General features: G+C 40.3%; 3 protein-coding genes and 1 long non-coding RNA gene across 22 annotated transcripts; 2 read left to right on the forward strand and 2 right to left on the reverse strand.

Moving 5' to 3' along the window:
• Positions 1-29356: 29356 nt before the first annotated feature.
• Positions 29357-133096, reverse strand: TAF4B (TATA-box binding protein associated factor 4b). Of its 4 annotated transcripts, none has more exons than XM_042239177.2 (16): positions 132266-132378; positions 124618-124736; positions 123082-123227; positions 113610-113717; positions 107188-107349; positions 106963-107085; positions 104965-105054; positions 101841-102479; positions 95155-95290; positions 94535-94637; positions 81116-81285; positions 76696-76826; positions 72204-72329; positions 67402-67458; positions 56349-56459; positions 29357-34095 (listed from the first exon to the last, which is right to left on the reverse strand). In XM_042239177.2, exons 3-16 carry the CDS (start codon positions 123190-123192, stop codon positions 33928-33930), a joined length of 2235 nt encoding a protein of 744 aa, XP_042095111.1. In that variant the 5' UTR covers positions 123193-123227; positions 124618-124736; positions 132266-132378; the 3' UTR covers positions 29357-33927. The 4 variants fall into 4 exon arrangements, with proteins under 4 accessions (XP_042095111.1, XP_060261369.1, XP_004020510.1 ...); XM_060405386.1 differs by lacking the exon at positions 132266-132378 and adding an exon at positions 129011-129093; XM_004020461.5 differs by lacking the exon at positions 124618-124736 and having other exon boundaries at positions 132266-133096.
• On the forward strand, positions 54014-81744 carry LOC121817708 (uncharacterized). Its single transcript, XR_006057734.2, has 5 exons — positions 54014-54068; positions 55008-55069; positions 68076-68161; positions 80574-80629; positions 81141-81744. It is a non-coding gene; the product is annotated as an uncharacterized LOC121817708 (long non-coding RNA).
• A 199-nt stretch (positions 133097-133295) lies between the features above and the next one.
• On the forward strand, positions 133296-277230 carry SS18 (SS18 subunit of BAF chromatin remodeling complex). Of its 14 annotated transcripts, XM_060405387.1 has the most exons (15): positions 133296-133438; positions 136209-136338; positions 185972-186175; positions 202545-202583; positions 204502-204807; positions 207972-208048; positions 217533-217617; positions 242493-242646; positions 246668-246889; positions 257041-257208; positions 257874-257978; positions 260730-260822; positions 261539-261658; positions 266052-266185; positions 275464-277230. In XM_060405387.1, exons 6-15 carry the CDS (start codon positions 207972-207974, stop codon positions 275488-275490), a joined length of 1185 nt encoding a protein of 394 aa, XP_060261370.1. In that variant the 5' UTR covers positions 133296-133438; positions 136209-136338; positions 185972-186175; positions 202545-202583; positions 204502-204807; the 3' UTR covers positions 275491-277230. The 14 variants fall into 14 exon arrangements, with proteins under 14 accessions (XP_060261370.1, XP_060261371.1, XP_060261376.1 ...); XM_060405388.1 differs by lacking the exon at positions 136209-136338; XM_060405393.1 differs by lacking the exons at positions 136209-136338; positions 260730-260822.
• On the reverse strand, positions 164859-205727 carry PSMA8 (proteasome 20S subunit alpha 8). 3 transcript variants are annotated; one of them, XM_042239528.2, is made up of 7 exons: positions 205226-205727; positions 176947-177073; positions 175271-175395; positions 172303-172425; positions 167140-167259; positions 166964-167026; positions 164859-165258 (listed from the first exon to the last, which is right to left on the reverse strand). In XM_042239528.2, exons 1-7 carry the CDS (start codon positions 205247-205249, stop codon positions 165166-165168), a joined length of 675 nt encoding a protein of 224 aa, XP_042095462.1. In that variant the 5' UTR covers positions 205250-205727; the 3' UTR covers positions 164859-165165. The 3 variants fall into 3 exon arrangements, with proteins under 3 accessions (XP_042095462.1, XP_004020511.1, XP_011958843.1); XM_004020462.6 differs by lacking the exon at positions 205226-205727 and adding an exon at positions 185921-186123; XM_012103453.5 differs by lacking the exon at positions 205226-205727 and adding an exon at positions 185921-186123 and having other exon boundaries at positions 175271-175428.
• Positions 277231-576716: the final 299486 nt, after the last annotated feature.

The raw sequence follows: 576716 nt of genomic DNA on the forward strand, positions 1-576716 counted from the left end.
ACTCCCGGAGTTCACTCAGACTCACATCCATCGAGTCAGTGATGCCATCCAGCCATCTCATCCTCTGTCGTCCCCTTCTCCTCCTGCCCCCAATCCTTCCCAGCATCAGAGTCTTTTCCAATGAGTCAACTCTTCTCATGAGGTGGCCAAAGTACTGAAGTTTCAGCTTTAGCATCATTCCTTCCAAAGAAATCCCAAGGCTGATCTCCTTCAGAATGGACTGGTTGGATCTCCTTGCAGTCCAAGGGACTCTCAAGAGTCTTCTCCAACACCACAGTTCAAAAGCATCAATTCTTCAGCGCTCAGCCTTCTTCAAAGTCCAACTCTCATATCCATACATGACTACTGGAAAACCATAGCCTTGACTAGACGGACCTTAGTCTGCAAAGTAATGTCTCTGCTTTTGAATATGCTATCTAGGTTGGTCATAACTTTTCTTCCAAGGAGTAAGCGTCTTTTAATTTCATGGCTGCAATCACCATCTGCAGTGATTTTGGAGCCCCCAAAATAAAGTCTGACACTGTTTCCACTGTTTCCCCATCTATTTCTCATGAAGTGATGGGACCGGATGCCATGATCTTCGTTTTCTGAATGTTGAGCTTTAAGCCAAAATTTTCACTCTCCTCTTTCATTTTCATCAAGAGGCTTTTTAGTTCCTCTTCACTTTCTGCCATAAGGGTGGTGTCATCTGCATATCTGAGGTTACTGATATTTCTCCCGGCAATCTTGATTCCAGCTTGTGTTTCTTCCTGCCCAGCGTTTCTCATGATGTACTCTGCATATAAGCTAAATAAGCAGTGTGACAATATACAGCCTTGACATACTCCTTTTCCTATTGGAAACCAGTTTGTTGTTCCATGTCCAGTTCTAACTGTTGCTTCTTGACCTGCATACAGACTTATCAAGAGGCAGGTCAGGTGGTCTGCTATTCCCATCTCTCTCAGAATTTTCCACAGTTTATTGTGATTCACACAGTCAAAGGCTTTGGCATAGTCAATAAAGCAGAAATAGATGTTTTTCTGGAACTCTCTTGCTTTTTCCATGATCCAGCGGATGTTGGCAATTTGATCTCTGGTTCCTCTGCCTTTTCTAAAACCAGCTTGAACATCTGGAAGTTCTCGGTTCACTTATATCTGAAGCCTGGCTTGGAGAATTTTGAGCATTCCTTTACTAGAGTGTGAGATGAGTGCAAGTTTGAGCATTCTTTGGCATTGCGTTTCTTTGGGATTGGAATGAAAGCTGACCTTTTCCAGTCCTGTGGACAGTGCTGAGTTTTCCAAATTTGCTGGCATATTGAATGCAGCACTTTCACAGCATCATCTTTCAGGATTTGAAATAGCTCCACTGGAATTCCATCACCTCCGCTAGCTTTGTTCGTAGTGATGCTTTCTAAGGCCCACTTGACTTCACATTCCAGGATGTCTGTCTCTAGATGAGTGATCACATCATCGTGATTATCTGGGTCATGAAGATCTTTTTGTACAATTCTTCTGTGTATTCTTGCCACCTTTTCTTAATATCTTCTGCTTCTGTTAGGTCCATACCATTTCTGTCCTTTATCGAGCCCATCTTTGCAGGAAATGTTCTCTTGGTATGTCTAATTTTCTTGAAGAGATCTCTAGTCTTTCCCATTCTGTTCTTTTCCTCTATTTCTTTTCATTGATCGCTGAAGAAGGCTTTCTTATCTCTTCTTGCTATTCTCTGGAACTCTGCATTCAGATGCTTATATCTTTCCTTTTCTCCTTTGCTTTTCGCCTCTCTTCTTTTTCACAGCTATTTGTAAGGCCTCCCCAGACAGCCATTTTGCTTTTTTGCATTTCTTTTCCATGGGAATGGCCTTGATCCCTGTCTCCTGTACAATGTCACGCACCTCATTCCATAGTTCATCAGGCACTCTATCTATCAGATCTAGGCCCTTGCATCTATTTCTCACTTCCACTGTATAATCATAAGGGATTTGATTTAGGTCATACCTGAATGGTCTAGCAGTTTTCCCTACTTTCTTCAATTTGAGTCTGAATTTGGCACTAAGGAGTTCATGATCTGAGCCACAGTCAGCTCCTGGTCTTCTTTTTGTTGACTGTATAGAGCTTCTCCATCAGTCTGATTTCAGTGTTGACCGTCTGGTGATGTCCATGCGTAGAGCCTTCTCTTGTGTTGTTGGAAGAGGGTGTTGCTATGACCAGTGCATTTTCTTGGCAAAACTCTATTAGATTTTGCCCTGCTTCCTTCCGCATTCCAAGGCCAAATTTGCCTGTTACTTCAGGTGTTTCTTGAATTCCTACTTTTGCATTCCAGTCCCCTATAATGAAAAGGACATCTTTTTGGGTGTTCGTTCTAAAAGGTCTTGTAGGTCTTCATAGAACCGTTCAACTTCAGGTTCTTCAGCGTTACTGGCTGGGGCATAGACTTGGATTACCGTGATATTGAATGGTTTGCCTTGGAAATCAACAGAGATCATTCTGTTGTTTTTGAGACTGCATCCAAGTACTGCATTTTGGATTCTTTGGTTGACCATGATGACTACTCCATTTCTTCTAAGGGATTCCTGCCCAGAGTAGTAGATATAATGGTCATCTGAGTTAAATTCACCCATTCCAGTCCATTTTAGTTCGCTGATTGCTAGAATGTCGACGTTCACTCTTGCCATCTCTTGTTTGACCACTCCAATTTGCCTTGATTCATGGACCTGACATTCCACGTTCCTATGCAATATTGCTCTTTACAGCATCGGATCTTGCTTCTATCACCAGTCACATCCACAGCTGGGTATTGTTTTTGCTTTGGCTCCATCCCTTCATTCTTTCTGGAGTTATTTCTCCACTGATCTCCAGTAGCATATTGGGCACCTACTGACCTGGGGAGTTCCTCTTTCAGTATACTATCATTTTGCCTTTTCATACTGTTTATGGGGTTCTCGAGGCAAGAATACTGAAGTGGTTTGCCATTCCCTTCTCCAGTGGACCACATTCTGTCAGACCTCTCCACCATGACCCTCCTGTCTTGGGTTGCCCTGCGGGCATGGCTTAGTTTCGTTGAGTTAGACAAGGCTGTGGTCCTAGTGTGATTAGATTGACTAGTTTTCTGTGAGTATGGTTTCAGTGTGTCTGCCCTCTGATGCCCGCTTGCAACACCTACCATCTTACTTGGGTTTCTCTTACCTTGGGCGTGGGGTATCTCTTCACCACTGCTCCAGCAAAGCGTAGCTGCTGCTCCTTTCCTTGGTTGAGAGAGTATCTCCTCACTGCCGCCCTTCCTGACCTTCAACGTGGGATGGCTCCTCTAGGCCCTCCTGTGCCCGCAGCGGCCGCCCCTGGCCTTGGGCGCGGAGTGGCTCCTCCCAGAGGATCCTGTGCCATGGCAGCCTGGCACTCTCAGCTGCTGCCCCTGACCTCGGACGTGGGGTAACTCCTCTTGGCCGCTGCCCTTCAGGCATGGGGTCCTCCTGGCTTCTGCCCCTGACCTCGGATGTGGGGTAGCTCCTTTCGGCCGTGCTTAGTGCGCGGGTCGCTGCCAAGGTCGCAGCACGAGGCCCTGGGTTCAATCACCGGCACCTCCAGTTAGGACTTGGGTTCTTGTGTAGCAATTCTTCAGGTGGCGCTAGTGGTGAACAAAAACCAACCTGCCAATGCAAGAGACATACAAGACCTCTAGGCCAGGAAGATCCCCTGGAGGAGGACATGGCAATCTACTCTAGTATTGCCTGGAGAATCCCGTGGGCAGAGGACACTGGCAGGCTACCGTCCATAGGGTCGCTTGACCTCAGTTACGCTAATGGACACAGGTAACTGTCCTGGCCGTTGGGGCACAGGCACACAGGGACACACAGGGTGAGGAACAACCTGAGTGCTGTGTTCTCACGGCATTAGCAACATGTCTGTCCTCCACGAGAGAACGCTCTTTCTACTGGCCACAAAAGCAGCCTTGGAGGGTGAGGGATAAATCATGCTGGGGTACTCAGAGATCAAGGAGGTGCTGCGAGCAAGTCAAGACTGCTCCCACCTTGGTCCCAGAGACCCCACGGCCGGGCAACTTAAAGGCCATTCATTGAGCAATTCATCTCGCGTTACATCTGACACGTGGCTGGGGGTGGCTGGGCACCGTGTGCACCCAGAGGGGCTCACGGGGTGGAGGGGACCAACATGCAGAATGTGAGTGTAATGGGATGGGTGTGGGGGATGAGTGCATAGACATGTGAGCGCTCAAGCTGGACCAGTGGCAGGGAGGAGGGATGCTCGAGGAGGGAGGAGGCAGAAGTAGATGCCTGAGGAGCAGGGAGAGGCCTCCCCAGCCAGAGTCAGCTCAGCAAAGTCAGAGGCAAGAGCATGTGTGGGGAGTGTTGAGCCTGGGACGAGCCACTCTGAGCCCCCGCAGAGAGCAGACAAGGAGTCCAGGAGGGGTGCAGGGCTGGGCCTGGGGAGTTTACAGGAGCAGTCTTCATTCTGCTGGTATGAGGAACAAGTGAGGCAGGCCCGGCCACATAGTTAGGGGCCTAGTGCAAAATGAAGACGTGAGGCCCCTTGTTTACAAGGTGTCGGGAATTTCAAGACAGCAGCAAGGGTGTATTACTCCAAGTCCACGGTCCTGTGTGTGAAAGCCCTGGGTGACTGCCCAGGCTGCAGCCCTGGGCAGCTGGCTGGGGGTATGGCATTCAGCCCCACCAGCTGACACTTTCCAGCCTTGACCAGGAAAAGCCTTGTGCTTGTATGTCTTTGTATTATTGCTACTTTATAGGCACACCTTCATTTTATTAGGTTTCATTTTATTTTGCTTCACAGATAATGTGGTTTTTTCGTTTTTTTTTTTTGCTAATTGAAAGCTTGTGGCAACCCTGTGTTGTCAGGTGATAGCATTTTTGAGTAAGAAAGGAATTTGTAATTAAGATATGCACATTCTTTTTTAGACTTAACACTATTGCACACTTAATAGACTACAGTGTAGTGTATTAACTTTATATGCACTGGGAGACCAGAAAAATTGTATGACTTGCTTTATTGCAATATTCGCTTTATTGTGGTGGTCTGGAACCAAATTTACAAGATCTCCAAGGTGTGCCTATAGTTTTTCTTCCAGTATAACATTTTAAAATATAGTTTTTAATCTTTATGAGATGTTGACAATGTTTAAAATGTTATATGCCATTAAATACACAAATTATTCAACTAATAAAAACATTTCAGAGACAACTTTTCCAGAATCTCCCTTCTCCAGATAGGAACAGCTATGGAGAAAACCATCTGGGGTCCCCCTGCGGGCAGCAGGCAACTCACTGCTGGGGTCAGAAAACAGGGCAGCGACACGTAAGGCTTGAGTTCTGACCACAGTGGCCTCCTTCCACGTGTTTTTCATCAAAGTCAGTCAAATTTAACTCTGAAACTCCCTAAGAACTTCTCTCACTATATTCCTAGGAGAGGACAGAATTAGAGAGAAGAAAAGGAATTGTATTTTAAAAGGATCAATGAGGAACTTCCCTGATGGTCTAGTGGTTAAGAGTCTGTGCTTTCCACTGCACGGGGCACGGGTTTGATCCCCGTTGGGGAACTTAAGCGCCTGTGTGTTGAACCAGTTTGCCACTCTGAAGCCCCTGCCCTGGAGTTTATCTGTGACCTTTGACTTTTGATAATGACCATGGGTGGGACTCCCAGTGATGCTCTTGAGCTTAGCCCCTCCCCACTGCACACCAGCCAATGGCTTTAGTTGCTGTAACGATGCAACCTGCTCCCCCTAACACAGCTTCAAGCTTTTCCATCCCTAAATCATACTTTACTTTTAAACTAGCCACAGAGTGTCCCACAGCACAGACAAGTGGATTTCCTCCTTTGATTAGAGGGAGCAGTGAATGAGGAAGCAAATTATGTAAAGGGAACAACCAAGAGCTCCTGGTTGTGAGCAGGTTGGAAGGAGACCCTGACCTCTCTTCCACAGTGCGCCCTGGCCAAGGAGTGACTGCCACAAATCAGACACGGTGGAAATCTCCAGAGAGGTGACACTCTCTGAAACTCCTCCAGAGCAGGATGTGGGCCCTGGGAAAACCCCGGAACATCCTGGGAACAGTCACCTGGGCCCTGAAGGTTATTCACTAACGAAGAGGCTGAACTCCAACTGAAGGTAGTCACTGAACCTGCAGAAGGAGAGAATAACACTAGCTTTTCCAAAACAGAATTCACCACAAAATGCTTTTATTCAAGGACTTCTAAGGGAGTAACTACTGGCTTCCAAGTTGGTGCTAGTGGTAAAGAACCTGCCTGCCAGTGCAGCAGACATGAGAGATGCAGGTTCGATCCCTGGGTGGGGAAGATGCCCTGGAGGAGGGCGTGGCAACCCACTCCAGTATTCTTGCCTGGAGAATCCATGGACAGAGGAGCCTGGCGGGCTACAGTCCACGGGGTCGTGAAGAGTCTGACGTGACTGAAGAGACTCAAGCACTCACAGCATGCACCCAGGAGGGGCTCCCTCAAGCCATTGCTCTAGGGATGTGAGCAAATGGAAAAGGCACAGCTCCCAGACTTAGGAGGGGACAAATCAAGACCATGCTGCGCCATGTTGAAGAAGCCAGACACACAACCCCAGGCAGTCAAGCCAAGGGAGGTGGAGGGAGGCGCCTTCCCCTTCCTTCGCTCCCCCTTTCTGAGTACATGCTCCTGGGTCTTTTCCTGGCTTTACCACAGCATCGGTCACAGAGGCCTGGGTTGGGGGAGGCTCCAGCCCCTCACATGGCCCAGACGCCTGACCCCATTCCCAGCCAGGCCTGAGACCAGAAGGAGGGATCCTGAGTTTTGTTTTTGTTTTTCTTGTAACTGTACTTTCCATCATCAAATGAAATTTTTCAAAGCGGTCATTCTCATTGTTTTAAAGGATGAAATTTATGGTTTGAAAGTAATGGCTGCCAACCTCATAAAATGAGCTTTAATATCACCACAGACATTCTCACAATTGGCCAAATCCCCAAGACCCCTATGAAGAGTGAATTGCCCTAGGCAGAAAAGGATTAAATTCACTGAACATCATAAAAATACGCAATGAGCTCCACATCCTTTCTCATTTTCCAGTGACAATCGTGCCGGGCAGGGGTCCTTTGGTCCTGAGCTCCTGTCCCCTCACCTCCCAGTGTCCGGGTGCTGGCCTCCACACTGACCATATGACCTTATCTTCCATCCCTGGTCTCGGCCCCTGACATCAATGTGGACCGGCTCCAGCCCTACACAGTCAGTGTGCTTTCTTGGATTCTGAAAAACCAGATGAATCCAGAATTTGTTTCTAGACCTTAGGCATATGGACTCAGCAGCATAGGCCAATTAAAGGCGTATGCTCACCTTGATCTGTGAGATATGTGAAAAATCTCTTTATAGACTGTATTCTGCTTCATAGACTGTATTTCTGTGACCTTGGGAAAGTTACTTAACAGCTCTGAAACTGCTTATTCATCTGTTAATTTTTTAAAATAAAGCCATTACTTTATTATATCCTCTCACTTAATACTCACCAAAGTCCAACTCTCATAGCATCGAAAGAAACTGGCACTCCCCAGTCACTAACAGTGGATTTGGCGTTCAGATTCTGGTTTGTCTGATTCCAAAATCCACACTCTTTTTTTGAGAGCCCTCCATCATATCCTGGGATGGGAGGATTTGTAGAAGACTAGGCATCATGGCTAAGGCAGGAAAGAGGCTAAAGCAGAGCCTGACACTCTCGTCCAGACGGGGAGGCCCTAAACCTGGGTCATGGCAACCATGGCAACCAGAAGGGATGGAGATACTGCGATGGCTGAACCAACTTGGGAGGTGAGAGAGAGGGGAGAGAGGAATCAGAAAGTGGGAGGTACGAAGCGAAATGGAAATTTTTATGAACCTAAATGACCTGGAAGATGATGTAAGATATGAATGTTAAAAATTTAGAAAAGAGAGCCACCTTGAGCACTGGAATGAAATGTCTGGAAGTTAGGGATGCGAATCAAGATGTGAAAAGCAGACGCATTAGTTAAGTTTAAAGTCCCAAAGGCAGGGGAACCCCAGGACAGGGAGGGAAGCTGTGGGCTGAGAAGAGGCTTGAGTGGAGCAGTCACAGGGCAGGGAGAGCACCAGGGATTGTAGGGCCACCAGGGCAGAGGATACTTACCAGCAGGCGAGCTCAGAATCGTTACAGGGAGCTGAGGGGAGGATGTGCCAGTGACAGAAGGCAAACTTTCATTTTTAAGATTGTGATCTTAATAGAGAGATGAGGGTGGAGGTCAGATTGCAGATGGTTAAAGACTCAGGGCAAAGAAAGAAGACAGAAATCATAGACCGTGTGTTCAAGATATTTAGAAGAGAAAAGATAAAGAGGGGAACACAGGACCAAGGCAAGAGATTTTTCTTTCCCTTCCAAGTCTTGAATGTGTCAGACTAGAGAAGGGAAGGATCGAGAGAAGATGGAGAGTAAGGAAGAGAGCTCACGGGAAAAGCTGATTTCTACAAAAGGCAAGCACGGACTTATCAGTTCAGAGACAAGGAGCCAATACCTATCTGCAAAGTGTTGCGCTCAGCACAATAAGCATAATAAGGATAAAATGAAAAGCAGTGCTTTCTCTAAGAAACCCACCACTGAGGAGGAGAGGTGACAGTTACCCAAGTGGTAACGTTGCATGGCAGTTTGAGCCCTGTATTCATTTAGCAGTAAAGTGCTGTTGGGGATCAGAGAGGAAATTTGGGATGAAAAGGAAAGGGACGCCTCAGAAGGCATCACAGAAGAGAAAGTACCATATTCAGCCTGAGAAGATGTGCAATAATATGACTGCTGAAGATACAAAGGAAGCGTGTGAGAAAGCAGCAATTCCTGCTACAAAGATGCAAGGATGGAGGAGCTGGCCTTAATGGAAGAATTAACAGGGAGGAACTGGAGGGACTTCCTGGTGGTCCAGTGGTTAAGAATCTGCTTTTGAATGCAGGGGACAAGGGTTCGATCCCTGGTCAGGGAACTAAGATCCCACATGCTGAGGGGCAGCTAAGCCCGCATGCCGCATCTAGAGAGAAGCCTGAGTGCCAAAACTCACCCACTGCAATGAAAGATCCCACGCGCCACAACTAAGACCTGATGAAGCCAAATAAATAAAATAATAATAAAAAACAGGTATTGGAAAGCAGAAAGGAGGGAGCACAAGAGAACTCATCGCTGGTGGTCTCACTGTATTTTGTAATGTAGGAAGCAGAGGAGCCTCTGAAAGCAGAGGGTTGGGGATCAAGGTCAAGAGGAAAAGAATATCTAAAAGAGATGGAGACACAGACTGCGAAGCACCCAGGCAGGCTTGCTCAATTGAAATGAGAAAGTCTGAAAACTTTCACAAAAATCAACACTCTGGGAAGAGGAACTGGAGCAGTGACACTTGGGAGGACTTCTGCTTCTGGAAAAGATACTCTGGCCTACACTCCCATGGGAAACGATGAACAATGCTGATCTATAAAAAGCACTGCCGAGTTTGGCCAGAAAAATGGCAGGAGACCGAAAATTAATTGACAGTGAAAAACCAGAGACATGAATGGAATTCCAAAGCCAGCTTTCTCCTTGCTGACATTTGCTGCAACCGTGAACTTGAATATTGGTGTTCACAGCTTTGTTGCGTGAAGGAAATAGGGCTCAATCAAGAAGGGAAGTCTAATAGAAAAACCCCTACATAAAGTTAGAACCCCAGTGGGGTTCTATATCTTCCATGTAAGTGTGAACTGAGAAATAGATCCATCTATTCCCTCCTTCAAGGGGATGTGAAAGATTTGCCTCTGTGAACATAGAATGGACGAGGAAGGAAAAACTTCAAGTTGAATATTTAGTGTAAAGATGTCTATGACAGGAGGTGCCCCAGATGCCTGAAAGAGGCAAATACAGATCTTCCCAAGAGAAATTCGTCAACGAAGCCTCAAATCATTCCTGCAGGTATCAGCTCGAAGTCAAGAATCCCAGAATACATAAGGAAACAAAGCGTGAGAGGGTACGAGCAGGAGGAAAAAACATGTATACACAGAAGAATCAAACCCATGGAATGATCAGATACAGAATATGTGTTTTAAAAGATAAAATAAGGAATTTAAGATACGAGTCAAGGGACTTCCCTGGTGATCCAGTGGTTAAGATTCTGTGCCCACGCTGCAGGGGACAGGAGTTCGATCCCTGGTCAGGAACTAAGATCCTGCATGCCATGGGGCGTGCCCAAACTAAGACAAAAAGAAATAAATGAAAAATAAATATGAGTAAAGACAGACTATGCTAGAAAGCTTGTTTTAAAAATACACCTGACAGTAGTATCGAAATCTTTTCATCAATAGATCCCAATTTTTCCCAATTCATCTGCCGAGTTCAGATCCAGTCAAATACAGGAGGATTTTTGTGGAACTTGATGAACTGATTCTAAAATTTATATGGAAGTGTAAAGAGACGAGAACAGTCTAGAAGCCAAGACACTATTAAAAAAGAATGGGGGAGGGGTGCTGAACCGGCATTCTTAGGTATCGATTTATTTTCAGCCATAATAAATAAAACAGTGCAGAGATGGAGAAATTGACAACAAGAACTGAGAGCCTCAAAGAGACTAATATTGATATGAAACTGGCAGCATTACAGATCAGTGGAAAGAACGGACTATTAATAAATTGGTGGAATAATGGCTTATCCATATGGATGGAAATTTTTAATTGGACCCTGAACTTATACCATTAAAAAACAATTTCAAGTGGGTTAAAGCACTAAATACAAAAATAAGACCACAAAGCTTTTAAAAGACAGCTTAGGAGACTATGAAATTTTATGTAGCAGAAAAGGGTTCCTGAAACTAGACACAATTATACGAAGGGAAAGATTATTATTTATATTAAAGATTATAATTATTCTAAAGGGAAAGCTTAAAGAATTTCATGTTAAAATTAACAACCTCTATTCATCAAAACTCCATAAAGAGAGTGAAATAATAAGTCAAAACTGAGAGTATAAATTTGTTACACACATAACTAAGGATTAATATCCAAAATATATGAAAAATACCTATAAACCCATTAAAAAACAGGCAAAATATTTGAATAGGTGCTTCACACTGGCTAATTGGCAGAATTAAAAGATATCCATCATCATTAACCAATGGGGATTTCAAATTGAAACCACACTGAGCCATCGTTTTCTGCTCACTGGATTGGCAAAGATAAAAAAACATCAAGGCTGTAAGGAAACAAATGGTACACTTACTACACTGCGGCAGAGTGGAAACTGAACTAGCCGCTTTGGAGAACTGAAGATGTACACTGTCTAGAACCAGTCTTTTTACTTCCAGAGCAAGTGCTGAGTAAGGAGACATATCTAGAATATAGCACAGCAGGAAAGTCTGAAATAGTAAAAAAAAACAACCCCAAAACAGTGAAAACAACCTCAATGGCTATTGGACTCAGCATCAACATACGATGGGACTCAGTGCAGCAGCGACGCTGGACAACTCACAGCTGCAGCCAAAGTGATGCTTCTCGGGAGCCTGATGTTGCCAGAAATAAAGTCACAGAAGAAGGATATTCCACCGTGTAAAGTCCAGAAACATGCCGACTGAAGATTCTAGTTAGAGATATTCAATATGCATGAAAACATAAAGAAAAGCAAGGGAATCGTGAACACACAGTTCAGGATGACCGATCGTTTCTGAGGGGAGAGAAAAGGAGCTAGACCAAAGAGGACACACAGAGGCTTGCCCCAGCAAAGTAAAATTTGTCCTGATTTGTATTGGAAAACTAGCCCTCTAACGTAGAGTCATAGGTTTTTGGTTTTTTTTTTTTTGGCTTTGCTTTTTGCTCACTCTTACTCTTAGGGTTGCTTCAATAAAATGTATATAGATGAATTACAATATAATTGTAATAATCTACATCAGTGGTTTAAACTGACTTATTTTCTCCAGTTTGTCATTAAACCGTGTAATTTTGTAGACTCTCTACATCTTGTCTTTGTGTTTTATGAAACGACACTATCATTTGATAGAGTAAATCCTCCTTGACTCTAAAATATTAACCATGAATAAATTATTCATGATAATTAACTGCAGAGCATTATAACATATTAAAATAAAACAACTAGAGTGGTATCAAAACAAAAAATAAGAATAGAGTGAGTGCTGGGCACAGGAGTGTTCCCTGAACCATGAGTCTTTATTCCACCTGATTACAGGAGGGTCATCAGGATTGGCGAATGGTGGCTGAGACACCCCTACAGGATAGGGATTCCTGTTCAGCCCCCACTTCCTGGGGGTGGGGCTTGAGATAAATGTGTTGTCCTTCTCTTCAGTAACCCCCTCAGGAATAAGAAAACACCTTTTAAACAAACAAACAAACAAACCAGAACAGGCTTTTTCCGCCTGAACTAGATTCAGGGAGGGGCTTCCCGGATGGCTCAGCAGTAGAGAAGCCACATGGCAATGCAGGAGACTCAAGTTCGATCCCTGGGTGGGGAAGATGCCCTGGAGGAGGGCGTGGTAACCCACTCTTCTTGCCTGGAGAATCCCCAGGGACAGAGGAGCCTGGTGGGCTACAGTCCATGGGGTTGCAAATTGTTGGACACGACTGAAGCGACTTAGCACGCACGCAGGCAGGCAGAGTCAGGGAACTTGGCTGACTCTGATGTTTTAAGGATTCTGCATGTGTGTCTGCGTAGGTGGCCAGGGGAGGGGCTGAGGGAGGGTGAGGGGAAGTGAGAGAAGGGAAGAGAGTGGGGTGGTGCCAGTTCCGGCCCCAGACCAATGGGAGAGGTTATGGGAAAGCTCCATGTGGCACCCAGGGAAAGTGAGAATTAACTCTGAATGCACCAGTTAACACAGGTAGCATCGACGCTCGGAGTCTGACGAAACCAGTTTGACTCTGGCCAACAGCCGAGGGAAAAAAACCCACTGGATCTGATTTCACACCAGTTAACAGTGCCCTTGAGGATGTATTCAGCAAATGGGCACCTTGGAAGGAGAAAGAAAGGGTTGTGTTAGTTCCTGCCAACTTCTTATGCTTGCAAGTTTCTAGCATCAATTAAAAATGCCTTTGTCCTGTTGGACCTGCCTGCCAGGGCACAGGGTGAGATACGCTGGCCTTGCTTAATGCCTAGGATTGCTCTGCCTTCGTTTTTCCTGAAGCAAAACTTGGCACTGGCCTCCAGCGTGTCAGAAAGACAAGCCTGTCCCTCCCAGGCCATTCATTCCTGGCCTGGACTTGGGGCGGGAAGATCAGTGATGCATGAAGTGCCTCTGGGAAGGGGCCGTGGTGCTGGCCTGGCTTCCCGGGTGCTGGGTTTGAATCAAAGGGCGGAGGGTGAGCTGCTGGCTCCACTCGGGCTGTCCTCAGAGCTCCAGCTGCTAGGTCTTTGGTTTTTATTACATTAGTCTTTAAAAAAAAAAGTTTTTAATCAGCAAGAATCAGTGAAGCAGGCTTTATGGTGCAATAATTCTGCATGTTTTGTTATAAATATCCCCAGGCAAAGGGAAGGTTATTTCATACGACTATCAAAGTAACACGCCCGCTTGGGTTGCAACAAGGAATCTGTGAGGACTAGCAAGCAGGAAGCGTATCATCTGCATTTAAGAGGCTTTTGTTTTAATAAAACAGGCACATATTTATCTATAAAAGAGATTGACCGGTTTGGCAAAGCCAGCACCTGTGAGAAGTAAAGATACAGGGAAGCCATGTTATTTGCTGAATTAAAAAGAATCACCCATCCACTCACTTTCCAGTAACAGCACTCAGTTGTGGGTTTTGGCCACACTGGTGTTTATAGTCAACTCTCAGTGCTGAAAGCCTCCAGGTCCAGAGGCCTCAGATCTCCAGGAGATGCTGAGTATGTCTGACTCTTTTTTTTTCATTAAGAGTTAAGACCCTCCTCCACCCCTCCCCTGAAAAAACATCAGAAGAAAGTTTGAAATTGTTCAATCCAGGATGAAAAGATGCTCCCATGATTCTGCTTCATATAGCACACTTGATCTTGTTTACTTAGACCCTGAAGCGGCTTGGTGGTGTACACAGGGGGCTTGCAGAGGGCCAGCACAGAGGCAACAAGCCCGACTCTAACATTTTCCGGTGCACACTTCTGGATCGAGGTGCAAAGACAGCTTTCCAAAGTCCATGCTTCCTGCCGGAGAAGATTTCACAAATTCTTTTCCATCAAACTTTCCTCCAGCTGTGATTCTTGAGGCTGAGGTTGCCCTGGGTCGGAAGGAAATATGCATGGGATGTCAGATTGAGTAGGAAGTCTGCTTGTTCACTTATGGGTTATGACGTCTCACACGTCCCAGGCTGGCCCTGGGCATCTGCATATTGAGACATCCAGTGATCCTGCAAAAGGTAGGCACCTCCCGCCCCACCCCTGCATGGATGGACCCACAGAGGCTGGAGAGGAGAGCTGGAGAGGGGTACGGGCTGCTTGGTCGCTGAGGGTTTAGGGGGCCAGGGCCGCCTGCCACCTTAGTCTTGCCCTCCCCATGACTCTTTTGGCTCTCCTCCCTCTGGCCTCTCTGCCATCCAGGTGGGTGAGTTTGAGAAACATGGGCAGCCAGGAAATGCAGCATGAACTTGACCTGGATCAGGCTGTCATACTCTAGATAGCAGCCCAGTCCGTGGCAAACCACTGGTCCTGATTTTAAGTAGGAGACACGGCACTGTGGGACCACAGTGACCTTCCCTCTGCCCATCTGAATGGATGCTCTACTTGGAGACCTTCCTGGGAGTACTTCCTGTCCCACACTGAGGTGCAGAACCACTGCCTTTACCCTCCTGTCCTCTGTGTTTCAGAACCTCTGACACGTGTGGTCTCTGAGTCCCTCCACCAGCCTCACTCCTCTCCACCTCCCCCGGCCCCCACCACAACCTCCTGGCCCTCTTTGTAATTCAGGGCTTCCCTTCCAGCCTGGATGGTGTCAGCAGCACCAGCAGGGCTGCCTGGATCTCAGGGAACTCATCTCCCTCACCCCTAGCACCCATAAATGCACATCTGATCCCACATAACCCTCCCGGGGCTCAGTCAGCAGCCTACTGTGGTATCTGGGAGGGATTTCTTCTCTCAAAGCCTCCACAGTGGACAGACTAGGCTTCTAGGCCATGAATGAGTCCTCCCGCCCCACTCCTTCCAAAAGAGTGACCAGGGAGCCTGGGGCGGGTTAACCGGCCTCTAGTGGGAACCCAGGGTCTCCACTTATGGATCGAAGGGCCTAGAAGTAAGACAGGTCCTCCCATTGTGATTGTGCAGCTGGAGGTGTCGCTCCCAGGACAACAAGGCGCTGAGAGGGGAAAACTCAGAGCTTCCCTCCTCGGTTCTTCATTCTGAGAGGCAACGTCCAACCCCGTGAGAGAGAAATGGCTGGGACCCCACACGACCCCCGACGGGAGAAGGGGAAGGGGCGGTGAGAGGAGAAGAGCCAGGCTTCTGTTACAGAACACGCCTGGAGGTGCTTAACCAGAGTCCCTGGCTTAAAGGGCACAAGCGACCTGCTGGTGGCGGCTTCGAGGAAGTGACGTAAGAGGGTTCTGAACTCAGAGGACCCACCTAAGCCCGTGCAGGAAGAGCCCGGAACCGTGCCCGTGACTCAGAGGTAGCGAGTGCTGCTGCCAACAGTCAGGAGAACCGCCCCCCACCCGACCCCGCCCAGCCAGTTTGCTCCTGCTGATTTCCAGAAATTCCATTCCAGGGGAGCTAAAAAAAAAAAAAAAAAAAAAAGATCAAGTCCCTAATGACAGCATCTGTAGGCACTTCCTCGTCCAGGCTCAGGCTACTGGGCAGGCAGCTAGGAAGCTCCCCAGATCCAGTGCCTGGCGAGGGGACCCCTGCTCTTGCTGAGCCCCACCCCCTCAGTCCCACCAGGGCTGACAAGCCCTGCCTTGAGCTTCATACCTCTAAAACCAGACCTGGGCACCCCCCACCAAGTGAGGCCGCAGCAAAGGGGCCCCTTGCTTGCTTGTTCCCATGGCGCAAGCCACGTGGGACCCCCGTGGCCCCACCACACGTGAGGCCGTGTGCAGACAGCCCGGAGCTGTGTTCTCACCCACCCCCCTGGTACCGCCACGGAGGAGGAGGGTGGGCATGGGGCAGACGAGCCGCCGGAAGCAGGCTCCAGGGTCTGACGTGGCAGCGGCTTGGGCAGCTGGGCAGTGACTCACCCCCTGGCTGCTCTCTTGGTGGTGGTGCCAGGCAGGCAGACGGGCAGGGCGGCCGCGAGGTGCTTTATCCTTAGTCCCACTGCCGTGACTGCTGTGTGGGTGTGAATGGTGGGCAAAGGCGGAGACTATGTGAAAGCTGAGTCTCTCTCATGCTTAAATTGCAGCAGGCCTTACCTCTCAGAAAGCCTGCGTTGGTACCATCAATGTATCATCATTTAAAGGGCGTATATCGTGTATATCATTTACAGAGGCAAGGGCATCTGGGATGCGTGCCCTGTGCAACCACCGGAGGGTTGATCCCATACTCCTCAGATGGCTTACAAAAGCTGTCCGTCTGCACTTTCTCCTGATGTGCTCCAGCCTCAAGAATTGAATAAGTCCTCAAATAAAGATATGTCATGGACCTTTGCCTTTTGCCTGGACAACCTTCCTTCTCCTAGGAGTCTAGGTAAAGTGAAAGTGAGAGTGTTAGTCACCCAGTTTTGTCTGACTCTTTTTGACCCCATGACCTATGGTCTGCTAGGCTCTTCTGTCCTTGGGATTCTCCAGGCAAGAATACTGGAGTGGGTTGTCATTTTCTCCTCCAGGGGATCTTCCTAACCCAGGGGTCAAACCCAGATCTCCTGCATTGCAGGCAGATTCTTTACCATCTGAGCCAGTAGGAACTCCTGGGTAGCTCCTAAATTTCCCAAGTCTCTCCCGGAGCAGGCCCCCTCCCTGTGCACCCGACAGGGCCTTGCATGCCTCTGGTCCCAGTACTGAGCACACCCCATGCAGCTATTTGATGACAAGTTTGTCACCTGTCAAGGATATAGTTCACCTCTGTGTACCCATCACCTTGCTTGGGGACAAGGAAATATGATAAAATAAAACCAGATATTACTATTCCTAGGTTGGGAAGATTCCCTAGAGAAGGAAATGGCAACCCACTCCAGTATTCTTGCCTAGAGAATTCCATGGACAGAGGAGCCTGGAGGGCTACAGTCCATGGGGTCATGAAGAGTTGGACACAACTGAGCAACTAAACCGGAGAAGGCGATGGCACCCCACTCCAGTACTCTTGCCTGGAAAATCCTATGGACGGAGGAGCCTGGTAGGCTCAGTCCATGAGATCCTGAAGAGTCAGACACGACTGAGCAACTTCACTTTCACTTTTCACTTTCATGCATTGGAGAAGGAAATGGCAACCCACTCCAGTGTTCTTGCCTGGCGAATCCCAGGGACGGGGGAGCCTGGTGGGCTGCCGTCTATGGGGTCACACAGAGTTGGACACGACTGAAGTGACTTAGCAGAGCAACTAAACAATAAAAACAATCAATTACTATCCTTGAACTATTTGATATTTATTTGTTTTCAAGAAGGAAAAGAAACTGAAAGAAAAGACAGAAAGTGAAAGAAGTAGAGTTGATACAAACAAGGATGAAAGCCCTCCCACTGCACTGGGTTCACCCTGGGTCCTCTCCACACTGTGTTCCAGCCACTTGCCTCCCATATGTCTCATCTAGGTGCTCTAGGGGCAGAGCATGTGTCTCCTTCATCCTAGAATCCTACTGTATGAGATGTAGTGCCTGGTACACAGTAGGCACCAAATAAATGTCTGCTGGATGTTTGGCAAAACCAGTGAATGCAAGAAATCCACAGACAGGAGCAGCAACTACATGTTGAGGGGGAATGGTGGAGTGCCTTGGGGTATATCCAGCCTACAACCAAGACACCTGTACACTTGGAAGCAAGAGCCACAGCTAAGACTGTTGCTGGGGATCGGGGTTAAGTATTTTGCCAGGCAGCTCAAGCAAATGCCCATGATGGCAGGCTCTCAGGCTCCCAAGGCCAAGTTCATGGCCAAAGGGGACACCCTACTAACTTGATAAATGATTCAAACCTCTGTCCCCCTGGGCACCAGTTGTCTGTTTTGCTACTGACCATTCATCGGCATTATTCTTATCTGTAAAAAGAGGTGCCTGTTCTAGGCTCTCAAACATCCCTTAGCCTGCTCCTGTGTATAATTTCACCCCCTCAAAAGCTCTGCAAAGGGGATATTCTGTAGCTAATGACATTTATTTATGGCCGCACTGAGTCTTCATTGCTGTGTGTGGGCTACTCTCTAGTTGCGGTGCATGAGCTTCTCATTGCAGTGGCTTCTCTTGTTGCTGAGCAACGGACTCTAGGGTGTGTGGGCTTCAGTAGTTGTGGCACACGGGCTTAGTTGCGGCAAAGCATGTGGGATCTTCCTGGGCCTGGTATCGAACCCATGTCTCAGATTGGCAGGCAGATTCTTAACCACTGGGCCACCAGGGAAGTCTTCCATAGCTAAATACTGAATGAACAGTGACCACTACAAAACCTTAGAAAAGTATTTTAGACCATAAGATCTATTTATGAGTGGAAAATTCATTAGGGAAAACAGGATTGCAATGGTACTTTTTTTTAGAGTCACACTATCAGAGCAACATACATAGTTCATTCATATAGTAGACCTGAAATGCTGTACTATTATTGCTACCAATGCCACTACTACAAATGCTTTTATTATCAAGGTGTCCATTTAGATCAAAGGCATTCTGATGCAAATAAAAATGGAAATTTAAAATATAAAAGGTGGGAGAATTTGCTTAGAAATGGGATAGATGTTAGTAATCTCTCCTAAGAGGGTAAGACCAGATAGTGTGACTCTCCAAGCCAAGTGTTGGCCCCTGTAACTGGAAGCAGGGTGATGTTTCTCTTTGGCAGACAATCCTTCCAACTTCTCTCCAATCCTCCACGGCACTCACCCCTCTGAATGCAGTTCCTGTATGCAGTCAGGTAATTTGTCCATTGCTTTAGTAAGTTTAGGCCCAGTTCTCACGTTCATCTGGATCTGAAACTGACTCAGTTATTGCTAGGTTGCACAAGAAGATAATTTTAAAAAATACTACCTGTATTTCTAGACAATTGTGCATCATTAAGTTCATTCTAGTACTGTGCCCTCAGGCAAACTAGTTTCTAAAGGGTTTCAGTTTATCATCCTGAAATCTAACTGAAAGGCTAAGGCTCAGTACGTCTTTAAAATCCTAAGCTTGGATCTTATCTGACCCACAGGGGTGTGCAGTTTTAAGCAAACTTGCATGCATGCGTGCTAAGTTGCTTTAGTTGTGTCCGACTCTTCATGACCCCATGGACTGTAACCCATCAGGCTCCTCTGTCCATGGGATTCTCCAGGCAAGAACACTGGAGTAGGCTGCCATGCCCTTCTCCAGGGGATGTTCCTGACCCAGGGATTGAACCTGTGTCCTGCACTGGCAAGCAGATTCTCTACCACGAGTGCCACCTTAATATGAGTTTGCACCTTAAGTGCAAACTTAATATTTAGAAAAATCCAAATTTACCAAAGATCAATGAAGGCAGTGATAGGTAGAGCAGTGCTTCTGAAACTTAGTTCAGTTCAGTTCAGTTCAGTCCAGTCACTCAGTCGTGTCCGACTCTTTGTGACCCCATGAACAGCAGCACGCCAGGCCTCCCTGCCTATCACCAACTCCCAGAGTTCACTCAAACTCACATCCATCGAGTCGGTGATGCCATCCAGCCATCTCATCCTCTGTTGTCCCCTTCTCCTCCTGTCCCCAATCCCTCCCAGCATCAGAGTCTTTTCCAATGAGTCAACTCTTCTCATGAGGTGGCTAAAGTACTGGAGTTTCAGCTTTAGCATCATTCCTTCCAAAGAAATCCCAAGGCTGATCCCGTTTAGAATGGACTGGCTGGATCTCCTTGCAGTCCAAGGGACTCTCAAGAATCTTCTCCAACACCACAGTTCAAAAGCATCAATTCTTTGGCGCTCAGCCTTCTTCAAAGTCCAACTCTCACATCCATACGTGACTACTGGAAAAACCATAGCCTTGACTCAACGGACCTTTGTTGGCAAAGTAATGTCTCTGCTTTCGAATATGCTATCTAGGTTGGTCAAAACTTTCCTTCCAAGGAGTAAGCGTCTTTTAATTTCATGGCTGCAATCACCATCTGCAGTGATTTTGGAGCCCAAAAAGATAAAGTCTGACACTGTTTCCACTGTTTCCCATCTATTTCCATGAAGTGATGGGACCGGATGCCATGATCTTCGTTTTCTGAATGTTGAGATTTAAGCCAACATTTTCCACTCTCCTCTTTCACTTTCATCAAGAGGCTTTTTAGTTCCTCTTCACTTTCTGCCATAAGGGTGGTGTCATCTGCATATCTGAGGTGATTGATATTTCTCCGGGCAATCTTGATTCCAGCTTGTGCTTCCTCCAGCCTAGTGTTTCTCATGATGTACTCTGCATATAAGTTAAATAAGCAGGGTGACAATATACAGCCTTGACGTACTCCTTTTCCTATTTGGAACTAGACTGTTGTTCCATGTCTAGTTCTAACTGTTGATTCCTGACCTGCATATAGGTTTCTCAAGAGGCAGGTCAGGTGATCTGTATTCCCATCTCTTTCAGAATTTTCCACAGTTTATTGTGATCCACACAGTCAAAGGCTTTGGCATAGTCAATGAAGAAGAAATAGATGTTTTTCTGGAACTCTCTTGCTTTTTTGATGATCCAGCGGATGTTGGCAATTTGATCTCTGGTTCCTCTGCCAGAGAGGAAAATCCCCTGGGCATCTTGTTAAAATGTAGATTCTGACTGAGCAACTCGGGGTGCGGCCAAGGTCCTGTATTTAACAAGCTCCTGGTGAGGCCTGTGCTGCAGGTCCCAGGACCACAGCTTGAGTGGCAAGGGTATAGCATGTCTGCTATGCTAAAGCCTTCCTGTAAACAACACTGCAATTGGCACTTCCTCACGCTCTTGTCTTGCGTTATACCTGTGACACAGCTTTCTGACCCAGGGACCAGCCCTGACCCCAGAGCAACCATCTATAGGCTGGCCAGTCACCTGTGGGATAGTTTAGCACAAAAACATTATCCAAAAGGTATGAATGTCCAAAAGGAAGAGCATTTATTTAATCCACCCACACGCTTCCTCTGTCTTGGGTGGTTTGAATGTGACACCCAGACGCACACAGGTGCAGGGAGGACACATTTGCAGGGAACAGAGAGCAAGAGAGCAGCAGAAAGTCAGCAGGAGAGGCAGGGACTGGGATTCCAGAGAAAGGGGCTGAAGTCGAGGGGACAGGACGACAGGACTGCTAGAGGCTGTGCTGTATGGCGAGGACTTTTCATTCTCCCAGGAGCCTGGCCTCAGGTGTGTGGTATTCTGGAGTTTCCCGTAAGCTTTGATTAAAGCCCATGAATGCACATGCCTTGAACATTTCTCTGTACCTTGTGACCCTAGAAGTGATCCTGCCCTTTGAATCAATCCTTTATTTCATCTAGGTTGTTACCGGAGTAAACGGCCCAGAGGCATTTTAGTTAGCATCACCTAAGCCCATGTTTCTCACACAAACAGAAAGGTCCACTTCAGATCTTCTCAGAGGAGCCAGATGACCACTTCTACCAAAAAGCCACGGCAGGGGCTTCCCTGGCGGTCCAGTGGTTAAGCATCTGATTGCGGTGTGGGGGAACATCCTGGTAAGATCTGGTAAGATTTTACATGCCACAGGGCAACCAAGCCTGCGAGCCACAACAACTGACTCCATACACCCTAGAACCCATGCTCGACACCAAGAGAAGCCACTGCAATGAGATGCCTGCACATCGAAACTAGACAGTAACTTCCACTTGCTGCAACTGGAGAAAGCCTGTACAGCAATGAGGACCTAGTGCATCCAAAAAAATAAAAATAAAGAAAATAGACTGATGCTTGAGGGCGGCAACAAGTTTCATGGTCTCAAAGCCAGCCCCATCTTGTTCGACACACTTCTGGGCAGATAGAGTGAACACAGAAGGCACGCTGATGCAACGCGTAGGTGACACAAGGCTGAACAGGATAATGGGTCGCACAGTGGATTGAGTCACTTGAACTCAAATGTCCTCACTGAGTGACAATCAAGTGTAAATGATCAGCACCTGCTAGAACAGGCCAAAACTAACAACACATGGCAAGCGGCGCGTAGTAAGGCTCTTCTTAGGTTGATAGAGGCAACTGACAGCCAAGTGCTTCTCCAAGTGCAGTGAGGACGGGACACACCTGGGGTTCTCTCTAAAAGGCAGGTTCTGACTCAGCAGGTTTGCAGTGCGGGCTTGAAAGCCTGCTTTTTTGACAAGTTGCTGGGTGAAGAGGGTGCTGCTGGAGCACTGGCTACTCCCTGAGTGCTAAGTCAGTCATGTCCAACTCTTTGTGACCCCATGGACTGTAGCCCACCAGGCTCCTCTGTCCATGGGATTCTCCAGGTAAGAACACTGGAGCGGGGATGCCCTTCCTTCCGACCTGGGGATGAATAGCGAGGCTGAGAAAGCCCTGAGCGGTTTGCCGACCATATGCTCGCACGACCACCGTTAGATTTCGCACGAATGAATGGCCCTACTATCCTCTGATGCCCCAGCCCCTTCTGCTGTATTGCATTTAGGACAGAAAACCACGTCTTAATGTGGCCTTTAGGGGAGTAGAATGTGACCAAGAGAACAAATAAAATTCTGAGACATCTAGAATCTACGTGGTGAGAATGGGAAGAACTGGGACGCTTCAGCCGACAGAAGGGAACACCATGTGCAGGATATGATATAGTCGCTATCGCTAGATATTTAAAATGCTGTGAAGAGCTCCAGAGCGTTAGAAAAACAGACTGAAACGCGACACAACCACCAGGCTCCTCCGTCCATGGGACTCTCCAGGCAAGAATACTGGAGTGGGTTGCCATGCCCTCCTCCAGGGGATCTTCCCCACCCAGGGGCTGAATCTGTGTCTCTTTAGTCTCCTGCCTTGACAGGCTGGTTCTTTACTACTAGCTCCACCTGGGAAAGCCCATATTACATATATAGTTATTAGCAATTAACTGCTATGATAGTTACATCATGTTAGTGATTTACACATTATATGTTTATTTCTTAGTTGTGAATAGTCTAAAATGGATGTTCTTGGGACTTCCTTGGTGGTCCAGTGGTTAAGACTCTGAGCTTCCAATACAGGGGGCAGGGGTTCAATCCCTGGTCAGGGAACTAAGATCCAACATTCCACATGGTGCGGCCAAGTAAATAAATAAATAAAATAGGTATCTTTGATTAGCAGTTAGCTTTGCTCCAATTGGCCACAATTCAGTGACCACTGCTCCTTCCATGTGGAGGCTCTGCCAACGTCATGAACCTTGCAGGGTCTTGATAGAAAGGAAAAGAGCAAGCAGGTCACACACAGCAGGTTGTCAGGAGCCAGCTCTCACAGGTGACACATCGCTTCTGCCTGCATGTGACTGGCCAGACCTCAGAAACAAGGTCACATTCAGTGACAGGGAGACTCAGAAACGTGGTTAAGCCCACGGAAATGGACGTGGTGAACAGCCAGCTACTCCCAGCTGCTTTCTCTCCTAAGGCTGCTCTGAGGGTGATGCTTTAGACAGCGCAGAGAGAATGCTGAGTTTGGCTTAGTCCCTGTTACAGTCGTCGCTCAACAAACTGCTGTTATCATTTAACTTTAGAGAACAAATGTAGTTCCCAGATATTAAATTACAGGGAGACAGATTTCAGATTGAACCAAGACAAAACAAAGAAATAATAGTTCAATTATGGATTCTGTGTTGACAGGAAGGTTCCCATCACTGGAGCTATTCAAGTAGAGGACCTTGGCTTCAGGGAGGCCAAATGGAGTTTATTCATTGAATATTGGACCAGCTAACCTTTGAATAGCCTCAGAAATATCAAGAACCTTGGGCTGCAAATAAGTGGTTTGATTCTAAGCAGATTTGCACACAAATGTGGTAGATGGGACCACATCAACATCCTTGTTTTATGGACTGCACCTCAGCAATGGATGTCACTCAGTAGCCTTGAAACAAATGAAACCAGATTAAGAGGATGCAACACCCTACCTGCTGGGGTCCAGCCCCGGTGGTTCCAGGGAATTTGAAGGGGAGACGATGTGGCAAGGAAAAACTTATTTATTTAGAAATATAAAAGAAATTAGGAAAGAATAGTATAGTAGGAAAATTTAGTGAAGAAAAGAGGCTGAATAACTTGGTTTATGTGGAAAGCCAATAAAGTTCCAGACAAGGTCCTCTTGAATAGTGGGGCGTGCCCCACCTTGGGCTCCCTCTCTCGTGGATCTTAAAAGCCGGGGCAAGTAAATAGACATGGCGAGCCTCCACGCCCCAGATGGGAATTCAGCCAGAAAAGGAGAGGGAGAGAGAAAGCCGACACAGGGGAAACCAGTCCAGTGACTGGCCCATCCTCTATTGTTGTAAAGGCTTTTTATACCTTTTTTTGTACATAGAGATCAATGGATAATATAAAATTATGCAGCATCAGCAGCCCTGACTCTTATCGAGACCAGGCTTTCTCTCTGCATACCTAGTTGTATACATAAGTATTAGGTGATTTACATCATCTTCTGGCCAGAAGGCCAATTAACATTTTATTGCCCTTTTCTGATAAGGGTTTGTCAACCAGAAGACTTATTTGTGTTGTTCTTCCCAAAGTCTGGTGCCACTCTCAGAAAGCACTAAATAAAGTTATATTCTTACATAGCAAAGATGCAACAATTTATAACAATGAAAGAAGTACAGTGATTTATAACAGAGAAAAGTAATTAACTCAAATGTCTAGTGTTGCTAACATCAAAAACTACTATATTCCTATTTCTATATTCCAATTACATTGATTAATATCCTCCAGATGCCTTAAAGATAAAGAATATGGAGGCCTGGCAGCAGTCATTGACTCAACAGTGAAACCCATCACCAGTATAATTTTTAGCTCTTTAGAAAAGACTCTGTATCTTTAAGATGCTTTAAGCTTCATGCCTCTCGCGGTTAGGGGGCTGTAAACAATTCACAAGTTGTAAAAGTCCCCAACTGTTAGGCAGGTTAGAGAGCCATCAAAGGGGTTTGAGCGGTGAAACATACTTTTCATATGCAGGAGACTGTTAACTGAAGCCCTGAGTTAACTTTTTCCAGAGAAAAGGTGGTAATGTCAGAAGAGTATGGTATAGCAGAGAGTAAACAGACAGATTTTGGTTTCAGGGTAGATGCTCAGACAGAGGACCCCTCAAGACCTGACTCGCCTTGCCCATCAGGCCTCTCCGCATGACCTTGTCATGGGTGGGATCTCCCGTGCTGGCTCCCGGCACCTACCCTTTTGCTTGACTTGATATCTTCTTCTCCTTATCTCATGCCTGTGTCTGCATCTATTAAAAAGATGGATTAAAATTTCATCCTTGGAACCTGAAATTTGAATCCTCCCTTGAGATAACTGCAGACTATGTCATGAAAACAAGTTTGAGAATCTGCTAGATGACTGATTCTACATTAACATTTCAGGCAGATCCTGCTGGTTTCTGACCTTTACAGATTACACTTGATAGATTTTTCTGTGGGGTTCTACCTAGAATATATGCAGACTTCTTCTAAGGGCCTTTCCCCCAAACCCCTAGCAACTGTTTTGCCTATTTAGTAAATCCATAAGAAGTAGACAGAAGCTGGCCTTTGAAAGCTGCAGTACGCAAAGCACATTCTTTAACAAGTTAAACAAGGCATGCCTGTAATCTCTTGAAGTTCTTGCAGAGGGGGCCTGAGTTCACATTTATTTAAAAAAAAAAGTCTAATACTTGACACCTGTTAGAATCTGCATTTCCACATGAAATAAACTTATGATTTGCTCACAGTATGGAGAATTTACATAAGAACAGTCAACATGTACATAGCATGCAAAAACGTCAAAAGGCTTCAGAAGACAGTCACTTGAAGATACTTCTGTAAACAGCAGGATGGCAGTCTACACCACATCAAAGACATGTTGCTCAGAACAGAGTCACCTACTAGAAACTTCTGAGCCTAAAGAGGAGAGACGCAGGGAGAAGGGGAAGACAAGGGTCTTGACAGACCACCAGACTCTAAGTTACCTGTTGCAGGAGACACAAAATCAACCAACCCCTTTTCATTTTGACAACCATGACATTTTTTCATTACTCTTCAAGTCAGAGGCAGAAAATAAAGTATTAGGAATATAAATCATATATAGTATTCATCCTACACCCTCTAGTAGGGTGAATAGTGTCTCCCCTCCCAAATTCATGTCCGCTTGGAAACTTGGAATGGGACCTGATCTAGAAATAGGGTTTTTGTCTACTGTGGAGCATACGTTACGTGGCAGCCTGGATGGGAGGAGAGTTTGGGGGAGAATGGATACATGTGTATGTATGGCCGAGTCCCTTTGCTGTTCACCTGAAACTATCACATTGTTAACTGGTTATAGCCCAATACAAAATAAAAAGTTAAAAAATAAATAGAAATTTAAAAAAACAAAACAGAAATAGGGTCTTTGCAGATGTTAGCTGAGGGTCAAGATGGGATCAGATCAGACTACAGTGGGCTCTGAATTCCATGCCTGGTGTCCTTATAAGAGGCGAGGACACGGAGACCTGGTGAAGAGGGAAGCAGACTCTGGAGTTCTGCTGCCATAGCCAAGGCCAGCAGAAACCACCGGAGGTCAGAAGGGCAAAGGTTCTCCAAGAGCCTCTGGAGGGAGTGTGGGACTGCCGTGGGACCTTGATTTCAGACTTCTGGCCCCCAGAACTGTGAGAGAACTTCACTGTTTTTAGCCACCCAGTTGTGGCAATTTGTTGTGGCAGCCGTGGGAACCTCATCCAGCTCAGGAGAGATGAAGAAGGGCACTTGAATGGCTCTTTGGTCGGGGTCTGTCCTGTACCACGTGCAACTTACACTTCTCGATAACAGCAGAAGACACAGAGAAGATGCGATGCACCATTTAACTCAATTGTTCTCCTCAGCATTAACAGCAACCACTGTCTACTCTGACAGGAATTAACCCTCCCAGGAAGCATCCTGTGAGATACTCATATCTCCATCTGAAAGTTAAAAGGTTCCTTGGAGACCACCTGGCACAACTTCACACCTCTATCTGGGGAAATGAAAACCTAAGACAGGCTTCCCAGGTGGTGTAGTGGTAAAGAATCTGTCTGCCAAGGCAGGAGAGGCAAGGGTCGTGGGTTTGATCCCTGGGTCAGAAAGATCCCCTGGAGAAGGAAAGAAGGAAACAGGAACCCACTCCAGTATTCTTGCCTGGAGAATTCCATGGACAGAGAAGCCTGGTGGGCTACATACAGTCCATGGGGTCACAAAGAGTCAGACACGACGGAACACGCATACACAGTGTAAACCCAAGTCAGGAGATTTCAAGAAATCAACCAGCAAATCTTTATCTTCCTCTCATCTTCAGGTAAAGCCTCCATTAAAATTACAAACCATAAAGTTATGAGTTCTACGGTCTAAATCTCATAGGTAACATTTCCGCACTAGCTTTGATTCTGCTCAGTAGTTTATATATAGAATTTTGGCAATTCTTCTCCTCCATTACCTTCTCACATAGAGGCCCAATACAAATAACGAGACACCTCTCTTCAGGGAATATATGCTACTTCACATTATTAGTGTGTTTATGTATCTTCAGTCTGTATCTCTGACTAGAGAATCCCTCAAGGACATGGACTCTGTCTTATGCATCTTTGTTCCCATGCTTAGTCCCTCAGTCGTGTCCGACTCTTTGCGACCCCATGGACTCTAGCCTGCCAGCCTCCACTGTCTGAGAGGATTCTCCAGGCAAGAATACTGAAGTAGGTTGCCATGCCTCCTCCAGGGGATCTTCCCAACCCATGGATCGAACCCAGGTCTCCCACATTGCAGGCAGACTCTTAACTGTCTGAGCCACCAGGCAAGCCCTTGTTCCCCATAGTGCAGAATATTTTTACAAGTTTGCCAAATGAATATTTCGGGATCAAGCATTCCTTCAGGGATCACTCCCGGGAACCCAAATTTAGATCATCCCTGTTAAGATCTCCCAGGTTCAATCCCTGGGTTGGGAAGATCTCCTGGAGAAGGAAATGGCAATCCATTCCAGGGCTGTTGCCTGGAAAATCCCATGGACAGAGGAGCCCGGTAGGCTATAGTCCATGGGGTCGCAAAGAGTCGGACATGACTGGGCGACTTTACTTTCTTTCTTTCACTTTCTATTAAGATCTACTTATTACCTTTAAATGAAGAATGTCCAATCTTACAAAAAAAGAGGCTGGAGTGACCCTCAAGTCAGGTTAACTTACAATCCTAGTGTTCATGGTGGGAGGGTCCTGTCAGTGAAACTTTATAACTGGTACACTCAGTTCTTAGGTTAAGTGATTTTTCCCCTTTCCTTCTCCCTACCTCCTGCCAGAGGAAACCTCTACTCCCCTTGCTAATTTTTTTCATGATGCCTGTTTGGTAGAGGAACATTGCTGACACACTCAGATAAGACTGGATTCTTCTAGTGAGAAAAGAAAATTTACTAAACAGTAAGAAAATCTGAGACTAAAATCCCTCAAGGAAAATTTCAGTGTAGTTTTCCCAAAGATTTGCATCAAGATTTTTCTAGGATTCCTGGCCTGGGACACAGTATAAACTGAATAATAATAATGAGATTGTGAAAATGGCAATGGATAGATCAGTATGCTCCCATACATAAATAAAGGAAGAATCCACAACTACATGCTTATGTGTATACAGACTATGTCTGGTGAGAGAGATATGAAACTGGAAAAAGTGGGTGAACCGAGGGAGGGGAGCACAGGACCTCTGCAGTCTGTTAGTAGAATTACTTTGGCATGCTCTGATATATGGTTTGATTGTTCACAATATCTATAATAGTTTCAATGAAAAATTTTAAAATAACAGGATGGCTTCATTACTACTTCCAACCCTACAAGAAACTTAATAGGCAATGCCATGGACATAAGAATTACTCTGCTTATTAGATGTAAACTGTGCTTAAATGTTTAAAAGAAAAAAAGCTGTTTCAGTGCAGCAAGGCATATGAAAATATCTGAAAAGCTAATGACATTAAAAACAAAAATTGGAACCAGGTCATATATAAACATAGGCTATATTATACTTTTATTTCCTGTAGAATCACTGACTCCTGCTAACATTAAAGTTTCACAAACACTTGGTTCATTGTACAAGTAGGTATGAAGTCCAACTCAATCATCCTGAGATCCTGGTTCCTTATTTTTCTAAAGAATATGCCCTAATACTGCTTGTGGGTTTTTGTTTATTGCTGCAACTATGACATAACTAGTATAAATGCTTTTAATTCTAAATAAAGTTCTGCCAAAATTCTAATGAAACAAAATTTACCTCAAAGCAGATTTCAAGAAATACAGGCTTTAATTTTTATTCAACATAATTTTGGAAATTCTAGCCACAGAATCATAAAAGAAATAACAGGAATCTAGACTAAAAAGGAAGAAGTAAAACTGTCACTGTTTGTAGATGACACATTACAAAAAAGATGCTATCAGAAAACTAGAGCTCACCAATGAATTTGATAAATTTGCAGGATACAAAATTAATATACAGAAATCTGTTGCATTTCTATACACTAACAATGAACTATCAGAAGTTAAGGAACAAGCTCATTGACCACTGTATAAAAAAACAATAAAACACCTAGGAATAAACCTACCTAAGAAGTAAAAGACCTGTACTTGGGAAACTATAAGACACTGATGAAAGAAACTGAAGATGACACCAACAAATGGAAAGTTATACTATGTTCTTGAATTGGAAGAATTAATGTTGTTTAAATGACCATACTATTCAAGGCACTGACTCTACAGATTCAATGCAATCCCTATCAAAATACCTATGGCATTTTTTGCAACTGCAAATAATCTTAAAATTTGTAAGGGAACACAAAAAATCCCAATAGCTACAACAATCTTGAGAAAAAATAACAAGAGCTGATGAATTATACTCCTTGACTTCAGACTATATTACAAAGCTGCAATAATCAAAACAGTATGGTACTGGCACAAAAACAGACACACAGATCAACAGAACAGGAAATAAACACATACACGATGGTCAATTAATTTATGAAAAAGGCTGCAAGAATATACAATGGAGAAAAGACAGTCTCTTTAATAAATGGTGTTGGGAAAACCAGACAGCTACTTGTAAAAAAATTAAATTAGAAATTCTCTAACACCATTTAAAAAGATAAACTTCAAAATGGATTAAAGACCTAAATGTAAGACTGAATACTATAAAACTCCTAGAGGAAAACACAGGCAGAATACCCTTTGACATAAATTGCAGCAATATTTTTTGGATCTGTCTCCTAAAGCAAAGGAACAAAAGAAAAAATAAACAAATGGAACCTAATTAAATTTAAAAGCTTTTGCCCAGCAAAGGAAACCATCAATAAAATAAAAGGACAACCTGCTGAATGGGAAAAAATACTTGCAAATGATATGACCAATCAAATATCCAACATATATGAACAACTCATATAACTCAACATCAAAAAACAACAGAAACAACAAAAAACCCAATTGAAAAGTGGGCAGAAGAACATTTTTCCAAAGAGGAAATGCAGGTGGCCAACAGGCATATGAAAATATGTTCAACATCACTAGTCATCAGGGAAATACAAACTAAAACCACAATGAGATATCACTTCACACCTGTCAGAATGGGTATCACCCAAAAAAACAAAACAACCAACCAACCCACAAGTAACAAATGTTGGTGAGGATATGGAGAAAAGGGAACCCTCATACACTGTTGGTGGGAATGTAAATTGGTGCAGCCAACTGTGGAAAAATGAAGGTTTTTCAAAAAGCTAAAACTAGAGCTTATCATATGACCCTGCAATTCCACTCTTGGGTATAGATTAAAATAAAAAAAACCCCAAAATGCTAATTTAAAAAGATACATGCACCCCAATGTTCATAGCAGCATTATTTATAATTGCCAAGGTATGGAGGGAACCAAAATGTCCATCAACAGATGAAAGAATAGAGATGTGCTGTGTATATATATATGTATATACACACAATGGAATACTACTTAGCCATAAAAAGAATGAAAATTTGCATTTGCAGTAACATGGATGGGAGGGCATTAAGCTAAGTGAAATAAGTCAGAGAAAGACAAATACCATATGATATTACTTACGAATGGAAATCTAACTAGTGAATAAAAACAAAAAAGAAGCAGCCTCATAGATATAGAGAGCAAACTAGTAGTTACCAGTAGAAAGAGGGAAGGGGACAAAAAAGGAGTAGGGAAAAAAGGGTTATTATAGGATTACATGAAGTCATATGTGTGAAACTTCTGAAAATTGTAAAACACTAAAGCATTATAGAATTGAAACTTTCATTCAATAAAAAAAGAAAAAGACAAATACAGGCTTTGAAAGAATGTTAAATTCACTTTTTTTAAAGAGACAAATGTTATAGATATCCATGAAGAAATAATTTAAAAGGTTCATCAGTCATATTAAAATTAAACAAATAAAATGGTGAATTTTATATGTAAAACATGTCTCAATAAAGTTGCTTAAATACAGTAAATAGATGGAGAATTTCTGGCACTTTGCTCTTTTGGTTTTCATCACACAAAGTAAATCTATTATGAAGGCAGAGAGCCTGAAACGCCAGTGCTTAAAGCAATCAGGCAAGGGATTGTGAGCTTGCGCCCTCACATTTGAAGTGGATGGCCAGTGGTTTGACTCCAGAAGGTCGTCACACAAACGGGTACAACGAATGACTCCAGATCATCTAATTTTTCAAAAGAACTGGAAATATACTTTTGTGAAGTAAAATATTGGCAGCAACATGTGAGTTACAGAGAATTCACTTAAGAGATCAAATTGGCCCAAGGGCCACCATTCTGCAAACTGGAGGAATGCCTTGGGTCCACTGTGTTTGTCCTTTTGTGTGTAAGATCTACTCCATGACCCTAAGTTTAAAATGTATAATAAATATAAATTTGGAAAAAGGAATAGCTTTGTAAGAAAACTTTGACCGGTCAAGAAAAGCTTTTGTAATGAATATGCGTAGCTTTCATTGTGAGTCAAATACCATGCAAATTTACAATTATGTCAAAGAAAGTGATACAGGAGCTTGGATCTGAAGTGAGGTTCTAGAATGCTCATTCTCCAGAGTAACAATCCGAGCCAAGAAAGATTCACTGCCCAGCCCCCAGCTTCATGGGCAGAGTTCCAGAGATGTTGCCCAAGTCAGTGATTGTGCAACGTTATTCTTATAATAAAATAATTATTTTAATGAAGTATTTGCAATAATTTTAAACATCTGATCAAGAAGATTATACACAAATATGGGAGTGTGCTGCACTTTACCAAAAAATAAAGCTAAGCATTTAAATATACAAAAACAACTTTAGGTATAGATCTCTTCTTAAAGGACTTTTTTTAAACATATACATAATTTATAGCATTTTTACATAATAACTTGCTGAAACAGAAAATGTGGCCAATTTAAAACTTACTACAGTACAGAGTATGGCCATAACAGTCCCAGAGGGAAGAACAGGATGAAGAATAACATACTTGAGGTTTTTTTTTTCCCCCCCTTAACTCTTTTTCTAAGAAGCACAGCTTCCTCCCCCACCCCCTTATTTAAAAACCTTCTTTGGAGGATTTACTCACTCTTTCTGTATGTGATTCTAACTACAGTTATTTTTTCACCAGCCACATGCCACAAAAGTTGAATTAAAAAAAAAAAAAAGGGTTTGCTTTGAAAAATGTCAGCCTCCTCTTCAGAGGAGTATACATGTAACATGCTTCTCATAATATATGCAGGGCCAAGATCTCCAGAGTAAGATGCTGACATTACCTTTTGTGTACAGAACCCAAAGTGGAATCCATTGTTAAAAATTTCTAATCATCAATTAGGATTTTTTTTTTAGTGCAACAAGATGCTTAAAACTTAGGCTAAAAGAGTTTATAAAACTATCTTTCTTGAGATTTAAAGCAATACACAAAACAAAGAATAACTTCTTTTGAAATAGTGTAATTTGAAAATGTTTGACACATTTTCCTTTTTGGTTGGGCTGTGATTTTTTTTTTTTCCCTGTCAACAAAACATGTACTGGCTGCTTTGGAGTTCCAATTTGATCTGCCTCCTCTTAGGTGTATAAAGCATATTTCCTGTTATGAGTCTATTTTCATTTTCCCTCCATCAGTTTGAAGGCAGTACCCCATCATTCCTTCGTATACTATCTTTTCCATTTTTCAATGAGGTGTACCAGCAGCTTCAATGTATAGCATCCTTCCCTGACAAGGATGTCCCCTTGGTATCAGAAGCAGCACATAGTGACATGAACCAGGGAACCTCGGGCACAAACTATCACCATTTGTCAATGTTTTGACATCAATGGGTCTCAGCTGACCAAAGTCACCACTGGGCCTTTCCCTGTGGCTTGTCACCTTCAACCACAGAAGGTGACTGTCATAGTTAGTAGCTTAGCAACTTCTGATTCCAGCCCAGCAAACCTAATGCTTTGAGTCAGGTTCCATGTAGGATGAAATACATACAGTTTTCTGGTAAGTAAAGACTCCTCCTCTTGTCCCCCTGCATCTCAGTGCAGAATGTAACAGGGAGAGACACCTTACCTGTTAACAAGTGAAGCAGGCAGTAACAAACAAAGCCTTGCTGTAATTAAACACGTACGAAGGCAGAGGCCTACTACGGTGTAAACCATATGTCACAACCAATTTTCAGGAGACAAAGCTGAATCCTAGTCATTAAGAACCTCATGGGATATATAAGCACGATTTAGTAAAAGTTTGTAACTGTAAACAATGGTCTCCCCTACTGGTGATTATCTTCTAGAAACTGAAATGTGCAACAACGCTCTTGACGTCTTCTTTGGCAGTAAAGTAGCAAGGGTCTGGATGACGGGGCTGTGGTCACTTCAGGAGGGCCAGGTACAGAGCTCGGGAATACTTCATATCCCTCTCCTGCTCCATACAGAAGATCAGGTCCCTGAGGCAGATTCTTGTGATTCTTGGACGAACCAGCTGCTTGCTGGCTGCCAGACTGGACGTCCCAGAAGCAAACAGGTTGTCTTTTAAACCCTAAACAAAATAAAGGGAGAAGCAAGTTTAAAGTAAGCCATCTTTCAAAGAGAATCTGTCAGTTCAGCAAGAGGCTGCCCTCCTCTAGCTCCTGAGTTGGGTGCTGGAGGTCACATCACGGTGGAGCTCGACCTGGTCCTCCAGCAGTGCAGGCTGTCAGGGAGGCTGTGGCCGGCACACCTGCTTCATGCCCTCACTCTTTTTCTTACCTGGACCACAGCCGCAGCCTCTTAACTGACTTCTCCAATGCACTCTGTTCTTTGCCCACACAGCAGGGCTGACCGTTCTCTTTCAAGGTCCTACAAAAACTTTTGGAAGTGCTGGATGTGGTCATAACTCGACTGTGGCAATGATGTCACTGGTGTGTATTTGTGGAAGAAACTTTCAGATCACACACTTTAAATGTGTGCCATCTTTTGTATGTCAATTATAAAAGTAGTATATATATGTAGTAGGATATATACTGTGAGAGCTACACTTCTGCACAGGATCTCATCTTTCCAACAACGCTGTGGCACGTTACATGGGCACTGTCACCACTAAGTAAACGAGAAATTTTAGCTTGGATAGGTTGACACAACCTGTTTAAGGTCAGACAGCAACACTGAGCAGAGACTCGATTTTTAACCTGGTCTAAAGTGAATGCTCTTGGTCTGTTCTATGTTGTGTTGCTTAGTCACTTAGCTGTGTCCAATTCTGCGACCTCACGGACTCTAGTCTCCCAGGCTCTTCTGTCCATGGGACTTCCCAGGCAAGAATACTGGAGTGGGTTGCCAGTTCCTTCTCCAGGGATCTTCCCAGACCAATTATTGAACCTGCATCTCCTGCCTTGGCAGGTAGATTCTTTACCACTGTGTCACCTGGAATACCATATCAGGTACAAACTCATTACCTGCTTCCCTTTAGCCTTACTTCTCACTGCCAAGATCAGCAAAAGGCCATTCCAGGCCAATCTACTTATCCTTTAAGACTCACTTTAAATGGGTCTACTTGCCTTCTCCTTTCCTGCAAGAATTCTCTCTGTGGCAATTGCTTTACACTGTAATTTGTACATGCCATACCCACTAGATTGTAAGCTTTCTGAGGACAGGGACTATTATTTCTATGTCATCTAGGGCTTAGCCAAGTACACAGGACAACACAAATTATCAGCAATACTTTCTCAATTGAACGTACTGATTTAAAACAGAACAATCTCCAGTGTGAGTTCTAAATGTCACTCAAAATAGAATGAAATCTATAAATTCTCTTATCAGTATGTCTATATATCACTATTTTAAAAAAGACTGGAATAAGAAACAAAAATATAGAATACTCAGAATAATTTGGCAAAGATGAATCTTTTATTCTCTCATTCTTTTATTTTATTTTTACTATACTTTGTTTCAAAACCATCTCAACTGGAATGGCAACTCTCCTTTCCCTACTCAAAAGACTTTCTTCTAAAGGAAAGCTATCTACCTAAGATGGGAAGTGAATCTGATGGTTCCATTACTGTATTTTTATAACCATCAAATTTTAATTATTCCCTCTTTCTGTTTTTTATTTTTTCTTCTTTATTTTGATGGAAGGTAAGGAAATTCCCTTAAGGTCTCCAAAACACTATGGTCAAAGCAAGTCAACTTAATTCCATACATGTTCACAGAATGACTGGGAACATTTTATTTCACAAATAAACTTTCCTTCAAAGATACTATTCCGTTTCGAAGGCATATGATATCACAATCACATTTCTACACTCATTAGGTTAAACTTATTCAGAAGCATTCATGAAACAAGTTTTGGAAAGTCGTGACTTTAAAAAAAGAACAAAAAGACTACTCTTGGCTACACAATTGTCTGGTTACTTCTCCTGGAGACCCTCTATGGTGTAGAGCCTGTTTCTCATCATCTTTGCAGGTGTCTTGGTATAAATTTGTACAAATATGAGTACCAGCCTCTGTAGCTCTGACTAAGCATGACAGTCAAGCACCGGCACATCACTCTTTCCTGCTTTTAGAGCACTGCTACTTAGAGGCCGTGTAACAAACATGAAGTCTTAACTCTTGTAAATTATCACCATCAAAATATTCTGGTAAGATTTTTACAGAATGGGCCCACCTACTCAGCTTTGAAATGCTGGATAAAAGTTCACATTAGGAAGAAAGTTAATAAAACACATGACTGAGAGGCAATTTTGTTGTATATAGGAGTTATCTGTTTAAAACTACTGCACATTTAAGTAGAGGCATTTTTCATAGCCAAAGATTAGACATGCTGAAGCTGAATCTCTATGTTTACAAATGTCTCCTAACAAGAATTCACCAAAAATCATCCATGCAGTGTTTGACGTGAAATTTAAATGGTTAGATGGATACACTAAGTCTTGGCAATTTCTATGTAAATATCCAGAAATATGTCATGTCTTTTAATCAAAAGACATGTATGAGAACATCTGCAGTACCATTCATAATGGCCCTAAACTAGAAACAATCCAAATGTCCATGAAGAACAGAATAAACTCGGGACTATGCACATAAATGGACTACTACACGGCAGGAATAAACAGATTGACATGGACAAGTCACAAAGATGTTCAATGAAAGGTTATAGGTGCAAAGGGAATACACATGGTTTGATTCCATTTCTAGATTTAAAAAACAGGCAAAGCTGTAGAAGTCAGGATAATGATTCTCTTTAAGGGAGAAGAATGGTAACCAGAAAAGGGGACAGGAGAGGTTTGCTTGGATTCTGGTGATGTTCTCTTCCTTGTCCCGAGGACTGTCTGCATGGGTATGTTCATGCTGTGAAAATTCAGTGAGCTGACTTATGATCTGTGTACTTTTCTGCATTGATGGTATAGTTCAATAAAAGAACTTAAATTACTACCCAAAGTCTTGTGTATGTAGGAAATAAAAAGGGAAGTGAAGAGGAAAAAGAGGACAGAAAATAAGGCAAAATTATTAAATAGAAAAAAAAAGAAGGAAAACTAATCATCTGGGTAAGGAACAAAGGGGTCACAGTTCATGTTGATCACGTGAGCAGCCTGAAGGATCCCCGGGAAAGAGCCACATTGCAGCTGCCAGCACAGGGTTGAAAAGGAGGTCATTCCAACAGGATGCCGCAGAAGGCCTGAGGCAATGTTATAAATGAAACAAACCCCAAGGGACATGCAGTAACCCAACAGAAATGTCTTTTATAATTCACAACTTTACGAAGGTGACAGCGTTCTCTTCTCCCAAACCAGTGGCTGGCTTGGAAAGCCAGTCTTTCTTGAACTTAGATACAAATATATAGCAATTTTATTCCTAGGCTGATGATGTGGGAAAATCCACAGTCTGACTTGTCAGCTTCCCACTGACCTGGCCAGAACAGTCAGCTACCTCTTAATTATCCACGGTAAGGAGGGTGGAACCCAGAGCTGTAAAAACTCAAAATCTGCCCTCACCATCAGTTTTCATTTTCTTCTTTCTCACCAAGTCTTTTTGCCCAAAGTTGTCTAGGACTGATTTCTGGTTATGCTATTCAGTCAGTGCCAAAGAACACAAATGTAGTTAGGAGACGAGAAGTTTTAAGAAGAAAAAAAAAAACCAAAAAACAAAAACCTCTTGGGACAATGTACTATTTGTTTCTGAAATAGAAGGTTTTCCCGACCGACTTTCTACATGAAGATACTCCTTAATTTGTATTCTTCATTTAGATGAAAAGAGGGGGAAAGAGAAGATGAAATTCAATGAAGATGAAAGAAATAATTCACTTACTAAGTGTACAACAGATGTTTTCAGAATCATAACCAAACCTAAATGTAAGCATTCTCTAAAACTGCCAGGTCAATTACGTTAGCCTTCATTCAGTTCAGTTCAGTTGCTCAGTCATGTCCGACTCTTTGCGACCACATGAATCGCAGCACACCAGGCCTCCCTGTCCATCTCCAACTCCTGGAGTTCACTCAGACTGATGTGCATCGAGTCAGTGATGCCATCTAGCCGTCTCATCCTCTGTCGTCCCCTTCTCCTCCTGCCCCCAATCCCTCCCAGCATCAGGGTCTTTTCCAATGAGTCAACTCTTTGCATGAGGTGGCCAAAGTATTGGAGTTTCAGCCTTAGCATCAGTCCTTCCAATGAATAGCCTTAAGTTGTTCAATTATATCAGTAAACAAAGTTGCATATTTTTAGAGGAACTTTTTTGATCTTTTTTTGATCCTTTTTTGATCTTTTTTTGATCCTTTTTTGATAAGGAACACTTGAACAGTATCAGTTATCAATAAGTAATTAAAAATAACCAATTATCCATATTTCTCAATACAGCAGGTAGGTGCTGTGAGGTAAACTTTTAAAAGAGTCTCTACCTATGTTTTCTTAAATTATGTTGCTGCTATACTAGCGAATTCACGCTAGCCCATGTACTAATTCAATTCAAGTTATCTGGGGGACTTCCTGGGTGGTCTAGTGGTTAAGAATCCATCTGCCAATGCAGGGGACATGGTTTTGATTCCTGGTCTAGGAAGATTCAACATGCTATGGAGCAACTAAGTCTACATGCCACAACTATTGAGCCAGTACATCCCTAGGGTCCATGCTCTGCAACAAGAGAAGCCACTGCAGTGAGAAGCCCGGACCCTGCAACTATAGAGTAGCCACTGCTCACCACTAGAGAAACCCTATATGCAGCAATGAAGCCTCAACAGAGTCAAAAATAAATTAGTTTAATAAATAAATGAAAAAATTAAAATACAGCGGAGGATTGAATGGTGGTGCATATAGGTTGTCTCCTCCACAGTAACCTCAGAAAAATTACTTAACTTTTCTGTGCTTTAGTTTCCTAATCTGCAAAACACGAACAGTAACTGAGATTATAAGATTGGCCTAAGGACTAAATAGGAACAATGCCTGGCATACAGTATATTCTCTATAAATGTCATTTGTCAGATGGGAGGCGGTTTGTAAATCGGAAACAGTGTAACCCTAGTTCCAAGATCTTTCTTGCACCCCTTAGTTAAATCGAATTAAACGTTCCTGCCTAAGTCCTGTTCTTCTAAGTCCTGGTTAGTTTAAAGAAATATTGATAATTTGTCCTGCCACCCCAACCATGTCCCTCTTTGTGAAAATTTTAAATTTAAGTTAAGCTTTGAATGCTTAAAGCTACAAAGGAAACTAATGGGTATTACAGACATGCAGCAAGTGGATGAAGGATGTGTCCTGGGACAGGAAGGTTTTCACGAGCTCCTCAAATCAAATAGTGGAGGAGTGGCAGTGCTGCCTTACAGAACCAACCAGGCGTATCAGCACTATCTCCATGAGCCAATGTCCATTCCTTCCATTCTAGTCTCTGAATCGTAAGATCAAGAAAAACACAAACATGTCCTTGAATCTTAACAGTTAACCAGGAACAAAAGCTGGACATTCGTACCTCTATAAGGCAAAGAGCCATTACATTTCTCAGACTCTCTTCATATTATTCTAACCCCATGTCACCATGGCAGCTCTTAAGGGATGTACTCTAGTCTTAAACTTTAAGGAAAAGTAAGAACCAGACAGAGGGAACAGTGAGTGGAAAGCAGATCTGGCTCCAGAACAAAACCCAAACATCTTCTAAGTCTTGGAAGCAAGGATAGATAAAAGTGTCCTGGATGCCTGGCCTTCGTGTAACAAGAACACCAAAAGTCTATACTAGAAGGCCTGAGCTTCCAGGCCTGAAGGGCAACACAGAGCAGAAGTTATGGATACTGAGCCGCGTTGTTGCCTGCCCTCTGCTGGTCAACAAGCAGAACTCTTGAAGTAATAGATCCTTCACCTCTATCACCTTTATTTCAGAACACAGACAACTCTGCATGGTAATTTCCACCCTAGAATTTTGTCACCTCTAGCTTTCTGTGTTTCAGCAGTCTTTTACAGAAGTAATATGTCTAAATGGACTGATGTGACACGTAATCCTGGGTTCTGAATTCCAACTCCAGGCTTCCATTATGGCTCAGCTGGTAAAGCTGAATTCTAATTCTAGTGGCGCAATTATGAGAGCTATAAAGACAATACTGGTTGCCCTGTGCTAATAACCACTCTCATCTTTACCTCCAAAAGAACACCTTCTTCAGTTCTAGATCTCACTGTTCAACTTCCTCATAAAGAATGTGGCAAGTCATTTTTGTTGTTTAGTCACTCAGTTGTGTCAGACTCTTCTGCGAGTGGCCCGCCAGGCTCCTCTGTCCATGGGATTTCCCAGGCAAGAATACTGGAGCATGTTGCCATTTCCTTCTCGAGGGGATCTTCCCAACCCAGGGATCAAACCTGTGTTTCCTGCATTAGCAGGTGGATTCTTTACCAGAGGCTGGGGAAGACAGCTGTAAGTCATTACTTCTGTTTTCCTCTTCTCTTTCTCACTTAAAGGAATGGTAAAACCATTCACCTCCAATGCCTAAGCCAGAAAACTGGGTGTCACCCTCAAACCTACCTTCTATATCCCAACTATCATTTATTAGTTCTATCTCCGTAATAGTTTCCAAATAATCCACATCTTTCTACATTTTCACTTCCATGCCTGAGATTACTTCATCAGCCTTCTAAGAAATCTTCCTATTTTCAGTATTAATAGCGTTCACACTGCAGTGAGAAGGATCTTTCTCAAATAAATAATCTGGTAATACCATTTTCCTATTTAAAACACTCCAGTGGCTAAAAATCTTCTCCAGGACCAGGTCCAAGTATCTAACCATGACACAGTCAACCACGAGCATGCCAAAGCCTCTCTCCACATTCTCATCTCTTGTTTCCTTCCTACTACTCAAACTATTGATCAGGCCATAGAATGTGTTTTCCAGTTTGTTCCGAGAGTTACTTCTCTCCTCCTGGGATTCCTTCTCCAGTCTCTGTCCTACCCTTGTATCACAGCACCTGACTCAGTTCTTCAAGACTCAACTTAGGTAATGTGTTTTTCCAGTGTTACAAACATACTTAGCCCTGGCTGAGGTGAGGGGCATCTCCTGGGGACTTCAGTGCTCTCTACTTAACCATTACATGTGTTCAATGCAACATGACTACCTAAAAATTTGCCCACTCACTGGAAAGGAAGGATTTTGGACTTGTGAATATTTTATATATATGGCACTTAGCTGCTATCCAATCAACATGTTGTGCACTTCTGCACAAAGTATGACTCAATAATATCAGTTATGTGAATGACCAAAACAGTGAAAATGAGCCATACTACGGGCTTTTAAATCAAGATCCTGCTGCTATTCTTACCTTTTAGCCAAATAAATCTGGGAGAAGACCTGAAAGGTAAAGTCTTTTGATGACTTGTTCTTCTACATTATTCATCCCCACAAATCTGCCACCAGACGGTATTTACTCAAAAGGCTATTTTCTGTCACTTTCTCCAAACAGTCAGCAAGTCTTCAACCCACCAACTAATACAACACACAAGAACAGCAAGCAACCAAATAAATGTCAATTCTGGAAAGCAGTAACTTACTGCAAGCTGAAAAGCCTGTATCAGTAGGATTTTCTTCTTCATACTCTGGTTATTTTTTTTAACCTTTAATTAAGACACTTACAAAGTCCTCCAAAAACTCAAGTAAACTATGTCTAAAAACAAGTTTTATCTATTATTCTATGAGAATTTCTTTAAAGGATTGCCAGTAAAAGATTTTTCTTTCAGAGCCAGCTTTAATTTTATCCTTTCAGGATTGTAAATGTTTTAAAAAAACCAGCTACAGTATCTGTAAGGATTGCTGTGCCTCACAAGTAAAGGTAGGTTTACCAGTATATTTAAAGGTATTAATAGTAGCTTTGTCTAATTGAAACTCTGGTAATTCTAGGGTTGACTAATTGCATATAGACTGATGGAAAATGATACTAGAAAGAAATGAATTTACAGGGAAAATGAAAGAGCACTAGAAATGATAAATGTTAAAAAGCTGTTTTTATTTTCATAAGTTCTTTAAGTGATATATGATCAAGTAATAACAATGTACTATGGAGGTTAAAAACTTACAGAAGTAAAACAGGTGAAGACAAATAACACAAAGGATGGGAGGGATTTATATAATGGAATTCTACGTTAAAAGGTTTTTACATGGTATGTGAAGTGGCATTAATTCAAGATTGAGTGTAAGCAGTTAACAATACATACTGTACCTTTAGACAGATCTGTATAGCAACCATTAAAAAAAAATAAAAGAGGTATAGTTAAAAAGTTAAAAGAGGATATAGAATGGTATACTAAAACACTACTTGATTAACTCAAAAGATGAAAAGGAGAAATAATAACAGCAACAAAAATAAGGACAAACAAATTAGCAATATGGTAGACTCAAATCCAATCACAGTAATAACTTCATTAAATGTAAATGAACTCAATTGTCCAAATAAATTTTCATACTGGATACAAATCCAAAACTCAATTACATGCTACTTTAGGCGGCACTAGTGGTAAAGAACCCTGCTGCCAATGCAGGAGACGAAGAGATGCAGGTTTGATCCCTGGGAAGATCCCCTGGAGGAGGGCACAGCAGCCCACTCTAGCATTCTTGCCTGGAGAACCCCACGGACAGAGGACATGACTGAAAGGTCTATAGGGAGGCAAAGAGTCCATGACTGAAGTGACTTAGCCCTAGCCATAAGAAACCAGCTTTAAATAAAGACACAGATAGGTTGGAAGTAAAAGAACGGAGAAATGATAAATCATGCAAATACTAAGCATAAGACGTGCTGGTGTGGTATATGAATTTATCTCAACTAAAAATACAAACAACTGGCACAGTCTGATAAGTCAAATAAACAAGTTAAAGCAAACATTTCAATAACAACTTATATTTACTGTTTTCAAAACTGTCTACAGTTCTTAGTAAAAACTGCATAAATAGGAATTCAAGAACATACTCTAACTAGGTACTGCTGCAATACTTAAGGCAGATAAACTGTTTTCCATGAAAACCTGGGTTTTAACTGACAACATTAATTGAAAATCTGAGCATTTTATTTAGGAATATTTCACAGAGAAATTTAGGGTTATTTTAACTAAGTAAATACTTGTATTACTGTGTTCTCTTTTCTTTATTCTTGTGTTTTTATGTCATTTTCTCTCCTTTACTATCTCTTAAAGGGGATTTGAGAAGGATGAAAGATAAACCCATAATGTGCAATTCAACTTATTTCACAGGCAGTCTCTGAAGATAGCTGACAAAGAGTCAGCCTTTAAATCTCTGGAAAATTTTAAAGATCCAACTAAAATTCAGATTTATGTTTAAGTCATTTATGAAAAAGAGGCAGATTTGTTAATGAAAGTGTGAGCAAAATTAAATGTGAAAAAATATACCTCAAAACATAAAAAGCTTCTTTATCTAAAGTGATACATGTTCTCAATTCTAATGTATCTACATGATATTTATAGAAACAAATCTGTTGAAATATCTAATTCTGTTTGTCCCCTAGTAGATTTTAAACTGCTGTGTTCCCCCAATCATTTCACGCTTAATATTTCAATTATAATCTACTTACACCCTCAAATCATGGAAACTAGTAAATATGGTAAACAAAATAACATCTGTTTAAGATCGTGGAGAAGGCAATGGCAACCCACTCCAGTACTCTTGCCTGGAAAATCCCATGGATGGAGGAGCCTGGTAGGCTGCAGTCCATGGGGTCGCGAAGAGTCAGACACGACTGAGCGACTTCAGTTTCACTTTTCACTTTCACGCATTGGAGAAGGAAATGGCAACCCACTCCAGTACTCTTGCCTGGAGAATCCCAGGGACGGAGGGCCTGGTGGGCTGCCGTCTATGGGGTCGCACGGAGTCAGACACGACTGAAGCAACTTAGCAGCAGCAGCAGCAGCATGTAAGATAGATCATTCAAATACCCTTAAGAATTCAACTCGGTTGTCTGTTTCAAAATACACCCATTTCTAAGGTATGAAAAGAAGTGTCCATAAATTTTTAATGCTTAAATAAAAATTTAAAAACCCAAGTATTCTCCTTATAGGCTATCTTAGAGGTTGACACACTCATGCACCATGTTCCATACATAAATAGAACTTCAACCTTTGAAGAGGGCAGAGAGAAGTGGTATAGATACAATAAATGAAAAGTTGTAGAAACTGGAACATTTTGAAATGTCTGATCACATCTGTTACTAATAAAGGAATGGGAAAATAGGCATTCATGCAGTGGTGGAAACTGGCATAAACTTCTTGGAAAGTAACATGGAAACACCTATTAAATTTAAGATGTGAATATCCTTTGACCCAGAAGTCCCACTTCTAGAAATCAAGTCCGCAAAATAAATGGGTACATGATGACAGAGAATGCTAACTATTTATAATAAACAAATGAAAATATTTTAAATGTCTATCAGTGGATAACAGAATTATAGCACAAAAGTATGTAACCAGCACAGGAAAATGTCCATATACACTGTTTCACAAGTTGTAAAACAGTACTTTTAGGATGATCCCATTATAGTGGTTAAGAGTACAGAGAAACATCAAATTTCTTGATATGTATCTGGGGTTCTCCACTTACTAACTACAGAACTCTGGAAAAGTCATCTTCCTTATACCTGAATTTTTTCATTTAAAGAAAATAATAGTAGAGGAGTTAACAAGAAGATAATACATTCTAAGTCCTTGATAAAGGTAAACTATAGTTATTAATATGCAATTGTGTGTGTGTGTGTGTGTGTGTATATATATATATATGTATTTGATCGTAGGTGTGGAATTGCCAATACCTGTTAGATTTTCATCTATGAAAATGGCAAGTTGATAGGGTTTAACCTAATATAGGCATGGATATTTCTAGAAAGGGTAACCCAGGAAACATAAAGAGTTGTTTTTAATACTTTTATATCATTTTGACATTTTTCAACGTGATCAGAGTTAACATTCCTTCTCCCAAATAAAAAGCGATTTACTCTAGCAGACACAGGAGACCTCTTTCTTACCCCCTCAATCAATAATCTACCTTTTGATTATACTCTTCTAGAAATTGTGTCCTCTTCATTTCATAAGAAACTTGTAGGTACTGGAACGGATCTTAAGAGATTACATATGTAAGTAAACTCATACTAGTTTAAACAATGGAAGAAAGTTACCACTGAAATCTGTCTAATATTATATTCCAAAGAGCTTTGGTTTTAATAATTCTATATAACTATCCTTATATAAAGGTGGGTGGGAATTGAGAAGAAAAGTTAAGAAATGAAAACAAAATAACATTTTCTGACAGGTACAAAGAAATCTGTGGGCACTCTGTGTTCGAGATCACAGGCCTAGTGCTTTGAAAGCCCTAGCCTGCTCCGTGTTGAAATGATTCTTTTATTTTAAATTTATTTATTTATTTGGCTATGCCAGGTCTTAGTTGTGGCATGTGGGATTTAGTTCCCTGACCAGAGACTGAACCCAAGCCCCCTGCACTGGAAGCTTGGAATCTTAGCTACTGGACTACCAAGGAAATCCCTGAAATGATTCTTGGAAAAGTAATAATTAGGAGAATTAGTAATAAAATCCAGAAATTCTCTAACCATCTTCTCTGAAGACAAAGAATGGAACCCATCTCACTCTGCCTCCTGATGTTTCCTCTTATGTGACAGACACACAAAACCACCATAGTTCCATTTGTTCTTGGATAGAACACTTTCTGGTACCATCATTACCTTTCCAGGATGTCCCACCTTTCCCAGACCTCATTTGTGGCTATGAGCAGGAAGTTGCTGCTGAGTCCTTGTTTTAAAAAACAGGTACATCATTACCTGGCACTTAACTAACTAATTTTCACTTCCTTGAAGGGGCATACCAGCAAGGAACGGAAATAATGGGAAGGGGACAGGAAATACTGTTGTTAGGATTAGCATGGAGGGAAAAAAATGGCTACCTACCACACAGATTTCTTCAGAAACTCGGAGATAGCTCTTGGACTCCACTAAGCTATTCTTTTATTGAATAGGTGCAGGCATCCTAAGACATTGAGGTGTTGTTATTTAGTGTTGCTAAGTCATGTTACTCCTTCCAATCGCATGGACTGTAGCCCACCAGGCTCCTCTGTCTATGGGATTGTCCAGGCAAGAATACTGGAGTAGGTTGCTATTTCTTTCTCCAGGGGATCTTCCCAATCCAGGGATCGAACCTGCCTCTCCTACACAGGCAGGTGGATTCTATACCATTGAGCCACGTGGGAAGCTCAAGACACTGAGGATTTAATATCAAATCACGAGGAAAGGCAAATGTTTGTGCCACTATGGTAAAGTTTTTCTCAGGTATATTCAAATCAGTATAATGCTCAAGTGATTTCAGGCTGTCTATGAAGTGACTATAATATTTTTTACTTTTCATAAGAATGAAAATTTCAAAATAGTAAGCACTTAATATAAATTTATGAAATTAATGCAAATTATTTCTTCTGAGTTATCTCAAGCCTTGTCACATACTTATTATGTAACAGCTCTAGAACATTCTTTTCAAAACAAGGCATTTTATCACTTGTTACATTGCTTCAACCCTGCTTCATAGTACGCTGTGATTTTTCTTCAAACAATTTTAGTTTCTTTTCTTAAAAAAGCTTTATTTCCCACTTGATTTTTAAAATTTTATACCAGGTGCCCAAAAAATAAACAGGTGAATTTTCAAGCCTTAAGATATCTTTACTTAAAACAGCTCGGGCCCTAATAATGTACGTTGCCCTTCAGAGGACTAGGCTTCTAGCAGAGTAGGGCCACTCTATGTTAAGGGCAACCAGATACAGGCTAAAATAAAAGAAAACATACAGGAAAGATTCTTAAAGCACCTTTGTTTCCTTTATACCATCATTATTTATTTCTTTACCCTGAGTTTTTTCATTGCTGTTTGCCCATAGTCTTCTGAAAATCCCCTTCCCTCTCCATACCCTGTTCCCCCTCAAATCAAAGTACTCTAATACTTTAAACATCCAATTGGAGCTAAAGAGAAAGGCAGGTTGCTACAATAGATACTATCACAAGATTCTCAAATTCTGTAAAAAAAGTTCTAATAATATCTACAGCAAACTGTTACAAAACACTATTTGAGGTATAGGATTTTTTCAAAAGTTCATCTCTAAATACACATAAAAATTAATACAACTTTCTCAGAAATCACACTTCTATAAACTATGGCATGAAATATTCTTGCCAATGGAATTCAATACCCTATTTCTCTTTCTCTTTTAACTTTTTTACTTACTGTCATATTCCTAATGCTTAGAACAATTCCTGGCATATAAGCAGGCAAATATAGACTCCAATATTTCTTTTTTAAAAAATTTATTCGTTTTTAATTGAAGCACAACTGCTTTATGGTATTGTCAACATACTATTCTAAAATGGTCCTTTCTCATCTTTTTTCCCCTATACATCTACTCACAAAATACTACAATGGGATGATTTCTATTATTAATGTTACAGAGAGGCCATTAACCAATAAATGGCTAAGCATATAGATTTACAGTTCTGCTGTAGAATCATTTTATAGATTCTGTCCAAATAAAATTTGCTTGGCTAATAATATTTAAAGAATCCTTGGTTTAATAATAGTTACAAGTCTGCTTAAATGATATGCCTTATTTTGAAGGTATACACACTTAAAAAGTGCAATAAAGAAGAAATGAATTTTAGGGATGTACCTTTAATAGCTGGGAGAAATAGAAAAACTGTTATCATTTTCTGACATTCATTTCTGAATTAGAATTCAACTGTGGAAAAAAAATATATTTGTCTAAAAGCAATTCTGATTCAATAAGATTTGTATTTATTACTAAGTAAAGTTTCAAAAAAGTCCCTTTTCTTCCCCTAAAATCTTCACAATTTTACAGGGCAGTAGTCTAGCCAGTTTCTAGACAGAAAGAGTATACACTTATCTATGTGGCAATAATTTCTTTGCTTTGTTTAGCAAACAAACACTCTTTAAAGAAACACATACTAGGCATATAAATTCTATAAGCACCATGTAGTTGATCTGACACTGTAACCACTTAATCTTAAAAGGAATACCAGCATTTTCAAGCCAATGTGTTATAAGGTCAAACAAAATCTATCTTTATTTTCAACAAAATAAATACTGTTATGATGGCTGGATCATTAGTAAGTTAGGTAAACTATTTGAAATTATTGCTAATCGACAAATCAAGGAAGAAGTCAAAAAGGAAATCAAAATATGCATAGAAACAAATGAAAATGAAAACACAACAACCCAAAACCTATGGGATTCAGTAAAAGCAGTGCTAAGGGGAAGGTTCATAGCAATACAAGCTTACCTCAAGAAACAAGAGAAAAATCAAATAAATAACCTAACTTTACACTTAAAGTAACTAGGAAAAGAAGAAATGAAGAACCCCAGGGTTAGTAGAAGGAAAGAAATCATAAAAATTAGAGCAGAAATAAATGAAAAAGAAATAAAGGAGACTAAAGCAAAAATCAACGAAACTGAAAACTGGTTCTTTGAGAAGATAAATAAAATACGCAAACCACTAGCCATACTCATCAAGAAAAAAAGGGAGAAGAATAAAATAAACAGATTTAGAAATGAAAATGGAGAAATCACAACTGACAACACAGAAATACAAAGGATCATAAGCAACTATATGCCACTAGAACGGACAATTTGGAAGAAATGGATGAATTCTTAGAAAAGTATAACCTTCCAAAACTGAACTAGGAAGAAATAGAAAATCTTAACAGACCTAACACAAGCATGGAAATTCAAACTGTAATCAAAAATCTTTCAACAAACAAAAGCCCAGGACCAGATGGCTTCACAGGTAAATTAGACCAAAAATTTAAAGAGCTAACACCTATCCTACTCAAACTCTTTGAGTAAATTGCAGAGGAAGATAAATGCCCAAACTCATTCTATGAGGCCACCATCACCCTAATACCAAAACCTGACAAAGATGCCACAAAAAGAGAAAACTACAGGCCAATATCACTGATGAACATAGATGCAAAAATCCTCAACAAAATTCTAGTAAACAGAATCTAACAACACATTAAAAAGATCATACATCATGATCAAGTGGGCTTAATCCCAGGGATGCAAGGATTCTTCAAGATTTGCAAAGCAATCAATGTGATATATACACCATATTAACAAATTGAAAGATAAAACCCATATGAATACTTCAATAGATGCAGAGAAAGCCTTTGACAAAATTCAACATCCATTTATGATAAAAACTCTCCAGAAAGCAGGAATAGAAGGAACATACTTCAACATAATAAAAGTCATATATGATAAATCCACAGCAAACATTACCCTCAATGGTGAAAATTTGAAAGCATTTCCCCTAAAATCAGGAACAAGACAAGGATGCCCACTCTCACCACTACTATTCAACATAGTTTTGGTAGTTTTAGCCATAGCAATCAGAGAAGAAAAAGAAATGAAAGGAATCCAGATTGGAAAAGAAGTAAAACTCTCATTGTTTGCAGATGACATGATCCTCTACATAGAAAACCCTAAAGACAACACCAGAAAATTACTAGAGCTAATCAATGAATATAGTAAAGTTGCAGGATATAAAATTAATACAAAGAAATGCCTTGCATTCCTATACACTAACAATGAGAAACCAGAAAGCAAAATTAAGGAAGCAATCCCACTCACCATTGAGATGAAAAGAATAAAATACTTAGGAATAAATCTACTGAAATAAACAAAAGACCTATATATAGAAAACTATAAAATACTGATGAAAGAAATCAAAGATGACACAAATTGATGCAGAAATATACCATGTTCACGGATCAGAAGAATCAATTTAGTGAAAATGAGTATACTACCCAAAGCAATCTACAGATTCAATGCAATCCCTATCAAGCTCCCAACGCTATTTTTCAGAGAACTAGGACAAATAATTTCACAATTTGTATGGAAATACAAAAAACCTCGAATAGCCAAAGCAATCTTGAGAAAGAAGAATGGAACTAGAGGAATTAGCCTGCCTGACTTCAGGCTCTACTACAAAGCTATGATCATCAAGACAGTATGGTTCTGGCACAAAGACAGAAATAAAGATCAATGGAACAAAACAGAAAGCCCAGAGATAAATCCACGCACCTATGGATACCTTATCTGTGACAAAGGAGGCAAGAATATACAATGGAGAAAAGACAATCTCTTTAGGAAGTGGTGCTGGGAAAACTGGTCAACCACCTGTAAAAGAATGAAACTAGAACACTTTCTAACACCATACACAAAAATAAACTCAAAATGGATTAAAGATCGAAACCTAAGACCAGAAACTATAAAACTCCTAGAGGAAAACACAGGCAAAACACTTTCTGACATAAATTACAGCAAGTACCTCTATGACCCACCTCCCAAAGTAATGGAAATAAAAGCAAAAATAAACAAATGGGACCGAATTAAACCTAAAAGCTTTTGCACAACAAAGGAAACCATAAGCAAGGTGAAAAGACAGCCTTCAGAATGGGAGAAAATAATAGCAAACGAAGCAACTGACAAATAATTAATCTCAAAAATATATGAGCATCTTGTTCAGCTCAATACCAGAAAAATAAATGACCCAATCAAAAAATGGGCGAAAGAACTAAACAGACATTTCTTCAAAGAAGACATCTGTATAGATGGCTAACAAACATATGAAAAGCTACTCAACATTACTCATTATCAGAGAAATGCAAATCAAAACCACAGTGAGGAACCATCTCATGCTGGTCAGAACAGCTACTATCAAAAAGTCTACAAACAATAAATGCTGGAGAGGGTGTGGAGAAAAGGGAACCCTCTTGTACTGTTGTTGGGAATGCAAACTAGTACAGCCACTATGGAGAACAGTGTGGAGATTCCTTTAAAAACTGGAAATAGAACTGCCATACAATCCAGCAATCCCACAGCTGGGCATACACACGAAGGAAACCAGAATTGAAAGAGACACGTGTACCCCAATGTTCATCGCAGCACTGTTTATAATAGCTAGGACATGGAAGCAACCTAGATGTTTATTAGCAGACGAATGGATAAGAAAGCTGTGGTACATATATACAATGGAATATTAGTCAGCTGTTAAAAAGAAAGCATTTGAATGAGTTCTAATGAGGTAGATGAAACTGGAGCCTATTTAACAGAGTGAAGTAGTCAGCAAGAAAAACACCAATACAGAATATTGACACCTATATATGGAATTTAGAAAGATGGCAATGATGACCCTATACGTGGGACAGCAAAAGAGACAGTGATATAAAGAACAGACTTTTGGACTCTGTTTGGAGAAAGCAAGGGTGGGATGATTTGAGAGAATAGCACTGAAACATTTATATTACCATATGTGAAATAGATGATCAGTCCAAGTTTGATGCATGAAACAGGGCACTCAAAGCCGGTGCACTGGGACAACCCAGAGGGATGGGATGGGGAGAGAGAAGGAAGGGGGGTTTGGGATGGGGGACACATGTACACCCATGGCTGATTCATGTCAATGTATGGCAAAAACCACCACAATACTGTAAAGTAATTAGCCTCCAATTAATATAAATAAATAATTTTTTTAAAGTATTGCTAATCCAAAAAAGAGATTCTTTCTAATCCAAGGACCTAAAATTAATGGAGGAAGTAAAAGTTATTCATGACTTAACATTCCAAAGACATCACCTAAGCAATATACATACAAAACACACACATGCAAACATTCTAAATCTTTAAGTGGGTTCTAGATTACTGCATAGGTATCCATAAAATCTATATTAATCTAAGAACTAATTTCATACACTTATCTTCTTATATATAATTTCAATGCACAGAAGTAAATTAAGGAGAAATTAAATACTCCAAAGTAGCAAATTTTAACAGTTCCCCTCTCTTAGACACAATAGACTTATGGAATAGTTGGTTCTAAATGATAATTGGTACTTGTTGCTTTTTGCCAGAGTAACACCTGGAGACAGTGGCTGATGCTATTCAACTTTAGCAAGACTTCTAAGAATATTAAATGTAAATCTACATAGAGGATAGTTATATAAATTATACAATTAGAAAGATTTTTGAAGGATAAGAGGGAGTTTGCATAACAGAAAAAAATTCTAAAGGAAGGTCTAAAACAAATTTCTCCAAATGTATTTTTGTTGATTTGTTATCAGCAAAAGTGATAAGCTATGAATGCTGAATGTTCTAAGTTTAATTCTCTGAAATTTATAGTTTTAAAAATTGCCACCACTTTATGCAGTGTTCCAAACTGAAAGCTCTCCTCTTCAGTACTAGAAAAATCTGCATTTGAGCCAAGGATTTACTCCTCAAAGAGCAAGATTCCACCTCACTCCCCTCTGGGATTTTATGCTTATTCCAGCAAATTCAGACCAAACAGGTAACATTTCAGGTTTCCATCTATAAAGAAAGAGACAGACAATAAGTAGACCCTCAATTTTTAGGTACAGAGTAATAAAATATAAATGGTTTAAAATATCAATTTTGTGATATTTGTGAGAATAAAAAATTCAAATTGTTAAAGGGTTTTTAACAATCTGATTCATGCAATTTAAGTGACTGGAAGGGCAAATCAATCAGCAGTTTATGTAAACACTGAAAGAGCATATAGGAGGGTTCTCTCCAGTTTCCCATTTTTCAAAGAAAATTGCCTTTAAAGTTAAAACACCATGAATACAAATCAACACAAAAAAAGAGGTTTTCAGCTAATTTCAAAATAAAGATTGTACTAAAATGTCACCAGCTCATTAAAGAAATGGACATTTTCAATTCAGGTTGGATTACTTAATGTACTGGCTGTTTATAGTTCAGAAAAAGTCTGACAACGATCTAAGTTAAAAATACAGGAATAAAGGGGAAAATATATATGCCTAAATTCTCAAAACTGAAGAAGCACCAAGCAAACAAATACTTCAATATATTTATAGCCAAGTTAGAACATATATCTGTTCTGAAATTTAAAAATTAAATTAAAATTTTAAATTTAATTTAAATTTCCATCAAATAAATAAAAATTAAATAAATTTCCATTTTAATACTGATATAAACTGATTTTTTTAAAAATCACCATTCTGAATATCAATAGTACATTTCATTTCTGCCCCCTGTAACCTACAGACTTTCTCAGATTTAAACATACAATAAATGAAAAGTAGTTTATAATCTTTGATTATTAGAAACCAAGGAACCTTTAATGTTTCTGAGATTTGTGACAAACTCAAACGACACATAAAAATGAAGCTTTGAAAAAATTAATCAAAAAGTAGGGCAGGAACTCAGACATTCCTGTATCTTTCTCAAAGGAGTTATAACATTATAAAGAATAAATATGTGGATGAAGAAATTTACAAATAACTGTTCCTGCCAAAAAGAAAAAAGTATGCTAACGGGGCCATATTTATAGGAATGTGCTTAATGATGAAATAGCATGCCCCACTTTTAATAAAATATTTGCACACATTTATATACAAATAGATCAATAATAAAGGACAGTGGGTCATCCTGTGGTAGAGAAGTTGGAACATAAAAATTTCTATTGGACTAGTTTTACCATATTTTAAAAATATACTAGTATTTGGAACCTCGAGGTCACAAAAAGACAAATACTGTATGATTCATTCCACTTACATGAGGAATCTAAGTAGTCAAATTCACAGAATCAAAGCAGAGTATTGCTTACCAGGGTCTGGGAAAGGGGAAGATGGGGAGTTGTTTAATGGGTATTGAGTTTCAGTTTTGCGAGATGAAAAAGTTCTGGGGGTGTGGGGCCCAGCAACGTGAATATGCTTAACACCACTGATCTGTGCACTTAAAAATGGTTGAGATGGTTAAGAAAAAAGATTCAGCAGCAATACATAAATAATCATAAACAGGTATAAATAGTCTATAAACAGTAGACTGGTCCCACGCACTTATATGCAGCTACTAGTCACATGTGCCTATTAAAATTTACATTAACTTTTTAAAGTTAAAATTTCATTTCCTCAATCACAGTAGCCACAGCCCAACTGCTGAACAGCTGCTGGGTAGTTGTTGACGGCAGCTCAGACTCGGTAAGTGTTCATCACAAGAAGTTCTATTAGATAGCACTGGGTCAGACTCAAATACATACGGGAATCTGTATTTGACACAAAACTGTCTGTGATAAAGGTGGCACAACAAATTGGTGGGGAAAGAATTATTGAGGAAACAGTTGGGACAGTCTGCTCTTCTGGACAACGAGGAGGGAGAAAGGGAGTAAAGCTAACGGCAGATCTCACCTATTATTCTGAGCAAATTCTGAATGAGTCAGAGATTTACACTTTAAAGCTGAAATGATAAGAGGACTAACTTGTAAGTCTAATTATTAAGAAAGGGCTTTCCAAACACAATGGAATTCGAGAAGGACAAAAGAAAACGATCGATTTTTTTTTAAATTTAACAAAATACAAACTTTCATATGAATAAAGCCCAGACAAACTGAGAGAAAAGTGAAGAGGGGTGTGGAGTGTTCCATTTTTAAAAATCTATTAAAAAATATAACATGAGGGGTAGAAAATAAATTGAAAGTGTCAATATACCCGTGAAAAAATTGCTCAGTTTCACTTGGAATTTAAACACTATTAAAAATTGCACTTCCAATCATCAGATGGAAAAGATAATCCCCAGGGTTAATGACTGTGTGGAAAAACAGGCATGAATGGATGCAAAACTTCATACAAATCATTCAGGGGGCAATTTAAAAATATTTATCAAAAATGAAAAGCAACAAATAATTTATGGGTAAAATGATATTGAATCTAGGATTGTGTTGAAAATAACCAGAGGAGTAAAAAATCTTACCTTCTTAGTGCAGATATAAATAAAACAAAATTTGGCATAAAATGATAGTAGTTGCATGGGCATGGTAAGTATGTAGGGGATTCATTATACTACTCTATCTTTGAATATGTTTGAATTTTTCCAAAGTTGTTCCTTTCATGCACTCTTTAACCCAGGAATTTCATTTTTAGGAATTCAGCTTATAGATACACTGAACAAGCACAACAGTGGAAGTACAAGGACACTCTCTGAGGTAATAGAAGCATCCGGAAACAACCTAAATTTCCATTAGAGAATCAGCTGAATAAATTGTTTATCTAAACATGGTGATGTAACATACCTTTAAAAAATATGGAGGTAAATTATATGAGAGAGATTATGGAAAAGGGGAAAAGTATCAAGAGCAGAACAATAGATACAATTTGATTGCATTTGATAGAAACAAAATCAAATGTGAATCTGTGAAGGCACATGAGATACACGTCCATATGCATAATAAATTCTATAAGGATATGTGAGAATCTGAAAGGTGGGTACATCTGGTTGGGCAGGGGATGGGGGACTAGAAATCTGGGAGGAGGAAACTCATCTTTTTCAAACATTTTTATACTATGAGTTTTTTTGCATGAGAACGTATTATTCCATTACATTTTTATTAATAAAAAGAACTAGACTTTTAAAATCTTTCCTCTATAGAGATGACTATCATTCATCAGGAACTGTTAATGTTTTGGGTCAGCTGGGAAGAGCTTGGCCCAGATCACATTTAAGTTTTATAGAGCAGAACAGAGGGAGCCACAGTTTCTCTATTACTGACCCAACTCAGGGCTCTTTCTCACTCTTGTATCTTAGCCCCAATGACCAATCTGAAAATCTAGCATTATAGATTAATTAATCTAGAATAATTGCTCTAAAGATGTAAGTAAGATCCTTCCTTGGTGTTAATCAAATAGTTAATGATATTTATTGAATATATATTAATATGTACCTGGTCCTGTGGATTCAAAGGAAAAGGATTACAGTCTTGCTCAAGAAGTTCATAATCTCTCATAATAAACCAAAGAGAAAATATTCATGTGAGGAGCAGAGAACGGTTACTGCCATGCAAACACATTACATGCAGAGAAAAAGAGAAGTTAGTGTGGGTATGCAGAATCAGGGTCATGGTAGAAAAAAGAGGGTAGACTTGATCTTAACAGATGAGCTGGATTTAGACACCCAGCGAGGAGAAAATTATATTAAACTGCCTGGAAGAATGTACAGGAAAAAACCGAGATAGTGAAACTCAGTATGACCAGTGGTGGGGGACGGGAAGAAGTATAAAACAAGTAGTAAGTTGGAGGAAAGTTCAAGGTGATACATATTTTTAAGAACAAGCAAAAATTAAGATTTTATAAAATAGGCAAAGGAGAGCTTTAACAAGCATTTGGCAGCAACAGTGTGCACGGTAGAGTAAATTATCTGCATTCTCTGCTTCCTTTAGGCCTGCTTTTCTGACATGACAAATAAAAGGACAAACACTGTTTCCATACCTCACTTCCAGACCCGGACTCTAGTGGTCTCTTCTTTCTTGGTCCAATAGCTGCAAGAGCTGTGAGATTAGCATCTCTCTGCTGTATCTGTGCGAGCTCCAACTGTTGTAACTGGAAGACAGAATTAAAAAAAAAAAAAAAAATCGGTGTTTACACACAGCCATGCTCAGGGACGGGGGAGCCTGTTGGGCTGCCGTCTATGGGGTTCCTGCGGAGTCGGACACGACTGAAGCGACTTGGCAGCAGCAGCAGCATGCTCAGAGAGGGGAAAGAAACTGACCACTAAGCCCACTTCTCTGTTCTTTCCCAAATACGTGACAGTGCAAAATAAATATCAGATCAAAATAAATAACAGATTTCCCTAACAGCCAAGTGTATATCATATTCTGATTCCTTTCCTCTGATAAACTCCTTAGTCCTGAATCTCTAAACAGAAGAGGCAGAATTTAGGTAAGGAAGAAGTATAGAATAGAACAGAAGAAAGACATCTTAGAGCTTAATCTCTCCTTAAGTTTAAGCACAGATAAGAAATGCCTATCGAGTAAGTTGAACTGTAAATTGGACTGAAAGCGGCCAAACTACAGTCAAACTTTTCAGATTAAAAGTGAATTACAGTTGACCCTTGAACAATGAATGTGGGGTTAGAGGTGCTGACTACCTATGCAGCAGAAAATTTACATAAAACTTATAGGTGGTGTTCCATATACCTTATAACTAACATATAACTAAAATAAGGAATCTGCCTGCGAGCAGGAGACGGGGTTCTAACTCTGGGTCAGGAAGACACTCTGGAGAAGGGAATGGCTCCCCACTCCAGTATTCTTGCCTGGAGAATTCCATGGACGGAGGAGTCTGGCAGGATACAGGCTATGGGGTCGCAAAGAGTTGGACATGACTGAGCAACTAATACACAACACATAATTAAATTTACATACAACTTATAGAGGTTTCTGCATATGTACGTATCCATTAACTCAATGAACTGCAAGTCATGTAGTACTAGGTAGTCAGTGAAAAAAATATACATTTAAGCATAGTTCAAATCTGTGTTGTTCAAAGGTCAACTGTACTTAAAAACAGTTTTATGTATTATAGGAAATAGTTCGTAAATATATGATTTACAAAGCACTTCCTTAAAATTAATTCATTTAACCCTTACAATCACATTGAAAGGTATATGTTGTTATAACAACATGAAAAGTATACATGTACTTTTTTTTTAAACTAAGGGAGACAGTGAGGCTTTGAAGAGGTTGGGAAAACATCATAAAGGTCACACAAATAATAAGTGATTAAAAACAGAACTCAGAGCCATAAAAACCTTTTCAATATATCACATTTTTTATGGATTTACTCTATATTTATCTTCACGTGAAAAATTGAAAGTGAGTCAGTACTGTTTTGATGTACTGCTATCACTATGGTTAAACCAGAATGATGAAATCTACAAGGTATAATTTTTTGATATTTGGGCACTAAGCTGTACCTATCAAAGATGTCCTATTAAGGTAAATAACTTTAATATACTAAAATTGAGAAATAAATGCATGAAACACTGCATCATTTCACCAAGGCAAGTGTCAAACAGTATTCTTTTTTTAAAAAAAAAAAAATCAAAATAAAATATCACTACACAGATCCTAGGGCTTTTCCAGAGGAGAAATAATGTTCAATTCCTACCAAAAATCTTGTTACTGTGGAGAAAAAGGGAGAAAGAACTAGGTAGGGATTGCTAGATAAATATTCAAACAAGATCAGACTCCAAGATAGTCAACTGAAGTAACCTACTGGGGAACCATAAATATATCCTGAGAATATTCTTCTAAAAGAGAACTAATCAAATTTTTAACACTAAAAAAAAAAAAAGACCAGATGAAAGCAGGAAAGTTTGGGATGAAGTAGGCCATCTCAGAGAGAGCACTTCAGATTACTTTATAATATCAAAGGAAAGACAAAGAATAAGCCAGGAAGCTATAGGTAACTGAGGCTAACAAAGCAGAAAAGTTTGACTTAAATGAAGAAAGTGAACTAGGAACCACTTCCCTTTTACTCCACAAATTACAGGGCAGAATCTGTCCTTTAAACTATGTATATACGTATATATAAACTGTTAGAAAACTATTATGGGGAGTTGTAAACTATCTTTTATTGAGGCTGGTCTTTTAAATAAAATATACAGTTTTAGAGTTTGACGCTGTCACAATATAGAACTTCAGGGTAACAAAATACAATTTTAGCGAATCTACCCTGCAGCACAAATGAAACGACCAGCTATATTTTACAGTCTTTCCCTGTAGAGAAATGGTATCTGTAAGACAGTCACATCAGTTTTAAAATTGACCTCTGTCATCATATTCCTCTCCCTATAAAAGTAAAACATTTTCTCTCTGCAAATTATACTTTGGTTTTCAGAAATCTCACATACAATGTTTTAGAAAATTTTGCGAAACTCTTAACAAAAATAGAAACTGACCATAGTTTGGTGGGTCCTGTATTTACAATAAACTTTTTTAAACTCAATATATCTTGGCCAGCACAATACACTGTGGATGAAGACATGTAAACTTTCTGTGTGATAAAAGCAGTCACTGAATTAGAGGTTTCCTAGTGGAAACAAGATTGCAAATGACATGATTATTTACACAGAAAATTTCAAGGTAGTTATAAAAAACAAAATTAAAGAACTTCCTAGGACTAATAATGACTTTAAGCAAGGCTACAAGATGCAAGTCAATACACACAATAATCACATTTCTAAATACCATTAAGGTAAAGTCAGAAACTTAAATTTTTTAAAATGTCACTTAAAATAACTTTTCCCCGAATGAAATAAGTGTAAATCTAATACATACAGATACTTGTATGCTATAAACCACAAGATGCAGATGAAAGAAATAAAAGAAAAAAATAGATAAATGGAGAGATACACTGTGTTCATGGACTGTAAGACTTAACAATCCATGGATTTTAAGAAACAGTAAAGGTTCAATTCTCTCCAAACTGACCTTCAGACAACATAATTCCAATAAAAAATTTTTTGTAGATATGTATAAGTTGCTAGTAAAATTTATATGGAAAGTGAAGCCAGAAGCTAAATCAATTTTTGGGGGGGAAAAAAGGGAACAAAATTGGAAGAATTACACCATGCAATTTTAAGAAGTACTTATATAAGGCTATAGTAACCAAAATAATGTGGCATTGACAAATGGGCACAGATTAATGAGACAGGATAGGGAATCGAGAAACAGATTCACATAAACATGGCCAGTTTATTTTTGACCAAGGTGAAAAACAACTCAACTGAGAAAGCAGTTATTTCAACAAATTGAGCAACTGACCATTCATAGGCAAAAAAAAAAAAAAAAAGAATCTTGAACCTCACACATTATACAAAAATTAACCTCAGAATGTAAGCTCTAAATTTTTAACAAAAAGCATAAGGAAAAGCTTTCATGACTTATGGCCCAGCAAAGAATTTTCGGCCATTGACAGCCAAAGCAGGTCTACTTTTTTTTTTTTTTACATATTTGACTTCATAAAAATTAAAAACTTTTGCTTTGTAAAAGACAGTTAATAGAATGAAAGGACACACTACTTTTCTCTTCAATTTATATGCTTTTTCTTTTTTTGCCTTATTGTACTAGCAATATAATGTTTCCTAATCTTTAGAAGATAGCATTCAGACTTTTGATCATTAAGATTGGTATTAGTGGGAGGGTTTTAACAGAGGTCCTATATCAGACTGAGGAAGTCCCTTCTATTTCTACATTGCTTAGAGTTTTATTAATAATGCATGGTGAAATCTGCAAACATAGTTCTGCCTCAGCTGATATGGTCACATGGTTTTTCTTTCTTAGACAATTACTATGTTCAGTTCAGTTGCTCAGTCATGTCCGACTCTTTGCGACCCCATGAACTGCAGCACACCAGGCCTCCCTGTCCATCACCAACTCCCAGAGTCCACCCAAACCCATGTCCATCGAGTTGGTGATGCCATCCAACCATCTCATTCTCTGTTGTCCCCTTCTCCTCCTGCCCTCAATCTTTCCCAGCATCAGGGTCTTTTCCAATGAGTCAACTCTTCGTATGAGGTGGCCAAAGTATTGGAGTTTCAGCTTTAGCATCATTCCTTCCAATGAACACCCAGGACTGATCTCCTTTAGAATGGACTGGTTGGATCTCCTTGCAATCCAAGGGACTCTCAGGAGTCTTCTCCAACACCACAGTTCAAAAGCATCAATTCTTTGGCGCTCAGCTTTCTTCACAGTCCAACTCTCACATCCATACATGACCACAGGAAAACCATAGCCTTGACTAGATGGACCTTTATTGGCAAAGGAATGTCTCTGCTTTTTAATATGCTGTCTAGGTTGGTCATAACTTTTCCCCCAAGGAGTAAGCGTCTTTTAATTTCATGGCTGCAGTCACCATCTGTAGTGATTTTGGAGCCCAGAAAAATAAAGTCGGCCACTCTTTCCACTGTTTCCCCATCTATTTCCCATGAAGTGATGGGACCAGATGCCATGATCTTAGTTTTCTGAATGTTGAGCTTTAAGCCAACTTTTTCACTCTCCTCTTTCACTTTCATCAAGAGGCTTTTTAGTTCTTCCTCACTTTCTGCCATAAGGGTGGTGTCATCTGCATGTCTGAGGTTATTGATATTTCTCCCAGCAATCTTGATTCTAGCTTGTGCTTCCTCCAGACCAGCGTTTCTCATGATATACTCTGCATTTAAGTTAAATAAGCAAGGTGACAATATATAGCCTTGATGTACTCCTTTTCCTATTTGGAACTAGTCTGTTGTTCCATGTCCAGTTCTAACTGTTGCTTCCTGACCTGCATACAGGTTTCTCAAGAGGCAGGTCAGGTGGTCTGATAGTCCCATCTCTTGAAGAATTTTCCACAGTTTATTGTGATCCACACAGTCAAAGCCTTTGGCATACTAATTTTTGAATACTGAACCAGCTTTACCTTCTGGGATAAACTCTTCTTGGTCAAGATGTATTATTTTTAGGTATCACTGGATTTGACTTGCTAATATTTTGGTAAAGATGTTTACACTTATGTTCATGAGGCATACTGATCTATACTGTTGGCTGGTATGCAGATTAGGTCAGGGTCACATATGATAAGCGTGTAGCTCGAGTGGGAACAAGAAATAAACAGAAGAATATGGGGTTGCTTTCCTGAGCTCCTCCCTTTCTACCTCCTCTTCCCAGTAATTCTTGGTTCCTTGGGGCTCACTCCTCTTTTTGCCTCTCTGGCTATAAGGCTGGGGCTTTAGTTACTCCTCTTGGCCATGTAGTTCTGTGACTGTGTCCAAGTCTAGGATCAAGCAGCAAGCATGAAAACAGAAACCGAATTAGAATTAGAGGGGCTATCTTGCTAGTTAGCCTTTATAATTCAACCTCACCCTTCAGGAAAATAGTATATTCCACATAATCTCAACTGGACACTTCCCCCCTTACACTCAAACACAGTTCTTTATATACTGTTGAAAAGAAATATAATGTACTATATTGATATGGACTTACAGAACTTTTGTCCCAGTTCTTACTCTTACATTCTTTTTTTATTCTCAACCTCTAAGGAAACCACTCCCACAACATACACATACAAAATTGGTATGTTAGTTACTTTTTGGAAACAGACATCCATGGTCAATCTCAGGCTTATATTTAAAAGCCTGATGGCATCTTTCTTAAAGGTCTCCATAGGTAATGTTTTTAAGCTACTGGTTTTCCCTCTAATACCTCACCTTTCCCTAAATGATGACAGTTCTGTAATACAAGCAGAGTATGTATTGTTACATTCATTTTAAATACAAGAAAATGGGTAAGTTCAAAGAGGTCAAGTGATTTTCCCACAGAGAAATCGAGACAGTGGTAGACTGAATCTAGCATCCAAGACTCCTGACTCTTATCTCAATGCTCCCTCCGCTATAATACATACATTTTCCTACAAAAGGAAAACATGTCTCTCAAGACACACAGATCCCATATTCAAAATTAAAGATGCATACTCCCTTCTGAAGAAGCTCTAAATAAAAAAGTCTTTTTTTTTTACGTACACCAATCCAGAGATACAACCAATAAAGGTCTCTTGTGAAAATATCCATTAAAAAACCTACTGTAGCTTTCCTGTGTCCAAAAAGAACTAAGTGAATGGTAACTGGATGAGGACTGAACTATGCCAATTCAAGATGCCAATTCTCAGATTCCCCAAATCATAGTATTTACTTTAACCTTCTGTAACTATATAGTCAATGGAAAAAGAGAAGTTATAGATTTCAAAGGTCACCTTCTTTCTCCTCCTGGACCAAGGATTATAAGTGTGGTCTCCAGAGCAGCAGCAGCAGTTGCAAAATCAGTGGAAATTGGTCAGAAATGTGAATTCTCATGCTTCACCCAGGCCTACTGTATCATAGGTGCCTGGGACCCAGCAATCTGTGTTTTAACGAGTCCTCCAGATAATTCTTATGTATACCTAAGTCTGAGAACCACTTAGACTACCAATGCTTTGAAACATGGCAATTCTGTTTCTCTGCTATGTATACAAGTTCTTTATAACTTGTCCTTTTAAGAACACCTTCTCCATACTACATTAATTTGATTGCTAGAATGTACTTTTAATGACAAATTTCATTTTGCCCTGTTCAGTGTTCCATGAATTTTTACTCCTGTAGAACTACCATAAAGTTTAAACACAAGTTGCTATAATTTAACAGTTAGCCTTTACCATCACATTTCATTGACTCCATATCTTTTAAAATTTCATTATTAAAAAGTCCCTTACCCTTCTTGTATCTAAATAATATATTTTCTAATCAGTAATGAGTCTTATGAGTCACTATTCTATTTATTGTACAATAATGTTTTATGGAGAATTATATTTCTTATAGTTCTTATATCTTATACAAACAAAAATCCCAAGTACTTCAGGCTACTGTTATGCATTTTAATCATTTAATACTTATTTTTGTAGTTTCTAGAGGTAGTACTGTAAAACTAATGTGCCAGTGGCTACATGTCTTGCATTCCTTTTTCTTTCTTCTATTGTCTGATAACAAATGAAAATGGGAATGCTAGGAATTGTTATAAAGAAAATGAGTTCTTTGTCTCACTCTGCACAGATGTACTGAATTCACATTCCCACAAGAGAAAGAAGATATTTAAAAGGAAATAAGGGTCACAATATATATAACAAATGTTTAAGGAGTCAGGGTGTTTGAACTCCAAGGTCAGATGGCGTGTTCCATAGAATTCTGGATAATGTGGTAAGAAAGGAAAACACTGAAGGCTAGATGGTAATATAGGATACACAGTACACATTTCAGACAAGTCTGCAGATGTACTGAACAAAAATGCCCCTGCTTGTTTGAAGTCACAATCTGGCAATTAGTAATCTATTTAAGACCTTTCACAAAAGACAGTGAAATGGAAGAATGTCAGTACTTACATTTTAATAAAAGTATCTAAGGGAATAAAAAAGCCATCACAATTTAAAAGTGGCCATATTTAAAATATAAAGTTGCAATAAAGAGAGAAGACATGTATAATGATGTTTTTCTAGGAAAAAATAGAAAACAGGAAAAAGATGGCCCCGAAGTTGGAATCAGAATTCAAGAGGGAAGGGATATAGGGATACATTTATTCTTATGGCTGATTTGCATTGTTGTATGGCAGACACCCACACAACACTGTAAAGCAACTATCCTCCAATAAAAATAAATTTAAAGAAAGTTTGATATCCACAGACATTTTAGCCGGACAACAAGGTTTTCAAATAGACAGATAACCTGTCAGGTCAATAAGAACAGAATGTATCAGGAGCTACTTCACTGGATTGCGATTAAGCTGAAGGCAAACCCAAAGGCAGCACTGGATCTTACTTGGGGCATATGAGATCTAGTTTCCCCAACCAGGGATCGATCCCAGGCCCCTGGAAGATGGGAGCGTAGGGTCTTGGCTACTGGACCACCAGGGAAGTACCCAGTTTACTTTTTTTTAACGTGCTGAATGAGAATGACAAAATTGGAAGACATCAACAGGAAGGATGAAAAGAAATTAGACATCTTTATAAAAACCTGCTCAGTTGAACACAGTTTGTCAAGAAGGAATGCATAGATTCTAAAACAGTATTAGAGACAAGAAAACCAAGGGGAGAAATGACCAAGATCACAAGTCTAGCCCTTAACAACTAAAAGCAATCATGAAGTATAAGCCTATGTACAAACGGGACTCAAGCTGTGATTTAATATTTATATGACAGACATCATTGCTGAAACATTTCTCAGGATCAATAAAGCCTACAGCTTCTTTAAATAGTTCTTTGGAGTTTTATATTTGTAAGATACGGTCATTAATCTATTTCCTGTGCCCAGCTTGGTAGGTAGGTAATTACCTGGAAAAGGAGAACAAACCAGTTTTAATTAAGAAACTGGAAGGCATCTGTACCAATTTTCGTGACTGGACAGTGAAAACTTCCTAAACAGCTGAATACCAAAACATTACAAACCAAAGCTTTATGGTTTATACCAATGTGATAACAATTAGCATATTCCAAATGATAACCTTACAAATTACCATATAACAATTCAACTTTATCAGACAGGGTCAATGATTATTGCAACCAAACAAAATACGGTGTTTTGCTATATTTAAAATGGATAAACAACAAGGACCTAGTGAAGAGCACATGGAACTCGGTTATGTGGCAGCCTTGATGCAAGGGGAGTTGGGGGAAAATGGATACATGTTTATGTATAGCTGAGTCCCTTTGCTGTCCACTGAAACTAACACAACATTGTTAACTGGCTATATCACCAATACAAAATGAAAGTTTTTTCTTAAAAAAATATGGTATATTTGATTCTAAACTAGAGGCCCTAAGAATATTAGTTATCAAGAGCTCTAGGGGGCAAAGGGATGACAAAAATGACAATATTTTACTTTCATTAAACATTTGCAATGAATACAGGGTGGCCCTGTTCTTGGAACTGAGCCAATGTATTTGATTCTTTTTTTAATCAAAGACGATTTAGAATAGGAAGCAACCAGAAAACTTTCCAAATATTTTGGAAAGAAAATATATGGTCTTTTAAATCTTGCTAGGAAAAAGAAATAAATGGAGCTGCAAAAAGAATGGGGAGAAAAAAGAACAGGTTTGCCACCACCTGCTCTCATGGAGAACTTTTTTCCCCTTCGTATTTGCTCTTAGACTTTTTTTTGAAAAATCCTATCCAACTATTCATCCCTCAGGGAATTTAACACACACACACACACACAATTAAAAGAAAAACCAACCAACCAACCAAAACCATTCCATATAAACCTGAAGGAAAATTTAATCTAATTATCCAGATGTTTGAAGGTTTATGAAGGAAGAATAGACAGGATAAGGCCTTTAATGATAAAAGGGTAAGATTTCTGATACATATTTTCCAAAAGTGGCTGGAATCGGAAGCAAGATAAGCATCTAATCAGTCCTAATGAAAACAAAGAGGACCACTCATGATTCAAAGCAACCACAGAGTGCCCATCCCCACATAATCCACCATCAAGCCAGGCTTACTGAAAGGGTATAGGTATAGTTCTTGTGGTTCCTTTTCTCAGGTGATATTTTTAGGTTAATTTTCCACTCGAAAGAAATGAGTACCAGAAATCTTTTTGTTGTTGAAATAAAATGATTCTGGTTTCAAATCATTTTTAATGTCTTCCTTTCATAGTTCTCTTCACCCTAATCCAGAAACTCCTCCATCCAGAGTTCAGGTTTTCTTCCTTTTCTGTTTTAGTGAAAACACACCACATTGATTGTAAGGATCTTACTAGATTTCCATTTGTTTTGCCTCAGCTCCTACATTAATCCAAACAATAAGGGCCCTTAAAACATTCATAAATAACCTGCTGCTGCTGGCACCTAGGAGCCGAGTGCAGCAATGTTAAGCAACAACAAATTTCATAGTTCAAGAGGCACAGTTAAGGAAAAGGGTTGCTCAGGAAATCACGCTTATTTAGCACAAAGATCCTTAAAAATTGCATGAAATCAGTCAAGTAACTATAGAAACCAATTTCTTCAGCTCCATATCACACGTCTCACACCTCAATTGTCTTTATTATCATCTGCTGTCAGATCCTTAATCAGAAATGTGAACAGGCTTGATGATTTATTCAGCAGGGAAAAGAATCTGTAGGTCAAGTGAAAAATTTCACACACACACACACACACCCACCCACCCTTCCACACACACTCCATCTTCAACCTTAGGTACTTTCATTTCCTTCTGTTCTCAGCAGCTCTGGGGGCAACTCCAGTGAGATCCAATATTAAGGCTCAATTAAAATAAGCTCCAATTAGTGGAGCTTTTTTCTCTGGGGCTAGAAAAGTCAGGAAATGGATATTGGGAAATGTAAAAAGTCAGCTACTGAGAGGAGGCTGCAGACATAAATGAACTTATTTGTTGATTTCTACAGTTGCTATGCAGAGGCCTCTGGGAGTAAAAGCTTAACCAGTCTAAGCTATAAACTAAAACCCCTGCAGCTAAACATGAACTGTGTGAAACAAGGGCTCCATTCCAGAACAGAAAACTGCTGGGCCCAGAAAATTAAAAGCCAGAGGCGTTTTCCATTTAAAACTAAATCCCAGTACCACCTCCCAGCCAAAGAATTATAAGCAGTATCAGATTTACAAAACGAACAATTACCCTGGAAAAATGTAGCCTATTGTACAGTCCCAGATGCTAAATCTCAGAAGTTTCTTTTTTTCTTTTTTTTTTTTTCTTAATCCCACATTATATTCCTCCAACTGGGCTGCTGGAGTTTACAAAGAGCCATTTCTAGACAGGCCTAAGCCTTGAAAATAAATTTTAAAAAGAGAGCACATAACTCATTGACCTCATTTGAAGCACTGCCCTTGCCTTCAGCAGTTCCTGTCCTTCCCCAAGGCTTCGGCAAATGGTATGCAACAGCAAAATAAACCCTGACCTAATTGCCAGGAGAGAGCTGCCAACCTTCCCTTCAACACAAAGACAAGCATGGTAACTTGAAAGTCCTACCTCTTTGGCTTTCTGCTTTAATCTCAGCTGTTCTGGATCTTCTTTATTGGAACGACTCTATCAAAGGAAAAGAAAATTTTAATAGAAATTACTAGCATCTAAACACCATAGTTGCCGTTAAATATTTAATAAATGACAATTTTCTCTTGTGATTGAAAACCTTAGCTCTGGGGGAAAATGCCTCAATCCAGTCCCGTGCTCCCCCTACCTCCTCCCACCCCTTCATCTGGGCTGGCTGCTGCAGTTCTAGCCTGGAGGAAGTTTATACAGAAAATGATGCTAACAATGTCGGTCAGGTCCAGTTGAGGCATGACGTTGTTCTTGTTGGAACACTAAAAACTGAAAAATGGATGGTATAGAGGAAGGAAAGCAAAGGAGGATAACTGTTGGCTTAAATGGATGAAAACAATCAACACTGGCTAATCCTCAGGTGAAGCCATTTTGGTAAAACATATGGTATTTCAAAGACTATTAAAATCAAGAAACTGACAGACTGAACTGAATTTCTCTCTCTTCAAAAGTGTAATTTTTAAGAATTAAGGAAGAAATACATCCCAGTGTTTTCACTAGAGTATGTTATCTTCTTTGGATTCCCTGTTGCACTTAGTTGAATGCTGTGCCCAAGTAAAAGTTCAAAAACTGTTTATTGAATGTTTCTTTCCATGCTAATTCAGTTCAACGCTCCAAAAATGAGTAATTTTGGAAGACTTCTAAAAGAAGAGAGCTACCTTCTACATGTAATGCTATGATGGATCAAAAGGTAAGGAAGGAATTTCATTTTTGACACCATGGACATTCGTCTGCTGAAAAAGACGCTATGGACAGGTGTATCCTTTTTCTCATTCTAACAAAATTACTTAATTCCTTATAAATCTGAATATTTATTCTATAAAATGAAACATTAGCTAACTAAAGGTAGGCTAACAAAATAAAAGCTAAATGTATTTTCCTAATTTGATAGAATTTTGTTAAAGGAAAACACCAGAAACTGTTTAGATTGAGTGCCTTCCAATTTTAAACACCTTAATACTTAGTCTAATACTTAGACTTAATACTAAGTCTAATAGAACAACTTCACTCCAACTGAAACTAAGAAAACTCCTTTATTATTATATTTACATTAGGAGAGAATGAGTATGTGTATGTATGTATTCACACAGAAACGTGTGTATATGTGTGCGTGTTCATGTTTGTGTATATAATGCTTTGCCTCAGTATAAAACGGGCACATTTTGTTATCAAGTCCTTGTCAGTCAACCAACGTTTACTGACTACCCATAGTATGTACCCTACTTGACCTGTCACTGTTCTAGGCCTTGGAGATACAGAAATGAGATGACAAGACAAAGTCCCTGCCTAAGAAGATGAAAATAATAAAATTTACAGAAATTAAACACAGCTGTGAAACATAAAAATATTTATGATGGGGAAAAATAAAAAATGACTGAGAATGGTAAGTGCTATAAAGAAAACAGGATCATGTGATTGAAGCGGGGGAGTACTTCTACAGCCAGAATGGGATGGAATCCATCGCTAAGGAGTGAAAACTGAGTAGAGATCTGAATGACAAGCAGGAGGCAGCCACACAAAGATCTGAGGGAAAACACCCCAAGCAGAAGGCAGAAGTCACTGCAGAAGCCAAACAATGGGAACGTGGTTGCACACTTGAGGAACAAAGGAGGCTGCTGTGGCTGGATACCAGGGGCCACCTTGCAGGCCACGGTAAGGAGTTGGGGTTTGAGTCTTCTTATAAAAAGCAACTGGAGGATTTGAAGCACAGGTGTGAGACGCCACCGACAAGACACTTTTGAAAGGCCCCTGGAGGCCGTGTACAGGGTGCACTGAAGGGACCCAAGACTGGAGGCACAGAAACACAGAGCAATTAGGAGGCTGTTCTAAGACAACTGTTGTGAATACAAGACTGGGACAGAGATGAGGATGATTTGAGCCGGCATCAGAGCAGAGAAGGTGACAATAAATAATTAGATTGAAACATATGTTGGGGGCAGAGCCAACCACATTTACAGGACTGGACACAGGGTGTGAAGTAAAGAGAGGAGTCAGGGATGACGCCTAGGACTCTGGTCTAAGTAACTGGAAGGATAATAGTTCCAACTTTCGGAGGAGGTCAAAACTGCACTAGATCTGGGGAAGGGAACTCAGCGATCACTTTTGGATGCCTCATCAGTAGTCTAGGATACAAACTTGGAGCGCAATGAAAGGTCACTGTGACAGGAGCTGAACGAGCCAAGAAGGGAAAATCACAAGGCAAGGTCAGAGAGGGAGGTGGGTGCCTCTTAAAATTTGGTAAGAAGTTTGGATTTTAATTTAAGTGCAAGGGGAAGCCACTGAAGGAATTTTATGCAACAGAGACACACACATGATTTGTTATGAAAACATTATCCTGACAACAGTATGAAAAATGGATTGTAGAAAGAAAAGGATGTTAGTTAGAAGATATTATAAGTGTTCAAGGGCAAGATGACTTAGAGTGGTGACAACAGTGATGAAGAGAGGGTGATGGATACATTTTGGGAACTTAATAGGAAGTGACTGGATGCAGGACAAGAAGAGAAGAAAGGAGTTGATGATGACATCCTAGGTTTCTTGGCTTGAACAGCTGGGTGAGTAACAATGTTGTTTACTGGGTAAGAAAACCTGCAAGACTACAAGGTGAAAAGAAGGGAAAGTGAGAATATAATATACTACATCCAATAAGAACTAAACAAGTATTTAATAGTTTATAACCTTGTTTACAGCACAGTAATTGGAAGTAAAATCCCAATAAACCACCTCGTTACAGAGGCTGCATGTTTGCTTATGACACTCACGGGCTCAGGAAAGAGCATCTGCCTGTCCCAGCTGCCTTTCCCAGTGCAAGAGGGGTCAAGATGGGGACTGAGACTGGGCAGTGAGAAGCTGCCCTGACACATGAAGGTGCAGACCAAAGGCCAAGAAAGAAGGGAGATGAAGGGCTGCAGAGGCTCGCCAAGGCAAGGGCCAGCAGGCATGGTGGCCAATTACATGGGCCATGAAATGAGGGTAGGGATAACAGTGGTAGCAGACGGAAGAGTCAGTCGACATGGCTGCTTGAAAGATTAGTTACGCTGATCAAATAAGTAAATAGCAAATATAAGTAAATATATCAAGGATAATGAGAGCCAAGTTTCTGACTACAGAGTAAATACTTCTAAACATGGAAAGGTTAAGGCTAGGAAGAATCCCAAGATATAAAATAGAGTCAAAGGTATTCATATAAAAAATTATAGTTTTATAATATAAATTTATGGTTTTATAACATATACACACAGAAAAATATTTATTGATCTATGTGTGTTTATACACATATGTACACATATATACATACCATACATATACTTCCTAACTCTGTCTATTTGACAGGGTCTACATGTAATAATGCCCTCTGAGCAAGGAGCACACAGTAGGCTCTAATCTTGTTTCTGGGTATCATCCTCAACCAAAAAAATACAGGGTTCCTGGGAGAAATGACTGATTCTATGGCTGGGGAGGATGAATGAAAGCTGGGCCTGGAGTATCTTGTGCCTGAAAGTAAGGACATGTTCAGTGAATGATGTTAATAAGACAAAAGCAGGTGCCAGCTGCAAGGGTCTCCCACTCAAGAGATCTCAGCATCAGAATAAATCATGACAGTACTAGGTTACAACCTGTTGAATCAAACAGAAATCTGAGAGGCCATACTGTTAAAAATGAGTGAATGAATGAGAGAGAGAAAAGCTCTTCCATAGAAGACAGTACTAACAAATGTGGAAGAGGTGACAAGAATAAAGAATCACCATTTGGCAGCCATTGTAGATGTAGCTGATTCATAGGTATCATCTATAGATGCTAAACTTGCTAAGTGGAGTTTGATAAGGTATGGGATTATTGGTACAATCCTATAATACCTTTCTACAAAAAACTAATTGATTACAAAGGGGAAAAGGGCAAGTTTAAAATAGAGAGAACTGATCAAGTTTGCCTTTTGAAAGAATCAGCTGAGAAGAATGCAGCATCATTTCTATGTATGTATAACCACCAAGAATGCATGACCTAAATCAAATCGCAAGGAAACACAAGATGAACTTCGGTTCAGAGTCACCTACAGAAGGAAAGGCCTGTACTCTTGAAACCTGTCAAAGACATGAAAGGAAAAGGGTGAGGAGATCTGAAAGAAGGCGTCTGAAAAGAGATGACAACTGAACAGACACATATAACTGAATGGGAAAATGGACCTTGAAGGAAAAAGATTTGGGACAGCTGGTGAAATCTGGCTGGGGTCTAAGGACTTAGATGGTTATGTCATGTTAGTCACATCCTGACATGGAAGGTTATACAGGAGAATGTCCCTGATTTTCCAAACACACGCTAGAATGTTCAGGAGTGATGATGAGATGTCATGTCTAAAGCTTGCTTTCAAAGGTTCAGAGAAAGACTAGAGAAAACAGTACGAGAAACCTCTGAATTGAAAGAGAAAAAGAACAGAAGAAAAGAAAAATGATGATGGGAGTGTGTACCTGTTTCCAAAAACAGTGGAGATGGAGCAAGTACACTAAAATCTTAAAAATGGGAACCTCAACGGAAAAGGAGATGTGTTGTTCTGGCAACCTTTCTATAAGCATGGATGATTTCAAAATAAATAAACTTTTAAAAACTACTCCATTTTAAGAAATCCTTCAGAGACAGCTAATGGCCAAACAAAACCAAGACAGTCAACCAATGATAAAGCTGATTCTGACCTCCTTGCCAAGCCATGTTCACTCATACATCACAAAGGATCTTACCTTGGCTGCTTTAAGTAACATTTCTCTTTCTTCTAAATCCTTTCTCTGCTTCTCCAGTTGATCTAGCTTTTCAAGAAATTTGAGCTGTGATCTGGTGTCATTAGACAGGATGTAATTTTCACTTGCCTGGGGGAAAAAAAGAGTCTTCTGATGATCCAAGGCAACACACTCTACATTAGGTCTTGTTATAAATCAACTGAAGACAGTTACACCAAGATACATAGGGAGGTAAATTTTCAGGAGGTAATGTTATTTCTGCTAAACAAAGCAAGTATGTTAATCATTCTTAAAATCTGAGAGGCAATTTAAAAAGAAGTTTGAAAGTCCCTCAGTCATGCCCAACTCTTTGCAATCCCACAGACTGTAGCCCTCCAGGCTCCTCTGTCTATGGAAGTCTCCAGGCAAGAATACGGGGGTGGGTTGCCATTCCCTCCTGCAGTGGATCTTCCTGACCCAGGGATGGAATCTGGGTCTCCTAAATTGCAGGCAGATTCTTTACTGTCTGAACCACTAGAGAAGCCCTCATTCTTAAAATGTGAGAGGCGATTAAGCAAAAATTTCAAAGAGCTTTCCTAGTAAGCTTCGTCCAGAGGGGAGGAAAAAGGAATTAGCCCAGCAGATACTGATAATAGGAATAGAAAGCAAAACAGTGTATTGTTTACCTATCATCTAAATCTTTTTAGTTAAACTGTCAATCCCATCAGACTTTAATGATTAATTAAATCTGAGGCCCATAAAAGATAAAAATAAATAATCACTTCCCTGAAAAATATACCAAAGATGAAAGTTATTATCTCTGCTTCTATTGCTGAATTGGTCTAACTTTGACAAGCAAATGCAACTTCTATCAAAAGACAACATAAGATCAAATGGCAAACAAAATCCTAAACACTGTGCAACTTCTATCAAAAGACAACATAAGATCAAATGGCAAACATTAAAATCCTAAACACTGCTGTGAGGATTTCCTTAAGCTATGGACTTGGGCAGAAACTTGCATAAATCAGAGTCATAACAAGAAGTGTAATTATTCATCTTCAATGTTCCATAAAAGGATAAAGTTTACAGTTTCATTTATTCTGATATGCTAAACTATAAAACAGTGCTTTACAATCTAAATACTTTGTTATTTTCTTCATCTGATATGACTACCCGTCTCTCTGAATATTAATACATATATGCTTGTGGGGGTGGGGAGTGACTTCCTGGCATCTATTCATCTCAGTGATTCAGACATCTAAGCTATAGGAGGGAGACTGTATAACAGGAAAACTGAATGTTTTTAAACATTTAGTCCAACAGTCAGTGCCTGGCTTGGAAATCTGGTTACAGTACCATTCCCATCTTTGTTTTATCCCATGCTCATGGATGATTCAATTAACTGGGGCTGAGAGATTTCATATGCCCAAGATTCTTTTTAAATTAAATTTTTATTGTTGGTATTTAACTGGATCAAAGGAGTATTACATAGTATAACGAACAAGGATGTATTAGTGCTACTTATTTTACTTTCTGTTTAATACAAAGAAGAATTCTCAAATGTTTTTTAAAGTTAAATAAAATACAAGATAGAATATGGAATACATTATGGGCCAACCATACAGGCATAAACAAAATAACCAGTGGTTTCTTAAATACTTCATTTTTACCATTTTTGTGTTCACACACTCTGGAGATAGTTTACTGAGAGGATTTAATTTAAAAGGACAACAAATGCTAAATTAAAAAGGGGCACAGACTTTCTAAATTTGAACCCAATCTCATTTCCATGCTAAGATTCCTTCTCTCTCTCACTCTCTTCCAGCTCAGTGAAACTACTCTTGCTTAATGCATTCTTCCTTTACTCTTCCAGATCCTAAACAAATCAGTGTCTTCCCTATTTCTACTGAGTCTCTAACTTTATCTAAATAACAGTAACCCCAATGTTATCATGATCTCTCCTGTCTGTCCAGCTGGTCTAACTGAAGTCTTCTTGGATCACAGAGGAGGGTGGTTTAGTAATGAAAATACAAGGATTCAGACCAAATGATAACATCATCAAGTGAATCCCATCTAAAGAAAGCACTACAGCCCCTTTCAGCTGTAAAACACTGAAGCTTTTCCACAGCCACTGGCACTAGAAGACTCTAATATATCTTCAGTGGGGAAAAACCTGGCAGCAAGATCAGAAGCTTTGCATCACATGTGTTTTACTTTCTACTTCTTTATTTAAATTTCAACTTATAACTATGATTAGTTAGAGATTTATATCTAACCAGGTGAAAGATTATCGAAAGTAGATGGATTTCAAATAGAAAGAGATGGCGGGATTTTGCTTTTAATAAAAATAGCTCATTGTTATGAAATTCATGGAGTAAATTTTCCCACACAGATAAAAACAAATCCTATCAGGATGAACTGAAATATAAGGACAAGGCTCAATCTGTGACACAAAAGTTATTATAATCAGAGTCCACAAACTAAGTATAATTCTGAATTAGATTGAAAAATAATTAAATGATTATCATTTGCATTTAAAGAAGGATGATCATGTAGCTGCCTTTCTATATGCATGAACTCACACAGTGGCATTAGGTATATTAAAGAGTAAGTGTGGAGAAAGGCAGAAGAGAGAAAAATCAATCAGGATAGACAATATTAAGGCAGAAAGTTAAGGCGGTATTAGCTTAAAGCTAAGTTACTGAGTTTCTAAGTGGAGTAGATACTATCCATTTTGCCTGGGGCAACTAAATCCTTGGAATATGTGCTGCTGACATACCTTACAAGAACTACTCCATCTGAAGGTTATATATAATAAAGCTTTGGATGGTATTTGGGATAGTAAACATTACACTGGAAATAAATGGAAACCATTCCATTACAATCAATCATTGGAAAAATTCTATCCCATACTAAATGTACATGCTACATTTTGTACAGAAACTGTCTGCTGTAAATGAAAGTACACTCATGTATCTCTGAAACAACAGGGTGAGGAAAAGGGGAGAATTCAGACAGAGACAGTTTTACAACAGTAGTTGAAGTCTTTAATACCTTACTTTCAATACTGGATTGAATAGTTAGACAGAATATCAATATGAAAACAGAGGACTAACACTATAAACCAACTAGATCTAGCAGACATACTGAACACTCCTCCCCAACAACAGCAGGATATACATTCTTCTCAAGTGCACACAGAATAGCCTCTAAGGAAGATCATATGTTAGGCCACAAAACAAGCCTCACTACATTTAAACTGACTGAATTGTGCTAAGAATATTCTCTGACAACAATGGGATGAAGCTAGAAATCAACAGAAAGAACACTGGAAATTTCACAAATACGTGGAAATAAAACAACATACTTTTAAATAACCAACAGATAAAAGAAGTCTCAAGGGAAATTAGAAAATAACTAAGAGATAACTGAAAACAAAAACACAATGTACCAAAACTTTTTGAATGCAGCAAAAGCAGCGTTTAGAGGGAATTTTATAGCAATAAAGAAATGCCTACATTAAAAGAGGAGATTGTAAATAAGTAACCAACCTTATACCTTCAGGAAACAAAATGAGAAAAGAAAGTAGGATCATTATCACTGACCTTACAAAAATAAAAAGGATTACCAGATAATATTATGAACAATGGTATGCCAATAAATTAAAGAACCCAAAAGAAATGGACAAATTCCAAAAGTACACAGAAATAAATACTGACATTAGGGGTCTTTTTTTCATTTTTTTCTGAAGCAGAAAGGGGAGAAAATAGAATGACTTCCTCCAGGGAATTTACCATAAGCATAGCTGATACCTCCCTAGATTCCTTTTAACCTATGTCTAGGACATCATGACAATGACCATTCTTGCAAACTCAAAACCTTATAAGGTTACCCATGTACCATGTTGTATAAAATCTAGCTATGAACACTTCTTGATAGGAGAGGAAAGGTTATCTTTTTCTTTTTTAACCCTCATCAACCAATACATTTGTTCTCCATCGAAACCATAATACAAATAAATCTAGTGCTTTCATCCTGATGATGGCAAGGGATTTGGTTCATACCACTAGGAATAAGACAAGGCTATTTGTGTATGTAATTTTTAAAATAAAAGTCCTCAATGCAATCACTTAATTCACTGAAAGAAAATGGGAGTTGCCAGCAGAGTACGGATCACTGAAGAGAACACAGCTACCCAATATATCCTTCTAACACATCCTCCCCTTTCCAGTCAAGAGCTTTAGGAAGAGAAGCCTCAGGCATAACAGATGCGTCTTTCAGTCTACACTAACACAGAAGCTTTGGATACTACCGAAACTCTATTTATTTGTCATGTAAACATATCTAAATAAGGCACATTAGGAATGAGATTTTGATTTTCTACCAATATGAATTATGTCTCAACCATTTCCTTGGAAAATGTACCTAGAATATGAATCCATATCAAAAAGCTACCTTTAACAGAACAAAAAGGAGACAGAAGAGTTTGGTCTTCTCTAATGGTTTCCTTTACCTTGTAAGTGGTCATTCGATGCTGAGCAATTGTCGTCAGCTTTTCTAGAAGGCCTCGTAATCGCTCCTGTGTTGCATGGGAGATCAAGTTCACAGCATCAGAATTAAGTTCCGTAATGTCATGCTTTTTACCTGTGGAAGCAGGGAAAATCCATTACGTGTTTTAGTAGAGGCTGATAATTGAAATAATTAGCACAGCAGGTATTCTGTTCCCCCTGGAAGTCATACCCATTATGAATAAAGGTTTGGAGATTATGATTTTCCTGGTAAAGTCACAACTTCAAAGATCTTAGACATTACATTAATAAAACCTAGCCTGGAGCCTCAGAAAATATAGACATTGTTTCACTTAGCCTCTAGAATCATTCTCCTTGCAAGGTCATTTATAGGACAAAGTTAATAAGAACACAAATCAAGTCTAGTGTTCAGGGAGGAAAATGGTAACTGCAGAAATTAGTGCTGTATTCTGCTAATTTTAGTAATTAAAAAAATAGAAAATTACATTTTGCCCTGTTTGACACTGTTAGCAATTTACAACATTTATTTCCATGAATTCAGATTGTGAGTCTATGTTAATAACTTATCTACACGACACACCTATACTTTTTGTCCAATACCAATCATGCTTACTTTGCACTAACTCATGTTCTATAATTACAAGTTGAAAAGAATTCAAAGCCTCATCATTTTACTTATCAATTTTAAAAACTTCTCTTTCACTATATCTTTTTCTATAAATAAACCAAACTTCTCTTCTTCCTTCTACTAACTAGGAAGAAAGTTTCAGGAAAACAGTTTAGACTACATAGCCCAAAGCAGAAGCTCATTTATAAAACAACCTCATCAGTATTTAAATAGCAGTTCTCCAGCTCAGTGAAACCACCTGTATCATCAGAGATGATAACCCTAAAGATACACGCAATTATGTAATCTCATCTAAATGAGTTTTCTAAGTGCTATTGTGTTTGTTTTTAACATATGCATTTACACAAATTTAAAAATATAATATTTAATTTGCAATCTATCTGAAATGCATTCTTATATACTCAAAGTGTGAATAAGGATTGTAAAAAAAATAAACTTTAATTAAAAAAGCCAACAAATCTTAAATATATTGTTTGATCATAAGAAATGCTGCCATAAGAATTGAACTTTAGTTTAAAACATGGGCTATGTTAAACCAGACAGAAAAAGAATATAAAACGATTCAGCTTCATCTGTACCAAACCTTCAAAATGTAGTTCATTACTTCGTAGCAAAACTGAATTCATCACCAATACATGATTCAAGGAAGGGGAAAAAACTGGAAAGTCAAATCCACTTTACTAAAACATCAGCATAAATAAATAGTGGGGCCTTGTATAGCAGCAATAATACAATTTCAAAACAACCCAGTGGTTAAAATTATAAGTAAACATGGGTATGTAGAGGATGATATGCCAGTTGATACTTTAAGAAAAATGAACATTTAATAATATAGTGTCTGGGAAAAAACTTTGAAGATAACTTCATATGTATAAAACAGAAGCCTAAGTTAAAGAAATAATCTGTATTTCTAAAATACTACAAATAAACAAGTGTTCAGAGTTGCCAACAATTTCAGGGCTTAGTGAACAATCAAATTTTCTAATATCCTCACTAAACTGATGATAAAACATGACAGAATTACAAAGTTAAAGTCTCACTTTAAAATAAAACACTCTCTTTGGTAAAGTCATCATTAACTGATTAAGGAGATCAAGTTGGTAGTCAAAAGCTTACTATGTGATTTTACAGAAAGTCTCTGTAATTTAACTTTGGTAATTGGCAAAAAAAGAAGAACACTGGCATGTTTACTCCCCTACCATATTCAAGTAAGAAAATCTTCCTCCCCAAATTCTTTGGGTTAATTTATAACTCCTGTTATTAAAAAATGATCTTGGTTCTGACCTGTTCTGTGAACATGGAATTTTATTATAAATGAAGAACATTCCTAGAAATATATAACTCCGTTCACTCTATGGTTTTTGTTTTAAAAGCTTAGGTAATTAAAGGGAAGAAGTTTTGCAATTTTCCGTCATATTAAATGACAAGTTTGTGTTTTATCACTAAGAACTGAAAATACAAAGACTTATCCCCAGAATTCTCCCTGAAAGCAGAGGTTAGCAAACTAAATCTGGTCTCTATAGACAGTTTGATGGGAAAACAGTCTTTCCTATTTGTTCATATATTGTCTACAGCTTCTTTTGTAATGTAACAGTAGAGGTGAGCAGTTGCTACACAGACTATATTTGCCCACAAAGTAGCAAACATTTACTATCTGGTCCTCTGCAGGAAAAAAAAAAAACAACCTGTCAATCTCTGTCCTAAAAGATCAAAAATGTTCTTTCAATACTAAAATTTCTCCTATCACACAGTCAAGGTCTAAATCAAGCTAGAAATAAAATTTAGAAGGGGGCAGGGTATTGATAAAATTAAGTACGAATCTACTTGTGCTCCACCAGAGTTCTAAATAATTATGTGGCTAAAAGCTGTTAAAACACCAGCAAATTTCCCAAGCCATCACAGAAAGGTATGTGCTTAGGCTTAATCCCAAATTAAGGAAACGGCCCCTGCACAGTACAAAACAGAATGCAATGAAGAAAACGAAAGAGAAGGAAAGAGAGGGGGAGAAGAAAGAGGGAGAGGGAGGGCTGGAGAGGACAGCAGTCAAAACACAAGCAAACTGCAAACAAACATTTTACAATTAACTTTTCTGAATTCCAATTCTTTTAAACTAACGTAAATTCTGAAAGTGAAAGATGAGAGTGAAAAAAGTGTTGGCTTAAAGCTCAACATTCAGAAAACTAAGATCATGGCATCTGGTTCCATCACTTCATGGCAAATAGATGGGGAAACAGTGGAAACAGTGGCTGACTTTGTTTTTCTGGGCTCCAAAACCACTGCAGATGGTAACTGCAGCCATGAAATTAAAAGACGCTTACTCCTTGGAAGCAAAGTTATGACCAACCTAGACAACATATTCAAAAGCAGAGACATTACTTTGTCAACAAAGGTCCGTCTAGTCAAGGCTATGGTTTTTCCAGTGGTCATGTATGGATGTGAGAGTTGGACTATAAAGAAAGCTGAGAGCTGAAGAATCGGTGCTTTTGAACTGTGGTGTTGGAGAAGACTCTTGAGAGTCCCTTGGACTGCAAGGAGATCCAACCAGTCCATCCTAAAGGAGATCAGTCCTGGGTGTTCACTGGAAGGACTGATGTTGAAGCTGAAACTCCAATACTTTGGCTGCCTCATGCAAAGAGTTGACTCATTGGAAAAGACCCTGATGCTGGGAAAGATTGAGGGCAGGAGGAGAAGGGGACAACAGAGAATGAGATGGTTGGATGGCATCACCAACTCGATGGACATGGGTTTGGGTGGACCCCGGGAGTTGGTGATGGACAGGGAGGCCTGGCATGCTGTGATTCATGGGATTGCAAAGAGTTGGACACGACTGAGCGACTGAACTGAACTGAACTGAAATCCTACTTTTTCAAAATAAAAGGACAGCATATACTGAGGTGAAACAAGTGATAATTTGTACAGCATACAGTAGGAGCTCAAATATTTACTGAGTAATTTTTAAGTAGACTTAGAATATGTAACAGCAATGCATTTTATAGTCCTTAAATATACCATAGATGTATCAAACATCTGAAACTTTCACAGTTTTGTGTGAAGCCTTCAACACAGAGTGCAAAGGTTCTTACTCAAGCATACTAAAAGGTCACTGGTGCTGGCCCCTCAAGTTGGACACGGGTGAAGGAGGAGAGTTAGTCTGTGGCAAGCCCCTGGGTCAGGACACAAGAAATGAGAAGACACACACACAACAATCTCTCTTGAATTTGTCTCTTTTCTCAGTTACTGCTGTGAGTCTGCTATTAACAACAAAAATGTTTGGCTCCAGAATAAAACAGGTATGTTCTCTACCATTTCGTTTCATATACTTCAGGCCATCTAACAACTACTGGCCAGAGAGAACCCTGATATTCTAGTTTCACTCTTTTATTGTAAGGATGGGTTTGAGTTTCAGGGTGGAGATGAGGAAAAAGGGACTTAATCTCATTGACTATTTCTTTGTTTCATAAACACAAATTTGTAACATAAATTACATGCCTAAAGGCCAACCAAGGAAGAAAAGCACAGAAAAAAAAATATACCATAAGTATATTTATATACTTATGATATTAACTACTACCTATACCAGAAACCACAGGTTATATAATTTGTTACTTTAATAATTTTTAAAATAAAATACTTCTTCTGTAACACCCATGAAATCTTGATTACTTCCAGAGCTTTTGTTAAGCTTCAGTTTCCAGAAAAACCAACCCAGGCTATCTAACTCTTGGTAACATTTTCCTTGGATCAGACATTCTTATCAGGTCAATAATCACACTTACCAATGTCTAAAATTCGCTTTTGTAGAGCTCCAATGAAAAGGAACGGTTCATCTTTACAGGACTGAACGAGTGTGCCAACCAATTCAGAGTTTGTTGCTAAGATGCAGGCGTTTTCTTCACTGAGGTTGACCCCTGCCATGGAAGTCACATCATTGATGTCATCTTCATCTCTAATAGAAAAAAAAAAAGGAAAGCTTTTTGGTGGTGGTGGTGGTATGTGAACGAGTGATTTCAAAGTGCAAGGAAGTGCTGATCTCTCCTTATAACTAAAGACATTATCTTACTTAATTTATCCAAGCCAGAGAAGAAGTGAGGCATGGCTATCCCTCTCCGTCAGTCTTTAAAATTAATTGGTATCTCTAACCACTAGTACATTTAATATCAGAAAGATGGATCACAGACACCTGTCTCCTGGTACCCATTTCTCCCTCTCGTAGTTTAGTAAATAGGGTGCACTAAGAGGGATTTGGTCCAGTGCTCTGTGACAAACTAGAGGGGTGGGAGAGAGGCTTGCGGCAGGGACAGGATACCCATGGCCAATTCACGTTGATGTATGGCAGATGTCAATGCAATATTGTGGAAAAACTGTCCTCCAATTAAAATAAATAATTTTTTTCAAAAAACAGGGATTTGGAAGTTAGTCTAGGTTATCCACAAACTGTCTCCAATGAAAGACAATGAAATAAAAACAGGCTTCTTTTTTTTTCATCCAAGATGACTAAAAGCCCCTGAAATATCCCCAGTGTCCTCCACGGGTCCACTGAGGAGGAGGAGAAACCCTTCGATCCTGAAAGGTCCATACCCATTAAAAGGCCCTTGAGAAGAATCTCTCTAGACTAGCTATTCTGAAACTGTATGGTTAAAACTAGCTTTGTTCTTCTGCTTCAGACTTTTGGTATGCTCCATCTGTACCAAATGAATTCATTAAACCACCTCCTGAAGCAAATGGCTGCAAAGGGCTAATATTTAAGATATAAAATTATACACACATATGTAAAAGACATACATATAAGAACACAAAATATGTTTGTGCTCCTTGCATTGTGCCAGCAAAATTAAATAGTTGTTTTTATCTAATAGAATTGCTACATGGTTACGGTATACTAAGATGAGTATATTATGTTTAAGGAGAGAGAAGAGAAAGACCAAAGAAATACTAAAATTCTAATGGCATCCTTAACACCATACATAATAAGAGGCATGTCACTGACCATCACTCAGGTGCCAATGTATAACAATTTACGCAAACATGATTCTATAAAAAAGATATTGTTTCCATTTATTGCATGGGCCAAATGATCTGTCATGTGGTTTCATATCAATAGATTTGAACCTCCTTGTAGTAATGCATTTGTGTACAAAAGAGGGAAATAAACTATACCAATTAAGTGTTTAAGATATGAAAGCCTCTGGTGTTCAACTTTAAAAAGCAGCATGTTAAGGGTAAGAGAGGGAAAGAGACCCCACTCACATAGGTATAAGAGATTCAAACTAAATGAAAGAAAATTAAGTGCCAGACACAGCAGTTGCAAGTGAAGAGAAAGAAATATGGTTCCACAACCTGAACAGTATATTTAAAAGCCTAACCTTTAAAACTGTGTCTCTGTAATAAGGAAAAGAAAACTTTTAAAATTAGTATCTAAAATCAACCAAACAAAATATAAAGAAACTGTAAAAATGGTTGGTCTCCACCTTATCATATGTCACAGAGGTACTGTCAGAGGTATGGGATGCTGAGAATGGTTCTAAGAACTAATGTACCACCTATGTAAACAAAGAAGTATTTCAGAAACATCTGAACACTTAAAGCTTAAATGTAAGTACAATAGAAACTGCAAACCTAAAGATGGACCAAGATCTGAGTTAAAAAAAAATTTTTTTTAAAGGTCTGAGTAAAAAATCCTTTTTAAAAATAAAGTATCAAGAAAATGAAAAAACAAGCCATAGACTGGGAGAAAATATTGGCAAAACACATATCTGATTAAGGACTGTTATCCAAAATATATAGAGAACTCTTAGAACACAACAATAAGAATACAAACAGATTAAAAAATGGGCCAAAGACATAAAAGACAACTTACCAAAAAGACGGCAAGCATATGAAAAGATGATCCAAATCCTATGTTATCAAGGAGATGCAAATTAAAACAATGAGATACCACTACACACCTATCAGAATGGCCCAAACCCTGAACACCAAATGCTGATGTGGGTGTGGAGAAACAGGAACTCTTTGCTGGTGGGAATGCAAAATGGTACAGCTACCATGAAAGACAGTTTGGCAGTTTATTGCAAAACTAAACATACTCTTAACATGCTGCTGCTGCTGCTGCTGCTGCTAAGTCGCTTCAGTCGTGTCTGACTCTGTGCGACCCCAGAAACGGTAGCCCACCAGGCCCCCCCGTCCCTGCGATTCTCCAGGCAAGAACACTGGAGTGGGTTGCCATTTCCTTCTCCAATGCATGAAAGTGAAAAGTGAAAGTGAAGTTGCTCAGTCGTGTCTGACTCTTCAGGATCTCATGGACTGAACCTACCAGGCTCCTCCGTCCATAGGATTTTCCAGGCAAGAGTACTGGAGTGGGGTGCCATTGCCTTCTCTGTGCTCTTACCATATGATACAGCAATTATACTCCTCTGTACTAACCCAAAGGAACTAAAAATTCACATCCATACAAAAACCTGTACATGGATGTTTCTAGAAGACTTACTCCTAATTGTCAAAACCTGAAAACAACCAAGATGTCCTTCGGCAGGTGATTGGACAAACTGTAGTAAATCCAGAAGTGGAATATTGTTGAGGACTAAAAAGAAATGGTACCATACCATGAAAAGATGTGGAGGAAACTTAAATGCATGTTACTAAGTGAAGAAGCCAAACTGAAAAAGCTATATACTGATGATTCCAACTATATGATATCTTGGCAAATGCAAATTATGGAGATAATAAGATGACCTGTAGTTGCCAAGGGTTAGCAGAAAGGGATCAGAGAAGGCAATGGCATCCCACTCCAGTACTCTTGCCTGGGAAATCCCATGGACAGAGGAGCCTCGTAGGCTATAGTCCATGGGGTCGCTAAAAGTCGGACACGACTGAGCGACTTCACTTTCACTTTTCACTTTCATGCATTGGAGAAGGAAATGGCAACCCATGCCAGTGTTTCTGCCTGGAGAATCCCAAGGACAGAGGAGCCTGGTGGGCTTCCATCTATGGAGTCGCACAGAGTTGGGCACAACTGACGCGACTCGGCGGCAGCAGCAGCAGCAAAGGATGACTAGGCAGAAAACAGAGGACTTTTTAGGACAGTGAAATATATAGTATCTGTATGACACTATCATGGGGGATATATGTCATCACATGAAAATGTAAAAACCCACAGAACGCACCACACAACAAGAGTGAATTGTAAGATAAATGATGAACTTTGGTTGATAATGATGTCTCAATGTAGCTTCATCAATCATAACAAACAGACCACTCTGGTGGGGGATGTTGGCAATGATTGAGGCTGTGCATGTATTAGAATTTTCTACAACATACCAATCAATTTTCTTGTGAACCTAAAACTGCACTAAAAAACCATCTATTAAAAAAGAAAAAAGAGGCCAAGTACATTCAATTAAAAACTCCGTTCACTCCTAAACAGAATCTGTTCACTCTGAAATAGAATCCCAACCAGTTACTTAACACCTTTAGGACAAAATTTTCTTCCTCTAAACAATGAATAACTTTGATTAGGGTACTTTCTAATGCCACTGTCAGCCACTTAAAAGAATAAGGGAGCTCTCTTTGGCCAGATAGAGAACAAATGCCAGGGTGTATTACAAAATGGGAAAAACTAAACAAAACAAGGTATAGGACAGACTGTACCCTGGGGGAAAAAATACACACTTACATGGGCATAACTTCTATGGGCCTATCTCTGGATACACAAGAAATTCATCTCTGGAGGGGGAAATTGGGAAGCATGAGTAGGAAGAAGACATTTTATATCGAATCAAACTCTTTTTCTAAGGGCTTTCCAGGTGACACTAGTGGTAAAGAAACTGCCTGCCAATGCAGAAGACATTAAGAGATACGGGTTTGATCCCTGAGTCAGAAAGATCCCCTGGAGCAGGACATGGCAACCCACTCCAGTATTCTTGCCTGGAGAATCCCATGGGTAGAGGAGCCTGGCAGGGTACAGTCCATGGGGTCACAAAGAGTTGGACACAACTGGAGTGACTTAGCATGCAAACACATAATCTTTTCTACCCTTTGAATGTTGTACTATATACATGGATTACTCAATCAAATGGTTAGTGATATTTTAAAAATAATATGTAAACAAACAGAGAAAGAAAACTGAAGACAGAAATATAATGAGGTTCAGAACATGGCCTCATCCTTCCCTTAACAAAATCCCCAGACTTATTTAAGGTATACAGCACATGCCTTTACACACTTGGACACAACATGGCATGGTCACAATGTTAGCTGTGTGCCAGGTACACCAGCCCTGTACGCTGCACCTTGCTTCCACAGGTGAGTGTTCCCACTGAGCCCCTGCTGAAGTCTCACATACAGACTGGAGAGACCAGTACCAGGCCTCCTATTACTAGCAGTCCCATGCACAGTACTAGCGGAGAAGGCAATGGCAACCCACTCCAGTACTCTTGCCTGGAGAATCCCAGGGACGGAGGAGCCTGGTGGGCTGCAGTCCATGGGGTCGCACAGAGTTGGACACGACTGAAGCGACTTAGCAGCAGCAGCAAAGTACTAGAACTGAATGTAATTCATCAATGAAGAGACTGTCCCATGTCTTTCAGAATCTTCTTGCAGCTCTTCTCTGAAATCAGCAGGGAGCTAACCACCCAGAAAGATTTGTTCCTGCCTAGCCATCTCTGCCCCTTCTATTTAGACCCCAAGCTGAACACAGCTCCCTCTAGTTCAGCTATCAGCTGCTATGGTTACAGAGGGCAGCATGAAGAGAGGGAGACCCTAAGGAGGGAAGAGGAAAGGGTACCACGATCAACAGTACCCGAACCATTTAAAACTTCCCCTAAGAGAGGTGGCAGACTAAAGGAAAGCAAAGACAACACAATGTCATAGCAGCATTGCTGATAAGGCTAAAAAAGATAGGCCAAGACAGTAACAAAGGCTTTGCTGCTGAGGTATATTTGTGATTCTGGGTTGGTTTAATCTTAGGGGCAAAGAAAGCGAGAATCTCTGAATCATGTCTTCAAGACCTCTGGTCTGATGCAGTATATTTTTTAATGAAGGTGTTGTGAAAGATATAAGCCTGTTTCATTCTAAAGATATACAAGAAGGAAATTTAACAGTGAAAGGCTTCCAACCCCAAGATTCTGTTGGGCACTAGGTTACTATGCAAAAGTTAAAGAAGTATTACCCAATCACCTGGCTTGCATTCTGGCTTCTGAAACTGATCTAATTCTTTAGCTTTTTAATAAAGTTAACCACTGCTTGTGCCTACCTTTTAAAATCTCTTCTACCCTCTTCAGATCTATAATAGCATCAGACTAATTCTTCTCTAGTAGAAAAAAATCACATTACTTTCCTGTTATAAAACATTTCATGATCCCACGAACTAAACCTGATATTCAAGGCCTTCCAGGTAATGACCCTAACTTAGCACACTCTTCTCTCCCATTTCTTACCATCAAATAGCTCCTACCGACCCTGGCCTTTCTCAGGCTATTCTCCCTTTCTTGCTCTAGTCTTCAGCTCCTTTTGCTTTATTATCTTTCAGCTGTCAATGCCCGATCCATATTTCAGATCGACTTTAATTGCCTACTTTGGAAATGTTAGTTTGTTTTCATACTTTTAAAGTGTCTGTCCAATTGCTACAACTTTTGAACTTCCGAGGGTACATTTCTTTTTATTTTAAGAAGATCAAGTTCTTCTTTTAGGTTACAAATCCCTGGTAAAATAAGTTTACCTTCAATATTCGTTTCATCACCTTTGAGCATAATCTCTGCATTACCTACTATAGCCAGTATATAAGCTCACACAACATCCTGCTTACTCTTTTTTAAAGGTATTTTTTCCCATGGGAAATCTTTTTTCTTCTTTTTAAGAAACATAGCATAGGATATTGCAGTATTTCTCAAACTTTAGTGACTTTAGGAACTACTTCAAAGTATATTCCTTCCCAGTTCATTCTGCATGTAAGCATAAAGATAATTTTTCCTAAATAGCATTTTACTATAATAAAATCTGGCTAGTAATTTTGAAAGCTTTCACAATCACATCTCTAAATCTTCATTCATGTAATTTCGCTGAGAGGAATATTAAAGAACTTAATGTCTAACAAGATTTAGCATAAAGGCAACTACTCCAAGACTTTTTTGTTGAATTTAACCCTAGATTTAGAGTTAATCTGCACAGCTCAGAAGGGTGTTTCTTCCGTCTCCTGTCCTTCCAAGATTTTATCACCAGAGACAGTTTTCTAAGTCTCTCCTTGGAATGATTAACCATCTGTTATTATGTTAAATACATAATAAAACAGTTAATTACATATGAATCAAGATAGAGCACATGTTTAATCTACACTAGAGAATCTGATTCCTGCAATAAGAGGAAAATGGGACATTAAAGTTGACGGAGTAATATCTGTACAAACAGTATGTAACCTTGTCCTATGTTATTTTCTAAGTATCTTTTAAGGCAAATTAAAAAAAAAAACCACTTAACCTCTAGCTGTTATAATGCCTCCTAAGTTATACATGTATACATAAATATCCGTATATATATAATATGCATCCACAAATATTTTATTATCTCTCTAAAATATAAGGATTCTAAAGAAAAACTTTAATCATAAGACACTATCACCTCTTCAAAAAAATCAACAATAACTGCTTATGATCATCAAATTTCCAGTTTCCAGTTTAAATAAAGTTAACTACACAAACATGCAGAGGTATTTGTCACCTCTGATTCTGAAATATAAAGAATAAAACACGAATCTCTGGCACCCTCTGGTGTTTAAACACTATATAGCTTCCCTTATTTATCCCAGATGTACCGACAAGCACAGCAGAAAATATGATTTACGCAGGGAAAAAGTCACAAAAATGTTCTTTTCACTTAAGCAAGTAGTTTTGAAAATACAGGCGGATATCACTGCTATTAACCTCATCCAGTTAAGTCAAGACAAGATCAAATGCCATACACTATTATCTCCTCTTACCTAAATAGAGTCACTTACCTAAACAGTAAATAAAGTGATATTAATACTAAGTATCTGAGACAGAAACTTAACAAAAAGACATCACTATAAAAAGATATGCATAAAGTCACATATGACCAAATAACTAGAACATATTGTACAAAAATGAGAAATGCATATTAGAACTAAAATAAAACTTATCTTAAAAATAGATTATATCTAAGATTATAGATATTCCTGTTCTGTTTCAAAATTATTTCAACAAGTTTTTGAATGCTTACTATGAACAAGGCACTGTTCTACACATTAAGCACACAACGGTAAAGTTACAAGGAACTCTCAGAGAGATTGGGGAGTATAAAGAAGGGTCAACAAATAAATAGAGTAACTTGAGATAAGTGCTTCAAGGCAGCAGATGTGACTGAAAAAGCTACTTTACAGGGTTGGCCAAGCAAACACTCTTTGGTCAGATAACTTTTAAACTGAAATAATAATAACTGTATTTAAAGAAACTTTTAAACTGGATTGGTCCATATGAAGATGGGGAAAGAAAATGCAGGAAATAACCACATTTAAAAACTGTACAGTGGGGCCTGACTAGTGTGTATGAGGAACCGAAAGGAAGGGAGCAAAACTCCTGGGTCCCTAACACCAAGAGAATGCCATGCCTGTCACTGTCTGCCCACTTCCAGTTTTCCTAAATGTGGGAAAGAATCTTATCTTGCTTATGCCACTATTCTTCAGTTTTTCTGTCAGCTTCAACCTTACTTAACTGTAACAAAGAGAACTATGGTTCAAGGTAATCTCAATAAAAAATTTTAAAACAACTGCCCTGCTGATTTTGAAATTTATGTGTAAAAGAAGAAAAAGTCAAGACATTTTTGATAAGAAAGGAATAGAGAATTTATCCAGATATAAAAATAATGAAAGTAAGATAACTGAAAATGCAAAAATATTAACACAGAAATAAAACAAAAACAACAGCAAAATGAAATTCTAGAAATATACCCTTGAACAACTGGGGATTTACTGAAAGGTAAAGTAGCATTTCAAATCAGAAAAGTAAAGATGATGAAATCTTCAGTAACTTGTTGACATAAGCAACCCAGCCAGGAAAAGGTTATTTCTGCTTCAGCTATTTATAAAGACAGAATCAAGCACTACTGATGATTTTGTGAAGGTCTATTACATATAAGGGGTGTGTATAGATATTTTGGAAGAAAATACAGAGGCTCCTCACTATAAGCTCAGGATAGGAAAAGATTTCTTAGAATAACGCAAAATTCAAAAGTTATAAAGGAGGAGACTGATAAAGCTAGTTTTCTGATTTAAAATCTGCGATTGGTGACACTTCCATCAGGCATTAAGTGGACTAGATGTACCCAGGAGAAATTATATGGCATTCTAATTTAGACAGGTTTAAGACTTTTTATTCCAATGATGGGTGCAGAGAAGTTGTCAAAAAGTATCAGTAAAAATAAGCACCGAGCACACTCTCCAGGTAGAACTGCCTCAAGGGCAAATGCCTGAGGCTGACACCAGTTTTCTGGCCTCTGTTAGAGTGAAGAAACTAAGTCAGGTTCACCAGAGCATGTGCTAGTTCAGTTCAGTCGCTCAGGCGTGTCCGACTCTGCAACCCCTGAACCGCAGCACGCCAGGCCTCCCTGTCCATCACCAACTCCCGGATTTCACTCAAACTCATGTCCATCGAGTCGGTGATGCCATCCAGCCATCTCATCCTCTGTTGTCCCCTTCTCCTCCTGCCCCCAATCCCTCCCAGCATCAGAGTCTTTTCCAATGAGTCAACTCTTCGCATGAGGCAGCCAAAGTATTGGAGTTTCAGCTTTAGCATCAGTTCTTCCAAAGAACACCCAGGACTGATCTCCTTTAGAACGGACTGGTTGGATCTCCTTGCAGTCCAAGGAACTCTCAAGAGTCTTCTCCAACACCACAGTTCAAAAGCATCAATTCTTCCGGGCTCAGCCTTCTTCACAGTCCAACTCTCACATCCATACATGACCACAGGAAAAACCATACCCTTGACTAGATGGACCTCTGTTGGCAAAGTAATGTCTCTGCTTTATAATATGCTGTCTAGGTTGATCATAACTTTCCTTCCAAGGAGTAAGTATCTTTAATTTCATGGCTGCAGTCACCATCTGCAGTGATTTTGGATCCCCCCAAAATAAAATCTGACACTGTTTCCACTGTTTCCCCATCTATTTGCCATGAAGTGATGGGACCAGATGCCATGATCTTCATTTTCTGAATGTTGAGCTTTAAGCCAACTTTTTCACTCTCCTCTTTCACTTGCATCAAGAGGCTTTTAGTTCCTCTTCACTTTCTGCCATAAGGGTGGTGTCATCTGTATATCTGAGGTTATTGATATTTCTGCCAGCAGTCTTGATGCCAGCTTGTGCTTCTTCCAGCCCAGCGTTTCTCATGATGTACTCTGCATAGAAGTTAAATAAGCAGGGTGACAATATACAGCCTTGACGTACTCCTTTTCCTATTTGGAACCAGTCTGTTATTCCATGTCCAGTTATAACTGTTGCTTCCTGACCTGCATACCGGTTTCTCAAGAGGCAGGTCAGGTGGTCTGGTATGCCCACCTCTTTCAGAATTTTCCACAGTTTATTGTGATCCACACAGTCAAAGGCTTTGGAATAGTCAAGAAAGCAGAAATAGATGTGTTTCTGGAACTCTCTTGCTTTTTCCATGATCCAGCGGATGTTGGCAATTTGATCTCTGGTTCCTCTGCCTTTTCTAAAACCAGCTTGAACACCTGGAAGTTCAGGGTTCATATACTGTTGAAGTCTGGCTTGGACATTTTGAGCATTCCTTTACTACAGTGTGTGATGAGTGTAACTGTCCGGTAGTTTGAGCATTCTTTGGCATTGCCTTTCTTTGGGATTGGAATGAAAACTGACCTTTTCCAGTCCTGTGGCCACTGCTGAGTTTTCCAAATTTGCTGGCATATTGAGTGTAGCACTTTCACAGCATCATCTTTCAGGATTTGAAATCGCACAACTGGAATTCCATCACCTCCACTAGCTTTGTTCGTAGTGATGCTTGACTTCACATTCCAGGATGTCTGGCTCTAGGTGAGTGATCACACCATCGTGATTATCTTGGTTGTGAAGCTCTTTTTTGTACAGTTACTCTGTGTATTCTTGCCACCTCTTCTTAATATCTTCTGCTTCTGTTAGGTCCATACTATTTCTGTAGTTTATTGAGCCTATCTTTACATGAAATGTTTCCTTGGTATCTCTAATTTTCTTGAAAAGATCCCTAGTCTTTCCCATTCTGTTGCTTTCCTCTATTTCTTTCCACTGATCGCTGAAGAAGGCTTTCTTATCTTTCCTTGCTATTCTTTGGAACTCTGCATTCAGATGCTCATATCTTTCCTTTTCTCCTTTGCTTTTCTTCTTTTCACAGCTATTTGTAAGGCCTCCCCAGACAGCCATTTTGCTTTTTTGCATTTCTTTTCCATGGGGATGGTCTTGATCCCTGTCTCCTGTACAATGTCACGAACCTCCGTCCATAGTTCATCAGGCACTCCATCTATCAGATCTAGTCCCTTAAATCTATTTCTCACTTCCAGTGTATAATCATAAGGAATTTGATTTGGGTCATACCTGAATGGTCTAGTGGTTTTCCCTGCTTTCTTGAATTTAAGTCTGAATTTGGCAATAAGGAGTTCATGATCTGAGCCACAGTCAGCTCCCGGTCTTGTTTTTGCTAACGTAGTGCTAAATCCTCCCTGGTTCCTATGAGACACAGTCACAGATCTTTTCTGGAGTAAAGCAAACTCAGCTGGCTGTTAGGTTTAACCTGATTTACCTAACCACTGAGCAAGGATGCAGAACAACTAGAACAAATTATTACACTTTGTGGTGGGACTGTAGATGGTACAACCACATAGGAAACAGATTGGCAGCTTCTTATAAAGTTAAACATAAACCTACTAAATGATTCAGCAACTTTGCTCATATATTTACACAAGGGAAAACGTATGTCCATACAAAGACTTGGATACAGATGTTTCTAACACCTTTACTCACAATAGCCAAAAACTCGAAACAACCTGAATATCCATCAGTGGCTAAAGAGATAAACAATTCAGTGCAAACAACCACAGTGCACCATACAGTGGAATACTACTCAGCAATGAAAGGCAACAAATCACTTATACATACAACAACACTGGATGTATATCAAACACATTATGCGGAGCAAAGGAAACCAAGCAAAGAATACAAATTATACAGTTCTACTTATTTAAAACCCTAGGAAAGAAAAATGAACAACAATAAGAAGCCAGTCAGTGGTTGCCTAAAATATAATGAGGGGACTGGCTGGGAAGTATCACAAAGGAGGCTTTCAGGGTGTTGAAAATATTCTATGTATCTTGACTGAGGTACTTGGTACATGAATTTAGTCTTTTGTCAAAACTCACTGCATTAGAAGACAATGATGACTGCCTAGGTCACCATCTTCCAGCATTTACTTCCCCCAAGCAATACAGAACAACAAACACTACAGCCTCAGCACAACCTGAAGACAAAGAATATCCAAACTTCAAAACAAGAATAAATGAAAAAGCAAAACAACAATTTCCAGTGCACACTTTCTTGTCCAGTGGCAACTGATTCCTCAACTCACTCACCCTATCTCAAAAGGTTTGGACAAAATCAGACTGAATAAAAATTGCAGGAGAGAGACCAGAGAACTAGTGGCAGAATAAAGGATGAAATATACCACTGGCAGGAAGACTAAGTACAACCCAAGTCAAAAAATACTAAAGAGGTGTTCTGGTAGATCAAAGCATGGACCACATTCAATTAATTTCATCCAAACAAGAGATGACTGAGAAAACTCCAGAGAACAGACTAAAGGTGAGCATTTTAATATAGAAGTAGAACTACAACTAAAGCATTGGTGGGGATAAGGAGGGGGGATTAATGTACAAATACTTACACACTGTGACAAATAATGCAACTAAAAATGGGAGCATATAAAGAAGAAAACAGAATATCCACACAGATTTTTAAGTAAGCAACTGGTGAATTTTAAAAGTATTGATCCAAGAAGGACAAACATAAAACTGTAAAACTTCAACTTCTAAAACAAAGAACAGGAGAAAATTTCTATAACCTGTGGTTATACAAGCATTTCTTATATAAAACATGAGAAGCATAATCTGCAAGAGAAAAAATTAATGAACTGGGCTTCAGGAAAATTAAAAACTTTTGCTCTGTGAAAGACACTGGTAAGAGAATGACTTCGATCTTGAGTATATATAAATAACTCTAAAAACTCAATCATAGAAAAACAAACAACTCCAAAGAAAAATGGGCAAAAGATCACTTCACCAAAGAAGGTAGTGTTAAGGATAGCAAATAAGCACGAGAACAGATGTTCAACATCTTAAGTCTTTAGAAAAATATAAATTAAAATGACAGTGACAATAACCACTGTATACTTAGAATGGTAAAAGTCAAAAGAATTGGCAATAACAAGTACTAAAATTGGAGTGGAATTCTCATTGCTGGTGGAAATGAAAAATGGTACAGTCCCTCTGATAAACAGTTTGATAGTTTCTTAAATAGTAAAGCTAGTGACCCCACAATACTACTCTTAGATGTTAACTACAGAGAAATCCGTATGGAAATGTTTACACCAACTTTATAGAATCATTTAAAAACTGGGAACAACTCAATGTCCATCAACAGGAAAACAAACAACCAAATTTACATTCAGATAATGAGTACTGCTGACTAGAACAAAAGAGCAATCTTGTAATAATCAAAATGATGTAGATGAATATCAAACACATGTTGAGTGAAAAAAATCAAATGCAAAAGAGTAGATAATGTAATTTTCCATTTATGTAAAGTTCAAGAATGGACAAAAATGATCTACAGTGATGGACATAAGAATAGTGGCTGCCAGAGGCAAGGGTTGGAAGTAACTGATGTGAAAGGAGCATAAAGATGATGGATATGTTTAGCATCTTGGTCTGAATTAACATTACACAGGTATACGTTTGTCAAAATTCATTGAGCCCTACACTTAAGATCTGTGCACTTTACTACTTATAAATTATATTCAATAAAGCACTGTTAGCTTTTTCAAAAGGCACCATTAAATTTATTTTATATAAGTATTATTTTGTCATCTTTTATGTTTTTTAAAAGAATATTAATTTCTTAAACCAGACAAAATTTTGATCATTTAATTTCTTTACCTGAAGGATATTGTTCCATTCTCTTTTATTTTGTTTTTCTGAACAGATGACTGAAGTGACAGAATTTTATTTCCTGGAAGGGTAATTTGCTTTAGAATGGAAGCTATAAAAACAAAAGAAGAAAGAAAAAGTAAAATGAAAAAAAGCAATCACACCACACTAGGAAAAAATTCAGGACAATAGCTATTTTCAATGCATACAGAATAATCAAAGAAAATTTCAAAGCTTTCTAGAACTATATTTAAATTCAAACATTACAATTAAATTTATTCCCTGCAAAAGAAATCACAAAATCAAGACCTCTCCATTTCTTTTTTGTATGTTCCCCAAATTGTCTAGAGAATTACCAGCATTACAAAAATACTATGAAGAAAAGGTGTTACTATGAAGAAAAGAAACATGTTAATACTGTATCTTTTGTATTGGTAGATTTTAAAGACTCTTATAAATAAAGACTCACAAAGAATATATTAAAGCTATTTTTCAGTCTTCTCTCATAGGTCTCAACTTAAAAGAAATCTCTCTTCTCTGAATATAATGGTGAAAAAAAAAAAAAAAAGTACAGAAACCCATCATGTTCCAAACCCAACACGACGAGGCAGAGATTAGTTATTATCTACCTTGAGAAAACTGACTGGTAGGTATAGTAGTGCTCACTGTCACCTTCTTCTGTCCAGATTTCTGGATGGTCAATGCTGGGGAATGGGTAAGGGTGGTCACTTGTTTTGCAAGGCCTCCTGAAGGCTGCTGGACCACCTGAAACAATGACAACTATTAATATAGTCCTTCAACTAGACCTGCTTTAGAAAAGCACAAACTTTCAACTGTAACAAGAGAACGAATGATCATCCTCACTTAACCATACATACCTTTACCTTAGCATCACAAGAAAGCCTACTTAAAGTTTAAATTTGTGTGGTAAATTTATCTAGCTCAAAAGTGAAAACCATGACGATCTCACACTGTAATTTTCAGAGTGGAATTCAAACTTATATACGGATCAATTTAAATCTCCAAATAGATCTTATTTTCATGCTTTTAACTTACCATGGAAAATTTCAAATACAAAAGCAGAGGGAACAACAACAACAAAAAAGAAAACACCTATACCATTATTACCATTATTATAGCTTCAGCAATGATTAATTCTTGACCAATTTTATTTCATCTCTATCCCTACCCACTTCTCCCCACTCTCAATTATTTTAAAGCAAATCTCAGGTATATCTTTCAATCCATAAATATTTCAAAATATACCTCTAAAAGATAATGACTTTCAATCAGTTGTTTTTTAAAAGTATCTGAAAGACAGCAATGCTAAAAGTATTCTCCAAGATAACAGCTCAAGAAACCCACAGGGTGAGGGTTGGGGATAGAAGGAGAGAAATTAAAGTAATAGCAGAGCCTTACTTTTAGATACAAAGAAGAAAAAAACACAATAGGAGAGTTTCATTCTTTCACTTCAAAGAAAAAAAACAGTCACTATGTATTTGAGCCAGCTTTGATAGTGAACTATTTTTCAGTCCTCAAACTCATATATGGCTAATATAAGTCATCTAGTATCATAACAATTCTGGAGGTATTTAATTTATTCTATATGCTGGGCTTAATTTAATTGCTCAGTTGTGTCCGACTCTTATGCAATCCCATGGACTGCAGCCCACCAGGCTCTTCTGTCTGTGGGGACTCTCCAGGCAAGAATACTGGAGTGGGTTGCCACGCCCTTCTCCAGGGGATCTTCCCAACCTGGGGACTGAACCCAGGTCTCCTGCATAGAAGGCGGATTCTTTACCGTCTGAGTCACCAGAGAAGCCCATAATTTATTCTATATTCTTTTACAAATAAAATTAAATCCAGTGCATATTACTAAACAAAACTTACAAGAAATCCAAAATGTCCCAGTAAATAATCATATAGGAACTAAGGCCCCTAGAGGAGAAATACAAGTTGGAATAATTCAATTGCCATGATTCTATGAGAACTGACTCTTGAAAGAGAGAAAGAACCCTTGAAAACAAAGATGTATTTCAGTTGAGATCATATTTCTCTATCCTCAAGTTCTAGGAATCAGATTTAAATTCTACAAAGTAATATACATTCAGAGTCCCACTTACGCATTCAGATAAAAACTCAAAACAAATACTCCTAAAAACTCTGACTTATCTCTCTATTGTTTATTTTCTTCCCTGCTATCTTTTATTTGGTATCCTTTTCATATTTTGATTATGAAAGTGAAGTGAAGTCTCTCAGTCGTGTCTGACTCTTTGCAACCCCATGGACAGTAGCCTACCAGGCTCTGCTGTCCACGGGATTTTTCAGGCAAGAATACTGGAGTGGGCTGCCATTTCCTTCTCCAGGGACTCTTCCCAACCCAGGGATCGAACACGAGTCTCCTGCATTGCAGACAGAGAAAGGTAGTAATAAAACGTTATTAGAAATTTGAGTTAGTCTTCAAACCACTTTTGATACTTTCTCTCTCTCTCTAATTACAACAAAGAGGCTGGCCCCTAAGGTGAATGGAGGCTCCAGGCCTCTAGGGGACCAGCCAGGAGGCATGGGGTAGGAAGGCCAAAGGAACCCAGCATCAGCATGTGACCCTGGCACAGAATAAGTGGGGAGGTGAGCCTTCACATGGACTCCAAGACCAGGGCTGTGCATGGCCCAATCTAGGCCCAATCCAGTGCAAGTTCATGTACATGGCAGGAGGCAAATGCGCCAACTGATTTAGCAATCCTGGATCCCCATCATTCCTTGTCCTAATGACTGTAACACCTGGGAGCGTATGTGCAGCATATTCCTGCACACTTGCTGAACAAAATAAAACACCACGAGTGAGAAAATATAAAACAATTCAGCAGTATTCTTTCAAAGAAAGTACAGTTTTAGACTCTAATATGAGGCATATAACGGAGACTGCTATTAAGAGAGATGGAAATTGGTCCAAGGATGATAGATCTGCTCCTACTTGGCAAGCAAAACAAAGAGCTATTATTAGAAGAGTCAGTGGTTCTGGAGGTAGGCAGGTAGAGACAGACTGGGAAGGAAGAGAAGGAAACTTCACAGTGATGGTAACACTCTATATCTTGAAAAGCAGATTTGAGTTACAGAGGTAAGCATCGTCAAGGGGCTTCCCTTGTAGCTCCGATGGTAAAGAATCTGCCCGCAATGTGGGAGACCTGGGTATGATCCCTGGGTCAGGAAGATCCCCTGGAGAAGGGAATGGCAACCCACCCCAGTATTCTTGTCTGGAGAATTCCATGGACGGGCTACAGTTCATGGACTCTCAAAGAGTCAGACATGAACTAAGCCACTAAAGTAACACTTTCACTTTTAAGCATTGTCAGAATTTATCCAATGATAGATTTAAATTTGTGCATGTCACAGTATATACCTTTCAGCTAAAAACAAGAAAAGAGTAAAGAAATATTGATTGGCAGTTAATGATATGCACATTAATAATAAAATATTTTAGGAAGAAGGCTTTGAAATGTATAGAAAATTAAGATAATTGATGAATGGATAAATCAAGTAGAGCAACTGTAAACAGTAGAATCTAGGTGGTTGGTATACAGTGTTCACGATAAACTTCAACTTTGCTATGCTTGGAAATTTTCATAATAAAACATTTTCCTGAATAAGGCAAAAGTAAGACAACATAAACACTGTAAATATAGTTTCAATAGTTTATTTTCCATGAATTCTGATGCCCCCATATCAAAATAAAACCTAAAAAAATATATATTCTTCAAGTAAATTTAAATGAGCTGGCATTAATCAACCTATGTTAAGACTACTGTTGTGTAAACTCTGACTTAATTATAGCCCATGAAGATTTTTCTATGCAATTTCTAATTATATATGGCAAATAAAAGGCAGTAGGCCTTACTTGGACTCAGTCTCTTCACCCAAACTTTCACTAGTCCTATCTTAGTGGGATTACAATCAACAACTGAATTCTACCTCTCCTCTCACTCTTTTAACAGCATGCAAGAAAAGGGGAGGAAAAAACCCCCACAAACTGATCACTCAAGCCTAGATCTAGGTCAGGCCAATAAGAAACTGAGAGTGAACCACCTGACTCAATAAAACAATAATTCTTGTTTTGTTTCCTATACATTATGGTTCTCCTTCAAAATAATTAGTTAGCTATGAGACAAAAATACTATTCAACAACAACACATCTTTCCTAATATTCTGGGTTCATTTATTTTAGGAGATCAGTTTCACTTCAGTATAATAAAACTGAAAATTACCACATTAATAATGTACTAATTAGTTGTTTTTCTCTTATATCCACAAAACAATAGTTGGACAATGATTTGTTGAATGTACTTGGCCACTTGTTTATCAAATGTATACAATTCTGTAAGAAAGAAATGCAAGTAATACAGTCACCTGGGGAAATAACATCTGAAATAAGGGAAATATCTATGATAAAACTAAATCCTGCAATGGTAGGTTAAGAAGCTTCTTGTAACTTAAAAGTGTGACATTTAAAACATCTTATTAAGAAGGAAGAAAACCTATAGAATTCTTCAGAAAAATCTGTACAAGCTAGAAAAGGATAAAGTACTAATGGGAATTTTTAAATTCATGATTATTAAAGGAAATAAACCACACAAACATTTACACCTGACACTGAACAACACAGTCACATTTGCATTGTTCAGACCATCACTGGAGGCTGCATCCTGAGTTCTATGGACCACAGATTTGATCCAGCGTGGCACTCTCACACTTTAAATAATTATTCACCATGTTTCTTATAAGCCGCATTATTACCATCTTGTTTCTAGCTCCCTGAGTGTTTTCCTCCTCGCTTCAACCTAGGATTAAACTGGACTACGGTTTGTAATGAATTCACTGATGATATTCTTAAACTACCTGAGTAATACTATTTCAAACCTAAGTAATACTAATTTTCTAAATTAGTTGTTTAGAAAGAGCATTCAAGTTCAATCCTCTCTGTGGCATTACCATATAGAACAGCTTATGCTGTTTTGTGCCCCAGGTAAAAATCTGCTGTAAAACAGGTTACAATGCATCTTCAGAGTCTAGCTGCTCTGGTTTTTGCTGTTTTAAACAGGAAGATAGGAATACTGACATTAAATCTGTTGACTAAAATGGAAACAAAGGCCAAACAAGAAAGCAGAATTCATAAGAAAACTAAATCATTCCCATTCTTTTAAGAATGAAAGTAGAAGTTTAAAAATCCTTAAAATTTACCAATGGATTTTGTTACATTTTTCTTGATTGAAATAGTTTCTAGTGTATAACAAGTCAAGCTTATAAAGTGTAAATGCTGTCAAGATATTATTGTTGCTTAGTTGCTAAGTCATGTCCAACTTTTTGTGACCCCATGGACTGCAGCCTGCCAGGCTCCTCTGTCCATGGGATTTCCCAGGCAAAAATACTGGAGTGAGCTGTCATTTCCTTCTCCAGGAGGAGATCTTCCTGAGTTGGGGATCGAACCTGTGCCTCCAGCATAGCAGGTGGATTCTTTCCCACTGAGTCACCCTGCAGGCCATAAGATATTATTACCTGACAGTTTTCTGTTTCAAGACATTCTGGAAACCTAGAAGTTCTTGCCATGAGCACCATAATCTAATGGGAAAGACAATGGATTCTACTTTGAGATCTACTGCTTGTTGAGTGCCAGTAGATTGTTCCTTAAAATTCTGGGATTCTTAGTTTTCTCCCTGTCTTACCTTCATCAAAATTATTTCAAAATCCATACTACATACAAGATATGTTTTTAAAACTCTATGTAGCCATGAAGTGTTATTTCACTCAGGGGTGAATATGCCAGAGATTTTCAATAAAGATGAGCACTGATTCAAGAATCAGCTATGACACATAGAGAGGATCCCCATTCTCTCCAACGTTACCAAAAGTGACCTTCCACTGGGACATTTAGGGTTTCCATTCTCTCCAGTGTTACCAAAAGCAACCTTCCACTGGGGCATTTACGGTTCCAGCATCTCCCAAACCTGGCTGTTCAGACAGAGGTTTAAGAATCACTGCTTCTAAAGAAGCTTTTATCTCTTAGATTAAATTCAGACACCCAAGAGAAACATAATGAGGCAGGTACATTTTTCCACTTGAAAATCAGAGCCAGAGTAGGAAGGGATGAAAAAAAAAAAAAAGAGTCTGACTACTGTCCAAACTGATCTTTCCTCTTTCATTCTACACCTTCATTCTACACCCAAGGTTTGCCCTCTGCTTCAAAGACCATCACCCACAGATACTAATGTTCTGTTCTGATCACATAAACAAGGCTGCGAAGTTTACTTAGATTTTACTACTCCAAAAAAGCAGAAAACACTAAAACAAAGAGACTCAAAACATATCCGTTAACATGGAGGTTTATAAAGAACAAGTGCAATCACCAAAAATCAAAAAAGAACAGTTAGTTCTGTTACAGGACTAGGTTTGTGGGAACTTTATTTAAAAAACATAATTTTCAATTAATTCACCATGTACTGTGTCCCACAGCTTAACAGTACTTTCAGTCTTCTGATAAAACTTGTCTTGAGTCAGGTTTATCTAAACACGAATACATAAACAGTGCATATTTCACCCAAGTTCTTTTACCCAAGACCTTCCCAACTTACAGAGTTCAGGAGAAAACACCACTGCTTACTCATCTCCTCCCTTCATTGTCACCTTCTCTCCTTAGCAATTTTTAAAAGAAATGTTACCATAACATCACCTATGTATTAGTAACAAGCCTACCAAAAATATTTAATCTGAATCTAATCTTGAGGAAATGATAACACAAAAGGATATTTTGAAAAACAAGTAGCCACAAGCACTTAAAATTATTACAACACAATGAACAACCACAAAAGGCTGAGAACTGTTCTAGATTAAGGGAGTCTGAAAAAAAAAAGACAAATAAGGGTAATAAGCAATTTTTTACTAGAAACAACATCAGGAAGCAAACTAGCTATAAAGGAACTTATTAGGACAACAAAGGAAATATTGTGCCTGTATTAACTTCCCATGCGTGATAGTATGTTGTAGTTAATGCAAAGAAAAAGAAACCCTTTTCCGTAAGAGGTACATGGTATTTAATGGTGCAAAGTCACAATTTCTGCAAACAACTCTTAAATGGTTCAGGAAAAAAATTATGTGTGTGTTTGCACCTGTAAATAAAGGGGAAAGAGACAAAGCCAACGTGTTCTGTTACCAACTGATCAGCCATGGTCAAGGGTACACAGGGGTTGATTTTACTAGTCTTGCCAGTATTCTGAATGTTGGACTTTTTCTAAAGAAACTGAGGAAGAAATGAAAAGTTACTCACTAGTTGTTTGACTTTAACTGCCTGTGGGATACCGGCTGGCTGTGCAAGCACGGAGCCTGGCTGCGCGAGTTTGATTTGGAGTGGAGGGCCAAGGGCGGGCTTGTCGGACGTGGTCCCAGTGGAAGTAAGAATGGGTTTCACGGATGGAATGCAAACAGCTGCTGCTGAGGTTTTTCCAAAAGGTACCGAGGGGAGTGCCAGCGTCACTGCTGTCCCGGAGACAACCGGCTTTTCAGGCTGCAGAGAGACTGCTGTCACCGTGTTCTGCAGGGCTGTCACCGTGTTCTGCAGGGATGTCACCAGAGGTTTTGGAGTCTGCAGCACGACAGCTCCAGCTGTTGTCCCTCCAGGCACAGCAGCCGGACCCACAGAGTGAAGAGTCACGACTCCAGTTTTTGCTCCCCCTGGACCAGCAAGTGGTTTCAGAGTTTGTACGGACACAACTCCAGGCACCGCTGCTTCCGAACCACCACCAACAGGCTTCTCAGCCTGGATGGAGGAAGCTGCCGTTGTTACCACGGGAGAAGGCGTTGATGTGGTACAGGTAGTAGTGACCACCTCGCTAGAAGTCTGCTGAACGCACTGCTGAATAAAGCTCTGGGCGTTGGGCATCAGTTGTCGTAAGGCAATCACACTTTTCTAGAAACAGGAAAGGAAAAAAACAACAAAACTGATAATTGAGTAAGTGAGCTCTAGTAAAATAGAACTACTTTGTGTGTCATATCTCGACAACATAAAAAGTATAATGTTTCAGCTGAGGAAATCTGTTATCAATCATTTACCTTCTGTCAATATCCAGGATATAAATAAAGCTCCAAAGTGCCTCATTTTTCAAAAAGTATTATGTCTCAGTATTAAGCTTATAGACCGTAGTTATCAATTTGGTATCAAATATTAGTATGGTAAAATAAAATACTCTATTCTACTTATTTGTATTTATCTAAACCCCATTAATAGATCACCCATAACTTCAGTATCTACAAGTTTGTTTACAGGACAGCATCTTAAAAAAAATTGTTTATTAAATAACTTTCAAACTTTGAAAAGAAACAGTCTTCACATGAAAATAAAACAGAAACAAGGTCAGTTTTCTTAATTGAGCTAGAGTATTTTCTGACTGGACTTAAAGTTGGGGTCTCCTTGTATCTTGCTTAAAAAAATAAGAACAGCTTAAACTAAAAAGTAGAAGGTTCTCCCTTTTCATCCCTGGGATTTTTATTTGCTTTTGTTTTTAAGTTAGAAAAAAAGATAAGAAAGGAGAAGGCGAGTAGACTATCTTTTGGTGAATTCTTGAGCTGTTTTGGAAGATTTCCATGATTTGGTACTTAAATTCAGCCAGACCACATTTACTTAAGAAGCAAATGAGAACTATGGCTCCTCTTCCCTTCTTTTCCTTTTAGTTACTTCTTTTACTTTTTTTATTTAAAAAGATTGAAAAAATTTTAAACTGAAGATTTTCAATTATATATCTATAAACAGTATCAAAGGAAAGAAAGTCTCTCAACGTTATTTTCCCAAACTTTAAAAATGGTAGAAAATAAGCTGCTTTGAAAATACATGAACATATGAAGCGACGTGATTAGTTAAATTTAAGTAAGAAATCAAAGATGGAGGAGACCTGGGAAAAACACAATTGGAAAGACATGTTAAAGTAATATGACTTAAAGAGATAGCAATAAAAATATGTATGTTAAATAAATACAATATGTACACTAAATTATCTCTTGATTATCTGGCCAGAGTTAAGCTTAAATGCCAAATCCCTCATCCCAGTGCACCATCCAACCGCCAGAGTGCTGAAGGATACATAAAAAAAAAAAAAAAGGCTTCGTTACAGTTCTTAGAAAACTATGCAAAGTGCACATACTTAATGGTAATATTTGATAACTTCAAGGTAGTGTTTCATAGGCCATAGAGTCAGGCTAAATTCCAGGCCTGTGTGTTTAATCCAAAGTTAACTTGAACAATTTTCTCACCTCCAAAATGGAAAATTAAATCCAAACAATGCAAATTTAAAAAAAACAGAAGTAGCTAGCAAAGTACAGAACACATAGTAGGTACTTACTTGCCCCCCCTCTTCTTCCCTACAGTGTCTCCAATGAGTATGAAACATAGATTCATATTACACAGAGTTGTCAGTGTCACACAGAGCACCTAGAGTCACAGACCTTTTGCACTGAAAGCACCTAAGGAAGAACTGCTGCCAGCTTCTCAATCATGAGGGCCACCTGGAAATGTTATCTGATGTTCAGCACTGTGCTGACTCTTTAATCTTCCCTTCCCAGACCAAGACTGCCCTGGCTAAAACACTTTCAGTTCAGATCAGATATCTGGCACCCTCCTAATTAACATGGTCAGCCTCCTGGTGACAATTTCCACTATCTTAATAGCCTTCGGACAGCCTGGTGCCCCAACCCCTTTCCCGCTCTTCTTTCATCTCCATGAAGTCTTACTCCTCTCTCCTAGACAACCATGCCAAATTTTTCTAAAGGCAACTCTTCATTCTGCTATTTCAAAATGTATGGGAGGACTCTTGGTTTACTATAATCCCAGGTCTTTAATAAATTTATAACTTTCAAGTCAACTCTTTTCCAGCTACTAAATATACAAAAGGAACACAATTTTTCAGTCTGCCAAACAAAGCTCTTGTTATCAAAGATATTGTTCTCCATCAAAATCTATTTAATTCAATAAATCTTAGAGAAGAGAATGTCTAACATTATAAATTAATTTTTAAAGATAATAGCTTTCCCTAACCCAAAATATAACAGTTTTCCCACTAAATTTGGCACCAAATTTAGGTTGACTATTTCTGACATTAAGAAACAATAGGACAAAGAAGAGACCCTACTTTTTTTAAGTTAAGAATTTTTCAGGATACAAGCACTAAATAATATAATCATTAAGTTATATTGATGAAGATGTTACTTTTGTTTTCTCAGCATGTTCCAATCCAAAGAATATGGATTATAAACGTGCTTTACAGATTGCAACAGCCCTAAGAGGTTTCTCCTACTGTTACTATCTTCATATTAAGTTGCTGTCATATTGAAATATTCAGATTTTAAATTACTTTTAAGTAATCCAATCCAAACAATTTCTTCAAAGTAACACATAACTTTACCTTAAGGAAAGGAACTAGGTGAGGCTGAGGTGAAGACTTGAGTTCAACATACAGTTGTCTAGTAAACTCTTCTGCTTCAATTTTTGCATCCTGAAGAATAGAAAAAACACTTTTAGGTTTACAAATATTTTACAAGAGGAAAAGTGTGTAATTCATGACTGGAGATACAGCAAGCTTCCAACAGTGATAAAGTCAAAGTCTATCATTAAATACAGGTGGGTTTTTTTTATGTCCCCTACAAAGTGAATAAACAGATGCTTTTTTAATATAGAATACAATGAAGCAATTATTATTATTTTTTAAGATCTCAGTAAGGAAAGTGAAAGTGAGATGAAAGCTGGCTAAATGGCAAGGTGACAGTATTAAGACCACAGTCTGTTAAGAACAAACTAAGAAGTAAAAACACAGGAGTCCTACATTACTTAGGGCAGAAAACTGAAAAGTTACCTGGTGTGGGGGCTTGGGATTTTGTTTTGTTTTGCCTTTCCAATTTTTAAATTACTCTAACTGTGACTAGACTGTGTTTTTAGAATGCTATTACAAGGCCACAATAATATACATGCTGTTGTTTCAAAGGGCTTAGGGACCCTTCCATGCCACTTTGGACTCTAAACATTGCAGGGGTCTATGAGGTCTAAATTATTCTCACATTAATAACTAATCATTTTTGGGCCTTTTTCACTGTGCTGAGATTTGTACCAATGGTACAAAAGCAACACTGAATAAAACTGCTGGCAGTTTTAAATAGCTGTCATATTCTACATTGCAAAGCAAGTATAGGAAAAAAACAAAAAACAGAACCAGTTCCACTCAAAAATGTCTTTGACCAAACAGTAATACTTAATTTTACCAAATCTCAACACTTTTGTAACCGTCTTTTAAAAATACTGCATGTAACCTACTGGGAACTACACACAGAGCAGGCCAAAGTAAGATACTCAAGGAAAAGCACTTTTCCAATGAGCTGCTAGCTGAATTAGCTGTGTTTTGTTGGTTTTTTTCTTTTGGTTTACCGGAAAGAATATCAAACCAGCTGTGGTTATTCACACTGGGGTATTTTGAGAGACAGTCTCTCAAAAGGAAAAAAAACAAAAACAAATGAACCAAACCTGTCACTGTAAGGAAAACAACTGTCAGTTTTTGCTGCTAATGATAAAAATCAGAGCTCTCAAGCCAAAATTAAAATTTTGGAAAATGTGTAACCATAATCCTGAGTTTGATAGCTTCTCTGTACTGAAAAAATTTTCTGATGTGATTGTTAGATTATGATTTTTTGATACTTTAAAAAACAGATCTGTCAACATTTGGAAGATCTATTCAACCCACTGAACCAGTTATTTTCCAGATGACCAAATGTGAGCTGTTACAAAAATCATACATGGGTGAAAAATCCATTCAAGGTACAAGATAAACCAGTGGACTATAAAGAATACCTATAATGATCTGGAGAAAAGCTCTCAAAGTACTTTCTCAACCATCTCTTTCCATGAGGCCAAATACTCCCCAAATAAGTTTATCTGACCAAAAAACAAGAGAGTCAACCTTCTCTCCAAAGCTGTCTTTAGGCTAAGAGAAGCAAGACTAGCAAACAAAAAGTAATACACACTCTGCCTTCTGGATCCCTGCGTTCCGTGCGCGCAGAATCGCATCCAGATTCAACCAGTTAAGGATGGGCTACTACAAGATTTACAACCCGTGACTGGTAGAATCCGCAGATGCGGAGACCACAGACAGGGAGGGTCAACTATGGGACTTGAGCATCCGGGGATTTTGGTATCTACAGTGGCTCCTAAAACCAACCCCCATCGATACAGGGCAATGACCCGATGGACAAGGTTTACGACTCTAAGGTTTATATCATTACAGAGCTTTCAAGAAGCAAACGTAAAGTTTATCCAAAAATCCATTTAAGATAAACTTCATTTAAAAATATATATTTATTCCCCCCTTAAAACCAGTTGTATGGATTCTTACAGAGCTTTTATAGTTCGAACTTACCAAAAGTTGCTCTACCAACTTCTTCACATTCTGCCCCATCTCCGGGGACTGGGATCCACTACACGCTAGTTTTATTAACATTGCGAGGAAGTTCTTACATTTCTTCACATTTTCTAGCATCGTCTAAATACAGAAATATAAACACTCACAAATGTTGGCTAGAAAACAGGATTCAAGAAAACGCGTAGAGCGCTTGATTTACGTAAGGTGCAAATGAGAGCTTACCGGAGACAGGTTAGCCTGAGCAGAGGCCGAGTTCTCTGTTTTGAGATTGAGCTCATTTGAAGGGGCAGATGCTGTTCCCACACTTGAAGGCTTCAGGGTTGTTACAGTATTCACGGGCTTTACAGGAGTAACTGTGACCACGTTGGCTGGCACAGCCACAGACTGAAATTAAAAGCAGCAGACACTGAGATACGCGTTACTATGCTACGTATCACGTGGGTGCCTCATTTCACACTTAAGACTACAGATGCATCCACTTGACTGCCTTGCTAGTCTAAGGCATGGAGAAGGAAATGGCAACCCACTCCAGTGTTCTTGCCTGGAGAATTCCAGGGACGGAGGAGCCTGGTGGACTGCCGTCTATGGGGTCGCACAGAGTCGGACACGACTGAAGTTACTTAGCAGCAGCAGTCTAAGGCAATGTAAAATCATTTACCAGATCTGGACTCGAGTACCTCTGGGTTTCATTCTCACCTATTTTTAGGTTTCATTTCTGGGTTTCATTAACTACCTATTTTTCATTGACACCCAAGCATCCACTTCAGGTAAGTTACTTAATCTTGCTAACCTTCTTGATTCCTGTCTGTAAGAAAACAAGGATAGCAACAGTACCTACTATCTTGGGATTGTTTTTAAAAAACAGTGCCAAGCGCACAGTCCTTAAACATATTAATATGTCTCCAAAAATGATCTGAAATAGTAAGTTTTTATATGAAAATACAGAATTTCCTATTCTGCAATATTCTGCTTTGTAGTAAGTACAAAGCTGTGAGATCTACTGATCATCTTATATTCAGATAAGCCATTTTTATGCAGACTTAATAGAGAAGTAATATTTTTGAAATTTGTAATAACAAATATTATGTGATTGTGTTATTTTCACATGGAAAAGAATCTCAGTTGTTTCTTCTAGCCTCTATTAAATGAAGAGGAGTGATTACAGCACCACCTGCAGGATAAAAAGTTAAATACAAGAAATCACAAATTGGATAATAAATATTTGAGACAACCATATTGAGATAAAGTACTATGCAGTTTCCTCTGAATCCTGGAGATTTTCTAATAAACTTTCTTAGGTTTACAGACAGTAAATACATACTCCTTCTTCAGTGAATGTTTTGTACTCTGCCATTAATTCTCTGTACTACTATATTTAAGAAAGTGATGTTGAACTTCAGCTTTAGGACTGATGAGAGAAGTTCGTCGGGGTACTACTGTCCCTTTTCCTTATGAAGCAAAATAAGGAAAATCTCAGGAAGAGTCCTATTTTTTGTGAGTAGAAGCATTTATAGCGTTTCTACTTTCCTTGTCAATATTTTATCCTGTCTCCAGCACAAAATCTGTCCTTTGTAACTCTTTCTAATATAGCTACTACCTGTACCTCACCTGATACTTGCACCTCTTAAGAGGCATGGAGTTACACGATCCCAGCCTTACGCTATATGTAATCACACTGCTCTAATGGATGAACTGTGTTAATCATTAACTTTGCATATGCTAGACCAGGCGGGAGAAGGCAATGGCAACCCACTCCAGTACTCTTGCCTGGAAAATCCCATGGACAGAGGAGCCTGGTAGGCTCCAGTCCATGGGGTCGCTAAGAGTCGGACATGACTGGGCCACTTCACTTTTACTTTTCACTTTCACGCATTGGAGAAAGAAACGGCAACCCACTCCAGTGTTCTTGCCTGGAGAATCCCAGGGATGGGGGAGCCTGGTGGGCTGCTGTCTATGGGTCGCACAGAGTCGGACACGACTGAAGTGACTTAGCAGCAGCAGCAGCAGACCAGGCTATGCTATTGCCATGCTTTTCAAGACCACACTGGCACTGACAGGCATGTCTAGGAGACAGGACAGAAAAAAGCTTGGGTATATGTAAAACAAATTGTGAAAAATCAGTTATACATAGTCAGTGAAATGAATTGTATGCACATTTAACAGACTACAGAGAGTCATCCGGGTTCTAGACCCTCATTTCTAAAAAAATGCCAAAAACTGGGATCATAATAAACTGTGGGAAATTCTGAAAGAGATGGGAATACCAGACCACCTGACCTGCCTCTTGAGAAATCTGTATGCAGGTCAGGAAGCAACAGTTAGAACTGGACATGGAACAACAGACTGGTTCCAAATCGGGAAAGGAGTATGTCAAGGCTGTATATTGTCACCCTGCTTATTTACTTATATGCAGAGTACATTATGAGAATCGCTAGGTGGGAAGAAGCACAAGCTGGAATCAAGATTGCTGGGAGAAATATCAATAACCTCAGATATACAGATAACACCACCCTTATGGCAGAAAGTGAAGAGGAACTAAAAAGCCTCTTGATGAAAGTGAAAGAGGAGAGTGAAAAAGTTGGTTTAAAGCTCAACATTCAGAAAACTAAGAACATGGCATCCGGTCTCGTCACTTCATGGCAAATAGGTGGGGAAATGGGAAACAGTGGCAATTTTTTTGGGCTCCAAAATCACTGCAGATGGTGACTGCAGCCATGAAATTAAAAAACGCTTAATCCTTGGAAGGAAAGTTATGACCAACCTACATAGCATATTAAAAAGCAGAGACATTATTTTGTCAACAAAGGTCCGTCTAGTCAAGGCTATGGTTTTTCCAGTAGTCATGTATGGATGTGAGAGTTGGACTATAAAGAAAGCTGAGTGTCGAAGAATTGATGCTTTTGAATTATGGTGTTGGAGAAGACTCTTGAGAGTCCCTTGGATTGCAAGGAGATCCAACCAGTCCATCCTAAAGGAGATCAGTCCTGGGTGTTCACTGGAAGGACTGATGTTGAAGCTGAAACTCCAATACTTTGGCCAGCTGATGCGAAGAGCTGACTCATTTGAAAAGACCCTGATGCTGGGAAAGATTGAGGGCAGGAGGAGAAGAGGACAACAGTGGATGAGATGGCTGGATGGCATCACCGACTCAATGGACATGAGTTTGGGTAAACTCTTGGAGTTGGTGATGGACAGGGAGGCCTGGCATGCTGTGGTTCATGGGGTCGCAAAGAGTCGGACACGACTGAATGACTGAACTGACTGACCTCTCAAAGTGGACACAGATCTTATTCACTAATTCACTGATATTTCTACTGCTTTAGCCTACCACTAAGGAGTGACCCAGCTTAAAATATGCATCAGTCTAAATTAAGAAAAGTTATGCACACAGTACATGGAAAGAGCAATGGTAGAAAAGAATGAAACAACACATATATATATCATTTTGGAACAACTACATGTACTAAATCTTTAAGAAATAGATACAATTTAAAAAACTGATAGGATTTCCCTGGTGGCTCAGTGGATAAGAATCCACCTGCTAATGCAAGGGACACAGATTTGACTCCTAGTCCAGGAAGAATCCACCTGCTGTACAGCAACTAAGGCCACATGCCACAACTGCTGAGCCCATGTGCCAAAACTGCTAAAGCCTGTGCTCCTAGGGCCGGTGCTCCGCAACAAGAGAAGCCTGCACACCACAATGAAGAGTAGCCCCTGCTTGCTGCAACTAGAGAAGAGCCCACGCAGCAATGAAGACACACCCAGCATGTCCAAAATAAATAGATGAATATTTTTCAAAAAGATAAAGGAAATGATATACTCAAGTACTGCAGAAGAGAAAATCTTTCATAGAATAATCTTATAAATTCTTCAATTTCATATTTTCCTGATGTCTCAACGTCCCACAAACAGGCTGTGAACACCTCACCCAGGTGACCAGGTGACCCAGTGTGATAAGGCTGGTTCCTCCTACAAACTCTCTTTCTGCCCTCCTGACTGCGACCTAGTGCCATTCAAACACACCAGTGAAATTCAATCCATAGGAACTCTCAACAAAGCCACTTGCCCCCCAAGTCCTCATTCTCTCTCAGGATACCACCTGTTTGGTCGAGCCTGCCCCAGGCCTCCTCCCACACGCCCCCCTGCATGGCGTGCCATGTCCCCTCTTCTAAGACCTGTCAGTATAGTAAATCTCTTTTACTTTCATATACCTCCTTGTGGTGGTATTTGGTGTCCACATCTGACTGATCATCAAAACAAAATCCCCTTTTAAGAAACATAATTACTTCTTACAATACAGAGCAGACATCAATAGGCCTAAATTCATGCTCTTTGGCCCAATGATCTCCTTAGAATAAATAACCTAAGTCTGGGGGGAACCTAGTAGTTTGGGACAATCAGCACAGAAGTAATAAAGAACAGTTTCCAGAGTCAGACAGAGACCTTGAGTCAAATGGCCCTCTGCTACGTATTAGCAGAAATCATGCAAATTTCCTAACTTCTCTAAACCTATTTTCACACACATAAAATGGAGATGATACTTCCTCATAGAGTCGTCACAGGACGAATTGAAGTGAGGAGAAGGATGCAGAACACTTACAGTGGTCAACATATTAAGTGCTCAATAAATGGTAGCCATTATTGGGTAAAAGAAAAACTACGTTTAAAATCAGAGTCACTGCTCATCATCTCTAATGTTAGAGGAACTAATATGGTTAAACAATTTTGAAACCTTAAACACCATGTTTGATCTACAGCATGGGATTTCACATAACATGGTCCAGGAAGATGTACCTTCTATACAGCAAAGGAAGGACAACAGTGGTCCCATGACCGTGGGATCCACTGATTGTGTCATATCTGGCAGGATCCAGAAGCTGCTTGCTTAGTTTAGAAAAGCCTGCAGAAACCAGGTGAAATGCGAACTCAAAGATAATACTCTATGAAGACAGAATTCCATCCTCCATCTTCTAAGACTTAGGTGTACTCACTGAATAAAACAATTTTATATGGACAAAAACATGAAAAACCAAAAAAATCAGAGTAGAAGGATGACTGGATCTACTTACTATTACTCCCCAAACCCACTGGGGGTCTCTGTGCTTTCCATTCCTGCCCACAGTGTGCACACTTCCACCAAAGAATGCAACAGGAGTCCCTAGGAAGCAGACACCATGGCTGCCTCATGGGACTTCAAGGTCGCGTTATCTACCAACCAGCAGGAAAGAGAAGAATCGTTACCATGATGGGGGTAACAGACCTGACATCTGGAATAGGGTGGTTCCTTTTATACAGTGAAGGTCAAGGAGTTTATGCAGTGAATCCAGGTGATTCACTTACTGGCTCTTGGTTACTTCCTTGTCCAGTTACAGCGATAAATGGATAAGTGCCACAACTCTTGCCTAAAAAGGCTGTGGTGGGGTTTCCCTGGTGGCTCAGTGGTAAAGAATCCACCTGTCAATGCAGGAGACACGGGTTTGATTCCTGATCCAGGAAGATCCCACACGCTGTGGAACAACTAAGCCCGTGCACCACAACTACTGAGCTTGTGCTCTAGAGCCCAGGGATCCCACCTACTGAGCCCACGTGCCACGATTATTGAAGCCTACACACCCTAGAGCCTGTGCTCCACAGCAAGAGAAGCCACCACAATGAGAAGCCTGTCTGTGCACGGCAACTAGAGAAGAGCCCACACACAGCAATGAAGACCCAGCACAACCATAAAGAAATAAACAAACTTATTAAAAAAAAATAAAAAAGACTGCAGTTTGGACCTCAGATCCCTCAGGGATAAAAGTCTGATCACACTACCAGTTAAGACCCAACAGAATTGGTAGTTAAGAGTGGGAGGAATCCAGAATGGATGGTGGAGGGAAATGATGATGTCAGCTGCAGCAGTGGGGACTTTAGTCCACCCTACTAACTTCCTCTTCTCTGCTTCCCCAAGGAAGAAACCTATTAGAATCCAAGGAGAGTTGGTTTCCAACATGTATGAGGACATAGGTCCCAATGCTTCAAGGAGGAGACTGCGATATACCATCACAAAGAAAGATGTGTGTTATCCTAGCTGTTGGGGATGCTATTTAGAGAGATGACAGTTGTCAGTTCCTTCAGAATCTGTCTCAGCTACAGAGCATTACCTTGCCATGAACACAACTCTCCCTGGAGAGTCCACATCCAGTGACTGATCACAGAGGGGGAATTGTGGTTCACCCAACCAAGGTGGCACTCAGTGAGACAACTCTTGACAGGCCACACTTGCTCCAGAGTTCCCCATCAGGGTGGCCAAGGCATTATTGGGCCTGCATTTAGTTCAAACTCCTATTCTCCTTCCCTTCCACAGCTATCAATCCTTTATAAACATCCCAGACACCAAAATTCTGTCCCAGCACCTGCTTATAGACCCTGGGACACATAAACATTAGACACATCTTGTATTAATTTAATACATTCAAATAAACATGATATTCCAAAAATATATACCATGTTCATCTTGTGTTTCCCATACTTTCAACAGTTCCCAGTTTAGTAAGTGTCCTCATGTATCAGTGGATTGTTCTCTTCAGGAAATAGCTAACAACAAATAATAACAAAATATGAGAATATAACCAGGGTTCACATAACCACAAGTCACAACTTACTTGCACTGGGGAAGGCTTTGGAACAGAGGTTACCACGGAAGTTCCTCCTTGTGCCAACTGTTTAACAGGTGCCACTGCCACTTTCTTGATTAACTGTGAACTAGAATTCTTGGGGGAAGGGGGGTAGAGAGTTATCAATATTAGTAATTTAAAATCAATCAGTATTATAGCAAACATCCAAATACTTTACCACAACAAACTTCTTTGTTATAACTTGCTATATAACCTTATGAATTTTATGCATATTTTCTACTATTAACCTAACTAATAAACTGTTACTAGGGCTTCCTGATGGCACAGCAGGTAAAGAGTTGACTTAAGATTCCTAAATATCACAGTATTTCAGCATTAAAATCTTGAATTTCACTCTTTGATTCTCACAGAAAACAGATTCTTTTTTTCTGTCATTTCCATTGCTGATATCCTTTCAGTCTTTAAAAAAAAATTGCTAATTAAAATTTTAAAATTGTGATATAATAGAAATATAACATTGCATAAGTTTAAAGTGTGTGATATGTTGATTTGATACATTTATGTAATGCTATATGATTCCCTAACATGAAAGGGACTGTATATAATGCAATGATTCTGTAACATTCACTAACATCTACATCGTATCACATAACTATCATTCCTTTTTTATTGAAGTATAGTTGAGGTACAATATTGTACCTCAATACAATAATGTCTTAGGCTTACAATATATTGACTCCCAACTTTTAAATGTTAAATTCCATTAATAACTATTTTTAAATATTGTCTATATTCCCTGTGTTGTACAGTATATCCATGTAGCTTACTTACTTTATACACGGTAGTTTGTATCTCTTAAGTCTTCTACCACTATCCATGCCCCTCCCCTTTAGATTCTTATTTAATATGTGATTATAAACAAAAGTCTGCTAACCTATCTTCTCAACCCATAGCAACCAAGAAAAGGAAGGAGTAGCTGTCACTAATACAGAAATAGAGAAAATGACTGGTTGAGCACCTAGAATCAAATTAGGGGAGCACAGAACACAGCAGGTTGGGACAGACTGTCAGAGGTGATATTACCACAGACTCCAATGAACCTTTTTATCAGGATGAGCCTGATACATGAAGAAATTACTATACTACATTCCGTATTTTCTGTTTAACCAAAGAAAGATGCCCATAAAAATTTTTTTATTAACTCTGACACACACAGGATAAGCTTTAGATACCTAGAAAGATAATCGTGTATGTAAAATAAATCACCTTTTAACAATGCCAAGTTAGGGGGCAGTCCTAAGATGGCGGAGGAATAGGATGGGGAGACCACTTTCTCCCCCACAAATTCATCGAAAGAACATTTGAATGCTGAGTAAATTCCACAAAACAACTTCTGAATGCCGGCAGAGGACATCAGGCACCCAGAAAGGCAGCCCATTGTCTTCGAAAGGAGGTAGGGAAAAAAATATAAAAGATAAAAAGGGGGACAAATGAGGGAGGGACAGAGACCCATCCCAGGAAGGGAGTCTTAAAAAAGAGAGAAGTTTCTAAACACCAGGAAACACTCTCATTGGCGAATCTGTGGCAAGCCTTGGAACCTCAGAGGGCAACATAACCGGGAGGAAAAATAAATAAATAATTAAAACCCACAGATTACGTGCCTAAGGCAACCCCCAATGGAGAAGCAGCGCAGATGCCTGCATCTGCCACTAGCAAGCGGGGGCTGGGCAGGGAGGCACAGGCTGCATTGCTTAGAGTAAGGAAAGGGTCCAAATGGCCAGAGGGCAATCTGAGGGAACTAACTTGAGATAGCAAACCAGACTGTGGGATAGCTATCCTTCGAAAAGCCCTAACCTAAAACAATGCCAGGCCTGCTCATAGAACAAAGGACTGAGCAGAGCTAGCTGGCTGCGGACCGGCACACGGCCCCCCCACCGCCCCGTCCCAGACAGGCAGATGAGGGCAGCCAGAGCTGGAAGGGGGCAATTACAGCCCCAGAGAGGCATCATCTACCAAACTGCAAGCAGGCTTCACTGGGATTCTGGAAGGTCGACATCCGTCGGGAGGGTCGCAGCCAATCAGCTCCCCAGAGGAGACACAGGGCACACCTGAGAAGGCGTGCCTGTTGTATAACCCAGAAAACTGAGCAGCTGGGATGGGGAGGTGATAAGTCGCAGCTCACCAAGCACCTGTCCACCTGAGCTGCATGGACCAGGGAAGGGCACAAAACACAGGCCTAATCAAGTCTGTGCCTTTGTGGAGTACCTGAGAACCTGAACCTGAGCGGCTTTGACCTGGGAGGTGCACTCAACCCAGGACTGGCCTGAGACAGTTCCTGGCAGAGCACCTAGAACCTGAGCAGTGTAGACTGGGAAAGCACTCATGCCGTGAGTGGGGCAAACCAGTGTGGCCGAGACACTGGGAGCACTCCCCAGAGACACCAGTGATAATTTGTTTGCCATGCTCCTCCCTCCCCGCAGCAGGACTGAACAAGTGAGCCTAAAAAAAGGGACCACCACCGCCCCCTCGTGTCAGGGTGGAAATTAAGACACTGAAGAGGCCAGCAAACAGAAGCTAAAATGAACAGAGGGAACCGCTTTGGAAGTGACAGTTGTAATAGATTAAAACCCTGCAGTTAGCACCGACTACATAGGAATGGGCATATAGATATTGAGAAGTTAAGCCGGATCAAGGAACTATCTAAAAATGAACTGACCCTACACAGTCCACAACACCACCAGAGAAATTCCTAGACATATTTTTACTATTATCATTTTTTTTAATTAAAAAAATTAAAAAAAATTTTAAGTCCTCTATTATATCTTTAATTTTCATTTTTACAACCTACTATTACTTTGCAAAAAAAAAGACCCTATTTTTAAAGCAAACTTCATATATATACATTTTATAATTTTTGTGACTTTGTTCTTTTCTTTAATATTGTATTTTTGAGAATCTAACCTCTACTCTAGATTTTTAATCTTTACTTTTTGGTATTTGTTATAAATTTTGTACCTTTAAGAACCCAATCTTCAGGACTCATTTTTACCTGGGAGCGAGATTACTGGCTGGATTGCTCTCTCCCTCTTTGGACTCTCCTTTTTCTCCACCAGGTTGCCTCTATCTCCTCCCTCCCCCTTCTCTTTTCTACCCAACTCTGTGAATCTCTTTGTATGTTCCAGACTGTGGAGAACACTTAGGAAACTGATTACTGGCTGGATCTATCTCTCTCCTTTTGATTCCCCCTTTATCCTCCTGGCCTCCTCTGTCTCCTTCCTCCCTCTTCTCTTCTCTGTGTAACTATGTGAACATCTCTGAGGGATCTAGACTGTGGAGAGCACACAGGGAAGTGATTACTGGCTAGCTTGCTCTCTCCCCTTTTGATTCCTCCTCTTCTCCTCCTGGTCACCTCTATCTCCCTCCTCCCTCTTCTCTTCTCCATGTAACTCTGTGTGCCTCTCCAGGTGTCCCTCACTGTGGAGAAACTTTACATCATTAACCTAGATGTTTTATCATCGGTGCTGTATAGATGGAGAAGTCTTGAAGCTACTGAAAGAATATGACTGAAAACCAGAGGCAGGAGACTTAAGTCCAAATCCTGAGAACACCAGGGAACTCCTGACTCCAGGGAAACATTAATCGACAGGAGCTCATCAAACGCCTCCATACCTACACTGAAACCAAGCATCACCCAAGGGCCAACAAGTTCCAGAGCAAGACATACCACACAAATTCTCCAGCAACACAGGAACATAGCCTTGAGCTTCAATATACAGGCTGCTCAAAGTCACTCCAAACTCACTGACATCTCGTAACTCATTACTGGACACTTCAATGCACTCCAGAGAGAAGAATCCAGCTCCACCCACCAGAACACAAGCTTCCCTAACCAGGAAACCTTGACAAGCCACACGTCCAACCCCACCCACAGTGAGGAAACTCCACAATAAAGAGAACTCCACAAACTGCCAGATTACAGAAAGGCCACCCCAAACACGGCAATATAAACAGGATGAAGAGACAGAGGAATACCCAGCAGGTAAAGGAACAGGATAAATGCCCACCAAACCAAAAAAAAAGAGGAAGAGATAAGGAATCTACCTGATAAACAATTCCAAATAATGATAGTGAAAATGACCCAAAATCTTGAAAACAAAATGGAGTTACAGATAAATAGCCAGGAGACAAAGATCGAGAAGATGCAAGAAATGTTTAACAAAGACCTAGATGAAATAAAAAAGAGTCAATATATAGTGAATAATGCAATAAATGAGATCAAAAACACTCTGGAGGGAACCAACAGTAGAATAAGTGAGGCAGAAGATAGGATTAGTGAGGTAGAAGATAGAATGGTAGAAATAAATGAAACAGAGAGGGAAAAAGAATTAAAAGAAATGACAGCCTCAGAGACCTCTGGGGCAATGTTAAACACCCCAACATTCGAATCATAGGAGTCCCAGAAGAAGACAAAAAGGAAAGGCCATAAGAAAATAATTGAGGAGATAATAGTTGAAAACTTCCCTAAAATGCAGAAGGAAATAATCACCCAAGTCTAAGAAACCCACAGAATCCCAAACAGGATAAACCCAAGGTGAAACACCCCAAGACACATATTAATAAAATTAACAAAGGTCAAACACAAAGAAAAAATATTAAAAGCAGCAAGGGAAAAACAACAAATAACACACAAGGGGATTTCCATAAGGATAACAGCTTATCTTTCAACAGAAATGCTTCAGGCCAGAAGGGAATGGCAAGACATACTTAAAGTGATGAAAGAAAATAACCTAAAGCCCAGATTACTGTACCCAGCAAGGATCTCATTCAAATATGATGGAGAAATCAAAAGCTTTACAAGCAAAAGCTGAGAGAATTCAGCACCACCAAACCAGCTTTCCAACAATTGCTAAAGGATCTTCTCTAGACAGGAAACACAGAAAGGGTGTATAAACTTGAACCCAAAACAAGTAAATGGCAACAGGATCATACTTACCAATAATTACCTTAAATGTAAATGGCTTGAATGCCCCAACCAAAAGACAAAGACTGGCTGAATGGATAAAAAAACAAGACCCCTATACATGTTGTCTACAAGAGACCCACCTCAAAACAAGGGACACATACAGACCGAAAGTGAAGGGCTGGAAAAAGATATTCCAAGCAAATAGAGACCAAAAGAAAGCAGGGGTAGCAATATTCATATCAGATAAAATAGACTTAAAATAAAGGCTGTGAAAAGAGGCAAAGAAGGACACTACATAATGATCAAAGGATCAATCCAAGAAGAAGCTATAACAATTATAAATATATATGCACCCAACATAGGAGCACCGCAATATGTAAGATAAATGCTAATAAGTAGGGAAATTAACAATAACACAATAATACTGGGAGACTTTAATACCCCACTCACACCTATCAACTAAATGGAAAATTAACAAGGAAACACAAACTTTAAATGATACAATAGACAGTTAGATCTAATGGATATCTATAGGACATTTCACCCAAAACAATCAATTTCACCTTTTTCTCAAGTGCACATGGAACCTTCTCCAGGATAGATCACATCCTGGGCCATAAATCTAGCCTTGGTAAATGCAAAAAAATTGAAATCATTCCAAGCATCTTTTCTGACCACAATACAGTAAGATTAGATCTCAATTACAGGAGAAAAACTTTTAAAAATCCCAACATATGGAGGCTGAAAAACATGCTGCTGAATAACCAACAAATCACAGAAGAAATCAAAAAAGAAATCAAATATGCATAGAAATGAATGAAAATGAAAACACAATAACCCCAAACCTGTGGGACACTGTAAAAGCAGTGCTAAGGGAAAGGTTCATAGCAATACAGGCATACCTCAAGAAACAAGAAAAAAGTCAAATAAATAACCTAACTCTACACCTAAAGCAACAAAAAAGGAAGAAATGAAGAACCCCAGGGTTAGTAGATGGAAAGAAATCTTAAAAACTAGGGCAGAAATAAATGCAAAAGAAACAAAAGAGACCATAGCAAAAATCAACAAAACCAAAAGCTGGTTTTTTGAGAAGCTGAATAAAATTGACAAACCATTAGCTAGACTCATCAAGAAACAAAGGGAGAAAAATCAAATCAACAAAATTAGAAATGAAAATGGAGAGATCACAACAGACAACACAGAAATACAAAGGATCATAAGAGACTGCCATCAGTAACTACATGCCAATAAAATGGACAACTTGGAAGAAATGGACAAATTCTTAGAAAAGTACAACTTTCCAAAACTGAACCAGGAAGAAATGGAAAATCTTAATAGATCCATCACAACCATGGAAATTCAAACTGTAATCAGAAATCTTCCAGCAAACAAAAGCCCAGGACCAGATGGCTTCATAGCTGAATTCTACCAAAAATTTAGAGAAGAGCTAATACCTAACTTACTCAAACTCTTCCAGAAAATTGCAGAGGAAGGTAAACTTCCAAACTCATTCTATGAGGTTAACATCACCCTAATACCAAAACCTGACAAAGATGCCACAAAAAAAGAAAACTACAGGCCAATATCACTGATGAACATAGATGCAAAAATCCTTAACAAAATTCTAGCAAACAGAATCCAACAACACATTAAAAAGATCATACATCATGATCAAGTGGGCTTTATCCTAGGGATGCAAGGATTCTTCAATATCCACAAACCAATCAATGTAATATACCACATTAACAAATTGAAAAATAAAAGCCATACGATTATTTCAATAGATGCAGAGAAAGCCTTTGACAAAATTCAACATCCATTTATGATAAAAACCCTCCGGAAAGCAGGAATAAAAGGAACATACCTCAACATAATAAAAGCTATATATGACAAACCCACAGCAAACATTATCCTCAATGGTGAAAAACTGAAAGCATTTCCCCTCAAGTCAGTAACAAGACAAGGATGCCCACTCTCACCACTATAATTCAACATAGTTTTGGAAGTTTTGGCCACAGCAATCAGAGCAGAAAAAGAAATAAGAGGAATCCAGATTGGAAAAGAAGTAAAATTCTCACTGTTTGCAGATAACATGATCCTCTACATAGAAAATCCTAAAGACTCCACCAGAAAATTACTAGACCTAATTAATGAATACAGTAATGTTGCAGGATATAAAATCAACACATAGAAATCCTTTGCATTTCTATACACTAACAATGAGAAAACAGAAAGAGAAATTAAGGAAACAATTCCATTCACCTTTGCAACAAAAATAATAAAATACCTAGGAATATATCTACCTAAAGAAACAAAAGACCTATATATAGAAAACTATAAAACACTGGTGAAAGAAATCAAAGAGGACACTAATAGATGGAGAAATATACCATGTTCATGGATCAGAAGAATCAATATAGTGAAAACAAGTATACCACCCAAAGCAATCTATAGATTCAACGCAATCCCTATCAAGCTACCAACGGTATTTTTCACAGAACTAGATCAAATAATTTCACAATTTGTATATAAATACGAAAAACCTCGAATAGCCAAAGCAATATTGAGAAAGAAGAATGGAACTGGAGGAATCAACCTGCCTGACTTCAGGCTCTACTACAATGCCACAGTCATCAAGACAGTATGGTACTGGCACAAAGAAAGAAATACAGATCAATGGAACAAAATAGAAAGCCCAGAGATAAATCCACACACCTATGGCCACCTTATCTTTGACAAAGGAGGCAAGAATATACAATGGAGAAAAGACAATCTCTTTAACAAGTGGTGCTGGGAAAACTGGTCAACCACTCGTAAAAAAATGAAACTAGAACACTTTCTAACATCATACAGAAAAATAAACTCAAAATGCATTAAAGATCTAAACATAAGACCAGAAACTATAAAAATGCTAGAGGAACACATAGGCAAAACACACTCAGACATAAATCACAGCAGGATCCTCTATGATCCACCTCCCAGAATATTGGAAATAAAAGCAAAAATAAACAAATGGGACCTAATTAAAATTAAAAGCTTCTGCACAACAAAGGAAACTATAAGCAAGGTGAAAAGACAGCCTTCAGAATGGGAGAAAATAATAGCAAATGACAAAGAATTAATCTCAAAAATATACAAGCAACTCCTGCAGCTCAATTCCAGAAAAATAAACGACCCAATCAAAAAATGGGCCAAAGAACTAACAGACATTTCTCCAAAGAAGACATACAGATGGCTAACAAACATATGAAAAGATGTTCAGCATCACTCATTATCAGAGAAATGCAAATCAAAACCACAATGAGATACCATTTCATGCCAGTCAGAATGGCTGCGATCCAAAAGTCTACAAGCAATAAATGCTGGAGAGAATGTGGAGAAAAGGGAACCCTCTTACAATGTTGGTGGGAATGCAAACTAGTACAGCCACTATGGAGAACAGTGTGGAGATTCCTTAAAAACTGGAAATAGACTGCCATATGACCCAGAGATCCCACTGCTGGGCATACACACCGAGGAAACCAGAACTGAAAGAGACAAGTGTACCCCAATGTTCATCGCAGCACTGTTTATAACAGCCAGGACATGGAAGCAACCTACATGTCCATCAGCAGATGAATGACTAAGAAAGCTGTGGTACATATACACAATGGAGTATTACTCAGCCATTAAAAAGAATACATTCGAATCAGTTCTAATGAGGTGGATGAAACTGGAGCCTGTTATACAGAGTGAAGTAAGCCAGAAAGAAAAACACCAATACAGTATACTAACACATATATATGGAATTTAGAAAGATGGTAATGATAACTCTGTATGAGAGACAGCAAAAGAGACAGATGTATAGAACAGTCTTTTGGACTCTGTGGAAGAAGGCGAGGGTGGGATGGTTTGGGAGAATGGCATTGAAACATGTATAATATCATATGTGAAATGGATCGCGAGTCCAGGTTCAATGTATGATACAGGGTGCTCGGGGCTGGTGCACTGGGATGACCCAGAGGGATGGGATGGGGAGGGAGGTAGGAGTGGGGTTCAGGATGGGGAACACATGCACACCCGTGGTGGATTCAGGTTAATGTATGGCAAAACCAATACAATATTGTAAAGTAAAAAAAAAAAAAAAAAAAAAAAAATCCATGTTAATGAAATATTACAGTAGATTTCTAATTTTTTAAAGATAACTCCTATATGATATAGATAAAAATGAATACTGTAAACTGTAGTATTAATGTCTTACCACAAATTAAAAATTGAAGCAGAATGGTTATTTTCTTCCCATTTAGAGATGCAAATAGCCCTTTGAACATTCCCTTGAGGACAACAAAATCTGAGTATGAAGATTAAATTTTTAATTTTACCAAATGACAAAACCAAACATCTTGATATAATTAACATATTCAAGGAAAGTAGCTTAATTCAAAAAGTTGAGCAGAATCATCTTTTCTATTATATTTACTGGCAAATACATACACACTTATATGAAGATAATTGCTAGAAAACTAAGGAGGATGAGGAAACATTAATGTATACTACCGGCATGGTACAGATTTTGACGGTTTGCGTATTTGCTGGTACAGCTGGCCTTGAAGTTATGTTACTTGTGGTCTCAGTTCTTGTTACAGCTTGCTGAGGAGATACCAACATCAGCTGACCACTGTTACTTTTGATCAAAACGGTTCCTATAGGTAACAGAAAACAAAATGTCAGCTAATAAATGAAGCATAATCTTTATATATTTTGTTCTCCCATTTCTTTCAATGCTGTAAAATGCTCTGATTAAGTGAATAGTTAGTACATACTGAATTCCATGTCTACTAATTACAATATATAATACAGAAAAATGCTGTTACTCAAAGCTATATATTAAAAGTCTAAACGTATGGATGAGATACTCCTGAAAGAGGCGAAACACTTTTCCTCATGACCTCAAACTATTTATAAAGCTACAGTTAAGACAGTATGGTAACAACACAAGACTATGCAAACTGACCAATGGGATAGAAAATCCCAAATAGCCTCCATATATGTCATATGAAATTTTTCCAAGGGTACTGCAGATCAGTGAGACAAAGAGCTACTATATAATTAGTTACTTATATGAAAAGATGAAATGTTCCACACCATGCACAAAAACCCAAGGACATCAAGGATACAAGAATAAAAACTTTTAACCTCTTAAACAATCTAGAAAACTGTCATTCTGAACTTGGAACAGGGAAGAATTTCTTACTAAATAAAGCTTGATACATACCACTATATTTTTAAAACTTTTGCTTAGCCAAAGGTACCATGAGGTAAAAAGACAAAGCACAAAATTGGAAAAAATTTTAGTTCACATATATTCGAAGAATGAACATCCAAAATGCACAAAAGAAACACAGATACCAATGACAGGGAAAGGTAAATTAAGACCACAGTGAGATGTTAAAGCATCTGCCTGCAATGTGGGAGACCTGGGTTCAATCACTGGGTCAGGAAGATCCCCTGGAAAAAGAAATGGCAATCCACTCCAGTATTCTTGCCTGGAGAATTCCATGGACAGAGGAGCCTGGTGGGCTACAGTCCACGGGATCACAAAGAGTCAGACATAACTGAGCGGCTTCACTTCACTTTACTTCAGGCAGACAAAAATTAAGAAGTCCATTGACAATATTAAGTGTTACAGAGATGTGTAGCAACAAAAACTCTTAAAATCTTGAAGCTGGTAGTATAGTTTGGTACAACTGTTTCATTTAACTCTCCATGACTGTGCCAAACTGGTTCCCATTTGCATACCCTCTAACCCAGTATTTCTATTGTAAAGAAATTCTTGTCCATGTAAGTAGTAGGTACAAGCAAGAATAGTCATAGCTGGAGTTCCATTCCTGGAATGGCAGCACAAAGAGCTCCATAAAGCCATTCCCCAGCAAAATAAGCATAACTGGTGAAAATTATTTTTAAAAACAACTATTTAAAGTCTTCAGAAATTGCCCAAAGGCATACAGAAAATGACTAGACAATTTATTAAAGAGAATCTACTAAAACTCAGTAAGAACAACAAGAATCTGCGGCATCTGAACCATGACCTACCCCTCTCTCTTCTCAGTTTAGGCAACGTGGCCAATGTAGGGTGTCCCTCTCTCCCAAGCTTCCAGTTGAGGGCTATGTTACTTTCCAGGGACAGTATCTTGCATCTCTGCCACCTCAAGCTGAATACAGAAGAGAATAAATTGGAGACAAGTGCATCCAAGGGTTTCCAGGCTTCTTGTTTTACTCATGCCTACTCATAAAGGGAAGGCTTGACTTAGAATACTTGGGCCCCCATCACCCTCACCCCAGCTCTTTCATGGGGTGGGAGTTCCATGATGGAAGAGATAAGCAGAGCAGACTAGAGGTCACCACCCAAGCCCAGTACCCCACTTCTAAAGCAAAGACATCACTTAGAAAGAAGCATGCCACTGTCCTGAGTACCTGCTCCAAACGTCTCCCAAGAGAAACTGACTTTATTTCACAGTGTGGGAAAGGTCAAACTAAGGGCATTCTCAAATACAACGAACAATTAAAAGAAAGGGTTCTGGTATCTTCCTAACAGATACAAGCTATGCTAAGTCACAGGTCTATCTCTGGTCTACCACAGACAGCAAGATAAAGAAACAACTAAGAAGGGCCCTACTGGGGTCAGAACCTCAAGTAATGACCTCAAAAACTACTTCCTGTAGATGAGTCCATGTTTAATTGAATTAGACTGTGAAGCTAGTCAGGCCTTCGGGTGCTGCTGAAAACAAGAAGGTACTGGCAGTGAGTGGAGTCTAGGCATGATACCAGCAGAGGCAGAAAGCTTAACAGAGCTATCAGAGAAAGAAACAGTCAAAAAGAGCCCTGTTGAAACCTTTGTCATCCCAGGGAGGCTGTGCTTATGCCTAAAGCTGTGTCTTCTGAGGGAAACAGATCTCATTAAAATAGTTCAGCCAGACACTTAAAAAACAAACAACAATAATCCACTCAAGGGAGTAAAGACCAATACCTCAAGTCACTCTGTTAATTTTTAAAAAATATTTATGTACTTGCCTGTGCTGAATCTTAGTTGCAGCATGTGGAATCTAGTTCCCTGATCAGAGACTGAACTCAGGCCCCCTGCATTGGAAGCATGGAGCTTTAGCCACTGGAAGTTTCAATATATTAATTTAAAAATTATAGGACATGCAAAGAAAAAAGAATGACACACAGAGAAAGGCAGGCAACAGAAACCACCTAAGAGTGAAACCAGATGTTAGATTTAACAAAGACTTCAAAGTAACTGTTATAAATATGTCAAAAGACTAAGGGAAATCATGCTTAGAGAAGTAAAGGAAGATATGATGATGATTCTTTCATTAAGCAGAGAATACCATTAGAGAAACAGATATTACAAAAAAAAAGAAATTCTGTAATTATAAGGTACAAAAACTCAAAGAAAAATTTCACTAGAGAGGATCAACAGCAAACTTGAATGAGTAGAAGATAAGTCAGTGAACTTGAAGATGGTTCAATAGAGATTACGCAATCCAAAGAATGAAGAGCAACAAGAATGAAGAAAAACGAACAGCCTCACAGAAACCTGGCAGTGACAGGCACATCAACACAGGCCTAATGTGAATACCAGAAGGAGAGGAGGGACAGAAGCAGGGAGGGAGAGAGGGAGAGAAAGGAGCCGAAAAATATCCAAAGAGATAATGGCTAAAAACGTCCCAAATTTGGTGAAAAATAATCTAAACAAACTCTTAAGTCTTGAATTGGCCAAATGGTTCATTTGAATTTTCATAAGATGGAAAAACCTGAACAAACTTTTCGGTCAACCCAATAAGATAAAATCATGATAAAAATATACAAAGACAAAACCTTGAGAACAGTAAGAGAAAAATATACAAGAGAACTGCGTTAACAGGATTAACAGCTAACTTCTGATCAGAAACAACGGAGGCCAGACATCAGGAGTATGACATATTCCACTTGCTGGGGAAAAAGAAAAACAAAAACAATTATCAACCAACCATCAGATATTTATTGAACATATCTTTCAAAAAAAGGAGACAAAGACATCCTGGATTGGAACTGACATATACACACTACTATATATAAAATAGATAACTAATGAGGACCTACTGTATAGCACAAGGAGCTCTGCTCGATACTTTGTAATGGCCTATATGGGAAAAGAATCTAGAATCTGGACATATGTGTATGTATAACAGATTTACTCTGCTGTACACCTGAAACTTACACAACACTGCAAATCAACTATACCCCAATAAAAAGTTAAAAAAAAAAAAGAGAAAAGACATCCTCAGATAAAAACAGAGGACTGGGTGCTAGCATCAGACAGAAAATACTAAATTAAGTTCTTCAGGCTGAAAACAGACTATAAAAAGTAAATCCCTGTATTTTAAGAGAAGGATAATTTAAAGTAATAGCTTTATAACCTTCTATCTTAAGACACTGGGAAAAAAACTAAACAAAAATGACAGCAAGCAGATGAAAGAAAATTAAATAAAGATTAGAGCAGGGTCAGGAGAATTGAGAATAGAGAAACAACTGAGGGAAAAAAAATCAAGTTGGTTCTTTGAATAGATCAAAAAACTGACAAATCTTGACCTAGATTAATAAAGAAAAAAAAGGAGAAAAGGCTCAAATTGCTAAAATTAGGAATGAAAGAGGGGATATTACCACTAATCTTACAGAAAGAAGGATTCTAGTTGAATGTTATCACCAACTATGAACCAATAAATTAGATAAATTATATGAAATGGACAAATTCCTAGAAACATAATAAACTACTAAAACTAATTTAAGAGAATGGGCAACCTGAATAGACCTCTAACAAACAAATTGAATGAATAATCTAAAATAGTATCCACAAGATAAGCTCAGTTCCCCATGGCTTCAATGATGAATTCTATCAAATATCTAAGGAAAAATAAATGCTAGGTCTTCATAAATTCTTCTAAAAACAGAATAGAAAACATGTGTCAATTCATTACCCTCATATGTATACCAATGCAAAAATTTTCAACAAAGTACTAGCAAGCTAAATTCAGCAACATATAAAAAGTGTTATACCCCATGATCAAGTGATACTTATCTCAATATGCAAGGTTGGTTTAAAACTCATAGCTAACACCATACTTAACAGTGAAAGACTAAATTCTTTTACCCTAAGATCAGGATTCCTGAGATGAGGAATGCGACAAGGATGCCTACAATCACTAACACTCAACATTATACTGAGAGTTCTAACCAGGGAAATGATAAAAGAAAATAAAAGGCATCCAAAAGAGACAGTAAAACTATCTATCCACATATATCATGATCTTGTATATAAAAATCCAAACATCTATAAAAAAAAATCCAAACATCTATGAAAAAAAACGATTAAAACTAATAAATGAGTTCAGCTAGGAAGCAGGATACAAGATCAATAAACAAGAATGCTATACTTCTATACATTTTCAATGAATAATTGTAAACAGAATTAAGAAAAAATTCCACCTACAATAAGATAAAAAATAATACACTTTAGGAATAAATTTAACCAAAAAAGTACAAAAGCAATATCTGGAAACTATAAAATGTCATTTAAAGAAATTAAAAATCTAAAATAAATGGAAAGATATCTCATGTTTGTGGACTGAGAGACACACCTACTTTGCAAGATTGTTAAAGAGATCAAATAAGACAATACTTCTGAGCAAATTTATGAATTTTAAAGTTGTCAGTAGTAGTTGTTATTAATGCTGTAAGGGTAAATTTGAGTCAAAGCCCTTGGATTTCACAGCCCTTGAAATCCAAACTGTGGCTGGTACATATGGTGAGCACTGAAGGTGACACAACTTGCTCAGCTGTGTCAGATTCTTTGCAACCCAATGAACTATACGGTCCATGGAATTCTCCAGGCCAGAATACTGGAGTGGGTAGCCATTCCCTTCTCCAGGGGATCTTCCCAACTCAGGGATCGAACCCAGGTCTCCCACAGCGTGGGCAGATTCTTTACCAGATGAACCACCGGGTCACTGGTGACCACTGAAGACAACTGCCAACTCTTTCCATGGTGTCCGGGAGTACTGGGACAACCATAGCAGCAGATGATCATGTAATATCCCTCTGATAAAGCTGGGGTGAAAACAAGAGCCACAAGTTTATCCAGGTACTGATTCAGAGTTCGAGAAAGATGCAAAACCTACACCATGTCTCACATGAAGGAGCTGATATAAAAGGACCTGATCCATTTCACCAGCAACTTTCACAAACTTCTGTACAGTAAGACGATGGAAGCAGAATTTATGAAACACAGTTCATAAAAGAACTGTGACTTAAAAAAACCAATCAAGTCCTTCCTCATCACTCTCAAATACATGATAGAAGAGGCACAGGATACCAAAAACACAAAGAGCCACAGTCTGGTCTGAATCCCACAAATTCATAAAAGAGAAAAGACTGAAGAGATTACCAAAAATATTCCACAGAATAATCTTCAGGGCTTTGCTACAGTTTCTTTCATTTCCTCACAATGCCCCTCTTTTTGTTTCCAGCTCCTGCTCCCAAGAAAAACCTGTGGTACATATGTACATTTTTAAAAAATAGTTCAGTTCACAGAGAACATTTTGAAGTAAACAGAAAGCAAACAAAGAATTCATTACCTTGGAAAAATCAGAGCTGACTCCTATGTAATTTAAGTATCTTTGAGCAATCCTCTGCTAATCCTTGGCCTATAAAAGAACTAGTACAAGACTGATAAACTCTTTAAAACATTAATCAGTGTCCAAATGTTATTTTAATCAGTGTTTCTATGTCCTACAGACTGCAAACCTGAGTATGCTATACTTGAGCAGAAATTCCAAAAGCTGCCCCTCAAAGTACCATCCTATCTCTTCTCTAAATAACTCCTAAAGACAATTTATCTCCTCTCTTTTGTGGATGTTTCTCCCACAGCATGGGCTTCCCTGGTGGCTCAGCAGGCAAAGAATCCGCCTGCAATGTGGGAGATCTGGGTTCGATCCCTGGGTTGGGAAGATCCCTTGGAGGATGGCATAGCAACCCACTCCAGTATTCTTGTCTGGAGGCTCCCATGAACAGAGGAGCCTGGCAGGCTGCAGTCCATGGATTCGCTAAGAGCCGGACACGACTGAGTGACTAAGCACAGCACTCCCACGGCAAAACAAGTGTTAGGGTGGTGCATGCTTAAGCTGTGGTCCTGGCTTGCTGCTCTTTTGCTCTAGCAAGTTTCAGTTTTGGTTTCTCTGTGAAATAAAAAGATCAGGCTCTAAAGTTCTATGCTGCTGCTGCTGCTGCTAAGTCGCTTCAGTCGTGTCCGACTCTGTGTGACCCCACAGACAGCAGCCAACCAGGCTCCCCCGTCCCTGGGATTCTCCAGGCAAGAACACTGGAGTGGGTTGCCATTTCCTTCTCCAATGCATGAAAGTGAAAAGTGAAACTCAAGTCACTCAGTCCTGTCTGACTCTTGGCGACCCCATGGACTGCAGCCTACCAGGCTCCTCTGCCCATGGGATTTTCCAGGCAAGAGTACTGGAGTGGGGTGCCATTGCCTTCTCTGCTAAAATTCTATAAATCATCTTTTAACATTGCTACTCAGGAGGCATATCATACATGCACATCAAATGGTAAGCACAGTACTGTGGAAAGAGTCAAACAAAGCTGGATTCAATTTTCCTTTGGTATCTATGAGTTGTCTGGCATTGGACAAATTATTTACACTTAGAGAACTTTTTCCTTATTTGCTATCTATTTTGACCAACAAACAAAATAATGTAAATGTATAAGAAGAGGCCAGTGACATAATATTGTATGTCAACTTTACTTCAATTTTCATAGCACAGTATATTCTCAATAAGTGATCGGGTCCCTCTCACCAGCAAGTTCCCACTTTTGAAAGTTTTCCTCTCAATACTTTTTGATCATTTCTAAACAAACTTTGGTGACTAGATAGGAATTTCATTTTTAACAAATCAGGAGTACTTCATCTAAACAAATTCATAGCTACTTTATAAGAGGGTATGTAGGGTGATAATTTAGAACCAGCAGAAAATATATTCAGTGGAACTGCTTGATTGAAATGTACAGGAGCTGCCAGGACATCCTGGCACAGCAGAAAGCCACATCAACGAGTCTGTGAGTCCCAGCATTCAGAAGGCCAGTACTGTCTTCCAGAGATGACTCCTAAGCCACAGAGGTAGGCTTATTTTCTTTATTTTAAACCTCCAAGTGGACACAGTCCTAGGAACCAGTATGGATGAGGTGGATCGCACAGCCTAACTTACTGTGTGATACTGATCAAAGTATTAATGTATATTTTAGTGTTCCTCTTGTAAGATTTTGTTTATTTTACCAATTGAGGGGAGACCTCGAAACTATATGTGAGTGGCAATGTTGACTAAGAGCACTTTGTGAGCACGCTTGGGTTTACTTTTTGTTGGAATTTGTAGACAGTGGGAAACTGACATCAGCTTTTGAGAAAGATAATTTTTCCAATTGCACAGTAACCCTGTATAGACGTTAAGAAAGAAAAAAAGCAAGCCCTGCAGGGACTGGTTAGCAGGAAGCAATGTTCTACAAAAGACTATAGTCTCTGTCCACCTAGCTCCTGTGTTTTGTACAGGGTTAATTTATGATGAGTCTCTTAATAGATGATGTCCTTTCAAAACATTAAAAAAAAAATGTATCCAGTGGAGCACACAGTCTTAAGTGTAAGTACCTCCTGTACCATACAGAACTAAAACACAAGTTCATCAGAAGTGAAGAACTAATCTTTCCACAACGTTCCTGACCAAACAGAACATTAGTTACAAAAGAGGCCTCCTCATTCTGCTTAGGGGAAACTGACATCCTGTGAACCAAAAGGTTTCCATTTCTTTACCACCTCTGCTGGTCAGAGCTCCCACTGCTGCTAAGCAAAACACAGAATACAATAAAATTACTAGCAGAACTTTTTCCCAAAGAGAAAATGTGCCTTTTCCTTCCACAGAAATTCCAAGTGACTTTCACTGGAGGCAAGAAAACAAGATAAAATACTTACACACCTTCCAGCATATTTACAATATGTAAGTCATCACAAAGCAAAAACTTTGCCTCAGTCAAGAAAAACAGCCCTACAGAGTAAACTTTAGTATAAAAAGTAGTCACAGGCTCATTAACTGCGGAATTCACACACTGCTTCACAAATAACCTTCTGGCTCTGAACTGTCAACTCTGGCAGGTTACAATCATCGCACCTCTTTCTAGTAAACGTATTTAGGCTTGCTTCAGTTAAAATTCTCTTTCGGTTTTAACACACAAGAACATTTTAAAAACACTTTAAAAAAACACACACACAGTAATCTAAGTGTGTGGATATAAAAACTGATCTTTTCTCTATACGAAATAAAACTTGAACGAATCTCTATCTTCCCGAATCTAAGAGCGAGAGAGTGCCTGAAAGGCCCTCTGGAACACGCTGCTCCAGCTTTTACTGTGGCCCCTTAGGTGAAAAATGCTTTCCTTACATATGAAAAGAAAAACTATGCAGTAAGGACTCAAAGAGGTTATCTCCACTGTCAAGCCAAATCACTGCCCCGCAAAGTCGAGACGTTGAAAGGTTCTCTGGGCTGAGTGTTTTGGAACTCCCCGCGACAAGCCGCGATCGGGGGCTGCGACGTTTCCCCTGTCACAGCCGGCTGGCCCGCTAAAGCTATCAAGGTGAGCCACGTACCTGGAGGAAGCTGAAGATTAGCAGGCAATTGGATTGTGGTGGTGTTGGGGGCTTTCACGGCGACGATCTGAGGAGATGGTAGACGAGGGCCGTTGCTGAGTTTAGGAAGGGCACTGACAGGGGCCACTTTGGTCACCAGGGTCCCTACGGGGGACCGCAGCGGCTGGGACACCGAGGACTCTACGCAGACACTGACAGGAGCCTTAGTCACGGCGCCCAAGGCCACCGGAGTGCTCTCCACCCGGACGGGCAGAGCCGCGGCGGGGGCCATGGTCACGGTCCCGGAGGCGCCCACACCGGCGGGGGGAGCGGCGCCGGCCGGCTCCGTGAGGCCCGCGGGCATCCCCCCAGGTGGATCAGCGGCAGCCGCGGCGCTGCCGTTCCGGGAGCAGAGGCGAGGGGAGGCTTGACAAGCGGCCGCCGACTCCGGTGCAGTTCCAGCTCCACAGCATCGCTAGGGAGAGGCGCCGGGGCCACGACACAGGAGTCAGTGACCGACGCCGCGCTGGACAGCGGGACCCCGGCGTCCTGGACCTTCCTCCCGTCCGCGCGGCCCCGCCGGCTGCCACACCTGCTCGGCCGCTTCCTCGGCGGCGCTCACACGTGCGCCGGCTCAACCCGGCGCCTCAGCCCCGGGACCAGATGCAGCGGAGTCCGGCTGCGCGGCTCCCGGAAGGGCGTCACGTCGGCTCCCACCTCCCACCGAAACTCGGCGCGGCGGATCCCCCGCCAGAAATTTCAAACCTACGAACCCAGAGCGCCCCAAAGCCCCCTACGCGCGCTCCGCACGGCCCCGCCGCGCGGCCACGCCAGCCATGTTTATATAGCCACGCGGAGACCTCGCGCACGCGCACAGGCCGCCGCCGCCGCCCCGGGCTTCCCCCGGAATCCGGCCGCGTGATTGGCCGCAGACTGGAATCGCGCTCGTGACGTCACTAGGGACGGCTCCAGAGGGCGTTAGACTCTTCCCCGGAATCCGGAGGAAGGTGGGGAGAGTTGCCAAAAATCCACCACGTGGGAAGGGCCGACCGCACTTGGAAAACTGCGGCATCCGCGTTCTGCTTTGTCCTTGGAGTCTCCAGTTGCGTGTTCGTTGAGGAACGAAGACTGTGTTTCCCACAAGCTTCTTTTTAAGGAAACGATGTGGAGGACCGGTTCCAGAGAGCAGTAACAGTAAGAACTCAGTCACGCTTCCTCAGTGTTTTTCTGCGGGTTTAGCTTCAAAAGCATCGCTACAATGAGCTTTACGTTTGACACTTCGGGGGTGGGGGGAAACTTGATGTCCCTTTTCTTTTTTTTTAATGTTTAAGCGTGGCGTATAATTTTACAGTTGGTAAAATGTGTTTATTTTCGTATAATTAAAGTTGAACTGACCCAAGAAAAAAATCTTTTTCTTCTCGGAGCTGCTCTACCTGACTCTTTATCACCTCTGCTGCTGCTAAGTCGCTTCAGTCGTGTCCGACTCTGTGCGACCCCATAGACAGCAGCCAACTAGGCTCTCCCGTCCCTGGGATTCTCCAGGCAAGAACACCAGAGTGGGTTGCCATTTCCTTCTCTAGTGCATGAAAGTGAAAAGTGAAAGTGAAGTCGCTCAGTCGTGTCCGACTCTTAGCGACCCTATGGACTGCAGCCCACCAGGCTCCTCCGTCCATGGGATTTTCCAGGCAAGCGTACTGGAGTGGGGTGCCATTGCCTTCTCCGCTTTATCACCTCTAAACATATTTAAATTGTTTATGTGTCTGCCTGCTTCAAAACTGGGACAGTGTCTTTTGATTTCTACGTCGTCACATTCTAGTGTTTAGATTTTAAGTGCTGTGTTATTCTTTGAATAAATCCAAAGTGTGCGGTGAATGAATCAATAATACAGTCAAATTCGGAAAAACGTTCCCCTTAGATCTAATCAGAGAAGATGCGTTGATTTCACGCTACTGTCCTCATAATTTTGTGTTTTTAGGAACCTGTTCTATACTGAATGAGATTATAAAAGGCATCCTGACTTTTGCAGCTTCCAGTTCTCACCCTCCTAGTCTGTTCCAGAGAACAGGATCTACTTCCAGTCCAAACACATCAATCACTGAGTTTGTCTTCTCCTGTTATCTCAGTCAGTCCAAATCAAGAACCCTTCTTAAGACCCAAGTCAATTACACCCTTCCCCATTTTATGAAGGCTTACTTGATCACTTACCTTATAAAAAACTCCTGCAAGTGGAGTTGAAGAGAGGAAAACCGGATTTATTGTGCGCTTCTTGTGTCCTGGTCACAGATATTTACATTTCCTTCTTGCTTTCTTCCTTTCCTCTTCCTTTATAAAAAAAAAAAAAAAAAGCAAAAAACTTCATTTTACTGGCTTAAAAACTGCAAAGGAGTAATTTATCCATGAAGCTGAGAATTTAACCAGTCTGTTTGATCCCAAAGCACATCTCTTCCCACTACTCCGCTAGTGATTCTTATATCCCATACACATAACTCATGGCAAAATACATTACACTAAAAAGGTATTTAGTAAATATTTGCTAAGTAAATTAATTAAGTGGAGCCATGCAATATTTTCTGGAAAAGGAAATGGCAACCTACTTCACTATTCTTGCCTGGGAAATCCCATGGGCAGGGGAGCCCATGGGAAGAGTTGGACGTGACTAAGTCACTAAGAGGCGGCTGGAAGAGTGGGACACAGCTTAGTGACTAAACAACAAAAATGCCACATTTTCAGGGAAGCAAAACCACCTAGTGGATATGAATCTTAGACCTGCTCTTTCCACGCTGGACAAATTGTTCAGCTGAAGAAAGGGGGTCTGTTTACTCTGAGAACTACCCTTTTCTAAAACTCCATTCGCCACCCTCAACTCACATACTGTATTTAGGTATGTAAATAACTTCTATCAAGTTACAAAAGAGACCTGACTGAGGAAGTATACTTTCTCTTTAAGGTGACCTTGGACATTTCTTTTTTAATTGTTTACATTTGCTTGGTAATTTGCTGCGCCAATGAGAGCTTTAATTTTCTGCTCAAAAATTTACTGCTCTTTACCCAGTTCTAGTAACTACAATACTTGTCCTGAATTTGGAGTTTAGCAATAATTTGTGTTTATTACATTTCCTTTCTACAGAAGTTTATCATAATAAAACAGTACATATAGGGAGGCAAAATGCATTCTATGTAAGAAAAGAAAAATATAGGGGGAAGATTATATCTTAATTTTATTAGATATGATTGAGTACTAACACTTTATTAGATTTAGCTGTTAAAATATTTGTGAAATTAAAGATGTTCAAATTCAAATTAAAGATGAACAAATCCTTGTTCATTTACCTTAGTCCAGTGTACTAATCCGGAGAAGGCAATGGCACCCAACTCCAGTACTCTTGCCTGGAAAATCCCATGGATGGAGGAGCCTGGTAGGCTGCAGTCCATGGGGTTGCTAAGAGTCGGGCATGACTGAGCGACTTCTCTTTCACTTTTCACTTTCATGCACTGGAGAAGGAAATGGCAACCCACTCCAGTGTTCTTGCTTGGAGAATCCCGGGACGGCAGAGCCTGGTGGGCTGCCGTCTATGGGGTCGCACAGAGTCAGACACGACTGGCGCGACTTAGCAGCAGCAGCAGCAGCAGCAGCAGCAGTGTACTAATCCCATTCATGAGGGTTCCACCTTCATGATTTAACACCTACCCAAAGCCCCGCCTTACTAATACCATCACCTTTGGGCATTAGGATTTCAAGATATGAGTTTTGGGGAGGTACAGACATTCAGATCATGTGTGTATGTGCCCAGTCACTCAGTTCTATCCAACTCTTTACCACCCCGTGGACTATAGCTTGCCGGACTTCTCTGTCCGTGGAATTCTCTGGGCAAGAGTACTGGAGTGGGTTGCCGTTTCCTTCTCCAGGTGATCTTTCCAACCGAGGGATCAAACCCATGTCTCTTCTGTCTCTTGATTTTGCAAGTGGATTGTTTACCAGTACACCACCTGGGAAGCCCTTGAGTGTGAGTGAATGTTTAGTCACTCAGTCATGTCTGACTCTGCAACCCAGGGACTGCAGCCCACCAGGCTCTTCTGTCCATAGAATTCTCCGGGTAAGCATACTGGAGTGGGTTGCCCTTTCTTCTCCAGAGGAACTTCCCAACCCATGAATCAAACCCAGGTCTCCTGCATTGCAGGCAGATTCTTTACCTGCTGAGCCATCAGGAAAGCCCTTAGCACCTTCTAAATGAGGGATTAAGTCATTTATTGTCCAGATATTCTGCTTATTAACTCAGGTGATAAAACTGAACAAATATAAAATCTATGTTCTGAATATTTTACTATTTTACATACCGCATGCATGCTTAGTTACTCATTATGTCGAACCTTTTGCGATCCTATGGACTATAGCCTGCCAGGCTCCTCTGTTCATGGGATTTTCCAGGCAAAAGTACTGGAGTGGGTTGCCATTTCCTCCTCCAGAGGATCTTCCTAACCAGGGATCATACCTGTGTCTCCTTCATTGGCAGCCATATTTTTAACCACTGAGCCATCTAGGAAGCCCTTTTTTATACACAGACACAAACAATTTAACTAGGTATAGTTATCCCCTGGAGTAGCAAATGGCTACCCAGTCCAGTATTCTTGCCTGGAAAATTCCATGGACAGAGTGGCTTGGCAGGCTACAAGTTCATGGGGTCACAAAGAGACATGACTGGGCGCACGTGCACACATACACACACACACACAGTTACGAGTAGAAGGTGTCAATTATTCTTATTGGCCATTGGATTTTCCAAGTACCTACAGTTTCCACAAAATGAGTAGAAATTTACTACTCTTTAGGATTTAAATAGGAAACCTTCTTTATTTGTGAAATGAGATCAGCTGAAAAATCTGCCTAAGAAAACATAACTATTTGACTAAAATGGCTATGGCTTCACCTTCAAAGGGTGCCAGAAATGACTGTGTACCTTCAAGTTCTGTACCTTGAGCCTAGTCCAGTATCTGTGTTTTGCATCAGATCGTTTAAATACTTTCTGCAACAGAACACCACTGTGTCATTCCTTTCCTCTTAAAGGAATGTGGCTCACTCTCTTTCTGTTTTGGTCTTGCCATATGGCTTGCGGGATCCTGCCCCCCACCCCACCACTCCAAGACCTAACCACTGGACCACAAGGGAATTCCTACTCAAACTGTTCAAGAGTTTTGACTTCATGAATGATTTCAGTTTGGGGGGGCTTTATTAAAGGTTAATGAAGTCTGAGCCACTTCTTAAAATTTTTAGTATTTGAAAGTCAAGCTCCTCGAAAAATTGGATACAGCTGAATGATCCTAACATAAGAAACCTATTCACACTATGGAATATTAATCAGCATTAAGATATATACTTTAGAGGTGCATTTATGAGAAAAATAATCATGGCATGTAGTTAAATGAAAAAGAGGTTAGTATACAAAGTATGACTCAATTTTTTTGTAAATTTAAAAATATTTATAACCAATAAACAGATATATGCTCAGAAGAAAAATCTGGATTATACACCAAGCTTGTTAACAGAGGACATCTCTATTTAGGGATAGTCCAAGTGATCTTTTTTAAAGAAATTTCTCTTGTATGCTCTAATTTTTTTAAACAACAAATGAATAATATTTATATAATCAAAAATTAACAAAACCTTTTTCTTAAAATATGTATTCTTAGTAACACTTGAAATCTGTAAACACAGTTAAGTTCTCCCTCATCTCCTGTCTGTAATATCCAGGAAACTTCACTGAATTCACAAAGCTGGGCACCTTCCACTGGCCGCATATACAACTACAGGAGCTTCCCAGATGTCCTAAACTTTCTCTCAGCCTTTCTCTCATACCTCATTGGTATGAAAACCAATGCCTTTTCATGCAGTGGTTCACCTCCCTTTAAAAGCCTTCCCCATCTGAAACATACTCTACCTGGTCAATTCCAGTATACCCTTCAACAGGCTGCAACCTACGCTGGATGAATTCAGTGCCTCTTCTTTGCCACAGCACCTTACTGTCGTACATACTCCATTATTGTACCCGAGTTGTTTTTTCTATGTTTTCTCTCTAAATTGTGAACTTCCTGGTAGCTGAGACTTAGTCATGTTCATTTCAGAACTAGAAGAGAGTATCGACAAAGATTACTTCTCCGACTCCTATCCCTAGACCGGCTACTAGGGGCAGAAATTCCATCTTGTCTGTGTCTTCCTGGTGTCTAATCGGGTAATACTTCAGCTCTCTGTACTCAGGCTATACTATCTTTGCGTGCATGTGTGCTAAGTTGCTTCATTCGTATCTGACTCTTTGCAACTCTTATGGACCATAGCCCGCCAGGTGCTTCTGTCCATGGGATTCTCTAGGCAAGAATAGTGGAGTGGGTTGCCATGCACTTCTCCAGGGGATCTTCCCAACCCAGGGGTCAAACCTGCATCTCTTTGGTCTCCTGCATTGGCAAGCAGGTTCTTTGCCACTAGTGCCACTTGGGAAACCCATACTTTCCTTGGCTTAATTTCTGTCTTTGTATGACTTCCAGATCTATCTATCTTTGGCCCAGTTTCTCCCTTTTCCAGACTTGTGTAGACAGCTGCCTACTGTCTTCACCTGGATGTCCCACAGGTTCAAAGTAAATTTATTATGCCATCCTCAAACCTGCCTTTTCTCCTATGATCCCTATTGCAATGAACCAGTGAATTGCTTTCCTAAGATTTAAAATTAGGAACTGACCTTGAGTTTTCCCTCTTTTTTCACCCTGTTCAATTAGTCTTAGATCTTGTCAATCCTGGCATATCTGTAATATCTCTGTAATCCATCGACTTGTCTCATTTGCACCATCACTCTTTTAGTTCAAACCCAAGTGTGTTCATTTAAATTATGCTAACTGGGCTCGCTCCATGCCTCCAAACTTGGCTTTCCATTCTGTTCTCTGGTCTGTAGATATTTTTTTCAAACTATTCCTGACATTGTAGTTACTATCATCATCCGTTGATTTAGAACTATTTTTCTTTCTTACTAAAAGGAACCAAAAAGAAAACAATATCTATTTTTAACTGCTTATAATTCCATCATTCTAGGTGAATTCTCATTTTTGCATATTACTTTCTAATCCTTATCCATTGTATGCTTGCTCCTATGTGATGGACAAGTATGATTTTTGTACATGATCTAGAACTTATCTTTGCCTCAATAATTTTCCATGCCTAAACATTTAAATCAAGTCACTTGCATAATTCCATACTTGTAAAATGTCTTAATAATGATTGTTTTACACATAATATTTATTAAACAAAAACACATCATTGTTTGTAAGTACGAATTATGATAAAGGCTGTGGAAAAAAAAGAACAAGGTGCTTCAAAAGAGGATTAATGGACAGGATCTAATTTAGCTCAGGAGTTAGAGAAAGAAGCGCTCCAGAAATTAAAGAATGCCTGTGAGACTGAACTGGACTTCACTGATGGCTCAGACAGTAAAGCATTTGTCTGCAATGTGGGAGACCCAGGTTCAATCCCTGGGTCGGGAAGATCCACTGGAGAAGGAAATGGCAACCCACTCCAGTACTATTGCCTGGAAAATCCCATGGATGGAGGAGCCTGGTGGGCTACAGTCCACAGGATCGCAAAGAGTCAGACACGACTGAGCAACTTCACTTTACTTCATGAGGCTGAACTAGAGGAATAGTGGCCTAGATGACCTTTGGATAGGCCAAAAGGGGCTTAACCACCTTCAGGGCTTACAGGTCATGTGATGTGCAAATGAAAGCAATTGAAATATTTTAAGCAAAGGAGTAAAATTAATTAATTTACATTTGAAAAATTTTTATTTGGCAGTAATTTCAAATTTAGAGGAGTTGTAAGAAACAGTATTTGCAACTCCCATATCCTTTCCATATGGAGATTCACCAGTTTTAATGTTTTGATTTGTTCACCATTTGTTCAGTCTCATTAAGTATAAGTGTGTGTGTGTATACATATATAGTAAACATACACACTCGATCCTCATTACTCACACATTCTGTATTTGCAAATTCACCTACTTGCTACAATTTATTTGTACCCCCATGGTACTTTCCAGGTCTACTGAAGACACTTGCAGAGCAGGGAAAATTTTAGTTGCCAAATGTGCACATTCCCAGTTGAGCTCAAACACGGTGGTGCTCTGCCTTCTTGTTTTAGCACTCATACTGTAAGCAGGTATCCTTTTTGCAGTCTGTTTAGTGCCATGTTTTTCATATTTTTGTCCTTTCTCCTGATGATGTCACTGTTTAAAATGCCCAGGCACAGTACTAAACTGCCTAGTGTCCCTGAGCACAGGAAGGCTGCGAGATGCCTTTCAGAGGGAATTTATGTGTTAGAAATGCTTCATTCAGGCATGAGTAATAGTGCTGTTGTTTATGAGTTCAGTGTTAATGAATCAACAGTATATATTAAATATATATTAAGTAAGGTATCTTTAAATAGAAACATGGGCTTCCCTTGTGCTTCAGATGGTAAAGAATCTGCCTGCAACGTGGGAGACCTGGGTTCGATCCCTAAGTTGGGAATATCCCCTGGAGAAGGGAAAGGCTACCCACTCCAGTATTCTGGCCTGGAGAATTCCATGGACTGTATAGTCCATGAGGTCACAAAAAGTCCAACATGACTGAGCACTGTTGGTTTTGAGTTCAGTGTTAATGAGTCAACAGTATATATTAAATAAGGTATCTTTAAACATGGGCTTCCCAGGAGGCGCTAGTGGTAAAGAACCTACCAGCCAATGCAGGAGATGCAAGAGAGGCAGATTCAGTCTCTCAGTTGGGAAGATCCCCTGAAGAAGGGTATGGCAACCCACTCCAGTATTCTTGCCTGGAGAATCCCATGGACAGAGGAGCCTGGGAGTCTACAGTCCACAGGGTCACAGTCAGACATGACTGAAGTGACTTAGCATGCAGACATGCACAAACAGAAACACACATAAAATAAGTGTATTTATACAAGTGTCATTAAATACAAGCCTATTAAATGAGTGTCAATAAAACGTATTGACAGGTGGGGATAAAAAAAAACATAACTAGAGTCTTACAGGAACTTAACTCTGTGTTTCCCCAAGGCACAATTTTTTGAGTATTTGCTAATTCAGTGCTCTGCAACTTAATAGAACATAATTACCACAAATAATGAAAATCAACTCTATATACACTTTTCCCCTGAACTACTTGAAATTAAGTTGAAGATGCCCCATTACCCCCAAAACACTTCAATTTATAGTTCCTAAAAACAAGGATTTATATAATCACAGTACAATTAACAAAATTAGGAAATTTAACATGGATACCTTTTTCAATTTTTGCCAACTTCCCAATATTGTTCTTTTATAGCAAGTTTTTTTCTAACCCAGGATTCAATCCAGAATCATTGACTGTATACAGTTTTATATCTCTTTAGTCTCCTTCAATCTAGAGCAGTTCTTTCGCCTTTCTTTTTCATGACTTTGCCATTTTTTAAGAGAACAGGCCATTTATTTTGTAGAGTGCCCTCAGTTGGGTTTGTTTGTTGTTTCCTCATAAGCAGATTCAGGTTATGCATTTTGTATGAAATACTGCATAAGTGAGGTTATACCCTCTGTGTCATATTAGGAGACATGTTATGTTAGTTTGTAATAATATGATAACAATTACTCTGCATATGAAGCACAAGCTGGAATCAAGACTGCCGGAAAGTTAAGAACTTAAAAGCCTCTTGATGAAAGTGAAAGAGGAGAATGAAAAAGTTGGCTTAAAGTTCAACATTCGGAAAACTAAGATCATGGCATCCGGTCCCATCACTTCATGGGAAATAGATGTAAACAGTGGAAACAGTGGCAGATTTTATGTTTTTGGGCTCCAGGATGACTACAGATGGTGACTGCAGCCATGAAATTAAAAGATGCTTGCTCCTTGGAAGAAAAGTTATGACCAACCTAGACAGCATATTCAAAAGCAGAGACATTACTTTGCCATCAAAGGACCATCTAGTCAAAGCTATGTTTTTTCCAGTGGTCATGTATGGATGTGAGAGTTGGTCTGTAAAGAAAGCTGAGTGCTGAAGAATTGATGCTTTTGAACTGTGGTGTTGGAGAAGACTCTTGAGAGTCCCTTGGACTGCAAGGAGATCCAACCAGTCCATCCTAAAGGAGATCAGTCCTGGGTATTCATTGGAAGGACTGATGTTGCAGCTGAAACTCCAATACTTTGGCCACCTGATGCAAAGAGCTGATTCGTCTGAAAAGACCCTGACGCTGGGAAAGATTAAGAGCAGGAGGAGAAGGGGACGACAGAGGATGAGATGGTTGGATGGCATCACCAACTCAATGGACATATGTTTGGGCAAACTCCAGGAGTTGGTGATGGACAGGGAGAACTGGCGTGTTGCAGTCCATGGGGTCGCAAAGAGTCAGACACGAACTGAACTGAACTGAACAAAAATTACAATTTACCTTAAATTTGATCACTTGCTTAAATTAGTATATGCCAAGTTTCTCACTGTAAAGTTAACTGTTTTTCCTCTTTGTAATTGATAAGCAGTGTAGTGGAACAAATTTTGAGGCTGTATGGGCTCGATAAAGGACAGAAATGGTACGGACCTAATAGAAGCAGAAGCTATTAAAAAGAGGTGGCAAGAATACACAGAAGAACTGTACAAAAAAGAGCTTCATGACCCAGATAATCATGATGGTGTGATCACTAATCTAGAGCCAGACATCCTGGAATGTAAAATCAAGTGGGCCTTAGAAAGCATCACTATGAACAAAGCTAGTGGAGGTGATGGAATTCCAGTGGAGCTCTTTCAAATCCTGAAAGATGATGCTGTGAAAGTGTTGCACTCAATATGCCAGCAAAATTGGAAAACTCAGCAGTGGCCACAGGACTGGAAAAGGTCAGTTTTCATTCCAATCCCAAAGAAAGGCAATGCCAAAGAATGCTCAACTACTGCATAATTGCACTCATCGCACATGCTAGTAAAGTAATGCTCAAAATCCTCCAAGCCAGACTTCAGCGATACGTGAACCGTGACCTTCCTGATGTTCAAGCTGGTTTTAGAAAAGGCAGAGGAACCAGAGATCAAACTGCCAATATCCGCTGGATCATGGAAAAAAGCAAGAGAGTTCCAGAAAAACATCTATTTCTGCTTTATTGACAATGCCAAAGCCTTTGACTGTGTGGATCACAATAAACTGTGGAAAATTCTGAGAGAGCTGGGAATACCAGACCACCTGACCTGCCTCTTGAGAAATCTGTATGTCAAGAAGCATTGCCTTTTTCTCCTTCTGCCTTCAATCTTCCCTAGCAACAGAGTCTTTTCCATTGAGTCAGCTCTTCGCATCAGGTGGCCAAAGTATCGGAGCTTCAGCATCAGTCCTTCCAATGAATAGTCAGGACTGATTTCCTTTAGGATTGACTGGTTGGATCTCCTTGCAGTCCAAGGGACTCTGAAGAGTCTTCTCCAGCACCACAGTTCAGAAGCACCAATTCTTAAGCACTCTGCCTTCTTTACGGTCCAGCTGTCACAACCATACGTGACTACTGAAAAAACCATAGCCTTGATTATATGGACCTTTGTTGGCAAAGTGTTGTCTTTGCTTTTTAACACACTATCTAGGTTTGTCATAGCTTTCCTCCCAAGCAGGAGTCGTCTTCTAATTTCATGGCTGCAGTCACCATCCGCAGTGATTTTAGAGCCCAAGAAGAGGGAGTCTGTCATTACTTCCACTTTCCCCCACTCTGTTTGTCATAAAGTGATGGGGCCAGGTGCCATGATCTTAGTTTTTTTTTAATACTTAATTTTAAGCTGGCTTTTTCACTCTCTTCCTCCACCGTCATCGAGAGGTTCTTTAGTTCCTCTTAGCTTTCTGCCATTAGAGTGGTATCATCCATAGTGATTTTTAAAAACTCACTTCTTCTACATTATTGTTTGACATTCTGTTGAAAAAAGTAGTTTTTCTATTTCACTTAAGTATGTATCAGCACGGATTTATGCATTCCTTTTTAGTCAATGGGCTGTGATCTGTGTCATGAGTTTCTTTGATTCTCAAATTGTCCCAGATTTGGACAGTAAGAACTCCTTTTTAAGATGATTCATGTATCCTTTTGAGGTATCTCCACCATTTTCTGAGTAATGTACATTCCTAAAAGACCAGTGAAGTTCTTGTGTGGAAATAAACTTAGAAAAGGCAAACAAGGCAACAGAGAAACTTGTTGAGTGGCTCTTGCAGGTGAGAGTTGATGGTGGCTTGAAATAGGGTAATAGCAGTGGGCAGATTTGAAATATATGTTGATGGTAAAAATCTGTGGGTGTTAGTGGCAACTTGAGCCAAGTAGCTTAGGGAGTGAAAAGTGTAAAGAGTGACTCTCACGTTTATAGTTTGAGATCCTGGGTGGATAGTGATTGCATTCACAATAATGGGGAAGATTGGAGATGGCAAAGATCAAGAGTTCAAGAAAGATTGAATAGAACTTGAAAGTGAAACAAAAACTAGGTTTTATAATGCCTTTCTGCCTGCACTTCATAACACAGTATAGGACTGGATGTTAGCATGGAAGGAAAGCAAGTACAGTAAAGAGAGAAGAACCCATATCAAACATCAGCATTTCATGGTAGCACAGAGGAAAAAAGGCCAATAAAGTGGAACTGGGGAGGGAAGAGAGAGGCTGGAGAGATAGGGGGGAAAAACAAAAAGTGTGAAGTCAGGATGCCAAGGCAAAAAAAAAAAAAAAATCAAAAGAGTTGAAGTCGAGAACCAAGGGTTGAACTACATGAAACGCTGAGAGGTCAGATTTCAGTTTGTCTCTTCTAGAATGAGGCTTGATGAAATCAAGGCTCTTTTGTTGTTGTTCACTGCTGTATCCTTAAATATGGGCCAATGCCTGACCCATAGTAGGTGTTTCATAAATATTTTCAACTGAATGAATGGATTTGTAGATTGTGTGTTTTGTAGTCTTGTTGCATTGGTTAGATATGACCTCCAAGGGAGTGTCGAATAATAACAATGATATCCTTCCTAGTCTTGTTCTCGATGTAGTATTTCCTCATGTGGTTTGTTTGATGTTTGCCTCTACAAAACAAAAGTTTGTGGTTTCCTGCATACTTAAAAATGTTCCATGCCCTCCTCCCACCCACCATATGGCCCTCCTCTCCCTCAGTGTCCCCAGAATAAAACATAGACATGAACTAGTTGGCATCACTAGATGCCACCACTGGTTGGCATCACTTCTGGCTACCACCTTCCTTTTCCCACACCTGACTTCTTGTGATGCCAGGCAAAGAGGTGGGGGAAGAACTTTCCCAAAGAAGTCTTTTATGACCCTCTCCCCAACAAATATCCCCACATCCTCTTGGTTGATCCTCCTGCTAGATTCTCCTGGTATCTTTCTTACTTCCCAGTCTCCCGTGTGGACTCTAAATTTCTTTCAGCCGTTCAACCTGCAGTTTCTGACACAGTATCATGAGATTTTTGTTGTAGGAAGGAAGGAAGTCAGAACCTCAAGCAAAACTGAGCTTTCCCCCACCACCTCTCAGTTTGTTTCCAGATATCCTTCCCAGAGAGTCTTCTCTGCTTTCTGCTGCTGCTGCTGCTAAGTCGCTTCAGTCATGTCCACCAGCCCACCAGGCTCCACTGTCTCTGGGATTCTCCAGGCAAGAACACTGGAGTGGGTTCTCTGCCTTCTAAGTTTCAAAAAATCCTTCCTTATAGCTTCCTTATCCTGTCAAGTAATCCCAGCTGATGTATTTCATTTTAATTACATTTTTAACTGGGCTTCCCAGGAGACTCAGGGGTAAATAATCTAGCTGCCAAGCAGGAGGTGAGGGTTTTGATCCCTGGGCAGGGAAGATCCCTTGGAGAAGGGAATGGCAACCAGTATTTTTGCCTGGAAAATCCCATGGACAGAGAAGCCTGGCAGGCTACAGTCCATGGGGTTGCAAAGAATTGGACACGGCTGAGCAACTAAACCACCGCTGCCACATTGTTAACTGTTAAGGAGTGATCTCTTTTTAAAATTTTTTTAAAGAAAGTTCTGAATGAGAAAAAAAGGTTTCAAGTTTTCAAGACTTAAAAATTTTGTCAGCCTCACCTACAGCTTTAAATACATTAGATCTGGGTTTAAATTCAGATATGCAATGTGCATTATTAGTATGGCAAAACACTGAGAAGGGACTTCCCTGGTGGTCCAGTGGTTAAGAATCCACCTGCCAATGCAGGGGACATGGGTTCGACCCCTCGTCAGGGAAGATTCCACATGCTGCGGTGCAGCTAAACCCGTGCACCACAACTACTAAAGCCCATGGGCCCGGGAGCCTGGGCTCCCCAACAAGAAAATTCCCCACAATGAGAAACCCACTCATCACAACTAGAGAGTAGCTGCGAAGACTGAGGACAGCCATAAAAATAAATAAATATTGAGAAAAAAAGCCCCAAACACTGAGAAGACTTGAAATAAAGCAGCTGTTTTCAAACATTTTTATCTCAAGAAACATTTATACTATTAAAACTTTTTGAGGACCCCCTAAAACCTTTTCTCTGTATGGATTATATCTGTCAATATTTACCATGTTAGAAGTTAAAATGGAGAAAATTATGTTATTTATTTATGGGTCTACTTAAAACCACCGTAAAAGCCTCATTACATGTTATGTTAGCCAGGGTCCATTCAGAGGACAGCTATTACACAGCTAGTTGAAGAGGGAGAATGTAGTGTAAAGAATTTTTAGCTTCTGGAAGGTGGTTTACTACTGAAAGAAGTAGAACTCTGAGCAGTGATTCCCCAGCCTTTTTGGCACCAGGGACCAGATTCGTGGAAGACAATTTTTCCATGGACTAGGGGTGAGAGGGATGCTTTCAAGATGATTCAAGGCATTATATTTATTAATAGTGCCCTTTGTTATTATTATATCAGCTCCATCTCAGATCATTAGGCATTAGGTTCCTAGAGGTCGGGGACCTGTGCTCTAAGGCATCCTTAAAGTAACAGGTGCAAAAAAAGCATCTACTTCCTCCAGCTAGAGCGACAGGGGACATTGAAAGACCCAGAGATTACCAGAGGAAACACCCCATGGCTGAGATTCAGAACTCCTCAGAGAGGGCATGGAGCACACATCCTGGCAGTGATGAAGCAGCTTGCCAGAGGAAAGGGCCACTGTTGATCTGTGTGTACATGCTCAGTCATGTCTGACTCTCTTCGGCCCCACAGACTGTAGCCCACCAGGCTCCTATGTCCATGGGATTCTCCAGGCTAGAGCACTGAAGTGAGTTGCCGGTTCCTCCTCCAGGGGATCTTCCTGACCCAGGGATCAAACCTGCGTCTCCTGCATTGGCAGGTGGATTCTTTACCACCTGGGAAGCCCACCAGAATCCACAAGCTTTTTGCTGTGGCTCTGCGGTGTGTCTTCTGCGCCCTCTATTGGCGAAGTTTGGCATTTCATAGCTGGCAAAGGAGAGGTGTTTCCAGGGACCAGCTCTACTATCATGAAAAGCAAAGAAAGGTGGATGTGTAAGAGGCAAGAAATGGATTATTATCACCAATTACCATAAATATTTGACATTTCATGAATATTTTAAATGAAAACAAGTATAGTTTTCTTAGCCAGAGATGCTCACACTAAAGTGGAAGGTACAGTATGAAACACTTGTTAGACAGTATGAGACAGGTCCCAACAAAAAGCTTCTCACAGAGGTCAGGCTTCTAACCAGCCTGAGGAAAGGCTTCTTGGACAGGGTGAGTCATAAGAAATTTCCAGAGTCAGCTCCATCAATGAAAAGGAAAAGGAAAAAATGTTTTGAGGAAGCATGTGGGTACCGCCCCACCTCAGTCAGACATGCAGCCCCTCAAAAGAGAACTGCTTTACTGATACAAAGGTCATCACAGGGTGGAATCACTTGTCCCCACTGGAACCACTGGCCACTCCTGACTGGACAAGCAGCAGGAAGCTGGCCCAAAGGCAGCCATCCTACTCAGGCCAGATGCAAAAATATCAGCTGGTGCAAACCCATTTACTCATGCAGAATTGCTGTTGGGAGCCTGAAAAGAGAAGAAAAGTTAACTATGGGAGCTGAAAGTACACGATCATAATGGAAAGAGGCAAGACAGGCCATAATGCATATGTATAAGCCAGAAGGTTATAAAGGAAAAGAAGCCATGAGTTAGCATAAGCAGTGCATTAAAGAAAGAAAACGAGGCTGAGAAAGTCAGACAGCAAAGAGAAGAACAGATGTGCTGAAAGGAACTGATCATATTCCTGCTTCAACATTAGAATTAAGATCCAAAAGCTCCTGACGCTGAGATTTCTAGCACTGCCATCCCTACGAGGCAAAATGGTGCTCTTGTTCCCAGTTTTATACGTCCCAGCAAGAGCCTTTTTTCCCTTGAATCCTTGCTGGAGTCAATCCTTGTTTCTTTTAGCCAAGAGATCTTAACTGAAGTGGTTATACAGAACACATGGCACAGTCAGCAGATTCCAAATACCATGTCTGGAAAAAGGTGGCCCTCAATTGTCCCTGAATTCCTAGTGGAGGTGGGCCAGCCTCATATATGTAATCCACTCACATGCTGTATGCATTTCAAAGCCGGAATGATAACTCATCAAACACATCATTTGGAGAACTTTTCAAAGCTTCTTTTCCATAACTTTATCCCATTATTGACAAATACAATATTATACTAAAATAAGTAAAAAAACAGTCTAATCTTAGCCAGCAATTTTAAACATGGAGATAACTGGTATCTGATTTTTGATTTTTAAGTTGTAATATAACTAATTGGTTATCTAATATGCACTCAAATTAGTATGTGTTAACTACCTACTATAAGCTCAGACTGTTCTTGGCACTGGCCATACACTAATGAATAAAATAGACATGGAACTTAAAATTTGAATGGGGGACAGTCAGTAAACACAAACATATTTCAGGTGTTAGGTCTGGGGGTAGCAGGAGTCCTGTTTTATAAATGATGGTCAGAGAAAACCTGCCCATACAGTGACATTTGTGCAGCAAATGGAAGTATAGGTGCAAGGCGGGCTTCCCCACTGGCTCAGTGGTAAAGAATCTGCCTACAGTGTAGTAGTCAGGAGACACAGGTTCGATCCCTGGGTCAGAAGGTCCCCTGGAGAAGGGAATGACAACCCACTCCAGTATTCTTGCCTGGAGAATCCCATGAACAGAGGAGCCTGGCGGGCTACAGTCCATGGGGTCTGAAACAGTCGGACATGACTGAAGTGACTTAGCGTGCACGCCCCGGAGCAAGCCTTGCCCACAGAGCATGTGGGGAGAGTGCTCCAGGCTGAGGACCGTCAGCTCCAAAGCTCTGAGACAGGAGTGTGCTTCTTGTTTATGAGGAACAGCAGGGAGGCCAATGTTTCTTGAGGTGAATGAGGGATGGCAGGAATGGCAAGAGATGGAGCAAAGAGGTATAGGGAGGGTGAGGGGAGGCAGGTCTCATAGACCAGAGTAGGGCTCCATCTAGGTAGACGTCTCCTAAATCCTGAGCTAATCAGGCGTAATAAGTACTTAGGTGATGCCAGTGCGTCTAGGCATCATATGGGGACTTGACAGAAAAGACCTTTTGGCTCCTGTTTTATAAATGATGGTCAGAGAAAACCTGCCCATACAGTGACATTTGTGCAGCAAATGGAAGTATAGGTGCAAGGTGGGCTTCCCCACTGGCTCAGCGGTAAAGAATCTGCCTACAGTGTAGTAGTCAGGAGACACAGATTCTGACTCAACCTCAGACCGATTGAGTCAGAACCTGTGTTTTAACAAGATCCTAAATTTATAAATTCATTAAAGTATGAGAAATACTAGTTGGATTATGTTAGTTAACAAAGACTCTTTGCAGCCCCAAGGACCATGGTCTGCCAGGCTCCTCTGTCTATGGGATTCTCCAGGCAAGAATACTGGAGTGGGTTGCTGTTCCCTTCTTCAGGGCATCTTCCCAATCCAGGGATCGAACCTGCATCTCCTCCTTGGCAGGTGGGTTCTTCACCTCTGAGCCACCTGGGGAGTCTTTCATGAAAACATAGGAAACCATGATTAGCGCTTGAATTTTCAGTGTAGGGTGGATTTTTCTACTTCTGCAAAAAAACATCACCAGGATTTGGATAGAGATTGCATTGCCTCTGTACATGGCTTTGCATACTATTGATATCTTAACAATATTAAATCTTCCAGTCTATGAACACATTCTTTTTGATGCTATTGTAAATGGAACTTCTTAATTTTCTTTTTGAATTGTTCATTGTCAGTGTATAAAATGTATCTAACTCGGGACTTTCCCTCGTCATCCAGTGGAAGACTTCGCCTTCCAATGCAGGGAGTGCGGGTTCAGTCTCTAGTAAGTGAGCCAAGATCCCATATACTTGGAAGCCAAAACATAAAACAGAAGCCATATTGTAACAGGTTTGATAAAAACTTTAGAAATGGTCCACGTCCAAAAAAAAAAAATCTTTAAGAAAATGCATCTAACTTTTAGGTTGATTTTTTTTTTTTTTAATCCTGTGTCTTTCTTTTCCACTCCAAAGATTCCATTTGAAAAATGTTAGAACTAATAAGCATCTGTCAACAAAATTGATATTACATCTTCTTTTCCAATGTAGATATCTTTTAATTCTTTTTTTTGCCCAGTTGTTCTGACTAGAACGTCCTATAGAAGTGGTGAAAGTGGGCAGTCTTGTCTTATTCCTGATCTTAGAGGAAAAGCTTTTGGTCTTTGGCCATTGAGTATGATGTTAGCTTTGGGTCCTTTAAAAATGCCCTTTATCATGTGGAAGAAGTTTTCTTCTGTTTCTAGTATACCAAGTTTTGTTTTTTTTTTTAAATCACAATTGATATTCCAAATTCTTTCCCCATTTGCTAGCTTAAATCTAGATGGACACAAAAGTCTTGGGAGTATTTGAAAATGGCATGTTGAAGATGCCAGAGCCACAAAATGGGAGGAATCTTGGTTCCTAGATTTTTGCTTGGAGGATTGCAAGCAGCAATGGGATTTGTTATTGAGAAACTTCTGTGTGCGGTCATCTACTGTAGCAACTAGCATTGCTTTAACATATAAGCAAAACGTAATTTCCCAAATATAGTAAAAGCTCATACAAATTGATGTGGAAAAAGCCAAAACCTATTGGAAAAATTAGGCAAAGGATATGAAGGATCAATGAGAGGAAGATTCAAAGGCTTTTTTGGTATTTAGTTGCTAAGTTGTGTTTGGCTTTACTGTGACCCCATGAACTGTAGCCCACAGGCTCCTCTGTCCATGGGATTTTCCAGGCAAGAGTACTGGAGGGGGCTGCCATTTGCTTCTCTGGGGGAGATTTCCGATCCAGGGATCCAACCTACAGTCTCCTGAATTGTGGTATGATTCTTTACTGCAGAGCCACCAGGGGAAGCCCTCAAAAGGGATTTAGACAAACATAAAGATGTTCAAGCTGGTTTTAGAAAAGGCAGAGGAACCAGAGATCAAATTGCCAACATCTGCTGGATCAACGAAAAAGCAAGAGAATAAAGCAGAAAAACATCTATTTCTGCTTTATTGATTATGCCAAAGCCATTGACTGTGTGGATCACAATAAACTGGAAAATTCTTCAAGAGATGGGAATACCAGACCACCTGACCTGCCTCTTGAGAAACCTATATGCAGGTCAGGAAGCAACAGTTAGAACTGGACATGGATGTCTGACGCAGGATACAGCATGCTTGGGGGCTGGTGCATGGGGATGACCCACAGAGATGTTATGGGGAAGGAGGTGGGAGGGGGGTTCATGTTTGGGAACACATGTAAGAATTAAAGATTTTAAAATTAAAAAAATAAAAACTAAAAAAAAAAAAAAAGAACTGGACATGGAATAACAGACTGGTTCCAAATAGGAAAAGGAGTACATCAAGGCTGTATATTGTCACCCTGCTTATTTAACTTCTATGCAGAGTACATCATGAGAAACGCTGGACTGGAAGAAACACAAGCTGGAATCAAGATTGCCGGGAGAAATATCAATCACCTCAGATATGCAGATGACACCACCCTTATGGCAGAAAGTGAAGAGGAACTAAAAAGCCTCTTGATGAAAGTGAAAGAGGAGAGCGAAAAAGTTGGCTTAAAGCTCAACATTCAGAAAACAAAGATCATGGCATCTGGTCCCATCACTTCATGGGAAATAGATGGGAAACAGTGGAAACAGTGTCAGACTTTATTTTGGGGGACTCCAAAATCACTGCAGATGGTGGTTGCAGCCATGAAATTAAGAGACGCTTACTCCTTTGAAGAAAAGTTATGACCAACCTAGACATCATATTTAAAAGCAGAGACATTACTTTGCCAACAAAGGTCCATCTAGTCAAGGCTATGGTTTTTCCTGTAGTCATGTATGGATGTAAGAGTTGGACTGTGAAGAAAGCTGAGTGCTGAAGAATTGATGCTTTTGAACTGTGGTGTTGGAGACGACTCTTGAAAGTCCCCTGGACTGCAAGGAGATCCAACCAGTTCATCCTGAAGGAGATCAGCCCTGGGGTTTCTTTGGAGGGAATGATGCTAAAGCTGAAACTCCAGTACTTTGGCCACCTCATGCGAAGAGTTGAGTCATTGGAAAAGACTCTGATGCTGGGAGGGATCCGGGGCAGGAAGAGAAGGGGACGACCGAGGATGAGATGGCTGGATGGCATCACGGACTCGATGGACGTGAGTCTGAGTGAACTGCGGGAGTTGGTGATGGACAGGGAGGCCTGGCGTGCTGTGATTCATGGGGTCACAGAGTCGGACACGACTGAGTGACTGAACTGAACTGAAAGATGTTCTCCCTGGAGGAGGAAATGGAAACCCACTCCAGGACTCTTGCCTGGAGAATTCCAAGGACGGAGGAGCCTGTCAGGCTACAGTCCGTGGGATCACAGAGTAGGACACAACTGTGCAACTAACTTTCAACTTTTCAAAGGTGTTCTACATCATTCATAAGAGAAATGCGAACCAAAATTATTTGCGGAAATTTTTAAAAATAAAAAGTAAATAGGCATTGAGATTCACCTCAGTTAGCAAAAAAGTTTGAAGCACCATTGTTACCAGTTTGAGTTCAGTTAGATAAGCAAAGTCACTGTGATAACGAATAAGCAATTTTCTAGAGGAAGTAGATCTCACAGGACTGTGGGAGTTGAGGAAGAGGTCTGTGCAAAGCTCCTGCCTCTGCAGTCAGCTCATTCTGGAAGTCAGGAAGATAAGCTGGATGTGAAATGGGGAGGATGAGAACAAGCTGTAACCCATGAGGACAAGAAGTGCCCTCGTGTATCTTTCACCCTTTGCAGGCTTGATGCTGCTGGTGACCTGCAGGAAAAGCTGGGGTCCTTTGCCATCAAGCTGCAAGCAAAGAATCTGTGAGCGAAGAATGTGAAGGAGGAGATTTGGCAGGATCTGGAGGAGCTAAGGTAGCTATGAGCCTGGATGCCTCCCTGCACCAGTAAGGTGAGCCAGCAAACCAGCCTGCCTTGCGAGCTGCCCTAGTACCAGTGCGCGACCCTGAGCTCCTTCTCATCTGCCTTCAAATACTGTGCAAATTTCCCTACAGGAAATAAAAATTTGGGAAGTCATTCCATGGTTGGCTGAGTTGACACCATACAAAGCCAGCACAACTAACAATGGGAAAGGTGTAGTGGAGGGACCCTCACTCACTGTTAGGAGAAACACACATTTGTTTAACTGTGTAAAACACTTTTAACCCTGCAATTCTAATTCTAGTGATTTACCCTGAAAATATACGTCTAACATGGGGAATGACAAACCAAAGTTCATTCTTTGCAACATTATTTGCAGTAGCAGCACCATGAACAGTTATGTTCATCAGTAGAAGATTGGTTAAGAATCTTAACTTTACATCTGTACATTGGAAAGAACGTTATTCTCATGGGAAGACATTAAAGACATGTTAAGTGAAAAAAGTCAAAATACAGAACAGTATATACAGTGTGATACCATTTTCATTGAAAGAGGTATTCATGTTTGTATATGTATGGAATAGGAATAGAAGTATACTGAAGCTATCAGTGGGAACACACTGATAACATGGTTTGCCTCCAAGAAGAGAAACTTTGTTACTGGGGGACAAAACTTGGATAGAGTATTTGACTATACAATTAAAAAAAATTATGTATCATGTGAAAGTGAAAGTCACTCAGTGGTGTCTGACTCTTTGCAACCCCATGGACTATACAGTCCATGGAATTCTCCAGGCCAGAATATTGGAGTGGGTAGCCTTTCCCTTCTCCAGGGGATCTTCCCAACCCAGGAATCGATCCCAGGTCTCCCGCATTGCAGGTGGCTTCTTTACCAGCTGAGCCACAAATATATTATTATTAAAACTAAGAGTTAATAGTATAAACATTTTCACTCAATGAGACTATTACATGAATTTCTTATGTTGTCTATTTCTGATATATGCCTCTTGAAAGAAAATCTTGTTATCTCTTTTCTCCACTTTATGTAAAGCACAATGTACATTTAAAACTGTCCATTAAAAATACAGTGAAAAGCCTTCTTTTAATTTTTAATTAGATGAGACATTTTTATGACCTGGTCAATAACCACTGAAGATGTACATGGAGTCATGATAAATTGTTTAATTTGTCTAAAGGAATCTTAATATATAATTTATACATATATTCCATTAAATTACATACAGCATGGGAGTACTTGGAATGAAGGAAATATGAAATATGAGGGTTTTTTTCAAACTTAAGAGTATGTATTTCGATCACATCCTTTTTCAAAGATCAAGTAGAAATTTACTAGAGGCTTCCCTGGTGGCTCAGATGGTAAAGAATCTGACTGCAATGCAGGAGAACTGGGGTTTGATCCCTGGGTTGGGAAGATCCCCTGAAGGAAGGCATGGCTACCCACTCCAGGATTCTTGCCTGGAAAAACCCAAGGACAGAGGAGCCTGGAGGGTTACAGTTCATGGGGTTGCAAAGAGTTAGACATGACTGAGAGACTGACACGTTCAAATGTCTTTTGAAGCTTACTGTGCAAACTGAGGATCTGCTCATAAGAGAATTAGTCATGATTTCACTTCAGATGATGGTGACATTGTCATGTCTTTGATTACTTCACTTTCTTGATCATCTTCCTCAAGATAACCAGGAATGAGGGGGAACAAAATTTTTAGAAAGGATTAAGTGCTAACCTTAGTAAAGAAGCAAAGTTGTCTCTGGAATATTGTAATCAACTCTTATTCCATCCACTATTCTAGAAATAAAGAAATATGATGTATCAAATACAGTTGAAGCCCTTTGTGTTCCCTTCTCGTCCAACCTTCCTGATTTTGCTTTTTATTTTTACTACATGTGGATACACAGACAACACAATATGTTATAGTTATGCATGCTTTCCATTTTTTCTTAAACAGTGTGTTTCTGTTTAAGTATGTGTGTTTAAAGGCAAGGTATGCATGTTTAAACTTCCTTAAAATTTTTCTGCATTGAATGTTCTTTGGATTTACAATTGTGAGACACATAATAAGTACAGATGGTTGACATGTACAGTTCAGAGAATAATGAAGTGAACACACGCATGCTCTCTACCAAGCTTTGCAAAAGCCTCACAGTTCTTGTGTATTCCTCTCCCAGGATCCCAACAGAAGGACTCACTGTCTTGTCTTTTGCAACAACTCTTCCTTTGCTTTTCATCAGTTTTACCTCACTGTGTCTGTTAAACACTATCTTTAGTTTTGTAGCTCTTTCTTCAGTGATCAATGCAAAGAAATAGAGGAAAACAACAGATTGGGAAAGACTAGAGATCTCTTCAAGAAAATTAGAGATACCAAGGGAACATTTCATGCAAGGATGGGCTCAATAAAGGACAGAAATGGTACGGACCTAACAGAAGCAGAAGATATTAAGAAGAGGTGGCAAGAATACACAGAAGAACTGTACAAAAAAGATCTTCACAACCCAGGTAATCATGATGATGTGATCACTAATCTGGAGCCAGACATCTTGGAATGTGAAGTCAAGCGGGCCTTAGAAAGCATCACTACGAACAAAGCTAGTGGAAGTGATGGAATTCCAGTTGAGCTGTTTCAAATCCTGAAAGATGATGCTATGAAAGTGCTGCACTCAATATGCCAGCAAATCTGGAAAACTCAGCAGTGGCCACAGGACTGGAAAAGGTCACTTTTCATTCCAATTCCAAAGAAAGGAAATGCAAAAGAATGCTCAAACTACCGCACAATTGCACTTATCTCACATGCTAGTAAAGTAATGCTCAAAATTCTCCAAGCCAGGCTTCAGCAATACGTGAACCGTGAACTCCCTGATGTTCAAGCTGGTTTTAGAAAAGGCAGAGGAACCAGAGATCAAATTGCTAACATCTGCTGGATCATTGAAAAAGCAAGAGAGTTCCAGGAAAACGTCTATTTCTGCTTTATTGACTATGCCAAAGCCTTTGACTGTGTGGATCACAATAAACTGTGTAAAATTCTGAAACAGATGGGAAGACCAGACCACCTAACCTGCCTCTTGAGAAATCTGTATGCAGGTCAGGAAGCAGCAGTTAGAACTGGACATGGAGCAACAGACTGGTTCCAAATAGGAAAAGGAGTACGTCAAGGCTGTATATTGTCACCCTGCTTATTTAACTTATATGCAGAGTACATCATGAGAAATGCTGGACTGGAAGAAACACAAGCTGGAAGCAAGATTGCTGGGAGAAATATCAATAACCTCAGATATGCAGATGACACCACCCTTATGGCAGAAAGTGAAGAAGAACTAAAAAGCCTCTTGATGAAAGTGAAAGAGGAGAGTGAAAAAGTTGGGTTAGAGCTCAACATTCAGGAAACGAAGATCATGGCATCAGGTCCCATCACTTCATGGGAAATAGATGGGGAAACAGTGTCAGACTTTATTTTTGTGGGCTCCAAAATCACTGCAGATGGTGGTTGCAGCCATGAAATTAAAAGACGCTTACTCCTTGGCAGAAAAGTTATGACCAACCTAGATAGCATATTCAAAAGCAGAGACATTACTTTGCCGACTGAGGTCCATCTAGTCAAGGCTATGGTTTTTCCTGTGGTCATGTATGGATGTGAGAGTTGGACTGTGAAGAAAGCTGAGCGCTGAAGAATTGATGCTTTTGAACTGTGGTGTTGGATAAGACTCTTGAGAGTCCCTTGGACTGCAAGGAGATCCAACCAGTCCATTCTGAAGGAGATCAGCCCTGGGATTTCTTTGGAGGGAATGATGCTAAAGCTGAAACTCCAGTACTTTGGCCACCTGATGCGAAGAGTTGACTCATTGGAAAAGACTCTGATGCTGGGAAGGATTGGGGGCAGGAGGAGAAGAGGACGACTGAGGATGAGATGGCTGGATGGCATCACTGACTCGATGAACGTGAGTGTGAGTGAACTCCGGGAGATGGTGATGGACAAGGAGGCCTGGCATGCTGCTGTTCATGGGGTTGCAAAGAGTCGGACACGACTGAGCGACTGAACTGAACTGAACTGAAAGCTTTCTATAAACGTTCCATTCTGTGTACTCTGTCACAACTGGCTTTAGTTTTAACTCAGTATTTTAGAGACATGTCTTTGTTGATACACGTAATGGTAATGCCTTCTTTTTCCCTGCTGTTTGGTATGCTCCTGTATGAATCGATCATGATTTATTCAGTCATTCTCCTGTTGATGAGTATTCGGTTATTTCTAATTCTTTTTCTGTCACAAGCAATGCCTTTGTCGGTGATTGTGTTTATGCACTTTTAGTGGAGTTTTCTATAGGCTGCATATTTCAGGGTGGAATTACTGGCTGAAGGACACATGCCTCTTTGACTTCCTAGATCTTACTACCTTGCTACCCAAAGCAGGTGTAGTAGTCCAAAGTCCAGTAGCAGTATACTGGAGTTTCTTGGGCTCTAAATGGTCACTGACATTTTATACAGTGTTCGTTTTTGCCGCTTGATGATGGCTGTGAAATAGTGTCTCATCACAGTTACAATATGTATTTCCTGGATTAGGGTAGAGCTTCATTTAACAAGCTCCTCATGAAGAGAAAATCATTCAGGTGTCCTCTTCTGGAAAACGTTTGTTTAAATGGTCCATCCATTTTTCTGTTGCATGGTGTTCTTCATTCCTTTGAAACAGTTCTGTATAAACTCTAGATACACACCTTTTATCAGTTACATGTTATGAACATCTTGCCCCATCTTCCCCCATGGGGCCAGTCTTTTCACATTCTTTTTTAATTTGCTTTTTAATTGAAGGATAATTGCTTTACAGACTTTTCTTGTTTTCTGTCAAACCTCAACATGAATCAGTCATAGTTATACATATATCCTCTCCCTTTTGAGCCTCCCTCTCATGTCCCTCCCCATCCCACCCCTCTAGGTTGATACAGAGACCCTATTTGAGTTTCCTGAGCCATATAGCAAATTCCCGTTGGCTATCTATTTTACATATGGTAATATAAGTTTCGGTGTTACTCTCTCCATACATCTCACCCTCTCCTCCCCTCTCCCCATGTCCATAAGTCTATTCTTTATGTCTGTTTTGCCATTGCTGCCCTGTAAATAAAATTTTCAGTACAATTTTTCTAGATTCCATGTATATGCATTAGAATATTTATCCTTCTCCTTCTGACTTACTTCACTCTGTATATATACTAGGCTCTAGGTTCATCCACCTCATTAGAACTGACTCAAATGTGTTCCTTTTTATGGGTAATATTCCATTGTGTATATGTACCATAACTTCTTTATCCATTCATCTGTCGATGGACATCTAGATTGCTTCCATGTTCCAGCTATTGTAAATAGTGCTGCACTAATGGGATACGTGTCTTTTTCAATTTTGGTTTCCTCAGGGTATATGCCTAGGAGTGGGATTGCTGGGTCATATGGTGGCTTTATTCCTAGTATTTTAAGGTTTTTATCTTATTTTATATATTTTTATTTTTTTTATATTTTAGTCCTAGTTTTCCACATTCTTTATGGTTATCTTTTGATGTAGAGAAGCTTACTTTTTCAGGTAGTTGAATTATCCATCTCTTCCCTAAGTGTTAGTACTTTTTGTATCTTGTTTAGAAACAAGGTCTCATCTTTTCCTGGATTCTGAAAGTTTTATGTGTAGGTCTTTAATTCATCTGACATTGATTTGTTTAAATGGTGTCAAGTAGAGATTCCACTGTCTTTCTCTCCAAATGGATGACCGATTGTCCTGTCACCATTTATTGAAGAGCTTATTCTGTGCCCACTGAGATGCAGTGCTTGCTGCCATAACCCAAGTAACCTGGTGAGGGTAGTGTGTTTTTAAGTTTTTTTTTTTTGGGGGGGGTGGTCTCATCCTTAGTTTGCTCATTACCTGTACCAGTCCAGCTTTCTCCTGGGCAGCACTGACATCTGCTCAGATGCTTCTCTGATTCTCAAACCCTTTTCTAGTTTTGGCCTCAGGGATTTCCCTTTCTTCCTGTGAGTTCAGTTCTACATTTAAAGGGCATATACTTAGATTTGTTAGATTTTATCCAGTGTTTGTTTCTTTGCCTGTAGTGAGAGAGTTTTTTCAGACTATCTAGTTGATGATAACCTAACGATGGAAAGAGAAGTTGTCTAGCTGATCCCCAGAACCAAATGTTTGTGATCATCTCAGTTTGAGGATACAAGGGAGAAAAGGCACAAAGTGCTTGCATATTGCATTTTTCCAACAAAAGAAAACTGACATTTTAAATAGCAACAATGTTTGAGTATATTTTGGTTAAGGTTAATCACTCAGTCATGTCCCTTTGCAACTCCGTGGACTGTAGCCCACCAGGCTCTTCTGTCCATAAGATTCTCCAGGCAAGAACACTGGAGTGGTTTGCCATTTCCTCCTCCAGGGGATCTTCTCAACCCAGGGCTCGAACCTGGGTCTCCTGTGTCTCCTGTACTGCAAGATTTTTAACCCCCTGAACCAAGGAGAAGCCCTATATCTTGGTTAAAACGTCACATTAAAAAAAAATATATATGTATAAATCAGCAAAACCTGACCAAAACAATACTTAGATTTTCAAAGTAAAACAAAGCAATCAAGTCAAAAACAATCTGATGCTCATGCCAGTTACAGGCGGGATAAAGCCAATGAGATATAAAAGTTTTCACCTCTTATGATACAGCCTTGTGAGGAAGACTGGGCAGAAATGTGTCTATTTTGATGGACAGCAGTGATGCAAAGCACTATAAGCATCAGCACTTTGGGCATAAACCATACAACGTATCTCATTAAAGGTAAGAGGATTCACTGAGTTAATATTTGCAAGGAACTCAAGACAATGTATGGCTTGTAGTAAGCAGTGTGTGTGAGTGGTGGTTTAGTAAAAGTAAGGGGTGGAATTACAACTGAGTCATTAGGATGATGTGTCCCGTTCCTCCCCTCACCCCACATCTAGGAAACATGGGACCCACACAGCTGAGGTATGGTTCAGAAGAGAGTAATTAACATTATATCCATGTATAGCCAAACACATCCAGAGGTAGAAAAGGCCCTGTCCTCAGATTAGAGGTGGAAATTGGGAGAGAAAGGTATCATCCCCTTTTTGTTTATTAACAAAAAATACGTCTCATTTCCTTTAAGGTCTAGTGTTGTGTGTTTTACTAGGGAAGATTTAAATATTATTCCAGAAACTACTAGCAACATACTCCATACTCCATATTAAATCCACAGATTTAAGGGAAAATACACTTAAATTTAAGGGAATACACTTTTCATTATTCATGTAACTCATAAGAATGGGCTTGATTATTTGGTACTGTGACCTCTTCAAGACAAGGACCGTATCTTTTTAATTCCTGATAGCTCAGCTGGTAAAGAATCTGCCTGCAATAAATGCTGGAGAGGGTGTGGAGAAAAGGGAGCCCTCCTACACTGTTGGTGGGAATGCAAACTAGTACAGCCACTATGGAGAACAGTGTGGAGATTTCTTAAAAAATTGCAAATAGAACTGCCTTATGACCCAGCAATCCCACTGCTGGGCGTACACACCGAGGAAACCAGAACTGAAAGAGACACGTACCCCAATGTTCATCGCAGCACTGTTTATAATAGCCAGCACATGGAAACAACCTAGATGTCCATCAGCAGATGAATGGATAAGAAAGCTGTGGTACATATACACAATGGAGTATTACTCAGCCGTTAAAAAGAATACATTTGAATCAGTTCTGATGAGATGGATGAAACTGGAGCCGATTATACAGAGTGAAGTAAGCCAGAAAGAGAAACACCAGTATAGTATACTAACACACATATATGGAATTTAGAAAGATGGCAATGATGACCCTGTATGCAAGACAGCAAAAGAGACACAGATGTGTGTAACAGACTTTTGGACTCAGAGGGAGAGGGAGAGAGTGGGATGATTTGGGAGAATGGCATTGAAACATGTATACTATCATGTAAGAATCGAATCGCCAGTCTATGTCCGATGCAGGATACAGCATGCTTGGGGCTGGTGCACGGTGATGACCCAGAGAGATGTTATGGGGAGGGAGGTAGGAGGGGGGTTCATGTTTGGTAACGCATGTACACCCGTGGTGGATTCCTGTCAATGTATGGCAAAACCAATACAGTATTGTAAAATAAAGTAAAAATAAAAATTAAAAAATAAATAAAAGGAATATGTACCTGGAACAATGTAAAAAAAAAAAGAGAGAACTGTGTTTGATCCCTGGGTTGGGAAGATCCACTGGAAAAGGGATCGGCTACCCATTCCAGTGTTCCTGGGCTTTCCTTGTGGCTCAGCTGGTAAAGAATCTGCCTGCAATACAGGAAACATGTGTTCAATCCCTGAGTTGGGAAGATCCCCTGAGAAGGGAAAGGCTACCCACTCCAGTATTCTGGCCTAGAGAATTTCATGGACTGTACAGTCCACGGGGTCACAAAGAGTCAGACATGACTGAGCAACTTTGACTTTCACTTAGCACAAAGAGAATGTTTGGTGAAGATGAGCAGTAGGTGAATGCACTTTTATGAGACAGCTTCCCAGGGCCATGTGTGGGCTAGCGACACATCCCTCTCTTCCTGGAGGTTCCCCCATTTTGACTTAACCAGGGTCTGAATCTACTTTCAGGGACTATGCATGCAATATGTTGACATATTCAACAATTATGTGGTACCTTCCGATCACTCGATGTTCAAGAGGGGCAAAAGACATTAGGGAAGACATACAGATGACCAAGCACATGAAAAGTTGCTCAAAATCACTAATTATCTGTGCTGTGCTAAGTCACTCAGTTGTGTCTGACTCTTTGTGACCCCATGGGCTGTAGCCCACCAAGCTCCCCTGTCCATGGGATTCTTCAGGCAAGAACACTGGAGTGGGCTGCCATTCCCTTCTCCAGGGGATCTTCCTGACCAAGGGATTGAACCTGCATCTCTTCTTGTCTCCTGCACTGGTAGGCGGGTTCTTCACCCGTAGTGCACCTGGGAAGCACTAATCATCACAAAAATGCAAATCAAAACAACAAGATACCACCTCACACCTGTCAGAATGGCAGTTATGCAAAAGAAAACAAATAACAAGTGTTGACGAGATTGTGGAGAAAAGGGAACCCTGTATACTGATGGTAGGAATGTGAATTGGTGCAGCCCCTGTGGAAAACAGTGGGGATTCCTCAAAAAAATTTAGAAGTACCATATGATTAAGCAGTTCCACTCCTGGGTATTTATCCTAAGAAAGCAGAACACAAACACACACACAAATTAGAAAAGATATATGCACCCCTATGCTAACTGCAGTATTATTTACAATAGCCATGATATAGAAGCAACCAAAGTGCCCATCGATGGATGAATGGATAAAGAAATCATGCACAGACCCACACACAATGGAATATTACTCAGCCATAAAAAAGAAATCCTGCCATTGTGACAACGTGGATGGACCTAGAGGGTATGAGGCTAAGTGAAATAAGTCAGACAGAGAAAGACAAGTACTGCATTTTAATTATATATGCAATCTACAAAACAAATGAACAAAAAACAAGGAAAGAGAAACAGAGTTATAGATACAGAGAATAAACAGGTGGGTTGTCAGGAGGGAAGAAAGAAATAGAGGAAGGAGATTAAGAAGTAGAAACTTCCAACTGCAAAGTAAATGAGTCATTATGAAACATACACAATGTGGAGAATATAAGCAACAACTATGTAATATCTTTGTGTGGTGACATATTGTAAGCAGACTTAGGGTGATCAGTTTGAAATGGTAGAAATATCAAATCACTATGTTGTGTAGCAAGAAATAACGTACTGTTGTAGTTCAATTATACTTCTAAAACAAACTCACTTTACTCACTCATGAAAAAAGATCAGATGTGTGTTTATCAGAAGCAGGAACTGGAGGAAGGGGCAACTGCATCAAGGCAGTCAAAAAGGCACAAACTTCCAGTTATAAGATACATAAATACTATGTCTATAATGTACAATGTGATAAATATATAATTCATACTGCTGTTATTTATGAAAGTTCTGAAGAGGAAATCATGAGTTCTCTACAAGGAAAAGGTATTTTTTTGCTTCTTTCATTTTTTATCTATGTGAGATGATATTCACTAGACTTGAAGTCCACTAAAACTTAATGTGACAATCACTTCTTAATGTATATAAATCAAATCATTACGTTGTATGCCTTAAAACTTATACCATGTTGCATATCAGTCACCTGCAGGCTTCAGTTGTGTCTGACTCTGACTCCACAGACTGTAGCCCGCCAGGCTCCTCTGTCCACGGGATTCTCTAGGCAAGAATACTGGAGGGGCCATTTCCTTCTCCGGGGCATCTTCCAGACCCAGAGATTGAACCCACGTCTCTTCCCTCTCCTGCATTGGCAGGCAGGTTCTTTATCACTAGCACCACCTGGGAAGCCCATAATACATAATCAGAATCTCTATTTTTACATGAAAGTTGCTCAGTCGTGTCTGACTCTTTGCGACCCCGTGGAATATACAGTCCATGGAATTCTCCAGGCCAAAATACTAGAGTGGGTTGCCGTTCTCTTCTCCAGGGGATCTTCCCAACCCCAGGATCAAACCCACGTTTCCCACATTGCAGGTGGATTCTTTACCAGCAGAGCCACCTGGGAAGCCCTTATCAATTATATCTCAATAAAATTGGAAGAAATAATAAAGTACACAAGAGGACGTGTGTAGGCTCATGCAGACACTCCACCATTTTGTTGTACAAGGGTCTTGAGCACCAGCAGGTTTTGGTGTTCACAGGGGGCTGACACCAATGGATGACTGTACTGCAACTAAGATAAATATGACAACACGTGCTAATTTGCTACAGTTCTGTCCAGCTTTGCAACCCCATGGACTGTGGCCTGCCAGGCTCCTCTGTCCATGGGATCCTCCAGGCAAGAATACTGGATTGGGTTGCCGTGCCCTCCTCCAGGGGATCTTCCCAACTCAGGGACTGAACCCAGGTCTCTTAAGTTTCCTGCATTCACAGGCAGGTTCTTTACCACTGCCTGGGAAGCTCACTTAAAGGCACTGACAAAATTTTGGCACATCACCAACACAAGGATGTTTTTATCTAGAAATGCAACTCAATATTATATTCAATTTATTTTGGAATAGCTATCTCTACCTGACAGTCATTGCTCAAATAGCACCAAATTATTTTTTTAATTAAAAAGTTTTAATTGAATGTGCATATATGAAAAAAGTAACATACTGAGAAAGTTATAAAATATAATCTCAGGCTTATGTAAAGTCATGACTGCTTTCAACAATTACTGAACTCTTTTGAAAAAAAACTTCATAATTATGTATGTTTGTGATAGATGAATGCCACAAGTATGACATTCTCAACACATGTAACTACTAAGTGTAATGTTGCATATTAACTTATTTCCTTTAAAATTTCACTAAGCATTTCTGAGTACAAGGAAATATTAAAATATCCCAGTGTTTCTCCTAAGAATTAGGTGGTCTTCTTTGATTTTTTCTTCTCTGCTTCTTCTTTTTCCTTTTCTATTTCATTTACTTGTAATTCAATTTCTTTGGCACTAAACATCTGAAAAGAGAAAAAAATTTAAAAAGCAAATTTCGATTATAGCAACAATTTCTAACTATAATGTTGATGAACCCAATTATATTTTATAATTTTATTTTTTATAACTTTATGTAACTTCAAGTACATGATGAAATATTTCAGAAGAAGCTTAATTATAACAATTATGGACAAAATCAGAACTCTACAACATTTCCACTATCATTGTGCTAAAATAAAAAGCCAGGAAATGCAATATTGGGTTCCATATCTTCTATATGGATATAATTCTGAACACATTTGAATGCAAAGCTTATTCTATTCATGAATAACTGATTACTGAACTCCCACCCGATGCCACTGTGATTCTCACTGGGGTTTGTTTATTTTATCAGCTCCTGAACTAGCCAAAGAGGTAGGACAATGATGATTTCCATGGTGCTTTGTTTACAGCTCCCAAACTAAGTAGAGAACATAAGAACATACATACACATGTATGTCGTGGGGCTGGAGAGCTGACTCTGGACTCAGTGGTTCTGTGTCCCGGTGGTGTTGGCACAGCTGTCCCTGAGTCCTGGAAGCAGAGGTAACAACCTGCCCCATACCATCTCCATCCTCTGCTTGGGACCCTGGTGGTTTGTGCAGAGCCCCACAGAGGCAGCCCCAGCCCTCGTGTCCCCACTTCTCTTATTCACTGAAACTTGCTCCTGCCCTGTCCTTGCATCTCTACCCACTAGTGTCAAAACAACAAAACTCCAAAAACCAAAACCACTGCTCCACACAGCACTGATTTTAACACTATTTCCCCCTGAAATAGTTTCCTTAACACAAAAGAAAGGGTATATATAAAATACTGCTTTAGGGCTCATTTTTCATATAGTTTTCCATGCAAGTGCTTTTGTACACTCTCAGCTAAAGACCTAGCTGGCACACAGTGTGAAGCTCTACCTAATGAACAGTCGGTCACATTTCAAATCCTCTTTACCAATGAGTTCTCTATCACAGTGTTTGGAGCAATTTATTGCTGTGTTCTGGACAATTTACTTTGTGGTCCAGCAGTTTTAACACACAGTGGCTGACTAAAGGTGTACAACTAATAATGCTAGACTTGATATAAAGAAATATGGAAAGATGATCACAATTAGATATTAAAATGCAAGTCTTACAGAAGCTTAAGGCACCCAGAAGTGAAAAGTAGAGAAATCAGATAAAAACCAGTAGGCAATCAAAAAGGGTGGTTTTTTAACATAATGAAGGATAACATTATGTTAGAAGCCTAGAGGGCCAACGGTTATATAAATGGCAGCTGAATGACACTGGAAGCTAATCTTGATTTCAGATCTGAAAAGACAGCAAGAGGGACTGTTGCTGTATGGTGCCAGGAATGAATCTCCACAGGGAATACAGTACGCTGACCCTACATGGGACGGACTCAGTAGGGATTCCTACTTATAAGAACATGTACTAAGTGGGGTAGGCCTATACACAGATCTCAGCACCCCTAGGACTTCATAGAGGGCTAGGGAGAGATAACTGCTTGTGTAGTAAGCATGTACAGATTAGTGACAGTTAGCCCACAGAAACAAAACAGAATTCATCATAGTGTCAATGGATGCTAAGGGAGGTTTCAGGCTTGTAATAAAGATTCACAGGTGTCAGCAACATACTAAATTTTTTTGTTAAAATGCCTTATACTACAGGTCTTTTTCCTCTTTGGTTAATGACTTACCTTCAAAGGTTGGTTTCTTCTTATTATAGCAAGTTCAATGTTTTTTCCACCAGACTGGACAACCTAATGTAAAACAAGTGCAATTTTAGAATTACTTCAGGAAAGTCTGTGTTTTAATAAGCAACTGAATGAGGGGGAAAAAAACCATGATTTTCTGTATATGCTTTATCACTTACTTCCAGCAAAGCTCTTATTGCTAATTTGATAGCTTCATTGTCATGTGCTATGGCATCTTCTGTGTAATTCTTTTCCAGAAATTCTCGGACAGTTTTGGCACTTCGACCTATTGCATTTGCCTTGAAAGATAGAAGAAGATTATTAATACCACTGCAATATGAATGAACTTATGGTTACTAAGTGAAGTTTAGGAGTTTAGAGTTTATTCCACTATTACTTAGCATAATTACTAAAGGAAAATTGTAGTTCAAAGATTTAGCAAACATTTCAACAGCTCATTTGATTTACTATATGAATAATCTGAGATGATGGCGTGACTTATTTTCAAATACACCAATGCCTTGTCCTGGCCAGTGCTTTCTATTTTGTTAATGGTTCCCAAGTCCTTCGTAGTTAAGAAAGATTGAAAGAGTTGAAACTTGAAAAGATGTAAAGAGGAAAGGAGATATAATTGCAATATGATGCAAAAAGAAAAATAAAAGGACATCAGTGTGAAGAAGAAAGGTGTTTCTTTGAACAGGACTATGCATCATTTTATCTCCTCTGACTATAAGCAAGAAGGGCTTTTTCTGTTCCACTCCCCATTTTTCTTTGTTCTTCAGAAATTTTCAGCAGATGGAAGGAAGAGGCAAAAGCATCTCCCTGGTTGCATGGCTACCAGTAATATATAGCCTGTTCTTTCCATTCAGTGTAAATATCCAGATGAGTACTAGTGATGATAATGGTAACAGTAATTTTTATTAACAGAACACTCAGTGTGCCAGGCACTATGTTAAGCATTTTAAACAGATTATCTCATCTTAACCATCACAAAAACAATTAAAAAGGTACTATTACTAATTCTAATTCATGGAGGAAGAAATGAAGGATTGAAAAGGTTAAAAGAGCCGACAGTTTGGACTGGATAACTTTGCTGTGGTGGGGGCTGTTCTGTGCATTGCAGGATGTTTCACAGTCTCTATCCACTAATTCAGTTCAGTCGCTCAGTCGTGTCCAACTCTTTGCAACTCCATGGACTGCAGCACGCTGGGCTTCCCTGTCCATCACCAACACCTGGAGCTTGCTCAAACTCATGTCCGTTGAGTTGGTGATGCTATCCAACCATCTCATCCTCTGTCCACCTTCTCTTCTTTCCTTCAATCTTTCCCAGCATCAGGGTCTTCTCCAGTGAGTCAGTTCTTCCCATCAGGTGGCCAAAATATTAGAGCTTCAGCTCCAGCATCAGTCCTTCCAGTGAATATTCAGGACTGATTTCCATAAGGATTGCCTGGTTTCATCGCCTGGCAGTCCAAGGGACTCTCAAGAGTCGTCTTCAACACCACAGTTCAGAAGAATCGTTTCTTCGGTGCTCAGCTTTCTATTCACTAGATGCCAGTTGTATCCCCTACCTCAACGATGACAACCAAATGTGCCTTGAGATATTGCCAAATGTCCCTATGCTGGGACAAAATCACCCCTGTTTGTGAACCGCTGACTTAGGTAATCTTGCCCAAGATCATATAGTGGGTAAGCGGAAGATACGAGCTTTGAAACCAAGAAGACCAATCATCAATCCGAGCCTTGTGCTCTGTACACTGTGCTGCCACATGCCCTTCTGCTGTGATGGCTCCGGAGAGTGAAGAGAGCCAGCAGAAAGGCCCACCCTTTCACTGAAGGGTTCTGCCTGCAAATGGGAAGGTCCCAGTTCTAACTGGTGTGTACTATGGTTACTGGAAAGAGATGGCAAAGGAGATTTTTAGGACGTGAGTATGAAAACATACCTTTTGTACTACATGAACATATAGTTCTGCAGGAAATCAGTCCTGAATATTCATTCAAAGGACTGATGCTGAAGCTGAAACTCCCAATACTTTGGCCACAAAATGCGAAGAACTGACTCTGATTCTGGGAAAGACTGAAAGCAGGAGGAGTAGGGGACAAAAGAGGATGAGACGGTTGGATGGCATCACCGACTCAATGGACATGAGTTTGAGTAAATTCAGGGAGTTGGTGATGGACAGGGAGGCCTGGTGTGCTGCAGTCCATGCGGTCACAAAGAGTCGGACATGACTGAGCAACTGAACTGAACTTCGCAGAACTTTTACCATACCTTTATATTTCAGAAGATTAAAATAAATAGCTATGAAATTTTAAATCAGAGTTTTTAGCCTTGAAATTTCATTAAGATCAAAGGTAAACCCTTCTGCCTGGTGTGACTTCAGAGTTTATTAGCTTCAAGTTTGTTTTGGTCAACTAACTGGCTGCTGCCTGGAGAGGAAGTACATAAGGTAGTGGTTTATCCAAAAATCTCACTGAGCCTTTAAAAGTCACCTTGTAAATCCCTGGTGACTTTCCTGTCCACTGCTTCCAATTGCTGATGTCAAAATTCTTTACCCCCTAACCTATTTGACTGGTTTCCTAAAATCTAGCTGCTTCTTACCACACTTATAACCCCACCCTCCCTCCAACCCCATTACCCACTTGAGTTCATTTCAACAGACTCTTGATGGTTTTGCAATGTTTTTCCTGCCTGCCTGTCCAGATTAATGATGATTTTCTGTGGCAAAGAATATTAGCTGCCAACTCCAGTATTCATTCTTCCTCTGTGACAGAACTCCAGGCAATGTGCCTGCTGAAAAATGTCATGTCCTACCCTCTGTTACCAAAAGGAATATACAAGTGGAAGTAACTGGATGAACCTTCTAGGAATCTCTGCTGCCTATAATGCAGACATGTTGGCTGGAGGTCTAGTAACTACCTTGGGAGCATGAAAAAAGACTAAGATAATAAAAGAGACAAACACCAGTAACTGCCTACTTCAACCTTCTCATTATGCAGGAAAGATAAATCCTTACCTGTTAAGGATCATTACATCCCGGGAGCTGAGAACAATAATTCACAAATAGAGCTCTGAGTGGATCCTGGGATGTGCTGCCCCACTCCCCTTCAGAAATGAAAGCCTTATTCCTCCAGCTGCTGGCAGTGCCAAGGGCACATGGCCCTCACCTCTTAACCTTCTTTGAGAGGTGCCGTTGTTAACAAGAGCTATCTCACTTAAGGTCTTGTACTGTCCAGAGTTGGCCCAAATCCAACGACTGACTGATGAAGAGCTATTAATGCCCAGTTCCCCCATCCCAACTTGAAACAACTCTGAAGAGCTACCCCTGACCCAGGGCTTCCCACAGGGTGATGAGGCCTTTATGGAGATTCCACTGCAGCCCCACTTTTCCCTCAGCCTCATCTTGTTCCCTTCCCTTCAGCAGATGCTGGTCCCCAAAGCCCTTACTAAAAATGATGGTTAAATGGCCTTTAATAATGGTTAAATGTTATTTTCCAAAGAATACCAGTGTGGAGAAAGGATCAATGATAAAAGGGTTCCAAATTAAAGTAATCTTGGGGACTACTTAAACTGTTTCTAGAATATTTCCAATGCCTTTTAGAACATGCAGAACTTAAGAAAATTTATTAAATTTCTTTAGAAAAACATCTCCCCACATTAATTAGCCTTAAACAGCTTAACTGACATATATTAACATCCAAAGAAAACACTTTGAGAAACACTGTTCTGAAGTATACAGCATACTAACTTTGTTCCTATTTCAAGTATTACCAACACAGCAGAAAACTTGGCCTTATAAGCTTATCACCATCACTCTATCCAGGCTGTTCTTGCCAAGGTCACCAATGACTTGCATGTTGCCAAATTCAATCATAGCACAGCCGTTTTCTTTTATCAGTGGTGCTTACCTGGCTGATCAACTCTTCTTGGAATCCTGTTTTCACTCGGGATCCAGGATCTTACTCTCTGGGTTCTCCTCCTTTACAGAATAGGCTGGATCTATCCCTACCTTTCACTGGCCAACGCCCCTGATCTAAATCTGATTTCACTTATTATTAAGAGTCCCCTAAATCGTGGCTCAGTAGGTAAAGAGCCCACCTGCAATGTAGGAGACACAGGTAGACGCGAGTTTGATTCCTGTGTAGGAAAGATTCCCCTGGAGGAGGGCATGGCAACAACCCACTCCAGTATTCTTGCCTGGAGAATCCCATGGACAGAGGAGCCTGGTGGGCTACAGTCCATGGGGTAGCAAAGAGCTGGACAGGACTGAAGTGACTGAGCATGCATGCAACTGTGTTTGCCTGCTTCTGCCCTACAATCTATTCTCAATGAGAGATACTTTTAAAATATAAATCAGCTCATGTTACTCTAATGTGCAAAAATCTCTACTCTCTATTTCACATGTCCTCTAACTGCACCTTGTAAGACTACCACCTAGCACTGCCAAGTGTTCTCATTACGCGGTGATGACACAGCCGTGTTCTCAGCAGTCCACAGTCCCGTCTTACCGGGATGCGTGGCATACTAGGTCAGAGTAAAAAACACCAAAACACAGAAACAAACGAAAAAGAAACAAGACAGAGAAACGTGACCTTATGTTTAACAAAGTGCCAGAGGGCACACCCCTAAATAAAAATAAAACCACAAGACTTTACTCCACATTGAAAGGCTGGATATCAGAATTTATATACTATAGAGACAGAATCATTTGGCTTGAGGGAAGTAGCATGAAGCAGAGGACAGAACCCTGCACTAAGAAGCAGGAGACCCTGAGTTCTAATTCCAGTCTTGCTATTAACTAGTGGTGAAAACTTAAAAAAAAAAAAAAAAAAAAAAGCCACTTAACTCCTGAGTAATACTTCAAAAGTGTAGAATAAAAAAGTTTCCAAGAATTTTTGTTACAGATGATTTTTTTTAAGTTGCATAATGCTTCCTTCAACCAAAATCTTAAAAGAAAGTGCAATACATAAAATCAGTAAAATGATGATGACACGGTGTACATGTGAGCGCGCACATGCTCGTGCTGTTTACGCCCTCCCACCTCCACCACCTGGCCTTACAACACCACAGCAAAGCAGTTTCAGACCCAGACGATAAATAAACTTGCCAACAATTAAGCAATCTCCTTTATTTTCCTAACTGACTTTGAAATAAAAATGCTTCTCGGCAGTTGTTCAGTCGCTAAGTTGTGTCCAACTTTGTGACCTGGACTGCAGCATGCCAGGCCTCCCTGTCCTTCACTGTCTCCCAGAGTTGGCTCAAACTCATGTCCATTGAGCCAGTGATGCTATCCAACAAGTATAATCCTCAAATTCTAAAAGACATGAACAAATTCCTGACTCACCTTCCAAGCATGGTAAGTACCAGAGGGATCAGTCTGATATAATCTTGGGATACCATCATCATCAAAACCTACAATCAAGGCAGATATACCAAAAGGCCTTCGTCCATTGCTCTGAGTATATTTCTGAAAAATAAAATGTTTTGACTACTCTCTGTATGAGGCCAAAGAAAGGACAACACTACCAAATAACAATTTCTAATATAAAGTATTCCTGATAAAATGATCTTTATTAATTTCTATTTTCTTCAAGATCCTCTTGCTCAATTTTTCTGTAGTAACCTCAATCCATGATGAAAAATTTAAAAAGTAAATACTGACAGTCTTGTAAAATGAAATCATAAGTTTCTTACGTATGGTCTGAAATTTGTTTTCCTGTTGCCTTTGGTAGCATAACTAGACTATAACCATTTTCCTATTGCAGAGAACTGTGCTTGTCATATCATTTTGGTTCTCAACAAAGTTGATTTCAGTGAGCTGTGCGGAGCACGGCCTTGGTTTTATTGTGAGGGACACTGTTGTTATTATCAAGTATTCTTACTTGATACTATTATTATCAAGTATATTCTGTTCAGTATGCTCTTATCTCTACATAAAAATCCAACTAAGACATTTCTTTCAGTCTCAAAACAAGAAACTTTTGTTTCTCTTGAAGAAAAAGCATGTTTTTTCCTCACTGACAAATGGGGCACTGGAAACCAGTTTTATCTTTCTACTTTGGTGCTAGGAACTTTCTGAATGTGTGTCCTAGGGAGTGGAATTCACATGAATTCTGAGACTGGCATCCACAGAAGTTGTGCAGAGAGGCAGCCATGGGAGAAAACTCAGGACCACATTTGTAGGCAACTGTAGGAAGTCTGGCCTGTATTTAGACTAGCTTTCTTCTTGGACTTGTCTACATAGTTTTTAAAAAAAATTTTAATGTTATTATATATATATTTACAAGCCACTTTAAATTGGGGTTTTTGTGTTTGATTTTTCTTCAGCCATGCCACACAACTTCTGGGATCTTAGCTCAAAATGCCCGCACCCCCAGCAGTGGAAGCCCGAGTTGTAATCACTGGATTGCCAGGGAATTTCCAAAGCCACTTTAGATTTTGAATGTAAATAGTGAGTTACAACATAAACTCTGAAAGAACAGGGTTTGTCTTTTTTCTCTGTTATTCCCTAATGTTCCTAGTTCACACGTAGGTATGAAGTAGATGTTTTGTAAAGATCCCTTAAAGGAAAGAAACTTTTACTTTGTTTGCTTAAGCAACCACTTTTTTGTTTTGTTTTGGCCATGCCAGAGGGATGTGAGATCTTAGTTCCCCCACCAGGGATGGAAGCTGCATCCCCAGCATGAAGAAGAAACACGTGCACAAGGTTAAAATCATTTACAAGAACAAAAGCTGTACATGAGGATAACTTTTGTTCCAGAGCCTCAGGCTTCTCCTCGGTAGCAACACCACTGTTACAGATTCACAATGCATGTTTCTATAAATGTTCCATGCATAATAGTTTTTATATTTCCAAAAGAAAACCTAAAAACCTTAACTGGGAACCTTGTGTACACAATCTTCTGTTACCTTGGCTTTTGGTGAGTACCTTTTAACTTGGGAAAATCAAAGCAATGAAGAAAGAAAAAAAGAACAATATAAAAATGTTGAACTTTGTTGAAATGAATTAAATTCTAAAAAAACAAAATAGGGCCATTTCTTGTAAGTATGAAATTTAAAAATATAATATCTAGAATATATAGAACCTATAAAAAAAATCTCTATGTAAAAACAAATAGTAAAATTCATCCCAGGAAGTATTCTAAATTCTTTAAGTGTACTATATATTGCAACTCAACAAACATTATTGTAATGTTAATTTTATAAATAAGGAAATTGAGGTAAAATAGGCTAAATGATTCGCCCAGGGCATTAACTAGGAAGTAGCAAAGCCTGGACTTAAACCCCAAATTTCTCACTCCTGGGAGCAAATTCTTAACTGCCAGAGTGCCTGTCAAAAGAAAAGACAGTTTACACTAGGAGAAATGAAAATAGCAAACAAATATGTGTGGAAAAAATTGACCTCACTACTAATTATAAAATACAAATTAAAACAACTATTACAATGCTATGCTATACTTATTTGCAAAATAAAAGAAAAATGAAAAACCCAGTGCTGATGATTCTTTAGGGATATATTTATGTACTGCTAGTTGTACAATAAAAATTTGTTCAATCTTTTTAGAAAGCAATTTAGCTACATATAACAAGAGTCTTAAAACCAATTACAACCTTTAATCTAGGAATCCCAGACTGAAAATTAATTTAACAATATAACTCAAAAAAGAAAAAACTGTGACCAAGATAGAATAATGTTATTAAAGTAGCAGATTGAAAGAGAGAGGCAGAAAGAGGGAGTGGGGGAGGGAAGGAGAAAAGGAAAGAAGAGCCTGGAGCAACCTAAATCATTAGGAGATAGCAATTAGAAACAGTACTATATAGTTAGGATGGTGAGTGTAAGAACCACGTTGCTTTGGATAAATAACCAAGAAAATGATAATAAATGAAGCAGTATTTGTATGCATCATGATTACACGAAAGGCAAAATCATGTATCTATACATGGATTCAGAACACATAGTGTCTAAACCTGATCAGTTGTGTTTAGCTTTATAGATGAAAGAATTGGGTTATTTCTGTGGAAAACTTTAAAAATGGTGTCTTACTGCTACATTTCTGAACTACAGAAATCTCCTTAAAAGGTCACTCATTTTTTTTTAATTTTTAATTCTCAGAATTGATACTGATTGAGATTTCTAGTGACCAAATCAATCCACTCCACTGGAATAAGAATCTGAATGTGAAATGAGAAATAATAAGGAATTTAGTACATTTTAACAGACTGAATGGTTGGAGTGACTAGTATTCCCATGATAGGACCCATCATGGTGGAAAAAAGAACACTTGAAGAACTCTGTTGGAATACTGGCTTACCTGCTTTAAGGTTGCTATGAAGCGAGTTATATATTCTACGGTGACTGGGTCCTCAACTGTAAGCTTATGACTTTGGCATTCCACACGAGCTTTGTTTATTACTACTCTTGCATCAGCAGTCAGTCCTACAAAAACAGTCAAAGAATAATGAAGTCTTCCTCATTAAAAGTGTTTTGGCCACCATGATATTTTTCCTGTAACATTCTTTGTTTTTTCCAATATATGTTCATAATAAAGAATTTATGGAGTAGAGTATCACTCATCCTAAGTTGCTTTGTTTCCTTCATTTGATCCATTGTTATTTACTTTTTAAAGAAAATTGTTTTAAATAATATTTAAACAGGAATGTGAAGTAACCTATTTCCCAAAGATCAGGATAAGATGGTTTAATTTACAGTAGCTGGTTTGATTATTAGGTTTTATTAAATTTAAAAAAAAAACTCTGTAGTCAAATTTTAAAAGCTTTTTTGAGACAGTATCAGTGGCAGATTTGTTCAAAAGCTGACCATCTATCCTGATTCCAGAACCAAGCTACTTTTTACCTAAACCATAAAGTAAGCTGGATTTCTTCTTATGAAAACAACGAAACTTCATTATCAAACACGAACTCAGTCTGCTTTCAGCATAACCATGACATGCTGCTTGTCAGCTCTTTGTCTAAGATTAGGGGTTTGAAAATCAAGAACATTAAAACAGAAAAAGAAGGGGATTTACTGGCAGTCGAATGGTGAGGACTCTGGCATGTCCATTGCTGAGGGCCTGGGTTCGATTCCTGGTCAGGGAACTAGGATGCCACAAGGTGTACAGCCAAAAAATAAGAAAGAAGGAAAGAAAAAACTTCATCTTGCTTTTATCATACCAAAACATCATGTGATGAATTCTTAACACTTGTAAGAGGAGACAGATGTTTCTATCAAAATGATCAAAAACTTAAAGGGATTCAAATGATTACAAACATTTCTATTGAAGACTTTTTGGCATTTGACCTTTTCATCACCATTTACTTTCTTTCTCCACTCTCTTAATATCATATTGCTCAAAAAACTCATTCACAAGATCTCTGAAACAGCCGTTTCTCACATAACCAATCAGTCTTCTGCAGTCACAAACTCTTGTTTCCCTTCCACGCCATTTCAAAATGTGTTTCTACAAACCTGGAAGAATGGTTAGTTCCTGAAGGTAGTTAACAGTAACCAACAAAGAAGAAACTGTCAGAACATGCCACTGTTGAGAACCACTCTAACACTCAGGAGTAGGGTATGAATTACAATCAGACATTCAGTTAAAAAGAAGAAATTGATTCTTATCTCTGCAAAGGTTATCTAAGAGAAAGAAATGGTGATAGATTGACTCAGCCTACCCTATAGGCTAAAAGCTTCACTCCATTTAAAAATATGATAAGAAAGGAGATATTGAAGTACAGTATTTATTTATATTGTAAATATTGATATGATCCAAAACTATAGAAAAATAAAAGTATCATATGTAGAAAACTCATTATCAGGAATCTTGGTTTATAGAGTTGTGATTTCCCCAAAATATAAGGCATACTATTTATGTTTAATGAGAATGGAATATAGTATATTTATCATGTATGTATATTATATAACAGCTACAGTGGGGCCAGCTGTGTTACATCAACATACTCTGCATCATTACTGTAGGCCCACAAGTACCTGCAAAAGCCATGCAGACGTGGTCATCAAGGGCACAGATCTTCCTCACAGTTCTTTCATCTTGAAGCTTGGCAACGGATTTTTTTTCAACCCCGAGCACAACTATATTAGTACCTCGAATTCCAACCTGTTGAGTCATTATAAAAAAGAATGAGCTGGCCATTTTAACGCCTAAAATCAAATTATTCTAACAAATGACTTACAGGAAAAGGCTTTTCCTTAAACCTTCAGTATAAAAGAGAAAAACAGACGTCTAAGAAAAATAAAGACACACAAGTATAGGCTTACAGGAAGTCCATTTCCCAAACTCAAAGCAAAGACAGATTGGTATAAACTAGAAGAATACACCACCAGTGCTGAAACTACACGACTGTCCTAATCTCAGACACCTAAGGGAGTACTATCTAAAAACAGGACAATGTTCACCCAGATGAAAGAAGATGCTGGGAATACATGTGCATTTCTTATAGAATGGGCAGTACCAGTATTGGTGGTAGTAGAAGCACTATAGAATGTCAAGTAGATAAAATCCTGAAAGCTCTTCCATATATCTCACAGTTAGGAGGGATAAGGATTAGGGCCCAGAGCAGACAATTTGGCAGCTTTTTATAAAACAGGCAATTAACATACAACCTAGTAATTGTACACTTGGGAGATTTTATCAGGGAAATAAAAGCATGTTCACACAAAAGCCAGCTATGAATGTACCTTTATACATAAAAACTCCAAACTGGAAACAAATGTTCTCCAATACATGAACAGTTAATTAAACACTATGGTACATCCATACCATGGAACACTACTTGCAATAAAACACTGATACATGCAACAACTTGGATGAAACTCAAGGGAAGAAAGCAAATCCCCGAAAGTTTCTTACTGTATGATGTCATTTAAATAACATTTTGAAGTTACAAAATTTTACACATGAAGGATAGATAAATGCTGCCAGGGATTAGGGTTATAGATAGGTCAGTTTGGTAGGGAAGGTAAATAAAGAGTTCAGTTCAGTTCAGTCGCTCAGTCGTGTCCGACTTTGCGACCCCAAGAACAGCAGCACGCCAGGCCTCCCTGTCCATCACCAACTCCCGCAGTTCACTCAGACTCATGTCCATCGAGTCAGTGATACCATCTAGCCATTTCTTCTGTCGTCCCCTTCTCCTCCTGCCCCCAATCCCTCCCAGCATCAGAGTCTTTTCCAATGAGTCAACTCTTCACATGAGGTGGCCAAAGTATTGGAGTTTCAGCTTTAGCATCATTCCTTCCAAAGAAATCCCAGGGCTGATCTCCTTCAGAATGGACTGGCTGGATCTCCTTGCAGTCCAAGGGACCCTCAAGAGTCTTCTCCAACACCACAGTTTAAAAGCATCAATTCTTCAGCGCTCAGCCTTCACAGTCCAACTCTCACATCCATACATGACCACAGGAAAAACCATAGCCTTGACTAGACGGACCTTAGTCGGCAAAGTAATATCTCTGCTTTTGAATATACTATCTAGGTTGGTCATAACTTTTCTGCCAAGGAGTAAGCGTCTTTTAATTTCATGGCTGCAACCACCATCTGCAGTGATTTTGGAGCCCCAAAAAATAAAGTCTGACACTGTTTCCACTGTTTCCCCATCTATTTCCCATGAAGTGATGGGACCAGCCAGATGCCATGATCTTCGTTTTCTGAATGTTGAGCGTTAAGTCAACTTTTTCACTCTCCTCTTTCACTTTCATCAAGAGGCTTTTTAGTTCCTCTTCACTTTCTGCCATAAGGGTAGTGTCATCTGCATATCTGAGGTGATTGATATTTCTCCCGGCAATCTTGATTCCTGCTTGTGTTTCTTCCAGTCCAGCGTTTCTCATGATGTACTCTGCATAGAAGTTAAATAAGCAGGGTGACAATATACAGCCTTGGGTGTGATTAAATAAGAGCAACATATGGAACTGTGGAGCTGGAACTGGTTAGTATCTTGACTGTGGATACAGGAATGTACACAGGCAAATGAGTCCAAGTCAAACGGGAGAATTCTGAATAAAATATCAACATCGATATCCTGGTTGTGACACTGTACCAGTTTACAAAATGTTAGTATTGGCAGACAATGCAGAAAGTATACTAGGAACCCCTATGTTTTATTTCTTCCAACTGCATGTGAATCTACAATGATCTCAATAGAAATTTCATTTAAAATTACTCCACTGGAGACAGGAAAAAGTAAGGAAAGATTAAACAGACTGATAAAATGTTGATAATTACTGGTGCTGTGTAATGGGTACATAGAAGTTCATTATACCATTCCCCTATATCTCTGTAAATGTAAAATATTCCATAATAAAAAGTTTAAAATAAATAAAGCTAAAAACAAATAAACCTCAGCTTTCTCTCCAGGGTTTTTCTCACCAACATCTTGAAGTGAGTGAAGTCGCTCAGTTGTGTCTCTTTGCAATCCCGTGGACTGGGGCCTTCCGGGCTCCTCTGTCCATGGGATTTTCAGGATAGAATACTGGAGTGGGTTGCCATTTCCTTCTCCAGGAGATCTTCCCAACTCAGGGATCGAACCCAGGTCTCCCGCATTGTAGGCAGACACTTTACCGTCTCAGCCACCAGGGAAGTCTGTTGTGTTTCCTTGTGGGCTTCCCTAGTGGCTCAGCTGGTAAAGAATCCGCCTGCAATGAGGGAGACCTGGGTTCGACTCCTGGTTTGGGAAGATCCCCTGGAGAAGGGAAATGCTACCCACTCCAGTTTTCTGGCCTGGAGAATTCCATGGATTGTATAGTTCGTGGGGTTGCAAAGAGTCGGATAAGACTGAGCAACTTTCACCAACATTTGAACACGTGGCTAAGTCTCTCTTATTTTAAAGAAAATATTAAAGACCACTTTATTTCAGTTCTGCCTCTCTCTCTTAACCCTTTCAAGGCCAAATACTATCATCAACTCTTAGTTTGTACAGCAACCTGCTTTCTACCCCACTCCTCCCAGTGTTTAGCCAAGGAGGTCATTAAGGTCCCTTATGGCTTTAGTCTACCCTCTACATGGTCTGTAGTCTGTATTTTGTTTTCTTGAGTGAAGAAGGGTACTTAAGGAAACTCAGTTGCTTGACCTTCAACATAGGTTTTAAGCTGGGGAGAGAAAGGATACACTTTAAAATTAGTATTTCCGAACCTAGATCAGTCTCTTGATTTCCAAACATGTATATTCAGCTGTAGGTCAGAAACCTGGACAGGTTAGGTAAGTTCAGTCTCTCACAAGGCTGCAACCAAGCTGTCACCCAAGGCTGCATTCATCTCCTGGTTCACAGGGGAGAATCTTTACAAGCTCACCCACAAGTTTGTTAACAAGATTCAGTTCCTTGTGGATTGCTGGACTAAGGACCTCAGTTCCACACTGGGTTTTGCTCCATACCGGGTTTTTAACAGAAACGTTTCCCTCAGTTCCTTGCTATATAGAACCCTCCATATGACAAATCACAACACACCAACTGGGCTTCACCAGGGTTAGCAAGCAAGAGGCTGAAGTAAGTCACCATCTGAAACCCAACATGTGAAGTGACGTTCCATCACTTTCCCCAGTCCATTCCTTAGAAGCCATTCACTAGGTTCAGCTCATGTACAGGGAAAGGGTTACTGGAGGGAATGAACATCAGAAGGTGGGGATCATTAAAGGCCATTTTGGAGGCTGCTTACTACAGATCCTACAAGCATGTCAATTACTGCTTCAGATTGCCTTTAAAAAAAAAAAAATGGCAGTGCCTTATACCAAGAGACTAAATCCAGAAACAGGCACCTTCTCTGACTCCTCCCTCTTCAATACCTTTTCTCCTTCCTCAACCCCCAAAACCATCCAAATAACCATCGAATGTATCAACAATACCACAGAATTTTCTCCAGAATCTGTTGTATGTCCATTTTGCCCCAACCCTAGTAGCACCTCCTATCATCTTTCATCTGGGCTACTTCCATAGACTCCTATGTGGTTTCCCCACTTCATTGATTTCATCTAATCCACTGACCATGATGCAGTCTGAGAAATCTTTGAAAAATAAAAATAAGAAGAAAAAAGAAAAAAAAATTGGAATGTTGCACTCCCCCACTTAAAACTTGTATTAGTAGGGAACATTTCTCACTAGGCAAACCAAGATAACACAGAAGTAGACTCGGGACAAAAGGATCCAGGGACTGTAATATTTACTTCTATTTTACCAGCTTTCTGCTCTCTTAATGCAGACATGCTTTATCTGTATAGGAAAAAAAATGGGAACCCTGGACTCATATCCCAGTAGTTCTCCCAGAGGAAAAAAGCTACCAGTACCCCTAGCTAGAAAAGTCCTGCTCTGTGGACTTATACTGGCTAGATTTCTGCCCCTTGCTTATTGCAGGAGGACAGAAACTGTGAATGACATTTCTTGGGTCATGTGACTACCTCTTTGGTGGGACAAATGGAGTCTGTTATTAGAAAGGCAAAACAATAATAGCCACATCAAAACCCTTCAGGCCTTCTTATTCCCTTAAAAGCATTCCACAGTCTGGCTCCTGTTTCTGCCTTCACCTGGAAGCCATTTTTCCATTGCTTCAGCAATCCTGAATGCCTTTCAGTTTAAGAACCACAGTTGTATTGTCCTACTTGGTCTTATCACGTTAGTTCTTTTTGTTTGTAATATGCCTCTCTTTCCCCTTCCACTTTTTCACCTGGCAAACTTCATCTTTCAGGTGTCTACATAAATATTACATACTTCCTCATGGGGACCATGGACCTAGGACCTAATACCTAGAGTTCCCACGATGCCTCATAATCTCCCATTATAATACATAGACAGGCCTTGTTAGGACTATAGACTCACAGTCATCCAACATCCCTGCTAGACAGCAAGCTCTCAGGCCAAAGACTGAGTCTCTTTTGTCCACTGTGAAACCAGTGGCCCTCGCACCACATTTGGCAGGTGTGTTAAATAAAAATGTCTTTAAATAGTAAATGGAAGTGCTGGAAGAACTACAGACAAAATTGAAGGAAAATGAGAAAACAAAGGGATAGTAAAGAACAATAGCTACCATTTACTAAGTACTTGCTGTGAACCAGACACTGCAAGATGGTGAACACATATTATTGCCTCAATTCAATTCTCAAATCAACTATAAAGCAGGCATTATTTTGATGCCTATTTTACATTAATTGCTTTATATGATACATATCTAGCTTCCACATTTAAGATGTTGACAGTTAATTAATATACAAACATTTATGGAATAAATTACATAGTGCAACACAAAGTGCAAAGGCTTTGGAACCAGAAAAACTGAAGTGAGAATATGGACTCTTTGACTTTCTGGCTGGGTACCCTTACCAAGTTAGGAAAGCTTCTGAATCATAGCTTCCACGTACATTAAAAAGGGGATTAAACACTGTTCTTAATGGTGGCTCAGTGGTAAAGAATCCACCTGCCAACACAGAACATGCAGGAAACCTAGGTTCTATCCCTGGGTTGGGAAGACCCCCTAGAGTAGGAAATGGCAACCCATTCCAATATTCTTGCTTGAAAAATTCCATGGACAGAGGATGCTAGCAGGTTACAGTCCATGAGGTAGCAAAGAGTTGGACATGACTGATCAATTGAGCATGCAATGTAAGACAATGTACATGAAATATGTGGGGGAAAATGAGTATTACTTAAAATGGTAATTTACTTCTTTCTCAGTTCCTCCACTGTATATCCTGCAGTAGAAATACAAAAAGCATTACACCATTTAGATTCTCCAAAGTGAAAGCTGCTCAGTTGCTCATTCCAATCCATGGAATTCTCCAGGCCAGAAGGAGTGGGTAGCCTTTCCCTTCTCCAGGGGATCTTCCCAACCCAGGGATCGAATCCAGGTCTCCCACATTGCAGGAGGATTCTTTACCAGCTGAGCCACAAGGGAAGCCCAAGCATACTGGAGTGGGTAGCCTATCTTTTCTCCAGCAGATCTTCCTGACCCAGGAATCAAACCGGGGTCTCCTGCATTGCAGGTGGATTCTTTACCAAAGTCTTACTATCCAGCTGAAGTGAGAAGACTATTAAGAATATCTGACGTTAAAGGGAATATGAGCCCAAATGTGCTGTGCTTAGCTGTTCAGTTGTGTCCAACTCTTTATGACCCCAATGGACTGTAGCCCACTAGGCTCACCTGTTCATGGGGATTCTCCAGGCAAGAAAACTGGAGTGGGTTGCCATGCCCTCCTCCAGGGAATCTTCCCATTTCAGGAGTTGAAACCAGGTCTTCCACCCTGCAGGAAAATTCTTCACCAATTGAGCCACGAGGGAAGCCCATGAGGCCAAATAATAAATACTATACACTGTTCTGTGGTACAGATGATAAATTCAGAGAACCAAGAGATACATGATGACTGGAGTGGATCAGAGATGGCTCCACACAGGAGAGAAATATGCAGAGATTCTTAGAGAATAAGTAAGATGGAGAGTGACAGAGGTGTTTTCTGCTCTCCCCACCTACAAGGGCAGAAGCATATATTGGTAAAACCACAAAGCTGCACCCTTAATTAAAGTGGATCATGGAAGACTTTGATGGCCAGACTGTGGATCTGGGGTTTGACAAAGTAGGAAATATGGAGCTAATAACAGTTTGGGGTCAGGGAAAGGACAGAGTGAAGAATGACAGTAAATCTTATCATTTCCATGGGAATACTGTGAGGGGTTCATTTTTTTTCTTTCCTAAAAAGAAAGGTATTACCTCTCTAAAATGTTATTCAAACATATTTTTCATTTATATAAAAAGGGAACTAAGGAAAAGAAAACAGGCCTCTTGCCTCACTTCATTCTGTAAGATAATCATCAAGAAGAAGGCAGAACCCAGGGTCTCTAGTTGCAGCCCATATAACTTTTGTATTACTAAATAATATTACATCTTCATGTTGGTCAAAACTGGCCAACCTTGGCTTATTTAAAACTCATCATATCAACTTTCATTTACAGACAAAATCTTCTGTGACATATCTTAATAAAAAGTGCCATTATAAACTTTACCCCCACGTGACAGGTCATAGCACCCTAAAGGGAACACAGTGAATAACTCCATACAAAGATGCAAATTATAATCCAGAATCCTGAGACAAAACTGTCTCCTCCTTGCAATGTATCTTTAAAAATGCCCACTATAGGTATTTTTATATCCTTACCCTTTTACAGCTCATTACAAAGGAACTATCAATCAGTTCTATAGCATTCTTAAAACATTTTAAATAGCCAATGCGGTTTCTTATTACACCTCAGTCTTCTCCCATTACTCCCTTTATTTTAGGCTCTAAAACTGGGGCATTATTTTCTAACCATATGCTTCATGCCATGCTGGGGATTATATAACTTCTTGTTTTTATCAAAATGGTACCCCTTTGGTTTAAGCTACATCAGGCTTTTCTTAAATTTACAATTCTAAAAGAATTACTTACAAAACAGAAGTAAAACTAGAGGGCCCAATTAAATAGAAAAATACGTTAAAAATGATGATAAGATTCCTTCTAGTGTTATTTTTTTTACCACTTCACATTTGATAGATTTATAATAAAAGTGAATTATTTCCTTTCATAACTAGGTTGGTATGGAAAGTGAGAGAAAATATAGACATTGCTAGACTTAGAAATGCACTGTGTATTCTCATAGCTGGTGTCTCCAAGATACACAACAAATATGCTCATGAAATTCTAAAGATTTTAAAACATCAAATCCTCCTGAACCCAATGGCTAGGATTTGGAAGATTTGGGGTAACAGATTTTTGGTCACCAGGCCATTTTTGTCCTTTTTAATTTTGATAAATCACTAAGATTATTAAATGTAATTAAACCTTAGCAGGAGTACTACTGCTACCCTGAGTATTTTAAAGTTTTTCAGAAACGTGGATACATCATTTTAAAGGAGGGTATACTCTCCTTTATAACAACCAAACCAAAAGTGGGAAATGGCCAAAGACTGGAGATTCTTAGGGGCTTAAAAATCTCTAGAAGGCCGCTAAACATTCAGGAGTAAATTTTTGGACAAACATTTTTAACAGGTGAAAATGTTTGAGGTTAGCCATTTCAACTGTTTTTCTCCACAAAGATTTAATTTCACATCGATTTAGGCCACATTTCATTGACATACATCTTCAATTTTTGATTTTTACTGTAATTGTTACTTTTCCACGAGTCTGCCAAATCCTGAGGAAGTGGGTAGTGTGCGTTCAGGTAAGATGCTACAGGTTGAAAGAAGTCTTTTCTTTCCTAACTGTCAGACACAGTATTAATCCCTCTTCCACAAGACAGACAGGCACAGAAGGAGAAATACGGTATGACATCCCTTATATGTGGAATCTAAAAAGAAATGATACACATGAACTTACAGAACAGAAAGATACAGACTTAGAGAACGAATTTATGTTTGGTGGGGGCGGGAAGGGATAGTCAGGGAGTTTGGGAAGGTCACTGTACACACTGCTATTTGCAAAACAGATAACCAACAAGGACCTATTATACACCACATGGAACTCTACTCACTGCTATGTGCCAGCTTCCATGGATGGTAGTGGCGGCGGTTTAGGTAAGAATGGATACATGTATACACATGGCTGAGTCCCTTTGCTGTCCACCTGAAGACACCACATTGTTTATCCGCTATACCTCAATACAAAATAAAAAGCTTGAAGTCTGGGGAAAAAAAGTCTCTTCTACAGTCAAGGCTACAAAACACCCCTCACCCCACCCCCCTTCGCCCCAGGTACATGTCTACGGCGACTGTTAATGGCAGTTGCAACAACGGGAACCTACGAAATCTACCAACTTTTAACTCCACCGTTTCTAACCCGAATTTCAGAAACAACACCTCCCTTGATAACGAAAGGAGCCAATTTTCACACGTAGGGTACTCTTCTCCGGTCTCCCCATATCCAGCGATGGGCTGGGACGGTGGAGTAATAAAGGCCTGACACAAGGCAGGGGCCGACGGCTAAGAAAAGTTGCTCACTCACCGCGGTGGAGCCTTTCTTTACTGCTTCCTGGGCATATTCCACTTGAAATAGGTGTCCGTCTGGGGAGAAGACAGTGATCGCCCGGTCATACCGAGACGCCATCGCGCACCACTACCCCTATTCCAGCTGAGCCCCCCACACTAATCGCAGCCGAGGAGTGAAGAGAACCGGGGCCTGCAGCCACGTGCTATCCGGAAGTGCTTGCGTGCCCCTCAAGACGCCACCGGAAGTGTTTGCAACCGCGGGTGAGAGGTGGTAAGTGCGGATCGGCTGTGATCCTGTTTCAGTGCTACCCTTAGTTCTTGGTTCCTGATCCCGGTTTTCCCATCCTGGTATTACTCCAGGATGGGGTTGTGAAACCTATCCCAAGTTCAGTTCAATTCAGCCGCTCAGTCGTGTCTGACTCTTTGTGATCCCATGAATCGCAGCACGCCAGGCTTCCCTGTTCAACTCCCGGAGTTCACTCAGACTCACATCCATCGAGTCAGTGATGCCATCCAGCCATCTCATCCTCTGTCGTCCCCTTCTCCTCCTGCCCCCAATCCCTCCCAGCATCAGAGTCTTTTCCAGTGAGTCAACTCTCTGCATGAGGTGGCCAAAGTACTGGAGTTTCAGCTTTAGCATCATTCCTTCCAAAGAAATCCCAGGGTTGATCTCCTTCAGAATGGACTGGTTGGATCTCCTTGCAGTCCAAGGGACTCTCAAGAGTCTTCTCCAACACCACAGTTCAAAAGCATCAATTCTTCAGTGCTCAGCTTTCTTCACAGTCCAACTCTCACATCCATACATGACCACAGGAAAAACCATAGCCTTGACTAGACGGACCTTAGTTGGCAAAGTAATATCTCTGCTTTTGAATATACTATCTAGGTTGGTCATAACTTTTCTTCCAAGGAGTGTCTTTTAATTTCATGGTTGCAAACACCATCTGCAGTGATTTTGGAGCCCCCAAAAAGAAAGTCTGACACTATTTCCACTGTTTCCCCATCTATTTGCCATGAAGTGATGGGACCAGATGCCATGATCTTTATTTCTGAATGTTGAGCTTTAAGCCAACTTTTTCACTCTCCTCTTTCACTTTCATCAAGAGGCTTTTTAGTTCCTCTTCACTTTCTGCCATAAGGGTGGTGTCATCTGCATATCTGAGGTGATTGATATTTCTCCCGGCAATCTTGATTCCAGCTTGTGTTTCTTCCAGTCCAGCCTTTCTCATGATGTACTCTGCATAGAAGTTAAATAAGCAGGGTGACAATATACAGCCTTGACATACTCCTTTTCCTATTTGGAACCAGTCTGTTGTTCCATGTCCAGTTCTAACTGCTGCTTCCTGACCTGCATACAGATTTCTCAAGAGGCAGATCAGTGGTCTGGTATTCCCATCTCTTGAAGAATTTTCCACAGTTTATTGTGATCCACACAGTCAAAGGCGTTGGCATAGTCAATAAAGCAGAAATAGATGTTTTTCTGGAACTCTCTTGCTTTTTCCATGATCCAGGGGATGTTGGCAATTTGATCTCTGGTTCCTCTGCCTTTTCTAAAACCAGCTTGAACATCAGGAAGTTCATGGTTCACGTATTGCTGAAGCCTGGCTTGGAGGATTTTGAGCATTACTTTACTAGCATGTCAGATGAGTGCAATTGTGTGGTAGTATGAGCATTCTTTGGCATTGCCTTTCTTTGGAATTGGAATGAAAACTGACCTTTTCCAGTCCTGTGGCCACTGCTCAGTTTTCCAGATTTGCTGGCATATTGAGTGCAGCACTTTCACAGCATCATCTTTCAGGATTTGAAACAACTCCACTGGAATTCCATCACTTCCACTAGCTTTGTTCGTAGTGATGCTTTCCAAGGCTCACTTGACTTCACATTCTAAGATGTCTGCCTCTAGATTAGTGATCACACCATCATGGTTATCTGGGTCATGAAGATCTTTTTTGTATAGTACTTCTGTGTATTCTTGCCACCTCTTCTTCATATCTTCTGCTTCTGTTAGGTCCATACCATTTCTGTCCTTTATCGAGCCCATCTTGGCAGGAAATGTTCCCTTGGTATCTCTAATTTTCTTGAAGAGATCTCTAGTCTTTCCCATTCTGTTCTTTTCCTCTATTTCTTTGCATTGATCGCTGAAGAAGGCTTTCTTATCTCTTCTTGTTATTCTCTGGAACTCTGCATTCAGATGCTTATATCTTTCCTTTTCTCCTCTGCTTTTCGCCTCTCTTCCTTTTCACAGCTATTTGTAAGGCCTCCCCAGACAGCCATTTTGCTTTTTTGCATTTCTTTTCCATGGGGATGGTCTTGAACCCTTTCTCCTGTACAGTGTCACGCACCTCATTCCATAGTTCATCAGGCACTCTATCTATCAGATCTAGGCCCTTACATCTATTTCTCACTTCCACTGTATAATCATAAGGTATTTGATTTAGGTCATACCTGAATGGTCTAGCAGTTTTCCCTACTTTCTTCAATTTGAGTCTGAATTTGGTAATAAGGACTTCATGATCTGAGCCACAGTCAGCTCCTGGTCTTGTTTTTGTTGACTGTATAGAGCTTCTCCATCTTTGGCTGCAAAGAATATAATCAATCTGATTTCGGTGTTGACCATCTGGTGATGTCCATGTGTAGAGTCTTCTCTTGTGTTGTTGGAAGAGGGTGTTTGCTAGGACCAGTGCATTTTCTTGCCATTCCAGTCCCCTATAATGAAAAGGACATCTTTTTAGGTGTTAGTTATAAAAGGTCTTGTACGTCTTCATAAAACCGTTCAACTTCAGCTTCTTCAGCATTACCGGTTGGGGCATAGACTTAGATAACTGTGACATTGAATGGTTTGCCTTGGAGACGAACAGAGATCATTCTGTCATTTTGAGATTGCATCCAAGTACTGCATTTCAGACTCTTTTGTTGACCATGATGGCTACTCCATTTCTTCTGAGGGATTCCTGCCTGCAGTAGTACATACAATGGTGATCTGAGTTAAATTCACCCATCCCAGTCCATTTTAGTTCGCTGATTGCTAGAATGTCGACGTTCACTCTTGCCATCTCTTGTTTGACCACTCCAATTTGCCTTCATTCATGGACCTGACATTCCACGTTCCTATGCAATATTGCCCTTTATAGCATTGGACCTTGCTTCTATCACCAGTCACATCCACAGCTGGGCATTGTTTTTGCTTTGGCTCCATCCCTTCATTCTTTCTGGAGTTATTTCTCCACTGATCTCCAGCAGCATATTGGGCACCTAATGACCTGGGGAGTTCCTCTTTCAGTATCCTATCATTCTGCCTTTTCATACTGTTCATGGGGTTCTCAAGGCAAGAATACTGAAGTGGTTTGCCATTCCCTTCTCCAGTGGACTACCTTCTGTCAGACCTCTCCACCATGACCCGCCCATCTTGGGTTGCCCTGCAGGCATGGCTTGGTTTCATTGAGTTAGACAAGGCTGTGGTCCTAGTGTGATTAGATTGACTAGTTTTCTGTGAGTATGGTTTCAGTGTGTCTGCCCTCTGATGCCCTCTTGCAACACCTACCATTTTACTTGGGTTTCTCTTACCTTGGGCATGGGGTAGCTCTTCGCGGCTGCTCCAGCAAAGCACAGCCGCTGCTCCTTACCTTGGACGAGGGGTATCTCCTTATTGCCGACCTTCCTGACCTTCAATGTGGGTTAGCTCCTCTAGGCCCTCCTATGCCGTGCAGCCACGGCTCCTCGGGTTGCTCATCCTGGCTGCCGCCCCTGGCCTCCAGTGCAGGGTGGCTCCTCCCAGCTGCCCCTGACCTTGGATGGGGGGTAGCTCCTCTCGGCTGCCGCCCCTGGCCTCCAGCGCAGGGTGGCTCCTCCCAGCTGCCCCTGACCTTGGACGGCGGGTAACTCCTCTTGGCCGCCACCCCTGGCCTCCAGTTCAGGGTGGCTCCTCCCAGCTGCCCCTGACCTCGGACGCAGGGTAGCTCCTCTCGTCCACCACCTCTGACCTCGGACGCGGGGTGTCTCCTCCTGGCCACCGCCCCTGGCCTCAGACTTGGGTAGCTCCTCTCGGCCACGCTTAGTGCGCCGGATCGCAGGTGCCTGCTCTTGGGCGTAGTAGTGAGAATAGGTCTTTCTCAAGTGGTGCACTGGTAAAGAATCCTCCTGCCAAAGCAGAAGACACAGGTTACACGGGTTCAGTCCTGGGATGGGAAGATTTCCCTGGAGAAGGAATGGCAACCCACTCCAGTTTTCTTGCCTGGGAAATCCCATGGACAGAGGGGCATGATGGACTACAGTCCATTGGGGTTGCAAAGACTCAGACATGACTGAGTACTTGCACACGCACACACACACACACGTGCGCACGCACACACACACACAGACACACACACAGACACACACCCAGAATTTAAAAGATTGGGTATTTTTATTTTTCACAAACCTGTTAGAAAACCAGTGGTAAAGAGCAGCGGCTGTGCCTTGCTGGAGCAGCCGAGGAAGAGCTACTCCACACCCAAGGTAAGAGAAACCCAAGTAAGATGGTAGGTGTTGCAAGAGGGCATCAGAGGGCAGACACACTGAAACCATACTCACAGAAAACTAGTCAATCTAATCACACTAGGACCACAGCCTTGTCTAACTCAATGAAACCAAGCCATGCCTGCAGGGCAACCCAAGACAGGCGGGTCGTGGTGGAGAGGTCTGACAGAAGGTAGTCCACTGGAGAAGGGGATGGCAAACCACTTCAGTATTCTTGCCTTGAGAACCCCATGAACAGTATGAAAAGGCAGAATGATAGGATATCAAAAGAGGAACTCCCCAGGTCATTAGGTGCCCAATATGCTACTGGAGATCAGTGGAGAAATAACTCCAGAAAGAATGAAGGGATGGAGCCAAAGCAAAAACAATGCCCAGCTGTGGATGTGACTGGTGATAGAAGCAAGGTCCAATGCTATAAAGGGCAATATTGCATAGGAACGTGGAATGTCAGGTCCATGAATGAAGGCAAATTGGAGTGGTCAAACAAGAGATGGCAAGGGAGAACGTCGACATTCTAGCAATCAGCGAACTAAAATGGACTGGAATGGGTGAACTTAACTCAGATGACCATTATGTCTACTACTGCAGGCAGGAATCCCTCAGAAGAAATGGAGTAGCCATCATGGTCAACAAAAGAGTCTGAAATGCAGTACTTGGATGCAATCTCAAAATGACAGAATGATCTCTGTTCGTCTCCAAGGCAAACCATTCAATATCACAGTTATCCAAGCCTATGTCCCAACCAGTAATGCTGAAGAAGCTGAAGTTGAACGGTTTTATGAAGACCTACAAGACCTTTTAGAACTAACACCCAAAAAAGATGTCCTTTTCATTATAGGGGACTGGAATGCAAAAGTAGGAATTCAAGAAACACCGGGAGTAACAGGCAAATTTGGCCTTGAAATGCGGAATGAAGCAGGGCAAAGACTAATAGAGTTTTGTCAAGAAAATGCACTGGTGATAGCAAACACCTGATGATGTGATCACTAATCTAGAGCCAGACATCTTGGAATGTGAAGTCAAGTGGGCCTTAGAAAGCATCACTACGAACAAAGCTAGTGGAAGTGATGGAATTCCAGTGGCACTGTTTCAAATCCTGAAAGATGATGCTATGAAAGTGCTGCACTCAATATGCCAGCAAATCTGGAAAACTGAGCAGTGGCCACAGGACTGGAAAAGGTCAGTTTTCATTCCAATTCCAAAGAAAGGCAATGCCAAAGAATGCTCAAACTACCGCACAATTGCACTCATCTCACACGCTAATAAAGTAATGCTCAAAATTCTCCAAGCCAGGCTTCAGCAATACGTGAACCATGAACTTCCTGATGTTCAAGCTGGTTTTAGAAAAGGCAGAGGAACCAGAGATCAAATTTCCAACATCCCCTGGATCATGGAAAAAGCAAGAGAGTTCCAGAAAAACATCTATTTCTGCTTTATTGACTATGCCAACGCCTTTGACTGTGTGGATCACAATAAACTGTGGAAAATTCTTCAAGAGATGGGAATACCAGACCACTGACCTGCCTCTTGAGAAATCTGTATGCAGGTCAGGAAGCAGCAGTTAGAACTGGACATGGAACAACAGACTGGTTCCAAATAGGAAAAAGAGTACGTCAAGGCTGTATATTGTCACCCTGCTTATTTAACTTCTATGCAGAGTACATCATGAGAAAGGCTGGACTGGAAGAAACACAAGCTGGAATCAAGATTGCCGGGAGAAATATCAATCACCTCAGATATGCAGATGACACCACCCTTATGGCAGAAAGTGAAGAGGAACTAAAAGCCTCTTGATGAAAGTGAAAGAGGAGTGAAAAGTTGGCTTAAAGCTCAACATTCACAAAATGAAGATCATGGCATCTGTTCCCACCACTTCAAGGCAAATAGATGGGGAAACAGTGGAAATAGTGTCGGACTTTATTTTTTGGGGGCTCCAAAATCACTGCAGATGGTGACTGCAGCCATGAAATTAAAAGACGCTTACTCCTTTGAAGAAAAGTTATGACCAACCTAGATAGTATATTCTAAAGCAGAGATATTACTTTGCCAACTAAGGTACGTCTAGTCAAGGCTATGGTTTTTCCTGTGGTCATGTATGGATGTGAGAGTTGGACTGTGAAGAAAGCTGAGCACTGAAGAATTGATGCTTTTGAACTGTGGTGTTGGAGAAGACTCTTGAGAGTCCCTTGGACTGCAAGGAGATCCAACCAGTCCATTCTGAAGGAGATCAACCCTGGGATTTCTTTGGAAGGAATGATGCTAAAGCTGAAACTCCAGTACTTTGGCCACCTCATGCAGAGAGTTGACTCATTGGAAAAGACTCTGATGCTGGGAAGGATTGGGGGCAGGAGGAGAAGGGGACAACTGTGGATGAGATGGCTGGATGGCATCTCTGACTTGATGGATGTGAGTCTGAGTGAACTCCAGGATTTGGTGATGGACAAGGAGGCCTGGTGTGCTGCAATTCATGGGATTGCAAAGAGTCGGACATGACTGAGCGACTGAACTGAACTGAACTGACGTAAGTTTTTAAAAAATTTCTTTTAAGAGTGTTATAGATTCACAGTAAGTTACAATGATAAAAGAGAGTGGGCTATTGTACTCTTCATCTCCTTTGCCCAATATGTTACATCATACTAACGATAGCACAATATCAGAACCAGGAAATTGACATTGGTATAAAATAATTACATAGCTCTGACTGAAAGACATTTTGAAAGTGTTACAGTGTGTTATAGCATATATTTAATAAATATAGCATTAAAATGTTGACAAGGTTTAACTGACACATTCAGGGATTCACATTGACATTGCAACCAACAGGGTGGCTTTGGGCAAGTATATTTCTCATCATTAAAATAGTCTTTTAGTGATGGTGAAAAATAGTTTTCTGATCTGTAAAACTCGGATAATAATAATTATTTTGTAAGGTTGTTGTGAAGAGAAAATGAAATAATGTGTTACTGCCTGTAGGGCAGTGCCTAACACAGATAGTTCAGTTCAGTTCAGTTGCTGAGCTGTGTCCGACTCCTTGCAACTCCAAGGAATGCAGCACACTAGGCTTTCCTGTCCATCACCAACTCCCAGAGCTTGCTCGAAATCACGTCCATCAAGTCGGTGATGCCATCCAACTATCTCATCCTCTGTCCTCACCTTCTCCTCCCACTTTCAATCTTTCCCAGAATCAGGGTGTTTACCAGTCAGTGAGTTGGCATCAAGTGGTCAGAGTATTGGAGTTTCAGCTTCAACATCAGTCCTTCCAGTGAATATTCAGGACCGATTTCCTTTAGGATGGGCTGGTTGGATCTCCTTGTAGTCCAAGCGACTTTCAAGAGTCTTCTCAAACACCACAGTTCAAAAGCAGCAGTTCTTCGGCGCTCAGCTTTCTTTATAGTCCATACATGACTACTGGAAAAACCATAGCTTTGAATAGACGGAATTTGTTGGCAAAGTAATGTATCAGCTTTTTAATATGCTGTCTAGGTTGGTCTTGGCTTTTCTTCCAAGGAGTAAGCGTCTTTTAATTTCATGGCTGCAATCACCATCTGCAGTGATTTTGGAGCCCAAGAAAATAAAAGTCTGTCACTGTTTCCATTGTTTCCCCATGTATTTGTCATGAGGTGATAGCTCCGGATGCTGTGATCTTCATTTTCTGAATGTTGAGTTTTAAGCCAATGTTTTCCGTCTCCTCTTCCACTTCCATCAAGAAGCTTTTTAGTTCTTCTTCACTTTCTGCCATAAGGGTGGTGTCATCTGCATATCTGAGGTTATTGATATTTCTCCCTGCAATCTTGATTCTCGCTTGTGCTTCATCCAGCCTGGAATTTTGTATGATGTACTTTTCATATAAGTTAAATAAGCAAGGTGACAATATACAGCCTTGACGTACTCCTTTCCTGATTTGTAACCAGTCTGTTGCTCCATATCCAGTTCTAACTGTTGCTTCTTGACCCGCATAAAGATTTCTCAGGATACAGGTAAGGTGGTCTGATACTCCCATCTCTTTAAGAATTTTCCACAGTTAGCAAAAACAAGTCATCAAAAACAAGACCAGGAGCTGACTGTGGCTCAGATAATGAACACCTTATTGCTGAATTCAGACTTAAATTGAAGAAAGTCTGGAAAACCACTAGACCATTCAGGTATGATATAAATCAAATCCCTTACAGTGGAAGTGACAAATAGATTCAAGGGTTTAGATCTGATAGAATGCCTGAAGAACTATGGATGGAGGTCTGTGACACTGTACAGGAGGCAGTGATCAAGACCATCCCCAAGAAAAAGAAATGCAAAAAGGCAAAATTGTTGTCTGAGGAGGCTTTACAAATGGCTGAGAAAAGAAGAGAAACTAAAGGCAAAGGAGAAAAGGAAAGATATACCCATTTGAATGCAGAGTTCCAAAGAAGAGCAAGGAGAGATAAGAAATCCTTCCTTGGTGATCAATGCAAAGCAACAGAGGAAAACAAAAGAATGGGAAAGACTAGAGATCTCTTCAAGAAAATTAGAGATACCAAGGGAACATTTCATGCAAAGATGGGCTTGCTAAAGGACAGAAATGGTATGGACCTAACAGAAGAAGAAGATATTAAGAAGAGGTGGCAAGAATACACAGAAGAACTATACAAAAAAGATCTTCATGACCCAGATAACCATGATGGTGTGATCACTCACCTAGAGATAGACATCCTGGAATGTGAAGTCAAGTGGGCCTTAGGAAGCATCACTATGAACAAAGCTAGTGAGGTGATGGAATTCTAGTTGAGCTATTTCAGATCCTAAAAGATGATGCTGTGAAAGTGCTGTACTCAATATGCCAGCAAATTTGGAAAACTCAGCAGTGGCCATAGGACTGGAAAAGGTCAGTTTTCATTCCAATCCCAAAGAAGGGTGATGCAAAGAATGTTCAAACTACCTCACAATTGCACTCATCTCACATGCTAGCAAAGTAATGCTCAAAATCTTCTAGGCTAGGCTTCAACAGTATGTGAACCATGAACTTCAAGCTGGTTTTAGAAAAGGCAGAGGAACCAGAGATCAAATTGCCAACATCCGTTGGATCATCCAAAAAGCAAGAGAGTTCCAGAAAAAAAAAATCTACTTCTGCTTTATTGACCACACCAAAACCTTTGACTGTGTGGATCACAACAAACTGTGGAAAATTCTTAAAGAGCCTGGAATACCAGACCACCTTACCTAACATAGATAAGCACTTGAAAAATGATAACCATTGTTATTAATCATTGAGTTAAGTAAAAATTTAAGATTATTCTGTCAGAATAAACCGAAGTAAGAGTCAAACAAAAATCGACCTGTTCTCACAGGAACTAATACCAAGCTTTGAATCATCTTGGTCCTACTGGAATAAAGCAATGTTTCTCAAACTGGAGTTCAGAGATCTTGAAGGTACCCAAAAACCTTTCAAGGGATTCACAATGTCAAGTCTATAGTAATGACACTGAAACAGTGTTTGTCCCACAACACTGTAAATCAATTATACTCCAATAAAAAATTTTTTTAATGTATTTGCCCTTTCACTGTATGGATATTTACATTGACAGTGCAAAGAAATGGATAAAACTGCTAGAGTTTTAGAATAAATCAAGGCAGTAGTACAAAATTGTACTTCTAAACATTATATCCTTTAGCACTAAGTACCTGTGGGAAGAAATGCCAAATTCATTTTAGAATGTTATTGAATAAGCCCTTAATTATGAATTTTATTAAATCTCTCTTGAGTACCTGTCATTTTAATATTCAGAATGACATCAGGGGCAGTACACATAAAACACCTCTTCTGCCTTCAAATTAAGATGTTAGCTTGAGAAAAAGCATTTTTTAAAATATTTGAGTTGTTTGCTGAACCATCCCCTTTCTTATGGAACATCATTTGTTCTTGAAAGAATGATTGACATACTGTGGTTTTTCAGAGTTAGATATTTGGGCAAAGATTTCTTGAATGACATTAACCTGTCATTTCAAAAGAAGAACATATAGGGAATTACCTGGTGGTCCTGTGGTTAGAAGGCTTCCCAGGTGGCTCAGTGATAAAGAATCCACCTGGCAGTGCAGGAGATGCAGGAGACTCAGGTTCATCCCTGAGTCGGGAAGGAAATGGCAACCTGCTCCAGTATTCTTGCTTGGAAAATCCCATGGACAGTGGAGCCTGTGGGCTACAGTCCCTGGGGTAGCAAAGAATCAAACACAGCTGAGCAACTGAGCAGGTGCGCATGTCCGTGGTTAGGGCTCTGTGCTTTCACTGCTTAGGGCAGGTTCAGTCCCTGGTTGGAGAACTAAGATCCTACAACCCCCACTGCAAGGCCAAAACAACCCCCCTCCAAAACCAGATAGTGTGTGTTTCAAAAGATAAAATTCAAGTGTTTAAGCAAAAATTAGAATTTTTGGAAGACTTGCATACATCACCATGAACTGGACAACTTCCCCATAAATTAAAACTTTGCTCTGTATTCTATAATAACCCATTTAGGAAAAAAAATTGAAGAAGAATAGAAAAATGTATATGGAAAATATTTTTAAATTAAAATCTTAAATGGCAAAAAATATAAACTTTTACTGATGAGACTAGCGGCAATGAAAAAAGTCTAATTTTTTATGTATTACTGCATTTGGAATTTATACATAATTCAGTGAACCAGTATTTTCCAATGGCCAAAGCAAGATACACAATTATGTATAAATAAAAGACTACATAGACCAGTGGATTTTAATGTAATAGAGTTAGAGTAATAACAAACTTGCCTTCAAAATCACTGCAGACGGTGACTGCAGCCATGAAATAAAAAATGCTTGCTTGGAAGAAACGCATGACCAACTTAGTGTATTAAAAAGCAGAGACATTACTTTGCCGACAAAGGCCTGTACAGTCAAAGTTACAGTTTTTCCAGTAGTCATGTATGGATGTGAGAGTTGGACAGTAAAGAAGGCTGATTGCAGAACTGATGCTTTCTAATGGTGGTGCTGGAGAACCCTTGAGAGTCCCGTGGTCTGCAAGGAGATCAAACCAATCAATCCTAAAGGAAATCAACCCTGAATATTCATTGGAGGGACTGATGCTGAAGCTGCAATACTTTGGCCACCTGATGTAAAGAACCGACTCATTGGAAAAGACCCTGATGCTGAGAAAGATTGAAGGCAGGAGGAGACAGGGACAACAGAGGGTGAGATGGTTGGATGGAGAGCATCACAGACTCAATGGACATAAGTTTGAGCAAGCTCTGGGAGAAGGTGGAAGACTGGGAAGCCTGGTGTGCTGCAGTCTGTGGGGTCAATAATAAGCATCAGACACAACTGAGTGACTGAACAACAACAACAAGAGTAATAAAAATTCATTGGTAAGAATCTGTAAGTTTCAACAAACTTTAAGAAACTATCACAGTAAATCTGCATTATGTATTGGCTGCTCCTACATCATTGCTGTAAGTGTCTTTAAATCTTTTGTCCATTTTTGTTAAGAGTTGTTTATGTTTTTACTGAGCTGTAAGGGTTCTTTAAATATTCTAGATAAAAGTTCTCTGTTTTCATATATTTTCACCAGGAGTATAGCTTGCATTTTTACTTTCTTATAATCCTTTGAAGAGGATTGAAGAGACTTTTAAATTTAATTGAAATCCACTTTAGCAATCGTTCTTGTGTGCTTCTTGATATTTGTTATATCTAAGAAATATTTCGGAGGAGGCAATGGCAACGCACTCCAGTACTCTTGCCTGGAGAATCCCATGGATGGAGGAGCCTGGTAGGCTGCGGTCCATGAGGTCACTAAGAGTCGGACACGACTGAGTGACTTCACTTTCACTTTTCACTTTCATGCATTGGAGAAGGAAATGGCAACCCACTCCAGTATTCTTGGCTGGAGAATCCCAGGGACAGAGGAGCCTGTTGGGCTGCCATCTATGGTGTCGCACAGAGTCGGACAAGACTGATGTGACTTAGCAGCAGCAGCAGCAAGAAATATTTAACTCAAGTTCATAAAGATTTTCTCTAATTTTTTGTTTCAGAATTTTATAGGTTTACTTTCTACATTAGGTCTACAGTATATTTCAAGTTAATTTTTGTGCCTATATGAGGAAAGGTCAAAATTCATTTTTTAAAACATGAATTGTTGCAAAACAGTCTTTCCTCCACTGAATTATCTTGGCATCTGTATTAGTTTCCCTATGGCTGTTATAATAAATTACCACAAATCTGGTGGCTTAAAATAACAGAAATTTATTCTCTCACAATTTTGGAGGCCAGAAGGCTGAAACTACAGTGTCTATCAGTTCAGTTCAGTTCAGTCGCTCAGTCGTGTCCGACTCTTTGCGACCCCATGAATCGCAGCACGCCAGGCCTCCCTGTCCATCACCATCTCCCGGAGTTCACTCAGACTCACATCCATCGAGTCAGTGATGCCATCCAGCCATCTCATCCTCTGTCGTCCCCTTCTCCTTCTGCCCCCAATCCCTCCCAGCATCAGAGTCTTTTCCAATGAGTCAGCTCTTCGGATGAGGTGGCCAAAGTACTGAAGTTTCAGCTTTAGCATCATTCCTTCCAAAGAAATCCCAGGGTTGATCTCCTTCAGAATGGACTGGTTGGATCTCCTTGCAGTCCAAGGGACTCTCAAGAGTCTTCTCCAAGACCACAGTTCAAAAAGCATCAATTCTTCGGCGCTCAGCCTTCTTTACAGTCCAACTCTCACATCCATACGTGACTACTGGAAAAACCATAGCCTTGACTAGACGGACTTTAGTTGGCAAAGTAATGTCTCTGCTTTTGAATATACTATCTAGGTTGGTCATAACTTTTCTTCCAAGGAGTAAACGTCTTTTAATTTCACGGCTGCAGTCACCATCTGCAGTGACTTTGGAGCCCCCTCCAAAAAAAGTCTGACACTGTTTCCACTGTTTCCCCATCTATTTCCCATGAAGTGATGGGACCAGATGCCATGATCTTTGTTTTCTGAATGTTGAGCTTTAAGCCAACTTTTTCACTCTCCTCTTTCACTTTCATCATGAGGCTTTTTAGTTCCTCTTCACTTTCTGCCATAAGGGCGGTGTCATCTGCATATCTGAGGTGATTGATATCTCTCCCGGCAATCTTGATTCCAGCTTGTGTTTCTTCCAGTCCAGCATTTCTCATGATGTACTCTGCATAGAAGTTAAATAAGCAGGGTGACAATATACAGCCTTGACGTACTCCTTTTCCTATTTGGAACCAGTCTGTTGTTCCATGTCCAGTTCCAACTGTTGCTTCCTGACCTGCATACAGATTTCTCAAGAGGCAGATCAGTGGTCTGGTATTCCCATCTCTTAAAGAATTTTCCAGTTTATTGTGATCCACACAGTCAAAGGCTTTGGCATAGTCAATAAAGCAGAAATAGACGTTTTCCTGGAACTCTCTTGCTTTTTCCATGATCCAGCGGATGTTGGCAATTTGATCTCTGGTTCCTCTGCCTTTTCTAAAACTAGCTTGAACATCAGGAAGTTCACAGTTCACGTATTGCTGAAGCCTGGTGGCTTGGAGAGTTTTGAGCATTACTTTACTAGCGTGTGAGATGAGTGCAATTGTGCGGTAGTAAGACAATAGTTTGTAACATATTGAATAACATCCATATTTTAGTGCACATTGCATAATTCAACTATAAATGTTAGATAGGGAAATTTCCTATAGGTGCATGAACAAATTATGCCCAACTTAATAGCTTAAAACAACACTCATTTATTACTTTACAGTTTTAGAAGTCAGATATACAAAATGGGCCTCAGTGGGCTATAATTGTTTGTATGGTTTTATTTCTTCTGGAAGCTCTTGGCGAGAATCTCCTTCCTTGCCTTTTCAGCATCTGGAGGCCACCCACATTCCTTGGCTCATGAGCCACTTCTCTCTTCAAAGCCAGCAATGAAAAGTCTTCCTCAAGTTGCCATCTCTCTGATTATGACTTTTCAACCTCACTGTTCTCCATTTGGGGATATTTGTGATTACAGTGGGCTCACTCAAATAAGGGCGTCCCTGGTGGCTCAGCTGGTAAAGAATCTGCTTGCAGTGCAGGTCTGGGTTCGATTCCTGGGTTGAGATCCCCTGGGGAAGGGAAAGCCTACCCACTCCAGTATTCTGGCCTGGAGAATTCCATTTACTGTATAGTCCATGAGGTTGCAAAGAGTTGGACAGACGGAGCGACTTTAACTTTCACCCAAATAATCCAGGTTCATCTTTGTATTTTAAGCTCAACTGATTAACTAACTACCTCAATTCCAACTGGAACCTTAATACCATGTTTTCATGTAAGTTATCATATTCACAGATTGGGAAGTAGTCATCTTTGTGAGGATGAAATTACAGTGCCTATCGCATCCATTCATAAGGAACTTAGTTAACAATTCATAGGGAAATTAGGATGTCATCATTCTCTCTATAAATATTGTGAAGTAGTTCAAGGGCAGTTATTATATTCTTTTACTAAAGGTAAAGTAACTGCACATCATTTTCAAGGTCAGGAAACATGTTCAACAGGAAAAAAATATGATCTCTAAGTTATAAAATATTTTAAGAGTAGGCTGCACTGTCAAGTATTTTGGACCATTTCTAGTCTTGAAGTATGTATTTCTCTACTTATTAGATTATTAAGTACAAATCTTATCCTTGTTTAGTAATTACAGTATCACATTTTTTTGCATATTTTACCAGTTAAGATTGATGACATCTTAAAGAATCACTCAGCACAGTGGCTGTGCATAATAAATACTAACTAAATAATTAAACATCTTATTATTCCTCATAGTCTTTTAGATAGGGTGGCAAAAAGTGAATGAGATAAAGAGTGTCCTTTCTAGTATCATGGCATAGGTGGAAGAACTGGGACCTCCAAACTTGTGCATTCATCACAGTGAGTTAGTTATAGTTCCACAGAGAAACTAGTTTTTTGAAGCAATGCTTTCTAATAACATTAAACCCCCAAATATAATTGATTCAGCTCCTCCTTAATTCATTCAATATTTGATAGTATTAGAAGAAATGGAAATGTGCCAGAGAGGTTAAGTTATAGTCTACTTTGAATTAAATCTTCTGGAGTATTGAAAATAAAGTCTTTTATGAAGGATTGGGAAAGCTGATTTGTTCTTGCCTAGAATAATGATTTTATATATAGATGTCTGCTGTTCTCCTTATAGTCTTGAAATCTGTAGAAGCCACAACTCAAAATGACTCATCAAATGCCATGGTGACAGCGAACAGAAATATTTTGAAAGATATTACCTGAGGGGTTTTGCTCTGAGCCCAATTATAAGCAGACAGGCTTGGTCTGTGTGTTCCCAATGTATTATATGAATTGATGGCAGCACAGGGGCGTAAAATACCAGCTAATTTGGTAGTACAGAGTCTACTAATTATAAAACAGTAAGTACTAAAGAAATACTTGTATGAAGGTAAAGTTATCTCAATTATCTGAAAATTCATGATGTATTTTGTGTGGATTAAGATAATTTTAATGCCATGATTTTATAGTTTTATTAAACATTGAACATATTCCTATAGCACTTGATTCAGTCAATTAAATACATTTAAGGAATACAAATTCATGTTAAACAAATAGAGAATTTAAGCATATTTGAAAATCAATGCATTTCTTCATTACTATTTTTGAAAAGTGTATCTACATTCATTAGTGTGAATAATCAGGACCAATTGTTCATGTGGATAATTTTACTTATTCCAAGCTACTGTATATTCGCAAAAACCTTTCACCTCTTTGTAACGGGACTGGATTCCTTTTTCAGATGTCTCAATCCAAGAGCAGTTTAAATAATGGGACGGAGTTTTCTAGTCGGGGAGACGGCTGCCTGCGTAGCTCATTTTTAAGTTCCAAGTCATTTCTCAAACTTGGGCCAACTACCCATATTTATTCTGTTTTCTCCTTATCTAAATTCTGGGGACCCTTTATTCTTTTTCCTTCCAGTCCTGCTATTACTCTGTAGTTACCTTGGGATTCCTCTCTCTTAACTAATGGTGAAATGAGACTAGATGCTTCTATCTTTTCCCTAACTCAGGGATCTTATAGGTACAAAGACCCCAAAATTTCCAGAGTTCCTCCAGGCTACAGTCTTCCTTACCACTTGCTGAATTTTCTCCTTGTCTAGGTCAAGCTGATTGATTGGATTTATAATGAAAGCTTAAAGGTAAGACTGTTGTTAGTATCTGTTTGCTAAGTTGTGTCCCACTCTTGCGACCCTGTGGACTGTAGCCTTGCTCCTCTGTCCATGGGATTTCCCAGGCAATAATACTGGAGTGGGTTGTCATTTCCTTCTCCAGGGGATCTTCCCAACACAGGGATAGAACCGGCGTTTCTTACGACTAACTTGCATCCCCTGGCAGATTCTTTACCACTAGTACCACCTGGGAAGCCCGGGTGTAAGATAGGGCCCCTTTAAAAAAGTGAATTCTTCAGGGAGATCATTTGTATCTTTGGATGAACCATTATACCAGTGCTTGCCCTTTGATTTCATGGGATGGACACACAGAAAATACTGGTATCTTTTTGGCATATATGCATGTATTCTCAGTGGCGTCCAAGTTTGCAACCCCTGGGACAACAGGCCACCAGGCTCCTCTGTCCATGGAATTTTGCAGGTAAAAGTACTGGAGTGGAATTTTGCAGGTAAGAATACTGGAGTGGGTAGCCATTTCCTACTCCAGGAGATCTTCTTAACCCAGGGATTGAACCCATGCCTCTGGTGTCTCTTGCATTGGCAGGCAGATTCTTTTCCACTGCACCACCTGGGAAGCCCTTGGTATCAGAGAAAACTGTGCTTATCCATGTCTAGAGGTAGTGAGTGCCCTAGGCCCTGCCCTGCTACTTTGAAGGAATAAACAACTTGAGCAGAGCTGTTACCTCTTCCCTTACCTACTGTTGGGAAGCTGTAATTTAGACAAAAGAACTACCTGTCTCTGGTTACTACCTTGGCACTCTCCCCCCTGCCCGGCTATAGGAATTCAGTGTTGCTACTGGTTCACGTCCTTCTTTTACAGTTTCCATGCTATCTCCCTAGCAGATGGAAGTGGAGCAGTAAGAGTTTCATTTCTCCTACTGAGATATTCTCAACTACTAAAGCACATTTGTGTAAACATCAACACACCACCATGGAAGCCAGGCTTTTGGACAAGACTTAGCTTCTGTTCTGAAATCAATAGGTTTTCCAAATTGATGTGTTTGCATTATGTCCAAGTTTACTTGTCAATGCTAAGGGTAGTGAAAGACAATTCCTGTAAGAAACTACTATTTGCAGAAGTACAAATCATCTTACTTTTATTCTGAGGATGTCTTGAGTCTCTTTATCCTGTAGGTCTCAGGTTAAATATAACCAAGGGGACTTCCCATCACAACCACCTGAGTGCCTCTGTCAGTCTCCCAGTTTGCTTGCCTTCCTATTTACTTGTTTCTGGTCTCTGAACCCTATCAGAGTTTAAGTTCCTTGAGAACAGGTACTGGGTCCATTTTGTTCACAGCTGTATCCCAGGTGCCTACAATAAAGGCTAGCACATAAAAAGAACCCAAATTTGCTGAATGAATGAAACTCATGACCTTTTTGTGAAGAGCATTTACTTGAGACATATTTTCAAATAAGGAAATTTTCTTTTTTTTTTCCGGTTTATTTTATATATAAACCAAGGGATTGATTTCTGAGCCTCATTAATGTTGGGTGACATTTTTATATAAACTTTTCCTTCTTGTTACATGAAAGTTTAACTTTACTGTGTATTAACAAACCCTGCACCAACATATTACGGACCTTTGCCCATGTCCCTTCCACAATTTGGAAACTTTTGGCTTTTTCCCTCACACTGATTAGCTTGGGCCTCATGTACAAGCAAGCCACTAAATACATAATTGCAAAAGAAAAGCGCGAGGGTGCCCTATTTCAAAACCTAATTCCAAAGATGCAAGTCAGATGAAACTGACCCACATTTCCCTCAAGGGTTTATCCTAAGAGGCGAACTCTGGCCGCTGCAGCCAAGCTGGCCGACTGCCCATGAAGTACAGGACATAGCCTTCGTTTCCCGATTTTGGGTCGCGCTTACTTTCTAATTGTTCGGCAGGGCTGTGTGCGCGCACGAGACCGTGGACTCGGAGGTGCGCACTTCGGGGCGTAGCCGAGCCATTCAAACCAGCGAATCGGCGCTTCCCTAGTCCGGCCACCCCTGCCCGGTCTCAGCAGATGCTCCACGGGTGCGCACGAAACTCCCCGTTCCTGACCTTCCTCCTCCCCTCTCCGGATACCCGCACAGCTCGGGGCGGCCACTTCTACCCAGGAGGGGCTGAAGATGAAGTTGGCAAAACTGCTCGAGCTCTAGAGCGGAGAGCCGAAACGCCGCCGAGGGACACCCGGGCGCGCGGAGAGGGAGGCAAGTGGCCCCGCGCGAAGGGGGCGGGCCGGCTCGAGCGCTCGCATTTCCTGTGACAGGGGCTGCCCTAGCCGCTCCCTCTCCCGCGGGCGGCGGGACCATTTCCTGAATCGCTGAAGCGGAGGGAGGGCTGGGGCGCGGCCCTACCACGAGCGCAGAGGGCCGGGGGTGGCGGGGAAGGACAGGCGGAGGAACCGGAGGGCGACCGAGAACAGGGACGTTCTGCGGGGACCGCGGCTCCCAGGTACTGCGCAGAAACCGGACTAATTCGGGCCAGAGCTCCTCCCGCAGGCGGGGCAGGCCGGCTGCCCGTCGGGCGCCGGAGCATCCCCCCTCCCCGCGAGCCCGACGTGGTTCGGCCCGAGAGGCCGGCGTCTCTCCCCCAGTTTGCCGTTCACCCGGAGCGCTCGGGACTTACCCGTAGTGGTGACGGCGGCAACATGTCCGTGGCGTTCGCGGCCCCGAGGCAGCGCGGCAAGGGGGAGATCACTCCCGCCGCGATTCAGAAGGTGAAGCCGCGCGGCGTCGGGGATGCCAGGCCCGGACCGCGTTGAGGAGGAACCCGGGGGTTGGGCTCGGGCCGGGCTTGTCGGCCGCGCCGGGGGCGGAGGCGGGCCTGCTGGGCTGGCGGGCGGGTGTGGGAACCTGAGCCGCGGGGCTGCGCCCGAGTGGGTGGCGGAGGGGGCGAACTGCTCCCCTCGCGGAGTCTTGCGCGCCCCCTCGGGCTCCTTCCTACGGGCACAAAAGCCCTAGTAACCGCCGCCCGATTTCTCTGGGGATGGGGCGGCGTTCGCACGGCGGGGCGCGTGCGCCCGGCGGCGGCGGCCGCGCGGGGCAGGGCTGTTTTCCGAGGCCCGCGCCCCCCGCGATCCGCGCGTCGCTCCGGAGTTACTTTGGCGTCGCCCCGCCCCGCGCGGTGCGGCGGCCGCTCCGGGTCGACCCCACCGCGGTCCCCGGGGTGGGCCTAGGAGAAGTAGGAGCGCTGCTTGCTCTCGGTGCTCGGCTGCAAACTCCAGCCGAGTTGGGGAGCTCTCAGCAGAACTTGGGGAATGCTGCGGGAAACCTCGGCCGAGGCTCCGAGGCGGACGAGGGAGCACCCTCTAGACTTCGGGGTTCTCTCGGAGGCGCTTCTCCCCTCCGGATCCACCCCCGACCGATTTACAGCTGCAGCGCCAAGCGTAGGCGCCGAGGCTGCGGTGGTGAGCATGGTCCCTGCCTGCCTTCAGGGAGCTTAGGGTCGAGTGATGGATACAGTCTGAGCCTCGTGATCAGTTTCAGAAGACGTGATACACACGCGGGGAGCTGCGCTGTGGCCGCGGTTACTTGCTAGTTGGGGACACAAAGGTTTCTTTATTGTTTTCTGCCCCTTGTTGCCTTTGAGCACTGCAGCATTCTGAATTTTAGTGAACCAGAGTTTGTAAAGTTATTTGCTAAATTTTGCAGTTTACCCTAAATAGTTTGGTTTTGTTTTATGCACCGGAATAAAGATCAAAACGGAAAAAAAGTCAACTTTCAGGACTTGTCAAGACACCATCGTATGCCTAGTAGTTTATGTTAATAGGCTTCTGTTGACTCTCAGGCTCTTTACAGTGTGGCGTTTGACATTTGCCCAACTGTTGCTTTATTTATGAAGAGACACGCTTGGCATTGCCTGAAAATGCAGTGCTTTTTGTATAGCGTGCTGGGAGAAGTCTGCGACCTGGCAAACAGCTACGAGTACACGTACACAAAACGTGTTTCTGGAAGGCTTCACTTTTTGGACTGTAGAAAAGTTCTGAGTTTGTATTTCCTATGAAGAATTTTTCTTACCTACATCTTAAGATAATTTATCGTGGGTGACTAACTAAAGAGATGCTGATCAGTTAAAGTGTTCATCCTCAGCTCAGGAGAGAAAAAGGATCCCACATTAAGTGCCTGATTGTATAGCGTGAGGGAATGACGTTAGATACAAGACAAACCCAGACGTTCTAATGGTGAAGATTGTTAAACCGTGGAATCTACTGAGAAGATAGGTTGTGAAATCATTAGATTGGAGATTGTATTAAAACACATTCTAAAGACAATTTTTTTGGCATCTGATGAGTAGATATAAGAAGAAAACTGCAATTTTTTTTTTGAAGGGCATGTTAATGTTTTTTTTTTCCACCAAGTAAAGACATTCATATGCAGAAAAGAAGTCACACTTTTAAATGGATCTTCATGTTTAATTAAAAGAATTACATTAACTAAATTAATGAGAAAGAGTGGTTATGGTATTAAAGCTTTGAAATCCTGGAAGGGTGGGGGCGGTTTGAGGAGGAACATCTACTCCTGTCCCTTGATAAATCTGAGCCTTTGACATCTTGAGTGGTTTGCTCAGGATAGCTTGACAGTAAAACTGGCCTTTTAATTGCTACATCAGTGCTTTTTCCTCAGCACCACTCTGCTTAGATGCATTATTTAATCCTTAAAGCCAGTTTTGCTTTGAATTGTTTTCATAGTATGATAAATATATGCTTGTTTTTAAACTTTTGGGACAATTATAAGGTTGGCTCATAGGGTCTGTGGTTAATATAGTACTTACCGAGAAATTATTGGAATTATTGCATATTTGGAAAGTCACAAAACCATGCTGCATAAAACTGCTGGGAAAGATTGAGGGCAGCAGGAGAAGGAGGCGACAGAGGAAGAGATGGTTGGATGGTATCATGGACTCATGGGCACAAGTTTGAGCAAGCTCTGGGAGAGGGTGAAGGACAGGGAAGTTTGGTGTGCTGCAGTCCATGGGGTCTCAAAGAGTCAGACATGACTTAGTGACTGAACATCAACATAAAACTTGGAAGCTAGCCAGCTATCTCCTTAAGCCTCCTGTGCTGAAGTTTTCATCAGTTTACTTCATTCTGGATTAGGACAGATTAGCTTCTACTGCAGGGGGCACAGGTTCAATCCCTGATTGGGAACTAAGATCCCACAAGCTGGGTGGCAGTGGTTAAAAAAAAGAAATTGTTGATTAAACATAACATCCCAAAGATATAAAATAAGATCTTTTATGCAGAGCTATATTGTAGGTATAAAAAAGAACTGTGGAGTCAGTTCCTGTATAGATAAACTTTTATAGAAATCTTAATTTTTTATTTTACTTGATGCATGAGACTTACAATAAACTTTTTTTACTTTTATTTCAGATGCTGGATGAAAATAACCATCTTATTCAGTGTATAATGGACTATCAGAATAAAGGAAAGACCTCAGAGTGTTCTCAGTAAGATTGATATGAAAGTTTTTTGGTATTTCTTTTTCTATGTTGGTTAGTTTTTTTAACTTTCCTTTCTTTTTAAGAATAGCTTTATTGAGATATAACTCACATACCATATAATTCACCTGTTTTAAAGTGTACAATTCAGTGGTTTTAAGTATATTCATAAAGTTTTACTGTTAATGCTTTGATCAATTTTAGAACATTTTCAACAGTCCGGAAAGAAACCCTATCATTAGCAGTCACTCCCCATTCTCACCTCCTAATGACACACCCCCTGATAACCACTAATTTGCTTTCTGTCTGTGTAGGTTTGCTCATTGTGGACACTTCATACAAATGAATTCATTCAGTACGTGACCTTTTTTGACTGCTTTCTTTTAGCATCGTGTTGTCAGGATTCATCCATGTTGAAGCTTATATCAGTATTTCCTTCCTTTTTATTGCTAAATAATCTTCCATGGCTCTACCACATTTTATTTATCTATCAGTGATGAACATTTGGATTGTTTCCAGTTCTTGACTATGATGAGTGATGCTGTGGACATTTGTGTGCAATTTTTTGTGTGACTTTTCTTGATTTTTGTAAAAGAAAAATTTGTTACTTGGGCTGGAGGATGTATCAGTTTTTTCCTTACACTTCTTATCCTGTGTTATAAATGACTTCAGATTTCTATAGTCTGACTTTTGGAGCAGTTAGATCTTCACATTCATAGTTACATGCATATTTTGTTGACTCTTAAACAGGATAGGTTTAAACTACACAAGTGTACTCCCGTGGATTTTTTTTTTTCCAGTGTAGATGTACTGCCGTGCTATATGACCTGTGGTTGGTTGAATACAGCGATGCGAGACCATGAGAGACTGAGGGCAAGCTGTAGGGTTATACTTGGATTTTTAACTGCAGGTGGCTCAGTGTCTTCATCCCTTTTGTACAAAGGTCAACTGTATGCGGTTGAGAATATAAAGTTTATATCTAATAAATAGAGAATTGATTATCACTCATAAGAACTAAACTGCTTGGGAGGTGGGAGGGGGGTTCATGTTTGGGAATGCATGTAAGAATTAAAGATTTTAAAATTTAAAAAATAAAAAACTAAAAAAAATAAAAAAAAATAAAAAAAAAAAAAAAAAAAATAAAGTAATGATGTGTTTGAAATAAACAGTACCCTATATCTAGTAGGATCTGATAGAGTGGAACAAATTGAATATTTTATCAAAAAACTGTTCTAAAAACAGTGCTGTCAGCAGAAATATATTGCAAGCCGCATAAGTCATTCTACATTTGCTTTTGTGTGTGTGTTAGTCAGTCAGTTGTGTCTGACTCTTTGCGACCTCATGGAATGTACCCCACAGGCTCCTCTGTTCTAAGGATTCTCCAGGCAAAAATACGGGAGTAGATAGCTATTCCCTTCTCCAGGGGATCTTCCTGACCCAGGAATTAACCTGGGTCTCTTGCATTGCAGGCAGATTCTTTACCATCTCAGCCACCAGTAGGCACATTATACAAGTAAAAAGAAACTGGTGAAATTAATTTTAATAATATCTTACTTAACTCATTTTTTCTAAAATATCACTTCAATATATAACCAGTATAAAAATACTAATCAGTTAATTTATGTTCTTTTGTTTCATGCCAAGTCTTTGAAATCTACTGTGCATCTGATTCTACTAACATCATTTTGTACTAGCCTCAAGTTCAGTGTGTCTAGTGGCTACCGTATTGGACAACTCAGTTCTGAGTACTTTTCTCCCACTCTTGTTTTGGTATTCATCTATTTCCTGGTGATCTCACTGGTCTGCTCTCAGGAAGGTGTTTTTCAGCAATCCTGGATCTGTGTGGCTTTCATGCTGTGCTGATTAGCCCTTTTCCTAATTTTGATCCCTTCTTCATGACTTCTCCATGACTCTTTCCCCTTTGCTTAAAATTATTTTTGAATTAAAATCATAAAGCATAAAAGTTTGTAGAGATGAAACTTTGTAAAAATTTTATTTATTTTAATTGGAAGGTAGTTACAGTATTATGATGTTTTTTGCCAAACATCAATGTGAATCAGCCATAGGCATACACTTCTTAGTTCTCACTCTTTTATCTCTATTCTCCATAGAGGTAACTAGTTAGAGTGTTTTAGTTCTGTCTTTCCAAACATTTTTCTGTGCATTTACAAATATGTGCTCATACTTATATAGACACATTCAGACATTTTGTTTTTAATAGGTTAGAGTTTTATAAAAGGAATGGCTGGGTCAAAAACTGTGCTGAGTCTCCAAATTACTTGATTGTATTGTATTGGTTTGCCTTCCTCCAACTAGGTTTCAGAGACCTAGTTTTCAACCATGTCTGCCAGCAGTGGATAGTGGCCATCTTAAAAAATTTTTTTCATAGATTGTTGAAGAACGGTATCTCTTCCTAAAAGTTTTAAAAATAATTTCGATTTTACAAAAAACGTTTCAAAGATAGTAGAAGAAATTCCTGTGTGTCCTTCCCTGAAATTCCTCAAATGATAATGTATTAGTCACCTTGCTATGTCATTCATTTCTTCCCTACATAGTTTTTCTGAAACATTTGAGAAGTTACAGGCATGATTCTCTCTCACTTTTATAGTATCTGTGTGTATTTCATAACATATTTCATGAAAACAGGCACAACTTCTTAAAAGTCTAATTGTTCAAATCAAGATTCAACACTGTTGTCTAGTTTCCAACTTTTTAGAAATTTTACCAGTTTTCCCATTAGTGTATTTGCTCAGGTCCACAGATTGGTACAGGATCAGATGATATGTTTGGGTTGGTCTCAGAGTACTGTCATCTGGACCTGTCCTTCAGTTTATCTGTTCTCTCATGATGTTTACATTGTTGAAGAGTACAGGCCGGTTGTGTGGTATGTCCCTCACTGTGGAGTTTGACTGCTGTTGCTCTTTGAGGAGATCCGTGTTTACATACTTCCGCTTTCTCAGTGCATCCGCGGTAGCTGTGTGACCCTGGTTTGTCCCAGGATTCATGATAACTTTGGCCACTTTGTTAAGGTACTGTCATGTCTGCCAAGATTTTCACTATAAAGTTACTATTTTTCCTTTATAATTCCTACCTGTGTTTTGGGGAGATACCTTGAGACACATGTAACACTGTTTCTTAGCCTATTTCTACACGTTCATTGTAACATCTACCAGTGATTCTTGGGGGCTTCCCTGGTGACTGGTAAAGAACCCACCTGCCAATGCAGGAGATGCGGGTTCAGTCTCTGGGCTGGGAAGATATCCTGGAGAAGGAAATGGCAACCCACTTCAGTATTGTCTGGGAAATCCCTGCCAGCTCCTCAGTCCATGCGGTCGCAAAAGAGTCGAACACGACTTAGTGACTAAACAGCAATAGACTTAGTGACTAAACACCCGTAACAGCAACAGTTCTTAACTCAAAACAGTTACTGCTGTGTTGGTTGCCAAAAGGTGACAGAGTCTATCTTTCCTTCTATGTTGTAAGGAAGAAATTTCCAAAGCCCCACTCCCATTTGTTCATTGATTGATTTATATCTGAATGGACTTAAGGATTTTTATTGTATCCTCTGGATTATAATTTGTTAGTCTATATGTTTTCTTTTTCAAATTGTCCCAAATGCTGGCCACTGGCAGCCCTTCAAGCAGGCTTCTTGATACAGCTCTTATTATTTTTTGAGCATTTACAGAATTTTATTGCGTGACAGAATGTTCCAGGCTTATCTTGTACTTTTTTTTCTGCCCCAGTCTGGAATCATCCATTTCTCCAGGCCCTTGTTCTTTTTTTGGAAAATAATATTCAGAAATTAAGATCTGAATTCTAGGGTATCTTATTTCCTAATCATTTGTGCATTTTGCATTTTATGTCACCACTGCCATTTCTTTTACGTATATTTTCTTTGATGAATCTTGCCTGTTTATATGTGAAAAATGCTTCTAAGAAATACCAGTGAAGCTACTTCCTTAGCTTAACTGTGGCTGATCATCAGTTGTCAGGAGGTCACTACCTCAAGTCGGCTGTGGAATAGTAACGGCTGTGAGGCCCTGATGAGAATAATCGTTTTCACTTGTGGCTTTTTCTTTTCACTACCTTCATCCAGCACCTCTGCCGGTCCACATTCCCCACCCTCCCCCAAGCCCCTGGTAACCACGAACCTAATCTCTTTTCCGTGAGTTTGTTTTCGAAGTATAACTGACCTATAACACTATGTTAGTTCCTGATGCACAGCATAGTGATTTGATCCTTCTGTACGTTACAAACTGATCACCACACCTGTGACTTTAAAATGCCAGGCAGAGCCGACGGCATAGGGTTGGTTCAGTTTCCTATAGGCCTTGGCAGTAAGTGACGGGGATGAGACGTGTTCAGATCTAGAACCCTCTTTTCCACCCTGTTGGCAAAAGTTCATCCTGTCTTATTCTTTATATTCTCAGCATTTTCGTGTATGTCGTCATTTTCCTCTTTCTCTGCCTATTGGGGTAGACCTCAATTGCTCACATAGATATATCTGCTATAAATGAGGCCTAAATGGATTTAGGTAGAATCTTAAATTCTGCCCTTTCTCTTGTATTGAATTTCATTCTTAGAGTTTTCCAGGTACTCTTTATTTCTCAAGTTGTCAGAATTGGTTTGGGAGTGAAGAGAAAAAAAATCTCTCCTCTCAATGTTAATAAATGTTCTTGTTTCTCACAGGAGGAGAAGCGAAAGGAAATAGATACGTCAATGACAACCATTTGGGAATTGACAATTCAATTTTAATTAAACAGTTCCTTAAGATGTGATAACTGCCTCAAGCAGTTATTTGTAAATAAAAAATAACTTTATTTTTATGAACACAGTATATACATTGTAGAAAATTAGGAAACACGGATATATGAAATTTAGAGAATGAGCACCATATTCTCATCACCTAAAGATTTTTTGCTGATTACATCAACTCCACGGATGGTAGCCTGCTAGGCTCTTCTGCCCATGGAATTTTCCAGGCTGGAATACTGGAGTGAGTTTCCTTTCCTTCTTCAAGGGATCTTCCTGATCCAGGGATCAAACCTGTATCTACTGTGTCTCCTCTTTGGCAAGAGGATCCTTTACCACTAGAGCCACCTGGGAAGCTCTGTGTGTGTATGTTACTCTTTCCTTATCTACATACATACATTCATACACACAGTCATATAAGTCAGTGCATCACTGTTGAGCTTGTACACCCAGCTCCTCTTCGCTTTAAATTCTGACAACGTATATGTAAGAATATATTATTGCTCTCTCGTGGTGTTTGGTTTGAGCATTTTCTAAATGATTCCATATATTTGCTTAAATCAGCCCTTTTTTTTTTCAGGGAGATTGCATCTATTTCAGAATGTGTTATAAACAATTCTCAAATGGAAAATTTGTGTTCATCATAATATAAATGAATTTTGTTTAAAATCTTTGGTTATGAAGATAACTTTTATTCTGTACATTGTATTCCTATTAACCTATAAATATATCTTCATAGCTTCTAGGTAAAGATTTCTTTTTCAAAATGAAATCTCATGATTTTTAATTCATTTTATAATTATATCAATAAATTCAATAGTGGTTATTTAACTTTTTTCAAGGTAATTGATGTAGTGGCTTTTAGTGGAATCTTTGGGAAGTGAACTGCCTCTCATTTAATAGGTTAATAATTAAGCATATTTGGAAATACCTGCGAGTATTTATTAGGCAGTTACCATCATCAAATGGGGCTTCCCTGGTAGTTCAGGGGTTAAAGCATCTGCCTGCAATGCGGGAGACCGGGGTTCGATCCCTGGGTTGGGAAGATCCCCTGGAGAAGGAAATGGCAACCCTCTCCAGTATTCTTGCCTGGAGAATCCCATGGATGGAGGAGCCTGGTGGGCTACAGTCCACGGGGTCGCAAAGAGTCGGACATGACTGAGCGACTTCACTCACTTCACATCATCAAATATAAGATGTTGAATATGTTTTATATCTGCCCTTTGTTTATGTACTGTTTTCTTATATAAAATATACTGCTTTAGAAATTATAAGCATATACATTAAAAACTGCTTCAGTGATAAATTAGTAGTATTTATAGAATAAAAAAAGTTTCTCAGAAGAATATTTGTAGAAGAATTGAGAATAAGCTTATTTGGTGAGTGCTGTAAGAAAAATGCAGTTTTACCAGAAAGAAAACTTAATGAAGTTACTTACAAAAGACCCATTAAAATTTTTCATTTTTACCTATCCCTTTATATTAGATAAGAAGATTTGGCTGTTGGGATGGTTGTAGCAATTTGATTGTGTTCTGTGGATTTGATTAACATTGTTATCAGCATTCATTTCCTCCTTATGATGGTTGTACTGTAGTTGTGTAAGGGAATATCCTTGTTTTTGGGAAACTGACAATGTAGTATTAGGAGTGATGAGTATTATGTCGGTAACTGACTCTCAGATGGCTTTGGAAAAAAGTGTGTAGTTGCATGCATGTGTATGTTGATTTGTGTGTTTAGAGGTAGTATGAGACAAATGCAAAATGCTGACAGTTGGGGAGTGTGGGAGAAAGATATTTGGGAGTTCTTCGTATTCTTGAATTTGGGATTATTTCAAGATTAAAAATTAAGATTTGAAAGTTAGGGAAATGTTTTAAAATATTTGCTAAAAGATGCTGTATTTGAAGATATTTAGAACTACAAGCACTTGATAGATCCACTCTCACTGCCAGTAGTTTATAAATGGGTCCTCAGGAGCATGGCAGATTAAATATTTTAATACTGATTTGCTGAGTACCAGTAACCATGACTACAGTTTTTCTTAAAGGGTCATAAGTAAGCCGTAGTTCTTAGTAACATTGGCATTTTTATTTTTGATAGAGTAGTCAGCAAATCTCATATCTGAGTACGTGTATTAGAGCTTTACCAGTACTCAGAAAAAGAGGAAAACTTGAAGGAGTAGCTTGGAGTGCATTATATGTTCTAGTTAAAAATGGCTGGTTGGTTTTTTAAAAATGGCAAGATTGTGGAACCCTGCACCTTAAATTCCACTTAAGATCCCTATGGAATAATGAAGTAGTTCCAGCTGGTGGTGCCTGTCAGTGCTGTTTGAAGAATTTCAGTGGTATAATTATGAATTATGAATAACTGCAAAATATTATTTCTTGGTCCTTCTTTGTATAAGGGTCATTGTAACAATATCACATGTGATTGAGCACCGTAGCGTATAATATATGTGATGAGGAACGTAAAGAACTTGTAGACTTGTTTTTAAACAACAATAAAAAAATAGTAACAAGGAAACCTTGGGAAGTGTTAGGTATGTCTTACCTCCGTAGTAGTGATATTTTCACAGGTGTTCATGTATGTCCAAACATCAAATGGTACATATTAAATATGTGAAGTTCTTTATAAATATCAGTTATAACTCAATAAATCTAAAAAAACCCAAACAAACTACAAAAGCATAATCTTGTTAGTTAAAAAACTTCAAGTTCAGTGAGAAATAAGTTTGTTCCCCACTAAATAAAAAAGTAATGAAACCAGTTTTTCTAACAGGAAGAAGAGTTCACTAGTTTTTCTAACAGCAAAGAATTTGCTAGGATTCCTTTTATGGTGTCTGTTTTAGAAAATTACTGCATTTGGGAACTGCATTAGAAGGCTTTATTTAGCAGAATAAAGGTGTTTTTTTACTTATTTCATAATTTTAATTTATTTACTGTTTATTAGTAAATGAAATTCTAAAAGAATAATGGTCTGATGCAGATTTTAAGTTTGTATTTTGTGTGTTTACCAACCCTAGTAATTGAATCACTGCTAATTTCAGTCTGGTTTCATTGGAATTAATTTTTAAAATTATGAAGAGAGGCTTAGCAAAAATTATTCATAAGTAAATAAAATAACAATAAACGTGTTTAACCACTTCATGCCAATAACGAGAGTTTGCTTTATTTTTTAAAGTTAATTCGTAATGGTGTTGGTGTCCTGTTCTTTACTCCATCTCAGTGCTTTAGCTTGTAACTTTTTTTTTGTAATTCAGTTCAGTTGCTCAGTCATGTCCGACTCTTTGTGACCCCATGAACCACAGCATGCCAGGCCTCCCTGTCCATCACCAGCTCCTGGAGTTTACCCAAACTCATGTCCGTTGAGTCGGTGATGCCATCCAGCCATCTCATCGTTTGTTGTCCCCTTCTTCTCCCGCCTTCAGTCTTTCCCAGCATCAAGGTCTTTTCAGATGAGTCAGCTCTTCGCATCAGGTGGCCAAAGTATTGGAGTTTCAGCTTCAACATCAGTCCTTCCAAATGAATATTCAGGACGGATCTCCTTCAGAATGGACTGGTTGGATCACCTTGCAGTCCAAGGGACTCTCAGGAGTCTTCTCCAACACCACATTTCAAAAGCATCAATTCTTCAGCGCTCAGCTTGCTTTGTAGTCCAGCTCTCTACTACTGGAAAAACCATAGCCTTGATGAGACACACCTTTGTTAGCAAAGTAATGTCTCTGCTTTTTAATTGGAGACACCTATTTATTGTCCTCTCGGAGAAGGCGATGGCACCCCACTCCAGTACTCTTGCCTGAAGAATCCAATGGACAGAGGAGCCTGGTGGGCTGCAGTCCATGGAGTCGCGAAGAGTCAGACACAACTGAGCGACTTCACTTCCACTTTTCACTTTCCTGCATTGGAGAAGGAAATGGCAACCCACTCCAGTGTTCTTGCCTGGAGAATCCCAGGGCCGGTGGAGCCTGGTGGGCTGCTGTCTGTGGGGTCGCACAGAGTCGGACACGACTGAAGTGACTTAGCAGCAGTAGCGTTTATTGTCCTCTATATGCTAAGTCCTGATAGTTGGGCAGCACAGCTACAGCAGGCCTAAATTATTGGTCACTGCTGTGGGAATGAGGATAAAAAAATGCGTGGTTTCCACCTCCTTTCTGACATTTTAACGGAGTGTGTTGACTGTACTTGACTTTGAGGTTTTTGGCAACATAAAAATGGCAGAGGAAAGGAAATAAGCACATCAGTTTTGTTGACTCCTTCATCCTAGATCTCTTTGTAAATGGATTGGGTTAACCGAAAAGTTCGTTTGGATTTTCCCCTAAGGTGTTATATATAATATGAAAAACCCGAACGAACTTTTTGGCCAACCCAGTAGTTTGTATGGAGCCCTTACCTGTCTTAGTATTCCATTTTCTATGCTGTACAATCTTATACAAGGTATTAACCTTTCTAAACCTCAATTTCCTCATCTGTAAAATGGAGAAAATAAGAACCTTTACCTCCTAGTGTTGGTTTGATACTTAAAGCATGTTTAAGTATCTAGCACATGGTGAGAGCCTGTGTTTATTTTTGTCTTTGAATGTACTTATTTGCAGTTATTTTGCAGAACTAGGAAAAAATTGAAGTGCTGCTGATGTTCATGTAACAGAAATCTCTTACTAAAAACTTGAGAAATAGAATGCTGTTTGTGTGTAAGCAGATAGGAAGAAAATGATGTTTTAATATTGACATTTGTTTTGTTTTAATAGGTATCAACAGATGCTGCATACCAACTTGGTCTACCTTGCTACAATAGCAGATTCTAATCAGAACATGCAGTCTCTCTTACCAGCAGTAAGTACCTTTAAAATAGTGGGAAGTGTAGATAATTTGTGTAGAGTTCTATACAGAAGGACCGATTTTTGTTGAGTGATTCTGAAATTTGTTTAGGAAATCCTGCCGTCCTCTGAGAACATGAAGATATTCGTTTACATGATCTATCAGCTTTAATCTTTTGCCTTCATATTTAATTTGAATTAATTCAGCTAGAATTGATTCGCTGCCCAAGGAAGTTACAGCTATCCATCTATTCATTCACCCATCCACCTACCTATTTATTCATTTATTTTGATGTATAATCACACAAATTATTTAGGAACAGATCTATAATATTTTAAAGCAGATCCCTATCCATCATGTATGTAATTTAATATGCATCTCTAGCAGATAAGGACTGATATCCCACGTAACAAACTTAGCCAGAATCTCTTAATGTCTTAACAATAATCAGGATGTTTTCAGTTTTCCCCAGTTATATAAAAATAATTTGAATGTTTTGCCGGTTGTTTGCCACAGAATCCAAACAAGGCCCACTCTTTGCTTTGGTTGATCTGTGTCTTAGATCTTTTTTAACCTGTATCAGTTTTTTTCATTCTCCATTTACTTATTGAAGAAAGAGGGTCACTTATTTTGTAGAATTTCTCGCATTCTGGATTTGGCTGTTTGTAGCCTCATGATCCTTTAACATGTTCCTCCATCTCATTTCTGTTTCCTCTAAGTTGATAATTTATAGATGGAGAGGCTCGGCTATAATTAGATTCAGTTTTATGTTGACTGTTTCATGGATTGCACCGTGTGAGTGTTGCTGTTGTATCTTGTCAGGAGGAACACATTTTATTGTCCCATTTTTAGTGATGTTAAGATTGATCAGTGCTCACAGTTGATACCAGTTTCATCAGTCCATTATAAAGTTCCTCATCTACCTTTCAGTTAATGGGTTTATCAGTCATTGGTGCTCGTTGGTTGGGTCCGTTGTTTCCTAGGATCTAAGAATGATAAATTTCTCATTTTACAGTTCCTCCTGCATTGTACTTGTTCTAAAAAGGAAAATTTCAGCAAACATTTGGTTATCTTGAAATAGAGTTCCTATGGGAAAGTCGTGATAAAGTCTTGATTCTCTTCTTTATCAATTTTTTAATCAATTTAATCAGTTTTCAGAATAACAAGTTGGTCTGTGGCAACTTGAAAGGATGACCAAGGATTTTGTCTTTGTTTTTATTATTATCTGAACTTCACATTTCTATATTTTTAATGTGTTTAAATCCATTGAGACACTGTGACGCTCAAGTTTTCTCACCTTTGGTCGGTGGGAATCCCTTCCTTTGGCTTCTGTGTCCTGCTGACACGGTTCCAGTATTCTTGTAGAGCTTATTTGCTTTAGAATTTGTGAGAGAGATCAGACTGACTATATTTCTGCCCCAGAACTATTCTGCCCCAGCTGTTTTTTCAGCTAGCCTTTTTTCCTGTGGGAGTTGATATTTAGAGACCACAATGTGGATGTTTGGGGCATTTGTTATTACTGAGTTTGGTTGTTCTTCAGTCACTGAGTTGTGCTTGACTCTTTGCGACCCCCCTGCAGCCCATCAGGCTTTCTTGTCCTTCAGTATGTTGGAGTTTTCTCAGACTCACGTCCATTGAGTTGGTGGTGCCATCCAATCATCTCATCTTCTGTTGCCCCCTTCTCCTACCCTCAGTCTTTCCCAGCATCAGGGTCTTTTCCAATGAGTTGGCTCTTTGCATCAGGTGGCCACAGTATTGGAGCTTCAGCATCAGTCCTTCTAATGAATGGAGCATTTTCAGTGAACAGAGATAGTAAACATTTTTTTTTTTAATAAAGGAAATATTAGTGATATTTTTCACCTCAGGAAAGGGTTTTTTTTTTAAACGTAGCTTTAATTTTGTATATTAGTGTCTCTTCTTTTTCTAAAAATCTTGATATCTTAGCAACTTTATAGTCACTTGTTTACTTTGTATGACTATATATGTAACATAATTTCAATATAGCAATATCAAGGTTGCCACTAACAATAATAGGCTTGTCCTTAAGCTATATCTCACTAAGGGTATATAATGAATATATTTTGTTTTGAATCTGAAATAATGAGATTTTTTTTTTTTACCATAATCTTGATTACCAGCTAGTATGAGGAACAGGTTTGATTTCGTTTGTTTCCAGGTAGATAATTCTCTTGCAGCATTATCTGTTGGGAAAACAAAGCAAAATATCTTTTCTCTACTTCTGTCATGACATGTATATCATATATCAGATGCCCGTATACCTGGGGGTCTGTTCTGTTCCATTGGCTGGTTTTAATGATTTCCTCTGTCCTGTCACACTTGTCATAGTCAAGACTTGTAATAAGTCTTGATGTATATTAGAGAAGTTCTTTATTTCTTCCTGTGTTCCTTTTTTTTTTCCCAAGACTATCTTGGGTACTGGTCCTTCGCATTTCCTTATACACTTGAACTTATCAGTGTGTTCACTATAATCCCACTGTGATTTTCACTGAGATGACTTTGACTGTCAGTCAGTTTGGGGAGAATTGATGTCTCTGCAATACTGAGTCTTTCAAATCATGATTATTGCATATGTTTTGATTTATTTAGTCCTTTACTCCTGTCAATGAAGTTTTGTGATTTTCCTGGAGAGGATTTACACACCTCTCTTTGGATCTATTGCTAAGTAGGTTGTCCTTTTAAGGCAATTTCTAAATGGAATCTTTGTGTTTTTTTGTTTTATTTTGTAACTGTGATTGCCCTTTACATAGAAACGCAATTGGTTTTGAATCCCATAGTCTTGTTCAAGTCTTGTCTGTAACAGTCTTTCTGTGGATACTTTTGTTTTCTCTATTCGCCAATGTATCATTTGTGAATAATGAGTTTTGTTCTTTTCTTGCCAGTCCGTAAACCTTTTATTTATTTCTCTTGCCTTATTTTTCTGGCTAGGACCTCCAATACGGGCCTGAGTAGAGGTGATGACAGAGGACATCTTAATCTTATTCCTGATCACAAAGGGAAAGCTCTCACTGTTTAACCATTCCCTATGATGTTCCCTGTAGTTTTTGGTAGATACCTTTAATCAGATTAAGGAAGTTCCCTTCTGTTTCTTCTGTGCCAAGAGTTTATATATTGAATGGATGTTAAGTTTTATTAAATAATTTTATTGCGTCTAATGAGATGATCATAGTGTTCTCTTTAATCTGTTATTGTGGTGAATTGCATTGATTGACTTCTTATTGTTCAGTCTTGAATTTTTTAGTAATTAGCCTACTTTTTCATGACCTACTTGGTCATGGTCTTTTAAAAAAAATTTCAGTTTGTTGAATTTTTGATCGAGATTTTTATGTGCGTTCATGAGTGTGATTGCCTTTTAGGTTTCCTTTCTTATAATGCCTTTGTCTCTTTTTTGTTTTGAGGTTATGCTGGCTTTATAAAATGAGCTGCAGAATTTTCCCACTTTTTCTTATCTGGAAGAATTTGCATAATATAGCTGTTTCCTAGATGATTGGTATAATCCTTTAGAAAAGCCATCTGGATCTGGAGTTTTCTTTGTGAGAAGACTTTTACTTACCTGCTCAATTTCTTTATGGTTATAGGACAGTTTATGCATTTCTATATTTTATGATATACCTATTTCAGTAAATTGTGCTTTTTAGCATTTCATCTAAAATTTCAAATTTATTGATAATAAAGTGTGTAGAATAATCCTAACATCTGTTAGGGTTTTGTAGAATTTTCCTAACATCTATAGAATCTGTAGTGATAGTTTCTTTTTTTAATCCTCATTGTAGTTTATTTGTGCCTTCTTGTTAAAAATCTTTTTTAATCACAGTTGCCAAGTATTTATTGTATTTTTTCTCTTAATCTTTTTAAAGAATCAGCATTTGTCTTTGATCTTTCCCTGTTGCATCATTTCTCAAACTGTTCTCAGAACTGCATTATATGTAAACATTACAGAACACTCTGAGGAGTTTCATATGTTATATATATGATGTATTTATTTTATTTTACTTATTATACTACTATTCATTTAAAATGAGCAATACTAAACTCATTGCATGTTAGTATAATTAAGATTCTAAAGAAAAAACAACTATATCTTTGAGAACTAATTTAGGAGGTAAATGATACTGTTTAATAATTTTGCAAATTTCTTTTGAATGTCTGGCTTAATAGAAACCATCTGTATTTTCATATTTACTTCTGAATTCGATCTAGCATAGTATGTTTTGTTTGAAGTAGAAGAAAACCCAGTCCCACACAAATAGGAAGTTTGTAAAGGGAAAAATATTTTTAGCCTTTTAAGATTGTTGTGAATAATCTGGTAGTATAGCACATCTCAGCAGGTGTTTTTTTTTTTTTTTTTTAAGGGTTAGTTGCAATATGGAATCTGAAATTTTATCAGTACATTTATCTTATTCCGGTACCTTAAAGTTCATTGGTCTCTCTTGCACTTTTGGATGGATCTTTTACTCATGCATGATTTCAGAACATCATGATTTGCTCATTTGGAAAATAATAAATTCACTTAGTTCTGCACATTTTCTAAATACTGATATGTTTCATTGCTGCTGCTGCTGCTGCTAAGTCACATCAGTCATGTCCGACTCTGTGGGACCCCATAGACGGCAGCCCACTCGGCTCCCCCGCCCCTGGGATTCCCCAGGCAAGAACACTGGAGTGGGTTGCCATTTCCTTCTCCAGTGCATGAAAGTGAAAAGTGAAAGTGAAGTCGCTCATTCGTGTCCAACTCTTCGCGACCCCATGGACTGTAGCCCACCAGGCTCCTCCGTCCATGGGATTTTCCAGGCAAGAGTATGTTTCATTATGTGATACCAAAAACCACATTTGTTGAAATTACCGCCAGTCTTATCAGAAAAGTCTCTTTTATATTGGGATGCTGTCAATTTCAAGATAAAAAATATGTTTGCCAGATTCCCATTTCTTCCTTGAAAAGTCAAGGGTCATTGGCAATGTGATATTTGGCAACAGGTACTGTCAGTTGTTTTCCAGGCTCACTGTGTTCAGTTTTGAGGAAATGTCTGCTTGGATAAGTGTAATTTGTCTAGAAATTGTTCTTTGAAGTAAAGTTGGTGTTCCATGAAGGGAAGTGAAAGTGTTAGTCGCTCAGTCGTGTCTGACTCTTTGTGACCCCATGGACTGTAACTGGCCAGGCTCCTCTGTCCATGAATTCTCCAGTCAAGAATACTGGAGTGGGTTGCCATTCCCTTTCCCAGGGGATCTTCCCAACCCAGAAATTGAACCTGGATCTCCTGTGTTTCAGGCAGATTCTTTACCATGTGAGCCAGAGACATTCCATGAAGAAACGAACCCCAGTATTCCATGAAAACAGTGCCTAAATCAGCAAGCAGCTCAGTCACAAAGTGTTTTCATTTTACTTTGATTTGTGGCAGATATGTTTATTATTTTCTCATTTTGTCATCACATGGAGTATTTAACTGACATGGGGAATTTAATAAACGAATAATTTTTGCTGCTTTATCAAGGGCATTCTTAAGTGAAAGTGACGTTCTTTTACTGCCAGTCTGTGATAGTCAATAGTGCAGTGATTTACAGCAGAGTTTGATGCCTTGATACAAGGCTGCAGCTGCTATCTCCACTTCTGCTGTTGCACCATGATTTTATAAATACCAACATAGCCTGAAAGGCAAACATCATCTGAGGACTATTATGGAAATAGTCTTGACCTTTTGGATTCCCTAAAAGAATTCTTGAGAACCAGACTTCGTGACATTACTCTTTTGTCTCTTTTTGGCTATGGCTCGTTTCTGATCTTATTGTTTCATTTTATTTTCTTTCACTGTATCTTGCTGTTCTTTTTCTGAGTTTTAAGATGGATGCTGGCTTCCTCAGTTTTAATCCTTCCATACTCATTTATGCCTTTGAAGGCATAAATTTCTGTCCAATTAGTTCTTTGGTGTAGTATATTCATATTTATTTAGTTCCACATATTTTATAATTTCCATTGTTATTTCTTCTTTATACATGGGTTGGTAAATATATTTCTTAGTTTGCAAGCAGGGAGATTTTATTGTTTCTTAATGATTTCTGGCTTCATTGCATTGTGGGTAGTAAACACTTCATATGATTTCAGTTCTTGGGAATTCTTTGAGATTTGTTTTATAGTCCAACATATCGTCAGTTTTTACAAAAGTTCCATGTATTCGTTAGCTCCTGAGAGCAGAGTCCTATATATGTTGACTATTTCAAGTGTGTTAATCTTGTTTGAATCTTCTCTTAATTACTGATTTTTTTTTTAACTTCGTGATGTTTCATCTTTGTGTTTGTTCTATCAGCTGCTGAGAGGTGTATGTTTAAAATGTCCAAGTATAGTTATAGATTGACTGTTTTCCCTTGTAAAGTTTTAAGATTTTATCACACTGAGGCACTGTTAGTGGGTGCTTGTATGTTTAGAAATGTTATATCTTTCTGATTCTCTGTAACATGTTGTTATGAAGTATTCCTCCTTGTCCCTAATTATGCTTTTGGGTTTAATATCGACTTGTCTGGTTTTTGTGTAGCTCAGTCCGCTTTCTTTAGCATTTTCGTGTTGTATCTACCTTTCCATTTCTTTGTGCTAGAGATAACTGTTTTATGAATAATACGTAAACTTTTTTAAAAAATCCAATCTAACAATCTTTGTTATGTATTTGAAACATTAAGTCCATTTATAGTGAACGTAATTGCTCATATATCTGAGTTTAAACCTGCCATCATATAAACCTACCATACAAACACTTTGTGTTTGTCTCATCTGTTTATATTCCTTTTTTCTGTTCTTTCTGTCTGGGTAATTTTTTAAATTATTCCTTTTTCTTTATGCTTGTTTTTATGTACTTATATGCTTACTATTCTTTTACTATATAGGTTACTATACAGTTAATTCAAGAATCCTCAGATACTGTATTTCTATTCATTTTCTCAATGACTTATCTGTTGTTACACATTTTAAATCTGTGACTGTTTATTCACAAGTGATTATTACTTTTTTTAAAGTTAGTATTCAGTAGAATTATCATTGTTACCATTTTTGATGCTTTTCATTCCTCCCTTCATTTTCAGCCTTTTCTCTCTCAGATCATTTCTTTTTTTCCTTCCAAAAGAACATATTTCAACATTTCCTTTTAGCACTGGTTTGGTGGTGGCAAATACCTTCAGGTCTTTTTTATTTGTATTTGTGATCTGAAATTTTTTTTTTAACTATCATTCTTATAAGATGCTTTTGCCAGGGACAGATTTTAGGTTGGCTGGCATATGAGTACATTAAATTAATAATTCTGTTGTTTTCTGACCTTTATCTATTGACAGCTGTGTCAATGTAAATGTTATTATTTTGAAGGCAGTTTGACTTTTTGTGTTGAAGAGTGTTGCTTTGTCTAGAGTTTTTTGCAGTTTTACTATGATCTCTCTAGGTGTCTTATTTGTCTATTTTCTTTTTATTTATCCTGCTTGGTGTTTTGTTGAGATTTCTGAAATCTGTGGATTGAAATCTTTGATCAGTTTTGGGAAATTCTCAACCAGCTTTCTGTCCTGCCTATTGTGCCTACAGCAAATGTAGCCTCAGATTTGGGCCCATGTCTCTGCATTTTTTTTCTTCTGGAGCTTGACCTGTGCATTTTTAATTGCTTTGTCTGTTCTTTTATGTCATGAAAAATATTTTTAAAATATTTTCTCCAGCTTTTTTGTTGTCTACCAGAGAGGATTTGAATGACCTTCTCTGCCATCACCCTATGTGATTCCTTTAAGTATTGGAATAGAATTCTGTTTTGCTATCCATAGTATATTAATTATTTTTATGGCTTCTCAGATATGCCTGTTTCACTGGCGAGACAACACACTTGCAGAAGGACTGCTAAGTACCGGGTCCTTTGAGTACTGTATTTCATCAGAATTCTTTAAAATATTGGTGTCTCAGGATGATTCAGGTGTCTTGGTAAGTGGTAGCATGACCCTTGAACCCACGCCTTACTGAAAGCAGTTCATGCAGTATATCAGTCAGTCATGTTACTACTAGGATGGGATGGAAATAAAAGTTTGACCCCTTTGCTCTTAAGTTCGTGTATCAGGGTAGGAGTTGGCTAGATTTTTCTAGAGCTTGAATCTAAATTTTACAACCTGCAGTGCCTTGATTATTCTGTTGTGTTGTCAGGTAAATGAATGCCTTAATCACTTTTTCTATTTTGTCTGGCATTGTTCTTGTCCTTAGGTGTTAAGTTTGTAAAGAACATGTTAAATGAATGAGTCTGCTTATAGTCTGGAATATATTGTGGATTTAAGATGCAGGCTAAGAATTTCGCTTATTGTCACCATGGTAGCCTATGGTGATTTTTTTCTTTGGTCCTGTTCTAGTTCACCTGAAAGATATAACACTTTTCTGATCATGTTCTCATCAAAACAGTAACACATTACAGGATTCTCAAGTCAGGGCATTGAATGTGGAGAGGGGACATTCTCCCCCAGACAGTTACCAGAATCCCGTGGGTGGCTGGGCAGTGAGCAGTGTGCACAGTGTTCTCAGGTGATCCTGTTACCCCTTCCATATCCCTTCGGCCCAACCAATGGAGAGTCTCTGTAACTTACGATACTGTGCAATTCTGAATTTTGTCAGTTTGTCTTGATTGGAAATATTGTCTTCATAGACTATGGAAATATCTTAAAGTCTTCAGTTCAGTTCAGTCGCTCAGTCATGTCCGACTCTTTGTGACCCCATGAATCGCAGCACGCCAGGCCTCCCTGTCCATCACCAACTCCCAGAGTTCACTCAAACTCAGGTCCATCGAGTTGGTGATGCCATCCAGCCATTTCATCCTCTGTTGTCCCCTTCTCCTCCTGCCCCCATTCCCTCCCAGCATCAGTCTTTTCCAATGAGTCAACTCTTCACATGAGGTGGCCAAAGTATTGGAGTTTCAGCTTTAGCATCAGTCCTTCCAATGAACACCCAGGACTGATCTCCTTTAGGATGGACTGGTTGGATCTCCTTGCAGTCCAAGGGACTCTCAAGAGTCTTTTCCAACACCACAGTTCAAAAGCATCAATTCTTCGGCACTCAGCTTTCTTCACAGTCCAACTCTCACATCCGTACATGACCACTGGAAAAACCATAGCCTTGACTAGACGGACCTTTGTTGCAAAGTAATGTCTCTGCTTTTGAATATGCTATCTAGGTTGGTCATAACTTTTCTTCCAAGGAGTAAGTGTCTTTTAATTTCATGGCTGCAGTCACCATCTGCAGTGATTTTGGAGCCCAAAAAAATAAAAGTCTGACACTATTTCCACTGTTTCCCCATCTATTTCCCATGAAGTGATGGGACCAGATGCCATGATCTTCGTTTTCTGAATGTTGAGCTTTAAGCCAACTTTTTCACTCTTCTTTCACTTTCAAGAGGCTTTTTAGTTCCTATTCACTTTTTGCCATAACGGTGGTGTCATCTGCATATCTGAGGTTATTGATATTTCTCCCTGCAATCTTGATTCCAGCTTGTGCTTCTTCCAGCCCAGCGTTTCTCATGATGTACTCTGCATAGAAGTTAAATAAGCAGGGTGACAATATACAGCCTCGACGTACTCCTTTTCCTATTTGGAACCAGTCTGTTGTTCCATGTCCAGTTCTAACTGCTGCTTCCTGACTTGCATACAGATTTCTCAAGAGGCAAGTCAGGTGGTCTGGTATTCCCATCTCTTTTGGAATTTTCCACAGTTTATTGTGATCCACACAGTCAAAGACTTTGGCATAGTCAATAAAGCAGAAATAGATGTTTTTCTGGAACTCTCTTGCTTTTTCGATGATCCAGCAGATGTTGGCAATTTGATCTCTGGTTCCTCTGCCTTTTCTAAAACCAGCTTGAACATCTGGTAGTTCACGGTTCAAGTACTGCTGAAACCTGGTTTGGAGAATTTTGAGCATTACTTTACTAGCAGGTGAGATGAGTGCAATTGTGTGGTAGTTTGAGCACTCTTTGGCCTTCCCTTTCTTTGGGATTAGAGTGAAAACTGACCTTTTCCAGTCCTGTGGCCACTGCTGAGTGTTCCAAACTTGCTGGCATATTGAGTGCAGCACTTTCACAGCATCATCTTTCAGGATTTGAAATAGCTCCACTGGAATTCCATCGCCTCCACTAGCTTTGTTCGTAGTGATGCTTTCTAAGGCCCACTTGACTTCACATTCCAGGATGTCTGGCTCTAGGTGAGTCATCACACCATCGTGATTATCTTGGTCGTGAAGCTCTTTTTTGTATAGTTGTTCCGTGTATTCTTGCCACCTCTTCTTAATATCTTCTGCTTCTGTTAGGTCCATACCATTTCTGTCCTTTATCGAGCCCATCTTTGCATGCAGTGTTTCCTTGGTATCTCTAATTTTCTTGAAGAGATCTCTAGTCTTTCCTATTCTATTGTTTTCTTCTATTTCTTTGATTGCTGAGGAATGCTTTCTTATCTTTCTTTAATGTTCTTTGGAACTCTGCATTCAGATGCTCATATCTTTCCTTTTCTCCTTTGCTTTTCTCTTCTCTTCTTTTCACAGCTATTTGTAAGGCCTCCCCAGACAGCCATTTTGCTTTTTTGCATTTCTTTTCCATGGGGATGGTCTTGATCCCCGTCTCCTGTACAGTGTCACAAACCTCCATCCATAGTTCATCAGGCACTCTATCTATCAGATCCAGTCCCTTAAATCTACTTCTCACTTCCACTGTATAATCATAAGGGATTTGACGTCCCTTATTCTCTCTAGCTTTTATGGAGAACCCAGCAGTGTTGGTTCATAGCACGCATCTTGAGATTTAGTTACTCATTTCTCTTGCCCATCCTCAGGAAAGTGGTAATTATTGAGAAGCCAATGTGGTAAAACGTAGCTTACCATAGAAATTCATTAAGCTACTGCAGAATTTTCTGATTCAGAATTTACTAGTCCATTCTCACCTGTTGCTCAGCTATACACTTTACTGAAATTTTTTGAAATTTTTTAAAATAGCATTTATATTTTCCCCTATAGATCAAATAGGAGAGTAAAAATTATTATTATTTGTATTCAAGGCAAATATTATTTTACCATCACCTAGTTAAGAACTATCACATGGGAAAGACACAGATTTCATTACAAAGCTACCATTATTTGAGATTCGTGTAACACAGAGGCGCCATTTTACATATTTTGCTAATGAATATAAATATTGCCGTTTGTGAAGTTTGAAATAAAAATTTTCCCTCTTAGTACTGGTCAAAGTTTTAGTTGAAGTTTGTGACCAAATTTTCATTTTAAAAAATGAGTGTTTTGAAGCTTAAGTTGTTTGAAAAGCAACATTAGCAAAGGAGGAAGGGTTTTAGAGAAACTAGAAATAAATCGATCCTCATAGTAAGGGGAGCAACAGAGAGGTGGAGCAATATAGAACAGCGGGGCTAGAGAGGGGAAAAATCAGCTGCAAGGGAAGCAATTGGATTAGAAATGAAATAGGAAGAAAGGTGAATTTGGGAAAACTGAAATAGCAGAATACATATCACCAATTGGCAAAAAGAGATAGAATATACTAGTTACTAACTGTAGTGTGAGAAATTTTGACCCTGAAAAAAGACTGTTATGTTTTAGGGTGATTTTACTCGTTTTCCAGAATGAAGTTTTTCACTTTTTTCAACTGGCTGTAGGAATTGGAAATGTACCCATACTTATATGTAAGCTCAACTCTCAGTTTTTAATATCACCCCCCCCAAAGAGGAATTATGTGTTTATAGTAATATTTCATGTATCTGAAACTAGGCCAGATCTAGCAATCCTCTTCTGTCTGCATGAAAGTCAGGAATTAAAAGACCATAGAAGGAGAAAGACGACTTATAAAGCCAGTGTACTAACCATTAGGCATTTTACTTCTTAGTCTGGGTCCTGGGTATTCTCTTCTTGTTTCAAATGCATTGTAAGTTTCTAACAAACTACTCTTAATTTTATGTATGTTTTAACAGTTTGATTTTTCAGTTTTAAGCCCATAACCAAAAAGCACAAATCACAAATCAGAACTCAGAGAATGTAGTCTGTGGACAGGCTTATTTAAAGGCAGTGTGCCTGACGTCTGAGGTGACGTTGAAAGAGGCCAAGTATTTCTACAAAGTTGGCATTGTTCAAAGTGCACACTATTCTGCCTCCATTTAGTATGTGTATATAGGGTCCTGTCTCCCTTAGGATGTTGGAGGCATCACTGGAATATTGGTTTTCAGAGTTGGTATTTACTTTCTACAACAATAGTGGGCTTCCCTGGTGTCTCAGATGGTAAAGACTAACTGCAGTGCAGGAGACCTGGGTTCAGTACCTAGGTCAGGAAGATCCCCTGGAGGAGGGCATGGCAACACACTCCAGTATTCTTGCTTGGAGAATCCCATGACAGAGGAGCCTGGTGGGCTATATCATCCATGGGGTCGCAAAGAGTCAGACATGGCTGAGCAGCTTTCACTTTCAAGTACCGTTGATTTAGGAAAGAACTATGAGAGAACAGTTTAAATTTTAGAAAGCTTTTATCTATTTAATTTTTCTTTGGGAAGAACTTGGGGGAGAAAATAGTCTTTTTTATTGTGGCAGTTCATTTTGAAGACATACAGTCTGGAAATATTTCTACAGAATTAAAGTTTTAGAGCTAGAAGGAACTTGGCGAATCATATAGTCTAGTGTTTCTTTACCTTGGCTGCACATTTTAAGAGCTTTTCAGTTGATTCTATTGTATAACTAGGAACAGGATTTTATATTGCTATGTATTTTGAATGGGATATCCAATGACATTTGAGGATATGTAAAACTTTGGGAAAATATGATTCCTTTTTCTGTAGTATCTACCTTCATTTGATGTGTACTGTGACCACTTTACAATATGAGAATTCACAATTACTCTATGATTCTGTTACATGGAGGACTAAATGAAACAATTTAGGGTGTCGAGTGTGTAGGAGGTACTCAGTAAATATTGATGGTGATGAAAATGAAGGTAGCATGCGATTGGAACGTACACATGGGAAGACAATTCAGATTTGGGAGTGTTTAAAAGCAGATTGGCAGGATTCAGTTACTGAATACATACGCAGGATAAGGGAAGGAGTTTGGAGACTTAACTGATATTCATGCCATTCACTGAGTTTGAGTGTGTGTGCATTTAATTTTAAAAGAAGGCTGAAAGTTGATTGGAATTGCTTGTCTTGGCTTTTCACTTAATTCATTATGAGCATTAAGTTTTAAAAAGAATCTCTAACCAGGTAATGTTAGGTATTAAAGATAATTTTTGTTTAATCTATTTTCTGTACAAAAAAAGAAAAGTCTTAAATTATTACTAAAAATCAGCTTAGAGAAAGTAGCCTTACACTTTATATGTTGTTTTTTTATTTCCTAAATTGCATTTTTGGAGGATGCCACATTTGATAGCCTGAGTTAGCGCTGGGCACTTGATTAGCCTTTCCTTAGACAAGTGTCAGTAAAAACAATCATGTATTTGTCTTCAGGTCAGTGACCATGTTGGCAGAGCACTCATTAGTTAAGATGTTTCACTGACTAAAGTTTGATATTATAGGATTTGCTGTTTACAAAATTAGCTGTTTGTAGGTATGATCCAAGTGAAATGAAGAAACACATGGTTAGAGCTGTGGAACATTTTAAAGATTAGCAAGGTCTGTTTCATTTATAAATTTTAGCTTAATTTTTAGCGCAGGTAATAATACTTTGATGTTGTTAGAACATTAAGGACTGCAAAAAGCTATACAAAACCCATCTCCAACTTGTCTTCTTGCTGTGTTTTATGCAAATAAAAGCCAATGTAAATACATACTTTCCCCTTCTTTTCTATGCAAGTAGAACCTTGCTGTACACACTGTCCTATTTTATATTAGTTTTTTTTTTAATGAAAGCGTTTAAAATTTTATTTAGATTTATGGTACGGACTTTTCTTCAATATTGGCATCTTTTCAGAGTGTTTCAGAATGTTTTAAGTGTTTGATGAACATGATCATGTTTATTTGGTCAGTGTGATAATGTTGAAGCTTGTGTTCTTGAACTTCTGTGAGTTTTCTTTGTTTACTTTTCTAGCTACTCAGCTCCCTATCTTTTACCTGCCCATCAAATACTGATGATCTATCTTTGAACTTTTTTTTTTACTATACAAACCCATTCTGGGAGATTTCACTCACATTTCTGGTTTTTTATATTCTTGACTTAAAGTTCTCCCTCCGTATTCTTGGGCTTCCCTTGTGGCTCAGCTGGTAAAGTATCCACCTGCAGTGCGGGAGACCTGGGTTCACTCCCTGGGTTGGGAAGATCCCTGGAGAAGGGAAAGGCTACCCACTCCAGTATTCTGGCCTGTAGAATTCCTTGGACTACATAGTTCATGGTGTCAAAAAAGTCAGACACAACTGAGCGACTTTCACTTTCTCCATATTCTTGGCTCCCAAATAGGTATCTTCTTGCCCAGGTGTGCACCGTGAATCTAGCTTCCATTTGGCATACCCAGTTTGAATATTCCTCACCACATGATGTGGGCAAAACTCATCTCTCTCAAGTTTCCTCTGTTCCTGCTGTTAAAGGGGGGGAAAAAAAAGTGCACAGCCTGCATTTTCGTATTTCCTGTCTCAAGTGAGTAGTATAAACACTGAGTTCTTTTACTGAGAAACATAGTGATCATCTCAGACTACTCCCTTTTCTTTCACCAGCCACAGCTGTCTTCTTTCTCTTCTACCTTAATAAGTGCTGCAAAATAAAAGGTGTCTAATTAAGACATTTTGGTATTAAAAACAGCAAGACTGCAGGTGAAATGGTCTTTTGAAATGTCTGTCTGTATTTTATATGCCAGAGCATTCTATAAATGAAATTAAAGACAACAGTAATTCTGCAGTATAATTAGATGCTATTTTAGAAGTATGTATATTTCAAGTACATTTGAAACATAATAGAAGTGATTAGTTCTTCTGTTGAGGATTAGAGAAGTTTTCATAAAGGAGGTAATCATGCATTTCATAGAGAATTAATTTATGGGAACACATTTCTCTACGTTAGTACATGGAGCATTTTGCCAACATTGTTGCCTATCTTGTCTTTTCAGACTTCTAGGAAGAATCATGATAGCCATTTTCTGGATAGCATGAATGAGGAATCGAGGAGACCTTCCTAAACTATTTCAGATATGTGTAAAACTCATTTTGGGAGACTGGTTTTAGGACTAGAAAGTATGACAAATAACGATATGGATGGGGCTTTTGGATCCAGTCTTGGTTGATTCATCAAGACTCTTGTGTGTGTCTAAGATCATCTCTGTATCAGATTTTGGAAGTATTTATATGTGTATATGTATCTATCTGTATGTGTGAAATACATGTAGCCTGTTTTGAATAATTTCTTTCTAATCTGTTTCTGTATGTCACTTGATTGCCTCCTTTGGGGAACTACTTCAGTGACAGTTACACTAATGATATTGATACAGGTCAAAGATTAGTAAACTAAAATTCGTTTTTTTCAGTTTTTTAAAATATTCTAAAGAAATAGTGAAGATATTTTATACTCAGAATTATTTTTAGTTTTATAGTAAATTGTTTAAATTTGATTGCTTCTTCATTTTTTCCCTAAGTATTAGATGCTTACTGTGTGTTAGGCAATAGTTAATTACTTTACCAAAACACATATATTCCTGCTCTTTTGGATTTTATGTTGTACCAAGCAAGGCAGGCATGATAAATAATTAAATCATGTTGCCTGTTAGGAGATAGAAAGAGCTAAGGAAAGGAAAACAAATAGGAGAGGAAGAGGTGTATTGGAAATACTGGAAGCTGGGATGGAGTTTATAATATGAAATAGAGTGGTCAGGGTAGACCTCTTTGAAAAGGTGACGTCTGAGCTAAGACCTGAGAAAGTGTTTTAGGCAGAGGAAACAAGCAGTGAAAAGCTCCTGAAGTGAGACCCTGCCTGGCCAAGGGACAATGGGAAGGTTGTTGTGGCTGGAACAGAATAAGGTGAGGAAGATGTGTGAACAGAGCCTATCTTGCAAGTTGTTGTAAGGACTTTGCTTTTCTCTCTGAAACCAGAAGCTCATGGAGGATTTTGAGCCAGAGAGTGGATTGATGTTCCTGATTACTTTGTGGAGAATTTACTATGGAGGAGAGTGGGTCGAAGCAGGGAGTCCTCAGGGAGGCTCTCGCAGTAATCATAAGCATGAGTGGTAATGGTGCCTTGAACTAGGGTGGTAGCAGAGGAGTTGGTAGTAGAAGTCAAATTGTGGGTTTGTTTTGAAGGTAGAGCCCAAAGGATATGTTGAAAGTTGGGTGTAGGAGGCAGTATATAAGAATAGAGGTTAAGGATGCCCCTGTTGGTTTTCAGCAGAGCAACTGGAAGATGAAATTGTCATCAGCTGATAGATAGTGTTGGATAAAGGGATTTGAGGCTGAGGCCGAGATGTTAGGGACTCAGTGTTGTAGATTTTAAGTTTGAGTGTCTAATAGACTTCCAAATGGAGGTGTGGAGTTGAGTAAGCAATTTTGACAATCAAAATCATGATCCCACCAGGCTCCTCTTTCTGTGGGCGTTCTCCAGGTAAGAACATTGGAGTGGATTGCCCTTCCCTCTCCCCCAGGGGGGATCTTCCCAACCCAGGGATCAAACCCAAGTCTCCTGCGTTGCAGGTGACTTTACCATCTGAGCCACCAGGGAAGCCCCAGTTTTTCGCAACAATTATTTATTGAGTACCTCTGTTTGATAGTTCAGATGGTGAAGAATATGCCCACATTGCCAGAGGCTGAGGTTGGATCCCTGGTTCGGGAAGATCCCCTGGAGAAGGAAATGGCAACCCGCTCCAGTATTCTTGCCTGGAGAATCCCATGGAAAGAGGAGCCTGTCGGGCTACAGTCCAAATGGTTGCAAAGAGTCGTACACAACTGAGCAATTAACATTTCACTTCTATTTGATACTAGATGATTGGGGGCTACAGTGATAAGCAAATATAATTATGGGCTCAGTCCTTACAGAAATTAACATATAGTGTGGTAGACAGATATTAATTAAGTAATGATGCAAACATTTTAAGTAACAGTTGCAAATGCTATGAAGGAAGGGCATCTAGGACTAAGCGGGCAGAAAATGGGGCCCGATGACCCTGAGGGTGAGGGAAGGCTTTCTTGAGAAAATGACAGTTGAGCTATAATTTACATACACTGAAATTCATTCATTTAAATTGTATAGGTGGATGAATTTCGACTAATCCTTGTGACCACTGCTGCAGTCAGGATATAGAATAATGCTATCATTCCAAAAATGTTCTCTGATGCCTGTTTTTTTTGCCCACTTTCAACTGGGCTGTCTTTTAAATTGATTTGTAGGGCTTCTTCCTATATCCTAGATACAAATCTCTTACTGACTATATATATTGCAAATACTTTCTTCCAGTTTGAAAATTACCTTTTTATTCTCTTTATGGTGTCTTTGGATGAACAGTTTCTAATTTAAGTGAAATCCCAGTTTATCAGTCTTTTTCTTTTCAGTGTCTTGTTTATAAAATACTTTCTTGTATAAGGGTCAGGAAGATATCCTTGCTTCTGAAAGTTTGCTTATCCATGATTCATTGCAGATTAAATTTGTTTATGATCTGAGCTAGGAGTCAGGGTTCATTTTTGTTCATATGATGTTCAGTTTATCCAGTACCATTTATTGGAAAGATCAGTTTTCACCCATTGAATATAAATCATTTTGTTGTAAAGTGGCTGTGAGTGTGGGGCTGTTCCTCAGTTCTTTTATTCTGTTGGCCTGTTATCAGTCCTTGCATCAGCCACATACCTGAACACTACATATCAGGTAATGTTGTTGTTCTAGAATCCTGGCTGTTCTAAGTCTTCTGTATTTCCATGTAAATTTTAGAGTAAGTTTGTTAATTTCTGCAGAAAGCCTACTTGGATTTTGATTGAGATTACATAAAATCTCTAAGCCAACAATGGAGAAACTGATACATCTCCACAATATTTAGTCTTCCAGTCAATGAGGATGACATATGCCTCTGTTTAGTAACCCTTAATTTCTCTCAACAATGTCGCAGTGTAGAAGTATTGCACATCTCTTGCTAGGTTTATCTCCTAGCTAGTCACCTTTTTTTGGATGCTGTTATACATGGTATCATTTTCAAAATTTTAGTTTTCTAGTTGTTTATTGGAAATTATAGAAATTATATATATACACACACATATGTAGGTGTGTGTATATATATACCTTGTCTCTAGTTACTCTAGTGATCCTAACAGTTTGTTAAAGATTCTCTTGCGTTTTCTATGCACTCAATCATGTTATCTTTGAATAATAATTATATGTCATTACCAATCTTTTATTTTTCCCCCTACTTTATTCTTTTTTTAATACTGTTGATTTGTTGGTTTATTTATTTTGTTGAATATACGGTGTTAATGAATATACTTGTCTTGTTCCTGAATTTTTATTTTCTTCCTGAAAGTCCAGTATTTTCATCAATAAAAGATGATATTGAGTATACATTTTATTTTGTAAACTAGATTTACTAGGTTAAGGATGTTCCCATTCTTAATGTTTTAAACTCTTCAGTGGATGTTGAATTTTAACAGATAATTTTCCTTTATTGAGATGATTATATGAATTTTAGTTTGGTAATTTGGTGAGTGTTACAATGATTAATTTCCAGAAGTTAAATTAGCCTGCATTCCTGAAATAAATTCCATTGTTTATATAATGCATCATCTTTTTTATGCAGTCTGAATTTGATTTGCAAAATTTTGTTTAGGATTTTTGCGTCTGTTCATGAGAAATATTGGCCTGTAAATTTCTTTCTTGTGATGTCATTGTCAGGTTTTGGTATCAGAGTTTTGGTGACCCCATTAGGACTTGGAAATTGTTCCCCATTTTTGTGTTCTCTAAAAGACTGCGTATGGTTGCTTGAGTTCTGTACTTGTCTTATTTTATTTCCTTCATTATACTATTTGGGGTTTGATTGCTGTCTCTTCCTGGCTACTGCAGATGGAAGCTTATATCATTAATTTTTCAACCTTTCTTAAAAATGCATTTTAAATATGCATTTTCAAGCTATCAATTTTCATGGTTTAGCTGTATCTCATATATATATATTTTTTCTGGCTGCTGCTGCTTTTTTTAAAAAAATTTATTTATTTGACTGTGCTGGGCCTTAGTTGCAGCATGGGGGATCTAGTTCTCTGACCAGGGATTGAACCTAGGACCCCTGCTTAAGGAGCTCAGAGTCTTAGCCACTGGGCCACCAGGGAAGTCCCTGTCTCACAAATTTGATGTTGCATTTTCATTACCATTCATTCATTTCAGCATATTTTCTAATTTCCATTGTGATTTCTTCACTAACAGGTTATTAGTTTTCTGTTACTGATTTCGAGTTTAATTCACTGTGCTCAAAACATATAACATGTGATTTCAATAATTTGTTATTTGTTGACTTCCTCTGTGGCCCCGAATATAGCCTAGTTTGGTCTACATTCCTTGAGTGTTTGAGAAGATTGTGTATTATGCAATTGTTGTATATAGTAAGCTAAGCATGTTAATTAAATTGAGTTGTTAATGGCGTTGTCAAATCTTATATTCTAAGGCTCTTTATTGCTATTAGATGTTTTTTTGTCCTGTCAGGTACTAGAAGTATATTAAAATCTCCAACCATTATTATGGATTATTTGCTTTTTCCTTTTGATTCTGTCAACTCTTAGGATATAGATTTTGAAGCTGTGTTATAAGATGTATGCAAATTTATGATCGTTACATTCCTGGTTAATTGGTCCTTTCATTATAATAAACTGTCCCTTTCGTTTTTCTAGTGGTAATAGTTCTTGATTTGTCAACTGATATATAGTGACATCACCATACATTTAATTAATGTTTATATATTATTCTTTTTCTTTTAACATCTGTATGTCCCTAAGTTTAAAGTAAATCTCTTGTAAACAGAATATAGTTGAGTGTTTTAAAAATTCAGTAGTATTTATTTTATTGAAATATTGAATATAAATATGAAATTGAATATGGATATGAAATCTGAGAGGTCCATAAATATTTAATGTAGAACATGATATAATAGGTTCTGAGTTTGTCAGCCTGATCCTGGTTTTCTATTTGTGTTATTTTTGTCCTTCTTTGAATTAATTAAGCATTATTTGTTCTTTATATGTGTATAGGCATTTTTGAGTAGTTACCCAATAGATTACATTGTGCAAGCTTGGTTTATTAGATTCCAGTCTAAATTTGTACTTCTAACACTTGCTGAAAAATACAAGAAATTTATAGCAATTTAACTCTTTATTCTGTTGTCCTTTATGTTAGTCTTGTCATATTTTATACTTCTACATATCTTTAAGCTATGCTAGTCATTGTTAGTGTTATTTTAAATGTTAATGTTTTTATTTGTTTACATATTTACCTTTTCATTCCTTTCTGTTAATTCCTTTAGTTCTGTGCTTCCGTCTGGGGCCATTTTCTTTTAGCTGGATGAATGCTTTTCAGTTGAACAAGTTATCTCAGTTTTCATTCATCTGAAACTGTTATTATTTCATCTTCGTATTTGGAGTATATTTTCTCTTAGTATAGAATTCTAGGTTGGTTGATTTATCATTTTCTTTTTCTGTCTTAGCACCGTAAAGATCTTGTTTTTTTGCATTCTATTTCCATTATTTCTGATACAGAATAGGTTTTTAGTCTGATCGCCAGCCCCCTGAAGGTAATGTGACTCTCTTTCCGTGGCTGCTTTTAAGGCTTTCACTTTGACTTCGGCCGTTAGGACTTGGACTCCGACACGTCTAGCAATGTTTGCTTCATATCCTGCTGAGGTTTGTAGAGCTTCATACGTTTGCTAGAGACTCATCTTTTGTTAGGTTTGGAAAATTCTTGACCAGCATTCTTACTGCTTATGTGTCATTTTCTCCACTTTTGTAACTCCAGTTAGATGTGTGTTAGGCCTTTTTAGCATGACATACATGTCTGTAACACTTTTGAGTTGTATTTTCTCTCCATTTTTTCTATCTTGATGTGTGATTTTATTTTACATTTTTGTTGTTCCACTTTACTCTTTTAAGAATTCTAGGCTTTGCTGAAATTCTCCATTTATCCTGTTTGCTTTTTGCCTGGAACATGTCAGTCATTATTAAGGTCTCTCATATAACTCTAAAATGTGAATGACCTATGTGTCTTTTTTCTGTTTTCTATTATTTCTGTTGGTTGTCCATCTACTCTCTTCTTTTTTTTTTAATGGAGATAAAATTCACATAGTGTGAAGTTCACCATTTTAACCTTTCAAAGTACAGTCACCCTCAGATATTGTGGGTTCCATTCTTGGAGAAGGAAATGGCAACCCACTCAGTACTCTTGCCTGGAAAATCCCATGGACGGAGGATCGCGGTAGGCTACGGTCCATGGGGTTGCAAAGAGTCGGACACAGCATTCTAGACCACCACAATAACGTGAATACTGCAATAAAGCTAGTCACAGAAATTTTTCTGTTTCCCAGAGCATATAAAAGTTGTGTTACACTGTACTGTAGTCTGTGAAGGGTGGATTGGCACTGTGTCTGAACATCAGTATACACAGCTTAATTAAAAAATACTCGATTGCTAAAAAAATGCTCACCAGCATCAGAACCGTGAGTTATAATCTTTTTGCAATAGTAACATTAAAGAGCACTGCTCAAAGACCACCGTGACAAATATAATAGTCATGAAATACTGTGAAAATTACCAAAACATGACACAGAAACTTGAAATGAGCAAATGCTGTTGGAAAAATGGCACCAACATACTTCCTTCACACAGGGTTGCCACACACGTCTAATTTATAAAACACACACACAGTATCATTGAAGCACAATAAAGTGAGGAATGCTTGTATACAACTCAGTGGTTTTCAGTGTGTTCACAGGGTATACAGCCATTACCATTATCTAATTTCAGGACACTTCCATCACTCCAAGAAGAACACTCATGACCATTGACCATCAGCTCCAGTTGTCACCTCTGCCCATCCCCCTGGCAAAGACTGATCAGTCTACTTTCTGTCTCTCTGGCTTTGCCTGTTCTGGACAGCACATGTAAATGGAATCATACCATGCATGGACTTTTGAGTCTGACTTCTTCACTTAGCATAAGATGTGTCTGTAGTGTGTATCAGTACTTTGCTCTATTTTGTGGCTGAAAAACATTCCATTGTGTAGATAATTTATCACATTTTGTTTATTCATTCATTGGTTAAAGAACTTTTAGTTTTTTCCCCTACTGTTTGGCCATTTTATGAATAGTGCTGCTGTGAACATTCATGTGTAAATATGGTGTGAATGCATGTCTTCGATTCTCTTGGATCTATACCTGGAGAGGAATTGCTGGGTCCTTTGATAGCTTTGTGTTTACCTCTTTGAGAATCTACTCAAGTGTTTGGCACAACAGCTGCACCCTTTTACAGTCCCTTCAGCATGTATGAGAGTTATTTTCTCCACTTTCTTACTAACACTTGTTATTTTCTGCAGTTAAAAAAAAAATTTATTGTAGCCATCCTGATGAGTGTTGGCCATTTCTTATTTTTTGTAGAATGCCTTTTAATTTTAATAGAGGGTTTTTGGACTTGGTAGGGCTGATCTATTTAAATTGTGATCTTAATCCAAGTAGAGGCTCTTTTGAAATCTTAATAGAGGGATTGGCTTGTTTGAAGGCCCTTCTGATGTGCTGGGGCCTCTACTCCAGTCTTTGTCTCCCTTGAACAGGGCAGAGCTGAAATCTCAGCTCTTTTTTGTCGTAATGGCTGTTTTCTGCTAGTTTTCTTGAATCTCCCCCTTCTTTCTGGTTCTTTCTCTCTGGGACTTTGTTCTTTAGTTTCCGGCTCTCTGGTGGCTGAAAATCTCCGTCTTCTCTGAGTCTAGTGGGACTGCCACCTCTTGCGTTTTCTATTCCACAGTGAAGTCAGGAAAAGCCAGCGTGGCTGTGGGGTTGTGTTGTTTCCATTTTTCCCTTCTTTTAAGAGTTGTCTCCCCTCTTGTTCCTCTCTGTGTACATTACTCTTCAGTGCCTTCAAATGATTTTTCCTTTTACCTAGATTTTATTTTTTTTAGAGAAACAGTTTTAATTTTTATTTTATTTATTTATTTATTTATTGCCATTTTAAAAAAGTACAACTAACCAGGTAAAGAAGCACAAATACAAAGTAATGAGTCTTGGAAAACATAGACAGAATACTCCTTAATGTAAATCACAGCAAGATCTTTCTCAATCCACCTCCTGGTTTCAGAACTTGATGAAGCTCAGGTTCTTGATGTCTCATGGCAGAAAGAATTCTGTGAGAACCAAGTGATAGGTAAGAAATGGATTTACAGAAAAAGACACTCCACAGAGTTTGGGCCATCTCGGAAGGAGAGAGTGGCCTATCTGGATTTTATAGCTTTTATTAGCAAGAGGGTTGGTTTGATACAAGCTACTTTATTATGATGGGAACTGAGAACACTGATGTTTTATGAGTTGAATCACTTGAATCACAAGATGAGAAACTGATACCTATTGAGAATGAGAGCATAAATTCTTGAACAGAAAATTTGGACAAGATAATAGGAGGAAGGAATTGGATTTTCGAACCAGAGGGTCAAGTCAGCCATATTGAAGGAAGATAAAGGGTGATTTAAAAGTGAGATATGTGACACCGAGTTGATGTTTGGTAATTTTCTTGAAAATGGAGCAAAGTATTTCAAGAATACAAATTGGATAAAGAATTTAAGATAAGACTTGAAGAGGACATATTTAATAAGCAGTTATTGGGTTCAGTAGTGGAAGAAACTAAGATTATGAATTTAAGATTTTGAATCTGTTTAATTTTGTAAATGTTAGTGATTATGAGGTGGTAGGAGATTTGAGTGTTTACACATGATGTCTAAAGAACCATGTATATCTGGTCAGTGTGCTAGGGAGGACTGTGTTTGCAAAATCTGGGTAGTATAGACATGTCAGAGGAAGACTGAAGTAGAAATGGACATTCTGTGTAGAACACAGACAAGTAGAGAAAGAAAGCAAAATAAATCTGTAGAGGTAAGATTTCCGTATCCTCTTACAGGCTTAAAAAACTGGGGTTTGGAAAGAAACTATTATGCTTTCTCTACCCAAAAATCCCCAAGAAGGGAGCCAGGTTTATAAACCACCTTATCTTATATCTGTGTTTTTCCTTTTGCCCTTTTGTGAACTCTCAAGGTTAGTCAGTGATTTTCTTCACACTTTCATTAGGAAATTTGCCAAAGGCATCCTTTTGAGGCAGCTGTCTGTGTACCCTTGGAGGCCGTCAGTAATGTTTCCAATCTATAGGAGTAGTCGGCACAAAAATGTGGGTCTGAGCTGCATCTTTGTGGTTTGAAACATTCCCCCTCCAAAGCCACCCCCCCTCCCAACAATATAAAATGTATCACATTTTGAAGTTTCTGTACCTTAGTCTTTTGTTACTGTATCTTTTCAGGTGAACTAACCACTAAGAGTAAATATATCCAAATATATCAATAATGAAAGGAGACTTGATTTTTAAAGTATAATTGAAATAGCAATAGTGGGCACCTTAGAAATCTTTATAGATAAACAAGAATTCTTTTTGTATCAAATGTTATGATTTTTAAATTTTCACTGTAAAGTAAAATACACCTGAATTGTGGTTCTTCTTTTGGTCTAAGGTGGTCAGAGGATACATCCATGCTGATGATCCTATGAAGTTTTTGGAGCGTATTAAGCACAATGTGAATAAGCCCATAATTAAAATGCAGTAGAATAAGTTGAAACGCATGTGTGTTTTTGTTCCTGTTCACTTGAATAATATAGGCAACTGCTACACCATATGCATCTTTAATATATTAGTCTGACTGTTTGTCTTGTTTTACTAAACTGTCTTCTTTCAGCCACCCACACAGAATATGCCTATGGGTCCCGGAGGGATGAGTCCGAGCGGCCCTCCCCCACCTCCGCGTGCTCACAACATGCCTTCAGATGGAATGGTAGGTGGGGGTCCTCCGGCACCACACATGCAGAACCAGATGAACGGCCAGATGCCTGGTAAGTTTCTCTCCTCTAAGACATTAACACCAGAGTTGCTTAGCAACTGAAACGACATGGGGGCTCAAGGGATACTTAGATTGTTGATGACAAAACTGCTTTGAATGCCCCCGAGTCCAAGCTCTCTTAGAGTTTGTTAGCTACAGAGCTACGTGACCTGTATTCAGTGTTTATCAGGCTGCCCTTGGGCTTTGATGTAGCTGACACACAGCATTCCTCTGATGAACAGAACTGGCTAAATTTAGTCTGTCTGAAACTATGCAATACAGCTGGCTTTAGAAGCTTTTGGTGGGGGGAAAAGGCATGGCATCATGGCTTAAGAATTAAAATGTTTATAAAAATGTATTGTAGCATTTCTCTGAGTTTTGTGTTTACTGGAAATTTTAGTGATGTCAGAAACGGTACTGTTGGAAAAATAACACATAGGGAGATAAAACGAAACACTCTCTAAAGTGCTAATGTATTTAGTATTTCCTCATTGGTCTATTGAAACTGAGCTTGGATTTTTATGAATATATATGTTTATAGCATAATGGAAATGTGGAAATTGAGCAAAATTAAAAGCTGGAAGGTGTCAGCTTTCTTACATGATACATCATTTGTTGTTTATCCATTTTAAGTTTAGAGCTACTGAAAATATCTTTCAGACCATCAGGTGCTGATTTACACACCTTTTGCTGGGTTGAATTTTTAACCTGAAAAGTATCTTTAAATTATCTTGTTTTTGTAATAGTAGTCACACCCACACCCATAATTTTTGGTGGGGTGTTTTCTACATTTAATATAAGAATATTTTTACTTATTACTTATTTACTTATTACTTATTTTACTTATTTAAATATTTTATTTAATCTTCTAAAAAAGATTATTTTCATCAACATAAAGAAAGTATTATACAAATAGCAATAAAATCACAGAGAAGTTTATTTTTTAAATTAGTAGTATTAGCATCTTTAGGATAGTATCAACTGATTGTGTTGGTAGCATTGGTGTTCAGGGTCTTTGGATGCAGAAAGCACAGAGCAAAAGAGGCCAGGTCACCTGGCTTCCCAGAGAGCGATGTGTGATTGATGGGTCATGGAGGAGGCTGGGGTGTTTTGGTGGCAGCTTTCTCTTTCTTGCCAGGGCTTCCACAGTCACGGCCCACATGGCCCTCACCCCACGTGGAGGCAGGATTAAAAACATAACAGCTTGTTGGTTGTAGTTAGAAGGAAGCTTCTTGCTTCCTTCTGGTTGTAGTCAGAAGGAACTGGTTGTAGTCGAAGGAAGCTTCTTGCTCTGACCATACTTAGATCATCAGGACACGTTGTTTTTAAAACTGTCAGAGTAGTGCCAATGCAGGTTAGTAAGTCAGGGGAGTTTTGTGATTTTTTTTTTTTTTTATAGTGGTGCCTTTAATTAGGAATTCAATTCAACTTCTCCAGGTAACATTCATGCCAAAGGCTGAGGAAGCAAGTGAGCAGTAGTGTAATTATTGTTAACATGACATTTGGTTTTTGTGTGAGGCCATCTGGAATAAGATATCTCTTTATGAGCCAGGGATTTTCAACCAGTTATGACCTAGGTTGTCTAGAATACTGGAGAACTTCTAAAACAACTCATAGTTAGAAAGTTTACAGTTAGGTGTAGGAGAAATTGGAAGTCCAGTTAGTTATATTGTTTTTATTTAATAGGTTTCTTATGATATTTAGCCAACCTTTTTATGCACACAAATTTGTATCTAGGCTTTTGATTTCTGATTTAGTTGTGTTTTTAATATTTTGTCTTGTAAGTGGTAGTGTTCTTTATATGCTGTTTGATCTTGATCACATATCTTCCTTTAAAATAAATTTAGCTGATTGAAAAAAAAATAGATAATATATGCCTGCTGCTGCTGCTGCTGCTGCTTCTACTTCTACTACTAAGTCGCTTCAGTTGTGTCCGACTCTGTGCGACCCCATAGACGGCAGCCCATGAGGCTCCCCTGTCCCTGGGATTCTCTAGGCAAGAACACTGGAGTGGGTCGCCATTTCCTTCTCCAATGCATGAAAGTGAAAGGTGAAAGTGAAGTCGCTCAGTCGTGTCTGACTCTTAGCGACCCCATGGACTGTGGCCCACCAGGCTCCTTCGTCCATGGGATTTTCCAGGCAAGAGTGTTGGAGTGGGGTGCCATTGCCTTCTCCGTCCCACTTCTTACCTACTGGGAAATCATAAAGTACATTCTGTTGCCAATTTGAAATGTTTTTTAATTATTCACTCCATCCTTTCTCATTGGGTCACATATCAGGAGTGAGGGGAAGGACTCAAATCAGACTACTTAGGCTTGACTCTTAAAAACCACTACTTTACCATTTTTGACAAAATTGTAAACCTCCTGAAGCCTCATTTTTATCCTCTGTAAAATGGGGATAATATTAGTACTGACTTCATAGGGATGTTGTGAATGGTACCAAAATCAAAAGGTGCAAAAAGACACACAGCCCCTCTCTACCCAGGCTCGTTGTTCCAGATAGTCATTGGTGTCTAGTTACCCCTTAAAACATGTGCTGGTGTACATTCTTTCTTCTTCTTCTTTTTTTTTTAAACACAAATGGTAGCATATGTTAGATAGTATTATATTTCATATTTTTACCTCTTAAAGATTTCCCTTAGATACCATGAGTATATAAAGATATATTTTGGAGACCACTCAGTATATAAAGAGCTGCCTCATTGTTTTTGATGACTGTATTGCATTCTTTTTATGGATGCCTCGCATTTATTTGGACCGTTTCCTTCTGATAGAAATATAGGTTATTTCTAGTCTTTTGGTATTAAAAATTACACTCTTGTGAAAATGCCTGTGAAATATAAATAAGTACACAAACTTACAGTTTTGTATCCATATACACTCAAAAACTTGTATATTTATAGGATAAAGTCCTAGAACTGAAATTGCTAGGTTAAAGGTGTATGCATTTTATAATATGGTAGTTATTGCCATATTGGTCTACATAAAAATAGTACTTACTTATACATTTATAGTCTTCCAGTGAATTATGAAAGTGCTTTTTTCTTCGTACTATGGTTGGAACAAAACTTTTGATCTTTGCAAATCTAAAAGTTGAAAAATGGATCTCATGGTTTTAATTTGCCTTTTTACTATATTAAATGAAACAAGGAATTTTCTCATATTTATGGCCCTTTTGTAGCTTTTGTGTGAACTGATATTTTGTGTACTTTGCCTGTTTACTGCTGGTAGACTTTTACTTACTTAGTTTATATGTTAAGTAATTGGTTTGGTCTGTGATATTTCTTGTAAATAATTTTTCCCAGTTAATCTTTTTATTATTTAATTTTGCTTTTTTTGTCATGTGCAAATGTTTTATTTTTATGTACTCTAGTTTATAAATCTTTTATAGTTCTGAGTTTTTTTTGCGTACTTAAGAAAGCGCTTCCACTCTAAGTTTATTTTAGAAATTCTCCAGTTTGAAATGCTCTTTTATGGTTTCCTTACTTTTTCTTTCTTCTTTTACATCTGGACTTAGTTTTGCTAGAAAAAACATGGTAGGGATCCAGCCTGTGTTTTTCCAGATGTCTGCTCAGTTGTCACAACATCACTTACAGAATCATCTTTCTTTTGCTCACAGATACTTAATATCAGAACCATTGTCATTATTTGCCAGATTGCCCTTTTGGGTCAGTTTTTAGACTGTGCTCTAGGTTCATTGATCTGTGAATTTGTTCATTTATGTGTTAGCACTACACACTTTTAATTCAGCTTCATATATTTTGGTCTCTTATAAAGCAAGTCCTCCTTCGTACTTTGTTTTTTTTTTAATTTTTCTAGAATGTTTCTGGTTTTTCAAAAGCATCAGTTTCTTAATCTGTAAAATGAGAATAGTAGTCCACCCTACAGTATTTGCTGTCATTCAAGTAAAGCATTTACTTTTTTTTGCTATTGATTAAATACTCAAGTTATCATTTGGTAGCTTTTTAAGGTACTTTTGTATAGATCATCTGTTTAACTTTCATATTTTGGTTCCGATCACTTTTCTTCAAGGGCCCAACCATATCCCTATGCAGGGACCTGGACCCAATCAACTTAATATGACCAACAGTTCCATGAACATGCCTTCAAGTAGCCACGGGTCCATGGGAGGTTACAACCATTCCGTGCCGTCATCCCAGAGCATGCCGGTACAGAACCAGATGACCATGAGTCAAGGGCAGCCCATGGGAAACTACGGCCCCAGACCAAATATGAGTATGCAACCAAACCAAGGTAAGTTAGCTTTCTTTATACCCTTCTTGACTAGAATGCTCCATTAGCTTTTGAAAATCAGTTTTTTAAAAATGTTAACTGATTTTCAAAATCACAAGTTTCAAGTAAGTCATACTCAGAAAAGGAACATCAAGTTTGAAACCAGCTGAAAATAATTTTTTTCTTTTACATTTAGGAATTAAATTGCTCAGTTTAGCTTTTTAAGCTTATTTATTTTTATATTTTTGGGACAGTTTATTTGAGACAGTATTTTTGGATTTTGAAGCTAATTGGTGAATAACAGAACATTTGGTTAGACCTAGAGAATTGAGAAAATAGAATTTTATTAAGTATACTCCTTAAAAAGCGTCTGCTCTGTGGTTCATTTTACTTGTGAAGAATATATTAATTTTCTTTGAATCTTGCTTGATTTAATGTTTTCTGATGCTGTGTTTCAGCATTAAAGGTAATTTTAAGATAATTTGTTGTTAGAATGTTCAGTGGAGGTGCTGCTGTATTCTTGTATTATTAGAGTGGTGTGAAGTCTATTAAAGTTTATTACCAATCTCAGAGAATGAAATTGTTATCATGTTTCTCTTTTAAGTATTCTTGTGAATAATAACTAAAAACCAGTAAGTGGCGCTCTGTTCTGCTAATTGCCTGTTAAACCATCTGGCCTGTTGCCAGCTTAAAGCTATTTCAATTATGAAATGTGATGAGGTTAAGAGTCTCAGATAGAATTAAATGTATTTGCAATAAAATTGTCTAGATTTTGCTTATGAAAAACAAATCACCAAAATACAACCAGATAAAGGAAGTTAATCTGTTGATTATTATTTTTGATGAAATAATATATTGTGATTTAAAAATCTACAGATATTTTCTATAATTTTGGTAAAATACACCAGACACAAAGGCAGATACATGGAACAAACTGTCAATGAACATAGCTTCACAGAACTGGCACTTATTCCATTCTTTTCCCCTGAAAGTTGTTGAGTGCCCATTATGGAATATTTCCTTAAGTTATATCAAATAAAGGTTCAAAACCACAGCAAGATCCAGTCAGTGCTAGATTAGGAGGGGTTCAGATGTTTCCTATACAGTTTGATTACCAGGAAAGAGAGCAAAAAAATAGTGATTCTTTACAGCAACCACCGTAATGGTGGCACATTTCTTAGAAAATACGTGTGCGACAGTGGATGTTGCTGCAGCAGGGATTGACACGGCATCTTAAGATTTGAAGGGCCGTCCCAGGTGTCTCAGTGGTAAAGAATCCGCCTGCAGTGCGGGAGACCTGGGTTTGATCCCTGGGTCAGGAAGATCCCCTGGAGAAGGAAATGGCAACCCACTCCAGTATTCTTGCCTGGGAAATCCCATGGACAGAGGAGCCTGGCAGGTTATAGCCCTTAGGTTCGCCAGAGTCAGACACAACTGAGCAACTGAGCATGCACTTAAGATTTGAAGAAGAAAAATAACATATGCAGCAATGTGTATGGAGAAAATGGTTTTACTGTTTTTGGAAAAAGGAGTTAAAGTTTTATAGGAGTTTCTGTTCAAAATATAGCCACCAGCTATTACTGTTTTTTAAATTAAAATTATTTTTCTTTTATTGAGTTACAGTTAACATACAATATTAGTTTCAGGTGTATAGCATAATGATTTGACAGTTTCCTGCATTATGAAATGATCACCGTAAGTCCAGTTACCATGTCATTGAACTAAATTGTTAAATATTATTGACTGTATTCCCTGTGTGTACATAATACCACCATGACTGACTTAAACCTGGAAGTTTGCACCTCTTAGTCTGTTTCACCCATTTTGTGCATCACCCCCAACACCCCACAGTGTTCTTCTGAAAAATGTCATATTTGTATCAATGTATAGTTTTTTCTTTTTTTAGAAGTTATTTTACTTTTTCTTTGTTCTCATAATTTGTGAATTTAAGAATAGAAAATAGACTGTATAAAACATGACTTTGAGGATCTGATTTAGAAATAAAACCTGCATTTCAAAAGACAAAAGAGGATGTTAGGGAGGAAATTACCACTGTTTTAAAAAAATCTCTTCTGGACAAATATAAAGCTTTTCGGTTAAATTTTGACATTTCAGAATCAAGAACCACCAAAGAAAATTGCAATTTCCATGGAAAAAAGGAGGGAAAGTTATATGAGTTTTTAGCAATACTTGCTTTCTTAATCACAAATAAAAAACTTTTCAGTTAAATTTCTTATAAAAATATTTTGGAATTCCTTATAGATATATTTTAATTACATGGTACCTGTTGGATTTTTAAAAACTTGTGCAGCATGATATAAGTTTTATTTGAAGTTTTAATATTTATTTTATTATAAAACCTTTCCTTAGATAGTTTTATAAAAATAAGCTATATGTTTTACATTAAATTTTTTGTTTTGATAAATAGGTGAAAGAAATTAGAGGAGACTATATTTTAAAATATTTTAAAGAAAAGTTTAGAGGAATACCAATATTCTATAAAAGGAAATGTTTTCTACTTTAAAATTTTTTTGTTAATATTTGTTGAGATATTATTTGCTGTTCTTTGAGTTAATTCAGATTTCAAAATGTTGAGGCCTTTTAACTATCTGCTTATTTCTGTATACATATCTCTACATCAAGAGCTATTAGAAAAAGTTAAAACCACTTATTTTTTAATAATGAAATTTATTAAATATTTAATAATGAAATAGTGAGATTTCTTAGATTAAATCTCTGTCCAATGACAAATGAAGGGGAGAAAAGCCAGTCCCGATAATTGTGTTTTAAAAACAAGTAACAATTATTTAACCTTTGTCACGTTAATAATCATTAATTATTTAGGTGACATATTTGGGTACTTTATCTGATGATGTCATAGTAGTTTTCTAAATAGAACATTGCAGGTCAAGACCTAGATGTGTTTTATTGTGGTAGTTTTGAAGTGGCTTTGTTATTTACCCTCTCTCCTTTCCTTTCCTTCTTTTTTTTCTCCCCTCTTTGAAAATGAAATTCAGGAGGAAAAAGTACTCCTCTAAAAATTTTGCCATGTATTTTGGAGTCTGACTGAAATTAATTCAAAGGATAGATATCTTACACATTTTCAGTTTATCACTGTGAATGTTTAAAAAAGGAAGGAGAAGCAGCATAATAATTTATACTCATAGTTCCAATATAAAAGGGGACATTGTATACCAGTGTTATAGTAAAAGTATCATTTCTGGCAATGAAATTATAGAATGTCTTTGGATGTCATAATTCTCTAAAAGCTGTTTTCAGCTTCTAAATTTTTACTGAAAAGTTGAAAAATGAGTAAACCAAATTAATGCAAAGTCTAATATAGTGAAAACATGTAGACCTACCACACCAAACATGTCATTTCAAAAAACTGAATAAAAAATTGGCCCCATTAAATTTACTGATTACCATATTCATAGTCATTAAAAAATTATAAATTAAATGAACTTATATGACAGTGGCAGTTGGTGCCTACTTTTAGTTGTAGTTTTATGCATATCTGTGAACTGAGAAAGCAGATGTTTTTAAATTCAGCATTTAGTGTATATTCTCTTAAGAGGACTACTGTTTTTAGATGAGTGGTTTAGCAAGTTTTTAATGTTAATTTCTTTCTTAAATTGCTACACAGTGTTGTAAATAGTTAATCCGACCTACTTCCTGTGTTATTTTAACTATAATCCAGATTAAGTTCAGTGATGTTCACTTTGAACTTAAGGAGTAAGGCTCATGTTCACAGTTGATCACCTTCTTACGTGTTGGATCTACTCACTTATGTAGATAGCGTCGGCTCCACTGCAGTTCAAACAGCTCCAAAGAGGCAGAGGTTTGCCTCTTTTGTTCTGGTATCTAGAACAAAACCAGATCCGTCTTTTCAGTGAATGGGAACTGAAACCAAATGTTACATGATAACCCAGAAAGATACAGAGTTAGTGCCTTAAAGATGTTTCTTTAAAAGTCTAATTAATTTGAGTAGAGTAGTAGGCTTTCTGGAATAAAAGTTAACATTTGATAGCACCAGCATATTTTTCATTCCCAGGCATTAGTGATTATAGCTTTCCAGATTTTAACACCATTTTACTTACTTATTACATATTCAAACATAAGGATTTTCACAGATTGTTATATTTGTGTTAAAGCATATATTTCACAAGTTCCAGGTATGGTATATAATTCTTCAGACTTGGATCCAAGTCTTGGCCCCATAGATTACTGTGTATGGGCCTCTATCTAATTTTCTTAATTTCTTTAAGTAAGATTAAGTGAGATGATACATTTAAAAATCCTAATTCCATAATTTTTTATATAATTTACATAAAATGAGAACAAGGGGTTTTGTAATAATGAAAACTTGAGATCGTTTATTGGGGATTATCTTCTTTAGCCATAAGACCTAATTTATTTCTGGCTTTAGTTTTGTTTGAACAGTATTAAGAAAGTCTTGATTGATTTAGCTAATAAGTTGCAAGTGATAATGATGTGATCTAGAAGCTTGACATTAGAGTAGTGGGAAATTTTTCTCTAAGTACTTTTATCATATAAATATGAAGGGCAAAAAAATATTGTCATAGCCAGATTTGTTATATTTACTCTTATTTTACGGTGGTTTATTATCAGTTATATATTCAGTTTTTTTAGAAACTGACAAAGTGATTACCAAAGTAGCTCTCCCATTTTATATCCCAGCAGCACAGTGCATGTGGGACCCGCTTTCTTCAGATATTTGCCAGCATTTGGTATTGTCAGTTTTTTTTTTAATTTTAGCTGTTCTAAAAATGAGTAGTAGATCACATCTCATTGTGGCCTTAATTTGCATCTCCCCAATGGCTAGTGATGCTGAACATCTTTTCACGTGCTTATTTGCCATCTGTATATCCTCTTCAGCGAAATGTCTCTTAATGTCTTTTGCCCATTTTCTGGTTGAATTATTTTCTGACTGTTGAGTTTTGAGAAATCTTCATATATTCTTTTAGGATTAATTTAAAACTTTTTCCCAGGTGTTTTTTTTTTTGTTTGTTTTTTTTGTTTTAGTGTAAAATTTCAAACATATAGAAAACTTGAAGGAATTGTACCTGTATGGTTGCCTCCTGTATTCTACTCATCCGTTAGTGGCATCTTCTTTTTAAATGCATTTCCGAGTGTTTTGCAGATACTATTATACTTTTGCCCATTAATACTTTAGTCTGCATAGCATTGGAGCACAACGTTTAAAATTTTTTCTTTTAACAGTTTTCTTTTAAAATAAGGTAACATTTACATACAATGAAATACAAAAATCTTAAGTGTCTCATTCACTGGGTTTTCATGTATTTGTAACACATGTACTCCTTGGCCTTTGTTTTATAACTAACATCCTAGGTGCCTTTATGGGATGCCGTTTTACTCCAGTTTAAGTATTTTGTGTTAACCATAATCTAGCTTCTTTTATGGTAAAAGGGCATGATTGATTTACTTTTTCTGTTAGAAGTCTTTATCTTAAAGTGTTATCCTAAGAACACCGGCATCAGAATCATCAGGGGTACCTGTTAAAATAAGATTTGTCTGCTCTTCCATGCCCACTAAATGAGAATCTCTAGGGGTAAATTTTAGAAATTACTTTTTACAAATCTTCCAAGTCATACCTGTTTATACAGTCCATTCCATCTGAAGTTTTTCTGGGCAGGATAATCTCTCCTGTACCTGATGCTTTATAAGTTTCAGCTTTCATGCTAAGTTGACACAAAGCTGTATGTTCTCAGATAGCCTGTGTCCATGGCTTCCTGTTTGGGCAAAATGGGGACTTTACTTTCACAGCAGATTGTCACTTGCATCCCATAAATCTAGAGCTTTTGGAATTCCTTTCAGTCTACAGTAGGTGCAGTCTACAGGGGCTTTGTTTTTGAATTAATATTATTATATAGTATAGTTGAAATTATTCAGGGGAATTGACTGAGAAATTGCATAGCGTTTTGCTTTGCCAGATTTATGAAGCCACAACACATCCCTTTTCTAATTTTCAGTCATCAGAAAGCTAAATATATAATCTAATCCTCAGACTAGTTTGTAGAGGTGCCTATGATGTACAATTATGCCCTTGAGAATCCAGGACTTCTTAACTCAGCACTAATGGCATGTTGAGTCACCTACATCTCTACTGTGGGGGCATACCCTGTGCACTGAGATATTTAGCTGTATTTCTGTCTTGTACCCACTAGGTGGCAGTAGCAACCCCCCAGCACCTGTGGAGATAACCAAAAATGTCTCTGAACATTACTGAATATCCTCTGGGGACAAAATCCCTCTTGGTTGAAAAATCACAGCCTTAAGAAATGGTTACTGGAAGGAACTGCATGTAAGGGTGGTCTGTGTTACTGAAGAAACTTAACAACAATAACAAAAGTTTTTGCTACTGTTATGTTTCAATACTTTTAAAATACTTTCATGGGATTTCTCTAAAAATTGTTCTTTTTACTAGATAAAATCTGTCATGGTTCTATTTCTTCATTGATTGCTAGGAAATTCAGCTCAGTTTGCACTAGTTAACAGTGACTTTACTAAACTTCTGAGATTTTCTTGCTTAGCTCTTGTTCTTTTAACCTTGATGGTTTTTTCTAAATGTCTTATGAACCACTTAAAACTCTTGATGAAGGCAGGTGTAGATTTTAGGTAAGTAAAGAATCCTGTTCACTTTAAATGGTATTTTAATAGGTAGTGAGTTAGCTAATTGAATTTACTGAAATACAGGGATTTTCCTCCTGCAAATAAAGCATTAGTAATGCTTTCAAATGAGAGCTATAAGTGGTTTAGTTTGAGATTGAATGGTTAAGGAACAAGTAGTAAAATGTGAGCAGTAGGTGAAGAAAGATGAACAAGAAAATGGTCTTGTAGTGGGTGTTATCGGCACGGTTTTGTATTCATTCTTACTGTAACAGATAATAGATGAAGAGAAGGAACTTACTGTATTCTAGGATTTTATTATTATAGTGTCAGTGTTATGTAGGACTGTTTTTCTCAGAGATATTACATTGGAGAAGTTTGATTTGACTTTGGAGGAGAGGTATACATAATGGCTAAGAGCGTGGCTTTAGATTTCTCACTGTTTCCTAGCCATGCAACTTTAGGTAAGAGTCTTAATGCTTGAATGCCTTGAGTTTTCTTACTTGTAAAGTGAAGTTGACAACAATACTACCTGTTTCATAGGGTTTGAGGAGGATAAATAAATAATAGACTTAAAGATCTTAGCTTAATGCCTGGGCCATAATAAGTGTTCATTAACTGTTAGCTGTCATTTTTAATCTTCATTTAAAATTATTCATAGATTAATGATATGACTTTAGAGTTTTATTATTTTGCATCTCAAGATATGATTAAAATATAGGACATTGTTTCTGTAGAGTGTTTGATAGTAGGATCTTTGTACATATCATCCTTTATAGTACTTCTTAGTGTCAGAAAGGTTTATGTGAAAGATAAAAAATTGCCTTTAAGCATATAGTAATGTGAAATGTCACACTTTGTAGAAATTGGTTATAATAGACTCATTTTATAATCTTTACTCTGTAGCACAAATTTTTAGAACTTATTTTGGGGTAGCCTTTTGAGGTTTAGCACTCTTATTTCCATTAGTATCTTAATAGATAATACACATTTATTTGCCATAGTGTAACATATTTCATTATCATAAGAAAAATAATATGCTTCCTAAACAATCAGAGTTTAAATCATAATTTTTTTTAATAGATAAGGCTTCAAGGAAAAAGACGGGAAGTGCCGTGGTTTAGCCGTGCCCTCCTGCTCTGTCTTCTGCAGTTTTAGGCTTGCTCTTGAGTGATGTCATGGGTCCTTAGAGGGAGAGCAGTGACAGAAAATAAAAGAAGGTGGTAATTGAGCTCTTTGGGATTGGAAATGCTGACAGTCCCAAAAGATGAAGCACAAGTGGCATGGTCTTCTCTATCTAGGGCTTAAGCTAGCATTACTTTTCTCCTTTATAGCAAACCTTAGAACTTTGTTATTACTGTGTCTTTTTGGATTTTTCCCCAACTGTTATGTTTTTGCTTTCTTTCTCCTTTAATTTTGGTTCCACTGCATATTATATGCTTTAATTTTATAGTGATCTTATGTTAAAACAAGAGATCTTTAATCACTGTTGAATAAAAAGACAAGGCAAAACCTTCGTTTACTGGAAATAAGTTCTGTAAATGGTCAGTCATGCTGCCTATTCTGTTATGAATGCTAGTGTTCAATATACAAAATGTTTTGATAATTGTAACCTGAATTACAGTAGTATTTTGAAGCTTTTCCATTGCATAATTTGCTTCTGAACTACTAACTTGGCTATAGCTGGAGCAGAGGCAGTGACGAATAGTGGAATAAATGTGCTTTGAAATCTAACTGGAGTTGTGCCTGATTCCCAGTTGATGTCTATCAGCTTATATATTCTTGATCTTAGGATTTCTTGGCTGAACACTTGAAAATTAGGATCCTCACCTCTGGCAGGTGTTAGAGATTCACGTGAAGTAAGCGTGAGAGCACGTCTGGTAGTAAGGGCGCTCTGCGTCAGGTTGTCTTTCCCCTCCCAGTCTCTACTGAACTGTCTCATCCCTACGACTGAGTTTACTTCCTTGTTGAAAACAAAGTCCCAGAGTAACCTTTGAAAGACTTAGATTTATGACAAAATTAGAAGGAAAAAGAGAGTTGAAAAGAAGCAGAATAAAAGAAGGTAAATAGCAGAAAAAAGAATTTTTAGCTCTGATAGAGTACTTCTTTAGATAGCCAGTTCTTCATATTGGAAAAGAATGAATTCTCTTTGCTCACATTGTTCCTGGTGTTTTAAGTCAGAAATATATTTAAAGAGGTGGGTGTGTTGCATTTTAGATTTTTATGTAAATTGTGATCTTTTGGCTCATCTGGACAATTTTACCTGTACAACTTTTCTAATTCTTTCCCCAAGTCAGTGAAGGCGGGCTGGGGCATGTAGCTATTTAAGCAGGAGATTGGGAGACAACTCATACATGCTTCTCAGGCAGTAATGGTTATAATGTTTGAATGATGAGCTCCACGTACTGTAACTTAGCCCAGTGAACCTCTAAGCTACCTGCTTTGTTGGATGGGCAGCGCAGAACTTCATGGCCATTTTTGATTATATCATGTGATGCATTTTTACTGTTACCAATGTGATACTGTCGCAGTGGCTGTTCCACTATCTGGATATTGCTCACTCAGGAAACTATGCAGTTCTGATTTCCAAGTCTATGGCTTGTTGTAATTCTCTGCCTAGGTATTTTTTGACTGTGTTATTAAGCTTTTTGTAGCCTTTGATTTTAGGAAGACCATTTTAGTTTATAAATCTTAGAGTTGAAAAAACTTCCTGGTGGCTCAACTAGTAAAGAACCATCCTGCCAGTGCAGGAGACGCAAGAGATAAAGAGTTCGATCCCTGGGTCGGGTAGATCCCCTGGAGAAGGAAATGGCAACCCGCTCCAGTGTTTTTGCCTAGAAAATCCCATAGACAGAGGAGCCTGGCAGACTGCAGTCCATGGGGTCACAAAGAGTCAGACATGACTGAACACACATACTCACAAAGTTGAAAAATAGAAGACCCTTAGGTTTCCATTTTAAAATTGTGTATGAAATTCCACTGATAAAAGTAGTACATTTATAAATGTGTTTGTAGATTCTCTATCTACTGTTACATAATGATTGGGCATTGAAAAAGGAAAAAGACATACCCAGAAATTAGATTTCTTTCTCTCTGTTTAAATACTCATTTGCTGTGTGATTTTTGTCGTTTTCTTTGTTTAGAGATATTTTCTTATGTAGCATAAGATTCTGTCTTTTCTGGAAAGATTGTCTGGATAAATATTATATAGTACATAATGAAACATATATGCATTTGGGAAGTTCATATATTGTAACCACTCTGTTTTTTAAGAAATTGCTACAATATTCCTCCAGTGGAATTTAAATCAGCTATGGTGGATCACTTTTCCCTAGTTTGCAGATTATTTTAGGCACGTGAACTGTAGTTCAAAGATTTGCTTATATTACTTGAAGTCAGTTTATCTTCCAATAAATTATCTAGTTTAGGGATTATATGACAATAAAAGAAGTTTGTATTTCTCTTAAGATGTTTAAGTTATATGCCAGCAATTATGTGGGTAACGTTTTGTCCGTTTTCAGGTCCAGTGATGCACCAGCAGCCTCCTTCTCAACAGTACAACATGCCCCAGGGAGGTGGGCAGCATTACCAAGGCCAGCAGCCACCAATGGGAATGATGAGTCAAGTTAACCAAGGCAATCATATGCTGGGTCAGAGGCAGATCCCTCCCTATAGACCACCTCAACAGGGTACGGCTCCATGGGGAAAAATTCTCACAGTGCTCGAAAGGCTTTCCATTTTAACAAACTTTTCATATAGGCAAAGTTAGAGCCTTTTCTTTCTTAATTTTGAAAATAATTATTTTTCTTAAAAGGTAATGGGTATAGTAGGTATAGAGGGTCATGAAAAGTGGATATGAACTCCCTGGTTTTATTTATTTATTTATTAAATTTATTAAAAATTTATTTATTCTTTTCTGGGAAAAGGTTATGTCATCAAATTATTATCATAAGCTCACTAATTTACAGCAGAAAATATTTTATTTTTGAGAAATTACTAAATGTATGATCAGAAACAAACCCTAATTTGTTTCAAACTGCTGTAATATCGGAAAGGAAATTAATTTTCTGCCAGTTTGAATCTGTTTTTAGGAAGGCTGTGTTTCTGCTTTTTGAGTTGCTGTTGTTTGATATTGCACGTGTGGTCTTAACATTGATTTCTGTGAAATGTGGTATGTGTTGTTGCTGTTTATGTATGTGTATGTATAAGAAAAGTCAGAAGTGTCTGAGATGCCAAAGCATGGGAGGGGAATCTACGGCTGCCAAATAATCTGTCATAACATCAGATTAGACGGAATGCCTTTGATGACACAGAGAACAAACTGTTTACATCTTGACTGGTTGTGGTTTTTCAGGCCCACCACAGCAGTACTCAGGCCAGGAAGACTATTATGGGGAACAATACAGTCATGGTGGACAAGGTCCTCCAGAAGGCATGAACCAGCAATATTACCCTGATGGTAATCTCTCCTAATGTTAACTTTCCCGTTTTCTATCCCTGCCCAGTATTAATGTAGCCAGCTATTCAAAACGTTGTAATGAGAATGAAAAAACTAACACTGTGTTTCTTCCAAATTTAGAAACACATCAGTAATCTAAAGCATCAATCGTGCCGTTAATTTATAATCTATTTTAAAGTATATTTTGCTTGGTTATTCCATATTTGTATCATCAGGCAACATGTTCTATCATTGGAATCCTATCTTATGTAATAGAAGATCCTTTTATATTTGGAATTGTTCATTTGAACCAAAGCAAGTGTTAACTGATTTGCCTTTTTAGAAAACAGCTTTATTGAGGTAATTCATACACCATAAAGTTCAACTGTTGATTTACTTTTATTCATTGTATAAATACAAAGAGAATATAGTTCTTGAGTATTCTACCACATTTTATCCTGTTAGTTTATATTACATATGTCTCAAAGAACTATGGTTTATATATGTTATCATTTGCATTCGAGAAAAATTTTGGAGGCTAAATTATATCCATAATATACTTGTTTATATAGAGTTAGTAGAATAGAAAGGCATTTGAAAATCAGACTTTAACTCTAGTTGTTTAGTTTAATGGTAATTTTATTTTTTAACGAGAAGGTGGCTTGTGAAAAAATGGTCAGTAAAAGATGTACTGTGTTTAGTAGTTAGCCAAGCATACAAGTAGACTTTTATCATACAGTTCTTTGTTTACCTGTATGCTTGAAAATTTTATGATATAATGTTGAAGAAAGAATAATCCAGACATATAAAATTGATCAGATAGAGGTAGCTGTTCACATTACAAAATGATCTGTCTTGTTTGGAAGGATTTGCCAAAATCTTCATTTATATTAAGCTCCCTTGATATAATTAGGTAAAACTACTTAACAGAGAAACTTGGAGAAACTAAGAACTTGAAGCTGAAATGTTGAGACCATTTGACCAGAAGCTAATGTAAACTAGCAGGAGGATATGACTTGGTGTATTTAAAAAATCATATTATCTGCCACTTTCTGTCAGTGTATAAATCATAAGTGGTATATTCCTGCAGAGATTCTGCTTGTATAGGCAGAACAAACACTCCCTATAGAATTTTGCACACAAAATATGTGTTTCTTAGTGGTAGTGATACATAAGGATAATTCTGGTTAGAAAATATTTTTAAAAAAATATTTTACTTACCCTCAGTTATTTAGAATGTTGGAGGTTTTTTGTTTTCCTTTCACATGTAGACATTGTTTTAACTTTTTTTTCTTGAAAAACTTTAGTTACATATATATACTATAGATATATTTATATTGTTATAAATACAAACTTTCTATTCAAAATAGATATATTTTTTTGTAAATAGCAGAACTTAAAGGTTGCTATAAATAATTCTTTTATTGTACAATGGAATTTAAAAATTTAAGCCGTATATCATTTTTACATAAATGTGTATTAATATATTTGTCCAATATTTACATAGAGTATTTCATTTATAGCAACAGTTAATTTTCTTAAACAGCATTGGATGTTTTCTTACTACATTTAGATCCTTATGCCAGTAAATATATAGATTAAGGACCAACAGACTTTTTTCTGTAAAGGGCCAGGGAGTAAATATTTTAGTCTTTGCAGATCCTGTGGTCTTGGTCTCAACTATTAAACTCTTGTAGTAGCATGAAAACAGCTATAGAAAATATGAATGGGTATGACTGTTCCAGTGAAGCTTAATTTGCAAAAAGAAAAAGTATTTAGACTGCAGGCCATAGGTTGCCAATCTATAATGTAGATATTTAGGAGGTGGTTTGGAAACACTGGAATACTAGAGCTATGAGTATTATATTTATTCATAACTATATTTCTTCTTCCTTAATTAGGTATTCTTCTAAAATTTAGTTCAGATCTTAGCTAACTGAAAGGTTTTTTCCTGCAATTTCTTTGGGCAATTAAGTTAAAAGGACTAAGCCTAGTAAGAGTTTCTGTAAAAACTATGTGCACAAACAAATAAAAATGAAATTCTTACTTTGGAAAAAAAAAAAAAAGGACTAAGCCTAGTCATCTTGCCGGTGTAACTTATTGTGCCTTAAAATGAAAGATGTGCTCTGGCAATTAACACAGTATTAATTTTTGAAGGTGTATGTTTATGATACTCCAGAAATATTTCCTAAAGACTCCCAGAATGGCAACATTAAGCAATATATTTTTGCATCTGAAAATACCTTGATATACAAATACTTCAAGGAAGTTAATACAGAATGTGAAATATTTAAGTTTCTTTTAGGGGGAAAAAAACTTACGGAGCTCTTTTATATTTTGCGTTGTTTTAGCATATGCTGTGGAATTGGCGACCAGCAGAGCAGGTGTTTGACAAAATATGACAGTTGCTTCCTTTGCTCATTCTAATTTAATTCAGGTTATTTACATGTGAAAGGCCTAAATGCTTTCCTTTTCTTTTTTTAAAAAAATGGAAGATAAAGTTTTTTTTCCCCTCCTTGATGAGGATTATCAGAGTTAAGACTAAGTGTAATGTTTCTAAAACTGTTTTTTGCTTTAAAAAGAAAATTGCACGTTATCTCAATATGAAAGCAATCACATTTGGTAAATATTTGGCTAATGCAATTGAAATTTTTTATGTATTTCCATTTCTTTTTCTTTTTTTTTCAGTTTTATCTGAAAGTATAAATATATTTAGGGTTTTCACTCAGTGGCCATTAACGTTTCTTCCTGTCTCTTGTCGAATTGATGTAGGTCATAATGATTACGGTTATCAGCAACCGTCGTATCCTGAACAAGGCTACGATAGGCCTTATGAGGATTCCTCACAACATTACTACGAAGGAGGTATCTATATACCTTCACACACATACACATATATATCCCCTTCTACAGGAACAAAAATTCTTGCATAAGACAACTTCTACCCACGCAAAGCTCTTGTAGAATACTAGTTGCTGGCTGTCTTGAAAGTTCCAGGGAGCCTAGAACAATCAGAATAATTTTCTTACAAATATTTAAAATGTATAACCATGACTTGCCATTTCTAACAACCATAAAAAGACTAAAACATTTTAAAATAATTTTTTTCCTCAGTGGAAATTTTCTATTTGAACATAAATCCATCAATCCAATTTTTTTTTCTTGTTGTGTGTTCACATATGTATAATTTTACATATAAGTTTAGTGCCTCTAGGAAACAGCTTGCTGATCTTGTGTAGCTAGTGTGTGCTCTTGTAGCTGTCTTTAATTTTTGTCTTTTTTATTTTATTTAGCATAGTCATGATCTTATGACTGTGATGTTCCAGTAAATGTAATGCTCGTATGGCAGAGACGCTGAAAATGCTGCAGTTCAACCTTGCAAAATTGGCTTTAACTGCAGTTTGTTTGGCCGAAATCCTTCTGTTTGGTTTGAGTTTTTTCTTTGTTTTGTTAACTTTTAAAAATCAATATAGCATTTCATTTTGTTCTTGTGTTGTTGGCTATGCATCTTAGAGGAATAAAGTTAATTAAGCAAACTCCTCAGTATTTTCTTTTTGTCCTCTTCTCCAATTATCATGTAGGAAATACGCAGTATGGCCAACAGCAAGATGCCTACCAAGGACCACCTCCCCAGCAGGGCTACCCACCCCAGCAGCAGTACCCAGGGCAGCAAGGCTACCCAGGACAGCAGCAGGGCTACGGTAATCGCTTCTGGCAGTTTTAACTTAGTTCCTCCTGCAAAATGTGGAAGGGGATATTTAATTTTCATTTGAAAATTCACAGCTTTAGCTCAGTCTACTCGTGCAGTGTCTCTTTGAAAAGTTCTTAAAACTAGTAGTCTGTTTAAGAAAAAGCATAAACTGGAGATGGCTCATTGACCACAGGTAAGGTATAGAAAGTCATTTGAAATGAATTCATTAATTTATGAATTCCTAAACCTGTTTGACATTCATGACCAGCCAGTAGCTTTGCGTGTGCTTAGAAAACTGATGAGTTGGGTGATTACTAACAGTATCTACATAATCTGCTTGGCAAATTCATTTCCAAAACTAATGACTGTTACCATGAAAAGTAACATTGATGTTTTAGTGTACAAATGAGGTCCATTTGGAATGCCTAGAGAAAATGTTTTTGTCATGCCCTATTAAAATAGTTGTGTACACTTCCATAGGGGTATGTTTATTACAGGTATGTATCTTACAGAGTTTGGAGGAAGTATAGCCATCTTTTCTTATTGTATTCTCACTGTAGTATTTACTAGTTGGCTATCTGTTAGATAGGGAGTGGGGAATGATACAGACCTGATATCTCAGTCTGAATTATCTATGACTACTTGAGATACAGGAAAATATGGTTCCTATGATAGGAGATATAGCTGCTTAATTAGATATCATCTTTTGCTAACAGGGTCTCTTTGTTTACATCAATATGTCTAGATGACTGTGGCTCAGATCATGAGCTAGCTTCCTATTGCAAAATTCAGGCTTAAATTGAAGAAAGTAGGGGAAACCACCAGGCCATTCAGGTATGACCTCAATCAAATCCCTTATGATTATACAGTGGAGGTGACAAATAAATTCAAGGGATTAGATCTGGTAGACAGAGTATCTGAAGAGCTATGGATGGAGGTTTGTAATGTTGTACAAGAAGCCGTGACCAAAACCATCCCCAAGAAAAAGAAATGCAAAAAGGCAAAGTAGTTATCTGAAGAGGCTTTACAAACAGCTGAGGAAGGAAGAGAAGTGAAAGGCAAGGCAGAAAGGGAAACATATACTCAACTGAATGCAGAGTTCCAGAGAATAGCAAAGAGAGATTAGAAACCCTTAAATGAACTAGCAGAGAGATAAAGGAAAATAATTGAAGGGGAAAGACTAGAGTTCTCCTTGAGAAAATTGGCGCTAACGGGACATTTATGCAGGGATGCACATGATAGAGGACAGAAGTGGTAAGGACCTAACAGAAGCAGAAGAGACTAAGGAGAGGTAGCAAGAACACACAGAAGAATTAAACAAAAAGGTCTTAGTTACCCAGATAACTACGATGGTGTCGCTCACCTAGAGCCATCCTGGAGTGTGAAGTCAGGTGAGCCTGATAAAGCATTACTATGAACAAAGCTAGTGGAGGTGATGAAATTCCAGCTGAGCTATTTAAAATCTTAAAAGATGATGCTGTTAAAATGCTGCACTCAATATGTCAGCAACTTGGAAAAACTCAGCAGTAGCCACAGGACTAGAAAAGATCAATTTTCATTCCAGTGCCAAAGAATGTCCAAACTATCATATAATTGTGCTCATTTCACATTCTAGCAAGGATATGTGCAAAATCCTTCAAGCTAAGCTTCAGCAGTATGTGAACTGAGAACTTCCAGATGCACAAGATGGTTTTCAAAGAGGCAGAGGAAGCAGAGATCAAATTGCCACCCTTTGTTCGATCATGGAGAAAGCAAGAAAATCCCAGAAAATCATCTACTTCTGCTTCATTGACTATGCTGAAGCCTTCTGTGGATTGTAACACACTGTGGAAAATTCTTAAAAGAGATGAGAATGCCAGATCACCTTAGCTGTCTCCTGAGAAAACTGTATATGTGGGTCAAGAAGCAACAGTTAGAACCGGACATAGAATGACCTGTTCAGAATTGGGAAAAGAGTACATGAAGGCTGTATATTATCACTCTGCTTATTTAACTTATATGCAAAATGTAGGACTAGATGAATCACAAGCTGGAATCAAGATTGCCAGGAGAAATATCAACGACCTCAGATACACTGATGATACCACTCTAATGGCAGAAAGTGAAGAACTAAAAAGCTTCTTAATGAGGATGAAAGAGGAGAATGAAAAGTTGACTTGAAACTCAACATTAAAAAAAAAACTAAGATCATGGCATCTGGTCCCATCACTTCATGGCAAATAGAAGGGGAAAAGTAGCAGTGATGGATTTTATTTTCTTGGGCTCCAAAATCACTGTGAACGGTGACTGCAACCGTGAAATTAAAATATACTTGCTCCTTAGAAGGAAAGCTATGACAGACCTGGACAGTGTATTAAAAAAGCAGAGATACCACTTTGCCGACAAAGGTCCGTATAGTTGAAAATATCATTTTTCCAGTAGTTGTGTACAGATGTGAGAGTTGGACCATAAAGAAGGCTGAGCACCGAAAAATCGATGCTTTTGAACTGTGGTGCTGGAGATGACTCTTGAGAGTCCCTTGGACTGCAAAATCAAACCAGCCAATCCTAAAAAATCAACCCTGAATATTCATTGGAAGGACTGATGCTGAAGCTCCAATACTTTGGCCACCTGCTACTAAGAGCTGACTCATTAGACAAGACTCTGACGCTGGGAAAGATTGAAGGCAAAAGGAGAAGGGGGCAACAGAAGATTAGATTGTTAGATCCCATCACTGACTCAATGGACATGAATTTGAGCAAACTCTGGGAGATAGTAGAGGACAGAGGAACCTGGCATGCTGCAGTTTATGGGGTCACAAAGAGTTGGACCTAACTTAGTGACTAAACAACAACAACAACGTCTTACTCTTTTTATTCATTGATTTAAACTCTGCTGTTATTATGGGCACCTCTTTCCACCTGTGATAGCAAATCTGAGAACCAGAATCAGGCTAAAATTCTCTTGCACCTTCGCAAATAAGCACTGAAATTTCAGGCAAGTATTGGAAGTTAGGTATTGATCACTTCTAGTTCCCTAATTCCAAATATGTCTTTAGAAATATTCCATGTATTTCTTGTCTTTTTGAAGAGATATTCTTACTACTCTCAAATGGCATTTCCATTTCATGACCATTGAACATTTGTACATTGAGTAAATAGAGTATTCTGGTTTTATTGTGTTCATATGAAAACAAATGTTACATAGATCAGTCAGGTAAGTTTATTGAGTTAAGAGAAATATTTTCAGTGGAAAGGTTAAATGCTTTTCTGTCTGACGCTGGGGAGATGTTCCCACTTTGCTTATCTGTAGGTTTTAGTTGTCAAACTTCATTCTAATAGAAAATTTAGTTTTAATAATCAGGTGCATAATAATTAAATAGTCAAAAGAGTAAACTGATGGAATTTATTTAAGCTTGAAAATTTATTCTGTTTGACATTCCTCTATAATCAGTGTTTTCTATGACAGGTTTTGAATGGCTATGATTGAAAACATGTAAGCAGGAAAGCACTTCAGCTTATGCTTTATAAAGCATTCTTGACAATAGACAGTAGTAGAATTTACAAAATAGACATATTTGTTTGGCAAGCCAAATTAGTCCCTTGTCTCTCTCTGGACGTTGAAATCATTCACTTATATGTGTTAAATATTAAAGGTGATGGGTACACAGAGGGTAACTTTTGAATCATGTGTTTTCACATGCAATCTGGCTTTTCAAGTCTTTTTTAGATTGTTTGTCAGTGTAGAGCATAAAGCTTTCTTTTGGTGATTGTGAATGTAAATCTGAAATTTACATGTAAAATCATTCTTTGTGATTCTTCTAGTGATTACAAGCGTAAATGTTGAGTTATACAGCTGCAACCATCACTGATTTCCAAACTTTAATTAGAAATTTCTTCAGTATTTTAATTTGAATCTACTTCTTGCTTTTTTCTTTTATCCCTTGCTTATACTGGTTAACTTTCTAATAGAAAGACAGATGAGTTTCCTTAACATCATGTGCTTTACAACTCCCGAGTCTCTTACTCATTTTGACATATGAAACTTTAATGGCTAACACATAGCTTAATAGTTATACTGAATCAAAGCATCTTGGTACATGGTAGTATCTTTACAGTATTTTTTTGTAATTTATTTTTAATTGAAGGATAATTGCTCTATAATATTGTGTTGGTTTCTGCCAAATGTCAGCGTGAATCAGCCATAAGTATACGTATGTCCCCTCCCTCTTGAACCTAACAGTATTTTTACTTATAAATTTTGGAATTTATTTCAGAAAGCATTTGAGAAGAATCAAGATAGCAAACTATTCTTTTGAGTTTAAAGATGAGAACATAGTAACATCTAATTCTAAACCCTTTCTAGAATTCTAGGAACTTGCTATATTTTCTTCTGGAGTTTTATTTGTGTTAATTGTTTTCCAGGTCCTTCACAGGGTGGCCCAGGTCCTCAGTATCCTAACTACCCACAGGGACAAGGTCAGCAATATGGGGGTTACAGACCGGCACAGCCTGGACCCCCACAGCCGCCGCAGCAGAGGCCTTATGGGTACGACCAGGTAAGTAACTTGGCCAGCTGTATGGCTGCCCCATTGTGTGCTCACTCTTGATTAGCTTAAATGTTTCGTTTTTCCCTCCTTTTGTTTATAGCATGAGTTAACCAAAAAAAAGTATTTTCTCCTGAGTCTTTTTCATAGAATGCTAGCACAGTCAATGGCAACCCACTCCAGTACTCTTGTCTGGAAAATCCCATGGACTGAGGATCCTGGTAGCCTGCAGTCCATGAGGTCGCTAAGAATCAGACACAACTGAGCAACTTCACTTTCACTTTTCACTTTCATGCATTGGAGTAGGAAATGGCAACCCACTCCAGTGTTCTTGCCTGGAGATTCCCAGGGACGGGGGAGCCTGGTGGGCTGCCGTCTATGGGGTCACACAGAGTTGGACACGACTGAAGAGACTTAGCAACAGCAGCAGCAGCATAGTTAATCATGGTTACTATAGCATATAAAACATGGCATTCTCCAGGCACCAGCATTCATTCATTTTCATTCATTTATAGTCTTTCTCTCTAGTCTTTACCCTGCAGGCATGCTTCCCTTAGCCCTTCCAAACATTATTCTGTATTCTAAACCCCTTGGTTTCTCTCATTTCCCTCCTGTTTACTGTTCAAGACTACTCAAGTCTTGACCTGTTGAAATGTGGAGTCCATCTGAGTCAGTGCTCTCCCTGGCTCTCAGCTTCATGTCAGCATAATCACTCCACTTCCTTAGCAGCCACGATGTCCTCTCTTTCAGTTCATACTCATAACCTTCCTCTGCTGCCTCCTATACCCATATCCATTATGTCAGATATTAATAATCTTTCTCCCCAGTTATCTTTCCTTCTGCTTCCTTCAGATAAATATAAGTGTATCTCATCCTATGATATCTGTATTCTCTTAAACCTTCTTTTCATCAGTAAATTGCTCAGGCTTAATAATTCTGTGCCACGGTCATTGTTTTATGAATCTTCTCATACAAGCTCTAAATTATTAAGATGATTTATTACATTGGCAGGGTTTTTTTTTTTTCTTTTATTGATTTCAGGTTTGTTTAATGTCTTTACAGCGAGGAGAATCTGATCTGTTCACCACTTAAGCTGCCTAAAATACATTACTTTTTAATGTTAGGGTTACAGGACCAGTGGGGACGATCTGGTTTGAGGAACAAGTCATATACAATGCCGGTTAGATGCTAAGGCATGAGCAGCCCTTTTGTCAATGCTCTTTCAAGGGGGCAACCCTCTTGTACTGACACTTCTTAGTTAGGAGGGAAAAATAAAAGGCTGTGGACAGATAAGTAATATTAAAAAGAATGTACTAAGATTAAGTCAAAGGATTAGAGGAAGTTTTATTTAATTGTAAAATAAGTGTTGACTAGTGAGTATTTAAGGACAAGATCCCTGAGCAGATATAATTTAGGCTCATTCTAATCCACGGCTATTGAAAAGTGGTCCTTTACTCCATAATTCAACTAATTTTTATTAATTTCCCGTGTGTGCTGGACACTATCGTGTCCTAGATGAGTGAATCCTGGTCCTTATGGCTCATGGACCAACTCTCTCGATCTTCCTTGACCTTACTTTAGCATTTGACTCGGGTTCCTATTTCCATTCTTAAGTGGTCTTTTTTAGCTTCTACCTGACTACTGTTTTGTTCCTCTTAATTTCCAGTGATTCCTTTTCTACTTTCTGCTTGTTTCTCACCTTTCTTTTACCCCATCAGTTTCTTTTATCAGCCCTTGGCTTAGTGTTTTTCTCAGTCTCTATTCCTCCTGTCTTACGTTTTCATCTTAGCCCACCCTTCTCAACCCAACTCCAGCTCCATTTTTTCATCTGTGTTCAGAACATCTCTCTGGGAGTCTTGACATTTTCTTCAACTTCATTTTCTTCCTGACTCATCATGTCTCTGCATCTCCTAAGCTTATATCATTCATTAAGTAAATGGTTCTTGAGCAACATTTATATACCAAGATGGGAATATGTTAGGAAAATTAGATCGATATGGACTCTGCATTTGTGAACTTAAGTCTAGGTGGGATACAGACAGGTAAGTAGATGATATGATGTAGTGTGAGAAGGTACTTGTATGAGGGAAGGCAAGATTTTTGTGAAAGGAAGCTCTTAACTCAGATATATATTCCTTGGAAAGTATAAGTGCAGGAGCCCAAGGCTGAGAAGATATTAGCCAGCTTGTTGTAGGGAACAGATGGGTATTTTCATCAGAAAGTGCACTCATGAAGGACTAATGTTAAGATATGTGGCTCAGTAAAGCAGAAGTGTGGGGAGGAAGAGGCGAAAGAGTGGAGAGATAAATTAGGGCCAGGTTAGGAGGACTCTTATAAGCCGTACAGGGGAGCTTGGTCTTTATCTTGCTAGTGGTGTGGGTCTACCAGATTGCATTCTCACCAGCAGTGAATGGGAGTTCCTGTCACTCTGCATCCTCATCAGCATTTGATGTTACCAGTGTTCAGAATTTTGGCCGTTCTAATAGGTGTGTGGCATATCTCGTCGTTTTATTTTGCATTTCTCCAATGACATATTATATAGACATCCTTTCATGTGCTCATTTGCCATCCATATATTTTCTTTGGTGAGGTGTCCTTTCAGGTCTTTGGCCCATTTTTTAGTAGAGTTGTTTATTTTCTTATTGTTGAGTTGTAAGAATTCTTTGTATGGTTTAGATAACAGTCTTTATCAGATGTGTCTTTTTTAAGTACTGCTTTGTCTTTTTGACTTTTCTTATTTTTTTGACATTGTCTTTCTCAGAGTAGAAAGTTTTAATTTTAATGAAGTCCAGTTTATGAGTTCTTTCTTTCATGGATCACACCTTTGATACTGTATCTGTAAAGTCACCGCAGAACTCAAGGTCACCTATGTTTTCTCTTATGTTGTCTTCTAGGAGCTTTGTTAGTTTTTTGTTTTACATTTTAGGTCAAGTTCTTACTTAAGTTAATTCTCTGAACTGAGAAAATCTTAGTTGCTAAGATTTGTACCTAGATTCACTTTTTTGTAAGATGCGGATGTCCAGTTAACTAGCACCACTTGTTGAACGAGACCACCCTTGCACTATTGTATTACCTTTGCTCCTTTGCCAAAGGTCAGTTGACTATATCTCAGTGGATCTATTTCTGGGCTGTCTATTCACTTCCCTCTATCTATTTTTCTATTCTTTTACCAATTTCACATTGTCTTAATTGCTGTAGCTTGATAGTAAGTCTTGAAGTTGAACATTGTCAGTCTTTGTTCATCTCCTCTATTATTCTATGGTTATTCTGGGTCTTCTGCCACTCCATTTAAATTTTATAATTATATTGTCAGTATCCAAAAATAACTTGCTAAGATTTTGGTTGGAATTGGGTTGAATCTTTAGGTCAAGTTAGGAAGAACTCTTGTATCTCAACAATACTAGGTTTGCTATCCATGAACATGGAACATCTCTACATTTATTAAGTTCTTTGATTTCTTTTATTACTTTTTAAGTTTTCCTTATACAGTTCTATGTATATTTTATTAGATTTATACCTAAGAGTTTAACTTGTGGGGGAGAATTCTTATGTAGATGGTATTGTTTTTAATTTCAAATTCCTCTTGCTCATTGTGATAGCTTAGGGTGAATGGTGTGAGATTTATGATCTCCGAAGATGTAGCTTTAGGACCAGAGACCATACTTCATGATGCAAGAGCTTTTGTGTAGCAGAGCTTTATTAAAGTATAAAAAGGGACAGAGAAAGCTTCTGACACAGACATCAGAAGGGGGATGGAGAGTGGCCCTCTCATGAATGTTAGCAAGGGAGTTATATACTTTTCTAATTGGTTATTACAGTAAATCAAAAGAATGTCTCAAGTTGTAAAAATTTTACCAGACCCACTCCCACAGTAAGATAATAGGATTAGAACTTAACAACAGAAAGATTTTACCAGACTCACTCCCATATTATACATTCTAAGATACCAGGATTAGTCAGAAGATTTTCAGGAAGGAGAAACTGTTCTCAGGAAGGATATGTTGTTATATAATCCTTAGTACAGAGTTTAAACCGAGCTGTTTGTTGTGTAATCATCAGTTCCAGGCTTAAAGAAAAAAATGTTTTATGACTCAGACTAAGGAATATAGAGGGGAAAAAAGACATTTGTCCTTTCCTTCTCCTTGAGAATTCCAGACTCCTCTCTCCTCCTCGGGGACCCTGGACTTCTTATCAACCTGCCTAGCAATTGACTCTCTCAGTTGCTAGTGTATAGGGAAATTTTCTGTGTTAACCTTGTATCCTGCAACCTTGCTTATTAGTTTCAGGAGGTTTTTTTATTGTTTGATTCTTTGGGATTTTCTCTCGAGTCAGTCATGTCATCTGCAAACAAAGACAGTTTTATTTCTTCTTTTCCAATTAGAGTATCTTTATTTCTTTTTCTAATTGCATAAGCTAGGAATTTTAGTACAGTGTTGAGAAAGAGTGGTGTGAGGGGACATCTCTGCTTTGTTCCTGATCTTAGCAGGAAAGTTTCATTAGATCTTAGCAGGAAAGTTTCATTAAATACTATGTTAGATGCTTTTATTTCTACCATAGCATTTATCTCCATGTGACACATTATGTAGTTATTGTTTATTATCATACTCTCTTCCCCTAGACTGTCAGTTCTTTAACGACTTCACCATGTCTGTTTTTATCACTGTTGAGTCTCCACCATCTAGTGGAACACATTGCTGCTGTTATTGTTCAGTTGCTCAGATGTGTCCAGCTCTTTGTGACCGCATGGACTGCAGCACCCCAGGCTTCCCTGTCCTTCACTGTCTCCTGGAGCTTGCTCAAACTCATGTCCATTGAGTTTGTGACACCATCCAGCCATCTGTCCTCTTGTCATCCCCTTCTCCTCCTGCCCCAGTCTTGCCCAGCATTGGGTTCTCTTCCAGTGAGTTGGCTCTTCTTATAAGGTGGCCAGAGTATTAGAGCTTCAGCTTCAGCATCAGTCACTCCGATGAATATTCAGGATTAATTTCCTTTAGGATTGACTGGTTTGATCTCCTTGCAGTCCAAGGGATTCTCAAGAGTCTTCTCCAGTACCAGAATTCAGAAGCATTAGTTCTTTGGTGCTCAGCTTTCTTTATGGTCCAACTCTCACATTCATACATGACTACTGGAAAAGCCATAGTTTTGACTGTATGGACCTTTGTTGGCAAAGTAGTGTCTCTGCTTTTTAATAAGCTGGCTAGGTTTGTCTTAGCTTTTCTTCCAGGGAACACATTGAGTAGTCAATAAATATGGTGAGTGAACATATAAGGCCGTCACTTCCTAAATCTGAATGGTGATCATAAGAATTAAGAAACTCCTAAAAAGTATTTTGATAGTAAATTTAAGACCTTTATAGGATTAGGTGAATGAAAAAAAAACAAATTTAAAGCTGGTTGATATTACTCAGCTATTGTTCAGTCTAGGGACTCTCACACCATACACTCTCTAGAAAATCTCATTTACTCACAGGGTTTCAGTTTATCGTGCTGTTGACTGTCAAATCTCTATTTCTAGTCTGACTTTCTCTTCTGAGCATCAGGTGCCTAGTAGTCATCTGCAGTTAGAAATAGCATATCAGTGTCATATAACCAGAGCATTCATAATCTCTGTGCCACACATTTCTCCTTTCTGTGTTGTCTGTCAGAGAGAGGTACTGTTGCCAAGTTAGAAAGCCATGTGCCACGTTTGGTACTTACATCTTTCTCTATCTCCCTCTCTCCATCTAGTAAATGACAAAATCTTGTTAGCCTGATCTCCTTCAACATTCTTGTATCCATCCACTTCAAAAAGTGCCTTATCTTTGTTTAGACCATTAATATGTCCTAACTTCATCACAGGATGAAGGATTCTCCCTTGCTATCTTCTTGCATCCTTTCCCATTCATTCTTTACTCTAGTCAGAGGAATTTTGTAATTTAAAAAAGGAAAAGAAAAATTGAAGAAGCAAAGAGAGCGATGCTTTGCTGAGGCTTAGAGAGTAGAAGTGATTGACCCAGGATAACAGAGGTGAGAAGTGGTTGAGCTGGGTGGTAAGTCCTGAGTAACTAGAGACCCAGTCACCGGACCCTTCCCTGTACCAGGCTGCCTCCAGTCACACCAGCTGTGTGCAGAGCATCTTCATGCTCTTCTTCTTGAATAACTTTCTGAAGCAGGAATTATAATTATCCTCACTTGTCAGATGAGAAAATCAAGAAAGGGAAGGAAGGTAACTGGCCCCATGGACAAGAAACTGTTAAGCAGGAGAGTTAAAACTAGAAATAGATTTCCGGCTCCAAAACCCTTGCTCTTAACTCTAGAATTTGCTGATGGTTGCAGATATACAGCATTTGGGGGCACTTGTTATCCTAGTGATTAAGTCTAGATCAAGTTACTTAAATTTTCAGGGCTTCAGTTTCTTCATCTATAAAATGGAGATAATGTATACTGCATAGGTAACAGATGAACACAAAGCACTTACAGCATTTGCCATATGCTAAGACATAGGATGTTATTGAGAGATATTAACAGTTAGCTGTGATTGATATTAGACCTCTTACAGACTTCAAGCTGTGTGTTACCAAATAATCAATAGCTTCTACTCCTTATTATTGTACATTCCTTTTTATTTTCCAGTTCCCTAAGTGTTTTTTAACCATTTTTTCTCCACCTTTGCTTTAGCTGTGTCTCCTATTTGAATTGCCCCTTTTTTCTTTTCTCTGCTATTCAGATTTTACTATTTTTTTAAGGCGCACTGTCTCTGTGAAATATTTTTAAAATTATTTTAGTTGTGTTAACCTTTTCCTTAGGGTTACCTAACCTTAACCTTAGGGTTCTGAATGCTTATAGAACTTGTTCTGTAAATACACTTTATTTGTAAATCTTGTTTTCCCCATTTTTCAGATTTCTTACAGTGATGAGCATAGAATATTTGCTCAGTAAATGTTTATAATTGCTTGAATATCATAATTGGCATACATTATTGAAGAAGTCTTATGTGTCAGGCACTCACCAATACTTGGGGACTAAGAATGGATAAGACCTAGTCCCTATCATTAATTCATACTATAGTAGATAGATTATAAGTTCTGTTTAGATAGCACATCAGTTTTTACCTCTGTTCTGCATTCACATCATTCCTAATATGTGCCACTTGCTTTCATCATTACTATCTCATGATATACATTCACTAGGAGAGCGTTTTCTTCCAGCATTAAGACTTGCTTATTTCTAATTTTTTTGTAATTTTTGAAAGCGCTTTCTCATGTCCTCTCTTATTTGAGTGTCCTAGCAAACAAATGAGGTATAGAACTCATGTAACCTTAAACAAAAAATTGAGATCCAGAGATGAATATGTTACGGCCCCCATCTTATAGGTGAAGAATCTGCATCTCAAAAAATTAACAATAGAGTTGGGACTTAAACTTAGTATTTAGATAATTTTATAGTTGAATAGCAAGTCCCTGTATGCTAAATATTTCTTATTTTAAACTTTGTACTGTAGGAGTTTTTGTGCTTCCCTGGTGGCTCAGACAGTAAAGAATCCACCTGCAGTGCAGAAGACCTGGGTTTGATCCCTGTGTTGGGAAGATCCCCTGGAGGAGGGCATGCCAACCCACTCCAGTATTCTTGCCTGGAGAATCCCCATGGACACATGGGGTTGCAAAGAGTTGAACACAACTGAACGGCTAAGCACAGCATATAGGAATTTTTAAACAAAGACAGCAAAGAACCTCGTGAATCCCTGTGTACCCACAAACCAACTTCAACAATTATCAACATTTTACCAATGTTTTGCATACTTCCCATCCTATTTTATTGAGTATTTTAAAGCAAATCCTACCTATAAATGTTTCTTTTTTTAATATTGTTTTTTTAAATGGCCTGTGTAGTTTTTGGCTGTGCTGAGTCTTCATTGCTGTGTGGGGTTTTCTCTAGTTGTGGCAAGTGGGGCTGCTCTTTGTGGTGTGTGGGCTTTTCATTGCAGGGGCTTCTCTTGCTGCAGAGCATGGCCTCAGTAGTTGTGGCACACGGGCTTAGTAGCTCCCTGGCATGTGGGATCTTCCCAGAGCAGAGATCAAACCCGTGTCCCCTGCATTGGCAGTTGGATTCTTAACCACTGGACCGCCTGGGAAGCCCTACACATATTTTAAGATGAGCTCTGACTTTAAATCTTTCTGAATATAATTATGTAAAATACATCAATATTTTTAAAACCTTAATTCTATTTATAGAATTTATTGTGTATATATATATATATTCTATATATATCTGCTTAGATATAGTGGTATTCAGCAGATTTTCAAGTATATCTACTTCTATGGAAGTGTAAACTTTTAGGGTACTACTTCTTACGGTATAGGAGGATTTCAACTCTAGAATACTTTCTTGATATAAAATAATTAATATGACTTAGAGGGGGATATTTAGCCAGAGGAAACAGCTGATTATGTGCTTCCAGTGAATACTGTTTTTGGAAAATAAGTGCTTTTATGAGCATCTTTTTAAAACACATTTAAGAAATTTCATTAAAGTAAATTTTTTTCTGGTCTCTCTTTTCTTCTACCTTTCTTTTTTGGAGAAAAAGATTTTCCTTCTCTTTTCTGAAAACCTGCTTTAACAGTTGTATACTGAACATTGTTTACCTCCCTTGTAGAATGTTTCTATTTCATTCATTACCTCTTTTATATCTTTACTATATTTTCTTTCCCTTGCTGTCAGCCTGCAGACCCTTCAAACCTACCTTATTAAAAGCAACAAAAGCAAAACAGTCTTTCTTTGATTTTATGTACCAGCTGCCTACCTGGATATGTCTGCTGATACCTCACTGGCCTCAGGGAAAGGCCCAAATTCTATAGACAGGCTATAAGGTTCTTTTACCCTTATCTCCCAGGTATCTCTTCATCCTTGCTACTTATCCTAACTTGGTGTTAATAAGTTAATAACATAAGTTATTATAATCAAACAGTTACAGACTTTGTATATTAGCACATAATTTATACACTGATATACACCATGTCAGAGTTTAGAGCTAGAACTTCTCACTCATTCCTGATCAGTTCATCAAAATTCACCAGAAACTTAAATTCTCATTATGTGCTGTTCTAGGCTCAAAGACTTGGAAATCCATTTGCAGCTGAATGTGATGTCAGAAAAAAATCAGAGATACTGTATACCTAAATAGAGAACAGTTTCTGTATGTTTTGAAAGTAGCTGCTTTTGCTGTAAGACAGTGTAAAGACTGACTTGTGATTTTCTGTGCAAACTATTATGGTCAAATGATCATCTAATTACATTTTAAATTTTATCTTTTAGGGGCAGTATGGAAACTACCAGCAGTGAAGAGTACTTCCATTCCAGTAGCCAGAATCTACTAGCAGTCATATTGTCGCCTCAGCACTGTGGACACCTTCCTGTGAAGAGACCCTTCCATTCCATCTAGTTTTTGGAAAAACCTTGTGGATAAGCGGCTGTTTCATCCGTAAGCAGCCTGTGTGGCTTAGTTATAAAAAGGCTTTAGTAGCTCAAAAATACTCTTGATTTCACATGTCTACTCTAGATGGCAACATTGGACAGAAAATACAATGACATACCCAATTTGCAATGATTTCGGAACTGCGTTTCAAACGGACTGTTACAGACTGAAAGGTGTGAACAGCTTTGTATGTTTATGAAGGTTAAGGGAATTTAATACTTTTCCATAGATTCTTTTGTAAGGGGAAGAGGGAAATGTACACTTTTTACAGCAGCAATATTTTGTATATTATGTTTATTTCATGTGGTGAATATGCAAGGCGGTACACTACGCGCTGGGCAGAATCAGAACTCCTCTGTCAGTGGGGATGGGAGCACGTTGGATGCTTGATTGTGCTGGTCTGAACATGGTGTTCTGTGAAGCTGAAGGTGTTGGGGAAGACAACGCTCCCATGTGTCCCCTACTAGGTTCTTCAGAGGACACTCAGACCCCTTTTTTGTCTTAGCTAATCAGGGGCACTATGGTACAGTTTTGAGTAAAAAGGCGTTTTTTAAAGAAGCTTTCCAGTTTTGTGGACAAAAACCTTTTTTATAAAAGATCATTTATAATTCTGTTTTAAAATGTGAGGCAATAAGAATTACTTCATGTGGGATCTGAAGAATCTTGGTTAACAGTTTCATGTAAGTCCTCTGCTAAAACAGCAATAACTGAACCTGAAAGTTTTGATTTTACCTTGTTTGACTAATCACTAGTAAGTAATATCAGAACATTTTATAAATGATATCAAAGAAGAGTCAACAATGATGCATTTTATTTTTTAACATGAGAAGGATAATTGGTTTCTATAATAAGAATAGTTCAGGAGACTTTATAAACCTTCCTTTCAACTTTTCTTGACTGGAAATAATGCCATTTATAAAGGAATACTTTTACGTTTTCCCCTTTTTTATGTTGGTTAATAGAACACAGAGATGTTTAGGAACATGCTTGCTGATGAGGTTTATTCTGATCTATATTAAAAGCATAGAGGTTGCATTTCAGATCACTCTGTTTTATTAGCATGGTCTATTTAATCATACTTGAGACTGTCCTGTGCCTGATTGTTTGAGCTGAGTTCAGGGATTTTGCATTGGGCAGGAAATCATGCATTGAGAAGTTTATAACCACAATTATTTAAGCGTAATCTGAAAATATCTAGCCCAAAGGTAAGTTGCTATTTTCATCACAGTTGCCTGTGCCCAGGGAATAAGGTATATTCTTTATAATTGGATTGTTTTTTCCCACTTACAACTGGAAACAAAACAGAAGGGGTGCCATAAATTTGAAAAAGCAGAATGTACTGTTCTCAACATACTGTAACCAAAAGGAGAAATTTTAATGTGTCTCCTTGTGTATGAAAGAGAGTGTGCGCGTGTAAGGTCTGAATAAGGCTTTTTCCAACATGGTCAGTAGAAAATGGACATCAAGTTTGAACAGGTAAAGCATGGACAGCCTTATTGTGACTGAAATGCTTTTAGGTTCTGTGCCAATTTTCCACCACTGTGTACTTTGTTGCTATTTAAAACTGTATCAACTCTAACAGAAGAATAAATTATTTGTGATTTTAATTTTCTCGTTTGTTTTTTTAAATTAGATCTCTTTGACTCTCTTGTTCTGTCTGGAGACTCTGCTGTGGGTTTTTTATATAAGTTAGTCTACTATAAGCAGACTATATTTGTATTCTAGGACTATCGAAATTCTCTTGTCATGCCCAAGTTAATTAGAATTAACTGTTCAGTAATCAGCATGTTGTGTGGGCTGTTTGTTATGGAATTCTTTCTCTGAAAATGAAGTCCATGAGGCTATAATCAAGATGACTGAATTAGATAAATGAGTTGAGGAGACGAAATTGTGCTGAACCCAACCTGGTGTAGATATGTTATCTCATTTGAAATAAGCTCAACTGACATTAAGAAATAATTTGTCTTGCCAACCCATCTTCTGTTGTCTTATTCTCCTTTTAATGGAAACTAAAATTGCAATTTTAATAAGCAGAATTTCCTCCAGGACTTTCTTCCTGGAGACTACCACATTTGCAAGGTTTAATTGTTTTATAACAGTCCTGTTTCGTAGAAGTTTTTAATTGGTGGTGACAAAAATTACCTTACTCCTTTGATACCTGGTAAGCTGAATAACTTTACCAGTAGCTTTCTACCAAGTTTGACATCACCATATAGACCATATATTCTAAAACTGGAAATTTCATTTTAGCAAAATGGATTATTATGAAGAAATATCATACCATCCCATGAAATTCCAGAAGCAAAACATTACTAAGAAGAGCAGGGCAGTTATTGATCACGTTTAAACATATTTAACTGTGCTAGTTTAGGCATTTGAAAACATGTTAGTATTCTGTACAGCTTTGATGGCAACTTGTTTTTGGTTTTGTTTTTAATTTTTAATGGCGTTTTCTGTGTGTGTGGAGAAGGGTATGAGGATCTTCGTGTACCAGAAATCTAAATGAGGCACTTAGCAATTCGTGGCTTGTGTTGTCTTTACACCCACCCACAAATTGAAGCAAACACTATGTCCTTTCATTCTTACAATAAATATCTCTAAAAGATAAATACTCTTTAAAGTAACACCTTGGTACCAGGATTCTTCCTGCTCTGGAAATTTTGTATTTTCAGTGTTAAAAGTGAATGAAAAATCATCTCAGAATATGTATGGCTAAATTGCTGCCTTTTCATTTTAAAAAGTCATTTATATTAAATCATTAAGGTATTAGCAAAAGTATATTAAGTGTACAATCTTCCTAATTGCATCTCTCAAATGTAACACTTGTTAAGAAGGTTTGATACATTTCTTCCAACTTGATTTTATACACATAAGCGGAGATATTTTCTCTTTTTAAACAAAATTTGAATTGAACTAACCACACTTTTGCAGCCTTTTTTTTAAAATTTAGGTAAAAAATATCTTGGATTTTTTGTTTGTTTTTTACAATTGCAAAAGTAAAGCTTTCATAAACTTATCTGGCAAGGTTTTTTTGCTTTTGTTTTTATATGATTGTTGGAATATTTCTAAACTGTAAGTTTTAGTATGTTAGGTTTAAGGCCATGTACATTATCTTCCTAAAGGATATATCCTTGCTAACATGAGATTACTAGCCTTGTTAATTTTTGCATTTCTAATAGACTTTTAAAAAATGCTATCTCAGAATTTAATTTGAATTAACATTTGATTTATTTGTAAGTTTGAGCATCTGAAATACTGACAGGGAGTTTATTATTTTTTGCTGTGAAATGGCTTTCAGTGTTCTTTGTACATTTCCTTTGGGCATATAAGAGAGACAGGAAATTGTATAAATACATATACACAAATTACAAAATTATATATGGTTCTCTAAATGCAAATGTTAATTCTCTTTCTATATTGCCCATCTCTTTAGTCTCTATTATTTAAACTGTAGATATAGTATTGATATCTTTTACTGTATTAAAGTTTTAAGACTTCACATATTCAATTTCATAGCTTCTTAGCACCTCCCTAACTTCCAAATTTATGAGAATATTCCCCATACTTATTTTACTTTTTCTAAAACTTATTGTACATGATATGATTTAGAGCTTATTTTTTTTCCTATATGATAGCCAGTTGTTTCAATATCATTTACTGAATAAACCAACTTATTTGAGAAGTCACCTTATTTTGTTTATCTAAAAAATTAATTATAGCTAAGGCATGCTTGATTTATGCCATTTCAAAGACTAGTTAGATTTATTTAAATATGACTTCATTTAGTTGGCATAAAGTTATTAATTTTTCCCCCTCACGAGGGTTTTACTATTGGCTAAGAGTTAACTGCGATGGTATAAATAATGAGTGACATCTTAATAGTAAGAGAATTATTGAAATATACATTATACATATACATTCATATATTTGTGTGTATTATATGTTTGTATATATATGGATATATGTATGTATATAGTAAAAAAATTTTTTTTCCTGATAGGGATCTATAGTTTAAGAACTTAGATGTATGAGCAGTGCATTTATGTTTAGGCTATAATTTGTAGCTATGGTAATATACTGAGAGGTTTTTTGTGAGAGGTACATTATAAATAATTATTTAATGTTAAAATAAGTGAATGGAAAATCCTGAATATTATGAGATTTTTCATCATTTTTGGTCTCTTCTTAGGAAATACTGATGATAATCAGTAGTCTCCTCTCTTCTTTTAAAAATAACCCCCAAGTTTTGGGTGACACATGGCCGCCTACCTGGTGACTACATTTTACAGCTTCCTGTGGAAGAGGGGCTGGAGTGATGTGTGTAACTTCTAGATAACATTTTTTAAAGTATGCTCCATTTTCTCTCTCCCATTTCCCGAGGGCTTACATATCACATATTAGTGGAGAGATCCAAACTTAACAGATCAGAAAATTACTTAGAGAATGACCGTGCAACTAAATTAAATGAAGAGTCTCCTGAATGGCCTCCTGGATCCCCCCACTGCCTGTCTGCCTGGATGGTGACGTGAGAGAAGTAACACTTCTGCTCATGAGGCTCTTTGTTGTATCAGCAAACCCCATACTGTCATGTAGGGTCACGTAGGGGAGGGCCAGTTCATACTGCCCTGTGACATATTCTGTGTGGAGTCATAGTTTTTAGAAGTGACACGTTTTTATTGTGTGTGTAGTGTTCTTCATAGTTAGTTCATATTCTTAACTAGTGAAACAGGACAAAACCCATTATATTTCCTTAAAGATCATATTCAGCTTTCCACCACTTGAGTTAGCTAAAGACTGTATTTAGTAACAATAGATTTAGTTAAAGTACTGGTAAAACATATACTTACTATTTATTATCATTTGGCATCTTTATAAATTTTATAAATAGCATGTTTTCTAAATACTTACTTTGAGGATTATGGTTTAGATAGGACTTCATAAAATCTCTTATGTTTTTAATTTTATTATGGCTTCTTCTGCTTTAACTTGATCTTTGGACCTTTTTTCCTAATGTTTTCTTGCTATTTCCTTAGTTTTCTGACTCTCATTATCTGAAGTGTATACATTGATTCTAGTTTACCTGCCAACTTTCCTTTGGAGGGGGGAGGGTGGTAAGATGTACTAAAAGCATTCTAATTTTATACCTGTAGTATCTTTTATCATTCAGCTTCAGGTCAAATATAAAGAATTTAATATCTATAGGAAGTGTAACTCTATTAGCTATGGAAGGATATCTTGGAATATTGATTATTTTTCATACTTTTTCATACACATCAAGTTTTTTGAACTTTTAAGACTCCTGACATCATGGACCAAAATACTGTCTATAGCTATCAAGGATTTTATCTTCTATCTATGCAACTATATCAGGGGATTATTTCTGTTAATGTTTAGCTGAGTAAATTAATAACAAGGAAGTGTGGCATTGGCTTTCTTTTCAGTAGTAATATTAGTCTGTCCATAGAAATCCTATTCCTATTCATTAATTTCAGTATTCCATTCTTTCCTGAGATCTTGCTTCACAGCAAGCTTTCATACTTCAAACTCAACATGTTAGTGCTCAGTCCTCATTCCCACATAAACACAACCATTTTGAAAACATGAACTGATATTAATTACCCCCTTGGCACCAGAATTCAGGATTTCCTGATGCGGCACGCTAATGTAAAATGCATTAGTGCAAATGCTGGCTCCAAGGGGTAATACTCTCTAAATAAACACGGCAATGTTTTTCTTTATTCACGATTCTCAGGCTATTCTAAAAGTCATTCATCCTCCTTCAGCCCTCCCACCCCCAAAGCATTTTGAGTTTTAATAAGTTATAACTGGATTTTCATAAGAAGAAATTGAATTCCAAGTTGCAAATCAGTGGCACTTAACTCTTTGGTTCTTTGAAATAAAATATACCTCAATGTTCCCATGATTAAAGGGCTTTGGACCATAATTTACGATAGTCTTCTGGGAGGTAACAGTTGTCATTAATATCACTAAATAGATCATTTGATTTTAAAATTTATTTGGAAATGGAAAATGACTAAGATCAGTCACTCAAAGTCAGAAAGAATGTGTATGGATTTTTTTGAGTTTGTTTTGGGGTGTGTGTGTATTTGAACATTCCATGTAGATTTCCAATCAAGTAGGGATGGTTCATGTTTTGATGTATTATCTCCGAATGCATACTAATAACTAATACTGCTACTGTAAGATAGGACAAAAGAATGAACCAAAGCAGATATAGTCATGCTCAAAGAACCAAGTATCTCTGAAACAAAAACAGAATAAAAATGTGAATTGGTGAGTGAGACTGAAATCACAGATCACCTGGGTTTTGAGTCTAGAAGCAGGTAGTGGTACTTAAGAAATTGACTCCTGTGAAGTAATAAAAACTAAAAGTAATAACAAGATTGGACACTGGAGCCAAGTTTACTATTTAACATCAGAGAAGTGCGAATGTGACTCTTCCCAACTGTTCACACATCCAAAAGGAGGTTTTTTTTTTAACCAGGCAGCTAAGTATAATGATGCTAGATAATACATATTTAGCATCTTAACATGGAGCAGAACCAAGGTATTCTGAAACTTGGTAATTAGATCTAAAATATTCCTAAAATAATTATTGTAGGGAAAGAAGTTTTTAGAGATTTGGCTCTGAATTTTCTGCAAGGGTCCAGGAGTACAGAAGGACTGCAGAAAGAAGGAAGAAGGGTGGGGAAGAGAGAAAAAAAGTACAAGTAAAGCCTTCTTTAAATAAACCCATGAACTAAAATTTCAAGATATGTCAGAATCACTTGGAAGAACATGTATTCCCACTATATAAAATTAAAGATATAGAATGGTCTGACATTTTAAAATGTGAATGCTTAAGCAGCTCAAGGAAATTTATTCAGTCACATCCTTGAATGGATATGAAATTACAAAACAAAAACATGAAGAAACATACATAAAAACCACTGAGAAATCTTACAAGTAAAAATTAATATCACTGAAACAAGCTCAATTGGCATAAACTCTAGGCTGGGTACAACTGAAGAGGAAATTTGTGATTTAGATGACAGTGTGAGAAACTGTCTCATACAAGAGCACCAAACATTAAAATATGTATATGAATGAAGGAACATTGAAGAGAGATGGAAGTGAAGGCAGAGTTTCAATAAGGTAGCTCCAGAAGAAGATACAGGGGTTAGTAGGAAAGCTATGCATAGATAAAAGCTGACAGTTTTCCCCAATTCAGTCTATTAATACTTGAATTATCAATTTGCCCTAGGTCCAGTGAGGGCAAAGGAAAGTGAATCCATATTTAGATAACATTATGATGGTATTCAAAACATCTAAAAATTACCTGAGAGAAAAGACACATTACCTGTGAAGGAATAAAATTTTGGCAAGAGAATTAATCTGCAACAATCTAAAAGACACAGAGAAGTCAGGTACTGAGGGAAAATAAGTCAGTCTAAATGTTATTCCTAGCTAAACTAGCCTTCAGTGAAGGCAAAATAGAAGTGTTTAGACTTGCAAAGACCAAGAGAATTTATTATCCATGGAAGGTGTACTTCAGCAAAGAAATAATAATGATCAGAAGAAGGTATAGTATGATGAAAAGAGATTACATAGAATTTGTCAAATGTAGTTATTCATAGGAAACAGATTGCTTCTTTAGGGGATGGAAAAGAAAAAGTGTTCGTCGCTCAGTCGTGTCTGACTGTTTGCAATTTGCAACCCCATGGACTGTAGCCCTCCAGGCTCCTCTGTCCATGGAATTTCTCAGACCAGAATACTGAAATGGGTAGCCATTCCCTTCTCCAGGGGATCTTCCCAATGCAGGGATCAAACCTGGCTCTCCTGTATTGCTGGCAGATTATTTACCATCTGAGCCACTAGGGAAGCCCATGGAAAGGAAAGGTGAAGGTGAAAAAAGGTAAAGGTTAAAAAAAAATCATAAATTTAAATGTGGTAGGTTGGTTGCATTCATGATCTCAGTTCTCACCCCTCTCTGAGTTCATGCGCTTTTGCCATGTGACTTTGCACTTCCTCTCCCTGAAGAGGCTGAGTTAATTTTCTGGGTTCTGGATTCTGACTTTGGCTATGTGACTTGGTTTTCACCCATGGGTTGTTAGCAGATGTAACTTGTATAGAGTGCTTGTAGAGCGCTGGTGCAGTTCTGCCTCCACTCTGCCTTTGCCTTTGCCATGGAAATCTGCCCAGGCTAACCAGCCCAGGAATGGGAGAGACATGAGAGGCGAAGCCAGATCAACACAGTGGACACCAGGCAAGATCAGCAAAGCCATGCGGCCAGGCAGCTGACCACAGGTTAGATTCAAGTCTAGTCCAGATCAACTATACCCTGCAGGCTCTTAAGCTCTTTTTTTGTTATATGTCACTGACTATGTGTATGTATTTCTTTGTTATGAAGCATTATTGCAGCCATAGATAGCTGATACAATAACAAGATACAAGATAGGAAGTGTATAGGTTTTCTTTCATGTTCAGGGGAAAGACTGAAAAACTTTAGACTTTGTTGGAAATTTTTAGGGTATAATTGTAAGAGTAGTGTTAAAAGTGTCAGCATAAAGAATGAGTCATGATAAAAAACAAATATAGTTAATAAATTTAAGAGTCTGCAAAGAGGGAGGAAGAGGAAAAAAAGAGAAGAAGAAATAGAGAAAATGTGGTAACCCAGTGGAAGGAAGAAAAAGTGATGGGGTGGTAAAAACTCATGAAAGAATATCATAGAATTAGATCTAAATACATCAGTCACAGTAAGTATAAACAGATTAAGCTTACTTATTATACGATATTAAATTGGGAAACCCAACTATTCTTATTACTAAAACTATAACAAAAAGGTAGGAAAAAAACAGGTATATTAATATCAAAGTAGAATTTATAAGCAAAAGCAGTAATAGAATAAAGGATCTGAAGTAATTAAATAGAAAAACCACTTAAGGTATAATAACTTTGGAATGTATAAAGCAAAAACTGAGAATTAGAAGCAAAAATGTAAAACTGCAAGACCATAGTGAGTGAAAGTCACTCAGTCATGTCTGACTCTTTGCAACTCCATGAAATTCTCTAGGCCAGAATACTGGAGTGGGTAGCCTTTCCCTTCTCCAGGGGATCTTCCCAACCCAGGGACTGAACCCAGGTCTCCTGCACTGCAGGCGGATTCTTTACCAGCTGGGCCACCAGGAATGCCTGCATGACCATAGTGGAAGCATTTTAATCTCTTTCTAGCAGAAACTTGGCTCTGCTATCCAGACAACAATAAGGATAGAGAAAGAGTCTGTCTAATAGAAATGTAGTATCAGCTCCGTATGTAACTAAAGTGTTTTCTAGTAGTACATTTAAAAGTATGGAAACAGAGAAACTTAATAATATATTTTGTGTAACCCAGAGTACCCCAAATGCTATTTCAAGAGAGAGAAAATTCATGAGCTGTTTCACATTCTGTTCAAAGTAAGTCTTAGAAATCGAGTTTGTATTTCATACTTACAGTGCATCACTCATCACATCTCGAGTGCTCAGCAGCCCCATCTTGTTGGCTACCATGCTGGATGGCCTTGATGCAGAAAATCTAATAGGTAAATATAAAGTCCTATACCTGACAGTATACATTTTTTTCAAGTATATGTAATATTTACAAAAATTGACCTTATGCTAATTTATAAAATCTGATCAAATTTTACAGAATCCATGTTGGATGAGTCACTATCTGACAACGGTACATGTGCTAGGCACTTGAAAATTTTATTAATAAACATCTGTGGTTAAAGAGAAAATTGCAGTGGAAATTTAAAAGATTTAGAACTGAGCTAAAATAAAAGTCAATATAAAAACTCGTGAGGTGTTGATGCAACAGTTCTTAGAAGTAAATTGATAGTCTTGAATGTCTTTATGTGAAAACAAAAAGGTGGAAAATAAATTCAACTCAGGAATATGGATGAGGAAGCCAAAACTAAACACAAAACAATCTAAGGAAGATTTTTAAGGGGAATAATAAAGATTGTAAATTAATAAAATAAGACAGGATCATCAAATAAGAACCACATCTGTGTTTTGAAAATAACAGAGGTATAATTTGACCACAAAATAATATTAAGGTACAAGTAAGTACCCCAGGGACGGAGGAGCCTGGTGGGGTGCCATCAGAGTTGGACATGACTGAAGCGACTTAGCAGCAGCAGCAGCAAGTAGTTTGAGAAAGAGAAAGGAGTTTGATTACAAATGCACTGTGTATTCCAAATATTTGCTAGAACTATAAAAGATCTGTATAGCCAACCTGATCATAAACTTCATGCATTTCGTATTAATATCTCAAAATAGACGTAGGATGTGGTCTTTGGCTTCTTTGGGAGTCATGACTAGATTTAGAAATGAAACCGAATTCTTTCATCACTTTATAGCTCATTTATGAATCTTCCTGTTGCTCAAAGGGAGTCATTGTCAGCTCCCTGAAAGCAGGGACTTTGTCTATTGCTGGTCTCTCAGTGTGGAATAATGCCTGATATGTAAAGGAAATTCCGTAAGTATTAGTTGAAAGTGTATCAGGAATGTTGGTTATGAATTAGGATGTAGAAATTTAGGAATCATATTATAAATGAAGTAATGAAACAAATGGGTTAAAATAGAAGGTTTTTATTATTATCAATAACACGGGTCCACAATTCCGTTTTCAAAACTCCCCAGTCCTGACCTGTCCTGAGGTCATCTGCCTGCAAAGCCTGGCCTGTCTTTATCTGACTCAGATTCCCCTTGAGGTATGGATGTAAGATACTGTATATGAAATATCTTGTCTTAGGAGTTTCAGATAAGGGATTGTGAACCTGTGTCAATATCTGTGGTGGTTTAGTTGCTAAGTCTTGTCCAACTCTTTTGTGACCCCATGGACAGCCCTCCAGGTTCCTTTGTCTGTGGGATTTCCCAGGCAAGGATGCTGGCGTGTGTTGCCATTTTCTTCTCCAGGGGATCTTCCCAACCTAGGGGATCAAAGCTGCATCTCCTGCATTGCAGGTTTCTTTACCAACTTAGCCACCTAAGCTGTATAATAGAATAACACATTTCATTTTTAAGTAGGCAAGGAGTAGTTGCCTGTTTATAGTGGTGACTTATTAATGAATATAGAATTGCAATAAGTTTATGGTTATAAAATGATAAGCAAAGCTAACTTTGTCTTATTTCCCCTTGTTAATAAAAAAAAGGAAATCTCAGGGATGTCTGTTTAGATGAGATTGATGACATTGATGACAACATTCCTGTCTTTGTTTTGGTTTCTGTTATTCTCTATTCTGTGCCCAGAGCTAAATGATTAGGATTCTGCAACTTACTAAGAAAAAAGTGCAGTTTTCCTCCTTGACCCCTGTAGCCCGCTGTGTGATACATAGAATGATCTTGCCATCAGGAACTTTGTCCTCTCCGCATCTCTCTTGTACCCTTGGCTGCGCGCCCATCCTACCTTAACAATGCCCCTTCTATTTCCTAGAGCTTCTCCCCCACCTCTCCATCACCCTCCACAAACATACCTTTACATTCCAAGTGGCTTTCCTTACTGCATAATATTCACTCAACCGTATTCAATCAAGTTGCCTGTTAAACCTGTTTCCTTTGTTAACATTTTATGGCTTCTGAGCATTTCCAAGTTCCTCTGGTAGACAGCTCCCTTACATGAGGGGCTCCTGACGTGGCATTACTGTTACTAATAATTTGTCTTTTCTTACAAGAAATAGATAGCAAGAGCTCCTTGGAATACCTTGGTGAGCACCTGTGGGATCTGTACATTCATATTTGGACTGAGGCATTGAGAAGTTTGCCACGACAGAGAAAGGAAAGGGTATGAAAATTCAGGCTGACAAAGATAAGCCATATTCTATCATTTCAGTTTGGAAACTCATAAAACACAAGTCTTAGGTGAAATATAGTATATTCAGGTCAAACTAGGAAGTAGTATTTCTTTCTGAAGATAATTTTACAGAGGAGTCTCAGTGATATAAGGAGGACTGAATGGCTTTATATTTTGGGGCTCCAAAATCACTGCAGATGGTGATTGCAGCCATGAAATTAAGACGCTTACTCCTTAAAAGAAAAGTTATGACCAACCTAGATAGCATATTCAAAAGCAGAGACATTACTTTGCCGACTAAGGTCCATCTAGTCAAGGCTATGGTTTTTCCTGTGTTCATGTATGGATGTGAGAGTTGGGCTGTGAAGAAGGCTGAGCACCGAAGAATTGATGCTTTTGAACTGTGGTGTTTAAGAAGACTCCTGAGAGTCCCTTGGACTGCAAGGAGATCCAACCAATTCATTCTGAAGGAGATCAGCCCTGGGATTTCTTTGGAAGGGCTGATGGTAAAGATGAAACTCCAGTACTTTGGCCACCTCATGCAAAGAGCTGACTCATTGGAAAAGACTCTGATGCTGGGAGGGATTGGGGGCAGGAGGAGAAGGGGACGACGGAGGATGAGATGGCTGGATGGCATCACGGACTCGATGGACGTGAGTCTGGGTGAACTCCGGGAGATGGTGATGGACAGGGAGGCCTGGTGTGCTGCGATTCATGGGGTCGCAAAGAGTCAGACACGACTGAGTGACTGAACTGAACTGAATGGTTAGGACATAGGCAGGTGTGGGAGTGGGTGGATAAGGAGGATTAGTCAAACAATGTGAGAAATCAAGAGGAAAACTGGGAGATATTATGTAGGCAGCTGTGATCTCTGCAGCCAAATGTACACCTCCCACCATTTTCCAGAGACTGCTGGGCCCTCTGGCAGAATGCCCTTAGGATGCATTCAAAGGGGCTGAGGTCCTCCTTTGAGGTGGTAATTCTCAAACGTAGCCTCCTGCTCTGGCTGTAGAGGCCCTCCCAGGTGATGCTAGCGGTAAGAGAGGAAGGTTCCATCTCGGGGTCGGGAAGATCCCCTGGAGGAGGAAATGGCAACCCACTCTGGTATTCTTGCCTGGAAAATCTCATGGACAGAGAAGCCTGGGGAGCTACAGTCCATGGGGTCACAAAAAATTAGACACGACTTAGTGTCCGAGCACCCAGACTACAGACTACTTCAGCCTGCCTCTCAGGTGGACACTTTCTCCTGGAGTGAGTCGCCATCAGGCTGCTGTGCTGTGCTTAGTTGCTCAGTCGTGTCCGACTCTGTGTGACCCCATGGACTGTAGCCCGCCAGGCTCCTCTGTCCGTGGGGATTCTCCAGGTAAGAATACCGGAGTGGGTTGCCCTGCCCTCCTCTAGGGGATCTTCCCGACCCAAGGATCAAACCCGCATCTCTTACATCTCCTGCACAGTCAGGCATGTTCTTTACCACCTGGGAAGCCCAGGTGCAGACAAATACTATCTGATTCCACTTATACAGAGATGGGCTTCCCAGGTGGTGCTAGTGGTAAAGAACCCACTTGCCAGTGCAGGAGACATTACAGATGCAGGTTCCGTCTCTGGGTCGGGAAGCTCCCCAGGAGGAGGGCAGGGCAACCCACTCCAGGATTCTTGCCTGGAGAAGCCCACGGACGGAGGAATCCGGTGAGTTACAGCCCGCAGGGTGGCAATGAGTCAGACACAACTGAAGCGACTTAGCGCACACACAGAGGAACTAGAAAAGTCAAATCCAGGGTCAGAAAGTACATTGGTAGATACCAAGGGCCAGGGGGTGGCGGCAGTGGGGAGTGGGAATGGGAAGTTGGTGTTTAATGAGAACAGTTTCAGTTTAGGAAGGTAAAAAATCAAGGAGATGCATGGTGGTGAGAATTGCACAACCATATGAGTGTACTTAGTGCCGCTAAATTGATTAAAAGTGTATGTTTTATATTATGTGACTTTTACCACAGTAAAAAAAATTTTAATGAATTATTAGTCAGTGTTGAATGAGTAAGCAAATGATCCCATGAATGAATGGATCACTTTCATTCCTTGTGATCACTTCCTGGCCTCGTTTCACACTGTTGACTGTACCCAGTTTCTTAAATCACTTTTCACCCTTGCCCTCTCCCCCACTCTCTGCTGCCTCATTTTTTCTCTTTCTTTGGCTCTGTCTCATCTCCTCTTCACACTCACTTTTCTACTACCTGCCTTTAAATGTTGGGTTCCTCCTCACTACCTTGTTTTACCTTTTTATGAAAAATATTCACCCTGGGGGAATTCCATCCGTATCCCTGATTGGGCTATTACTTGTATACTTAATGTCTCAGCTCAAACCACTCAACTTCACTTTACACTGATGGTGTGCTGCAGCCATCCAGCTATTACATTTTCAGGAACTTTGTGAGCCAGCTGCCAAACCCAGCCTTTATTATAAATTTACAACAAAATAAATTATAGTAAAAAAGAAAAAAAACAAAGGTAATAAATACTTAAAACTCATTACTTCCTAACAGTTTTTCTACATTTTCAAACTATTAATGCACTTGAGATTTTGTGTGTCTGTTGTATTTATATATTGAAAGGACTTGATGGTGGTGTATTACTGCACGTCTCTTGTAGCTTGCATTCCGCAATGTCATCTTGGTAACTTGAAAACTGCCACAGTGGGAATATTTATGCATGGAAATTAGGAAATGCTTCAAATCAGAGTTTAATTTATTGTTTTGTTGATTGTCTAGACTTACGAAGGTGATGGAGAAAATGTTAATAATGTAGGTTAAGCTTAAGTGTCATGTCTATAGCTGTAACATAGTAATGCCAAAAAATTGAGGAAATAGTCTTCTCATATTCAAAAGGTATCATCCACTTCAGCGAAGAAATTGGCCCTTTCATTGATGAACAAGGGCAATCCTCAGCTACAGCTTCATTGTTTCACTTTCTCTTTAAAAAATTATTTATTTATTTATTTAGTGCTGTGCTGGGACTTTGCTGTGGTTGGAAGGCTTCTCAATGAGGTGGCTTCTCTCATTGCAAAGCATAGGCTCTAGGCACATGAGCCTCAGTAATTGTGGCACTTGGGCTTAGTTGCTCTGTGGCCTGGGGAATCATCCTGGACCAGGGACCAAACCTGTGTCCTCTGCACTGGCAGGAGGATTCTTATCCACTGCACTACCAGGGAAGTACTTGTTTCGCTTTCTCTTAAACATAAATATTGACCATAACTGCACTCATTCATCAGTTGCATTTATAGGTTTTCTGTGGATCCAAGCACTTGATAAAAGTCAACAAAAACATTTTATAAGAATTGGTTTGTGATACGGAGTTTATAATAGAGTACTATATTTTATTAGTATGTGAAAATTAGGCACCACACATCCTTCACATCAGGAAAATGTATAAATGCTTATGTATGCATGGGTTCCCTTCCTCCACCACGAGCCAGTTATATATTTACCAACACAAAACTTCTTGAAACCCTCAATATCAATTGCCTACTCAACATCTCAAGTTTAATATCACCGGCATTGAAGACTTAACATGTCAAAAGCAATTCATTTTTCTTGTAAAATCTCTTCTGATACTACTCTGTATCTTCTCTATGGGGTAGGGAAGAAAGCTAAGCAAGTGTGTGATCTTGACTGGAAACTAATGTCACTCAAATGGAAGGAGGGGCTGCACCACAAGGTTACCCACCTTGAGCCAGAGGACTGGGCTTTCCCCTTGCCAGTTACTCATTGGTTAAGGTCTGCCCACCAGGGGAATGGGTCATAGCCTTCCAGACTAGGTACATTCAGTTGATCTGAGGGCAGTTCTCTGGGGAAGGCAGTAGCTGTGAATTTTAAACAACCAGCTCTCAGAACAGCTGAGGGACAAAAGCATGCATGCTCAGTTGTTCAGTTGTGTCTGACTCTAGAGATCCCATGGACTATAGCCTGCCAGTCTCCTCTGTCCATGGGATTTTCCAGCAAGAATACTGGAATGGGTTGCCATTTCCTCCTCCCTCTTTCCAACCCCAGAATCAAACTCACATCTCCTGCACTGACAAGCTGATTCTTTGAGCCGTGGTTTTGCAGAAGACTCTTGAGAGTCCCTTGGACTGCAGTGAGATCCAACCAGTTCATCCTAAAGGAAATCAGTCCTGAATATTCATTGGAAGCCCTGATGCTGAAGCTGAAACTCCAATACTTTGGCCACCTGATACAAAGAACTGACTCATTTGAAAAGACTTTGATGCTGGGAAGGATTGAAGGTGGGAGGAAAAGGGGATGACAGAGGATGAGATGGTTGGATGGCATCACCGACTCAATGGACATGAGTTTGAGTAAACTCTGAGAGTTGGTGATGGACAGGGAAGCCTGGCGTGCTGCAGTCCATGGGGTCACAAAGAGTTGGACATGACTGAGTGACTGAACTAAACTGAGTCACATGGAAAGCCTGAGGGACAAAATTACCTTTCAGTAAAGAGGATCTGGGCACCCACAGCATCCACTGTTGCATGGACACATGCAGAAGTGCAAGTCGGGAGAGGTAGAAGAGAAGAGTTTGAGACAGGTCCTGGTGAGTGCATTTTTCTCTAAGAACAATCCAAGTTAGCTGCTGATGGTAGGCAGGATCCTCAAGGGGTGTGGAGAACTTGAGTAGTGTGGGAAGCTTTGGAGCAACTGCTACATGTAGGCAGTGAAAGGGAGGCTGCCCTGGGCAGTGTCAGGCCTCAGTTACTGTTGGGAACCATGGTGGGTGATGACAGCACTTTGCTGTTGTCTCAAAATAAACATTCTTCAGCCGTCTCAGTGTAGCTTCCAGGTGATGCTAGTGGTAAAGAACCCACCTGCCAATGCAGGAGCTGTAAGAGATGTGGGTTAGATCCCTGAGTTGAGAAGATACCCTGGAGGAGGGCCTGCTAATCCACTCCAGTACTCTTGCCTGCAGAATCCCATGGACAGAGGAGCCTGGCAGGCCATGGTCCATGGGGTCGAAGAGAGTCAGACAGGACTGAAGCGACTACACATGGCCTTTATTTCCTAAGGGGCTCTCTTAGTCCAATCACAGTCCAAGAGAAAATCCACCCAGCTCTGTTCCTTCATATACTGGTAAATACAAAATATCAAGCTGAATTTTATCTTCCTTGAATCCCTATTTAAATATAAATAAACTTTGCCCGTCCTTTTTAAATCTTGGCCCAGGTCACGACAAGGAGAAGCGGATATAGAAGTTCTTAAAATGTCTCCTTTTTGCATTCAGTTTTCAGAATTCTCTTCATGTCATGCAGGTCTGAAAGGTTAAAAATAACTGCACCTCCAGAGACTTCTTCTTGGGCTGTGTTCTTCCTTGGGAATCTCTAAGCTTTTCCCACCCAAACCGGGTCATCATCTTTCCCTAATTTAAAAATCTCCCAGATCCAGTGCTCTACAAAAATCAGTGAGATCTTTCCCACCAGATGATCCCAGCAGCCACATGCGATAGTCTCTGGTCTGATTCTGCATGAGTTTGATTTTATATACTCTATTGTAATAATTTATTAACTTGATAAAATCTGCTGACTCCTCATGGAAAATATTCTGTTTATATTTTATATTTCCTGCAGCTTCCTTTATTATGGAGTATTTACATGAGAATAGGGCCTTTGTTTTTTTTTAAAAGTTCATCTGTGCCTGCTGCTGATTGCCTCCCCTGAAGTCAGAGCTCTCTGTTTGTGACATACATCGTGCTTTTCATATTGAAAGCACTTGGTGATCCCGGAATAATTCATCTTCTCTTCATGTTTGTGGGGCTTCCCTGATGGCTCAGATGGTAAAGAATCTGCCTGCAGTGCGGGAGACCTGGGTTTGATCCCTGGGTCGGGAAGATCCCCCGGAGAAGGAAATGGCAGCCCACTTCAGTATTCTTGCCTGGAGAATCTCATGGACAGAGAAGCCTGGTGGGCTACAGTCCATGGGGTCACAAAGAGTCAGACACGACTGAGCAACTAACACTTTCACTTTCATGTCTGTGGGTTATCTAGGTGAGCTGAATTAGCCCCATTTTACTGGCAGGGCAGTGCAGAGAGATGTAGAAGGCAGTCCCTTGAGGATGTTGGAATTCAAGTGTAGAGCCCTTGTGTCTCTTGTACTAGATGAATCCCCTCTCCTTGGTTACAATTAGTTCTGCTGGGTTACAATCTTGTATCTTAAGTTATTCTTGCTTTTAGTCTGTGCATTTGAGATGGAAAGATGTATTAGTGGGAAAGGATAGATGAACATCAGGCAATAAAACTTCACAAATAGTCCCAAGTATTTCTCAAGGGAGTTTTTGCTGTGTCATCTGTTGGTCAAGCTGAAGGTGTTAGTCACTCAGTCATGTCTGACTCTTTGTGACCCCATTGATTGTAGCTCGCCAGGCTCCTCTGTCCATGGAGTTCTTCAGGCAAGATATTGGAGTGGGTTGCCATGCCCTTCTCCAGGGGATCTTCCCGACCTAGGGATCGAACCCGAGTCTCCTGAATTGGCATGTGGATTCTTCACCTCTGAGCTACCAGAGTAGCCCACGTATATGTATATGTGTGTGTATATATATATATGTATGTATTTCTTGCCTGGAGAGTCCCATGGACAGAGGAGCCTGGTGGCTACGGTACACAGGGTCACAAAGACTTGGTCACAACTGAAGCAACTTAGCATGCATGCTATATATATATATAAAATCTAGTTTCAGAGTAAATTCCATGAGGAAAACCAAACTTTAACACATAGTTTGCTATAATAATTCTGTTATTAGGAGTTTATCTAAATCAAATCCAGGATCACCGTTTTGATGAATTTCACAATGTTTATAGCAATCGTATAATAGAAACTCCAAAATTTTTGAATTCAGATTTTCAAAAGGGTCAGGTTTTCTTATAAAGAATTTGAGTACTGTGAACAAAGCTCTGCTGTGTGTCATCTGTAAGAAAAAACACAATGGTATTTAAGTAGGGGGAGAGCGAGTTCTCATGTGTACTCAAGAATTAATTCCACTGCTATTCACCAACCTTTAGGAATCTGGAAATAATATGCCTGTTGGCTATTTGTGTTAGAACAGATGTAAAATTAATCAGTCTAGCTAACAGTACCAGGTCTGCCTTGGCCAGTGAAAGATTTTAAAACAGTTTCCCCAAAATAGGAATCATAAAAAAGTCTTCCAAGTCACGTTATTAGTGGCCCAAATATTGTCATTGTGTTGTATGTACTCATACTTCCCATCATTTTTGCCTTCATCCAGGAAACGGGGTCATTTCTCCCCGTAACTCACCTTTGGTTGAAGGCAGTCTTCTTGCCTCTTGCATCAGTGCCTTGTTGGCCAGCTTGATAAGAACGACACACCTAGCTCTTCAGCAGCTCTTTCAGAACTAGAGTAAGCAGCAAGTGATGGCCCTGTTGAATTCCAGAGAGTACAGTGTTCCCCCCATTAGCCATGGTATTTGAGGAAGCCTTATACCCTCTAATTCTCTTCTTCCTTCTGTACTCTTTTGCAGCTAGCATGAACCGTGGAGATGAATTACTTCTGTAAATATTCTTGATTCCTAATCATCTTTCAAGAGTGAGCTATACAAGGAAGTTATTAATTAAGTTGTTAGATGAGGATGACATCTACAATTCATAAAATGGATTAAGGAAACCAAGAGCTTTATATCATTAAAAAAAAAAAGTTAATGGTATTTGACTTTGAGGAAGAGGACCTCAAATTGAGTCCTAGCCCCAACATTTGCTGATCAGTCCCACCAAACAGCCAGTAAATATAAATTTCAGAGATTATGTGAACATCTCCGTTGTTCTGTGGCAGTTATCCAGAATCCTCCTTTCTTGGTTTATGCTAATATGCTCCCAAGAATCCTAATTTTTTCTATCTTTTTCTCCTCTTAACTCTGAGCATTCTTTAGAACCCAGATTCAGACTCATTCATCATTGCCTTTTTGCTACATTATCTAGTTCTGGGATTCCTGGGTAGCTCAGTGATAAAGAACCTGCCTGCTGATGAAAGAGACATAGGTTTAATCCCTGAGCCGAGAAGATCCTCTAGAGAAGGAAATGGCAACCTACCCCAGTATTCTTCCCTGGAGAAACCCATAGACATAGGAGTCTTGCAGGCTACAGTTCATGGGGTCTCAGAGTCGGACACGACTAAGTGACCGAACAACAGCATCTAGCTCTAGCACCAACCCTTGGTGACTTGGTTCCCACTCTGGCTCACCCAAGACCCTGTGAGGATGGGAGTTACACATAACTTCGCAGAGCCTCAAGTTTCCTCATGTAAAACAGCTCATCATCTATCTCATTTGTTCATATGACTTTTTTGTTGTTGTTGTTCATATGACTTTTAAAGTACTCTGATAGCTCAGTTTTATTAGCTTCTCCAGACACTGGGTTCTACAGATGAATACACGATAGATCTCTAGTGAAGACAAACAAGAAGTCAAGGCTCAAGGAGAATAGAGAGGAAATTATGGGAGGAGGAGATTCCATAGAGATAAAAGCAGGTTAAAAGGCATAGCAGGTGTAGGCTTGGTCCTAATGAGTCTAAGGGAAAAGTGAATATCCTAGTATGAACTTTACACAGATAATATGGCCGAGAGTGTGTTTTTATGCACATTGTTTATGGACTTGTATACCTTCATGTATTCACAAGTATTTATAGAGTGTTTATCCTGTGCAAGGCCCGATTCTAGGAACTGGGAATACAGGAGTGACCAAACAACCCCAAATCCATTTTCTCATGGCACTGGCACCCTAGTGGTGTCTGTGTGTGTGCGTGTACAGTGGCTCTGGAGAAAAAGCAGAGAGAGAGGATCCAGGTTTGGGCGTGGATGGGTTGCAATGTAAAATAGGTGGTCAGGGAAGTCCTTCTTGAGAAAGTGGCAACCAAGTGGCCAGACAAGAGGTGAGGGAGTGAGCCACCATGTCGTGCCATCTGCTTGAAGAGCATTTCAGGCAGATAGAACATAATCATAGGAATAGCTCACACATTATTTTCACATGAGCCATTTCTTTTCTCCTTGAGTCACTCTCTAGAACCAGTGCACAGTGGTGACTCCGGAGTGCTCAGAAAAGAAATGGTTCTACTGAGAGGAACTTGTCTCCAGAGCCACTGAGGCACTGCCTCCTCTAGTCAGTACACAGGCTCTGTGGGGTTCTGGGCATAAGACTGACGGAAAGAGAAAGGCCTCGTCACCCTGAAGAGGTTAGGAAAGCAACTGGAGAGACTGGTAAAATTCAGAATATCAATTTTCCCCTTCAACTTTTATGTGTAAATTTACAATTATGTTCTTCTAAGTATAAATGAGTTCATTTTGCCTTTGCTTAGAACCAGTTTATGAGAGGAATGTTACAAATCATCCTTTTGTATTTGCTAAATCTGGACCTAATTCCATTTTTCAAGAAATTGTGTTTGCAGAAATAAGGCCACATGGAAATGAACAAATAATGAAAAATGGAATATAACAAACCCCTAAAGTCCTAGAGAATTAAAGCTCTGCCAGAATTATTTATAAAATGTGCACCAGTATCCCAAAGTGTTTACAAGTTGCTCTGTGGCTTATGAAGTCTGGTGCCATCTAAACATTCTTGGTGGTTCCATGAGACCCAAACCTTGTTTCCAAAACCCTGTGCCCAGATCCAGTGCAAAGCCAAGAGCCCCATATGGTGGGATCATCATCTCGACATGCAAAGGTCTTTGTAACTAGAGACCTTTAGGGTCATTCCGAAAAGAAGTTGAATTCTGTATGCAACTCTGGGCTGCTTAGTATAAATGTAGATGATCATCCAATTTCCTATGAGTCAGTGAGGTTGGGGCAAAAGGCAGAGAGAAGGGAATCCTGAATCTGGGATTGGTGGGGGGTGACGGGGGTGAAGAGGGTTGCATTGCACAAAAATCAACATGGAGGAGAAAAGTGAATACAGATCATAAGGTCCTTTGAAATACAAATGGGTGTCTCAGCACTAAACAGTCTAGTGATTTATTAATGTTTGAGCGATGCAGAAGCAGATCACGCTTTAAAAGTTTCCCAGTACGTAGCAAAGTCAGGAGGGAACACAGAGGGATTTTGGTATACGTCCTCCACCACACATCCCTTACTCCCAAGGCCCATTCAGAGGGTGGAAACACAATGCCATCCATCTGTAACTCTTTGAAACAAGAATCTCACATTCGAGCGTCCCTTTTAAATGGTGGCTACAAGAGCCAACTCTTGCTGCTAGCACAAGGTCTCACAAGGCTGTTAATCATCAAGTACTGATAGCTACTGTTCCACGTTGGATGAATACCAATTAGAGACATGGGGCGACCTGAGGACTGGAGAGGAGAGAGCAGTGGGGGACTGGCTTTGTTGTTTTGGGGAGGGGTTGCCAAAAAAATATTACCTGGGGCGCCAGTGCTCTTCTCGCCAACCCTGAGGGGCGACTGATGAGAATGGCAGGCTAATTTACAAAGTATAAAGTAGGGGATGTACCAGAAGCATCCTATTATTATGAATAGGGCTTATTTTCCTAGACAGTGATGGCTGAATCTTACTTGTTTTTAGTTTTAGAAGCAGGTAGCATTGGTCTAAACTTTATAATTCTCTGTGCCTTTTTTCTAATGGTATTTCCTGAAAGAGGTAGTATGAAGTTCCAGGAAGGCTTAGAAGGAAAAGCCTTGGAAACAAACAAACAAACAAAAACTTACCACATGCAAAAGAGAAGAATTTACCAAGGAATATTTAGGAAAATAGAACAAAGAGTTCTTCCAAGTTAAAGAACATCTCAGTGGGAAAACAGTCCAAACTGGAGCAGGTAGCCAAAACCAGTAGGGTTTTCAACACAATGAGATTTTATTTGCTTATGTACTTCTCTCCACTCATACTCAGCCAGTGATGTACAAACCCAGCATCCGATGTGAAGACTGCCTCTCTTGAGTGCCTCTTCCTTGATCTTCTGAAATCCCCTGCCTGGTATCAGCAGTCTCTCTGCACCTTTGGATGCGTCTTGAGGGCAGTGATTCTCAATATGATCACAAGGTTTTATGCCTGGCTACTATATCAGAAGCAAACTTGGTGAAAACCAACTGCATACTTGGGAATTGGGAAAGAAAAATATACTTCCCCCAGTTTATTTCAGCGCTGTCTTGCATTGTCCCAGAGTGCTGAGAGCACAGCATGGAGCTGCTTAGAAAACCTGATTAGGTCCCACAGTGCTGAGCACATAGAGTTTCAAGAGGCTGGGAAATTGTTACCATTGGAAGGAGTATGAAAAATGGTGCATGTGGGGTGGGGGGGAGGACAAGAATTACACTGAGATGACTAAGAAACATATTAACTCAAATTATGTTTGATTTGCCATCAAGAGCTCTCTCTTCTGGATGCTTGGGAGAGTGCCTCCATGGGGAGTTGAAAAGTGTTCAAGGCCTCCTCTGAATTGATAGTGCTCCCAGGGTTGATGTGAGCCGTTTAGGAGTAGGGGGAGCCACGGAGACCTTTCACTTAGTTAGGAGGCCCTTCTGATGGATTTGAGAAGCACAGGCTTGAAGAAATAAGGGGAAAAAAATCATTAGGCTGTAAGAGTTGTTCCTTTGTTCTTTTGTTCTTGTATCTAAGTATGCACTGAATAGATATTGATTGCATAAAGGAATGTTTATTCTAACATATTAAAATAGTTTGCAATTCGAAACAAAGTTGTGGATCTGGCCAGATGTTGTTTCTCAGATTATTATCCCATGACAAGAAACACTTCACTCTGTGTGAAAAGAGTCAAAAGACGGCTTTGTAGAAATTTCCCTTGGATTTGTGCTTACTGGCTCATTATTTGCTCAAGTGATTCATGATGTTGGGTTTGTGGAAGTCATAGCAGAACTGAAATTGCCAAGTAGAAATAAAAGCAAACCCTATGTAGCAAAATCTTGGATTGAACATGATTGTGGAGGCAACTGACAAGCAGGTCTATCTGGAGGAGGAGAAGAATCTTTACAGGCTGCCTGCAGGACAAAGCAGATTTTGGCCTTTTGGTTGATACACTAGTTGCCATAGCGATTGATGGGACTTTGCCATAAAATGATTTTGTATCTATATTAACATGGTGCAATGGACCTCATGTAGCTAGGTTTGTAGTTTTGTTTTTTCTTTTCCTTAAAGTTCATTAGAGGACATATGTCCTCAGGTATTGATATCTTTTGTAGTCTTCCAACAAAGTCACACAGAATGTGAACACCGTTCCACCTCTGTTGATCGGGTAGAGTGAAAAAGTGGGAGCCTGAGGAGGCCATGAAAGAAAGCATTTGGAATCACCGTTCCATGTTGATAGGGTAGAGTGAAAAAGTGGGAGCCTGAGAAGCCCATGGAAGAAAGCGTTTGGAATCACCCTAGGGAGGACACATTCCTGACTGGCCGTATCTATAAAGGACAAATGTTACTGCTACAAATAGCTTCCTTTTGCATCAAGTCTATCAGATCAAAACTGGTTACTATACTGGTCAGTATGCTCAGTCATGTCAGACTCTTTGCAACACTATGGACTGTAGCCTGCCAGGCTCCTCTGTCCATGGGATTCTCCAGGTAAGAACACTGGAGTCGGTTGCCATTCCATTCTCCAGGGGATCTTCCTGACCCAGGGATCAAACTGTCTCTCCTACATTGTGTCTCCTGTATTGTGGGCAGATTCTTTACTGCTGAGCCATGAGGGAAGCCTCAAAACTGATTAATCCCAGACAAATGAAGAAGAAAATCAGAGTACTATCTGTAGAAGAAAAACTGAAAGAATAGAAAACTTGATAAATTCAGACTGCCAAGTTGCAGCAGATTGTTAGATCAGGGGAGGCATATGTGAAGTCTGGGGAGAAAAGCAAGCCATCCTAACAACAGTTCAGGTGCGGAAAGATCAGTCTGAGAACTACTCTGAAAATGTATAGCATCAATATCTTGTCAACGTGTCTGGGAGGAGCTCCATAAAAGTGGCTCTACTGAAAAGAAGAGCTGGGATCCAATCCTCTACGCCAGTGGTATTTGTAAAGAATTCTTGGAAACTGTTGAAATGCAGTATGACTTTAGAGAGATCAGCCACGTCATGAAAGTCAAGGAAATGACTGACAAGTGGGGAAGTAGAAAAAGCTGCCCCTGTCCTGTGACTAAAGGCTTTGTGAATTTGGGCTGACCTGGGTCCTGAAAACAGGTAGAAAGCCAAGATCAGTGCTTCTCTCCTTAAAGATATGAATGAATCATCTGGGGATCTTGTGAAAATATAGATTCGGTCCTGGGTGGGGTCAAGATTCTGCATTTCCAACAAACTCCCAGCATGTGCTCATAATAGTGCTTTCAAAGAGCATACCCAGAGTAGCAAGGGGCTGGCTGGTGTCAAAGACCATTCATTTGAGCAGCTAGTAGCAAGGGACTGGACCTTTATGTTTTAGTTTAACCGACTTAAATTGCTGTTACAAAGGAGTTTAGCTGGTGCTAGGTTCAAGATTATCTAGTTTAATTTTATTAGGTAATTATTAAAAGTTTTTAGTTGTTAAGATTCTAAATGTATTAGCTTATAGGTTGTTCAAGCTGCCTTTTATGACAGCTATTGTATCAATGTTCTATTCTGATTACGGACAATTTGTATCTTGGGTTGCTGAGATTTGATTGTGTCTTTCTAGATGGTATTATGTAGGGAAAACTCTGAGACATGACATTACCTTTATCTAATTCTAACTGCAACAGGATGTGCTAAGATTCCTTTCTCCCCCTTTCTTTCTCTTGATTTCCTTCTTTCCATTTTTTTTTTTTTTTTTAAACCACAACTGAGTTCATGGATCTCGGCCAAATCCCTGGAAATAATCCAGACCTACACATTTCTCTTGCCCATTACAACTGAAACAGTAGTAGCAAAACAGAAATAGCTCTATTTAGGAAAACATTTCCCCCCTACAATTTAAGATTACAACCGGCATGCCAAATCAATATTAGGGACATGTTTTATACACTTATGTATTTTGGAGGTGGGGAATAGAAATAACACCTTTTATTTCAGTATCAATTTGAAGGGAGCTGACTTCAGATACTGAATAGAGATCTCAGCCCATAATCTTGGGTTCCTGAGCACATAGCACCAGTTTAGTTTCTAATTTACTCTCGAGTGACTTAATGGTATTGCTTAATTATAACAGTTGCAAATTCCATCCTCCAAAATATATCACAGCCAGCCAAACATCTGCAGGGTTTTGTAGTAGGGAGGATGCCAAAATGAAATGTTCATTTTTTGCCTTATTTTGCTTTTATTAGTTTTTAATACATATATGTAATAAACAAGATGAGCAAGACAATATTTAAATATGCACCGATGGTAATCAAATGTAAGATATTAAGTTGCAAAAATGCCCATTCTATGGAAAGGAATATGCTCCTCCGGAGAATCTAGGCTGTGACAGGGGACATTTTAAAATAACATTAAGTTTTCAGTGTTAGAAAAGAAGTAGGAAGACTCTTCAACATGGGAAGTGCAGATGAGAACTAGGAAAACGGCCCTGCAGAATGTACTGACTGAATACCAACAAGAAAATTTTCCTTTTCTGGGAGGAGGAGGGCTATTTGATAACTGAATGCAAAGTGGTGTCAACAAACTCAGAAAGTTAAAAGTGAGATTAATTGCCTCAAATGTGCAGCTGACAAATGATACAAATGACTAAGATAATCTGGTTTTTTTTTTTTTTTTCCAGTTAGAGAAAAGATGTTTTCAAGATAAGCACAAAGTACATGGCCATCATTTCTAGATGTTAAAATTATACCTTATTTGGCAAAGGAGTGAATGATGTAATTTCATATATGCCACAGTTTGGGAAATTATTTTAGAGCTAGTTTTTCTTTATTTTGTTATACAAAGATATTCCCAACCCTTAAAAGATACGTATATATTTTAAAATTGTATAGGTCTAAGAAAGAGAAGATATGCTTTACCATAATGCCTTAAAAAATTCTCACAAATAAAACTTCAAACTTCACCAATGACTCATCTCCCTTGTGCAATAGTATTTCTTCAATTAAAAAAAAAGAAGAAAGAAAAGTACAAAATATATAAAAAAAAATAGCCAATAAAAAAAATTGCTTCTGTGTATGCTCAGTAGGGATCTGGTAAAAATTAAGCTGGGGCTAATGAAACTCCAAGCCCCTGCATCAAGCCACAGAGGGAGGAAGGCTGGATATTGCCTGCTACGTGGCAAACTGCTTAAGGAGCTTCGTGAAAGTCTCACTGAAACCAACTTAGCCAACACTCCTGTCCCCCAGCCTTTATGAAGATCATCTCCAATCAGATAATATTGCTGCCGCGGAGGAGCTAGGTGCGACTCCAGTGCGTGCTTACCGCTTAGTCACCTCAGCGAGGTGTTAGCTTGAAAGTCAAGGGAGCCTGGGAAGTGGGCCTTATTAAACAATCCAGGATGCCAGGCTCTCGTGGTTGCCCAGGTGGGTGCTAAGCATAGAGATGGCTCATTTTAGCACTCACCCATTCCCTTGGCTGAACCCAGCTTTACTTTCTTTTTCAAACCAGGCAGCTTCCAGCCAAATAGCCTTCAATGCCCTGCCTTTTCTGTGCTTCGTGACCACACTGAGGTCCTTCTTGGAAAATGTTTAGAATCTCCCCCGCTAGAAACCCCCAAGACCTGGCCTTTGTGAATCTAGAACTCGTGAAGAAGCTCTGCCTCTAGATTTATGCCTGTCTGCTATTCCCTCCAAGTCTGTTTCTGGAGACTGTTTAATGTCAAAGCGTGGTCCTAGGGAGGCGGCATCAAGGAACCTGAGAGCTTGTTTGAAATGCGGACATTCAGGCCTCACTCCAGAAAGACCGAATCAGAAGTTACTTTTAAGGACAGCCCTAGATAACAGCTGTGCACCATTTTTTGAATCACTGTTCTAATTCATTTTGATAATGACAGTTGGTCTACCCAGGAGCATTTGCATTAGAAAAAGGGACTTCTGGTGATGCAAAATTTTGTACAGAAAGAGCAGGAGTCTGGTAAACAAAAATCTCTGTCAAAGGCTTGGAAATTGGGTTCTCTATCGTGTCACCATAGCCACTCCTCTTCAAGTTGCACCACCAAGGGAACCCTTTGTCCCATCTCAACCCAAAGCTAAGTCTGGGGAAAAGCCATGACCAACCAAGACAATGGGGCTGAATATATTTTCCTGGAAGTGTGCATCTATTTTTCCATGGAGCAGATTAGTGCAATTATTCAGCAAGTAGTCATTGAATGTAGGACCATAACTATAAGTAGTGTGACAATGGCAGTCATAACCCTGGGCTGCAAATCTGGGGACCTCGGTTCCAGTCTCTGCTTAGCACTGATCAGCGGTGTTGTCTCGGGGTGGTGGTTGGTTTAGTCATTAAGTCGTGTCCGACTCTTGCAACCCCATGCCAGGCTCCTTTGTCCGTGGGATTCTCCAGGCAAGAATCCTGGAGTGGGGGAGGGGGGTTCATGTTTGGGAATGCATGTAAGAATTAAAGATTTTAAAATTTTAAAAATAAAAAACTAAAAAAAAAATAAATAAATAAATTTGTATAGAGAAGGAAAAAAAATAAAAATAATAATAAAAAAAAAAGAATCCTGGAGTGGGTTGCCATTTCCTTCTCCAGTGTTGTCTTGGGCAAGTGCCATGTATGGAGTTGTTACTGCAGAACGCAATGGTGACGGCAATAAGAAAGGGAAGATGGTGACGGCAATAAGAAAGGGAAGGCCATTTGGTGGCTCTTGTAAATAAGCACTCTGCTTTTTAGCAGGGGTTTGTTTCCCAGTTGTTCACTATCGTGCTCAGTCATCTGACTCTTTGCAACCCCATGGATTGTAGCCCGCCAGGCTCCTCTCTCCATGGAATTTTCCAGGGAAGAATACTGGAGTGGGTTGCCTGTCCCTCCTCCAGGGGATCCTCCTGACCCAGGGATTGAACCCAGGGTTTCCTGCATTGCAGGCAGATTCTTTACCATTTGAGCTACAGGGTAGTCCAGGCTCCTGCATGAGGACCCTTTAAAAAAAAAGAAAAAGAAACATTTTGTGGAAGTCTCATAATTAGACATTAAATTTAAGCTGTTCCATTTAAAGCTGCAGAGGAATGTTCCTAAGTCACATGATCGGTTGTCCCTTTATTCCTGGTGGGGACCCTGAGGCATTCCTTTGGAATTTTGTGTTTCCAAAGTTCAAAAAGAATTGAACTTGATGATATTTATAGTCACCTTTGACACTACCAACTTTAACATTCCCCCTCTGTGTGTGTGTCTTGCCACCAAAACCTAGTTCCCCTAAAACTGAGTTCCTCTGTGGAGCTGAAAATTAACCTCTCCGCCCAAAACCTTATTCCTTTTCTTGTCCCATCTCGGTTTTCCCCAGGACTGAGAAGTGCCAAAGCAAAGAGGGGGTGATTGAGCAGGACCCTGGGAGAACCTTCCTGAATATAAAAGCCCACTTAGGCTCGCCACTTCTTGTTTGTAAGAAAAAGATCTTAGTCCCTTAGGCCTTTCCTGAGTTCCAAAGGGCAGGCAGGAGCAGTTGCAATTAGAAGAGTGAGGGAATGCAGAAACAAAGGAAAAGCAGTCGAGAACCTAGTTCAGTGATAAAACGGATACTTAGTTCCTCCGGAAGGGAGGAACAACTTGACACACACCTTTGAGCTGTTCTGCAGGAACGAAGACCCCCCTACCCAGCTGGAGGATGCTCTTACGTGCTGAGCACAGGCACAAAGACCCCAGACTGGTTTGAATCTGAGCACTGATGATTAATGTCACCTAACCTTTTGAGTTGCTCGCCAACGAGGGTCCTCCTGTCCCGTGTTCTTTGAGGCAGCGGAGCGAGACAGAGTTGGGTTCAGAAGCAAAGGGTAAAAATGCCTTATTCTTTCATCGCTGATTGGAGAGATGCAGGCTCCTGCTGGGCGCACACGCTCTTGCGGACAGGTGTGGGTCGTGGTACGCGGACAGGCTGCTTTATAGGAATCTCGAGGGGGAACGGGGTTCTCGTGAGGCAGCCCCAGGTGTGCAGTCCCGGGCTCCAGACGGCAGTGCCGGGCACAGTGCTTCTGCACACGGCCCGCCGCCCCACCCTCGATTGCGGGGTGGTGGGCACGGTCTCTGCACACGGCCCGCCCAGGCGAGGTGTCGGGGCAGCCGTTTTGCAAGAGGAACTCTGAGGTCAAGTGCCAGGTGTGAGGCCCCAGCACGCAGCACCCGGTGAACCGGTGAAAGGGACTAAGCACAAGGAAAAGGAAAAGGTTAGACTTTATTTTATCACTCCCACTCGAGTCCCTGGAAATTGTTAATGGGCTTTGCTGGTGACAAACCTCTCCTCTGCCTTTTGTCCTGCTCCTCATTCTCAGGGGATGCTGAGGGGCGCAGCTGCGTTTTCTGTTGTTCGTTGTTCAGTCGTGTCCAACTCTTTGGGACCCCATGGACTATCAGCATGCCAGGCTTCTCCGTCCATCACTGTCTCCCTGAGTTTGCTCAAACTCACGTCCATCCAGTCAGTGATGCCATCCAGCCATCTCATCCTCTGTTGCCCCCTTCTCTTGCTCTCAATTTTCCCAGCTTTCTGAGTGTGGGTGTCATTATACCCGTGGATGGAGGAGCAGAGCTTCTCCTCAGCCACCTTCAGATGTGTTCAGTGGTCAGCCGGCCTCAGTCTCCCTGAGCGAACACCATCTGCCTAACCTTTTGAAGACAGGATTCTAGACAATTTAGGATGCATGGCTCAAATATTAGCAAGGGAATAATGGTCACATGTCAAATTTTTCCTAAAAAAAAAAAAAAAAGATATCTACATCTTTTGCCTGGAATTGAGTGTGCCCTGGTGTTGAGGCCTGAATATCCCTGGGATATTGTTGTTTAGTTTTAGAAGAAGAGCTTCATGTGAGTCTAATGCGGAACCAGCTCCTGGTGGACAGTAGGGCAACCAGCAGGGTGTAGGGATTGGGGACCACTGGTGTATGTCGGGGCCCTGGGGGCACTTCACTGCAGTGAGGTCCTGCACACCCTTCATTCCTGAGTGCATTTCTTTGTGAGGAGAATGGAGAGATAACAGGCTGACTGGCCTGATGTAATAAGACCCTGGTCAATTAGGCCCTGTATCAGGAGGCAGTGCCCAAAAAGCCCTCTCTACAAAGAGGTGCTCATGTCTGGTGGGTGTGAATGTTCAGGTGTTTGATGGACTATCATGGGATTGGCTCCTTATTATAAAGCAAATGCAAATGTTACCTCATTATGTGGGTCTCCCCAGGTGCCGCTAGTAGTAAACAACCCTCCTGCCAACGCAGGAGACTTAAGAGGTGTGGCTTCGTGGTGGATTCATGTTGATGTATGGCAAAACCAATACAACACTGTAAAGTAATTAATCTCCAATTAAAATAAATAAATTTATATTAAAAAAATAAAAGAGATGTGGCTTCCACCCCTGAGTCAGGAAGGTGCCTGGAGGAGGGCCTGGCAGCTAACTGCAGTATCCATACCTGGAGAATCCCTAGGGACAGAGGAGCCTGGTGGGCTACTGTCCATAGGTCCCATAGCTGGACATGACTGAAGTGATTTGGCATGCACACACATACCTCTTTATGTAGGATAGCCAAAATGAGCAATATTATAATCAATTATATTTCAGTAAAAGAGACTCCACTGTAGAGAGAAACCATATAAAACTAATGTATGTGATCTTTAATATTTACTGGATTGAATTTTTATTTTACACTAAACCTATAGACATCAAGGGGCTAGTAAGAGACTGTTACACTCAATGTCTACAGAGTAGAGTATAGACGTAGATCGCTCACTTGAAAACATGTGAAATGGTAAAGGTAGAACCTATTACAAATTACCCATGTGAAACAGGTCATTTGAATAGTTACTTGAAATTACAGAAAAAAAAGTTCCATGAAGTAACATTTGCAGCTCATCTCACCTACCTGTGAGCCCCAACCTTGGAGTTTACTCTGGGCAGATGGATCTGCTCTGTCCATGGAGGTTTGCCCTCAGCCATTAATATTATCATATTATGCCCTTTGTTTAAGGGGGACGCCAATGTCCAATCTGTACATAGAGGAAAGGATGGCATTCTAAAGGTTCTGTGGATGCCTCTTCTTAGACCTTCCCTGATAAACCCTGTAGGTTTACAACCATCATGACTGAGTTTGCTCAGTCTGGTGTTCAAAACCGAGTGGGTGGCTCTGGTGTCGACTAAGAATTCGACAGGCTTTCTCCACGTCCAATGTCAGCTGGGGCTCCTTGGAGTCAGTAGCCCTGCCTCCCGCCCCATCCTGCTCAATCTATTTGGACCATCTGCACTCAAGTGTAGTGGTTGGGATCTGCCATTTACATCCCTATGTGGGGACAGCGAGGGTGTTCTCTTTCCCAATGTGCCTCTTGTCCACCTGGAGGGCACTGACTGGGTCCTAGTTTCCTTGGCTGGGTGTCCCTTGATGGGAGCCAGGGCTTGCTCACTGGAATCAAGCGTCTCTATGGGTGGTTTAGTCCAGATTTTCCTGCTGACCGACTGACCTTGGAGGGAAACAGCCAGTAGGTGGCCTTGCCTGTGGGCTTTTTATCCTCCTCTGTGTCTTGTTATTAAACACCTGGTAGGCAACCTTGACCAGGTGAGAGATAGGAAGCTTATGTCTAGTGTTAGGGGCACTTTGGGAAATGAAATACGACAGGATTGCCTTCCCTTCTAATGACTCAGGATCAGTGGTAGGCATTCCCTGAGGTGCTCCAGGAGTGCCAATGGGTCTTCCACTGGCTTCTGATTGATTTCCTTTAACAGTTTCTTTCCTGTTGCCTAGACTCCCTTTCAGGATCAAATTTTTTTTATAATTGGTCAGCCTCTGTCACCTACCTCTTCTCCATTGTCTCTATGGTCCCAGTTGGGTTTGTTATCTGGGAATGCTTGATTCCCTGGTCTGAAAATAGCGTGAAGTTCTGGATTTATCTTTCCTCAACTGGATACTTAAAACAGTATAAATTGAATGCTTACTACCACATTTTCCAGTCCTGGCTTTGTTACATTCCAGGGTGTTTTAATCATCTTGGTAGGTGTTGCAAAAGTGATAAGAACAAGATGTTAAAAAATGTGATCAGTTCTGGCTCAGGTCCCAAAACAATGGGTGTGAACAGAGTTCCAGACTACTAAGGAAGCAGCTGTGAAGATGTTGTCTGAGAAATGGTTTGGTAACCCTTAGCTGGTCACCTGTCTCCAACCTATGAGCATTGTTGAAGAGTCTCAGAGGGGAATTGGACGTAAGAAATTTGGGGGAAAGTTAAGTTCCAAAGGGAGAGGAGGAAGGGGTTGACTCTCCTCTCATGCCTAGGGAATGATACTGCTTCAGGTCTGTCACTGGTTGCCTGCTTTGGCAGAATGGGGAATATTGGTTACTGGGTAGGGGACAGGCTATACACTCAGAATTTGTGCACTAACAAATGCCAGTGGTTTCTGTGAGCAGCAAAAGAGAGAGAACTGGTATAGATCATCTGAGATCTGCCCCAAGGTCCATCTAGAGGGGTCCATCAAGAGTATCCTGGAGAAGCACAGAGAGATGGCAGTTGAGGGAGGAGGTGTAAGCTGTCAGTCTAAGATGATACCTTTTCCAGCATGTTGGGATTACAAGTTAAGAAGTCCTCTACTGCCTAAGAACCCACTGAAGGGCCCAGGAGAGGGAGTCAGCTATACAGGTCTTCAGAAGACAGCGTCACACCATATTGTAGCTCCTACCCTCCTCCTCCTCCTCCTCTCCAACCCCGAGAGACCCGAGGGCCCAGCTAGAGCTGAGTTGGGGATGGTGGAGAGGAAAGGGGTAGTGCTGGTAGAGAAAAAGTGAAAGCATCACGCTCATCTTTGTCACTGTCAGTGTCCAGCCTGAATCAGGCCCAGCTTAAGAATAGTTGGAAATTTAACAAGTACCAGAGAGTGGGAGCCTGGTGGGCTGCCGTCTATGGGGTCACACAGAGTTGGCCATGACTGAAGTGACTTAGCAGTAGCAGCAGCAGAGAGTGAGGACTTCCCTGGTGTCTCAGTGGTAAAGAATACATCTGCTAGTGCAGGAGACACAGGTTCAGTCCCTGGGCCAGGAAGATCCTCTTGAGCAGGAAACAGCAACCCGCTCCAGCACTCTTGCCTGGGGAATCCCATGGACAGAGGAGCCTGGTGGGCTACAGTCCCTGGGCCAAGAAGATGCTCTTGAGCAGGAAACAGCAACCCGCTCCAGCACTCTTGCCTGGGAAATCCCATGGACAGAGGAGCCTGGTGGGCTACAGTCCTGGGCCAGGAAGATGCTCTTGAGCAGGAAACAGCAACCCGCTCCAGCACTCTTGCCTGGGGAATCCCATGGACAGAGGAACCTGGTGGGCTACAGTCCATGGGGTTGCAAAAGAGTTGGACGTGACTTAGTGACTAAACAACAACAGCAATCAGAGAGTGAACATTTTATAAATGTACTGAGACTGGGGGACCAGAGTCATGAGAGGAATGTTTCTTACCTAAGCAAATCCAGAAAAACTCTTGAAACTGCCCTAATTTTTATCTAAGTAGGTAGGAGAAACTAGCTTCAGATAGGATTAAATTGAAGGACAGTGGGAGACATATATAGTTGCTTTATGCCTATCAGTCTTATTTGTTCAAATGAATAGTTTTACTTAAAACATTATTAATCCATTAATAAATTCCTTTTTTACTTCTAGAAAAAGTATTGAAAATCAAGTAAAAATAATTGTATTAAATTCTTAAAATTTGTGAGTTTAAAACTTTGTAAGTTTTAGAAATTCCCTGGTGGCCCAGTGGTTAGGATTCTGTAATTTCACAGTGGAGGCCCCAGGTTTGATCCCTGGTCAGGGAGCTAAGATCCCATAAGTGGTGTGTTATGGCCCCCCCCCCAAAAATAATAAATTATTGTATGTGTTATTACAGAACATGTAATCAAGGTAATATCAAACATGTTTGACTGTCTCAAATATGCCATAATGGCATTGGTTATTATTATTGTACAAAATTTTAATTGGAGGATAATTGCTTTACAATGTTGTGTTGGTTTCTGCCATACAACATTGAGAATCAGTTATAACTATATATATATAACTATATATGCATATGACATATGTACCCTCCGTCTTGAGCCCTCCTCCCACCCGCATCCTGCCCCTGTAGGTCAGCACAGAGCACCAGGCTGAGCTCCTTGTGCTATACAGCAGCTTCCTACTAGCTATCTGTTTTACACTTGGGAGTCTGATCCCTGGTTCTGGAAGATCCCCTGGGAGGAGGGTATGGCAACCCAATCCAGGATTCGTGCCTGGAGAATCCCATGGACTGAGCAGCCTGGCAGGTTACGGCCCATAGGGTCACACAGAGTTGGACACAACTGAGCGACAGCATGCACGCACGCAGTGTGTACATGTCAGTGATACTTTTTCAGTTCATCCCGCCTCCCCTTGCCCCGCCGAGTCCACAGGTCCATTCACTACATCTGTGTCTCCATTCCTTCCCTGGAAATATGTTCATCAATACCATTTTTCTAGATTCCATATGTATGCATTAATATCCTGTATTTGTTTTTCTCTTTCTGACTTACTTCACTCTGTATAACAGGCTCTAGGTTCATCTACCTCACTACAATGGACTCAAATTTGTTCCTTTTGATGGCTGAGGAATATTCCATTGTATATATATGTACCACACATTGGTTATTTTTGAATTAAATCCACTCAAGTAACAGCCATTTCAAAAGGGACACTCTGACTCTCCTGTCTCCATGAAAGGTGGATATATATCTCTCATGTGAAAAGTGCCCTTCATGTGTCTGGAGGTAGAAGGGCACCCTTACCTCCAGAGACAGGGTGTTTATAAACAAACCTTGTGATTTCTTTAATTTACTACCCCAAGTCCAGGCTTCAGATTCTTCACTAACTGAGCACTCAGAGCCTAAATTTCTTTGTCTTGGCAGTTCCTCACAAGCTTATTCTTTCTCTGTCTAAAAAGTATGAAAGCTGCCTGTGATGACCACTTCTTAAGTCCTGTGTCTGTGAGATCTACATGTGGATGAATTGAAATTTGTTACTTTTTCTCCTGTTAATCTATCTTATATCAATTTTATTATTAGTCCAGCCTCAAGAACTCAAGAGGGGTAGAGAAGGAAATTTCCACTCCCTGACACAGGCTATTGAAAAGTCATTTTTAGGTTATGGATTACATTCTCTTAGGTTAAAACTTTCCAAACCAACAGGTATGTGAGTCTTTTTAAAGCTTCCACTGGGTCACTTTAGCCATATTTGAGTCATGTGAGGGTGAAAAAACTTACTTTCTGCTCTAAGAAAAGTGCTCTGACCTTTTGAGGCTTATATAACTCAAAGAGCTGAAGCCATAAACTTCAAATTGAATGTGAGTAGCGTTCTCATTGAGCAAAGAAAATGAAGTCAAATTAGAAGAAAAATGGTTCATAGTTTTTAGATGGGAGTATTAAAAATTTAAGCCTGTGTCCAGACATTTAGACAATTCACAATAATTTTCATGATTTTAGAGATCCTGAGGTCAGGCTAAAACAAGGCACTATTTGCATTAATCTTTAACTTTGCTCTTATTTTTGGCTCAGGACTTTTCATACTCATGAAATTAAATGCAAATATATATATATTGATAAAATGTTTAGATTGGAAAATTAAGCACTTTGGTTTGAAATTTTACTGAAGTTGAAAGAAAGAATTAGTAATAGAGAAATATTATTCGTATTTTATGATGAATTTCTCTTATTTTAACCTGAACTTTCTCTGAGAAGGTGAAGAGAGCAACCCACTCTTCTAGACATTGATCTGAAAATTAGGGACATTTGGAAAGGTCATTAAGTTTCTGACCAAATACATTAAATATTAAATACATTAAACATAATACAGGAGACAAATGCTTTTCTTGGTTTTGCCACTGGATTTTATAGACTGTCTAGGACCACTATGAGACTTCTTGTTCCAACTGCATTTCATCTGCACTGATACCTCTCTCTGTATCAGTTAATATAAAAGGGAAAGTGAACCCCATCCTTCCTAAGGAAGGATCCACTGATTGGTGGAAAGGAGGTTGACAAACTCTTCTGTGTTTCTAGGAAAGTGAAAGTGAAGTCGTGAACGACTCTTTGCAACCCGTGGACTGTAGCCCACCAAGCTCCTCCATCCGTGGGATTCTTCAGGCAAGAATACTGGAGTGGGTTGCCATTTCCATTTACTAAAGCAATCACCCAGTGAACCCAAGCCTGGGATCCAATTTAGGGCATTTTACGCAGGGGCTTTGATCAATGATGGTTATTGCTACTTCCATTCCCATCAAATTCCTCTTCCTAAACTTCCAATGAGTGGAGCAGGTGGAATCTTCTTTTAAAAAGTACTGATGTGGGGAAAGGATAATTCTTGCCTTTGATACTAATTCTTCCCTTTTCTAAAATTAGTAAGCCTCAACTTTTAAAATACATTTATTGCTAATGCATAAGAAACCTGTCCACATTCTAAAGTGTCTTTCCAGATACCAGGCTGTGAATGTAATGATCTCTGCTTTTTTTTTTTTCAAACTTGTTAGATATTTCCTTTTTAAAATAGTGCTCCTTCATATATATTTTAGGGTAAAACACCCTAGTAGGAGTCTTGACCCCATAATATGTTTCTCTTTTTAAGTAGGGGTAAGTGTGGTGTAAGACTGCATGTAGTAAAAATTTTAACCTTATATATTTTTATTTAAAAATATTTTGTATTTGCTCTTCATTTTGACATAGTTTCAGATTTCCAGAGGATTTAGAAGCATAGTACAAAGAATTTTTGTATGCCGTCAGTCTCCACATTGTTATACTACACTGCATTTGCTTTATTTATGCTGCCCCTGTTCTGTGCGTATAATGTACATGTATATGCATTTTATTAGGCTTTTCTGAACTGTATTTTGAACTCTACAAAGTTTTTTTTTTTAAATATGAGTGATCTATGATGATCTTTTACTTATTTTTTGCCACGTGGCACGTGGGATCTTAGATCCCCAACCAGGGATGGAAACCTCACCCCTTGCATTAGAAGTGCGGAGTCTTAACCACTGGACTACCAGGGAAGTCCTTGCCCCTCTACTCTTAAATGCTTGCACGTTTCTTAAAGTAAGGACATTCTGTTACACAATTAGCACTGATACAGTACTAGTAACTAATCTCTAGCTCGTGCTCAGTCACTCAGTTGTGTGTGACTCTCTGCGACCCCCTAGGCTATATAGCCCACCAGGCTCCTCAGTCCATGGGGTTTTCCAGCAAGAATACTGGAGTGGGTTGCCATTTCCTTTCCAGGAGATCTTCTCAACCCAGGGATCAAACTCGCATCTCCTGTATCTCCTGCATTGGCAGGCAGATTCTTTACTACTGAGCCAGCTGGGAAGCCCCCATTATCTAATCTATCTTTTTCAAATTGCTGGTTTTCCCAATAGTTTTCTTTATAACAAGCAAAAACCTCAGATGATACATTGTATTCAACTTCAAGTCTCTTGTTTTCTTCAAACTGAAACAGTCTCCAGTCTGTCTTCATCATGACCTTGACATTATTGAAGGGTATAAATTGTTTATTTTGTAGAATGTCTCTCAGTTTGGATTTGCTTATGTATTTTTAAAAGTGTAAAATATTCACTATGAAGGAGTTGGAAAATTCCTGTTAGTCTGGAAACTCATAGCCTCAAAATTTATTGACTTATGTGAGCTCAGATATGTGGAACAGTAAAGAGATTCAATCTCTGAATTTATACATATGGTTCCTGAACCATTTGCACATGTGTGTACATTCCTCAGAATTCTGTAGACTTTGTTCTTAAATAAAAGTGGCAAAGGCCAAAGTCATGACTTGGAAAATTTGTAATTCATGTTTTTTCTTCTTTTTTTTCTTGTGTAATTCATTTTAAGGGAAAAAGTCTAAGTTCTTTATTTTAGTAACCATTACTATAGATTTCCCACCCACCCCCCCCCCCCCCCCCCCCCCGTTTGGACTATTTATCTCACTTTCTCTTAAGTAAAGAGAGGAGTGAAAAGTTGCTAGCAAAATGTTCCGGAGAGGTTTAATAGATAATTGAACTGGTTTATTAAAAAAGTCCAAAAAGATATGTAATCAACCGAAGGCCTTTTTTGAGGGACAACTAGCCCATTGCTATCTTTGTTTCTTATTCTTTTATTCTCTTATTCTTATTCTTTGCCACTTATTCCAAGACTTCTTTTCAGTTGTGTCTTTGTTTTGGTGACTGTAATATTCAGGCCTATTAGATGAACACAACTTTTCACATACAACATGGAAGGAATTTTTTTCAATCATCAAATGAAATTTTGGAATCTTGAAACCCCTTGAAAGTGCAGCGAAAACTTGAGAGATCAGTATTCTTTCTCCTTTAGTGCAGTAAATAAACTGAAGCATGATGACTATCTCAGGAATCCTGTCTCTCCTTGAATAATTGATTTTTATCGGAGAGCTGAGAAGGAGACTGGTTGGGTAACACAAATGCTGTTATTGAAAGGAAAACATATGAACATAGAGCTCTTTTCCACTGAGGGTGAAATTTATCTCCCAGGGTACAAAAAGTTGATCTTTTTCTTTCTAAATTAAAAAAAAAAAATTTAGAGAGATAAAAAGAAATGATGATAAATAACTTTTAGAAACACAAATAGCAAATGACATTCAAGCCCCAGGTGGCTGTTGACTTTGATAGAACCGTCAACTGGACGTTAGGAACATTTTTGTTTTGGAACTTCTGCAGGTCTTGTCCCTCTACAACCATCAGTTCCCTCTCTCCAAAGATTTTGTCTATAACAGCGAACAGTTAGTGCAAGAATTATTGAGTAGCTGTCATGGAAAACAATTGTAATTCTCTTTGCCATTAAAAAATGTGACTGGACTCTTACAATGCTGTACTTTTGATTGAAAAACAACAATAACCTATTGTATACACCTTTCCTTTGGATATATTCTTCTTTACAAGTGAAGTGATTAATATTAGAATTCTTTTAATTGGGCTTAGATATCACCATGCTTCTTTCCAGAAAAATCAATGAAAATAAAAACCCAAAAAACCTTTTGTTCTCCTGTTAATTGCTACCACCTGCCTTCCAGAGGCACTTGAACTGTTTTCTGGTGGTCCTAATATATACCTGATTTTGAGCAGCAATAGGTTAGTTTGACACTTATTTACTTCTCGCCACCTAATGTCTTCCGTTTTCTTGCTGAATCAACTTTTTGAGCTCTCAACTTCCTTTTCAATTGTCTTACCTCCGTGGCTGATCTGCCAGGCCTAGGGATTCAGCTTTGTTGCACCACAGCACACTTCAAAGCTATTTCAGAATTCTCACTTCAAAATTAAAATATACATTTTCTTTTCAGTGACTAAGCCATGAAACACAGTCACATGGGATAAGGAAAATGTGGTAGAGTAGAAAAGAAAAGAAAAAAAAAGCTACAACACAGAAGCAAGTACTTCCTGGGGAATTCACTTTCTCAAACATGTGTTTCCCAGAGCTCAGAAAACACTGATTTCTGTGTTGTTGTATTGTTTCTTTGTTCTGCTCAGCCACTTCCTTATCCCACATGATTCCATTTCACGCCTCAGTCACCAAGTAAGAAAATGTATACTTTAGGTTAGATTTTAACTGTAAGCACATTTTTGAAGTGAGCCCCCAGTACTAAAAATGTTAGCACTTGGGGTATTAGCTAGAAGCTAAATGATAAGTTCTAAAAAGACTCTTCATAATCCCAAATGCAGGAGTAACTACATAGCCTGGAGATGTAGACAATGGATCCCTCCTCAAGTCATACATCATTTAACTAGAGTCCTGCAGGGACCAAGGGAAACTCAGCACCTGAGTTGCCTGATGTCGATGTGGGATGATTCCAGATTTCAGAACATTGCACAGTTGTAAGGCTGTTGTAAACGGGGTAACGTGTCCCACCATTGTGTGTGCTGATGGGAGGCTGATTTCAAATGGTCCCATATGGTCCTTGCCTGTTGGGGGTCTTCCCTTCCTGCCATCACAATGAAGGTGAAGATGTTCACCCTCCATTCTGAGAAGAGTTTACTAACATTTTGGGCCATCACAGGAGGAGGGTGGTGTGAGAGGGTGGGTGGAGAGAGGAGGGTAGGGAAACTTCTGGTGTCTTTATGAGAGTCACTCCAACCCAGAGAATGCCTGGGTGATGGGTTGGCTGATGTCAGTTGGGGGTCCTCAAACACAGGAAGGAGAGGGTGGACTCTGTGCTCTTGGCTCTAGCAATTTTCTTTTCAACCTCTCAGCCTTATTGTGATCCCTTTCCCTTATTCGCTCCCATTTGAAGCTGAGGAGGGAATATTTTCTTATTTCCAAGAACAGAAAAACACACTTTGCAGGTATGCATTTGAATCTTGCACCTTGGATTTAGGTTAGTATATTTTCTTTTTCCCTGAAATAGTTAAGTGCCTTAAGCTTTTCCTCCTGGTTCTATTAAAGAAAATAACATTTTTTCAAAGATGTTAGAGTAAAAGTGTGAAAGTTAGTCTCTCAGTTGTGTCTAACTCTTTGCAACCCCATAGATTGTCACCCGCTAGACTTCTCTGTCCATGGAATTTTCCAGGCAGGAATAATGGAGTGGGTTGCCATTTCCTACTCCTTTTCCTGGCCCAGGGGTTGAACCCAAGTCTCTTGTGTCTCCTGCATTGGGAGGTGGATTCATTACCACTAACACCACCTGGGAAGTGGTAAAACTCTTGCTCAGACAGTTAACAAACCCTAATTAAGTTCCTAGAAAACTGCAAGCTCTCTGCTAGCATTGAGAATTACAAAGAGGGGTGAAAATCTCTGCCGTCATGGAGTTTAGAGTTGAACATGAGAAATAAACACATGAAATGATACAGGCAACAGTAAAGTCTATACAAATAAAGAAATAGTACAGAGCTGGGAGTGGTTTATCCTCATGGAGAGAGGGAGTCATCAGGGAAACATTTATGGAAGTGGTAAGGCCTGACCTGGGTTTTGAAGGCTACATAGGATTTTGATGGAAGAACAAGAGACAGGCAGGTCCATCCAAGTGCAAGGAGCATGTGCAAAAGCACAGGGGCTTCTCCCAACCTTCTACCCTGCCCTCCTCTGCTGGCTACACTTGGGATCTTTGAGATCCAGAATGATTTAGGAAAGAAGCTTAAAGCCTGCTGGAGCTTTGAGCATCTGCCTTGTGGATCTAGAGAAGTCTGAAGATTTCAGAGTAAAAAGTGACTTCTGGATACTCCAACAAGCTCTTGGGTAACCAAGTTTGGAAAGCAGTTGTTGGAATTCCACCTAACTCTGGAAGTCTAATTTTGGTCTCCAAAGTCTCTGTTCTTTGAATTGTGATGGGTGCTGAGCACTGCTGCTCCATTCTTAGGGATGAGAGGCTAGGCAGCCCTTGGGCAGATGTCTGGTGATCAGGGTTGAACAAAGCTTGAGATGTCGAAGGGACAAACTGGCATCCATCCAGCAGACAAGAGGAATCCATGCTTTTGAATTTTGGGAATGAAAACAAAGAAGCAACAGCAGCCCTAGTAGGTTGCTTGGCATTGTGGAAATGCGCCTGGTCCATTTGGGAAGCTTATCCAGTGCTGCCAATGGCTTTCAGTGAAGTTCAGGGCACTCAGAGTTCAGCATGAACACACTGCTGTTTCAGAGAATTCTTTGTGATCCTGTATGCTAGGACTTGGTGGACTGGACTAGCTTACCTTGGCCAGGTGATCAGTAAGTGTTGACTGACAAGTCAGAGAACCCCTTATGGTCCTGTTGCAAAGTTCCAAGTCACACAGAAGTATATCTGCAAAGGGACAGCTCAGCAAGGTGGGCAACTGAGCCGAGGATGTTCAGTTTTACCAAAGAGCCTCTAGGACAGGATTTTTATTCCTTCTAAAGATAGGGTTCTATAGTCCAGTCCAGTTCAGTCGCTCAGTCATGTCCGACTCTTTGCGACCCCACGAATCGCAGCACGCCAGGCCTCCCTGTCCATCACCAACTCCCAGAGTTCACTCAGACTCACATCCATCGGGTCAGTGATGCCATCCAGCCATCTCATGCTCCGTCGTCCTCTTTTCCTCCTGCCCCCAATCCTTCCCAGCATCAGAGTCTTTTCTAATGAGTCAACTCTTCGCATGAGGTGGCCAAAGTACTGGAGTTTCAGCTTCAGCACCATTCCCTCCAAAGAAATCCCAGGGCTGATCTCCTTCAGAATGGACTGGCTGAATCTCTTTATAGTCCAAGGGACTCTCAAGAGTCTTCTCCAACACCACAGTTCAAAAGCATCAATTCTTCGGCACTCAACATTCTTCACAGTCCAACTCTCACATCCATACAAGACCACTGGAAAAACCATAGCCTTGACTAGATGGACCTTTGTTGGCAAAGTAATGTCTCTGCTTTTGAATATGCTATCTAGGTTGGTCATAACTTTTCTTCCAAGGAGTAAGCGTCTTTTAATTTCATGGCTGCAACCACCATCTGCAGTGATTTTGGAGCCCCCCAAAGTAAAGTCTGACACTGTTTCCACTGTTTCCCTATCTATTTGCCATGAAGTGATGGGACCAGATGCCATGATCTTCATTTTCTGAATGTTGAGCTTTAAGCCAACTTTTTCACTCTCCTCTTTCACTTTCATCAAGAGGCTTTTTAGTTCCTCTTCACTTTCTGCCATTAGGGTGGTGTCATCTGCATATGAGATTATTGCTCTTTCTCCCAGCAATCTTGATTCCAGCTTGTGCTTCTTCCAGCCCAGTGTTTCTCATGATGTACTCTGCATAGAAGTTAAATAAGCAGGGTGACAATATACAGCTTTGATGTACTCCTTTTCCTATTTGGAACCAGTCTGTTGTTCCATGTGCAGTTCTAACTGTTGCTTCCTGACCTGCATATAGGTTTCTCAAAAGGCAGGTCAGGTGGTCTGGTATTCCCATCTCTTTCAGAATTTTCCACAGTTTATTGTGATCCACACAGTTAAAGGCTTTGGAATAGTCAATAAAGCAGAAATTGATGTTTTTCTGGAACTCTCTTGCTTTTTCGATGATCCAGCGGATGTTGGCAATTTGATCTCTGGTTCCTCTGCCTTTTCTAACACCAGCTTGAACATCTGGAAGTTCGCGGTTCTCGTATTGCTGAAGCCTGGCTTGGAGAATTTTGAGCATTACTTTACTAGAATGTGAAATGAGTGTAACTGTGCGGTAGTTTGAGCATTCTTTGGCATTGCCTTTCTTTGGGATTGGAATGAAAACTGACCTTTTCCAGTCCTGTGGCCACTGCTGAGTTTTCCAAATTTGCTGGCATATTGAGTGCAGCACTTTCACAGCATCATCTTTCAGGATTTGAAATAGCTCCACTGGAATTCCATCACCTCCACTAGCTTTGTTCATAGTGATGCTTTCTACGGCCCACTTGACTTCACATTCCAGGATGTCTGGCTGTAGGTGAGTGATTACACCATCGTGATTATCTTGGTCGTGAAGATCTTTTTTGTATAGTTCTTCTGTGTATTCCTGCCACCTCTTCTTAATATCTTAGCAGCAACATTATGTTAGGTATTCCTAACAGACTATAATCTGACTCTGTGCTTATTTTTTTTAGCATGGATTTAAAGTATTTTAAAACTTGTTCTTGAATATATTCTTTGAAAATTGTTCAATGTCCCTTTCGTAAAAATCTATACAACAAATTCTCAAAAATGGTCAGTTAATGAGAATGACATAACACAGGATGTAACACATCTCACCTTAGCTATCCGGAAACTCAGAGGTCAATATTCTGATCAATTCCATCATTCTAGTTTTCTAGGTTTCTTGCTCTCTTATCTGTTACAAAATCCCCTATTGTATAGGTTTGTTTTTCTTTATTAATGGTTTCTAATCCAATTTTACAAACAGTAGGAAGATAAAAAAGAAATGTGTAATGAAAGCATAACATTTTGCTTAATAGTTTTGCCTCATTTCTAAAACATATATGTGGAAACTCTTGTATTAAGCACAGGTGAGGGTTCTGATTGTGGCTGCTATTCACTTGGAAGTATTATTGACAGGAAAGCACTCTCATTCATACTGCAACGCCTATGTGGGTAGTTCCTCTGTTAAACCCTCCTAGATTAACTTGCTCATCTCAAGACACTCGTATCACTCTAAGCACTCATGTATATGTGTCTGGGTAACCATAACTGTCATTAGTTATGTATTTCATAGAACATAGAAATTTAGAGCTGGAAGGAATGTAATCACCCAAATCCCACTTAGCTGAAACGATAGATGGGCATTTTGCAACCACTAAGAGATTACAGCAGAAGTTATCATGCTGTAGGTTATTGCATGGGCTCTATGGGACTCTCTTCCAAATGTGTAGACTGGGCCTAAGAGACTGTGGGTGATGTTTGCATTGTTCTTCCTTGAATGGCAAACAGAAACTTGGCTTTGGGACTTTCTTCTGGAAAATAAATTTTCATCTAGTTATTTGTTTCTGGTTTCTATTTGCACAGAACTACCTTGTCCTCTGGAAGCCGTGATCCTTGAGGGCAGGGGCTATGTCTCAGTCATCCTTTTATTCCCCCTCTGGCGCCAGCTCAAGTCCTTGCACAAAGCAAACACGTAATAAGGGTTGACTGGCTGAGTAAATGAATGGCAGACTCTTTGGTAGCGCTGTACATTCGTTGGAGGAAGATCTTACCCTGACATTTCTTTTTTGCTTAAAAGATGCACTGCCCACGGAGAACACAATGGACAGTGACTGACAAAAACAGAGGATACAGCTGAGTCAGTGAGCAAAGCATCCTCTCATGAGGCTGGCAAGGAGCCTTAGTTGCTGCTGTCACTATCACTGCCCATCAGATAGCTGTTCAGGCAGATCCAGGCTAGGAGGGAAGAGCCAAAGCGTGCAGTGATGAACAAATCAGAAAGACGTGCTGAAGGATCTGCTGTCTGATGACAGAAATAGGGGAGCTGAAGATGATGCCAGAGTTGTGAGTAGTTCTGTATCTGGGAGGGCAGTAAAGCTGTACCTGGAGACTGTGGAAGCTGACAGGAAGTAAATTTGGGGAGGAAAGTAAAATCATCTCTGGGTGGTTGTGCAGAGTTGTCAGAAGCCTGGTTTCCTTCCACTTGCCTAGGGTGTGACCCCTGTCTTTGTGGTCCCAATGGCTGCCAGCGCTCTGGATCAGAACAGAGTAAAGGCAAGAAGGAGGAAGACAAAGACCAGGGGTGAAGGCTAGATGGTGAAGAGGTTTCCTGGAAGGCACACAATTGTGCTCTTAATCTCACTGGCCAGAACTTTCTTACATAACTGCATCTACTGCCAAGGAAGTTTGGGAAATGCAGTGTTTTAGTAAAATACAAACATGTGTACATATGCTCAGTCGCTTCAGTCATGTCCGATTCTTTGCCAACCCATGGACTGTAACTCATTAGGCTCCTCTGTCCATGGAATTTTCCCAGCAAGAATACTGGAGTGGGTTGCCATGCCCTCCTCCAGGGGATGTTCCTGACCCAGGGATTGAGCCCATGTCTCCTGTGTCCCCTGTATTGCAGCTGGCTTCTTTACCTTGTGAGCCTTGGGGAAGCCTAGTGAAGTACATGCCCTAAATAAAATTGGGAGGTCTTTTGCTATTGAAAAATGTGAGGCTGAATATTGAGGGAGCACCAACAGTCTGTGTCACACAAAGCTAGACATAGAACTTGGACTCTGAATTCCTAATCCAGTGCTCTTTCAACTCTGCTAAACAACTGATGATGTGACCTCTATATTGTGGAGGCAGAGAGGAAGACTGAGAAATGCCAAGGGCTTGGTGGCATGGCTGGCTCTGTCATTTGTGTCTCTGCTTTACTTTAGACATAATTTCCTTTGAATCCCTGCAAAACAGTTTGTTGATAAAATGATTTCTAACAGCTAAAATATCTCATGATTTTAAAAAATATGGTAGTTAAAATCGAGTGAACAATTGGACACATCAAAGGACTCTACGTAGTAATTTCATGAATGGTCACTCTGGTTTGCGATTCATAATGGAGCCTCATGATTAGACTGGATTACAAATACACCTCTTCTCAGAGATGATTTGCCCCGAAAAAGGTGAAAGTGGTTGCCTACTCAACAACTATTTTCTCACTTTTTCCTTGTCTACCAAATCTCAGTATTATTTGAATGTTGGTCAGAAATCCTGTGGCTTGACTCCAGAGACGGCTGGCATGAATTCTTCCCTTCCTGTACATGAATGCCACTCTTGCCTTGAGAAGTGGACTCTCTAGAATCTGAGCTGGGCTGGTTTGATCCATAGAATTTGGCAGAACAGTGTGACATAACAGAGTATGGATAGTTCCAGACTTAGCATTATAAAGGACTTCCAATTTCTGCCTTCTGCCTTCTGTGTCTGCCCTGTAAGAAGTTTAGGCTGCTCTGCTAGAAAGAGAAGCATGTGGAAGCGTCTTGAAGGACCAGATGTGTGAGCAGAGAAACCATCTTGGAGAAGGCACCTGGTGGTGCCTTCAGGAGACTTCAGCCTGACTGCAGTCACACGAGAACCCTACACACACCCAAATGAGTCCAGTCAGCTCACAAAACCATGAATGATATAATAGTAAATTGCTTTAAAACAGCAATTTCTCAGTCCCAGGAAGTGAATCCTGTGTGGTTTAAGCCAATTTTGGTAATTCAGCTCTTTGCTAAAGTATTTTAGGGGAATACATTTGACTAGTTCCAGTCAATGAGATGTTGGGTGACATTTCTTTACAGATAAAAAGAGACTTATGGGAGGAAATGTATGCACTTTTCAGTCTGACATTGTTGAGCATATATTTGACTTCTGGAACCACGGCAGCTATATTGTGACCATAAGGAGACAGCTCTAAGGATCAAGCCAGTAAGCTGATGATGACAAAGCAAAAAAGATGGAGGGGTTTTTGTCCTTGAAATCAGTCCTAAACCTCCCCAACTATAGACTTGTTGTTGTTGAATTGCTTGGTCGTGTCTCACTCTTTGTGACCCTATGAACTACAGTATGCCAGGCTTCCCTGTCCTTCACTATCTCCAAAGTTTGCTCAAACTCGTGTCCATTGAGTCAGTGATGCCATCCAACCATCTAATCCTCTGCCTCCCCCTTCTCCTTCCTTCAATCTTTCCCAGCATCAAGATATTTTCCAATGAATTGGCTCTTCACGTCAAGTAGCCAAAGTATTAGAGCTTCAGCTTCAGTGTCAGTCCTTCCAAAGAAAATTCAGGGTTGATTTCCTTTAGGATTGACTGGTTTGGTCTCGTTGCTGCCCAAGAAACTCTCAAGAGTCTTCTCCAGCACCACAGTAAACCTTTTTGATTTAAATCAGTTTGAGCTGGGTTTTCTATTACTTATAGCTGAAATCATCCTAAGTGATACAGTGGAAAAGGAAATCTCTCTAGTACTGCCTTCCACTGATGCAGAAAGAAAAAACTAAAATGACCAAGTCTCTTCTCTTTCTTTTATATGACTGTGGGTTCCAGAGAAGACAGTCCTTCCAGACTCTTGGATGTGCAAAGGTAGTAGTCGGGGTGTGGGTGAGACCCTAAATTGTTTTGTATAATGAAATGAGAGGATTTGTGTTTTGAGAGAAAGGAGTAGAGTACAGAGAACCTGGGAGAGAGGTTGAAAGTCTTGAGCCCAGATGTGAGCATGCGACTGTCTGTGCGTGTGAATGGGGGAATGAGAGATAGGAGAGGGAGCTGGATTTTAAGGAGAAAGATGTGAAAATCTGGTACTAGGAAGCCTTCACTGAGTGTGAGGATGGGCTCCAGGCTCTAGGGTGGAGCAGAGGAGATGAAGTGCAAATGAAAAAGGGAGTTAGAGGAAGAGAAGTCAGAGCTAGAGGCGGCTTGGAGGAATTGTGAGCCCTGAAAGACTGTCGGGCATAGGGGTTGGGAAGCTGACATGTCAGGTTTGGTTTTTTTTCCCAAAAAATCTTTAATTCTGAAAGTGCAAAATGACCTCTTCTGACATATTGATTGCAGACTAGCTTCCTAGACAACAATTATATGCTAAAAACACATTCCCCCCCCAAGTTTCAAGTATTCAAATTGAACGCAGTTTCTTCAGGTCCTGGTTGTTTAGCTCTTAGGCCGTATCCCAGGATAGCCTGCAATGACAATAAACGATCTGAGTGACTGGGAAGTGGCATTTGTCAACAGATGAGAGCAGAGCTTTACCCAGAGGCCTGGTTACTTCTCACTGACTTCCTGAGTGACCTGAGTAAGGTGCTCGGTGATCCCAAAACTCAGCCTTCTCATCCATAAACTAAATAGCTGACCTAGATCAGTTCCTTTTTTAAAAATAAAAAATGTCGTTTTAAAATGACAAAAAAAAAAAAAGGCCAAAATGATACATTATTGTTGTTAGAAAAAAATTCAAGTAATGTGCTGGCAGACTTGGCTCTAACATTTGCAGGTCCTGAAGCAAAACAACAACAACAACAACGACAAACCAGCCCACGTAGTCTAAATAGCTAAAATTTATAAATTAAGGGTAAATACAATTTAAAATTGGAATTGCTGCCCAATTTCCACTTCTAAACAGTGATTTTTCACCTTCTTGATAATATCTGCATTTTCTTCGCCGTTTCAACCTACATTTTGCTAATTAGCAGAGAAGTTCACCATCTTTACGTATCTTTATCGGCCAGTAGTATACCTTCTATTGGAGAAGGAAATGGCAACCCGCTCCAGTGTTCTTGCCTGGAGAATCCCAGGGACGGGGGAGCCTGGTGGGCTGCAGTCCATGGGGGTCGCTAACAGTTGGGCATGACTGAGCGACTTCACTTTCACTTTTCACTTTCATGCATTGGAGAAGGAAATGGCAACCCACTCCAGTGTTCTTGCCTGGAGAATCCCAGGGACGGGGGAGCCTGGTGGGCTGCCGTCTGTGGGGTCGCACAGAGTCGGACACGACTGAAGCGACTCAGCAGCAGCAGTATGCCTTCTTCAGTGCATTTTCTTTTCATAATCTTTGCACCCTTTTTTTCTATCATTTTTCTCTATCATTCTTTCCATGTCATTTTTCTTACTGACTTCCAGGTGCTTTTAATATATTGATACTAATCTAGTTCTGTGGTTTTCAAATTGCTGTCTGTGAAGCTCCAACTTTTTATGGAGCCCCAAGTTTCTGCAGAGCTATGTGAGGGACGTAGAGGTGTATCTCCTTGAAAATGAGAGGCAGAACAGACAGGGCTCTGGTTCCCTCAACCCAGAGATGGAGGAGTTCTCCTTTACTTCACTTTGAGATGAGAGCCTTTATAAGATTGCAGGTGTGTGTATTTTAAAAAAGGATCTATTGCTTAAAACAGATGTTTAAACTAGATCATCTTTAAGTATCACTACTGCTTGGAAGTACTATGATCTTTGAGTCTATGAATTAAAAACATAATGCTATATATATCAGTTCAGTTCAGTCACTCAGTCATGTCTGACTCTTTGCGACCCCATGGACTGTAGCACGCCAGGCCTCCCTGTCCATCACCAACTCCATACACACACATACACAGATTTTTAAAAATATTCTTTTCCATATGGTTTACCCCAGGAGATTGCATATCATTCTCCGTGTTATACGATAGGACCTTTTTATCCTTTCTAACTGTAATAGGGGGCTTCCCTGTGCCTCAGTTGGTAATTGTATGTACCACTGCAAACTCCCAGTCCATCCCTTTCCTACCCCTCTTGGCAACCATAAGTCTGGATGATCACTTTTTCAGAGCTTCAAGCATTTATTCATCTGCTAAATATTATTGGGCACCTACTGTTTGCTGGGCACTATGCAAAGTGTTGGAGAAGGCAGTGGCACCCCACTCCAGTACCCTTGCCTGGAAAATCCCATGGATGCAGGAGCCTGGTAGCTGCAGTCCATGGGGTAGCCAAGAGTCGGACACGACTGAGTGACTTCACTTTCACTTTTTACTTTCATGCATTGGAGAAGGAAATGGCAACCCACGCCAGTGTTCTTTCCTGGAGAATCCCAGGGACGGGGGAGCCTGGTGGCCTGCTGTCTATGGGGTCACAGAGAGTTGGACACGACTGAAGAGACTTACAGCAGCAGCATGCAAAGTGTGGACACTGCTTACACAAGACAGCCATGGTTCCTACCCTCTTAGACTATTGATAGGTGGGAGCTGCTACTGTTACGTCACTTCAGTTGTGTCTGACTCTGTGTGACCCCACAGACGGCAGCCCACCAGGATCCCCTGTCCCTGGGATTCTCCAGGCAAGAACAGTGGAGTGGGTTGCCATTTCCTTCTCCAATGCATGAAAGTGAAAAGTGAAAGTGAAGTTTCTCAGTCGTGTCTGACTCTTCGAGACCCCGTGGACCGCAGCCTACCAGGCTTCTCCGTCCATAGGATTTTCCAGGCAAGAGTACTGGAGTGGGGTGCCATTGCCTTCTCCGGATAGGTGGGAGGGCGGCTAGTAAAAAAATGATTGCAAATAAAGAATGTTGAGGGTTAAGAAAGTGACATATGGCATGTTATCCTAAGTCAGTAAAGGGCAGCCACGAGGAGCTGAACCATGATGTTCGGCAGTAACCTGAAAGTGACCGTGAGCTAGAAAGGATAGGGAAAGGGGGTCAAGATTGGGGATAGGTGGGCAGGACTTAGGACAATAAATAATGTAAATAAATTTAAATTTTCTTTGGGTACTATCTTGGTTAGCGACCCAGTCTTTAAATGAGTAAATCTAGAGAGATTTTTGCTTACTTTCATACACATATATACACAGTATGTAAACAAGAAGTTGCAGTGAGCTGCCATTCTTCTCTGTTTTCTTCCCGCCTGACCCTCCCTTTAACGTGAGTGTAAAGCTTTCCTTGGGTAACTTGCAAATTAAAATTATATTTACAAGATGGGATAAACCTAAATTGACAGTCTTCTAGATAGCAATAACATGGGAATTTGAGTGAGACATAAGATTTTTGACAAAATTCCAGTAACGTAAAGAACCACTTGACCTGAATTTGACCAAAACAATTGATCCAGAATTTACAGTCACTGAGAGACTTCAAACAAAAGTGGACATGCTGTAGGTTATTATGTGGGCTTTGTTGGGCTCTCTCCAAAATGAATAGGCAGAGCCCAAGGAGTCCGGCGGTTTTCACCTAGGTCTTACCTGGAGAGAGAACCAGGGTGGATTCTCTCCCGCACCCTTCCGTCTTCCTCCTTCCTTTCACTATCAAACATTTAAAGGAGAATTGTCTCTCCTCTGTGTTTCTATTTTCTCATCTCCACTCAGTATTTACTTTCTTGCAATCTGGCTGTAGTTCCCATTTCTTTAAAGAGATGCTTTTGACGTTCACTGATAACTCCCCGATCCCTAATCCGGTAGCTTTTGGTTCAATTCTTCTCAACCTTGTGTTTCCTTTAATGTCTGGTACCATTGTTCTCCTGTTTCTCTAAACTTGCTGAAAGCCTTGGTTGTAATGATCATGACTGATTTTCCTCTTGCGTATCTCTGACTGCTTTGTCTTCTTCTCTGCTCACCTTCCTTTTCTCCCCTGACAATAACTGCATTTACAAGACTCCTTCTCTGTCTTCTTTTACCTTTCTTCTTTTACCTTTCTTCTTACGGAGATGAGCCCCATATTTCTATACCCAGACCTGGCTAGGCTTTAATTCAGCATTTGTGGTTTGCTTTACACCCACCATGGTTACCTCCTCCCTCTATCCAGCACCCAGGAGTGTCCTGTTTTTGTTAACGGTCTCAGTATTCTCCAAGTTATCCAGAGCTCACTGTCGCATTTGACTGTCCTTTTTGCTTTTGTGTGTGTGTGTGTGTGTGGCCACACCTTGAAGCATGCAGAATTTCCCTGACTAGGGATCAAGCCCATGCCCCGTTAGTGGAAGTGTGGAATCTTAACCACTGCACCACCAAGGAAACCCCCTTTTTGCTTTGATATACACATTTCTCTCTCATCTTTCTTCCTTTACCTTCCCACTGGCTAGGGTGACCATACACCCTACTGTTCCCAGTACGGTTTGGATTTATACCCTGAGCACCCCATTCTGTTAGCACCCTCTTTTACCCAGAAGACTGTCCTGGTTAGGTCAATAGATGAGACAGTCACCCTACAACATACACAACACTAGGTCAGATCTTCAGTCCCTCTTGTGATACCTTCTAACTGGCCTCTTGCCTCTAGGTTCTCTCTGAATGTAAGCTACGGGAAAAGATTGATTCTCTGCTTTAAAACCTTAACCAACACTTCACTACCTTTTAGATAAAGTAAATGCTCTTTGGTCTTTGTTTAAGGCTCTCCCCAATGTGTTCCCAAACTGTGTTTTCAGTATAATTTCCTGCTTCCCTCTGGAAGTGTGGAGCATCAGCGTGATACGAGGGACATGGGCATTTTGACATGGTTGCCAGGGTGGGCACACAGAAGATACTTTAGGGACGGCCATGATTAGAAATGAGTCCTTTTTCTGGGATAGGTCCTACTTTGGTTCTCCTAATAATAACGAGATAGAAAAGGGCTCCAAGAGACCCCTCCTGTGGTTTTTATTGTCCCTTTATTCCCAGTTCTGGGCAGTATGAAGGTACTATTTGAGGCCTCTACCCAAAGTGGAATGGTTCACAGTATAAGCCATCCAGCACCCTTGAACCAGTGCAGTCCTGTTGGTTGAAGAGATGTTCACAGAGGGTTTGCCCACAACCCACAACCATTTCCTGGGCATGACCAGGCAACTGCTTCCATTTTGAGGCAGATATCAAGTCTGAGGTGACATCTAACACAAATCTATTACCTAGGAGAATACTGGTTTTTGAATCTCTAGTGGAAATATTACTCAGTAAACAAGTATAAATTTCTATTCAAGGATGAACTTGGCTTTCCCTCAAGAATTTTGGACATCTTCTCTTACTGCTGTGGATGGTTTTTTCATGTCCTGAGTCAGACTTTTCATGTCCACTAATAATACTTGAGTTTTAACTTAATAATTTAAAAACATAAATCTATTTTATTAAGCTTTTAAAAATAAAACTCTATTAAAATAAGAACAAATAACTCTTGTATTATTTCATTAACTCTAGTTTAATCAAATTCTTAAGCATTTAAAAATCCACCAGTTATTGAATAGATTTTATTTTCTTTTATACCAATTTGAATGCTCACAGGGCAAATGATTGACTTTAATAAGAGGAAACTTCCCAAGCACTTCACTCTTGTAAATCTACTACATTAATTTGGAAGCAGGGTAAAACAAATGAGAAGTATGAAGAAATTCTCTGAACCATTCTGGTATTATTTAGCATGTTTTGAAAAATTCTCTTAATCCTTTCAAAACAATTCTAAAAGTGTTTATACATTTTATGTTGGAATCACAAAGCTTAATAACCTGTCAGAATTTATAATATGCCAAGTTCTCTTTAAAATGCTTTAATGCTAGATATGTACTGAATGTCCTAATGGTAAAACCTTTCTTGAATATAACACAAAATCATTAATACTATGGATTTGATTTATTTCATTATATTTATATTTCATTTAGGCCTTTCCCAATCTGGAGAATGTATTTACCCATTAGACAATTTCCTCTAGTGGGTGAGAAGTTGGTTATTGGGTTGACAAGTCATGGCTAGGATGTGGTCAGAGGTGGGAGAGGATTGGATGTAGGGCTTGAGGGTTACATGCATCTGTGATGATTCTGTATCACCAGCCAAATGGTGAGCTAATCTTCCGAGTCTCTATATCTGCTTCAAATCCACTCTCTCCCCGTCTTGTTATTTCATCTAAATCGTCACCCCTGTCCAGATTGCACTTGTGTGTGTTAGTTGCTCAGTCATGTCCAACTCATTGTGACCCCATGGACTGTGTAACCTGCCAGACTCCTCTGTCCATGGAATTCTCCAGGCAAGAATACTGGAGTGGGTAGCCATTCCTTTCTCCAGGGAATCTTCCTGACCCAGGGATTGAACCCAGGTGTCCTGCATTGCAAGCAGGTTCTTGATCATCTGAGCCACCAGGGAAGCCCAATTGCAGTTATCCTCATTCAGTTATTTACTTCCCAGTTTAAATTTGGAAAAGGAAATGGCACCCCACTCCAGTATTCTTGTCTGGAGAATTCCATGGATGGAGGAGCCTGGCAGGCTACAGTCCATGGGACTGCAGACTTGGATACAATTGAATGACTAACACATAGTTTAAATTACCATATTTTTCACCTAGACTTTGACAGTATTTAGGGCAACATTGGCCAGTAGAAATATGATGTGAGATACAAATGTGAGCCATATATTAAATTTTACTGATCAGTTCAGTTCAGTTGCTCAGTCATGTCCAAATCTTTGCGACCCTATGGACTGCAGCGTGCCAGGCTTCCCTGTCCATCACCAACTCCCGAAGCTTGCTCAAACTCATGTCCGTTGAGTCAGTGATGCCATCCAACCATCTCATCCTCTGTTGTCCCCTTCTCCTCCTGCCTTCAATCTTTCCCAGCATCAGGGTCTTTTCCAATGAGTCAATTCTTCGCATCAGGTGGCTGAAGTATTGAAGCTACAGCTTCAACATCAGTCCTTCCAATGAATACTCAGGACTGATTTCCTTTAGGATTGACTGGTTTGATATCCTTGCAGTCCAAGGTACTCTCAAGAACCACGTTTAAAAAGAGACAAGTGAAATTAACAGTATATTTTATTTCACTCAGTATATACAAAATAGTATAATTTCACCATGTTATCAATATAAACATTGCTTTTATTGTATATCACTTTTACTGTCCTACTGAGGCCGAGATATTAAATTAGGATCAAGGTAGGAGCTGGGTGGCTGTGAACAGAATATTTCAGGATATATTTATAGAAAGTCTAGAGATTGCTTCCAGGATCTCTGTGGTTAGATATTTATCCTTTCCTCTAGAAGGTAAGCATCCTGAATGTAGGAACCATTTCCTTGCTGCCTCCCAACACCTGCTTCATTAATATATAAATTCTAAGTAAATATGTTTTGAATGAATGAATGAAAGAAAGAGATAGAGTGGCTTCACTGCTTTAGAGTGGACCTCAGCAGGCCTGAGAGTAAGGATGGATACCCAAGGACAGGAAACTTCCCACCTGACTAGCAGATTTGGGACCTGGGACATGTCTCTCTACCAGAGTTCTGGGTCTCAACAAATTGTAGCAATGATCTTCCCAACCCAGGGATAGAACAGGCAGACTCTTTACCACTAGCGCCACCTGGAAGCATAAGGAAATATGCTTATGCACATATATCTATATAAATAATTTGTATATATATAATATATATATAATTTGTATTAATGATATATATTATATATAAATATATATTAAGTATATATATAATTTGTTTTATTTATATATATATAAATAAAATTTGTGTTAATGATATTGGCTGTATAACAAGCCACTCCAAAACAAACTAATTTGAACCAATAACTATTTAACTAACAAATAGTTGGATCTTGGATCTTGGATTCTTGGGTCACTGGCATTACTTCTTGTCTGGGCCAACTCTGCTGATTTCAGCAAAGTTTGCTCAAATCTCTATGTTTAGCTGGAAAGTTGGCTGGTGTCTGGGGCATCTAAGATGGCTTCACTGACATCTCTGGTTGTTGGCAGGTCTGCAGAAGGGTTGGGAGCAACTGGGCTTTGTGTCTTATCCTTTAGGAGGCTAGCTCGGGCTTATTGATATGGTGACAGAGTTTCCAGGAGAGCAGGGGACCAAGCTCCAAGGTGAAAGCACTTGGATGCTCATTATTGCTAGTATCCCATTAGCCAAGCAAGTTTCATAGCTGAGCTCAGAGAGCAGGAGGGTACTCACAGTTACAGGGTAAGAGGCCTGGATGCTGGAAGGAGAAGAACTGCTGCCATTTTTGCAGTAAATCTACATAGGCAATCAAAACATTATTCATGAAGATGTTCATCACCATGGATTTTATAGTATAACACTACATAAATGTAATTCAAATGTCCAACAAAAAGCAATAAAAAACTATGATACACTGGGAGAGCTATTTGGTACCTCTCAGGCAGTAACATTAAAAATGCTTCTGATATATGGTTAAGTGAAAAAAGGATACCCAGTTTTATGAATCCTATGGTAAGTATGGGAGTTTTCCAGGTGGCGCCAGTGGTAAAGCACTTGGTTGCCAATTCAGGAGACAGAGAGATGCAGGTTCAATCCCTGGGTTGGGAAGATTCCCCTGAAGAGGGCATAACAACCGACTCCAGTGTCCTTTCCTGAAGAATCCCAGTGGACAGAGGAGCCTCGTGGGCTACAGTCCGTGGAGTCGCATAGAGGCGTACAGGACTAGAGCAACTTAGCACACACACACACGGTAATTATGTAACAAATATTAACTTGTTACTGTTTACTCGCTAAGTCGTGTCCAACTCTTTCGTGGCCCCATGGCCTGTAACCTGTCAGGCTCCTCTGTCCAAGGGATTTCCTAGGTAAGAATACTGGAGTGGGTTGCTATTTCCTTCTCCAAAGGGTATTCCCAACCCAGGAATTGAACCTGCATCTCCTGCTTTGGCAGGCGAATTCTTTTCTGCTGAGCCACCAGGAAAGCCCCAATAAACACTGAAACAAATGTTAATAAAAAATGTTGGAAATGAATATAAAAAATTTTAATATCTATGTTGAGGTATGACCTCATGAGTCAGTCTGCTTTTCATTAATCAAAACTTCTCAAAAATTATACCATACACATAAAATCTACCTAAAATTTTATTCAAAATCAACTTTCCATGTTTATTAAAAAGAAATAATTTTGCACATCTCTAAATTATTAATATGTCATATTATAGATACCAAGAAAATATGTTCCAACAATGTTTTCCCTTGGTATAAAGGAAAATTTTACAATTTCTTCTTATGAAAGTGTAATATAAGACTACAAGAGCAAGAAGTAATTTAAATATGTTCAGGGACCATTTTCATCTTCAGAATTAAGGATTATTTTAATTTTACATCATTGCCTTTTCTCTTTTACTTTCTTTTTTAGTTTTATCATTTTAGGATTCCCTATTTTTAATTTTCATACAGAGATTTCTTTAATTGATCATTATAATTAAGCATAAAGTCACAAGTTACGAAGTCATATTTTGCTGGACCTAGAGTTCTAAATTATTCATTCCACTTACTGTTTTTAGATTAGTTCGTCTGAAAACTTCCAGTTTATTGTTGCTTTTTATTTTGTACAAATAAGAAGACAGCATAAAAAGGAAGGATCTATAATAAAATAGATCTTCAAGTTGTTGATCTTAAAGTTTATACTGTTTGATACTCTGGTGTCCTTACCAGACATCAATTTTTTCCCAGAATCCCTTGATTTCATTTTCTATAAACCTTGTTGTACTCTGTGTATTCCAGCAAACCCTCACCGTTTCTTCTTGGACCTTAACTTCTTAACTAAAGCCGTTTATTGATATCCTACTTTTTTGCAGTGAGGTAGCAAATCAATAAATTAAAGATTAGTTCAGCGTGTCAGCTTTCCTAAGCATTCTGGGACTCATTTACTACTTTGGTAGACACGGAGTCCAGGAGTCCAGGTGGCAGCCACCCACAGAAATGATGTGTTTTTCTGTCAAACGTTTCTAGAAGTCACCTTTCAGACTAATTACTGAGTTCTGAACTGTTTGAGATGAGAAATTGGATGTAGATCATAACTTCATATGTACTAGCATTATGAGTTAAAGGAAATTATTTTCAATACATCCAATTGTTATATTACCCTGCCCGGCTGAAGATCTAGCTTCAAGAGGATTCTTTGGGGAGACGGTTTGTTCATTACACAAAGCAAGCCCACTGCCGTGACCTGACACAGCCAGTACTTTTTTTCTTTCTTTCTTTTTTTTTTTTCCCTAGGGCACACATTTCCATAAGCTCTGTTCCACAGTCCTATTTATATAACCATGTGGGTGGGATATATTAGTGCCACACTGGATTTCATCAATCTTATCTCTTGGAATCGGTACAGTCTGTTTACTCTGATATTGTTCTGTTCACTCCTGCTAGCTTTTACCCAGCGTTCATTCCTCAGAGGTCCGTTCAGGGATCTGAGCTGTTTACTTTTTAGATCTTCCTGTTAGTATCACAGTCATTGCTGAGAACTCTCCCCTCAACTGAGAGTTTTACAATTCAAAACCTCATTACATTTTATAGAATCATATTTGGAATCTCTATCCCCAACTGTTTGAAATTGCCTTTATTTTTACTTAAGAGCATTTACATAGATGATCAGAAATATTTTGTGTGGATGAAAAAGGACAGATTAGCCATAGAAAGTGAGAGGATGAGAGACACCTTAGAATAGCGTTTGGTCATCAGATTTATTTTGTTGATGGCCAGTTTTGCCTGACAGGTCTAAGGCCATTCATTTACTGGTTTAGAGACAATGGTCAGAACAAGTTCTATTCCAAGAAGACAGAAGGTCAAAATAGTGGGCAATCTAGTGTTGGAAAATGGGGGGAAATGCACTTTATACCCCATTGGCAGGAAAGTAAGTTGATATAATCTCTTTGAGAAGCTATTTTACAATATATCAGTTCAGTTCAGTCGCTCAGTCATGTCCGACCCTTCGTGACCCCATGAATTGCAGCACACCAGGCCTCACTGTCCATCACCAACTCCCGCAGTTCACTCAGACTCACATCCATCCAGTCGGTGATGCCATCCAGCCATCTCATCCTCTGTCGTCCTCTTTTCCTCCTGCCCCCAATCCCTCCCAGCATCAGTCTTTTCTAATGAGTCAACTCTTCACATGAGGTGGCCAAAGTACTGGAGTTTCAGCTTTAGCATCATTCCTTCCAATCAACACCCAGGGCTGATCTCCTTTAGAATGGACTGGTTGGATCTCCTTGCAGTCCAAGGGACTCTCAGGAGTCTTCTCCAACACCACAGTTCAAAAGCATCAATTCTTGGGCACTCAGCTTTCTTCACAGTCCAACTCTCACATCCATACATGACCACAGGAAATACCATAGCCTTGACTAGACGGACTTTAGTCGGGAAAGTAATGTCTCTGCTTTTGAATATACTATCTAGGTTGGTCATAACTTTTCTTCCAAGGATTAAGCGTCTTTTAATTTCGTGGCTGCAATCACCATCTGCAGTAATTTTGGAGTCCCGCAAAATAAAGTCTGACACTGTTTCCACTGTTTCCCCATCTATTTGCCATGAAGTGATGGGACCAGATGCCATGATCTTCGTTTTCTGAATGTTGAACTTTAAGCCAACTTTTTCACTCTCCTCTTTCACTTTCATCAAGAGGCTTTTTAGTACAATATATAGAAAGCCTTAATAATTGCCTAATCCCAATGATTCAGCAACTCAATTTATAAAATTTTACCCTAAGGAAATAATTTTAGATTTAAGCAAGGATAAGAGGATGTTCAACATAATTTGGCTAATAGTAGCAAAATATTGGCAATAACTTAAATATCCAACAGTAGGAGATGGTTAAATAACCTTAGGTATATGCATAGTATGGTGTATTAGGCAACTCTTGAAAATTATGCTTTAAACACATTTAATACATAGAAAAATATGTGTTACATGTTAAGTGAAAAAAAACCTTTATAAAATAGTATACATAGTATAATACTATTTTGGAGGAAAAAAAGTGTATGTATGCATAGAAAACCAGATTAGAAGTATATGCACCAAAATGAGAGTGTTTATTCTTGGGTAGGGGCTTATGAAAGATTTTTATTTTCTCCTTTGTGCTTTCCTTTACTTTCTGAAATGAACAACTGTTCCATTTGCAAGTAGGAAAGACATTATTTTAGAAAATAATGGGAAGTAAGGCAAAAATTGCTCAAAAATTGTATATGGTACATATATGCATATATATATACACACATACACACTACAAGAATTCCCATTAGCAAAGAGACATTAACATTTGCAAAGAAGCACATTCAGGCTGCTAAAATGTGATGTGTATATGTATGTGCAAAACCAGTGGTCTGAAAACTCAATGATCTTTATGCAAAAAGGCATAAACAGAATTAACAATCCATATAATTTTCTCTTTCCATAGACAGATTGACTTAATTTTTTAAAAGCAGAAATGTGGGGTTGCTGAAATTAACAATGCCATGCAATGTGGGAACTTTAGACTTCCAGTGAAGCCACTCAGTTGTGTCTGACTCTTTGCGACCCCGTGGACTGTGGCCTACCAGGCTCCTCTGTCCATGAGATTCTCCAGGCAAGAATACTGGAGTGGGTTGCCATTTCCTTCTCCAGGGGATCTTCCCGACCCAGGGATCGAACCCAGGTCTCCTGCATTGGAGTCAGATGCTTTAACCTCTGAGCCACCAGGGAAGCCCAAAGTTGTGGTATATTCTACTCACATCCTCTGGTTGAGAAGAGCTGTCAGGAATTTTGGGGGTGAATCCCTGTGCAGCTGTGGTCTGTGGGGGACATAAGGTAGCCTTAGGGATGTGGGCTGAGAGAGATTTGGAGGAGATGATGCTGCCCCTGTAGTGTTTGTGAGCTCTGTGTGTCCTAATAGTGGAGACCAGGCAGGAGAATGTGACAAATATTTACCTACTCCGGTATTTAAAAGGGCTTCCCCTGTGGCTCTAGTGGTAAAGAACTGGCCAGCCAATGCAGGAGATGTAAGAGACGCAGGTTTGATCCCTGGGTCAGGAAGATTCCCTGGAGCAGGGCATGGCAACCCACTCCAGTATTCTTGTCTGGGGAATCCCCATGAACAGAGGAGCATGGAGGGCTACAGTTGATACAGTCACAAAGAATCAGATGCGACTGAAGCACTTAGCATGCACGCTGCATGATACACAAAATAATGACAAATAAAATAACCGTGAAAGTGATGGGGAAACATTTTCTTTTTTCTATTTCAGTTCCGTAACAAGGGCCACCAGCTCATATGGGAAGGTGAAGGGAGCGCCATGTCCGCATTTTCCTCCTATCTGCTCTGCTCCCGCCCAGGACACCCTGGGTGACTTTCCTAAGAGGTCAAATAGGGTAAAATACTCTCCCTATCCCCAGTTTAGCCTTTATTTCACTCGGTAAACCCATTATCCTTGAACGGTGTGCTGAACTTGCTACTTGCCCGGCTGCTTTGTGAGCCGTGGCATTGAGGCTGCTTCTGCTCCTAAACACCTGTTTTCAAATCTGGCTCATTTGCAGGAATTGGGGTTAACTTTCTAATAGGCAAGACCAGGAGTCCCTGGGATAATCTGGAGTGCTTGTAGCCCTCTCTGCAGGCCCCTCCTCAGCCTGAGTCTCTTACAACATAACCTTGCTTGTTGGTCAGTAGGAAGATGCCCTTTGTGGGAACAACTGGAGATTTTGTAGGGACCTGTGTTTTCCTCAAAGTCTTTACCCTAGAAATTCAACAGTAAACTTGCTGCATCTCTCTGTGAGATATTTGGGGTTACTTTTTGAGGAATTTACTGGAAGTCATTTAGGCAATGTGCTAAATTTTACTTGCTCACTCTAATTCTCCTCTACTTAATTAAAATATCATCAAGAATTATACCACTTTGGCCAAGAGTAGGTAAACCAAGGCAGCCTACCCTTTATTGCTTTTCTGGGATAAAGGCACCTTCCTCCTACTTCTTGTCACTTCCACAGACTTGGCTAAATCCATCTAACTCCAGCTGGGAAATCCCTTTTCAAGGGGTGCCTGCAAAAGGCGTGTACAGAGATGTTATCCTATAACGTTCTTCGGGGCCCCCTGGGTGAGGATTCTTATCACAAATGTTGTACAACTGTGTTTCATGTCTTATGCTCCTGGCCCTGATTGGAATTTTTCATTTTTTTCTCTTTGTCTTTTTTTATTTTCTCAATGTGTTGATATTGTGCCTGACTCTGGGGTGGTAGGTATCAGGGGTCCTGGAAAACCATGGCATTTGCTCTCCTATTGCTTCTTCTAAAGTATTTCCTAGATTTTATCAACACATTCTTACTGTACCAGTTGATTTGATTTTCCCTGTATCTTTAGTTTTTCCCTTTCTCTGGCTTCTTCCTGAAAACACATAAATGCTCCCAGATCTCCCCTATCTTAAATAATTCTTTCCTTGGCCAAGATGCTGTTGTCTCTCGCAAGAGCCCATTATAGCCCTATTTCTTCAATGAGTATTCTGCCTGGTTTTTATCTCTTCCTCCCTTTCACTCACTCTTCAAAATTCATAATATTCTCACTTCAGCTCCCACAAAACTACAAAGCTGCTCACATACAGTTTATCAAGTACTCGCAATTGCTCATTTCTAGTTTCTATCCTAGGTGACCTCTCTGTAGCATAAGATGGGTTGTTCTCTCCCTGTTTGATGAGACTCTGCTTTCTGGATGCCAAGACACCATTTCCGCCCACGTCTCCTCTTTCTAGCCACTGCCCACTCCTTCAGTTTCCTGTTTCCCAGTGTGGTCTCTTTGACCTTCTTTTCTTGTCACTTCAGTCCACACAGTTGTCCTCCCGAGATAATCTCTTGCAAATTGGTGGCTTTAAACACCATCTCCACATGACTTCCAAGCTGGTAACACTAGTTCTGCTGTCTTCATGTCCAGAAACATTTCTAGCAGCCTCTGCCTTCTTTCCTTGACTCCTCTCTCTACCTAAGTTAAACCTGAGACTGCGGTTCCTCTCCCAGTTATAAACCTAACCAGGAGGTTAGATTACTTGATTGTCATTGTCTGATGGCTTCATACTATTCAGAAGTGAAGCTCAGAATCCTCAGGCTGGCACTCAGGGCCCGTCATGAGTCACTTCAAGTCTAGTCAGTTCCTTGAGACAGCCCCTCTCATCACAGCCCTCCTTTAGCCCGTCTGCTAGTAGTTATGCCAACATTCTTGAGTGTATCGGCCTCTGCACTGTCATTCATGACGTTTTCAGCACAGGTTATGGCTCAAGAAATAGCTGCTAAATAAATGAATGGAGTATCTGCTCAGCTATTGAATGGAGCTCTTTTCACTCTTCTCAGTCTAGTTCCTGTCCTATCACCTCCATGAAGTCTTTCCTGATCATTTCGCTGGAGACCATCTCTCTTCCTTTGAGCTCCTGTGGTATTGTTTTCTTATATTAGTCCTATGCCACTTGATACATTTCTGTAGTCTTTCCAGTGCCTGTCATGATACCTTATACCCAACAGGTGATTATTAATGAAGGACTTAATTCAGTCTTTAAAACTGCTGCTGCTGCTAAGTCACTTCAGTCGTGCCTGACTCTCTGTGACCCCATAGACGGCAGCCCACCAGGTCCCCCCGTCCCTGGGATTCTCAGGGGAAGAACACTGGAGTGGGTTGCCATTTCCTTCTCCAATGCAGGAAAGTGAAAAGTGAAAGTGAAGTCACTCAGTTGTGTCCGACTCTTAGCGACCCCATGGACTGCAGCCTACCAGGCTCCTGCATCCATGGGATTTTCCAGGCAAGGGTACTAGAGTGGGTTGCCATTGCCTTCTCCGTTTTTAAACTATGTAACACAAAATCCTTGGGATATGAATTTTGTGGGCCCCCTTGAAAAGCTTAAAAAACACTTAATAATTTAATATTTAGTAAACTAAAATTAAAAAGTAGACCTAGTTCTATTTTTTTTAACACCATAGAAATGTTCCTAGAACCTACACAGAGCAGATTAGTATATGGATCTGACAAAGGAGCAGTAGAATATTAAAGTAAAACCAAATAAGGTCAAGAGATTGGGGTAGTTTTCCATATACTGCACACATGCTTGCTCAGTCGCTTCAGTTGTGTCCAACTCTTTATGACTGGCCTCCCGCCCACCCCCTACCCCATGGACTGTAGCCCACCAGGCTCCTCTGTCCACAGGACTTTCCTGGCAAGAATACTGGAGTGGGTTGTCACGCCCATCTATAGGGGATCTTCCCAACCCAGGAATCAAACCTACGTCTCCTGCATCGCAGGTGGATTCTTTACTGCTGAGCCATCAGGGAAGACCCTATTTTCCATATACTGCTGCTGCTGCTAAGTCACTTCAGTCGTGTCCGACTCTGTGTGACCCCATAGACGGCAGCCCACCAGGCTCCTCTGTCCCTGGGATTCCCCAGGCAAGAACACTGGAGTGGGTTGCCATTTCCTTCTCCAGGAGACCTTCCTGACCCAGGGATTGAACACAGGTCTCCTGCATTGTAGGCAAATTCTTTACCATCTGAGCCACCAGGGAAGTCCTGTATTATATGAACCTGGCAGCTATTGAAGAGGGTTCTTTGCTTTTTAGCAGTGAGACACATTTATAACAGTCTTTGGGTTGACTGAGTATATTTTCAATGTACATGGAGTTGGTCTGCATATCAGGTGGTGACTTGGCATGAAACCACAGGTGAGCTGTCATGCGCATATGCGAAGTGGATTCCCCTGTCCACCTGCAGACCTGGGGTGGGTACGAGACAATTTAAGGAGTGTGCTATTGTGGAGGAACTGGGAAGATGTTTTCTAATCTTGGGCTTGAGCTGGATTTCTGATGACTCCTAACACAGAAAAACTTACTAATGAGGAGGCTACCTGCGTAATTTTTTTTTGTACTTAAAGTAAAATGTAAAATGTCAGGCAGCTATCCATGACCTACTCCAGGGAAAGGGAACAGCTAATGATTAGTCTTCTGTTTACAATTAAAGTCTGATTTCTTTTCCTAATTTTGGTTGACTTGCTATTGGTCCTCTGGACTCCTAATAGGCCTTGTGGATTCTAAATATATTCTGCTTTGACTCCCAATTACCATGCAATTAAAGGACCTCCAAATGCTGCCCTTTAATTTTATGTTCACTGTCTCTAGGCTTTTGTTCTGTAATCTACTTTTAGATACCACGTCAGTTCTTTATAACCTTCTATTTGTTTTTTAGAGATACACCACCCTCATTTTCTAATATAGCCCTTCTTTATTAAAAAAAAAAAAAGTGTAATAAAATCACCAAAACAGCTGCGTAAACTTAGGTGGAAATAAGTGTTATAAGAATGGAGTAAACGGGGAGAGGACTGGCTTAACAATATGGGTTTGGTAACAAAGTCCAGTCCTGGAGTGAGAGGGTGACTACCTTGATCGCTTTGTGCTTAGCATCCTAGGTTTAAGTGAGGAGACAGACACTTTGTTTTCTAAAGAAGGACCTATTTTGTACATTCTCCTGGAATCTGTGCATGAACTTAATAGTCAGGTGACTGAATAATGGATAGTCAACCTCTATCCTTTCACTGTTGTGGTATAGTCCAGAGGTTCTTTACAAAAAGTTTCCTTTGCAGGCAAGATTCTCTGAGCCTTCCTAGGTGACGGTTAGTTAAGCTGATGAGAGAAAATTAGGGGAGACGCCCCATGGCAGGCAGGCCACAAATGTACATTCTAACAGTGACCTTTAAGGAGCCTGCAACAACCCCCCGAAGAATCACTCAAATAGTGAATAATTAAGACTTTTTCCGAAAGCAGCCGAAAATGTGACTTTAATCCTTGGGATTTCATGAGGGTAGAATACCTGGTATATGGTGGGGCCTCTTAAATCACGCTTGGTCTCTTTTAGCTCCAGAGAGTGGTGCCCCTAGACCCAGAGACCTTCACAGGTCTGAAGGCTATCATAAGAAGCCAGGGCACGCGTCCTTAATGAAGATCAGTTCAGCACAGTAAGCAGTAATCACCATCAGGTCTTGCAAAAAGTGCTGAGCTACTTTTCCTACTACTTTCTCTTGATGATTCTGGAGGGTAGAGGGGAAAAGTCAAGATATGGGTTACCCCAACCAATAAATGCTTGAAAGAATATGAAATGCAAATTCAAATTTGTTTCTTTTCATAACAACCCCACTTAAACAGCTCATTCAACTGTGTTTGCCAGTAAATGGAGTGGAATTGGAATTGACAGGAGGGGTTTCTCTTGAATAGCCAACTGAGATGCAGAAATGCTTTCTGGTGCAAAACAAAGAAATCAGCAAATGAAGGCAGTCATTCTGAGCTACTCCCTTCTTCCCTTCCTGATGAAGCACCTAATGAAATGTGAAGTGGTCCAGGAGCTGTAGGCAGAAGAATGCCTTGGTGTAATAATAGAGAGAGAGGTGTTTGCTATCAAAATGGATATAGCCTTCTTGGTAAAGGTATAAAAGACTTCCAGGCTGGGCATAAGCAAAGAGCAAGGCTCATGGTCTGAGAACAAGGGAAAGAGCCTGAAGGGAAGGCATCTTTCAATTAATATCTCCTGAGATTTAAGAACAAGACAGTTCCAAATCAGGTATTAATAAAAGCAGATACAAATGTGATGGCATTTAAAAATATTAACAGATGTTTTTCTCTCATTCACCCTTGCTTTTATTTTTTCCTTTTCCTGTACTGCCTTACCTGATTAAGTCCTGTAGAGTCATTGCCCAAAGGGAAGGATATGACAAGGTATCAAAGAGAAAGAGGAAGTAGTAGCTTTGGTTTCTAAAATCTGAGCCATGGAAAGAACCCAGAAGATTTGGGATACAGATAGGATTTAGTAGAATAAGGTTTGAGGAAAGTTTTCTGTTGAACTAGAGGAAGATTCCCTTAGATTGGGAGAATGGAAGGGGCTGCTTGGGGAAGGGAGGAGAGCAGAGATGGTGAAGCATGCTGGAGAAAGGGCTGAATGCCCTGGTGTTTGGACAATTCCAGGGGAGATGGTGAGATAGCCAGTCTTCAGAGACTGTGAACAGCTTTGCAGAAGTTTCTGAGTCACAGAGTGATACACCAAAACAAGGGGTTCCTGTGCCCCAGCGAGTGCCGTGGCAGCTGGGGAGAGAGCCATTGGGCCCAAGAGGGGCACAAAAGACAAAGAACAGACCCTTCATGGCTTCATATGAGCACTGAACATGCTAGCACTCTGAGGCCTCCTTAGAATTTAAACACAACCCTGGGGAAGCAGGCGGATTCTAAAATGACTGAGACTAAATTTCTAACACTTTGGAAGAATATGGTATCAATGTAGAAATTGAGTTGATATAAAAACAAATAAAGGGTTTGTAAAAATAAAGAGTTATAAACCACAATTTGTGCTTACCACGAGTAGGACCAGATCCAGGGTTTCTAAGCCTCTCAAGGAAGTTTGTGGGAGGTTGATTTCCCCCTCAAATTAGAGGGTAACTATTTTGAGGCAGATGCCACAACCTGGGCAGGGAGTGGGTGGGCAAAAATGAGGGAGACTCTTGGGAGTGTAACCATGGAGGTTGAAGTGGATTGTGAAGAAATGGGGTTTAAGAGTGTCGCAGAGTACTTTAATCCTCAGGGACAGACTCAGAAAAAGGTAGCAGAGGGAAGCAGGAGAGGAGGGCTTGAGGTGGGCAGAGAACAAAAGGAGGGTGCCTTAATGGGATCCATAGAAGAGATGAAATTTTTGATATTCAGGAAAGTCTTCTAGAAAGGGAAGGAGACTTGAACTTCATGGCTCCATCACAGTTCCTGACAAGCCTGATGGGGACAACAGATAAGTCCCATGGGACACTTCTGGGGCTTTTTGGAAAAGCAGGTGGAATTCCTCTTTCTTAATGCTGGCCCAATACACAACACGCAAACAGGCACACAGCTACTGCAGGAGCCTGGGGCCCATGGGCTGGGGGAGACTGTCTTGTTTGCAAAACATGCTCAGGCTTGGAAGTGCAACACTTTGAAGATAGTGCCAAGGATTTGAGAAACACAAGTTCCCCTCTCTTTCCTTTTCTCTTTCCATGAAAGTGAACTTTTCATGGTAGATCGTAGAGAGCCACAGCTGATAATGACAAACCTGGGGATCTTGGGAAAGGAAAGACAGATTCAGGTCTTGACTCTTGACTCCTGGCTTCTTGACTTAGGAGACTCGAGAATCATGGGAGAATTGTTTCACCTCTGGCACCAGGCACCCTCCCAGATTTAACTGAGGAGGAAGGGAGCCGATGGAGCTGGGGAACCTGCTAGTCACAAGACTCACCATCTTGAAGACAAACTCTGACATGAAATAGTCTTACCTGCAGCCAGACTCTCTCTGGTGAAGAGGGCTGTATATGCAGAAGGAAGATACTGAGGGTCTCCCAGGTTAAGTGATCCCCACTTCATTGAGACAAGAAATTTGCTCTGAAAAAGGGCTTGCCAACTCAAGCCTGAGATGTTTAGTGCCCATACGACCATGGGGGTATGTGGCTGGAGAGAATTACTATTTCAAAAATCTAGTGTAGGACAGAGATCCAGTTCCTGGAGGAACTCTTGCAAGAGGGCAAAGATTTATTAGAACAACATGGTGAGAAAAATTTTGCACCAATGTTCATTTCTCTTTTCATCTTTCTCACCCTTTCAGGATCTCCCTCTTTGCCAGACTCTAAGGTGAAGTCGCTCAGTCGTGTCCGACTCTTTGCGACCCCGTGGACTATAACCTACTAGGCTTCTCCGTCCATGGGATTCTCCAGACAAGAATACTGGAGTGGCTTGCCATTTCCTTCTCCAGGGGATCTTGCCGACCCAGGGATCGAACCCGGATCTCCCGCATTGGAGGCAGATGCTTTAACCTCAGAGCCACCAGTCTCTGATTATTGTATTTCCAAAATCTAAATCTGTGCTAAACCCGTAGGAGCAAAGTTCTCATAATGGAGAACTGATTAGGAATTTTCTCCAAGAGGGTCAGTAAAGGGATCCCTGTGCTGGTTATCAAGGAAGGGAGAGGGTAAAAGACAGAAGGTCTGATTTTGGTGAAAAGGGGTTTCCTGTGAAACTCGAAGGAAGAGAATGAAGCATTCCCCTAACTGTTTCTCACCTTCTCTTGCATGTGAAAAGTGGTGCTGGCAGCAAGGACAAGTTTGGGCTTAATTTTTCAGGGTTATTACTGGACTCTACTTGGCAAGGCCAGTGTTTCTATGCCCTTTCTGGTCTCGTTGTGTGGGCTTCCAGTTGATGTTCTGAAAGATCCCATTGCTTTTGGCTTTAGAATTTCAGAATTCCCTTATTGTTATACAGACTGGTTCCCTTTTGTTTTGTCCCACTTAGTTGCAAGGTTCAAAGCAGTTTCTGAGGGATGATGAAAAGTGCGTGGGCTCCGTAACTCTTTGCACTTGCTTGAGAGGCTGTTTCTAGTATTCATCATCCAAAGAACAGCTACTGAGGCCCTCCACATGTACCCGGCACTTGTCTGGCCCTAAAAGTCAGATGGAAGTCCCCTCTCTGCCTGTCTTTCATAAGAACAGTAGTGAAAAGTGAGAATCACAGACCACTGTGACAAGTGCTAGGATTAGACGTGTGCACTAGGGGCTTAAGGAGGGATATGATTCAGCCTTTAGGGGTTGACAGGGTTGTCCCAGATTCCCAATTGCTTTGAATTTTTTTAGGGAGGTAGTTTTTGCAAGAGACTCATAGAGACATTAGTGAGAAGGTGAATCAGTCCCTAGAATTTTCTGTCACAGACATCTTGTCCTTTGAAGTAATTAATTAGATTTTCTGCCGCTTTCAGCCAAAAGCAATCCTGACTGATATAATATATATAAATATATATTTGCCAATTTTTGTATTAAAGTGTATTGAGAAAAAAAGTTGAAATTTTGTGTTGTTTTGACTGTAATTACCATTCTTTTTTATTTGCACTGCAATTTTACAGGAAGAAAAAAAGCTGGTTTTCTCACTCTAGGAAGATTGGAACAGACTTTTCTTTTTTTCCCCTCTTTCTCTCCTGCCTTCCCTTTCTCCTCCCTCCCTCTTTTCTTCCCTTCCTTTTCCCTTCCTTCCTATTTGAATTATTCAAAATGTCAGTAAATATCAGTGGGTTAAGTATTATATTGACAAATTAACTTAAATTCATTTCTTACATAACAAATGTATAATGAATAAATAGAGTTTTCTATAACAAGCAAATAAGCATACATATTAATCTCAGTATTAAAGGTTATATAATAATAAACTATTACTTATAAACTAGACCCTCACAGGAGAGCTTCTTGCAAATGACCTATCCAGGGTTCAATTTTATAATGAAAAGACACTGATTAAGCATTAAGATGATAAGAAAGAACCTTCACTCCAACCTGGGTAGTATTTTTAGTCTTAATTTCTTTGAGTTTTAAATATCCTGCAGTTTCTTCCTTATCTTTATCCGAGTTTTAAATATAAGTACCTGAGTTTTAAATATAATCATCTAAGTTTTAAATATAAGTATCTGAGTTTTAAATTTCCTGCAGTTTCTTCCTTATCTTTTAAAAAAATGTTACAGCCCTGCTCAGTGATTTGTTTTCTCAATATTCTCTCAGTATTCCTGCTATGAAAGGCTTGTGAGTTCTGATTTTAACTTTAATTTTAAAGTTAAGATTTGGGGCTTATAATTTTTGGGTCTGCTGATAGTCATCATTTTCTCACTGATTTGAAAGGGGACTTATGTGTATTAAGATGTCAACCCTCTATCATATATGTTGCATTTTTCTCTATGTGTTATTTGTATTTTAACCTTACCATGATTTTTCTTTAGAGCATATAAACCAGGTTCATAAAAATAGTTACACATATTTTCTTCTATTATTTTCCTGGCTTTGTGGATAACTTTAAAATATTTGATCCATCTGGAATTTATTTTGGTATAAAAAAGTTAGGAATACAGCCTATTTATTTGAGAAATAGCCGATCTTTTGTTTTAATAAAATTTACTGAGTTTATCTCTTTTCTGCTTTGACATATAACCCTAATTCTACACTGAATTTCATACCTCCTTGATTCTATTTGTGGAATTTATTTTCGATTTCACTTATCTGTTTGTCTATGTAACCATGCCACTCTCATTTTAAAAATGACAATAACTTTAAAACCATTACAAAAATTGGTGTTTCAAGTTCTCACAAGTTATTTTACTTTTTAAGAAACATCTTGGCTCCTCTTGCATTTTTATTCTTTCAGATTGATTTTTAAAAATAGTATTTACTATCCCAGGCATTTTATTTTTTATTTTTTTTCCCTGTATTGATGTTTCAGGAAAACAAATTACAAATGTAACATATGCTTCCTGTAGCAAACCATCCTGGCAGGTACAAAATATGCCTTGACAGCCTTCCTCTCTTCCTCTCCACTTTTTTTTTTTTTTTTGCCTCCACAGCATGTGAGATCTTAGTTCCGCAGTCACGGATTGAACCCCTGCCCTCTACACTGAAAGGATGGAATCTTAACCACTGGACCACCAGGGAAGTCCCTCTTCCTCTTTAACACAACATAGCTCAGAGACAACTCCTGTTTCCCTGTGTTGAGCATCCATCCATTTGTACTTTCTCCCATTCCTATGTACAAACACATTTCATGAAGTGCCCTCAAAATATCGGTGCTATTTTGACTAGGATTTCTGAATAAATATTTGGAAAGACATATTTTCTTTCACATTTTTGGCTTTCAAATCATATAATTACTTAGTATTTCAGTTTTTTAAAAAATATGTACATTACTTATGTATGTCACAGACATTGCATGAGACAGTTCATGGTAATAAAACACAGTGTGAATTTATCTTATCATGGTATTTCTCAAAATGTGTTCTATAAAACACAGATCCTGCAAGATAATTATGCAGGGAAAATGTTTCCTTGGGCAAATGAGTTTGGGAAATACTAGGTGGTACGTTTTCCTTTTGACTATTTGTAATGTAAGGCAATGTATTAGAAACTCTTAAATCTTATAATAAAGGTTTAACTTTGTCTGATTCCATGTTTTCCAAACTCGTTTAGTCGAGGAAACTACCTTGACTATTGACAGGATATTTGGAAAGCACAATTTGGGACATGCTGAGTTACATGGATTGATCCAGCTATAAACTAGGGATGGGGTAGTAAAGAACCTAGGAAAACGCCCAGGTTTTTGCTTTGATAAATGGATGGTTGGTATTGTCACTGACTGAGATGAAGAAGGGAAACAGAGGATCAATTTTGAACGTATTGAGTTTGATGCCTCTGGGATATTCAAGTGGAGATGTTTAGTAAGCTAAGAATATACAGGCCTGGAAACTCAGGTGAGAGGTCAGAGCTAGAGAGCGATGGGTTTGGCAGTTTGCTTTGGATTAAAGTGTGTTGTCTAAAAAGACCCATTTTAAAATGCACATATATTACCTAGCAAGGGTAAGCATTAAATTATTAATACATATTATATTATCATATTAGCTTAATATCATTTTAAAGCAGAGATTGGGCCCCTGAAGGAATGGAAATCAGAGCTGGTGAATTTTGAGTGGAGGGTCAGCAAAGAAATAGTCTGAAGTGATTTCTAAACCTTTAGTATCTGGGGGCCATTTTTTAAGGCTAAATTTTTTTTCTCCAAATTTCCAACTGACCCACACATTTCTACTTTTAATATTTTTTGATTGAGAAAATATGCCTTGACTGAAACAAGTATGAATTAGCTTTAGAGGAATCAGTATGAAATTAGTAAGAGGTGTATTTCTTCAGTTTACTGGCTGTGACAGTGTGCATGTAGATTTCTGATATTCCGGTTACTCCTGTGTTTCCAGGCTAAGATGAATTTCAGAACCCTAACTTTCAGTTCGGGGCAAATGCTGAGTTCTCCCACTGACTCAGGCTCATATCAAGCTCAAATGAGAAGCTGAGGATAAGGAAGATGCTACTATAATTTTTAGGTCAGTCATCTGATATCTTTTCGGCCTGGGTCTGTTTTAACCAATATTGAGCTCTTAGTCTGTCTTTCCCATAACTAACCAGGGGACCTCAGTGAAACCCTACTGCCTCCCTTGCCTTAACTATTGAAATGGGATAATAGCAATAACTTTACTCACCTCCCAGGGTCCTTGTGCAGAAGTCAGTAAGATAAATAGTTGTGAAAGTGAATGGGAAGGTTAAAAGTGCTCTTAAAAGTGAGGTATTTTTATGGCTGCATTTTAATATGGCTCACCACTAGGTATCCTGAAGGGAGCAATTCCCTGCGAGCGGGTTTAATCATCTGGGCTCACCGTAGGGTGGACTCCATTTAACCCGTGTGTTCTAGTTGATTAGGTTATTGTGTGGAGATCGCGGGAATTTCAGGCTCTACTCCCATCTTTTTCCTTTTGATATAATTTTAATGAGATTTTCCCCCATTCTTTTATTGTATGGCAGGCTACTGCTAGAATAAATATAAAGAAGTTTTTAAAAATGCAGGAAACAGGAGGGCTGGGGAGATGGAAAAATACAGGGGGTGAGGCAGGGGATGAGGGTGGGAGGCTTTTCTCAGATCTGCGCGGGTCTCCTGATGACTTTAGAATTCCTGGGGGCACTTCCTTATGTGCCAGGCACTCTGAAAGATAAGAGGGGAAACCCAGCTAAGGCTGCTGAGAGAAATGTCTTTTTTAATCGTTTAAAGAGTGACACATTCCTTCCAAGAAGCTTCATCACCAGGCACATGAATCCAGTCCTTTTCTTTGTATTGTACAAAAAAACCCTGCCTAGCCCAGAATCTTTGCACACAATGGCCTCTAGTGTGTTTCTTCTCTAAATGGGCAGTTGTGTGGAAAGAACAAATTTTTTTTCACTAGACCAATCCACGTAATACTTAAAAGCCATTTATCCTGAGTTGAGGTAGTCATTTTTTATTAAAGGAGTCTCCTCTATTGAATACTAGGAACTGTCACTGACCATGGTGTCACTAATGAGCAAGTCATATCATCCCTAGGGCTTCATTCATTTTCTTCTCCTGGGAAGAAGCATGTGTGTGTGTATGTCTGTGCACACGCGCACACACACACACACACACACACACACACACACACATCTTTGTGTTGAGGTGAGGAGCGAAAGCAGGGAAAGTATTTGATATATGCCAGGTACACTTCAGGTGGAACACTGAGATCAATTAATCCAATAACCCCAGTAGGCATCAGTTTTCCCATTTCACAGACAAGATGCAGAGAGATGGAAGAACCTTTAAAGGTCAAATCTAGAGTAGTTAGGCTAGAATTTGAACACATGTCTGATTCTTGGACAAACTTTTCCCACTGTACTAAGTTGTTTTTGATTTGATTCAAATGAAAAGAAGTTTCTGCTCATTGTTCAACTCTGGAGTGGCTGCCTGGAGGTGGGTACCCAGGAAAGAGCACTGTGAATCAGTCTCGTTTATTTGAGGCAGTAAGGGATGGGGGAGTGGGTTACATAAGCCATGTATCTGCTTCCCCTTGTTTTTAAGATCTTCTTCACTAAGGTTTTCAACGTGAAAGTCTCAAGTTTCTTTTTCGGTGAGTCATGAGTCTCTGAAAGATGGAAGGGAGGAAATGAAACATTTATGGAACACAGAGAGGATTCCCTCCCAGCCTGAACATCCAAGATTTGAAGAAGAAATCATAATTGACCTAGAGAATTCTCTCAATGTTTCATAAATTCTCTCATCACTAATTTTTTCCAATGACTTATTTCTGTGCTGCGTTCTTTTTGGGGGGGCCAGAAAATTCTGGGAATGAAGCAGAGTTCCTTTCGTTAAAGGATGAGAGTCCGTCCCTGGGATAAGGTACCATCTTTTCTGGCACTGGGAATTAGTGCCTCTATAAAGACAGCCTTTGACGATATCGATGCCAAGAATAGCATGGAGTCTCTATGTGGCCAAAGGAGTGGGCAAATCTGCCACTGTGTATGTCACCATGACATGAGGGGACGCACCCTGGCTTGGGAGAGCCGTAGCAATTAGGGCCCACATGGGGGGGGGGGCGTGTGGAAACTATGTTTGCAGCAGTCATTGTCTGTTTTTCTTACTGCTAGGGGACAGTTTTAGGACAGACATTATTTACTGTAATTTGACTACCTTTGCTGTGCCAATTTTACCCACTATTCACTTAGAGCATTTTATAGCTGCCAACACTGGAACTCAGTCATCTGCTTATATCCTCTTGAGGTGTCTGGGGACAAAGAATCCCATTCCCTTGGCTCCAAGCTCTAGAGCAGTGGTTCTCAGTCCTGACTGTACATTAGACTCCCCTGAGGGGTTATTAAAAATATTGTTGGTTAGGCCCCATCCTATGAGTATCTGGCTTAATTGGTATGGGTGGGACCATCATCACATTGATATTTTTCAACACCCCCCCAAATGAGCCTAATGAACAACCAAAACTGGAAACTGCTGCTCTGGATGGTTGATTCATTCTACATAACTTGTCAGCTGGTGTCTCTGTGGCTTCTGAAGCCATGCAAGTACATTGGTGCCTTTGTGTGAATGAGAAGAAAGGTCCCTTTGCCTGGACATGTTAGACAAATATGCTACTTCTTCTGGATTGACAAGCTCCATGGGCTCCATGGGCACATAGCTTGGTGAGGAGAATACACAGTCTTCACAACTCTGTAGGTTAGTCCTGTTGGCCTCTGGCGTTAGATTCCTCTTCAAGTCTCCTGATTTGGCAGAGTTCCTCTTCTAAGGGGGGAGGGTCTTTAGTTTGTTCTCCTAGCAGTCCAAGGGACTCTCAAGAGTCTTCTCCAACACCACAATTTAATTCCCTAAGGGCACTGCTTTTATTTGAAATAGAGTGTGGTAAACCTAAGAATGCTATCAAAAACAGTGGGGATTCAGGACTTCCCTGGTGGTCTAGTGGTTAGGTCTGGGTGCTTTCATTGTTGGGGCCCCAGGTTTGATCTCTGGTTGGAGAACCAGCATCCCACAACCCATGCAGCATGGCCCCAAAGCAAACAAATGAACAAAAACCAGTGAGGATTTTGATAGTCAATAATTATGAAGAAGTTAGAATGCCATGATAGCAACAAGTTAAACTGTAGAGCAGCTGGAAATATAATTGAAAGAGTGAAAAAGAGACAGCTAAGAAGAGCCCTCCTGGGACTGCAACAAGCTTCAAAGGCTGGCCTCAAGGATTGTCCTTGCGAAGAGGTCTGAATTTAATTGGATTGGGCTGTGGAGAAATTTGTGACATGGGGTATTGTTTAAAATAATAGAAAAATCAGCTAGCAATTTGGGGAGGCTAAGATCTGGGTATGATTCCAACAGAGGCAGATAAACAGGAAGCTAAAAAAGAGACCAAGGAAGGAAACAATCACAGAAAGTCCTGATAAAACAACTGCCACTGCAGGGTGATTGTAAGCATGTCTGCCACTGTAACCTCTGAGGAGGAGTGACCTTAGAAGCTGCACACTGGTGAAAGTAGCCTTCATAGAAATAATCTAGTCAAATCCCTAAACAAATAAACAAGCAGACAACAATAAAAAAAACAAGACCTGAAGAGGTTTTGGTGAAGAATCAGTATGCAGAGCTGCTACAGTCTATTATTTCAAAGAAAAATAATGAAACATGCAAAGAAACAGGAAGATGTGATTCATTATGCAGGAGAAAAGAGCAGGCACTGAAAAGCCTTTAAGAGAACCCAGATGTTGGACTTAGCAAAGATCCTGAATCAACTATTATAAATATGGTTAAAGAATTAAAGAAAATGGTGCTAAAAGAAGTAATGGAATGTATGATGATGAGACCTTATACAATAGGAAATTTCAATAGAAATATAAATTATATAAAAAGAACTAAATGGAAATTCTGGAGTTGAAAGTACAATCAGTTCAGTCGCTCAGTCATGTCTGACTCTTTGCGACCCCATGAACCGCAGCACGCCAGGACTCCCTGTCCATCACCAACTCTCAGAGTTCACTCAAACTCACGTCCATCGAGTTGGTGATGCCATCCAGCCATCTCATACTCTGTTGTCCCCTTCTCCTCCTGGCTTCAATCCCTCCCAGCATCAGGGTCTTTTCCAATGAGTCAACTCACCACCTTTGCATGAGGTGGCCAAAGTACTGGAGTTTCAGCTTTAACAACAGTCCTTCCAGTGAACATCCAGGACTGATCTCCTTTAGGATGGACTGGTTGGACTTCCATGCAAGGGACTCTCAAGAGTCTTCTCCAACACCACAGTTCAAAAGCATCAATTCTTCGGCACTCAGCTTTCTTCACAGTCCAACTCTCACATCCAACTCTCACATGACCACTGGGAAAACCATAGCCTTGACTAGACGGACCTTTGTTGACAAAGTAATGTCTCTACTTTTTAATATGCTGTCTAGGTTGGTCTGGAGAAGACAATGGCAACCCACTCCAGTACTCTTGCCTGGTGAATCCCATGGACAGAGGAGCCTGGTAGGCTGCAGTCCATGGGGTCGCTAGGAGTCGGACACGACTGAGCGAATTCACTTTCACTTTTCACTTTCGTGCATTGGAGAAGGAAATGGCAACCCACTCCAGTATTCTTGCCTGGAGAATCCCAGGGACGGGGGAGCCTGGTGGGCTGCCGTCTGTGGGGTCACACAGAGTCGGACATGACTGAAGTGACTTAGCAGCAGCAGCTAGGTTGGTCATGATTTACCTTCCAAGGAGTAAGCGTCTTTTAATTTCATGGCTGCAATCACCATCTGCAGTGATTTTGGAGCCCCCAAAATAAAGTCAGCCACTGTTTCCACTGTTTCCCCATCTATTTGCCAAGAAGTGATGGAACTAGATGCCATGATCTTCGTTTTCTGAATGCTGAGCTTTAAGCCAACTTTTTCACTCTCTTCTTTCACTTTCATCAAGAAGCTCTTTAATTCTTCTTCACTTTCTGCCATAAGGGAAAGTACTATAACTAAAATGAAAATTTCACCAAGGGGTGCTCTGCTGTAGATTTGAGGTGGAAGATGAAAGGATCAGTGAACTTGAAGACATTGATAGAGATTATACAATCTGAAGAACAAAGAACATATAATAGTGAACTGAGCTTCAGACAAATGTGGACAACATTAAGTACACTGCTGCTGCTGCTGCTGCTGCTGCATCGCTTCAGTCGTGTCTGACTCTGTGCGACCCCATAGACAGCAGCCCACCAGGCTCTCTCGTCCCTGGGATTCTCCAGGCAAGAACACTGGAGTGGGTTGCCATTTCCTTCTCCAATGCATAAAAGTGAAAGTGAAGTCGCTCAGTTGTGCCCGACTCTCAGCGACACCATGGACTGCAGCCCAGCAAGCTCCTCCGTCCATGGGATTTTCCAGGCAAGAGTACTGGAGTGGGGTGCCATTGCCTTCTCCAATAGACAAAATGGGAAATACTAGAAGGATAGACAAAGAAAAAGGAACAGGAAGTGTATTCAACAGAAGCTCAGTTGGTAAAGAATTGGCCTGCAATGCAGCAGACCTGGGTTTGATCCCTAGGTCGGGAAGATCCCCTGGGGAAGGAAATGGCAACCCATCGCAGTATTCTTGCCCATAAAATCCCATGGCCAGAGGAGCCTGGTGGGCTATAGCCCATGGGGGTCACAAGAGGCAGACATGACTTAGCTACTTAGACTGTAGACGGAGAGGAAAAGCAAGTGAACAGGAAACATGTTCAATAGAATAATGGCTTTAACTTTTCCAAATTTGATGAAAAAGACCATCATCTTAGGCAGGAAAAGCTGAGGGTTTTATTACCTGATCTGGGGATTCCGTTAGGCAAGAAAGCCAAGAGTGATTGAACTTACCTACCCAGTGGCAGTTTTCATGAGTAAGCACGTCTCAAGTTTGCTTCTACCTTTGGTCATTTTGCAATGGCCTGAGATGGTTGTTTTTGTTAAGGTTTTCCAGTTTTATACTTATTTCTGTGGCAGTGGCTCTCCTGATCTTCTTACACTGCCGTTAGTGGAAGGTGAGTCTTGGGACACTTGCCTCTGGGACCCAGTCGTCATGCAGTAAAGAAGCACAGGGTCTGTTTGGAGATGCTGTGGGGGTGCTCTGGCCAACAGCCCCAGCTGGGATCTCAGATGACAGGCGTGAGAGAGGGCGTGCCTTTCTTTCTCTGGATCTGGCCCCAGCTGCTGTCACCCCCAGCACTGAGTCTTCCCCGCTGAGCTCCCGGAGGAGGTACCTCTGCTGTACCTTTCCCAACAGCCTGATCCTCTGAACTGGGAATATAATAAAATGATCTGTTTTCCGACTAACTCAGAGTTGATTGTTATGCGGCAGAGGATAATTTGAGTAGCTTAGTGTGGCGATTGGAATACTTTTCATGGGCATCTGAGGATGGAACTGCAGTCTCCTTTGCCAACATCATTTAATAAGGAAATCAGATTCCGTTTGCATGTTTTACTGACAGCATTGTGTTAGATACACAATCTGCCTGTTTTCTTTGAGAGTTATCTTTCCACTCTGAATATTTGCTTCATAACACAAATCTGAATTGCTCTTAGTACTACTGAAAAATTCAAAGAAAAAAAAACATGTTTTTAATTATTTTTAAAACATCTCTATTTTGCTGGGAAGGATTACTCCCAAATTCAAGTCTGATTTTTGCCCCATAAGACATGTACTGAAGAAAGTACTGGGCTGAAAAACCAGGAAACCTGCACTGGAGTCTGGACCAGTGACCTGGACCACGTGACACCGATTCCAGAAGCCTCAGTATTGTACTAGGAAACAAAAGATTTTGACTGGACGGTTTTAAGAATCCTTCCAGTGTCAACATTTATGATTAGCTCTAAAGACCTGATAACTTCTTAAATATTCCTGCTTTTTGGACAGAGTTTGGCACTGTCTTCTGAAATTTAATATTGGCACGTCCTCCAGCCCAGGAGTTTCACTTTTGGGTATCTAGTCAATGGAAACACTTGTATTTGTTCATAAGATAGTTCAAGGTGTTCATTACAGTGTCATTTATGACAAGAAAATGTTTAGAAACAGCCTTAAATTAATAGGGAAATGACTCAAGAAATAATGACACATCCTGTTGTTCAATGCTGTGTAACAATTAAAATGGATAGAGGTTCATGACATTGTATAGGAGGCAGTGATCAAGACCATCCCCAAGAAAAACGCAAAAAGGCAAAATGGTTGTCTGAGGAGGCCTTGCAAATAGCTGAGAAAAGAAGAAAAGCTAAAGGCAAAGGAGAAAAGGAAAGATATACCCATTTGAATGCAGAGTTCCAAAGAATAGCTAAGAGAGATAAGAAAGTTTCCTCAGTGTTCAATGCAAAGAAATGGAGGAAAACAACAAAATGGGAAAGACTAGAGATCTCTTCAAGAAAATTAGAGATACCAAGGGAACATTTCATGCAAAGATGGGCTCAATAAAGGACAGAAATGTTATGGACCTAACAGAAGCAGAAGATATTAAGAGGTGGCAAGAATACACAGAAGAACTATACAAAAAAAGATCTTCATGACCCAGATAATCACAATGGTGTGATCACTCACCTAGAGCCAGACATTCTGGAAGGCAAAGTCAAGTGGCCTTAGGAAGCATCACTATGAACAAAGCTAGTACAGTGATGGAATTCCAGTTGAGCTATTTCAAACGCTACACTCAATATGCCAGCAAATTTGGAAAACTCAGCAGTGGCCACAGGACTGGAAAAGGTCAGTTTTCATTCCAATCCCAAAGAAAAGCAATGCCAAAGAATGCTCAAACTACCGCACAATTGCACTCATCTCACATGGACTTCCCTGGCTCAGACAGTAAAGCATCTGCCTACAATGTGGGAGACCTGGGTTCAATCCCTGGGTCAGGAAGATCTCCTGGAGAAGGAAATGGCAACCCACTCCAGTATTCTTGCCTGGAAAATCCCATGGACGGAGAAGCCTAGTGGGCTATAGTCCATGGGGTCGCAAAGAGTCAGACATGACTGAGCGACTTCACTTTCACTTTCACATGCTAGCAAAGTAATGCTTAAAATTCTCCAAGCCAGGCTTCAACAGTACGTGAACCATAAACTTTCAGACATTCAATCTGGATTCAGAAAAGTCAGAAGAACCAGAGATCAAATTGCCAACATCCACTGGATCATCGAAAAAGCAAGAGAATACTAGAAAAACATCTGCTTTATTGATTATGCCAAAGCCTTGGACTTTGTAGATAACAACAAACTTGAAATTTCTTCAAGAGATGGATATACCAAACCACCTTACCTGCCTCCTGAGAAATCTGTATGCAGATCAAGAAGCAACAGTTAGAACCAGACATGGAACAACATACTGTTCCAAATCGGGAAAGGAGTACATCAAGGCTGTATATTGTCACCCTGCTTATTTAACTTATATGCAATTTGAGAAATACTGGGCTGGATGAAGCATAAGCTGTAATCAAGATTGCCAGGAGAAATAGCAATAACCTCAGATATGCAGATGACACCACTCTTATGGCAGAAAGTGAAGAAGAACTAAAGAGCCTCTTGATGAAACTGAAAGAGGAGAGTGAAAAAGCTGCCTTAAAACTCAACATTCAGAAAATGAAGATCATGGCATCCGGTCCCATCAGTTCATGGCAAATGGATGGGGAAACAATGGAAACAGGGACAGACTTTATTTTCATGGGCTCCCAAATCACTGCAGATGGTGACTGCAGCCATGAAATTAAAAGACACTTGCTCCTTGGAAGAAAAGCTATGACCAAACCAGACAGCATATTAAAAAGCAGAAACATTACTTTGCCGGCAAAGGTCTGTCTAGTCAAAGCTATGGGTTTCCCAGCAGTCATGTATGGATGTGAGAGTTGGACTAAAAAGAAAGCTGAGCACCAGAGAATTGATGCTTTTGAACTGTGGTGTTGGTGAAGACTCTTGAGAGTCCCTTGGACTGCAAGGAGATCCAACCAGTCCATCCTAAAGGAGATCAACCCTGAATATTCATTGGAAGGACTGATGTTGAAGCTGAAACTCCAATACTTTGGCCACCTTATGTGAAGACTGACTCATTTGAAAAGACTCTGATGCTGGGAAAGATTGAAGGTGGGAGAAGAAGGCGATGACAGAGGATGAGATGGTTGGATGGCATCACCAATTCAATGGACATGAGTTTGAGTAAATTCTGGGAGTTGGTGATGAACAGGGAGGCCTGGCGTGCTGCAGTCCATGGGGTCACAAAGAGTTGGACATGACTGAGCAACTGAACTGAACTGATAGCTGATTCACTTTGCTGTACAACAGAAACTAAGACAAGTAAAGCAACTATACTCCAATAAAAAAAATAAAACAAAGGGAGAATAAGAAAATATTTATTGGGCTGACATGACAAAGAGGTATGAGAGAGGTCTATAGCTACTAACATAAATCTTACATCAGTACATAATGTTAAGCAAAATGCAGTGGGACATAGTTAGGTGAAATGAGTAATTCAGTCATGTCCGACTCTTTGCAACTCTATGAACTATACAGTCCATGGAATTCTCCAGGCCAGAACACTGGAGCCAGTAGCCTTTCCCTTCTCCAGGGGATCTTCCCAACCCAGGGATCGAACCCAGGTCTCCTTCATTGCAGGCAGATTCTTTACCAGGTGAGCCACAGGGTTGGTTGCGGTAGGGAAGGGGGGCGGTGTCCCTTTTTCTGTAAAGTGGAAAAAACCAATCTGTTTATTTGTGATATAACGAAGCTTGGAAGGAAACAAGCAAATGTGAGTTGTTTTTTGTCTTGGGTCATTTCCCCATGATTAGAAATGACTATTTTTTAACACAGTTGTCCAGTTTCATAGTTAATTCTGTGAAGGGGATGCCCCTGCCTCCTTCATGTTTTGAGGAGGAGGAGTGAGATGAGAGGGAAGTTGCAGTATATGAGTGTTCACAGTTTAGACATTTCTATATTTAAATTTTTTATGGGAGTGTGTTCATGTGTTTCTTGTGTAATGAAATATGTATATAGAAGTTTATCATCTGTTACGAATTTCCTAGCTACTTTTTGAAACCAAAGTTTTGGTTCAGAAAGAAGAATTTCTAAATGTCCATGCAGTTCCTATTTGCCTGAGGGAGAAACACAAAACCGGAGCAGCTGCCAGGGTGGAGAGCATGTGGCCAGTTGAGTGAAACAGCAGGGGGACCTCCTGGCGACCAGATTTGTCCACCCTGTGCAGGTGCCACTGCCGTGAATAAGAATTACTATTTACTTTTTAAAACAAAAAAGCTGGGAGATGGGGGACTAATATAGAGTGTCTGCCAGTAATAAAAAAGAAATAAATATGGCCCAGTTATTGAAAAGAAACCTAGTTCACTCTTCCTTTGACTACCAGTTTTGTAGCTAGACTTCAAACTACGAGATCTAAACACTGCTGGGTAGAGAGAAGGAACTCTCCCGTTGAAGCTCCTGTCTGGTGTTTAATTAAACTGTAATATGTAGTAAAATAAATTAAACATTGGTGAAATTGCAAGTAACACTGAATGCGAATTGGGATGTTTTAAAATGATAGATTCATGAGAGTATTTTATCTAGACAAACTGAAAATGCCTCAACCCCACTATTTTTAATCCTTTCTTGAAAGCACTCTTGTGCGAGTTATCTTTGTTGAAGAACTGTTGTTGGAGAGTGAGAGAATTTAATTAAGAGTTATAGAAACCAAAGATTGTAAATGAAAGAAAATGTTTAAAAAAACTCACGTTAGAATTGGATATTTTGAAATATATTGCTTTATTATAGCAAAAATTTTAAAATAAAATGTATTCAATATTTTGTTACCTTTGCTTTGTTTCATGTTTCATAGTCAACAAAAATATGTGACCTTGTGTGAAAGTCACTCAGTTGTGTCTGACTCTTTGCGACCCTATGGACTATACAGTCCATGGAATTCTCCAGGCCAGAATACTAGAGTGGGTAGCCTTTCCCTACTCCAGGGGATCTTCCCAACCCAAGGATCGAACCCAGGTGAATTCTTTACCAGCTGAGCTACAAGGGAAGCCGTATTAATCAATACAACTGATATAATAACATCTTCATTTATTTTTCTAACCTAGTAAAAAGAAACCATTTTATTTGTATTTGTACTAATATGCGAATACTTGCCACTTACCACTAGGGGTCAGGCTACTTACACCGTGGAAGTACCGATTGTAGGACGGGTGTTGCTGTAACGGGATACAAGGATTCTTTTCTTCTCAATCACGCTATTTTGCAGAGAGGTGGGTAGCATTGTTTTCCCTCATCTGGCACATAATCAAATGTTCAAAAAATGGAAGTTGCTGTACCAAAAATATTTGCCTCACTTTCTAATGTCAAAATAGCCAATTTCTAAGTAAGGTTTCTTAAGTTTTTTTTTTTTTCAAATTCCTAAGATGAATAGTTAGAAAGAGACATTATCTTTAAACTTTTCTTTTGAAAAGTTTCCCCCTGAAATATTGTGTACTAATTAAACAAATATTTGAAGAAGAGATTTACTATGAAGGACTTCCCTTGTGGCTCAGCTGGTAAAGAATCCACCTGCAATGCAGGAGACCTGGGTTTGATCCCTGGGTTGGGAAGATCCCCTGGAGAAGGGAAAGGCTACTCACTCCAGTATTCTGGCCTGGAGAATTCCATGGACTGTATAGTCCAGGGGGTCACAAAGAGTCGGCCATGACTGAGTGACTTTCACTTTCACTTTTTACTGTGAAAGGGGGAGAGGAAACAAGTCAAAGAGAGATGCGTCTTGTCTCAACAGCAACAGCAATGATAACAACAACAATAACAGCAACATAAACTTCTGTTCGAGTAAGAGAAAAGAAATATGTACCAACAACTAGATTCACAGCAGTATGTGCCCAGTATTCTAAGAGGTATATAAAGATGAGTCATGTCACAGAGTCGCTTGGTGGAAAGTATGGGCTTTCAAGTCTGACAGGCAAAGCTTTCCTTCAGAGAAGTTCTTTGAAGATGGAACCTTTGTGCACTGTTGGTGGGAATGTAAATTGATGCAGTCATTATGGAAAGCCATATGGAGGTTCCTCAAAAAAAAATTAAAACTAGATCTACCACATGATCCAACAGTTCCATTTCTGGGTAGATAACTGAAGGAACTGAAATCCCTGTCTTGAAGAGACATCTGCACCTGAATGTTCACCATAGCACTACTCACAATAGCCAAGATATGGGAACACCAAGTGTCTGTGGATGGATGAGTGGACAAAGAAGATGTGATTACATACGTATATGATATATATGGATGCTAAACAACTGAACTCATGGAACTGGAAAGTAGAATGGTGGTTTCCAGGGGCTGGGGGATGGCGTAAATAGGGAGATGTTATTTGGAAGGTACACATTTCCTGTTATAACTTTTTTTTTTTCCTGTTATAACTTATGCAGACCTAATGTATGGTGTAGTGAATATAGTTAATAGTGTACTATATACTTGAAATTTTTAGATTTCAAGTACTTTCACGGCACAGTAAGATGGGAAATACGTAAAGTGATGGATATGTTAATTAGCTTGATTGTGGGAATCATTCAGTTCAGTTCAGTCGCTCAGTCGTGACTGACTCTTTGCGACCCCATGAATCGCAGCACGCCAGGCCTCCCTGTCTATCACCAACTCCCAGAGTTCACCCAGACTCACATCCATCGAGTCTGCGATGCCATCCAGCCATCTCATCCTGGGTCGTCCCCTTCTCCTCCTGCCCCCAATCCCACCCAGCATCAGACTCTTTTCCAATGAGTCAACTCTTCGCATGAGGTGGCCAAAGTACCGGAGCTTCAGCTTTAGCATCATTCCTTCCAAAGAAATCCCAGGGTTGATCTCCTTCAGAATGGACTGGTTGGATCTCCTTGCAGTCCAAGGGACTCTCAAGAGTCTTCTCCAACACCACAGTTCAAACGCATCAATTCTTCAGCACTCAGCCTTCTTCACAGTCCAACTCTCACATCCATACATGACCGCAGGAAAAACCATAGCCTTGACTAGACGGACCTTAGTCGGCAAAGTAATGTCTCTGCTTTTGAATATGCTGTCTAGGTTGGTCATAACTTTTCTTCCAAGGAGTAAACGTCTTTTAATTTCACGGCTGGTTCTGCAGTGATTTTGGAGCCCCCCCAAATAAAGTCTGACACTGTTTCCACTGTTTCCCATCTATTTCCCATGAAGTGATGGGACCTGATGCCATGATCTTCATTTTCTGAATGTTGAGCTTTAAGCCACCTTTTTCACTCTCCTCTTTCACTTTCATCAAGAGGCTTTTTAGTTCCTCTTCACTTTCTGCCATAAGGGTGGTGTCATCTGCATATCTGAGGTTATTGATATTTCTCCCGGCAATCTTGATTTCAGCTTGTGTTTCTTCCAGTCCAGCCTTTCTCATGATGTACTCTGCATAGAAGTTAAATAAGCAGGATGACAATATACAGCCTTGACGTACTCCTTTTTCCTTTTTGGAACCAGTCTGTCGTTCCATGTCTAGTTCTGACTGTTGCTTCCTGACCTGCATACAGATTTCTCAAGAGGCAGGTCAGGTGGTCTGGTATTCCCTTCTCTTTCAGAATTTTCCACAGTTTATTGTGATCCACACAGTCAAAGGCTTTGGCATAGTCAATAAAGCAGAAATAGATGTTTTTCTGGAACTCTCTTGCTTTTTCCATGATCCAGCAGATGTTAGCAATTTGATCTTTGGTTCCTCTGCCTTTTCTAAAACCAGCTTGAACATCAGGGAGTTCATGGTTCACGTATTGCTGAAGTCTGGCTTGGAGAACTTTGAGCATTTATCAAAATTTCATACTGTGTACCCTAAATGCATACCATCTGTGTGGTCAACCACATCTCAAGAAATTTGGGAGAAAACAGCCTCAGTTTCATTATCTGTTAAATGACGATAATAGTTCGTTCCTTTTAGGATTGTATAAGGATTAAATGAGACAGCTGTAAAGCAATGAACAGAGCTATAGTTTGTTGCCTTTCTTTATCTGAATGTCAAGACTTGTTTTTCTCTGACCTTCTGCGAAAAGGAGGAACTGTATTTGAGAAAAGATGCTGTTTCCCTTGCTGTAAGAGTTCAGAAAGAAAATTCCTGTTCAGGGAATTAGGGAATGCTTCACCAATGAGGTATATATGAATTGCACCTTAAAGTTTGTGTAGGATGTTAACAAGAAAAAGTAGAAGGAAAGATTTGATAGGTGGCGAATATGACTTGTAAAACTTGGAAACATTTTGGTTTCCTTGAAAGCCCTGAATTGTTCTGTTTGACTCAAATTACAATACATGTAGGGAAAGAGTTGGATAAAGTTGGATTTAAATTTAGGGACACATCATGGAAGGTCGTAAATGTCAGGCTAAGGAGTTTGGCCTTTTGGTGAGGAAAGGAGAGTAGTTGGACATCAACTCTAGAAAAGAAAGATTTGGGATTTTAAAAGAAGAATCTTTGTCTTTGCAGTTGGGATTAGGATAAAACTATAATTATCCTAAACTTTTAAAAATTCCACACTGGGTAACTGGTGGATCACAGCTCTAGAAATACCAACAAAAGTAATATGTTGATTCATATTTTTTCTCTGCAGTTTTGGGGGTCTATTCTATCATCTCAAACCCCAAGAAAGGAATAGAAAAAGTTAGTTATAAGATGAGGAATTCCCATACTCCTATATAATGTATTTAAATTATATATATATTAATATATATTTCATAAAAGTGTTAGTTGCTCAGTTATTTCTGACTCTTTGTGACCCCATGGACTATGGCCCGTGAGTCTTCTCTGTCCATGGAATTTTCCAGGCAAGAATACTGGAGTAGGTTGCCATTCCCTTCTCCAAGGGCTCTTCATGACCCAGGGATCGAACTGCCTCCTCATAGCAGGCAGATTCTTTACTGTGAGCCACTAGGGAAGCCTTATTTCATATATATGTATGTATTTTTTTTCCCTCTTTTAGTTGGAGAGAAAAACTTTCACCTGAATCCACTGTAGGCGGTTCCCAGGAACCAGACTCTACTACCTACATGTAGCTCATATGCCAGCATGTTGCCATCTTAGGGTAATGATGATATATTTTAGGGAATCAGAAATGTGAGAGTTGATGCTAATAAAGTGGTCAGCTGTTCTGCCTCCACTTGCATGTGTAAACTGAAAGCTAAATCAGCTACTCAGGAGAAGGGGACAACAGAGGACGAGATGGTTGGATGGCATCCTTGACTCAATGCATATGAGTTTGAGCAAACTCCAGGGGACAGTGAAGAACAGGGAAACCTGGTGTGCTGCAGTCCATGGGGTCAGAAAGAGTCAGACATGACTGAGCAACTGAACACAACAAAATCAGCTACTCTGTCCCTGGGTAGGTGTAACCACAGTTACGTAGGTCCTTACTGTGATACAGTCTTCCTTATACTAACAGATCATGAATTACTATTCCTTTTCATTGTATCAGATGAGATCAAGTTAAAATGACATTTCATATAAGAGAAAAACACATACACATACCTCTTAAATTGCTCTGGGGTAAAAGACTGTTGCTTACCAAAGAAAGGGGAGCTGTTTTCGTCATATGGTTTGGGGATGAATTTCAAAATTCCATTTGCACTTTCTCTCTCTCTCTCTTTTTTTTTTCTACACTGTATTTTATTCATTTGGGAGACAAAGGAGAATGAAATTATTGGAAGAAACTTTTAAAAATCCCACACTGGGTAACTGGTGGATCACAGCTCTAGAAATATCAACAAAAGTAATATGTTGATTCATAATGATTTATTCTCTGTAGTTTTGGGGGTCTATTCTATCATTTCAAACCCCAAGAAAGGAACAGAAGAAGTTAGTTATAAGACGAGGAATTCCCATACTCATTACTTCTGCCCACGGCTTTCAGCTGTATTTATCAGGACAACTTTGCTAGGTGCAATCAAACAGCACAGTGTTTTGAAGGCAATTAAAGCAGGGAATGGACTTAAAAAACGCATCAGATATTGAATACCTGCTTTCAAATGATCAGAGTGTTCTTTTTGGAAAAAAGGTATGCACTTGTGTGTCTATGTCTATGCGTGCTTACTCTTCAAGTTAAACGAGTATCACTGCAGATGGGTACATTATTATTTTATAACCCCAAGTGAATATTACCCAGACAGGCTATATTCAATTAATATGGATATAAACACAGTATTGTGGTTGGGGTTGATATACAGGGAGGTGAATCTGGTTGATGAGCTTGTAAGGTTCCTTAATACATGACAACTCTTACTGGAAATGGGGTAGCATTTGGAACCCATACTGTGAAGGAGGATTAATAACAACATGTTAACAACATTTAAGTATTGGTACAGTTTACAAAATCCTTTAACATGTATTAGTTGTGCCCTTCAGTATGCAGTATACCCTTCCTGCACAGAAGCAGGAAATAAAAAGATGTTAAGTCATCTTGTAAAGATCCTTGCTAACCTGATAGCCCACTTGGGGCACCAGGCCAATCTTTTAACAGTAGCTGAAGTTCTCTAACTTTGACAAAGAGAAAAGGGATTTGTTGAAACTGACAGAACCCATCTTCTGGAGTACACAGTGTACAGTTGACCAAACAGTTAATTCAAAGTTAAGTACATGTACTTTACATGACAATTATGATCAAGTAAACTATGGATTCAACTCCAACCTCTCTTCACCAGGAAATGGGCAAAACAGAGTAGAGTTCTGGCTAGATTCTCTTCTTTAACTGAGCTAACTGTGTATCATTTGCTGATCCATTGTGTCCACCGTTATCCTGTGTCCCAAACAGGTTACTTACTTGGATGAGGGGAGATACAAAGAAGAAATATAGAGATCTCAGATTTTCTGATGGAATTTACTCAAAGTTCAGAATAAGTTCAGATTTTCCATAATTCTATCTTGATGAGTCTAATGATTGCTCTTTTTTAGTTGGCTAGAGCATTGTTTCATGCAACACTACAAGTAAATCCACAAACTCTCTGAACCACATATCTGCCATTAAGATTTCACATTCTCTCCCCCACCCACTTAACTGGCGCCGCTTTCTACCTGGCCACCTTTGTACTTAAAATCACCAAAAGCTGGGATGGTATATTTTGCAGGAATATTAACAAGGTGGTCTGAAGCCATGTCATTCTACGACATCACTTTTACCAGCTTACTCCTGAGAGCTTTCAGATAATACAATAATCCGACTTCATTTCCTTTCAAAAATAACCGCTGTGTGCTGGGGCCCTGGGCCATGGTAGAAAGTAACCAAATTCTGTAGTGTATCAATTGCTAAGTACCGTGTCTGTTACGATCTACAGTGAACTTTGAATCGAGGAAGGCTCACCCAGGCTGGCATTTTACCTTCCATAAAAACATTAAGAATTGTCTTGAGCTTTATGAGTTTCCAGAATTTGCTTTAATAATTTGATTTTTAGCAAGGGACAGTTTTAGATCATCTTGTCTTAGATTTTTTTTTTTAAGTGAAAGTGCAGAGATGAATCTTATTTGTTTTTGAGAGTTAAATGCATTATAGAGAATAAGGATGCTTCTGGGTTCCTGTGGGTTTACTTTCCTTCTCGGGCAATAGATTAATCCCTCAACTCCACTATTTGCTATAGAAAAACTAATTTCACTTCTGCCAATAAAGTTCTTGGATGAGTTTGATTTTCTCTTGATGAAAATTAATATTCTCTCTGTTTGCCCCTGCTCTTCTCTTTGCTAAGATACAGTAGAGGTTTATAGTCTTTCACCCAGCTCATGATCAGGCCCTGTTTGTCCACAAAGAAGCTAGAAACTCCAGGTGGGTGGCGTGACATTTCAATGGTATTATGCCACTGATGGGTTTAAACTCTGTATTTTGAATGCCTTGTATTTAGAGGTGAGGTGTTTTGAAGATGCATTTTTTATAGGCATTTAAAGATGCATTGAACAACAAAATATTAACCTTTACTTCATTTCCACCTGCCTCCTCTGCCAGTCCTTGTACTAAACAAAATTTTTTTTTCCGCTTGGCATCAGGAAAACTTATTTTAACAGAATGCTTGACAAAAACGAGAAGGAAAACAAAAACCTCTTAAGAGTGAGGTTTACAATGTGTTCACATCTTTTTTTTTCTTTTCTTTTCTTTTTTTTTTTTTCAGGAATGGAAATGGATCTCGTGTGTACATAGTGGAGTCTGAGGCTCCAAAAATTTCGGAGGATAATTATCCTGTTTCACTTATGGGCTGAGATGTTTGTTTTTCTTTTCGTAAGTCAGCACAATTAAAGGAACTTTGAATTCAAGCACAAGCAAAAACCAATTATTCTGAACAATTACCAGTAAATAGATGTTCCTTGACTCACAGTAGGCTAAGCTTACCAAAGGCTTACCCGTTAGGATATTTGGGTGGTGCTGGCAGGGTAATACCAAGCAGAACTGTCAGGTGGGGTGCTCTTTCTAGGGAGGAGGTCCTGCACAGGGAAGGGTGGGCGGGGCTGAGGCTGGCAGACCCTGGGTTTGGTCCTAGCTTAGGCACCTGCTGAATGTATGATCTTGACATAGTTTGCTATTCCTTCACTCTGCTTTACTTTTCTCATCAGCACTTGTCACCATCTGCTAAACTATAGATTCATTTTAATGTGTTATCTCTCTCCCCTAAATTCCTTGAATTAGCTGCGTGAAAGCATGGACTTTACCTGTTTGATTTTTGCAATATTTCCAGGCACCAGAAGAGTGCCAAGCATTTATAATTCATGCTCAATAATTATTTGTTGAATGAATGAATATCAACTGGGAATAATAACCCTGCTTCACTCGGGTGGTAGGATTAAATACTTTGTGTATACAACAACTAGACGAAAGGCCAACACACAGAACTATTCATTAGATATCTGTTCCCTTGATCATTTCTCTCAAGTCTCATCCCCCTCGTGGGTGTGCGTGTTAGTTGCTCAGTCATGTCCAACTCTTTGTGACCTGACCCCATGGACAGTAGCCCACCAGGTTCCTCTCTCTATGGAATTCTCCAGGCAAGAATACTGGAATGGGTTACCATTTCCTTCTCCATTCATCCCCCTTTTAAGCATTCATCATTCAGGTGTTCCTTTCAAAGCCTTAACACTAAACAGTAGGCATATATGGCTAGTGAACTTTCCAGCAGTTCTTGATTTCTTTCTTTAAACTTTTTTTTTTAAATCTCTGAGAATGTACATAAATAAGACATATATATAGTAAGAGAAGACAAAGTTATTTTTATTTGGGAACAGAAGAAATAAAGGGATGAAAAAATCTTTACTGCTCTGAAAATACAGAGACAAGAAAGACATTGTTCTAGCTGTCCATGAGCTTGGTCTTACCAAGGAGACAGTCGAAAAATGAGAACCATCCAATGCGCTGAGTGGGATGATAGACACAGAGGGGTCGAGTGACAAAGGAAACTGCTCCCTCAGGCCCATCTGGGGGGACCCATGCCCCGCCTCTCACGGCCGCATGACTGTGGCTACCAGTTCTTCTTTCAGTTGAGAGGTATGAGGATTAGACCTCTAGGTATCTTCAGGCTTTAAAATTTTTTCATCATTTTAAGGTCTATGGGTACAAAGCAGTTACAAATGTCCAAAGCTTGTGGTTTGCCACTTCGGCAAGCTTCTAGGTCACACTTAATCCATTGGTCTGTTCCCTGGAAATGAAAACCATAGATACTGTCTCTTATTCTCTCCAACCCTCCTCAGCTGTGTGTGAGAGAGAGATGGTAAAATAAGATCAATCTGACAAAAACAAAAAATTCTGGAAAGAACTAACCGCTTGCCTTCCCTTCCTGCTTAGGAGTTCATCTGAAGCACTTCTGTGTAAGATAGGCATATGAGTTCAGTGGCTGAGACCAGACTAGGGAGGTGAAGTTTTTATTAACAAGGTTTTATTAAATCTTTGAGATAATTGCAAGACCCAGGATGTTTTGAACCTAATGGGACGTCAGTGCAATTGAACTCCCAAACAGCTGTCATTCATTTTGGGGTAAAACTTGTGAATTAATCCCTTGATGTCTTTTTTACACTTAGTCTCCTTTTGGACTGTAGGAAGTGTGCCTCAGCTAAAGGTTACACTTTTAAAACTGTTCAGGAGACAAATCCTTTCAAAGCTTTGTGTGGAAAATACTCTTTTAATTCAAATTTGGTGAGAGTTGCCAGGGTAGCAAATTAAAGATTTATTGTCTGGGAATTTTTGGATCACAACCTAACATAGATCTGGTTGTTTTATTCTGTAATGTTTGGAGGTTTTCCAGCCACTGAGCTTTCTACTTGGGCCAGGTATTGGAAGCGTAGCCAATGTACTGATTGATTAATCAAAGCAATGCATGTCGTGAATTCTGTTTCTGTAGCAGATATTCAGAAAAAGGAGATGTAGATGTAGCTGTTTAATGATGTTTTTAACCAGATCATGGCAAGTTAGCAGTCATTTCATTCCATGATAACCATACAAGGATTTCTTCTATTTAGGCAGACAAACCCTTAGAAGATCAATATAGTTTTTGCAAGAGTGTGCATTTATTAAGTGATGGCACACCCAGGATCACAAACACAAGCAAAAATGCAGTTCTGGGTGACTGTGCCATGTAGCTACTGAACCCAGATCAAATGCAATAAAGTGAAAAGGTATTTTAAACTTCAGAAACTTCAGGATAAATGGAATGTTACTGATCTGAACTCCCCCAAGGCACCCAAATGGATACACTTTTACTCTGTTTTGAAATTAATTCCAAGTCCAGGGAGTGGAATACATAATGTCTGTAATAATTTCAGAGTGAATCCCTGGGAAATTAACCATTAAATCTGGCTGAGATTTCACATTATAGGAATTATCGAATGTGTGCCATTAGCAAACATCATTCAGCAACTCACTGTATCTGAAGCCGCGAGGTTTAAACAAATACTCCAGTGTAACATTTCACTTGTTAGGAGGCGTGACCAAACAATCGAATTACCAAGAATAAAATGGGAGTTCTAAACAGCCTGGTGGTGTAAATAAAACCACTCTCAAGCTCTGCGCTAGGTGTTGCTCTCTCTTTTGGGTATCTTTGAATCCAAAAGCTAAGACAAAGGTATACAAACTGAGTTTAAGGCCCTCTTTCAGTAGACATAAAGATTTTTTAATCACATTTTCCTCCCTCACTATTCCATTCATTCGCTTCAGCTGAGTCTTTGGGCTTTCTCATATATTTCACGTTATTTCTTTCACACACACACACACACACACACACACACACACACACACACACACACACACACACACACACACACACACACACACACACACACACACACACACACACACACACACACACACACACACACACACACACACACACACACACACACACACACACACACACTGCATCTCCTCTCTTTATCCTCTCTTTATCTCCTCTTCTCTCTCTCAATCTCCCCTTACAAATAGTTTATCTTCCTGAAAACCTTATTACAGAGCAGAAAACTTGTAGCTGGCTGGCTGAGATGGATTTTTCCTTTTACGTTGGCTTTATGACTGACAGGTCACCCGTTCTTTGTTTAAACTCTGCTGTTTAAACTTTGTTTAATCCTCTCGGCTCCCTCATTTTCGTACCAGTGCATCTCCGCACAGTGGCCAGGGGTCTGCTGTGTGCATGTGGTTCTCCTGTCTACAGCATCTCTGATTAAACTCCCTGGTTGACCACCTGAAGTCCACACCGAGCCTTTGCTTCTACCTGTCACAGGGAAAGAGACCAGAAGTTCATTGCTGAGGAGTGAGTAGTGTCTGGCTTCTCTAGACTCTCGGCGTTCAGGGAGCACTCTGACCTTTGCCAGCGCTTCTTGCCCCCAGGGAGCAAAGTGGATGGTGAGGATAAGACTTAGAGTAATAAAAAAAATTCCAGACGTGGGCAGCATCTGGTCAAGTCTCCAGACAAGATGCCATGTGTATGTGGAGCCCTTGGGATTCTGGTGGGGAGCACGTGGCGAGCTGTAAAGTTTGGGTCTGGGGTCTGATAGCACCTCTCTCTGTGGCAGCTGCTGGGCCAGCCTGCTGTTGGTATCATGGGGGACTGGGTCCTTGAATGTCAAGGGACCTGGAAAGCCTACCTAGCTCCTGAAAAAAACCACCAAGCCACTCAAAGTTTGGGGCTGGCTGGTACATACATACGACAGTGTGTTTTCTGAATGAACCCCAAGTCAGTCCATGCTGTCGGCCAAAAACTTTTCTAGTTGTGTTTTTAATAAATGGCCTTTATTGAAAGGAATGTAGTGACAGGCAGTTGGAGCCCTTGCTAAAACTGGGGATATGTGGTTGACGCACGTAAGAAGGAGGCCGTTGTTTCCAGCTCTTCCCTCTAGGGCTGTAGCTCTCTTTGTAGGACGTGTGAAGGGATCCTTCCCCCCTGTAAAAGCCCCCGAGTCTTTAATGCACACAGGCATATTGTAACTTGCAGTCTGACAGCAAAATAAAAGTCACGATGTACGGTGCGCTGCCTCAGTATATTTTCTCCATGTATGACAACGTGGAGATGGAAACCCTTTTAAACTAAGCCGAGAGCACCCAGGAGCTAAATCCGAAGCACATAAAACAAAAATCCCAATTTAACAAGTGGAAGGAAATATCACATTCCAGCTGCACTATACATAGCATTAAGAATTTTATTTTCTGCTTTTCTAAGAAAACCTCCCTGAACTTTAACCCCCTGTGACTCACAGAACCAAGAAGAAGGCCTTCACTCCCCCGCCCCCGGACCCCAACCGCATTCCCCCTGTCCCCTGATGCAGGCTGAGCCAAGCGCTGCCCGCGTGACGACCTGCCAGCTTCACCGGCTCAGTAATCTCACCAGCCCTTCTCTCCCTTTCCCCCTGGATGGAATGTTTTTTCAGCTGCTGTTGGGGTTCCAGCGAGAAGAAGGCATGTGCGACAGGAGGAAAAGGGCTTCGGGAAAACCAACTATGTGGGTTGCCTGAAGGAGTATGTTAGTTGGAAATTATGATTCCACTTGGAGATAGCGTTCAACAGCATCTTTTCCTTTTCATTTAACACGTCCCTGGGTTACGGCGAGTCTGACTTCGCTGCGTTGCCGATTAATCTCTTCCCCGTCGTACTTCACCTTTAAGGAAGTGGCCACATCTGGACGCACTCACTGCTCTGCTGACGCTCCTCCAGGGCAGAGCTCTTGTTGCACAGAGCAGCCTAATCAGCAGAAGGGGTGAGGGGCAGGACTTCCAAGATGCTCTCCAGGAGCGCTCAGCCAGATGGAAAGGATCAGAGTTTGCTTAAATGTAAACATCCCCTTATACGTCACCGCACTTTTCCCTAGGAGAGTGGCTCCCTCAGAAACTCTGCGACCTTTCTTTGGGGATGTAAAGGGTTTATATAGATACATGTATATATATAAATAAATAAATATATATATATTTATATATATAATGGAATCCCTTTGCTGTACATCTGAAATTAAGACCACATTGTTAATCAACTATATTCCAATATACAATATAAATTAAAATGAGTTATAATCATGAAAAAAAGCTAAAAAGAAAGTTTGAAAGGTTAACATTTTATATTTGCCTCTCCAAACACTACAGCAAGTCTTATTTCAGCTCGTCCTCTTTTAAGGTTTGGTTTGGTTAATAGTAATCCAGTTTTTCCATAATAAGGAGCAAGAGCCAAGGCTCTTCAGGACACTTCTGCCTTCCCTCTAGGTCGGAATATTGCCCTCAAGGGCAAGGGAAGGCAAAGGCTTTGTTTGAAAGCAGGGTGTAAGCTTGGGCCATTCTTCCTGCTACTCTGTTTCTAGCCTGGCCTAGTCCAAGTCCCCAGAGTTGTAATTAACTTGGCCCCTTGCCATTTATATACTTAATTGGGCCAAGTGACATTAGGGCTTGAGTAGCTCTTTTGTGGAAACATGTAAAAGCAAGTTCCTTTTCTTTATAGCGACCCTGAACCAATAACTAACGATCCCCCTTTTATTTGCCGGATGCAAGGGCTTCCAAGTTCAGGTAGAGAGCAATGTAAAATTCATAACTTTTAACTACAGGAGTTATTCCTGGTTTCTAAAGAGCAGCCAGAAGAAATTGGTAAAGGCTCATTTGGACATTTGACCACTTTTGGAATCATTACTTAGACTACCAGTTTCCAAATGAATCTGGTTCTCAAGACATTTTATGGGTGGAGGAACAGGAGATTAAAAAAAAAAACAACCCAGTCCCTGCTCTCAAGGGACTCTGCCAAATTTTAAGTCTCTTGGCCATTAAAGAGGAAACTAGAATTGATTTATTTAATGTATTAGATACCATAGTGTAGATGGTTTATCAAAATAATATAAATAATATTTGTGCCTTTCCTTTGATCATGTGGAGTTGTCACTAGGAGACACTGTCCCGCTTCTCTTTCATCCACAAGTGGCCATGTGGCTGGTTCTCTGTGATAAGACATGAGTAAAGAGGATATGTAGTCACTGTCAAGATGAGGCTTTCAGGTGCATAGGGGTTTCTCTATTCTTTCTTTCCCCCTCCCCCTGCCTGAAAGCTGAGGCCTCAGGGATGGTGGCAAAACATACAGAAGGACCTGGATCCCTAAGTCACCAAGTGGAGGAAAACCACCCAAATGAGCAACAAAACCCATACTGGACTGTTAGATAAGTGAAAAATAAATTCTGTTGTGTCCAGCCATTAAAAATGTCACTGATGTTCAGTTGCTCAGTTATGTCTGACTCTTTGTGACCCCATGGACTGCAGAGCTCAAAGTTTGCTCAAAGTCATGCCCATTGAGTTGGTGATTATCTAACCATCTCATCCTCTGCCGCCCTCTTCTCTTTTTATATTCAATTTTTTCCGGCATCAGGGTCTTTTCTAATGAGTCAGCTCTTCTGCATCAGGTGGCCAAAGTACTAGAGCTTCAGTTTCAGCATCAGTCCTTCCAATGAGTATTCAGGGTTTGATCTCCTTGCAGCCCCTTGGACTCTCAAGAGTCTTCTCTAGGACCACAATTCAAAAACATCAGTTCTTTGGCACTCATTCTTCATGGTCTAACTCTCACATCTGTACATGACTACTGGAAAAACCGTAACTTTGACTAGATGAACCTTTGTTGGCAAAATGATATCTCTGGTTTTTAATACCATGTCTAGGTTTGTCATAGCATTCCTTCCAAGGGGTGTCTTTGAATTTCATGGCTGCAGTCACAATCCACAGTGATTTTTAAATTTTTTTTAATGACTTTTGATTTTTTTGATTTTTTAAATGACTTTGGAGCCCAAGTCATTAAAATGTTGGAACTTATTTATCACAGAAACCAGCGTGACCCTAATATACCAGTAAGTTGGTGTCTGATTTTTATATTTTAAATGAATAGTTCATAAAGGAAAAAAGCATAGGTATTTTGTCACTGTGAACATTCATAATACAAGATAATGCAGACCATCCTAGAAGGTCATTGAGACCATGAGACTCCAATTCAAGAAACAATGGCCAACCATTTTCATTTCCATACTGTCACCTTTTCTCTTACACATTATCTTCATCTTGCTCTAAAAAAGGCAGATAAAAACTGGCAAATGGATACCTTCTTCACAATAAGAATCTTGTATTTTAAAATCCAGCACATCCATGCATTTTTTTCTGATGTTTGTGTTGTTACAGAGGTTGATATTGCGAGCCCATGTGTAGAATGCCCATATGGAATTAGTATAGTGTAAGTCCAAATTTCGCAAATTGGGGCACTGACTTTTGTCTTAAGAATGCTACAAATTTCAGTTCATTTGGACCTTTCATACTTTCCCACATTCAGCCAGCTCCTGTGCCAATAGTACTCAGAAAGCTTGATATCACGAGTTTGCTTTCTGGAGGAAAATCTTGACCTAGGTGAAAGATAATAAAAACGTAATAGTTTAGTAAGTCACGTGGTTCATGAATAGAAACCCATGCGTGGTCACGGAAGTGTTTTCAGCAATAACTCTAATTTTCAGGAGCACAGATGTTAAACTGCTCTGCCCCTCCAGACGTGCTCCTAGAGGGATCTGTTGAAATGGAGCAACGTGTAGTTTAAAACACACTGCCCCTTGGAGAATGGAGAGGTGCTTACTTATTCCAGTTGTCCAACACCTTTGTTTTTCTTCCAGTGAAGGTCAAAACAGAGCTCCTAATATGTGTTTGGCTTAAATTTAGCGACATACAGAGTTTACTCCCATCAGTACTTCTCTCACCTGTGGAGATGAACTGTGTTATTGTACTACCAACCCATATGTTTTCCATCTCTGTCTTGCTTGCCTTGGTGTAGTATCTGTTCACTGTGGGTTGGTCACTGCCCCCTGTGAACACTTCATGCGGTGATAATAGACTGCCCTTCATGTTTACTCTGCTCTGTTCAGCTTGTGTTAGCACTATCTTGAAATAAACAGAAATTCATTGAAGAATATTTTCAACCAGACTGAGCTTTAAATACTGTCAGAGCAGTGAAGACAGGAAAGTTTCAAGGATTTTTGTAATTGCTTGGAATATCAGTCTCCCTGACCCTGACCTCTGTGCCTTTTTTTTGTATGAACTTTAATATGAAATATATATATATATATATATTTTCAGGAAACCAATCTGCTTTTGTATAAAATATTTCACGTGTTCTCCTTTTTTGGAGATTTTTGTGGCATAATGGGTTCAGATTCAATTTTATGAAAGAAAAGGAAGAGGAATCAACATTGATTGATTGATTTAATTCAGTTAAGAAATGCTTTTAAGGCACACTGAAAGTATAAAACATAACATGAGGTAGTCCTGTACCTCCAAGAGGAAATAAAACAGACATAGCACATATTATAATAGGATTGCACAAGTAGTAAGAACAAATAATTAAAAAAGTGATGAGTATCACAAAAGAAGATATTGAGGACTACAGGCTCCTAGGATATCTGTTGCTTCATTTGGAGATGTCTTCCTCAGATTGGGAGAAGCCAGGAATATTATAAAATCAACATGCTACTAGAGTATTTTTTAAGTGCACTGAGTTATAAACGAAATGTGTAGACTAAGTTGGCCCTCAGGCATTGTAGGTGTGTGCTCAATCACTCAGTCCTGTCTGACTCTTCAAGACCATGGAGTGTATTTCGCCAGGCTCCTCTGTCCATGGGATTTCCCAGGCAAGAATACTGCAGTGGGTTGTCATTTCTTTCTCCATGGGATCTTCCCCACCCAGGGATTGAATCCCAGTCTCTTGTGTATCCTGCATTGTTTATCATTGTACCACTTATATGTAGACTAAGTTGGCTCTCAGGCATCAAAGAATTTCAAATAGGAATAAATGCTGATCCTCTTTCTGACTTGGTGGATTATGGTGAAATGCGTGCAAAAGTGGTACAACAGCGCAGCAAAAATAATGATAATATTCTATGAGAAAAAGCTTGCTAGGGCTTAGTGCGTTACTCTTTACCAGGCGTCCTTCTAGCCTCCCTTCCTTCCTCCTTCCTTTCCTATATCCCTCGTCTTCTCTTTTTGAATAAAGCAACAGTACTTAGAAATGAGGTACTATATTTAATTGTGCTCCCACCTATTCGAACAAACCATAAGAAACAAGAAAAAAAAATGTAGGGAAAACAAATTGCACTTATTCTCTATGAGCATTTTAAACTGGACGACACAGATGGTGATTATTTGAGTGTGAAAATTGGGCTGTAAAATGAGTATCTTCAGAAATGTCAAGTATAAATGCCCTTTTGCAGGCAAACATGGTACTGAATGAATTCCAACAGTCCTCTGCCCAAGGTTCTTCATTCCATGTAAATTGAACATAAATGAAAATTTGTCTCTAAGAGAGATTTGCCAGTGCCAAGGTACACTTGGATGAGAAGACAAGATGCTGGGTTCTTGAGTACTTTGTAGGTTATGGCTGAGAAACAGGTATCAGGATCTGGGTTTCAAGGTTTAAAGAATCTGTGTACCAGCTTTGTAGGGAAAATGCACAAAACACCATTAATAGGATCAGGCAGTTCAATGGCCAAGCTGATCTCATCCTTCTTCCATTTTCAAATGAGATTGGGAAAGTTAGAAAATGGGATAGGAAAAATGGATTTACCCTTAACAACTCAACTGCCCTCTTTTAAAAGATGTACAATCTGATTACAAGATGAAAGTTTGAAGAATAAATTAGAGAAAGATGTAAATTTCATTTAGATTCACAAGAATTGGAAGGGAATGCAAACCATGCAATTTTATGATTAAATACAGTGTAGATTCTAATTGAAGCTACTGCCTTCTTGTGTTTACTGGAGAGGTAGAGAGGGAAAGGGAGGGTTAGAGAGGGAGAGGGGGAGAGAGAAAGAGAGAGAGAGAGAGAGCGCGCGAGCGAGCGAGCTCTGTACAAGAAAGAGATGCAAAGAAACACGTGATTGGAAAGGACTATTGGAAGAAAAAAAATGCCAAGAGAAAAAGTAAGTTTCTTTCTCATCCAAATAGCCTTTTCTCCTTGGAAAGCAGCAGAAAATTAAGAAAGAAAATGAAGAAGCAAGGGGTAAATAATATTCTTTCTTTTGTTAACACTCTGCAGGTGGTTCACTTGTATTAGACAATCCTTATGGTTCTTTAGGATTTCTGAACAGATTTCTCCCCCTTAAATGGCGTCACAGTTCCACCTCTCAGCCATGTGGGAGTAGGTGAGTCCACTGAGAGTCGATGAAATGCTGGAACCAGTGTATGGAAGAGGCCAGGGGAAATTTGTATGGCTTCAGTCCCAGTTCTCCTCCCAGTGCCCTGGTTGTCCAGGATACTGGATCCCAATGGGTGGGAAATACTCAAGTTCTTAGTAGGAACACATTAAAATCGAAGGTGGGAGAGAAGGATTTGATGGAAAAAGACTTCTGAGAGATTGCAGCTCTTATCATCTGATGGGAGCTCATCTAGTTCTCCCTAGAAGGAGGTCAAAGCTTCTATGTCAGTAAGACGCTGGGCACCAGCTCCAGGCTGAAGGAACCCAGTGAGAGCGTTAGACTTCAGTCTGCAGTGAAGGGCTAGGTTCCAGTTCCTCCCTAAGGTCTAGAGAGAAAACTGGACACCAGATACAAGGGCAAAAAGACTAGATAGGCCACACATAGAGAGGGTAAGCAGAGGAAATTTCACCAGATGTTCCCAGAAGTGCCCGGTTGCCTAACTGTACCCTCAAGGCACCAGATGAGCCCAAGAGCTACAACTATGTCCACACCTAATTTGCTGATGGAAAAGGCCCTGGATATACCAACAGAATTGACCGTCTGATCAGTCAGGGGCCAAGGGGAGCTCTCTGTGCCGGTGGCAGATGCCTCTGGAAGTGTCTGTGTATTGGCAGGTAGACGGTAGAATTGGGGGCAGACCCTGACTTAATAACTGCTTAAAACAGGACTGAGTGACTAACACTTTCATACTAAGAAGCACTGGATTATCAAAGCATGGCTTCTAAGCCACACTTTCTGAACTACTACTATTGATCACTCCACAGAAGAAAGGCTGAGAACCACTTTGCAGCTGGAAAAAATAAGAGGAAAAAATTAGAAGTGGTTACTTCAGTTGTGAGACGGTTGGATGGCATTGCTGAATGGATGGATGTGATTTTTGAGCAAGATCTGGGAGTGAAGGACAGGGAAACCCAACAGGCAACAGTCCATGGGGTCACAAAGAATCAGACACGACTTGGTGACTGAACAACAACAGCTTCAATTATAGTGAAAATTGTTTTCAAATTTGGTATCCCAAATTTATATGACCTTTGTTTATTATGCATCAAGATATTTTAATTCTTTTAGACACACATCTGCAGATCTTTTAAGAATCTGTGACTGTCAAAAATATTTTAAAAGCTTCCTGGAAATTCTTTGGTATATATTCTTTACCAGAATTGCTAGTTAGTAGCTCTGTACCAGATTAATTCTTCATATAGCTCAAAGTCGAATAACTCCCTTTTATTTTTAATGATCAGTTATTCATTCATTGCTGTTAGGCCTAGGGAAGGATTGTAAAAAGAGGAAGGTTATAAGTGTTTACTCTTGTGTTGCATTTGACATTGCTTCTCCTCCTGATTTGTTCAGCCCATTAGGTTTTATTTATGAAAGTTCTGTAGAAAACAAACAAAACACTAATACAGAGCCAAAAAAAAAAAAACCCCAAAAAACTAAGCAAAAGAGGCAAAGGCTCAGGGAGATGAAGACAGCCTCACTAATGAGTCCCCAACTGATTAAAAGCAAATACATTTCTATTCCTAGAGAAGTGTTAAGTAACATGTGTGCCATGAACTGTTTAACTTTAGCAAAAATAAAGAGTTGCCCTCAAATTTGTTATGAGAGGACAGCAACACGGGAGCTAATTATTTCCCAGGTGCCCCTGGTCTGAATTTAGAAATAAGCTACTGCTGGCAACATGTGGAAAGGGCCCATCTCTGTGCCAGCTTGACAGATAACTCATCTTTCTGGTTATCCTTAAGGGGACACTGCATCATCGTTAAGCATTAGCTTTACCCAGTGGTGCTGACTAGATTCTTGGGAGTTTCACAGTATAATAGGGAGTTAAGTGTTTGGGCTGTATAGTCAAGACTTTCTGTCTGAATCTTTGTCCTGCCTATGTGACTTGAGAAAAGTACTTTGTGTCAGTTAGCTTGTGCTGTGTAATAGACTATGCCCAAGTTTAGTGGCTTAAAAAAATCATCATGTATTTGCTCATGATTTGATGGGTTGACAGTTCAACAGGGCTCATCTGGGTCAGCTTATTTGTGTTCCTCACAATATTGGCTGGGTTCACTCATTTTGCCTGGGGCCTCAGATGAGGCCCTTCTCCACATAATCCCTCTTCATCTAACAGACTAGTCTAGGTTTCTTTATGTGGTGGCTAAAAGGCTTAGAAACCTAAGCTCTAGTTTTTTTTTTTTTTTTTTTTTTTTTAAGCTCTAGTTCTTGAACAGGCATGCATGCAGGGAGTTGTGACCAAATTTAATACCATTAATAGCAACAATCCACTACACTACTCTGTTTCCAGATTCTCATGGATTATATGAGGATATCCTAGTATCTACTTTCAGAATTCTTATGAAAATAAAATAATTTATGTAAAGTACTCAGCATAGAGTTAGCTGTAATTATATTACTACTAATTAAGAAAGGAAGAGAAAAATAAAAGAACTTAGAAGGAATAGAATGCAGGAAAAGGACTTTGGATAAATCTTGAAGGCTGAGGTGAGAGAAGGCTCTGGGGAGAGTTTATTGATGATGTCATTAGGGACTAATATTTAACTGGATACTGGTTCCCTGTTATCACTGGCCTCTGAGCTTCTTATTAGCTTTTCAATAATTTAGAAACAATTACTTCCATATCACAAAAATAGATTCTATTAATGATTTTGATTTTCAAGAGTTTTCTTTTTTTAGTCACAGTGGTTGTGTTAGGATATATGTTAGCAATTGTGTTTGGAGCTGTGGGTGGATTCTCTTTATTTTATGCGTTTTCTATAATGGAGTTATGTAGTAACTATTAAAAATAAGGAAACATTAAAAATACCAAAGAGTTTGAACAAAATTTCTTTTTGTTTTATTTAAGTCCTTTTTAGAATTCTCCTGGAATTCTAAACAATTTTTCATTTGTTTCTAAAGCTGACAGTTTCAAAATTTCCTTTGTCATCTTAGAAGTATCAATTGGTCTTCTCACTATACCCTGAAAATTCCCTTGACATGTGCAAGCTCTCCGCCCATCTGCTTTTTTGAGGGATTAGAACTTCCTAATTCCAAAATGCCTGAAGGTTACATTTGGAACAAGCATTTGTTTATGCTATGATACAAGTTAAAACTTCATTTAGCTTTCTGGTCTGTTGGAAGAGGAGTTCTATAAATTTAAAATTGCCTTCTACAAGTATGGAATTGGAGTATTAGCAGTATAAATTTGAAGGCTAAATGAACAACCACACGCATTCCTGGTTAAATGAATTAAAGAAGTCTGGAAATTTAAATTTATCCTCCCACCCTCTGCCAAATTTGTTAGAAAGAGCAAGAAAAATCACAGCTGCAAGTGAGGATTTAAACCAGATTTTTTTATTTGATGAACTTTTCTGAGAGCACCCGGGCTTATGCCTTCGTGCATCAGAAGAGACAGATCATTCCCCATTTCTCGAAGTGTGGCCTGTGGGCTAGTTGGGATGGAATCACCAGAGGGGCTCTCAGTCACCTGACGACTGTTTGTGCTCTCCTGACAGAGGCCCCTCTGTTGTCATCCCTGAAGCTCCTGCTCCTCTCCAGTTCATGACCCCATAAGCACCATCTCCTCTTCTAGTCCAGTGTGGGCTGATTATGTGTCTGGACCAATCGGTGGTCTGAAAATGCTTTCTGGAAAGGCATAGAGAGTTCATATTTTAGGCCTTGAAGGCCACTGGGTCACTGTCACAACTCAACTCTTCTGTTGTAGCTGAAAGGTGGCGGTGATGGTTTAGTCACCAAGTCGTGTCTGACTCTTGCGACTCTATGGACTGTAGCCCATCAGGCTCCTCTGTTCATGGATTTCCCAGGCAAGAATACTGAGTGGGTTGCCATTTCCTTCTCCAGGGCATCTCCCCAACCCAGGGATTGAACCCAGGTCTACTGTGCTGCAGGTGGTCTACTGCACTGCAGGCAGATTTTTACTGACTGAGCCATCAGCTGGAAGGTAGGCCCTGACAATGTATAGTGAGTGTGTGTCTACACTCCAGCAAGGCTTCATTTACAAAAGTAGGCATCTGGCCAGATTTGGTCAATCCCTCATCTAGACAGACTCTGGTCTGGAACATTTTAGTTTCTTCCACCTCCGAATCAGCTTAGTTCAGTTCAGTTCAGTCGCTCAGTCGTGTCCAACTCTGCAACCCCATGAATCGCAGCACGCCAGGCCTCCCTGTCCATCACCAACTCCCGGAGTTCACTCAGACTCACATCCATTGACTCCATGATGCCATCCAGCCATCTCATCCTCTGTCGTTCCCTTCTCCTCCCGCCTCTAATCCCTCCCAGCATCAGAGTCTTTTCCAGTGAGTCAACTCTTTACATGAGGTGGCCAAAGTACTGGAGTTTCAGCTTTAGCATCATTCCTTCCAAAGAAATCCCAAGGCTGATCTCCTTCAGAATGAACTGGTTGGATCTCCTTGCAGTCCAAGGGACTCTCAAGAGTCTTCTCCAACACCACAGTTCAAAAGCATCAATTCTTCGGCGCTCAGCTTTCTTCACAGTCAACTCTCACATCCATACATGACCACAGGAAAAACCATAGCCTTGACTAGACGGACCTTAGTCGGCAAAGTAATGTCTCTGCTTTTGAATATGCTATCTAGGTTGGTCCTAACTTTTCTTCCAAGGATTAAGCGTCTTTTAATTTCATGGCCTCCAAATCAAAGGGAAATTAAACAAAACCCTGTTCTGCTTAGTTCCTCAGAGGGGGCAGATATACACAAAATGAGATCTGAATACCTCTTGGCAACACCAAGTGCTCTGCAGAAGAAACAGAAGTGTTCTGACTGCCTAGCCAGGGGCATGGAGGGAAGTAGCAGATTTGGACCACAGTGGTTGAGATGACTACTTTCTAGATGAATGGGAGGGGAGGACAGCAATATTAAGTGGCTTCTGTAAGGTCATCTGTAGAGTGGGTGGCCAGGTTAGGAGCTGACTATGAAGATCCCTTTGTATTCTCCAGAGTTATGGTTTTCTGACTTGAGCATCAGAACCAAACCTCCTGGGGGCTCCTTAAAACACAGATTGCTTGGTCCTACTGCCAGAGAATCTGGATCCTAGGTCTAGGCTGTGGCCAGAGACTCTGCCTTTCTAAGAAGTCTGTGGGGTGAGTGTGCTGCTGCTGGCCCGGGGACCACACCCTAAGAACCATGGCACTGGGGTAAGCTACTCTTATCGTATCTGGGAGCAGCTGAGCAGTCTCTCGTGGTCTAATGCTTCCCAGCAGCGTCTGTCTCGCACTCTGATGAACATAAAGTGCTATTGTTGTTGTCGTGCAGTCGCTGTGCCGACTCTGTGACCCACGGACTGCAGCACACCAGGCCTCCCTGTCCCTCACCATCTCCTGGGGTTTGCCCAAGTTCATGTTAAAGTGCTTCAGAATCTTTATTTTCTTTCTGGGTAGCAAGCTTAACATATCTCTGAGAGGCAGTCCACGTTGGCATCATTATTTTTTGACGTGAGATCAACCTAAACGTGATAAATGCACCAATAATGGGTATGTTAAACAGCCTATCCGTAATGAGGCTCTGGCCCCAGTGCTTCTTGCTCCCGAGAATGAGTACACACGATCACCAGGCCGGTTTCTGGAGAAAGTTCTTTACCAGCTCCCTATGGCATCCCCACACTCTGCTCCAACCCCTCCTGCTTGCTTGATACATCCAGTCACATTTTAATGGCTGAAATGGCTTTGAAGCTTTCCCCATGGAGCCAATTTTCACTCTCAGCACAGGGCATCTCCTGTCCTTTCAGCAAGGAGTCTAGTTCAGTGATAAGTTTTCACATGAGTCCAGAACTCAAATACGTTTTGACCTTTGTCCTGATGGCAGTGCCTTAACGTTGGCACCAGAGGTAGATTTGTCATGAAGCTTTTCTGATGAGACAAGCTCTCCGAATTCATCGAGGCCGATGGCAGATTTTGTCAGCAAGATGAGATGTTGCCCACAGCTAGTCAGCCGGCTGGAATTTTTGGTGCTAATGGCAGGGATTCATCGAGAGTTGTGTTTAGCAGAGTCACAGCTAATATGATTTTAGATCCTCCCAGGAAAATGGTGAGCTTATAAACCACAGAGCACTGATATTAAGGCAGCTGTTTTTACACTAGCCCCAGATTCATGACTGAGATTCCTTAATGAATTCTTTGGGGGTTGGGGGGTATAAAAGCCAGCCAACCAAACTGTTCAACTAAAATATCAAAAACTTGGAAAAAAAAGATCTTTAAGAGTCCTGAAATGTATTACAACTTATCTCCAGAATTCTGAACAATACTGACACCAGTTTAAGTGCTTCTGTTGATTGTAATCCAAGAGAAATATCATACCTCTTGGCTTTGCCCCGGGCAAACTTTTCACTGAAATCATTCGTTTTGCTTTTTGTTATGGTTACCTAACCTCAGTCAGAACGCAGCAGGCTACCAAAAATGTGAGGCAGACACTTCCAGTTCCTGACATTTCTCTGCTTTGGAAATAGGATGGACTCCACTGACTTTTTCTGAATTTGCTCTTTACTTTAGAGATACAAGAAAGACCTGATTAGACACGGGAGGGGACTCGAATGTCAGCTTGAGAGAAGGACAGTGTGTCTCACAACACACACATGCCTGGATTACTAACTTGGCCAGCCGCCTGGAAATATTGGCACCACCCAACAGCTCCTCCCGTTTTCTCAGAGGAAAGCCCTAGGACAGTGAATCTCAACAACAGCTCCTGTTCCCAACTGGAAACTTGTCAAGTCTTCTAGTTCCAGAGTCAAAATATTATATTGTTTTAAACTTTATAGGGCACACTATAATCATGAGGCTCTTTTAGATGTTTTCAACTTTAATGAATTTGGTCCAGGAATCATCTTTACGAGAGCTCATTTACTGCAGGCAGTTTTGCACTTAATTGCTAACTCAGACCCCTGAGAAGGGCTTGTGAGAAAGTCAGTTTTCTTTACTTTTTTTGTTTGTTTGTTTTCTTCCATGGGCAAATCTTTCTAGAGCCTGAGTGGGTAGCCATTTCCTTCTCCAGGGGATCTTCCCAACCCAGGGATTGAACCTGGGTCTCCCGCGTTGTAGACAGGCTCTTTATCCTCTGAACACCAGGGAAGCCCTCACTTTTCATGGGGTCTTTCACTTATTCATCCATTCATATATCAAGTAATTGTGTTCCAGGTGCCAGGCATTGTGGTGGGAAGTTACTGGTGAGAGATAATCTCATCTTCTGAATTGGAGTTAGGTGTGCAGACACATAATTGTAAAGCAGGATGTTACATCCACAATAGATATTTATATTACTTAGGGGCTTCCCCAATGGTTCAGCGGTAAAGAATCCATCTGCAATGCAGGAGACACAGGAGTCGTGGGTTCAGTCCCTGGGTTGGGAAGGTCCCCTGGAGGAGGGCATGGCAACCTACTCCAGTATTCTTGCCTGAGAAGTCCCAAGGACAGAGGAGCCTGGTAGGCTATAGTCCATAGGGTCACAAAAAAATGGACAGGACTGAGCGATTGAGCACAAACACCTGGGAACATAGAAGAAGGAAAACACTGTCTTAAGAGATCAGCACTGTAACGTTTGATTAGAGCCTGGAAGATGACAAGGTGTTTACTAGGAAGAGAAGAAGTGAAAAGATATTCCAAGCAGAGGGCATGGGATATACATGGCAGAGACAAGTTGTACTCACTAATTGTCCCTGTGCTCCACTCTGTTTTTCAGATTGCTTGCATTGAATTCATGAGACCGAATCTTAGTGAAAGGGATTACAAGCAGAAATGATGCATTACTTGTTATCCTAGGCACCTAAGCCTTGCAGTGCCTATTCTTTTTCTCTTCTCCTCCTGCGGCGTACTTGGTACTAATGCGTTGAAATGGATGAGTTCACAAGACAGAGGAACTTGGATCTCTAGGTCACTGGATGGAGGAGAGCTCCCTCAGACCTGCATCCTTCTTCATCTGAGAGAGAAACAGACTTTCACTGTATTCAGTCTTTCTGTTGTGGTGAAGTGAAGTGAAGTCGCTCAGTCGTGTCCGACTCTTTGCGACCCCATGGACTGTAGCATACTACGCTCCTCCATCCGTGAGATTTTCCAGGCAAGAATACTGGAGTGGGTTGCCATTTCCTTCTCCAGAGGAGCTTCCTGACCCAGGGATCGAACCCAGGTCTCCCACACTGTAGGCAGACGCTTTACCATCTGAGCCACCAGGGAAGTCTGTTCAGTCTATCTGTTGTGGTAGCTGGCATTAATTACTCTGACTAATGTAGTATGTGAAAAGATTTGGAGAGTAGTAGAGTCTGGCATATCTAGAGAATGACAGTTAAACAGAGCTGCAGGCTAGCATATGGAGAGAAGACTTTATGAGTGGGTTGGAACAAGATAGGAACTTTTTTCTAAGCCATGATGAAGAGATTGAATTTTCTTCTTAAAGTGACTATGAGACATGGGAAGTGTTTATGTAGGAAAGGGTTTATGCAGGGTAGTCATGTAATCAGATTTGATTTTGGAGACAAAACTGTGGTGGAGTGCATAGGATACATCAGAGTAAGTAAAAGCAAGGCGGAAGTCAGTTAGAAGTTACTGTAATAGTCTGGGTAAAAGGTGGTGAAGGCCCAAGATGTGGAAATATTTCTCGTTTTTTCTGCACCAAATTACTTCGGTTAAGAAGAGATGTTGCCTCATTTTACAGGTTAGACCATAGGTCTGCAAACTATTGCTTTCCTGCTTTTGTAAATCAGGTTTAACTGTAGTGGAACCACACCCATTCATGTATGTATTATTTATGACTGCTTTTACCCTGTAATGACAGTGCTGAGAAGTTGTGACAGGGACTAAGGCCTAAATTATTTATTATCTGGATCTTTAAGAAAAAGCTCACCCATCCCTGAATTAGACTGTACGGACAGGCATCAGCTGAACCACCATGCTTGTTCAGAAATACCTGTACCTGGCTACTTGCATAAAGGACAACTTTGAACCAACTAGTTCATATCTGTTATTACACCCCTGTTTAGCTCCCCTGTGTAGCAACATAGTAGTACTGGGAAGTATTCTTGTCTCCTCTGTGAATGGTCAGAGAGCAAGGGTGCAATTATCCAGTGTTTCACTAATGGAAGCTGTTTTACATAGCTTACATGTGGCTATATATGTCTGGCTTCTCTTAATTCAGGACTTTGTGTTTAATGGGGTGAATTGGCCCAAAATTTTTAAAAAGCATTTTTATTGATGGATCGATTTGCTGCATTGACTCTTAGTCGTGTCACGCAAGATCTTTCACTGCTGCGTGTGGACTCGCTAATGGGGCTTGGTAGTTGCAGTGTAAAGCCTAATTGCTCTGTGGCATATGGGGTCTTGGTTCCTGGACAAAGCATTGAACCAGCATCTCCTGCGTTGCAAGGCAATTTCTTAACCACTAGACCACCAGGGAAATCCTGAGCCATAGTCCTTTAAATGACTAGTGCATTACCTGCCCTGTTGTCCCAGATTTCCAATGTACGGAGCCTATACTACAGGCTTCATGGGACAGTGCACAAAGCCTGTTTTTCTCTTTGGTCATGTATACATGAATGTGAATGTGAAGTCACTCAGTCATGTCTGACTCTTCGCAACCCCATGGACTGTAGCCTACCAGGCTCCTCTGTCCATGGCATTTTCCAGGCAATAGTACTGGAGTGGATTGCCATTTCCTTCTCCAAAGGATCTTCCTGACCCAGGGATTGAACCCAGGTGTCCCGTGTTGTAGACAGACACTTTACCATCTGAGCCACCAGGGAAGTCATGCGTGTATACATGCATGCCCATATAAAGACACACACCCTGGACAGTTATGAACCTTGCTTTTCACATTTAATTATGCATTTTGGAGCTTGCTCCTTTTTACTAAACATTGTACTCATTGTACCAATAAAACTGGTATTTTCATCTTTGACTCTTAAACTGATTTAGATCTCAGAATGGAGAGGATGTGCAAAGTAGTAGCCTCCTCAAACCCCTATATAGGATATAAAGTCTGGAAAGTTCAGGACTGGCTGCTGGATATCCATTCAGGAGTCTAAATATTGCTCAAGGAGATTACGGATGCGGGTAAGGTTTGGAAGAGGTCTTTAGAAAGGGTGGGTCTTTCAGGTTTCTGATTACTATCTGTGACATCTTTACTGCTGGTAGTCACCGGTGTGTGGCTATTTTTGTTAGGCACAAGATATGGTAGCTAGGTTTTTGTTTTTTACCTTAGCAGCTGCACTAGGTATAAAATTCAGCAATTTTTGGTTTGAACAGTTTTTTTTTTTGGCATTGATAAGTAGAAACATCTTTGTTCTCCCTACATATTTTTTTGTAGGCCAGGATTTAGGAACATGGGTGTGCATGGTTCCTGCCTTTATATTATAAAGGGATTGGGAGCAGTCATTGATTGTCTCAAATCCTCTTCTTTAACTTCTTTTGCTCTGTAACCAGTTCTAGGGCCAAAGAAGGGGCAGTGTCAAGACCATCCCCTTGGAATCATGTGGTTTGTTCATTAGCTATTGAAGCCAATGCTCTTCCTCACTCAACATGGTCTGAAATTGACTTTTTTTTTTTTGCCAAGTATGTGTGTGTTAGTCATTCAGTTGTGTCCGACGCTGTGCAACCCCATGGACTGTAGCCCGCCAGGCTCCTCTTTCCCTGGGATTCTCTAGGCAAGAATACTGGAGTGGGTAGCCATTTCCTTTTCCAGGGAAGTATGTCGCCTCCTGTTATGGTTGTAGATTTCATGGGCCCAGTCAGGAATTCAGACACAGGCAAAATTTTTGTTATTTAATCTGTAAAGAGGACTAGGAAGTCATCCTCTTAAGTTAGGTAGAAGAAAAACTCATGGAGTTGATGGAATTATTGTAATCTCATCTTTTTAAAAAGAAAAAGTTAAAAAAACCTTGTGTAGATCTCTGGGAATCAGGTTTGCTGAGACTTTCCAGAGGAACTGAGTAGGATTCAAAGCAGGCTTTCATCTGAAGTAGAAACAAAAACAGGGGGAGACTGAAAGAAAAATAGTCATGTTGACTAGACTCAAGGAAGAAAAGAATTTCTTTAAAAAGTTGAGATTGAACAGCTTAAGATAGAAAGGAAAGGGAAAATGAGATATACTAGATCATAGGGTAAGGTTGGGGCCTTGGAAGCCAGGTAAGAAAGATCTGAAAGGAGGAAAGAGGTTGAGATCCTGGGGGCCAGTTGTTTCAGGAGGTTCTAGGTCAAATTCTCCTGTGCAGCCTCGATAAGCCCCTAAATCCCACTGTATATTTGATGATTCAGTCATCCCTTCTCTGTGGAGAAAGAAGGAAGCGCTACACTGGGACAATTAGCTATTGTCCTCAAGAAGTCACATAAAAATTTGTGTGTATTTTTCCCAGAAGAGAAATTTTATATCATTACAACATATAAGCTATATATTATTGGCCATCTATTCAAAAACTGTGGTAGCTTCATCTTTGAGGTCAGTCTAGAAAAGCTACCTCAGATGGTTGACTATCATCATTGCTCATCATTTCTAGCCCAGGAAGTCTTACTAAGAGGACCAGGGCATGTCCAACCCACTGCCCTGCTTTGCAGCAATGGTCTGGTTGTACGTAGACCAGGCCTCCATGCTTACTTCCCTCAAGGGGCAGGAAGTCCAGGCTGTGTGAGTGTTTGGAGGCATTCATCTCACAAGCAAAAGACCAAAACCCATGAGCAGAATTGAAACGTTGAGTAGTCTGCGTAGAGTCAACAGAAGTCACCACTTTTGTTACCATAAAGTGGTGGTAACCAACCATGTATTGACTGGGTGTCTGGCTCAGTCAGTGGTTTGGACCTGCAGAGACAGGTCTGTGGTCACTATGACCCCTAGCTTTCTAAAATGTCTGCCTCCTAGACTATTTTAAAAGAAATACAGTTGGGTCTTGTTCAAAGTTGTTGGTAAGCACCTGAAATACCAGGCTAGGCTGTTAAAAAAGAGAAAAGGGAACATAGCCATGTTTACTGCTTGTCACAGGGGGACTAAGAGAGTTGGTTTTTAAGTTGTTCAGTCATGTTTCACTCTTTTGAGTCCCCATGCCTGCCAGGCTCCTCTGTCCATGGAGTTTCCCAGGCAAAAATACTGGAGTGGGTTGCCATTTGCTTCTGCAGGGGATCTTCCTGACCCAGGGGTTGGACCCGCGTCTTGAGTGTTGGCAGGTGGATTCTTTACAGTTGAGCCACATGGGAAGCCCACTACGAGAGCCGCTACATCTGAAAAGTGACCAGTTTACAGAGAGATTCAACAGAGGAGCATGATCAAGAACTGGGAGAACCCCCAGGGAGCCAGAAGTCCCTATTGTGAGAAGCTTATTAACGAGGAGTCAAAATAAAAGTTGTGGAGGAGACTGGGATGGCAAGGCTGCACTTCTGGGATGCAGTTGATCCTGGAAGACTAAGGATTTTAATCAGAATTAGAAGAGTTTCAGGGTGGCACAGAAATTGTAGGTGGGAATGCAGCTGTTGTTTATCCCTCCAGGGAAAGTTCCTGGGAAGTTTATATGGAAGGAAAGAGAGAAGAGATAGGGAGGGGGAGGAACACTAACTGGGACTAAGTGGTGAAACCATAGATTGTATGTGTGATAGTCACTCAGTCGCGTCCAACTCTTTGCGACCCCATGGACTAAAGCCCGCCAGGCTCCTCTGTCCAGGCTAGAATATTGGAGTGGTTTGCCATGCCCTCCTCCAGGGGATCTTCCCAACCCAGGGATTGAACCCAGGTCTTCCACATTGCAGGCAGATTTTTTACCTTCTGAACCACCAGGGAAGCCCAGATTGTATGTAGTTCTGGGTTAATTGTTGTCTGGTGGGGAGGTATTTCCTGATGCAGGATTATCCAATTTAGGAAATAGAGGCTAGGCAAGATTAGTTTGGGCAGTTTTTTTTTTTTTTTTTTCCAGACTGTTTGAGAAATCTTAGACTTTATTTCTTTTTATGGGGGCTCCCGGAAAATATGCAAGAATATGAAAAAAAGATAAATATCTGGGCTGGAGAGAAAAGGAAAAGGAAAGAAGGCTCTGGGATTTAGTCCTCCTACAGAAGAAATGGATTCAGCCTGGAATTAGGTTAAGAAAGGAAAGACCCAGCTCCACTGCCTACTGCAATGAGTAGGAGGTGGGCCACTAGAGGTCTATTCTGTTATTGCCAATGGAAGGAGGAGAAAGGTACATTTCTATGTTGCTGAGATAGCAAATGTTGTGCTCCCTTTTGGATTTCAAGGTGTCGGTTGGCTTCAAACTAGGAGTAGTAGAAAACCCAATTTGGCTTTGAATCAAGCAGGCTTCCCCAATCCAGTTTCACCATTTGTAAAAAAAAATACCTGGATTCACTTGTAAGCCTGAGTCTGTATCTTAGTTTGTTCAGAACTCAGTGTGGAGAGGGATCAGTTAGATTAAAAAGTATCCGACTTTCTGTATGTAGTCTCTGCCCTAAATTCTCTACATGGATCCTTTTATTTAAACTACATCAAGCTGGGCAATGAATAGAAGTGCCCTCACTGCATTGTGCTGAGGGATTGATGAGATTACTATGACTTCCTTGGTGGCTCAGACAGTAAAGAATCCATCTGCAATGCAGGAGGCCCAGGTTCGATCCCTGGGTCAGGAAGATCCCCTGGAGAAGGGAATGGCAACCCACTCCAGGATTCTTGCCTGGAGAATCCCATGGATGGAGGAGCCTGCCAGTCCAAGGGGTTGCAAAGAGTTGGACACTATTGAGTGACTAACACTGTTACTGGTGTTGTTAACCTTGACTTGATGGATGTGAGCCTCAGTGAACTCTGGGAGATGGCGATGGACAGGGAGGCCTGGCGTGCTACGATTCATGGGGTCGCAAAGAGTTGGACATGACTGAGCAACTGAACTGAACCTTGACTACTTGCTTAAGATGGTGTCTGTCATATTTCTCTACTGCAATGTAACTATTCTTCCCTTTTCATACTCCATTTGTTATAGACTGTTTGTGTGCTTACCCCAAACTTTGTATGTTGAAATCCTAACCTGAGAGAGCTAGCCATGTGAGGACACAAGTTTGCAGCCCAGATGAGGGCTCTTCTCAGAACTTGACCTTGATCTTGGACTTCCAACCTCCAGAACTGTGAGAAGTAAATTTCTGATGTTTATAAGCCACACAATCTGTGATTCTTGGTTAAAGAAACAGGACTGGACAAAGATACCCTGTGTGGTTGACATCAGCCTCATTTTACCGATGAAAAATGTGAGGCTCAGAGAGCTTCAGTCATTTGTATTGAAATTGGAATTAGGATGTAGATTGGACAATGCCAGAGTTTGTACTCTTACTGCCTTAAATCATATTGCTGGAGTATTATTAACTTGAACTCAGGGATCTATTCTGAGATGGGACCTTCTATACAGACACCTAGCTGTCCATGGCTTCCTCTTCTTGTGGCGGCTTTTAGGAGGAGCCATAGGTAGAGCTGCTCATAAGTGCTCCCTCTGGCCCTGACCTCTGTCTCAACATGGGCTTTTTTGAAAATTATCATCAGGAGCTACTTGGCATGGTTGTCCTCTTCAAACTCACAGGCTCATTAGAATGGAAAATGAGTCTTAAAAAAAAATCAAACGTGCACTGATATCCTCTTTTACTAGGCTGTGTTTGTCAGCTGGCATTGACACTGGTGAGGTCTAGAATATAGCAGATGAAATGATGTGACCAAGACCCCCTATTTCCTGGCATCAGGGGACTGATGATTGGGACAGAGCATCTCAGGAGAGAAAGCTGCCTGCCACATGCATCCATCCACTCGGTCATTCATTAAGTCAATCAGCTGGTCATACAACCAACTCTGACCATCATTTGTGCTAGATTCTGAGGACAGAAGGTAGGAGAAAACAGTGATAATAGTAATGGCAGTGGTAACAACAGTAGCAGCTAACACTTATTGGAGGCTTATTTTGTACCAGGCATTGTATTAAGAGATTTCATGTGCATTAATATAATCCACATTTAATGCATAGAATGGCTTGTAATTTGTCCAGAGTCACACAGCTTCATAAGTGGTAGAAATGAATAAGAACCTTATTTATTCTCGAGGAATTCATAATGAGTAGACTGACATGTAAAAAATTGCAGTGAACAGTATATTTTTGGAAAAAAGAGAATGGAAAGGTTTTTTAAAAATAAAAATATAGAGTCCTTTAGTTTAATATCCATTGGGTTTTCCAAGAGTCAACACCCTCGGACCTTTTTTCTGGACTTTGCAGTGTAAACATTCATTCCTCCCACCTCCTGCCCTTAATTCACCTGGGAATTTTTACTGTTATAGGTTATCTGCTAGCCTGAATTGCCCTTGGAATTCCAAGCTCACACCTGGGTATCCTGGACTAGGGAATGGACCCAGAGCAGCTTGCCTTGGTAATCTGGAGCAGGTAGACGGGCTGCATGGGGGAAGAGATGGAGTGACTCTTTGCTGTCTCCTCTATGCTGGGACCATCCATTACTGTGCCTGCCGGTACAGGCCAGAGACACTGCAGCTACTGAGAGGACTGCAGATGACTCCCGGTGTAACTTCTCTTAGCCAGCCCAAAGTGTGTTGCTGGCTCTTTCCTGGTTTACCTGGCCTGACAGGGCCAAGGCACAGTTGGCATCCTTCTTGCTGAATCTCATTTAATTAGCTGTTTAATGACCATCATTCTTTTCCTTGTTGGGTTTCCTTAGTGGCTGAGTTGGTAAAGAATTCGCCTGCAATGCGGGAGACCGCCTGCAATGCGGGAGACCGCCTGCAATGCGGGAGACTGCCTGCAATGCGGGAGACCGCCTGCAATGCGGGAGACCTGGGTTCGATCCCTGGGTCAGGAAGATCCCCTGGAGAAGGAAAGGGCCACCCACTCCGGTATCCTTGCCTGGAAAATCCCATGGACAGAGGAGCCTGGAGAGATGACTGAACTGCTGGAGGCCTTCAGGAGCCTTGATTCCTGTAAGGCAGTTCATATTGAGTCCAGCCTTGGTAGGCAAACCCTGATAGGCTGGGCGGCTGTACGTACAGACTGGGCGGCTGTACGTGCACATTGATTGCCAAGCACCCATTTGCCCACTGTGGGTCTCTGAAATCCCAGACATGGAGATGGGATGGCAGTGTGGAGGTGGATGAGGGGTGGGTGGCTGTGGGCTGCTTTGTGACAAGTGCCCCCATTGTGTCTGCTTTGGAATGTACTATCCTGGAGCTAATGACACCTCTCCATTAAATTGCAGTTTTTGCTCTCAGCAGCTTTGCCCTATTGTCCAGGCCACTTGACCTGTCAAGCAGAGAGGAGAGGGTGTGTGGGAAAGGAAAATTCCCTCCCGGCTCACAGGGAGAGAAAGGCTGCTTGCATTCTGAGGGGCCCTCAACTCTTCAGAGCTGGCTCGGCCTATCTCTAGACGTAATCAGATGCAAATAAAACAAAGCCTTGGCGCTCTGGCTCTGCAGTGTTCTCTATCTGCACCGTGAGTCACTGTGCCCATAGTAATGGCTTGCCTTGTAAGCTGCTATCAAGTGTGTGCGTGTTTTCCTTTTTGAGAGATGACAGTTCCCAAGTGAAAGGACACTTCAGCTCTGATAAAACTTTCCTTCTATTGTCTGAGTTTTGTGTTTGTTTTCTGGCAAAGCCCGCCGCTGCCTGAGCATTGTGTGCTGCGAAACATTTTCCATTTTTGTACAGCGAGGCCAGCCAGGGTCTTTGGGGGGTTCTTACTAGTATTGCCTGAAGCGAATACCACAGCTCAATAGCAATTTAATATTGTAATCAGGGAGCAAACTGTGCAGTTTGGGCACATTGTGATAATTATTAACTACATCTATTAGTGCTACGGTTCTAGTAACTAATATTTACAAAAGGTTCCCTGTGTAGGGGAGACCTTGCCCAGACACAAATGTCTGAGTTATTCCTAAGTGGTTGTCACGGGCCCTTTGAGCCAATGTTCATGTTCACTGTTTAAAGACGAAGCATCAATCCCGAGAAATCAGACTTCAGAAGGCCTGCTTCATGAATAACAAATTCTCAGGGCATGAGCCTATGCTGAGGTTTGGAACATTTTGTGAGTTTTGGGGAAAGCGTTCCTGGGGAAAAACATCCAAGATGTAAGTTGAGAGAGAGAATTGGAAGATAAAATTAAAAGGGAATATCATTTAATTGGTGTCACCAAGGAAAAGTCAAAAACACGTTCCCCTTTATGTGACAGTGAAGTAGCTTTGGAATATCAGTGAATCAGTGATGGATTACCTGGATGAGTTAACTGGGTGCTGTGGGCATTGGTGAGTGGCTTTGAGGGTGGATGCGGTTGCTTGCTACCATATCTACCCTTTAGCCCAGAGATTCAACAAAGTCAGTTATGCAGGATCAGCGAAGCTGGTAAAGGCATGAGCCTTCTTTAAGTCTTGTAATTCTGCCACTGTTCAGATAATGTTACAAGACAACATGAGTGTGTCATATCTGTCATTTATAAAATAGCATCATATGTGTTTTCCCTGAATCTTCTTCAACATGTATTTGATGAACATAGTTCATTGCTAAATAGTATTCTGGGTAAAAAAAAATGGAAGAACTTTATGAACTTCAGAGAATTGTTCATTTACAAATGTGTTCATCTTTTTCATTATTCTTTTATTGTGCTCCTACTGTGGTATTGTTCTAGGGACTGAAGAGATACAGCATTGAAAAGGCAGATAACCCCCTGCTCCCAGGAAGCAGGGAGGAGACCCCAAATTTGTAAATGAATGAGTAAATAAATATAAAATAATTACAGAGTGGTAACTACTATGAAGGAATAAAGCAGCATTGGAGAGAAACTATAGGCTGGTCATGGAGGTCCTGTCTAAGCAGATGATAGTTAGCCAGAAGTCTGAAATGAGGAAAAAAAAACAAAAACAAAACCATGTCCCTTATTAGAAAGTGCTTCTCGAAAATCATTGATTTGTTATTCTATAGTGTTGGGTTTTTAATCTGTCATCTGTGAAATTCTTGAGCAATGTTTCTCAAAGTGTGTATAAGGATCATTTGTATCACAATAACTCTGGGTATTTGATTAAAATGCAGGTTCCTGGGCCCCATTCAAGAGCTACTTGGAATTTCTGGGGCAAGAAGGTCTTGGAATCTGTATATTAAAGCACTGCAATGAGAGTGATGGGCCTCTCCAGCTGTACAGAAAATGTGCATGCTGAATATCAGATCTCAGAGACTCTTCCTTTCCTCTCTTACAGAAAAGTTAAGGAGCAGAAAAGGAATTCAGCCTTTCCCATGTCTCATTTCATCTACAGAGAGAAGGAATTTAAATATGGATTGGGGACAACACAGAGTCTCCAGGAACACATAGTAATTGCTATGGTAGGGATGTTACTTTTATGGGAGGGGGGAAGCTGTCAATAATTCTCTTTTCAGTGTCCTGTAGGCCTGGATCAGGAGGATCCAGGAACATCAGTGTGAAGGCTGTGTGGAGGTAAGAAGTATTGGGTTAAGGGCCAGTCTTACGCCTGGACCTTAGAAAGAAGTACACTCTCTTCCCTTCCTTGTGGTTGGTTGATAACACAGGATGCCTTCTGCTGAAGAAGTAGCTTCTGTTTCCCTGACAAGGCCAAACAAGATCAAGTAGGGTCCAGAAGTGGAAATGCACAGAGTGGATGACTAAGATTGGCTTTAGTCTTGACTAGAGCTGAAAAATACAGGGAAGATGTCTTGATTTCCCTTCTAAACCCTTTGAGCCATCTGTCATCAGTCAAGGCAGTTTCCTGCTTCATAATCAATCTAAATGGATGCCCCAGACATCTATTACCATAGGTTATTATTAACAAAAACTAGTTGCCACCTCTGGGTCTTAAGGGAAAAAGCAACAGGGTTCTTTGAAGGTTAGTCATAAGCCAGCTGCAGTCTTCATTCATTCATTCAACAAATATTTATTAGGATTTAGACATGGGTTTGATCCCTGGAGAAGGAAATCTCTTTGCAACCCACTCCAGTATCCTTGCCTAAAATCCCATGGACAGAGGAACCTGGTAGGCGCTATAGTTCATGGGGTCGCAAAGAGTCAGATACAACCTGGTGACTAAATAACAACAGCGATTATACTGGGTTCTGGGGGCATATTAATAGCAGTGTGTAAAATAAGCAAAATGCCTGCTTTCTTGCAGTTTGTGTTCTAGTAGGGTGAGGTAGACAATAAATAGAGAAGTAAATATACACTAAAGTTAGGGAATGGTGAGGGCTATGAAGAAAAATAAAGAACAGGAGGTGGGATAAAGAGTATCAGATTATTTCTTTATAGACAATTTCCCCATGGAAGTGACATTCAAGTAGAGACCTGAATGAAATGAGGCAGTGAGTCCCGTGGATATCCCCATGGCCAAAGACCAGAAAGAGATTTCTAGTCGAAATGCAATCCATTAGTAAGAGTATGAAATTGCTGAGAAAAACATCTGGGCTATGCATTTCTTAGAACCAAGCATCAAAGAAGTCAGTGTACTGAGGAGACAGAGCTTCATGACGATGATCACTGTATCTTCAGATACAGCCAGTCATGTGAGATAAGCTTCTAGACTCAAGGTGCTTTGTAATTAATTGAATGTAAACAAGCCACAAGCCATCTTTAATTATGTATTTAAGTATTTCCTATGTGCCTGGCATTGTTCTTAGTGCCTCAGATGTGTTTATTTAATTATCACAATACTTTGAGGTAGATTATTATCAACTCCACTTTATATATAAAGAAAGTGAAGCACAGAGAGGTTAAGTAACTTGGTCAACATTACGTACCAGTAAATGGCAGAGGGGTCTGAACCCAGGTAATCTGAATCCAGGACTCCGTGTTACCTTGCCTCTCAGTTTTACTGTGTAATATGAAAACATATTGGAGTTTTAGGCTTTATGTTTTTATCTTTGCATTTCATGATTTATGACTCATCCTCTGGTTTGTTGATGGCAGAAGACAGACTTAATATTCAGCCTATTTAACTTTCAATATAGACTCTTGAAATTCAAAAAAGGAGGGGAGTTGAGGATGAATTTCACACCATCACAGTAGATTGGAAAAAGAATACAGGAAAAACCAGATCACATGGAGGAATTGTGCAGAGGTGGTGTGGGAGTGCGGCAAAGCTGGGAAGGGAGGGCTGGAAATGGGGAGAGGTCCATGGTGAGGTTATTGAGAAGCTCTGAGTGCCATCAGCAGCATTACCAGTGAAGCCCGTAGGAGCACAGCCAATCCTGCAGAATGTTCCTTGCACGTTAGAGGGCATAACCAATGACCTGAGTAGGGGAACTGGGAAGAACTGGGCTTGCTCTTTGTGGTACTGTCATGCGCGAGTCATCCACTGCTAGCTGCCTGCATGTGGCCCATGCATCATTCAGTAGAATGAGGTGTACCTGTGCCCAGAGAACTTATTAAATTGTACTCGAATGGCCTACGGGGACCATCTCCTAGTCCTGTACTCTGAGTGATCTAGAGGCGATGGTGACGCAGCAGGAAAAGCACAAGTACTGACTGATATTTGATGAAGGATGGGCAGTTATTGTGAGTGAGTCCTGGTATGGTGGAAAGTAGTGCATTGCAATTATGTCAGCCGGTATCATCTGTGAGAGATGAAGGATCGATTCTCTGCCATGACATCACGTGGCAGAAAGAAGAAATTACGGGTATTTATGTTTTGGGGATGTGGAAAACTTAGAGGAAAGGCTGGAATTCCAAGAGTTACTTAAGTTCTGCCATCATGGAAAGTAGATTCTCAATAAATACAGAAAAGATCTTATTTCATTGTTTGGTTTGTTTATTGCCTTATTCTCACTGGACCAGCCCTGTTAAACATAAGGCCTAGGACTTAGTAGGCATTAAATAATACTTGTTGAATGATTGAAGGCTGAGCTGTATGTTAGTGAATGAAAATACTCTAAAGTACTTTTAAAATGTAAAGATTTCTTCGCTAGATGTTGCTTGTTTGTTACAAATACTGTTTCTTTTTGGAGAATTATTAATTACACAAAAATCAATGGCATATCTGAAAATGGATAATAGTACTTTTACTTTTCAGTTGGAAAATGTAGTACAGAATACTTCATTTATATGATCAAAAAACTATAAAATATCTTAAAATTCATATGAAAAACATTCATGACACCTTTTGCAGGAATCTGACAACCCAAACCATTGAAAGGCATAAATGAAGACTGAATCAGATGAAATAAAAACTTAATATGATCTAGAAGACTGGCCTAAAAATAAAACCAAAAAAACTATCTTAACAATACCATGTGTTGATAAAAAGATGGTGAAGTAGGAGTTTGCTTATATGACTTGTAGGAAAGAAAAGTGTATCAATATTTTGGAGAGCAACTGGCATTATTGGAATAGTGCTAAATTGGGAATAAGCCACATGTTCCTACATGAAAAGGGAAATAGGTAAACTCTGGCTGTACAATGGATTAAAATCACACAGCAACTAAAGATGAATAAGCCAGATCTGTAAGTTCACATTGATTATGTCTCAAAATATAATGTTAAGTGAAAAAAATCAAGTTATATAGAAATGGATATAATTCAGCACCATTCATGTGAACTAAAACACTTAACATAATGCAATACATTCTTTATGCTCAGACGGGCTTCCTTGGTGGCTCAGATGGTAAAGAATCCATCTGTAATGCGGGAAGGCTGGGTTCGATCACTGGGTCAGGAAGATCCCTTGAAGAAGGGAATGGCTATCCACTCCAGTATTATTGTCTGGAGAACTCCATGGACAGGGGAGCCTGGCTGGCTACAGTCCATGGGGTCACAAAGAGTTAGACATGACTGAGCGACTAACACTTTTTTTTTCTTATTAATATATAGTTAAAGGCCTTCCCTGGTGGCTCAGACAGTAGAGAATCTGCCTGCAGTGTGGGAGACTGGGGTTCGATCCCTGGATGGGGAAGATCCTTTGTAGTAGGAAATGGCTACCCACTCTAGTATTCTTGCCTGGAGAATTCCATGGACAGAGGAGCCTGGTGGGCTACAATCTGTGGGATCACAAAGAGTCAGATATGACTGGGCGATTATATACATACACCTAAGATAGTTATAGTATGAGCAGACACAGTGCTTTTCTCTAACGTGGGAGAGATGGAGATGAGCAGAGGGACATGGCCTATTAGGTGTGTTTCTTGTGAATATCAAGAAATGTGAACGTTTAAAAATATTGGGTGACACACACAGGCATTTGTCATATTTTCTTTCTATTAAATAACTTTACAGAACTTTTAAAAATGAAAACTCATATATACATAGATACTAAAACCATTGTAATTCTTTATAACAAAAAAATTGGTCTTGTCAGTTTTCTCTTGTGTTTTTGCACATGATGAAATAAGGATCCTTTGGCAAGATCTCCTCCAAATGAAATGGCAGCCCACTCCAGTGTTCTTGCCTGGAGAACCCCAGGGACGGGGGAGCCTGGTGGGCTGCCGTCTCTGGGGTCGCACAGAGTTGGACGTGACTGAAGTGAGTTAGCAGACAATTTACATAGATACATAAAACAAGGTTAAAATAAAAAAATATATACTGAGGAAAGATCATAGAAAGCAAGAAAAAATATTTTTTAAATATTTTATTAGTCCAAAAAGAGAACATTTTACTTTGTAATCAACAGAGAAATATCCCCTGTATGATCTCCAAGGGCAAAACTGAGGTCAACATGAGAAGACTGCAGGAAGAGAGGTTTTGCATCAACATTAAAAAAAAAAATCCCGATAGCTTGTGGTTTAGCTGTACAAGAATGTGTCTCTTATTTATATCGTAGTCCCGCGCAGGTTGAGTAACCCTCCTGGCAGCACTCCTGGCTGGTTATTCCGGTGTCTGGTCTTCTTTCCTCTTGTGATGCTGCCTTATCAACATGCCATGACCATGCATGTCAGTAAAGGGGGTAAAAAACAGGAGGGGTTATGGAGAGAGTTTTCGTTCCAGGCCAGAAAATGGTGGGCATCATTCCTTCCATCAGTGGATTCACCTATTCCCAACCCTATGGCTCCAATTTAACTGCAGGGGAGTCAGGGAATGCAGCCTTCCAGTATGCGAAAAAGAAAAAGAATATGGGACATGAACATCTGGTATTGTCTTTGTCAGAGACACTACAGCAGAAAAAAGAATGAAAAGGTAGCGCTTTTTACTTTATCTTATTTTGCAATGTCCCCTTGACTCCCCTCCTCCAGGGGGAAAGATAACAACAGCTGTAAATTGCTGCCTGGAATAAGTCCCGGTTGTAATAGGGGGATAGAAGGCCAAGGGGACAACATAGTTAGAAAAGTTTAAAAAAACCTAATATGTTCGAGTCAGCGGGACCTGATGGCTTGCCCTGTAGGATACTGAATGGATTTTCAACTTTCATCTTGGGACTATTAGCCAGTGTTTCTTCCAAATCACAGAGGATTGGAAAAGCCCCTAAGGACAGCAAAAGGGTAAATGTCCAAGAGGAAGACAAGATGACACTAGAAATTTCAGACATGTGAGCTTAACATCAATACCTGGGAAGATCTTGGAATAAATCATCAAATAATCAATTGGATGGCGCCTGAAAGAACAAAATACTAAGTAGCAATCAGTAACGCTTTGTAAAGAGCAAATAGTGCCAGGCGATTTAACTTCCTCCCATGATTACGAGAGGCTACATACACCAGGGGAATTGATAGATGGGATCTATCTTAATTTTAGTAAGGATTTTGATTTGTTTTTAAAGTAGGTATTGTCTTTGACACGTTAGAAAGTGTGTTCCCATCTATACTTCTGCCTGAGGCTGGAAGGATTTATCCCAAGAGGAGTTATCAATGACTTGATATCAATCTAGGGGGACATATTGAATACTGTCCCAGAGGTATTGGGGCCAGGATCTATCCTACTCAATAACCATATTGATGGCTTGGATGAAGGAATTAAGACTATGCTCATTAAATTTGCAGCTGGCACTAAATTAGGTGGGGTTGTTATTGCTCTGCAAGACAGAAATAAAATTCAAAATGGCCTTGACTCATTGAGAAAATGGCTCCACAAAAGTGGGATAAATTTCAACAGGGACAGTATAAAGTGGCACAGGTACCCCCACAGCCCTAGAACAGTGTCTTGGGCATACTTGGCGCTCAGCAAATATCTTCACTACCTTCCTTGTGGGGTTGTTGTGAGGATCAAAGTGTGATAATGATGCGGAAGTGCTCTGTAAATCTCAAAGTGCCTTACAAATGAGAAAGGTCTGCACCAATGCGAGCAAAGTTATTATTAAAGGCAAGGAAATATGTCCTGTGAGGCACTGTGAAGGGAACTGAAACTGTTTAAGCAAGAGAGGAATCAGCGATGATTTCATGAGTGTAGCCATTTTATGACGGTATTGACAAGAGAGATGGTCATTTCGTCTCTATTCTATTTGTGTCAAGGAGAAAGGGGGTCGAATGGTGCCAGAGGGATTTCAGCTAAATGCGAGGAAGAACTTCTTATCTAGGTTGGGTCCACCCAGGGGAGATGCCTACCTTCTCCTGCCTCACAGATGTTCCATTTGTCCATCGTTGACTTTTCTAGTTCACTGTGACTAAGAGTAGGCTCTCTGCAGATCCCTGTTGTAACCCTGATGTCTGGGACAGGACTTGAAATATAGCACATGCACAATAAATATTTGTTGAATGAGTGAATGTCAAGGGCATAAAATACTGGCTCAGATCTCAGGGAGTCTTCATTCTCAGAGAACCTACAAAAAAGGGTGATTTATTCAGAGACCAAAGGATCTATCCAATGTTGATTTCATGATTCTATGTCAATAAAAAAGAAGTGAAAATATTTACGATACATCCTCATCCCAGTCTTAGCTGTGGTTCTGTAACTGCTGATGGAAGGGATTATTGGCAAGAGGGGAAGAAAGCAAAACAATGTGGATTTCGTCCCATCCTTACCTCTTCCCTATGAAGAAAGAACCTTTATGAATAGAACCCTTATGAAGATAAGAGGAAGAAGAAAGGGTGTATTTTCTGTGTCTCAGCCGTTCATTGGCATATTTGCATTTCTAGAACCTCTGAACCAGGCCGCAAAAGCCATAATCAGTGACTTGATACTGAGACATTCCCATCCCAACTCTGCCTTAAGGCTTGAAGGGGGCCCAATGGGCTGAGGAGGTCCCTGTCCCCATGGCTTGGGTATTCTTGAAAGTCCCAGTTGGGATTCTAGACTCATTTTCTTCTGAAGCCTGTTTTTGATGGATTATTGCAGAATTTATATATATATATATTTAAATGACATGAATTATCTAATTTTAAAGGTAAGCCATACATTTTACACATGAATATTCTAGAGGGATGCTCAGAAGAGGTCACTCTTTGGTGGAGTTAACCTGAATGTCTTCCTCGCAGCATCTAACGTTACCATCAGTGACTTGGAGCTGGAAGTGTCCACTCTCCTTCTCAGTTGCTAAGTGAGATAAACTGAGCATGTATTGAGCTGTGTAATTGAAGGTAGCAGTGCTTAATCAGGGACTCAGGCATTGGCTTCTGATGGGTCAATGAACCACTGTGGCCAAAATATATTTCCCTGTGTATATGAATACGTGCTTTTTCCTGAGGAGAGGTCCCTTGGTTTGGAAAGACTATCCTGGGGTTTTAGGAAAAAAATCTAGTGGTGAGAAGGTTGGACTGGTCCTACAAGAATGGAAGGGATGGCAGAGAAAGTGCTTTGGTACAACTATGTGGGAGACCTGGGTTTGATCCCTGGGTTGGGAAGATCCCCTGGAGGAAGGAATGGCTACTCACGCCAGTATTCTTGCCTGGGCAATCCCAAGGTCAGAGGAGCCTGGCGGGTTACAGTCTGTGGAGTTGGACACCACTGAGTGACTAAGCATGCATACATGTGGTATATGGAGCAGCTACTGCGGGCGACAATTCAGACATGGAGTCAGACGGTAATCACTGTCATCTGAGAGGTCCGTGTATTGGCACGAGAATGCACATAGAAGGAAGAGATGTGGGCCAGTCCCAGGAGGATGGATGCTGGCAAAAGGGTGAGGAGGGAGCATGAGCCTCAGTCCCAAACTCAGAAGTGCATATAAATTATTTTATTTTCTAAAATGATGTAATTCGTAGAACCGCTAGGCTAGTAGGAGAGTTATTCTCAGTCATTTTAGGATTTTTTTCTACTCTAGAGCTGTGACAAGGTTACACAGGGATGACAGGGCATAGAGCGACCCTGTGGAGGTTGGTCATATGTCCCCATGTCACTGATAAGATGTCCATTGTCCAGTCTGTGTCTGGACAAGCAGGCAAGATGAAGGTCTTCTCTTGCCAATATACAGACCTCTCAGTTAGAATTATGGGGTTTATGGATTATGCCCGTGTGAGGTGAGTCTCAGGGCTTGATAAGAGAGCTGTAACTCAGACAAAGATGACCCCAAGGAGTTTATAGGAATTAAGGGACCGAGTGTGTTTCATGATCTGTAAAAGGACTTGGGGAGAACTTGGACTCCCAGCAGTCACAACTGGGCCTGTGGCTGGTCCATGGTGATGCTGGAGCAGCAGGATATGCTGAGACAGTTGATGCACTTCTGATGCTAGGCAGAAGTGGCTCGAGAACTGCAGTGGAACTGAGTCTGGAAATGAGGGGCATTACAAACTTTCCTAGGAAAGTCTATGGGAGGCCAAAGCCAGAGGCATGACTGCATGCACTAGGAAGAAGCTGGGCATGCCTGACAAGTTTGGTCATCCATCAGATAATAATGAGTCTGCATTTACCTTGAATTGTGAGGCCTCCATTTAAGAAAAAAGTCGAGCTGCCTCAGACTTCAGTTCTCTCTTTCCTCCAACTGTTGGATGAAAATATTTCATTCTGAAGCCTTTAAAAATAGCAATTGCAAGGTTTTTGTCTAAAGTGGGGAGGTTATTTGGTGGTTAATATATTGGAAAGGGGAGAGTGAAAAAGTTGACTTTAAAGCTCAACATTCACAAAATGAAGATCATGGCATCTGGTCCCATCACTTCATGGCAAATAGATGGGGAAACAGTGGAACCAGTGTCAGACTTTATTTTTTTGGGCTCCAAAAATCACTGCAGATGGTGATTGCAGCCATGAAATTAAAAGACGCTTACTCCTTGGAAGAAAAGTTATGACCAACTTAGATAATATATTCAAAAGCAGAGACATTACTTTGCTGACTAAGGTCCGTCTAGTCAAGGCTATGGTTTTCCTGTGGTCATGTATGGATGTGAGAGTTGGACTGTGAAGAATGTTGAGTGCCGAAGAATTGATGCTTTTGAACTGTGGTGTTGGAGAAGACTCTTGAGAGTCCCTTAGACTGCAAGGAGATCCAACCAGTCCATTCTGAAGGAGATCAACCCTGAGATTTCTTTGGAAGGAATGATGCTAAAGCTGAAACTCCAGTACTTTGGCCACCTCATGCGAACAGTTGACTCATTGGAAAAGACTCTGATGCTGGGAAGGATTGGGGGCAGGAGGAGAAGGGGACGACAGAGGATGAGATGGCTGGATGGTATCACCAACTCGATGGACTTGAGTCTGAGTGAACTCTGGGAGTTGGTGATGGACAGGGAGGCCTGGCGTGCTGCGATTCATGGGGTCGCAAAGAGTCAGACATGACTGAGTGACTGAACTGAACTGATATTGCGGCCAACTGGCTCTGCTAATGGTAACAAAAATAGCAAAAACGTTGAGAGTAATAATGGTGTCTGTCATGTGCCTAGAGCTTCTTGGATGTTACGTTAATAGTGATTACATTCAATCCTTGGGTAGGGAAGATCCCCTGGAGAAGTAAATGGCTACCTACTCCAGTATTCCTGCATGGAGAATTTCATGGATAGAGGAGCCTGGTGGGCTACAGTCCATGAGGCGGCAAAGAGTTGGACAAGACTGAGCGACTGACACTTTCACTTCACTTTCATCACTGCTGTATTAAGAAAATGAAAACCGGATGAATGAAAATGATGCTTTTACTCAACTTGCCTTTCACTGTAAGGAATGCAGAGGATCAGACATTAGGGAAGTCTCACAACTTCCTAACTGTTGGGAGGTCTTCCCAACAATCCAGGGTAAACTAAGTAAAGACTGAGAAATTTGTTCCAGGTCCAGTCATGGCTCAGTTGCGGAGAAGAGACCAAGGACAGTGTTCTTAACTCCCAATTTCTTCCTTGCAATAAGTATTTAGGAGCTGCAACCCACCACTCCCAATGTGTTCTCTCTCTCTCTTTTATTATTTACTCCTTTTCCTTTGTTTCTTTTCTCTCAAACAAGTATAGTTCCTATTAGAGTAATATTTTTAGCCTTGGTTTGCAGTTGGGACAATGGTGACAGAGAGCTTTGGCAATGCCCTTGTCTGGGGCAGGATGAGGGGCACATGTTCCTGGGATTGGTTTTCATCCTTAGATGCCCTGGTTATATAATATTCAGAGCAATGTCCTCGGGAAGGTGTCTCTCTTGGAGCCTTCTGCATTCAGAGCGATACTTCTCTATTTCAAAATGATTTTAAAATCCCCTTTCAACCAGTAAGTATCCCCAATGAAACTTCATTTCCATTAAAAAGCCCAAGGTTGGAGACTTTGGGGTGCATCTGTTAGGAGGCCTGGACATACGAGGGTAGCTGGGGAAATATGTAGTTGAGGGTAAGGCAGAGGAAAGGGGGACTTCATACCCTAATGGCAAATATGACTCACCATTAAATGGTAAAAACAACTTACTGTAATATATTCCAGTTCCAAGTTTACCTTTCTATTCTCCCCAGAGCAATTTCTGAAGGGATTTAGTTTTTATCCCTATTGCTAATAGTCTTCATAGTTCTGTAATAACCACAGCACCAACAACAGCATCTAACTGTGCCCCTGTTTGCTGGGTACCAGGTACTATTCTAACTGTTTTACGTATTTCAGTTCAGTTAACATCACAACAACCTAATGAGGTAGATGTTATTATCATCCTCATGTTATGAATGATGAAACTGAGGTACAGGACGGCCAAGTAATTTTCCTAAAGTCACACAGTGGGTAAGTGTGAGGGACAGAATTGGAATCCAGGCAGTTGGCTTCAGAGTCTTGAGCCTTCTCTTTAGGTTGCAAGGCTATTCTGCGTGTTACTTTGAGAGTCACCTTGTTTCTTTCCTCTCCACATCCAGTTTTCAGTCCTGTTGATTTTTCATTCACAGGATTTTTTCACATACCTTTCACATACCTTTCTATTTCAACTATTCTTAAGATAAGGTCTCTACTACTTTCCTCTGGCCTCTAGGGTCTTCAGGCTTCCCAGGTGGCACTAGTGGTAAGAACCCACCTGCCAAAGCAGGTGGCTGTAAGAGATGCAGGTTCGATGCCTGGGTCTGGAAGATCCCATGGAGGAGGGCACGGGGACCCACTCCAGTGTCCTTGCCTGAAGAATCCCATGAACAGAGGAGCCTGGTGGGCTATGGTCCATAGCGTTGCAAAGAGTCAGACACGACTGGAGCAACTTAACGTGCACACGTGACTAGGGGCTTCACTAATCCAGCTAGGATATTTTTGTCTCCTAAGATGTTGCTCCCCAAATATACATCCTCTGAACACAGATCATAAGTGACTCCCACCCCTCTGCCCCCACATCTACAGAGGAATATCTCTCTCCTGACACTGCAGACCTTTCACATTTACCATCAACCTGACTTTCTAACCACATCTCCCATTGCTCTGACACACAGCTCTGCTTCAGCAACACTAGGAGTAAACCGGACTCATCCTAAGCATTCCTGCCTCTGTCTTTGTGCTGCCTGCCTGGAATATTTGTTCTTCTTGCTGCTGCTGCTTTAGCCCCATTTTAATTCAATTAGCTCTTCAAAGCTAAACTGAAGTCTCAACTTCTCTACTGCTTTCCTGGAAAAAACTCCCTTTTTATGTGTATTTTTTTCTCTTCTATTTGGATAAGACAAATGTCAGGATCATTAAATTGACAATTCAGACAGTAGACAGTGATCATGTAATGGTTCAAAAGACCTCTTGAGTCAAAAGATAACTTTGTAATGGTGATTACAGGAATGGAGTTGACCCAACTGGAGGGATCCAACTGGAAGATTGTTCCGATTTATTAAACTTTTTCCTCCTAAGTTAGATAAAATAGCTGTTCAGTTCAGTTCAGTTGCTCAGTTGTGTCCAGCTCTTTGCAACCCCATGGACTATAGCATGCCAGGCTTCTCTGTCCTTCACATCTCCTGGAGCTTGCTCAAATTCATGTCCATTGAATCGGTGATGCCATCCAACCATCTCATCCTCTGTTGTCCCCTTCTCTTCTTGCCTTCAATCTTTCCCAGAATCAGGGTCTTTTCCAAGGAAACAGTTCTTCCCATCAGGTGGCCAAATTATTGGATTTTCAGCTTCAGCACCAGTCCTTCCAATGAATATTCAAGACTGATTTCTTTTAGGATTGACTGGTTTGATCTCCTTGCAGTCCAAGGGACTCTCTAGAGTCTTCTCCAACACCACAGTTCAAAAGCATTGATTCTTTGGTGCTCACCTTTCTTTATGGTCCAACTCTCACATCCATTCATGACTACTGGAAAAACCATAGCTTTGACTAGATGGAGCTTTGTTGGCAAAGTAATGTCTCTGCTTTTTAATATGCTGTCTAGGTTGGTCATAGCTTTTCTTCCAAGGAGCAAGTGTCTTTTAATTTCATGGCTGTAGTCACCATCTGCAGTGATTTTGGAGCCCAAGAAAATAAAGTCTGTTACTATTTCCAACGTTTCCCCATCTATTTGCCATGGAGTGGTGGGACTGGATGCCATGATCTTCATTTTTCTGAATGTTGAGTTTTAAGGCAGCTTTTTCACTCTCTCCTTTCACTTTCATCAAGAGGCTCTTCAGTTGTTCACTTTCTACCATAAGGGTGGTATCATCTGCATATCTGAGGTTATTGATATTTCTCCTGGCAATCTTGATTCCAGCATGGGCTTCATCCAGTCCAGCGTTTCACATGATGTCCTCTGCATATAAGTTAAACAAGTAGGGTGACAGTATACAGCCTTGATGTACTCCTTTCCTGATTTGGTACCAGTCTGTTGTTCCATGTTTGATTCTGACTGTTTCTTCTTGACCTGCATACAAATTTCTCAAGAGGCAGGTAAGGTGGTATGGTATTCCCGTCTCTTGAAGAATTTTCCAGTTTGTTGTGATCTGCACAGTCAAAGGCTTTCAATCTGCAGTCAATAAAGCAGAAGGAGTTGAGCCTATATTAGTAGTAATCAGTCATCCTCTCCTTTGCCTACATCCTAAGGAAACTAGCCAATGAGAGAAGAGCTCCCTGTTTCTGAGGTGGTGGGAGAGAAGTGGATTGGAAAACCAGTTATTTGATGCCAGACTGGAGCTGGGGGACACATTTTAAGTTCTGAGTCCTGGTCATAGGCAAGAACTATTGTTGTTGACGTCTCCTACAATCACTCAAGATGGTGCCCTGGTCCTAGCTTTGTTGTTGAGCATCCTCTGGGAAGGGAGAGATGGGGATCTTTGATGCTGAAGTTTATCCATATTTTTTTGTAGGCCTAGTCATGTATTAAAGGGCTGTGGATGGTGTTCATCTCTGAATCTCTCGTCCTTTCATGGCAGAGACAATATAAAACCTTTGCCCAGCTACCATAGCTTTAGCACAATGCTTTATATGTGCACGTGCAGTAGATACTTAATAGGTAAATCTATTGGTTATAATCACATCAGAGAATCTTATCTCCTTTCCAGTCTAACATATACTTAGTGATTTTCATCTCTGCAGAGCCCTTGCCTGACTTCAGACACTATCCTGGGAGAATGAATACAAAATTTATAGAAATGCCCAGGTAAATGGTGTTGAACTAAAAGTTCATATGAGGAGTTTGGTGAAAGATGCCACAGAAAAGGAGTTTTTGCTTTTCAAGTGTGATAGGAAACAACTTGTTTGACCTGGGAGAGTTTTGAAAGGTATATAACTTCAAAGTTCAGTTTTGACTGAAATAAAGACAATGTATTTGAAAGAGGACCCACGTGGCTCTGTGTGGGGCTATTTTAATTGAGCTGACCAAGTCACCGGGGATGAGTGTCCAGAGGGGAGGTCCAGAACCTGGGTTTTCCGTGACATAGGCTCATTGGTGGAAGGCCTTGGCTCTCCACTGACCAGGATGTCTGCTGACCTCAAGATGTGTTTTAAGAGTTGCTTTATGACAAGCATATTATTCTGTGGGAAAAAAGTTGCTTTATGAATTCCTACAAAGCGCTTTGAAATTTTGAGTGAAAATTTTCTTCAAACATGTCTATATATCTGTATAGCTGAGATGAATTTACACATTATTATTTCTAGCCAATAGATTCCTAGTGTGGGTTTTTTCATTACTCATTTATTCATTAATTCATTTCTTTATTCATCATTAATTCATTTAATATGTATAAAGCATGTGCTAACCTCTGACGCTATAAAAGATCAATAAGATCAGGCTTCCCTCAAGAACTTTATTATCTGTGAGGGAAAGATACAAGTCATTTAAAGAGATGCATTACAGTGTTGATGGCTCAGACTGTAAAGAATCTGCCTGCAATGCAGAAGACCTCGGCTTGATCCCTGGGATGGGAGGATTCCCTTGAGAAGGGAATGGCAACCCACTCCAGTATTCTTGCCTAGAGAATTCCGTGGACAGAGTAGCCTGGCAGGTGTTTCAAAGAGTTGGATATGACTGAGTGACTAACACTTTCAAAGTGCTACCGATGCGAATAAAATAGCTATGGTGTTCCTGGTGCCACCTAAAGCGAAAGAGGGCAGTGAGGAGAGACCGAGAGCTGGAGTGCAGGGGTGGTCAGAAACAAAATTTGCCAGGGAAGAAATGTTTGGACTGAACTTTAAAGAGACAGTTATCAGGGAAACAGATGAGGAGCTGTATGGAGCAGAGGGAGAAGGCATTCCGGGCGGAGGGTGAAATAAGAAATGAGAAGGTGCAACCGGCTCAGCCCCCTTGGGGCCATAGCTCTAGTGTGAGCAGAGAGCGAAGTGCAAAGGGGCAGGGGAGGCAGAAGAGGCACTTGCGCTGCACTCAGAGGGTCTCGTGTGGCCAGCCCAGGAATTTGTACTTTGCTGTCTAGGCACTGGAAGGTGTTTTGTTTTGTTTTTTAAACAAAACCATAGTTTTATTTACATTTCAGCAGTTTATTCATGTACATGTTTTTCTGTTCCAGGACGGAATTCAGGATCCTACGCGAAGAGTTGACTCATTGGAAAAGACTCTGATGCTGGGAGGGATTGGGGGCAGGAGGAGAAGGGGACAACAGAGGATGAGATGGCTGGATGGCATCACTGACTCGATGGATGTGAGTCTGAGTGAACTCCGGGAGATGGTGATGGACAGGGAGGCCTGGCAGGCTGCGATTCATGGGGTCACAAAGAGTTGGACACGACTGAGCGACTGAACTGAACTGAACTGAACTGAACTGAGCTGACACTCCATTTAGCTATCACGTCTTCTCCAATTTGTGACAGTTTCTCAGTCTTTCCTTATTCTCATGTGCTTGACACCCTAGGAGAGTGTGAGTCAGATATTTGTAGAACATCCCTCTGTTTGGGTTCATCTGATATTTTCTCATCATTAGACTGGAATTATGGATTTGGGGGAAGAACACCGCAGAGCTGAAGTACCCTCTCAGTGCGTCATATTGAGGGATACATGGGAACCTCGAGACTTCCTAATGGCGATCTGACCTTTTGACTGCTAAATTAAGATGGGCGTTGTCAGATGACTTTGCTGCAATATTACTGTTTTTCCCTTTTCATACTCCATTTGTTATGGATTGAATGTTTGTATCTCCCTGCCCTCCCCCGCCTCCTTCTTGTGCTGGACTCCTAATCTCCAAGGTATAAGGAGTTGAGGCCTTTGGAAAGTGATTCGGCCATGAGAGTCTCAGGAGTGAGATTCAGTTCAGTCACTCAGTCGTGGCCGACTTTTTGCAACTCCATGAATCGCAGCACACCAGGCCTTCCTGTCCATCACCAACTCCTGGAGTTCACCCAAACCCATGTCCATCGAGTTGGTGATGCCATCCAGCCATCTCATCCTCTGTTGTCTCGTTCTCCTCCTGCCCCCAATCTCTTCCAGCATTAGGGTCTTTTCCAATGAGTCAACTCTTCACATGAGGTGGCCAAAGTATTGGAGTTTCAACTTTAGCATCAGTCTTTCCAATGAACACCCAGGACTGATCTCCTTTAGAATGGACTGGTTGGATCTCCTTGCAGTCCAAGGGACTCTCAAGAGTCTTCTCCAACACCACAGTTCAAAAGCATCAATTCTTCGGCACTCAGCTTTCTTCACAACTCTCACAACTTTCACATTCATACATGACCACTGGAAAAACCATAACCTTGACTAGATGGACCTTTGCCGGCAAAGTAATGTCTCTGCTTTTGAATATGCTATCTAGGTTGGTCATAACTTTCTTTCCAAGGAGTAAGCGTCTTTTAATTTCATGGCTGCAATCACCATCTGCAGTGATTTTGGAGCCCCAGAAAATAAAGTCTGACACTGTTTCCACTCTTTCCCATCTATTTCCCATGAAGTGATGGGACCAGATGCCATGATCTTAGTTTTCTGAATGTTGAGCTTTAAAGCCAACTTTTTTTTCACTCTCCTCTTTCACTTGCATCAAGAAGCTTTTTAGTTCCTCTTCACTTTCTACCATAAGTGCAATTAGTGCCCTTGTAAATAAAAAAAGAGACTCTAGAGCTTGCTTGTCCATTTTGCTATGTGGGACATAGCAAGCTCTCACCAGGCACCAACTCTGCCAGCACCTTGATCTTGAACTTGCCAGCCTGTAGAACTGTGAAAAAGATACTTCCATTGTTTATAGGCCACTCAGTCTATTATATTCTGTTATAGCAGCCTGACTTGATTGTAGAAGTAGTTCATCAAGTCCAGTCTGTACTCAAAGGGAGGGGACTTGCCTCACTTCCTGGAGAGAGGAGTATCAAAACATTTGTGGACATATGTTAAAACCACCACAATAAGTGGTGAATAATTAATACAGAAAGATATTTGAGGCTATACAAACATCTTGTTTCTCCTTAATATTTCACTTTCTAGTTTTAGTGTTCATTAGCGGATCTTGCCTGTGGCAATGATTACTGTGGTGTTCTAATGGTAATTTTCTATTTCTCTCATTACTTTTACATTTATTATTTGGAATTCTTCTGTAAGGAAGATTGGTCCCTTCTCCCCCATTTATTTATTTGTATCACTATGGACTCATGTATATTTATTAATTCTTGTGTAATTCCAGGGTGATAACCAATACTATTGTTATTTAAGGGGCTTCCCAGGTGGCTCGAGTGGTAAAGAACCCATCTGCCAATGCAGGAGATGTAAGAGACATGGGTTCAATCCCTGAGTGGGAAAGATCCGCTGGAGAAGAGAATGGCAATCCACTTCAGTATTCTTGCCTGGAGAATTTCATGGTCAGAGGAGACTGGTGGGTTACAGTCAGAGGGGTACAAAGAGTTGAACATGAACTAAAGTGACTGAGCACGCACATGTTGTTATTTGTTTGGTTTCTCCAGTTATTCTAGCTTTGGCTATTCAGAGCTCTTTCAGGTTGTCCCCTGTGTTTTTTATTTTTATTTTAAAAATTTATTTATTTTTAATCGAAGGATAATTGCTTTACAGAATTTTGTTGTTTTCTGTCAAACCTCAACCTGAATTTATGTCTGATTTCTGTGTTGTTTTGACAAGTCCCCATCACTGAGTGTGTGTGCCTCCATGAGTGTGTTTTGAGTACTTCATTGTTTGGGGTATTACAAGATGCTCCAGACTCATATTTTATCCGCTCTGTCTCAACCCTAGAATCAGCCATGCCTCCAGAGAACTTTGGCTCCTTTCATTGGAGAATGGTATTTAGAAACCAATATCTGAGCACCGGATGTGCTTGTTGCTGCCTAATCACTGCTTCTAAGCTTTTAAGTAGAGAAGTAAGAACTATTAATATAATTAGAATATATCCTGACAGGCAATGCACAGGAGCCAGTAAGATGACTGAGGACGCCCTGCCAATTGTCTCAGCAAGAAATGAGGAGGCACTGAACCCTGGCAATGAAGGCCTTGATGGAAAGGATGGTATGGATTGTTGTTGCTGTTCAGCTGTGAAGTTGTGTCCGACTCTTTGTGACCCCATGGATTGCAGCACTCCAGGCTTCCCTGTCCTTCACTATCTCCCAGAGTTTGCTCAGATTCATGCCCATTGAATCTGTGATGCTATCTAACCATCTCATCCTCTACTGCTCCCTTCTCCTTTTGCCTTCAATCTTTCCCAGCATGAAGATCTTTTCAAATGAGTTGGCTCTTCACATCAGGTGGCCAGAATATTTGAGTTTATGGCCACCTACTCCAGTACTCTTGCCTGGAGAATCCCATGGACAAAGTAGCCTGGCAGGCTACAATCCATAGGGTTGTACAGAGTCAGACACGACTGAAGTAATTAAGCATCAGCAGCAACTTAAGCATCAGTCCTTCAAATGAATGTTCAGGGTTGATTTCCTTTAGGGTTGATTGGTTTGATCTCCTTGCAGTCCAAAGGATTCTCCAGCACCACAATTCAAAAGTGTCAATTTTTTGGCACTCAACCTTCTATATGGTTCAAGTCTCACATTCATACATGACTAGTGGAAAAACCATAGCTTTGATTATATGGATCTATGTAAACAAAGTGATGTCTCTGCTCTTTAATACATCTAGGCCAATATTTTGACCACCTAGTGGTCTAGTTTTTTAAAAAAATTAATTTTTAATTGAAGGATAATTACTTTACAGAATTTTGTTTTCTGTCAAACCTCAACATGAATCAGCCATAGGTTGACACATTTATCCCCATATATTTATCCCCACCCTTTTGAACCTCCCTCCCGTCTCCCTCCCCATCCCACCCCTCTAGGTTGTTATAGAGCCCCTGTTGGAGTTTCCTGAGCCATAGAGCAAATTCCTGTTGGCTATATATTTTACATATGGTAATGTTCAGTTCAGTTCAGTCTCTCAGTCGTGTCTGACTTTTTGTGACCCCATGGACTGCAGCACGCCAGGCCTCCATGTCCATCACCAACTCCCAGAATTTACTCAAACTCAGGTCCATCGAGTCAGTGATGCCATCCAACCATCTCATCCTTTGTTGTCCCCTTCTCCTCCTGCCTTCTATCTTTCCCAGCATCAGGGTCTTTTCAAATGAGTCCGTTCTTTGCATCAGGTGGCCAAAGTATTGGATTTTCAGCTTCAGCATCAGTCCTTCCAATGAATATTCAGGACTGATTTCCTTTAGGATGGACTGGTTGAATCTCCTTGCAAGGGACTGTCAAGTGTCTTCTCCAAAACCACAGTTCAAAAGCATAAATTCTTTGGTGCTCAGCTTTCTTTATAGTCCAATTCTCACATCCTATACATGACTACTGGAAAAACCATAGCCTAACTAGATGGACCTTTGTTGGCAAAGTAATGTCTTTGCTTTTTATATGCTGTCTAGGTTGGTCATAACTTTTCTTCCAAGGAGTAAGTGTCTTTTAATTTCATGGCGGCAGTCACCATCTGCAGTGATTTTGGAGCCCCCCAAAATAAAGTCTGACACTATTTCCAATGTTTCCCCATCTATTTGCCATGAAGTGATGGGACCAGATGCCATGAACTTCGTTTTCTGAATGTTGAGTTTTAAGCCAACTTTTTCACTCTCCTCTTTCACTTTCATCAAGAGGCTCTTTAGTTCTTCTTCACTTTCTGCCATAACAGTTGTGTCATCTGCATATCTGAGGTTGTTGCTATTTCCTCTGGCAATCTTGATTCCAGCTTATGCTTCCTCCAGCCCAGCGTTTCTCATCATGTACTCTGTATATAAGTTAAATAAGCAGGGTGACAATATACAGCCTTGACATATTCCTTTTCCTATTTGGAACCAGTCTGTCGTTCCATGTCCAGTTCTAACTGTTGCTTCCTGACCTGCATACAGATTTCTCAAGAGGCAGGTCAGGTGGTCTGTATTCCCATCTCTTTCAGAATTTTCCAGTTTATTGTGATCCACACAGTCAAAGGCTTTGGCATAGCCAGTAAAGCAGAAATAGATGTTTTTCTGGAACTCTCTTGCTTTTGCGATGATCCAGAGGATGTTGGCAATTTGGTTCCTCTGCTTTTCTAAAACCAGCTTGGATATCTGGAAGTTCATGGTTCATGTATTGCTAAAGCTTGGCTTGGAGAATTTTGAGCATTACTTTACTAGCAGGTGAGATGAGTGCAATTGTTCAGTAGTTTGAGCATTCTTTGGCATTGCCTTTCTTTGGAATGAAAACTGACCTTTTCCAGTCCTGTGGCCACTGCTGAGTTTTCCAAATTTGCTGGTATATTGAGTGCAGCACTTTCACAGCATCATCTTTCAGGATTTGAAATAGCTCTACTGGAATTCCATCACCTCCGCTAGCTTTGTTCATAGTGATGCTTCCTAAGGCTCACTTGACTTACATCCCAGGATGTCTGGCTCTAGGTGAGTGATCACACCATCGTGATTATCTGGGTTGTGAAGATCTTTTTGTACAGTTCTTCTGTGTATTCTTGCCACCTCTTAATATCTTCTGCTTCTGTTAGGTTCATACCATTTCTGTCCTTTATTGAGCCCAACTTTGCATGAAATGTCCCCTTGGTATCTCTAATTTTCTTGAAGAGATCTCTAGTCTTTCCCAGTCTGTTGTTTCCCTCTATTTCTTTGGATTGATGGCTGAGGAAGGCTTTCTTATCTCTCCTTTCTATTCTTTGGAACTCTACATTCAGATGCTTATATCTTTCCTTTTTTCCTTTGCTTTTTGCTTCTCTTCTTTTCATAGCTATTTGTAAGGCCTCCTCAGACAGCCATTTTGCTTTTTTGCATTTCTTTTTCTTGGGGGTGGTCTTGATCCCTGTCTCCTGTACAATGTCACGAACCTCTGTCCATAGTTCATCAGGCCCTCTATCAGATCTAGTCCCTTAAATCTATTTCTCACTTCCACTGTATAATCATAAGAGATTTGATTTAGGTCATACCTGAATGGTCTAGTGGTTTTCCCTTTCTTCAATTTAAGTCTGAATTTGGCAATAAGGAATTCATGATCTGAGCCACAGTCAGCTCCCAGTCTGTTTTTGCTGACTGTTATAGAGCTTCTCCATCTTTGGCTGCAAAGAATAGAATCAATCTGATTTTGGTGTTGACCATCTGGTGATGTCCATGTGTAGAGTCTTCTCTTGTGTTGTTAGAAGAGGGTGTTTGCTATGACCAGTGCGTTCTCTTGGCAAAACTCTATTAGTCTTTGCCCTGCTTCATCCTGTATTCCAAGGCCAAATTTGCCTGTTACTCCAGGTAACAGGACTTAACTTCCTACTTTTGCATTCCAGTCCTCTATAGTGAAAAGGACATCTTTTTTGGGTGTCAGTTCTAGAAGGTCTTGTAGGTCTTCATAGAACCATTCAACATCAGCTTCTTCATCATGAGTGGTTGGGGCATTGACTTGGATTACTATGATATGAATGGTTTGCCTTGGAAACGAACAGAGATCATTCTGTCGTTTTTGAGATTGCATCCAAGTACTGCATTTCAGACTCTTGACCACGATGGCTACTCCATTTCTTCTAAGGGATTCCTGCCCACAGTAGTAGATATAATGGTCATCTGAGTTAAATTCACCCATTCCAGTCCATTTTAGTTCGCTGATTCCTAGAATGTCGACATTAACTCTTGCCATCTCCTGTCTGTCCACTTCCAGTTTGCCTTGATTTTTGGAGAAGGCAATGGCAACCCACTCCAGTACTCTTGCCTGGAAAATCCCATGGATGGAGGAGCCTGGTAGGCTGCAGTCCACGGGGTCGCTAAGAGTCGGGCATGACTGAGTGACTTCACTTTCACTTTTCACTTTCACGCATTGGAGAAGGAAATGGCAACCCACTCCAGTATTCTTGCCTGGAGAATCCCAGGGACAGAGGAGCCTAGTGGGCTGCCATCTATGGGGTAGCACAGAGTCGGACATGACTGAAGCGACTTAGCAGCAGCAGCATGGACCTAATATTCCAGGTTCCTATGCAGTGTTGCTCTTTAAAGCATCAGACCTTGCTTCCATCACCAGTTACATCCACAAGTAGGTGGTGTTTTTGCTTTGGCTCCTTCCCTTCATTCTTTCTGAAGTTATTTCTTCACTTATCTCCAGTAGCATATTGGAAACCTACCAACCTGGGGAGTTCATCTTTCTGTGTCCTATCTTTTGCCTTTTCATGCTGTTCATGGGGTTCTCAAGGCAAGAACACTGAAGTGGTTTGCCATTCCCTTCTCCAGTGGACCACATTTTGTGGGAACTCTCAATCATGACCCTTCCATCTTGGGTGGCTCTACATGGCCCTATGGTAATGTAAGTTTCCATGTTACTCTTTCCATACATCTCACCCTCTCCTCCCCTCTCCCCATGTCCATAGTCTATTCTCTATGTCTGTTTCTCCATTGTTGGCCTCTAGATAAATTCTTCAGAACCATTTTTCTGGATTCTGTATATGTGCATTAGAATACGATGTTTATCTTTCTCTTTTACTTCACTCTGTATAATAGGTTCTAGGTTCATCATAGCTTTTCTTCCAGAAGCAAGCATTTTTTAATTTCGTAGATGCCACTTTGTGGATTATCTAGACATTGGTCTCCAGCAGAGGTAGCCTGAGTTCAACTCTGCTACTTGCTGGCTGTTTGCTCCTGCTGCTGCTAAGTCACTTCAGTCGTGTCGACTCTGTGCGACCCCATAGACTGCAGCCCAACAGGCTCCCCCGTCCCTGGGATTCTTCAGGCAAGAACACTGGAGTGGGTTGCCATTTCCTTCTCCAATGCATGAAAGGGAAAAGTGAAAGTGAAGTCTCTCAGTCGTGTCCGACTCTTTGCGACCCCATGGACTGCAGCCCATCAGGCTCCTCCATCCATGGGATTTTCCAGGCAAGAGTACTGGAGTGGGGTGCCATTGCCTTCTCCATGCTGGCTGTTTAACTTGGCCAAAGCATTCATCCTCTCTTGCTCTTAGTTTCTTCATTTAGGAAAAAGAGGTTAAGAACATCTGTTGAGAGAGTCAACTGAAACAAAATGTGGAAGTCCTCGGTGATGTCAAATGATTGTCCCAGGAATCTAATTTTATTGATAAACAGTCTTCAATTTCTCTGTTTGCTTTTTTGATGGTCGAGGGCCTAGCACCCTAGAGAAGCAAGGAAGCATGGATACATCATGGGAAGGGCCAGAGAAAGGGGCCCAGGGAAAGGCAGACATCCTGCCAGTCTGAGTGCTATGGAATAGATTTTGCGCCCTCTCAAATTCATGTGTTGCATTACCTAGTGCCCCTGTAATTGGACATGGGTTTTTCGGAGGAAAATTAGGTCAAGATAGTGGGGCCCTGATCTGATAGGATTGTGATTTTATAAGATGAAGAGAAACAGATATTTCTGTCTATCCTGTGAGGATGCTGTAAGAAGGTGCCATCTGCAAGTCAGAGAGAGAGTTCGCACTGGGAATTGAAGAGGCTGATGCTTTGATCTGGGACTTTTAGCCTCTACGACTGTGAGAAAATGAATTCTGTTGTTAAGCCACTCCGGTCTATGGTAGTTTGTCATGGCAGCTTGTGTTGCCTAATCCATTGATTATAAACCAAGGGAGCAGAGCAAAACCATGGAACGTATTCACAACAGTTTTGACGAGCAACGGCTGGCAACGGAGGAAGAGCCCGTGCCCACAGCTTCCCCACTGCTCCTCTCAGGCAGGGTTTCCCCAGGTGTGCGTGGCCTGAGGCTGGGTGGTGGGAATGACTGGGAACACTGGGCTGGCATGGACGAGAGAAGGTGGCTCCTAAGAATGCTGTTGGCTTAACTGGGCACCAGGAGGCTGCAGAAGAGAGTGCTTTAGGAATGTTTCTTTGCTGGGGCCTATACGGCTAGTGATAGTATTTCCTGGTTCTCCTTCAAATTAGGATTTGTAGTCTGGAAAAGAGTTTTTCTGTGTTGTGCTTTACTCTGTGTAGAAAATACAGCAATGTACTATCTCTGTGTGCAAGATGTGTGCAGCGTGCCCTTGGTCTTGCTGTTAGCCATTGTAAGACCCAAGATGTCTTGTATTTGGGGATTTAAATAATAACTTCTGAACTATTTTGGAGTTTTCCAGGGCAGCTAGAGATTTGGGTGGCTTGTCTGCTCTGTCCTGCTGATTTTGCCTCCAACCAGTTGCCTCAGTGGCAGAGTCCCCAGTCCAGCGCTCTAATCGTGGAGTAGAGGGACTTCCTTGTTTGACTCTCTGTCTTCTCCCCCACCCATCCCAGGACCTTCTGTGCTGCTCATCCCCTCCTTGTTTCTCCGTCCCCAGAGTCTCTCTTGTGCTGGCAAGTCCTGCTCTCTCTGCCTCCTTGTTACCTCTCAGGAGGCTGAGGGTGGTGTGGGTGAAGGGAGGAATGGAAAGGTACCTTCACAGAGTCGGGATGATAAAGTACTTGTAAAATAATAAAATTTCTTCCAGACCACAGCTAACCATCCTGTGAGGAATTTAAGCTGGAGAGTGCCTCTGTCTCCTTGAGCCATTTTAGTTCTGTATTTAAAAATCCTAGGAAGAGGGAGAAGAAGGGGGAAAAACCACATCATTTCTCGAGGATAATATAATCCTTGATATTTGAGTATGTTCAATGTTCCAAGCACTCTTCATGCATTAAATAGACTCAGTCATCATCCCATTTTCTAGGCACCATTGTTATACCCATTCTACCAATGGGGAAACTGAGGTTCATGGAAGTGAAATAACTTATCCACATTCTCATAGCTAGTCAGTGTCAGAGCGTGGTTTCAATTTGAGGGTGGTGTGACACTAGAGCTTGCCTTTTAACTATGGCACTATGCAGAGTTACAGAATCAAATGATGTATTTATGTTTATAGTAAAGTACTTTTACTGGACTGGATATGTACTGCTGATATCAGAAATGTCTGAGAACATAGATGATACGTGGGTATCAGTGAGAGAAGACCCAGGCACCCGAGTGAGAGAGGATGTGTAACAAGAAATGGCAATGTATGATAGTACCAGTGTGTGGCGGGAGAGGAAGCTCTGCCAGGTGGAGAGCTAGGGGGGCTCAAGACCCCATTTCCCACACCGATGGCCATGGCTGCTAAGCTTACTTCCTTTCCTTACACCGCCTAGCAACTATTTTTCGACAGCGATCACTTTAGTTCAGCTTTCTGATATCATCTAGACTTCTACATAATTTAGGAACTTCTTTGATGTAGCACGACTTGCTGGGTTTGTAATCTGAAAGGCATCTGGGGGAAATTTCTTGTAAGTGGGCCAGGGTGAGCACTTGGAGTCTACGGTGTAATCATTTCATCCTCATTTATGCTGGCTCCCCTATGTCCACGCCAGCTCCAAGTCCTTTTGGATCACTTGTTCTTTAACCTAAATATTTAGTTGCCCCATTTTCATTGCTATCCTAGAAACAGCTCACAATGTCATAAGTTCTTTTGATATATGGTAGAATGACTGAGCAACTGAACTGACTGACTGAGAATGTCTTTCTCTCCACTTTTTTTTTTTTCTTCCTATGACCCTTATAGAAATGACATTTTGTTTTGACATTTTGGTCATCGGATGTGTCAGATTTTTCATTTGTCACCAGTAGAAGAAGTTGTTTGTGCACAAAAGAACCAGAAGGTTTGGAATATTTATGTGTACATACCTAATTTTTCAGTTACCTATTGCTTATAAAGAAACCAACCCAGGGGACCTCCCTGTTGGTCCAGGAGTTAAGACTCCACACTTTCAATGCAGGGGACATTGGTTTCATCTCTGGTCAGGGAACTAAGATCCCACATGTGGTGCAGGGTGGCCAAAACAAATAATAATAAAAAAGGAACCAATCCAGACTTATTAGGTTGAGAACAGTTTCATATAATCTCTTCAAGTTCCATTGGTTGGCTAGGCTGAGGGGTTCTTGCTTGGGATGTTTCATGTAATGGAAGTCAGACATAGTTGAATCTGGAGTCATTTGAAGTGTTGCCGGAGCCAGAAAACCCCAATGCTTCCTCATTCCTCATACCTCATCTAGGAGGCCTGGCAGAGCTGAGGACCATGGGACCTCTCCTTGTCATGGGTCTCTTAGGATAGTAAGACTTGTTACGCAGTGGGTGGCTCCTTGCAGAGCGAAAGCTGCAAGGTTTCTTATAACTTCAGAAGTCACAATGAATGATTTTTGCCACATTCACTATTGGTCACATATTCACCGTGGAAGGTACAACATAATACCTAAGGTCTTAAACACTGGAGGCGTGGTTCACGTGGGACCATCTTTGAAGAGTAGTTATCTTAGTCTACATTTTACCTCTAATAATTCAGACAATTTCACATGCAAAGTATACTCACCCCTCCTTACAAGACACTGCCTCCTTTCCCTCACAAAATCGTGTCTCATTTTGGCATTGGGCTCAGTGTTCTGGTTATCTATTGCTGTACAACAGAGCGCTCCAAAACTGTGACTTTAGCTGCCATTTTATTATTGTGATTCTGTGGGATATTTGGGCTCCCCTGGGATATTCTGCTCCAGGTGGGGTGATGCTGGATCATCTTCGGCTTGACTGGGCTGAAAGATCCAAGATGGTTCCCTACGTGGCTGGCAGTTGATACTTGCAGTCCTGGTCTTGAGCAGAGAATGGTAAACACCTGTAGACTTTGACGGTGGCCTCCCTGGTGGCTCAGCGGTGAAGAATCCATCTGACAATGCAGGAGATGTTGTTTGATCCCTGGGTTGGGAAGATTCTCCAGAGGAGGAAATGGCAACCCGCTCCAGTATTCTTGTCTGGAGAATCTTGTGAACAGAGGTGCCTGGCGGGTTACAGTCCATGTGGTCACAAGTGAGTCAGACATGATTTAGTGATTAAACAACAGCAACAAAAACGACAGACTTTGACTATTTTGGGTTAGTTCAAGACTGACTCAGATCCCCACATGGACCAGGGGCAGGCTGCTTTCAGCCAGTGGATGTGTGACTCCCTGTGAGGTTTCTGTGGGACTAACATCATTTTTGTAATGAGTGTTTAGGGCTTTAGGGCACCCAAAGGGTGAGTCCTCCCAGGGGCCACGTGCTACCTCACATGCACTGGATGGGGAAAGACCATTGCTTCTCATTTCAGGCTCCTCCTCTTCATCTCTCATTGCTCTTTTATAAACACCGTTGAGTGTATTTTCTCTCTCAAGCGTGTGCTCTCTGGCTTCTGTTCACGATGACTAACAGTAGACAGAGCTGGTGGAAGACATGAGTACCTTAAAGAAAAGCCATCAATGCCCAGGCATCGCCCCAGCCGATAGCCGCTGTCACCGTTTCCACTCAGCTTCTCTCTTTGTATCCTGTTTCCTCTTATTCCAATCCATACACACAGGTGGAGTTCCCACAGTTTCCCTGGAGAGAGCTGTGCTGTGGTGAGAACGCAAAAACAAACCAGAAATCATATCTCATCCTGAGGAGCTAATGCTTGTGTAAGGCAGAAAAGATGCATTTACAAATAACCAGACCATTCTGCAGAAACAAGTGCAGCCTGAAGAAAGGTGCAAACTGCCTGTTGCAGGAGGTCAGAGGACAGAAAAATTCCACTTCTGTTTTCTGTCTTTGATTCTCCTCCCAGCTCCAGACGAATTATTAAATGTCCCACTTCAATTTCCCCAGATGTCTAATGAGGAAAACATACCTTCTTTTACAAGTCTTGCTGGGGAGTCATGAGTTAGTGACAAGGTATCTGAAAAGGCTTCGGGATTTCATTTTCACAGCATCCAAACACCTCTTTAACCTTCTAGCACGTGAAACGAGGAGGGCAGGTGAAGTGGTTTAGATCTGTGTGTGTGAGCATGTGGACGTGTGTGTGTGCGCACGTGTGTCATGCGCATGCGTGTGCCCGCCACGCTCCAGAGGAGGCCACAGGGGGTAATAAAAGGGAGGCCTGCTGGGACCACCAATTTCTTTTTCCCATCTGTGATGGCTGGGCCCCGTGCTTCACACTGGGAAGGGTATCAGCAAACTCTCCTCTGCCTTGTGGCGCGGCCGCCTTTAATTCATATTTGCATGTGTTGTGAGACTAGCCAGGCAGCTGAGCGACTGCCCAGGAGTGGAGCTCGTGATGATGCAGAGAAATGAAATCACTGTTTAATGAGAATCGGTGAGATAAGGTCCACAGATGGACCATTCGGGGGGCTGTGTTTGAACCACGGTATTCCATTCATTTTATAATATACCTTACTGTGGGCTTAAATTGCATTCTTAGAAAATTTAGCCCAGCATGACTAGTTCTTCTTAGAATAGCATCACTAACATAATGTTGTATTCAGTAAGTCTGTTGCATAAAAGGTTATCTTGTAATTTTTATCATTATAAGTCTCCAGTGCTTCTAGAATTTACCTTCAAAAATACTGCAAAATGATACCTTTGATGCAGTTGTGTTTTAGAGTAAGCTCTAAAAAGCTGTGTCTGCAAATTCTATGCCTCAGTTTACCCTCTATAACATTGTTTCTAGATTTTTACAGTTCTTTTTATAAATCAACTCTCTAAAAAAATATACTAGTGATATTTTTCCTATAGCACTTAATCTTTGACAATTAATATTCTAGTTGTGTATTTTTTGTCTATTTTTATCTTTGCAGTATATTTGACTAAGTGTAGGGTTTGGAGTTAGACAAATTAGGGTCTGAATTTCAACTCTCAAGCAGTTGTGATCACAGGCAAGTCACATATTGTTATGAAGACAAGGTAGGTACAAAACATTTAACCCTGCCTATCACATATTAGAAACGCTATAATCAATTCTAGCTATTATTGTAAGAATGATAAATTTTCTGGTTTAGCCTCTCTAACCTAACTATAACTACATTATTCTTGGAAAATTTCACCTGACCTTGTTTTGTCTGTATCTGTGGAATTACTTTTCTTATTGAAAGACACATTATTCACAGCTGGTTTTAGGCTCATGAGTTCTTCTTACACAGTGGGAAACTAATAAATGAATTAAGCACATATTTCATAAAAGATTGCTATATTTATATGTGTATACATAAATATAATTTTCAACAATGAAAAGTAACTTGTCATAAATAGTTTATTTCATGAGATTAAAAGATAGGAAACCAGTAAATGACACTTAAAAATGCAATTCTGGGTCACACAAATCTTCATGAAATTACACAAGATCTTGTGATTGTATTACATTGAAAAAGAAGATTGGATAGCAAAATAGCCAGCCACCATGAGAATTATTCTATTGGAACAAACTGTTAGAAAAGGAAGAAGTAAACTTTCTAGGAGTTCCAAATCACAGAGAATTTAGATCGAAGGAATTTGCCATCGTGTTTTCTGAAATAGGCATTGAATTTTATGTTGGATGAAAGAATTGGTTTAGGGAGGGAGTGGTTCCTCAGAATGAAGCTCTTCCAGGCGCCCTCCTGCTTTGTTTTTGCCTGGGGCATTGTTTTCTGTTTGCCAAGACCAGCTGCTTCCTTGCTGGCCAGGTTTCCATTTAGCAGCCCAGGGCTGCTTTTCTGAAGTGGGGGAATCTGCCCCTCTGAGGCTGGACGGGGCAGCTGTGTGTCCCCAGGCTGGGCGAGGAGGATGAACTGCCTTGAGGCCGGGCTGGATGCGTTCTTGCTACCGTACTTTCACCGTGCTCTCTTCTCGGATCTTCAACAAACGTAACCTCTGCCAGCTGTGTCTGAGCTCCTCAGCTCTGCTGCCTCTGGGAGGCAGGCCGGCAGACAAAGGGGGCTGGCTCCTCATTAGATGCCAGCTATTTTTTTCCACATGGTCTCCGGGAACAGTTACTAATCATACCAGACCCTGAAACAAGTAAAGACGTTCCTATCTGCTAAGCGTGAGATCTGTTGCTGGCACACAAACAAATCTCAAACTACCTTAACACAAACACAGAAACACGCACATTGTAAAATGTACCATTAATCAGGCATCAACAAGTATTCATTCACTTATTATGTGATGTGGGGGAGACAGAGGAAAACAGCTCTGCTCTAAAGAGTTGGTCAGACCTTGAGGAGTAAATCTTGTCTCCCACTGTAGCTGAATGCTGCTGCTGCTGCTAAGTCTCTTCAGTCATGTCCGACTCTGTGTGACCCCATAGACAGCAACCCACCAGGCTCGCCCGTCCCTGGGATTCTCCAGGCAAGAACACTGGAGTGGATTGCCATCTCCTCCAATGCATGAAAGTGAAAAGTGAAAGTGAAGTCGCTCAGTCGTGTCCGACTCTTAGCGACCCCACGGACTGCAGCCTACCAGGCTCCTCCGCCCATGGGACTTTCCAGGCAAGAGTACTGGAGTGGGGTGCCATTGCCTTCTCCATAAATAGAGTCACTGCAGATATAATTAGTTAAGGTGAGGTTTTATTCGGGATGTGTGTGTGTAAGGCTAATCCAATAGGACTTTATAATCCTTATAAAATGAGGAAATTTAGGCACAAGCACCCCACAGGGAGAATTCCATTTTTTCGTAGATTTGCCACTGACTGACATGACCTTGCTTATTTTTGTTGATTTATTTCCCAATTTTTTAAAAAAATGAAGTATAGTTAATTTACAGTGTTGTGCCACTTTCTGCTGTATAGCAAAATGACTCAGTTACACACACATACACATTCTTTTGTTGTATTCTTTCCCATTATAGTTTAATCACAGGATACTGAATATACTTCCCTGTGCTGTATATTAGGACTTTGTTGTTTATCCATCATAAATGTAACAGTTTGCATCTACCAACCCCAAACTCCCAGTCCATCCCTCTTCCTCCCCTCCCGTTGGCAGCTACAAATCTGTTGTCTATGAGTCTGTTTCTGTTTTGTACATAGGTTCATTTGTGACATATTTTAAATTCTAGATATGGTATTTGTTTTTCTCTTTCTGACTTATTTCACTTAATATGATAATCTCTAGTTGCATCCATGTTGCTACAAATGGCATTGTTTAGTTCTTTTTTACGGCTGTGTAGTATTCCATTGTAAATATGCACCATATCTTCTTTACCCATTCCTCTGTCAAAGGGCAGTCAGGTTGCTTCCATGCTTTGGCTTTTGCAAATAGGGCTGCTATGAACATGGGGGTGCATGCAGCTTTTTGAATTATGGTTTTGTCCAGGTATACTCCCTGGAGTGGGATGGCTAGATCATATGGTAATTTTATTTTTAGTTTTCTGAGGAACCTCCATATTGTTCTCCATAGTGGCTGCCCCAACTTACATTCCCACCAACAGTGTAAGAGGGTTCCCTTTTCTCTGCACCTTCTCCAGCATTTGTTATTTGTAGACTTTTTAATAATGGCCTTTCTGACAGGTCTGAGGTGGTACCTTTGTTGGTTTTTTAAAATCATCTTTTTTTCCCACATCCAAGCTTAAACTCCTGGAGGCCAGCACTCCTGTCTGTTCTGTTTAGCGCTTGGCACAAAGTAGATACTTGAAAATTATCTGTTGCAAGAAGACATAAATAGAAAAGTGAGGTTTAATTTGGGAAGGTAGACTTTTGCGTGTGGGCATAGCTGTACTTCTCCCCCCTTCCCTCTCTCGTCCCTCCCTCCCTCCTTTCTTTCCTTCTTTCCTTCCTCTGTCTCTCCTGTCACTTTAAGGCTCGAAGAAAGTATCTGTGCTCACTGCACAAACACAAGTTGTTCTCTCCCTGCTGTGGTGAGTGCGGTTTTGTCTCGTTTTGCACTTCACTCTGTCTCTGAGCTGCAGAGAGGCCAGGCGGTTAGTTCTCAGTCCTGCTGGGCCACCTCTCCCGGGAGGAAAGGCAGGAGAAGGGAACTAGCCCTGCATTTGCGGTGCTCGGAAGCCGCTGACGCTGAATTGCTCAGGGCCTCTCCCAAGGACCCGTGGAGGAAGGCATTACCTCCACCTCTGCATTTGAGCGGAAGAGGCTCTGTACATCCAGGAACGGAGGACCAGCATGTGGATATGTCCACGCAGTCCTGTGCATCAGAAAGACTTGGGACGGCATACGCTGTGAAAGTCCTACTTCCTCCCTTTAAACACCCAGTAAATCATGAAAAGGGCTCAGAAACATAATTTGGTCACTGGATGATAATGGCTGTGTTTGGGCTCACCAGCTGGAGAAATACAGGAAGGTTGGACTGAGATGATAGGCAGTGGGTGGAGGAGGCTACTGGGAAAATGCTTCAGATAAACGTTTCTGGGATAAAGTCCTGAGCCAAGGGAATGACAGTGGGAACAGAGAGGAAAAGACTGATCTGACTGTTGATGATGTATTTAATGTTCAGTGATTAAATGTTATCTTTATTTATGTACAATCCATACTTCACCTACTGCTGAGAAGGACTTGAAGGGGGTGGCTAGTTGAAGGTGAGGGATGAGTTAAGAATGACCCTGACTCCCCAAGCCTGAGTGATGAGGAAAAGAAGGGTATTCCTATCTGAGTCAGGAAGGGCTGGGAGGAGAAAATACTTGTGAGCAGACAATGACGTGTTCAGTTTTGGATTAGTCACTCTTGAGGTGATGACGCATATTCAGATAGAAGAGTCTCCTAGACTACTGTAAACAACTTACTCAAAGAACTCCTGCCATTCATAGGCAGGGTGCCTGAAAAAGAAATATATGTGATGAGCAGATAAATAGGAACCCCATAGCTTATAGCTGTAGCCATTGTTTGTGTTTTACTGCCTTTCAGTGTAGTATTTTTGCTCCAAAGGAGTGGTAATTTTGATTATCATATGTTTGCACATGCATGCACCCTTCTCCTGCAAACACACATTCTGAGAAGTCTTTTCTATGGTTGCATCCTAGGATCTTGAAACTATACCAGGAGAGCCTTTCTTCTGTCTGCTTCATATGGCCCCTCCACTCTCATTCTCCAATAGGAAGCTCCGTGTGTTGTCCTGAGATCTCTTCCTCATTTCTTGAATAGAAGGACTGCGTTTCCCGCAGCCTCAAGTAACTTTTCTTCTGCTCTCCTTCATCTGAGAGAAGCTTATAGTGTTTTTCTTGGAAAACCACATGAAAAAAGGTGTGGTAGGTAAGATGGGTAAGGTGGGAACTCTGCAAATGTGCACCAAGTTAGGACTTAGAAGCAGACGAATGAGGTTACAGCTGGAAATATCCAAGGTTGTTGATGGGTGAAAATGTCTGATTGGCCAATGCACCCTCCTTAAAGGCTCGCAAGTGGAAGGGCATGGATTTATTACCTCATTTCTAGAACTGATTATTTCATAGAATCCACACCAGGATTTTATTACTTTCTATAGTGTGTGTCAAAATTCACAGTATGTTTAATTTTCACCAGTATCTAAATCTTAAACTCTCTTTGATTCAATGGGGCCCGAGAAAAAGATATTTTTCCTTTTTTGTTTCGAAATTGTTAGAAACATAATAATTTTTTAAAAATTATGCAAGCCAAACATTCACAAACAGAAAGATAGACATTAATGAGTAGAATCTGTTATCTTATCCCTCCCTTGAATTCCATTCCTTTCAGGAGGTAGCTGGTAAACAGTTTGATATATAGCTTTCTATGCCAACATCCACTGGATCATCGAAAAAGCAAGACAGTTCCAGAAAAACATCTATTTCTGCTTTATTGACTATGTCAAAGCCTTTGACTGTGTGGATCACAATAAACTGTGGAAAATTCTGAAAGAGATGGGAATACAGACCACCTGACCTGCCTCTTGAGAAACCTATATGCAGGTCAGGAAGCAACAGTTAGAACTGGACATGGAACAATAGACTGGTTCCAAATAGGAAAAGGAGTACGTCAAGGCCGTATATTGTCACCCTGCTTATTTAACTTCTATGTAGAGTACATCATGAGAAATGCTGGACTGGAAGAAGCACAAGCTGGAATCAAGATTGCAGGGAGAAATATCAATAACCTCAGATATGCAGATGATACCACCCTTATGGCAGAAAGTGAAGAGGAACTAAAAAGCCTCTTGATGAAAGTGAAAGAGGAGAGTGAAAAAGTTGGCTTAAAGCTCAACATTCAGAAAACTAAGATCATGGCATCCGGTCCCATCACTTCATGGGAAATAGATGGGAAACAGCGGAAACAGTGTCAGACTTTATTTTGGGGGGCTCCAAAATCACTGCAGATGGTGACTGCAGCCATGAAATTAAAAGACGCTTACTCCTTGGAAGAAAAGTTATGACCAACCTAGATAGCATATTAAAAAGCAGAGACAGTACTTTGCCAACAGAGGTCTGTCTACTCAAGGCTATGGTTTTTCCTGAGGTCATGTATGGATGTGAGAGTTGGACTGTGAAGAAGGCTGAGCGCCAAAGAATTGATGCTTTTGAAATGTGGTGTTGGAGAAGACTCTTGAGAGTCCCTTGGACTGCAAGGATATCCAACCAGTCCATTCTGAAGGAGATCAGCCCTGGGATTTCTTTGGAAGGAATGATGCTCAAGCTGAAACTCCAGTACTTTGGCCACCTCATGCAAAGAGCTGACTCATTGGAAAAGACTTTGATGCTGGGAGGGATTGGGGGCAGGAGGAGAAGGGGACGACAGGGGATAAGATGGCTGGATGGCATCACTGACTCGATGGACATGAGTTTGGGTGAACTCCGGGAGTTGGTGATGGACAGGGAGGCCTGGCGTGCTGCAATTCATGGGGTCGCAAAAAGCTGGACATGACTGAGCAACTGAACTGAACTGAAAGATGCTAGTGGTTTCTCTTATATTAGTCACAATAGTCTTTCAGCTGATTATTTTAGATTTCTGGGTAGATAATCACGTCATACACAGATAATTAGTTTCGTAGGAATTTCTTTCCATTTCCCCATCTCATTTCTTTTCTGTACTTCTTGTACTGGCCAGGACTACCAGTATCATGGTCATAATTGATGGCAGAATTTCTTGTCCTGTCTTTAGCTTAAATGGAAGAGGTGTTGTTTTTCTTCTTACTTAACTCAGTTTGATCATGTATACACATATTGTTAGATTTGTTATCACTTAATTGGAGAAATTTCCTTCCTTGTTTGTATCAAGGAATATGTATAGACAGTAGATGATGTGGTGGCTTGAAGAATGAAGAATAGGTCTGTAAAGAAGGTTGTTTTGGTACACTGCTATGGGAAGAAAGAGGGAGGAAGAATAGAGACTTAAAGTACAAGGAAAGCAGGATGAAAAAGAAGGTAAGAAGAGCTATGAGAGAGAAAGTATGAACACAAAATAAGACAATAACAGCAGAGGGTGCTTGTTCCCAGACCTCAGTAGAAAATGTGGCTGGACGAAATGCGGGTAGAAGAAAGGACATGCGTGGCAGGAGAAAGGGAAAGTGAGTGATAGGCACTGGGTGAGGATGGCCATGGGGCATTGTCATGGCATCAGGACTGAGGTGGAATTGTGGGTAAACCCTTAACAGCCAAGATTTCCTAACACATGGCCAGAAATCCTGCACCATCTAAGCAATGACAGCGCCATACTCAGACACCTTGACCGCTCCAACTAATGTTGATGGGGCTCAGATGTCAGGGTGTGGCAGGGTCGTCTGTGTGCTTAAGACTGAATGCGCAAGTTTGGAGTTATAAGCACATTTTCCATTGCAGAGTCCGTTTGGCACCCACCCTCCACAGAAGTGGACTGCTCAGAGGTGATGGAACACATTGTAGGATGCTGTAAATGTTCTGCCAATTTCCAGCTCACGTGAAGCATGTAAGTGCCTTGGAGAAAGATAAGGATTTTCCTGTGTAAATGTAATCAGGATGACTGAAACTCAAGTTTCCCTCGGTATCTCAGTACTATATTACAGCCTCTCTTCTGTACACCTGCCACTCTAAAGATGCCAGACTCTGACATCTGTATATTTCCAAGTCCATATTATTTTAAGGGTCTTTTCTTCATAATCATGATTTTTTTCCCTTTAAGTCATTTACTAGGAATAAGCTTAAAGTTAGTTAATTTTTTAAATGGCAAGTTGCTTTTTTCATTTTTCCTCTCTCAAAGGAATCTCTACCAAAGTTCTCTTCTCCTAGGCTGTCACTGTACTTGGTGGTGTTATTTTCCTAACACTTACGTCACTGTTGATGTCATTGTTCCCCTAGACTGTATGGCCTCTGAGGACTGATAACTGTGTCTTTCTGACTTTCCTTCTTTCATTCTTTACACAGTGCCTGGAATATAAAGAGTAATCAGCAAATTGGTTAATAAATTAATTCTTAAAACAAATGAACAAGATAATGTATTTACATGTATTTTTCTTAGGAATAGTCTCAAGCGTTCGGAGTGAATTTATCAAGGCAAACGTGAGAATGGAGGTAATTGCTTTGCCAAATATATTTTAGTAGTTTTGCTTAATAGAATACTTAATTGGTTTGTCATGTGAATATTGGTTGATATCTATTGCTGTTACCGTGGAGTATACCATCACAACCATCATCATCACCAGACTGTTAGGTAGTGTTCTTGGAGGTATAGGATTTCAAGCACTCTTTGGTGACTAATTCATTCTTTCTCTCATTATTATTCCTATGAGATAGTAGGTGGTGGAGCATAATTTTTTTTCTGGACTCTGTGTCTGGGGAACTTCTTCCTGGGGCAAAGCTAAGCAGATTCACTTTCTTTTTACAGCCCTTTGTACAGAAGGACAGTAAAGGGCAGTCTTTGCATAGAGGCCAGAGGTCACTGGGTTGCTGACAGGGAGGGGTCTGTGGACTCCTTGGGAAGGAGCATAGTCACACTCTGAGGGAGGGGAGCTGGCTGGGCAAATTTCCTCTCATTTTCTGGGACCTGTTGCTCTCCAGTTCTGCTCTGGACAGTTTCCCTTTGGGGCTTATGGGTTTTCAGAATAGATAAATATCACAGGACCATGAACCTCTTCCCAGGTGGCGCTAGTGGTAAGGAACCCCTCTTCTAGTGCTAGGAGACATAAGAGACACAGGTTCAACTCCTGGGTCGGGAAGATCCCCTGGAGGAGGGCATGGCAACCCATTCCAGTATTCTTGCCTGGAGAATCCCATGGACAGAGGAGCCTGATGGGCTATAGTCCATGGGGTTGTAAAGAGGCAGACACGACTGAAACGACTTAGCAGGCATGAACCTCCTCTCATTCATCTACATTCTGCAGGGAGCTTTGGCAGGAGCAGAGGTGAAAGTACTGCTTGTTCTTTCTTACTGGGGAAAATGAGGCAGGTTCAGTATAGATATGGCTTTTACAAAAAAATCTTAGTATCCTAAAAGATTTCAGATTCATAAAGTCTGGACCTAAAAGAAATAAACTGATTTAATCTCTTTATTTTAAAAAGGGGAAAATTGATACCTAAAGATCACCCAGTACTAGAATCAGGACCAAACTTTAGAGTTCCTAGCCCAGGACTTATTTGGTGATACAAGTACTTGAAAAATTATTCAGTTAAAGTGTTAACATTATTTGATTATAAAAATTTACTTATAACTTTTAGTAGAGGAAGAGATCGTTTAATCCCTAGCCCAAGAATAAAGCAGTACATTTTCAAGATACAGTTTTGTGGAAACTGCTCTTTTAATTATGTGCTTGATTATATGTTAGTCATGCTTTTTCAGAAGAAATAGAGCCACTGAGTCAAAGTATAAGACTGACTTATTTTCTGAGTTTCTGATTCTAGAAAAAAGTGGCAGCACAGAGCAGAGCAGGGAAGGGGCAATGGCAGAGCTGGGCTCTGGTCTGACTCTGCCCCCAGCTTTCCGCGGGCTGTCGAGTTCTGCTTAGCTCTGGTAGCTCGTCTGTAAAATGCCTTCTTTCCCTTGTAGGATCATGGGGACACACAGGAGCAAAGTTAAATCGAAGTGTTTTGAAACACACTTTCTTTACAGAATGGAATTGCATTCCTCTGTTTATGTTAATATGCAGAGCTATTAGCTTAAGACATACTCCTGAGGACTTTATTTCAAAATGCCAGGTATTATCTTCTTTGTAGACTTTCACCAAGAAGAAAAATGTTGTTAACTTTGGAGAAAAGGTTAAGAACAAAGGATAATAACACTGGGCTGAGGGTTTCAACTCCTAGCCTGTCTCCTCCATGTCACACACCTGCCCTCTGGCTGGGGCCATCAGTGATAGCAAAAGTTAATTCTGAGACTTCTGGAACTTAAGATAATCCATCACTTCAAAGCATCTACTCTGCCAAAAACGTTGGTGATCTCTCAATTTACAATGTCAACACTTACTCACCGTTGCTTAGAAAGAACCCTTTGGTCCCTAACTCACTTTTGAAAGGGTGGAGGGAAAATTTTAAGCATCTTAACTGTTTAAGATGTTGTATGAATTTGAACTAAGACACTGTCTGAAATGTGTGACTAAGTGTGACAGGGGTGGGTTGAATAAAAGGCCAAAGAAGGAAAGAAGATAGCTGACAAGAAAGGAAACAGTGCTAGCTGAAGAATGCTAGGACAGCCGTCTGCCTGACAGCAGACTCAGGCTGCTGCTCAGTTTGTCTAGTAACTGAGTTTATTGCTCAAATGTAACGACTTTGTCTTAAGAGCAAGAAGAAAGTACTGGAGCAACAGGTCGTTGATCGAAGCACGTCTCACACTCTGTCATGGTAAGCAGTTGGCCCTTTCAACACTGTTCCTGTCAACATATAGGTTGTGTTTAGTTTCGTGACACACTTTACCCCTCTGAGGTCCTGACTCAGACAGTAGAGAGTAGGTGAATGGTCTTAGCTGCTCACATAACTTTTCCTTTTTTTTTTTTTGCTCAGGGTTATTTCTGTTTCTGACAGTTAAGACAGTTCATCACATAAATCTGTGGTAGAAATCGCTCATGTTAGCGGGCAGTGAAAGGCTTAAATCATTTTCTGTGTAGTTGCTTATGTTGCCGCATCACTGATGCTTTATCACTTATTTTTTTCACTCTTTCTTTGGCCAGGCAAGGATATCTATATTAGGCAAATGAAAAATGAGCAGCGCTCTTATCCTCTTGTTAATACAGCTGGTCCTCTTCCAAAAATCATACACTACCGCTGACAAATCACTGTAATAATCACAAGCCTAAGCTTTAATTTCTTGGACCATTTTTATAAAGCATTCATTTTTCAGCTATTAGGGTAGACAAAATTGTTTTGAAAAAATATCTAGAGCTTGTAATGCTTTCTTACTTGAGACCTGAAGTTTATTGACTAGAGCCTCAGTTCTATTGCTCAGACTAATGCATGGCCCCAGGAGCATCTCTCTATCACGCTCTGCCTCAGTTTTCTCATCTATAACATCTCTGATCTTCAGTTCCCAGCACTGATGAAGTAACAGAGACATATAATCAGTTTCTCTAGAGGGGGCTCTTTAATGCAAGGTATTATTGACACTCAGATATGTGATTTTAAACTGAGAATTTAAATTCTTTCCTTCAGAAGACATCTTTGAAAATTTAAGAATTTAAAATCATAAACCTGAAAAATAATGTTTGCTTAGTCACTCAGTCGTGTCTATTGCCCGTTAAGATTCCTCTGTCAATGCCTTTCCCAGGCAAGAATACTGGAGCGGATTGCCATTCTCTTCTCCAGGAGATCGTCCCAACCCAGAGACTGAACCCAGGTCTCCTGGATTGGCAGGTGGATTCTTCACTGTCTGAACCACCAGGGAAGCCCATGTGGAGAGTTGTCCCCAAAGGATCCCTGAGAGAAACACTATGGCTCCAACACCAACATTTTTTTCTGTAAGCAAATATCTAACAGAGAAAATGAAACTACCCAGTAATCAAAAATCTAAAAGAAAAAAAACCAACAACACACAACTTCTGATTAGCAGAGAGGGCCTCTTATCCCCTGTTATGTACCTCGAAGAAGCTGCCTAGTTATTTTTAAGCTGAAACGTGAGGAAGGCAAGTTTTGTTTTCAAAGATGCTCTGTATTCCCTTTCTTCTTCCTTCTATACTATGTCCTCTCTTCTCATGGGTTCTCTGATCCCTGGGCAGCTGATGCCCTTGTGATGCTTCTCAGCTCTTCTTAAGTGTCCTGCCTATACCTGTTACCCCAGGGAGTACTCTGGATTTCATCCAATCCTATTTTCCAACAAAATTTCCCTCTTTTATTATTTTCCTTCATGACCTTGTCTAACAGTAATAGCTACTATAATAATGAATGAAAGCATGTCTGTCTGATGAAGGAATATTAATGTTTTAATCTACAGGAGAAATGAATGCTTGGCATAATCAGTGCTGTGATGGCAAGCTCTTTGCTATCAGATCACTCTGATCCAATTCCTGTGTGTTATTCTCAACAGACATGGAAGTCTGTCTATGAAAGGCCTGCTTCTAGGTCCCAGGAGAGCACAGGGCTCTAGATTCATTTCAACAATCCAAAAACTGAAAGTTGCTCAGATGTGTCTGACTCATCGCGACCCCATGAACTATATGGCCCATGGGATTCTCCAGGCAAGAATATTGGAATGGGTAGTATTTCCCTTCTCCAGGGGATCTTCCCAACCCAGGGATTGAACCCAGGTCACAGAGTCAGACACGACTGGAGCGACTTAGCAGCAGCAGTAGCAGCTCCTGCATTGCAGGTGGATTCTTTACCAGCTGAGCCACAAGGGAAGCCCAATGTTAGTTTCTCATTCATGTCTGACTCTTTGTAACACCATGGACTGTAGTCCCCCAGGCTCCTCTGTCTATGGAATTCTCCAGGCAAGGATACTGGAGTGGGTAGCCATTCCTTTCTCCAGGGGATCTCCACAACCCAGGGATTGAACCCAGGTCTCCTGCATTGCAGATGGATTCTTTACCAGCTGAGCCACAAGGGAAGCCCAATGTTAGTTTCTCATTCATGTCTGACTGTTTGCAACACCATGGACTGTAGTCCCCCAGGCTCCTCTGTCTATGGAATTCTCCAGGCAAGAATACTGGAGTGGGTAGCCATTCCTTTCTCCAGGGGATCTCCCCAACCCAGGGATTGAACCCAGGTCTCCTGCATTGTAGGCAAATTCTTTACCATCTGAGCCACCAGGGAAGCAAAAAGTAACCAGGAGCCTGTGCAGCTGATAAGCAGCAAACACCTACTTACTTTCTCAATGCTCTGAACAAAGAGGCCAAGCCAAGGATGTTCAAGTCCAGTCTGTCATGAGTTTCCAGCAAATGACTGACCCAGAAGCCACAGTGCTTTCAGAAGCCCTGAAATTAGAGACGGTAATGAACTCATAGATGGCTGAGGGGAAAGGATTAACACGTGAGCTGCCCATTTCCATGGATACAAGGCTCCTTTCATTTATTTTTACTGGTCTTTTTACAGGGAGTCAGAGCTCCAATCCGATAGGACATCTGTGCTTCATTAGCTGTGTTTCATTAGGTTTATAATGTGATTTAAACGGACCCCTCAAAGCTGTAACAGGGGAGGCTCCTGAGAGTCCCAAGTTCCAGGCCTTGCCTCGCAGGGGGCCCACAAAATGGCTACATGAATGGAGATGAGTGTTTAGAGGTCATGGGGCTGCTGGATGATGGATCTCAGGCTTGGATGAGGTTGAAAACATCTTTTATTCTGCAATTAAGGTCTTAGAAAAAGGGGCCTGCTACATCTGAGCGCATCTCTATAGGGAAAAAGAAGAATTTGGCTGAGAAGGCCTGGAAGGCTCTGCTAATTCTAGCAGTTCTAGCAGTTAGGGGTCCCTCAGCCACCCCGATAGTCTTCGTTCTCTTTGCCTTGGAAGTCAACACAATTAATATGTGTTTTTTAGGCTGTGGAGAGAAATGCAAACCATGCCGGTGGTTCGGTGGGCTGCAACAGGAAGCAGGAAGCAGCCACTTTTTGAGTGTCCCCTCTAGCAATGATTAAAGTAGAAGCAGGTAGTCAGTCATGTGACAGGGTTGAAATGTATAAACTGGGTATCACACTGCTCTGAGAATAGTTGCTATGGTAACCCAGACAGAGATGGAACAGCAGTAAAGGAGAGCTGCCCTGAAAGCAAATGTTATTGATTAAATGAGATTTTTTTTTTTTTTTGGTGTGGTGGGGGCTGGTGCTGGAAGTGGTTAGAATGGGCGTAGAGGCCGGTGAACCTATGCTACTGACCATATGGAGAGTGTGGTTCATTTTTTCTTTTCTTTCCCCTTGGTCACTCAGTCATGTCCGACTCTTTGAGACTCCATGAACTATCACCTGGCAGTCTCCTCTGTCCATGGGATTTTCCAGGCAAGAATACTGGAGTGGGTTGCCATTCCCTTCTGCAAGGGATCTTCCTGACCCAGGGATCGAACATGGGTCTCCTGAATTGGCAGGAGGATTTTTTTACCAGCTGAGCACCAGGGAAGCCCCATGGTTTGTTTGCATATTGACAGATCTTGTCAGGAGTCCTCAGAGAAACAGGAAGTTAAATGATCATCTGCGTGAGTTACTGTCTCTGTGGCTGAACTTTTGGATGTCAACGCTGCATAGTAAATTCATTGTTTCTTAAGAAAATCCAACATGCTGCAGCCAGCTGGTATAAGCTAGCCTTGAGTTCAAAATCCAATCACCTGAAGCTAGGTTGTTTTCTGCAGAGTTTATGGCTACATCCTCTAAGCACCTGATTATTTCTAATTGGGTCCCACACTCTGCTTTAAATTGTTCACGTTACCATTCCAGAGGTAGCTATTTGGTTGAGGAGATGGAGTGGCCCTCTAAATGTGTCCTTATTCCGACTTTGGAAAGTGCATCCCCTGTGAACTTCTTGCATTGGAACCCATCTACGCTTACTTACTTTTTTTTTTTTTTTCGCTTACTTTCTGTTAACTGTTACATTGAGGAAAGAATCCTTGTCCTACTTTTCAGGATAATTGTGAGAAACAACTTATTAATGATTACAAAGCAGCTTGAAAATACAAGCTCTTCACAAATGCAAGATGATAAAAAATTCATATGAGTAACAATAACAATAATTCTATCAAGGCCACTGGGAAGATGACTGGAGTGTGCCCAGAGGTGCAAAGGGGGAATTAAGAACTATGTATAGGAAATTTCCCTTGATGTATACCACATGTCATATGAGACTACCAGATACCCTGGACTTCTTGAATTGTCATCTATGTGTGTATATGCAACTCTTGGACCCCTGGTGGTGGTGGCTTAGTCACTAAAGCTGTGTTCAGACCCCATGGACTATAGCCCACTAGGCTCCTCTGTCCATAGGATTTTCCAGGCAAGAATACGGCGATGGGTTGCCATTTCCTTCTCCAGGGGATCTTCCTGACCCAGGGATCGAAGCCAGGTCTCCTGCACTGCAGGAGGATTCTTTACTGACTGAGACACCAGGGAAGCCCCTTGGTCCACTATACAGACAAATTGCAGATTTGGCAAAAGTCTTTTTATTTTAAGGAATTGTTGGTCTGATATTCAGAGTCCTCAGCATGCCCTTACTAGGAGCTTGTGGAAACGATGTTCTAATATCACCGATACCGCTCACTCTTGAGACTGATGACCTTCCCTTTGTCCTCTTGTCTTTCCTTTTTGCAGCAAAGGCACACAATACAATACATTCCTTTGCCAGCAGATCTGTTACTAAAGGAATTCATGCATCTTGCATCTTGAAGATGCATTATTAATGCCTGGACAAATCACATCAGGTGAAACGCAGCAAGTCCCTGGCACCGAAAAAAAGGAACAAAGGCTGGTTCTACAAGAGAGCGATGGATGAGACAAATTATAACAGCTGGGAGTTTCTTGTAAGTAAGGTGGCATAAAAACCAGAAATGCTAAAATTGTGTGCACAGACAGCAACTTCATTTTTTTCCGGGTAGAACAGATTACACATGGTGCTGGAAGAAAGCCACTCTAATTGTGGCTTCGTTAAAGTCATGGTGTTGCAACTCTTTGAATTTCTCAGCAAAAGGGGCCTGCTTGCTGGTGACCAAATTACTTCCAAGTGCAACCCCAGGCTCTTGTACATGATTTCTGAGATGGACTAGGTAAGATGGATTTTTCTAATGGAGCCCGTAATCAACTCTGGCTGCACAGGGGAAAAAAATAAGATGTGGCTTGGGAGAGTTTATCAGGGAACTCTGGGGGAATGGAGACTGTCTGGGAGAGGGGGAACAGAGTCCCTCTTGTCACCTCTCCTGGCCAAGGGGTAGATGCTGGCATAGGCTGATGTGAGGCAGTGGTTTACCAAGAGTGTGATTCATCCTCTGGCATGAGAACTTATAGATCCTTTCAACTTTAAAACCAGGGGATTGGAGATAGATAAATATCAGGAGTATTTCAAATGGATTAGAAAAGGCCACAAGTGAACAATCATTTAGCTGTGCCGATCCATGACTGTGCCTACTCCCAGCAGTCACTAATGACACACGAGCTGCTCGAGCACTCATGAGCCCCTTCTCCCCCTTTTCTGTTGGGTCCATGACAGAGAGGACTTGTTTTAAATTGCAGGCCACAGCTAAAGTTTATGGTGACATTAGAGGGAGGCATTTTTCTAAACTACTTCTATGTTATCAGTTTATTAAATAAGACTTCTTTTGGCACCTTGAAAGAAATGGTATTCTTTTAAAGTAAGAAAGCTGTTGATACGTTGGAGAAAGCAGCAGTGGTGTGTGTGTATGTGTGTGTGTGCTTGTGTGTGTGCATGCGTGTGTGCATGCCTGTGCCTCACGCATACTGTTCTCTTGTGATTTCTGTGTAATATTGCCCACATTTTCTATTTGGAGAATCACTTTCTCCTACATATACTCAACAACAAACATGAAACCACCTAATTATATTTTCATAATCATGATTAAAAACCATCTAAATTATCCTCCTTGATGTACTCAAAGAGTTTGTTGATTGCTTTTTGATGTGTATTAGAGCTCTATGCGCAGCCACATCAAATGATTTGCTTCACAATGAAATGGAGGAAAAAGCCCTTTAATATGCATACACACTTACTTAAAATATACATATATAATTCATACCTGGCTAATTAGCCAGCATCAACACAAAATCCGTGACCATGAAATAATTGTGGAAAAGTTGATTACCTTAAAATAGTACATTAAGTTTGTATATATATGCATATAAATATATATGATTGTATTTTTTTTTTTTTTTGCAAAATATTGCTTCTACCTTTTACAGAGCCATTGGTCTTTTGGACAATCAGTGCCTCTAAGTGCTTTTCACATGCTGATAAAGAACCTTGAGATTAAGATTTGAACTTTAGAACTTTTATGACAAATCATGTGTAAATGCTCCCCTCTTAGGACATATGTTCCTTTGGATGATAGAAGGGTCATGGGCCAGTTTTCATGAAGGAATAGAAATGACCAGCAGACTCCAGGGTGGGCTCTTCCTGCTGATTCCCCCACAAAATGAACAAGTGCCCCTTTCCTTCCTGCTGCTGCTGCTGCTAAGTTACATCAGTCGTGTCCGACTCTATGCGACCCCATAGACGGCAGCCCACCAGGCTCCTCTGTCTCTGGGATTCTCCAGGCAAGAATACTGAAGTGGGGTGCCATTTCCTTCTCCAACACATGCATTCATGCTAAGTTGCTTCAGTCGTGGCCGACTCTGTAACTCTATGTACAGCAGCCCACCAGGCTCCTCTGTCCACGGGATTCTCCAGGCAAGAATACTGGAGTGGGGTGCCATTTCCTTTTCTCCTGGGGAACAGCCATGTGAAGACTCCTCGTGGTTCTCCTGTTGACACACATTAATCGGTCCCAGGGCAGGAGGAACTCACATTTAGGTCTTTGTGTCAAGGCAGCTTTTTGTGTTTGTGTTAACATTGCGAGATGTGCCTACAAATTAGTAAATTTCATTTTCACACTCAAATTTCATCAGCTTATTTCTAACAAAGGTGTTTGTAACTGTTTACTAGTAGGGTGTTGTGCTCTGGGTGTGAATTCTTGCAGGATGGGAAGCCTATTTGTTGCTTTGGGAAAGAGTGGTTTGGAATAAACGGCAGCTGACAGGTAGGACAGTGCCGGTATGAGATGTGCATAGAAGGTGGGGCAGGAGGCGGTGAGATATTTTTCACATGAGTGATGACTGGTCTTAATAAAAAGCTGAAGTAATGAAGGCTTTAAATTTTAATATGAGGAAACAGTAACTCCTCTATTTATTCAACACTGAGTACCTGTTGTTTCCCAGGCACCAGCTAATACTGAAGGGTAATGGCAAATCAAATAGAACTGAGATACGGTTAATCCCCTGGATGGGGAGGTCACATAGAAAGAAACTCAGTATAACGTGCATGCAAGTTGATATAGTTGAGCTATGTGCAAGGGACCATGAGAAGATGGAAGAATAACATCCTAAACCTGGTGGGAAAGGCTTTCCTGAAGAGCATCTTGAAAGGTGAGTTGGACTCTCTCCATGAAAAGGCCTCCTAGGCTGAGGAAATACTGGGCACAGAGGTCAGAAGTGGGAGGGGGCATGGCATGGGAGGATTTATTGAGTACTTGTGTGTTCCTGCATTTTAAGTTGTGAGGAGAGAAGAGGCAGGAGGACACGTTAGAGGGGCGAGGGGCTGGAATGTGAAGTGTTGATGTGCTGCTCTAAGAAATTTGGATTTTGTCTCATAAGCAAAGATGATATTGAAGTATATCACAGTCAGATTTGTGTTTTGGAAAGCTAAGCCTTTTGAAATGTGGAAGATGAATAGTGGTAACAAAGGTTGGCAGAAAGGAGAGCAGTCAGAAAGTTATTAGAATACCTCCAGGGAGAGGCGCTGCCAACCTGAAAGAAGGCAATGACAGTTGGTTAAAGAGGAGGGAGAAGTCCTTGGCATCTGTCCCTACTGACATCAAAATGACCAGCGTGATTAAAGCCCCTCCTTCACGTGGACCTCAGACTTCAGCCACGCCAGACCATTTGCAGTTCCTGCTTTTGCAAATGCTATTGAAAGACTGTTGACCCCTCATCCAGCCTGCTGACTTCTATTTTACTTTAAGGTTCACTTCCTGCATTACCTCCTCTGGCAAGCCCCCTTTCCCCAGGCTGAGCTAGGTGTCCCTCGTTTGGACTCCCATAGAACCTGACGTCTTTCTGATGAAGCTTCTACCACCCGACTTAGTACTTGGTTATGGTCTTCTGGAGGCGGCCCCACTCATTGTGCACAGGGTAATGTAAAAGCAGCTACCAAGCAACGGGCATTCAATGAATGGCCCTTTGAATGGCCAAATGCAGTAGCTTCACTGTCGTTTCATCAACTACTTCAACAAAAGAGTAAAGTGCCTGGCATCCTAGGACATATCACTGGGTATCTTTTCTATTGATTCTAGACCCGTGGACTGTAGCCATAAAGTGTAAAGTCTCATGGTACTTTGGCAATTTTGTGGTGATTTCAGTTCAGTTCAGTCGCTCAGTGTGTCCGACTCTTTGTGACCCCATGGACTACAGCACACCAGTGGTGATTTAGATCAATATAAAAAAAATGTAAGTAGAAAAAAGAAAGGCCTCCAAAATTGTCAACTTGGATGCCATATATATGTCAGAGAAATGGGCCAAAAAATTCCCCTTACCACCTATATTTATATTCTTATTGACCCAGGTAACCAAGAAATTGTTTCTTGTCCACTGTTGTAGAATCAGATATTGAGTTTTAATGAGTTTGTTCAGACCTTTAATTATACAAGTATATTTAGGATTATGATCTTGGGTTATGTATTGCCATGTATTGCTTAAAATATGACATTACTACTGCTATTGCTACTACTACTATTTTGTCTTTTCATAACTCAGCAAATGTGATGACAGATGGTCAGTGAATGAGATGAAAGGTACCTTACTTTTTCTCTGGTTCTGTGTGTTGTCTCTTTTGGTTCTGTCCCACATTTGTCTTGAACTTGTTACAGTGATGACTTGGCCCCTTTTCTACCTATAGAGATGCTTATGGTGTCCCTAAGTAGACAAGAGATCCAGAGTTTCTTGTCTTCATTCTTTTCTGCAAAGAGTTTCAAGGCAACTTAGAATGATGAAAATAGCAGTAAACTGGTTCAAGTCTAAGCTCTGCTCTCAAGAGCTTTGTGACTTTTGAGAGGTCACCAAAACCTTTAGCACTATACTTCCTGTCTGTGGAACATGAAAGTCGCTCAGTTGTGTCCAACTCTTTGTGACCCCATGGACTATACAGTCCATGGAATTCTCCAGGCCAGAAGACTGGAGTGGGTAGCCTTTTCCTTCTCCAGGGGATCTTCCCAACCCAGAGAATGAACCCAGGTCTCCCACATTGCAGGAGAATTTTTTTTTTTTTTTTTTTTTTACCAGATAAGCCACAAGGGAAGCTCACAAGGGATTTCCCTGGTGGCTCAGACGATAAAAGCATCTGCCTACAATGCCAGAGACCCAGGTTCATAGGCTACAGTCCATGGGGTAGCAAAGAGTCAGAGATGAGTGAGCCATTTCACTTTCACTTTCCTCTCTGTGGAACAAGGGAGTTAGGCTGAATATCTTAATCATTCTTTTCATTTCAGAAACTATCTGCACTTATTATAACCATTTATTTATGAAGAATGTGTTAACCATCAATTTGAGCAAAGCCCTGCTCCAGATCAGATAGGAGACACCAGGAGAACACAATCACCCCATAGGAGATCACTATTTAGCACGTCTATTTTGCTTTTGAAATTTTGGGGCTGTGGGTCTTGATTTTTCTTGGGGACCAACTTTATTTTATAGTTAAAGGTGAAGTGGCTTTGAGTCTAGAGTCAAAAGGGAGTTTAGAGGTCATCTTATTGAACTTCCATTCCACTGTATAAAATACCATATGGATGATTGGTTTTTCAGGTTATTCCCGGATACTTTCTGTATAAGGAGTTTATGATTTTTAAAGGAATCTTAAAGATTCCCAAGTATAAGAAAGTTCTTCCTTATATTGAGATGAAAAATATGCCTCTATTACATACAGATATTTTTCATTCATTTAATTTCTCATTCATTCTGCTTGCTAGTATTAATAGAGTATCCATCATTTATCTGGTGCCATGCTAGACCCCTGAGATAAACCAATGAAAAACACAGACTTGGTCCTTGCTTTGAGGGATCTTACACTCCATTGAAAGGGCAAGCAATTAAGCAAATAATTGTAATGCGTTCTAACAAGTACTATGACAGTGGAAATAAAGATGTGTTATAGCAATGTTTAGGAGCATGTCAGATCTGAGCCTGAGTGATCGGAGAGAGCTTTTCTGAGGGTCATCTAGCTGACAGTGAAGGGTGGGTGCCTGTGTGCTCTGGGCTGTAGCCCTCCAGGATCCTCTGTCCATAGGTTTCTCCAGGCAAGAATATTGGAATGGGTTGCCATGCCCTCCTCCAGGGGATCTTCCCGACCCAGGGCTCAAACTCGCATCTCCTACGTCTGCTGCATTGGCAGACAGGTTCTTTATTACTAGCGCCACCTAGGAAGCCTGAAGGATACAGCCATGCTCAATGATATGACCCCATGGTCTCCAAAACTTAAGACAGTGTTTCCCTCAAGTCCTTTTCTCTAGGCTAAACATAAAATAATCCTTTCAATTCTCACTTTCACACACCATAAGTATGCCTCCAATATCTTCTCATTTACCAATTCAGTAACTTTGTTAGAAAATAAATGAAATTTGTTTGGCTTTATGTCCTCTGAGTGAACCCATTTTGGCTCCTAGTGATAATCTTTTCCTCTCAAAGTGCTTACAAACCATCTATTAATTATCCATTAGAGAATTTTCTTGGGACTCAGTATCAAGATGTATTCTGAAGTGTTTGCTATTTAGAAATTAAAACTTTTGCCTACTTGTAGTTTTTTGGCCTCTCTGGTTCTACAGGATTTTTCAAAAATTACTAACAGTGCCTCTCCAATTGTATTTGCAAACTCTTATCTGGGAGTATTTGCCTGAGTTCAAGTACACTTTTTTCTGTCATCTCCACACTCATACTTTCTGGTTGTATCTTAATTATGTTTATCTCAACTTTTCTGTTGATGATCACCCTCTTTAGGGAAGATTATTGCAAAGTAAAACGGTTGTTTTAGTTTCGACTCCTGATAACATTGTGCCTTCTTTCCAAACAAAGACACCATTCCTTTTATTTGTCAACTATGGCACACAATAAATGCTTTCTTTTGGGTATTCTTCACCAGTCAGAGTTAACTTATGGCCTGTGAACTTGGTGACATTCTTTGTGTGGTTTCATTGTCTCCCCTCCCTCTTCTTTCTCCTCTGAATCATTGATTACGAAACTTTCCTTCTTTTTCATTTACATACTTTATAAAAATTGAACGTATTAGATGACACTCTAAACAGCTGCCTGGATTTCTGGGGATGTTTCCCTTTGTTAGCATTATTCACAATTGTATAACCAGACTTCCATTTTCAGTGCCTCCAGTACTTCTTAGGCCATGTTTTCTTTCACTGTGGTACTTTCTCAGATTAAAAAAAAATTCCCTTCTAAAATCTAAGATGCACTAATCTCATGGCATAAAGAAAGGGGAAAAGAGTGAGTTTTTATTGATTATTTACAACCCTTCATTCCACTGCTGTCTCTTATTCACGTTCTCAAAACTTTTTGGAGTTGGTTTGATTATCTCAATTGTTCGAATGAGAAAACTGAGGCTCAGTATATTGTCCAACCTAGTAAAGAGTAAAACTGGCATTTTAGCCTGAATCTGTCTGATTCCAAAACTCCTTCTAATGTACCAGAGCTAATTACTCCCATTTGTGGGCATATCTGTGTGTTCCATGGATTATAGATTGTTGCCGCTTCTTTAGAAAGTCAGAATTCATATTCCTTAGAGAGTAAATGGATATTCCAAAGTACCAGTGCTACTATTTCTTCTATGTATCACGTTCTTCCTCTCCATGATATCTTGACATAAATTTGGTTCTCTATAGTTTCCTAGTTCAGTTCAGTTCAGTTCAGTCAGTCAGTCGTGTCTGACTCTTTGCGACCCCATGTATCGCAGCACGCCAGGCCTCCCTGTCTATCACCAACTCCCGGAGTTCACCCAAACTCATGTCCATAGAGTTGGTGATGCCATCCAACCATCTCATCCTCTGTCATCCCCTTCTCCTCCTGCCCCCAATGCCTCCCAGCATCAGAGTCTTTTCCAAGGAGTCAACTCTTTGCATGAGGTGGCCAAAGTACTGGAGTTTCAGCTTTAGCATCAGTCCTTCCAAAGAACACCCAGGACTGATCTCCTTTAGAATGGACTGGCTGGATCTCCTTGCAGTCCAAGGGGCTCTCAAGAGTCTTCTCCAACACCACAGTTAAAAAGCTTCAATTCTTTGGCACTCAGCCTTCTTCACAGTCCAACTCTCACATCCATACACGACCACTGGAAAAACCATAGCCTTGACTAGATGGACCTTAGTCGGCAAAGTAATGTCTCTGCTTTTGAGTATGCTATCTAGGTTGGTTATAACTTTCCTTCCAAGGAGTAAGCGTCTTTTAATTTCATGGCTGCAACCCCCATCTGCAGTGATTTTGGAGCCCCCCCCCCAAATAAAGTCTGACACTGTTTTCACTGTTTCCCCATCTATTTGCCATGAAGTGATGGGACCAGATGCCATGATCTTCGTTTTCTGAATGTTGAACTTTAAGCCAACTTTTTCACTCTCCTCTTTCACTTTCATCAAGTAGCATTCTTCTTTTTTTGTAGCACTTGTAATTGGTGATCATAAAAAGAGGAGGAGCCCTTCAGAATGAAAGAGCCTGTGTAAAGCTCTTGGTGTCCATCATCAGTTTTTTGTTGTTGCATAACTATTTCCACAAAGGTAACCATTTACAGGGCTTCCCTGGTAGCTCAGCTGGTAAAGAATTCAGCTGCAATGTAGGAGACCCCAGTTTGACTCCTGGGTCGGGAAGATCCCTGGAGAAGGGTTAGGCTTCCCACTCCAGTATTCTTGGGCTTCCCACTCCAGTATTCTTGGGCTTCCCTGGTGGCTCAGCTGGTAAAGAATCTACCTGCCATGCAGGAGACCTGGGTTTGATCCCTGGGTTGGGAAGCTGCCTTGGAGGAGGGCATAGGAACCCACTCCAGTATTCTTGCCTGGAGAATCCCTATGGACAGAGGAGCCTGGCGGGCTGTAGTCCATGGGGTGGCAAAAAGTCAGACATGACTGAGTGAATAAGCACAGCATCACACAGCAGCCATTTACAACAACAATAGATTTACTATTGCACAGTTCCACTTGATAGGAGTCTGAGTGCAATTTAACTGTGTCCTTGGCTTCAGGGTCTCACAAAGGTGCTCTCAAGGTGACAGCCAGGCCCCAGACTTGACTGGCGCCAGATCTACTCCCAGCATTCGGTCCCCTGCAGGCTGCTGGACTGAGAGCCTGGATTCACCATGCCCACATGGGCTTTCCCAGCATGGCTTCCCCATGAGAAGCCTCATGAGAAGCTTCATGACTCTCCTCATGAGGTGGGCACTACAATCTTACGTAACATAATCACATATGGATTCATGGACATCCCATCACCTTGGCCAGATTCTGTTGGTTAGAAGCAAGCCATAGTCCACATGTACTTGGTGGGAAGAAGCCATCAAGTATCCAGCCTCCTGGATACTAGGGGGTGGAACACTGGAGACTGTTTTTAGCGTCCATGTGGCACAGCATCCATGCTTTTGCATAGTGACTTTTGCAATTCTCTGAGGATTTTCCTTGTCAACTTACCCTTAAATGACCACAGAAATACCTTCTGGCTATTTTTAATTTTTTTTTACCCTTTCTTTTTCTAATGTTGAATCCACTATTCTTCTATAAACTTTCAGCATATAATGAGTTCTTTTAGTTATAATTCTTTAATATCACTATTTTAGCACAGGTACACAACACACTCTAGAGAAAGAACTGGCAACCCACTCCAGTATTCTTGCCTAGAGAATTCCATGGACAGGGGAACCTGATGAGTTACAGTCCAGGGGGTCACATAAGTTGGACATGACTGAGTGACTAACACACACACACACACACACACACACATACACACTACACGCATACAAGTGCACACACAGTAGAATACCTCACAGCATTGCCTCAGAGTCCTTCCCAAAGACTAGTCACCTGTTTGGTCCCTGTGGTCACATGCAACATTCTGTCCCTGACCTATTGCTTATGCTCATAAGTCATTTCCCAGATTTGAATTCTTTTCTTCCCATAAATATTAAAGGAAGGAAATTTGCTTCTTTCACCATGACCTTTCTAGTCTTCAAGGCTTGTTTATGTGTTTTAAAGAATTCATATCAACATTATGTCTCTTGCAGGAACTTTGGCCAATTTCTTCATTATACCCTACAAGAAATAGCCTGTGGTCAAGTTAATTCAAAGCAGAATGCATGAAGTCTGTAGTGCTGGCAGGCAGGAATGACAGTATTGACCCACGTCTCTGTAGCTATCAGCCAAGTAGACCACTTATATCGTAAAGAGAATCAGCATGGCTGGAACCTCAGCTGTTAGGACCTGAGTTGGTATTTGCTTCTTTGGACTCTCATTTCCCACCCAATATATTTTATTACAGGAAAAATAATTGAGGGCTTCAGCAAAAACAATTAAATAATTCAGAAACTAGTGGTTTTTTTTTCAAATTTGTAGCTGGATCAAATATTCATAAGATGTAGATCCGTAGGTACATTTCTTAGATGGGAAGTGCATGGGACCACCAGGGCTTTATCACACTGTGGTTGACAGAGCTCAAAGGCAGGCAGCCCTGAGCTTGGTGTTTATGTAAAAAAAAAAAAAAAAAAAAAGATAAGAAAAGTGCTCTGTACCATTGCCTTAAATCCATTCTGCCATATCTAGACCCCTAGTGCTTGTCACTTGATGTGGCGTCATTGACAATGACTGGAGCTTCGAATACACCTTTTGTCCTCTATGGTGTCTCTAGTATCCCTTTCAGTAAATTTTTAATGACCTTTCAATGTGGGGCCAAACAGCATTTGACAGAATGCACCGTTGTCTAATACTAGCGCTTAGACTGGAATGGAGTTTTTAGATAGCAATTAGTATCCACAATGCTATCATGATATTTGTGAACATACTTTAGTCTTGATCTTAATGATCCCATTACAATATGCTCTGCTTTTTTCACAAATGTGATGGTCTTGCTTTTATGATACTGTGGAGAAGCTCTGGATTTGACTTTTGATTGTAAAGGACTGAGCTAGTGTGTTTTTCCTTTCTGGACCTGTGACTTGCTGGTGTATGATCTGCTGAAGGTCTTTGGTGGGTTCCCAGTGTAGCCCTGCAGGGCAGTGTGGGAGACAGCTGCAACCATTATACATGGAATCACTAGGGCATGGAGATGCTAAAGCAATGTTTTGTGAACCATTAGGTGTGATGAAAGGTCTCATGGGAGTGTCCAAAAACTGTAGGGCAAGACACAATGCTTCAGACAATATTTGTCTTTTCCATAAAACAATTTTGAATGCTTTTGACTATGTGTAGGTTCCTTCTAAATGTATGACTGCCACGACCTTTGGTTTACATGAGTGAAATATACAACTTGGTACTTGAGTAATAATTCAGAACACAGCCCAGAACACTCTTGGAAGTAAGAGGAATGAGAATGTTTGCTGCTGTCACTCCTAATTATTCTAGTTGGTATTATACAATTTTAATATTTGGGCTTGGTTTCTATAGCTGTAGAATGGCTATAGGTAGGAACCTGTCTATGTGGCATAGCCAGGCCCCATTAGAAGTTAGAAAGTGACAATAACAGAGGGAGACTCCGGCTAACAAGCCCAGAGGAGTGCATAGTCTCCTGTTGGGGCTGAGTAATAAAATAGGGTTGATCTTTTCCCAGTTCTGGACCTTTAGTGCTCCTTGGACATCTTCAGTTAAATGCTTATAAAAATAAAAACATATTTTTCTATAGTGTATTTATATTGCCATTTAGATATGACCTTGAAGTCTACCTCTGTGATTGATTTCTGACTTCTCTGTTAGGATCCTGCCTTTGCAGAGCTAAAAGGAGTTTAATGGCACTCAATAAAGTTACTCTTGTATTAATCTGTTCTCTTTCCAAACCATATTTGTGGGTTTTCTGTTTGGTTTTTTTTTTCCATCATTTGGGGTTTGGATTTCTAAATGAAACCCCAGCTGGCATGGATCTCATATTTCTATATTATAATCATATTTATTAATATTTACCCAAAAAGTATTCTCTATTTCAAATTTATGATGTGGAATAGTTACAGACAGTTTTGCTTATATCACTTTCTTTCATATTCTAGAGCACTATTTCTGCCCCAGGCCCTTTGCACATGAGATTCCTTCTACTTGGAATTCTCTTTTTTTTTGCCCAGTTAATTTACCTTAAAAACTTAGCACAAAGTAGTTTTTCAGAGAATCTTACATGAAATCTTCTACTTTGCTTCGAACTAAGTCTGTTTTTTCAATTAAAAGTTGTATATCTTTTTTTGGTGGCCCAAATCTCAAATATTATTAGATAATACATTGTGCAGCCAGTTGTTTAATATCTGAATTCCCAGTTGGAATACACAAGTCTTGAAGCTGAACACTGTCTTCTTCACAGTTTTACCCCAAGCTCCTCACTCAGATCCTATTTATTGAATATTCAGCTACTATTTATTGAATGAATGAATGAATGAATATTATTTGAAGAATTTGACCAATTTTGATCCAATTCGATATATTATTAACAGATAGCAATGTATACTTTAGGTCTAGTTGTGGCTTCAACTACTACTGATTTTCTGAGGTCCCACAAATCTATACAGAATTCTTTTCTGAGCTCAACATCCACTTAACCAACTCCCAATAGAACATCCTTTTCTAAACCTAAGAGAAGCCTTTAAATCTCAAGCTGCCCAAAGTGGATCATGACAGACCAATAGGATGTATGTATATATATATATGAGGAGATTTACTATAGGAGTTGGCTCACATGGAGGCCAAGAATTTCCATGATTTGTGTCTATAAGCTGGAGACCCAGAAAAGCCAGTGGTATAATTTAGTTTGAATCCAAAAACCTGAGAACCAAGGGAGCCAGTGGTCTACGTCCCAGTCCAAACCAAAAAGCCTGAGAATTGGGGGAGGGGAAGGGAAGCTAATATAAGTCTCAGCCTGACCAAAGGCCTGATTACCAAGAGCACCATGTCCAAGGGCAAGAGAAGATGGCTGTTCTCTCTCTAGAGAAACAGCAAACTTGCCATTCCTTTATTTTCTTGTTCTCTTAAGGCCCTCAACATTTTGGATGATGCCCACTTGCATTGGTGAGGGTAATATTCTTTACTCAATCTAAAGAGTCACATGTCAATCTCTTCTGGAAATACCCTCACAGATATACCCAGAAATAATGTTCTACCAGCTATTTGAGAATTCCTTAGCCTAGTTAAGTTAACATATAAAATTAATCATCACAAGTCACAAAATTTAGTAACATTTTTTGGATGGGGATTCTTAAAGGCAGGGAATTCTGTAAATTGGGGTTTTATAGTCATGGATCCATTAGAAGTTGTGGTCTGAAGGGGTTTATATGAAATAAAATTCAAATACACCTGATTGTGAATTTTTAATTCATTATAATGGAACTATGATTCAAATTTGAACCAAAATAGAGCCAAAAAGAGCTATTGGGAGAGAAGAGGAGCTATTTCTCATATATCTTTGTTTGGAATCAAAAAATGTTTGCATCTTTCCTTCTGAAGAGAAATTAGATACTAAATGACATTTAATATGTGACAAGTAAACAGTGTCTTAGCAGAGGGACATGATATATTCTGAGATAGATGTTGAAATTGAGCAAGAAACTGAGGTTGGAAAATCATCTTTCCTATTTACATATGGGGGAACATTGTTGTTGATCGAAGATTTAATGGAAAATTTTGTTGAACAGGATCTCACGTAGTTCCATTTTAACAAGACTGGCTCCAGAAGTTGATCCAGTCTCATGACTTAGTGGGAGTGTGTCAGCCCCTCAGTCATATCCAACTCTTTGGGACGCTATGGACAGTAGCCCGCCAGGCTCCTCTGTCCATGGGGCTCTCCAGGCAAGAACACTGGAGTGAGTTGCCATGCCCTCTCCAGGAGGTCTTACCCATTGATGGATCAAACCCACGTCTTCTGCATTGCAGGCAGATTCTTTACTGTCTGAGCCACCAGAGGCTTCAGAATGCTTCATTCTTTGAGGCTTTTCCATATACCAACTGTCAAATCACTCTCTGTAGCTCACAGTTTTCTCAACATCTATACCAAAAAGTATTCTCTTGAGAGGTGAGAAAAAATTATGATATTTTAAATTTTACAAGAGATATGCTGAATTTTAGATTTTGGAGGAAATATGAAAAATGAAGTGTATCTGGAGTAGTTCATCACAGTTCTGGAGCAAGTACTGGGTAAGGAGATATCCAATAATGTTACAGTTCATGGAACTGCCTTGAGTTTATTCTTTATCCCCTTATTGGTCATGTTGGATTTAGAGTTTTTGAATTTCAAAATGTTTTTAATAAAAGAAATATTTTCTGTTAGGGTCATCTCTGGTCAATTGTTTATCCCTCAGTGCTCAGTAAGCTTCTCTTCTTCTTCAAGTACTCAGCCCAGGACATTGCCTGCAAGACTTTTAATAAATGAAAGAACTTGTAGAGCTCAAAAAGAAACCACAGCATTTTTTCAAGGTCCATGAATTGATTGGTGTGGTTAGGTGATAAGAGGACTTATCAGAAACATGTAGTCACAGGAATTGACACTTGTGTCTGGCAATGATAAAGGGAACCTTCCCTTCCTTTGTGATCATTTGTTTTTGCTTTGCCTTGAGGATGAGAAGATACAGTCACTTAAGAGTTGTGACTTCCAACATAAATAGCATTTCTGTCCTAATTGAGAAATAGCCAGGGATGAATGAACCTTGCCCTCATTGACTTCAGGTGTAAAGTTCCTGGAGTTTCAAACAACTCCAAAGACTTTAAAAAGCATTAAAATATATTTTTCCTATTATAAAAGCAATCTCTGTTTAGGTTTTCTTATATGTGGATAGTAGCAAAGAAATTAGTATATTACTTTCTAGTAGCACTTAACTAATGTCCAATGACTTTTTGATTTTTTGCCATTTCACTTATAAGAGTGAGACAATCTCAAGGAAGGAGGTTACTTATCTTTCTATGCTTAGTACCTTTGTATCACATCCATTTATGACTGCGGACTAAATAAGCAAGAGAGGTTACTGCAACCATTGTTTCAGGTCTACAGTTATATAACCAATAATAGTAACTATCACACAGGAGAAAGTAATCTGATTAATAAATGGGCAGAGGAATTGAATAGACATTTTCCCCAAGAAGATATACAAATGGCCAACAGGTACATGAAAATGTCACATTGCTAATCATCAGGGAAATTCAGATCAAAACCACAAGGAGATATCACCTCCCACCTGTTAGAATGGCTGCCACCAAAAAGACAAGTGTTGGCAAGAGTATGGAGAAAAGGAAATGCTTGTACATGGTTAGTGGGAATGTATGGGGGGCGGGTACAGCCATGATGGAGATTCTTCAAAAAATTAAAAATAGAACTACCATACAATCCCACAATCCCACTTCTGGATGTATATCCAAAGAAAATGAAAACTAGATATTGAAGACTTATTTGCCTTGCTATGTTTACTGTAGCATCATTCACAACAGTCAAGATATGGAACCAAGCTAAACAATCACTGAATGAATAGATAACATGGGGCATATACACTCGACACATTGGAATATTATTCAACCATGAGGAACAATGAGGAACAAGGGAGTCAACATTGGTTTTAATAATAATAATAGTATCACCAAGCTGCTTTCTGAAGTGAGCCTTTGGGTAAAACACATTGTTTTCCTACCCCAAATCTACAGTGTTGAAATATTCTCTCTCAGTGAGTCTGAAGGGAAATAGGCATTCTCATACATTGCTTGTGGGAAGGAAAAAATGGTATAAACCCAGTGGAGGGGATTAGACAGTAGCTAGCTAAATCACATACACTTGTCTCTTGACTAGCAATCCTCTTTTTAGGAATCTACCCAAAGACTGTCTGGAAAAATATGAAAACATATATACCCAAGGCTATTCATTGTAGTATTGCTTGTTGTTTCAAAAGACTGGGAACAAGGCACTATCAACAAAATTTTAGATGAATAAACTAAGGTACAATGCACAATGAATACTATGCAGCTATAAATGTAAATGTGGAGTTATCTATGTATACACTGCTCTGGAGGGACTTCCTGGACAAGTGAAAAACCAAAGAGCAGAATAGTACATCTGATAAATTGTCTTATATCTAAGAAAGGTGCACGATAAGATTATATGTTCATGGGATACTCCAGGTAATAGTGGAGTGGGTAGCCATTCCCTTCTGCAGGGGATATTCCTGGTCCAGGAATCGAACCCAGGCCTCCTGTATTGCACACAGATTCTTCCCTAAGCCACCAGAGAAGCCTGTATAAATATTTCGCTCATACTTAAAGAATGGAAGGATAAGACCAAACTAATAAAAATAGTTATCTCTGTAGGAAAGGAGGGACACAGCAGATAGGATCAGTGCTTTGTAGTATTGGGTTTTGATCTGTGTGTATGTTCCATACACGATCAAGAAACAAAATCAAACAGAAACTAGTAAGCCCTCCAAATAAAAAAAAATGAAACAAATTTATTAAAATAACCCATCCCTTATCATGCACTTGAACTCAGGCCTGGAAGTGGAATTATACATTTTTGTTGTTGTTGTTCAGACCCAGAAACTGAAGAACTAAGAGCTGAACTCCAGCTGATGGGAGGAGGCATCTTGGAATTCTGGTTTGCTTGTGGATCTTGGTTGGTTGACCAGTCTCCTCTCATTGCACCTACTCTCTTTATTTGGTAGACGGCCATATCACAGGAAAAGTAACATGGCTCCCTAACAAAGCCAGTGATAACATACTTTGAAAGAGGTATGCTATAATTGTGTCATCTGGTCAGACTTACTAGTGAATGAGAAAAAAGCTATGAACAGCAAGCAGCTTAGGATTCCTGAGCAAATAGGATACCTTAGGATACCTCAGGCAACAGATTTGCACTCATAGGACCAAAGTTGTGTTGATGAAGAAGCTATTGGTGCATCTGAGCTGTCATTCCTTGGACGTTGTCCTCGGAGCCATGTTCCCCATCTGCATGTACGGCGTGGAAGAACGTGGCATCTGGCTGCTCAGCAGAGCCAGCCAAAGAAGTCAGTCCCAACTTTCAAGGCAGCTTTCCTCCAAGTCGTTCTGGATGAAGATTCTGAGCCCGTGCTCCAAGCACTTTCAAAAAGTTTCTTCAGCCATAGGGAGAGAGTGAATGGTGCTGCAAAGCTGCCAAATCAGGATTCAAGTTTCCCTCTTGGAGCAGCTAGAAGAGCCAGCTTCTTAGGAAGCAGCCGGCTGCTGCGGGATGACATGGGGCCCCAGCAGTGCTGAAAAGTCTCCGACTACCCTGAAGCTGGAGGCCGTCCCAGGGAATCTACGCAGCGTCAGCTCGGGCAGGCCAAATGGCCACTCAGAGCTGCCAAAGGATGCCTGGATCACTAGTTCACATAAGCTTGGGCTCAGCAGGCTAAGCTGCTGGCATTTGTTCAGTGGGGAGAAAAAAAAAACAAAACTTTGTGTGGCAAGTGATAACCCTGACATTTCAGTATATTTACCACAATGATGTTTCCTAGAGTCACAGAGTAAAACAAATTAGAATTATAAATACCATGCAATTTTCCTAACAGCTCTTGTGAGTTATTAGTGGAAATCAAATCACCTTAGTCAATCAAAGGCAGCTTAAATGCCACTATGCTCTTCTCCCTGAAGAACTGAAAACACCTATCATTCCTATAAGACTGCTGCAGCTCCTTCCTTGCAATGGAGGTTAAGCGTGTCTACATAAATATGAAAATCAATTCAATGATTTGTACCTGTCCTTAGTACTTGGTTACCTCTCTGTGTGTGTGCTAGGTCACTTCGGTCATGTCCGACTCTGTACAACAATATGGACAGTAGCCCACCAGGCTCCTCTGTGCATGGGATTCTCCAGGCAAGAATACTGGAGTGGGTTGCCATGCCCTCCTCCACGGGATCGTCCCAACCCAGGGATCCAACCTGTGTTTCTTGTAGCTCCTGCATTGACAGGTGGGTTCTTTACCCCTCAACCACTGGGGGACTCTGATTTTGACCCTAACGTCTGAAGCAATGCTTAAAGCTTCTTAGAAGCTCTGGAAGTGAATAAAAACATAACATTATCCTTTTTGCATGGAAAGTCACTGTATTAGTGTCACACTGTCTGCATGTATAGCGGAATTTAAAATCAGTGTTAACTCATGATACTTCTATGTGAGATGTTGAATTGAGGATCTATGACTGTTTTTCAAGGAGACTTCTGGGTGAGGAGCAAGACACTCGGAAGGCTGTTTGAAGTAAATCTTTCCTTCCCATTCACCTACACCTGAGGGGGAAGCAGAGAGGCCCCAGTTCCTCTCATGGTCACGGGTTGTGGTAATTGCTGAATATTTGGATGAGTTGTCAACTTGATAGCTGTTTGTTATGTTCTACTTAATTGGAGCCCTATAGAACAATAATGAAGTGTCCTCTCCATGCAGATGACTTTGTGATTGATGACCCAGCTGAGGAAATCATTTACAAATACAGGCCAAAATCCAGCCTGCTGATGGATCTCATCACATATTCTCTTGGTCCTCTGAATGTGGCTCTTTGATTGACACCCCTGGTATTGTGATAACCCAAGAGAAAAATCTTGCCTCTAGACACAACAAAGGCCCTTAAATTGACTCACTCTTATTGAAATAGAGTGAAACTTTGTTAGTCTCTTTTTTAGCTGATGGAAGTTTTAGTGCATATATATTTTTAATGCTGCGTGGTGAAAATATTACACTGGAAGTAATATTGGTTGATTGACATTTTAAAATATTGAGTTCTGTTTTTACATGGTCATTTTCTTGGTTAGATGTGCAGAAGCAAGAGGGTGCTAGAGGCACAGTGATGCCTCCTTTGGGAGGGGGTGTTGTAAAGGGCACAGAGGATGTGGTGATTTAATGATCAATTTCAACTTACACAAGATTTCCTACTCCTTTCAACAATGAATTAAGTCACATAGCAATACTTTGTGTGTGTGTGTGTGTGGTCAGAGATACTCAGCTCACATTTAGAAATAATTGGGTTAATTTAAAAATTATAAATGAAAGACAGAATATTCCAAGCAAGTATGACCTAATAACCTGCAGCAGACCTTTGTAGGGAAAATTGCTGTTAGTCCTAAGGAGGGCTACTAAGATTTAAAAATAAGAATCAAATGGCTAGTATTCACCAGTTTTTGTTCTCATTAAAAGGCAAAGGAATCTATTCAGGCAAGAGGGTTTGGAAACAATGAAAAGAATTAAAAGAATGTGAAATTATGTGATTAACATTGATGCAATATTAAGTGCAGTGTGTTTATATCCATGTAGACAGATTCTTACATTTATGTTTTCCCCTGAGAATCATATTAAAGAGAATTAATGTTTATCTGTTGCTCTCAGACCTTAGAAATGTACTCCCAAGGATCTTGAGCAAAGATATTGCCAAGAACATAAGGCAATTGATAACAATATATAGTGACCTATGATATCTCATTCAATTATAAAGTAAGTATAGAGAAATCCACCCATTCATTCACTCAGTCATCCCTTATTGCACACAGCTACATATTGGAGGCTTACTAGGTGGCTGAATTTCAGGGTTAGAAAGAGATCTGTATCGATTCTGTGGTTATAAAAATACACATGATTATAGGTGGTACATGTATAAATGCATGTTTTCATGGTTTCATTTGAGTGTCCTTGAGCACCTATTAAAAGTGAAGTACTGTGGTAAGCATGACTGGAAATACAGCAATGAGTTGGACATAATACTCTGCCTCTTTGTGATCTGTAATCACCTCTTGTCAGTCCTGAGGAGGGTCGAGCTTGCTTTAGAGAATGCTCCATGAAGTGGACAGTATTTGAACTGGACCCTGGAGGCCTTGGTGGGTTTCCCTTGGTGGGGATGGGGGAAAAAGGAAACAGAAAACTTTCTAAGGAACTGTTCGGAGGTGGAGAATGGCAGGGAATTTGTAAGAATGACCATTTGGCAAGGCACAGTGTGGGAGCAGAATGCTGGAATGAGCCAAGAGGAACAGCTGCAGGAGATAAATCAGGGGCCAGATCGGAGCAGGCTTGCCTTGAATACTGGAGAGTGTGAGCTTGGTTCTTACCCATTGGGGTACCATTTGTGCTTTCTGAGGAAAGCGTAATGAGACCAGAGCTGGGCTAGAACAACCTTTATCAATGGTGGTGGAGAGGATGCTTTTAAGGAGGAGCAATGCCAGGTATGGGGACAAATTAGATGATCGATGGGGACACATGGGATATGCTGAGGAGTGAACTGACAGGACTTGATGACTGAATGTGGAAGATAAGGAAGGAGGGGTCAAGGTGGCCTCACACTTTCCAAATGTGAGTGGGGAGAAGGAAAGTCAGAGATGGGAAATATTTGGAGCTAAAGATGGTAAGTTCTACCTCATGCTGTGTGAAAATGCAGACCATATAATTTCTCTTAACACAGTGATTTCTCCTTTTCATAGTAAAATTTCTCCTAAAAGTAAAAATTGCTTTCCTTCCTAGGAATAAATTGTCAAAAGTTTCTTAAAGTTGGCATTGCCCAGGGAGTGGCTTCCTACTGCAGGTAAAAGCAGCCTTAGGAGCACTGACCTGCCTTTCTCGGAGTTTGTACTACAGGAGCCGTTGAAATTACGGCACCTACTTCAGGACAGGTAAATAAGCTGACACCCTCAAGTCCCCAGGAATAATAGGGATCTGCCTGTTTGGAGCTAGGAACGCAGAGGTGAGCTGGCTGGGGTCAAGGCAGCCCTGGATTCCCTTACCATCTCTTTATCCCCGAGGGAGCGACTGAGTGGGTGGTATCAACAGGGGAAGAGAGAATGTGATGGTAGATGGTATCTGCTCACTTGCATTCCCTCACACATTGGCCAGCAGTTGATTTCTTTTGCCCATTTCCTGTTCATCTTTATTATCTGTTTGGCTCTTCCTTTTGGTTTTACCTTCCCGCATGTTTTCCTTCTCTCCAACTCAGAGATGGTCTGAAAGTACAGAGATGGGAAATCATTGGGGCTAGGGAAATATTTAACCCCAAGTGTTTCCCATCCTCTGTTCTTTTAGAACTTTTTCCTGCTGTCTGTTTTATTTTGATTTTTTGTTATGAAATAGTCCAAACATACAGGAAAAAAATCATAAAGAATAAGCAATATAAAAAACATCCTCTCATCTTGAAACTTTACAAACGTTAAAATTTTGCTTTATTTGTTTTGGATCTTTTTATAAGAAATAGAAATACTCTTTCCCTATGTCTCTGTATAGGTATAGATATAGATGTATCTCATACATGCATGAAATCTGTGCATCTCCTCCACACCATGACACTCCCCAGATGTCAGCACTGTCCTAAATTTCTCCTTTTCATTTCCATGCATGTTTTTATATTATTACTGAGACTACATGTATACCACATATAAATATGAAATAGTGTTGTTTTGTACTTTTTTGATCATTGGACTGATAATATATTGATATTCTATAACTGGCCTTCCTCCCCTCAATCTAATGTTTTTGAGATTTATCTGTGTTGATAAATTCACCTTTAGTTCATTTGTCTTAATAGCTATATAAAGTCCTTTGTATGAATATACTGCAATTTATTTATATACTCTTAATGAACATTAAATTGTTTCCAATTCTTTTTTCTTTCTACAACAAAAATAGCTACAATTATTCTTGTGCATGTCTTCTTGAGCACATATGCTAGAGAATTTACCTGGATTACATACGAAGAATCGTTATATTATCAGGCACACGGTCTTTACTAATTATTGCCATATTGATCTCCAGAGCTGTGGACCCAGTTTGTATGCTCAATAGCAATGTATGTGGGGTCAGGAAGATCCTCTGGATAAGGGAATGGCTACCCACTCTTGTATTCTTGCTTGGAGAATTCCATACACAGAGGAGCCTGGTGGGCTACAGTTCACAAAGAGTTGGACATGACTGAGTGACTAACACACACACACACACACATCTGTCTGTCTGTCTATCTATATCTTCCCTTAGTTTGGGACTAGATTTTATTTGTGGTATCTTTTGATGTAGGAAAGCTTTTAATTCTAATGAGCTAAATGTAGCAATCTTTTTTATATTTTCTATTCTTTTTAAAAATCTTTTCTTCTACGTGTTTGTTCTCTGTCTTTGTCATATAATAATAACCTTATGAACTTAATTGCCTTGCCTTCCTACTTTTTTATTTTCTGAAATGATTCCTGTTTAAAGTGACATTAAGGACTTCCCTGGTGGGCCAGTGGCTAAGACTCTGCCCTCCCAAGGCAGACGGTCCGGGTCGTCGGGGAACTAGATACACGTGCTGTAACTAAGAACTGACAATGCCAAATAAATAAATATTACAAAAGATAAAAAGAAAATGGAGATTATACATTTCTTGAAGGTTTGTTCAACTTTATCTGTAAAATTGTACCCCTTATTTTGAGGAGGGAGATTTTGTGAGTAGAAGAAATATTTGGCTGCTACTGTTTTTGATGTGTGGTTTAATAATTTACTCAGGTTTTCTATTTCTTCAGCCAATTTTGTAAATTAAACTTTTATGGAAAAGTATCCATTTATTGGCATAAATTAACTCAATTTATTTTTTAAGTAATTTTATTCATCTCTTTTGTAATTATGTCTTTTTAATTGTAATATTACTTATTAAGATCTTATTTTCTCAAAGATAAACTTTTATTTCATAGAGTCCCCCTGTTGTTTGTTTCTATTTCATAAATGTCTTGTTTTACATTTTACTTTATATGCTTTTATACTGTACCCTGGTGTTCCTTTCCTAGTTTTTTAATTTGAATGCTTAATTATTATCTTCTTTATTTACATTTTACAGCCTTACTGAGATATAATTGACAAAAATTACAAGATATTTAAAATGTAACTTGATATACATACACGTAGTGAAAGGATTCTCACCATATAGTTAATTAACATTCCACCTTAAAAATAGTTGATTATTTTATAACACATTCATTGACAACCATACATTTCACTTTAATATTTTAGATGCATATCGCAAGCATTGAAATGTAGTCTGTTTAGCATTATATAGTAACTTCTGATTTTCTTTTAACCCATGAACATTTAGAGGTCCAATTTTAATTTCCAAACACATATTTCTCAACTTACTATGTTTTTATTGTTGATTTTGATTTTATTTGCATTGTCTTCAGAGAATATAGGCTGCATGATATGTATTCGTCAGAATTTAGTAAGGCTTCCTTTTTGACTTAGATATCTTCCATTTTTATCAATATGGGCTTGAAAGCACCTGTACTTTCTATTTTGGGCATATATGATATTTCATAGATAAAACATATTAATTTGATGTTCAAATATTCTATGTTATTACTCTATTTTAAAATTTGAGGTATCCATTTTATTTCATCTAAGAAAGGTATAACTTGAGAATTATTAATTTCTCATGATCTCTCAGATTTGGCTTATATATGTCAAGGCCTTGCTGACTAGAGTGGGTTCAAGGGAGAACAGCTCTGCATTCTTGTTATTTGGTACAAACAGCATCATAATTAACTCACTGACTTCTATGTTCAATCTTTCAACAAATATTTACTGAATACTTAGGATGTGCCAAGCAGTGTTCTGGGTACTGTGAATAGAATAGTGAACAACTCCCTCCACCCCAAATTCCTACTTTCACGGAGCTTACCAGTGGGGAGAGAGACAATTTAGCATAGACCACCAGTCTCTAAGGTTTGGCAGCTATAAGTGCTGTGAAGATAAAGCAGGGAAGGGGAGAGAGATGACAGGTTGGCATGAGGAGCTGCTGTTGCAGGAGGTGGTCAGAGATGGCACCCGAGGAGGTGATGCTTCAGGACTGAACTAAATAAGGTGAGACACACAGTACCCAGGGACGATCATTCCAGGCAGAGAAGCAGAAAGGCCCTGAGGAGGGAGTAGGTTATGCGGAGGGAGCACAGCTGGTGTGTTTGAAGAATGGCAAGAAGGCCAGAGTGACAGGAGAGGGCTTTCCCTTTGAATGGATACCTGTGTCACCTGCAAGGGAACTAACTTATTGAAACAAGAGGGAAGGAGAGCAGTAAGGAGGCTAAGATGACAGTCCAGGTAAGAGGCATGAACTGGTAGAAGTGGGAGGATTTGGAATGCATTTTGGAAGTGTGGCCCACTATTTGCTGATGAACTGAATGTTAGATAGACTAGCAAGACAGGAATCAAGGCTGGTTTCTAAGAGTTACGCCTAAGCAACTGGGTGAATGAGATCACGCTTAGTGAGAGGGGAAAGACTTGGGAAGATCAGGTCTGGGGTAAAAGTGAAGAGCTTGTCCTCAGATTATTAGCCTGGTGCTGCCTATTAATTATTGTCAGTTGTTTGTCTGTTCGCTTGCATATCTACGCCTGGACCCCCTGTCTCTCTGCCCTGTATCACAGGGAACTTTAATACAATTAACTCTACCCTGGTACTTTAGCCACCTGAAGCAAAGAGCTGACTCACTGGGAAAGACCCTGATGCTGGGAAAGATTGAGGGCAAGAGGAGAAGGGAGCAACAGAGGATGAGATGATTGGATGGCATCATCCATTCAATGGACATGAGTTTGAGCAAACTCCAGGAGATGGTGAAGGATAGGGAAGCCTGGTGTGCTGCAGTCCATAGGTTGCAGAGTCAGACATGGTTTAGGGACTGAACATCACCACCACCACCACCCGCATCCTGCCTGCAGCCTCTGCGGCTGTTCTGAGGAGGCAACAGCAGTCTCTGCCGTGAGCTTGTAGATGGAGAAGACACTGGAAGCTTGAGCCCTCAGCCCCATGAGTAGTGTGTAAGTTTGGGGAAATCAGAAGGGCCAGGAAGAGAGAGTGAAGAGTATCGTGCTGCTTAGAGGAAAGGAGAGATATTCAGAATGATGGCTGGAAACTGACCATTGGTTTTTGATAACATAAAAGTCTTTGATAACACTTATGAGAGAGTTTTTTTTATTTTTAGAAGTGGAAACCATAACTTGACTGGAGAGGGTTCAAGGGAGAATGACTTTGTGTCTTGGTGGGTTAGCCCTTTTTTATGGTTGATATTCTGCTGTAATGCTATTCATGTATTTTGACTTGAGTTTTATTATGATCGGATGTTGTATTGCCATACCAGTTTTGTCTGTGTGTGTGTTTGGTTAGTGTATTAGCTTGCTAGGGCTGCTATTATATAACAATGTACCTCAGCCTGGGGGGCTTAAACACAGAAATTAATTTTCTCACAGTCTGGAGGCTTGAAGTCAGAGAGTGAGGTGTCAGCCAGGCTGGTTTCTTCTGGGGCCTCTCTTGGTTTGTAGACGATCATCTTACCATCTTCTTCCTGTGCCCCACACTTCTTCTGTACCTGTCTGTGTGCACATTTCCTCTTCTTATAGGGATGTTGGTAATACTGGATGAGGGCCCACTCAAAGGACCTCATTTCAACTTAATTAACTCCTTTTAGAGCCTATCTCTAAATACTGTCATGTTCTGAGACTCTAGGGGTAAGGTTACAACACATAACTTGGGAGGAAGGAGATTCAATTCAGTCCACAACAATTATTGTTCATTTAGTGCATCTTTCCTTTCATTTTTTTTGTTTTGCTTTGTTTAGGTATATTCTTTATAAAGCAGCAAATGACCGGACTTACAAACATGCAATCTGATTAGACTGTTTGATCCAGTGGGATTCTTTTAATATGTAACTTTACTCCTTTCATTTTATTGTGACTTTAATATTTTGATGTATTTCTGCCACATTCTTTTAAAATTTCTCTTTATTATTATTTTCTGACCAACCTAGATAGTATATTCAAAAGCAGAGACATTACTTGGCCAACTAAGGTCTGTCTAGTCAAGGCCATGGTTTTTCCTGTGGTCATGTATGGATGTGAGAGTTGGACTGTGAAGAAGGCTGAGCACCGAAGAACTGATGCTTTTGAACTGTGGTGTTGGAGAACACTCTTGAGAGTCCCTTGGACTGCAAGGAGATCCAACCAGTCCATTCTAAAGGAGTTCAGCCCTGGGATTTCTTTGGAAGGAATGATGCTAAAGCTGAAACTCCAGTACTTTGGCCACCTCATGTGAAGAGTTGACTCACTGGAAAAGACTCTGATGCTGGGAGGGATGAGGGGCAGGAGGAGAAGGGGACCTCAGAGAATGAGATGGCTGGATGGCATCACCGACTTGATGGACGTGAGTCTGGGTGAACTCTGGGAGTTGGTGATGGACAGGGAGGCCTGGTGTGTTGCGATTCATGGGGTCGCAAAGAGTTGGACACGACTGAGGGACTGAACTGAACTGAACTGAACTGTTTATCATTTTCTTTACCTTTTTCTTCTCCAAATTTCACCTGAATTGGGTGAGTTTTAAATATTCTACTTTCTCTACCTTGCTGTTTGAAAGCTATAAATTGCCTTTCTATTCTTCTGGTAAGGATCCTTAAATTGTAAACATGTGTATGTCTCTATACATTTTTAAACACTTAAGATTATTCTGTGTTTCTGTTGTCTTCTAGAATATTTTAAACTCTATTTTGAACATACTCCACATTGTTACCTAGAGATTTAGATGTTCATTAAAATTTAGCATTTTTATAATTGATTTTTAATTTAATTTTTGAGCGTATTTGATCAATTTTTGTAATCTCTCTGAGTTTGTATGATTGTCTTTCTATCAGCCATAACAAACAACCTTAAAAACCAGTGGCTTGAACAACAGAGTTTTATTTCTTGCTCACATCCCTGGTTGGCTAGAGGTTCAACTCCTGCATTCTGAAGCCACTTAAGGAGCAGCCCCTGTTTTGAAGAGTGTGGGTGGTGGGGGCAGAGGGGAAGGGGTACAGTAAACTTGAGCTGGCTCTTAAAGCCTCCTTGAAAGAGAATTAGGCATCACTTTGCTTGCTTTTGTTCTTTTTGGCCAAAGCGAGTCGCATGGCCAAGCCTGACGTCAAGAGATATAGGAAAATCTAGTTCTCCCTGGGTAAGGGGACATAGGTTGGATCTGATCTATGTGCAAGTCATCTCCATCTTCACTCTGGCTTCACTGTCCTTCTTGCCAAAACATATTTTTAATAATTTCTTTAATGAGTATCTGTGGGTGGTAACTCTTTTATTTTTGTAAGTATAAAAGGCCATTATTTTGTTCTTACTCTTAATTAAATGTTTGCGTATTAAATTTGACACTATTTCTTTCCCTGAGCACTTTGAAAGTATTATTCCATTGTCTTTTGGCTCCTATGGTTGCTAATGAAAATTTTGTTGCCAGTCTAATTGCCATTATTTTGTCCATCATCTATCATTTTGAGCAGCTCTTAGATTTTTAAATTTCATTTGGGCATTCATTTTTTAAAAATCCTACTCAGAGGTTGGAATATACATTGAATCTGAGGACTCCTGTCTTCAACTCTGGCAAATTCTCAGCCATTATTTCTTCAGCTCTTCTGGAACTCCTTTTCAATGCATGTTGGAACTACTCAAGTTTACTAATTCTTTTCATCCTGGTCTATAATTTGTTCTATTAATTTTTTTGTTTCTGATTTTTTCCTTTCTAGAATTCCTAGTTATTCCTAATTATTTCATAAGTGTCTTGTTTCATTTCTGTGTTTTTATTTTATTATTTATTGTTACATTTTTCTGTTGTTGCTTTTAGGCCATACTCACCATACATATTTTTAAGTCTTTGTTACATTGTTTTATGACATAGATTTTATTTAGAGTGATTTATTTATTTGTTTATCTATCATTCTCTTTGTTAGCATTAGTTTTCTCTGTGTTCTAGAATTTGAGTGTGCAAGCTCACATTAAGTGGGGTGATTTTCTCACTTTTTTTTCTTGCTCTTTTCCTTTCTATTTTCTTCTTTCTGCTTAGAGACTCGGCTGCTGCTTTCACCCAGGCCCCTACACTCTACTTATGATCAAGGTTTTATAATTGTGCAAAATTTCTGATGGTACTAGGGAAATAGCTGATCCAGTCACAGACTCAGAAAGCTTGGTTCCTCCTTTGCCAGATCCCAGGCTTTCTAATAGCTAAAGCCTTGGGCTTCATTCAGCAGTATTAGAAAAAGACACTTTGGAGCAGTGGCTAACCACCTCTAGCTTCTGGCTTCAAGTAGTGAACTTGGCTCTAGGTATCTATGTGGCACGGAACCATTTTAATCTCTATTATCTTGTAGGAGCAAGTGTTTTGACTACTAGTGGAGTCTGAGAGGTCATGGTCTGAGCATCCTTACTCCTGTCTATCATTGTTTTGGATTTCTCTTTTCAGATTTATAGGACAGTTTAGCTAACCTTGATACATCTTTCCTGTTTGTTGCTTATTTTTATTTTTGTTATTTTTTATTTCTCATCTATTATTTACAAGTGTTTGAAGCACGGGTTTAGATCAACTTTGGGTTTTGAACTTACTAAGTTATTTTAGTGGGAAACACCTGCCTCTATTCCTGCCCTCTCGACCCCTTTATCCTAAATGCCATCAAACAAGTAAAGTATAGATCATAAACTAAAAGGAAGACACATCTTAGAAAATCCACAGTGATGCTTTATTTTTCTTAGATTCTGGGAGTAAAGAATACATTGATGTCATTGTTAAATAAAGCACAACAATTATGAGCATGGGCTGTACAACTCACCCGCTATATGACCAGAGTCTTCTCTGTAGTGCGGGGATAAGAAGTTGTGACTATTGTATAGAGCTGTTGAAGAGGGTACATGGAATAATAACTGTGGAGAGCGCTGCACAGTGCCTACAGATGGTAAGTAACTGTAGGGATAGGGATATACAGTTCAAGTTGTAGCTCGAGTATCCTCCCTAGCATTTATGCTTTAAAACTTTTGTACCAGTGGCAGGGAGGTCATCTAATAAGTAGATAAGGCAGTGTTAGAGTTACTGGAATGGCTTTCCTTTTCCCCAAACAACACTTTTGAAATCTCATTATTAGAGAGACTTTTTATTTCGATCAATACATCTCTGTTTAAATTAAAAGGTTTTCCATGGGCTTCCCTGGTGACTCAGATGGTAAAGAATCCGCCTGCAATGCAGGAGACCTGGGTTCTGTCCCTGGGTTGAGAAGATCTCCTGGAGAAGGGAATGGCCACCTATTCCAGTATTCTGGCCTGGAGAATTCCATGGACTGTTTAGTATTTTATATATCAAGCTGAACAGTAGGGTTTTCCATGCATGTATCTTCCTATGTATCATTTTGGTCAAGTGGATTTCCTGATTGCTAATAGAGGGGAAAAAAAGGAGTTAGAGTTTTATTTGGGCAGGATAAAACTCATGACACTGCCCGGAATAGGCTGATGGATCTGCATGGCATATGCTGGTGGGTTTCTAGCAATTTGTGGATGGTGTAACACGGAGAGACAGGAACCTCAGGGGCAGGGATGAGAATGCAGGATGTATCATTGTTTAGATTTGACTAAACGCTACTATTTGTTGTTCAGTCACTCAGTTGTGTCAGACTCTTTGTGACCCCATGGACTGCAGCCCTCCAGGCCTCCCTGTCCTTCACTGTCTCTCAGAGTTTGCTCAAACTCATGTCCACTGAGTTAGTGATGCTATCCAACCATCTCATCCTCTGTTGCTCCCTTCTCCTCCTGTCCTCAATCTTTCCCAGCATCAGGGTCTTTTCCAATGAAACTGTACTAACATAGCAAACAATCCCCAAATCTCAGCAGATCACAACAACGAAGGCTCATTTTACTCATGTTTTGTGCCTTTTCTGAGAAAACATGGCTTACTGCCAAATGAAAGGCTAGCATGTGGGCCCATGCAATGGCTCTTCTGCTTCTGCTTGGAAGAGGCACATCTCACTTCCACCCACATTTTATTGGCTAAAGTGAGTCATGTAGCCAAGCTTGAGCTATAATACTGTCCTCCACAGCTTAACTGCACATGTGATACTGGCCAATCCATTGTGGGATCAAGAAGTGTCAAGTCCTCTACTGCTTCCTCAACACCGTGTTCTTACCATATCAAGCAGCGGGTGCCCAAATATGTCAACGTATTTATGACTAATATTGCAAAACCATGAGGAATTGGGAAGCTCAGTAGAGATGAATTATTATTAATATCAATGCCTAGGCTTGTTATGCACTGAATTCTGTCTCTCTTCAAATTCACGTATCAAAATTCCTAACTCCTAGTACATCAGAGTATCACTAAATTTGAAGATAGGGCCTTTAAGGAAGTATTTGGGTTAAAATGAGGTCAGTTGAATGGGTAAGAATTCAGTATGACTGGTGTCCTTGTAAGAAAAGGAAATCAGGACAGATATACACCAATGGGATATGATGTGTAGACACGGGGAGGAAATGATCATCTACAAGTCAAGGAGAGAGGCCTCAGAAGAAACAAAACTGTTAACAACTTGATCTTAGACTTCTAGCCTCCAGAATGGTGAGAAAATACATTTCAGTTGTTTAAGCCACCCAGTCTGCACTATTCTGTTATGGCAGCCAGAGCAAATGATACAAAGCTTTAACTTGCAACATGAGAAGGGTCTGTTGACCTCCTCCCTGTATATAACATGATGAAGAATTAATAAATTGCAGTCTATCCTTGTAGGGGTTCAGTTCAGTTCAGTTGCTCAGTCGTGTTCGACTCTTTGCAGCCCCATAAATCACAGCATGCCAGGCCTCCCTGTCCATCACCAACTCTGGAGTTCACTCAGATTCACGTCCATCGAGTCAGTGATGCCATCCAGCCATCTCATCCTCTGTCGTTCCCATCTCCTCCTGCCCCCAATCCCTCCCAGCATCAGAGTCTTTTCCAATGAGTCAACTCTTCACATGAGGTGGCCAAAGTACTGGAGCTTCAGCTTCAGCATCATTCCTTCCAAAGAAATCCCAGGGCTGATCTCCTTCAGAATGCACTGGTTGGATCTCCTTGCAGTCCAAGGGACTCTCAAGAGTCTTCTCCAACACCACAGTTCAAAAGCATCAATTCTTCGGCTCTTAGCCTTCTTCACAGTCCAACTCTCACATCCACACATGACCACTGGAAAAACCATAGCCTTGACTAGATGGACCTTAGTCGGCAAAGTAATGTCTCTGCTTTTGAATATACTATCTAGGTTGGTCATAACTTTTCTTCTAAGGAGTAAGCGTCTTTTAATTTCATGGCTGCAGTCACCATCTGCAGTGATTTTGGAGCCCACAAAAATAAAGCCTGCCATTGTTTCCACTGTTTCCCCATCTATTTCCCATGAAGTGATGGGACCAGATGCCATGATCTTTGTTTTCTGAATGTTGAGCTTTAAGCCAACTTTTTCGCTCTCCTCTTTCACTTTCATCAAGAGGCTTTTTAGCTCCTCTTCACTTTCTGCCATAAGGGTGGTGTCATCTACATATCTGAGGTTATTGATATTTTGTAGGGGTTAGTGTTGAGGAATTCTCTTGGGGCTTTCCAAGGGTAAGGACCATCCTCATTGCCATGGAAAGTCTGCCTCTTTGTTTCCCACCCCATAATGCCTTCTTGCTGGCCATCCCATTGAGATAATAATGGTTCAAGTCAAGCCCATGGTAGTGTTCCTTCCCACTGCTGGTGACAGTGTGCTATTGGTCTAGCTACCTATATCTACATGCTTTTCTTCTCTCAATTTAGATACAGACACTTGAACTTGAGATTTATTTATGATAAATTTATTCTTCAAGTCTAAACAAGTAATACATTATAGATGTGTTGGAGTCTAAACAATCAAAATGTGATATAGCTCTGTTGGTTCAAATAGCCACATTGCATACTTGTTTCCACTCCGGCACTCTTTAGGCTATTGCAGAAACACCTGCCAGTGGATCGTGTGTGTGTGTGTGTGTGTGTGTGTGTGTGTGTGTGTGTGTGTAGGTTGGCACATACAAACATACTTGTTCTTGCTCAATAAAGATGTTGTGAAAAGAATTGATGAGACATACACTGTTCACTCTTCATGTAGGAAAATGCCTACCAAATACATATCATTTAAAGTCATACTCAGTTGATATTGCCAGTCATATTTACTAGGAATGGAATTTTTCTCAGAGCTACCCTATATGCAGAGTCTTACAGGGTCTTGATGCTTAAAGCAAAGATGCCTCTATTTTGAACACTTGGGGTTTTAAAAAATCTAATTTATTCTGAAATCCCTTCTGCCTTCTGCATTTAAAAAATTGTATCTGAATCCTCAATGCAGTCAGAGTGGCTGTTTGGTAGACAAAATGTATCCCTAAACCATCAAGGGATTTTCATAAGCAATTGGGATTACTCCAAAATACATTGCAGATTGGTATCAACTATCATATTTGAATTTGTATTCTAGCGCTGAGAGCAATTTGTAGCACATTATAAATCATGGCTCCTCCCTCACAATTTCAAAATGCTCCTGTCACTGACAGGCACTAAATATGCTGTTGCTACAGCAGCAACATCAGAAATTGCCCAGAGATATCACACAAAACTGAGTGACAGAAGAAAATTTCATAATCACTTTATAAGTACAACCCTTCAATATAGCCCCATCTCCTTCAGCCGGAGAAAAATTGAGATGAGTTTGGATGGAGAATGTTAATTGGAAACTGATATGCTTAGCTCTCTAGCACAGTATTTGGCTATTATCAGGGCTGTCTTCCTATACAACAAACTACAAAAAGTTAACTTATCTCTCCCCCCACCCCAAATAAAAGCTTAGATTCCAGAGAGTACAAGCCAAATCCGTAGAGGAAATCCTAAAATTGCAAACTCTATAGCTATGAATTGACCCTAATAATAGCTTTTATTATTTAGATGTAATAAAAATTCTAATGATCTGCAGAACAGTAAAGTCTCTAGTTTAACTGGAGATTGAAGTGTTTTTTTGGACTGTGCTATATGAAAGCCAGCAGAGACAATTGAGACTTGATAGATATCCACTCTAACATTTGCAAAAAGCATTAACAATATATCACACTCCACTGCCAGCTGCAAACCCATAATATTATTCACAAATTATGTATTTAAGATTGGGGAGCCAGAGACATTTTTGTAATGCTAATATATTAAGACATCCCCTCCAGAGAGGTTCTATAGAACCTCTGCCTGCATTTTTCATATCCACCTTACCACTTGACCATGTGATGATTTTGAAATTGTTGCCTGGCTACACTGATCCCTATTTCCTAGAGTATTATCTGCCAGTGTTTAGGGGGGTTATGTTCAGAAGTGTTACTTACAGAAGCTAGACTATGATATATATATTTTATCTAAGGAATTCTGAAATCATTAAAAATACTTTTAACTGTAAGTTGATTCAATCTGAGGAAAGAGAAAAGGATTACTTTGAATAATGAAATGATAATAAGACCAGAAGAATTAAAATTGAATAGCATGCAAATAACATGGGCATGGGGATTATTACTTAAGGTGTACCTTTATTCTTATTATTTTGATTAACAAATGACATAGAAACTACAGAATAGAAAAAAATAAGTAAATTTATAGCAGATGCTTTTATAGAGACCTAAAACTTTTAAGTATCCCAAAGGAAGTTGAATTAATTTATGATGAGATCGGAGTCTTTGATATCTCTATTAAGACTAACAAGAAAGAGGCATATGGTGAGGAAATATCAGTAAGGTAGACATGTCTGGCTAAATGGTGTACAATGAAAGCATTAATTAAGACACATGAGCAATAATAATAATAATAGCAGCAGCAGCAAAATTAACCATGATGGTAATAATAACTAAAAGCCTAGGTGAAAAGGAAAAGCAAGTAAAAGGCTTAGAGGTCATTCTTTGTTATGATTTTAGCCAAGCAACAACCAATCAGGAAATGCAGCCCTATAGACCTAGTCTGACAGCTGATTGGATTCACACAGTTCCTTTTATTAGACTCTGGGTTGTTGGAGTCAGATTAGTCCACTAGACACTGAAGTGGAAGCAAGAAAGTAGGGACAGAGGACCATCTTGGGTGAAAGAGCAGGGGTAGGAAGAAATAATAAGGTCAGCCTTCTAAGTTTCTGTTAGACAGAGATGGGACAGAAAATTGTGATCTTCTGATAATGCCAGAAACTCATTTTAGCTGCAACCTTTTCTTTGCAGTCAACATTTATTTGAGCCTCTCACAGTGAGAGAAATGATAAGTTTAACTTACACTTTTTGCTCTTTACTGGTTTATCCATCTGATGAAATTGAACAAGAAGTAGGTACCTATTAAATTGGAAATCCATACATCAGCTTTCATTTATTCTCAAAGACAGTTGTGGTTAAGAGTATTACCTTTGGTATCAAACAAACCTGTGTATGAGCCTCAACTTAGTTTCCTCATGTATAAAATTAAGTAAAAAATATCTGCCTTACACAGCTGATGCAGTGACCCAATGGGATGGTACATATGAGCAGTAAGTACTAGGCTTGATCCATAATATACATTTAAAAATCTTTAGACATGATTAGATTAAAACTATTGATATTAATATTAGTGGTTATAAGTTAAAATAATATAGAAGGGCAGAATTTATCTATGTTAATAGGAAAAATTTAATACATTATTCTAAGATTCATTGGGAATCTTTCAATACTTGAAGGAAAATATTATTTTCTTATTAAAAATATGATGCATAATAATTTCACAATAACTTCCTCAGAGAGAGATATATTCATATGAGTATTTTACTTTATGTAATTTTCATATCCTAATGAAATTTGGATCCAAAGTAATACATAATGAAAAAGTAGTTTTTATGAATAACTTGGTCCTGTAGCAGAGAAAGTTGGCAAATTACGTGTGTAGTACATTTAAGAAGCCCACAGTGTTCTCAACTACTCCATCTGACATTTAGTTAATACAATAGAGAGTTTCTACTTGACAGTGAGAAGGGAACATTATACAAGTCACCATGTTCTGCAGATTTCTTGTCAGCTTGCTTTATGTTCATTTAACTGGTTGCTTTTTATAATTACCATGTGCCTGGCTAGATTTCGAATTACAAAAGGATTATTCAACTTTGCTGGTCCATGTTGCCCTCAGCCTTTAAACAAATAGGACTTTAAACATGAATATTGGCCCTAAAGTAATCCTTTCCTCATAAAACAACTAAAGAAGAAAAACTCCTTAGTGGAACTTGCAAATTAAAAACTCTTTTGAGGGAGCAAGTAATTAAGACTGTTCTTTTACTTCCCAAACGGAGACTGAGGACTCCTACCACTGGGTAGAATGGAATAGTCATGTCAAACTTGCATTCCTGCTGAGGACAGTCAGAAAAGATGGATAAAACACACATAAAAATCCCTGTGTTTAAGGACATTAAAGAAATGGAGAAGTAAAGAGAAACAGAAAGATTAAAGTTCTGGAGAGGAGAGAACCTTTTAGAGTCTAGCTAACAATTTTTATTCTCTTTGTTTTTTGAAGGATTTTATAGGTTCCAGGCATTGGCTGAAATTTTTGGTTCAAGGAGTCTCAAACACTTGATTACTTTTCTCCTCAAGATATATGCCACATTCTGAAGGAAATCTGTGAGACTAGCAAATACAGAGAGGCATTTCTAAGAGACTCTTGGTTCTAGAGAAACAAAAGATTCACTAGACTCTCTTAAAAACTTTTGCTTTTAAAAGTGCCTTCTTTAGGGACCAGGTTTAATTAGAACTAGACTCTTACTAAAATTGCAACACAGCCTGAACTCAGCAGAGTCCCTAAGTGCATAAGGGGAAATCACCCTTCCCTTGAGTCTATTATACCTAGTAGAAGTGATTAACTTTCTCTGGTGAAAGATTCTGGTTATCATGTCTGTCATTTAAATAAAACTCATTATATATGTCAAGAAACATGGTCATATAACATCACTCCAAGAAAAATATCAGGCTGTAGAAACAGACTTATAGGTGATGTAGTTATTGTAATTAAATAACATGGGCCTTTCAAAAACTTTATTATTATACTCAAGAAAAAAAAAGAAATATAGATTAAAAAATGAAAAATTTCATCAGAGAATGCAGAAAAAAGCAAATAGAAATTTCAGAAGTAAAAGATACATGATAAAAAATTAAGTACACAATAGATGGGTTTAACGTAGATGAGACACGAGAACTAGAAAGCAGATCAATAGAGTATATCCCAGAGTAAAACATACATAGAAAAGAGAATGGAAATAGGGATAAGAGTGCAGTAAATATGTGGGACAAAGGAAAATATCTGACATGCATATAATTAGATCTAACTGAATGAAAGAAAAAAGGAAACATAAATCTGATGGATCAAGTAAAGAATAAATAGTAAGATGTTACATATAAACCCATTATATCATTAATTACATTAAATGTAAATGAAGTAAATACTATCAGTAAAAGACTAAATGGTGAGATTTTTCTGAAAAACAAAAATTTAAATATTTGTTGATTACAAGAGGTACATCTTAAATGTAGAGTCCAAAGTAAAAGAAAACATGACAAAGTATCAACCAAAGGAAGCTGGTATAGTCACTAATACCAGACAAAATAACCTTTAAAGTAAGTGTTCAGTTCAGTTAGTTCAGTTGCTCAGTCCTGCCCAACTCTTTGCGACCCCATGAATCGCAGCACGCCAGGCCTCCCTGTCCATCACCAACTCCCGGAGTTCACTCAGACTCACGTCCATCAAGTCGGTGATGCCGTCCAGCCATCTCATTCTCTGTCGTCCCCTTCTCCTCCTGCCCCTCATCCCTCCCAGCATCAGAGTCTTTTCCAATGAGTCAACTCTTCACATGAGGTGGCCAAAGTATTGGAGTTTCAGCTTTAGCATCATTCCTTCCAAAGAATATCAGGGACTGAACTCCTTTAGAATGGACTGGTTGGATCTCCTTGCAGTCCAAGGGGCTCTCAAGAGTCTTCTTCAACAACACAGTTCAAAAGCATCAGTTCTTGAGCACAGTTGGTCTTCTCCAGCACCACAGTTCAAAAGTATCAATTCTTCGGCACTCAACTTTCTTCACAGTCCAACTCTCACGTCCATACATGACCACTGGAAAAACCATAGCCTTGACTAGACGGACCTTTGCTGGCAAAGTAATGTCTCTGCTTTTGAATATGCTGTCCAGGTTGGTCATAACTTTCCTTCCAAGGAGTAAGCGTCTTTTAATTTCATGGCTGCAATCACCATCTGCAGTGATTTTGGAGCCCCAAAAAATAAAGTCTGACACTGTTTCCACTGTTTCTCCATCTATATCCCATGAAGTGATGGGACCAGATGCCATGATCTTAGTTTTCTGAATGTTGAACTTTAAGCCAACTTTTTCACTCTCCTCTTTCACTTTCATCAAGAGGCGTTTTAGTTCCTCTTCACTTTCTGCCATAAGGGTGGTGTTATCTGCATATCTGAGGTGATTGATATTTCTCCTGGCAATCTTGGTTCCAGCTTGTGCTTCTTCCAGCCCAGCGTTTCTCATGATGTACTCTGCATAGAAGTTAAATAAGCAGAGTGACAATATATAGCCTTGACGTACTCCTTTTCCTATTTGGAACCAGTCTGTCGTTCCATGTCCAGTTCTAACTGTTGCTTCCTGACCTGCATATAGGTTTCTCAAGAGGCAGGTCAGGTGGTCTGTATTCCCATCTCTTGAAGAATTTTCCACAGTTTATTGTGATCCACACAGTCAAAGGCTTTGGAATAGTCAAGAAAGTAGAAATAGATGTTTTTCTGGAACTCGCTTGCTTTTTCTATGATCCAGCAGACGTTGGCAATTTGATCTCTGGTTCCTCTGCCTTTTCTAAAACCAGCTTGAACATCTGGAATTTCACGGTTCATGCATTGCTGAAGCCTGGTTTGGAGAATTTTGAGCATTGCTTTACTGGCATGTGAGATGAGTGCAATTGTGCGGTAGTTTGAGCATTCTTTGGCATTGCCTTTCTTTGGGATTGGAATGAAAACTGACTTTTTCCAGTCCTGTGGCCACTGCTGAGTTTTCCAGATTTGCTGGTATATTGAGTGCAGCACTTTCACAGCATCATCTTCCAGGATTTGAAACAGCTCAACTGGAATTCCATCACCTCCACTAGCTTTGTTCGTAGTGATGCTTTCTAAGGCCCCCTTGACTTCACATTCCAGGATGTCTGGCTCTAGGTGAGTGAGTGGCTCTAGGGTGTTTCTTGACTTCCTACTTTTGCATTCCAGTCCCCTATAATGAAAAGGAAATCTTTTTTGGGTGTTAGTTCTAAAAGGTTTTGTAGGTCTTCATAGAACCATTCAACTTCAGCTTCTTCGGTATTACTGGTTGGGGCATAGGCTTGGATTACTGTGATATTGAATGGTTTGCCTTGGAAACAAACAGAGATCATTCTGTCTTTTTTGAGATTGTATCCAAGTACTGCATTTTGGACTCTTTTGTTGACTATGATGGCTACTCCATTTCTTCTAAGGGATTCCTGCCCACAGTAGTAGATATAATGGTCATCTGAGTTAAATTCACCCATTCCAGTCCATTTTAGTTCGCTGATTCCTAGAATGTTGATGTTCACTCTTGCCATCTCTTGTTTGACCACTTCCAATTTGCCTTGATTCATGGACCTAACATTCCAGGTTCCTAGGCAATATTGCTCTTTACAGCATTGGACCTTGCTTCTATCACCAGTTACTTCCACGCAGCCTTGCGCCCTCAGCTGCCGCCCCTGACCTCGGACGTGGGTAGCTCTTCTCGGCCACCGCCCCTGACCTTGGATGACGGGTAGCTCCTCCTGGCCGCGCTTCTGTGCAGTCCATCGCAGCCGACGCGCTTCTGCGCTGTAGGTCCAAGGTAAGAGAAACCCAAGTAAGACGGTAGGTGTTGCGAGAGGGCATCAGAGGGCAGACACACTGAAACCATAATCACAGAAAACTAGCCAATCTGATCACACGGACCACAGCTTTGTCTAACTCAATGAAACTAAGCCATGCTGTGTGACCTATCCAAGACGGGTAGGTCATGGTGGAGAGGCCTGACAGAATGTAGTCCACCTGAGAAGGGAATGGCAAACCACTTCAGTATTCTTGCCTTGAGAACCCCATGAACAGTGTGAAAAGGCAAAATGATAGGATACTGAAAGAGGAACTCCCCAGATCAGTTGGTGCCCGATATGCTACTGGAGATCAGTGGAGAAATAACTCCAGAAAGAATGAAGGTTGGAGCCAAAGCAAAAAAATATACATATATACATAAATATAAGTCGTATGCATTGGAAAGGAAGAAATAAAATATTTACATTACAGAGAACATGATCCTGTCAAAAATGTTAATGAATCCAGAGACAAGCCATCATAATTAAAAAATGAATTTAGTAAGGTTACAGAGTATAAGAAAAAAATTAGAAATTAGTAAGTAAATTTAGTATGCTATCTGGATAAAAGATCTTTTGCTAACACAGATTTCTTTTCTCTGTACCGAAAAAAAAAAAATTAGAAATTGACATTTAAAAATGATGCTGTTACAATAGCAACAGAAAGCATCAAATATATGAAAATTAAAATTTATATTTTAAACCCCAAACCTGATTCATTGCTGGAAGAAGTTAAAGACCTAAATAAATGGAACAATATATCATGGTCATAGATAGAAAGACTCAGTGTTGTGAAGATGTCAGTTCTTTCCAAATAGAGCTACACATTCAATGTGACTACAATTTAAATTCCAGTATTTTTAATGGAAAATCACAAACTAATTCTAAAATTTATATATAAATGCAAAGGACCCTAAAAGGTCAAAACAATCTTGATGAAGAACAAATATGAAGGTGCTATTCTACCAGATGGAAGACCTATTTTAAAGCTATAACATAATTGGGTGTGGTATTGGTGCAGGGATAGATGAAGGATTCAAGAACAGACCAGTGGAGCAGAATAGAAAATTCAGAAATAGACCCAAACATTATAGTCATAGTCCTATGAAAAATCAGAAGATGTTTGCTTCTTGGCAGAAAAGCTTTGACAAACCTAGATAGTGTGTTGAAAAGCAGAGACATTACTCTGTCAACAAAGGTCAGTATAGTCAAGGCTATGGTCTTCTCAGTGGTCATGAACAATTGTTTAAGAGCTGGACCGTAAAGAAGGGAAGGTGCCAAAGAATTGATGCCTTTGAACTCTGGTGCTAGAGAAGATTCCTGAAGAGTCCCTTGGACAACAAGGAGATCAAACAAGTCAATCTTAAGGGAAATTGACCCTGAATACTCCTTGGAAGGACTAATGCTGAAGCTAAAATGCCAGTATTTTGGTCATCTGATGTAAACAACTGACTCATTGGAAAAGTCCCTGATGCTGGGAAAGATTGGGGGCAGAAGGAGAAGAGGGCTTCAGAGGATGAGATGGCGGGATGGCATCACTGATGCAATGGACATGAACCTGGGAAAACCTTGGGAGATGGTGAGGAACAGAGAAGCCTGGCATGCTGCAGTCCATGGGGTCACAGAGAGTCAGACATTACTGGGCGACTGAACAACAACAACAACCACCTATGGAAAAGGTGACAATGATGTCCAATGGGAAAAGGAGAGTATTTTAAATACATAGTGAAAAAAGTGAAAGTGAAGTCGCTTAGTTGTGTCCAACTCTTTGCTATCCCGTGGACTGTAGCCCACCAGGCTCCTCTGTCCATTGGATTTTCCAGGCAAGAATACTGGAGTGGGTTGCTATTTCCTTCTCCAGGGGATCTTCCCAACCCAGGGATCAAACCCAGGGCTCCTGCATTGCAGGCAGATGCTTTAACCTCTGACCCACCAGGGAAGCCTTAAATATATAATGCTGAATAATTGGAATATTCATATTAAAAATGTGAATCTTGGCTACTACCTTATCTTATATAAAAAATAATTTCAGATGAAATTGAGATCTAAATTTAAAGGCAAAACAGTAAAACTTTAAAATAATACAAAGGAGAACATTTTCATGACCTTAAAATAGGCAATGATTTCTTAAAAGTGAAGTTGCTCCATAATGTCCTACTCTTTGCGACCCCATGGACTGTAGCCTACTAGGCTGCTCCACCCATGGAATTTTCCAGGCAAGAATACTGGAGTGGGTTTCCATTTCCTTCTCCAGGGGATCTTCCCCACCCAGGGATTGAAGCCAGGTCTCCTGCAATGCAAGCAAATGGTTTTACTGTCTTAGCCATGAGGGAAGCTCCAATGATTACTTAAATAAGACATTAACATGTTTGATTCATTAGATTTATATTCAAATGAACTCCTGTTCATCAAAACACCATTAAAAGAGTAAAAGGGCAAGCCAAGCCACAGAATGGAAGAAGATATTTTTAAAACATATAAATGTATACATAGTTTCAATATAATTGGTTTTCATTCAGAATATATAAAGAATTCCTAAATGACAAAAATGAAAAGATAGCATGATTCTACTTAAACATAGTTTAAAAGCAAGCATAACTAAGTTATGGTGTAAACACATGATAGTTATTTTCCTTGGCTCATCTAGAGATTCGAAGGGGACATGAGAGGAGCTCCTGGTGTCTTGCAGTTGTTCTATTTCTTGATCTGGGTATTGTAGACATGAAGCGTTCATGTTGGGAAAAATCATTCTGATCTATGCAAATTTGTATGTACATTAAAATTTAATGAAAAACTAAAACCAAAAACGATGCACCAAAATCCAGATCTGCTGAGTACCAGGAAGCTGTTGAAGAAAGTCAGGGCGCCTGCTGTGGAAAAGCACCTCCTGTGTGGATCACAATAAACTGTGGAAAATTCTTCAAGAGATGGGAATACAGACCACCTGACCTGCCTCTTGAGAAATCTGTATGCAGGTCAGGAAGCAACAGTTAGAACTGGACATGGAACAACAGACTGGTTCCAAATAGGAAAAGGAGTACATCAAGGCTGTATATTGTCACCCTGCTTATTTAAATTATATGCAGAGTACATCATGAGAAACGCTGGACTGGAAGAAACACAAGCTGGAATCAAGATTGCCGGGAGAAATATCAATCACCTCAGATATGCAGATGACACCACCCTTATGGCAGAAAGTGAAGAGGAGCTAAAAGCCTCTTGATGAAAGTGAAAGAGGAGAGTGAAAAAGCTGGCTTAAAGCTCAACATTCAGAAAACGAAGATCATGGCATCCGGTTCGGTCCCATCACTTCACGGGAAATAGATGGGGAAACAGTAGAAGCAGTGTCAGACTTTATTTTTGGGGCTCCAAAATCCCTGCAGATGGTGACTGCAGCCATGAAATTAAAAGACGCTTACTCCTTGGAAGAAAAGTTATGACCAACCTAGATAGTATATTCAAAAGCAGAGACATTACTTTGCCAACTAAGGTCCGTCTAGTCAAGGCTATGGTTTTTCTGTGGTCATGTATGGATGTGAGAGTTGGACTGTGAAGAAGGCTGAGCACCGAAGAATTGATGCTTTTGAACTGTGATGTTTGAAAAGACTCTTGAGAGTCCCTTGGACTGCAAGGAGATCCAACCAGTCCATTCTGAAGGAGATCAGTCCTGAGATTTCTTTGGAAGGAATGATGCTGAAGCTGAAGCTCCAGTACTTTGGCCACCTCATGTGAAGAGTTGACTCATTGGAAAAGACTCTGATGCTGGAAGGGATTGTGGGCAGGAGGAGAAGGGGACGACAGAGGATGAGATGGCTGGATGGCATCACGGACTCGATGGATGTGAGTCTGAGTGAACTCTGGGAGTTGGTGATGGACAGGGAGGCCTGGCGTGCTGCGATTCATGGGGTCGCAAAGAGTCAGTCATGACTGAGCGACTGAACTGAACTGAACTGCCTTTCACCATTTCAACTGCTATGGCCAGTGGCCAAACATTTTAGGTCATACAGCAGCAAAAATTGAATGAGGATTTACAATACATAAATATTTAGACATGTCCTCATTGTGAATGTTGTAAAACATATATGTAGTGAATTACTGCATCCGATGTACATGTTTGCGCATGATGAGCACATGATCATAATTAAGTGTATAAAGGATGAAATAAAGATAAAATAAGCTATATTTTAAAAAATAAGGTTTTTTTTCCTATTAATCATATAAAATCCCATAAGGTTTTTTTTCTCTCTTTTAAAAAGAAAAGAGTGTGAACAGAATGTGATTCATTCAGTATGTCAGGTGTAATTAGGTCATCACTGCTTTTATCTTATACTGTGTCTGATGCTGAGCTTCTACTAGGAATCAAAGTATTCAGCTCAGCCATTTTCTTATTTTCTTGTGCTGTATTATTTATGCTGTCTTCAATCTGCTGTTTCTTTGAAAGAATGTTTTAAAGCCATTTGTTCATTTTTGAGAGGGATAATCTATTTCAGACTGGATAATGTAAACCATATATTCATTTAACCAGACACAGGATTATAAGCTGTAAGTCGTGGCCGCTTCTTACAGTGCTGCTCTGGAAAATGTCTGTTCTCCCCTCAGTGCCACATGACATGGGACCAGTGTCAATCTATATATTTAATGCATCTAAACGAATTTGTTTCTCACTTTAGCATGAAAAAGATGATATAGGAATGCTAATGTTTTCTTCCTGCTCCCTGTGGATTGTCTTGAGGATACCTAGAATGTATGCATTCTTTGATAGGTAAGTGAAGTCGCATAGTTTTGCTCATAAATCATAAGTCAGTGCAATTACATCTGGGACTGAGAGGAAGCGTACAGTTCTAGTGTAAACTTCACCATGTCCAATCCATAGATCAAGTGGAATGACTTTTATACTACAGCTCCACTGGACACAGCCAAGTTTTCACGGAACAGTTTTTTCCCTCTCTAAATGTTCAGAAAAAGAACAATGGACTCTCCTGTCCCTTTCTCATTCTGGCCTTATGGCGAATCTCTTCTTGTGCACTTCCCTTTACTTCCCTAGATCAGATTTCCTCAAATACAAAATGAGGGATTTGTAGTGAGTAAGCATGAGGCTCCTTCAAATTAAAGTAAGTGTTAGGGGACAAATTATGTCCTCTTAAAATTCATATGCTGAAATTATAACTCTAGATACTTCAGAATGTACCTATATTTGGAGATAAGTCCTTAAAAATATAATTAAATTAAAATGAGGTCTTATGGGTTGACCCGAATCCAGTATGACAGGTGTCCTCATAAGAAGAAAAGATTAGAACACAAATAAACACAAAGGGAAGACCATGTGAACACACAGAGAGAAGATCACCATCTATAAGCTAAGGAGACTGGCCTCAGATGAAACCAACCTCCAACTCAGATATCTAGCTTTTAGAACTGTGAGAAAACCTTGTTGTTTAAGCCACCCAATCAGTTGTACTTTGCTATGGCAGCCCTTGCAAACAAATATAATAAGCAAAAATTTCCCCTGCTTTATTGATATATTAACATAATTTGACATATAACCCTGTTTAAGGTGTATATCATAATGATTCAGTATATGTATATATTGTTAAATGATTACCACAGTAAGATTAGTTAACACATATATCATCTCACATAGTTATAAAGATTTTTTGAGAACTTTTAAGATTTATTCTCAGTGACTTTTGAATACACAGTAAAATATTGTTAACTGCAGTCACCAGCTGTACATTTGATCCCCAGAATGTTATTATAACTGGAAGTTTATACCCTTTGGCACTTTCACCGATTTCCCCCTTACAATAAATAAACTTGAAAAACACACCATATTTGTTCTTATAATTGAAATTTGCTTTAACAACAACATTCTGATTCTAAGTTATCCCTACTAAACAACAGCATAGGAGAAGCAACTAAATTTATTATCTGTATCTATAAAGAAATGCTCAAACTTTTAAACTTGCTTGACAGGAACCATACTTCCCTCTCCTACTAAGTAGAGACAGACTATTACACTTCAGATTTTCTCTAACAAACATTATACCATTAGATAGGTAGACAGCGTTCATGAGAAGCCAAGAGAATCCAGAGGTATTGCAGGTCATGGCCATGGTGGTTTTACTGTTGCTGTTTAATATTTATAGAGTGCCCAAAGCTATGTGGGAAGATTACACAGGGCTTTCTTGTGCAATGCCCAGGTTTCATCTGATGAAAACATACCTTTCCTTACTCAGTCACCAAAGATTTTCTCAAAGAAAGAAACTACCTCATTTGAATTTATAAAAACCTGATTAGTTTTCATTCCATTTATATTCTAGTAACTATTTTCAAATAAAACATCTGGTGTCCAGATAGGAAGGCACTAAATCACATTTATACCTGAGCAACAGAAAGAGTGTGAATCACCAAATAGGCTGTTTGATCAAGGAGAATGGACCAAGGTAGCTAATTGGACTCTCTCCTTGTCTTTCTGATGGCCAAAGGCTGTTTTGGGAAGTTAACATAAGCATATGTGAGGGAAGATGTTAGTCAGTAATGCTAAAACTTTGCATAATCCATTTAACAAATTACTTTTTTAAAACTAAGGTATGCTATCAAATGAAGTGAATACATTCAGCCAAATGTTAAAAAAATAATTTAGTCTCTTGCTTCATTTTGAGGAACAGCAGGCAGGTAAAATACACAGCAGGGGGAGGGGAGGGATTTTGGACTCCAGGCTCTCAAGTTTTAAGCTTCTTGTCTGGGGCTAATGGGCTTTTGGCTGCTGGGAAATGAGTAAAGGAATGAGCATTTCCATAGCCTGTGGGTTTATTTGTGGGCTAATCGAGGAGGCAGTCCTGAGTGGTTTTCAAACTGTGCTTTCTTCCGCAAGGGCAACATGAGGATGAGGTAGATGGAGGGATGGGAAACAGGTAGTCTTGTGTTTCTCGCCTGCCTCTTCAACCAGGAAGTCCCACTTTTGTTGTTTTGCACATTGAACTTTATTTAAATATTTCTTTTGAGCAACATGTTTGAAGACAAAAGCCACTTTGAGGACCCATTTTAGAATTTGCTCTTGATAATTTGATCAGAATTTTGTGCTTGGACACAGTCATAACATGGAGTAGCAAAGACCCTCCAAATGCTCCAGACTTTTCATACCGCCATGTTTTTCCCTCTGACAGAAACGCTTCCCTCTACGTGATGCCTATCTATTCACCCTGCAAGCCCCTTCTCATCAAGTTTATGATTTTTCCTATGGCTCTAAGTGTTGATTGTTTTCCTACATCAAACAAGGATACAAAGATTCCTGTTGTCATAATATTGAAAAGATTAAGCAGTGGTGTAATCAGTACCATCTTTTTAATGTGAAATGTCTCTTTCCTGAATATAGAGGGAAAGGAAGTTCTCTCCCTTCTTACTCCCATCTTACTTACCACTTTTTCCAGCAGCGAGAAGGATGGACTGGCTCTTGCTGGCTTCTGCACATGCTTCATGCTTGCTGAAGTTTCTCATTCCCACCAGTCCTCGCATCAGAATTTAGTTATCTCTGTAGTCTGTCCCTGAGAACTTCAGGCCCTAGGCATTCACTCATGCATTCAATCACTCATTCATTCAACTTGCATCTATGGAGTGCCTGTTCCTTCAGGACACAATGACTAATATGGTCATCTCAGCTCTCAAGAAACTCACAGTCTAGGGAGAAACACACCTATGAACAGATACTCATAATGATAAAAAAAAAAGATAACAATATCCATCAGAGGCAGTATCATATCCCTTGTGGGGTCACATATTCTTTGAGTCACAGGTGTTTAAAGTTAAACTGAGTCTTGTTTTTGTACTAGGTGGAGAGCTGTTTCGTTTGGATGACTGTTGAAAATAAGACAAATGGCCCTTGGGCCATGACCCCATGCAGAGTTTCTAGGGGTAGCTGATCCTTTCTCAGTATGAGATTTTAAAATATACTTGGCAAATGAAAGCAGTAAGACATCTCATAATGCTTTTCTTGTCCCCCTAATCTTTTGAAGTTATGTGGGTCTGGGATTGCCTTTCTTTTGAGATAGGATGTGGTGTGGCACTTAGAAATCACGTTTGACAGCTAGAATCTGCATCCTTCTCATAATGGCTTTAACAAATGAAGGGTTCATTTTCCTCACAGAAAGGAAGTTTTGAGGTAGTTACTACTCGGGAAATCCCAGGGACTAATAAGATGATTCTATGATGGTTCTTGGGACTCAGACTCATTCTAATTTACTGCTCTGCTATCCTTAGCACTGGTTTCTACCCTCAAAGTTACAAAATGATTCCTGGAGATTGTTATCATGTCCACATTCCAGATAGAAAGAGGGAAGGCAAGGGGCAACAGGGATGTGGTAAATATCTGTCGGCCTTTTAGGGGTTCTCTGGAATCTCTGAAAGCACATCAACAGTTTTTGTCATCATCTTATTGGTCAGAACTCAACCTCAGGGCTGCACCTAGCTGCAAGGGAGGCTGGAAAATATTTTTTTAACCCAAGAATCTTGCTGCTTGGAATAAAATTGGAGTTTTCTATTTAGGAAAAAGAAGAGAATGGATATTGTTTGGGTAGATTTCAGTCTTGGTTACCGATGTCTTGTTCATTTTAGTAATAGCTCTTTTCCTTCATCTTCCTTCTTTCTCTGCAATAACTATAAAAACAGGAATGTATGAATGGGAGACTTTCCAGGTGCTAGAAAGGAAGAAGCTATTCTGATACTGTATCAGGCTTTCCTTCTTCTACATTAACAATTCAACCAATAAATTATTATATTTTAATGTGACTATTTTCCCTCAAGTATCACCAAGTTTAATAATATTCAGATTTTGTCTTTATTTCTTAATTTAGTCAAAGTATATAAATGATTACTTCACCATTGAACAGAGGTAACTTTATGGATTCAGATTCTTTCAATATTAAAGAATTATTTTATCCCAGTGAAAATATAAAAAATATATATATATCTTGCTATTAAACATAATTGCTTTTCAAGTATATCTAAGGTTTATCTATGGTCTGAAATTATAACTAAAAATTGAAAATACAGGTTTCATGTGGAAAGTGTTAGTTGGCAAGGGATATTAGAACATTTTGGGCTTCACTCATGGCTCAGAGAGTAAAGAATCTGCCTGCAATGCAGGAGACCTGAGTTCAGTCCCTGCTTTGGGAAGATCCCCTGGAGAAGGGAATAGCTAACCACTCCAGCACTCTTGCCTAGAGAATTCCATGGACAGAGGAGCCTGGTGAGCCACAATCCATGGGGTCACAGAGTCAGACATGACTGACTGACTAACACATGCGTAGTATGTTATTAGAGCACTTTACTAATAAAATTGTTGTCTCTATCTTATAGATACACACTGAGACACCAGCTGCTTAAGTGATTTCTTCAAAGGCAAAGCTGTGTCAGTGATAGGGCCAAAAATAAAACTCAGGATCCCTGACTCCTCAGCCCACAGTGTAATGACTGAAGAACCCAGTAAATTAATGCACTGGTTTTGGACCTACAGACTAAATTAATAAAGTCAATATAAATTAAAATTCAGTTGGTATATATGATGGTTGTCTCAGGCATTAGAGCTTTTAGATTTTATCAGCAACAATGACTAAGGTGTTAAGAAGGAACCACTATTCAGAATTAATAACTACTTACTCAAAAGTCTAAGTACCTCATTCATTCATTCATTCATTCAGTTACAGAACAATTGAGCACACCTAACTAAGAACCAGGCATTATTCCAAGGTTAGATATACACAGATGAATAAGACACTATTTTCTCTGGAAAGCACTGTCTAGTTGGCAAAGCTGGTGTGAAAACAGATGACAACGTAATTCTGTAAATAATACAATGTGTATATACTCAGAGCACTGAGAGAGGAAGCGTAAGTGAGTAGTGACTCACCTGATGTAGCACTTCAGAAGAAACTTCTTACAAAGGTTGACTAATAAAGATGAACATGCCAGGGGGGAGGAATGGAAAGGCTTTCTTGTCATGGGGTAAAAATTACTGGGGCTTAGCTGGGTCTAAGCACCCTTCTTTTATTTTTTTTCAGAGTTTTCCTGAGAAAGACAGAAAGTTCAGGTAGATTCACAGAAAACAGTCAACTTTCTAATACCTGGATTAGATGGAAAAAACCCTAGATATACACTAACAACAGACACCCTGATAATCCACCCCAGAAGTGGACTTACGCTCTTGGCAGCAGGTACCATTGGATCAGCCTCCTAACGTGGAGCTGTCCCTGCACAACTTACAGTATGAATGGTAGACCAGGTTTGTGCTTTCCTTGAAATGGGGGAGGGAAGGGGATGAGCAGCATATGCGTTTCCCTATCCCAAACTCACCTAGCAGATAGGTCCCTTCCCAGGGGAAGCTGGAACCAGAGGTCAGAGAGGCAGGGAGTGTTGTACTAGTGATATTCCCTCCGCACAGAACAGCACAGTTAGAAGAAGGGTTAAGTGCTTCTCCTGAATGTTTCTGAATATTCTGAAGATAGCTGCTGACGAAAATAAGAACTTTTTAGTATGGACCATGTCAAACATACACAAAATAGAGACATGGTGTAATTAATCCCTGTGTACCTATTATTCAACAATTGTCTGCATTTTGCCATACATCTGTATTTTTATATTTTAGTGATTGGAACAGTCAAGAATTAGTATCAGAATGAACATACTGTGTATTAAGGCAAAACGTTGAGTGCAATAGACTGTTGGTTTGTAGTATACAGACTCATACCAGTGCATGGAAATCATAAGGGTTATTTTTAATGACTCTCATATCTCCCAACACATAATAATTATGTGCTTTTTAAAATTATTTATTTATTTATTATTATTATTATTTTTAATTTAAATTTTACTTTTTTACTTTACAATACTGTATTGGTTTTGCCATACATTGACATGAATCCACCACAGGTGTACATGAATTCCCAACCCTGAACTCCTCTTCCACCAACCTCCCCGTATCATCTCTCTGGGTCATCCCAGTGCACCAGCCCCAAGCATCCTGTATCCTGTATCGAACCTAGACTAGGTATTCATTTCTTCATGTTTCAATGCCATTCTCCCAAATCATCCCACCCTCTCCCTCTCCCACAGAGTCCAAAAATCTGTTCTTTACATCTGTGTCTCTTTTGCTGTCTTGCATTTAGGGTTACCATTACCATCTTTATGTGTTAGTATACTATATTAGTGTTTTTCTTTGTGGCTTCCTTCACTCTGTATAATTGGCTCCAGTTTCATCCACCTCATTAGAACTGATTCAAATTTATCTCCTGTCTCTTCTTCCTCCTCTGTCTCCACCTAAGGAGTTTCTCTATGGTGGCAAAGTTTGAGATCACCCTCTAGTTGCAAGAACACTGGTCTGTGTAGAAGTTGTTCAGTCGCTAAGCCATGTCTGACTCTGCAACCCCATGGATTGCAGCACACCAGGTTTCCCTGTGCTTCACCATCTTCTGGAATTTGCTCAAATTTGTGTTCATTGAGTCAGTGATGTCATCCAACCGTTTTATCCTCTGTTGTCCCCTTCTTCTCCTTCCTTCAATCTTTCTCAGCATCAGGATCTTTCCAATGAGTCAGTTCTTTGCATCAGGTGGCCAAAGTATTGGAGCTTCAGTATCAGTCCTTCCAATGAATGTTCTGAGTTGATTTCCTCTAGGATTGACTGGTTTGATCTCCTTGCTGTCCAAGAGACTCTCAGGAGTCTTCTCTAGCACCACAGTTTGAAAGCATCAATTCTTCGGTAGAAGACATAATAGTAAAATAGTGTTGACTAAGGATTTTTTGCCATGACCTTGAGAAAATTAAAAATATTTATTCTATTTCACTGATACTAAGGAGTCAGGTATTTATAGAGATGGAAGAGAAATAGAACTCCTCAGTTCAGTTCAGTTGCTCAGTCGTGTCTGACTCTTTGTGACCCCATGAGCTGTAGCATGCCAGGATTCTGTCTGTCACCAACTCCCAGAGCTTACTTAAACTCATGTCCATAGAGTTGGTGATGCCATCCAACCATTTCATCCTCTGTCATCCCCTTCTCCTCCTACCTTCAATCTTTCCCAGCATCAGGATCTTTTCCAATGAGTCAGTTCTTTGCATCAGGTGGACAAAGCATTGGAGTTTCAGTTTCAGCATCAGTCCTTCCAATGAACACCCAGGACTGATTTCCTTTAGGATGGACTGGTTGGATCTCCTTACAGTCCAAGGGACTCTCAAGAGTCTTCTCCAACACCACAATTCAAAAGCATCAATTCTTCAGCGCTCAGTTTTCTTTATAGTCCACTTCTCACATCCATACATGACTGCTTGAAAAACCATTGACTAGACTGATCTTTGATGGCAAAGTAATGTTTCTGCTTTTGAATATGCTATCTAGGTTGGTAATAGCTTTTCTTCCAAGGAGCAAGTATGTTTTAATTTCATGGCTACAGACACCATCTGCAGTGATTTTGGAGCACCCTGAAATAAAGTCTGCCACTATTTCCATTGTTTCCCCATCTATTTCCCATGAAGTGATGGGACCAGATGCCATGATCTTTGTTTTCTGAATGTTGAGCTTTAAGCCAACTTTTTCACTCTTCTCTTTCACTTTCATCAAGAGGCTCTTTAGTCCCTTTTCATTTTCTGCCGTAAAGGTGGTGTCATCTGAATATCTGAAGTTAATGGTATTTCTCCCGGCAATCTTGATTCCAACTTGTGCTTCATCCAGTCCAGCATTTCACATGATGTACTCTGCATATAAGTTAAATAAGCCCAGTGATAATATACAGTCTTGACATCCTCTTTTCCTGATTTGAAACCAGTCTGTTGTTCCATGTCCGATTCTAACCGTTGCTTCTTGACCTGCATATAGATTTCTCAAGAGGCAGGTCAGGTGGTCTAGTATTCCTGTCTCTTTAAGAATTTTCCACAGTTTCTTGTGATACACACAATCAAAGTCTTTGGCGTAGTCAATTAAGCAGAAATAGATGTTTTTCTGGAACTCTCTTGCTTTTTTGATGATCCAGCGGATGTTGGCAATTTGATCTTTGGTTCCTCTGCCTTTTCTAAATCCAGCTTGAAAGTTCACGAATTCCTAGGCAGTCTTAAAACTAAATAATCTAAAAAAAAAAAAAGAGAATTTCTAAGCAGTCTTAAAACACCTCTTCAAAATATTTTAAATGGTTGATGTGCTGATTAAGTTCAATGTTTGTGATCTCATTCCTACTCTAAAAAGACGCTGTTCCATTGTTTGGTACAAACCTATTTTCCCAAACATTCCCCCACTAGTGGTAATATTCTGTTCTGGAAACACACAGAGCAATTTGACAGCATCAAATATTTGCTAGCTCTTCAACTGTTTGAAGATAGTCTTCATTTCTTTCCTTATCTTTATCTTCTTTGATTTGAATACAAAATGCTTTCAAATATTTCTTTATTGGGACACCCTCCAGAATCATCTGAATGCTGGGTTTCCTATTCTGAGTGTAGTCTTGATTATCATTGTCCCACATTAAGATGTGATGCCTGAAACTGAACACAAGTTACTATACAAAAGCATATTGAGACCTTTTTAATTGTTCTTTTTCTGAACTATTCCTCAGTTTGTCTCACTGTTATGTATGCACATACCTCATCTCCCTATTTCACTTTAAATTCCTTTAAGGTAGTGTCTATGACTGATAATGATAATAAAAATAATAGCTGGAATTGCCTTGTGATTCAGTGGTTAGGACTCTATGCTTTCACTGCCAAGGGTGCAGGTTTCATCTCTGGCTGAGGAATTAAGAGGATACCTGAATAAATAAAAGTTCCTGCCCTCTGAAGTCTGAAGTCAGGATTATTGTCTTTGGCTTGAAGTTTTCTTTTTCTTTTCATCTCCTTCCTTTCTTCCTTTTCTTCTTTTTTCCTATATTAAAAAAATCAATGGCAGCACAGTTCATATTATGCTTCAGGCCAAATTAAATGATAGATATTTCTCATGTAAATTGTATTAAGATAGCAAATCTTTCTGTCTTGTACTTGTGTCCTTGGTCTTTTGAACATATTTTTTTTTCATTTATTCTCATTAAATTCCAGCTTGTCCCAGCTATTGAAATATTCCTGAATTCACTCAGAAAAGTAGCTAATCTTTTTAGCTTTATATTTCTGTCAAATTTGATAGACTTGTTTAATTGAAGTTGTTGATAAAAATGTTGAATTGGATAGTGGTCTGAAATTTTCCTCTAGAAATATCCCTCCAAATGAGTAAAATAAAATTAGATTATGCTTTTAGGCATTCATTAAAAAAAAAAATACAAACCCTAATAGACCCTCATGATGACTTAGTTTCTTGTCCTTTTGATTGGCATTATTCACCATAGAAGAGTCAGAATTTATTTCTTCAGCATCTCCAATCTTGAACTTGTACTTCTGGCCATAAGTGAATAAGAAGGACTAGACTTACCTTCTCACAGTAAATTATAAAATTATTTTTAAATTACAAAACAACTGTTTATGGACATCAGACAACAGATGCCACAGGACTGTGATCTCTCAGAGAAGGTGTTAGTTCTATAATCTCCCACTTTTGGTTTGGAAACAGTAGACAATAGGAACAGGAAGGCAGAACCCATTGAGGAAATGATGACCCGAATTTGGGGTGGCTGAGATGGCTGAGATTTGCAGGGCAGAACTTGAAAAGGAAAGAGTCATTCAAAACAAGAGCTCCAGAAACCTGTAAGGGAATGCCCTTGAATCTTTGCTGAATACCAGCCTGTATGTGTATGCATATGTGTATGTATATGTAGACAGGTCACCACAGAGCTGAACAAAGTCCAACCAGTTACTTGCAAGCTCAACAATATCCAGAGATCACACAGAAGCAGCAGAGTTGAATGCCTGGAGTAAATGCTATGTAAGACCTACCAAAGGAAAGCTTAAAAACAGACTTTGAAAGGACCCAAATAATGTAACCACCAAAACAAAGCCCTGTATTCATTCACAGTAATCAAAACTACTCATTCTCTTCAAGTAGCTCTCTTAAGCTCAAAAAGTGTTTTTTGTTGAATGAATGAATGAGTAAGCTAAATCTTGATTGGGTGTTAAGGTAGTTCCGACTTTTAAGAAATATTTGCTCAGACTTTAAGATCCAGCTCAAATGTGACCTTTTCCTCAAACTATCTCAAAGACATCTTTTCTTTTTCTGAACTATTAGTTTGTCTCACTGTTATGTATACACATACCTCATCTCCCTATTTCACTTTAAATTCCTTGGAGATAGTGTCTATGGCTGATAATGATAATAAAAATAGTTGCTGGAATTGTCTTGTGATCCAGTGGTTAGGACTCTATGCTTTCACTACTGAGGGTGCAGGTTTAATCTCTGGCTGAGGAATTAAGATCCCTCAAACCATGTGGCTTGGCAAATATATATATGTAATAATAATATCCATATATATATAATAGTAATATCTAGATAGTAATAGTAATATATAGTATAGTAATAGTAATATATAGTATAGTAATATATATCTTATGTATATATATATATATAGTAATATCTATAATTATTCAACATTTAGGAAAATCCCATGGGCAGAGGAGCCTGGTAGGCTGCAGTCCATGGGGTTGCTAAGAGTTGGACATGACTGAGCGGCTTCACTTTCACTTTTCACTTTCATGCATTGGAGAAGGAAATGACAACCCACTCCAATGTTCTTGCCTGGAGAATCCCAGGGACGGGGGAGCCTGGTGGGCTGCCATGTATGGGGTTGTACAGAGTCGGACATGACTGAAGCGACTTAGCAGCAGCAGCAACAGTATGTGCAGAGCACTCTCCTAAGTCCCTTCCATATGTTTAGTCATTTAATCATGACCCAGAAGGAAATGGCAACCCACCCAGTGTTCTTGCCTGGAGAATCCCAGGGACAGGGGAGCCTGGTGGGCTGCTGCTATGGGGTCGCACAGAGTTGGACACGACTGAAGCGACTTAACAGCAGCAGCAGCAGCAGTCCTGAGATATGGGTCTATCATCCTCCCATTTTACAGCTCAGGAAGCTGAGACTTAGTTACTTATTCATAATCTTATTGCCAGTAAAACGTGATGAAAAGGTTGGAACCTAAGCTTTTCTGTCCCTAATTTGCTGTCACTTGCTATTATTCTGCAGTCTTATGGCCCATACATCTTTTTATTCTTAATAATACTTAGAACATGGTAGGTACTTTGTAAATATTTGTGAAAAAAAAAAGTATTCAGTCATGTGTGGGATGAATTGTAACAGGGGGACTCTGGCAGATACAGCCCTGAGCTGTAAGAATGCAATTTTTTAAAAAGCAGATAATGAATACTATAGGCCAGGGGTGGAACAGAAGACATTTTCCAGTCCCCTCCAATCACACATCTGGGGTCACAGCCTCCTCTACCTAGACCCAATTCTAGGCCTGCTGATGAGATGGCTGCAGACCATCTGTCTCATAAGGTTAGATCTCTTCAGGAATCCTGGAAGTTCTTGCTTTCAGAATTTTATAAACCTCAGGCAGTATGTTAATTATAGTGCACAGATTTGTGCTTTTTGATTTCCAATGTTAAAAAAATGTGTAAGTTTGGAAGAAAAAATTTAAAAAATCATGAATATCAGGTCATAAAGATTGTTCCTAATGTAATATAAATGCAATGTGAAATAACAGTATAATGTATCATCATTAGCTGAACGTCAGGGTTGAAAGTAATGAGTCATCCTAAAAAGTCTTTGATTCCACTGAGTATATTTATTTATTCTGCTTAAGAACTCAACTTTGGTATTTAAATGGACATAGTTTATGGATCTATTATTAATGATACTATTAAATGCTTCAAGCTCATCAGATTCAACTTTCTATTTTGATTTAGTTCCTCTTACACTTTATAGATATTAAGGCCATGTACTTAAAAAAAAAAAAAAAAACAGCCTGGACAAGCATTGAGTAAACTGCACTGAAAAAGTATCAGCGTTTTCATTTATTGTTACTGTTCAGTCGTTCAGTTGTGTCCAACTGTTTGCAACCCCATGGACTGCAGCACACCGCAGGCTTCCCTGTCCACCTTCTCCTGAAGTTTGCTCAAACTCATGTCCATTGAATTGGTGATACCATCCAACCATCTCATCCTCTGTCATCCCCTTTTCCTCCTGCCCTTAATCTTTCCCAGCATCAAGGTTTTTTCCCAATGAGTCAGCTCTCCACATCAGGTGGCCGAAGTATTGGAGCTTCAGCTTTAGCATCAGTCCTCCCAATGAATGTTCAGAGTTAATTTCCTTTAGGATTGATTGGTTTGATCTCCTTGCTGTCCAAGGGTCTCTTAGGAGTCTTCTCTAGCACCACAGTTCAAAAGCATTAACTCTTTGGCTCTCTGCCTTCTTTATGGTCCATCTCTCACATCCCTACATGACTACTGGAAAAATCATAGCTTTGACTATATGGACCTTTGTCAGCAAGGTGATGTCTCTGCTTTTTAATACACTGTCTAGGTTTGCTATAAGAAGCAAAATTTTAACTCTTTGTATCTTTTAAACAGGTGATGCGGTTTAGGAATATATTTATTCACTTTCTAATTATATCCAGTCTTTGACCCTTGAATTCTAAACTAGCTGGCATTTTGAAAGATTCAAACTATGGGTCATTAATACATTATTACAAAATAGTGTTTTTGTGTTTAATAGAATCACCAAAAACTTATAAACATATTATTGCAAGAATCAAATTTCTTGTCCCAAATGGTCTTTCAGAGTTCTATAACCTGAACTGAAGTCTCCTATGAATACGAATTATGGGTGATCTTAACAAGACTTCTTTCTCTAATTGGAAAATTTAATTTGATTAAAACGACAATTCCACACATATAGTTATATTTATTTCCATTCGAACCTATAAAAGGTCTAAAAATGTTTTCAGAATGTTAAATGAGGTCATTATGAGTTTCCTATGGTTGAGTAAGGATGCACAAATTAGTATTATAACACTGCAATTAACATCCATCTTGACCGGGTTAGATTTTGCCCAAATTTTCCTTTTTGCTTTTGAACTATGCAAGAATTATTTTGAGGTAAAATAGTGCTTAGGAAGAAAAAGCACCACTGAAAACTACAGAGATTGCATTGCTCAAGGATTTTTTTTTTTTTTAAGTAAGTCACTTGCTCTCCCCAGGGAAATAAAATATATGAAAGAATCTCTTTGCATTTTTTGACCCCAAGTAGAAGCAAGGTCAATATTGCCTACTTATCATCCATTTCTTACAAGTCCTTCATATCTGCATGCATGAACACATTTCTTTGCAGACCTTGCTTATGCAGCAGCGTGATTCTTGTTCCTTACGCACTTGGAATGGAAGTAAGCACATATGGCTGTATGAAAGCAAACGTGAAAGTCGCTCAGTCATGTCCAGCCCTTTGCAACCCATGGATTATACAGTCCATGGAATTCTTCAGGCCAGAATACTGGAGTGGATAGCCTTTCCCTTTCCAGGGGATCTTCCCAACCCAGGGATTGAACCCAGGTCTCCCACATTGCAGGCAGATTCTGTACCAGCTGAGCCACCAGGGAAGCCTATATGGCTGTATAGAGGAGCAGTTTTATCCCTTTTTGATTATAATCTTGGCTATTGATGGAAATAAATCATGACCTTTCAAATGTAACGTCCAGTTTCTACCAGGCCTCCTTCTATGTGTTTAATAATATACATCTGATGAGGATGGTGACCATAAGAGAAAGAATGACAGATCTCCTGGATGATTTTATTAAGTATGTGGTCAGATTTTACTGTTAAGAATAAATACAACTTTCCTGAGAAGCTTTCCTAAAAATTTCAGTCTCTTGCTAAGTCCAGTCTCCCCTTGGTTAAGGAATTTATTTGCTCTGAGCCTCTGTTTTCTCATTTATAAAATGAGAAGGTTCAGCTTTCTGTTGCGCTCATCCCCAGGTTATGAGATTCATCTTGTTCAAAAGCCACTAACATAAATATATAGAATATTTAGGCTTTATGAATCCTACCTATCGGCCTTTTGGAATTATGGTAATGGAGACTCAGAATGGTTTCAACGATTCCTTTTTAAAGATGTAGTCTTAATATAGGTCTCCCAGATACTTTTATTATTGATCTAGAGCTTTTACCATGCAATTTGGTAACATAAGGGATATTGAAAGAGTGATTTGTGATATACAGAGAGGCCACAAAGTCCCTATGTTTAAGACCATGTCCTCTGGTAATAGTTAATAATTAAGCTGATTTAATGTATTCCAACCTCTCATAGGTAAGGAAACTGTTACCTGATTTTGCCCACTCTGGGTGCCAGAATTCAGATATTAATTTACAGGTACAGTTGACCTAGCCTAGACATCTATGTTTCTACATCTAATTCATTATAGTAGGATAGTGAAAAATTGCTAATAGTGAGAAAAGAATGATCATATCCTGATTTTAGATTTATACAATGTATTTCAAAACACTTTTCTTGGACAAGATTTCGCTTCATCCTTAGGGCTATTCAGTGACATTTACGTACACACTACTGATGTAACATCGCCTTAGTCTAGAACTAGTTCTCAGTTCAGACGAATATGATCCTTTACCTAGTTATTTTGTGCCTTTCAAGGATTTAGTGAATCTTCATAATTTTATAAAGAAAATTTTAGCATATAACAAACTCTACATTATCTAAGTCATGGTGGAATGAGTAATAATTACAATAACTCCTTACACATATATATGTGTATGCACGCTAAGTCGCTTCAGTCATGTCCGACTCTTTGCAACCCTGTGGACTGTAGCCCAAGAGGCTCCTCTGTTCATGGGCTTCTCCAGGCAAGAAAACTGGAGTGGGTTGCTGTGCCGTCCTTCAGGGGATCTTTCTAACCTAGGGGTCGAACCTGCATCTTCTGCATTGCAGGCAGATTGTTTACTGCTGAGCCAGTGGGGATGCCCAACATGTATATGCTCTGATAATTTATAAAACATTTTTAGATTCTTTATTACATTTTTACACTATTTGTATTGAAGATAAGATTAGTAAATAAATTCATGGATGATAAATATTATAGAAAAAGTAGATAAAAGAATAATTGTCAGATAGTGATGTTTAATTCATTTAAAACACACATTGATCTGTGACAGATGCATGATGGTACCAAGGTGATGAGACATTTGCCCAAATCTTCAGTTCCCTTGGTGTCTTGTTTTATGAGGTTCTTCAATGTGGAGTTGACTTCCACACAGTACTGAAATTCTTCCAGTCACCCAGAGGAGTGAATTCCCTTAGTCATATTCATATCACAGACCCAGAGGGCCTGGTTCTTCTCTCACTCTTAAAAATAAGAAAGATTATGTATTTCCTGTTGACTTTTCCATCATGGAGAAGTTACCAAACGTTTATGAAATCGCTGGATCATAAACTTCAAGAATTGGGTCAGATAACTGGTTCCTAACACAGTACTATAGCATCCTTGTAATTACGTTTGAGAGAAGCTCACTTCACCTCAAGGTAGCCAGTTATTTTGCAGGATAATATTACTTGTACTACAGTACTGGATGGTTCCAGAATCTATTTCCTTTTAATTTCATTGCACACAGTAGTTCCTACTGTTGAAGTAGCACAGACAAAGTCAGTCTTAAGTCCATATGATTGCTTTTTAAGTATTTCAACATTGCTATTTGGTTTTCCCTTTCCTGGGATGGAAATCTCCAACTTCTTCAGGTCTTCCCCTTAAGTTTTTAGTTCTTTATCCCAATGAGCCTCCTCTGGATGCTCTGTTGCTTGGGAATGTCCTTTTAAGATGTTACATTCAGCTGTGGCAGTCTGACTTATGAAGAAAACGGTGGGACCATAACATCCCATAATTAGGTTATGATTTTCCTATTAAGGCAACGTAAAATTGAATTTGTTCTTCCAGTTTTTGTAATACATTGTTGGTTCACAAGGAGTGTATTGTCTAACATAATCTCTGAATTTCTTTCAAATGAACCATTTGTTGACAGATGTGGTCTATCTTCATCTAAAATTTATGTAATTGTTTTAAATGAAGTTCAGGACTTTTAATGTATTATTTAATCTTACTTTTTAAACCATTACTTTAGCTCATTATTTTTGGTGTACTTGTTTGCTGTAATTTGCTTACATTGAATGTCTTTGAAGAACAACTTCCTCTCCTCCTTGGGCTTTGTGTGGATGGGTCCTTCAAGCTTGGAAAACCAAAGGATTAAATCGCTGTAGTTGGTTCTATGATGGCACATGTCCCAAGTCAGGATAATAAGCAACTCAGGGTTTTGACTAGAACTCTTGAGCAATAGGGACATTCTTCCCATTATGGTTGTTGAGCTGGTAGAAAATAAATCTGGAAATCTAATGTCATATTTCATCTCATTTGGGAGGACCTGGCTGAAAATGAAGCAAACACAAAGGAAAGCAGAGCCAAGATGTAGAGTGTCTGAAGCTTGATTTCATTACATCAGCAGCTACATCCGCCTATGCCTTAAGCGCATTATCCTCCCCACCCCAGACAGCTTGTTTTCTGAAGCTAACTTAAACTGAACTTCTGTCCCTGGTAATCAAGAGTTCTGACAAATATATGGACTTTGATTAACTCTCCTAACACTGTGTCTTCCTTAAATCGAATAGGTATGTTTCCTGTGTCTTAACCTTGGTAAGTGAGAAGAATGTTGTTCTTGATGATCTCCTCCTGGTTCCAGTAAAACCACCACATACTTTCCTTAAAGTTTACAAATCATAGAGTTGTTAATTCAGACTGGATTACTGCAGGATTTATTTACCACCCCGTGAATCCACTTTTTATTCTTTTGGCAAATTGCATAATATTTTTCCATTTTCAACCTCTTAGCTTTTCTCCCTTTTAAAATAATTCCTCAACAGTGGCTGAGTGGTGACAGCCAAGCATTCTTTGAGCACCCTGGATGGGGTTCTTAGGACCTGGAAACTTGAGCTTTTGTAAGTTTTTTAACTATCTGAACTTTATGTTTATTTTTATTATGGTTATTTACCCCTTCCAGATTGAATATTATATTCTTTTATGGAGAAGAAATGAAACACGGAATTTCATACCTCTGTCTTTCTGCTGAGTCGTTAGACTTTAACAAGCCATTTTCTCTAAGCTGTCACTTTTCCTTTGCTCCCTTTTCTAGCTTCAAACTAAGCTAAGAAAACTCCTTGTTGCTTATCTTTAGATTTTTTTTTTTTGTATTCTAATCTGTGGCCTTCCCAATGCCATGGACCATTTAAATATTTTACCTTGATCAATAGCCTTGCCAGCTATTTCTTTTGATAACACTCTTTTAAAACCCCCCACAATTTCATTTGGGAATTGTCTGTGTAGGTGTGCTGTTTTTTTGTTGTTTTTTTCTTTTGAGATGTCCACACACCTCTTTTCTTTATCATTGATATCATTTGTGATGGCATATCATATCTCATTTTAAAATAAGAATAATCTTTCACTTCTGAGCACTGAAACAGCTATAATGGTGTAGTAAGATTAAAAACTGAAGGGCAAGAAACAATTTTAATAGCATCAAGAGTCAACTGAATTTGGCAGAATTTTTCATTCATTCCACTTTCATTTAGAACCTACTATATGCTTCCTCATACCACCATGGATTTGATATGGTATGGACCTAACAGAAGCAGAAGATATTAAGAAGAGGTGGCAAGAATACACAGAAGAACTGCAAAAAAAGATCTTCATGACCAAGATAATCTCGATGGTGTGATCACTCACCTAGAGCCAGACATTCTGGAATGTTAAGTCAAGTGGGCCTTAGAAAGCATCACTATGAACAAAGCTAGTGGAAGTGATGGAATTCCAGATGAGCTATTTCAAATCCTGGAAGATGATGCTGTGAAAGTGCTGCACTCAATATGCCAGCAAATTTGGAAAACTCAGCAGTGGCCACAGGACTGGAAAAGGTCAGTTTTCATTCCAATCACAAAGAATGCTCAAACTACTGCACAATTGCACTCATCTGACATGCTAGTAAAGTAATGCTCAAACTTCTTCAAGCCAGGCTTAAGCAATACATGAACCGTGAACTTCCTGATGTTCAAGCTGGTTTTAGAAAAGGCAGAGGAACCAGAGATCAAATTGCCAACATCCGCTGGATCATGGAAAAGCAAGAGAGTTCCAGAAACATATCTATTTCTGCTTTCTTGACTATTCCAAAGCCTTTGACTGTGTGGATCACAATAAACTGTGGAAAATTCTGAAAGAGATGGGAATACAGACCACCTGACCTGCCTCTTGAGAAACCTATATGCAGGTCAGGAAGCAACAGTTAGAACTGGACATGGAACCACAGACTGGTTCCAAATAGGAAAAGGAGTACGTCAAGGCTGTATATTGTCACCCTGCTTATTTAACTTCTATGCAGAGTACACCATGAGAAAGGCTGGGCTGGAAGAAGCACAAGCTGGAATCAAGATTGCTGGGAGAAATATCAATAACCTCAGATATGCAGATGACACCACCCTTATGGCAGAAAGTGAAGAGGAACTAAAAAGCCTCTTGATGAAAGTGAAAGAGGAGAGTGAAAAAGTTGGCTTAAAGCTCAACATTCAGAAAACGAAGTTCATGGCATCTGGTCCCATCACTTCATGGCAAATAGATGGGGAAACAGTGGAAACAGTGTCAGACTTTATTTTTCTGGGCTCCAAAATCACTGCAGATGGTGATTGCAGCCATGAAATTAAAAGACACTTACTCCTTGGAAGGAAAGTTATGACCAACCTAGATAGCATATTAAAAAGCAGAGACATTACTTTGCCAACAAAGGTCCATCTAGTCAAGGCTATGGTTTTTCCAGTGGTCATGTGAATGTTAGAGTTGGACTGTGAAGAAGGCTGAGCACCAAAGAATTGATGCTTTTGAACTGTGGTGTTGGAGAAGACTCTTAGAGTCCCTTGGACTGCAAGGAGATCCAACCAGTCCATTCTGAAGGAGATCAGCCCTGGATGTTCTTTTTGGAAGGAATGATGCTAAAGCTGAAACTCCAATACTTTGGCCACCTTATGTGAAGAGTTGACTCATTGGAGAAGACTCTGATGCTGGGAGGGATGAGGGGCAGGAGGAGAAGGGGACAACAGAGGATGAGATGGCTTGATGGCATCACCGACTTGATGAACGTGAGTTTGAGTGAACTCCGGGAGTTGGTGATGGACATGGAGGCCTGGCGTGCTGCAGTTCATGGGGTCGCAAAGAGTCAGACATGACTGAGCGACTGAACTGAACTGAACTGAAGATCAAATATGTAGATGATACTACTCTATGGTGGAAAGTAAAGAGAAAATAAACAGCCTCTTGACAAGAGTGGAAGAGGAATGAAAAAGCTGGCTTGAAACTCAACATTAAAAAAAAAACTAAGATCGTAACACCCAGTCCCATCACTTCAAGAGAAATAGAAGGGGGAAAAGTGGAAGCAGTGACAGGTTTTATTTTCTTGGGCTCCAAAATCACTGTGGAGGATGACTGCATCCATGAAATTTAAAAAATCTTGCTCCTTGGAAGGAAAGCTATGACAAACCTAGACAGCATATTATTAATAAAAAGCAGAGACATCACTATGCTGACAAAGGTCCGTCTAGTCAGTTTTTCTAATAGTCATGTACACATATGAGAGTTGGACCATAAAGAAGGCTGAGCATTGAAGAATAGTTGCTAAAGAAGGCTCTTGGACTGCAGGGAGATCCAACCAGTCAATCCTAAAGGAAATCAGTCCTGAATATTCATTGGAAGGATGCTAAAGCTGAAGCTCCAATTCTTTGCCACCTGATGTGAACAGCTGACTCACTGGAAAAGACTCTCACACTGCAAAAGATTGAAGGCAAAAAGAGAGGGGTGACAGAGGATTAGATTGTTGGATGGCATCACCGACTCAATGGACATGAGTCTGTTGGGAGGTAGTGGAGGACAGAGGAGCCTGGCATGCTGCAGTCCATGGGGTTGAAGAGTCAGACATGACTTAGCAAATGAACAATGACAACAATACCAGGTGTAATAAAACTTGAGATTGCCGTGCTCCAGTGAAGTGAAATGAACATCCCCTGACTTACATTTATTTTTTAGCGGTTTTTTCAAATCACTTTATAAATCTTCACTAGATCTATTAAACTTGATCTTACTTGAATTGATTCAAGCGTGCATTTAGGATATTTCTGCCACCTATGTAGAATCGGGTTATCAAGTGGCTTTTTAAACTTGAATGATGAGGCTATGTCCAAATCTAGAATCTACTCACCAAACACATTAGGTGGCTGATATTCAAGTCATGGAGTGATCAGCATCGTATATCTTGAAGAAACTTTAAGCCACCTTGTTCAATTCCCTCATTCTGAGGTGGAGCAAACTGCAGGTCTGAGAAACTGAATACTTTGTTCAAGAATATACAACTGTGTGAGAAATGACTAGGGAAGTTAGTATTTCCCCACTATGTAGCAAGGATGTTCAAGCTCCCATAGGATGTGCTAGAAAATATTGCCAGTTCTTTTCAAAGTTTACTTTATAATAATTTATTGCTCATTCTTTTGGAGTTCAGTTCTGTTCTGAATATTCATTGGAAGGACTGATGCTGAAGCTGAAACTCCAATACTTTGGCCACCTGATGGGAAGAACTGACTCATTGGAAAGGACCCTGATGCTGGGGAAAGATTGAAGGCAGGAGAAGAAGGAGATGACAGAGGATGCGATGGTTGGATGGCATCACCCACTCGATGGACATGAGTTTGAGCAAGCTCCGGGAGTTGGTGATGGACAGGGAAGCCTGGTGTGGTGCAGTCCATGGGGATTGCAAAGAGTCAGACGTGACTGAGTGACTGAACTGAATTGAGGGGAGGCTAACGTTCTCTCCCATCTGTTATCATGGATGTGTGCCCCCCTCAGCCAGCATTCCCCCTGCAGCCTGATGCTCCTGTTCTTATCCACTTCATTATGACACCTAGTGCGGCTCACTTCCTGCCATCTTGGGCTCACCATCTCTCTGGAGGTCACCCCTCACTTCCTGGTATCACTCTGTGTTAGGAATGGGTCTAGTCTTTTCCTTTACACTTCCCACTATGAGAGCTGAGTCCATATTATAATATTTACAAGATTTTACTGAAGACTAGGCATGAGAAGGAAATTATAACAGAGAAGTTTAAAATGAAATACTAGATAAGACCCCTCACAGGATGTGCACATCTAACCCCCTCCTGATATATCTGTCTGGGGGACTTTTCTCTGTCCTGGTCTTTTCTCAGGCCTTATTGGAGAGGGGTTTTTTGTCATGTCTCTCTTCTCTGGAGTACAAGTTCTCAACTTTCCCAACCCCCTAACAGAGAGATAGTGTCCTCTTCTAAAATGAACCTCCTTAAGGGCCACAAGTGAAATTTCACTTACTATCTGACGATCTCCTTTTATGTAAAACCATACATGGCTGATGTCTGCTTTCCGTAGGGAACCCCACAGGTAGGGTCTTCCCCTATGACTCCAGAACAGAATAGTACATACAAGTCTCAGGTAACTCCTATGATGGGACAGAAAGCTGCAGTGTATGCTGCAGTGTATGAAGTCCAGGTGCTTGCCATTTAAAAGTAACAGCTTTTCAAGAGTCTCTATTCCTTAAGGGTTTAAAAGTCACGGGGTCCTAGCTCTGTCAGTGTTACCTTCTTAGACTATTTTTAACTGTGATAACAGCAAAACAAAGTACAGCCAATAGTACACAGAAATGCTGACTTGACTAGAATATTCTGTCGATAAAATTAGAGTTCTTTATGGAGAGAGTGGGGCTTCCCTGGTGGCTCAGAGGGTAACGCGTCTGCCTGCAATGCGGAGACCCAGGTTCCATCCCTAGGTCCCAGGAAGATCCCCTGGAGAAGCAAATGGCAACCCACTTGGTACTCTTGCCTTGGAAACCTCATGGATGGAGAAGACTGGTAGGCTACGGTCCATATGGTGTCAAAGAGTTGGAAATGACTGAATTATTCACTTCACTTGTATGGAGAGAGTAACATGGAAACTTACTCTACCATATGTAAAATAGACAGCCAATGGGAATTTGCTCTATGTCTCAGGAAACTCAAACTTGGGCTCTGTATCAGCCTAGAGAGAGGGGTGGGATGGGGAGGAAGATGGGAGGGAGACTCAAGAGGGAGGGGATATGTGTATACCTATGGTTGATTCATGTTGAGGTTTGACAGAAAACAACAAAATTCTGTAAAGCAATTATCCTTCAATTAAAAGGGCTTCCCTCGTCGCTCAGCTGGTAAAGAATCCACCTGCAATGTGGGAGACCTGGGTTCAATCCCTGGGTTGGGTAGATCCCCTGGCAAAGGGAAACACTACCCACTTCAGGATTCTGGCTTGGAGAATTCCATGGACTGTAGAGTTCATGGGGTCACAAAGAGTCGGACACGACTGAATGACTTTCACCTTCCCTTTCAATTTAAAAATAAATTAATTAAAAAGAAAAGCTTAAAAGAGAGTTTTTTTCCAGATTAAAAAAAGACGTGTTTTATAGTCATTGTTATATGTGCTTAGTTCATGAATGATAGCAATAATACTAAATAACTATTACTGAGTTTCTACTGTGTGCTATCTATTGTACTAAGCACCTTACATATGTGTATGTTTCTTAAACACAATAATCCTTTGAAATGTAGGAATTAAAATTCTTGCTTCAAAGATGAGATTAAAGTTCAGAGATACTAAGTGATTTGTGCAAGGTCACACAGAAAATCAACAGTGGTGTCAGGATTTGAAAATAGGTCTTGATGGACTAAAACCCAGGCAATTTCTACTACATCATCATCACTACAACTGACATCTAATCATCATGCCGAGTGGGGCATCTATTTTGTTTAGGACAATGCTTTCCAGCATCTATTCAGAACTTAAAATGCAGTTTGTTCCAACTGAGATGCACTTTTAGAGCAAAGTACACATCAGTTTTCTAAGAGTAGTGCAGGAATAAAGAGTGTAAAGAAAAATCACAACTTTTTGTATTGACTGCATGTTAAAATGACAATATTTTAGACTGATTGGATTAGATAAAGTATTGTTAAGATTAATTTTAGCTGTTTGTTTTGCTCATTTTTAATATGACTACTAGAAAATTTAAAATTGCTCAGTTGGTTTAGGCCATATTTCTATTGGCCAGCACTTATCTGAAAGCTTTAGCCTGATGAAGCGTATGGCGTAAGGTGACTCAAATGCAATACAGACCTGGTTTTCTCTTTTAAAATTAGCAACTTGAAGGGATTGGATCTTCAAGTTGAATCTTAGATAAAAAGGACAATATATCTAAAATTACACAACCTTACTTTTAAAGCAAGAACCTTGTGTTACAGGACTTGAATTTTTGTATTTATAGGTGTGTGTATACACTGTCAGCTGCAAGTGACTATTTTAGTGAAATAAGTTTCCCAGTAAATGCAAAACTAAGACAGACACAGTTAAAGACAGTGCCATCAGCCGCTGGTTTGGAATGAACACTGGATTTTAGCAAATGCATGGCTGGAATCTCAAACTGCTGAAATCTCAAGGGCTAGAGGGGCATTCCTCAGCTAATTTGCTTTGCCTTATACCAACCGTTCGGAGAAGGCAATGGCAACCCACTCCAGTACTCTTGCCTGGAAAATCCCATGGGCGGAAGAGCCTGGGGGGCTGCAGTCCATGGGGTTGCTAAGAGTTGGACACGACTGAGCGACTTCACTTTCACTTTTCACTTTCATGCATTGGAGAAGGAAATGGCAACCCACGCCAGTGTTCTTGCCTGGAGAATCCCAGGGATGGGGGAGCCTGGTGGGCTGCCATCTATGGGGTCGCACAGAGTCGGACACAACTGAAGCGACTTAGCAGCAGCAGCATACCAACCATTTCCCTATAAACTGTAAAAAAGGAGATAGTCTTTTAGATATTGGTACATGAACTATGGGCTTCCCAGGTGGTTCTAGTGGTTAAGAACCCGGCTGCCAACGCAGGAGACCTGAGAGACATGAGTTTGATCCCTGGGTCTGATCCCTGAGTCAGGAAGATCCCCTGGATGAGGGCAGGGCAACTCATTCCAGTATTCTTGTCTGAAGAATCCCATGAACAGGGGAGTGTGGTGGGCTACAATCCATGGGGTTGCAGAGTCGGACATGACTGAAGCAACTTAGCACACGTGTAAGCATATGAACTATGTTAAGTGTATCAATTTTTATTAAGATATAATCATTTTGTTGCCAGAAATCTGAGCAACTCTGGGACGTCCATGCAGGAGACCAGCAGCCAGACGCTTTGAAGGTCACCGTGCATCTCAGAGGGCAGAAGCCCTCAGCTCTAGTGCACATGAGAACGAACCTTTGAAACACATGGGACCTTCACCATCTCTACTGCTTCTACCACCTCTGCCATTACCTCTCAGCTCCAGTGAACGTGGCAATTGTTGCCATTGGCTTACTGACTAGAATCTGAGAGGAAACAATGGGGTTTCATGTTTCGAAATAAACTGAAGAGACTTTGTTTTTCCTGAGATGCGCTTGACCCTGAGAAGAGAGGCGTTCCATGCAGATTTGGTTTAAGTCAACCTCGCTAGAGTGGTCAGGGTCTTCCTTGGTAAGAGAATTTGCTTTGCCTTATACCAACCATTTGGAGAAGGCAATGGCAACCCACTCCAGTACTCTTGCCTGGAGAATCCCATGGACAGAGGAGCCTTGCAGGCTACAGTCCATGGGGTCGCAAAGAGTTGGATGTAACTGAGCGACTAAGCACCGCATAGCAAAGAGAGGTCAGAGGCATCCAAGAATGAGGGTTAGAATAAGAGTAGAGAACTGTGGGTTAAGAAGATAACCCTGCCCCAACACTTCCTTCTTTCCCAGGATGTTATGAAGCATGCATGGCTCTGAACCTGAGGAGTATTTTATTGATTTCAAATTAAGTTAGAATTGACTAGACCAAGAGGTCCAGACACCTACTCAGTTGTCCAGTACTTAGTCCAGCCGGGCCTTGGTCAGCAGTGACTTTTCAAGGAAGAGGATGAGAGCCCCTGAACTTGTCCAACTCCACTGAGTAAAGGCTCAAAGAATGTCTCCCCCTCTTTTTTTTTGGTTCTCACACCCTGGCCAGCAAAACCTTGCACAGCGTTTTCTTGTTCCAGTAGCTGCTCAAGCGTGTAATAAGTTGAGTTCCAATGAATTGGAACCTCCTGTTTTAGGTGATGTTTCAGCAAGTTGCTTTTCAGCTGGAGCTGGGTCAGGAATATTTTTTTCCCTCAAACATTGACAGAATGGCTGAAGTGTTCAGATTTTCTGTGTCATCACCAAGATACTTGTAAGTGTTCCTGTTACAATGCAGAAAATCATTTTCGAGGATGTTTAAGGAATAAGGGCAGCGCGCCATAAAATGGAAATCTTCCACAGTGCAAGCTGCTTTCTGCGAACACACTGAAGGGTGGTAGCAGGAGAGAAGAAGAGATGTAAGAACACGAGGGAGGCTGCACAACGGGGTTCCCATTTCCTCGCTGTGCTGAGGGTTGCCTGTGTGTTCTATTGAATTTCTCTTGCAAGTAAAAATGCCTCCAGCAGTATCAGGAAATGGGTCTTGCCTCATCTGCAAGAAGTTTCCTTTTCCTCGTGGATGTTTCTGTACTGACTGTCTTAGTCCATTTGGGCTGCTGTAACAACCCAGTAATACTGGAGACTGGAAGACTTATAAACAACAGAAATTTATTTCTCAAAGTTCTGGATGCTCGGGAGTCCAAGATCAAGGTGCTGGCAGACTCAGTGTCTGGTGAGAGCCTGTTTTCAGGTGGCTTGGTGGTAAAGAATCCACCTCCCAATGCAGGAGATACAGGAGATGTGAGTTCAATCCTTGGGTTGGGAAAAACCTCTGGAGAGGGAAATGGCAACCCACTCCAGTATGCTTGCCTGGGAAATTGCATGGACAGAGGAGCCTGGTGGACTATCGTCCATGGAGTTGCAAAGAGTCAGACATCACTGAGCACATAGGCACGACAGCCTGCTTCCTGGTCCATAGACAGCCATGTTCTGGGGTGTCTTCACATGAAAAAGAAGTGGTGAGGGAGCTCTCTGGGGTCTCTTTTATAAGGGCACTAAGCCTATCATGGTGGGCCTCAGCCTCATGACCTAATCACCTCCCAAAAGTCCTGCCTCCAAATAGCATCACCTTTAAGGTTAGGATTTCAGGTAAGAATTTTGGGAGAACAACCTGAACAAACCTTCAGCTCACAGCACTGACTATTGCATTATTTGGTTCTGTTGATACACTTTACCCAATATATTACCTGAAAAGTGAATGTCAAAGTGTTAGACCCTCAGTCTTGACTGACTCTTTGTGGTCTCATGGACTGCAGACTGCCAGGCTCCTCTGTCCGTGGAATTCTCCAGGCAAGAATACTGAAGTGGGTAGTCATGCCCTTCTCCATGGGATCTTCCTGATCCAGGAATCAAACCTGGGTCTCCTACATTTAGGCAGATTCTTTACCATCTGAGCCACAAGGGAAGCCCAATATATTACCTATTCAATAAGAATTCACCCAACTTAGAGTTATTTTTAATGTTGACAAGGACAGTATGTCACATTTAATCTGTTCATTGACTGAAAAAAAAAAAAACCAACCCCCACCCCCCGCCCCCCACCACCGCAAAAACTAACGTTTTGGTGAGCACATTGCAAGGACCTTTAGTTAAATGATCTGCAAGGAAGATCTGGAGATAGTTTCCAGCCAGAATCCTGCCCTCTGCAGGTTTGCTCGGAGAATGCAAGTTACAGAGTCAAAGTAGCAGAGAGGAAAAGGGTGAAGGGAGGAGACAAGAGAAATCCAAGGGTGAAGAGTAAGTCCTAGAGAAAGGTGGAAGTCGGGGAGAGGTAGCGAAAATTGAGAGGAGAGATGAGTGGGAGATCTGGAAAGAGGAAACAAAGAAAAAATGGAAGAAAAGTACTAAATGGATGTAAGGGAAAAAAATTTAAAAAGAGAGCCCGTGGTTTTGAAACGATCAGGCAGAAGGATCGCCAGCTGTCAACTTGATTTTTCTGCCTGGCGGAGAAACCTTGTCATGCCTCTGTACCTTGTGGCCGCCCGGGTCTGAGCCTGGAGGCAGGTCTCACACAGAGACCCGGTGGTCTGAGGCTGGGGAGGGGGTCATGCTCTGGAGACCTGGGTGTATGTTCATGAATCTTTGGGTTTCTAGAGAGGTCTTACTTTGGATATGGCTCTTAGACACACGCCGTAGCCAGCAGGACAGAAAGGGGCTCAGCATGCTCCTGCCCCCATGCACAGATGAGTTGCTCTCTGCTCTCCAGCTGGTTCCCTAGAATCCTGGGCCCAGCTGTTGAGACAGCAGATTGTAATTCACTCTGAAGGCTTCCTGTCGATGACCTAACTAGGTGATGACCCAATCTACCCAAAGACAGCTGCTGCTTCTGGGACCACATATGAAGAAAGTCACTGTGGATCTTCTCTTCCCTTAATGGTAGAGAAGAATCACTTACTCATCTGCATGAAAACACACTCTAACTCGCCACCCCCAACCTCAGCACCCAGGAAGCCACACTGAGGAAACTGGCACGGATATCCTTGAATGCCAGTGGGACGCATCTGGCTGTTTAGGCTGTGTGTGTATGTGTGTGTGCAATAATGAATACATTTCCTCAATGACAAATTCTTCCTATAAGGAGTTATCTCTAGGAGGGCAATGGCCCTTGACCAGTTGACTTTGGTTAATCTATGGCAGCAGCAATCCATAGCCACACAGCCCACTATTCTTCTCTCCTGAGTTATGGGGGATAGGCTGAATTTCAAACTAACCCGTGAAGCGTTCTGATTTCCCTGTTGCCCTTTTGCTGACCAGCTGCAGAGTCATCCCCCTTATGTCTGGCTTTCTTAGATCCTCAGTAGAGTGAGAAATGTGCTAACAGTAGTGTTCCTTGACTTGACTCCATTACCACTCTAGGCCAGCAATGTTTAGATTCCACGGGAGTTACAAATGATGCCCATAGCAGGCAGAATTCCAAGAGGACCCTTAATGGCCATGTCCTTGAGTATGAGCAGGAACTGCAACTTGCTTCTAACTAATAGGATATAAAAAAAGTGATGAGACAGCACTGCCAGGATTAGGTTGCTTTCTATGGCAAAGGTGAAAGATTCTGCAGGTGTAATTGAGCGGGAGTGAGTTAGTGAGTGACAGTTACTCAGTTGTGTCTGACTCTTTGCGACCCCAGGGACTGTAGCCCACCAGGCTCCTCTGTCCATGGAATTCTCCATGCAAGAATACTGGAGTGGGTTGCCTTACCCTTCTCCAGGGGATCTTCTCGACCCAGGGATCAAACTCAGGTCTCCTGCATTGCAGGCAGATTCGTTACCATTTGAGCCACCAGGGAAGGCCTCTATTCAGTTGACTTCATGTTAAAAAGAAAATTATCCTGAGTGGGCCTGACTTAATCAGGTGAGCCCTTGGAAAGAAGATCTAGAGGTCATTGATGGGAGAAATAAATTTCTTTTCCCCTGACCTTGAAGAAGATACCATGAGTTTTACAGCTTCAAGAAAATGAATTGTTGACAACCATATGAGCTTGGAAGGGGCCCTTGATCCTAGGATGTAATTCTAGCCTTTGGCTGAAAATGTGATTGCAGGTTTGGGTAGAGAACCCACAGTCCAGGAATCATGCCCTGACTCCTCACCCTTGGAAACTGAGAGAACAGATGTGTGTTTTAAGCCAGTGAGCTTGTAGTAACTTGTTACAAAACAATAGAAAATGAATATAGCATCTCCTAAGAAAGATAGTGAAGCTCTCCTTAGATTAACCTGTAAAGTCAGTATCTATCATTTGTGACTAATAATAGCTATCTATGGAGCACTGACTCTGCCAGAACCTGTGTTCAGGTCTTTGTGTACATTTTTCTCTAAAGCTCATAACCACCCAGGCAGGCTGCTAGTGGTGAAGAACCTGTCTGCCAATGTAGGAGACATAAGAGATGTGGGTTTGATCCCTGGATCAGAAGATCCCCTGGAAGAGGGCATGGCAACCCATTCCATTATTCTTGACTGGAGAATTCCCATGGATAGAGGAGCCTGGTGGGCTACAGTCCATAGGGTCATAAGGAGTTGGACAGGAATGAAGCGACTTAGCACGCACGCACACACGCAGCCAGGCAGATATTATTTTGCGGGCGAAACTGCTAAGACTTAGCATTGTTCAGCAATTTTTCTGAAAGAGTGGAGCCATGATTCAGCTCAGCTTTCTCTCAGAAGCTTGGGCTTTCCCTTCCTACTATGCTAGACCATGCAGGCCTATATTTAGCAGTTGATGAATGTTTATTTATTTGTAGAGCCCATCTACCATTCTTTATCACTGAACCACAGAGATTCTTCCAAAATCAAAGCTTTCTGAGAACCCTCCTTGGGAAAAGCCCTTCCAAGTGGGAGAGGGCCTTGATCATGGTTGTGCAAAGAGGCTAATAACTAAGTCTGAGGACATACCTGACCACCCGTGGAAGGTCATTCATTCATTCATTCATTCTCTTGCCTTTATTTACTGACTTGGCAAAGAAACACATCCCAGGGAAGAAACAGAATGGATAGTTTACTGAGGGGGTAAGTCAGATCTTTTAGAGTGTTAGAAAGAGGGTCTTTTGGTAATTATGCCCACTAAGGAAATCAATCTGTCCTATTCTGGGTAAAATGGAATAAGTCCATAATCTGCATAGGATGAGTTAAAATAAGTTTCCTGTTCAAGAGTCAGGAAAAAGTCCTCGGTTAAGCCTAGTAAGTTCTGATTTTTGACAGTGGTCATGAAACAGAGCATCCGGTTTTCATACCTCCCTGGCAAGTGCAGGTGCAAGTAGAAAATTCCCCTGAGCACCACAAATACTTACGGAATGTCTACGGTGTGCCCGGTGCTGTTCCAAGGATGGTGACGTGGGGATGGGGCAGGGGAGGGAAACTGGTGACACAGTGAGGGAAAAACAGAAGCAAAGACCCTGCCTCTTGCAGCTTTTACATTACGTGGGGCCATGGGAAATAAACAGAAATCCGTGCTGCAACATCAGGATCAGCCTCCTTCTTTGTTGGAGACATGTGGTGGAGGGTGGGCGTGGGCAGGGGGAGCGACTTGGACAGTTTTTGCAGTGATGCCGTCCGGGTGAGAGAAGTTGGTGGCTGGGCTGAACGCACAGCAGTGGAAGCAGAAAGAAATATTTGGGGATGATGGATGTGGACCCATGGAAGCCCGTGGTTGAGGAAAGGTGTCACAGCAGCTTCAAGAAGCCTGCCAGGGGATCAGGGGCTTGTGAATGAGAGGACAGAGGTCACGAGTGAAGTAAAGGCAGATGTAGCCCCCCCACCCCCCGCCCTCTTCTCTCCCCACTCCCTCTGCCTCAGTCACACACTCAGGGGGTCCTGTCCTTCTGCAGACTGAGCTCACAGGCAGGGATCAGCAGCTGCTGGCCTCCAGGTGTTCGCTTGGTGGAGGCTGTTTACAGACTTCAAATGCAGTTTGAGTTGAAGCAGTTTCCCCAGTAGCAGAGATCACAGTGCAGGTTTCTCTTCTGACAACTGAACAGCAACATTAGAGGAAAACGTCATCATGAATGTTTAATACGAACATGAAACCACAATGATCTCAGGACATGCCCATGTGACCAGGTTCCAAATTTTGGTCAGGATGTTATCCTTTTGGAGGGAGTACAGAGAAAGAGAGGAGTAACCCACGATGAAGCTTGGACATACGAATTGTTGTCCTTTGACACCTTCACTTTTTGTTAAATTGAAGTACAATTTCTTAACAATGTTTTTTTGTTTCTGCTGTACAACAATATGAATCAGCTATCTGTGTATATGTATCCCCTCTCTCTTGGGTTTCCCTCCCCCGCCCCATCCCCACGTCACATCCTTCTGGAGCACCTAGCAGGGCTCCCAGTGCTATCCAGCAGCTTCTCATTAGGCACCTTCGTTTTTAACTAAACATAGTCAGGTTGCCTTTTTAGCACAGACTGGTGGGCTGCCATCTATGGGGTCGCTAAGAGTTGGACTTCACTTTCACTTTTCACTTTCATGCATTGGAGAAGGAAATGGCAACCCACTCCAGTGTTCTTGCCTGGAGAATCCCAGGGATAGGGGAGCCTGGTGGGCTGCCGTCTATGGGGTCACACAGAGTCGGACACGACTGAGGTGACTTAGCAATAGCAACAGCAATGAAGTACCCTGATGCTCTTCAGGGTTTACGCAATCCCAAACTCACTCTGAACAACCCAAGTCTCTCCTTGAACCCCTCCTGTGCCAGGGAAGCTTCTTTTTTTCTATGGTATCCCTTCTGGTTGTGACAGTTTTAACCATTACAGAGTGCTTTCTTATGCCAAATCCCAACCTATTTTTCTGTTAATATAATTTCCGCTCATTCCTTCCAGTTTTTTCTTTGGAAGATAACTTTTACTTACAAACTAAACAGTAGAAGAAACAAAGTTCTGTTTTTGCTCTCACATCTGATTCTGCTTTTTGTTTATAAATCCAGGAAACCTTTGAAAACGTGTGCAAGAAAATGATTAGGGTTGGCATTAAATGCTTAAGTTTCTAAATTGTCTTAGAAGTCTCATCAAATTAAATCAGATCTGCAGTGTTAAATGACAGCAAAAGGAGCTTAGATCAGTCAAAGGGAGCTGGAATGGGATTTTATTTTTCACTCCCAAGGTGGTTGTCAGCTAATATTGTTCCTGAGGTGAACTTAGGTCACTGTTGTAAGTTTACATTCAGGATTCCCAAGCCAAAAAGTTTCCTTGGAAGAAACCCTTTCCCTTTTGTTAAATACAAGATAAACAGGCATCCCACTGAGATGGACCTCCTCCCTCCTCAGCCTGCCTGCAGTGCAGGAGTTGCTGGGACAGAATTCACTCCAACAGCTCAGGTACAAGTTGCTGAGAAAAGGATGGATTTCTTAGAATGATAATTGATGGAATCAAAACTCTGCTGGGGAGGGGTCCAGAAAAATAGCCTACCCCCAAGGAAAGAGAGGAGAGGATAGTAAGGAAAGGAGAGGAGGAGAAAAGAACAGAGCAGAAGGATCATATTTATAAGGATTTCCCCCTGAATTTATGGAGATCAAACCAGTCAGTCCTAAAGGAAATCAACCCTGAATATTCATTGGAAGGACTCATGCTGAAGCTGAAGCTCCAATACTTTGGCCCACCTGATGTGAAGAGCCACCTCATTGGAAAAGACCCCGATTCTGGGAAAGATTGAAGGCAGGAGGAGAAGGGGACGACAGAGGATGAGATGGTTGGATGGCTTCATCAGCTCAGTGGACATGAGTTTGAACAAACCCTGCGTGATAGTGAAGGACAAGGAAGCCTGGTATGCTGTTGTTCATGGAGTTGCAGAGTCAGACACAATTGAGCAACTGAACAACAACTAGCAAATTGAATTTATTTCAATAGAATGTGGGACAGATAATATTATATATACTTCTACATGTGTGTAGAAATATATACCTGTGTGTTTGTGTGTCTGTGTGTGTATGTGTGTGTGTATTAGCTGCGATGGTGGAAGTAGTGGGGTGGAGATGCTATATTTAGGACTAAGTGTTTTGGTTCTCCATGTGACAATATTTTCCTAAAACAGACTCAATAGTTTTGCTTGTATATTTAATAGTTTCTTATAGAGACATTCTAGATGTTAAGTCACTGTAGTGATCACATGGTTTTAAACCTCATGTTCCACATGTTCAGACGGCCAGTGGGATTGTGACGGAGTAACATCCCTTTTCTTAAGCCCCACTAGGTCCAGAGCAGAGGCATTCTTGCTCCATGAGGAATCACTGTGTATGTCAATTGTTCTGCTTACCTTGACCTTCATGTCAGGTGAGGCTTTTATTGCCATTTAAGCAAAGATGCTGAGGATAAACCATTTTATCTTCAAGGAGCTTAGGAGGAACCATAAGGCAAAGTATTTTGCCTTCGATGTAAATGCCTCTCTCCGACAATTTATTGGCAGATGTATCTGGGTGACAATAGATTTCTAAATTGAGCATTCTGCCTGAAGAATGGCCTCTGATGTGCATTAAGACCTGTATTGTAATAAACACACCTCTCAATTTGTGGGGCTCTAGTTTCCTGATTATATTATGCATCAATCTTTAGGACAGTTGTCAGACTGTGGTTGCTAGCTGAGAAGTCAGAGTAAATGGATATTTCTTGGCACAAACCTTACTGATTAAGTCAAGGAGAATCTTTTAAGGCATTTGAGAGGGCTGTATTGGGTGCTTTTTAAAGATTAGCCTTAAAAAGATTCTGGTCGTTTTCTGTAAGTACCACATCATTTAAGACATTTACTCCTCCTAGCTTTAGTTGTTGTTTTGTTGTGTGTAAGAAATGCCAGAAATGCATAGGCTTCTGATAGGTGCAGACACCTTGTCCGAGGGACTCCTTACGCTATTAGGTCCCTCTTCCCTTCTTCCCTCCTTCCTTCTTTCCACAAACATTTATGAGTGCCTACTACGTGCCAGTTGCTGTGCAAGGTAATGGCATCCAGTGACAAATAAAGCTATATAACCCTTCCCTCTTTGAGCTTACAAAAGAGTACAACATCATCAGCTGGACTTGTTGGCCTCTCTCCCTCTGTCTCTCTCTGTCAGAGATCTAAACTTGGCTTCAAGCTCCAGACTTCGTAGCCATGAAATACTGTCTTGTAACTGGACTTTCCTGAATTATCTCATACGTCTGCGGAGAAGGCAATGGCACCCCACTCCAGTACTCTTGCCTGGAAAATCCCATGGACAGAGAAGCCTGGTGGGCTGCCGTCCATGGGGTCACTAAGAGTCGGACATGGCTGAGCGACTTCACTTTCACTTTTCACTTTCATGCATTGGAGAAGGAAATGGCAACCCACGCCAGTGTTCTTGCCTGGAGAATCCCAGGGACGGGGGAGCCCAGTGGGCTGCCATCTATGGGGTCGCACAGAGTCGGACACGACTGAAGGGACTTAGCAGCAGCAGCAGCAGCAGCTCATACATCTGTTTGCTAGTGTTGTGATGGGTTGATGTCTTTCACCTTCTGGAATCACACGCGTTTTTGTCAAGACAAGTACTGCTTTAAAAGTGTGGTTAGACTGACTGTAGGACATTCCATGTTTAGTCCTGAATGCCTAGTCTTCAACGGAATTGGCAGTGTTTGATTAAAGGCAACAAAATTACTTTTATATCCCAGGATATACTTTACCTTTGAAATATGTTCTATTTTTGACTACCAGGGAGTTTTTAATGATTCTGTTTTATCTCCATGGTTGGACATACCTCTGTTTCATTCCTTAAAAGTGGGTTCCATACAATGTACAATATACTTTACTTATCACATTCATGTGTGCTAAGTCGCTTCATTCATGTCTGACTCTTTGTGACCCTATGGACTGTAGCTAGCCAGGCTCCCCCGTCCATGGGATTCTCCAGGCAAGAACACTGGAGTAGGTTGCCATTTCCTTCTCCAATGCATGAAAGTAAAAAGTGAAAGTGAAGTTGCTCAGTCGTGTCCGACTCTTAGCGACCCCATGGACTGCAGCCTACCAGGCTCCTCTGTCCATGGGATTTGCCAGGCAAGAGTACTGGAGTGGGGTGCCATTGCCTTCTCCGTCATATAGAGCAGTGAGACCCTTATATCAATGTTTTTATTTCCTCCTCACATCCTATTCACTATTGTTGTCATATGTTTCATTTCCACATATGTTAACAAACCCCATAATATATGGTTATTATTTTTGGTTTACACAGTTAATTATCTTTTAAAGGGATTAAAAATGAGAAAGTTTTTTTTTTTTAAGATGTCTTATATGTTTCCCACAAGCTTATTATTTCAGATGTTCTTTTCATTCCTTTGTGTATATCCAAGGGAAGGATTGAAGGCAGGAGGAGAAGGGGATGACAGAGGATGAGATGGTTGGATGGCATCACCATCTCGATGGACATGAGTTTGAGTAAGCTCCGGGAGTTGGTGATGGACAGGGAAGCCTGGTGTGCTGCAGTCCATTGGGGTGGCAAAGAGTCAACATGGCTGAGTGACTGAACTGAACTAAACTGAAATTTCAATCTAGTTTAATATCTTTTGGCCTGAAAAACTTATTTCCGGTTTTATTAGCACAGTTCTACTAATGATGAATTCTCTCTGCTTTTGTTTGTCTGATAAATTCTTCATCTTGCCTTTATTTTTGATAGATGTTTTCACTGAGCGTACATCTCTCTAGAAGTCTAGATTGACAATGTTTCTTTTCAACACTTAAAAGATGTCTTCTGGCTTAAACATTTTCTGATAAGAAGTCTGCTTTAATTCTTATCTTTGTTCTTTCTGTTATGTGAGTGAGTGAGTCAAAGTTGCTCATTCATGTCTGACTCTTTGCGACTCTGTGGACTTGTAGCTCACCAGGCTCCTCTGTCCATAGGATTCTCCAGGGAAGAATACTGGAGTGGATAGCTGTTCCCTTCTCCAGGGGATCTTCCTGACCCAGGAATTGAACCAGGGTCTCCTGCATTGTAGGTAGATTCTTTACCAGCTGAGCTACAGGGAACACAGCTTCAAATGCATCACAGAAGCTGAGAAAACTGGGGACCAGCTGTGGTCTAGGCAGGCCCAGGCAGTCACACAGGCGGTTGCTGGGCTCTGACTAGCAGGACCTTAGTGTCCCAGTCTGTGCTGCTGAGCACAGCCATGACCTCGTCCAGGATGCCAGCGGCCACCACGTTGTAGGTCAGCATCATCTCATACACCTGGCTGGCCATGTTCTTCCAGATCATGGGGAGGGGATCACAGAGCAGGAGGAAGAGCTGTGGGAGGACCTTTCTGCTCATGTCTTTGGGGAACTGCACCAGCCCACAGAACACTGCGATGCTGGACTGCAGTTTCTGGACATCTTTGGAAACTTGATCTCTTCCTTACGTTATGTAGTATGTCTTTTTTTCCTCTGCTTGATTTAAAATTATTTTTTCTCTTTATTACTGGTTTTCAGTTATTTGATTATGATGTGCTTTGTGTGATATTCTGCTTGGGGTTCATCATACTTACTGAATCTGTTAGTTTATAGTTGTTAATCACATTGGAAAATTTGGGTCATTATTTCTTTTTCTCTCCTCAAATGTTTTTGTCATTTTGCTCCTTTCTCCCATTTCCTTCTGGTATTTCAATTACATGTACTTAGACTATTTGATATTGTTCCGTAGCCCACTGAGTCCTGTTTTTTTGTTTGTTTTGTTTGTTTTTCAGTCTTTTTCCTGTGTCTTTCATTTTATTTAGCTTTTATAGTTGTCTTCAAGTTGACCAATTTTTCTTCTGCAGTATCTAATCTGTTGTTCATTCTTTCCAGTGTATTTGTTTCATTTATACATTGTTGCTGTTCTTATTTTTCATTCTTGGAAGTTCTAATTGGATATTTATTTCCTTATTATGTTCATTTTTTTTCTTCATCTCCTTCAGCATACTTTAAGTAGAGCTGTTTTAATTCCATTTATTTGTGCTCATCATATCTGTCACTTCTGGATCTGTTTATGTTGAATGATTTTTACTGTAGTTATGGGTCTTTTTTCCTTGCTTCTTCTATATCTAGCTAGTTCTACTCAATGCTCAAAATTGTAAATTTTATGTTGCTATGCACCATATCTTTTTGTATTCCTTTAAGGAGTGCTCGAAGATCATGGCATCCAGTCCCATCACTTCATGGGAAATAGATGGGGAAACAGTGTCAGACTTTATTTTGGGGGGCTCCAAAATCACTGCAGATGGTGACTGCAGCCATGAAATTAAAAGACACTTACTCCTTGGAAGGAAAGTTATGACCAACCTAGATAGCATATTCAAAAGCAGAGACATTACTTTGCCGACTAAGGTTCATCTAGTCAAGCCTATCGTTTTTCCTGTGGTCATGTATGGATGTGAGAGTTGGACTGTGAAGAATGATGAGTGCTGAAGAATTGATGCTTTTGAACTGTGGTGTTGGAGAAGACTCTTAGAGTCCCTTAGACTGCAAGGAGATCCAACCAGTCCATTCTAAAGTAGATCAGCCCTGGGATTTCTTTGGAAGGAATGATGCTAAAGCTGAAACTCCAGTACTTTGGCCACCTCATGCGAAGAGTTGACTCACTGGAAAAGACTCTGATGCTGGGAGGGATTGGGGGCAGGAGGAGAAGGGGACGACCGAGGATGAGATGGCTGGATGGCATCACGGACTCGATGGACGTGAGTCTGAGTGAACTCCGGGAGTTGGTGATAGACACGGAGGCCTGGCATGCTGCGATTCGTGGGGTCTCAAAGAGTTGGACACGACTGAGTGACTGAACTGAACTGAACTGAACTGAGACTTTGTTTTGACACAAAGCTAAGTTGACAGGGCTAAGCTGATATTTTTAAGACCTGTCTTTAAATTTAATTAGGGCAAATCTAGAACAACTATTATTACTGGGTTAATTTTGCTTATTTTCTAAAGTGTGCCATTTCTAATGAGAAGTTAATGAATTCTCAGCCCTGTGTGGATTCTGGGATTTGTTTATCTTACAACTACCCAATAATTGTTCTTTCCTTTGAAATTGTTTCTTTGCTGGTCTCATGGGGTATTGACTTATTCATGAACAGATCAAGGAAAAATTTAAGGGGACTCCTATGTAGACTTCTGGAACCCTTTCTCTGCATATCTTCCTTTGTCCTGAAAATTCTAGTTGCTCTGTCTTTCCTGAACTCTGATCAGTGTTTTCTTAACTCTACAAGAATTTTAGGCTTTGTTTGAGTTTTCATTCCTTAGTACTGGAAACTACCTCCAGGATGTAAGGTGGGACAATCATAAAGCTCATCTTTTTTTTTTGTTTGTTTCTTTGTATCTTTTTTCTCTGGGATCACAGTTTTTTATGTCTCTGTTCAATGTCAGAAAGCAGTTATTTAATATATTTCATTTTAATTTCTGTTGTTTATATTTCTGTATCTGAGGTTATTGATATTTCTCCCAGCAATCTTGATTCCAGCTTGTGCTTCTTCCAGCCCAGCGTTTCTCATGATGTACTCTGCATAGAGGTTAAATAAGCAGAGTGACAATATACAGCCTTAATGTACTTCTTTTCCTATTTGGAAACAGTCTGTTGTTCCATGTGCACTTCTAACTGTTGCTTCCTGACCTGCATGTAGGTTTCTCAAGAGGCAGTTCAGGTGGTGTGGTATTCCCATCTCTTGAAGAATTTTCCACAGTTTATTGTGATCCACACAGTCAAAGGCTTTGGCATAGTCAATAAAGCAGAAATAGATGTTTTTCTGGAACTTTCTTGCTTTTCCCATGATCCATCAGATGTTGGCAATTTGATCTTTGGTTCTTCTGCCTTTTCTAAAACCAGCTTTAACATCTGGAAGTTCATGGTTCACGTATTGCTGAAGCCTGGCTTGGAGAATTTTGAACATTACTTTACTAGCAGAAAGTGAAGAGGAACTAAAAAGCCTTTTGATGAAAGTGAAAGAGGAGAGTGAAAAAGTTGGTTTAAAGCTCAACATTCAGAAAACATTCAGAAGATCATGGCATCTGGTCCCATCACTTCATGGGAAATAGATGGGGAAACAGTGGAAACAGTGTCAGACTTTATTTTTGTGGGCTCCAAAATCACTGCAGATGGTGACTGCAGCCATGAAATTAAAAGACACTTACTCCTTGGAAGGAAAGTTATGACCAACCTAGATAGCATATTCAAAAGCAGAGACATTACTTTGCCAACAAAGGTCTGTCTAGTCAAGGCTTTGGTTTTTCCAGTAGTCATGTATGGATGTGAGAGTTAGACTCTGAAGAAGGCTGAGCACCGAAGAATTGATGCTTTTGAACTGTGGTGTTGGAGAAGACTCTTGAGAGTCCCTTGGACTGCAAGGAGAACCAAGCAGTCCATTCTAAAGGAGATCAGTCCTGGGTGTTCTTTGGAAGGAATGATGCTAAAGCTGAAACTCCAGTACTTTGGCCACCTCATGCAAAGAGTTGACTCATTGGAAAAGACTCTGATGCTGGGAGGGATTGGGGGCAGGAGGAGAAGGGGACGACAGAGGATGAGATGGCTGGATGGCATTACCGACTCGATCGATGTGAATTTGAGTGAACTCCGGGAGTTGGTGATGAACATGGAGGCCTGGCGTGCTGCGATTCATGGGGTCGCAAAGAGTCGGACACGACTGAGCAACTGAAATGAACCTAACTGAACTGATGTTTCTGTAGTAATTATTCCATCACAAGGGGGAAGTTGAATGATACATTACTGATACATTTTAAAGCACATGGCAGATGCTGTGAGTTGTGAAAAAAAGAGAACAATTTTATTTCCATGTGTAATAAGACAGAAATTTTAGTCAAGACCTTTAAAAGATAGATATAAAATATGTCAATATGAGTCAGAAGGTAGATTTCTCTGTAGCATGTGATAAAAAAAGGAGTAAACAAAAAATCAATTATATGACTCTTAAGATCAGCATGGTGGGTATACAGGAATGTATCGTAGAAATTGAGAAAGATTGTTTTGAAGGACCTTTCCAAAGAGAGCTAATGTTCTTCTGTGATCCTAGCTTTACCAGACAGAAAGGTAGATATTTCCCCTTCATTCAGTCCTGTGAGAAGGGCTTTAATGTGACCTATTTTAGAGATTGATATATACTTTTTAAACTTGGGGGAACTTGGAGGCCATCTGAGAAACTAATCTATGAGGGAAGGGTGTAGAAACTGCTGAAAGATGAGTCAAAGGAGAGGTGGATATTTTGCAATGTGTGTTTTCTTAGAATCTTCCAAGGTAAAGAATGCAAAAGTGCTGCCTATAGGCCAGATGTGGGATACTCATGAGAAAAAGGAAATGAGGGAGAATGTAACACAAGGCGGAATTTTGACTTTATTAGGAAGCTGAGCATTCTAATTGTAAACTGAGGCAGTGTGACATAGTACGAGAAAAGTTTACCTACTTGAGTTTCTTTTTTAAAAGTATATTAGTATTTGGAAGCAATAGCACCAGTGAACACACATAAAAGATCAGTGTGTTGTAAAATAAAGCTCTTTAACCACTGTGTCATGCTTATTCTACACACTTGAAAACAACTTCAATGACTGTCAATGTGCCCATCCCTAAGGGGTGATTCCACTCCATTTCACAGGCACCCTCTCTCTCAGATTACCTCCAAGACTGAAAGAGATTAGGGAACTGTTCTGAACAACGAGGAGTAAAAGAAAGTCTACTTGGAAAAATTTTGCTTCCTGATAAAAGGGGAATATAAGAGAGGAACTCTCACTAGCAACACCTCTTGCCTTTTCCTCCTGACTTGAACATGATTGTATTTAGAGCAGTGGCAGCCATCTTGTGACATGGGACAACAAGTCTAAGGACAGAGTTGGCATGCTGAGGCTGGCAGGAGAGCTTACTGCAAGGTTAAGTAATTGGCACAAGAGTAGCATCAGTGCTCATAAACTCCCTCATGCAGAAGGTTCAGTGCAAATTCAAGATCCCATAGTCAGTGATAGTGGCAGTGAAGCTTCTTTTCCTGTTAGATCAGTTCAAGATTTTGTTTAGAGTATGTTTTCTGGAAACTAGCCTCACGCCTTATTTTCACTCCTTCTATCATTCTATAAGTTACTCAATATCGTTATGGTAAGATTGATATTACCTTCTCATTCATCAGTAAGAGTCAACTTCCTTCACTTTCTTTTAAGGACCTTGATGAATACAAAGCATCTAGAACATCTCATATATTGGCCCTTTGGGCCAAGAGTCAAGTGTTAAAAAGAACGGTGACTCAGGAGCAGAAATCTGGCTTACCTCCCTAGTTTAGCTGGCATACTGAAGCAGCAGTGGCAGTAATGTCAGGGAAACCATCATCCGAGATGTCTCAAGAGATAAGAAGCACTCAATGCTCAATGACTCTACTGTTTACTTCTTGACTAAGTTTGAATTTACGCCACCACACATAGCTGTTTCAGTGGCCACAGGTTCTAAACAAAGTGTCCAGTGTAGCTGAGACTATTTCCTCTCTCTCAGTGTAGTAGGTTACATCATTGAACGTCATCTTTAAATCCATAGAGTAATATGATTCATGTGATACTTGTGCTGTTTGCCCACACAACAACTGTGACTTTGCCATACTTGGTACTTTTTGCCATAATGGTACTTTTGCTTATGAGTGTGTATGTAAGCCTTCCTTCTTGTAATGTAGTAGGAATATCTATACTGTCCTGACATTTGTGACTGTGGAGCCCAGAGACGCTCTTTTGGCTGCTGGCCAGTGTTTGGATCATCCCGGTCTTGGACTGTTGAGTAGTGGCAGGAATCAGACGGCCATGTGGTGGGTGCTGGGGACAAGAAGGTCAGCACCAACAGAAGCAAAGGGGAGATTTACAGAAGAACCAAGACCCTCATCTGAGAAGCCCTCAGGGACCACCTGCAACTTGTCCCTCCCAGAACTCTGCATCTGTTGGGGCTGCAATTTTACTCTGAGGGTAGTTTTGAAAAAAGACTGTGATACTATAGAGAGAGGTCCCTGATGCTATGGGTCTCACACAGCCACCCGACTGGATGAATGATATCACTGCCATGTCCCATGCTTCAGCAGTGGTGGCCCATTCATTTTATTGCTTACTGTTGCAAGAAATGGTTTGCTTTCTTTTCTTTCATGTGTCTGATTTTTCTGAGCAGGACATTTGGAATAAAGCCCTCAATATACATCCTGTTAGTGAGGGAGGGTTTTTTTTTTTTTTTAATGCTATTGAAATTATAGCCCTGAACAATAGGGTAACATTCATACACCCAGGCCCCATTAAATTATTATTTTTTAATGGTGCAAATGTTTCTGAAATTGACTGGTACAATATAGACATGCTGAGTATTCACTGTATTATTACTTTTGGGCAGTGGGAGGGGCTGAGGAAATGGAATAAAATGGTTCCAAAATCTCAGCAGTGCATGATGGGGGCACTAAACACATATTTACACTTTTTAAAAAAAGATCTAGAAAATATAGTGGCGAGGGAGCTTTATCTGAGAAAGTTTGTTTGGGAAGTAACACGGTGACTAAATTATTATTATTGACTCAAAGGTGGTTTAAGAGAAAAACTCATGCCTTCAGTGCTTACAATAAGTTAGCTGCTTTTTATCCAGAGCAAAGCCTCCTTCGCCCACATTTCAGAGTTTGCATTCCCCTAGTTAATGACTTTAAAATAGTAAACTCTTTCTGAAAGGGTACTGTAAAGTTGGTGATATCTGGTTAAAATGGGAGGAAACTGACCAAGATCAAAGCCCTGACTCAAACCTGCCAGGCTATGTCTGGGCTGCCTGTGAGGGCATCCATTGCTGTCCCTGAGTGGAGGTGCCACCCACTGCTCCTGAGTGGGAGTGCCACCCACTGCTCCTGAATGGGAGTGCTCAGCCTGATAAGTCACGGGATGCCCCTCCAGGCTCCAGAGCGGGGATGGGGAGGCCAGATGGAAGGAAGTGTGCTCAGCTCTCTGTCACCGCTGGCTGGCTGCCATCACCCGGACCCTCCTCACTCCTTGCTGAGGGAATGTCACTGTCTTGCCTGCGTGATGGGCTGGCTGTCCTCAGAATCCTCCCAGGCAGGATACAGCAGCACCGTACCGTGTTGTCATGGTTACTTAGCCATCTCCCCAGAGTCGTGACATCAGTGTCTCCGAGGGGCAAGAGCTCTACCTCATGCATATGCATGTGCTCGGCAGGGGCCTGGCCACATCTGAGCATCTTACAGTATTTTAGTAGAAAATGAATAGAGAGGGAGGGAAAGGTGACATGGGGAAGGAAAGTGAAGATGACAGGAGGGCACATTATTAAATGAAGGGACGAAGGTACCCGCTGGCCGTGTTGGGGGAAGACGTGAAGGGTTAATGCTGTGTTGGGATTCCCGGTTTTAAATTAACCATCTGCTTTGTCACACCAGGCTCTCAGTCACACTTTCAGAGTTCTATACTTTTTAGACGACTTCCATGGACAATATTACATTTCACTCTCGAAACAACCCATGACAATGTTATGTCCTGGGGGGGCTATCAGATGAGGAAACCAAGGCCAGAGAAGGTGGGCACCTCAGAAATTTCACACAGTTAGCCATGGGGTTCACACCGCAGGCCACTTCCCTAAACTCCCAGCTCAAGATTCATTTTTGTTTCTGCAGCCTCTTAGGAACCGATAGCTTCCAGAAGGCAGAGGTTTTTCAGGGGACAGTATTAAGTGGCCATCTTCTCCACTAGGCTGAGTTCTTCATGAGTGAGCATATTGTCTGAATCATTTTTGTGTCAGCAGCACCTCCCACATAGTAGGCACTTAATGAATATTGAACTGAATAACTATTCATGTCTGAGGGACCCCAGGGCTTCATAAAAAGCCAGATGATCTACTGCTCTGCATTGCAAATGTACTGACGCCAAATTTGAAGTTAACATTTTCCAGTGATGTTTCAAGAGTAAGGCTGTCTGGGGGGTCCCTCCAGTTAATGCAGAGCTACTTGAAGAGGGTGGCCCCTGCTCTCCACCTAGACTAATAACCCATGTCCCAGAGTCTTCTTGTGACTGTGATAGTCACCCGTGACCTCCACACACACGTGGAATAGTGCGGGAACCCTGTGCTCGGGTGCGGATGGCGACAGAGCCAAAAACCCAATAGGTAAAAGATTACTTGGTGCCATGTAATTGTCACATCAAGGAAGTCCTGCCGTTTGTCACAAGTTATTTAGCAGTTGAAGTGACTGAGCCAGAACCACAAGAGTTAGACTAAATGAGGGATATTTCCGAAGTTAATGGTACACGGGGGATTGTTCATCAGAGAATTCACCCCACTTATGTGAGGGCAGCTGTGGCATTTGGGCCACAGACAAGCTCTGTGCTTCGAGACTGGGGATGCTGATCCCAGTATTTCCTGTTCAGGGAATGGATTTATAACAGACAAGCAGCATTTATTACCACCAGGCTTCAAAGCAGCACCATCGGCAAGCATCCGGGGCAGAGATTCTGGGGGTTGAGAGATGTGTCTCTTCTCTCACTATATTCCCCCTTAGGAGAGTCCATGTCAGGGAAAAAGTAATTCAAGTTTTCTGTTTTTTTCCTCTAAAGTGTGACTTGTGGTTTTTGTTTCTAAACCCTAAAAGGAGCTGGAACAAAGTTGGGGCTATCTAATTATCCCAGGTATCAATTGTGGATCATAATCTACCCCAACACTGGGCTTCCCAGGAGGCCCATTGGTAAAGAATCCATCTGCTAAAGCAGGAGACACAGGATAAAGAAGTTCAATCCCTGGGTTGGGGAGATCCTTGAAGCAGAAAATGGCAACCCACTCCAGTATTCTTGCCTGGAAAATCCCATGGACAGAGGAGCCTGGTGGGCTACAGGCCATGGGGTTGCAAAAAAGTTGGACAGGACTGAGCGTGCATGCACGCACGCAGGTGACATCCAGCTGGTGGAGACGATGGCTTTGTTCCTTTGTTTAGGGCCTTGGTACGGAAGGCTGGGCTCAGCTGGGAGTGTCAATAGAATCCCTGATGTGTTTACCTCCTACCTTGGTCAGGTCAGGGTAGCTGGATATTTTCCAGCTTGAATAAGTTTTCAAAAGGCCAAGTGTTTCAGAAGGTTCTTAGAATAAGTCTCCTTATAGTTTGGCCTCAGAAATTCAAGAACATAACTTCTGCTGCACTTTCTACCTGTCAGATCACTAAGGCTAGCCCAGTACAGGAGGAAGGGTTGACACTCTATCTCTGACTGGGAGGACTTGCAAAAAATGAGCAGTTGTCTTTGCTCTAGCCATCCCAGTTCACGCTCTTGGTACTTGAGAGAATCATCATTTGCAGTTGGCTTCGAGAGGCAGCCTTTTCTGGTCCTTTTCTTGCTACTAGTCCTGTGTTCCTCCTGCTTCCTTCACTTTTGTCTTGCTCCCTGTCCTGCATCCTGGATCCTCTTGCCTACTTCTCCAGCTGCCAAACAGGAAAGCAATGCTGTTAAGGAGTTAGCAGATGTCTTTTTCCAAACTCAAAGAAATTAAGGTCTAAACAGAAGACTCTGGGCACTGTTTGATAAAATCTTTCAAAGCAAGAAGCATTTTGTGTAGTCCTTAAGTTCTCTTGGGTGGGTGGCCTCCTGCTGTGCTCTACTCCAGGATGTTTTTAACTGGAGAGAGGCAGGAGGCAAAAGATTGTTTAATGGTCAGTGTGCGTGAGAGTGTTTATTACAGCTTTCATTTTTAAGTGCATCTCATTCCTTCAACACTTATCGAACATGTAATCTGTACCATGCTCAGTGTTAAGCTGGAGAAGAAGATGGGAGTGTAGCCCTGAGTTGGGGGAGGTCACATGGAGTTCAGGTGAAGAGAGTCACTTGATAGCCAATTACCTTTGTTTTTCTCCTCAGATTTTTTTTTTCCCTTTAAAAAGTTTTTTTTAATTAAATTTATTCGTTTACATTTTTGGCTTCCCTGGGTCTTCATCGTTGCATGTGGGCTTTCTCTAGTGGCAGTGCCTGTGCTTCTCATTGTGATGGCTTCTCTTGTGGTGGAGCTTGGGCCCAGTAGTTGTGGCACCTGGGAATAGTTGCCCCATGGCATGTGGGATCTTCCTGGACCAGGGATCAAACCAGTGTTCCCTGCATTGCAAGGTGGATTCTTAACCACGAGACCGCCAGGGAAGCCCCTTTCTTTTCCTGAGGAAAACAAGAAGTGTCAGGCGAGTGTATGCTCCTCAGTTCTGTCTCGTCACAACAAAGATTTGGAGTGACGGACATTAAAGCCCTCGGCGTGTCACAGCTCTCGGACAGACCGTGTTATAGCTCTCAGGTCTCAAACAGACCATGTTATAGCTCTTAGACAAATCAGTGTTACAGCTCTGTGTTACAGCTCTATTTTATTTAGAAAATAGCAGGAAAATCCATCCTCAAGGCGTGAGGGCATGTCGACCCAAAGACGCGAAGAGCAGAGCGCCCAAGCGTACGGGGGTGAAAAAGAGGGGGAGAACTCTGGCCCTTTGGCCCCCTTTTTATGTCTTTTCCTCCCCCTGGGCATGCCCTATGTAAATTGGGCTAGCCAGGAGTGTTGTTTGTTCTGCCTGAGGTCCTTACTCCTGTCCTCGGATCTTCCTTTGTTCTATTTTCGCCGGCTTTTCCCTTCCTTATCTTTTAGCCACCACCATTCTGGACTCCTATTTTCTGTTCTAACTCCCTAACATAAGCAACATTTGCCCTCTTGAGTGCTGCTCCTTCAAATGCATCCAACAAACTCCTGTACCGTGTGGGAGCAGGAGCTGGGAAGGAAGCAGGGAAGGAGCTAGAAAAGGACCCAGGAGGCCACCTGCACCTGGGCTGCAACATGGGGCCAGCTGTTTTTCTTCCCTTCTCCATCTGGGCTCTGCCCTCACTGTCTCCCCACAGCCCTTCTCTGCAGGCAGCTCTGCTCAGGTGGTCCTGCACTTTTTGTCCTGGAATGTCTCTCCTGATAATACCCCTCAGACTCATTCTATCACTGCATAACCACTCCACAGCTGCAGTGGCTTTAAACAATATATGTCACAGTGCTGTAGGTCAGAAGCCCAGATGGGCCTGACTGGATTCTCCTCCCAGGGTCAAGTTGTCATTTGAGCTAGGCTCCTGTGTGGAGGTTCTGGGGAAGAATCTGCTTCTAAGCTTATCCTTTGGGAAGGATATAGTTCCTTCTGGTTGTAGGACTGAGGCCCCCCATTTCCTTGACACATGGCCTCCATATTCAAACTTAGCGATGGCACACTGAGTCCTTCTCATGCTTCATATTCCTCTGACTCCCTCTTTTAGTTCTGCTTTGACCGGTTTCTGTGATTATATTGCATGCATGCTAAGTTGCTTCAGTCGTGTCCAACTCTTTGCAACACTTTGGACTGTAACCCGCCAGACTCCTCTGTCCTTGGGATTCTCCAGGCAAGAATACTGGAGTGGGTTGTCATGCCCTCCTGCAGGGGATCTTCCTGACCTAGGGATCCAACCTGTGTCTCTTATGTCTCCTGCACTGGGAGGAGTATTCTTTACCATGAGGGCCACCTGAAGAGGCCAGGGATTATGTTGGACCCACCCAGATAATTCAGGATATTCTGCCTATTTTAAGGCCTGTAACCTTAATTCCTCCTGCAAAATCCTTTGTCCCATAATGGTGTGAACATCATTAGAATTTTCACAGATTTGGGAATTAGGCTATGGATATCTTTGGGGGTCTAGTATTCTGCTTACTGTGCCTTTCATTTCACTGTATATTGCTGAAAAGACTATTAACCTGTTTGGAATCATGCTTTCTCCCAAATGACAAAACATAGAATCATTTTGTCATATATGTTCACCAACTACAAACTGGAGGTTGACAACGACTAGAACATTTTCAAACAATTGCAGTACTGTCCTGGGCTAGATTTAGAGAAGACCCAGATGCCTTTTCTCTTGATCTGGAAGTCAGAAAGAAGCATTTTTGAGAAGAATGGGAAACCATTCACAATATATATGATGATTAACAGAAACTGAAATCATCAGTTGGTAAAACCCTACGAAGATCACATGTCATCTTCTTCTGGGAAAACTTCCAGGACCTCCAGATGGATTTGAGAGCTATTCCCATGGTGCTCTGTTTGTAGGACCCATGGCAGATACTCTGCCTCTGCCAACTGAGTTCATAACTGATTCCTCTAACACACAGTTGTGTTCATCTCCATCTCCTTGCCGCCTAGTGCAGTGTCTGGTGCACGCTTGGCAGTGTCCAGACAAAGCTCTGTGACAGAACAGGCTTAGGACAGAGCTCTCACCCCTTTCTATTCCTAGAAAGAGACATCAGTGTTATGAAGAGCCAGCAACTAGCAACAGGTCATGTAGATGCTTGAATTATATAAGGAGATATGAGGAGAAGTGAATGAAACAATTCTTACTGTACTGAGTTATATAAAAAGGCAATATTCATTTATTCATCCAGAACCTACCACCCCTTACTGCACAGCAGACCCTGAGTTAGACATGTGTGATACACACCTGAGTAAGTCCAGCCCCTGCCCTGAGCACCTGCCCTCAAGTGCAAATAGGGTACATCATATTTGTCTCAATCCGGAAAATCCTGTATGAAAGATTTTTGTTTGACTGTTTCTCCTTTCTTTTATTTTTTTCTTTTTATTGACTAAAACACATATACAGAAAGTGACACAAATTTTTAAGTGTGGAGTTCCATGTATTTCCACAAATCAGGTAATCCATATAAGCAGCTACCAGATCAGGAAACAGAACACTACCCACACAGTGGTGTATTTTTTTTTTTTTTCATTGCTGTGGTCATTATTTTACACCTCCTGGATGGTGCCGGACCTTAGTGTCAGAGATGGATCCAGACCTTGCCTGTAAGTGAACAAACCAGGTGGTGTCCCCTTCCTGCCTTGGACACTGTCTTGGTGCCATTCTCTTTGCTTTGATATTTAGCAGTGGGTTCTGTTGGGAAAAGAAGTTCCAGTTTTCCTTCCTAAGGAATCATGGCTACCCCAAACCATGGCAGAGAGGAAGCCCACCCAGCTCTATTTCATACACTCTATGTACAAAAAGGCATTGTGGAAAGTGGGCATTAGGTATAGCTCTCTAGGAACAATCTGCTTATGCAAGAGCAGAATATATATTCTGGGCTAGATTTGGAGAAGAGCTGGATGACTTTTATCTTCCCCTGGAATATTATGGCTATTATGGAATATTCTCTTTCCCAGAATATTATGGAGCAGAATATAAAAGACACCAATGAAAGATATACCAATGTTTGAGGGGAGGGTTGTGGGCCTCCATCAAGATGCTTAAGGGGCTGTCTGAGGGGCTCGTGTGTGGTGGTTGAGGGAGCAGGAAAGAGGCAGGATTCTGGTTCCCCAGATACAAGCAGAGTAGCTTGTCTTTGATCTGTTTAGCACATTGGGATTCCAAGTCAAATTTTACTTGGGAAACAGGGTTTGTCAGTGAGAAAGTCTCTAACAATGCTGGTGGGTACTGTAGGTGCTTGGGATTCTGGGAGGAGAGAGAGTGTGCCGTGCTTCTGGCGGGCAGGTCTGGAATGGTAGAGCAGGGGTGGGTGCATCAGGAAGGCAGGTGAGGCCCATCCTAGGAGGAATACGTGAAGAGGGACCTGGAGAGGCCTTTGAGGGTCACAGGGTCTATGCAGGCATCATAACTTCAGAAGCCCATTGGGGCCAGACCAGGAACATTTGCAGGTGAGCTGTGAGGCTTGGTACATTTGCCCTGGCAGAAGGGCAGCTGTCCTTGGGGTTCTGTGGGGGTTTGGGCTCACTGAGGCTAGATCTTCAGATTTTTCAAAAAATGTTAGAAATCCAGATTGTTCCCAGCAGATATCCTGATTCTTAAAACATTGGTTCATTTTGTTAAGAACACAGTGCCCAGGGACTTCCCTGGTGGTCCAGTGGTGAAGGATCTGCCTTGCAATGCAGGGGACATGAATTTGATCCCTGGTTGGGGTCACAAAGAACCGGACACGACTGAGTGACTTGAACTGAACGGGGGAACTAAGATCCCACATGCTGGGGAGCAACTAAGACCACATGTTGCAACTACTGAACCCACGTGCTCTGGAGCCTGTGAGCTGGAAATAGAGAGTCCATGTGCCACGATGAAAGATCCCGCATGCCACAACACAGCCAAAATAAATAAATTAATAAAACTAATATAAAAAAGAGAGAACACAGTGCCCAGGGCAACTATAGCCCCTGGAAGTAGGACAAGAATGAGTAGGACAAGAAGGCATTTGGAGCCTCTGCAGAAGGTTGACTCAGGAGAAGCTTTCAGCCCCATCACTCTGCTGGCCGGAGGACCAGGCTGTACCTTGGGTTTGTTGACTATTTTCCCCTCGGTCTTTGAAATGTAGACACATGCTGATTGGAGCAAGATAGCATGAGCTACTGTGGAAAAGCATACAATAACCACCTTTCTTAACAAACAACTTGAATCTGCTAAGGAAAAAACAAGCCCTTTCCCCTTCCGGAGGCTTCTGTTTTTGCATTTGTAACTATAGCTGAGGATAAGTGGTGTTTTCCTCTGTGACTAGGCGTTTTGTTCTTTGTCGGTTCCCCACATCTACATAATTTCCCAAAGTATTGTTTTTTGTTTTCCACGAATATTGACTACCTCTGGCAATTTATGAAAACATTACTGGGGATTTCTCATCACTCACCTACCACATTTACCTCTTGGACCAAGAAATGACCAGGTCATCTGAAGGTCCGCACTTTGAAAGTCGAGAGGCAGTATTCCTTTAGAAAGCGGTAGGTGCCACCTCTGCTCCTTTCCATCATGTTATTAGGTGCAGATCAAATAAAAGTGAAATGGCTGCTACAACCATGTAGGAGATCAAAGTCCAAATTACTCATTTCTAAAATCTGCTTTTCTGATGACGGCTCTCTTATAATCACATTGCGAAATGAGGAAATTTGCTTTTTCATATGAGGTTGACTTAGATTTCATCTAACACAACCCCATTCATCACACCTGTAAGTGTACTCCAATGTGCTTAAAAACAAAACAGCCCCCCCCGCCCCCAAACACACAGGCAAAACACCATTACCACAAAGAACCATTCCTCCACTCTACCAAAACCCAATAAACTTTTAACATGTAAGCGTAATTTGCAGTTGACGTAGCTCTCCGATACTGCAACATAATTAATTTATGGTCTCTTCCTTTGATTACATCTGGTCGTTACTTCTGATCAGAAAGTAGAGGCATTACTTTTGCCTCCATTAGAAGCATAGTTTTCACTCATGCTAGGCCAATCTGTATTCCACTTCCGACAACACCTGTGGTCACACATAACAGCCAGCAGATCAGTTCCCCTGGACATCGGCTGTCCAGTGTTTACTGACATCCACCTAGAGTAGCCCACTCATTTCCTTACCTGAGAAACCCCAGAATTGTAGGATGTATCCTTAGGTAATAGCTCTTGATAACAGCAGCACTTGAAAGCTCAGAAAGTAAAATATGTGAATTCATATTCAGTTTTAATAAACTGGGGTAATTAGTCAGTTGAAACGCAATAGAAAGTGACAGCCTGTGACATAGAAAAGACGGCCGGCTGACAAAGACAGAGCTGTTCTTCATTGCACTAATATCCGTTTCTTCATCAACATTGAATTCTTCAGTCTTTTGGCATTTCAATTACATTGTAAAATGAATTTATAAAATTTGCACATCTATGCTTTTTTCTCCTCTTGTTCTCCTAAAAACTTGAAAAGAAACTTTTCATGCATGTCTCCTATTTCCCCAACCTGCACACATGCTAGGATTTAACTAGATTTCAAGAGTTGTATGTGTTTGGAATATCAATTGTACATTGCAGATTCAAGAAAATGTGTATATCTCAAATGAATGGACAAAACAAACAAAGTGAGGGGAAGGATTCTAACAGAAGCCCTATGAAGGCAGAGATCTTATCTTTCTTTTTCCTAAAGTTGTAGCCCTAAAACAGTTCCTGAAATATTGTAGGCCTCAATACAATTTCAGGGCTTCCCAGGTGGCTCTAGAGGTAAAGAATCCACCTGCCAGTGCAGGAGACATAAGAGATGTGGGTTTGATCCGTGGGTCAGGAAGATCCCCTGGAGGAGGGCATGGCTACCCACTCCAGTGTCCTTGCCTGGAGAATTCCATGGACAGAGGAGCCTGGTGGGCTACAGTCCATGGGGTTGCGAAGAGTTGGACATAACTGAGTAACTGAGCCCCCCCAGCCCCACAATACAATTTGTTGAATAAAAAAACTAATAGGGGGAGAGACCATTCAGAGGATTGTAGTGGTTTTAATGGTAACACCCCAATGGGTAGGCCACCTCTGAATCCCTGGCAACTGTCTGTATATGATCTTATTTGGGAAAAGCAACTTTGCAGATATAAACCACTTCATCTTGAGATGAGATCATCTTGGATTATCTGAGCAGACCCTAAATCTAACGACAACTGTTCTTATAAGAGACACGCAGGGGAGACTGAACAGGCAGAAGAGGAAGAGATAACATGACAGTGAAGATGGAGATTGGTGATGAAGACGCAGGCCAAGAAATGCTTGAAGACACCTACAGCAGGGAGGAGGCAGGGATCAGATTTTCCTCTGGAGCCTCTAGAAGGAACGTGGCCCTGCTGATACAGTCAGTTTCATACTTCTGGTCCCCAGAACTGTGAGAGAATAAATTTCAGTTGTTTGAAGCCACCAAGCTCGTGGGGATTTGTTAGGGCAGCCACAGGACACTAATGCAGGGACTCAAGTGAGAGACATGAGCTGTTTTAGAACGTGTCCTGAGCAGAAATGACAGCCTCACGGTAGATCTAAGGTGCGTGTGCATGCTACGTTGTGTCCGACTCTTTGCAACTGTATGTAGCCTGCCAGGCTCCTCTGTCCGTGTGATTCTCCAGGCAAGAATCCTGGAGTTGGTTGCCATTTCTTTCTCCAGAGGATCTTCCTAACCCAGGCATCAAACCCATGCCCCTTAGTCAAACCCATGTCCCTTACTCGAACCCACGTCCCTTATGTTTCCTGCATTAGCAGGCAGGTTCTTTATCACTACCACCACCTGGGATGCCCAGATCTAAGGGGAGATTTGTGCTACCAGAGATCATCTTTTGGTTTCTGCATTCCTTCTGTAGCAATAGGGGGTGATGCTTACATGACTGAGGTGTCTGGAAGAAGGACCTGCGAACTCTTGTGAGACACGCATTGACCCTGCCTGCGGCTGTGTACTGCAGGGTTCTCCAGGTGGGGACCTTCTGAATGGGGAGCATTCCTGGGTCCTCTGTGACTGCCATGTGACTTGAGTTCTAAATGAGATGCAGAGGGTCAGAGAATCCCACACTTTGTAAGCTGGGAGGAATCTTAAAGGTCATTTTCATATGAAGATAAAGAGAATGGAAAGCAGTGAGATAAACACATGTCCCTTGCAAATACCAGGAATGAAAAGCGGGAAGGTGGCTGGATGGTCCTCCATCATACTCAGAGGGCTGCTTTAGCCGATGGGAGCCAGACAGATGTAGTAAGACCTCTTCATTGCCTTTTGGTCTAACTCCGGGTACCTTGACTTTGCCCTCCAGGCCAGCCCTTCTCACTAGTTGATGATGACTGCATTTGGGCAAAAAGAGAAAGGCAGACCCACAAACACGGACTTACTTTTTCACCTTACACAGCCAAGCGGTGAACGATTTGGCTTGTACCCAGTTTCGCTGAAACTATGAAGGTCCGGTGGGATTCAGCTTTGATCTTGAGAGAGGCTGTGAGGGGTTTGTTTTTCACAGGGGCTTTAGCCTACAGTTAAGTGCAAACACCTGCGGAAGTAGTGGTAATTAGTAGGTAATTAGTAGTTAATGTTCTTAGAATTTAAAAAGAAAGCTTACATAAGTAATTACTTACTATTTCTTATAATGTGCTGCTTTTCTTGAGATTTCATATCCCCAGAACATTTGCCAAGTTCCTAGGTTCGTCAACATACTAAATTGTTTATTAATTACACACGTATATTGCTTTCACACAAAAAAGAAAATACATTAAATGTTGGAAATAGGAATGAATTATCTTTTAAATTATAGCCGAAAACTCATTTAAAATTACAAAATATGAAACTGATAGAGGCTCTGGAAGGTGGCCTTGATTTTTTAAAAAAATGGGATATGACTGGGAATGAAGAGATGGATAGAGAAAGAATGTTCAAGACCCTGTAGTGAAACGCTAAGTGTTAAATACATCTCACAGAGGGTCCTTTTCATGTCAGCAGACACACATCTATGCCTTGGCTTGTCAGAAAGACCACCAGGGCCCCCATTCTTACAGTGAACACTGCCAAGCAAGCAAGGCTAAGTGGTTCTAACAATCTTAGGCTCTTGAGGTGACTGAAGCAGAGGGACACATATTAATTAGTGCACTGTGACTCTATTTTCAAAGGATTTTTGCTTTAGAATTCTTACAGCAGATTTCCAGCCCTTAAACCCTGGAGATTCTCTATGCCAGCTGGAAATGGGCATTCATTTATTTACTTTGTTTAGAGGCTAGAGCTTTGAGAATGATGTCTAAAGTCTGTTCCACACTCTGAATCACTTCAAACCTTCAGCAATGCAATCTTATAACTTCAATTTTCTCATCTTTAAAATGGGACTAATAGTATGTTCCTTTTCTTCTTCCATGTCCTGCTGCTACACACAAATGTACCTCTAGAACTGTCAATTTATGTCACCTTTTAAAACCATAGTGGAGGAAAAAGTTCCAAAATTATATATCCATTCACCACAGCCATATCTAGCACATAATACACGTATATACACATGTAAGAATAAAGACTGTGCTGTGTGCTCAGTCGTGTCTGACTCCTTGAGACCCCATGGACTGTAGCCCACCAGGCTCCTCTGTCCATTGGATTTCCCAGGCAAGAATACTGGAGTGGGTTGCTGTTTCCTCCTAAAGGGGTTGTCTCGATCCAAGGATCCAACTCAACGTCTCTTGATTCTCCTGCATTGGTAGGTGGATTCTTTACCACTAGCACCACCTGGGAAAGCCCAAGAATAAAGACTGCTGCTGCTGCTGCTAAGTCGCTTCAGTCATGTCCAACTCTGTGCGACCCCATAGATGGCAGCCCACCAGGCTCCTCCATCCCTGGGATTCTCCAGGCAAGAACACTGGAGTGGGTTGCCATTTCCTTCTCCAATGCATGAAAGTGAAAAGTGAAAGTGAAGTCACTCAGTTGTGTCCGACTCTGTGCGACCCCATGGACTGCAGCCCACCAGACTCCTCCATCTATGGGATTTTCCAGGCAATAGTACTGGAGTGGAGTGCCAGTGCCTTCTCCAAGAATAAAGACTAGGTGACAAATATATATATACTTCAGTTATTGTTTATTCCGTGTGGCTTTATTACTTTTAAACTAATCACTGATTATCTCTACAGAATTCCAAGTTAAGGAATCTTGAGAAATGCTTAAAGTAGGATATTTGAATAGTACAGAAACATCTGAAAATTGAAATCAAGATCCTGAGATCCAGAGAGGTCAGAAGAGAAACCCCTCACCAGATAATGCTCACACAGACTTTTTCCTAATAAGGGATTGCTTACAATAATTGTTCAAAGGAGCAGAGGGGAAGAAGGAAAAACCAGGAAGAACTTTGAGAAAAATAGGCGTTAAGCTGGCAGACATTTTTTGTTTAAATTTTTAGTCGGAGGATAATCGCTTTACAATGTTGTGTCGGTTTCTGCTATCAACCTGACTCTGCCATAGGTGTACATATGTCCTCCCCCTCTTGAACCTCCCACCCACCTCCCACCCCAGCCCACCCCTCTAGGTTGTCACAGAGCACTAGATTGTAACTCCCTGTGCCATACAGGAAACCTCCACTGGCCATCTAATCTTACATAGGGTAACGTATATGCTTCCGTGCTACTGTCTCAGTTCGTCCTACACTCTCCTCTCCTGTCTGTGTCCACAAGTCTGTTCTGTATGCCTGCATCTCCATTGCTGGCAGACATTCTAAAGAGGTTTGTTTTTCTCTGAACATTTGGGATGTTAATCTCAGATAAAAGAGAATCTCCTTTTTTAAAATACTATCACAGGAGAAAAACTTTAAACTTCTTCTTTTGTGAAAATATTTTTAAAACTGCATGTTAATAGCTGATAAATTTAATATACTACTAATGGCATCCATTTTACCTTGGGCATCTTCAGTGGACAAGGATAATACTCTGTTGTCTTTGGGAGCTTTTTTTTTTTTTTTTTTTTTGGTTCTTTTATCACTTCTCCTCCAGGTGGAAGAATATTCCTTCCTTAGCCTTTCCTCACAGATCTTGTTTTCCTTTTTTTGTGGTTACATATGTGTGTACACATCTTTATCCTCCATTTCATATCACAAATCACAATTTGTATTATTCATTTATTGGTTATTTATTAATTGTCTGTCTCATTCCCTCTAGACAGTAAGCTCCACCAGGATGGAGACTTTGATGATTTTATGGCACAATATTTACCCAGTGCCTAGCCCAGGGTCGGGCACAGAGCTGGGATCCAACAAATATTGGTTAAATAGAGAACAGAATGAATGAAATAAGATTTAAGCATGTGACTCAGCATTGACTATAACAAGGATATTGCAGCTTCTGTATGCAGTGTTTGCTTTTAGACTCAATGAAAATTCTAGATAACTCTATTAGTCTCTATGGTTCTCAAATTCTTCAGCCATAAGTGAATGCTGTGAGTTACTCAAAGGTCCTCCAAGTTGCCCATGGTTTTTTGTGATACTGCACCTGCCCCACCAACTCCATTTGTTGTGTCCACCATTTTTCAGTATACTGAGGAACCAATTTCTCAGATGCTGACTGTCACCCCAATTTGCTGCCTCTTACACATTTACTAAATATTTACTGTAACATGGTTGACCTATCTAGAATATTAGTTTCCAGTATATTTATTCTCATGTTGATAAGTATGAATCAAAAGTCATTATATACACATTTGTAAATAAATATATCTCTGGCTTATAGCTGTGTCATTTAGTAGAACTATCCTAGACACAGTAAATAAAATAATCTTTATTGTATAGAAAGGTCAGACAAATTGGTAAGAAAAGCAATGGATAAATGAAGATTAGTTGTTAATAAACAATATGAAAAGGAGGAAACAGATTGGTTAGACAATTCATGGGAAAACATTTGATTTCTCTGGTGGTCAAATAAATGCAAATTAAAATGATGGGAGATAGTTTTGCTTTATCAAATTAGAAAAGACATTCTGATGTTTTTATCCTTAGATTTCCTAGTTTATCTGTGCTCTTCCTTCACTTTCATTTTGTTTCTCAGTTTCTTTTGTTGCTCTTTTTTTTTTTTTAATGTCAGTTATTTCCTTTGGAATTAAGTTTTGGAAACTTATAAATATTGCTTTTGGAATTTTTCTTTCCTAAATGTATCTGTCCTTAACATGTTTCCAGTTCTTTGAGCCTGTTTACATTTGATTTTAAAAAAAAATTGCTTTTTGAATTTTCTCAGGATCCGTAGTGAATTCCTCTCCCAGGATATTTTCAGGAGAAGGAGGGTAAATAATGAGACCATAGCGTTAGTTTGAAATTCTTTCTAACCTGTTATTTATTCTATTTTTAAGTAAGTCGAACTTTTTTTTTGTCCGTAGGTTTTAATATGGACTACTCTAGAATTGTATGTTAGACAAAAGTTCTAAACAGAAAGATAGGCAGCTGAATTTCAGATTTTTAGTGTGTCTGCCGTGCGACGAGAGATTTAGCATGTGCGTTTGAGCCAGAGCATTCGGTGTAGCAACAGTGGCAAACGCAGCTCTCTCAACCCCTCCGTGGTCAGAGCACAGCCGTGAACAAACACACTGAGGAGCCATATTTCACTGGCAGGAGAGCGGCAGATGTACCCGCTCTGTCTCCAACTTTTGCTAAACTGAAGTGGCACAAATCCAAGTTTCAAAGAAGTATCCTAAGCCTCTGGTCCTTTCGGATTGTAGCTGTCTGTGGTTTTTACAGCATCGAGATTGCCTGAGCTTACGACACTCAGGAGTGTAACAAGGACCTGAGGAGCTTCACGCTGCGGCTAGCGCTGTTTACTCAAAGCCATCTTGGAAGTTCATTGAAGCAGGGGCCAGAGCTTTTCTGCACTGGGTGCCTTGGGGGGTGATCACAGACACTGATTGGGATCAGAACTGCACTGATGTGGACAATATAGATACAATCATGTCCAGATTTAGAGTAAGATGCTACATCATGTTCCGGATCAAATTAATACACTAGGTTTTGTTTATGTCTTTTCACGGAGAACAATGGTCGCTCTTTTTGCTGCCTTGTTCCCAGTGAAATAGTCCGTGTATAGAGTTTCCCTTTTCAGTAGCAGTTGTGTCTACAAATGCTATTCTCTGAACGACAGCTATTCTCAAAGCCACCAGGCATGCGATTGCCCGAACAAAGAGGTGCATTAAAAGAGTCTTGACAATTTCAGCTCCTAGAAACACAGGGGTCACACAAATCTGCCAAGTTGAAAGAAAACAAATCACTAGGGCAAGGCATTTTATTTAGTTCTAAACAGCATCTAGCACATGGATAGCATTCAAAAGCATTAATACAGCCATAATGCAAATCAACATGGGCCTGCAGTCTAGGAGCTGAAAGAAATTAGGCTAAACCCTAAAGAAATCAGACCATGAGTAAAAAGGAATTTCAATAAAATTATCTAACATTATTCACTAATATGGCAGTCAGTCACCCGTGCATATCTTGTACTGGGGTGAGTTACAAAAGCAGTCAACACTTACAGGTAAAGACTTATAGTGGAATGAAGGAAACAGGACAAACATAAATAAGCAGAAGCAAAAGGGGCAGAAACCATTACACCACAGGCAAAAACAATGTCACCTCTTCAGATCTTGAGAAGAGAATTGTAGCTATTTATAAAAATAGGGAGGTTGCTGGGAGCTTGGAGGGAAGATTTCTATATGAAAGGGTGTGTGGTATTTTTTTTCATTAAAGTATCACTAAAAATATGCATAGTATGTCAGGCACAGCTTAGGTGGAATTAAAGTGATCATATATAGATTCTAAATTGATTCAGGGATTCAATAGGCTAGGCTACTAAGATTCTGAGTCTGCTTAGACTCATTCCTGCTCTCCTTCATTCCTTTATTAATTCAAGAAAGGTATTTACAGCTTGTGGTCTGCAGAAATGATGCTAACCACTGGGGGTGTGCAGAAAAATAAGTCATAATTCCTGTTCTCAGGAAAATCATAGTCTAGTGGATGAGACAGACATGGAAAATAAAATTATAATGCTAATTATAATTGATAATAGATAATTATAACAGCCTTCATCTGGAAGGTTAGGGAAAGCAGGATCTTTAGAATGGATGGGTTTAGTTAGATACAGGAGAGCTGGAGGTGAGAATGTAATGGTTGTGTGTTGTTTTTTCTAGGAATGGTTAAATTCCCTGTAGCTGCCCAGAGTCTGGGATGAGAAAAAGTTAGGTAGATGGGAAAGGGATGAACTATGAAGGGCTTGGAAGCTCTGCTAGGAGACTTGGCCTTGGTACTGTAAGTAGTTGGGAGTCCAGGAGGCATTAAAGAAGGGGGGGGGGGACATGAGCTGATCTGTGCATTCCAGAGATAACTCAAGAAACTGGTAGATATCTCACTGGACCATGTATGAATGGCTGCTGTGTTAGTGAAAACCTTAGATAATTTTATTGAAATTTCTTTTTGCCTATTGTCCGATTTCTTTAGAGCTCAGTCTCATTTGTCTCAGCTCCTGGTTCACAGGTACAATTCATTTGCGCTATTAATGCTTTGGAGTGCCATCCCTGTGCTAGGTGTATTTTAGAAGTGAATATGGTGTCTTCCTTTGTGATTAGATTTCTTTCTGATGGGCTGTTTTCCTAAAATACCATCCATGGCTAAAAACGTGGAGAAGAAAACAGCTGAGAATCTTCTCTTCCCTTCCTTTGCATGTTCTAGGTGCTGAGTCTAGGCCTGGGTACTCCAATCTTCCTCTTTCAAGGCCCCAGTAAAGAGAAGGAAGAATTGCATTTGTGAAAAGTTAACTTCTAGTGGTTGTTCTGTGTTCTGCAGAAAAAAGTACGAGCTTCATTGTATCTAAAGGGCACACAGTAGTAGTTCCTATCCTCACTGGATGATAAAAATCAGGAAACACTAGAAACACTAATGCAATGCTTACTACGTGTCAGATTCTAAGTCCTTTACCTTCATTCATTTAATCCCTTTCTGTAATACTTTGAGATTGGTACTATTATCATGAAGAACCTGAAGCACAGATAGGTTCAAGTCGTGCTTTGTATAAGGCTGGAGTAGGATTCAAGCCCAGACAGTTTGGATCAAAAGGCTGTGCTATTAACTACTTAGCTCTACTCTAAAAGTTGTCTGTGTGTGCTATGTCACTCAGTTGTGTCCAACTCTGTGCAACCCCATGGACTGTAGCCTGCCAGGCTCCTCTGGCCATGGAATTCTCCAGACAAGAATACTGGAGTGGGTTGCCATGCTCTCCTCCAGTGGATCTTCCTGATGAAGGGATTGAACCCACATCTCTTTTGTATCACTACTACAACAACCTTTACATATTTGATCACAACCAGATCACATACTTCCCCAAAGAGTATATTCCAGTGTTGGACAGCTCAACTTATTATGAAGTTCCTCTTCTAAATGGAGGAGTAATCTGCTTTCCTGAAAGATCAGGAAATTCATCGTGTTGATTTCTCTTCTCTGGAGTCCTTCAGAGTTAGTCTAACCCAAGTATCTGAAAGATGCTCTTTTGTTGCAAGCTCACGGAACTATCTGGGCTTCCCTGTTAGCTCAGCTGGTAAAGAATCTACCTGCAATGTAGGGGATCCTAGTTAGATTCCTGGGTCAGGAAGATGTGCTGGAGAAGGGATAGCCTACCCACTCCAATTTTCCTGGGCTTTCCTGGTGGCTCAGCTGGTAAAGAATTGCCTGCAATGTGAGAGACCTGGGTTTGATCCCTGGGTTGGGAAACTTCCCTGGAGAAGGAAATGGCAACCCACTCCAGTACTCTTACCTGGTAAATTCCATGGATGGAAGAGCCTGATAGGCTACAGTTCCATGGGGTCACAAGAATTGGACACAACTGAGTGACTTCACTTTCAACTGGAGCTTCTCTGGATGGCCAACATGTTTTCCAACCACCCACCCCCCCACCACCACCACCCCGTGAATATTCTTTTCTGAATGGAACATAATGTCCCAAGTGTGGTTTGAACAGAAGAGAGTATTGTTCAGACTGTCATCCCTCTTGTTCAGGGTATTTTTCTTCTTTTAATGGAACCCAAGATCCAGTGGAAAAGTCTAGGATTTGTGTGGGTGGGCGGTGGTAGATTTCTTTGGCAGGAGTGAATACTGCAAAGTGAGATACAAATGAATGAAAGGAGGGATGAGAGCACTTACATACAGGAAAGAGGTGGAATTTAAAGCCCACAATGAGAAATTTAAATCTCATGGAGAATCAAGAGGGGCCCACTGAAGTGTTCTGAGAAAGGGAGTGACACCGCCAAAGTAGCTCTGGGGTTGTTTGGGCAAGTCCATTTCCCTGACCTCATCGACATCCCAGCAATGGTAAAGGTGGAGGAGCCCTGTGAGCATTCTGTGGGCCTGTAAAAGGTTTTTGTTGATAGGTTTGTTGTATCCTGCCTTCAAGAGAGTAATAAATAAATGATAAAGAGACTTATCTGAAAAGGTGTGTTGGTATTTGAGTTCAGGTATTGGGCTGGGAGCTAGGCATTGTATATTCTGTTCCTGAATTTGCTGTGTGGTTTGGGGTAGGTCAATTTACCTTCTGCATCTCCCCCATCACACTCACTTGTTGGTGAAGTACTTTGTACTCCTTAAAATAAAGATGTTATCACTGAAAGATTTATTTGCTGAATGTTTTTGTACTTAGAAAGGAGAAAGTAGAACTCAGGATTCCTGAACTTCTGCAGGGAAACTAATCCACCATTTTCAAGTAGAATCACATCTAAAGCTTACTGAGCACATAGAGTGTATATACGAATGGCGATATGAAAGAGGAAGAGGAGAATGTCATGATGCTGGTGATAATGATAATGTGATGGTGATAAGATGCTTATCGAACCTGTACTACATATTTTAAAAAATAATTTTCCCATTAATCCCCCCAACAACTCTATGAGCAAGGTACATTTATTCCTCAACTTTGTCAAGGAAACTGAAGTTCAGAGAGGTATCTTGCCCAAGGTAATAGAATTAGAAGTGATGGAGTTGAGATACAAACCCAAAGCTCTAAGATTCTAAAGACTAAGCTTTAAAAATCTCTGCCAGAATTTTCCAAACTTGCCTGATCCCAAGGGTCACCTGTAGTGCCTATTGAAAATCCTGAGTTGCAGGTTCCTCCTGTAGAAATTCTACTTCTCAGATCTGGGTCTACATTCTTTCAAGAAACACCTTAGGTAATATTCAAAATGTGGAAGTTGGGGTTGTCAACTATACAGTAGGGGTTGGCAAAGATTTTTCTTAAGGGGCCAGACAGTGGATGTTTTAGAGTTTGTGGACCTTGTCGTTTCTGTAGCTACTTTCTCATTGCAGCACAAAGTCATAAACAGGATGAGCATGAATGAGTGTGACTGTGTCCAGATAAGACTTTATTCACAAAAACGGATTGGACGTAGCCTGTGGGCTAAGTTTGACAACGCTTGCTGTGTATCTTAATTTTCTTTAGAGGAATCATTTGTAATTTCCTGAAGACCATGTGAATATATTCCAAGATTTTCTCCAAAATGAATTTGAATTTTAGGGTACAAGTTTAGCTCATCTTCCCTTATTTGTCCCTGAGAACCTGCCTCTTAAGGAACTCTGAGGACATATTCTGGTCCATGGAACTTCATTCTCTGGTTAGCCAGAGTCCCACACAATCATTTTCTGTGTAACCCACAAGCTGTATATTTTCATCTTTGTCCTTGTTACTATGTCTAACATATAATTAGTGCATAATAAGTATTTACTATATTTAATTTAGTGAATATTTACTAAGCACTAAATGCATCATGCTAGGTACCATGGTGGCTCAGATTTTCAGGTAGAGAATTGGAAACGCACGTCTGGATTTGAAAAAGAAAATGAGAGATGCAGATTTAAGGTCATGGTGGGAGAGCACAGCAAGTTAGAAGAGAAGAGAATAGTGGAGGGAATGCTGAGCGGGGGGATGTCAAGGCCAATCTATGCTAAAGCCTGAGATGGGAAGGTCAGAAAGGAAGACAACACTTACTGGATGACAGAAACTAAGGGACGAGGGAATTTCAAGAGAAAAACAGGTTGTTTAACACAGTCAACTGTGAAGAAGTCTAGTAGGATAAGCACCAGCTATTAGGAAGAAGGACATTCATTCATCTTCAAGAAATGTCTTTAGAAAAATATGGTCATAAGCCAGCTTGCTAAAATAGTCCCTTAGGCTTCCCTGGTGGCCCATACGGTAAGGAGACCACCTGTGATGTGTGAGACCTGGGTTTGATCCCTGGGTTGGGATGATCCCCTGGAGAAGGAAAGGATGACCCACTCCAGTATTCTTGCTTGGAGACTCGCATGGGAGAGGAGTCTGGCATGCTATAGTCCATGGGGGCACAAAGAGTCAGACTCTGTTGAAGCAACTGAGCACGCATGCCTGCATGCAGCCAATGGAAGGGATGGGATGAACACTTGTGATCTAATTACCATCTTCTAATTCTTTTAGAAGATAGAAAATTATCTGGAGATCAGAGGGAGAAAATGAGGAAAATATAACACCAGACCACATATTAGACTTCAGATGATAGGCTTCTGTTAAATATTAAGTCAAAATAGGGACTAGAAATAGTGGCCCTATGTAAAAATGTCATCACTTGGACCTGGGCTTCCACTAAAAGTTTCTGAGCCTGGAAAGCTAATGGTGGATTTCTTTTATTTGCCTCACCCCCACCTGAGTATCTAGCTCAATTAACTGTCCCCTTCCAATGCTTTTTTTTTTTTAAGCTAAAAGGAAAGAACAGGTCAAGGGCAACAACAGAAGAAAAACAACATCCATTTCTGGAGACTCCAGTTCCTTGTTTTTCCTAGGGAGATATTATCTGTTGGTCTCTTTTATAATATGAATCTTACTGCTTGAAGGGGAATCTAAGAAATTGGAAAGACACTACCATGAGCAACCTTGTATGGCTGAGCATCAGATGGTGTACTTTCCTCAGTAAGGTCAAGGATGGGAGTCATCTGTTGAAGGGCTAAGCACCTTGAGAGAATCTGAGGGAGCTAGGGAAAGTCAGATTGTAATAGCTCCTAGAGATAGGAGGTCAGCAGAGAAATTATCCTGATGAGCAACTGAACCACATGTATTCTATTTATAATCTATCTAACTATATCTACCTACCTACCTATCTATATCTGTCTATCTACTATCCTCTATCATTTATCAGTCTACTACTACTTATGTGTGTAGAGGGGACTGTAGCCAGCTATTAGTAGCCAGGTGGTAGGTGAGGGTGGATAAACCAACCACAAACAAGGCATCAGGTCAGAGAATTGGATGGAAAGAGGGGGACCCTGAGGAGTGCTGGCAGCTCTAATATTTGCTCGCAACTGCACATATCGGTGCTACACCCACTGATTTCTGCATCAAGCGCTAGATATGCCGCTTCCATTCTAAGAAGTCATCATGGTGGGGGCCGAAGTGGCCTGGCAGGTGAGGGCATCTTGCCAGAGGTGGCTTAGGCATTTTAGATACTGAACACCAGCAAACACAGCCTAGCAAAGAACACCTTCGCTGCTCTAACATTTAGTTTCTTAGGATCTCTGCTGAGAATTTTAGCTTCCCAGCAGATAAGATGGAATCCCATGACTTTTACTAAAATCAGAATAGTTAAAACTCATTTCTACAGGTTTTTGGGTTTCATTTTTGGCCTAGGATCTTCCTTTTTCTCCCCTCATTCCTTGTGCAATTTAATAAAAATACGTTGTCACTGTTTTGCCCATAATCAGTTTTCATACACCAAAACGAAATCATCCTTCTTCCCCACCTCTGTGATTAATCCTCTTATTATTCTTGTTTTCTAACTTTAGATTAATCTCTCCTTCATCTAACTAACAACACTTAATACTTGAGAGAGAGAGAGAGAGAAATAGAACACCTTTTTCTGCTCTTGAAGGTCAACCCAGTACTTGATGTACAGATTCTTGGTGCACACAAAAAAGGCATAAACACACAAAAGCTTAAACAAATGGAAAATCAATGTAGCTGTGTCAAAGTGATTAGCTCAATCAAAAAGTATTTGTTTGCTTGTATTCAGAGGGAGTGAAAGAACGCAGGACATTTGGACTTGAGTAGACTTATAGGTGTGAGCCTCTGTAAAGGGGGAGCCTTGAGCAGGATTCTCTGTAAGGCAGAAACATGAGCTGTGAGGCTGGATGCCTGCACAGGCTATGTCCGGAGTGGCTGCCCCGCGTGGGTTTCAGAATGAGTAAAGGAATTTTAGTTCTAGTAGCTGTTATAATTTTTCAAGTGTTAGTTGCTCAGTTGTGTCTGGCTCTTTGCGACCCCATTGACTGTAGTCCATGAAGCTTCTCTGTCCAGGTAATTCTCTAGGCAAGAATACTGGAGTGGGTTGCCATTCCCTCCTCCAGGGGATCTGCCCAACCCAGGATCTTTCATTGCAGGTGGATTCTTTACTGTCTGAGCCATCAGGGAAGCCCATAATTTTTCAGAGGTTTTGATTAATTTAAGTTATTTACATAGGCAATCAACGAAATATGTAAATACAAGTCTTGAGCAAATATATCTAATTTGTTCTCATGATCTTTAAAACTCATCATTTAATTCTCTACAAATTGCAGTGTTTTTTTTTTTTTTTTTCCATCTTCTAGGTATTCTTGCCTTATATTTTTAGGTGAACATTTAAAGCTTCCTGTTGTTCCCAAATGGTTGAGAAAACTTTTGTGGGGTTCATATATTGCAGCTATGGCTTTCCCCCTCTCATGGCCTATGTACATTCCCTTCTCTCCTGAGCTTTCACAAGGTGAATGAAATGAGCATCTCTTCCACAGAGGAGTGCTTTCAGGGTAAATCTTTTCTCATCAGCTCCTTGTCTCTCTCTGGCCCGCACTGTGCCTGGCACATAGCAAGTACTCCTGGTGCACAGATGGCCGATTGTAGTTGCCTTTCCTGATGTTACTGGGCAGGGACAAATGAGGACTTTATGCTCTTAGGTCGAGCAGGTCATAGGTCCATCCTGTTTATGGAAACAGTTGGTGCTGAGTTTTCTTTGACGGTTTGAAGATGAATATACACACTGTAAATTGAAGTATAAAGTTTGATCAACTCTATCTCAACACTGGCAGTCGCATAAGTTGTTATTATCAGTCCTGCAATTTTTAAAGCACAGCATTGAGGTACAGCTGTTTGATTTCCGTTGACTTCCAGCTATTGTACATTCACATAATGGAAGCAGTTTGTCCACATGAATAAAACATCAATAAGATGTACGTATAAGTACCATTTAAGAAAAAAATAAAGTAAAGCATACTTATATATATAAAAAACAGGAAGGCAAAGGGACCAATTTCTGGTTAACAAAAGGTTCTCACCTAAATGAATGTCTCAACGCACTCCCCTAGATAAGATTCAGGTAGAAACACAGTCACCCACATGCCTCAGGAAAAGCAAAACTACCTTTGTAAGAACTGAGATCACCTAGACAATATTTTTTCCTACAATGGGTTTTTCACTTTTTGCTCTTTTTAATTGATTTTAAAGAAGGTCATGGCTGTGGGAACCTCAGGACTACTTCTTTAAGCTCCCTGAGCTGGAGTTAAAAGCTGGCAGCCCCAGCTGGCTTTCCTTTGTCCCAGACAACTCTTTTTGAAATTAATGTGGCTCAAACTGGGACTAAGGCTGCCAGTTGTCCAAAGACAAATCATTGGTTTTAAGAAAAATCCCCCTTTTAATGATTCACAGTTGAATTTGGATTTAAACTCAGCTCAACAAGCAAACAAAGCAGAGAGCTCTTGGAGAAGTTGGGTTTGAAGCTGCCAGTGTGCTGGAAGTCACGTGGGGCTTTCAGCGCCAGGACACTAGGGTGTGTGGAACCATGGAGGCAGCAGGGACTACGGGTGACCCTGTGGACCACAAGTGGGTGTGTAATGCTCTTGCCTTGGAAGGTCCAGGTTTCATTTCCCAACTCAATGTACTTCACAGAGTCTGTGTTAAACATGGGGCATGCTGCCAGTTGCTAAGCAGGAAATACATACACACACATGTAAAGGACAACTTCTGCCCTCAGAAGCTTAATATCTACCTAGGAAAATCAGGCCTATACATACGAGAAGAAAGACAAACTAAAATCCTGACTCTCAGACTGAAAGCCAGATTCTCAGACCTGGCTGCGTCAGATTCACCTGGTAAGCTTGATAGTCAGAAACACACATGGACATGTACACCTGTGTACACACACACACACACACACACACACACACACGCACACCAGTACCAGTACAAATAATGACAACCCCAAAATAAGTCCCTGGCCTCACCCCAGACCTCCTATTGAATCAGAATATCTGGAGATGAGGTTGGAAAATTTGGAGGTTTATTCCTGTTCATAGTCATCTTCATAGTTTAGAAGATTCCTATTCGTAGTCAGGTATGCTACTGCTACTGCTACTGCTAAGTCGCTTCAGTCGTGTCCAACTCTGCAACCCCATAGACGGCAGCCCACCAGGCTCCCCTGTCCCTGGGATTCTCCAGGCAAGAACACTGGAGTGGGTTTGCCATTTCCTTCTCCAATGCATGAAAGTGAAAAGTGAAAGTGAAGTCACTCAGTCATGTCCGACTCTTAGCGACCCCATGGACTGCAGCCTACCAGGCTCCTCCGTCCATGGATTTTCCATGCAAGAGTACGGGAGTGGGGTGCCATTGCCTTCTCTTATAGTCAGGTATGAAAACCACTAACTCAGATGGCAGATGGGTTTGGGTAAGAGATATGGGTAATTTATGCTTAAGGAGAAGTCACTGGGTTTCACTGGTGATAGAATGTTCCTAGGAGAGACAGGAGAAGACTCACATATGCACCTGCTCAGTCCTGTAACCTCAGAGTGTATCAACGTGTCCTGGACTTGGACCCAGGTGGAACTCCCCAGCGCAGGTGGAATATGTACCTTCACATCCTGTTGTCTTATGCGAGAGAGAGCTGGAGCCGGAAACACTCACCATCCATACTCCCCTCTGTTTGGCAGTTTCCCCTGTCAGCTGGGCACCTACTTCTACCCAAGTTAGTTGATTCCCCACCATCCTTTTGAATTCAGCTCAACAAAGAAGGAAATGGCAACCCACTCCAGTGTTCTTGCCTGGAGAATCCCAAGGATAGGGGAGCCTGGTGGGCTGCCGTCTCTGGGGTTGCACAGAGTCGGACATGACTGAAGCGACTTAGCAGCAGCAGCAGCAGCATGAATAGTGGTATGGAGATGGTGTTCTCATGGAGTCTACTCAGGGGAACCCTCCAGCTAGGTGAAGCGACTTAGCAGCAGCAGCAACAACAACAAAGACTTTCCTCAGCCCTTGGAATGGGTCTAGTTACCTAGTTACTCTCATAGCATTCTACCTACTCTTTTGTTGTAAGGAGAAATAGATGATCAAATCAGCAGTTTAATATTTATGTTTCCTGCTAGAATGGAAACTCTAAGAAGGTAAAGACCAGATCTAGTGTGGTACCTGCTCATGGTACGTAATCTGTATTGCTGACTGAATGCACTCTTGTATTGAGACTCCTAGAGGGTTGGGATAGCCACAAAAGCCTGGGGCAGAATCTATAGAGTCAGCACGGGGAACACATGGAGGGCCTGTGTGACTGGCAGGAACCCAGCTCTCAGGACTCTTTACAAATTATGTGCTGTTTCTCAAACTCCCCTCTGTCAGGTTTTGATAGGTCTTTTTATAATCTCATTCAGCTGCTTTGGTCTCTCTCAGACATCAGCCTTCTTTGGGCTCCATCTTTTGCTTTTCTCCATGAGCTGTAATAGGTGGGATCATAAGTTCATGGGGTACCCAGTGCAAGACCAGAGTCCAGCCCCCCAGAATCTAAGTTCATTTCTGAACCTCTCTGCTACCTTTGATGACCTTAAGAAGGATCAACTAGCATCATGAGAAATTATCTCCCTAATAGAGCTGGTTGTTGTCATCGTTGTCGTTGTTTAGTCGTTCAGTCATGTCTGACTCTCTTGAGACCCCATGGATTGTAGCCCGCCAGGCTCCTCAGTCCGTGGGATTTCCCAGGCAAGAATATTGCAGTGGGTTGTCATTTCCTTCTCCAGGGGATCTTCCTAACCCAGGGATTGAACCTGCATCTCCTGCAATGCAAGCAGATTCTTTACCACTGAGCCACTGGGGAAGCACAAGAGAGCTGGTACCAAATCTTGAACAAAGATGTTCTTATTTAAAGTATTCTTCTATTAAGAAAGAAAGTGAAGTCGCTCAGCCGTGTCTGACTGTTTGCGACCCCATGGACTGTAGCCTGCCAGGATCCTCCATCCATGGGATTTTCCAGACAAGAGTGCTTGAGTGGGTTGCCGTTTCCTTCTCCAGGGGATCCTCCCAATCCAGGGATTGAACCCAGGTCTACCCACATTATAGGCAGATGCTTTACTGTCTGAGCCACTGTCTTTTATTAAGGAGAAGTCAAAATACATGAAATGCCTCACAGAGGATAGCAACAATTTATATTAATTTCTGTAGTAAATATTAATCTCTTCATTGTACAGCTAGCACAAAATACTTGTAACTCCACAAATGTCCTTTAGCAACTTTTAAAAACATCTAGAATGCAATTATGAAAAAATGAAGAAGTTGAATTCCTAACATATCTAGCTCAAAATAAATTCAAGATGGAGCAAAAATTTAAATAAAACAGGAAAAAAAATAACTGTATAAACCAGAAGCTATAAAGAAAAGCAAACCTGATTATAAAATTTTTAACAATTTCTATATGGATTATCAGAGAAGGCAATGGCACCCCACTCCAGTACTCTTGCCTGGAAAATCCCATGGATGGAGGAGCCTGGAAGGCTGCAGTCCATGAGGTCCCTGAGGGTCGGACACGACTGAGCAACTTCACTTTCACTTTTCCCTTTCATGCATTGGAGAAGGAAATGGCAACCCACTCCAGTGTTCTTGCCTGGAGAATCCCAGGGACGGGGGAGCCTGATGGGCTGCCGTCTATGGGGTCGCACAGAGTCGGACACGACTGAAGCGACTTAGCAGCATATAGATTATAGATACCGAGTATCGTAAGACGGATTAAAAAACAACAAACTGAGGAAGTTTATGCAATACACAGGACGAGAAGTGAATTTTCTTAATTCATAAAGCACTCTTAAAAATCAGTTAGAAGAGTCATTGGATTAAATTTATCTGTTGAATTAAGATTCTTCCCAGCAGGAAAAAGCTCAGATGAAAGATTAAATCAAACAAAAAGTAAATAAAGATGCATTTTCTCTTCCAAAAAACCCAAAAGGAAACCAGAGTATCTTAGAAAATAAAGAAATAGGTAATTCACAGAAAAGAGAAGATAAATAACAAGGGATATAAAATATATGCCCATAAACAGAGTTTAGAGATTGAGATATTCTTTTGGAAAACACAAAAGCTTTAAAAATATTTGATATTAGAGAGGGTGTGGAGACTCAGGCACACTTAGGCTTTTTGGTGGGAGTTTAAATTGGTACATATTTTGGGAGAATAATTTAGCAACTGATGTGTGTGTGATAAGTTGCTTCAGTTGTGTCTGACTTTTTGTGACTGTATGGACTGTAGCCCGCCAGGCTGCTCTGTCCACAGGATTCTCCATGTAAGAATACTGGAGTGGGTTGCCATGCCCTCCTTCAGGGGATCTTCCCAATCCAGCAGTCAAACCCGCATCTGTTATGTCTCCTGTGTTGGCAGGAGGGTTCTTTACTACTAGCACTACCTGGGAAACCCATAGCAACTGATATGTATATACAAAAACTTAAAATTCACATGTCTTTACCAGCAATTCCACTTCTAGGAATTTCTTGGGAGATATACTCACAGCCAGGCACAGAAATGCATAATAAAACATTTGCTGCAGAATTATTTGTATATCAGAAATAGCAAAAAAATGAAAAAAAGCAAAATATTCATTTGTGGAGAATCAAATAGACAATGCAGCCTATGACTTTAAACTAGAAAATAAATAACAGGCAGCCATTAAAAAATAATGAGGTATATATTGACTTAAAAAGATATCCACAATATGTGAAGTGGAGATAGATCAGTATATCTATGGTATGATTTAACTTATGTAATGAAAGTAAATGGAAATAAATATTTGAATATGAATAGAAAATATTTGGAAGGCCATATACCAACCCAGAAGCTCCTCTGAAATATGGTGCTAATGAAAGGGACAAGGAATTTCACTTTTATAATATCAATAGTACAATATATAATATATTAGTTTGTATTTTTAAAGATAAAATTATGCTTTTTCCTCCAAAGATAACCCTATCTTTTATACAAAAAAATAACAAAAACAACAAAAACCAGATATAAGTTATAAGCTTGTAAAGAGCAGGGATACTGTGCTATTCATTCAATAGTTTAACTCATCATTTTTGAATGAACGCTACTTATAAGTAGAATAACAACAACACAATAAGCCATGGCTCCCACTCCCGTGGAACCCACTGCCCAGTAGCTGCATATTTCTCTAACATTAAAAAGTACAATAATAAGGGAGTCCTGGATATCAACCCTGAATATTCATTGAAAGGATCGATGCTGAAGCTCCAATACTTTGGCCACCTGAGGTCAAGAGCCAGGTCTTTGGAAAAGACCCTGATGCTGGGAAAGATGGAGGGCAGGAGGAGAAGGGGGTGGTCAGAGGATGAGATGGTTGGATGGCATCATCGATTCAATGGACATGAATTTGAGCAAACTCTGGGAGATAGTGAAGGACAGGGAAGCCTGGCACACTCCGGTCCATGGGACTGCAGAGTCAGACACGACTGAACTACTGAACAACAGCAGCGAAGGGAGCCCACTGTGCATGCTGGTGCTGCAAAGAACGAAGTGATGAGCTCCACTTGAGAAAGTCCGAGTTTCACACAGCACATTCTTGCCCTGAGTGTGAAAGAAGACTATCAGTTCTAGGACTTGATTTGACTCTTCTTGAACTCTAGCAATTTAATGTAATACTGCTTCATGGATAACAAAAGCAGACATGAGACTCCTGGGTCAGAGACAAAGGGCTTCATTATTCACTCAAGAGGTAGCCGCATGGGTATCAGCATGTGCATCCTTTTCCCTTGCCTCCCAAGTCCACTGGGGCGATGCCTCAGGTTATGCTTTGCTTGTCGCACACCTGACCCCTTTAGTTATTCCTCCCTGGTCATAGTTATGATTACTTCTGGATTCACTTCACACACTTCCCAGCATTTGTCTGAACGTTCGGTTTAAAATATTTCTATGTACATAAGAGCATTGTGTTTTGGGGAGGGAGTGAAAGTCGCTCAGTCGTGTCCAACTCTTTGCAAAACCCCATGGGCTATATACAGTCCATGGTATTCTCCAGGCCAGATTACTGGAGTGGCTAGCCTTTCCCTTCTCTGGGATACCTTCCCAACTCAGGGATCAAACCCAGGTCTCCCATGATGCAGGCGGATTCTTTACCAACTGAGCTATCAGGGAAGCCCTAGGGGAGGGAGACTAAGAGATACAACCCAACCCTGCCAAAGTCGGTGCGCCAACACCTTTGGTGATCTTAAGGTGCTTTTCCTGTAGCTGATGCCTCGCTAGGAAGGGCAGTAAACTTTTACTCCTTCACTGTTGATTCCTTTGCAGTGAGATGAAAATGGAGGGCTTAGGGCTGAGTAAAAACAAAGCACATAACCTAAGGCAAGTCACGAAGAGGCAATTTTAGAGTCGTAGAAATTGTAGCTGAGGCCAAAAGAGATGATTTCTAAGGCTTAGGACTGTTATTGGTCTCTTGCGATGTTAATAGCATGCTTAAAAGCCAGGACCAAGAAAGGGGGTAATGTCACTTTAACCAGAGGAGTAAAGGAGGCTCCCAGGCTTAGTGCTGGCCAAGTGTAAAGCAGAAAGCCTAGCAGAAAATAATTGAAGCCCCTGCGAAATATTTCAATTTTTTTATTGATTGAAGGCAATTATCCCTTAATTGCATATTTAAATGAGGTATTAGGAGGTTTAACTAAGCAATGCCTCTTAATTGCTGCTGCACACTAGGTGTCACAGATTGTGTTTATTTCATATGTTAATTAAAGAGAAAGGGGTATTTTATTTTATTGACTACAAGGTTCTCTAAGGCTGTGTTGTTTAGGACAAAGTACGTCTCAGGTGTTTATCGCACGCTGGGTATTAATATCATCATTAGCGAGAGGTTAAAGTTTTTAATGAAGAGGTGTGTCTCCATTTTATGTGTTTTCAGCCAGTGAGGCATCTCTTTAGTGGGGGAGGGGGAAAGGCCCCAAATCCCATGGAAACAATTATCTTTATCAAAGAAATATTGAGCCCCTTCCTAGGCAATGGTAAAACAAAGTGCAAGTCCTGATACAAGCAGGGAAAACAACACCAAATTATTGAAGAATTAGGACTGTTACATGAAGCCCTAATGGCTGTAGGTGCTGTTTGTGTTACCAGCAGTGGTCCGTGTATTCTGCAAGTTGCTGCATGATTCTGTGATAGTGAAATGTGTTATTGCATGTTGACAACAGAAAAAGGTAGAGATCTTTTATTAAAAACTTGCATTTTCCCCCTTGAAACAATATTTGAAATTCCTAATGAGAAAGGTATTTGTAGACCTGAACATTTAGGTGAGGTTTGACATCCTATCGTACTGGGTAGGGCAGAAAGAAAGGTTTAAGCATCATTTTCTACTTTGCTTCCTTTCTTCATAGTGTGATACAATGATCACAATTTAAAAAAAAAATGTTATCTACGGTTCTCTTAGATTGACCCAGGTGCCTCCTCAGAAGATAAACAAAATGCAGAATGCACCAAATAAAAGTGGGTGGATTAGGAGGACCCTACTGTAGGAACTCCTTGAAACTTCAAAATCTATGAATGAATAAATGCATAGATAAATGACTCAGCAATAGCAATATTACATGTCTGTTTTTGGATCTCTTGTTCTGAGATGGAAAAAATTAATTAAATTATATTTTTGCCATTGTTTTCTATTGACTTTTGCATTTATTCATTCACATGACACATATTTATTGACCCTCTAGGATGTGGTCTGCCGAAGAAGGCAATGGGCACCCACTCCAGTACTCTTGCCTGGAAAATCCCATGGGCGGAGGAGCCTGGGGGGCTGCAGTCCATGGGGTCGCTGAGGGTCGGACTCGACTGAGCGATTTCACTTTCACTTTTCACTTTCCTGCATTGGAGAAGGAAATGGCAACCCACTCCAGTGTTCTTGCCTGGAGAATCCCAGGGACGGGGGAGCCTGGTGGGCTGCCGTCTATGGGGTCGCACAGAGTCGGAAACGACTGAAGTGACTTAGCAGCAGCAGCAGCAGGATGTGGTCTGCAGTGGGAATTTGATGATGGGCAAGAAGCACAATACCCCTGTTAATGAAGCTTGCAGTTTCGTCAGAGGACAGGGACATAAGACAACCACCCAGATAATGTGATTGTTCCAAACAGTAAAGGGTCAGTGTGGGGTACCAGAAGGTTGGCCTCTTCTGGAAGGGTGGGCAGGTAAAAAGAAGTGATATTCCTACATTTAGGCTGAGACTGAAACACTTGGAGGTTCTTGGTGGATTGTTAGAACATCTTGACACAGTGCAAACATTTCTGAATAAAGTTGTTGTCTCCCCCCAAAAAACCTCAATGACAATTGTATTATTTATTTAAGCGTTATATAGGCAATAGGCTATAGATAATGTGTGTATCTTTCTGTTGTATATAGTCTATGAACAAACAAAATTCAAGCAGTTGAGAGGTTTAAGCAGTTGAAGAGAAGAAAATTCTGCAAGAGAAAACTCCTGCCTTGCCTTTAAGAAAAATTTTTGGATGGGTAGAATGCTTTGTGTTGTGAAGAATAGTTCCAATTTATGGGCTCATGAGCTTATGAGTGGAATTTGCTTCAATCCTTATCTTTATGTTACAGCAATGGTACCCACGTATGATAAGTCTCCACTGGCAGAATTTTGAAAAAGTAATTCCAATGCAGTGAATATAAAAAAGTGCTATCAAGGAAAAATATTTTTTCTTCCCTGGAATAGAAACCATTATTTAAACTGTTAGATGCCTCAGGGTTCTATTCATACAAAATCCATCCCTGCAGTCAAAACCTATTCTTTCCCAGAGATTTCATATATATGTGTATGTGTGTGTGTTTGTTATATTTCTGTGACCCAGACCAAATGCTCATAAGAGGAAATAATTAAATAATCATTTTACTTCAGTACAGGTCTTGGGAGGGCCACAGATTCTCAGATAAAAATAACTACAATGATTTTTAGTATTTTTGAAGTGGATAATTTTGCACTCAAAAACTAATTTTGGGCTGAGCAGCTGGCAGTGTCTCTATGCAGATTTTTAACCCCCAATAGAATGCTACATATCCACAAAGAATAAACTAAAGCTCAGAAGAGAACCACAGAGAATAATCTGTCAGCCTCTCTTGCTTTGTAAAGAACAGACATGAATGGGTTTGGTTAAAAACAAGAACGAGAAAAGGGCTAAAGTGAATCGGAAAATAATGCAGGTAGCTATCCCCACCTGAAAGAAATTATGTTAGATAATCTATCTGTTAGATAATCAGTGTGCTGCAGTCCATGGGGTTGCAAAGAGTTGGACACAACTGAACAACTGAACTGAATTGATCTGTTAGATGGTGAGAAACAGATCAATATCAAAGTTTTCTAAATTTCATCTTTGGTTTACGGATGTAGGTTTTAAGTATACAGGTTGAACCTCTAGAACTTATTTTAAATTTTTATAATTTGGGGGGCTTTGTATGAAAATAAAATAGATTGTGAAAGCATTAGTTGCTTAGTCATACCTGACTCTTTGTGACCCCATGAACTAGAATGGGTAGCCATTCCCTTCTCCAGGAGAAGAGATCCTCCTGACCCAGGGATCAATAGCTTAATTTTGTAAAATTTGCTAAAAATGTATATGCTTTTGTTAGCATGTTGCTTGGAGCCTCCAGGGGCCCTGGAGGAAGCTGTAGGTGAGGGGCCTCCTGAAGCCAAGCATCCTGGCTTTTTTGGTAAGTCCACTTCTGCCCTGCTTATCTCTGTACACATACTCCTCTTGTTACACAAAAGTCCTCTAACACACTTGGTATACAGTGGTTTACATTTTCAACATCTAAAATTAGGCAAGGTTTCCTAGGGAAATAAAATAAAGTTGCTAAAGTGTGTATCACAGGAGATTAGAATGCTATAACATAGAACTGGACCCTTTAGTGTTTACTAAGATTTTTATATTATAACTTGGAAAGGCAATAACATTAATCTTGTAAAGGTGACTGATTCAAATGCGTATGATGACTGACTTCTACGTTTTAAGATGTTCTTTGATAATCAGTAAAGGAAAAAAGACATTTTGAATATATTGTACTTTGTACAATCCATTCTAGAAGTATCTTGGGTATTGCCAACAAATACTGGTCTCTGTGAAATTTTTGGATCTAAGTAGTACTGAACTAAGCTTTTGAATTAATCTGTGGTATCAAGGATCTTCTTAATAGAGATGGCTGGAAGGAGAATCCTGACTTGGCAGGACAGTGGGAAAAGGGTGATATATTCAAGGAAAAGAGTTAAACATTAACCCTCTAGCAATTTGGAAATTTGGAAAAAGATGTGTGTTGTCCCTGATGTTGATAAGCCTACAGGGATTCTCAGTTGTCAACTGATATGGCCACAGAGAAAGTATACAGGTAGCCAACTTGCTTTATACTCTTGCTTTATAACTTTCATTCTCAAGGGAAAGGGCATGTTCTGAATTAAGAGGTCAGTTTTCCATCTAAATTTTTCATGGCCCAATGAGTGAACGAAAACATGCATTCACTCATCCACTAGGAATGCCGTGCTGAGCAAAACTGATAAGGTTCCTACCTGTATGCAGGTCAAGAAGCGACAGTTAGAACTGGACATGGAAAAACAGACTGGTTCCAAATCTGGAAAGGAGTACGTTAAGGCTGTATATTGTCACCTTGCTCATTTAACTTATATGCAGAGTACATCATGTGAAATGCTGGGCTGGATGAAGCACAAGCTGGAATCAAGATTGCCAGGAGAAATATCAGTAACTTCAGATAGGCAGATGACACCACCCTTATGGCAGAAAGCAAAGAAGAACTAAAGAGCCTCTTGATGAAAGTGAAAGAGGAAAATGAATAAGTTGATTTAAAACTCAACATTCAGAAAACTAAGATCACGGCATCCAGCCTCATCACTTCATGGCAAATAGATGGGAGACAATGGAAACAGTGACAGAAATTTTTTGGCGGGGGGAGGCTCCCAAACCTGCATTTTCTTATGGCTTCCCTGGTGGCTCAGAGGCTAAAGCGTCTACCTGCAATACAGGAGACCTGGGTTTGATCCCTGGGTTGGGAAGATCCCCTGGAGAAGGAAATGACAACCCACTCCAGTATTCTTGCCTGGAGAATCCCATGGACAGAGGAGCCTGGCAGGCTACAGTCCACAGGGTTGCAAAGAGTCAGACACGACTGAGCGACTTCATACATAGTCACACACACAAACCTGCAGATGGTCACTGCAGCCATCAAAGTAAAAGATGCTTGCTCCTTGGAAGAAAAGCTATGACCAACCTAGACAGCATATTAAAAAGCAGAGACATTACTTTGCCAACAAAAGTCCATCTAGTCAAAGCTATGGTTTTTCTAGTAGTCATTCATGGATGTGAGAGTTGGACTGTAAGAAAGCTGAGCACCAAAGAATTGATGCTTTTTAACTGTGGTGTTAGAGAAGACTCTTCAAAGTCCCTTGGACTTCGAGGAGATCCAACCAGTCCATCTTAAAGGAAATCAGTCCTGATTGTTCATTGGAAGGACTGATGCTGAAGCTGAAACTCCAATACTTTGGCCACCTGATGCGAAGAACTGACTCATTGGAAAAGACCCTGATGCTGGGAACAATTGAAGGCAGGAGGAGAAGGGGACGACAGAGGATGAGATGGTTGGATGACGTCACTGACACAATGGACATCAGTTTGAGTAGGCCCTGGGAGTTGGTGATAGACAGGGAGGCCTGGTATGCTCCAGTCCATGCGGTTGCAAAGAGTCTGACATGACTGACCGATTGAACTGAGAACTGAGACTACCTTTATGTATCAAATACAAACACTAATGAGTATTGAGTAATAAGCTGTGATGAACAGCATGAGAGAAAATTTCTGAGTGCTATGAGAGTATTTAAAAGGGAAGCCTAATTGAATCTAGAGGTTAGGGGTTAAGATTTTGTGTCTGGCCTTTCCAGAAAGTTCCACTTTTAAGTGTCTTCTCCCATGAGCCATCAAAAAAGGTAGCAAATTTGAGGTCCCTATGGTCATGCTCAATTTATGCCTGGAGAACATGAGCACACTTAGAGACTTGAGCTTGAAATGTCCTGGGAATTGAGGCTTTTATAGACATTTCGAGCAGTTTGAGGTTTAGCTATATCAGAACTACCCTAGGCTAGCTATCTGGGAGCTTTGCAAGAGGGAGGAAGGCGAATGGCAGTTAGAGGAATTGATCCCAAGGGACCAGGCATGTTCTGGAAGTCAGGTATTTCCAGTCGGAAAGCAGGTGTGTGTGGAAAATGCCAGTTAGAGAAATAGATCCTGTCTATGTTTTCACTCCTCAGACAAGTTTCAGCTAGCAATTGGGGCCATGATCTGGACAGTGTGAATGAGTTTTATTTCTATTTTTTTTTTTTTTTTTTACCTCTGTGGACATTAGCTCTTGAAAGCAAGCTCAGAGAATTAGAAGTAGGAAAACCCTTGCCACTGAAAGTGAATTGCTTTGGGGCCTTGAGCCGTTCACAGTCATTTAAATGGGTTTCTTTCTGTTTTAAAGCTCCGCGGTCCTCAGTGTATTGGCGTTTGTTCTCAGAGGGGCATCATGACCTCACATAGCGGCAGCCAAGAGAAGTTTGATGAAAAGTTACTCGTTATAACATGTGTTCCTTGAAGGCAGGACTTTGGAGGTTGGATCCCTTCCTGTATGTCCTCTGTGCCTGAAACAGTGCCTGGCTCCTGCTGGGTGTGTGCATGCTTGCATGCTAAGCTGCTTCTGTCATGTCCGACTCTACGGGACCCCATGGACTATAGCCCGCCAGGCTCCTCTGTCCATGGGCAATACTGGAATAGGTTTCCATGCCCTCCTTCAAGGGATCTTTTCGACTCAGGGATCGAACCTGCGTCTCTTATGTCTCCTGCATTGGCAGACGGGTTCTTTACCACCAGTGCCACCTGGAAAGCAGCTCCTGGTGGGGACTTAATATTTATTTGTGGAATGAATACATTACTCTTTGGTTTGATGCTATTTCATTTTGCAACAAAACATTTAGAATTTCAAGATCTGCAGGTCTTCTTGGCCAAGAGCAGTATTGTGACTCTAATGACGTAGCCCTTTCCCAGCTCTAGGGGGAAAAAAACCTTTCTCAGTGATGTGATTAGGACAATATTGCTTACAATACATGCTACTTCCTGAGGCTTTTCAAAATTGTTATTTATTTAAGAAAGTATTATGTAAGCAGAGGAAAGATTGATATTTATCAAGGATCAACAACAATGATATGTATAACTTCAATTAAAAATGAGTAACAAAACAGGAAAAAATACAGTGTTCTAAAATATAGTCTATTGTGGAGTAGCTTCAGAGAATGAGCTAGAAGTTTTAATCAAATATCTGCCTTAATTAATAGAATTAACTTGGTGGTTAAGAATATAGACCCCATTTTAAGAGACCAAATGATCCATAGATTCTTTAAAATGTTTCAGAAAAGAGTTCAGGCGTAGGGTGGGTCAGCTCTATTGCATTTAAAATTTACAGTTTTCAAGGTCACAGCTTCATTATACTTTCTTTCCCTTGTTAAACTTAAAAGAACTTCATCATACAGTTCTGGAGGTCAGAAAAGAGTCTTAAGAAGGTAAAAGAAGTTGTCAGGACTGCTTTCCTTTTGGAGGCTACAAAGGAGATCCCATCACATACTTTTTCCAGCTCTTAGAGTCTGTTCATATTCCTTGGCTCCTGGTCCCCTGTCACTCCTACTATTTTGGTCATCTTCTCTGTCTCTTCTGTCTTCCTTTTCTAAGGACTGTTATCCAGAATAATGTTCCCATCTCAGATCCTTAGTCACGTGTATAATCCACCTGCCAATGCAGGAGATGTGGGTTTGATCCCTGTGTGGGAAGATCCCTTGGAGTAGGAAATGGCAACCCACTTCAGTATTCTTACCTGGAAAATTCCATGGATAGAGGAGTCTGGTGGGTTACAATCCATGGAATCACAAAGAGTTGGACACAGCTGAGCAACTGAGCATGCACGCATAATTGCCACCACAGTGTTAGCTAACACATTCACCAATCCTATAATGTTCATTTCTTTTTTGTGATGAGAACATTTAAGAATTCCTCTCTTAGCAACTTTCAGGTATATAGTATAGTAGTATTGTCTATTATCATGATGCTGTGCATTATATCCCCAGACATTCATCTTCTAATTAGAAATTTACAGTCTTTGACCAACATCTCATCATTCACCATTCCCTTCCCCCAGCCTCTGGTAACCACCATTCTACTTTCTGTTTCCGTGAGTTTGGTTTTTTAAGATTCCACATATAGGTAATGTCATAACAGTATTTATCTTTCCTATCTGACTTATATCACTTAGCATATTGTCCTCAAGTTTCTTCCATGTTGTTGAAAATGACAAAATGTCCTGCTTGTGCATGGCTGAATACGATTCATCTGTCTATCTATCTCAAGTTTATTTTATCCATTCATCCAAAGACAGATACTTAGGTTCTTTCCATACCTTGGTGGTTGTGAATTATGCTGTAATAGATATGGGGGTGTCAGAGAAGGCAATGGCAACCCACTCCAGTACTCTTGCCTGGAGAATCCCAGGGACAGGGGAGCCTGGTGGGCTGCCGTCTATGGGGTTGCACAGAGTCAGACACGACTGAAGAGACTTAGCAGCAGCAGCAGCAGATATGGGGGTGTAGATATCTCAACATCCTGTTTTCATTTCCTTTGGATATACACACAGAAGTGAAATTTCTGGGTCATGTTGTATGCACGTTTAGTTATGTCTGACTCTTTACAACCCCATGGACTGTAGCCTGCCAGGCTTCTCTATCCATGGAATTCTCCAGGTAAGAATAAGGAATTGGGTTACCATTTCCTACTCCAGTTGCTGAATCATATGGTAGTTCTATTTTCAACTTTTTAGAAACATCTATACTATTTTCCATAGTGTCTATGTCAATTTACATTCCTGCTACAGTGCAGTGTCCCTTTTCTTTACATCCTTGCCAACCTGCCAACCACTCGTTATCTATTGTCTTTTTGATAATAGCCATTCTAATAAGTGATATCTCATTGTGGTTTGATTTGTATTTCCTTGATGATTAGCCATGGTGAGCATATTTTCATATACTGTTTGGCAATTTGTACACCTTCTTTGGAAAAATGGATGAATGAAAAACCTAGGCCTAACTATACAATGCCTACAAGAGACTCACTTAATCTTTAAGGACACTCATACGCTCAAAGTGAAGAGATGGCAGAAGATACTTCATGCAAGTGGAAACCAAAAGGGAGCAGAGGTAGCTATGCTTATGTAAGTCAAAATAAACTTTAAATCAAGAATAGTAACAAGACACAGATAAGGCAATTATATAATAATAAAGAGTCAACACATCAAGAAGACAATAATCACAAATATATATGTATTCAAACATCAGAGCACCTAAATATGTGAAGCAAATACTAACTTATAATGGAGGGAGAAATAAATAACAATATAATAATTGCTGGAACTTCAATACTATACCTTCAGCATTAGATTGAACATCCAGAAAGAAAATCAAGGAAGAAGGAAACAATGAACTTGACCCATACTTTAGAACTAATTGAACTAATAGACATATAGGAGATTTTATCCAACAACAACAGAATATGCATTCTTCTCAAGCATGCATGGAACATTCTCCTGGACACATCAAATGATAGGCCACAAAACAAGTCTTAGCAAATTTAAGAAGATTGAAATGATATCATTTATCTTTTCTGACCACATAGTATAAAAATACAAATCAATCGTGAGAAAACTGGAAAATCTATAAGTATGTAGAAAATAAACAACACACTCCTGGATAATCAGTGGGTCAAAGAAGTAAAAAGGGAAGTAAAAAAGCATCTTTATACAATTACACTTCTAAATAGAATGGTTGCTTAGCTTTTACTTTGCGACTTCATGCATTTTATCAGAGAACTGGAATGCTCTTCTGTGTGCAAATGAAATTAGCTATCTTTCGTGTTTTGTTCACTGAAAATAAAGATTAATATTTAATTTGTATTAATAAGTTATTTTATTGATGTTAATCAAATAGCTATTTAGCTTTTAAAAGATGTTGAATAATTAGGGGAATGCAAATCAAAACCAAAATGAGATTATCACTTCATGTACAACAGAATGGCTAAAATTAAAAAAAGACAAATAATAAAAAAGCACTGGAGAGGATAAAAAAAAAATTGAAGCCTTTGGATAGTCCTGCTAGTGAGAATGTCAAATGCGTAACCACTCTGGAAAATGTTGGCACATCTTTAAAATGTTAAACATACATCCATAAAAGCAAACACACGTCCATACAAAAACTTGTGTAAGTATTCATAGCAGCGCTATTCTCAACAGCTAAATATGTCACAAGCTAAGTGTCCGTCAGTTGATGAATGTATAACTGAAATTTGGTATATCCTTACAATGGAGTATTAGTTGGCCATAAAAAGGATGAAGTATTGATGTGCACTACAACGTGGATGATCCCTGAAAGCATGATAAGTAAAAGAAGCAAACAACAAAACCACATATTGTATGGTTCACCTAGCATGAAGTGTCTAGAATAGGCAAATCTACAGATATAAAAAAGTAGATTAGTGTTTACCAGAGGCTGGGGGCGATATAAATGCTAATGGGTATGTGTCGCTTTTTCAGGTGATGGAAATATTCTAAAATTAGCTAGTGATGCTGGCTGCATGGCTCTGTGAATATACTACAGATCTTTAAATTATGTACTTTCAAAGAGTGAGTTGTATAGTATGTGAAATATATCTTGATAAAGCTATCATAAAAAAAGATGATGGAAATTCTTATCTGTTTCTAGAGTGCAAACTGGTCTTAAAAAGACTATAGAGACTTTTATCCCTACTTTCTCTTCACTGCCTACTCAGCACCTCATTCCTTAGCTTTGCTGTCTGTATCCCACAGTTCACAGGGAAAAAGAGAAGACGGAAAACTAAGGAAGGAGAAAATATAGAGCTCTTCTAAACAATATCTTTTTTGCCTCAAAAGGAAGTGGATGAAATTATAAAACAGCAGAAATGATCTAAAGACATGTTTCAAATACTGAGTATGATAGCTTCCTTTAAAGTAGAGAAATACATCAGAACTAAACAGAACAAAATGAATACAATTTAAGCTTCACATCATCCAGTAGTACTCAAGTAATCAAGTGAAAGTCGCTCAGTTGTGACTCTTTGTGACCCTGACTATACAGTCATGGAATTCTCCAGGCCAGAATAATGGAGGGGGTAGCCTTTTCCTTCCGGAGAAGGCACTGTTGACCCACTCCAGTACTCTTGCCTGGAAAATCCCATGGATGGAGGAGCCTGGTAGGCTGCAGTCCATGGGGTAGCTAAGAGTCAGACACGACTGAGCGACTTCCCTTTCACTTTTTACTTTCCCGCATTGGAGAAGGAAATGGCAACCCACTCCAGTGTTCTTTCCTGGAGAATCCCAGGGACAGGGGAGCCTGGTAGGCTGCCATCTATGGGGTCGCACAGAGTCAGACATGACTGAAGCGACTTAGCAGCAGCAGCAGCAGCAGCCTTTCCCTTCTCCAGGGGGGTCATCCCAACCCAGGGATCAAACCCAGGTCTCCTGCATTGCAGGTGGATTCTTTCCCAGCTTAGCCACAAAGGAAGCCCAAGAATACTGGAGTGGGTAGCCTATCCTTTCTCCAGTGGATCTTCCCAATCCAGGAATCAAACCAGAGTCTCCTGCATTTCAGATGGATTGCTTACCAGTTGAGCTACTACTTACATAAACTTTATAAATAAACATATATATGTCAGGGGCCCATGCTTACAAACTTTTTCTTCATGAAGGTGTGCAATCAAAAAAGTTAAAAGTTTGGAGACCACAAGCTAGTCCATGGTACTCTAAGAAACAGTAGCTTTTCAAGGTTAAACACATAGATTTGGTCAGGCAACTTGAGTTCAAACCAGCCTATGCTCTTTAAATCACTTGCTTACTTAGATGTATCTGTCAATATTTGTTCAGAAAAAGACCAGGTATTTAAATAGAGGGCATTTAATTTGGGGAACTAAGTGGAAAGGTGTTTAAAGGACTAAAAATTTCAAGAAGAAATAGTGAGGTTAAGATTTGTAATGCCAGAAAGTTGCTGACTTCTGTTGGGCTTGGAGAAACAAAGGAGGGGAAAGGTGTTAATGGAGACTAGGATGCAGTGGGACTGAGGACCCAGAAGGGAAGGGCTGTCCAGCCAGAGCAAGAACCATTCAGAAGCAGCCCCCCTGGGAGAGAGTGTACCTCAAACGGAGGGAGACAGTGCTGCCAGTGGCTGGACCCCTGCAGAGGAGTCTGGGAAGCTTAATTTACAGGGATTAGTCTTCCTACAAAACCAAATGAAGCCAAGGAAGGGCAAAGAATGAACATGTGGTTTTATCCTTTTTAAGAGAAGAACAGTGTGGACTTCACAGGATTATTGTGTATGGAAAGCCCTTATTACAGTCTGACACATGCTAAGTGCTCAACAAATATTAACTAATACTTTGCAGTTTGAACTTAAATAAGAATACTCTGTGTACTTCAAATTGACATATTTGGGATTCTAACATATCACCAATTCATTATAAGAAATATTAGTGCTGTAATTAGACTAGTGGGATTCTTCAGTTAAACTAATGTTGAAAGATAGTTGAACACCAATGTTATAGGCTGATTGTGTTATAATGGCAGAAAAGGATAACTGAGATGTAGGCGAGTAAGTGGCAGAATGCAGATGAGGGAACCAGAAGACCAGGATGCACAACCTAGCTCACGGTTACTCAGTTGTTGACTTGGGACTTAGGGCCTCAGAGGTTTCACTGGTGAAATTAGTAGCCTCGACTAGATGACCTCTAATTTCTTCCCATCATTGCTGTCCTCAGAAGGAACAGTGCAGAGCCCAGAAGCCCATTATTAAATTTGTTGATGAGAATGCCAACTACTCTTTTGGTTTTGTTCTTTTTTCTTTTATTGTTGTTTTTCACTCAGTTAAGGGAAGATTTCATTGTAAACTCAAGCTGGCTTTCTTTGTCATAAAAAAAAGATCAAGAAATAGATTTCTTTATCTATATATTTATATATATGCAAGGAATCTATCATTAAAAGGCCATACAATAGTGTACCAATTGCAGCAAACTTAAAGTAGTTAGAATCAATTTCATTCATGTCCAACTCAGTAAACACAAATTGCTTATCCAATAGCAAATAATTTAGATTCTGAAGAGAAAGGATCACCCTATGTGCCTATTAACTGTCTTCAGAATGATGTTAATCATTATGATCATCAGGAAGTCATGATCAATGCACAGTGTTTAATCCTGTGCAGCAGATGCTGTGTGCCGGGCCCAGAACAAAGCTTGGCCTCTGCTCTTTCAAGCTGAAGGGTTTACCTGCCAGGAACTTACTAAAGTCACAACTGTTGAGCTGTAACTTACACCCTTGGACTTTCTTTTCAGGATCGTTCCTTAAGAGATAGTCCCATGTTTGCAGCAGTAAATTCAAGGAAAATATTCTTTTACATTTACTGAAACTAAGTGCAATTTATATAAATTTATATATTATGCCTCCTATACAATAAAAAATTACTTGCTTTGAGGACATTAAACAAATTCAAGTTCTAATTGTAGGTAGCTGATCATTAACATTTCTATGCAAAAGTATAAAAGTAATATTATATTGGTATTTTTAATATCTCATTTCACAAAAATTCTCAATTATTTCTGTAATTTCACTTTTCTTCTCTTTTTATCCTTTTCCATCTGACCCTGTAATTATCTGTAGTGTGTACCAGCAATTTATTTTCTGGGTCTGTTTTTCTCACTTTATGATTCCTTATTTCTTATTATTCTTATTGTCAGATTGGAAGTTGGAAATATGGATGTTCCAATTTCTGTACAGTTGGGAGCGTTTCAGTTGCAAAGTCCATGCTACACCCAGGGCCATAGTGTTATGCTGTGCTCCACCATGTCTGACTCTTTGAGAGCCCATGGACTGTAGCTCACCAAGCTCCTCTGTCTGTGGGATTCTCCAGGTAAGAATACTGGAGTGAGTTGCCATTTATTTCTTCAGGGGATCTTCCTGACCCAGGGATCAAACCTGTGTCTCCTGCATTGGCAGGAGGTTTCTTTACCACTAGGCCGTAGTGTCAGTTACTAAATCTTGGATAAAGGGGATATGCTTACATGAGAGGGGAGGAGAGGAGGAAAACCGATGTGGAAAAACAACAGAAGCTACTTTGTGGCAGGAGAAGACGGTAAGTAATTGTCTCTGCCTCTGGATTTGTGTCATTGGGCAAAATACAAAGAGTGACAACTGAAGTCACATAAAAATGGGGAGGAGATAAACTTGTTAAAAGAAAAAGGAAAACTGGCCTGCTAAACTTAGTCTAACCAGCTTACCATTCTTTTTATTGTCCCTCCCCCCAGCTTGCTAAGTTTCTGCCTCATCTGGGAGCAAAGCAAGTTCTCATATTTTTGTTGTTATTGTTGTGTATGTCTGAAGTTGTTTCAGTTGTGTCCAACTCTGTGCAACCCTATGGAGTGTAGCCCACCAGGCTTCTCTGTCCATGGGATTCTCCAGTCAAGAATACTGGAGTGGGTTGCCATGCTCTTCTCCAGGGGATCTTCCTGAGCCAGGGATTGAACCCATGTCCCTTACATAGACTGCATAGGCAGGCGGGTTCTTACCACTAGCATTTTGTTTTGTTTTTTTTTTTTTTGTTTTGTAGATGCTGCTTGGAGTAGAGAATATTCTTTGAACCAACAGTAAAGAAGGCTTGACCTGTCCTTTGGGAAAAACATGTGGTCCCAATCATCGTAATTATGTTTGCAGAGGAGAAATATGGGAAACAAATCACCTGGCTGGATGGATGCTGTCTTGAGAATGAGGAGCTCTAACGCCCGAGGCTCTCAACTCTGTGACTGAGGTTTCAGCTGCTGAGGGCACAGGTAGCTGCTGGGGATCTTCCACTATGGGAATTCCTCCTGACTCCCAGAACCACCCAAAAAGATGCATTGAGGTTGAGAGTGAGGCTTGGGAATTGAGAAGCTGAATCTAAAATGGGATTTCTGAACTGGTCCAAGATCCACATTTTTAGAACTATTCCCCAGTAGCTATTTTGAGAGACAGCTTTTAGTATGAAGCCTAGGATATGTGTACTCCATTATCAGCACAGTCTAGGCAGTCAGTTCTGACAATGATCTTGTTTATCATGGTGGTAGGGGACTAGCTCTCAGATGGGAGCTGCCTCAGGACAGCAGAGAGTAACAGTCGCTGTGGGCTGCTTTTCCATCCATTGACTCAGAGGCAGAAAGAATCTGTCCTTTTCCTTCTCATTCAGCAACTCAGAACCTGGAGCTTTTGTACTTCTGCAGCCTGGCTGCCTCAGTCTCCTCTCTCTCCTCCAGTGAACACCTGCCCTCCTCTCACTGAATGGTCATGTTTACAATCTCACTTTCTTCTCCATTCATTTTATACTTTGTGTTATATATTTATTAATTTATTAATTGCTTCCAGACTCCGGCTTTATTGTTATTAACTATTGTGCATTTTAATGGCATTTAGTTCCCTCATTGTAGCTATTTATTGCTTTGCCATCAACTCCCTATTCCCAGCTGTTGTTTTGAGCTAGTGTTATATATTATTATGTTTCTTCATTGCCTCTTCTCTCTGTCACAGCTGACTGCTTTTTTACCCCTCCCCCTGCAGACTTCCCTACTGTTCTTCTCCGAGTTGCTCCGAATACTCTGATGTGCCTCCCTCCATTCACTGCCCTTCCAATAAAATGCACCATATTCTTCGATTCCCCTTTACTTCTTCTCTAATAGCTTTCTCTGTTGCCTTGGGAGCATTTTATGGTGCGTTTATTCCCTAGAGCATGGCCAGAGTCCCTCTCCTCGGGTCTCCCCGACCTTTCTGATTCAATTCCAGTCTCTGCCACAAGCTTCCCATCAACAGTTCCCAGCACGCCCACTCCCAGGATTGCCATTGCAGCCTTCTTCCTTCTGTTCTGGACTCGGGTTTCTGCTCTGGTTTTCACCTCACCGATTGCCATCCCTTCCACATTTTTTGAACTTATCGATCTTCATTAAAGTGCTTCATCCAGCCTAGGCTTGTATTCTAAATACATACTATTGCTTCCCCATAAACAAAAACTAAAGCTCCAATGCTTTAGCCTTCTGATGTGAAGAGCCGACTCATTGGAAAAGACCCTAATCCCGGGAAAGATTGAGGGCAGAAGAAAGGGGTGACAGAGGATAAGATGGTTGGATGGCATCCCCGACTTGATGGACATGAGTTTGAGCAAACTCCAGGAGATAGCGGAGGACAGGGAGGCCTGGCGTGCTGCAGTCTGTGCAGTCTCAAAGAGTCAAACATGATTTAGCAACTGAATGACAACAACAAACAAAAAAATCCCCTACACATATTTTTCCCTCTAGAATTACATACTGATATTTGTTGAGGATTAAAGACAAACGTAATATCTCTTTTAATTTCAGCAAGGACAACAGTAGCTCTGTGAGGGAGGTGTTACTCCTGATGCAGAACCTGAGACTGAGGAGGTGAAATATTTGTCCTCTCCTATGTGTTAGTGAGTGGTGGCTACAATGTCCATCAGCTCTGACTCAAGAACACAAGCTCTGCACCAGCCTCTGCCATGCCCACGATGACAGCTGTCTGGATTGAGTGAAGGCAGCCTCTCCATTTCCTGGGACCCATCATTAGCAACTTCCCTGTCCTAATGAAGGAGTCGAACCCTCATTTTCTATAGCACATTAGCTGGCATTTTCTCTCTTTACACTACTCTGTTAAGAATATCCCATCTGTTCTTTCTCCTCCGCGGGGAGGAGGGCTGTCTGGCAGTAGACAATAGGTGCAGATGCAGGCGGCAGGTGGCCCAGGGAGTCTGTCACCAAGCAGCAGGAAGACACAGGCTGGTGATCAGGCACTTCTATGAAAGGACCTAGGGATATGAAGACCCGGTCCCAAAGGATCTGGGGCACCAGGCTGGGAGCTAAAGGGGAAAGTCAGGCAGTGGATAAGACATTGATGTTGATATTAGAACTCGGGCACCAGGTGGCTTTATACATAAAGGTTGAGGCAAAGCCCAGGAACATGGACTGAGTCCAAGGGCAGACTGACCTGAGGTGGAGCTGTCATCTGGGACTGGCTCTGTCCCAGAGTCAGGGGCAGGTAAGGCTCTCCTGGAGGCAGTGACCTTGGTGTGATGTGATGAGGCCTTGGAAGGTGGTATCAGGCAGGGAGAAGAGGGTTTGGATGTGTTGTTTTTGTATGGTTGCTAAGTCGTGACTCTTTTATGACCCCATGGGCTGTAACTCATCAGGCTCCTCTGTCCACGGGATTTTCCAGGCAAGAACTGGAATGGGTTGCCATACCCTTCTCCAGGGGATCTTCCCAACCCAGGGATCAAACCTGAATCTCCTGAGTTGTAGGGAGATTCTTTACCAACCGAGCCGCCTGGAAAGCTTGGTTTGGATATGAGAGATGCTCTAAAAGTTGGACAGTTCAGTTCAGTCACTCAGTCGTGTCCAACTCTTTGTGACCCCATGAATTGCAGCACGCCAGGCCTCCCTATCCATCACCAACTCCTGGAGTTCACTCAAACTCATGTCCATCAAGTCGGTGATGCCATCCAGCCATCTTGTCCTCTGTTATCCCCTTCTCCTCCTGCCCACAATCCCTCCCAGCATCAGACTGTTTTCCAATGAGTCAACTCTTTGCATGAGGTGGCCAGAGTACTGGAGTTTCAGCTTTAGCATCATTCCTTCCAAAGAAATCCCAGGGCTGATCTCCTTCAGAATGGACTAGTTGGATCTCCTTGCAGTCCAAGGGACTCTCAAGAGTCTTCTCCAACACCACAGTTCAAAAGCATAAATTCTTCGGCGCTCAGCCTTCTTCACAGTCCAACTCTCGCATCCATACATGACCACTGGAAAAACCATAGCCTTGACTAGACGGATCTTAGTCAGCAAAGTAATGTCTCTGCTTTTGAATATGCTATCTAGGTTGGTCATAACTTTTCTTCCAAGGAGTAAGCGTCTTTTGATTTCATGGCTGCAATCACCATCTGCAGTGATTTTGGAGCCCCCCAAAATAAAGTCTGACACTGTTTCCACTGTTTCCCCATCTATTTCCCATGAAGTGATGGGACCAGATGCCATGATCTTCGTTTTCTGAATGTTGAGCTTTAAGCCAACTTTTTCACTCTCCACTTTCACTTTCATCAAGAGGCTTTTTAGTTCCTCTTCACTTTCTGCCATAAGGGTGGTGTCATCTACATATCTGAGGTTATTGATATTTCTCCCGGCAATCTTGATTCCAGCTTGTGCTTCATCCAGCCCAGCGTTTCTCATGATGTACTCTGCATATAAATTAAATAAGCAGGTGACACGATAAATAAGGGTATCTTACATCATTCCTGAGGAATCCCTGATTGGACGCAAATTTTTATCTTTACTTTTCTATCAATGAGCCAAAAGCTCAAATTGGTTTATTTAAAGACCTGTTAAAAGTGTTGATTTGGATCAACCCATATTCTTGCTTGAGGTATGTAATGAGTTTTAAATACCTAGATAGCTTCTAAGAGTGGTACTCCATCAACAGGTTAAATAACCAGGCTCTTGGGTGCCTATTACAGAAAACATTTAGTATCTTGACATGGCAGAAATCATTTTCCAGTAGTGGTGAAAAATTACACTGTATGATTCATGTTTCTTATGGTTCCCTTTGGTCAAGTGCCTACTAGAATTTGATATTCAGTCTGTGGCCCTGAGATCCAAACCCTTCTTGATCCATGCACCTTGATAAAGTTTTTTTTTTTCCCCTCAGATTTACCCCAGTACTTTTTTCCTCAAATATGGTGGAAGTTAACTGCAAATATCAACAGAAAAGGCCTTCCAAGTGGTGCAGTGGTAAAGAACCCATCTATCAATGTAGGAGATATAGGTTCAGTCCCTGGGTAAGGAAGATCCCCTGGAGCAGGGCATGACAACCCACTCCAGTATACTTGCCTGAAGAATCCCACGGACAGAGGAGCCTGCTGGGTTACAGTCCATAGGATTGCAAAGAGTCAGACACGACTGAAACAACTGAGCATACACCCATGGGAAATGGATGCTGTTGGGTCCTGCCTGCATGACCAGGGGTCCAGCCCCCCCCCCCCCCCTTCCTGCTGCAGAGTTGGCTGCTAACAGCTGTTGTCTCCCTTTTGGAAGAATTGCGTGTGTTCCCTCCTCAGTCTCCATGCACCCTGCAGGCAAAGACTGACTGGTAAGGGGCATAAATGACTTGAGATGGCGCTAATCTGTAGCACAAGTCCTGCCCCAGACCTCCCTGTGGGATTAGATTCCCTCCATGCACTTTCCCCAGAAGGTTCTCTGTCTGTCAACCATGAGCAATTCCCATCCCCACCTCCATTTTTTCGCTTTGAAAACTCAAGGCACTTGGACAGAAGTGGTAGAGGTAGGAGAAGTTGCTTGTCAACCTCTCTAGGGATCTAAATTTATCCAAGTTCATGCCAAAGTCACACAAACCTGACTTGAAGTCACTATGGTTTGATCTGAGGTCCCTTCAGGTGGGTAGATTGAAATTTATTCACTTTTAGTTCCATCAGTTTAAGTTTCAAAAAAACTTGATAAATTGTGATTATTTTACAAGGAGGGCTAATAATGAAGTGATAAGAATAATAGCTATCATCATTAAGAACCTAATGTGTGTGGGTGCCAGGCAGTGCGTTAGGCAATTTATCTCCATTGTTGTTGTTTGTTGTTTTAGCTGCTAAGTCATGTCTGACTCTTTTGTGACCCCATGGACTGTAGCCCAAGAGGCTCCTCTGTCCATGGAATTCTCCAGGGAAGAATACTGAAGTGGGCTGCCATTTCTTCCTCCAGGAGCTCTTGCTGATCCAGGGATCAAACCAGCGACTCCTGCTTGGCAGGTGGATTCTCTACCACTGAGCCCCTAGGGAAGCCAATTTATCTCCATAATTCCTTTAACTCCTAAAATAACCTTGCTAGGTAAGTGTGCTGGGGACTGCTGCTGTCCCACCAGAATGCCCAGCCTACTAGGCACAGTTACAGAATTAGAATGAAGCATCCAATGAATGACCACATTTCCCAACCTCCTTCCAGGTGAGTGGGACCTGATGCTAATGTTTGTCTCATGTTGGCTCTTCCCTTTCTGCAAGGAAGCACCCCATGAAGATGAAGATATGCTCTAGGGAATCACAGAGAACCATGCTGGGGAGAATCTCACTTTCTGCTCTGTGTATTTGAGGAACAGTATTTTTTAATATAAGATGAAGTTTAAACCATGTGATTTGGGGATTTCTTTATTACAGCAGTTTGCTCTTACTCTAACTGATAGAGTAAATGTTATTATCTCCAGTTAATAAACTAAGATACTGAGGCACAGAGAAGACAGATAAGTTTCGCCTTCAGCAATATCACCAGAGTGGAGATTTGAACCCAAGTGTTTCTGCTCAAGGGCTTCCCTGGTGGCTCAGATGGTTATCAATCTGCCTGCGGTACAGGAGGCCTGGGTTCCATCCCTGAGTCAGGAGGATCCCCTGGAGAAGGAAATGGCAACCCACTCCAGTACTCTTGCTGGAGAATTTCATGCATAGAGGAGCCTGGCAGGCTAAGAGGCCATTGAGAATTAGTTTGTCAAACAGTTTCAGTTTCCTAGTAAATGGAGCCTAGAAAGTCTAATAAGGCAAAGGGCCAGAGAAAGTCTTAAATGAAGGTGACCTCACTGGGAGATTCTGAGAAGCTGGGTGATGGGGCTCTATGACCCTGAGGGATTGCCTTGGGCTGGGTGCCCAGAGTGAGCACTGGGGTTATTCGGGGAGGAGGGACTTTCTGTACAGAGTGTAGCCTGTAAGACACTCTGAAGCAGCACTTCTCAAACCCTGAAGGGCCTATCAGTCACTGCAGGGCTTTGTTGGAATGCAGACTCCAATGCAGGAGGCCTGGGCTGAGGCCTGAGACTCTGTTCTCATATGCTGTCAGGGATGCCCATGCCACTGCTCTGGACACCACACTTTGAGTAATGACCATTTGTGAGGTTTTCTGTTTCAAGATCGAGCACCTTAGAGTTGAAAAGGAAATGGTAACATGCTCCAGTACTCTTGCCTGGAAAACTCCATGAATAGAGGAGCTTGGCAGGCTAGAGTCCATGGGGTCGCAAAGAGTCAGACACGAGTGAGCACACATGTATCATCATCATCATCATTTTGGAGTTCAAAGATCAATTTCCCAAGAGAGCTCCTGGTATTTAAATTCACCTACCCTCTCTATTACTGCTTCCCTGGTTGCTCAGTGGTCAAGTGCAATGCAGGAGACATGGGTTCAATCCCTGCTTTGGGAGGATCCCCTGGAGAAAGAAATGGCTAACCGCTCCAGTATTCTTGCCTGGGAAATCCCACGGGCAGAGGAGCCCGGCAGGCTACAGTCCGTGGTGTCGCAAAGAGTTAGACACGACTTAGCAACTGAGCATGCATGAGCATGTCTATTAACACTCTAAATTACAAAACTCCAGTTCCCAGAGTACCTTTCAGAGAAGTGCCTGACCATTAGGACGCCTGGATTGTACCTTCTGTCCAATTCAAATCACTGGCTACGTGGAGTTTGCCAGTACGGGTCTGCCGGTGATAGGATTTTATAGTCATGAGAGGCCGTGGTATGCTATAGATCAAAATATTTTTCACTTGTTTGACTCTAATCTATGGGGAAGGGGTGAAATGGCCAATTGATTATAATTCAGAATATAAAAAGATCAAAGTCTTACAGCACATAGCAACAATGCTGTCCGCAGAAAAGGAGCAAGAACTCACGGGAAAATGTTCATGTAATATATGAGGCATTAAAAATTCTGTTACATTATTCTTGCCACCAAGATTGTAATGAAAATGGGAAACAGCACCAACTTAACCCGTTCTCATTACAATCGTTAGATTGTAATCTCATGTTCTCCCCTCAAGAGAATGCTAAATGAGATTTTAAACAAAAGAGAGGACAGAGAAGTATGGAGAATAAAGAGCAAATAGAAATTGGAAAGTTTAAAAAAAAGTGATGCAAGATAGACTTCCCTGTGTTCGTTTGAGGCTTTCTCTTTACTTTAGAAACAAGAACAGAGCATTGCAAAGACCAGTTTAAGCCTATGTGGAAAATCCATAACAGCCCAAACCCAGTAACTATTTAGAACAAAGAGGAAGATTACAGGCACAAATTTGCTCTTACCATTTAATAGCTGAGTTCACTTTAGAGAAAAAACAAACAAACATAAAATTGCCAAAAGAGAGACAGAGAGAAAACACACAAAAAGATAACAACTACAGAACTATTAGGAAACGAACCTTATTAATGTAATCATCTGCATATAGCTGCATTTTGGACTCTCTCTTCATTTTTGACACGAGGAATG

Source organism: Ovis aries, chromosome 23, assembly GCF_016772045.2.
Source record: "Ovis aries strain OAR_USU_Benz2616 breed Rambouillet chromosome 23, ARS-UI_Ramb_v3.0, whole genome shotgun sequence".
In the NCBI taxonomy this organism is placed as follows: Eukaryota; Metazoa; Chordata; class Mammalia; order Artiodactyla; family Bovidae; genus Ovis; species Ovis aries.

Coding starts and splice junctions, on each gene's coding strand:
- SS18 (XM_015103616.4), top strand. CDS start 205,248: ATGTCCGTGGCGTTCGCGGCCCCGAGGCAGCGCGGCAAGGGGGAGATC. Junction 208,049..217,532: donor AAGACCTCAGAGTGTTCTCA/GTAAGATTGATA, acceptor TTGTTTTAATAG/GTATCAACAGATGCTGCATA. Junction 257,979..260,729: donor CCAGCAATATTACCCTGATG/GTAATCTCTCCT, acceptor GAATTGATGTAG/GTCATAATGATTACGGTTAT.
- TAF4B (XM_004020461.5), bottom strand. CDS start 132,608: ATGCCCGCGGGCCTCACGGAGCCGGCCGGCGCCGCTCCCCCCGCCGGT. Junction 95,291..101,840: donor CAGTTAAAGTCAAACAACTA/GTGAGTAACTTT, acceptor TCATTGTTTCAG/GTGGTCCAGCAGCCTTCAGG. Junction 34,096..56,348: donor AGTCCGGGTCTGGAAGTGAG/GTATGGAAACAG, acceptor TATTTTGTTTAG/GGTTTAAAAGACAACCTGTT.
- PSMA8 (XM_012103453.5), bottom strand. CDS start 186,022: ATGGCGTCTCGGTATGACCGGGCGATCACTGTCTTCTCCCCAGACGGA. Junction 175,429..176,946: donor CGTCTGCATGGCTTTTGCAG/GTACTTGTGGGC, acceptor ACTTTTAATGAG/GAAGACTTCATTATTCTTTG. Junction 165,259..166,963: donor GAAGAAACCAACCTTTGAAG/GTAAGTCATTAA, acceptor TTCTCTTTTCAG/ATGTTTAGTGCCAAAGAAAT.